Source organism: Thunnus maccoyii, chromosome 3, assembly GCF_910596095.1.
Source record: "Thunnus maccoyii chromosome 3, fThuMac1.1, whole genome shotgun sequence".
Taxonomy (NCBI): domain Eukaryota; kingdom Metazoa; phylum Chordata; class Actinopteri; order Scombriformes; family Scombridae; genus Thunnus; species Thunnus maccoyii.
The window spans coordinates 26,116,545-26,550,943 of NC_056535.1; the positions used below are offsets into that span (position 1 = coordinate 26,116,545).

The 434,399-nt window shown below is 38.0% G+C and overlaps 12 protein-coding genes and 1 long non-coding RNA gene across 47 annotated transcripts in view; 2 read left to right on the forward strand and 11 right to left on the reverse strand.

Annotated features, from left to right (window-relative positions):
* Positions 1-3,962: 3,962 nt before the first annotated feature.
* On the reverse strand, positions 3,963-10,630 carry LOC121894505 (protein phosphatase 1 regulatory subunit 12B-like). Of its 2 annotated transcripts, none has more exons than XM_042407140.1 (7): positions 10,306-10,630; positions 7,129-7,145; positions 6,832-6,970; positions 6,223-6,324; positions 5,735-5,785; positions 5,594-5,644; positions 3,963-4,368 (listed from the first exon to the last, which is right to left on the reverse strand). In XM_042407140.1, the coding sequence occupies exons 1-7, from the start codon at positions 10,405-10,407 to the stop codon at positions 4,282-4,284; spliced, it is 549 nt and encodes a 182-aa protein (XP_042263074.1). In that variant the 5' UTR covers positions 10,408-10,630; the 3' UTR covers positions 3,963-4,281. The 2 variants fall into 2 exon arrangements, with proteins under 2 accessions (XP_042263074.1, XP_042263073.1); XM_042407139.1 differs by having other exon boundaries at positions 5,735-5,788.
* Positions 10,631-20,294: 9,664 nt separating this feature from the next.
* Positions 20,295-23,514, reverse strand: LOC121894573 (putative uncharacterized protein DDB_G0287113). The gene is made up of 4 exons (XM_042407268.1): positions 23,249-23,514; positions 22,032-22,510; positions 21,786-21,933; positions 20,295-21,640 (listed from the first exon to the last, which is right to left on the reverse strand). The coding sequence occupies exons 1-4, from the start codon at positions 23,510-23,512 to the stop codon at positions 21,209-21,211; spliced, it is 1,323 nt and encodes a 440-aa protein (XP_042263202.1). The 5' UTR covers positions 23,513-23,514; the 3' UTR covers positions 20,295-21,208.
* A 2,140-nt stretch (positions 23,515-25,654) lies between these two features.
* On the reverse strand, positions 25,655-37,896 carry LOC121894574 (immunoglobulin-like and fibronectin type III domain-containing protein 1). The gene is made up of 17 exons (XM_042407269.1): positions 37,518-37,896; positions 37,118-37,217; positions 36,981-37,007; positions 36,590-36,635; positions 36,316-36,508; positions 35,277-35,390; positions 35,015-35,177; positions 34,615-34,887; positions 32,902-33,026; positions 32,174-32,714; positions 30,886-31,062; positions 30,620-30,748; positions 30,130-30,438; positions 28,986-29,071; positions 28,694-28,886; positions 27,187-27,483; positions 25,655-26,549 (listed from the first exon to the last, which is right to left on the reverse strand). The coding sequence occupies exons 1-17, from the start codon at positions 37,818-37,820 to the stop codon at positions 26,164-26,166; spliced, it is 3,462 nt and encodes a 1,153-aa protein (XP_042263203.1). The 5' UTR covers positions 37,821-37,896; the 3' UTR covers positions 25,655-26,163.
* Positions 37,897-45,483: 7,587 nt separating this feature from the next.
* Positions 45,484-82,032, reverse strand: igfn1.4 (immunoglobulin like and fibronectin type III domain containing 1, tandem duplicate 4). 26 transcript variants are annotated; one of them, XM_042407249.1, is made up of 37 exons: positions 81,959-82,032; positions 78,505-78,532; positions 77,440-77,530; positions 75,259-75,381; positions 74,660-74,799; positions 74,112-74,211; positions 73,734-73,815; positions 73,452-73,644; positions 73,153-73,266; positions 72,553-72,721; positions 72,167-72,433; positions 71,762-71,968; positions 70,703-70,747; positions 68,470-68,520; positions 67,905-67,967; positions 66,595-66,660; positions 65,233-65,298; positions 63,539-63,604; positions 61,846-61,911; positions 60,546-60,611; positions 59,392-59,457; positions 58,092-58,157; positions 56,787-56,852; positions 55,341-55,406; positions 53,959-54,024; positions 52,836-52,901; positions 50,834-50,949; positions 50,423-50,564; positions 50,048-50,341; positions 49,590-49,892; positions 49,099-49,278; positions 48,878-49,006; positions 48,693-48,772; positions 48,298-48,490; positions 47,356-47,652; positions 45,920-46,246; positions 45,484-45,826 (listed from the first exon to the last, which is right to left on the reverse strand). In XM_042407249.1, exons 3-37 carry the CDS (start codon positions 77,483-77,485, stop codon positions 45,822-45,824), a joined length of 4,392 nt encoding a protein of 1,463 aa, XP_042263183.1. In that variant the 5' UTR covers positions 77,486-77,530; positions 78,505-78,532; positions 81,959-82,032; the 3' UTR covers positions 45,484-45,821. The 26 variants fall into 26 exon arrangements, with proteins under 26 accessions (XP_042263183.1, XP_042263179.1, XP_042263182.1 ...); XM_042407245.1 differs by having other exon boundaries at positions 65,236-65,298; positions 67,902-67,967; XM_042407248.1 differs by having other exon boundaries at positions 63,542-63,604; positions 67,902-67,967.
* A 4,147-nt stretch (positions 82,033-86,179) lies between these two features.
* LOC121894571 (immunoglobulin-like and fibronectin type III domain-containing protein 1) lies at positions 86,180-95,328 on the reverse strand. Of its 2 annotated transcripts, XM_042407266.1 has the most exons (23): positions 95,192-95,328; positions 94,860-94,982; positions 94,650-94,786; positions 94,408-94,507; positions 94,275-94,316; positions 94,146-94,191; positions 93,821-94,004; positions 93,536-93,649; positions 93,228-93,390; positions 92,787-93,059; positions 92,120-92,665; positions 91,912-92,036; positions 91,686-91,827; positions 91,253-91,546; positions 90,856-91,152; positions 90,547-90,726; positions 90,257-90,385; positions 89,862-90,170; positions 89,530-89,615; positions 89,196-89,388; positions 88,529-88,825; positions 86,814-87,140; positions 86,180-86,715 (listed from the first exon to the last, which is right to left on the reverse strand). In XM_042407266.1, the coding sequence occupies exons 1-23, from the start codon at positions 95,241-95,243 to the stop codon at positions 86,711-86,713; spliced, it is 4,164 nt and encodes a 1,387-aa protein (XP_042263200.1). In that variant the 5' UTR covers positions 95,244-95,328; the 3' UTR covers positions 86,180-86,710. The 2 variants fall into 2 exon arrangements, with proteins under 2 accessions (XP_042263200.1, XP_042263199.1); XM_042407265.1 differs by having other exon boundaries at positions 86,180-87,140.
* A 3,173-nt stretch (positions 95,329-98,501) lies between these two features.
* On the reverse strand, positions 98,502-131,301 carry igfn1.1 (immunoglobulin like and fibronectin type III domain containing 1, tandem duplicate 1). 7 transcript variants are annotated; one of them, XM_042407233.1, is made up of 30 exons: positions 131,283-131,301; positions 123,185-123,270; positions 116,538-116,657; positions 116,160-116,302; positions 115,938-116,037; positions 115,761-115,805; positions 114,762-114,795; positions 114,426-114,609; positions 114,156-114,269; positions 113,905-114,073; positions 113,331-113,603; positions 112,632-113,135; positions 112,089-112,256; positions 111,451-111,561; positions 110,166-110,276; positions 109,439-109,549; positions 108,719-108,829; positions 107,992-108,102; positions 104,629-104,753; positions 104,323-104,464; positions 103,848-104,141; positions 103,423-103,719; positions 102,546-102,725; positions 102,272-102,400; positions 101,860-102,168; positions 101,307-101,395; positions 101,011-101,203; positions 100,613-100,909; positions 99,369-99,695; positions 98,502-99,242 (listed from the first exon to the last, which is right to left on the reverse strand). In XM_042407233.1, exons 2-30 carry the CDS (start codon positions 123,231-123,233, stop codon positions 99,238-99,240), a joined length of 4,845 nt encoding a protein of 1,614 aa, XP_042263167.1. In that variant the 5' UTR covers positions 123,234-123,270; positions 131,283-131,301; the 3' UTR covers positions 98,502-99,237. The 7 variants fall into 7 exon arrangements, with proteins under 7 accessions (XP_042263167.1, XP_042263166.1, XP_042263170.1 ...); XM_042407232.1 differs by lacking the exon at positions 131,283-131,301 and adding an exon at positions 127,985-128,151; XM_042407236.1 differs by lacking the exons at positions 109,439-109,549; positions 131,283-131,301 and adding an exon at positions 127,985-128,155.
* A 35,557-nt stretch (positions 131,302-166,858) lies between these two features.
* Positions 166,859-334,238, reverse strand: LOC121894572 (metabotropic glutamate receptor 4-like). Its single transcript, XM_042407267.1, has 12 exons — positions 333,856-334,238; positions 312,901-312,989; positions 300,614-301,666; positions 244,244-244,460; positions 204,097-204,232; positions 203,736-203,890; positions 203,257-203,397; positions 192,238-192,438; positions 181,739-181,875; positions 179,453-180,388; positions 171,148-171,394; positions 166,859-168,801 (listed from the first exon to the last, which is right to left on the reverse strand). Exons 3-12 carry the CDS (start codon positions 301,175-301,177, stop codon positions 168,752-168,754), a joined length of 2,784 nt encoding a protein of 927 aa, XP_042263201.1. The 5' UTR covers positions 301,178-301,666; positions 312,901-312,989; positions 333,856-334,238; the 3' UTR covers positions 166,859-168,751.
* Positions 334,239-335,183: 945 nt separating this feature from the next.
* LOC121892889 lies at positions 335,184-346,902 on the reverse strand. Its single transcript, XR_006094847.1, has 2 exons — positions 346,704-346,902; positions 335,184-335,714 (listed from the first exon to the last, which is right to left on the reverse strand). It is a non-coding gene; the product is annotated as an uncharacterized LOC121892889 (long non-coding RNA).
* On the forward strand, positions 345,928-357,650 carry nudt3b (nudix (nucleoside diphosphate linked moiety X)-type motif 3b). The gene is made up of 5 exons (XM_042405509.1): positions 345,928-346,494; positions 348,119-348,229; positions 352,772-352,816; positions 352,933-353,017; positions 353,348-357,650. Exons 1-5 carry the CDS (start codon positions 346,396-346,398, stop codon positions 353,542-353,544), a joined length of 537 nt encoding a protein of 178 aa, XP_042261443.1. The 5' UTR covers positions 345,928-346,395; the 3' UTR covers positions 353,545-357,650.
* Positions 357,651-358,789: 1,139 nt separating this feature from the next.
* On the reverse strand, positions 358,790-362,869 carry rps10 (ribosomal protein S10). Its single transcript, XM_042405508.1, has 6 exons — positions 362,763-362,869; positions 362,164-362,313; positions 360,811-360,985; positions 359,590-359,667; positions 359,203-359,258; positions 358,790-358,875 (listed from the first exon to the last, which is right to left on the reverse strand). Exons 2-6 carry the CDS (start codon positions 362,311-362,313, stop codon positions 358,834-358,836), a joined length of 501 nt encoding a protein of 166 aa, XP_042261442.1. The 5' UTR covers positions 362,763-362,869; the 3' UTR covers positions 358,790-358,833.
* A 2,133-nt stretch (positions 362,870-365,002) lies between these two features.
* On the forward strand, positions 365,003-395,879 carry pacsin1b (protein kinase C and casein kinase substrate in neurons 1b). 2 transcript variants are annotated; one of them, XM_042405507.1, is made up of 11 exons: positions 365,003-365,249; positions 375,258-375,390; positions 386,018-386,140; positions 389,303-389,459; positions 389,551-389,786; positions 390,555-390,710; positions 391,163-391,338; positions 391,431-391,551; positions 391,807-391,931; positions 392,377-392,573; positions 393,365-395,879. In XM_042405507.1, the coding sequence occupies exons 3-11, from the start codon at positions 386,081-386,083 to the stop codon at positions 393,472-393,474; spliced, it is 1,338 nt and encodes a 445-aa protein (XP_042261441.1). In that variant the 5' UTR covers positions 365,003-365,249; positions 375,258-375,390; positions 386,018-386,080; the 3' UTR covers positions 393,475-395,879. The 2 variants fall into 2 exon arrangements, with proteins under 2 accessions (XP_042261441.1, XP_042261440.1); XM_042405506.1 differs by lacking the exon at positions 375,258-375,390.
* Positions 395,880-400,153: 4,274 nt separating this feature from the next.
* Positions 400,154-408,862, reverse strand: LOC121893872 (SAM pointed domain-containing Ets transcription factor). Its single transcript, XM_042405999.1, has 6 exons — positions 408,543-408,862; positions 404,282-404,726; positions 403,385-403,582; positions 403,133-403,180; positions 402,595-402,729; positions 400,154-401,686 (listed from the first exon to the last, which is right to left on the reverse strand). The coding sequence occupies exons 2-6, from the start codon at positions 404,715-404,717 to the stop codon at positions 401,508-401,510; spliced, it is 996 nt and encodes a 331-aa protein (XP_042261933.1). The 5' UTR covers positions 404,718-404,726; positions 408,543-408,862; the 3' UTR covers positions 400,154-401,507.
* Positions 408,863-426,315: 17,453 nt separating this feature from the next.
* ilrun (inflammation and lipid regulator with UBA-like and NBR1-like domains) overlaps positions 426,316-434,399 on the reverse strand; it is an 8,121-nt gene continuing 37 nt past the window's right edge. Inside the window, exons 1-5 of the mRNA XM_042406000.1 lie at positions 434,141-434,399; positions 430,616-430,770; positions 430,234-430,431; positions 429,695-429,996; positions 426,316-426,627 (exon numbers count right to left, since the gene is read on the reverse strand). The exon at positions 434,141-434,399 is cut by the window's right edge and continues 37 nt beyond it. Coding sequence (XP_042261934.1) covers positions 426,592-426,627; positions 429,695-429,996; positions 430,234-430,431; positions 430,616-430,770; positions 434,141-434,298 — 849 coding nt within the window. The 5' untranslated portion in view covers positions 434,299-434,399 and the 3' untranslated portion in view covers positions 426,316-426,591. The remainder of the gene's footprint in view (positions 426,628-429,694; positions 429,997-430,233; positions 430,432-430,615; positions 430,771-434,140) is intronic.

The following is a 434,399-nucleotide window of genomic DNA, read 5'->3' on the forward strand; positions in this document are numbered from 1 at the left end:
ATACTCAAAGTGAAATATTTATCCTCTATAATTTCAGCAGCATTTAAATCTCAACATCATCAGTAGTGCTTACATTTCACAATTAGGCATTCAGTTTCTCATAAAATTCTAATCATTACATGCTTCCTTTGCTTCCATAGAGGCCATGTTATGACCAGAAGTAAAATTAATCTACAGGATTGTGAGCAGCAGCACACTGATTGGTCCATTCACAGTACTTCTTCCTATTGTTAACATTATGCATCGCGCAAAACTTGTTAATAGGCTACAGCATGTATTTACAAGATGATGTAAATAGTAGCATGTTTTAAAGAGGAACCATAATTATATTGTGTATGTGTGTTTGTGTTCTGTGTCATTTTTGATAATAAAACTGAGTGAAAAAAAAGTATGCACTGACTGCAAAGTGTATGTATTTTTGCTGAATGGGACTGAATGTATGTCTGAATAATCCATGTTACTGTAGGGTTCACGGGCTCCTTTAACGCCTGGAGTTAAAGCAGGGTTGCTTTGTGTCATTTGTGGAAATCCCCTCAGTTTGCCATGATACTGCATGATTGTCTGGTTTTCTGTCATCGTTTGTATGTGTCGTCTTTGCTTAAACCAGTGTTACACTATGCTTGAGCTACAAGTCATGTAGTTATTGTTAATTTCTGCTTGCATTTGTTGTGTTGGTCACTAACCAGTAAAGTGTATATATTTTTAAAAAAGGAGAACATTTGCTGGCTCCTTGCTTTTCTATCTGTACCATAAGTGTTACCTTCATTTACTCCTGCCAGATGGGTGTCAAGTCTTAGTTTATCAAATGTAGATACACGACTATGACTTAATAATTGACTTGCAGCCCTTTTCCTTCATTCCTTCATTAAATTGAACCTCCTCATCTTATTGCTATTCAAATAAACCTTCTAGTAGATGTCTGATTATACTTTTTAACATAAAAAGTGAGTGAAGTCAATAATTAGCATAATAAATGGGGCCAAACTTTGTTTTTTATTTTCATTAAACAGTAGTTTTTGCTTTGCTGAATTAGTTGTGTGAAATATTATGACTGCATATTATTGATGCAGTCCTCTTAAGTAGCTCCAGTCTTATAATTAAGCAATCAATAATCTTTTCATTACAAATGCCACTCTATGAATGAACACGCGGTTTAACTAATGGATTGCAATGGGATGAGCTGGTGGTGTCACTGTCTTGTGCATGCTCTGAGATATCGATGCTGTGTCTAACCATGACATTTCAAATTTGGGGATTTGTTTTCCCCGTCGGCTGTTTTCAGTCATTGTCATTTAGTGTTTGATAAACCTTTATTCACAATGTACAGTGCAGTAATCTTCATGACAGTCAATCTTTTACATTACAATGCAGCTATCTCTCTGTGTTTGAGGAGCTGAGAGGAAGACACAACAAACGCATTCCCCTTTTTAATATGTAGTCACATCACATTATTTTCTGCAATGTGTGTCAGATCATCCTTACCAGCTGGGTGTGGCTGGGCTCATTTGATGTACTCTTGTATGAGCTGCCACCAGATTCTGTCTGCTATTTTGTGTATTTGCAATAGGACCAACAGAGCCCGTGTTTGTTTGTTGATGTTCTGTTAATGGACTACATGAGTTTGTCACTTTTCTGCAATGCAGGCAACAAAATCCCATGTCTTCCTGGGTCTCAGAAGCTGTCTTGAACACAGAGCAGACTCAAACAGTGCAGAACAACATTTTCAATGCAATACTGCCAACCGTGCTGCTTCTATAGTGGTTCCTCTTTAGTCAGTCTTTAGTCCTCTAATGTGAACATAGCCATGATACAGAGCACCCAAAGAACTGATTATTATCCCACTCACTCAGTCGTTCACTTACCTAGCAACACAGACAAGGGAAATGCTTGAACTTCTTCTTGACTCTTGTTTTTGTCTTGTTGTAGAGGTGTGTCAATAGTTGTGCCTTTTTGTGAACTGCATGATCTATTTCTTTACAAAACCCATGTTTTCCAGCAAAAAAAAAGAAGGAAAAAAAGACCAAAAAATTTGTGCTCATAAAGTATATCACTCTATGTAGAACTGAATTACTCAAGGGAACCAAAATATGGGATGTCATCAGGAGATATTTGTGTGTTGTCATAATGTAATCATAGGAAATAAAGTCATTTTAAGTAGCCTCGTCCAGTGTGGTGTGTAAATGTAACTTAACTCAGGGAGAAGAGAGGATGCTTTTCCACTAATGGTCAGTTGGTGGCATTGTATACAACATGTAAGTAAAAGGGAGCAGTGTTGAACAGCACATGTTCACTCACACCATTGATACAAACAAAATGAGTTGACATGAGAGACCAAATAAAATGCATCACAGTCACAGAGGTTTCAAGGTGTTTTTGTTAGTCTGTTCACCATAGCTTGTACTAAAAGAATCTCACAGATGAATGTTTGTAAAAGCATGAAGACCACTTTCATGGCCCCTTCTCTTCAATCAAACTGGTCATAAAATACTATGTTTTAAATGAAATGAAATAAAATAGAATTTAAACTGATATCTCAGTCAGTTTAGCAAATATCCTTAATTATTCATTTAAAAAATGGCTCATTAAATCTAATAAATGAGAGACAAGATTATTCTTAAGCAATGTGGTGCTTCTAAAGCATACATAAAATATGTTGATGAGTAGGTATTTGTGTTCAATCATGATTATCAGTAAATTTAAAGGATATGTCTGGCGCTTTTCTCTATTTTACTTATTGTTAACTAATCTCACCAAACCAACAAAGAACTCATCCTACTTACAAGTATTGTGTGTGTGTCCAAAGCCTGATATATCTTATTCCTCTGTGCTGTAGACCTAAGCTGTTGTCCAAAAACTACTAAAAACACGTCAAAGAGCCACACTGTTGCACTGGGTGACATGTTCCTTGGCCCAGGAGAGTTTTGGGCATGTTAGTTTGTTTAGAAATGTCATGTTTTCAGTCGTTAGTTTTTGTACTACATTACACATTGTAAATAACTTTAGTACAAAGTTATTAATAACTTTAGTATAAAGTCATTTATACTAAAGTTGTGAAAGAGGTTGCGATATGTAGCACAAAAAGCTAGTGAGGCTCTGTAAACAGTGGCATCTGTCTTACACAGAACTGCTCTCTGGTGAGTGACAATGTGATCACTGTTACTCTTTGGAGTCGTTTCTAAACAAACTAACATGCCTGTAGTCTTCAGGGCTAAGAAACATGTCACCCAATCCAATGGCATGGCTCATTTACGTGTTTTTAATCGTTTCTGGACTACATCACAGAGGAAAAAGACATAGCAGGCTTATACTTATAAGTAGGATGATTTCATTGTTGGCTTGGCTCTGCACATGAGATCTGTGGACAATAAAAAAAATATAGAAAATTGCCAACTTAATCCTTTAAGTGAGAATCCATTTTAAAACTGAATTCACACTATTCCCCTTGATTTAACAGTACTTGTACTATCAAAAAAGACAAATTATTAAGCTTCGGCACTGGCCATGAATTGACTAAATCCATTCAGACATTTACATTCACATAAATCTGTTTTTGTGGTGGTGCTGACAGTTATGAGACAAAATGAGGGGCACTTTTTCACTCTGTGGCTACCTTTTATGCATTTGATTGTTTTTATGTTACATGTTAAGAGGGAAAACATGTCTTGGGCCATCAAACTTCAAGGTAAAGCTCTTAAATCAGAGATGACGCTCCCAGGATAGTGAGATATGCAACTCATCTATCATCTCCTGTCCCTGATAGCTCAGAGCCGGTTTTCAGGGTCTGCATATGGAAAGACAAAATATTTGCAGTTTCCATGGCAATACCTGCAATAGTTTGTCCATTTATGCATGCAGGGATACTGTTGATATGAGACTGCAGTTTCGTGAATGGCTTACTCTCGGACAATCTGTTCTTATAAACACAGTGTTTAAGAAAAAACACATGGACTTGTTGTTTGCATTTGCCTTTATATAGAAATATTTCATGAATATATGACTATAAATGGTATTTTCTCTTTGGGAATGTGTTGCTACTGTAGATACAGTACATTTAAAGGAAGCTGAATTTAAAACCATCTTTTTTTTCACACCTGATGTGAAATGTGTCTTTGTATCTGCGAGTTTCAATCACTCAACTGACAATGAAAAAGCAGGAAGGTCGTCTTTTAAAGGCATCAGAATCATCACCTGTATCCTCATCAATGACAACAGAAAGAATACAGATAGTAGATATAAATACGGCCTCTGACACCCTTCCCTTTTCATCTCGTCCTTTTCTGCTCACTTGGACAGTTTAGTGATGACCCGGATTAAAGCTCCATTCTCATCCTTCAGTCTCTGGTTCTCCATCTTTAGATCTGCTTTAACCTGAGGGAGAGGGCACAAGATAACTAAAGTGGAGACAGAGGTAACATCACATGTTTGTCATAGCCTGAAGGGCCCATTTCCTTAGGGGGAACATTTCTAATCATTCTAGTTAACATAGAGTAAGAGCTGAGTCAATAAACAGCCTAAAAAGACTCACTACAATCCTATCCGACATTCCATGTGTTATTTAATAGCTCTGTGGATTGCTTCTTATTTATGGTTTCAAAATGCATTCATATTTTTTGGGTTGATACCCTCCTTTGATTAATTTCATTCATTTGATTTGTATTTGGGGAGTTCTAAAAGTTGCACATATAAATTATGGCACAAAAATGTTTCTTGGAGAGATCATAAACATATTTCCTCATCAAAACTATCTCGTTTTAATTTTTCTTTTGAGATTTTCTCCAAAATCCGCTCATAGTCCCTGTCGCAAATGTGATTTACTGTATAGAATAAGAGTGAAAATGCAATTGAACACAAGCCTGCATTATTTTTATTGTTCCCCACTTCTACTCTGGCTGCTATTCCCCAAAGTATAGTTGCTTTAGAAAAACAGATTAATCTGATCTCGACAAATGATGATGCTGAAACAAATACAGTGACGTGTATACACACACACACACACACACACACACACACACACACACACACACACACACACACACACACACACACTGTTGTGCATTTGCATTTACCAACACACAGACACACTTGGACCAGACTTACCCATTTAAATACTGTACATGTAACAGTGCTTCTCTGTTATGAACGTCTATTTTCAGACCCGCATCCCATATTTGTTTAGACCTCTCATTCATAGTTAACAAGAGGTTTTTGTTTGTATCCTCTTGGGCATAACACAGCAGACATTTGTGAACATAAGACTGTAGATGAATACTGATGGCTCACTCGCTCCAGTGTCAAAGTGCTCACACATTCCACAGCCAGCAGAGCATAATGGTGACAAATGATGTCAGCTAAAATCACCGTAGACAGAACAGCTAACACCACAGCACCGAGTCCCACAGACACTTTACACTGTTTGGATTTGATTGATCACTGTTTTTCTCATGCCAACTGAGCTTAAGCTTTTCCTGTGTAAGAGATGCGACCATATTGTTAACTATTTACATTTTTAAAGGAGAATGAACGTGAATGCTACATTGAAGTAGAAGTGAATATTATGGAAAATAACGTTTAATTTATAAAACATCAGAATTACCTTCACTTGTTCTTCCATATCTGATATCTTCTTTTTAAGACTCCAACTTTCCTACAAAGAAGAACATTCAGTAAAGATAATTAAGGTAAATGAAGTAAGACAATTCAATTGAAAAAACACATTATAATGCTGAGTTTATACCTTTTTTTCTGTTTCGAGCATGTTGGACCCACATTCGCCCTTTCTTCCCTTCTGCTGCAGTGAAAGGTTATTATGAAAAGATTATAGCACAGAGCCTTGAAGCAGAAAGCAGAAAATTTTCATAACAGTGAGCACATACTGTATGCCTGATGTTAAATGTCCAATATAACCACAATCATTCCTGGAAACACCAAAGGGACTTACTATTATCATTACGAAATTCAGAGCTAACACCCAACATCATTTACACTGCAGCTTCCTTTTATAGCAGCTATCTTTCATGTCACATTTCTTTCTCATTCCTTTGTGACTTGATATCATCACAAGAATATGTGGAAGACATTTCTGTCTGTACTGAAGAAAAATTGGACTCATTTGAAGACAAATTCTGTAACTTTCTGAGTTGATTTTCCAGCAAACTTTTCCTTCAGTTCTTTCACACTCGAGACTGTGAATTGTGCACATTAACTACAGACTATGTACATTACCTGTGCTCTCTGCAGCTGTTCCTGAATCATGACGAGTTCCTGTTTACTTGTTTCTAGCCTGGACTTGAGTCTTTGATTGGTGGCCAGTGCCTTTTCATACATCTACAAAACAGCAATGCACAGTTAAGATTTCCAAAAGAATATTTTATCGTTTTTCTTTTTCAATTTTCAGCACACAGACAAATACTGACATCAATGGCCGCTGTGACTGTTTGTGTTGTAGTTTTTACTGTGTTATACTGTTTTTACTGTGTATTATTTCCATTTTCTTGTTCAACCAACAGTCAACACACACAAGGAAATTCAATTTACAACTATATTAAACAGACAAAAGCAGCAAATCCACATATTTGAGAATCAGAACCCAAAAATGTATCAAGCATTTTGGATTGATAATTGACTGAAGTTAATTTTCTGTGAATTGACAAATCAGTCTTTTGACTAATTATCTCAGCTCTGCTATTTATGCAACATTTTGTTATGTACTTGTATTTAAAATTTTTAAAATCAGAAGTGTATCATCCCTTAGTGGTGACAACAGAACACTCTCTCTACAAAACAACCATCACCAGAAATATGGTGTATTAACAAACAAACTGCATCACCTGCCTTTTTATAGTCATTGTTTGCTGTCTCTTCTTCTGCCTTTTTCCTTGCAGACAGTCTGTTCTCCCTCCGTGAGAAGTATGACTCAGCATGGTTTGTTGTCGTGTCGTTGGAGACGTCAGACGAACCAGTTGAGCTCAATCTGAAAACATTAGAGACGTATTAACAATCCAACACTCAGGTTTAGCTCATTTATTGTCAATATCAGAGTCATTTTGATAGTTAATGATATCCCCTCAGGTGATAATTAAAGGTGTCTTGTATGTATTGATGGTTTGAATTAAAGTAGAGGAACCTTACCTAGACAGTCTCTCGTGCTGAAATAGAGGAGAAATGCTTTAGATTTGGCTGTCTGACCAAATTTAAAAATGCAACAACAACGCCAGTATAAGGTTTTAGAGAGGACATTCCTGAAAATTTCAGCTTTACACAAACTTAATTTGAACTCTACCACAAGTTAAACCTTACATGGCATAAACAAGTCATGCAACCTCATCGTGACCCTGTTCTCTGTTTCAGTAGATGCTCATTACTACACAAATGAAGACATAACACAGCTTGACTTCATCGTTTGTTTGACAGGCTGTTTGGGCATGATGTGACATTTATTTAGTACAGTTTACTAAATTGTATTGCATTTTGTGCAGTGCAGACATTTCCCTGCATAACATCATAAAAGTGCAGTTGATATACACACAGGACATATTTCGTCACATGTGCAATGTCAGCAAGTACAATCATTATTAACTTGAAAGTATTATGTGACAAAAATCTCTTGTGCATTAGTAACACTATAAGGAATTCTTCATGAAAGACCTTTTTTCAGTTTTCCAAGAAAAGCTTTATTACACTCTGAAATACCAAGCTCAGTTAAAGAAGCAAAGAGGAAATGATCCCTCAAATAAACTGACAAGCACAAATAACTAAACACATCCAAAAAAGGTAATAGCTCTGGCAGCGGTCTTCACAATTCGATCATTATTGCCTGCCAAAGTTGGGAGGGTTATACAGTTTCTATGCTGACAGATTTTCAAGCAGGAGAGCAGAGTGGGAGCATCAACAACAGCAGAACAAAAGAAGTTCCTCATACAATGAAAAAATGAAGCAACATACAACACTGCTTCGATGACTATGAGCAGCAAAGGTTTGGATTTACATTAGCAGTAAGAGTAGTGTAAATACCAATAAAATATGCAGATGTAGCCTGATAAATTAAAGCAAAAAACAACATAAAGTGTGTTGTACCCTGAGCCACCAGAACAATTTCATCGCTACTTGAATAGATTCAGTCATGGATCACAACTAAAACTATTGTATGGAAGCATCCGTATTATGTTTTTTCCACTCAATTATTTAAATTCTCCTTTAATTTGTCACCTATCAGTACATATAGGCAAAGTATTACTTTGGATTGCATTATAATAATTTGGCGCCTTTGTCTAAATTGACTTCTACGTGCATTCAAACTCGATAAAAACAAGAGATGTCATCAAAATTGGAGGCGCATCCATCTCAAACAAGCAACTGAAAGTGTATTCAGTGCCACAATACAGCATTTTTCAACAAGGCAATTCAAAGTCCTTTAAGGCTTTAATACAAGATATAAAACAGTGTACCCGGAGGATAGAAATTATGTTGCCGTACTGTATATCCTCTCTGAAGCTGCTGAGCCCATCCTCTCCGTCCTTAAATGCTCTTTCATTATATTAAGAAAAGCTACCATGACTTGTTCTTTCAGTTTTATTACATTCACTGCCTGTGGCGATCACTTCTGCATATATCAGAGAAACATAGATGCTGAAGCTAAACATATTCCTGCTGACATAACCTATAAAACAATACAGGCAGTTCTGTTTTGCAATGTACTTTCCTCTTTTTTTGTACTTTCTTCATTGTGACTTCCTGTGACAGTCACATAAATGGAAGAAATGCAGAGTGACTTAAACAGTTACATGTCTGACTAAATCATGGAAAAGGCAAGTGGATTATTGCAAAGAAGAAACAGGCCTTTAAGATATGTGTAAACAGTGATATGTCTCTCCTCAGACATTTACAAGACCCTTGGATCCTCACCAGACTCTGATGTCAGCTGCTCTCTCTCTCTGGACACTTGGATGTGCTTGGTAAACCGTCATTAATGATATACAGCACTTGGACTTGGAAAAAGCTCTGGTTTAAAATAAGGGACATCATATATAAACAGATGCTGACGGAAAAGTAGGCTTTTGCAACATTGTCCCATGTATGTGAGCGTCTCCGTCACTAAGCTGTCCTCCAGCCTCACTACATCCCATGAGGAACTTCTTGCCTGCTGACCAGCTATTCCCAAGTGGAAAATGTGAGCTTCCCGTAGGACTAGCAGAGAGATAAACATCCATAAATACTGTGTCTGAGTTCCCACAAGCCAGTCCTAAGCACTCTATCCCTCCTCCTCCTCCTCTGTTCTCTGTCATCCTGTCTTTCACCCCCTGCTTTCTGTCTCTCGCTCTCTCTTCATCCTCTCTTCCTGTCTAATTCTCTCTCTCCCTCTCTCTCTCTCTCTCTCTCTCATTGATGTTCTCTGTGTCTCTCTATCCATCTGTTCCAAGTGGATTCTTAGTTTACATGAACAGATAAGACTAACTTCTTATCACAACTTTTCCTTTATTTCATTTTTAAGTTTTGTTCTGCCTTGCTCGGGCACATCAACACACAACTTTGTTTCACAGTTTATGTGAGTTATTAGTGGGACTATGAAAATGTTATGGGAAATAAAACACATAATAATAATCTGGGGGTCTGGGAGCTATCAGAAATATAGCTAAATTCCCCCAAAACTCTAAGTAAATATCCTAATCTAACCCATTAACATGTCAGTAAAGTTGTAGAAACAATTCTGTCTCTGTTCAGCATGTATAGTGTACAGTTTGATATATGATACACTGATCAAATTATCAAATGGAAACAACACCACATGTAGTTTTTGTATATGATTGTCAAGAGTCAAAAGTGACAAAAATAACTGTTTAAAATTATATCATGGCATTACAGGAACACTTGAAGAGTCACCGATTACTCCAGCTCTTGTGAAATTCAGCCTTTATATACTTTTTCTTCATTGTATTAAGAAAAATATTACAATACTGATAGTGACATTAGAAAAAATCTTAAACTAGATTTCAACAGCTGTCATGAGTAAACTGTGTTTTCTAAAAAAGGGATTCAAGTTCATTTCAAATGAAGCAGTAAAAGATCATTAAGGGCTACACATAATTTTCTATTGACTTGCTATATCATGAGTGCAGATTACTTTATTTATGTATTGTCATAAGGTTCAATGGCAAAGTATAGAAAACAGACATAAATACTTGCAGCTTGTTAAAGAGACATTTGTTTGACACCGGCTGAGCTTAGACAGTTGGTGTTTGCATTATGTTAGATGGCATTTCCTCCTTAACTAAACAGAAACTGAAAAGATTAAAAACAATCAGGCCTTACCCTCAGGCTCTTGGTGGTGGCAGTGGATGAAGTTGGAGAAGAGTCAGAGAGGGACTTTCTAATGCGTGGCTGATCTTTGTTGTGAGAGAGTTGAGATGACATCGCTGCGAGTTGCTATAGCCACTGCATGCAGCTGTACTCTGATCCACTGTCCCTCAAAAAGTTAAAAAGAAAAAAGTATTTCTTACAGAAAATACTGTAAGATGTTGAGGAATTATTTTTCTTTACCATCCACAGAAATAAGATCCTGATGTGGCTTTATCCTTAGTTAGCAACTGAAGTGTGATCTTCCTGCGATGGTGAGACATTGCATATCTGATGAGAGTGAAAGAACAGCACAAGTGTGAGAGCTGTGGAGGAAGTGGTGGGACTGGGGAGTAGGCGGGCTGTGGTGTATGTGTGGACACAAGGATCTGACAGCAGAATTGTTTACAAGGACTCTCAAGGGACAAAAAAAGCAAAAATGGAAAAAGTGAAGCCCAGTCTCATTAGTCTCATTAATGAAATGTTTTTTTGTGTATACTTGAAAGATGTTAAAGTGAAAATTCTTTACATTATCTGTGTATTTAATTTGATCAAAGTATTTAACCTTTGGGTTTTGTTGACGTTGGCTTTACCACATCATTGTTTGGAGTCCCAAGGATCCAACTGCTGCATGTGAAACAAAAACTCCTCTAAACACTTTTTTGCTTTTTTCCTGGTCTTATTAAAACCCTTTAAATAGAAAACTATTGAAGTCATAATCCTTCCCTTTGCCACAAACTGGGCTGCACATTTGATGAAGGTGGCAAAATACGTAAATCACCAAACATCATTATTACACCAAAAAAGGAAATATGTTGATGTTTTGGACCAATTACTATAGCAGTATGACTCACTTGTTAGAGCTCTTATGAACAAACTCTTGAAACTCCAATAACAGAATTCTAAATCTACTTATGTGGGATTTAGGAGGGGTAGTGCTGAGTAAAAAGTACTGTCAACACCAAAGACAGATACAAATCATATGAAAATTCACTGTATTGACCCATATTTTACAACTGGGGTCTCTGCAAGAAGTAATGTGTTGTTTTCTGCAGTGGACTTCAGGGACATGTCAACAGTTAAAAATTATAATTATTATCAATTTTCATGAAATTGCTAAGTATCAAGCTAATAAAAACAAGGCTCAGGGACACCAAAAAGAACATTAGATTTTAATTTTGGTACTGTATATTTAAGTTTTGAAATCAGAGTCTTGCTAACTAGCTACATCTGTACTATTGCTAAAATAATCCCTTGTTTCAGTGGCAAGTCAACATTTCTGAGAGTGGAGCTAGACTTGTGATTCTGATGCTCCAAATTACACAGTGAGTTTAATTTTATGTTGTTTTATATGCCAATGCCTCCAAATGATTTAATTTTTTAAAGATGATGTCCCATTGCTGTCTGAGTAGTAGAATATACCACTTTGTAACTGATGAAATTGTTTTCTTTTATGCCTAATGCTGGTACTAGTGGATTTAGTACTATAGTGGCATATACGAAACACATCAGTAATTTACAGTTTAGGGATAAACTGAGAGAGGCACCCCAGCAAAGTCCTGTCATGGAAGTCAGAGAGTCACACAAAAAGATGACATCAGTCAACCCTTGTGTGTTGAGTCTACTAAAGAAACTAATGGATTTTTTAGTGGGACTTTGTATAAGTCAGTGAACCCTCTCAACCACCCACACAATCAGTCTCTAACCCCTGGGACACACTGGGTGCATGAGCAGCGCGTGTGCGTCACAGAACCTCTTGCTTTTCATTTCGGCGTCCATGTTAACAGGTTAGAGCAGCCACACTGCTGCATTGCTTCATCTAGAGATTTGAGGTCTCTAAACTCAAGCTACAAGAGCCAGCAAGATAGGCAGATCAATTCACACTGGGGTGTGAATTGATCTGCCTATCTGATCTGCCTATCTAGTACCATTTGGATAAACGACCCCCACCATTGGTTTTCATAACTCACCTCTAAGAGCCAGTCTTACATAGAGACGGGCTGGCACCAACTTTAATCCCACAGTGGATTTTGATTTTCAGGACTTGAGTGACCAACCCAAGAACTGATCACTGTGCAAACCAGCAATAGCAAAAGCAGCAATACATGCTGCACAATATGCCATGCTCCAGTGACACACACACACACACACACACACACACACACACACACACACACACACCCTCAAATGGCATTGACCCCTGCCGTTTGCAGTCAGACCAAAGACCAGAGGACTGTAAAATCCATGGATTAGTTTTAGATTTTGTCTAAGGACAATAATTGTTGTATGTTGATATGTGTGTATATCATATGTGTGTTGTTATGTACTTTGGTTAGACTTTTATTCCACTACCTTTAAGTCAGGACATGTACCACTAACATAATCCCATCATCCATGATAACCCTATCATGTTTAGTACCGCTCTGCTTGTTTCACTGTCAGAACGCTAAAGCTATTATCCAAATTGCAAAATTAGGAATGAAGAAATTGTTAAATTGTAAATACTTTGTTTAATGGAGTAACCATATTCAGGAACTTTACCCGCCTGTCTGTGGACATGGGGGGACTGACTTTGCTCCCCCAGAACTTTGCAACCCCTGGGATTTGCCAGGATGCACCATCTGGGCAGGCAGACTGAAACTTTAAAACAGTGTCTTATCTGAGACTCTGTGCTGTTTTTGCATTTTCTGTTTTTTTTAAAGCTGTTTTTAAGCTGTTTTTAGGCGGCTCTTTTGGGCTGCTTGATGCTGCTTGCTGGTTCTTGCTTTCTGCCATGCCAGTGGAAAGCTTTCAGTTTGCTAGTCTGAAGATGTGACTCAGAGTATCTTCTGAATCTGGAGTCATGAGTTGAGGATAAAGCCTAGGAGAACATGAGAGCATAAACCAGGACCTCTCTTCCAATGGAACCTTTTCAAGTCCGGACCGGCCTACTCACTCATTATTACCAGATCCAGACTCCAGCTCCTCAACCCAGCACATTGGACTCCGTTCTCTGCAAGAAGCCACCCCAGGGAGCAAGCAAGTATTCGTACAAAACCTTCATCAACTTGCTTAAACCCTGGTGCTTTCATGATTTGTAATTTCAATTGGCAATTCTGAACTAAGCTGTTGTACCATTGATTTGACTCACTGCTTCTCAGGCTACAGTCATCTCATCTGTTTATCTGGTTTCTCATACCAGCTACACAATAGGTAACTCTACATCATGCCTTCAACTCATTCACTAGCCATAACCTTGTGTACCAGTTTCCCTTTCCCTCTTGTGTCTTGTTTGTAAAATGTTGTAGTGTTAAGTACTTGTAGCTGTAGTATTAGTAATAAATGTGCATGTATCTAAAGTGGACTTGTTTGTGTGTTTCTTGTGCTTGCATCTCAGTCACTTAACCTTAAAAGACCTATACCCTTGCAAAATCATGATTAAGATTAATAACTATCATATCATGTCCAACAAGGAGGATTATTTGCCTATTAATGTACATACTCTAATATGAATTATGTCGCTGGACGAATAATTTCATGTTGTTCACGATAATAATTCACAATTCCCCCCATAAAATCATGAAGATATTTGAGTGCACAAATTCCTACAATACTTTGACTGCTATGTAAATAAATTATATTTTCACAATAAAGAAATCCATTCATAATTATGTTAAACTAATTTTGGCCATGTGCACCAAGATTTCAGTTTCTATCGATAGGCTAGATGATCAGTAATTTAGAGAATTTTCACTGTATTAATGATAGGGATTTAATCATGTTATTTTATATATAATATGTATATTTGTTTGTTTTTTATTTTAAACTGTATATTCTGCATAACTCAGTCACTGTATTGCAAGTCAAAAACTGAAAATCACTCTCTTGCCTAAAGCTTGTGCAAAATACTGCACCAGAGTTTTAACTGGTTCCAAACATAGAGACTACTACATCACTCCAAATTAAGCATCCCAAGACAGGATACCAGTCAGTTTTACAAATGGTTTTAAGATTTTGTTGATCACATTTAAAGAACAGCTTGATCTGGCCCCATCCTTAACCTTTTTAAACCCTTAATGTCCCTGCACTAAAAGAGGCAAAGTTTGATCATGCTCAATTTCTGTTCAAGCGGCAAACTGCACTCCTTAAGAGCAGCCTCATGGCTCACCTCTGCCGCTGCTGTGAGGGTAGGAGGCAAAGTTGACATTGTGTGTACATATGTGTGATACATATTTTCTGTTTTTGTATTCTCAGGACAAGGCTTGCAGAGGATCACAGCTGGAATTCTGAAAGGAAGTGGGTGACTTTCAATCTGCCATATGAACTTGAGGCTTTTTTTAGCATGCAGATTCACATCTGTATGTTAATACTGATTATGTATTAGCTTATTTGTTCATTTCTAGAAGGAATTTAGCTCCTGTTTTTCTTAATTTAGCCCCTATTTCCATGGCTAAGGAAAATTCAACCAATATTTGTCAGGGTTGGGGGACTCAAGTTGCATGACTTGAGTCGCAAATTTGAGGACTTGTGACTTGGTTGACTAACGCTGATAAGACTCGACTTGACTTTGACTTGAGGCAGCTTCACTTTAATCAACTGTGTGACAAATGCAATCCTTCAAGATCAGGTAAACAAGATGGTATTTTTCCTTGATGTTGCTTGATGTTTGAACAATTTCAGTGCTCTAAATTAATGGATGTATTAGTCTACACAATCCACAGCAGAAAAAAGTAATCATCAGATAGAATACTATGTTTCATTGTGTGCCAAATGTGGGTAGATTTTCCATTTGGCGAATAAATATACCAAAATAGTCATGTGTTACAGACCAAGACTCAGGCCAATGCTGGGCTGTAGTATAACTTGCAGTTTTTTTTATTTGCGCACTTTACAACCACAACAAAGGAGTATATGTAGCTTACAGTCCACCAACATATTTTTGCTGCTGTTAAAACCCACTAGCTTTGTGCTAACTACTGCAACTGGAGGAAGTTCCTCTTCTTCTACTACTTCTGCTTCAAAACTCTCACCTTACTCAAAGGCACAACCTGGTGGCAGAATGGCAGAAGTCATACAACATATCCATAAACATTAATATTGCATAAAATACAAAATTATGAACACTAGATCCTGGAAAACATGTTAGATCAGATTATTTATTTTTGTTCACTAAGTTAATTAATGTGAAGTTAATTTATAAAGTTAATCAACCTGCATAATGTTCTTTAGTTGTTCTCTTTTTCTTTCACAGTGAGAGTCACAGTGACTTAGGACTTGCTTGAGCCTTTAAGGTTAAGACTTGAGACTTGCTTGTGACTTGCACATGTGTAACTTACTCCCACTTCTGATATTTGTGACCATGAACTACTCTCTCCCAAAGCCACAAACCAGACGTAAGACTCAAATTTGTGATACCATCTGGAATAAAGTCTGGAGCTGCTTCATAAACAATGAATGTGAAACTAATTTTGTAGTATTTTTTAATACTCAAATAAGCTTTATTCTATAGTAATCTTTCATATCTGAAACAGTTGCTTTTAAATACTATCAAATAATAATAATAATAATGATTTAATAATAATTTATATAAAGTAAACCCCATACATTTATGGGAAAAGCCTGTAAATATATAGGAGAGTTGCTTGTAATTGCTGTCAAACAATGTTTATATAAAGAAATGATTATTACTTTATTGTTTATTGTTTTTGTAAACTATTATCACATGATCTTATTTTTTTGTACAGTATAAAACCAACATTTACCAGGGATTTATTGTAAATAGATTGGATAATCACATAAAAATGCAAAGAATGGCCAAAGTAAATATCCGTATTTTTAAAATAAATCTTTGTAGAATAACTTAAGGTTTTTTACTGTTATTCAATGGTAAGTGTTTGGCAACTTTTGCTGCCAGACTTTTTATAATTTTTTTATGATTTTTTTTTTTTTTTTTTACAGTCTTCCTCTGTGAAGACAGAGTATTACACTCTCCAGTCTTCACAGAGGAGTTTCTAAGGTGTGGTGATTAGTCGACTTCTCTAATTCATTCAGTCCTGAAATCAGTGTTTCATTTTCTGACTTAACCTTTCATCCCAAATTCTACTGTTTATTTCTTAAGCATTCCAAACAAAAGGTGCTTCTTCCATTATTATTGCTCACACTGACTCCCAGTTAATATTTCCATATTAACATTTTAAAGCTCAGAAAGCTCTGACCCATCATCTCAACTCTTTATTACGCCTGATAGTTAGGTGCTGCTACTTACCACAGTTATTCAGGGAATTTCAACCTCTCCTCTCCAACAAATGGGCTGCTGGTCATCTTCAGCATACTCCACAAACATTCTTCCTGACTCTGACGTCATCCTCTCTGCTCAAAAAAATCCCTCAAGCCCTCAGACTCATGAGGTAAGTCATGTATAGCTGGTGGTGGTTGCTCATTTACGATTTCATAACATTCATTAATTCCTCATCCAGGTTTGGCCTCCACTGGCCTTTAGCCTTCTTCATGGAATTTCCATCTCTCCAATTTTTTCCATATCTTAATTAACAATTGTTCATGCAGGTGAATCACTCCTATCGCTAATTATGTTTACTGTGTAATTGTCTGGTACAGCGTACCTTATCTCCTCTCAGAATTGAATCATCCTTGGCATCCTGTCCTATCTTCATAAGGACCTATATGATTATGAAGATGCCTCACATCAATTAAGTCTAATTGCCACAATAAACACAATAAACACTCTTATTCACTTTCAGTTTATCTCTCCTTATTGAAAAGAAGCTTTGGTGTAAGTTCATTAAGGAAGATCTCTATCATCACACTCTGCCTTTAAATATCATGAGTGGACATTGCTATTTCCTTCTGTTCTATTTCTCCATCACTTCCACTTTCCCACGCTGTCAAAATCCCTTCATTTTCAATTCTGACATCACCACAACTGACCAATGATCTTTCTAGCTGTGTTACTTAGCCAATCAGACTCTTAGTGCTGCTTTTTAAATGTCATTGCAATTTTGCACTCTGTCTTTCAGACCTACAATCATAGGCACCTAAGCAATGGAGCAAGTTGAGCAAACGCATCCCCATTATTCACTTAGGGGGAGCAAAGTTGTAGTTTTGCTACCCCACTTTTTGTCTTTTTAAAAATAAACTTATCATCGTACAGTCCCCGCAATCAGATGATTATATTTAAGCAGCCTATATCAATGATCATTTTTCTATTTTCAGCAACTGACAAAATCAAGTAATAAAAAAATCTGACGGTTTCAGTCCAACCTGTGGTGAGACACAGACAGACAGACAGAGCGTTTCCTCACAGCGCCAAAGTGTCTGAATTATCAGCGGTGGAAAGTAACTTCTGCAAAATACTCTGCTTTAGTTTCAGTTTTAGTCAGACTTTGGATGGAATTATTAAATACGATGACCCATCACTCCATGCTCTGCGCTGTGCTTTCATTATTATGATTATTCTCTCACTTTCTCATACAGGGTAAATAAGAGCTGCAAGTTTACTCTAAGGGGAAGTAAGGTCTAGTCCTCAACTAAAATGGCCCTTTTAAGTCTTGAGGAGCAAAAATCACCTTTGAGTTCTGCATTAAAATAATCCTTGATTTGAGATAATGTAGATTAAAATAATCTGCTTTTGAAGTCATGATTATTCATTCCTGTATAACATTACAACTACATCAGCTGGTGGTGCTAATAGCTACCACAAGAACCTGTGTGAGGGATTAAATAGTTGTTGTGAGGCCATTTCATTCATACAAATTGTTTTTACTTTGTTGCAATTGTTAGACTTTGGAGGAGGCTTTGTGAGTATTGAGAATAGCAACCCTCAGGTTTAACGAGGTTTAATTAGACAAATCATATTGTGATGTAAGACTATTTCATTTATATAAATTGTTTGTCCTTGTTTAACCTTGAAGATGGCCTAGTAGCCTGCAACCCACTAACATTTTAGGCTACATGATGTTTTTATGAATATAATTTCAGATATGAAATAGCCATTCTTCTAATAATCATTTCCTGTCCTGATCCATCCAGTTATATACTGTTCTTGATGCATTCCTGGTTTTCATAGCACCCTCTAATAACTAATCTAGACTAGTGCAGGTGGCTGTTACTTGACTTAATCCTGACATCCAAGTTGTCCATCTCAGAGCAGCAGTTTCCTCCATCAGTAGAGCCTGAGAGCAGTCACACCAGCACACCCTGAGAAAGGATGCCAGGTTAGTGTGAAAGGCATCCTGAGGGACTGTGTGCATTTGTGTGTGATTTTTACTTTGTTTTTTCAAAATCCTTTTTCTTCTTTGCTTTGATTTTGGTTTCTTCCTTTTTTTTTATTGGCCAGTGTTTCCTGAAAATTGGGCGATTTCCAGGGAACACAGTCATTCAGGTGAATTGCGCTTTGAGCTTCAGTTCCATCAGAATGAAACTGAGAACAAAAACAAACATTACCTTTGTATGTTTTTTTTTTTTTTTTTTAAAACATGGACTTACTTTAAAAACACCAGGAAAGTGTTAGAATATTCGGGTCAAAGGTCAAACTGTCTCTTTAAACCACTGTGGAGACGTCAATGCTGCTCACTGTGAAACTCCAAAACTGTTCCAAACCTCCTCCAAGCTATCAAAAACATTCTCCAAAACTATCCCAACCTTCTCCAGACTATTCCAAACCTCAGTCCTTTCATTGGCTGTGCTGATGAATGAAATCTCTACATTTCATGAAATGAGTCCTGCAGCTACAGTGAAATCTAAAAAGATTAAATATTCGTATATGGTCTGGTGAGAGTTCTTAGGAATAATGAGGCTGCCACTGACTAAACACAGAATCAAAAGAGAATTTTCTCTGTAAATCAGTGAAAACACACTTGCAGTCTGCAGACACAGAGACGACTGGACGGATGGATAGAAGTTTGACAAACTGCGGGTGTAATCTGATTACTTATGATACCTTTTGTACTTTTGGAGCAATTTAAGTCACAAGTGAAGGCTTTTATAGCAGCTTTCAGATCTCATCAGCATGTGACAGCATCAGGCACAGGGGAGAGCAGAGATATTTTTAGACCAGAAAAAAATGTAAACATGTCTCACTCCCACAGTTTAGCAGATCAAGCATATATCACACCTCAAAATGTTGCCACAAGCCTCCTCTCGCTCAAAATGTAAATATATTTCCCATAGGAGTAATAGTTTTTAAAATCTAAACCTTAATTAATCTCATTGACTGCAATAAAAACTGCAGGTGGTCCTTCCTGTTTTTTAAACTTGCAGATTCTCTCTTCCCTCAAACACTGTGTACATATATTATACATTTTCATCCTCAGCTAGTCCTGCTGCCACTAATGATGTACAAATCTCTAAACTTGAAGCCTCAGTTTCAGGGATCCCCCACTGGCTCTGTGGTTAAGCCCTGGTAATGGTCAGCTTTCCCTGTTAAATTGCAAGGTTTAATACCGTCTCAGGGCAGTGCTCTTCATAACATTGCTCTTATGAACAAATTTGCTTTAAATATTGTATCATGTACCATCATTCAATGTGACTATTTAATATTATTATATAGAACTATAAAGAAGCCATGATGAAGAGAGATATGCATATTGATAAAGAGTCATATTTGGCCATCAGGTAGTGCTATACACAAAAAGTACAGTGGTTAAAAATGTTGTCATGTTAGTGCCCTGTTTAGATCCCAAGATTGTGAGTTCGATCCCTGCTAGCATTCAGTAGAGCTGAAGGTGACAAAAATGCAGATGCATACAGGTGCTCCTTGTCTCCTGATTACTGATAGTGGCATAGACTGTCACAGACACAAACACCCTTCGTCACTTTTTCTCCTCCTCTCTTCATATAAAGTTCTTCAGAAACAGTCTTAGCTTATTTGAATATACTTCCCAGCATGCATTGCAGTGGTGTGAAAATTATCAAGAAAACTAGTAACAAGTTAGTAGCAATCACACACATTTTCCTCAGGAAATGCACATTCTAGTTCTTTATTATTAAGGTGGCAATCAGGCACCACCTGCTGGCAGAAAAGAGTACTTCAACCTTTCACAAAAGAGCTTCATGACAAGAGAACAGCATGTACCAATGGAATCATATGTACTCACATGTACAGTACGTACACTTGTACCATAAATAACTTCACAGTGTAAGGCACTACTCATGTACACGTGTTAAATTACAACCTATGAATCCAGTCACATTCATTTCCTCTTTCATATTGCAAAAACAATTGACGTTATATACTCTGTTAATATTGTAATTTGTATATAGCTGAATTATAATGAATTTAACCTCAAATAAATAATTTAATTTATTAAAATGAGTTTTTCTACATAATTTAAAAATGTCATAAGCTAATTTTGAGCCAAAATTGTTTAAATTATTTTTCATAAATTGTCATTTACATCGACAGTTTACTCTCACTAACCTGGGCCATTTCACATTTTCTTATTTTTATATTTCACCCCCCCCAACCCTTTCCATGCTCTTATCGATTCATATCGCAATAACAATAGCAATCATCATACATGTTGTCAAGACTTAAATGTATAAAAAAATGTAATTTCTGATACCATGCTGCATGTTGAAGGTAAGTAAAAACCATAAAAAGCCTTATATGGCTGGAATCTGACTATATAGACAATAATATTTTTTTGTGATGGACATCTCAACTGACACAATCTATATGTCAGTCAACCCCACCCCTGTGGAATATAACAAATAGTAGAAATCATTTAAAGCTATTATTTAAAGAAAGTGTGCTGTATATAAAAATGGTTCCCTGTCATCTATATAGATAAGACTTTAACATCACAGTCACGTGAACTATACAGTAGTGGTGGTGCTGCAGTGTTTTACTGGTTTCCAGTCTACTGGAACATTTCATTTACAACTACTCATCCTCTCCATCTTCATCCATCACAACCTCACTATTCAATTCAACTGACTCTTCCTCCACAGTCTCCCTCTCCACAACATCTTCCAATACTTCATCTTCCGAAGTCTCGTGACCCTCTAAAGAGTCTGCTGCGAGCTCCTCTTCTGCTGTCTCACCAGCATCTTCCTGTTCCTCACTCTGTCCTGTAATTTCCTCTTCCTCTTCTGTTACGTCTCCCTCCACTTCCTGTTGCAGTGGCTGTTTCTCCTCCATCGCCTCCTCCTCCACCTGTTCTTCAGCATCCTCCTGCTCAGCCTCTTCTTCAACATCTTCTAGCTTCTCCTGTACCTCTGTGGCATTCTGTGCTGTAGTGGAGATGAACTCCTCTGCTGCAGGGCCCTCCGCATTTGAGTTAAGTTTCATTGACCAGGAAGGTCCGTTTGCCAACTGAGGTGGAAAGATATGTTATTAATTACTCATCCAAATGTAATTCAAAAGTTAAAACTTGAAATACAATGAAAGCTGTCATGAAATAGTAAAAATTGTTAAGTTTGTGAGACAAATAGTGAAAGTAAAAGTAGCAGAGTTATACCTTGGAGTGAAAACTTTGCAGCTGAGCCATGATGCTGCTATGGAGGGTCTTTGAAGTGAAAAACTGCTCATCCAGAGTCATCTGAACTGAACTAAGCATCTCTTCCAAAGCCTGGGCACGCATGGCCTGCTTCGCTGCAACAAGTTCCCTGAGATACACACGAGACAGGAATAAACACTCAGCAAAGTGAAAATTAAAATATATTCAGTCATGCAAATAAAGTCTGTAAAATCAAATTGAACTCACTTTATTGCAACCATCTCCTGGGTGTTTGTATAAAGTGCTACATTATGAAGATACAGCGACCCTTTCAGATCATTTAGCTCAGAAGCGTGTCCCTCCAACTGTGCATTAAGAGCCTCCACCAATGCAACTTGCTCATCAGCTCTGGAGCATGCACTGTCTACAGCACTGGTCAGCCCAGCCACCTTAGCAGCCAGTGCTGAGCTGGAGCTCAAACCCGCCACAACACTCTCCTTCATGGCCTCAAACTCCTCATTCTGGTTATTGAACATGGCCTGCAGAGTTGTGACGGACAGGGCGACCTGCTTAATCTCTTCCCATCTGGTATTCATCTCAGCGTGGAGGGCCAAAAGCTGAGAGTCGAAGTCGTTGTGTTTCAACTTCTCTGATGTTGACAGGGCAACCTCAACTTTCTGCTGAGCCTGTTTCTGAGCCTCCTCCAGGGCAAAGATCCTCTCCTCCATAACCAAACCTGTATCCGGCTAGACAGTAAATTACGTTACTTAGCAATGTGTTTTGACTGAGTTCAAACATTTTTAAATATGGTTATAGATTTATGTCTACTGATCTTTTTTTTTTTAATCAATACCACTCTTTCCTAGTAGCAATGAATGCTGATATTAAAGATGTAAAACACACAGTGCATTTATTTCATAATAAAGGGGCTCTGAATGTCACTGAAACGTGACCATCAAGTTGTTCACAGTTAGGACATCCTAAAAATAACAACAGGTGTTACTATCAGTGTCAAGCCACCAGCCAGTTTAAAATGCCTTACAGCCTTAGGTTTTCAAAATAAAACTCAATGACCAACGTATCCATTCAAACGATCTTTTTAAAGGAACAAACTCCTTATATATATGTGACTGAAATGTCTTTTTGTCATGCACATCCTCATTTATTTATTTCTTGAATCTTGCTCATTCATTAAACCTTTCTTATTTTCAATTGGGAAAACTAAAATTATTCTGAAGGCAAGTATTAATTTCCGGTGTACTCCGTTCTGTTTGTCTAGCTTGACGCAGCTTTTTTTTTTTTTTTACCAGCATGCACATCTTGCTTGCTTAGTAAACGACGACAAAATCACGTTTAATTAAGCTAGTTGGCTTAATTTCACTTGGTAAACAAATTTAAACAAAATAAAGTAAAGAAATTATAAGTATTTTGTAATGAAATGACCGGTCCAGCAGAAATACGGGTGAGAAAATTAGCTAACTTACCTGTGAGTCCGTCATCTCCATCACCTGCTGGAAGTTTGTGATCCTGTTTTGCATTGTTGTGAAAGACTCTGACAGTTGGTCAAGGGTCTGCTGGTGTTGCACACAAAACCACCCCATTACAGAGGCCCCAATTGTGAAGGTAATGATGAACAACAACAGAGCTGATGAAGCATATGACTTTATCTTTCTTTTAGACTGCTGCGCTGATGGCTCCAGCAGAACTGAGGTGTCTTCTTGTTGCTTCTTTGACTTTCTCTTGGCCATGGCAGCAGATGGGGGACTTGACTGGACCAGGGAGAGCTGTGTGTCTTCAGTGAAATGGATGCAGCAAAGAGGCTTCTCGTCTGGATTTGCTAAGGTATCACGTTTTCTATTCTGCTAGACCCTCTGACCTAGTCATTCATTGGACCCCCATAGCATTCAAAGCAACTGTTGCTGGTGGGGGGCGTGACAGCATATTATGTAACTGCAGTGGTGGAAGAAATACTCAGAAGTAAAATACCACAGTGTAAAAATACTCCAACAGCTGTAAAGGCAAATTTCTAATGAAGTAAAAGTACATTAGTATTAGCTACAAAATGTAGCTGAAATGTAGAAAAATATCTCCAATCAAAAGAGTGTTAAAATATGTAAGCTGGTCTGTGTGACCATGTTAAACATTGATAGGGTTGCAACTAATGATTAATCTCATTATCTGCTGATTATTTTCTAGATTAATCGTTTTGTCTATAACGGGTTTTCAAAGTCTGAGGCTGTGGGCTTCCCTTTGGACAAAGTTGGGAAAAAGGCACCTCCCGACTCTTAGTTTACTTGTTTAGATTCGCTCAATTCCTGGATGCCTATGGGTAAGAAATGTAAGAAAATAGTGAAAAATGCCTGCTATGATTTCTAAGATCCCATGATGACTTCTTCAAATATGTTGTTTTGTCCGATCAACAGTCCAAAATCCAAAGAAATTCAGTGTACTGTCATGTACGACTCAGAAAAGCTTCAAATCATCACAAGCTGCAACCAACAAATGTTTGTAATTTTTGCTAAACAACATGACTAAAATGATTATTTGATTATCGAAATGGTTGCCGATTAACTTTCTGTCGATCAGCTAATTGATTAATTGATTAATCGTTGCAGCCCTACTTGCACAGGCATAGTTACTGTAACAACATTATATACAAACAAACTATAAAAAAAGGGAAAGAAAACATTACCTCCTCATTGAGCACCACCCAGGCACTAAATTCATTTATTAGGACAAGTGATGTTGTTAAGACAGAGTATAACTTTCTTCCAGATAAGAGAGGAAAAGGATGCTGAATTTTATCATATTCAATTTCTTATGAGCTCCCTGAAAGCAAATCTGTTAGTGTTGATATGGCAACAACTATTGGATCTTAAATCTTTTTCTTTTAAAACATATATCATATTTTCCAGGTGTAGGGTACTGATCATTTCTAGGCAAGGCAGGTTTATTTATATAGCACATTTCAACAACTAGGCTATTAAAAGTGCCTCTAAAAGCCACTGCTTCACTGTTGGCACCTCAGCTCTTTCTGGATTTTTTTTTTAGCTGTAATTATCCCAAAGAAGAGTTTCTGTTGTAAATCACCACCAATATTTTAAAAGTTGGATCAGGTACCGATCAAATATAGCTCTCTGTCCAGGAACTTGTATGTAGCTATGGAAAAAGGTGGCTTCGCCTGACTCATCACATAGAAACATCTGAGAAGAGATTATGAAGTTTAACTTTCGAATAATGTAATCTGTGCAAAATTTAGAATTAAATGAGACAATGCTTGGCATTAACAGAACTGATATGGATTTATCTCAAGCTATTTTGCCATACATCAGTTGATACGTTTACATCCAAATTGTCTTTTCACTCTGTCTTTACATATCCTCCATCACAAATACATCAAGTTAATCTATTGTAACTGTGAAGTTTGAGGGGAAAGATTTGATATAATTTCTAACTTGCAGATTTTTCCACTTTACAAATGTATTATCTGAAGAAAAGGAATGATTTGCTGAGATAGGAAGTAGAAAAAATAATGGAAAGCTATTAAAAGTTGCTCTTTCCTGTCTGCAAAATCGTACTGTAAATAATAGGATTACCTCTCTATAATGTGATAATTATAATTTTTCTAAACAGAGGTGGTGGTTTCAACAGAGGTTTTGCTGGTGTGTCTAAGTGTAAAGTAACCATTCTGTTTACTGTTGTGTTTTTTGTTTTTGTTTTTAGTAATCCATCATATTTAACGAGATTATATAATCTACCTGCACTATAGTACAGCTGTCACATGTGTAAAAACTATAACATTTCCCTCTGAATTGCAGTTGACTATAAGTAAAAAGTATAAGTAAAAGTACCTCAAAACACTACTTCAGTAAATGTTCTTTCTTACTTCCCTCTTCTTATTCATTTATGTTTAGCAGGCTGCAGGTTCACCACAAGGTGGTGCTCTTTTGTCATTTTAAAACCGGGTGTACACATGAAAACCTGTGCATTTCTTGGTGTGATATGGCCACCAATCATCAGTGGAATAATGTGACACAGTGGAACTCAAAATGAATGAAAACACAAAACATGCTCAATTTCGTGTTGTATTTCACCACATTTTCAGTTAAATAGAGACAGAGCCGGTTGATGTAATATCTCCAAACTTTAATAGCATATGACATTTTCCCAAAATGCTCAATTCATGTTTTCTGGAGCTTTCTAAGGTTATAAAATGTTGAAACAGTCACACCATCACACTGGTGGGAAATAGAGTAGCTTAAATTAATCAAAGTTGTCACTCAGTTTATTCTATTTGATTTAAAACTTAAGGAATCTGTTGGTTTAGCTGTCCATCAACTGCAGCTCTTCTTCACTCTGTAAAGAAACACATTAATACTCTCAGGTTGTTTCATCTACATTAGGGGAAATCTTTGTAGAAAAATATATGATTTTTAAACTTTGTCCAAATGTTAATACCTCTGACATTCAGCATCATTGAGCACTCAGCTGTCCCCAGTTGGTTCTCTATGTGGACTTTGTATTCCCCGTCGTCTTTGGGTCCCACCCTTAGTATGAGCAAGGAGCAGACACCACATACATTGGTGATGTAGTAGTTGGTGTCTGTGTTCAGGCTGACATTGTTGCGGTACCATGTCACATGTGGAGTTGGATCACCCTTAACTGCACAGCTCATGTAGCACTCGTAACCTTCTGGAGCTGTGCGCCTCTTCAAGGGAATAGTAAATGATGGAGGTGACTCGAAGTCCAAAGATTTTGTCTTTGGCACATTGAGTTTGAAGTTTCCTGTGGTGCAAAGAACATAAAGTTTAGGCTTTTACAGAATTATGATTGTAAATTACTGAGTTTGTACTAGTGGCCTTCAAAGATATTTTTTTCTAACTTAAGCTGGAATCAAAAAAAGAGAGGCGGAGTCCTGTTTCACTAATTTCTCAATGCAATTTATCTTTGAGTGTTTCTTTTATCGGTCTTTTAAAAACACTGTTAAAAATACTGTTTTTGGAGCTCGACTCATACTAGAGACTAAAAAAAAAAATCTTTGCCTTTGATGCTTCAATTTTGTTTAAAAACAACTCTGTCTACATAAATGGAGTGAACCATGCAACATACTTTTAAGCAAGATTATGTTGCTGAATTGAGTTGAATTTTTGCTTTATTACAAATATCAATGTGACTGTGAAGGTTTCCTTCCTTCCTTTGTTTCCTTATTTCCTTAAAGAACGTCACTTTGGCTCTCTATAAACATTATTACAGGAAAGCCATATTGAGAGTGTAATTTAATTCACAGAGGTGTGTGGATTTTTAAATATAGCAGTGCTTCTCAAAAGTCATCAAGTCTAACACAGGAACCATGATACAGTATTGCGTGCAGGAATGTGAAAATGGAATCAGATGTATTTGCGATTGAATTTTAGGCACAAACCTTTTTCCTTTTTGATTTCAAACGCAGGGGACTTAGAAGGTGGTGAAAGTCCTATGTCATTTTTAGCAAATACCCTGAAGTAATACTCCCGTCCAGGCAAAATGTTGACAACGGTGAACTTATTGTTAAAGATGTTCTCTTCCACTGTTCTCCAAGTGCGTTTGAAGGAGTCACGCTTGGATACCATATAGTGTAGTCTGTCATCCCTCTTCTCATCTGGAGAGGGAGTCCAGGACAGAGTGACTGTTCCTGGGATGTTCTGATCCAGCTGCACTGGTCCTGGAGGCATAGGATCATCTAGAGCCAGATTTAGAGACACAAAAATACTAATTACTGATATTACAGGGTTAGTTTGCTTATTTTAGGTCGGACATAAAAGTGCTGGTTGGGGAGGTGATATCCTCACATGATCTCTGTGAACTAACAGCTAAAGCTAATATTACAGTTGCTCCTGTCAACAACAATATAATCATGGAAAAAATACATTGAATGACTTTTCTGATGACAAGAACATTTTGGAACATTGTTGAACTTGCTCTCTTACACTTTATATTGACATTGGTTAGGCTACTTCAAATTATTTTTGACCCAGTAACAATGATAGAAGACTGATAGCAGCAGTCATCTGCAAAAAAAGGAGATGGAAATTTCTTTAGCTGGGGGCTTAATGGTTAGCAGATCAGTGGAGTACTGAGTACATTCAGAAATATATATAATTTTCTTAAATATGTTCTGTTTCAGGTATAAAATGGATTAAATCTAACCCAGAAAGCGGCATCTTTATTTGAGCATGGAAGTTCAGACCTAGAAAACAGTAGCCTATGTGTAACAAAGTAATCTCAACTCAAGGTCCACTTTCTAGCTTTTTCAGAGCTTTTGCCCATATTATCTTCACTAGTGTATATAGCTCATTGAAAGCTCAGAAGAACCTAGTTAGTGAAGTTTGAGTAGAGATTATCTTGTCATACATGATCTTTATTATGTGCAGAAAATATATCCTACCTATATTTATCCATCACCCTCCTTTCTCAATGTAGCTATGTTTACTGATACCTTTTTGTACTTTTCGTGTTAAATCCTCACTTCCCTCTTTAGTACTTAAAATATTTCTGTGCTAAACAATGGTTAATGCTAAATTTATACCTATGCTAATCCTGCCTGTTGATACTGTTCCTATCATAGCTTCATACCTATTTTAATTGCTTACCTGAAATACGTAAGTATGCAATCATGTACAAGTTATACAATCAACAAGTTACAAATTCAAATCAAGGTCTTTCTATAGTACTGTATGCAACATGCTTAACATGTGACTGTATCCAGCCCCGTTTCTATTTGCTGCATGTGTGTTTTACAGTTTTGAGACTTGGATTCACTAAATCCAACTGAAATTTATTGAGTCAAGTATTTAATGTGTTGGATAGCTGGGTAGGGACAAGTCTCTCTAACCCAATAATGTTGACTAACAATGTGTTAATACTCAGATACTCAGCTCATTCAGATTCACCTGTAACTCTGATTTCAATATTGAAGCTCTCCTGGCCGACAATGTTCTTGACAGTGATGGTGTAGATGCCAGTGTCAGCCCGCTCAGATGTGGGGATCAACAGTTGAGAACCTTTATCAAAGTTGCTAATTGTTACATGTTTGGACACTGGAATACCATCTTTTAACCAAGAGATATCTGGCAAGGGGGAGGCCTGTAGACAATAAGGAAAAGATCAGATTAATATATTAATAAAAATCCAAGTACCGTTACAGTTAACTTACATTCTTAGAAAAATCCACTGGTGCAATACCTCAAAGTTGATGTTGAGACGAACAGTGTTTCCTGATCTCACCACCATAAAGGTCTTCATTTTGCGATCTGTAAACTTTGGCCTCACTTTGAGGGTAAAGTATAGAATAAAATGTTTAGATTCTTGTATTCATACAATTTAGCAAACTGTTTTTCATTCTTATTAACATGATATTTTCATTCTTTACATTTTATAATACTCTTTACTGAGCTCTAGACAGTTATGAAATCAAAACTTTTGTTTGAATTTTTGTTTTATTTTCTATTCCCACAGAAATGGACAGAGATGTCTCGAGTAAATGCACAACACTGGGATGAAGACAACTCACTAGTGGTATAAATCTAGATCCATTTCCGATTCTTTGTTTTTTGTAATACATTGCGCTGCGGGTACACCAGTTGTCAAAAGCTGCTACATTTGCTCCATCTCTGGAACCTATTTCTATCCCACAGTGTTGCAACTGATTGAACTGCAGGGTGGCGCAACCAAACACACAGAAGCCAGCAGTTTCCTACATATCCACACAGACAGTCTGTATCAGTTATGTGCATGAAGCTCCTTTGGTTAAAATCAACAACAAAAACAAGTCATTTTGCCTCTACTACAGTGGTGTTTTGACATTGTATCATGCTTTTAAAATACTACTCTTGGCTGGAAGCAGCATTTGAACTTCAATATTTTGTTCTCTGTGAAAATGATTGGAAGCTGTCACAAAACTCCTCTGTTCATGGATGTTATATAAAATATTAAAAGACACAAAAGATACAAAAGTAAGTCTTGAAAAAGTCCTGAAAGAGATTATAAAAAAAATAATATCTTGATTATATCCTGACATGTTTTTCAGGATTTCGGTTAATTCGTGCAGACTATAATTTCTTAGTGCTGAGATTTACGTTTGACAGCTGTAAGCACATTTTATTTAATGGGTGTACCCGGCAGCTGTATAATGTAGGAAAAACTAAATATTTACTGTATCTTGATTATTTGCAGATACGGAATATGAAATGAGATGTATCAGGATCAGTGCTTATAAAACCCGATCAGGACATTTCTAGAAATAATAGAGCAAAAAGTTATTTCATTAAACTATAAACTATAAACTATAAACCATCAAGTATTGGATTTAAATTTCATGTCTTCTTACCAGGAGGAGGCATGGCAATGATGTAATTGTCAAAACCTTGAGGGTCTCCATCACCTCCATAATTGGTAGCAATTACTCTCACCCAGTATGTGGCCATTGCCTTCAAGCCAAGCACAGTGTAAGAAGTTAGAGTAATTGGGATGACATTACAGCGGGTCCATTCAAGGCTTTCTACTGGTCTGATCTCCACGTAGTACCCCTGGGCTTCATCCTCTACCCCTTTCACTTCCTTAGGTTTAGTCCAAGCCAGGGAAAATGTAGTGTAATTAGATGATGTTAATTTCAGGTCTGTGACTTTGCCTGGGGGTTCTGAAATTACAATAATGTGAGGTTATTGGCTCAGCATGACTGTGCTTTTATACTACACAGAGAGCTGCAGATAGTATAATGTTGAACACCACGCTGGTTCACTGTAAAGCATGATTTATATGATTTTCAGTGAGCTAAGAGAAATGCAGTAAATTGGAAGAATTAATTGTGATTGGCTTACTCATTGGATCCCTTGCAATTATTGTGCCAGATGGAATACTAGGATCTCCAACACCAGATAGGTTTATAGCAGAAACCCTAAACTCATATGCTGCCCCCTCAAAGACATCTTTCACTGCATACTTTGTATCTAGAGAAAAAAGAAAGAAATTATCAGTGTTACATTAGAATCATAAATTAATGCTGAATGGCAAATTCATAGCATGCATTCATTTTTACATAGCGAATAGTGGTATATTCTTGCAGCTTATGATATGAGGGACATACCCTTGATTGGCCCTGCTTGGTTCACAAGGCTCCAGTAATTAGTGCCTTTCTTGTTCTTTTCCAAATTGTATCCCACTATTTTGGTTCCTCCAGTGTCGCTTGGAGCACACCAAGCCAGGTTGATGCAGTCTTTAAAGGCACTGACTGCTTTTAGTGCTGTTGGGGGTCCAGGATAACCTGTAGGGAAACATGTTGTGATATTGGCATGTTGCACTACATTTTTTTTTATCTCCAAAATTAAAACAAGTCCCAAAACTCCAATACACCATTCTTCATGACCCAAATAAAGTTTGTTAGATAGCTGAAAACTTTTGGTGAATGAAGCATTGTCCACTGGAAGAATTGCGCAATGTGTTTTACTTCTGATGGACTTCCATTGAAGCTTACACTGGTAGTACCTCCCTGTGCATGCTTCCCACAGTTAGATATTGATATCTTTATTACTGTGCATCCATCAAAAGAGTTCAACGACTTAATCCATGTCTTTTTGTATGTATGTATTTTAAGAGTTGTTAATGCAGGAGTATTTGAAACATCCTGGAAATTGTGGTCTTCGGGACAGGTAGAAGTGATTTAAACTTCCATGTTTAAGATTTTAAAATCTTGGACTTTGGCGACTCTTAGTGGTAGCATCAAAACATGACATTTTTCTGTACTTTTGCAGTTCTTTTGGATTAATGTTGACATTTTTTTTGATTAGCATAATAGATTTGTCAAAATAAATGAAAAAAAATTATATTTGTATCACTGTATGATTCTTTTACCTGGTTTCAAAAACAATTATAGTATTAATATTTAATCACACAGCTGCCACAATAGCCCTTACACCACAAATTTTCCTAATTGCTGGGTTTAAGATGAATGACTTACGTAATACACCAGCTGCTATGTGCTCTGTTTGCAGGTGATCACTGATGCCCTCTGTGTTCTTGGCTCTGATCCGGTAGCAGTATCTCCTTCCAGGGTCTACATCTGAATCTTTGTAAATTGTGCTGCTGCTAGTCATCTCTCCGACATTTGACCATTTATTTCGCCCCACTTGTTGGCGGTCTATGATATAGTTTGTGAGCGGGCATCCACCATCATCTTTTGGCGGTTTCCATTTGAACTCAACAGATGTTACAGCACTTTCTATAATGTCCACAGGTCCCTGTGGTGGTGTGGGTTTGTCTGTTAAAGGAGTGAAAAGAACTCATATTGTGCTAACAGTGAAAAAACATTTATCTCCTTACATACTGTACGTTGTGTAATATCATAATAAGTGGCAAGTCTCTTCTTATCAACTCACCAATTACAATAAGTTTCGAAACTGCTTCTGTTGTACCAAATTCATTTTTAATTTTGATTTTGACCTCTCCACAATCTTTCCTCTGGCACTTAGTAAGGCATAGTTGACTCTCAGTAGCTGATGTTTCAATCTTCACATTGAGGGCAGGCAAAAGCTCGTCATCATCCTTGTACCATTGTATGTTCATTGGTGCCCCACCTGAGAATGGCAGCTTCCATTCGGCATTTTCACCTGCCTTTATAATGACTGGCTTTGTGAATTCTCCTAGAGCGTCAAGGTCGATTTTGGGTGGGTCTTCAATATAAGAGAAAAAGGTTTTAGTCAAAAACCGAAATCCTTTTAAACCACAGCAAAATGTATCAGATTTTATGGAAACAAGCCACCATTTTCGATTCTGACCTTGAATATTCAGTGTTGCTTCTGATTTACGTCCTTCAGCTTCAAAGCGGTACAAAGCTGTATCATCTTTTTTACAGCAATCAATTATCAACCTGTGACTTGCTCCATCTTTAATAATTGTTGCCCCATCATCGTCGGTTATCTTGTCAGATAAAAAGGTTCAGTATCATAGGTTTTTGAATCACAAGTCACATCACAAGTATTTACAAATTACATATAAATGTATGCAATGTGTATAATTTCTGACAACCTCTATGGTTTTAAAAACTAGGAAATATTCATGGCAGTATTCCTATACACTCGAAATTTTCCTGGAATAGTTGACTTACCAGCTTCCCATTTTTATACCAACATCCCTCAGAAGCATCACTGCTTAGTTTGCAGGACAGCTCTGCACGTTCACCAACATTAGCAACAGTGTCTGACAGCCCACTTACAAACTGAACACCATGATCTGCAACAGTAAGAACAAAGTCAAAATTTAAAAAATATATATTACAATTTACAAAAAGTAGAGGTTGTTCATGATTGCATCTTAACTAAATGAAGACTTTTAGTTAAGATGCAAGTATTAACTTTTCCACGTGAAAAATTACAGAGCATTTAGTGTCATATATTTGCTGCTTAATCTTGTTGTTTTTCACATAGTCAAAATGTAATTAAGTGACCAGGTAACAAATTTATTATTTGCTTAAGTGATGAAGTTAAGTGAAGTAAGCATCATCAGACATATGGGTCCTGAACATCTGTATTACGTTTTCAAATAGCGATGCTAATGCAATAACTGTGTGCTATTTGTGTCTTCAACCTCAGTTGGTTATGAACCATTTTTAGTGTTTAATTCTGTAACAATAATTAATGTAATACATGTATATCATTTAAAAACACTACCACAGATCTCAGCTTTGATGCAACAAGTGTAAACAAAGGTAGAGAGAATGCAGGAACATATTAGCGTGCTGTTTTCGTGTTGTGTTAATACTGATTACAATTTAAAAAGACCATCAAAATTGCACCTCAGTTTCTATCATTCTCCTGTAAGTGGAGCTGTTTTGTTTTTCTACAGTTTAAAGTTTAAATGATGTTTTCTGATTACTTGTTTTTTTTCCTCTTCAGCTGCTTTGAGTAAGTGAGTTGTGTATTATTATAAGATTCAAAAGCCATTATATAATTGCTCCATAAACAGAATGGAACTGTGCCCACTTCACAGTTCAAAGATATTTATTGTAATTTATTGGCCTAAAAATAGTTAATACAAATCTCAGTCCGTACATTTCAGTTTGTTCTTTGCAGTAGAAAGCTCCCTACTGTGAGTATCTCTCATATTTTACTCTGGATTGGTTCAAATTTTAATCCTTGTCAAATTTCCCAGTGCAATTCCTAGGAGTAGCCTAATACTGAGACACTTATAAATGGAGGCCCATATAAAACTGACAATATATGCAGTGGCAGAGACAAATTTAAGAGCACTGGAACTAAAATTATAAAAACTTATATTTATCTCTGTAATGCATTCACACGTTATTCAGTCTACACACAATGCAGTAAGCGGTTTTACCTATAACAGTGTCAGGAAGCAATGGGCCTGTTCGTACTCGCTTCTTTTTATCATCTGCGTCATCATTTTCTGTTTTTCCTTTGTTGTCATCATCTCCATCTGCCAGGAGATTCTTGTTTTTGTCTTCTCCATCCTTCTTCCCACCAGAACCATCTCCAAAGCCATCGCCAAAACCATCACCAGAACCATCTCCTCCATCCCCTAGTGCAGCTTTAGCTGCTGCATCTGCAGCATCCTTTTCAGCTTGTGCTCGTCTGGCTGCCTCTAGGTCATCTTTCTGTTGTTGCAGCTTGGCCTGCTGTTCCAAAGCCAGTTTAATCAGATCATCCTGATCCCCAGTTTGGGTGCCCTTACGGCCTTTACTATGATCTGGATCCGCTGAATTAAAGTGAACACACACAGTAGGGAGAAAAAGCAATTTACTCTTGTTGATATTCCATTAATCAATGTATATATCAGAATGAAAACAGAAAAGATGTCCCACCTTCCACTGTGAGAGAGGCACTGCTGGAGGTAATGCCAGCAATGGCATAATATGCACCAATATCTTCTTTTTCACAATTTTTAATCTTTAATGTGTGAATTAGTTTGTCCTCTGAGACAGTGATCTCATATTTGTCCCCATCTTCAAGTGACGATTCCTGTGTTGACCAAGTTATTCTGTTGAGGGGTGTTGACAAGACACACTGGAAGAGGGCGTCCTCACTTTCAAAAACTTTCACATCCTTAATATTTGCTATAAACTCCACATCAGGCACTAAGAGAGGAAGAAAGAAGGGTGTGGAACATGAAAATGAACTGACTGACTTCATGCTTTGATTTGTCTTGCAAATTGCTAATACAATCACTTCTGATATATTACAAGTGCAGTAGTTATGGCTCACCTCGAAAGTCAGTTGAAAGAACATTTGCCTCTTCAACATCAACCTGGTAAAATCCAGCATCCTCTGGCTGAGGATCTTTGATGCTGAAAACATAATGAGTCCCAGTTTTCTTTAGGCTATGCTTTGAATTTTCATCATCACCATATGGAACCATTGTGCCGTCCTTTTAAGAGAAAAGTAGTCAGATTTTTGTTTTGTTTTGGGGTTTTTTTAGCTGTTATTTGTTGTAAATTGTTCATCTTGAGATAGATTTTTAACTCACCTTGTATAAGTTAATTGTACTGTTGGGATCCAGTAAAGTCATGTCTAGGCTAAATTCAGCTGTCCCATCGGGTTTCACTTCAATTTGTTTCACATTTTCCAGTTTCTCTACAACCTACAAAATAATTTCACTGTTAAGACAGCAGGGTCAAGTCCTGTATAGGTACAGTACATTATCTGTAGGCTTTGATTGAAACTTCAACACTGAAGCCATGACATTTTTTCTTAAGCGATATTGAACAGAACATTTGAATTTTTAACACGCACTAGGTCAATGTAACCACAGGCGTGAAATCTTCTCCAAGCACAGGAAAGAAAAATTTAAAAAGACTTTAAAAGCACGTCTCATGCAAATGGGTTTTAAAGTTGGCAAAACTCAAGCAAACTTTAGCTGATATTTGGGTCACCCAATACAGCTGAATGCTTGTGGGAAGTGTTATAAACTCTCACAGCTCAACATGCACATCAGTTTTCTTTGTTGTTTAAAAAACTATGAGGCTAGAGCGGCGGCAGCATGACAAACGCTGACAGAAAGTTGAAACTGAAAACCAGTGACACTGAAGAAAATCTGACAACTTAAAAGAAAAAAAAAACTCACTGACAAAAAGATAGACATGAAGAAAAAATCTAAAGATTGACATTGAAAAACACATCATAATGCAAAAAATATCAAGATAGGACAATAAGATTGGAACTTTTTTAATGCCCATGTTATTGTCTTATGTATTTTTCAGTGAAACTTTTTTCAGTGCCAATACAACTTTCTCTAATACAAGTGTTTCAATGCCAATGTTTCCTTTTTCAGTTCAGGTTTTGTTTTCAATGCCAAATTTTATTTTAGATGCCAAAATTTAACTGTCACTGTTCTGGCCCCATAAAAAACAAACAAGCAAAAAAAAAAAAAAACAAACATCACAAACATTTTGCTGGCTCAAAATAAATGGTCCAGAATTTATGTGCAGATGTTACAAACTCTAACAGCTATCAAAGCCCTGACTATAATTGTAGTTTCAGACTGTGACATTGACAGCATACAGTACCTTTGCCTGTTCATCTTCCTTTTCCTTTTTCAATACTTTCAGTTTTTTCAGCATCCAGCGAAAGTCAGTAACACCATAGTCGATACAGATTTTTTCATAGTCCTTCCTCGGTGCACTGAGAAGCAGTTCCCAGAGCTTAGGATCCATCTCTCCATCTCTCCTTGGTGGGAGTTGTTTTTTTCGTTTGATAACACTGAAAAGAGAGGAACAGAGTCATGTGCTTTGTGGGGTTTCACAGCAATACACAAGAAACTTCAATTTGAATCAAACTTACGTTTTCTTAAGCATTGATCTGAAATCCTGTGGTGCAGGTGTACTTGCTGAGAGAAAATGAGATGTAAATTTGAAAAAAAGATATTCATGAGATTCAGGTTTCTTTGATGCCAAATAATTTTATCATCATAATTTTTTAAACTTTACCTATGATTCTGTATAAACCTTAAAAATGTAAAAATAAACAAACAAAAAACCTTTGATCTTTGAAACCACCACCTTCTTTGGCAAAGGCAAAGGGCTCTTTAACAAACATTGTTAATATTATTCAAGAAAAAAAAACAAAAAACAACCTGAAAGTCTCTATAATCCTGAAAAGAAACTCATGGAGTGGTATATGATAGAAAGAGCAGACGTAAGCTCCTTTTATAGTCCTGTTGTAAATTTCATACCTGCCAGTCCTGTCTTCTTGAAGCCAACTGGAAGAGAACATGAAAACAACAATAAAACAGAGAATGTTAAGTGAGGAGTTAAAATTTAATTTAATTAATGTACAATCAGCATACTGCATAGTTAATCTGTCTCTCACCTTCAAAAACAGTGAGTGTTGCAGTGCAAACAGCCTTTCCGAACTCATTGGTGGCAAAGCATTTGTAGGTGTCAGCTTGTTCTGGTTTTACATCGGGCATCTGATAAAGCAATATTGTCATAGATTGCATATTTAGTGCTTAGCATTATGTTCTGTTTCCCATTGATGTGTAGAATGAGCTAATTAACTGAGTAATGTAAAGTACTGTGGTTGAGAGCAAAGTTCATGTTAACTATATTCTACCTCATTATTTTAAACAATTACTGTAATTCAAATATAAATGTCTAATACAGAGCGGCAAGTGTGGGAGTGCAGGTGGACTGTGGTACAATATATTAATTAATATGTCCATGACAGAAGTGCTCATGGATCATTTTAATTTTTTCTGTTGTTTTCTCACCTCAAGAATGTACTCTTGGTCTCTTTCATCATATCTGGTCTTGTACTTTTCTGGGTCATTGATTTCACACTTGTTACGCCCCCATGTGACAGTTGGTGCCGGCTCTCCACTAACTTTGGCTCTAAAATGAACCGTTTTACCTGAACAATCAAAATACAGAGAGCCATACAACAGTGTTACTATTGTAGATAGTGTGATAATGGTGTTGTAGTCAGTTTTATGCTGTTGGTTGTTTTGTTTTTTTACCCTCTTGAACAGTCGTAGCCATTGGCTTCCGGGTGAAGTCAGGTGTTGATTTTCCATTAGGAACTTGCTCAATATACTGAGTGATCATAACCCCAGGAACTCTGGACCTTTTCCTGATAGCCACTGATAAGAACAGAAAATAATATTGAAAAACACTTAAACTTAGCCATATGAGGTTGTGAAAGCAAACATAGAGAGGTACAGTAAACACAAATGTTACAATGCTTTATGTGTGATGGCATGTTATATACAATGTGCCAGAGACCCTTACTCTGCATCTACAGGTTATATATAATATACACACTATTAAAATATTCCTAAAAACTATGGGATTAAATATGGCTAAACCAATCAATAATCATTGAATCTCTATTACCATGTGTTAATGTCCACGATTTGTAAAATTATTTTCCGTCATGGACTGTAGAGGGGCATTACAAGCATTTTCACCAGTGCTTTTGCTTTTGGTTGCGGTTATATCTGAATTTCACAAGAGGTCACTATTTCATTTCTTTTCGTCAGTCATTACAACCACTTAATTATAACAAGGCCCGTATTTCCTTTTGCTGTACTGACTAAGATGTATTTTCAATTAAATTATCTGTCTGTCTGATCTGTTTTTATCTAAAAGGCAACATACAGTATATATATCAAGAACTACTTCACTTAAACTTGGTGTTTTTTGTCGTTCATTCATTTTAAAAGAAATTCCAATCAATTTGGCACAAGTGTACAAATAACTAGATTTTGTTCATATTTTTCAATTATAAAATAAATAGATTCATTTTATTTATACCTTTCCAAATTATATTTACAAAGAAATTTAAAAAACAGACATGGTAGTGTAAATGCATGTAAATGGACTGCACTTATATGGCACCTTTCTAGTCTTCTGACCACTCAAAGCGCTTTTACACTACAAGGCACATTCACCCTTTCTCACACACCGATGGCATGGGCTGCCATGCAAGGTGCCAACCTGCTCATCAGGAGGATCTAATCATTCACACACACTTTGACACACAGATGGCACATCGGGAGCAATTTGGGGTTCAGTATCTTGCCCAAGGACACTTCGACATGTAGATTGGAGGAGCCGGGAATTGAACTACTGATCTTCCGATAGAGCGCTATAAAAGAAAAAATGCTTTGAAAAGTCTGCTTCTCTGAGACTTTGAGGATGATTATTACAAAGTCAAGCGGTCAAAAGCATAGTTACTCTTTGTTTTTGGCTTAGACAGTAAAACAGTTGACAGTCCTTTATCGTGTTGGTGTAAAAGAGAGATGGATGACATTTCAACTGTAGGATGACTCAGCACACAACACCAAGTTCATCCAACAGCTGTTGAAATCACTAGATCCAACCCACCATCTGTTTGTCTCTTTTCTGCACAAGCATCATATCTTGTGATGACTCAGCTGCTTCATTCACTCTGGCCTGCACATTATACCATTACTTACTAACAACAGAATTAAATGTACTGCTGTGAGTATAATGTAGTGAGTCACTGCAGTAAAATTTAAACCATTGATTGGTCAGCAGATCTGAGGGGGCTGGAGGTGGAATAGAGGATGAGGAGATTAGAGAGATGCTTTAAAAATAAGTTGAATAATCTTAAGATCAGTTCTTTATTTCCAGCCCATACAGTACAGCTGAGGTTTATGGGAATGTACGTAGTTGACCTGATGATGGCGCTAGATGTAAAATGAGGGGATCACCAAAGTTGTTACAATTTATCATGTGAATGACATGAATTTCTGTACAAATTCATCCAATAGTTGTTGAGACTCAAAAACAGAAATGTCGACCTCATGGTGGCACTATAGGTAAAGTCAGGGGGATCACAAAAGTCAGTAGGATTCATCCTCTGGGGACAATAAATATCTTTACAGAATATAACAGTAATGACAATGGCAATCATGTTTTCAGTCGCAAAATTGAGATTTAGTTAAAAAAAAAAAAAAACACAATGTTATTTTTACCCAGTTTGAAATATGAAACCTTCAGTCCAGTCAAGCATTTATGGCTTTTGTGTCACTGTCTTCATCAGGTTTATTCAGTAAGTGCTTGCAGCCATCCTGGTTTAATAGTAATTTAACACATTTTGGGACAGTTAAAGCCATTAATCTATGTCCACCATTCATTTACAGGTGTAGAAATTTTATTGGAGATGTCCACAACTTGTTTGATTTATTGGAAATTTAAATGTTATAAGCCCTAGTATATATCCATTTTAGAACTTTATATTGTGCCAGCAGCCCTTTAATGTCTGTCCTACTTTTACCACATCATCTACTAAAGTGGTACAAAATCACATGGATACATGTGTGAAGGCAGGTGGTAATACTCACAAAAAGTACAGATTCAGGGGAAAAAACAACAGTGAAGGAATGAAAAACGGAGAAAAACTATTTCTATTCAATAGCACAAGATGAATTAAATTACTTTGATAATGTGGAAATACAGCTACAAAGTGGACTTCAAAGTGAAGCCAGTCCCTCCTCTCTCTGAAGTAAAGCATCTGCACAGACATACAGTAAATTCATAGGTTGGCTTATTATTTCACTACTTCCAATGTGAGTTTCTTAAAGATTAGCCATTCTACATTACTTTTCTGCAGCAGCCCCTACTCCAGTTAGAGGGCATGTATTGAATATTCATCAAACTGTATGTGTCATCTCTCAAGGGGCTGGTTTACGCTCTTATATCATCTAAATGCAGGCAGGATTTCTTGTAACCTTGTTCCTCCAGCATTGATTCACACATAATCCAAGTCTGGTAGGACAGCAGTCAGTTGTTTGCTTCTGCATACCAATTGCTCCTGGAAGAAGTGTTGGATTTGGACACCAGCAGACATCAGGAGAAGTAGGAATTTGTTGGCTATATTGAGGGGATATCCCTTTCATAAAGCATTTGGTGCATCAGTGGTAGGTGTCTAAAGTAAGTGTAAATGGTTTTAAGAGTGTCCGGGTTAGTGTTTCTTGGAAGCATAAATTTTAATGGGTATACTTTGTCTTTCATATATATATCCATGTTACACTTCTTCCCATTTCAAATACTAAAGATGTTGGATTTCAGGCATCAAATGATGTTTGTTTTGAAGTGGGTGGTAGTAAGGAAGTGTTATTAATTTGTTTCTTCTTCGCTTCCTCTACTGCAATCATATTGTACTCTCCTTCACAACTACCTTCTGTTAGTAGATCTCAATTAAACCTGGTAATGCATTTAAGGCATATATTAAAAATCAAAAACCAGCTGGATAAAAGTATATCTAAAGTATTTATTAAATGAACTATTAGGGAAGGACTTTCTCTGAATATATAGTGTGGCAAAAGTTTATGTTAAATTTTTACTTGTACAATGGTGTATAATACAACACAGTAATAAATAAAATGCATTTTTTGCACATACAACAAACAAAATACAGTATGCACACAAAAAAACAAACAACAACAAAAACATCCCTCACATTGTTTAATCTTACCTGGGGCTTGGCTTGTTTTTAAAGTCATTGCAGCTGTTGATTGTTTGTCACGAGATGTTTCAGAGTTCAGCGTTGGAATCACTGTGTAGCTGAAGCACAAAGAAAAACTGTCACAGTTGTATGTAGCTACCTTTATGCTATAAAATAAAAACATAATAACGATTTAAAAAACTCTGACATTATGTGAAGTACCTATGTTTCTGGCATTATGTTGTTCTGTATGGTCGAACATATGTTTTATTACTTTTCCACTCAGATCTAGCAAAGGGCAATGAGAAAGCCGACTAGTGCATTTGTGGATATTTATGGAAGACATATTAAAGGTTAAAAGGTTCTTGCAAGATATCACCCCCAAAACTAAAAAATTCAAAATAACTTTCAAATGAATGTTAAAGAGATTCAAGTCATGGAAAGGAAAAGCAAACTTCAGTCAATTGCAGCAAATACTGTTTGTTTGGCAATCTTTACATCCGCCTACGGGCCTTGGGGCAGAGTTTCCCAACCTTTTGGTGCAAACCCCACAAGGATTTCCTAGTGTGTCAATATTATCATTATTAACTTTATTTATGTAGCACTTTTGTGGTGTGCTTTACAATAAAACAGCAAAATAAAATGAGAGGAAACAATACTATTTCAAAATAATGAGAAAAAAGTAGAAAATAAAAGAAAACAGAATAAAACTAAAATATTTACAAAATAGTTAAAATAGGCATCCAATGGGCATAATTTAAAAAAACAAACTGATTTAACTGGAAAAAGTAAGTATCAAATTTAATTCATTCGGCACTCCCTCTTTGGTCAGAAATATACTCAACATCACATGACTCAACTTGACCATGCAAGGGTCATGAGAACTTGGGAGACCTAAAATTGGGGTCACAGGCCAGAAACCCTGCCTGGGAGGTTCTACTCAAGTATCATTTACGTTGCTGTATGACATCAGCCTGTCAAAGTGGGGATGCCTTGCCTCCTGCAGACACTTGGGGACATGTTGGGACACTGTAAATGGGGAATGTGAAATCCCACCTACTGGCTGACTCTGCCTAACTGCCTGTGGAGTCAAGTGGCTGTGCCAGCAATTTAACTGCTCAGGATCCAAACATAGACAGGAGCAGAATGTCTTTGCATCAGACTGTTATGCCGATGCACATAACTGTAAATCTCTTTCATGACACCTAGTCTTAAAAAGTATGTTTTGCGCTGTGACTCTCGTTAGGCATCTAATCTAGAACTATCAGTAAAAGACTGAAAGGAAAACACAAACTCAAAGCTGACAAAACTGCTTTTCTTGACCAGTCATGTAGATTTGCTTGTGTTGAAATGTGAAAAAGCACAAACTGTGTACTTCATTTGCTAATAGAAAAACAATATTTATCCAGAAAGTTAAAATAAGATTCAGAAATTGTTTTTACCAAGCACTCAGCCATACAAACTGGTGATGACTATGACCTACTTTCACTGTTGCCCAAGAGACTTTTAGGCCAAGCACCAGTGTACAGCAGTGACCAAAAGCCTGTTAGTATAGGTTATTTTATCTATCTCTGAGTTAGTTGAGTAATTCTTTTGGTATCTCCAGAGCTGACAGGCTTTTAATTTGAACAAAATGGGCTGTATATCATGATGATAGCCATAAGGCTTTTTACATGGTCCTTTAATTTTTAGGACCAAGAGGAACACTGAAAACTGTGAACAAGGATATCTGACCTTGAAGATCTACAACCCAGCATAAAATGAAGACTTTGATGTGTCACACATTCTGCAGTGCAAACTGATCATAGGCTTCTGCTCAGTCCTTTGTTAGTCATGGGGAGCCAGAAGAATAAGTCACATTCCTCGCTGAAATATGGCACACTGATGTGATCTTGAGTCTCTGTATTATAGGGCGATTGCAAGAGGTTAATTCATATTTTTTTCATTCTACACAGTATAAAAATCCTTGGACACTTGGAAACTGATTGTATGAAAATGGAGATTTTAAAAGCTTTAAATAGTTCTGTAGACAGCTTAAACATTTTTTACACATTTATATGAAATAAACAGGTGTCTGTAGATCTTTTTATTTATCTTAAAGGTTATCTGACTTTTCCTCTTTTCTTAGTTATTTTGATTTTTGAAGCAGCAGAATCAGATGCTTTGGCAACCTTTTAAAGCCAAACTAATGCTTATCTTGGCTTAATAAATGCTTGTAATAAAATCACATACAATAAAATGATTATTAGATTTATTACGCTACCTAATCACTCGTACTGCTATTTGTCTTAAACTAGTTTAATGTGAAATAATCATAGAGCTGATTGTACTAATGTAGTCTCCTAATGTTTGTCTCTCTCAACAAATGATGCCTTTCTGTCCTTCATTTGAATAATATTACATTTGCCTTGATTGGTACCACATATCGATTGAAACCTTACATCATGCAGGTTTCGGTCACACCATTTATTTTATTTGCTTTTAGTCATTTGAAAAATTTGATAAATTACTGACACGCGAAATTTGCTGTTTAAAAAAATTAATCGCACTTACTTTCACTTCTTCGTCGTGTACGTTCAGCCATCCGTCTTCAACTTGTACTCTTCTATCTATCTATCCAGTATATCAAAGGTGACACCCCTTTTTGTTCGGTGATAAAATTCCCATAGGAAGCCTTACATGGGTAAAATGCAGTTGGGAAAAAAACCATATTGCAGCAGTAGTAAAGGGTGAAGGTTACTCTTACCCATCCCTATGAAAGTGATCACTTTGCAGTTAGCACTAGAAATACATTATGACTGTTCATTCAATCTGGTATGGGCCATATCAAGTCAACAGTTTTCCCCCATTACTATTGACAATATAAAATAATGTGCAGCATCATATACTAATATCAAGATTCACATTCCATCTGTTAGATTTAAATAAAGCTATGACACATTCTAGCATTATATCATTAATGTCAATCACATTAGTGATGGATATTGCTGTACATGATGTCCATGGTTGAGGCTTCATGATTTATGGATCCACAATAGACATGTACTGCAATTTCCCGCGTGCAAGAGGGAAAGCATCTCACCAAAAGGTTTCGACTGGCAGCATCACAAGGTCTCCAGAAATATGATCACTATGACCTTTATTGGTCAATAAACATTAACATGAGACATTTTATTTGGTAAAGTAATCTCTAGTTGATATAAATGAATTGGCCGTTCCAATTAGCCTTTGAAAGTATCAACTGAAATTCTCACAGCATGCTTGTGGTATTTGGTGAGTCACATTGGACCTGGGGTGGCATTACAAAAAGGTGGTTGCTCATGGTGTGATGGTGTGTTGTATTCGTTGCACTGAGCAGAATTTTGGGTTCACATTGTCAGAGGTTAAACAAGCATGACTTATCCAGACAGTTTGAATAGTCACCCTGACCTCATAAAAGAGACTGTGACATTACTGCAAGAAAAACCTGATGACACGAGTGGAGAATCAACACAAATATCACCTCTGACCAGGCAGAGGAAATGAGGTAAGCACTTTTACATAAAGGTATATTAACAACTGTACTAAATGTTAAAGGTAGAACAATGCCGCATTATTCTACTATTATCAGTCAGCATAAGGTCATCAGATAAAATAGGAATTCTCATCTTGGCTGTGCTATTTAGTCAAAGGGCTATATCCAACAGCTTCCCTGCTCTGTAAAGATGTCACATGATGGACGTTATAGACTTGATTTATGTTGGCCTTGTCAGTAAAATATAGTATGTAATGTGAATGTACAGTACCAGTCAAACATTGGAGACATCTTCCTATTCCCTAATATGCCCAAACCTTTGACTGGTACTTTATATATTGTATGGATGTATGAATCCTTTATTTTAAATATGTACATATTATCAGTTGAACATAGTTGTCTCACCCAAAGACTCAGTTATCTGACTATAGATATAAAAAGGACTAATTTCAAGTTTGCAGTAGGGATCTTCTTATTTACTGGGTAGCTCAGGTGGATATATATGGAAATGCAATGAAAATGTGTGCTCAGTTCCCAGGGGCTTAATGTGGTAATGTGATGTACATGGTGTCGTGGGCTCAGATGTTGGAGCCATGTGCAATTGGAAACACATGCGGGAAACATCTGTTGCCTTAATGATGGCCACTGAGTTTGTTTCTGCCAGTGAAGTTGGTGAAGAATATTTTCAAAGTTATTAATAAAAACAGAATTTCTGTGATAAACAAGATAAAAAAGAACACTACACACGATGGACAGTTTGTTGATTTATTGCAGTTGTTACAAGAGATTTGTCCTATTGTTTTCTGAAAAAAACTGACAAATGTCTTTTAATTTTAGTTTGTCACTTCACTCCTGCTGTATATGATGATGATATATCCCGATGACAATTGCAAATCAGTAACATTTCAAATAAATTAAATAAGTTAGCATTTAGACTATTTTAGATAGTTTTTCTAGGAGTTCAGAGAATAGTATCACACACTTTCAATACAATCTATGCAGTACACCAAAACATTTCACATTCACTTTCACTGTGTTTTCCAAAACATTTCAGTAAGAGGAAGCACATCATAATGCCTTAATGCCACTTCAATCTGTGGAGAAAAAGAAGAGAGAAAACAATCAAGACAAAAATAAACTAGAACAATTTCTTCAGAAAAAATAACAACTCTTAAGTTAAGCCTTACCTCTCACAGTAAGTTTAGTAGAACACTCTGCCTTGCCCAAAGAGTTGACTGCAACAACCCTATATTCACCGCCGTCATTTTCTCGGACTCTGAGAATATACATGGAGCACACACCACATGAGTTGGTGATGTAATAGTTTTTGTCTGAGTTGATGCAGGTGTTGTTGAGGTACCAGGACACATTGGGTGTAGGACATCCTCTGACAGCACATGTCATGTAGAGTTGGTAACCTTTAGGTGGTGTGTGGACCTTCAGAGGGACCAAGATGGATGGGGGCCTCTCAAAGCTTATCTCCATTGAACTAACTCCATTTGATGATATTGGAACTTAAGAGAAAAAAAAAAATTAAAGAGAGAAATGTTTGAAAAGATCATTTAGGTCACATGGCAATTGTGTCATCCAGAATCCAGAAATTTCAGACATTCATTTGTATTACCCAAGTCTGAAATATACATTTTTGTGGCTTCCACGCAATGAAGTAATCAGAGATTTCAAAGATTAATGACATTGATTGAACTTTGGAGTTGGGGGAAAACAAAAACAAGACTAACAGTTTAGAGCCATGCCAGGAACCATGTGAGGCTGCACTTAGGAATGGCAGTGATTGGAGCTAAACGCTGATGTCCACATGGCAATATATTCACAATGACAATGCTAAAATGCCTGTTTTAAGCAGGTAATGTTTGCCATGGTCATAATCTTAGTGTCAGTGTGCTGGCATGCTAGCATTTGCAAATTAGCTCTGAACACAAAGCACAGAATCATCAGTCGTTTTTCAGTTATTTGGTCATAACCTAAAATATTGGACTCGGAATTTAAATTTTGACCTGATGATGGAACAGGATACATTATCTAGAAACCATAGATTTCTGTGTCAAATTTTGTCCCAGTCCATGTATTTGGAGATATTTCACTGGATGATTAAAAAGCTTGATGTGCAGGTGGCACCAGATGAAAAGTCAAGGGATTATCAAAGTCATTAAGGGTCATCTTCTGGGGACCATGAATTTCTGTAAAAAAAATCATTGCAATCCATCCAGTATTTTTCATGATATTACACTCTGGACAAAAGTGGTGTACCCACCGATTGATTGACCAACATTGCCTTTCTTATCTCTTAAGCCCTTTTTTACACAGCCAAACTCAAATTTGCTCAAAATTTGTATTGTTACCACCATGGTGGTGTCAGTCGCTGTGTACTTATTTACAGATTTCACAGATTATTTACCGTAAGGAATAATAATATATAGAATATACAGAATATAAAGGAGAATATATAGAATTTCATCAAGTTGAACAAGTTATTAGTGGACTACTAAGTGATAGGGGAACATACAACACAAGAGACGTTCTGATGATGACATAATGGTGAAATCATTACACCATTATATCTATTGTATGCCCCTTGTAAACATAACTGAATATATAAACCCACCTCTGTTGCTGTTGGCACCCCATGTAGGTGACTGAGATGGATCTGAGAGGCCCATATCATTCTTGGCATAGACCCGGAAATGGTATTCTATCCCAGGGAGAATGTTGTGGGCTGTGTAGGTGTTAGCAAAGAGGCGGTCTGCTACAGTCTTCCACATTCTGGTGTTAGAGTCATGTTGAGACACCACGTAGTACAGTCGATCGTCAAGCTCTTGGTCTGGAGAGGGAACCCATGATACTGCCACTTTGCCATAGACTGTTTGCTCCAGCTCCACTGGCCCTGGGCACTTGGGTTCATCTAGGAACAAAGAACATAAGATGTAGAGTTTAATTTGTTTTGAGTGAACAAACAACAACTGTTGCTTAACCTTTATCCTGCCTTTGTTGTAAAATTTAAAACAGTACTTACATTTTCACTGATTTTATTATAATATGGCTGCTGTATATCTGTAAATCTATGTAATCGTACCTTAAATTTACTTAGGAATTCCCCTGCTGTGGGGGGTTTTGTCAGGACTATATTTGCAATTGACAGCTGGCATAAGATAATAATCCACAAATCATATCCTCTTACTGCATGTCACTCAGTAAGAATTACATTTCTCAATGCACCTGCAAGTGTTCAGTGTTAATTAGGGTTTGACATTAGTTTGCCAATACACTGGTGTGATAAATGCATTTAATTGGCTAAATATTACCTAGTCAGTATTGTCCACTGTTGATAAAACACATTTTCTTCATCACAAGAACACTAAACAATGCAAAGGTCATTTAATGCTTAATGTAAAATTGATTCCTAATTTCCAGAAAATAAATAAAATGTATTTACAGTTAATATCAGTGCAAAATTCTTGCTATCAGAAGTTTTAATGCAAAAATACACTACTGTTATTCCACATCATTTTAGGACTAATTATAGTGTAAAAGCTTGCTTTTTACTTACCTGTGACTCTAACCTCAACGTCAAAGAAAGCCTCACCCACAGAGTTTTTGGCTTTAATAGTGTAGATGGCTGAATCTGAGCGCTTTGATGAAGGAATAACAAGCTGAGACATTCCCTCTGTATTGATGACATTAATCCACGGGGCTATTGGCTCATCATCCTTCAGCCAGGTGATGTGAGGTGGAGGTTCAGCCTGGGGATATCAATGTCAGATAAATGAGTGTGAGGCATATGCAGTCATGTCACACTGTAGCAAACTCATGACTCAAGATTATGACGTGGCTGGAATGGGAGAGTAAATATGGAATCCAGAACTGGCTTGTTAAGATGGTTTTATGATTTATACCAAGGAGGAAGGGTTCGGTTTCCATGCCAGCATTTAGGTTTATTCATACCTCATAAGAAATCTTGACACGCACAGAATTTCCTGCCCTGACAACAAGGAAGTCCTCTGGGTCCTTAAAACAAGGTCTCACTGGATGGAAACACAAACAAAACAGAAAATGCAAAGCGGAAATAAGAAATTATCTGCATAACAAAGTTAAATCATTAATATGCACAGCAAAGGAAGTTAACTTACTGTTGGGATTCTTTGCACACGCCATTGCGGAGGGAGGGCTCGCATCTCCTGCTCCTGATTCATTGATCGCTGAAACTCTGAATTCATACTCTGCTCCCTCAGTGACATCTTTAACTGCATAGTTCACATCTGAAAATAAGGTGAATAACAAGGTAAGGATAAAAATACAATAAAAAGAAGATAATTGTCCTACATAATAGTATGCTTTTGTTCTGACAAACCTTCAATAGGTTCATTAATTGCATTCAGGGCAAGCCACTGATTTGTGTCCTTCTTTCGTTTCTCCACTTGGTAACCAATGATTGGTACTCCTTTGTCATCCTCCGGAGGGGTCCACGTCAAGTTGATACAGGTCTTAGAGGTACTTACCACTTTGGGTTTTCCAGGTGGACCAGAAAGTACTAAAGAATGACAAGTAGTCTGAGTTATCTAGTATGCTCATTTTCAATAATTAAGAAGTAATTAAAGACATGGAATAAATCAACGACATTATTACTGGAGGATATCCCAAAAATTCCTCTCAGAGATATAGCAACTATTACAGCAATGATAAAAGGTGGACTTTCAACAGTGACTAAATAGTGCCAGTGATAAACGATTTGAAGCCAGCACAAAACCTATCCAGAAGCATTTTCATTTATTACAACCTGAGGGAGATTAACATGGGATTTGCTGAGGACTGCTAAATGAGACTTCTTTTTTCTACACTCACTCATTATGCCAGCCATAATGCTATCAGCTGTCTCCAGGGAGTCACTGAGGCCCTGAGGGTTTTCTGCATAGATGCGGTAGCTGTATTTCTTTCCATGAGTCACATTCCTGTCTCTAAAGGAGGTCTTCTCTGCTGAGACATCCCCGAGTTTTGTCCACAGACTATGCCCTCTTTCCTGCCGTTCTATAATGTAGTTGGTGACAGCAGAGCCACCATCGTCTTTTGGAGGGTTCCATTTAATTTCAATTACAGATGAAGTGGTCTCGACAGTCTCCACTGGACCCTCCGGTGGACCTGGACGATCTGTAAGAAAAATGTGGTTTTGTTACCTTTTAAATGAAGTGACAGAAATGTGACTAAGGTGTAAGTTTTGTTTATGTTTGAACATGGCTGTTGATGGTATTTGTATCTCTCAGTATTTCTCACTTTTCTCATTAGATTTCCCTATGTTTTCGTACCAAGCACAATAAGCTGAGATGTGGCCTCCACAGCTCCAAATGGGTTTTTAAGTTGGATTTTTATTTCCCCCGTGTCTGACCGCAGGCAGTCTCTGAGAAGCAGCCGACTGTGATTGGGCTCCCTCACAATCTTAACTCCTCCTCCGTCTTTCAGCTCAGTGCCATCCTTAAACCAGCTGACCGTCAAAGACTCCTGAGGTTGAAAAGGCATCTTGAAAGCAGCGTTCTGGCCCACTCTTACTATCACAGGTTTGGAGAACTTGTGAAGGTCGTCTTCGTCAAATTCAGGCACATCTATGAGACACAAGGTGTCAGTTTAATACACAAGAGCTGTTGTGTCACTTATATTCTACAATATACGGAAGTAAAATATACCTCCGACTGTGATCCTTCCTTCCGTACTGAGATCCCCTGATACAAAACGAAGGAGTCCAGAGTCTGTATCTCTGCAGCTGTGAATTGTCAGCTTGTGAATGTTTGCATCTTTGGTTATGCTGATCCCACCACCGGATTTTAACTAGCAAATCAAGAGTGAAAAGGAGAACTTCATTCTTTTTCAGGTTACACAACAAACATTAAAAAAGGAAAAGAAAAATATCCAATATGGCAGTTCCATAAGCGTAAGACTTATGTTATGTATGTCATTCATGTTTATGTTTATAATGTTGGCAATGTAGTAATTGAAAGCTTCTCTTACTCTTGCACTCAGATAATCAAAATGAAAGTGTCAGACAAATTTGCAAAATGCTAAATGTGCATTTAAATGTAGTTATTTATGAACTTTACTGGCTCTCCATCTTTGAACCAGGCGCCGTCGCAGTCAGTGTTCATCTTCACAGTTAATTCTGCTGGCTGTCCACGAGTAGCAAGGATATCAGAGAGTCCAGAGGTAATTCCAGGCTCTGGGTAACATAAAACAAAGTTACTTTCCACTTAACATTTTCATGTGGAGCAGCTTTCAGTTTAAAACTATATATATACTGTATAAAGTCCCCAAGAAAAAAACAGTTACCAATTTACGCTTCTCTCTTCTAATCATTAAGATTAGATTGGTGATGCAATAGTTCATCAGTATCAAAGATTTCCTTGCCAATTATATCACAATTGTACATTACGTGAAGGAAAATATTGTAATGCCTGTGAATTCTACCACTATGTAAAAAGAAAAAATAGTGAGGAATTGAGAGTATAATCTTACCTTGCACCACTAGTACAACCTGCATTTGTTTTTTTTAAATAAAAAACAGTGCATTCCAATAACTAATACAGTGCATGGCTTAAATATTAGATTACTGTGATCTAGTTAGAAAGTTTATGATACACAAGTTACAGCAAGAGAAATGACATCAAAGGTGAGCACAATGACAAGCAACAAACAAAGTACTATAAGGCTTTGCAAACAATGTTAACAGAGGCCAGATGAGCTCCCAAGTATATTAAGAAAGTGTTACCACATTCGGGTTATAAAGGATCTCCTGTTATTTCACATTTATGAATTGGCCTTCTAAGAGGAGCTATAGTAAATTTACAGGATTAAGATTTTACAGAGAATTAAATAATTTGATTAGATATTGAAAAGTAATAATAAAAATAAATTAGTTTTTTTAACTTTTGTGTTACTAATGCAGATAACAGTTATTTGCTTAGTGCTTATTTGCTTAGTACTTTTTCAGTATTAAATATCTGGTATACCACCTCCTGCATCTGCAAGTGGTTCATCTTGCCTTGCACCACCACTGGCTTCCTCAGCTGAGTGGCCTAACAGTAATAACAATAGTAAGTCATTTAAACTTGACTCAGTAAGTTACTCCCTCATTGTGTGAGAGCAGTACCACATACATACATACATTTTGTACATACATACATACATACCTACATACATATGTGATGTGCCTTTACATATACATAGAGTAACCTATAATTACACATAAACACACACACATACTAACACACACGCATGCACACATACATGTAAACACACAAACTGGTTTCTCTATCTTTATGGGGACGTTCCCTGATACACACATACAAACACACACACACACACACATACATAGTGTCATTTCTGATTTTCAAAATAAAAGCCACTGTATCTTAACAGGAAGCTCAGGATGAGGCTGTTTTTAAAAATAAAAGACCCCAACTGCCACTGTGTGTTAACATGAAACTAGGGATGGACCTAGTTTTTCAAAATAAGATCCCTAGGATCTGATATTAATACAAAGAATTTCTTCTTTCACAGTTTTAAAACATTATTTTTCTGCTTCCAGCTTTGAGAGTTTATCATTTGACTTCAGCTGTTTCAGCAGCATGTTTTAGCTCTTAGCTTCTTCAGCTAATGCACATCAGCTCTCAGCCCCAGCATTACCTTTCAGCTTCCAAGTTTTCGAACCAATACATTTCAGTTGATATCAGCTGTTTTTTCAGCCATTTTCAGCATTGCTTCGGCAATTTCTTTCACCTTTTGACTTCAGATGTATTTGAGCTTTCATCATTCACAGCAGGTTGCAGTGGCAGCAGCAGTAGCAACAGATGGCAGCACCAACAGCTTCTAGCTCTCACGCATTTTCTGAAATGCGTGTCTGCAGAAAATGCAGACTGCTGCAACTACTCTCTGTATGCTCCGCTGTTGTTTCTCTTACCACCTCCTGCATCTTCAAGTGGGAGGTGCAGCAGCAGCAGCAACTAACAGCTTCCAGCTCTCACACGCATTTTCTGAAATGCGTGTCTGCAGAAAACGCAGACTACTGCATCTATTTTCTATATGCTCAGCTGTTGTTTCTCTTACCACCTCCTGCGTCTGCAAGTGATCCATCTTGCTTTGCACCGCCACTGGCTTTCCCAGCTGAGTGGCCTAACAGTAATAACAACAGTAGGTCATTTAAACTTGATTCAGTAAATTACTCCCTCATTGTGTGAGAGCAGTACCACATACACATAGGCCTATACAGTCTGTATATAGATACATACATACATATATATACATGTTGTGCCTGTACGTACACATAAAGTAACACATAATTACACAGGAACACACACACGCGCACACACACACACACACACAGGGTGATATTTCTGATATTTCAAATTAAAAGCCACTGTATCTTAACAAGAAGCTTGGGATGAGGCATTTTTTTCAAACTAAAAGCTCAGCAGAAGGCTATTTTTCAAAATAAAAGCCCCATATAGTAACTGTATTTTAAGACGCTTGGGATGAAGCTTGTTTTTCAAAATAAAAGACACCAACTGCCACTGTGTGTTAACAGGAAACTAGGAATGGACCTAATTATTCAAAATAAGATCCCTTGTATCAGATATTAATACAAAGAATTTCTTCTTTCACAGTTTTTCAGACATTATATTTCTGCTTCCAGCATTGAGAGTATATCATTTGATTTCAGCTGTTTAAGCAACATGTTTTAGCGCTCAGCTTCTTCAGCTAATACACTTCAACTCTCAACTCCAGCTTTACCTTTCAGCTTCCAAGTTTTCAAAGCAATACAGCTCTCACACGCATTTTCTGAAATGCATGTGTGCAGAAAATGCAGACTACTGCATGTACTTTCTGTATGCTCCACTGTCGTTTCTCTTACCACCTCCTGCATCTTCAAGTGGGAGGTGCAGCAGCAGCAGCTAAAAGCCTCCAGCTCTCACTCACATTTTCTGAAATGCGTGTCTGCAGAAAATGCAGACTGCTGCATCTACTTTCTATGTGCTCCACTGTTGTTTCTCTTACCACCTCCTGCATCTTCAAGTGGGAGGTGCAGCAGCAGCAGCAGCTAACAGCTTCCAGCTTCGAGCTCTCACACGCATTTTCTGAAATGTGCACACGCATTTTCTGAAATGCGTGTCTGCAGAAAATGCAGACTACTGCATCTGTTTTCTATATGCTGAACTGTTGTTTCTCTCACCACCTCCTGCATCTGCAAGTGATCCATCTTGCCTTGAGCCGCCACTGGCTTCCTCAGCTGAGTGGCCTAACAGTAATAACAATAGTAAATCATTTACACTTGATTCAGTAAATTACTCCCTCATTGTATGAGAGCAATACCATATATAGACATACATACATACATACATACATATATACATGTTGTGCCTGTACGTACACATAAAGTAACACATAATTACACAGAAACAGACACATACACACAAATACACAAATACACACACACACACACACGCACACACACACAGTGTCATTTCTCATTTTCATAATAAAAGCCACTGTATCTTAACAAGAAGCTCTGTATGAGGCTTTTTTTAAAAGAAAAATAAAAGCCCATAGAGTAACTGTATCTTAAGAGGAAGTTCCTGATGAGGCTCTTTTTTCAAAATAAAAGCCTCATAGAATAAATATATGTTCAGGAAACACAGCATGAAGCTGTTTTTCAAAATAAAGCCCCATAGAATAACTATTTTAAAAAGACGCTCAGGATAAGGTTTGGTTTTTCAAAATAAAAGACTCCAAATGCCACCGTGTGTTAACAGGAAACTAGGGATGGACCTAGTTTGTCAAAATAAGATCCCTAGGATCTGATATTAATGCAAAGAATTTCTTCCTTCACAGTTTTAAGACATTACATTTCTGCTTCCAGCTTTGAGAGTATATCATTTGATTTCAGCTGTTCCAGCAACATGTTTTAGCTCTCAGCTTCTTCAGCTAATACACTTCAGCTCTCAGCTCCAGCTTTACCTTTCAGTTTCCAAGTTTTCAAAGCAGTACATTTCGGTTAATATCAGCTGTTTTTTCAGCTGTTTTCAGCATTGCCTTGGCAATTTCTTTCATCTTTCAACTTCCAATGTATTTAAGCTTTCATCATTCACAGCAGGTTGCAGTGACAGCAGCAGTAGCAACAGTTGGCAGCACCAACAGCAGGGTGGTGCAGGAGCAGCAGCTGACAGCTTCTGGCACTCACACGCATTTTCTGAAATGAGTGTCTGCAGAAAATGCAGACTGCTGCATCTACTTTGTGTATGCTCCACTGTTGTTTCTCTTACCACCTCCTGCACCTTCAAGTGGGAGGTGCAGCAGCAGCAGCTAAAAGCTTCCAGCTCTCACTCGCATTTTCTGAAATGCGTGTCTGCAGAAAATGCAGACTGCTGCATCTACTTTCTGTATGCTCCACTGTTGTTTCTCTTACCACCTCCTGCATCTTCAAGTGGGAGGTGCAGCAGCAGTAGCAGCAACTAACAGCTTCCAGCTCTCATACGCATTTTCTGAAATGCGTGTCTGCAGAAAATGCAGACTACTGCATCTATTTTCTATATGCTGAACTGTTGTTTCTCTCACCACCTCCTGCATCTGCAGGTGATCCATCTTGCTTTGCACCGCCACTGGCTTTCCCAGCTGAGTGGCCTAACAGTAAAAACAACAGTAAGTCATTTAAACTTGATTCAGTAAATTCCTCCCTCATTGTGTGGGAGCAATACCACATATGTACATACATACATACATACATACATTCTGTACACACATACATACATAAATATATATATGTGTGTTGTGCCTGTACACACACATAAAGTAACACATAATTACACAGAAAAACACACACATACAGAGTGTCATTTCTGATTTTCAGAGTAAAAGCCACTGTATCTTAACAAGAATCTCTGTATGAGGCTTTAAAAAAAAAAACAAATGCCAATAGAGTAACTGTATCTTTAGAGGAAGTTCCAGATGAGGCTCTTTTTCCAAAATAAAAATCTCATAAAATAAATATATGTTCAGGAAGCACAGCATGAAGCTGTTTTTCAAAATAAAAGACACCAACTGCCACCTTGTGTTAACAGGAAACTAGGGATGGACTTAGTTTTTCAAAATAAGATTCCTAGGATCTGATATTATTACAAAGAATTTCTTCTTTCACAGTTTTTCAGACATTATATTTCCGCTTCCAGCTTTGAGAGTATATCATTTGATTTCAGCTGTTTCAGCAACATATTTTAGCTCTCAGCCTCTTCAGCTAATGCACTTCAACTCTCAGCTCCAGCTTTACCTTTCAGCTTCCAAGTTTTCAAAGCAATACATTTCAGTTAATATCAGCTGTTTTTTCAGGCGTTTTCAGCATTGCTTTGGCAATTTCTTTCATCTTTCAACTTCCAATGTATTTGAGCTTTCATCATTCACAGCAGGTTGCAGTGGCAGCAGCAGTAGCAACAGATGGCAGCACCAACAGCAGGGTGGTGCAGGAGCAGCAGCTAACAGCTTCCAGCTCTCACTCGCATTTTCTGAAATGCGTGTCTGCAGAAAATGCAGACTGCTGCATCTACTTTGTGTATGCTCCACTGTTGTTTCTCTTACCACCTCCTGCACCTTCAAGTGGGAGGTGCAGCAGCAGCAGCTAAAAGCTTCCAGCTCTCACTCGCATTTTCTGAAATGCGTGTCTGCAGAAAATGCAGACTGCTGCATCTACTTTGTGTATGCTCCACTGTTGTTTCTCTTACCACCTCCTGCACCTTCAAGTGGGAGGTGCAGCAGCAGCAGCTAAAAGCTTCCAGCTCTCACTTGCATTTTCTGAAATGCGTGTCTGCAGAAAATGCAGACTGCTGCATCTACTTTGTGTATGCTCCACTGTTGTTTCTCTTACCACCTCCTGCATCTTCAAGTGGGAGGTGCAGCAGCAGCAGCAACTAACAGCTTCCAGCTCTCATACGCATTTTCTGAAATGCGTGTCTGCAGAAAATGCAGACTACTGCATCTATTTTCTATATGCTGAACTGTTGTTTCTCTCACCACCTCCTGCATCTGCATGTGATCCATCTTGCTTTGCACCGCCACTGGCTTTCCCAGCTGAGTGGCCTAACAGTAAAAACAACAGTAAGTCATTTAAACTTGATTCAGTAAATTCCTCCCTCATTGTGTGGGAGCAATACCACATATGTACATACATACATACATACATACATTCTGTACACACATACATACATAAATATATATATGTGTGTTGTGCCTGTACACACACATAAAGTAACACATAATTACACAGAAACACACACACATACAGAGTGTCATTTCTCATTTTCAGAGTAAAAGCCACTGTATCTTAACAAGAATCTCTGTATGAGGCTTTTTAAAAAAAAAAACAAATGCCAATAGAGTAACTGTATCTTTAGAGGAAGTTCCAGATGAGGCTCTTTTTCCAAAATAAAAATCTCATAAAATAAATATATGTTCAGGAAGCACAGCATGAAGCTGTTTTTCAAAATAAAAGACACCAACTGCCACCTTGTGTTAACAGGAAACTAGGGATGGACTTAGTTTTTCAAAATAAGATTCCTAGGATCTGATATTATTACAAAGAATTTCTTCTTTCACAGTTTTTCAGACATTATATTTCCGCTTCCAGCTTTGAGAGTATATCATTTGATTTCAGCTGTTTCAGCAACATATTTTAGCTCTCAGCCTCTTCAGCTAATGCACTTCAACTCTCAGCTCCAGCTTTACCTTTCAGCTTCCAAGTTTTCAAAGCAGTACATTTCAGTTAATATCAGCTGTTTTTTCAGGCGTTTTCAGCATTGCTTTGGCAATTTCTTTCATCTTTCAACTTCCAATGTATTTGAGCTTTCATCATTCACAGCAGGTTGCAGTGGCAGCAGCAGTAGCAACAGATGGCAGCACCAACAGCAGGGTGGTGCAGGAGCAGCAGCTAACAGCTTCCAGCTCTCACTCGCATTTTCTGAAATGCGTGTCTGCAGAAAATGCAGACTGCTGCATCTACTTTGTGTATGCTCCACTGTTGTTTCTCTTACCACCTCCTGCATCTTCAAGTGGGAGGTGCTGCAGAAGCAGCAGCTAACAGCTTCCAGCTCTCACTCGCATTTTCTGAAACGAGTGTCTGCAGAAAATGCAGACTGCTGCATCTACTTTGTGTATGCTCCACTGTTGTTTCTCTTACCACCTCCTGCACCTTCAAGTGGGAGGTGCAGCAGCAGCAGCTAAAAGCTTCCAGCTCTCACTTGCATTTTCTGAAATGCGTGTCTGCAGAAAATGCAGACTACTGCATCTATTTTCTATATGCTGAACTGTTGTTTCTCTCACCACCTCCTGCATCTGCATGTGATCCATCTTGCTTTGCACCGCCACTGGCTTTCCCAGCTGAGTGGCCTAACAGTAAAAACAACAGTAAGTCATTTAAACTTGATTCAGTAAATTCCTCCCTCATTGAGTGGGAGCAATACCACATATGTACATACATTCTGTACACACATACATACATACATACATATATATGTGTGTTGTGCCTGTACACACACATAAAGTAACACATAATTACACAGAAAAACACACACACACACACACATACAGAGTGTCATTTCTGATTTTCAGAGTAAAAGCCACTGTATCTTAACAAGAATCTCTGTATGAGGCTTTTTTAAAAAAAAACAAAAGCCAATAGAGTAACTGTATCTTTAGAGGAAGTTCCAGATGAGGCTCTTTTTCCAAAATAAAAATCTCATAAAATAAATATATGTTCAGGAAGCACAGCATGAAGGTGTTTTTCAAAATAAAAGACACCAACTGCCACCTTGTGTTAACAGGAAACTAGGGATGGACTTAGTTTTTCAAAATAAGATTCCTAGGATCTGATATTATTACAAAGAATTTCTTCTTTCACAGTTTTTCAGACATTATATTTCCGCTTCCAGCTTTGAGAGTATATCATTTGATTTCAGCTGTTTCAGCAACATATTTTAGCTCTCAGCCTCTTCAGCTAATGCACTTCAACTCTCAGCTCCAGCTTTACCTTTCAGCTTCCAAGTTTTCAAAGCAGTACATTTCAGTTAATATCAGCTGTTTTTTCAGGCGTTTTCAGCATTGCTTTGGCAATTTCTTTCATCTTTCAACTTCCAATGTATTTGAGCTTTCATCATTCACAGCAGGTTGCAGTGGCAGCAGCAGTAGCAACAGATGGCAGCACCAACAGCAGGGTGGTGCACCAGCAGCAGCTAACAGCTTCCAGCTCTCACTCGCATTTTCTGAAATGCGTGTCTGCAGAAAATGCAGACTGCTGCATCTACTTTGTGTATGCTCCACTGTTGTTTCTCTTACCACCTCCTGCATCTTCAAGTGGGAGGTGCTGCAGAAGCAGCAGCTAACAGCTTCCAGCTCTCACTCGCATTTTCTGAAACGAGTGTCTGCAGAAAATGCAGACTGCTGCATCTACTTTGTGTATGCTCCACTGTTGTTTCTCTTACCACCTCCTGCACCTTCAAGTGGGAGGTGCAGCAGCAGCAGCTAAAAGCTTCCAGCTCTCACTTGCATTTTCTGAAATGCGTGTCTGCAGAAAATGCAGACTACTGCATCTATTTTCTATATGCTGAACTGTTGTTTCTCTCACCACCTCCTGCATCTGCATGTGATCCATCTTGCTTTGCACCGCCACTGGCTTTCCCAGCTGAGTGGCCTAACAGTAAAAACAACAGTAAGTCATTTAAACTTGATTCAGTACATTCCTCCCTCATTGAGTGGGAGCAATACCACATATGTACATACATTCTGTACACACATACATACATACATACATATATATGTGTGTTGTGCCTGTACACACACATAAAGTAACACATAATTACACAGAAAAACACACACACACACACACATACAGAGTGTCATTTCTGATTATCAGAGTAAAAGCCACTGTATCTTAACAAGAATCTCTGTATGAGGCTTTTTTAAAAAAAAACAAAAGCCAATAGAGTAACTGTATCTTTAGAGGAAGTTCCAGATGAGGCTCTTTTTCCAAAATAAAAATCTCATAAAATAAATATATGTTCAGGAAGCACAGCATGAAGGTGTTTTTCAAAATAAAAGACACCAACTGCCACCTTGTGTTAACAGGAAACTAGGGATGGACTTAGTTTTTCAAAATAAGATTCCTAGGATCTGATATTATTACAAAGAATTTCTTCTTTCACAGTTTTTCAGACATTATATTTCCGCTTCCAGCTTTGAGAGTATATCATTTGATTTCAGCTGTTTCAGCAACATATTTTAGCTCTCAGCCTCTTCAGCTAATGCACTTCAACTCTCAGCTCCAGCTTTACCTTTCAGCTTCCAAGTTTTCAAAGCAGTACATTTCAGTTAATATCAGCTGTTTTTTCAGGCGTTTTCAGCATTGCTTTGGCAATTTCTTTCATCTTTCAACTTCCAATGTATTTGAGCTTTCATCATTCACAGCAGGTTGCAGTGGCAGCAGCAGTAGCAACAGATGGCAGCACCAACAGCAGGGTGGTGCAGCAGCAGCAGCTAACAGCTTCCAGCTCTCACTCGCATTTTCTGAAATGCGTGTCTGCAGAAAATGCAGACTGCTGCATCTACTTTGTGTATGCTCCACTGTTGTTTCTCTTACCACCTCCTGCACCTTCAAGTGGGAGGTGCAGCAGCAGCAGCTAACAGCTTCCAGCTCTCATACGCATTTTCTGAAATGCGTGTCTGCAGAAAATGCAGACTACTGCATCTATTTTCTATATGCTGAACTGTTGTTTCTCTCACCACCTCCTGCATCTGCATGTGATCCATCTTGCTTTGCACCGCCACTGGCTTTCCCAGCTGAGTGGCCTAACAGTAAAAACAACAGTAAGTCATTTAAACTTGATTCAGTAAATTCCACCCTCATTGAGTGGGAGCAATACCACATATGTACATACATTCTGTACACACATACATACATACATACATATATATGTGTGTTGTGCCTGTACACACACATAAAGTAACACATAATTACACAGAAAAACACAAACACACACACATACAGAGTGTCATTTCTGATTTTCAGAGTAAAAGCCACTGTATCTTAACAAGAATCTCTGTATGAGGCTTTTAAAAAAAACAAAAGCCAATAGAGTAACTGTATCTTTAGAGGAAGTTCCAGATGAGGCTCTTTTTCCAAAATAAAAGTCTCATAAAATAAATATATGTTCAGGAAGCACAGCATGAAGGTGTTTTTCAAAATAAAAGACACCAACTGCCACCATGTGTTAACAGGAAACTGGGGATGGACCTAGCTTTTCAAAATAAGATTCCTAGGATCTGATATTAATACAAAGAATTTCTTCTTTCACAGTTTTTCAGACATTATCTTTCTGCTTCCAGCTTTGAGAATATATCATTTGATTTCAGCTGTTTCAACAACATATTTTAGCTCTCAGCTTCTTCAGCTAATGCACTTCAGCTCTCAGCTCCAGCTTTACCTTTCAGCTTCCAAGTTTTCAAAGCAGTACATTTCAGTTAATATCAGCTGTTTTTTCAGGCGTTTTCAGCATTGCTTTGCCAATTTCTTCATTTTTCAACTTCCAATGTATTTGAGCTTTCATCATTCACAGCAGGTTGCAGTGGCAGCAGCAGTAGCAACAGATGGCAGCACCAACAGCAGGGTGGTGCAGGAGCAGCAGCTAACAGCTTCCAGCTCTCACTCGCATTTTCTGAAATGCGTGTCTGCAGAAAATGCAGACTGCTGCATCTACTTTCTGTATCCTCCACTGTTGTTTCTCATACCACCTCCTGCATCTTCAAGTTGGAGGTGCTGCAGAAGCAGTTGCTAATAGCTTCCAGCTCTCACTCGCATTTTCTGAAATGCGTGTCTGCAGAAAATGCAGACTGCTGCATCTACTTTGTGTATGCTCCACTGTTGTTTCTCTTACCACCTCCTGCATCTTCAAGTGGTAGGTGCAGCAGCAGTAGCAGCAACTAACAGCTTCCAGCTCTCACACGCATTTTCTGAAATGCGTGACTGCAGAAAATGCAGACTACTGCATCTGTTTTCTATATGCTGAACTGTTGTTTCTCTCACCACCTCCTGCATCTGCATGTGATCCATCTTGCTTTGCACCGCCACTGGCTTTCCCAGCTGAGTGGCCTAACAGTAAAAACAACAGTAAGTCATTTAAACTTGATTCAGTAAATTCCTCCCTCATTGTGTGGGAGCAATACCACATATGTACATATATACATACATACACTCTGTCAATACATACATACATATATATATATATATATATATATGTGTGTGTGTGTGTGTATATATATACATGTGTTGTGCCTGTACATACACATAAAGTAACACATAATTACACAGAAATACACACAGAAACACACACACATACAGAGTGTCATTTCTGATTTTCAGAGTAAAAGCCACTGTATCTTAACAAGAACCTCTGTATGAGGCTTTTTAAAAAAAATAAAAGTCCATAGAGTTACTGTATCTTTAGAGGAAGTTCCTGATGAGGCTCTTTTTTCAAAATAAAAGCCTCATAGAATAAATTCATGTTCAGGAAGCACAGCATGACGCTGTTTTTCAAAATAAAAGCCCCATAGAGTAACTGTATTTTAAAAAGACGCTCAGGATGCGGTTTGGTTTTTCAAAATAAAAGACTCCAAATGCCATTGTGTGTTAACAGGAAACTAGGGATGGACCTAGTTTTTCAAAATAAGATCACTAGGATCTGATATTAATACAAAGAATTTCTTCTTTCACAATTTTAAGATATTATATTTCTGCTTCCAGCTTTGAGAGTATATCATTTGATTTCAGTTGTTTCAGCAACATGTTTTAACTCTCAGCTTCTTCAGCTAATGCACTTCAGCTCACAGCTCTAGCTTTACCTTTCAGCTTCCAAGTCTTCAAAGCAATACATTTCAGTTCATTTCAGCTGTTTTTTAAGCCATTTTCAGTATTGCTTCAGGAATTCTTTGCATCTTTCAACTTCCAATGTATTTGAGCTTTCATCATTCACAGCAGGCTGCACAGGCAGCAACGGTAGCAGCAGAAGGCAGCACCAACAGCTGGGAGGTGCAGCAGCAACAGCTAACAGCTTCCGGCTTTCACACGCATTTACTGAAATGCGTGTCTGCAGAAAATGCAGACTACTGCATCTAATTTCTATATGCTCCACTGTTGTTTCTCTTACAAACTCCTGCATCTTCAAGTGGGAGGTGCAACAGCTAATAGCTTCCAGCTCTCACGCATTTTCTGAAATGCGTGTCTACAGAAAATGCAGACAACCGCATCTATTGTTTATATGCTCCAATATTGTTTCTCTTACCACCTCCTGCAGCTGCAAATGGGAGGTGCACCAGCAGCAGCTAACAGCTTCCAGCACTCACACACATTTTCTGAAATGTGTGTGTTCAGAAAATGCAGACTACTGTGTTTACTTTCTATATGCTCAGCTGTTGTTTCTCTTACCACCTCCTGCATCTTCAAGTGGGAGGTGCTGCAGCAGCAGCAGCTAACAGCTTCCAGCACTCACACACATTTTCTGAAATGTGTGGGTACAGAAAATGCAGACTACTGTATCTACTTTGTGTATGCTCCACTGTTGTTTCTCTTACCACCTCCTGCATCTTCAAGTGGAAGGTGCAGCAGCAGTAGCAGCAGCTAACAGCTTCCAGCTCTCACACGCATTTTCTGAAATGCGTGTCTGCAGAAAATGCAGACTACTGCATCTATTTTCTATATGCTGAACTGTTATTTCTCTCACCACCTCCTGCATCTGCAGGTGATCCATCTTGCTTTGCACCGCCACTGGCTTTCCCAGCTGAGTGGCCTAACAGTAAAAACAACAGTAAGTCATTTAAACTTGATTCAGTAAATTCCTCCCTCATTGTGTGGGAGCAATACCACATATGTACATACATACATACATACATTCTGTATATATATATATATATATATATATATATATATATATATATATATATATATATATATATATATATATACATGTGTTGTGCCTGTACATACACATAAAGTAACACATAATTACACAGAAACACACACACAAACACACACACACATACAGTGTCATTTCTGATTGTCAGAGTAAAAGCCTCTCTATCTTAACAAGAATCTCTGTATGAGGCTTTTCAAAAAAATAAAAGTCCATAGAGTTACTGTATCTTTAGAGGAAGTTCCTGATGAGGCTCTTTTTTCAAAATAAAAGCCTCATAGAATAAATATATGTTCAGGAAACACAGCATGAAACTGTTTTTCAAAATAAAAGCCCCATAGAGTAAGTATTTTAAAAAGACGTTCAGGATGAGGTTTGGTTTTTCAAAATAAAAGACTCCAAATGCCACCGTGTGTTAACAGGAAACTAGGGATGGACCTAGTTTGTCAAAATAAGATCCCTAGGATCTGATATTAATACAAAGAATTTCTTCTTTCACAGTTTTAAGACATTACATTTCTGCTTCCAGCTTTGAGAGTATATCATTTGATTTAAGCTGTTTCAGCAACATGTTTAAACTCTCAGCTTCTTCAGCTAATGCACTTCAGCTCACAGCTCTAGCTTTACCTTTCAGCTTCCAAGTCTTCAAAGCAATACTTTTCAGTTAATTTCAGCTGTTTTTTAAGCCATTTTCAGTATTGCTTCAGCAATTCTTTTCATCTTTCAACTTCCAATGTATTTGAGCTTTCATCATTCACAGCAGGCTGAACAGGCAGCAACGGTAGCAGCAGATGGCAGCACCAACAGCTGGGAGGTGCAGCAGCAGCAGCTAACAGCTTCCAGCTTTCACACGCATTTACTGAAATGCGTGTCTGCAGAAAATGCAGACTACTGCATCTAATTTCTATATGCTCCACTGTTGTTTCTCTTACAACCTCCTGCATCTTCAAGTGGGAGGTGCAACAGCTAACAGCTTCCAGCTCTCACGCATTTTCTGAAATGCCTGTCTACAGAAAATGCAGACAACCGCATCTACTGTTTATATGCTCCAATATTGTTTCTCTTACCACCTCCTGCAGCTGAAAATGGGAGGTGCAGCAGCAGCAGCTAACAGCTTCCAGCACTCACACACATTTTCTGAAATGTGTGTGTTCAGAAAATGCAGACTACTGTATCTACTTTCTATATGCTCAGCTATTATTTCTCTTACCACCTCCTGCATCTTCAAGTGGGAGGTGCAGCAGCAGCAGCAGCTAACAGCTTCCAGCTCTCACTCGCATTTCCTGAAATGCGTGTCTGCAGAAAATGCAGACTGCTGCATCTACTTTGTGTATGCTCCATTGTTGTTTCTCTTACCACCTCCTGCATCTTCAAGTGGAAGGTGCAGCAGCAGTAGCAGCAGCTAACAGCTTACAGCTCTAACACGCATTTTCTGAAATGCGTGTCTGCAGAAAATGCAGACTACTGCATCTATTTTCTATATGCTGAACTATTGTTTCTCTCACCACCTCCTGCATCTGCATGTGATCCATCTTGCTTTGCACCGCCACTGGCTTTCCCAGCTGAGTGGCCTAACAGTAAAAACAACAGTAAGTCATTTAAACTTGATTCAGTAAATTCCTCCCTCATTGTGTGGGAGCAATACCACATATGTACATACATACATACATACATTCTGTAAATACATACATACATACATATATATATACACATGTGTTGTGCCTGTACATACACATAAAGTAACACATAATTACACAGAAACACACACACAAACACACACACACATACAGTGTCATTTCTGATTGTCATAGTAAAAGCCACTGTATCTTAACAAGAATCTCTGTATGAGGCTTTAAAAAAAAATAAAAGTCCATAGAGTTACTGTATCTTTAGAGGAAGTTCCTGATGAGGCTCTTTTTTCAAAATGAAAGCCTCATAGAATAAATATATGTTCAGGAAACACAGCATGAAGCTGTTTTTAAAAATAAAGCCCCATAGAATAACTATTTTAAAAAGACGCTCAGGATAAGGTTTGGTTTTTCAAAATAAAAGACTCCAAATGCCACCGTGTATTAACAGGAAACTAGGGACGGACCTAGTTTGTCAAAATAAGATCCCTAGGATCTGATATTAATGCAAAGAATTTCTTCTTTCACAGTTTTAAGACATTACATTTCTGCTTCCAGCTTTGAGAGTATATCATTTGATTTCAGCTGTTTCAGCAACATGTTTTAACTCTCAGCTTCTTCAGCTAATGCACTTCAGCTCACAGCTCTAGCTTTACCTTTCAGCTTCCAAGTCTTCAAAGCAATACTTTTCAGTTAATTTCAGCTGTTTTTTAAGCCATTTTCAGTATTGCTTCAGCAATTCTTTTCATCTTTCAACTTCCAATGTATTTGAGCTTTCATCATTCACAGCAGGCTGCACAGGCAGCAACGGTAGCAGCAAATGGCACCAACAGGTGGGAGGTGCAGCAGCAGCAGCTAACAGCTTCCAGCTTTCACACGCATTTACTGAAATGCGTGTCTGCAGAAAATGCAGACTACTGCATCTAATTTCTATATGCTCCACTGTTGTTTCTCTTACAACCTCCTGCATCTTCAAGTGGGAGGTGCAACAGCTAACAGCTTCCAGCTCTCACGCATTTTCTGAAATGCGTGTCTACAGAAAATGCAGACAACCACATCTACTGTTTATATGCTCTAATATTGTTTCTCTTACCACCTCCTGCAGCTGCAAGTGGGAGGTGCAGCAGCAGCAGCAGCTAACAGCTTCCAGCACTCACACACATTTTCTGAAATGCATGTCTACAGAAAATCCAGACTACTGCATCTACTTTCTATATGCTCAGCTGTTGTTTCTCTTACCACCTCCTGCATCTGCAATTGATCCATCTTTCCGTGCACCGCCACTTGCTTTCCCAGCTGAGTGGCCTAACAGGAATAACAACAGTAAGTCATTTAAACTTGACTCAGTAAATGACTCCCTCATTGTCTGAGAGCAGTACCACATGCAAACATACATTCTTTTCCTACATACATACATACATACATAAGTGTTGTGCCTGTACATACACATACAGTAACACATAACTACAGACAAATTCAGACACACACACACACAAACTGTTTTTTCTATCTTTATGGGGACTTTCCCTAATACACACACATACACATATACAGAGTGTCATTTCTGATTTTCAGAATAAAAGCCATTGTAACAAGATGCTCGGGATGAAGCTGAATAGAGTAACTGTAACTTAAGAGGAAATTCAGGATGAGGCTCTTTTTCGAAATAAATGCCTCATAGAGTAAATGTATGTTGACAGGAAGCTCAGTATGAGGCTCTTTTTGAAAATGAAAGTCCCATAAAGCAAATGCATTTTAAAAAGAAGCTCAGGATGGACCTAGTTTTTCAAAATAAGATCCATAGGATCTGATATTAATATAAAGAATTTCCTCTTATACAGTTTTAAGATATTATATTTTGAGTGTATATCATTTGATTTCAGCTGTTTCAGCAACATGTTTTAGCTCTCAGCTTCTTCAGCTAATGCACTTCAGCTCTCAGCTCCAGTTTATCTTTCAGCTTCCAAGTCTTCAAAGCAATACATTTCAGTAAATATCAGCTGTTTTTTCAGCCATTTTCAGCATTGCTTCAGCAATTTCTGTCATCTTTCAACTTCCAGTGTATTTGAGCTTTCATCATTCACAGCAAGTTGCAATGGCAGCAGCGATAGCAGCAGTTGGCAGCACCAACAGCTGAGAGGTGCAGCAGCTAACAGCTTCCAGCTTTCACACGCATTTTCTGAAATGCGTGCCTGCAGAAAATGCAGACTACTACATCTACTTTCTATATGCTCCACTGTTGTTGCCCTTACCACCTCCTGCATTTGCAAGCGGGAGGTGCAGCAGCAGCAGCTAACAGCTTCCAGCACTCACGCATTTTCTGAAATGCGTGTCTGCAGAAAATGCAGACTACTGCATCTACTTTCTATATGCTCCACTGTTGTTGCTCTTACCGCCTTCTGCATTTGCAAGTGGGTGGTAGAGCAGCAGCAGCGAACAGCTTCCAGCTTTCACGCATTTTTTCACGCATTTTCTGAAATGCGTGTCTGCAGAAAATGCAGACTACTGAATCTTCTTTCTATACGCTCAGCTGTTGTTTGTCTTACCACCTCCTGCATCTGCATGTGATCCATCTTGCTTTGCACCGCCACTGGCTTTCCCAGCTGAGTGGCCTAACAGTAATAACAACAGTAAGTCATTTAAACTTGATTCAGTAAATTACTCCCTCATTGTGTGGGAGCAATACCACATACATACATACGTACATTATGTACACACATACATACATACATATATACGTGTTGTGCCTGTACATACACATAAAGTAACATAAAATTACACAGACACGCACACATACGGAGTGTCATTTCTGATTTTCAGAATAAAAGCCACTGTATCTTAACAGGAAGCTCAGCATGAGGCTGTTTTTCAAAATAAAAGCCCCCAATTGCCACTGTGAGTTAACAGGAAACTAAGGATAGGCCTAGTTTTTCAACATACTTTCCCAGTATGTTGCAGTGGCAGCAGCAGTAGCAGCAGATAGTAGCACCAACAGCTAGGAGGTGCAGCAGCTAACAGCTTCCAGCTTTCACACCCATTTTCTGAAATGCGTGCCTGCAGAAAATGCAGACTACTGCATCTACTTTCTATATGCTCCACTGTTGTTTCTCTTACCACTTCCTGAGTCCCCAGCTACTGTTGTTGTTGCTGCTACAGATGTTTTGTCTGAATAATCAATCGACAGTCACAGACAGTTTGAAAACATTTCAGACTGTTGCTGTATCTGTTTACTCATTTATGGATGAATAAGATGTCATATAAAATATGTTTATTTAAGGGTCATTTTGGTGTTTTAAAGCATTTTTCTAAAAATCATTTAAACTCGCTGTAGCATCACATGAGCCAAAGGGTTAGTGAAATGGATGGAGTTTACATTTTCCCCATTGTAAATTTGCATTGCTTTAGTATTACAAATGACTCTAAATACTTTCATATGAGTTGACAAATTATTTTAGTGTTTTTTTTTTTTTTTTTTACACAGGTCTAAAAATGACACAGGCAGCAGAATTGTGAACAGTTGTCCTTGACTTCTCTTCTCAGTTTTTTATGTCTTGCACCTTGGACTTTTTGTTAGAAATGTAATAGGGCCACTCAATTTTAGATTTTGACAATAAAATTGTATTTTTAATGGAAAAAGTCATAGTATTATGCAGGGGTGATATAAGTGATATTTTGAGAAATGTCTTATCATTTGGTGTCCTTTAGAATTCCACCTCCACTCAGAAATGACTTAAATTAAATTACTAATGGTTCAGAGTTTGGTACTGAAGGCAGTTTTCACATTAATAGAAATCAAGTGAGAATGTTGCCTCCCTGAAATCTGTGTTTGAGAAATGAACATATAAAATGATTACTATATGTGACATAACAACTAGTGGCTTACATTTAGAATATTTACTTTTCAGGGAATTTCTAAACAGTATGCTTCAGTGGTTGAACTGTGACCAAACAGGACAGATTGTGCAGATTAAGTATGCAAAATAGAGCTGGGAGCTTTCACCTATTCGCCAAGGATTACCATGGTGAAAGCACTGTCAGCTGCATTGTAACACTTAATCTGGGTTTTGGTCACATCTGACATCTTGTCAAAAGTTTATTCTGAGACCACCACAGTGAGTGGTACCAATAAATAACACAAATAAATAATAAGTCTCAAAAGAAAGCTTTGTTCATGAAACACATGTAACTTTTGTTACACCTGTTGGCAATAGCCAACTGTAAGAGGTACAGGTGTTAGCTAGATCTGGTGCTCAGAAAAAGTTATAGCTAACTGGTGGAGTTGTTTTGCAGTTAAGTAATAATCATACAGAAATAACATGGTTAGAATCAGCTCCACATATTATTTTAAATGATGTGTATGGTTTGTGTAGTTGTATTGTGTTTGCTATAGGGTGGGATATGGAGCTCAAGGTACCTCCATATTTTCACATTTATCTTAAATTCTCAGTGAGGGAGAATCTGTCTGGAGGGGAGTGTGAAAATCAACTAGCAGAGACTTAACTTGCTTTAGATAGGTAATCCGTGTAGAGATCGAGACTGTTATTCAATCTTCCAATCAGCCTGCAAATGCAACCATACTGAAGTGAACAGCATCAACGTAAAACGTAAAAGCAGCCATGATATTCATTATGATAAATTACCTTACTCAAACATGTTAAATCTCTGCAAGATCATTTCCATACAGCAGTAAAATGACTGCTTATTGAATAATGGAAAAAACACAATCCCAAAAATCCCAAAAAACTACAGCACGCTTTGGAAAATACAGTTGCAGCAAGTTTAAATGATTCATAGAAAAAGAAGCTAAAAGATGCACAAGCTCTGGTACTGCATGGTGCCTAATACAGACATCAGTTTCTTTGCAATTACCGGTTGATACATAAATAAGATATAATAAATAAGATCTGCATAATTTTAGAGAGTAAATTGTTGGGACGTGAAAATAATCTGAATTTAGAAAGTTCTAATGGGTAATATTCAACTTATTTTGAGTATACTTCAGCATGAGACACCAAAACACAAAACAGACATTTAATCAGTGAGCAAAGTGAAGAATACAATACATTCTTGTGCAATAGTATAGTAAACTCTATCGTTGCAAAGAACATTCATTCAATGCCAGGACGCAAAACTTACCTTAAAGAGGCAGACAGTCACATAATGAGTTGACAACACAACATAAAAACCCCAAAAACATTACAATGACTTCAATATTTAATGCAGAGGTTCAAAGTAAAGGCTATCAGGATAAAGAAAAACTGATGACTGAAGCCATAATTTTAAAAAAAGCTGTCATATTCAACTGTGTATTCATGCAGAGGTCACCACAACCATTCTTATATCTTACCAATGCGTTCCACCTCCACTGCTGCACCTTTATCCTTTCCCGCTCCTATCAACCGTTAAAGCTAATTAGTAGTTGCCCTATAAACAACTTATCATAGCAAGTATTGCATGCAAATTGATGAACATTTTAACAAAAATCAATGGGAAACAAATGGAAAGGTGAAGGACTAGATGAGAGAATGCAGTTGAACCAAGACAATAAGTACATTGAAACAGTGTTGTACTGGTTGTGTAATGAATGGCAAAATCCTATCTTTTTACTGTATTTTATGGTACAATTTTATAATTTTAAGATGTTTTGACCTCTGTCCTAACTAAAATACATGAGTTTGGGTTTTGTAATTTTTATTTAAAAAATGAATCAAATTTTTAAAAAATGAATTACTAATGTAGCCAGGTTTGCATTGTAGTAGTATTACATGGAGTTCTTCTGGGATTAGGTTATCTGTGTCCTTTATCCTGTAAGAATCTCCTGTGTCTTTCAAGTAAAATTCCAGATTCCCTCCCCTACCATATTTACATATTTTATAAAGCACAGAGGTCATTTTATGATACAAGTCCAGTGTGAATTGGCATCACAGTGATTCAAGATGAAAGATTCCTTATCTTTTTTGCACACTGTTTAGATTTTGAACTTCACCTCCCTTGGGTTGAGAATTATAGTGGCAGCAGGGTTCATTATTAGGAGCATGTTTGTAGGAAGTAAAACGGATGTAATACTTTCATAAATTCCTGAAATAATTCCTGAGATTTGGTCATTTAAAGTGATTCAACACAAATGTTGTTTAGTCTATGCAAATGGACATGGGGGGGGGGGGGATTCCCAAGTCACGCACAGTGCAGACAGACAGGAAGTAATTTCCTTCAGTGTGTTTTGCATTCATGGCAGTTTTGCAGGGGCTTAAAATCACTGATAATCTCTGAATTCATCAGAAATCACCAGATATTCCCATTTGATATCTTTTAGTGTCCTGCCAATATGCCTCCCTTATTTTCAAATTCAACACAGTTTCATAAGTCTTGGGGTCTGCATTCTTTCTTGATTTTGATGGAGCTTTACCGGAATCTGCTGTTTTTTCAGGTTCCTCTGCCGCAGCTGCTTCTGCCGCAGCTTCTCTAGCAGCTTTAATTTTTTCTTTCCTTTCCTCTCTCTCCTTATCCAGTTTTTGTTGTTGCTCTTGGGCAACCTTCTGCAGATCTGTCCCAGATCCTCCTGCCCTTGTTGTTTTCCTTGCTGATTTCTTGCCCTTAGGTGCACCTTTATCAGCTAAATAAAAGAGAAAGAGATTTGCAGTGGGTGAACACTTGAAAATGCCATATTATGACAAAAAAAGTAATAACTTGTACAATGAATTGAGTACCTTGTTATTTCTCATGATGCCATTACAAACCATAATCTTTATCCATTACTTTATGATACACTACATTATCAGTTACAGTCTTTTCGTAGACTGCAATATCTTACCTTCAACAACAAGCCATGCATTGCATGATTTTATTCCTGCACAGGCAGCATAAATTCCTTTGTCTACTACCATGCAGTCTTTGACAACGAGCCTGTGAATGAGCTTGTCTTCTGAAACTTCAATGTCATATTTATCCCCTTGTTCCAGTGGCATATTCTTGCCAAACCACATAAGCTTGGACAAGGGGGCTGATATGACACACTCAAAAACGGCGTCTTCTCTCTCCATTGCCTTGACTTCCTGAATTTTCACCAAGAAATCCACCACTGAAAAATAACAAGTGAATCATTTTAAATTAAATAGTTTGTTACATATGCATGAATGATAATTATTGAAAACACAGTTAAGGTCATTCATTTGTTGTGTATTCAAATGTAAAACGTACTTTTAAAATCAGTGGAAAACATATTCACATCTTCTACATCCAGCTGGTAGAAACCAGCATCTTCTGGCATAAGATCCCTCATGCTGAAAATATACTTTCTTCCGACTTTTCTAAGGCAGTGCTTCATCTTGTCTCCCAACTCCTTTGTGTATGGGATCATTTCACCGTCCTGTGGGGGAAATATACAATGTAACTTCCTTAATTCTTGAAAGTATTCCTGCAAAATATAGCTGCAAGATAATAGCAGGAGAAATTCCACTTTTTTAGTTACAATGGAAAGCATCATAGCAGGACTTCATCCAAGCATCAAACTCAAAACTGTATGCTCTGCTATACTGTACTGTACACTAAGTGACATGTTGCAGATATCTTAGTTAAGGGACTCTCACTTCTCAAACACAGGTATGAAAATTGGTACTGCCAACAGATGGGCCTGTGGATGGGGATGTTGGTTCTCAAAAGATGTCTTGACAAGCAGATTGCAATTAAATTTGTTGTGGAGATGATGACTGTTTTTGATTTCATTGGGCTATCAATGACCTCTCATTTTGTAGGGATGCTAATAGAGTTCTAGATATGTAGTCTTGTTTTCACACTAACCTTGTACAGGTATATCGAGCTGCTTGGATCAAGAAGATCAAATTCAAGCTCAAAGGATGCAGTTCCATCTGCATTGATGTGGATAGGTTTCAGGTCTGACAGGTTTTTGACGAACTGTGTCAAAAAGAGAATAAGAATTAAATATCAATTTGTGATAACAATCATTTGAACATTATTTCAAATTAATGCTTTAAGAATTGCCTTCTGTTACTGGAGTAAACTTAAATTTGTCGAAGTATGTACAGCATATACAGAAAAAAGGAAACAAACCAAATATGCAAATATCACAAATGACAAACCTCAGCTTGTTCCTCCTCTCTTTCCCTCTTCATTTCATTTAGTTTCTTGAGCATCCAGCGAAAGTCAGTCACTCCAAACTCTGCACAGATTCTCTCATAGTCTTTTTTGTCAGCACTCATTAAGAGCTCCCAAAATTTAGGATCAATTTCTCCTTCTTTTTTCTCTGGTTCCTCAGCTTTGGGAACTACTTTACTAGAAATGAAAATAGGTTGTGATTAGTTGAACAATATCGTAAATGTATATAACAAAAAAGACTATCAACTTATGTAACACAAACCAACCTTCTCCTTTTTAGTACTTTCTTAAAATTGCAATTGGCGACTTCTGCTTGTTGTTGTGGGGCTTTTGTCATTTTGAAACCAACTGAAAACAGAAGAAGGCACTTAAATGAATACAATCATGTAATTAAACAACATACAAGAGGGACTGCTACGGGATGGGTATTGGAATGTGTGTAATAGACTCAAAGGTATGGGTTAGTAGAGTGTCAAATTTGGATACAAGCATATTCAGTTGAAGAAGATTTGGGAGTATGCTTGAGTCTGCATGCTGTAGATTGAGTGACTCTGCTTTGGTTTAGGAAAGCTACATCTTCTTGAAATAGGTATAATATTACATACATTGATTTGTTAAAGGCATAACAAGAAAACCATTCTTACCTTCAATAACATTCAGAACAACTGTGACCATGGCTTGTCCATATTCATTTTTGGCAAAACATTTATAGGTATCTGCTTGGTCTGGCTTAACATGTGGCATCTGGAAGATATAAAACATGTAAAATATACAGCAATGGACCCAGTGTTTGATGAAGTCGGCTTTGTCAACATGTTTCACACAATAATGTCTACTTTAAATGAGAATAGAATAAGACTTTTTTATTTTACATTATCATCCTCAAACAGCAGTGAGTTGAGGGGATAAGGGAGTAGATTTGTTTTTTCATGAAACTGACTGTGTTGAGTGTGCCCCTCTCAGGATGAGTAAAATCCCGTTTTCCATCCACATTGAAGAAAAAGTAATCAGCAAAGCAAATACTGATCGGTTGGCAGGCTGTATGACCTTGATGTAATCAAATATATTCTTTCTTACCTCTCCTTTTCTCTGTCTTCTTATCTAGTTCTTCCTCTGTGCTATTTTTATCACTCCTTTACATCAGCATGTTGCTGTATAGTATCACTGAGATTTGATAACCCATATCACTTGCCTCAAATGTATGCTCATTGGAGTTGGGATCGTATTTGGACTGATATCTTGCTGGATCAGACACATCTCCATTATTTCTGCTCCATACTACAGTTGGCTTTGGGTCTCCAGTGACAATGGCTTTAAAAAAAGCAAATTTGCCTGTAAAAAAAAAAAAAAAAAAAGATACAGGCAAGGTCACCTCATGTTGTTATTGTTTTGGAAACACAGTAAACAAATGCAGATATGTTTATTCAAACCTTGTTGTGTCATATATGTATATTTCTTGCATTATAATATACTGTACATTCATTACAACAAATGCTTAATACTTATATGCATACTTTTAAGACAACTAGTGGAAAATTTGTCCTCTGCAAAATGATAGCATTGATTTTTGATCATCTAATCACTTTTTCTGCTTTTAAAATCAAAGTCATAGTGTGTTTAATTCTATCTGACTGACGCAGGAATCTGGGTGTTGAATGGCAGGGCTCTGCTCCCTCTGGCCTTGCACAAAATTCATGGATCTAATCCATTATGCAGAATCATGGAAATTCCACCTTGGAATATTTTGTGATATCAATGTTTAAAATGATTCTTATGCAATCCTAGTCCTACCTTCTTGGATGGTCAAAGCAATTGGCTTGCGGGTGAAGTCTGGATGGCTCTTTCCCTCTGGCAGCTTCTCAATATACTGAGTAATCATCACCCCAGGGACCTTAGATTTTTTCCTGAATCCCACTGTCAACATATGAAAATGAAATGTCAGTGACAATGCATTTGACACAAAAGAATAAAAAAACATGACCATTATCATTATCCAACCTTCAAACTCTGTTGTTTTGTAATCAAATCTTCACCCAATAAACCATGCTGGAACACATTCTAATACATGAAATATTAGAATGTTTAATGTTAAAATCTACCAGTTTGTTATCATTCAGAGCCACAGTGGGGTCCAAAAGTCTGAGACCATTTTCATATTGGACCCCACTATATACAATATGTATGTGTGGCTCTGGTGTGGAGAGCCACACATACATATTGTATACAGTGGGGTCCAAAGGGAAAGTGGTCTCAGACTTTTACAAATTGTGTCACATTTTCACTACATTTACATTTCAGTAACATTTATCTTTTTAACCTTTTTCCTTGGGAATCCATGCCTACATTCCACCCTGAGAACAGATATGTGGTAATGCACCCACATATCCACGCACAAAATACATGTGCGCTACAGAATATTAATAATTCCATTGCATATCAGTACTTCATGCCTTCGTGAGCAGTAGGGAGAGAAAAAATAAAGAGACAGCTGACGACGGGCTTCTCTTTGGTTCTCTAAGCCTACCTTCTTTACCATCCCAATTCTCTGCATCAGGACCTAATAAAGGCATATGTTAAAGAGCATATACAGCACATGTAAGCATAGCATAAGCACTGGATAATGGATTAGACTTAAATAATTAAACTGAGGGACCGTAAATATGATACTAGGACAGCAATAGGTGTGTGGAATGGCTACATTATGAGATTTACAAGATTCAGCTAAATAACATCAGCACAGGTTAAACAATTTCATATTTTTAGCAACATTTTTATTGTTTGTCATTGTCAAGGTGCAACACTATACCACATGTGAACTACCACTTATGAATGCACCAAATTACCAAAGTATATGAAAATATGCAATTCTACTACCTATGTTTAGGTACACAGGAGTTGTATGCATATAATGTTTATCTGACTTATCCCTCAGACTTTTAATTACAGACTTCGGGTAGGTGTTACATTTGTCCTAGCAATGGCAGCATTTCATTTATTTAACACTTGTACGGGGACAAGTATATAGCATGAACTAATGCCACATACAACAACATTAATAGCCTAGCAATGCAATCACCCTATGCAGTTTACAGCGGTGTGATTATTTTGCAATGTACAGTATGTCTACCTACTTTATGAGCTCCTGTTCCTCTTTAATAGACTGTGTGCATGTGCTATTCAGTTTAAATGTTGTTACTAATGTACAAAGTCAGTCTTGTACTCTGTGAATAATGTCAATCTGATTTTAATTGTATTACAGCCAAAGTGTAAAAGCAAAAGTAGAAGTCTGTGTAGGTACAATGTTGCCTTGATAACAGCCTGTAATTAACCATTTGAATTGAATCATCAGCATTACACATTACACAATTGATTCAAACACACAAACGATCATCGACATTACACAACTAATGCTTGCAGTTAGATATATTTACTATTTTCTTTAGATTTGTTCACAAATGGATCTCCTTTCCACCCTGGTGTGATGGATTCTGTGTGAGTAAGTGTTATAAGTGTCTTTGTCAGACTCTGTCAAGGAGATCAAATACTGACTGAAGATAGCTTTGTTTGAAATATACAGTATTTTAAGATATTTCTTATGGACACAATGCATGTAACTGTTCAATGTTCTCCTAATCATAAGACTTGATGATTTGACCTGATGATTTGGTAGGGTATTACAAATAATTACATTATTGAATACTACTACTACTACTACTACTACTACTACTGCTACTGCTACTACTACTACTAATAATAATAATGGTAATAATGATAATAATAATAATAATAATATAATGATCATTGATTTTATTTGGTTACATGTCACCTCATTGTTGTATCAGATCATAGTTTGAAAGAAAAGAACAGAAACAAACTGTTGAGAAGCCAATATTGTAGAGACACACTAGTTTGATGTTGGATGGTGTTCTTCAGTGCCTCTTTTCGAAGATGAGATCATATTTTATTGCTTACCTTGGCCAGTGGCCGTCCCATCCGTCACTTTTGTTCTTTTAAACATCTTGGGTCTTTTTGTTCCTGGGTGGAATCAGCAAAAGTCCCCAAACTGTAAAAGATGATGGAGGATGATTTAAGTATTTGCTGCTGTACTAATCCATCCAAACAGCAGGACTAGGAAACCTAATTTCTCCTCTCATTTTTCCACAACACAGTTGATAAGTCACTGTAAATCTGCAGTATTGTTGGAAAAATAATGTTGTTTCAAGGATTCAGTTTTGGCATAAGACCTGCCAGACAGCCTCAATTGATGGTGAAAAGGTTCCTTTTCATGCTAAAAAAAGGTCTGCCAAAACATTACCCTTGACCATTATTTAACTATAGACTTAAGAGATACAGTAGAAGACACAAAACGTGATCATCTGTGGCTGCACGCCATGCAGCTGCTTGCTGTATGCTGAGCGTTATCACATTCCCCAAAAATAAAATCCTCTTAAAATTAGAACTGGAGTGTAGCATTTCATATTAACAACATGACACAATTTTACACCAGGCTTAAACTTACATTACTAAGGGTTTTTTGTTCTCACTTTAAGCTGCAGCATACTGGCTTGATTTTAAAATTATTGCATGCTTATCAAATTAATATTTTTATGATCTGTTGGTTCCAATCACAGTGGGGTGCTCTGCTAGTACATAGCTATCTTTCATTACACCACATGGTTGCTAAACTTAGAATGACAAATGTCACCTCATAAAAATAAACTGATGGAACATGTAATTGTAACAGATTCTGTGTTGCTGGGGCTTAATGGGATTTGCAGAAATGTTTATTTAGAAAGCAAACTACATGTATATGTGTATGCCTGGCATAGGGTATATTAACGTCACATGACTGAATAACATCACATGACTGTACATTATTGTATGTATTGCCAAAAACCATTTGCTTCTCTCCAGTGTGTGCTTGTTGCACTAAGATTTCAGGAGTATTTAAAGTAACTCTGTCTTAAGACACAATCACACCAAAGACACTCAAAAGTTGTGGAGTCTACACTGGTTGCTTGGCAACCTCAAGATTACCTTAGTCCAAAGTCACTGGGCCCGGCTGCTGTTTGACAACAAATACATGGGGAGGTTACAACATGTAAAACACATGTAAAAAACACAAATTGTCATTTCTACATTTCTCTTTATGTGTGGATTAAACAAACAAGGTACAATATTTTAATTAGTGAACTTTAAACATGATGTTTGGTGTATTTTTGAACTTTAGAGAGTGCTTTTAACCCCTGCTTCCAGTCTTCATGCTGAGCTAACTCTTGGCAAAGAAGCAAATAAACATCCATTAATTGATGCTTTAGTCATGCCAGCCCTGAACTGAAGCTGGCCACTCTTTTGCAGCCTCATGGAATTTGATCTTTGGCAGGATTTGCTAACATTTTGGCTAGATATTTAGCTAATGTTAAAAGAAGTCACTACTATTAGAGCAACCTTTCTGTCCAGAGTAACAGCCTATTTCCTTTAAGTGTGATGCCATAATATGTAGGAAATTGTACTGAGATTGTTAAGACCTTTAATGATAATCCTCCCAAAACCAGGTCATAGGGTGGAAAATAGAGAGAGAAAAACCTGTGGGTGATTTAAGCTGCAGTAAATTACAGTTAATCTCTTTCCCAAGTCATTCTCTGTTGCATGACCCAAGAATCTACATCTTAATCATAGTTCAGGTTCAGATATTAGTTTTGTAGTAAAGGTGACTGTGACAACAGGAAGGGGATTGCCTGGAGCTAGAATATATTTTCTGTTACAGCAGTCCTAGGTCTTTTGTTGATTTTGGTGGATGGATATTGATTGTAAGCTGCATCCTCTACTTACCCTCATAGCCCCATCACCATCACCACCACACACAAACATACTGTATGTTTGTTATGGTTATTTGACTTGAAATTGATTAAAACAATCCAGAGGGGACATTCAGTCATTCAATATGTATGAGTATGAAGAATGGCTAAGAGTAAATGTGGGTGATTCATTGGGAAAATGTGTTTCCTTAAACTAAATTTTGCTGATGCTGCCTGAACTCTGTAGCTCTGCTCTGGACCATTTCCCCAGCCCCAGTACTTGTTAGAATTGCGAAGCGTAACAGCCCTGCTAATTGTAATTTTAGATTATATGGCTCTTTTTTCCCAACTGTTTGATGTGTCTGCACATGCACATTAGAGGTAATGCATGACTCTATTTTGCATTGTGCATGAGCTGCAGAGAAAAGCATCTCTTTGGCTGTAGCAGAAGGTCTCGATCTAATTGCAAACCAGGGTATGAAAGCAATACAGTCTATTGCAACCCCAACAGTCACTTTAGACTGCAAAGCTCCTTATACCCTGAGGTGAAAAGGTAAATAGACACACACACCCACTAACTGACAGACTGTATGAATAACCAACTGACCGATTGATTTTACTATCTCTAGAACTCTGTGCAGTCGTTGGCAGGGCTAACAAGCTGCTGTTACTTCCTGCCATGAGGTACCAGCAAGCGCTATTGCAGAACTAAATCGTGATTTCCGCTAAAGAACTGAGCCATATATGGACAAATTAACCTGACTGAACAATTACATATCAGCATTGATAAATGTTCCAAAAAACACTTCAAATCTATCGGCCCAGTGACTTCTGGTAGATTAAGCACATTGAACTTTTATTTCTGAGATGTTCTGTGACACGTTACCTCTCTCATGTATAGTATTTTGTACAAACCCAACACCACCCAATATAGGCGCGTGATATTCTAGGGTGTTGCTGGTCTACGGCTGTTGGAAGATGAGTAAACTGGATTGTCATATGATAGGTCACATGCCACATAAACTGTGAACATCCCATCTCTAACATCTTAATATGCTTGTAAATCAATGTTGACATGATGAGTAAGTTGTACTACAGTGCAATCTGTTCAGTATAGCAAATTTAATCACTAATTAAAACCTTATTATGGTGCTCTGACGCAAAAAAAAAAAAAGATATGTAATCGATCTTTATTACACCCCAACTCTTTATAAATAATAGTTTTCAATTAGCACCTAACCGCACTAGCTTGGCTTTTCATTACAGCAACTAAATCGGTGTCATCATTATCATCACTATCTTATTTTTCTAAGCAGTACTGTAAATGGTAACAGAAAAAATCGAGCTGAACATGCTTTAACTACAGTTGTGGTGAGTGAGCTCTTCCTATGACTACAAATTGCATTTTATTGAACTAGTTTTGTTTCTTTTTTTTAATCACATGATGTGCTCTGGAAGGCTGGTTGTCAGAATTTTATATTTTTGAGCTTAACAGACTTTTAAAACTGGACTGTTTTTTAGTTTTAGGATTGCTTAAAACGTGTTCTGTGTACTTGGCTTCTGACACAGCGCTAAGCGAATCGTCTCCATGCTGTGAGAGTTAGTTTTTATGGGTTTCATGTGGCCTGAGCTGCATGCTGCTTATGTGACCAGCAATGAAATACAGCACGGGACAGTATACTCAGAGACTGAGCGCATCATAAAAATGATTAAAAGCAAGATACTACTAAGGGCATGTTCAGAAAGCGTGTAGCTATCTAGGGAGTTGATATTGATGCTAAACATGTGCAGCAGCAGGTTTGCCTAACAGTTTTCTTATTTTGGGTTATTACCAAACTTTTTTGCCTTAGTTACAGAGAGATATTATGGTTTACAATGTATATTTTTCATTAGCAGTAAAAAAGGACAAATAAGTAAACAGATAAGCATTTATTGGGCAGTGTTGTGGCAGATATTAATAAGAAAGCTTTTGAAAAAAGGATTCTTTTCTAAGTGTGATGGGAAAGTGTTTACATTTTTTTTAAAGCTTTTTGGTTGTTAAAAACTATTGACTAGCCATGAAGTCACCAATGGACTTTTGAATGGTGTTTAACTTAGCTTATGTTTGGTGATTAGCTATACTGTATGTGTATGATAGAACATAGAGACAGAAATATGAATATTAATAAGATATTTTGATTTACTAACTTTCAAAAATATTGTTTGCATAAGATTTGGTGACAACACACATTTTAGTTGTTAATTGAAAATGTTATGAGACGTCACTGTTGCAATTGCAAGTATACATTAGCATATGTTTGCACTTTCTATAAAAAATGACTCAGAGAGTCTTCTTGGTTAAATTTGTACAAGCTTTGAATTTAACACTAACACAAAATTCTGACAAAATTACACATTTGGAGCAAACATTAGAGCAGCAAAATCACGAAACCATTTGACTGTACTAGTACTGAATAGAATCATGGAAAACTAAAACATTATATATCAGAGCACCCTCTAAAAACGGAGCGCCTCAATTGTGTTTATAGGCAAACACATTCCACAGTTTGCCACATTAAATGAGTGTGTCTGTGGACTAGTTAAGAGCGAATCAGCAACAGGATTAGTTCAGTGTTAAAGACTGTATCCGAAGCTCAATACTTAACACCTCCATTTAAGAGTGGTGCTGTATGTAAGATGAATGATGAACTTACCTCCGTACTCCTCTGATCCTCTTGAGTGGTGCTGCTTCTCAGTCTGATATTTGAGTGTTGCCTCCCTGGTCTACAAGCTATTAAATCCTTACAGGAATGCCAGTGACTCCGCGACAAGCACCCACGTTGTCAGACGCGGTGCCTGCCAAGAAAGGGGATTGCTTTTTTGTTTTTGGCATAAATCACAACCTCTAGCGAGGGGGAGGAGGGAAAGCCAAGGTTGTCTACAAGCCTCACGTTGGGATGACTATGACTATGGCTTCTTGTTGGAAAATGTATGAGCTTCCCTGGGAGATATGGTCAAAATGAGATGCATTTTATGCATGAAAATGGAATTAGGCCAAAGACCCTCTATTGTCCACTATACTGCATGTTTTTACTGTTGTTTTGAAATTGTACTATAATAGTTCTACAATGTGACTGATACTGTATCCTCATCCTTTCATGTTATCATTTACAATATTTACAAATTACTTTAACTCTACACCTTTGGAAAGGCAAACCTTAACAGGAAATGTGGACTTCAGTTATAATTTTGAGTTAAACCTACACAGACACTGTGTTTGGTCTTTTTGTTGGCTGTTTAATAAAGATGGAATGTCAGTATTATCTTAAGCAGATTGTGATGCTGAAAGTAAGAACAAGTTTTTAGTCAAAGCTTAGTGTTGACAGCCAAGTATGCTCGTGCTGACACTCTTGTGATTTTACAAGAACAACAAAACATTATATTAATGTTTAGATGCACTAATGACTTCTATCCTATTGACACCATCTAAAAATACAATGTGTTTATTGGGGGTCTTTGAGCAGTCTGGAATCGCAACTGTAAACATGAGTGTGAGGCCAGGATCCCTGAAAAATTGTCAAGTGTGCCACAGACTTGTCCTTGGAAATTAGATAGTTTAATGTTACAAATTCCTTGTCATCTCAAAGTTAATATAATACCAGAGGCTACAGTACTTTTTAAGTAGAAGAACTAGTAGGAAAATACATTAAAGGATTCTCCACTGAGATGTCAGTTGTGTTTTTCCAGCCTCATGTAGGTTTTTTACAGGCTTCACATCAAAATACACATATCGCTAATCATTAAGGCATCATGTTTGGCAGGCAAGTGTGTATGCAAATCAAAAAAACATAAAAAGCTATACATTTAAACAATTATTTTACAGCATTGACAGGTTTGTTTTAATCAGTTAGTAATCTGCCTAACTATGTCTATAAAGACAGAGTCAGAATATCACATCACATAGGGCTGTATTTTGGTGAACCTTCACCAATAACAAAGCTGGAGGACCAATTTTTTCTTATTTCAGGTGATGGCCAACAATAATCTGTTAAATCATAACGGCTGCACTGTTCTAATGGAGTTTTAACCTATTCAAAGCTAAGTACCAGGTGTATTTGATTGTGCTCTGTAAGAGTTATTAGGCATAAAAGACTTGTCTTTATCTGAAATTCATTTAAATGTAAATATGCCTCAGCATTGGGCTTTCTAATATATGTTATGACTCAAGGTGTTCTTTAATAGACTAGCCCCACTGTTGATGTGAGAAAATCACCAACAACACCTACACCTACCCAACACATACTCTATATCTCCGAGTGACAGGTTGTAGGTCCACTGGAATTTCATTTGGGCTTTATTAACCGCATGGCTGTGCAGTCTCAGTTTTATTAGCCTGACAGATATGACCAGATGTGAGTATACATACTGTACAGTGAGATTATTGTTGTTTAAATAGATGACTGAAAGTTTTGTGTAAAGAGAGCATGGGCTGACGTGATATTGTGAGTACCTGTCAGAACATATCATCACATTAGGCGAAAATGGCACAGTAACTTTCTTGATTCCCCTTTAACTTTTCTGTGTAAATCTGCTGATTGGATAGGAGTTTCTCTGAGGAGGACTTAACTGCCACTGGCCAGCTTGACATTGAAAGTTGAATTCACGGGTAATAAGATGTTTATTTTACTAATCAATTAATTAAAATGAAGAACTCTAAATGTAAAAGTCACAGTGATACCAGTGTTTCTATAAATCAACACCGCCAATAAGTTTTACACTCACAGATCATTTTTATAATTGAGATCTGCATCAGCCACATAAGAGGAAGGAAAACAACTCTGTAAATAATCCTTAAATCAATTTGTTGTTGTAGTTAACAAATAGTTTTACTCGTTAATTTCAGAATTTGAAATGTCAAAAAATTCCTTTCAACAATGAGAAATGTACTGTTAATCTATTGGAACACACTGACCACCTTGAGGGTATTTACTGACATGCTAGAAGTCATTCAGATTTCTCTTGGAGTCTGGCTGCTGGCACTTTAAACCACAACCTAGTTATTGTGGCCTCAGTAATAACAGAGCTATGCTCAGTTTGAGCACGATTGTGTGTGTGTGTGTGGGTGTGTGTGGATATTTCAAGCCATGTAATAAAAGCAGATGTGTGGCACAGGAACTACGACTGTTCTCAGGCATGGGAAGCTGATATGAGAGGCCTGGTGTTCTTGAAGGCATTTATTACAAAGGGTCACTGAAGTCAGAGGCTTTGAATTCTTCCATCCAAACAATGACAAAACAAACCTAACGTTAAGCAACCCAATACAATGTGGAAAAAGGTAACCCCATCTGTGTTAGGGCAGACTTGTTTTTTTTTTCATTTTCATATTTATTTTCATAGGAAAGTACACTGCATTGACCTATTCCGTGTGTTTGTAATTAAACTACACTAAAACTTTCTTGTTAAATGGAGAAAAAGCATCCATGTTGTCAGAGGAAGATAGTGTCCTTCTTTTTTGCCAAATTACAGGAAACTCCTTCATAGCATCTCACTCAGAATTGTCAAACACTATTTGCTTGTTTGGATTGTTTAGAGGCTTTTAAATTTCAAAGCCTAGTACAATAAACTCCCTGTAAAGACTTGTGTCAATAATAACAGGATGCCATATGGCTACTGATGATATTAGGGCGCCCGAGAACTTTACACAGGGACATAGACAGTTGTTTTGTAAGGTTGCACTTTGTCATGCACATGAAATTTTATCATTTATGACTTTCTATAATAGACATGCAATATCTTCTGAAAGCCTCCAACCACATGCTCGCAGTAAAAGAGAAATTTGAAGCCATGTGACAGTTGGCAAAGCGAAAACAGTGCATGTGAAGTTGGAAATGGACCACCTCAATAAATGCCTCAGAGTACTGTATGCCAGGACTAAACTGAATGTGATCGCAACAAAGATACTTCATAGTTGCGCATGGGTTTATAGTATACAGATATAAATATAATATAATAATTATAATAGAATAATGAATGGTTTGATTTTACCTGCATGTAATAGATAAAGGTAGAGGCAAGGCCAGTGCCTGAGTCTGTGTATAGACAGAAATTGTGGCCAGAACATGTTATCGGTCGGTCTGTTGGTCCATCACTGTGGTCCAGACTGAAATATCTCAACAATTATTGGATGGATTGCCAAATTTTCTACAGAGATTCATACTGTATTTCCCAGAGGATTAAACCTACTGACTTCCCCAGACTTTTCCACTAGCTCCAGTATGACGTTGACATTTTTGGTTTTGATATCTCTTGACAACTGTAGGATGTAATGCCATGAAATGTCAACAGAAGTCCATGATGCCCAGATGATGTATCCTAATGACTTTGATGATCCTTGACTTGTCATTAGCAGGTCAAAGTTTAATATTATATAAGTTTAATATTATTTAATATTCAATGAAATATTTATACATCTACTAGACAAATTGACACAAACATTGACACACATTTTGTACAGATATTCATGGTTCCTAGATGATGGACCCTCATGACTTTGTTGATCCCCTGACTTTTTCCTCTAGCACCACCATGAGGTTGGCATTTGTAGATTTGACTGAAGATGTCCAGACAACTAATGAATGAATTGCAGTGGAATCTGATACAGTCGTTTATGTTTCCCTCAGAATATACAGTGATAACTTTTTCTCTACTCATCATCAAGTCAAATACTATTTGTCAAATACTTTGGTTCATAATGACACTCCCATCAGCCTTAGCTGTACCTTTTGTTAACGCACTAAACTACGATGGTGAACCTGGAAAACAATACCTTCCAAACAAGTACAGTCTCACAGAGCTGCCAGTGTGGCTGTTACTGTATAAATCAGGCTCATGAATGAATTTAGATTAAAGATAGACTGTTGAACAGAAATGATTTATTTACATTTTGGCATAAGGATTAATCAAACACACACTAAAACATACTCAGTTATAGCCATATTGTCATATTGTCAATTTTCCATGAGGTCGTATCTTCAGAAAAGCCAGCAAATTGTATGTCTTATTCAGAAAACAGCAAAGAAAACTAACTATAATCACAGCTGAGTTGAATGAATGTAAAAAAATGAACATGTGTGGATGCAAGCTCTTGCATATCACTCATGTTGAATCTCAAATGTCTAATTGGCACCCAACAGATAAACTGTGATAATTTGCACTCAAATACAACCAAATCTGTTTGAATCGCTCAAATTTGTCCTTAGTGCTTTATAACATTTGTTTGTTTGTTTGTTTGTTTCTTTCTTTCTTTCTTTCTTTCTTTCTTTCCATCACAGTTTGTTTAAACACATGAATATAGTAATTCACAAAAAACCCAAAAATGACAGCACTGTTCAGATTGGTAAACCATTTACATGCCATTCATTTTAATGGGGCAGGTGTTTTTGGGAGTTAAGGACCACTGCGTCATCCTAATCTGAGGGAGAAGAAGGAAGAAAAGAGAGCTGTTAAAGCAAAGTATAGCCATAGGAACAGATTTTAAAATGTAACAAATAACTGAGAAGGAGTTTTTACCTTTAACGACAAGTTTAGTTGAACACTCCACTCTACCCAGAGGGTTTTCTGCAATGACTGTGTAATCCCCACTGTCCTTGGGCCCAACTTTGAGTATCACCATGGAGCAGACCCCACATGTGTTAGTGATGTAGTAGTTAGTGTTGGTGTTAAGGCTGACGTTATTTCTGTACCAAGTAACATGGGGTTTGGGGTTTCCTGTCACAGCACAACTCATGTAGCATTCATAGCTTTCTGGACTGTTGCGCATTTTTAGCGGAACAGTGAAAGAAGGAGGCGCCTCAAAGCTGCAGTCCTTTGAGGCTGGGAGAGTCACAGAAAATGTTTCTGGAAGGATACAAGAAAAAGGGCAGAAATGTTAAAAGGGTGTAATATATAATGATGGGTACATTTTTCAATGCTATATTCTCTTTAGCTGTCTGTTAATTGAATCATTTATCTGTCCTAAATGTCCATATTGGAAGCATTTATATAAAATGCTCTGCCTTTCATGGTGCATTTCATGAAAATAAGACAAACATTAATTAGCAACACTTCTCTGTCAGACCTTGCAGTTTGATGTACAGTATGCTCACCAAATGTACAAAAACTACTAAAGTTGACATCTCTCAGCAAGCCAATTCATATTCTTTATTTGTCCTTTGAGATTAATTCAGTTGTATTATTGTACTTTCAAATGATCATTCTTATTATGCTAAGTACTTACATCTATTAACTTCTTTTGCTGACTGAGTTGTACACAGCTACATCTGTTTAGATCTTGTTAATGCCTTTTAAAATACATTAGGACTGATACCCACTATTATTTCAATTGTTGATTAATCTCTTGATTATTATTATTATTTTGATTATGCAATTAATTTAGTCTATAAAAACAAAACAAACAAACCAACAAAAAAAAATCAACAACCAACACAAGTTCTGTGATATCTTCACGTCTTGTTTTGTCTGACAGTCCAAAACCCAAAGATATTCAATTTAAAATTTTAGAAAACATATACAAAAAACTTTGACTAAAAAAGCTCAAACCAGCAAATGTTTGTCCTTTATTCTTAATAATTGACTGAAACGATTAATTGACTATCAAATTATTTTTGATTAAAGATCCCCTCCAGACATGATCTAAGATACATAAAAGCAATCTTCTTGTACTAATAATTTGTGGCTGCTATGTTTTTTCCACAAAAAACATCAATTACCTTGGTACAATCCCTAAGCTCTGTTCGCACAGAATGCAAAGCAAATTTTCGCCTTGTGATCATAAAACCCTGCGATACATGCAAATTTTTTGCTCAAATTGAATATTTTCAACTGAACACACCATTAGATTTACATATACTCCTCCCTCATTGAAAAATCCACAATCTAAGAACAATCTATGTAAGATGTCTCCTACTTCACTAATTGCAGTTGCATTAAAGTTGCATACTGGACCACAGTTGGCTCCAAACTAGTTGTGATGTCATAAATCATGCTTGTAGGGTATACACCTTAAACTCAGATTTAAGGTGATCACAGAGAAACTTTCCTCCTTGAGCAGATGAATGTGAACTCTGCACAAACATCATTCTGCACAGTGAAGCTACAACATCCAAGTGAAGTTACAATAAGAAAGACACATTTTGAGTGGAGGAGGACTTAAAATTTCTGTTGATTATCAACTAATTGTTTCAGCTCTAAATGAGAGACTTTCAAATGACTGTTTTTAAACCTGCCTTTCTTCCTCCTCACTTCCCAGGTTGGTGACTCAGAGGGTTCGGAAAGCCCCATGTCATTCTTGGCATAGACCCGGAACTGATACTGCCGTCCTGGCATGATATTGATGGCAGTGAACTTGTTATTGAAAAGATGGTCAGCCACAGTGTGCCAAGTGCGCTTAACCGAATCGCGCTTGGTGATCATGTAGTGAAGCCTGTCGTCTTTTTTCTCATCAGGAGATGGAGTCCAGGAGACGGTCACTGTTCCTGACACATTTTCCTCCAGCTCCACAGGGCCTGGAGGCTTGGGGTCGTCTAGAAACAGGTAGGACAAGATTATTATTGTCTTCATGTTTTATGTTTATGCTGACTACAGTGAGAATGCCTGCACACTGAATCTGGCTCTCTTTAAACTTTCCCAAATCAGTTTTTGAGTCCAAAGTATACAAAGAACATAGTATACACTTGTAAATGCCTTAGTAAACAAGAAAGAACATAAAATATTTCAAAACCCTCAATTGTTAATTCTAGAAATATGACAGCCCTTTTTTGCCTTTTCTAAAATCTAGATCAACTTTGTAATAATCTTACGAATTATGCATATCACATTTCAAATCCATGCAGCCTTTGGTTATTATTTCTCTTTTATTTTATATGGATGAGGTAAGATTTTCTTTCACTGTACCTGTGACTCTTATCTCAACACTGGAGGTCTCTTGACCAACAATATTCTTCACAATGATTGTGTAGATCCCAGTGTCATGACGCTCTGCTGAGGGGATCATTAACTGTGATGATGTGTCTGAGTTGCTCACTGTCACATGCTTAGCTACAGGCAGGCCATCCTTGAGCCATGTAATATCTGGTATTGGAGAGGCCTGTCAACAGCAGAAGATGCAGATCTAAGATGATGTGGGTTTATACTTCTGTAGAATGTCTAATTATCTGCCACTTGAAATGGGACAAAACAACTTTGTGTTCTTACACTCACACGTTTTTGTATGACTATTATACTGAACCTGAAAGTTGAAGTTGACCCGCGCAGAGTTCCCAGCTCTCATTACGATGAAGTTCTTTATTTTTCTGTCAGTGAAATGGGGTCTCACTGTGACAATGTGGGAAGAGTTTTAGATTATTTTTTTTTTTACCAAATTTTATTCAACAATCTGCACATATGATGATACAGTATTATAGATACATACTTTTCTTTTTGGACAGTAATACCCCCCCATTATCTCCCCTTAATCCCCCAGCATTCCCCTCTCTGCTGAGTTTTAGATAAAATTAATGAGAGAAAGTGACCAGTTGAAAGTAAAATGTATCAGATTCTGAGTGTAGACAAATGACTCACCTGGAGGAGGCATTGCAATGATGTAGTTGTCCAACTCTTGAGGCTCACTGTCTCCACCCTCATTGGTGGCTATGACTCTTACCCAGTACATGGCCATAGACTTCAGACCCATAATAGTATAGGAGGTCATAATGATAGCATTGGTGTTACAACGATCCCACTCTGGATTTTCTGCTGGTCTGAGCTCCACAAAGTATCCTTTGGCCTCATCTTGGACCCCCTCCTCCTCCCTGGGTTTGGTCCACCCCAGCGATAAGGTGGTGTATGTAGAGTCAGTCACCTTCAAGTCGATAACTTTTCCAGGGGGCTCTGAAAATTTATGTAGATCAGAACACTGTACTGTGATTTTACTCAGCATTAACATACAAAATATTTGAGTTTGGCCTATTACTCACTCTTTGGATCTCTCGCAATCACAAATTCAGATGGGGAACTTGGCTCTCCGGCACCAGAGATGTTGATAGCTGATACACGGAACTCGTACTCGATGCCTTCAACAACATCCTTCACTGCATACTTTTTCTCTGTTGGCATGTCATCAATCATTGTGTATAAGACTTTAAAACATAACTTCATAAGTTCTGTAGCTTCGAAAAAGGAATCACATTTCACTTGACAAGTTCACATCTGAAGGAAAACTTTTACCGTATCCATGTCATTGTGGATATCATCAAAATGGCCCTACCTTTAATGGGCTGATCTGGTGGGTTGACAAAGCTCCACAGATTACTGCCTTTCTTGCGTTTCTCCACGTTGTATCCCAAAATGTTGGTTCCTCCAGTATTGGAAGGTGCAGACCAAGCAAGATTGATACAATCCTTGAAAGCACTAACAATTTTTGGTGTAGAAGGAGGTCCAGGGTATGCTAAAAGAAAGTTAAAATAGAAAAAACAACATCTCTTTAATGGGCTCACTTAAAGCCTTTTTCTACAACACCTCCTATACTTGAGACGCTGTCACAAATAGATTTTGATTTGCTTCTAAGACAACTCACCCTTTGTTCCTGCCTGAATGTCATCAGTCTCCATCATTTCACTGATGCCTTGATCAGTTTCAGCCCTGATGTGATAGCAGTACTTTCTGCCATGATCCACATCAGTGTCCCTGTATTTAGCCTCTGGGCCAATTTTGCCCAGTTTCTTCCAGCTGTTTCGGCCAATTTGCTGGCGCTCCAGGATGTAGTCAGTGATAGGGGACCCTCCATTGTCTTTAGGAGGCCTCCATTTGAACTCGATGCAAGAAGAAGAACTTTCGATAATATCCACAGGGCCTAGTGGTGGTGTTGGTTTATCTGTAGTCAGACAAAAGAATAAAGAACAACCATGCTCATATCCATGTGTTACATATATATTTTTTCAAATTCAGAACATCCAGTCCTTAACACAGTTTACCTAATACAATGAGCTGGGAGATGGCCTCAGTTATTCCACATTCATTTTTAATCTTAATCTTAATTTCTCCTGTGATTTTGCGTGGGCACTTTGTCAACAGCAGACGGCTGTGTGAGGAAGACTTCTCAATCTTGGTATGGCTGTCCTCCAACAACTCTTCGCCTTCATGGTACCACTGTATCTTCATGGGTTCCCGTCCAACAAAAGACAGCTTGAAGGCTGCATCTTTGCCAGTTTTGATTGTAACAGGTTTCATGAAGTCAGCGAGGTCATCGGGGTTGATTCTTGGAGGATCTAGTTGAAGAACACACATCTTTTCATATTGGCACTTAATCGCTGAGCTCAAAAGGATATTGTTTTACACATTTTCACAGTGATTGGCCTTTTGTTTTGTTTGAGTTGAAGTGTCTCGAATCGATTTTGATTTAATTACCTTCAATCTTTAGCACTGCTTCTGTTTTACGCCCATCAGCCTCAAATCGGTACTTTGCAGTATCGTCTTCTTTGCAGTTTTTGACAATTAGTTTGCGATAAGTCCCATCTTTGACAATACAGATATCATCTGTGGTTGTTATCTGAAATGCACACACACAAGCACATCTAAATCTCTGACGGTTAAAGGTAGAAGCTATTATTCTATCAACTCTTACGTTTCTCACCTCTTTGCCATCTTTGTACCAGACTCCATCGCAGTCCTCACTGCTCAGTCTGCAGACCAGTTCGGCATCAGTACCAATGATAGCAGTTACATCTGAAAGTCCACTAGTGAAGTATACTCCTGGGTCTAAAGAAAATACAAGCTTATTGTTACCTAGAAACAGAAATATATGAATAGCGTAGCAATGCTATGTTCTGAGAGCGTCTCACCAATGATGGTATCAGGGACAAGTGGGCCTGCTCTCACTCTCTTTCTTTTCTCTTGAACAGGCTCCTCTTCTTCAGTATCAGGAGCCCCTTCTTCCTTTGCTTGTAGCTCCTGCTTAGCTTTTGATGATTTACCCTCAGTTGGTACTTCTCCTTCCTGCTCATCCTCTTCCTCATCATCTTCCTCTTCTACATCTTCCCCTGCCTTATCTGTGCCATCTCCAGCCTTTGTCTGCCCCTTTACTTTTGTCTTTGTCTGTCCCTTTGCCTTTGTCTTCCCCTTGGTCTTCGCTTTTGCTTTAGCTTTAGCTTTAGCTTCTGCTTCTGCTTTAGCTTTAGCATCTGCTTCTGCCTTCTCAGCTGCCGCTGCGGCTGCCGCCGCTGCTTCAGCCTCAGCCCTTTCCTTTGCCCTTGCAATCATCTCATCTCTCTCCAGCTGTATCTTAGCCTGTTGCTCCTGAGCAATTTTCAAAAGATCGGCTCCACCACCACCAGCTCGGGTTGTTTTGCGAGCTTTCTTCTTTCCGTGTGAGTTTGGATCATTGTCAGCTAATAAAAAATACACAGTACCAGGTTATTTTTAATGCTTTAAGGGAATTTTTGAATATTTGCCTAGCTTGTGTTATAAAGCTGAAAAAATACTGTACAATTTGAAACATTTAAATGGTACCTTCCACTATAAGCCAGGCATTGCAGGATTTTTGTCCAGTCATAGCTGCATAAATTCCTTTGTCCAATGGCATGCAGTCCTTCACCACCAATGTATGAATCAGCTTGTCCTCTGACACAATGATGTCATATTTGTCCCCTTGCTCCAATGGAGTATTCTTTCCAACCCAATTTATCTTATGCATGGGATGTGAGATGACACACTCAAACACAGCATCTTCTCTTTCCTCTGCTTTCACGTCTTGAATCTTGACCAGGAAGTCTACAGGTGGAACTGCATGAAATATAACATGTAGCACATCATTACTGTGTTAGCTCAGGATCTGGTATTTTCTGTCACAGGACAACTCATGTGGCAACCAAAGCTCTCTTGTATGTTGTATTGCATTATTTACACGTTACAGTAAAGTATGCAGACAATTAATTTGCTGCATCATCTTACGTTTTAAGTCTGTTGAGAAGATCTTAACTCCATCAACTTCCACTTGGTATAATCCTGCATCCTCTGGACTAACACCATTGATGCTGAACACAAACTTCTTCCCCACTTGTCTCAATCCGTGTTTTACCTCTGTGTCACAATCAAATGGAACCATAACTCCATCCTGTTCAAACACAAGTAGTTGTGAATGTTAAATATGTAGCATTTACAGTATTTGATTGATTGTGTGCACATGCACATACAGTAGATTTGTAATATGACTTTCAGTGCTTTCATGTACTTTACTCAGTTAAAATGAAATGTCTCACCTTGTATAGGAAGATTTTGCTAGTAATGTCTTTCAGTGACATTTCAAGTTCAAACTCTGCAGCACCATTTTCTCTCATTTCAATAGGCTTTAGGTTGCATAGTCTCTCAACAACCTGTAGTAATCAGAATCAGGAAAAAAATACTTTTGACACAGTGAAAATGTTGAGTTTTCCTGTATGTAGTTTGTATTTCCTCTATGTCTGGTATTCCATTATATTACTGTATTTTAGATATTTGACGGTGTAGTTGCTTCATATTGAAACACAGATGAAGTTGAAAAATACCTTTTCTTGCTCTTGCTCCCTTTCAATCTTCTTTTCATTTAGTTTCTTTAGAATCCCACGAAAATCAGTGACACCATACTGAGCACAGATGCTCTCGTAATCTTTTTTGTCGGCACTCAACAACAGTTCCCAAAACTTGTCATCAATTTCTGGTTTTTCTTCTTCTTTAGACTCAATGTCAACCCTCCAAAAAGAAACAAAATTATCAATTATGAAACACACTCAGGACACACTGTACATGGATAGGCATAAAATAAAACAAAACAAAAAAAATGAACACATTGTCATGTACCTTTGTCCATTTGTAAACTAGCTTCCTACTTACGTGTTTTTTAAGGCCTTTTTGAAATCCTCAGGTGTTTCTCGGATAGCTACAACACAACCGGTAGCATGGTTACAATTTTCATTCAATGATTGATACTGCATTGTTATAAATGAAATTTAGGTTGTGTACCTGTTCTTGATTCTTTCAAGGCTCTGCTCTTTTTATAGCCAACTAAAATGGAAGCAATTAAAGTTAAGTCAGACAAATTTACTTTTTTAAGAATCAGTTCTGAATATTTAATGGCAAGAAGTAAGTAACTCACCTTCAATAACATTGAGCACAGCTGTTACAACCGCTTTTCCATATTCATTTCTGGCATAACACTTGTAGGTGTCAGCTTGATCCACCGATACATCTGGTATCTATGGGAATACATGATTATCAATATTTTTGCAAGATTTTTTTTAAATTCATTACTCTGACTGATTCATTGATTTATCAGTCTTGTTTAGATTTTAGTTATCTGAATAAGCTTTCCTCATATGATATGGTCAATGGCCTCACCTGTAGCTGGTATTCACCAGAACTTGTATCGTGGGTAATTTTGTACATTTCATCATCAATTTCTCCCTCATTTCTCACCCAGGTCACAGTTGGTTCTGGTTTGCCGGTAACTATTGCTCTGAAAATAGCCAGTTTTCCTTCAGAAAGGACAGAGAGCAGTTATTGTATATCTTTGAAAACATTATTATGTGGTTAGAGGTGGTATTTTACCTTCTTGGATAGTCAGAGCAATAGGTTTCCGAGTGAAATCTGGGGTGCTCATTCCTTCAGGTAGTTCTTCCACATACTGGGTGATCATAACTCCAGGCACCCTTGACTTCTTTTTAATTTTCACTGTCATTAAATGAGATAAAGTGCATGATTTACAATTTCATGAAGAACTTGTGAAGAACTGATTTAATTGAGGTTTGATATATTATTTTAACTTCATACTATGTCTCAGAAAATGCTGTAGTGTATTCAATTAGTGTTGATTACCTAATTCGTTTTTTCGGCAGTAATTAAAAAAAAAAGGTGAGTCATCACATTTTATAGTTACTTACCCTGCCCTGGAGCAGTTGGCTCCTCATCCTTAGATTTACGTATCTTAAACATCTTGATTTAGACAACAGCTGCTTTGAAAACACAAACAATAAACAACATTTTAACCCAAACTTGTGCATGTCACTTTGGTCTTCGCTTTGAGGGTTGCTGGACTGGATTAGAGCTGCAATGATTAGTCGATTAATCGTTTAGTCGATTGAAAGAAAATATATCAGTGCATAACATATCCTGTATTCTGGAGACGTAGACATGGCTTGACCACTGTTGGTAACCATCAGAATCCCCATCTGTTCAACATATAGTTAATCTCTTCCAGATGGTCTGAATCTGCAGGGTGTATCATTTATCATTTTTCTACTCAGTGGCATTATGTTGCATGTCTGATTTTACAACATGATGTTCATAGATTTTTAAGTAAAGCCCTCCTTGGACAGACAATAGATGTAATTGGACATAATTTATTCACCCCTCCAATTACAAAAAGTAGGTGAAATAATATTCTTCAGGATTGAAGAATGAGGGAAAGATCTATATTTCAAGAAACTGATACAAGGATCCCTGAATTGGTAACCCTATCTGTATCATAAATGAAGAATTCCTGTGGTAACAAAATACTTAGCATGCCCTGCGTAGATTCCTGCAAGTGCCCAGCCTAAGTTTGACGGCAGTAGGTCACATACCTCATAAAACTATCCATCATGACTCAGGAAGTGACGTGAAGTGGCTGACAAATGCTACAAGACTCATAACTATCTTAACACTTAGGTTTTGCTTTCTTTTAAGCCCTGAATTATTGAAAGAAATGGGTGAAAAGATAATAAAATAAAAGGTACCACAGGCCAATGTTGTGCAGTTAAAGATAGCCTCTTTTCTTTTTTCTATAGATGAGTTATTAAATCAAAGTTGTCCTGAAACTAGGACAAAAAAAGGACATTTTGATGATCAAGAACGTGTATAATTAGTCAGGTATAGCCAGCCTGTATTGCCAGTTTTGCTTTAATAACAGTGTACCTGACAAGCCATATACTGTGCATTTGAAAAAATAGTATGAAGTATGTAAAATGTATATTTCTACACATGGATACTAGTTATGTTGTAATTTATTCATTTCCATTACAAAACATTTAATCACAAATGCCAAAAAAGGGTCGCATTAGCATACTGATATGACTTTAAGACAGTATCATTTTTAAGACTGACAAAATGTTTAATTCAGAACAGCATGTACTCATAATTAAAGTTGTTTTCTCAATAAAGATTCAATTTTATATATGCAAATATCACTTATATGTGATCAAAATATCTTACTGTAACTTGAGTGCACAAGTATAAACTAATGTTAGTGCCTCTATCCACTTTGCTTTCCCTGATTTTTATTATCTCATTAGTCTAATGACAGGAACCTTTTGTTCATGGATTATATTTGATAGCCACTTAAACTATAAACATTGAATACATTTAAATGATTTTTGCAGAGTTCTGTCAGTCACCAGCATATTTAGCAGTTTTGTACACTCAGTGCACTGCTGTGCAGCTATATTTGTCTGAGACAAAAAATAGCTTTGCCAAGGGTGTTATGAGTGAACTGATTTATGAATAACTTGTCAGGTCTGTGTCCTATATCTCTGAACTCCATTTAATAGAAGAACATATTATTTAATTTGACATATTCTTTGTGCATTAAAAAGCTAAATAAAACATCACTTTAAAGCTTAACAGCATAGTTTAGCCCTTAGATCTTTGCAGCGGGAAAGTGTAGGAGTAATTTCCATATGAATACATGAATAGGATTTAGTTTTTTGATAGTCAAACTATAGAAACTGACTCTTTGCACACAGTTGCCACCACTCTCTTGCACCTGCACAATCATCATTGTAGCCTGACATTTTCCTCTTTTTATATTTCTCATCAGTCTCTGACAATTCTGCTTTCTTCAAAATATGAACAACACTATTAAAGTAAAACATTTCTGGTATTTCATCATATTGAACTTGAGAGAAACTGGAATCATATAAATTACTGCCAGCATGCAGTTTTAATTAGAATTCTGACTTAGGATAACTACCTAGATCTCATTACCAAGTAGTGTACAGTAACATGCAAACACATATAGACACATACTTAAACTGGATTACAGATTAAAGAGCTTATGGTGAAATATCAAAGAATCTTTCCCAGTATCTCTTAAATGTACTTACTATTTTTTTAGGTAAATTGCTGTTCTCCGCTGTGTGTTGCCAGCCACCTGGCAGCTGATTCTTGAGTGTGGGCTCTCAGTTTTGAGAGGCAATAAAGCCTTTCAGAGACACCCAGGGCAACCTAACCCAGTGCTTTTTCACTGTGGCTCTTAGGGATAGGTTTACTGACACGCTCTTTGGCCCTAAAGTTCTATAGGTTCTTGAAAAGGGGACACCACAGGAAATGCAGCTGTGAGTTTTGAAATCCCTCCCTCAAACCTGGAATCTAAGCTTTAGCACTGCAGCAGGGTGCTTTTGGCTGCTCTTATTAAAAAGGAGAGTCTCATGGGAAGAGACACAGTAACATGGTTGAACTGCCTCGGCATTAACTGTACGTATAGGTGGTCTGATCTTCCTTACAACATTTAACAGTCAAGAGGTAAGCGTCAATTCAATTCTGACTTTTTGAGCTCCTTACAATAGTTTTGTTTGCATGTTTAGAAATGTCAAAATTATGAACCATAATCTTAAAATATTGCAAGTCTATTCCTAAAATATTACCATTTTCACAAATGTTCTCATTTACTCTGACGCTGTTCTGGACATATCAGACACAAAACAAGCAAAACAAGCTAAGCCTTATTCTGATACTAATGAGCCACAGTTTTTTTTTTTCTATCTTGTCTAATTGAAACAGAACAGAAACAAGTTACACAGTAGAATTTATTTTAGCATTGTGAGACGCACTTCTCTTTGAACCCAAGAAGTGTCATCCTGCACTGGTCACTCATGTTGAAGCCCTGGGTGCAACTGTTGACCCGCTCTTCTTCAGTGACTCTAAACTTGGACTAATGTCTGACCCCACAAAAAATATGCTCTGAGAGGTAATACAAGAAGACTGGACATAAATTATTCACATAAACCTTCGTGGAGGTGAACAAGTGACATGAATTTTGATACGTGCTTGCTATGTTAAGGCATGAACATGTGCTGCAATATAAGTCTATATTCATACATGTTTATGCAAGTATTTTTTGTTAACATTTATAAACATATATGTACTTTCTGTTAAGTAGTACTACCTGTTTTTCAAAGTGACATGCACATCAAACCAAAAATTCCACATCATAAATGGAGTATGAAATATTTATTTACACCAAACCCACACACAATTTCATAAGAATATCATACTATAACAAACAGTCATATCAATTTTTCATGTCAGTATGTTTTCTTTTGTGATTGTCTTTCCAATGAAAGATTGCAAATCCATAATTGGGGAAAAATAATGATTGCAACCAGTCCCTAAAAACATTAATAGAAACCTAAAAACACCTAAAAATGAACTGAAAGACACCAGCACATAGTTGCATAAGCTTTAGGCAAAAAACATTTTCTTTAAATTATACTTTAAAAACCCATAAAATGCAACTACACAGTTTTCAGTTCTGTGCTGTAATATTTTTGCTGCTCAACATGCATATTATTATAGTTACACAACTTGGATTTTTGCTGTTTCTGTTTCAAGATGTAAAATATGCAAGATTGCACATTATTATTTCAAGCTTCTCTTTCATTAGGATTGAATAGTAGAATCAAACAAAACATGTTTGTGGCTTTTATTTCACTAACGTTTGCCTAGGCCTTTATTCTGACTATTGCCTTGAATAAATGTCATTCTTTGTAGGAATTTGTTAATCAAAAAAGAATAAAAGGAAGATGTAACAAGCAATATTTTTTAATACTACATTGTGCATTTGACAGGGTTGGTTTATGTCTAAAGATACAGTATGCATCATCTCTGAATTACCAACAACTTGACTTCTCTCAGGGTTTTAGAGGAAGTCTACCGTCTTCATCATGTTTATTTATTCTGGAAAGAAAAAAAAAGCAGTGATTAGTTTCAGATTTCAAAGGTCAACACTGTATAACATGCATGTCAATGCAAAACATAGTGACAGTGTCTTTAAAATACAGGCACATTTTGGTAAAGATTTACCTCTGACAGCCAATTTGGTGGAGCACTCTGCCCTCCCCACTGGGTTTTCTGCAACAACCTTGTATTCCCCGACATCTTTAGGTCCAACCCGCAATATGAGCAGAGAGCAGACTCCACAGGTGTTGGAGATGTAATAGTTAGTGTTGGTATTCAGACTGATATTGTTGCGGAGCCATGTCACATGAGGTGTGGGATCTCCTTTTATAGCACAGCTCATGTAGCATTCATAGCCTTGAGGAGCAGCGTGCATTTTCAATGGGACAAGGAACTTGGGAGCACACTGTAGATCACAGACCTTTCTTTCTGGCATGTTCAAATGGAACTTTTCTGGAAAAAAAGTAGATATGCATTATAATAAATTAGTTTTAAGTATTAATACTGAATTGCATTTGTCTAACAGGAGAGCATGTTTGGTGATGGTTATGCTATAGGTATGATTTGGAATTTACAGGTGCAGTACTTTTAGGTCCTGTACCTGTACTAAAATTTTTTGATGATCAGGCAGAGCAATGTAGAAATAATACTCACTTTCTGTTCCTGATACAAAATGTTCTGGCCAAATTGTAAGGACAAGTCATGAAAAAGATCCAAACAATACTTCATTCGACGTGGTGGAAATTGGCTCAAATTTAACGGAAAATTTCTGTTTTTCACAAAACCCAAAATGCATTGGCTGTGTGTCGCCAGACTATTGTAGTTTGTCTCCTTTGTCTCTCTCTTTGTTGCAAGAAACTTTGAGAAAAAGAAATGTGTGTTGATGCATGAAAGGGTTGTAGTTGCCTCTATGTGCATTTTTTTCCAAAAAAAAAAAAAAAAGACTTAACTTTCAAGAGTGTTTAGTACTGTGGGCTGTCACAGACACACATTGCACAGAAGATAAAGACAGAAAAGCATACAGAATTGATATTGTGGGTGTGTTGGCACAGTACATGGTGCGGTGATGGCATGGTACATTTATGGCCCCATAGCATCAGTCTTTTTAAATCAACTATAGTTAAGTGGCTAAAGCATGTAAAAGCATTGGTATAATATTTTAACATTCTTATGGAAGATGCACGAGGGAAGAAAGGACACAGTCAATTCAACTTTGTTTGTAGCCTCAGTCCTTTTGTAGAAGGAATATATGGTTCATGTGTTTGTAAGTACTGTATCAGCATAAGCTTGTCTCAAATACAGATATTGGTCTGTTGTAGATGAACCTGGAAAATGGAAGTTTCAAGTTCAAGTTTCAAGTATTAACATACCTTTTTTGCTAGTAATCAGCCACTTTGGTGATTCAACGGGATCGGAGGAGCCCATGTCATTTTTTGCATAGACACGGAACTGGTATTCTCTGTCTGGCATGATGTTGCAGGCTGTAAATTTATTGTTGAAGATGCGATCTGCAATAGGGTGCCATGATCTTTTGCTTGAATCGCGCTTAGTCACCATGTAGTGCAGCCTGTCGTCACGTTTCTCATCTGGAGATGGGGTCCAGGAAATGGTCACTGTGCCAGGCACATTTTCATCAATCTCCACAGGACCTGGCGGCTTGGGCTCATCTAGAGTTCAAATACAAAAACGTTTTTCTTTCATTTTATTTACTGTATATGGCGTAGGAGTCAATTATTTTTAAAACAAGAAGTAGTTTTGGCTAACTCACCTGTGACTCTAATTTCAATGCTGAATGTTTCTTGGCCGACAATGTTCTTGACAATAATAGTATAGATTCCTGTGTCTGAGCGCTCAGAAGAAGCAATCAGAAGCTGGGATGCACCCTCTGCATTGCTGATGGTCACCTTTTTAGACACTGGCACCCCATCTTTCAACCAGGTGACCTCTGGCCAAGGAGAGGCCTATAAGACAATATACAATTATAATCTCCTGACAGACTTTTTGGAGGACAAAATAGGTCCATTATTTATGCATTGTTTTATTAATAAGGAGTGGTAATTTTACCTCAAAATTAATGTTGAATCGTGCAGAATTTCCTGCTCTCACCACCATGAAACTCTTGATTTTTTTGGTATCTGTGAATCGTGGTCTCACTAGGTGAAGAACATATGTTGAAAGTTAATGCTCGTCACAGATTTTAATGTTAACAATTGCTTTTGTAGGATAAAGGACAAAACACAGAAATTAAAACTTCACTGCAAAACTACAGATAATATATTAATTTTGTATTATATATTATTTTATAGTGCAGTACACATTACCACAGTACTGCGGTACTGTATTTCATCATCATGTTCATTCATTCATTCATCTTTTGTTTTCCTGATTCAAATGTTCCAAATATCAAATCAGCACACTATAAGCATAATTATTTTTTCACTAGTAACCCAAACTCTTTGTTTATATGAATATAAATTTGAATATAAACTTTATTTTTTACGGTCAAAAATGATAAATTAGTTCTTTAACTATTTTGTATTGTTACAGTTGAGTCAGATAGCAGTTCAATATTAGATAAAGTTTTTGACAGAAGCAACTTTGAAGTGAATTTTCCTACCAGGAGGAGGCATAGCGAGGATGTAATTTTCCAGCTCCTGTGGCTCTCCCTCTCCTCCATCATTGACAGCAATGACTCTCACCCAGTACATGGCCATGGACTTCATGCCTTTCACAGTGTAGAAAGTCATAGTTATTGCAAGTGTATTGCAGCGATCCCATTCTGTGTTTTCTGCAGGCCTGATCTCCACAAAATATCCCTTGGCTTCATCCTCAACCCCCTTAATGTCCTTGGGTTTGGTCCAAGACAGGGACAGGGTTGTGTAGGTGGAATCTGTCACTTTAAAGTCTATGACTTTACCAGGAGGCTCTGTAAGACATGATTCATATTCAGTGCTGCAATTTGTAGGCTGTATGAAGTATTAGTATGATAAAATAATGGCTGTCATAAATATTTCTAAATAGCCACTTACTTTTAGGGTCTCTGGCATACACAAACTCAGATGGTGTACTGAATTCACCCGCTCCAGAGTTATTGATTGCTGACACGCGGAATTCATACTCAATGCCTTCAACCACATCTTTAACAGCAAATCCTTTACCTGTATAAGGAAAAAACATGCTATATATTACACATCATCCATATGTAATACAGGAATGACAGCAACAAATCATCACACCATAATTGTATTGTAACAGCCTGTCATAAAATGATCAAACAGAAATAATGTATTAATATAGAATAACCTTTGATAAACTCATTTGGTTGGTTGACTTGGCTCCACAGATTGCTGCCCTTCTTCCGTTTTTCAAGGTGGTATCCGTGAATATTGGTTCCTCCAGTGTCTGCAGGAGGAGCCCATGAGAGATTGATGCAGTCCTTGAAGGCGCTGACAATCTTTGGTGCTGATGGAGGTCCAGGGTAGGCTGTATACATGAAAGATCGGGATCTGTAATTATTACTCACTCTAAAAGGGTCAGAAAGTACTACTCGCTGGGCTAGTTGGTGGGCTACTGTAACTGGCTTGTTAACACCTACAGTAACACAGTAGCAAGCAGAGAACATTTTGACAAAAGCTCTCAGAGTTTCTTTCTCTACTGCCATTACTGCCATTTACTCCCACTGGCATTCTGTTCTCAGGATTTCACATAATTTCATACAATAAAGAGTTATTGAACAGAGGAAAAAGGCTCCCAGAGCAAGCTTATTAGCTTGGTCGCTAACAGCACACTAAGTTCACATGGTGTATTCAACAGATGTTTTTGTGGCATCGAGTCCTGTCTCATAACTATTCCTCTTTTGTGGAACAGTTTATACTCCGATGGAGGAGGGTTAAATATAACTGGATGGTGCAACACAAATGAAATCACTACGATGGCAACGACTCTATGTTCCCTCAAAGGTCAACACTCTCAAGGCAGCTTTGTTATTGGTCAGCGCTGCAAATTTATGTGTCAAAGTTTACAAAATTGAACTCGATTTGAAAGATGTGTTCACTCGTCATTTGTAGTGATTCTATTAAAATAAATTAGTTTCACTGTGAAATATTGCCATTTTAATACAGGTGCGACCGTGCTTTTGCTAAACAGTGGTGTATTTAACATAATATTGGTCTGAGTTTACCTTTTGTTCCAGCTTGAATGTCCTCCGTTTCCATTTGCTCACTGATGCCCATTTCAGTCTCCACTCTGATGCGATAGCAGTATCTCCTGCCATGGTCTACATCCACGTCCCTGTATTTGGCCTCTGGACCAATTGGCCCCAACTTCTTCCAGGTGTTACGGCCAACTTGATTTCTTTCAAGGATATAGTTTTTGATCTTGCAGCCACCACTGTCTTTTGGGAGTCTCCACTTGAATTCAACTGCAGAGGAGGAAGCTTCAACAATCTCCAGAGGTCCCATTGGAGGAGTGGGTTTATCTGTCCAAAAACAAATTGGCATATGGAATATTAATCTGTGATGAACACATTACCTAAAATGTAAAATTTTTCAGTATGACAAAATACTGTATGAAAAATGTTTGTAGTTTGTCGTTTCCAATACACACCAAGTACAATAAGCTCGCTGAAGGCTTCAGTGATGCCAAACTCATTTTTGAGTTTTATCTTGACTTCACCACTGTCCTTGCGCTGCAGCTTGCTTAGAAGGAGACGGCTGTAACCCTCTGAGTTCTCTATCTTGATATTTGTTTCATCCGATAGCTCTTCACCTTCAAGGAACCACTGAACTTTTATAGGTTCCCGTCCAGCATAAGGTAATTTGAAGGTAGCTTTCTGTCCTTTCTTCACGGTTATAGGAGTTTTAAATGCGTCCAGGTCTGCAGCATCAAATCTGGGTGGATCTAAAAGGATTGGTAAAACATACATACAGATATTTGAAGCAGTTTCATGCTATCTGGTTATTTATTTTAGATAAACCTTTGAGTAAGTATTATTAAAAAGACATTTTCATCATTGCTATGACTTGTTGGCTTTCTCTAATGAATGATGCAAGGAAGTGATTTTGAAAGGACATTTTTCTACCTTCAACAACAATCAAGGACTCTGTCTTCCTTCCATCTGCTTCAAATTTGTATTTTCCAGCATCTTCCTCTGTGACTTTCTGAATTTTCAGCCTGTGGAAACTTCCTTCTTTTGAAATGGTTATACTCTCAGATGATTTAATCTGGAAAACACATTAAAACACACTACTATAACTGGACAAATATAAATAAAGTCTCATCTGAAGCATATTAATACATGATAATCACCAGTTTCCACTGGGCTATATTATTGCAATAACATCCAAGAATATGCTACATAATGAGCACATTTAAAACTAGGGATTACCTCCTGTCCATCTTTGTACCAGATTCCCTCACAGTCTTCACTGCTCAGTTTACACTCCAGCTCTGCTGGTTGTCCAACAATGGCTTTGCAGTCAGAAAGCCCCGCATGAAAGTGAACTCCTGGGTCTGAGGATTCATCAACCAGTAAGTTAGTGAATGCAAAGATTCTACAGCGTACACCTGCATACAAATTGTTTAGTTTCAAGTTTTTGTACTTGATCATTTACAATTACATTATATTGAATTCATGCATCTGTGTATGGATGAATGCATGGTGTACGTACTTGTATGTGATTCAAGTGTGTACACACTTACCTCACAGTCAAAAAACACAAATTAGCATTTTCTTTCTGCCTTTCTGTTGACGTCATGTATTTTATTGCCTTTTGATCATAAAATGCATGTTAAAATGCAGATTTGATGTCTGAAAATATAATATTTGAAGAGAATATATAATCCAGGTTCATAAGAAGAGCAAATATGCCTTTATTTGAATCTTGATGAAGATGTTTTCTTGGTTTACGTGTAGCTTGATTGTCTGGTTTGGGAGTGGTCTTTTTCAACTTCAAAGTTTGAGTTGAAATCTTGGCACAGCTCATAAGATAAGAAAGACATCACCGAGGCATTCATTTGCCTCTCTTCAATAGTTACTCAAGAAAGAAATATGTGCTCTTGTAATACGAGCTCACGTAATGTTCAACTCAAGACTGACAGTTCCGCAGTAAGTGGAAGAAAAAAGCATTTTGTCTATTTGATGTGAAAGAGTTCAATGTGAAGAAGTTGTTTTAGAGCATGGTCATCCTCCAAAGTCTTGAAGGTTGTCTTCGATCTTCGAATTATGCAAGAGTGTGTCTGCACACAAGTGCTGCAGTTGTCGTCTCAAGAAATCAATTGGTTCTGCAGTTGCTCATTTGAATAATTAACCTCAATGCACCGACTCATCCTGAAGTAACATTTAAAAAGCAAGCAAGATTGTTAACACAGAAGCACACAGAGCACAGATGCATTTAAACATTACTTACACATGGACATACTGTACATACGCACTCACAGTCTGCAAACAACAATACACATGAGACGGAAGTTTAAACATAAATATTGAACAATAAATTGCTCGCTTTCATCCATCCTGTAAATCACAGAAATAAAATGATTATCTATTCACTACAAAACATAAGACTTATGTATGTTTTCATTAATTTCACTATTAGGGCAACTGAAGGAGTAATTATGCTATGCCTTATAGGCAAAAATTATTAGTGCATAATATTTGATTAGCATTTTCTAAAGGCACTCAAGGTTAAACCCACTCTTGTTTAACTCTCTGATCATCTAAAAGGCCATTTAACCAATCAGAGGTCAAATGTAGCCTTCTACCTGGAGGTCACACACTTTGGATGTTAACCCTCAAACCACTGGAAAGTCATCTGATCATCAAATGACTTCATTCAGTGATAGTGCTTCACATGCAGCAGTTAATGTAGCGCCCGTCATCTTACCCCTAACTTTCTCCACGATCAATGGGCCTTGCCTTGCACGGCCTGAACGCTTGCCAGCTGCTGCAGGCTGTTTGCCGTCTGCACCCTCACCATTTTCAGCAGATTCATCACTGCTTGCTGGCCCGCTGCCATTTTCACCCCTGGTACCACTGGCTTTTCTGTTTTTTTCTTTTCAGTTTTAGGGGATATCATCGTAATTACCATCAATCCAATGTTTCTCATTTGCTGTTGGATATGCCTTACAAATAACATTGATGAAAACAGTAACAATAACAATTAAAATGTCAACATGGAGCATAAAAACAAGATCAGCAGCAACAACAAAGATAACAAACATTAACTTCAATGCAGAAGTTGCAGAGAGTGTTGGAAAAGGTGATATTCAACTGGCTATTCAAGAGCGGTTGCATATTGGCATCATTGTGAAGTAACTTGATTAAAGCTGAAGTGCGGGACTTTTGTCTCCTCCTTTTGGCAGTGAGAGTAAAAGGGGGGTGCTCGGCTGTGATTGCCTGAGTACAAAGACGTTACCAGGACAAGGGGAGAACATTTCTTATTGTAGGATAATGTTAAAAGTAAAGTTAGACTTTTTTGTTGGATTCCCAACTCATTTTAAAAAAGACAAGAAAAAGATGAGAGAGAGAGAGAAAGAGCTGAGAGCACCAGCGAGCAAGAGAGAGAGCCGCTGTGCTGGAACAAGTTAGAGAGTGAATGAAGAGAGGGAGCGGTGGTAGCAAGAAAGTCGGTGAATCAGATCAATATAATGCTATTTTCTGATTGTTTCACAGCGGTTGCGTTCTAGAGCACAAATAAACATGCCTCATCCCCCGACACACCTCCACTCTACCCTACGGCAGAGCAGGCAGCACACTCTCATGCGCACCATGAATGACAGGCACACAGAGAGGGCTCGTCCCCTAACCCAAAAACTTATTTTTTCATGGCCCACCGGGATTTGTCCCAGTACGCCAGTATATACTGGCCGTAACCTACTGTTGAGGCTGTTTTGAGCATCACTCAACCCTCACAAAATAATTCATTTCATTATCAGAATTTGATCCATTTGGTCCGATAACATTTGGAAAGTCTAGAAGAGCTGCACAATTAATGGCCAAATGGCTAGCGCGGGAATGTTGCCCCGACATGAGATTTAAAAACTCCATATACTGTGAAATACAGAGATTTATCTGGCGGTAATAGGCTTAATCAGCATTGTGTGAACTCGTCTGGCAAGGGCTTGAATGTAACAGACGTTCATTTCTATGTAAAAGTTTCGCACTGCAGGTTTAACTGAAGTGCCTAGATGATTGTGGCAGAAAGGAAAAACAAGCCTGATGGATTGCAGGTTAGACTATTTTGCTAATAAGTAATACTTTTACCACAAAGACAAAGTAGATGTAAACAAAGTGCTGCTACTTCATTCTAATTTAAGTAGCATTCGGCAAAATTGACAGGAATTCATGACACGATTAACCTCAAAATCATTTAGGACCTGGCACTTTTTGATGTTCTTAACACTTCTGCTGCTGGCTAGTCACCTTTTCCATTTTTTACCCTCTACATAACAAACTTTTACATGAATAAAAGCATTTAAAACAACAGAAAGACAAACGTTTCTACAAACATAAAAGCACACGTAATACGCACAAAACACAAATATAGATCATATCTATATTTTTTTTAAGCAAAGAATCACATATAGGAGAATACAGAATTTAGCATAGCATATTTATTATGCTATACTACTTATTGTTTCTCAGGAGAGGTACAAAAACAGTACCCAGTATGTTCAGAGTTAATACAGCTGCATCTAAATTAGGAAATATTTAGATCATCTACAACATGCAACCTTTGATATCTCTTACCAACAACAGCTTCTTCACCCTCCACACTTTTCTTTTTGTGACGTTTTCCTTTTTTCCCAGATTTTTCACCTCCTTCATTTCCAGTTTCATCATCCTCATCAATTTTATCTCCTATTATTAATAATAAATAGCAACTTTATACAGAATGTTACACATATCCATATGCAACACATTATTATCATTGAAGAGATAAAAGATATTGATTAAAGATTGACTTTTAAGAAAATTCAGAAAGTCTGAGGAAAAGACAAACAGCAATAACATAATAAGCATCAAGAGGATTGTCAAATGTAGACAAAAGAAATGAAGTGAAAGAAAGAGGATATCAGTTGCTGGTTAGTCACCTTTTCCATTTTTTACCCTCTACATAACAAACATGAATTAAAACATTTAAAACAACATGAAGACAAACATTTCTACAAACATAAAAGCACACGTAATACGCACAAAACACAAATATAGATCATATCTATATTTCTTTTAAGTAAAGGATTACATATAGGAGAATACAGAATTTAGCATAGCATATTTATTGTGCTATACTACTTACTGTTTCTCAGGAGAGGTATAAAAACAGTACCCAGTACGTTAAGTGTTAATGCAGCTGCATCTAAATTAGGAAATGTTTAGAATTTCCTACAGTCGTGATGCCAAAGTCATTTTCATTCCCAAATTACTTTAAAAGTCAGTAGATCGTCTACAGCATGCAACCTTTGATATCTCTTACCAACAACAGCTTCTTCACCCTCCACACTTTTCTTTTTGTGACGTTTTCCTTTTTTCCCAGATTTTTCACCTTCTCCATCTCCAGTTTCCTCATCCTCATCAATTTTATCTCCTATTATTAATAATAAATAGGAGCTTTATACAGGATGTTACACATATCCATATGCAACACATTATTATCACTGAAGAGATAAAAGATCTTGATTAAAGATTGACTTTTAAGAAAATTCAGAAAGTCTGCAGAAAAGACAAACAGCAATAACATAGTAAGCATCAAGAGGATTGTCAAATGTAGACAAAAGAAATGAAGTGAAAGAAAGAGGATATCAATTGCTGGTTAGTCACCTTTTCCATTTTTTACCCTCTACATAACAAACATGAATTAAAACATTTAAAACAACATGAACACAAACATTTCTACAAACATAAAAGCACATGTAATACACACAAATATAGATCATATCTATATTTCTTTTAAGTAAAGGATTACATATAGGAGAATACAGAATTTAGCATAGCATATTTATTGTGCTATACTACTTACTGTTTCTCAGGAGAGGTATAAAAACAGTACCCAGTACGTTAAGTGTTAATGCAGCTGCATCTAAATTAGGAAATGTTTAGAATTTCCTACAGTCGTGATGCCAAAGTCATTTTCATTCCCAAATTACTTTAAAAGTCAGTAGATCGTCTACAACATGCAACCTTTGATATCTCTTACCAACAACAGCTTCTTCACCCTCCACACTTTTCTTTTTGTGACGTTTTCCTTTTTTCCCAGATTTTTCACCTTCTTCATTTCCAGTTTCATCATCCTCATCAATTTTATCTCCTATTATTAATAATAAATAGGAGCTTTATACAGAATGTTACACATATCCAAATGCAACACATTATTATCATTGAAGAGATTAAAGATATTGATTAAAGATTGACTTTTAAGAAAATTCAGAAAGTCTGAGGAAAAGACAAACAGCAATAACATAATAAGCATCAAGAGGATTGTCAAATGTAGACAAAAGAAATGAAGTGAAAGAAAGAGGATATCAGTTGCTGGTTAGTCACTTTTTCCATTTTTTACCCTCTACATAGCAAACATGAATTAAAACATTTAAAACAACATGAAGACAAACATTTCTACAAACATAAAAGCACACGTAGTATGCACAAAACACAAATATAGATCATATCTATATTTCTTTTAAGTAAAGGATTACATATAGGAGAATGCAGAATTTAGCATAGCATATTTATTGTGCTATACTACTTACTGTTTCTCAGGAGAGGTATAAAAACAGTACCCAGTACGTTAAGTGTTAATGCAGCTGCATCTAAATTAGGAAATGTTTAGAATTTCCTATAATTGTGATGCCAAAGTCATTTTCATTCCCAAATGACTTAATAAGTCAGTAGATCGTCTACAACATGCAACCTTTGATATCTCTTACCAACAACAGCTTCTTCACCCTCCACACTTTTCTTTTTGTGACGTTTTCCTTTTTTCCCAGATTTTTCACCTTCTCCATCTCCAGTTTCATCATCCTCATCAATTTTATCTCCTATTAGTAATAATAAACAGTAACTTTATACAGAATGTTACACATATCCATATTCAACACATTATTATCATTGAAGAGTTTGAAGATATTGATTAAAGATTGACTTTTAAGAAAATTCAGAAAGTCTGAGGAAAAGACAAACAGCAATAACATAGTAAGCATCAAGAGGATTGTCAAATGTAGACAAAAGAAATGAAGTGAAAGAAAGAGGATATCAAAACAGACAAAAACATCAACACAATACAAAATCCTTTTACTGCTACTATTACTGATATGTAATATAGATAATGATAATTCCACATTTGGAAGTATCACTTTCACCAGAAAGACAAAGTAGACAAAGTGCTGCTACTTTGTTCTAATTTAAGTAGCATTCAGTAAAACTTAACAAACATGAATAAAAGCATTTAAAACAACATGAAGACAAACATTTCTACAAACATAAAAGCACATGTAGTATGCACAAAACACAAATATAGATCATATCTATATTTCTTTTAAGTAAAGGATTACATATAGGAGAATACAGAATTTAGCATTGCATATTTATTATGCTATTCTACTTCCTGTTTCTCAAGAGAGATACAAAAATAAACATATATAGAGACATATAAAATTATCTTTTACTAATTGGTGTTGGCTAAATTAAGATTAATTTAGCAGATAATTATTTAATATTAACTTATTTTTAATAAGTTAATACTTTCAGCCCAGGGTTTTCAATTGTTTTTGGACTGAAAACCATGTGAGAAATTCAATTCCCTCATGAACTCATGAACACTGCACATTAAAAACTGTACGTTTTAATGCAGGCTCTTCAACTGCAAGGGTTTTCAAGAATTAATAAACACATGGCTAAACCCATGCTATAATCTTACACATCCTGGATAAAGCAAGTTCTGTCACTGATGCTTGACAGGACCTTCCTGATGATATGATTTATCCAGGCCAAATGGAGCTTTTAGTTGATTGCTCGATTGGCAAGGCAGAACACTTTAGAGCCTTGTAAATTTTTCAGTGTTATACTACAGTACGTTTAGTGTTAATGCAGCTGCATCTAAGTTAGGAAGTGTTTAGAATTTCCTACAGTCGTGATGCCAAAGTCATTTTCATTCCCAAATGACTTTATAAGTCAGTAGATCGTCTACAACATGCAACCTTTGACATCTCTTACCAACAACAGCTTCTTCACCGTCCACACTTTTCTTTTTGGGACGTTTTCCTTTTTTCCCAGATTTTTCACCTTCTCCATCTCCAGTTTCATCATCCTCATCAATTTTATCTCCTATTAGTAATAATAGATAGCAACTTTATACAGAATGTTACACATACCCAAATGCAACATATTATTATCATTATATTAATGTTGACCTAATAAAGACATGACCTTGACTAACATCAGTGTGAAACACTTACTGAATACTTTCTGCTTACTCTGAGCAAAACCATCATCAGTTCCATTTTTTTTTTTAAAATTCTGCTCTAAATTTATTTTTCTTCTTTTGATTAAGGATATTTGAAGAGATCAAAGATATATCAAAGATAAAGAATGGCTTTTAAGAAAATTCTGAAAGTTTGTGGAAAAGACAAACAGCCACAATACAGTAAGCATCAAGAGTATTGTCAAATGTAGACAAAAGAAATGAAGTGAAAGAAAGAGGATATCAACAGACAAAAACATCAACACAATACAAAACCCTTTTATTGCTACTATTACTGATACATAGTATAGATAATAATAATTCCACATTTGGAAGCATTTTTTGCTGTTAAGTCTTTCAGCATACAATACAGCATGAGTAGATTTCTTACCTGTCACTGTATCTGGAACAAGTGGACCATCTCTCACACGCTTTGCACGTTTCCCTTCTTCTCCTTCTCCCTCAGAGTCATCTCCCAATTCAGCACCTCCACCAGCTCCAACCCCAGCTCCGCTCTTAGTGCCGGCTCCAGCTGCACCTCCACCTTCACCACCCGCACCTATTTAAAGATATTGATTATAGATTAACTTTTAAGATAATTCTGAATGTTTGTGGAAAGCACTTTGTTTTACATTGTATTTGTATGAAAAGTGCTTTACAAATAAAGTCTGATTGATTTATTGACCTGCGCCAGCACCAGCACCAGCACCAGATCCAGCACCAGCACCAGCACCAGAACCAGCACCAGCACCAGCACCAGCACCAGTACGAGCACCAGCACCAGCACCCGCATCCGCACCAGCACCAGCACCAGCACCAGCACCAGCACCAGCACCAGCACCTGCACCAGCACCAGCACCAGCACCAGCTCCAGAACCAGCACCAGCACCAGCACCAGTCCCAGTGCCTTTACCAGCACCTGCAGTTACATCACCTCCAGCAACTCCAGCACCTCCAGCACCACCAGCACCTCCAGCTCCAGCATGTCCAGCACCTCCAGCTCCGGCATGTCCAGCACCTCCAGCATGTCCAGCACCTTCAGCTCCAGCATGTCCAGCGCCTGCAGCATGTCCAGCACCTCCAGCATGTCCAGCACCATCTGCTCCTTTCTTGGTTTTCCTTGCAGCTACGTCCTTGCTAGCTGCATCCTTGCTAGCTACTGCTTTCTCCACCTTGGCAACTGCAGCTGCAGCTGCAGCCGCAGCTTTGGCTTCAGCAGCTGCCTTTGTAGCTGCTTCTGCCTCGTCCCAGGCAAGTGCATCTGCAGCATCCTTCTCTGCCTGAGCCTTCTTGGCAAGTGCCATTTTTTCCTCCATTTCTTTCAAATACTTTTCCTGCTGTTCTTTAGCTATTCTCAAAAGATCTTCATCATCACCACCTCCAGCCACTGTAGTTTTGCGAGTTGCCTTCTTTCCTTTGTGAGCAGGATCTTTGTTAGCTATGAAAAACAAAACAAAACAAACAAATATATTGATAAATTCTAGCTGAAGGTTACATTCAGAAATTACATTTTTAATTCATGGAAGGGAGGTTTTGGTTAGATATCCTCTATGTATGCATGGAGTTGGCATTTATTGTACAATGAGAATCCACAAAGATGAAAAAAAAAGTGGGAGAAGAATTATTTTCTCACCTTCAACTACAAGCCAGGCATTACAAGATTTGATTCCTGCCACAGCAGCGTAGATACCGGCATCCAATGGCATACAATCCTTCACAATCAACTTGTGGATAAGTTTATCGTCAGATACAATGAATTCATGTTTTTCATTCTTTAACAAAGGAGCGTTTTTGCCAAACCACTTGATCTCATTCATAGGTGACGTAAGGACACACTGAAAGAGGGCGTCCTCTCGCTCTTGTGCCTTAACCTCTCGTATTTTGACAGCAAAGTCAACGTCAGGTACTGCAGGATTATAAAGACACAAAACACACAAAAAAGAAACAGACTTTTAATACTTTTATATCTTATCTTATAAACTACTTATTTTGCATTTAATTACAAGCAAAGTTAACAGCAGTATCAAAAGAAAAGGTCAGTTTTGTACATTTCATCAGGCTCAGTTGTAGAAGTAAAAATGTGCAGGATTGAAAGAGATTTTCACTTTTGCTGTAGTCTGATTGTATCATTGTGTATCAGTTAGTCCTTGAAAAGTAACTTCATCTAATCTATTCTAATCTAATTTATCACATCCTTGAAGATTTACCTTTAAATTCTGTGGAAAATACATTGACGCCCTCAACGTCCACTGAGTAGAGTCCAGCATCATCTTTGCCTAGTTTTTTAATTGTGAATACAAATTTCTTGCCAATTTGTTTCAGACAGTGCTTTACCCCATCGGTTTCTTCTTTTGCGAATGGAACCATGACACCATCCTGCAGTATTAAGGAACGTGTTGATAATCAGATCATTAAAAAATCAGCAAGACAATACTGGACGTAGAACTTAATGCCTCACCTTGTACAGGAAGATTTTGCTGGAAGGATCCTTGAGGTCCATGTCCAGCTCAAATGTTGCACAGTCATTGTCCTTGACCTCAATATGTTTCAGTGTACTGAGGTGTGATACAAACTAGATTTTAAAAGAACAATGAATTATTAAAATGAACGAGGCTGCCTGTATAAAAAGACAGCAAACACTAACAAACAACAAAACAGATCTGCACTGAGAGATGTTTTGTTGGAGAGTCTTCTAATATAATGAAAGCTTAATTTAAAGGCCCCGTACCGCCGCAATCTCCTCCTCTCTCTCTCTCTTCATATCATTAAGTTTCTTCAGCATGCCGCGGAAGTCGGTGATACCATACTCAGCACAGATGCGCTCGTAGTCTTTCTTGTCTGCACTAAGAAGAATTTCCCAGATCTTGTCCTCTAGCAACATTGGCTTTTGTTCACGTGTTCCATCAGGATTACTGTAGAGTAAAATAAAATAAAAAATAAAAAAAATCATGTTTCCACTGAAACAATTTCTCTCATACTGTCATAGAAAAATCACTGTATGGATCACTGTCATAAAACAGTTTATTTGAACAACAAACAGTTAAGTTTACAATAATTTACTCACCGTTTTTTAAGTCTGCTTCTCATCTCCGCTACATCTGAGGAACCATAGCCAGAAATATCAGTCCATCACTGAATATTTGTGTCATGCGTTATCTTGTACAAAGGTATTCAAAAAGAGCAGCTTCCATTTAACTGTACTAAACCTATAATGCATTGATTAAAGCTTTGTTTTCAGCTTAATAGGTAATAGAGAAGAAAGGAGACAATTGTATCTAGTTGACACCCTAAAGAGTATCCCTTCATGCCCAAATAAAATTCTGCTCCTCGCACACATTATCTGAATGATCAAACATTACGTTAAGCTCCGTCTTTAACAGTGCTCAGGCCAGAGAAAGCTGGAATGACTGACATTCTGATCTTTCTAATCTCTGCTGCCCCTTTGATGTTTTTTGGCAAAAAGGAAACTGTAACAAAAATAAAGATGGCTGATTGCCGACCGTCCATGTTGGTGAACCAGAGCACGTTGTGTTTGGTTTATACAGCCTAACACATTTTGGTGCTGCTGTTCAAAAATTCAGTGTCTTAGAGAGCCATTAATGTGTCAGGTGTCACAGTGACACTATGCTGATGTGACAGATGAACCATGACAGGCACATTTGTTTCCAAATATTTCCAATTAATTAATAAAATGTCATGTTGCTATGGAAATTTATGGGCTAGGTTGTAGCACAGAGAAATTGAACTGCTGGTAGTATTGATAGCTTAAATGCAAACCATCAACCTGTATTAATGTATACAGCTGGTTGCTCAATTCCCTTTTGTAAAAATGTGATAAATGTGTTTTTAATTGCATTGCTAGTTTGTCTATTACTGGGTCCTTGTTTTGTCTGACAGGAGCAGGGACAGTTTATATTAGCTCACTTTTCATGATAATGTTTAACCTTAAGATGGTGTGCCCTGACCCAACAGCCAATAAACCCAAGTTGCCTTGCCAAAGAAAATAAATATGAAGCTTACCACATCTAAAACCATGAAGGCCAAAATGTATTTGAAGCCTCACCTTCTACTTCTACCTTTTGAAGTTCCTTGGCTTTAGAGAATCCAACTGTAAACAAACAATAAATTTCATTTTCATCATCTGGTTGACACAATTCAATATGCCAAGAATATATATAATACCATTGTTATGTACCATACTTGAGAGAAACAGTGATTCAAAGAGTGTTAAGGGTCTTACCTGCAATAACATTCAAGACAACAGTGCAAACAGCCCTTCCATATTCATTTGATGCATAACACTTGTAGGTGTCAGCATCCTCTGGAGTCACCTTTGGAAACTACCGAAACGCAATGCCAAAGTTAATTGCATTTTTACCATCACTGAAAGCAGGTTGATTGTTAGGATTTTTTTTGCAGATGGTCATAATTTATACCTTTTAACTGCTACTACAAAGTTTACCTCAAGGGTATGCTCATGAGATGCGTTGTCAAACTTCTGCAGGCACATGTGACCATCAAACTTAATTTCTCCATTAGCTCTGCTCCATGTTACAGTAGGTGTTGGATTGCCCACTATTTTGGCTTTAAAGATGGCAAATTTACCTGAAGGAAAAAGGGACAGATTATTTGTTGTAATATATTTAGTAATTCTTTAGTATTCTTCAGATTAAGGCCACATTTTCTTACTGATATTCTAATAATACAATTAAATATTTCTGAAATAGTGTCTTTCGTATGTTTGTCTTGATATTGGGATTACAGAGTAGAAGAAAATGAATTGGCACTATGAAAAAGTATGATGATTAATATCCTTATTTGTTTGTTTGTTTACCCTTACCCTCTTGAATAGTCAGAGCAATGGGTTTGCGGGTGAAATCTGGAGTTGTCTTTCCCTCTGGAAGTTCCTCCATAAACTGCGTTATCATGACACCGGGCACTTTCGACTTAATCTTGATGCCTAATCAAATAAAAAAAATATTAACAATTAGACAAGCTTAATGTATAGAGGGAACCAGGTAAAGATAAACTACAATTATGATATTTTGAGGAGGCACCTCTGTAATTCAGTGAACAGAAGTGTTATATGTTTGACGAAAAAATACATTTTTAAGCAGAGCTTACTAAGACTCTAAGTGGGTGATAGATACAGTACATATCTAAAACCCAGACAAGTTACCCAGTAAACATTTGCCAGTGTAAACTTCACACATAGACACATACTGTACAAATGTGCGTGTCAAGTGTTCACCTGAAGGAGGTGACATGTTCTGGGATGAGAATGCCACAATAATGACTATCTGGGCTAAGAAAAGATAAAATGAACACCTAATGGTGAATGCAACCAAGTAGCTGGCATAAGTATTTTCATATCAGCTTAATCCTCTTTATGTTTTTTCCTAAATACTGTATAATAAACTGATAATAGAAGCAACTGCAAAATTTCTGAATCTAACTAGCATGACTGTCTTCCAGCTCAACCTTACTGTAAAATAGTTTTCCATTAGGATTATTTGACCGAGCCAAAGGTTTTTTGTACTAATATCTCAGTAGAAACTCTGTTGCTATTTTTGCAAAAACAGAATGCTAGTATGTTAATTTAGATCTCCACCTACTCTACATCTCCAGTTTGTTGGCTTTAGTCTGACCTTACACCCTCACGACAGGGAGAACATTGAGATCTCCCATTGGATTAACAGCCATCGTGATGAGCAGTACAAACATCTGAAACCTTTCCAGAGAGAGAAATGCTATGAATTCAATGATTATAGAAAAAAAAAAAACTTTTTTATACATTAAGACAAGTTTAGTAGTAGCTTTGTAAAATAAGACCTAACCGAGTTTTCTGTAATAATGTACTTTGGACTCTCCCACCTCACAAGCCTGGTGATATTAGTGGTGAGTTTTTCATCCTGAGTGTATAATCATGCACCCTGAAGTGACTGTATAATGCTTTATGTAAGTCAAAGACCCCAAAAGCTAACAGTGTTATGATAAATTCAGTATTCTTGCCATAAACATGAATGTTTATGTCATGTTGAAAACATGAGTTAATATTTATTGGAATATTTCTTATTCAACTAAATTCATTGTGGTTTAATTGCAAATAATTATATAGCATTTCTGACTGGCCTAAATTTGCTAAACTGTATGCAGCTTGTTATATGCTATATAGAGATATGATAGAAAGAAGGTAATTTGCTTGTGATAAACTGTCCTGCAAAGAGTCTGTAGCATTGCATGGTCATGAAAGGACATATATAATTAATTTAAACTCCTATATTCATTGATAGTTCTGTACATAATATTCTTATTTCTTAGCACAGTTCAGTCTAAATTTGTGAGCGTTCAAAACAGGGAAAATTGGACAAATATGTCATGTTTGGAGGAATTAAAAATGATTTGCCCTCTACAGTTTATAGAGACAGGGTCTAAACGATATGGGTCCAACTTATTGTAGCTTATGTTCTGAGTGATTTACATTTTTGTCTTTGGACAGTGGTGGACTCAGGCTGTCTCAGGGGCAGGAGCGAAAGAATATAAAGGGCACCTGATACATTCAATGGACCCCCCTTTCACAATGTTTTTCTCCCATACACTGACCCTATAGGGCACCTTTTTTCATTGAAAGGGCAACCAATTCTGCACTTCAGTATGTTTTTTATTTTTTACTTTTATTTATTTATTTATTTTTTGTCACTAGAAGGGCACCCATACAGAACCCCCAGCTCACCCCATTACAACAGTATCATAGGACACTACATTACATCCTCTTCATTTAAAGGCACATCATGTTTTCTCATTTTTGGGGGGTTCTTCACAGGACACTATCACATTTTACTCCACTGAAAGGGCACCATGAGGGCATTTCATTTCAGATTGTCACATGTAGAGGTACTCTATAGGGCATTTCATCCTGATTTACCCACTAGACAGTCAGTACAGAACTTTGATATGTTTTTATCCTTTGTGCAGGCACCTTAGAGGACACTTTATCATACAGTGGAGGCACCTTACAGGGCACTTTATAATACTGTGTGGGCACCTTAGAGGGCACTTTATCATACAATGGAGGCACCTTACAGGGCACCTTATAATACTGTGTGGGCACCTTAGAGGGCACTTTTGTGGTATTTTTTGTCCACTGAGTCCACCAGTGTCTTTGGAATTAGGCATTGATGCAAGTTTAATTGTAAAAGTCCCACTAACCCACAGTAATCTTGAGAGGGACATCACTGAACGCTGATCACGGGGGTTCAGCTGGTCCAGGGATCCCTGGGCTTTAATAATTTTCACCTGGTGTGAAAGACCTGCAATAGGCAGAATATAAACTATAGATTATATAGTAGGAGAAATGAGCAGGGTGCCCCAGCAGTATTTTGCAGTTTGAAGCGCAATGGAGGTAAATTGCTTGTGGCAGGTGTTACTGAGGTGTATGTACTATATGTAGCAGAGCACTGGTAACGTTACATTGGTCTTGCAGTTGTTAACAAGCTGAACGTTAATGTTGTGGACTTACAAGGGTGACGTGAACATCATTAAAAGCAATATGGAAATATTGATCAGCCTATTAATATAAACCAGCATATAAAGCTGAATGTTTAAGCCAGGCATTGATTTTATGGGTCAGTCACAACACATAAAATCATGGAGTGTAGTTGGCATAAATTTGACTAAAAAAGATTCATGACAATCCTGCTATTCCTGAGCAGGTTTAACATGGCTTATGTTACAGATAAACACTGCGTAAAATGTATATCTTTTATATATATATGACATATTAGATATACATTTGTAATCGTCACCAGACTCTTTATATCTTACTTTTCAAGAGATCTTGGCTCTTGATCTTGGCTGTCAGATGGATAAGCATGTCCATGGGCTGCTATCACTAAGATAATTGAAGGTTTTATTATTCAGTCCTCATCTGAAATGCATGTGTGTGAAAATAACTCAAATAACGATCTCATCATATTTCTAATACAGTTTCATTGTTTGTTCTGTTTTAGAGTCATCTATCCAGCCAAGTTGTTATTGAAGACTATTTTTAATGCCCCTGCTTTATTTTACTTTTCTCTTTTCATTTTCCAAAATTACTTTTCTTATTTTATATTGCTTTTGCATCACGTTGAAAGGACTCCTTCCTGTATTGAGGATGAATTGTTACTAGAAAAGTATTTCCAAAATTACAACTGAAGTTAACTCTAATTGAGTTCATCAGAATTAAAAGCAGCAGATACAAAGTTTTATCCTTTCTCTTGTTATCCATGCATTTTGTACCCTTACATTTCACAGTGTTTAGCACACAGCTACACATAGTTCAAACAAACTTTTTTTTTTAAATTAATCAATTAAATTAATTTAAACTTATTCGTTTAAATTATTCTGTATACAGAATAATTTAAACTAAATATTAAACACTTATACATACTGTACTTGCATGTTGCACGCTCCTCTCTTTATTGCTCTTTTTTAAATTTCTATTAGCTTTTTAAATGTTTTTTTTTTCCTTATTTTGCATCTTTTCTGCCTTGTAAAGCACTTTGAAATGCCATTGTGTATGAAAATTGAAAGTTGTGCTTTATAAATATGCCTGGCTTGCCAAATAATACTATAAATGAATGAATGAAATAATGAATGAATGAATGAATGAATGAATGAATGAATGAATGAATGAATGAATGAATGATAAAGAATATATTCAGAGCACTTTTCACAACCTGCTGACTCTCCAACATGTTCCCACTGTTATTGTTCTGTGATGTTGTGTTTATACTCGTCAGTGCAACTTTAGTTGTCATTTGGGCTCAGCTGTCCAATATGTAGCTGAAAAGCATGTACAATAAGTAATGGTGAACCATTTGCTTTTATTTGTTTATGTCCCAGTGTGATGAGATTCTTGACCTCAACAGCGGGGCCAGTCGTATAAACACTAATATCTGTCCCTGAGTGACTGACTCACTGACTGAGTGATGAAGTTACACCATTGGTCGGCCAAATGCTGACACTTCCTGTATCTGTTATGAATTAAAAGCCCTCTAGCGTTTCATACATGGTTCAGCCATATACTAGGTTTTGACCTAGTCTTGTTTAGAACTGGTTGGCTACAACTGCTAATTTCCATTTTTAACTTGATGGCCAAGTGAACAGGGATAGACAAGTGGTATCTATGATTATATTAAGCATATATGATACCTCAAAGCATTGTGGTGCACTTGTGTTGCTCAAAATTCCTTCACAGTATTGTCAAGGGAGTACTAGACATCAAACGATACTGTATTGAGAGTTGGGTGAAGCTTAAGGGCTCACAGAGGTCATGGGTGTCACTCCGGCTTGTTTCCTCGAGACCTCAATGGTCTGTGTTAACTTGACAGCACATGATTCCCTTAGACCTTCTTTGAACTGCTAGGATCAAAAAAATTGCAGTTTTGTATCTGTGACAGTGCCAGTCCTCACAGTGAACCCAAGGAGAACACGTGGGTCCGGCATGAAAAGGCCAAAAATCTCAAGGGAATACAGAAAGGGTAACTTAAAGGGGTTACTCAGCTTGCCTTGGTCTTCTTTATGTAAAACTCTAGCCTTAAATAGGTGATCATTGGTAATCTTTTCACTGATACAAAATACATGCTGTTTTCTGTTTGTCAATATTTACCCAGATTTACAAGTGTAATTATGTTTAGTTTAGCTTGAAGTTTTATGTTATATGATTTAAAGGGGGCACACAGATTTTAGGAGTGATCATGCCACCTCTTGGAGATGTCCCTGTAGAGCTCACTAAGTTCACCTATTGAGACTGAACTGTGCCAACATTCTGTGCAGGACTAATCAGCATGTGGGTGTGAGTTTAAAAAGTGGCATTTTCCCTTTAAATTGCAGATAAATAGACATATGGCAATCAACCGCAGTGTCCTCAAGCAACAGCCTTTAGGTGGTATTCCTTCGGACGTTGTTTGAAATGTCACAATGAAATGCATCTGTTGTGACACTGAAAGCTGAATCATCCACTTTGGATGACATCTTTCAATGAGTGATGAAGACCATGTCATACATGCAAGTCATCCAACATGGAGTCATGCACTTACATACAGGTGAATCGTTTGTGAAATTTGTTTTCTTTCTCGCTTGCATACCTTTGTCGTCTGGGTGAACTCCCTCAGAACCGTCGACTAAACACGCAACGTGACAGCAGGAGAAGGAACAGGACAGGTAAATATGAATCCTGACAAAAGCACCATGGCAGGTTGGAACTTCGACAGGATTACGGACACATAAAACACCAACATAAACAATACTGTAGAACCCAGGGATGGGAAGCACAGACACAGATACAACTTGAGGTGAACAAAATATTCAGAGACCATAGACACATCACACAACGAAAAATTGTTAGTCATAGACAAAAATAATATACAAGGTGTTAGTAGCCGTATCGTGCAGTATGTAAACAGTTGTGCTGTAAAACTGCTGATTAGACTTAACTTCAAGATCACCCATGGAGTCGCTCGAGGCTGATGTCTCAGGATGATTCCTGCGCAGTGCTTGAGAGAAATTATGTGCAATTACTTTGGGAAACAGCAATTTGTAGGAAATTTATTTTCAAATAAGCCTTCACTCTGTCGTCTATCAAACAAGGACCCCATTTCATTTTCAATTTTCTCTTCAAATGTGGCAGCTGCTGGCTGCTAGTGACTGTTGCATTGATCTTGCATGATGGTATTGTTGATCATCCGTGTTACGATTAACGGCATGTCAGTATTGCTCTTCAGATGTACTCACACAATTCTTTTTTCTTGATGTTTTTTGAGATTTTTTTTCACAACATGGCTCTTCAGTGATTGCATCTTATATGCATCTCATCTTGTGGCAACTGTGACCATTTATTTGACTGACAACTTCCTAATCACATCCTTGGAAGGGGGGAGAAGTTGATGAATGATACGGTCAGCGCCACATTTTAAAAGCTGCTGGTTCTTCTTTTCACTTAGCAAAAGGAAAAAAAAAATTCCATTGAAAAACAGCATCTGTGCCCTTGTCAGATAAAAAGAAATGCTTGTTGCTGGAGAGTTCTCTTGACATCATGGAGGATATACTGTGCAGGGATTTGAAAAACCATGAATATTATTTGACTGCTTCGACTTAGAAATAGCTGTGGTGATTATCTTCGTTTTCTCGGCAGAAATGGTCAGCACTCAGCATAATACAACATTATTCAGATGCCTTGGGTATTCCATGTCTTCAAAAAAGATGCAGGCACCAACCTTAGGTAATCTTTGACGCTGCAAACTTTCCCAGGTGTTTTCTTGTCTTGTGGTTTGGTGTTTCTTGAATAAAATGTCACATTAATTTTAATTTTGTGCAAAATTAGTTGTACAAGTCAAATGGATCCTGCTCATCATCATTGCTCAGGTAAGAGGTGCAGAAAGCTGCAATACAAATACCTTGATTGACCTAACCAGAGAGGGCAGGCGTCCATCATTCTGCACTTACCCGTCTGCCCAGCGGCAGATTGATCGGTCACCTTTGACCTCTTCCACATCTTGATATCCTCTTGAGCTCTGCCGATTCAGAAAGCTCTGTAGCAAAAAGGAAGAACAAAGAGGAAATCTTTAGTACAATGTACATGCATGGCTCAAAGGGAAATCATGAAACTGACTGACATTCTCTTCAGAGCTTGAGGTGTCTGACTTTTTAACTTTGGGATTGGTTTGTGCTTTTAGTTGCTCATTCTCTTTTTGAAAATTTAAGCAGACGCCACTCAGAGGTTGCCATAGATTTATTTAAAACTCTTGGAGGAAATTCAGCTGCTCTTAACTGCTCAGATGTTATTTCCTGAGGCACACTGGATTTCTCCACTAGTGCAGTTTCTCTGACCAGTCAGTAAGAGGCAGCAACCAGTGTCATTTAGAGTACTTGTTGACCTCAACATGGGAACATGAATTCCTATCTCGGGAATCCTTAGCAGACATGTGTTAATTAACCACGGGACTTGTTAAAGCCTTAAATAAACAGTGTGAAGAGTTAGGCTAAATTTTAAAATGTTACACAGACCGCTACTGTTAAAGCCTCCCTGTCCAGATCATATTAGTTAAAGGACAGTTTCAGTTTCATTTTTTCATGTCTGTTCTAAAACAACTGTCAGGTGCCCAAATGACCACTAACTTGTGTTTTTCTTGCTGTTATTATTCCTCCTATTCATACCGGCCATTAAGAGATTCCTATACAATGCACTTTCAATGTAAGTGATGGGGGACAAAATCCACAGTCCTCCTCCCATGCAAAAAAAGAATTTAAATGTTTACTTGAAGCTGATATGAAGCTTCAGCTGTCCAAAGAAGTCAAATCAAATAGATATCTTTCAACTTTCAACAGTCTTTTTAGTGCCAAAATCCCTCTTTCATCCACTGGAGCTGAACAGGAAAACACTTGTGTCTGTTGAGACGCAAAGAGGGACATTTTTACTGAAAAGACTATAATTGTGGAAAATATCCACTTTATGTGACTAACTCAGACGGCTGGAGCCGCATATTATCTTCAGCTAAACTTTTAAATACATCTTTGTTCAAAATGAGGACTGTGGATTATGTCCCCCTTCACTTACATTGTAAGTGCATTTGGAGAGGATCTAGTAATTGTCAGTATGAACAGCAGGAATGATTGCAGCAAGAAAAACATCAATGTTCATTCGGGCACCTAACTGTTATTTTAAGACGGGCTTGAAAAAAAATTATGGTACAATTTAGAAACACACATTTAAGCATTAAGATAATATAACATGTATATATTATCATTGAATTGATAAAGTTGAATAAATTATATTACCCTGAGATATACATTATTTATGAAAATATTTTCAGCATGTGACTGTCAGGCATGTATAGTCACAGGCTTTACTTGGTTTGAATTTTCATTGAAGATGCCACAAGTGTTTTATATAAAAAACATCATGTGTAATATGACACGAGGATCACGAGTATCTCATGTGACTCATTTTAACTGTTAGGTCATGTCCTCTCTGTTATGAAAGGTCACATGCATTACTTTATGCTGATACTATTTTTTGTTCATGTAAAATTTGACCTCAAGTTGAGAGGCCGTAATCTTCTCATTGGATAGGGGCTTAAAGTAGGTGTGGTTATATATGGGCAATTTATATTATTGTCATTATTACTTTGTAGCTGAACATAGATTTTCAGAAAATGTAGTTGGCATGAAGAGGTGAGTCCTGTTTGAGTTCTGCTGTTGGTGCTTTTGTGTTTACTTGGATGACATAACATGATTTTGTTTTATTTTTTTAAATTTATTTTGACAATGTCTTCTTTTCTGTTTTGCCCGTTACCTTAAAATACTTGTTTATTAGGTTTTGGTGAATGATTTAGGATTTTCTGATTACTATTAAGATCTTGGGTGATTTCATCCTGCCCTATCTTTATGAACTTAATAATGCAAAGAACAGCCATAACCAAAATGCTTGCTTTTATAGGCACCAGTCACTATTGATTGCATTAAAGCTGCGGTTGCAGCTGTAGTCAATCAACAGAAAATTAATTGCCAACTATTTTGATAATCAACTCATCGTTTGAAGTCTTTTTTTTAAGATAAAATACTAAAATTCCTTCTTAAATGTGAATATTTTCTGTTTTTTTTAGTCTTCTATGATAGTAAACCAAATATCTTTGGGTTGTGAACAGTGACAAAACAAGACATTTGAGGATGTGAGTGATCAACATTTTTCACCATTTTCTGACATTTTATACAACAAACAACTATTTCATTAATTGACAGATTAATCAATAATGAAAATAATCGTTAGTTGCAGCCCTAGATTGCATCTTAATACTTTCTACTGTAGTACACACATTATTATGCAACCCGCTTTACCAAAAGGTTTTAATGTGTTCAAACAGCATGTGTACTCCAACTCCTTGAAATCTGATTGTTTATTATTTATAAAGAGATTAAGACTCAAATACTCTGCTAATCAAATACTCTGCAGATCATGTAAGATCCCATTGCTCATAGTAAGATGATTGAGAAAATAGGTTTTCAGGACCTTTAAACAAATATGAAATTGTCTAACAACTCTATTCGACACAAGTCTGACTCTTTTTGACTTGCGCCACAATTTTACTTAATACCGAAACTTCAATATTTCACCTCATTTTTAAAATTTTAACAGTCTGTCCTGATGTCCCACTGCAAATACAACCCGCCATCTTGGAAAGTAGTAGCATTTTATTTTTAGTTGCAGACGTGCTCCAGCATATGTTCAGAAAGGTTTTGGGCTTCAGCAGTGATCTTGGCTCTTGGTGGGTCTCGAAAATGAACTACACAACACATATGGTAAAAGCAAAACTGCCTGCAACAGGAGACATCTTGGCAGAAAGCCCTTTGCATTAAAGGAAACCCACTCCTCTTCCCTCCCACTGAATAGTTTCGCCATTTTAGCTCATTACATTTATAGTTAAATATTTGGCTGAGGCTCTCATCTCTTTTAATGAATTCTGACTTAAGTGGGAGGAGACATTGCAGGCAAAATAGCTGTCAATACATCCTGAGATCCTGTGCCAGTCACTATTCCTGAGATCTCAAAGATTTGTGCTGGAGGCCGCATTTCAGTCAATATTACTGTTGCTTTATAAATAAGAGCTATGCTTCAAAACATCATTACATGTAATGTATGTAGCCTGGCTGGCTGTCACTGCAGTACTTGCTGTCCCATGTTTTTCCTTTGTGCTTTACTATTGATTTCTGTTTATATGACTCACACTATTATTTTGTGTACACACAGCCCTGAAGGAGAAAATAGCATTGATGTAAATATGATGAGTTTATTTTCTTTATGTGATGAAAATACTGAAATTGAAAAGATTTGTGTGACAATTATTTGCTGCCATTGTATTTTCAATGTCTATCTCATAATTAATTCTGCTTCATTCATCACTGACTGTACCAGAATTATCATTACAGTCAGTGATTTTGTGATTCCTTAGCTGTTTGTGACATGTGCAGAACACTGCCTCCTTTGACATTACTTAAAGTTGACCTCACCTCATATTAAACATCATGAACGGTCTTTGAAGTTCTTTGAAGTTTGTGGAAACAACGCTTCAAGATGCTCAATGGCAGACAAAGGAATTACTCCTAATGTCTCAGTAATATGTGACACGTCTCAGTGATTCAGCCACCCACCGCAGATGACTGCACCACTGACCACATACTCTCAAAATGGCATCTGGTAGCCTCTCAAATATCCCTCACTGCATTTCACTACACGTCATTGACTGCTGCTGAGTGTACAAGGCAGAAAGTGGCTTCAGCTGTGTAACTCAAACAAAACTGAGCCTGATGACAAGGCCTTTCGGTGTCAAATGAGCGCTAATGGTGTTATTTGAACTTCCCAGTGGATCTCCTCATTTGTTCAATCGCTGTAGGAGAGCTGACAGTTGATACATATACACCATACAAAACAAATGCTTAACCTATAGTATGTCATGTACTGCAGGCTGTCTTTATTATCCTTTATTTTTATGTCTATGTTATCTTACAAATTGATTGTCTCCTTACAGGTCTGTGAAGTGTAATTGCATTGACCGTAATAGCTTTTCTTATTTTTATCAACAGAACAAGACATGCTTGCATGTGCACAATTTGAGACAGAATTATGAGAGGAGGGGAGACTACAGAGTGAACAGTATCAGCCACAATCTTCTGCAGGTCTTTTTAATGTGAAAAACATATCCTATTTTCTGCCAAAATACAACCCACATCTTCCATGCAGCACTCTGAATCTCAGGCTACGTATCGATTTGATGCCTCCATCTAAAGTTAGTCATCAACCAACAAACTCACAGCTCTGACCTCACTGCTATGATTCAGCCTCCCAATTTTAAAAACATGAAATTCAAACTGAGAAGCCTGCATGCCTCACTAAAGTGATTTCATGCACCAACATCAAATCTGTGTGTAACTAAATCCCGCATAAGGTTTAACGAATATCTAAATTATTAATATGGCAACATAATCTGTAACTTGAGTAACTGAAACTAGATAGCACATAAAACACTTAAATTTACCGTAAGTCACTTTATTGCTCTTTAAGCACAGCAAGTTCAGCTCTATGTAGAAGTAAACAGAAGCATTACAGTACACGTGTTTGTATAATTTGCTGCATCTGCTCACAAAATGCTGATGTTCTTTCTGATGCAAACAATGACATTGACTGTAATCCCTTTCTTCTCTCTGCTCAGTACATTTACTCATCCAGGCTTTGTTTTGAGGGCCACCTACCTCTTCACAGTCCTCAGTGCTCTCAGCTCTGTTCCCTTTCAGGCAGCAGTCTAGTCACACTGTGCCTTCTCCCAATTTTTCAATGTAATAGATCCTTCCAGCAGCGTCCGAGTCTGTGCTTGATGCTCCTCTACTGCCTAGACACAGTGACTGCCAAAAGCTGTTTAGGCTTTTTAGTATTTGTGGTCACTCCAAAGACATTGGAGGTTGAGTGGGCGGTGAAACAGAGGGGCACCATGAAGGGTGGGTCAAAGAGCAGGTTAAATACTTCTTAAAGAATCATTTGTTCTCATGAACTAGATGCTTCCACACAAATGAAGATGAAATTTGTTTGCTCACTAGCATGAATTCTAAAAATATCTGAGTTCACGTGTTAAGGAGTAGATTGGGTATACTATGTATACTATGTGTGCTATGAAATGGTAATATGACCCTGTAACTCTTAAAATTTAATGTCCTGATTTATAGATTGTTGTTTGAACAGTTCTTTATGAAAATAAAGGAAGCAAGACTCTTAGAAGAACCAAACTCATGTTGTTGTTGTTGTTTTTTTTTTACATTTTTAAAGGATGTTCATAATACATACACATGAAGTGCAACATATAAGACAGTAGTTGACACTTTTATTACAAACCACATACCTGAAATTAAATCTGAAAAAAGGGAAGTGCATTAACATCAAACACATCAAAACAGTTTGGTGGATATTTTTTATTTAAATCAATAGTTCTCTGTGTGCTCAGATAATATCAGAACGCTGTGTGCAGTGCTTTTGTACATCCAAAAACTCCTGCCAAGCTTAATTAACAAAATAAGAAATTTATAAATGGTCAATATTGACTTGACAAACTTAAGTGGAAAAATGATGGGGTTTATTTTATGAATCATTTAATATCCAGAGCACAGTGTCCTCTTCAAGGCAATCTATGAAAACGTTCATATCAGAAACACTAGGATGGATTTAGAGTTATAACAATAGGCTGGCTCTGATCACTCTGTATTGGCCACAGCTACATCTAAATGAAAGTTCAAGGCTTCAACATAAGCCCTTGAAATCTTTTGTCTCTCGTCTTTCATTACACACTCTGGTATTCCAATTGCATGTCATGTTCAGAGTTGTATTATTTTAAGACACAGTAAACTTTGCCAGCTACTGTCCATAGAGGCTTATATTAAGAAGTGATGTGTAGGCGTGCTACATTGTCCCCTCCTGGCTGGATGTCAAGCCAAACATGGGGCAGCTGTTGAGAGTTTATGTTCCTATGAACATCTGAAACATGATCAAGAGTATCAACAAGTGTTTATATCTCCAACAAAACAAAACATCCTAACCAGAAGTACACATACAGTAGATGATCATATCAAAATGCAAACTGATAGATACAAATGTGTTCATGTATTAAATATGATGATAAACTTAAATTTACTGAAGTAGTACTGTACTGTGTGAAGTATACATACAGAATGTGTTGTTCTTCATTTTCCCCTTGTTTGAAAATCAGTTTTGGCTTGGATTAGCGTTTGGCCTCTAAATTTGACATGTTTTTTTTTATCTGTGATAGCAGAACAACCCAAATTTATGCACAACAAATTTACATCTTAAAGGGACAGGCATGACAGACCTCCCTCTCCTGTTTTTTTTTTTTTTTTTAACTACATGTCAGTCCTCCCAACTGCTGAGACTTTTCTTGCCCTGACAGTAAAACCAGTGAACTTTGCCTTTAGCAAACAACAACAACCATAAATCTGTCGCACTTTAAGAAATATGCCTCCAGGTATAATTTTCTGGTCTTAGGTCAGAGGTGGTCTTAGGTCTGGGACTATTTAACTCACATGCATTGTCAATGTGTAAGTTATTGCAAATTTCTGCTTTCAAGTTTTATTTTGAGATGACGAAATAAGAATGAAGAAAAGTGGTTTGTACTGATTCAGATTTTTAAATATCAAAACTATGGGGATTATATGGGGTTTCAGTGTCTAATGCAGTAGTATACAGTGGCGTACATGTTTCTAGATGTCATAAAAGCATAAGCACTTAATGCGTAAGATTACATACATTTTCGCCAGCTACTTATCTGGCTTACTGGGTCACTCACATGGAAAGATGACACCAAAGGCACGTACTGGTTTAATGGCTGGAGGTTTAGCCATGTCATCTAGTTAGGTCAGGGTCTGGGGAGCGTTGATGGAGAACGTAAAAACTGTTCCACGCTTTATTTTTACTGCGATGCCTGACTTATCTGTTAAAGAGTGAATTATTATATTGTATCCTTATATTGTATAATAATTTAATGCAAATATGAAACTTGATAACTTATTTGATTTATTTGCATTATTTCTTTTTTTAATTTTTGTAAAACTACAGTCTCAGTCCTGTCTTTCTGCCTGCACTTTGTTAATTTCAAACAACTTTATTAACTGATACATACATGCACATACATACCACAGTAAGGATATACATGCATTTTAAACCAATTTATGACCATATGTTACATGTCACTTATCTAGAAGCCAAAGATATTTAGCTGCACATCCTCTTCAAAAATATTCAGAAAAAAAAAAGTGAGCTGTCTGATTTGGGAGAAGTTTAGTGTAAGTCCCATTTTCTTTTATATTGAACATACTATGATGAATGAAGAATTTTTCAAATTTCAGTAGAAAAGCTTGAAGAAAATCCTGAAATATTCTGGTTTACAGATGATCAAAAATTGCACTGGTTGTTCAATTTTGTCTCAAAAGATAGTGCATTTAATTAGTATTTATTTGTATTCATTAAGTGTTGAAAAAGGACACAGTTTGTCAGTGATTTATGATTTTTGTAGACATGCAGATCTAAAAATACAATTCAAATATTTTTTTCTTTATCTTTGGACTTTTTGTTGTATTGTATTAAATGTATACAACCGTCTGGATCAGCTTAATATGAACTTAGCATAGTTATGACACAATAATAAAATCTTCATTTATTAATTCATACACACAGGTAGAGTATACAGTATACACAGATACATAAATGAATAGATACTGTTTGTATTTTATTATTGACTTTTATTTTCAACTACTACTACTGATTTTATATTAAAGCAAGAATGACAGAATGTACGTGTCATCAAAGTGGCTGAATTTTTTACACTTTGAGAATCTGAAAGAAACATCATTAATGTGTTTTGGTTATAGAAAAGGTTGAAAAAAGACTTGAAAGCATAAAATGATACATACAGAGGTAGATTTAGTACATTTTTCACTTAAACTCTTACATAAATTGATGTAACTCTTAAAATCTGGAAGTTTATCTTACCTTGTGGTTTCTACCTGTTTTCCCGGCCCTTGACACTCAGTATCAGCAAATCTTGTGTCAAGTCCATTTCATCCCCGATGATGGATGCTCTCATCACACTCTGGCCACAGAATCAGAGGTCAAGCTCCAGTTTTGATTCTACATTGCGTAAAACACATACAATTGAATAATGAGAGATTACATGCTTGTCCAAGTTTTCCCTCATACGCTGTTCCTTGCATCTTCATATTGCTGTTTGCTTTCAGGTGTAGCACATACACAGTCATGGCTTAGTATTCTCGAAATTCCTTGACCTGCCTGTCAACTGGCTCCTTACAACTGTCTGCATATGTTTCTAATGGTCTGTCTCATAATTCACACTCCACCTCCTCTGGTTCCCCGTTGCCTCCCTTCCACTTCATTTGCCGTACATATCTACCTATTCTTTGATATTCCATATCTTCCTTTGAGTCTGCTCCCTCAAGCAATGTCTTATCTCATTCTTTCATTTTGATCCGTCTCGGTCAATATAGTATTTTGCCGCCACATTACTGCCAGCCACAGATGGTTAGTTGTGTTTGATATTTGTCTGTGTACCATTCATTGGCTTGCTAATTTGCATAATGTTGACATGAAAATTGCTTTAAAAGTTGCCAAATGTAATTCCAGCATTTTTAGAAATGACTGCGTAAAATCTTCTGAGCTAGACTTCAAAGGTTACATTTTCCTAGGCAACAGTGCAGGCCACCGACTCTCCTCCTCAGGTGTCCGCATCTGCACTATTTTTATCTGGATCATTTTAATAGTGTCAGAATCAGAAAGATGTTTTTATCAACCGTGGATAATGTTTTGGAACTTTAGGGAGTGCACCATGTGATCGGGGGAGAGGTAATGCCCCCAATCCCTCTGAGAGACGAGTAGCTGATGAGGTCACACCATGTGTCTGATTTACTGCTCTGCTAGCTTTGCTATGCTGATACACCCTGGTCAGAACTCAGCCCCCAGCAGCATATATAAATCAGGAGACATTTTTGATACCTTCGTTTAGAAAAGTAGTTGTATAAATGAAAGGGTGTTTCAGGTTTGCTGTCTTTTTACTGAGTTCATACTGAGAACTGACTTCATAACTTTGCACAGACCTGTCAGGGATTGTCCTCACCAAACATTACCTCCTCTATTTTTGGTGCATACGCAGAAGTGATGTGTTATTTTCAAGTCTAATGGCAACCGTCACATAAGAATAAAAATGGTTTCATCTTCGGCTGCTGTGGAGATTTGGCCTCTATCTGACCTCTGATCCAGGAAGCTTGCGTAAATAAAAGCTTTTCACACTTTCCAGCTACTTTAAAGCTCACATATTCACCCAATGAGGTAGAGGATGCAGCTAAACTTCTTACTTTACCTCCAGAGTAATTGAATGCTTGCTTTTCACACTTGTCTGACTCTAAAGTGGCGTTCATCATGTTCCCGTCATGGACTCAACAGCATGGAAAACTCAATTTTGCCTGAATTATACTTTCAAAAGGAATACTTTACTGAACATGTTGTAAGAGACATTGACCAGAGTCGCCCTCATAGGAAAATGCTTATCACACCCAGGAAACCAGTCATCTTATGTGAATCAAGAGGGGACAAATGCACAGTGCAGGTGGTATTTTCTCCATGTGACTGTGTCAGTAAGACAAATAAACTCAGCAAGTTAGTGGGGCAGATTTCAGTCTCCATCTTAATATCATAACTCTAAGAGCAGTCAGCCTTAAATTGTATTATCACTGTGATCAGTGGTGCAGTGAGGAACATGCTGTTCATGCAGTGAGGAACATGCTCTGCACGATGCAGTTAACAGATGGTTGAACAGACGTGTGTAGTACTTGATATGATACATGATACCGTCTTCATACATGTTAATTGACAATTTAGCAGGAATGTGAAATGGTCACATCTTGGCGAGTTGCCATTACAAGAGTGGGAGCTGGTGTCAACCTGTCAACACAGCACATTGAGTTAAATTGCTTTCCACGTGCCTCAAAGATGAAGTTTAACATAGTCAAAATTAGGTAGTAATTAGATGGGTGTAAGGAAGGTTATGGTAATTAGATATTCCTTAAAATAGCAATCATTATGTTGACTGTGTTATGCCTGTAGACTTTGAATCAGAATCAGAGTTAATATATACACACACACACACACACACACACACACATATATATATATATATATGTATATATATATACACAGTACTATGCAAAAGTTTTGGTCACTAAAACTAAAGAGAGAATGCTTACTTAAATATATGCAATAAATTGTTTTAATTTATCAATTAACGTCTTACACAAATGAAATCAATATTTGCTGTGAGCAGCTTTGCCTTTAAAACAGCAGCAGATCTCCTCGGTACACTTTAACACAGTTTTTCATGGTAACTTGCAGGTAGGTTGTTGTAACCATCCTGGAGAAAGAATGTTCTTCTGTGGATTTATTATTTAGGCCGTCTCAGGTACTTCTTTATGTAATCCCAGATTGACTCCATGATGTTGAGATCAAGGCTCTGTGGGGGCCGTACCATACCATCTGTTGCAGGACCATCATTCTTCTTGTTGCTGAAAATAGTTCTTTATGACTCTAGCTGTATGCTTGGGGTCATTGTTATGTCATGAATAAATTTGGGACCGATCAGACTCCTCCCTGATGGTATTGCATAATGGATAAAAATCTAAACATCTAGGGTGCCTAAAACTTTTGCACAGTACTGTATATATAGCCCAAGAGGAGCCATAGATTTTTTGAATCAATTAATCGACACATAAATTTGTACATAAAATTTCTCAACACAGCATGAATGTAATGAAAACATTACTAGTCACAAACATATAACTTTCACTTGTCCATCTTGAGAGCTTGAGCAAGATTCTGAATGCATCATTAAATGCCACCTGAAGCTTTTTCATTTTTGCTTTACTATAACTGCACCACAATGAGCTGTATAGAGTGGAGTACAGCAGGCCCAAAACAGGGCTGTTTTAACATCACATATGATATTTGTGTGCCAGCATATTGGCTCGTGCACACAGTTTGCAACATTATCATCATCACATCATCACATCATCATTCCTGATGACGTGACCCAAATATCTTACTTTGTTCACCACATTTAGCACTTGTTCTGCCATATGGAATGAAGGAATTTTGCTTCTGATCCTCCTTGGTTTTAGCAATCATGACAACACTCTTTTTAGACTTAAATTTAATGTCATACTGGCCACCATAGCTTGAGCAGACTCTGAGCAGTTGCTGTAAGCCCACACTATAAGGAGACAGGATGACTAACTCATCAGCGTACATCAGATGGCTAATAAGACTATCCCCCACCATACATCAATTCTTAAACACTTTTAACTATTTAGAAAGATCATCTGTTTAGAATTTACAATTTAGAATACGATTTTGTACTCTTCATTTAGTAAGTTGTGCTCTCAGTTTAAAAATGTGTGCTTTTGATTCAACAGAATTCACCCTCATGCCATTCCCTTGCCTTGCGTACACCCTCACTATGGGTGGCTTGGATTTAATAAAGTTTTTTTTTCTTCTTGGACTAAGATGTGTGGATATACTTCAGGTTTTGGCTTGTAAGCACAACACTGTGCTGTCTCTGAGATCCCTTAATCATATTCTATAGGATAACAGACTTTTTTGCCATAAAAACTGTCATGCTCCTGTCGAAGTCATCATAAAAACTCTGCTTCAGGGTTCAGGATTGCTCGCAAAGCTGAAGTAAATCAAACAAGTTTTACCTGCTCTTCATTCACCAGGCATCACCACATTAAAAAGTAACTGACGTTACAGGGGAAATGTCTTCGCTTTCTTCAAACTTCCGGCTGACTGAATGCATTTGGTGCCCTCTACAAGGGGGGAACAGGAAAAATAAATAAATTGAGAGCACAAATTATTAATTATATTTTTTTCTCCGTGGCCCCCTCCCAGGCTTTGTATACATGCGATATCAGTGGATGTTTATATATTTTTCATCATGACAGTGTTGATTAAGTGTTTTGCACGTGAGTCACTTAGTAACAACTGGATATGGATTGAAATGGATGAAATTGTGGATATGGTTCAGCTCTTCCTACTGAGTCACTGGTAATTAAATTTGACCTCTTCTGACATGTTACGGTTGTGTCCTACATTTGGGAAACACTCCCTCTGTCCCTACAGTCTCATCCATTACAAACAGGATCAGAGCTGTTGAGCTGTTAGAATAACGGTACGTTTCAGCTATTTGAAATGAATTTTACACTCAGTGCTTCTTTATATAATATTTGCTGGCACAGGCGTATGTGTCGTTGACGTGCTTTGACAAGATTTAGGAAATTGCAGGTCACAAGGTTTTAGAATCGTGATTGGCCGAGATTCTTTAGGGTCGTCCGATCGGCTTGAGTCACGATCTGAGGTTCTTTTAGCTGCAACAGAGTCAGAGGTCGAGGTTAGCGTGGCTTCCCTGGAATTCTCTGTTCATCATGTGCTTCGTCTGCTGAGGGAGGGTTCAAGATAACTGAGATGTCTCAATTTCCAGCCAAGGAACGATCTGCCTCATTTCCTCACACCATAGTGAAAAAAAGAGAAAGTACTGTCTCAAACTCTCTCTCATCATCATCTGGGGTTTTTTTTTCTCAGATACCATTTCCCTCTCCATATTTCTCACACCATGGCTTGTCACACTTTTACTGTCTCATCCACTGACATTCAACTCCTGTTCCCTTTCCCCTCACCCGTCTCTCCCCTTGACCGTGGTGATAAACCAATAGCTGTCGCTGTCATGCAACACTCAGGACACTCATAAAGGTGCCACCTGTTGCTGGTGCATGCCAGGACGCTTTACTTGGAATACTGCAAACTTGGCACCACTCAGTCACTTACTCCCCTGCCCCCAACCCCCCACCCCCCCCCCCCACCCCAGTATCCATTTACTGGTGACACATGTCAATTAATCCTTCTCAATCCACTGCTAACAGGTAAGTACAATTCTGAAAAACAGGAAAGTGGTGGGTCAGCACCATCATGTTGTTTAAGCTCAGAGCTATACTGTAGATTGCATTCAAAGCTTAAAGTAGACAACAACAACAACAACAACAACAACAACAACAACAACAACATGGCTTTCCTAATGCATCCCACTTTGAAAATAGGCTGTCAAATGTCAAACAGTATAGAAAATATGTTGTTTTTTCAAAAATTCGATATCACCCAGAAATTCTAGATGATCCCTGACTCTTCTGCTTTTTTCTTTGTCGTTGTAGTTTTGGTTTTGTATCCACAAAATCTCCCTGATAATATTGCTCCATGACATCCATCCAAAATGTACTTTTTGAGTTTTGTGTTGATAGGTGCTATGCCTTAACACTGACACGTATGTCCATTTTTTCTGCTTCAATAAGACTTTATTTAAATAAGCAGGGCAAATACATTTCTTTTTAAATAAATGCTGAACACAGACCACTTTTAGTTTGTTGTTTTCAACCAACAATCAGAATTTGTTTCTTTAAATGATGGTCAAACCTGAACCAAGTAGTTTTTGTGCCCAAACAAACCAAACCTTAAGCTCAAAGTTAGCAGTTAATTTTTGTATGGTAATGTAATTATTAATTTTTATATCAGTCACGTGGCAATTGTTAAAGGACACACAACGTTGTTCTGCTCATAGGGACATCAGATCAGAAAACTTTTATATGCGTCATTTTGGAACACAGTGATAAACAATGTAAATAGCTGTTTATTTTGGTCGACTTGTTGTACTCCATGCTGACAATCAACTTAAAATTTTAAAAGCATGTTATATACACAAGTGATGAGAAAACATGTGCAAAATATGTCCACCATACCAACTAATGTTTTCTTACTGACACCTGAGATATACAGTACATATTCTTTCATGTTGGAAAACATGGATATCACTAAATACATGATATAATCATCTACACACCTTTAATAATATATATATATATTTTAAAAAGGGCCAAAGAAGAGATTAACAGAGGTTGTCAACTTAAACTGATAAATGTAATTGTAACACTTGCTTTTGTGCTTGTCCGTTTAACACACACACACAACACACACACACACACATACCACACACAGGCAATCACACACACAAACACACATACACACACACACAGTATGTGCCTCCCTGTTGTGTCTGACTTGCCCATTCATTCAGCTCAGTCTTCATAATGTATCTCATATAACAGCTCTGTCTTACAGGCTGTACAGATGATGCTGTTGTAATTTAGTGGTGTAATGTTTTTAATGCTCAGCAGGTAAACTGAACTTAACATGGATAGTTTCTGCTAATTTAGTTTGCACAAGCTATTTGTCTTTGTAAAGAGGGGAAATATATTTTTAAAAGTGTGTTAGGAGTTGAATTTTTATTTCACAGCTGTTGTGAAGTTATTATAATTATCTCAAGTAATTTCCTTAGTAGAAAATATGTTTACAAATCAAGAAGGATCTGAAATGACTCTTACAATTTGCCCCCTTGTTCTGTTTCTGTCACATTGGGCAGGCTTACAAAGTGCACTTGTCATGAAATACTAAAGGGTAATTACGCATGAAATCTTAAACTTAAGTCTTGAACCCAGCCTTGATTGTAAGCTCTGTTGCCCAGCCTCAGTGATAATTGCAGGACATTTGGTTGTAATTATATATCTGAAATCCACTGACACATAAAAGCTAGTCATACAAGCTTTTCCTCTGAAAAAGCTAAGAGCCTACTGTTTAATAATGCCCAAACGCTCTTTGGTAATTCATCACACAGCTGTGATATCATTTGCTCCCAGTGGCTTATGGCTGCTACTAAAAGATGTTCAGAAGAATCAAGTTACTCCCTGGTCATATAACTAGACAAATTAACACCTATAAGGGCTTCCTTTTAACATTTTGGTGGCGTGAAAAGAGATTATCATCCCTAATACAGTACATTCTGTCAATTGGCCTGTTTGTTATGACATGAAACCTTTACACACAAACATCAAACAAATCTAGATACTTTATCATAGTGCCATTAGACCTTCATCCATCTTTCATTATTTGCTAGAGATTACAATTTTACACAATTGTAAGATTTCCCAAAAAAGAACACAGAGGAATGCTTGCGAAATATATCCCACCTCCTTCCACATAAAATGAACCATCTTTGACCTGCTTTTATCAAATAAAACTGAACATATGCCAACTCCCCTCCAGATACATTCATGTGTGAAGGACTTTCCTTCCCCAAAAAGCCATACAAAATTGAATTAGGTCAACACGTCTAACCTTATATGTTAACTTAACCATTTCTTACATTGCTGGAAGAGTAAACTCAGCCTGCCAGGAAGGACTGTCAAACCTGGCAGACTGCTGGCTACTGACTGTTGCAGGAATAGTAGCACCTTTGAAAGCACTTTTTCAGCTCTTGCTGGAACTAATTAGCCCACATACTATGAGTATCGTTAAGTTCTTCATATTCCCTGCAATGACCTGCAATTTTAAAACAATCAGTTATGGATTGATTAATCTTTTGGCATCTTGATGATTTTTTATCATCAGCTGAAATAGCTGAACTGTCACCAGTTTCCCCCTGTCCCAGCTTGCCCGGCAGATGATGGATGATGTGCTGGTCCAAAGCGTCTGACCCGTTTCAATCTGACTCCTTTGCAACAGTAAACAGAGGCGCCTTTTGACATTTGAGCCACCGGCACTTTCTCACATAAACAGCCTCCATTTTTCTGTAGCTCCGGTATTTCTATAAGATGCTGTGACAGTGTGTCCAGAATGCCTCTGAGTTAAAATGATCATCCTCAACATTTTTCTTTAAATAAATGCACATTCTGCTGGATGAGATTACAAAGTAGATATGCAATCTATTCAGGTCATGAAAGTTTTAACATTAGCTTCTCAACACATATCCAGTTTAGATGAAAAGACAAATAAAAAGGCACCACCTATGAAAATTCATCAACAGAAAATCAATGGAGAAAGAAATAACAGTTCTGGCCTCATAGTGATTATTTTCTCTTGGAAGTGCTGTGTGAAACATGACAGCAAAGATCAGTTATCAGTTGTTTGTTTATGTAATATTTGAATTACAATTAATTTGAAAAGGCCTGAAGGCCTGACCTGTTTATAAATGTTCAGATAGCATTTATGTGTTTCTCATCATGCTATTCTTTGAACAGTAAACAAAACAGTCCATGTGTTTTCAGGCACAAGCAATGAGAATACAAAACTAGCTAAAGCTAAAGCTGTGATTAATGCTGTCTGCTGTTGTTAAGAGTTTTTTTAAATCAATAATATTTGTCAACCCAGCATTATTGTGATGATTATGTCCACAAAATCCTTATTTTTCATTTCTACAGCCAGTAACTCTTCAATTATATATATAGCGAATATATATATACATATATATAGTTTATGTGAATATATTTGCATTTGCATAGTCAAAAAACAGTGTACTCTTAATTTCTCTTGTGACCAACACTTGATTGCTGTGTTTGACTTTGACAATATACGCTTACAGTCAGAATTTTACCCCTGAAATAAGATTATTATATTACGTCCTTCTCTTTAAATCTTTTCAGTCTCCATGGCTACGGAACATGTCACACTTTGTTCTGCTCTCTTTTCCTTGTAGACTTAATTAGGTAGACAAGACAGACAGATAGACAGTTAGCTGGAAAACCATAAAAAACAAAAAGAAATATTTTCTAAGGAAAAAATATTATTCTTTAATTTGTATGATAGGCTGGAGCAATTAAGTAGTGGTACTGTCATTGGATGTTCATGTATTGTACATAACATTGCTGATTAACTAGAAAAGTGTTTTTGAACTTGAGTTTCTCACCAACAATGGAAATGATATGGCTGTGAATGTGGGTGACCACATCCTGGTGGGTTGAAAATGACCTCTTGTGACTTACATCTGGGAAACATTTGTCCCCGTGTGGCCTCATCCATCATGTACGTACATAAATAAACTGAGATCAAAGCTGCTGAAGTGATAGAAAGACATGGAGTTTCATATGTTAGTATTTATCCATGGATATTTCATGGAAGCAAAAAATATTACACTTCATGTTGAGAAAGTGGATTATTGCTTTGATCAAGAACAAACCCAGCCACTTGAACATGCAGAGTTACAATCTATCAGCACCAGACATAAGCCAGAGGCATGTTCTGGTGTCTGTGCCCTGTGTGTGTGGCCAGCAGGGTTTAAAATAGTTACTGGAAAACTGATCGTCAGTGCTGAGCTGCAGTGAAAACCACATGGATCATATTTCTACTCTGTGTTAAAATGAGGACAGGACATGAAGGGCCTTGTCAGCATTATGAAACAACATTGTGTATTACCTGCTGAAACAGACTCATTTAAAGATGATGCATTTCTGTTACTTCCAATAAAGATGTCACTGTTCAGGCTTGTCGTGATTCCTTGAGATGCACCGCACAGCATTACCGTATACTGTGTAGGATATTGCCACTAGATGGCATTGTTACACTTTTGTGTTGCACCCGCCCTTTGAGAACAGGCCTCCCTCAGAGCAGGGGATGAGCTCAATATATTAAAAAGTCCTAAGTTGTGGAGTCATCTGAAACACACTGGTCACAATTTATAGACCCTTAATTATAATGCATTTTTTGAGGCTGGGCTCCTATTGTGTTGATGCAGTTGGTGTGACCGTAAAGTATTGATTGCATTATGAAATTCACTTAAATGATGAGTGGTGTCTTGGAATATGTATATTCATAAACTGAAAGACCTCCATTTCTTAATGGCCATCCATTTCTTAGTAGGCATACAGCAGTGTGTCGGAGGCAGAGGTAAAATTGGATTGCATTGCCAAGGGGAAACCATTTTTTTCCTTACTATTCCAAGCCTTCATCGAGGGGAAATCAACACAATTGCTTTGTTTTTTTAGATTACATTAACCATTTCTCATGTGGATACTTTACTGCAGCTGGCATTGAATGACAATATATGTACTGTGTTTGTTTAAATGAAAATATGGAAATCAACAGCTGTTACAGAGCAATATTTTGCTTTATAATGAACTTACTTTACTAGACAGGAATAAACCTTTAATTTAAAGTGTAAATCAATGATGCAAGTTTGTATATAACAGATAATAGATATAATCGACATATTTATCATCATATGGTTGAGGCAACATACCAAAGCATGAAGCTTCAAAGCAGGGGGTCAGGGGGACATGACACAGGTTTTAGTAAAGATGCTTTTTAAAAGAATGTCATGCATTCACATTAATGTGTGATCAAAAAACAGGACGATTCATAACCATATCATGAATTACCCTACAGCACACTTTTAAGAAGATAAGCATATTATTTTTTTCTAAGAAAATGATTTTAAGCACAAAACTCTGAAATACAGCACTGATCGGTTGTGTATTATTAAACCCAAGAAAAAAACTCTTCTAACCTTCTCTGCATTGTGTTGAATCCTGTCAAATATGCTTGACCACCATTGTAATTTTTCCACAAGTGCAAATGTTACATATTTTACATACAAAAAATATTACATACAAAAATGTAATTATATTGGTGATATATTTTATTATATGCAGACTGCATATATACAGTGTCTGTATTTTATACTGCATGCCAATATATTGTCATTTCTTGTCAAGATTGCATTTCATAACATTATGGCAGTGCACTACAAGGAAGCATCAAATGTTTTGGGCCAAACTGCCAAATCGGTCACATGATCTCAATCCAACTGATCGTGTGTTTACTTGCTGATGACCAGACTGAAGGCATAAAGCCGCTGAAACAGACAAGAAGTGAGGCTGGCAACAGTCCAGCCCTGGCAGAGTATTACTAGGGAGGATACCAAGTGCCAGCTAATAAGTGTCCTCATCAAGAAAAAACGACACCACTGGTCATTGGCTAAAGTCTGAAACAACTGATGTTTATATTTTCCTTAAAGGCAGCGTCTTGTGGTCATGTGCATAATGGCTGTTTTCTCTGAAAAGCAAAGGCAGAAGAAATGTGACATTTTTACATCATCACAGGTTTGGTTAGACAGATGGTCACATTGGAGTCCAGTCACACTGGAGACCGCTATTTGTATCCAGTCTACCACCAACAGTCAGATTTGGTTTGTTTTATTTATGACCTGCTATGTTAAGATATGGTAAATGTATGGCAAATAAATGGTGATGCACCAAAAGGTGATAATAATTATTGTATTACACAATATATTCCAAAAATACCAATCTATGTCAGTATATCAGATCTAGTTAGTTAGTTTATTGACTTAAATATCACAATACAAATATATATCACATGATAAAATCAAAACATTATATCTGCATCATAACCCATCTAAAATGCAAATCTTTCAACACATAAATAAAATATGGTCTTGTTCCATCATTTTCAGGCAAATATGCAACATAACTAAGACCCTCTTGTAGGTGCCAATAAACAGCGAACAAATGGACAAATTCTACTTAGATCTTATGAGTCTGAAGACATAATCTTTCATTCTGTATGCCAGTGCCACATAAACAGGTGCTGTGCAACTCCACTGTGCTATTTCAATATGCAACCTGTGTGATGAGAGGGGGATCCTTTCACAGTGACTGTAATTCTCAAAAGATGCAGTATTCAATAAAGGCTTCACTTTTTGTCCACATGCATGCAAAGTGGCAATAATTAGTATATTGTGTAATACATAAAATGCATTGTTAAAAGTATGTCAGTATATCAGATCTAGATATATCCATCTGACTGTTTTCTACACTAATCCTGCTTATCTGGGCTACATATATGGAAAATATATTCAGATGATACCTTAATAGAATGGCCTTATTCATGAATCTCCACTAAAGGGTTGTACATTTTCTTCATGGTGTAGAGATGGATGATGGGTTACCAAAATAGAGCACACCTTATACGGTATGTTAGAACCAAAAATAATCTCAACATTATGTTCTCTTTTTCCCATCCCCACTTTCCTCTTTCTTTTAGCTTGTTGTCCTGTCTGATGCCCAACTACCCTGACAGACTACTCCAAAGCACCTCAGCTTTTTGGTATATATCACAGCCAACCCTAAGTACCAACAAATAAGCCCAGGCAAAGCAATAATTCATCATGTGATGCTCTGCTGTTATAAATCTCTCTGTCTTAGGCACCATAATTCTTCCTTATAGTAGCCATTTGAGTACTGCAGTGTTACAAGGGACAGGAGCGATAACTCTGGTGTAATAATGTACCTCTGCGCAGCCATGATGATAGACGAGCCCCCCATCTAGGAATATATTCTTAATAAAACACACTTCTTTAATAAAAGTCCCTTCTGTTGGAAGTCTCATGTGGGAAAAAACTCAGGAGACTGAAATCCCTACATTCCTGAATATGCCCAAGCTGCCCAAGGTTGTCACTATGCAGAATAATTTGTTGTCCCACAGGTCTGTAGAAAGCTCTGTAAATGTGTTTCATTCACCAGAGGTAGGCACACCTAAGCCTGATAGTGCCAGAGGTCAACTTTATGAATCTGAGACATTTTTATTTTAACAAGACTTAAAGGGGACTTATAATGCTTTTCCTTAATTTCAGTCATATGTATGATGTTACACTGTCGGATGTTCATATTAAACGTGGCCGGTGTCAAATAAAGAGGTAAACTTATGTAGAAATAATCCCTGTGAGCAAAAATCACCAGCTTCAGACTACTCTGAACGCTCAGTTTCCAACATTTTTTTCTGCTTTCAGCCCAAGCCGACGTCAGCTCCTGATGGATTTCTTTATATGGTCATTTGCTCCACACACAGCGTGTGAGTTCACTGCTCCACTCCTCTAACATTATGGCATTTTTCCATTATTTTGGGGGTAGTCAAGCCGAGCCATGACTGAAGTCGAGCTGGCACGCTGTGAGTGTTTTTCCATTACACAGCAGGGCAAAGTAAAATAAGTTGTTTACCTGCTGGAGGTGTGCTGGTCGTCTGCAGCTCTTCATCAAATATCTCACTGTGGCTGTTTCTGCTTGTACTATTCCTCCCTGCATTATTTCTGACTGATCAGCTGAACAAATAGCTCTAAATGTCTCCATATGTTGTTGTAGAGAGCCTGGGGTGACCGTCTTTTCAAACCCCCAAACTGGAACCCTTAGGTGTACTGCACATTCATGCACACACACGTCTATGCGCTTATGCACACACCATAGGTGTTTTCATCAGGATGGGGGACAATGATTTCAGCACTTAGCACACCTACCGCATGCACCTTGCAACACCAAGGACAGCGCCTCAGCAGATGAAAAATTATCTTTTGTCTCTCAAAACCCACCAAGGTATTTGTCAGTGTGCACAAGTGCAGGCTGCCAGCTTAATGATTGACTGTGACATATTCTCTGCCAGCTTCTTTTTTTTTTTTTTTTAAACAAATCAAGGTACAAATTTCTTTGTGGCCTATAAATAACTTTATAGGCTATAACATAAGAGTAACTTTACTTACATCTTCACAATGCTATGCCACAAGCTGGTCACGAGTTCACAAAGATTAAAATGTCAAAACATTAAATCATAATTGCACCGTGGAAGAGCCTTTAAAGAAAGTTACCTTTAAGAAGATTGCCAGGTACTTTACGCCTTGCAGTCTTTCTTCTTAGTTAGAGTTTCTTTTCTGGAGCTCTCAGCTCTTAGGGGAACCACTGCTTATGTTTGGCCATCTTAATATGATCTTTTATATTGGCATTTCCATAGTGCACACCCGGAAAATGTACCCTTGCATTGTGTGCAGAAGACAGCATTTTAGTTGCCGGGCACTTTACGTAGGAAGAAGTAAGCCCTCTGGAGTTCTTTAGAAAAGAACGACTCTCTCTTCACCATGATAGCTAATTGTTAACATACTGACAGGTTCTGTCAGAAAGAGCCACAAACATCATAGGTTAGCAACAGTCTTGACAACGACACAGTGATTGATTTGCACACATACAGATAAATCAGTTTTGAATTCAGGCATGTGGCACATTGTTTATATTTTTATATTGGGTTTGGTAATAATGAGTGGGCCAGAACATGATAAACGTCTATGTAAGCACTGAAAACAAGTATAATATTATAACTATTATTTTAATTGTGACCTTTTGGTAGTGAATGTTGAAAACCGGGACATTTTAGTGTTTTACAGATATTTGTGGGACTCGGGACACCCAGCTTGAAACCAGGACAATCAAAGGCAAACTGGGACGTCTGGTCACTGTAGTAGAGCTGTTTTTATTGAATAATAACAGCCGCTCATGAAGCTTGGCTAATTCGGTGAGGAACACATATAATTTCCTATAAATTATTCACGTTAAAAGTTTCCCATAACTTAGTAATTTAAAAGCTTTTAATATGAACTGTCAAAAGCAGGAAATGTTCGGTTTTCATCAGCAATCTTATTAATCAGAACAGAGTTGGGCTCATCGTGAGGGGGCCTTAAAGAGACAGGAGCTAAGACTGCCTGTTAAGAGACAGAGGCTGAACTGAGGGGCTGCATACAGAATAAAAATATAGAGCTGGAAATGAGCATGATAGGACCCCTTTAAGAGATTAAATCTACACTAGCTCCGTGAGGCTGTACTTAAGTACAGTGATACCTTGAGCTAAATGCTAATGTCATCATGATAACATGCTCACAAAGACAATACTTACATGCAGATTTTTAGCAGGTATGATATTTACCGTGTTTACCATCTCAGTTTAGCATTTTAACTTGCTAATTAGTTTGCTAATTAGCACTAAGAACAACTGAAGCTGATGGGAATGCCATTAGTTTTCAAGGTATTTACTCATAAATTATTGGACCTGATGATGGCACTATATAAAAAGTAAGAAGATCACCAATGTTATTACAATTCATCCTATGAGAAACATGAATGGTTGCACCAAATTTCATGGCAAAACCTTCCAGTAGCTGGAGAGACATTTCACTCAAAATGAACAAAATTTTGACCTGTTGGTGGCACTAGATAAAAAGTCAGGGGATCACCAAAGCCATTATGATTCGTCAACATGAATATCTGTAACAAACTTTATGGCAATCCAGCGAATACTTGTTGAGATATTTCAGTCTGGACCAAAGTGGACAAGTGTGGCTAAATATTTGCTGTCCGCAGTAATTTCAGCACTCTTATCTGTCCAAAGTGCTTTTAAAGTTAGGTCGATTTTTTTGTAAACACAAATTTACTTTTTCAATTTTGACATTTTCAAAATTAACTTTTAAGTTTTCCAAATTCTTCTGCAAGCATTTTCTGTTCTAGCTGTTCTTGCCACTGTTTTACATCAGTCCTATCAAACAACCTTATCCTCTGCAGGGTAAAATAGCAGCCATCATTTAGGCTAATATCTTAAGGTCCCCATCTCAGGCTTTGCTTACACTGAATGCCATTCATCTGGCTGTAGCTGATGAGCTTTCCGATAAATCCTGTAATAATGGCCCAGTGAGATACTTCCCCATCTCTGCTTCTTGGTATGGATCAGGTGCAGAAAAGGGCAATTGGAATCTGAATGAGAAATCAGATGGCCTTTTGTTACTTGACCGGTGAACCCCATAGAGCAATTCAGTCATATGAGTCATCCTTTGATAGTTACAGTGCGTACAACAGCACAGGAAGCTCACTTTAAGGATTAAATTACCATACAGCCACTTCAGCTTGTACGTTTACTCTAGAAAAGACAGCAAAGAACAGGAAAAACGTGAGTACCTTGCTACCTGTTTAGAGCTTAATCAAGACTACAGCAGACTTCTGCTAAGGAGGTCACTTTTTTTCTGAAGTGTGATGGATTACCAGTTTAAGAGAGCAAAGATGTTTAGTGGAAGAAATTAGAGAAGAAGGAAAAACTCACTCAAGTTAGGTTTTTATATGTGGAATAGAATTGCTCATTTAATATTTTCTGCTGTCTGGGCTGTTTCTGTCTGTGGAAACAGCCAATAAGGCGGAAAAAAACAACTATGTTTGTGCAATCTATCACCTTCCATCATAACAGCCATTCATTCTCCAAGCTGGCCGATACAACCCCAAACTTCCCTCACTGTATCTAAAAAAAGAAAAAGTAACAGAGCAATAAAAATCAGCAATAAGTCAGAGAAAAGAAAAAGATGTGTGCAGAGTATGATCAATCAACTTTTACTCATGAATGGAGAATTTTAAGAAGCACATTGACCACACATTTTAGATCTCATATATTACATCCAAGTGTATAATGAATGTGTGAGAATGACAAGTGCAGCCTTAAGGTCGGAGGGTAAGAAGCTATGATATTACGTTATTGTCGACAGAAGTGAAGAAGTAATCTCTCCAGGCTCTCCACTTGTCACACTATGCAAGCAGCGGTGCTTCACTTATTTTAAGCTCCTCAAGCTAAAAAGAGGAAAAAGTGTTACATTAATAAAGAAACTCCCCTAACTCCCCAGGATTCCAATGGATGACCCCCTCCAACCCCCCTACCCCTCGGGAAAGTGACTTTGACTCATCACACGACTCTGATATTGGTGGTACGGCTAAGAATGATATTCATTGTATATAAATAGCAAAGACTACTGTCAGTGTCGAGCCTTCCACTTACACTCACACTTCCTCTACATTACCTTGTTATCAATATATGGGCATCATGTTACCAGTCTGCAGTGCATGCACTTAACTTAAGTGTTTTTTGTTGTTGTTGTTTTCTCCATTTCTTTTTTAGTTTTAAATTACAAGCCAGAAATTGTTAAGAAACCAGCATGTATCTATAATAAGATAAGTTCACAATTTTTAAGTCTGTCTTAAAGAATAATCAGCTACCCATTTGAACACTGAAACAGATTTTGCTCGCTTTAAATTCCCCCTTTGTGTTACTATCCCTCCATCAAGGTATCCCTCCACCACAGTCTGTGGAAACAGAGATAATTTCATACTGAAAATACTTTAACTCTGGAAGAAACCCACTTCATTTGATTAACTCAGACTGCTTGACCCTCATATTAGCTTCACACAAACGCTGGCATATTTGCACAGAATGAGGACTGTGGATTTTGCCACCATCACTTTCATTGGAAACACATTAGGATTTCTTGAAGGGGAAATATCATGCACATTTCCAGGTCTATATTTATATTCTGAGGCTCTACTGGAATATCTTTGCATGATTTACAGTTTAAAAACTCTTTATCTTATACTGGCCCTTTATGAAGCCCCTCAGATCAGTCTCCCTTTGAAACAGGCCGTTTTAGCTCCTGTCTCTTTAAGGTCTCCCTCCTGATGAGCCCACTCTGTTCTGATTGGTTAGCTTCCCTCAGCAGACTTCTGCTGGCTCTGGAGGCTAAGTAAACAAAAAGTAGTCTTAGGATTTCACTTCTTGTTGTCCTTCTTTACTCAAATAAAAACTTCTCAAATTCATCCGTATATGGTTGAGCTGAAATCTGATCAGAAATATGTGAGTGGACAATGTAAACAACCCATGAAACAACCTTAGCAACAACGTTAGCAACAAAGGCGACACTGGGGAAGTTCAATGGGGAAGAGGCAGTATTGCAAACAGAGTGTTCAGAGCAAGCTGAAGCCCTGGCTTTTGACTTACAGGGAGCATTTCACATATGTTTACCTCAAGTTTTGGAACTTTGACCATGTTTACCATAGACATCCAACATCATAACAATACAGAAATGACAGAAAATCTTTAATGGCCAGAGTGAAAAGGAGGAATGATTACAGCAAGTAAAATCTGTTTCAGTGTTCATAAGGGCACTTGACTATCGTTTTAAGTCATTGTGATTGTGAACCTATCCTTTAAGAACACATTGCCTATAATACTGTCCTGCCATGTACACATATATACAAAACTGAGAAAAACAGATCGAAACTCTGAAAATACGTACAAAATATGGTGATTTCAGCCTGTCCTCACAAGAAAAACGACAGTATAGGTCTAAAATTCAGGCTGGCAAAAACAACCTATGGTTATGTTTACACCATATAGCTGCTGTGGTCATTATGACGTGGTGAAGTGATGCAGTACAGATGACATTAATATAAAGTGACTTGATAAGATGATTTTGCCTTATTAGTTAGAGACCATTGTTTGCCTCTAGGTGCTTTTTGTGTCTTAACCTAACCAGACTTTAACCACAGCGGCGTTCTCAAACCATAAAACATGCACAGAAAGCCGGCTGAATATTAGACCTATACTGCCATTTAATTATGAGGATGTGCTGGGTGATTTATGCTCTGCAAAGTGCCAGATGTGCCAGCAACACTTAGCACTTATCTTCACTTAATGTGGTCATGTCCATTGATCAAATCATCTTCAATTCAAATAGAGACTGAAATTAAATTTATTAAATGGATGCAAAACTATGTATTCTTGGTGCTAGCTCCTTATGTGGTAAAAATGTACAATTGCTTAGTATCATGTTGTATACCACAAGCCAACCACAACAAGTAGATCCATCTACTTTATCAGTGTGGTTTGTAAAATGACTATCAATTTTTCCTTAGATTAGTTTGTGAAAGGATAGTCTCCCCTCAGCATGTATTTTGGTTGTGACTGGCAATAATCCTTTTTGGAGTAGATTGAGTTTACTCAGCTCAAAAAGCATTTTCTCTTAGTGTGAATGTATTTTGTTATTTCCCCAAGTTTATTTCTAATGCTATCTATGTTTTGTGATGGTTGTGGAATTTGTATTTCCTTTTTTATGTTCTCTCAGCTTCAGTATTTAGCTCTGACACATCAGTTGTAAACCATGATTTCAGAATATGCAACAGTAATGGACGTTTCTGCTGAGACAGCACTTGGGCATTGCGAGCTACAGTTTAGTGAAAACTGAGTGAAAATGCGTCTCGTGACACCTGTTAGAAGGTTTGTTGTTCAGGGATTTACTATCAATTTAGAGAAATTAGGACTAATGAAGTGTAAATTCAGTTGTTTTATTTTTCTGATTCATTCATTTTAACATCGTTATTTGTTCAAAAGCTTTGTCATCAGTGTTTATTTAGAATCCTTTATTTAACAAAATTCCCTATGCTCTGCACCACTAATTCCCACCACAGTGATGCTAATCAGACATGCATGTTTTTATTTTCAAAAAGGTATTTCTTTTTAATTTTACAGTACAGAACAAAATAAATCTCTCTAGGGATCCTACCAACACAGCTACTACTGTGTCCTCCTTGCTGAATAAGAACTTCAGTGCTTTCATCAAGGGTAATTTGACAGTAATTTCCAAGGAAAGGGACAGTATTACTCATTCACTTCACCCAGTCCACCCAGTCTGATGAGGTTTATTCATTTCACTGTACATGCAAAATGAAGGTGCACCTTCCTCTTACACTGTGTGCTTCCTTATCAGTGTCTTCGATCATTAAAGCAGGATGAAAGCAGTTTGTCAGCTTCAAGGACTCATGATTGTACTAAAACAAAAGCAGCAGGGAGGCTCTCCAAAGTGCTGACAGCCAGTGCCGTGAATTACCCAAACACCTGCAGGCTGTTAAAGTCATATACTCCACCTAAAACCTACTATATCTTTTGAGTATGAAACACTTAAACTCTATAGATATGAAAGGTGGTTGTAAAAAGTTTTTCAGTTTGCTCTTTCATGGAGAACAGAGGCTGTGGTCAGTGTAACATCCATAGATATATGGTTAAACACAATGTCTCATTCTCAATCCTCAAACCCAACCTTGTTGAGCTCACAAGCAGACGTCTGCGTTGGTTTGTGCATGGCTGGATTGAGCCACTACAGTGCCCTAGCACAAAAATGAGCTGTGGGACCTCCCTGACCCAACATGTTCCTCCCATTTTCTGTGCATTGTGTATGACGCCCGGTCACCTTCAAGTGTCCATCATTTGTAGTGCACGCAGCAGATTACACATGGCAGCTTCATTCAATTTTTTCTAGAGCCCCAGATACAAACCATTACTCCTTCACAGAAATACCTGCTATTAGGTTTTCCATGTGCTAAACAAAATTCATGTAGGAATGAGCGTCACTCATCAATTAGATGAACATTATATTAACATAAGTAGACTACATGCATTCAAATGGTGTACAAACTTTTAAACCACTGCCATAGTTAAAGGTACTCTGTGGAGTTTTTGACCACTAGTAGCACTATGGAGCCATGTTTGTATGAGTGGGTCTCCCTTTGTTTGCATCATGCATCTTGCCATCAGTTTTACCCTATTCCACTGATAGACAGTTTGTGGCAATAACACGCAAGGAAACATGCTGTAGCAATGTGGCAACAAGGGCATTAAAGGGGGGGGGCAGAGTCCTTAGTGAACTCAGCAGCCACAAATTTCTCCGTTCTCTATTTCTCTGTTTTGCGTCTTCAGGTTAGGCTAACCCATTGTTGCTAACTTTGGAACTAACCCCCTTCACTTTTCCAGCACCAAACAACAAACAACAGACGTGACTTTTTAGCATTTATTAACTGACACACTGTAGTCTGTACTGTATATTTACTGCCAGACTGACACCTTACTGTAAACCTTTTCCTCTGCTCTGCTCGCATCCACCGTCACTTTCCTGCCGCCTGCTCTGTCCCACTCGCAACACAAACATGCTACGCAATGCCCTATTCCTTAACAGAGTTACGGTACCAATAGTTTCCTAGGTAATGACACAGAGGTAGACTCATGTACTGGAACAGCGCTGCACAGAGACTCCCAAAGGCTATTGATCTCCAAATGAACGGATATTTGGCGTTATTTTCAGCATTAAAAATATTTTTTTGGCTTGGCGGGGTTTCTCGTTGTTATAATTATAGGAGAAACACTGATTCAGTAAACGTTCAGTAAACGTTTGGTACAGTTAGACCTAGCAGTCTCCATTGGGTTGGGCAAGTTCAAAGTTGTGAAAACAACAACGGTGTTTTGAATACACCCCCGTTTTCACAGGTAATTTGTTAGTCTGTCCCTCCTGCCGCAGGAAATAATGGATTAATCTTGGAAGGCTACTGATGTAGCACTTCTCTCCATATGAAAGTAACACAGCGATTATTCGACCAATGAGAATTTGGTCGGATGAGAGCATATCGACCCACTAATCGACCAGTCAACCAGGAGACTACAGCCCTAGAAATGAGACATACATGTAACACAGTTTACAGTTTTTACTGTAAAAATTACAAGCTGCACTCGTCACACCTCCACATACATCTTTTTTTTTTTTTTTTTTACAAATTTCAGCTGAAAACAGAAAAATTAAATACAAAGATCAGCACGTTATTCACAACATTCAACTCATTTGTTTTGTTTGAACAGATACTGTGCATGTTTATCTTCACAACTACAAAACACACACTCTCAGTTTTATTTTTTCACTTAATTCAGGTTGAAATATTCAGACAGAACCACCACTGATTCACTAATCTGTTACAGACAGGGCTGGTTGTCTATGTGCATAGTGAGTTATTTGTAATCTATAACCTCTAATTGGACAGTGATGATGCTTTCACTCTACTGGCTGTTTCCCACAACTGCTTTAATCTATTCTCATATCAGCAGTAAGCGTACATGTTGTAGCAATAGGCTGACATTTAGTTTAACACCTGTCCTTCAATTACTGAATCAGTCAGCTCGCCAGACGTGTCAGATCCCCGCAGATAGAAAGTATATTGTTGAGAAAGAGACAGGAAGGAACACTGGGAAAACGGGAAAGCAAAACATTTATTTTCTTTGGTCTCAGAACAGATACTTCTGTGCCCTCTTGACATGTATTCCCTGTACTACCTCTTAAGCAAGTCTATAGGAGGTAATTTCTATTGGCAGCGCAATTTTCAGACTGATACCAGACAGATAGACTGCCAGGAAAATGTGTAGGTTTTCGCACCATATAAGACTGAGTGGAGTAAGCAGCAATGGTTTTCTATGCTGTCTAAACTTACTAACAAATATGCAGAGCATTTCCCTGAACTAATTTCCTTGAGTGCTCTCAACAATTCTTTAAGATTTGTTTGGCTTTTAGAGAGCATATTTTGTATCGCTCCGGAGTCCTCTTTGGACTCCTTTGCACTGCTTAAGAATTTGGCTCAGATTGCTGAAGATCTTGGCCATGAAAATTATTTTCAGGCTTATGGGAAGCTTAACATGCACAAAGGGGCTGATTTTAATTCCACAAATACATTTCTTTTTCTTCTTCTTCTTCCCCTGCTTTTTTTTTTTTTACCAGCATTAGTATTAGTGGTGAAGAAACACTGCAGTTCAACATTTCAGGAAACCTTTTCATGTCTGTGCATTAAAAGATAGGTTCATAATTTTTTTTATGTCTGTCTTGAAACAATATTTAGGTGCCCAAATGAACATTGAAACAGCTTTTTCTTGTTGTGGTCCCTCCTTGTTCATACTAGCCATTTGAGGATCCCTTCATAATGCGTTTCCAGTGTAAGTGATTGCGGACGAAATCCACAGCCCTCCATTTGTGCAAAATTTTATTTAAAAGTTTACCCAAAGCTAATGGGAAGCTTCAGCGATCCAGATTTGTCGAATACAGTGGATATCTTTCAAAGTTACAATCTTTTTGGGGCCAAATTCTCAGTTTTTGTTGTTTTATCCCTCCACTGCAGCTAAAAAGGGAAACACTGTCCGGGGTGTAACATAACACTTTTATTAATATAAAACATAACCACCTCCTAGAAGTAATCTTAAATGTCTAGAGGAAACATTAAAGCTTGAATTTAACTTTAATTTGGCTAATTAATCAGTCTTAAACTGTAAGTTCTTGTACAAACAGTGACCTCTGTTTACTGTGCTCAAAGAAAACAATCAACAACTTCTTAGGATAACTGAGGACCTTTATTAATAGCTAAACATATTGAGGATACATGATGAAGCATAAGATAATATATAAAAAGCATATTAAGGCCTATAAATGATAATAATAAATACCTGATGATAATAATAATAATAAAGAAAATGGTTGAGAAATAGTGGCTCAAAGTGTGGCTCAAGGCTAACATATTGCAATGGGGAATTATCTTTTAATTTTTATGTTATTCGATATCAACCCTTGATTATAAAGCCAAACATGAAAAAAAAAAAAAAAACGTGAAAAAATGTGGACATTTCCTTTATATATTGACCTAGAGCAGGCAGCAATTAGCTTAGCTTAGCTTGGCATAAAGAATGGAGGCAGGGGAAAACAGCTGCCTGGCTCTTTCCAAATAAGTAAAAGATGCCACCTCAAAAGCTCTTGTTTGTTTAATCCGTACACAAACAGAAATGTAAAAATGGCAGTTTGTAGTTTTAGAGGGAATTACAGTGACTTTTGGAAGCCATCGTGGCTATAGCTAGAGAAACACTGAGCCATAGTGAAATTTTGACATAGTGGTCACAGTTGGTATTACAGCTCTCAGCTGTCAAATTATGAATTAATTATTCCGAGCATCACAAACACCCCAGAATGATTGTCTTAAAATGAGTCTCTTTAGAATTTCACAAATTAGGTCCAATAACATTTGAAAAGTCAATAGTGCTTCACTCTAATTCTTACTTTAAATTTAGCATGCATAAGCAGAATACAAACATTTAATAAATCGTACATAGTTGTTAGCAGATATAAGTGTTTATCAATGTAATTTTCAACAACTATAGCTCCTACTGTAGGCATCCATAAGTAGATTCTGGTGCATAAACAGATATTGAATGACAATACAGTAAAAATACAATATAAAATATGTCTTCATAAAAGAAGTTATAATTGCTGACAAATTCTCTACATTAATATACACTTAAAAACCATATTATAGTGGGTTATTAACATTTATTAAATGTTTTTGTTTTGTTTATGAATACTAAATAGGGGACATCTTCAAGTAAAATTATGCCAAAAAGTCGCACAGAGCTGCAGTAATTTATTTCAATGTCATTCATGTGAGCCAACAGTCTCAATCAGAGAAGAACTCTAATGTTTATTCGCTGTGGACCCAGAAAGCCTCAAACACTTTTTTTTTGCGTTTGCACTGAGGAAGCAAGTTCTGTTATTTTTACATTTCTGTTTGAGTACACATTCAACACACAAAATACAGTGTGTTGAATGTTAGCTAAACTAGGCTAATCGCTTCTCAGTTCCAGCTTTATACGTAATGCACAGACATAAGATTGATATTTATCTTTCAGTCTCTCACAAGGAAAGCAAACAATCGAATCATCAGCTTATCCTCATTTTTTACAAATTTTAGACACATTACAATTCAGCCACTTACTGTAAATTAACCTTTTATTATCCATTACATGATAACATGTGCATCATTTTTTTCACTTGGAAAGCAACAACAAAGTAATACTAATATATAATAATATATAATGTATAAACTAACCTAATTTCAACCTCTAATATAAATCTAGAATATTATATTGGTTTTCTTTGTGCCACAGTTTGTTTTTCAGGGCTCATTGTGTAGGATTCCCCAAACAAATCATCATAATCCCTCAGACACTATGCAGATGGTGGTTGATAATTAGGAGGCTGAAAAATGTCACTTTTATGAGCATTGTGTTTGGCTCTGCTGCAGAAGTGTTGCACACAGCACAGAAACCAGACTGCACCCTCTTATTCCTCACACTTAATTGACACATCAGTGAGGACTGGTGTAGTTAAGATCTTGATGAAAGGTACAGCGTGGTTACCGTGAGACTGCCCATTACCTCCACAGTAGATCTCCCATTTTGGCCCAGCACCCCAGCTTATACTCTAATCAGCTGTTTGTAACAGCTTTTGATTGGAGCAGGATGTCTGGTTTTGTAAGCTGTTGTCCTTTACTAACCATTATTGTTGTTTTTCCTCAGTATGTCATCCCAAGTAGGAGGAGGTAAAAATATTGATGTTTGTGATTTTATTTTAATATTTTTCGGCATGATTGTACAGCACAGTGTGAGGCCTTGAGGCAACAAATAAATTGAGAGGGAAAGAGGCAATTCGTGTCTTTGTGCACTCATCAAATCTTAAAACTCCAAGAGAATGAGGATGGATGAGGTTTGATGAGAACCTGTATCAGACCCTCTACATCAGAGGGACTTTGTGACTGATAGCATTTGTCACAGGTTGTTGAACATACATTTGTTTTTGCATTTGGAGACTTTCTTCAGACCCAGTGGTGAATTTATAACTTGCCTTGAGGTAAAAAGCAATAGTGTCATGTTCTTCTTGCTGCACTGGGACAAAAAAATACAGTATATAGTATTCCTAACAACTATATCAGCTTTAGAGTTTGACACTTGCATTGAAATTATAGTAATGAAGAAAAAGTAAAGCTGAAGCTGTCACTTTTGTTCAGTGTGTGCGTTGCAGAAGCACCATTAGAAATGAAGCTGTGCCCTCAAGGGGAGGTCATGAAACCACAGGCTGCTGGTGGAGCACAGGAGGGTTGATAGTACAAGGAGGAAAATCATATTCACAAATCATAAAACTAGGTTTGAAAGGTCAAAATATTCAGCTGTGATTTTTAAAAGTTTAAAGAAGAATTTGAAGGTTTAAAACTTAGATATGAATGTTGAGAGTTCAATGCAACGCACTGCTTTCAGAGATTCAGATCTGTTCTCACAGCTTTGCATGCTGGGATTTCTGACAGGGGAATGATCTAAAACTCAACTCAATCTGAAGCTAAAAATCAACTGAGGGCATTGCATTGGTATTTATTTATTCTTTTTTGTGAATTTGCAGCAGCCCAGGCTGTCTTAATGGTCTCTATTTAAGTACATACACATGGTGGGTATTTTATAAGCTGATTCCATTATGTTTAGACTAAATAAGTTAAGATCCCGTCCAGACATGTATTAAAACATCATTAAATATACTCTGTTTGGAACAATAATGTGTGTCTGATATAGTTTTTCCACAAAATAAGTATAATTACCCCATTAAAATTCTTTAAATGGGATCTGCTTTATTTCTGGTATTGTGGAGAAGGCTTTAAAACACCATTAAAGTCATATTAATAAATAGATTAATTATCAAATAGTAATCTTAACAATAATTTCATCCTTGAAGTATAATTGAACAGTTAACTGATATAGTATGAAAATCCAAGTAAGACAACCTACTCTGGTTTTTCGCCAAAATTATGATGAGAAATTTTGAATTTTGCAAGTAGTTAGTGATGCTTTGAGGATGATGTGGGAAAACTTGAAACCTTCATATATCTAAAGTCTCAGTTATGGCTCTGCTCAAAACAATTCAAACAATCCAGGCAAAAACTAACAGAAAGTAAACCAATCACATGTGCTCCAATAAAATACATCAACAAATGTTTGAATTATTTACATTTCAAACTACAGATTAAACTTTCCAAACTTTATTTTGATCATTCAGATCTTAATTTTAATTTTATAAAGTGTGAATCTGATTTTATTCAGCGTATATTCAAACTCATACACTTGCACACACACACACACACATAGATCGAGTCAAAAAAGAAAAAAAACATGTACACTACATGTCAGAGCATTTTTTGTATAATGATCAATCCACTCTATGTGATGAGCCACAAGCAAAACATGTACAAAACACTTCTTTGGCTTGAAGAGTGGTTGTACAGAGTCATTTTAAGTGGAGCTTTATTTATGGATACAACGTTCTCTTGGTCCAGAAAATGTGTGGCTTTAATATTAATCTCAATATGAGGTTTAACAGCCAAATCAATCCAGCAAAATGGATTTCTGTGGTAGAAAAGTGAGTCTCAAGGAGATAAACATTCCCTGGTAACTTAAAATTTTTATAGTATTTTCCCAACCTTCCTCAGTGGAAAAGCAGATAGCCTGGTCATTAATTCTTTTAGATAGAAGGACCAAAGTTGTATAACCCTAATCAAAGCAAGTGTTATCCAGTGTTGACCACAATTTGTTGTGGTGTGTGAGTGGTCATATTATAAGAGTCGTGGTGACTATCTGCCTGGAGGGTGGAACTACATTAAAAATGGTGAGCAAATTCTTCCTTTGCATCTCGTGCCCTCTGTGTTGATTGTATTGTATTACTGTTCGTGCAGAAACAGAACTCCCATCCTCTCCGTGACCAGATACCCTTCTCTTCTTATAAAAGTAGAATTCTTTTCTAGCCTATGCATCACATTTACCTACAGTGTCATCCGCAGTGTCACTGTGGTGAGGGCGGCTTGAATGGCTTACAATAAATCATGATTTTTAACAGCTTCAGGGATTGAGTTCACCTCTAACTAGACTTGACCTACTTCTTAGCAAAGTCCACACAAACTAAGTTGTTGTAGAGTCCCTCATGGGACAAGACAAATGTGGATCTTCCCTGAATACTCATTGTTCAATTTGTCATTTCATTCATTATACACACGCAGTCATCACTCCAATCCAGCTCCCGTAACTTACTATTTTAACTCACATTCTGCTCCATTAATGTGCTGTGCAGGAGTACCACGACACATATTAGTCTGCATCTTAGAAACGTTCTGTTCATGCTGCTTACTCATCCATTTTTCCATTTGCAGTTTTTGAATTAAGTGGTTTAAAACTTCATAGACATTAATCAGATAAAATAAGTAATAGAGTTAATTTTTTTTCCCCCAGACTATGTAGATGTAGATCAGAAATCAGAAAAATCAATCAAATTTTCTTGCTGACAACAAAGATTACTTTTATTTAAATCCAGAATAAGTAAGACTTTTAATGCCCCATAGCACAAATTGACTGTTTGGAGTGTTCATCAATACCGCATGCCTCAACAGTTTATTCACCTATTTTCTGAGTTTCAGTCTGTAATTTTAAAACAACTTTCCTCCTGCCACCAGCAACTGCTTTCTTTCACAAGCTCAGCACATAAGGTAGGTGCTACAAAAGAATGAGAGGTGTCCCGAGAGATTTCAGCAACAAAAGTAAAAAAGCCCTGTTCTCTAGCCAGTCAACGGTGTTAAGCATGGTGATACAGTATACAGTATATCTGTTCTCACTACATGTTTCTGTTGGATGTTTACTCTTACAAGTATGTTTAATCACCACTATTATGACTATTGTTTGTGTCAGTCACATGCTATTGTAATTGAAGAAAGAAAATTGTTGTAATACTGGATGTGAAGAACAGTTATTTGTGACCTAAATGGACAAAGAAATTCAGCCATGTATTTAAAATGTCAGCAGTGAGCGAGGAGAGCATGTGTGGATTTGTGGAGCTATTGAGCACGATAACAAAATTAGGGAGTGTACTGTCAAGTGAGCAATTCATAGCATAATAATAGAGACTGTGTGTACTTGTGTGCCTGTGTTTGTGTTGTGCTGTGATCTGTAATATTAGAACAACTCAGTGTTTTTCTCTGTGGCCAGCAGGTAACTGTGATTATGCCCCAAGAAAGTTCAAAAACTTCACTGTGTAATTGCAATAGAGACAGGAGTATTACATTGGGTTTTGGCCTGGTTGGTAATCATAGGCCTACAATAAGTTAGTTTCTCCTTAGAGTCCAGGTATAGTAGATCACACTTAACATGCACTACTTGGCTACATCTGACTAAAACAAAACAGACATGCTAGCAGCTCTTTGAGGCTGCATTTAGCCATAGCTGTGCTTTGAGCTAAATGCTAACATAACAATGACAATGCTAACATGCTGGTGTTCAGCAGGTATAATCATTATCATGTTCACACCATCTTAATTTAGCGTGTTAGCATGCTAACATCTGCTAAGTAGTGCTAAAAAAATACAGCTGAGGCTGATGGGAATGTTTTGCAGATATTTGGTCAGAGTGAAAGTTTGACCTGATTGCACTAGATGATATGTTCAAGGAGCATCACAGTCGACGCAAATCATCAACAATTTGGATAATCGATAAATCGTTTGTCATTTTTAAAGCAAAAATGCCAAAAAATTGCCAAAAATCTTTTCAAATGTGAATTATGTTAAAATGTTAAGATTTAACATTTTAGACTGTTAGTCAGACAAATTGTGAATGCTTTTTTCACTATTTTCATTCTTTTTAATCAAGAAAATAATCCGCCAGTTAATCTGTAATGAAAACAATCGTTACTTGCAGCCCTAATACAAATCATGCTGAGGTCAACATGGATATCTGGCAATCTGTCCGACAGTTGTAGAAGGATTTCAAACAGAATTGTGATGCATTGTTGTCTCTTGACACTGTATGTGTAATGTACAAAAAGAGAAGTTACAGTTCAAAAATAGAAAATCTTTTGTTATAAAATATTATTATATTAAGCCATTAAGCAACAAAATATGAATAATTGTTGAATCTGTCTTGACATAAACATTTCTTTGTCATTATTTAAACAATCAAGATCCAGATATTTCAGGTGAAACAGCTTGACAGAAATATATTTACCATACAACATCATAATGCATTTGGGGTCGGCAGAGCTTAAAGGAGCGAGGGAAATGGTGCATAGCAAATGAAAGCAATATTGGCAGTGAGTATGAGAGACCCTGGCTGCGGTATACTAGGCACTGTATTCTACTGTCACAGTCTTTCCCAGTCCTTGTTAGGATGGCCTAGTTTCATTGTAAAGGCTTTACCCACCTCCTCACACTTGTTTTTTTTTTCCTCCCTGAGGGAAACATGTTACCCAAGTGTCTCTTTAACCTGGGGATCTCGACATACAGCACTTGTCTGGTTCCCCTTCTTCCCTGGGGCTCAATTAGGACTGTCGTTCAGTGGACTCCACAGTTGGGATGATCACTGTCTGTGTTTTACAGACGCATCAGTGTGTTCGCTTTAAAACCACAACTTTGAAGATAAGATGACCAATAATGTCTTTGTCTGCTTTGGCTGACAGTTAATGACGGAGACAGCATATTGCTTCAGAATGGTTAATGAAATTAATTAAATCTAAATCAGCTTTTATTAGCAAAGTGAGAAGATTAGTTAATTGTCATGACTACACCGCATGGAGCATGTATTAATGTAAGTGTTTGATGCTGATTACAACCTGGTGTTATCTACATACTGAACTGGTCCTAGTTAGAAGTATCTGTGTTGTTAAGGATGGTCAAGTCTTATTCCTATCCTCCTCCATCTATCTATTGTTGTTCAAAACGATAAAACATATCAATGAGCCACTGTGCTGTAATGGATCACATGTTACTTCATTACAATGAACACAGGTACTGTAGTTTATTTTAAGTCAACTCAACATACACTGACCTGCTGCTGTAAATACAATCACTAGTGCAGTGGTTCCCAACCTTATTGGCTTGTGGACCCTTAAAATCAAGCAATGTCAACATGTGACCGTTTAGATTTAAGGTTTAGGTTTACTGACAACACTCCAATATATTTTAAAATATAACATATCAGATTTCATCAGAGATAGGATTCTGGTTTAACTAAAAATGTATTATTTTTCTTTTATGACGTTTTCATGTGAGAGATTTCTAGAGAATGTAAAGAATGTATTTCACAAGAAAAAAGCAATACATTTGAGAGAGGAAAAAGAACAATTTTGAGTAACATAAATATCTTATTATCCCTTTAATCATCTGGGATACTCTCAAATTTTTCAGGTTGGTACACCACTGCTCTTGCGCACCAAATGTACATTAACAGCTAAAAATAGTCCCCAACAAATGCACTATATACTCCTGTTTGAGGAACATCAGCTTTTTAAGACATTATTGAGCCCAGAGAATGAAACATTTTTATAGATTTACATCTTCAGAAGCACCATGGGAAGGTAAGGCAATTTGCAAAGAATTAAAAGACAAACTAATGTGTTGTTGGTTTTGTTCTTTTCATGAAATTTGTTGACAATAAAAAACATACAAAGAAATGGCACCCCGAAGAGAGAATGGCAGAAAAATGGTCTTTGTTCAGTTAACTACAATTTCCTCACAATGATTATGTTAAGAGTGGGACAAACAACAAAAACAAAACAAAAAAAATAAAAAAAATAGAAACATTCATTGTCTTATTGTCCTCTTGACATTTTTGATATTGCAAGATTAATGTTAGCTGTTATTACATCTATATTGTCCACAACACAAAGACAATTTTTGGTTATTTTTATTGGCCCTGAAATTCCACTGGTGCATCTCAAATACATACTAGAACAAAATAGCTGAGATTGAAAGTACCTTCTTGACATTGAAAATGGCTGTTGACGAAATTAATCTCACAACAAGGTCCAATAGTTTCAGCCACCACTGTTCTGGAGCTTTCACCTACATCACACGACTTTCCTAAGCACATATAGTTGCCCAGTTATCAGGGAAATGAATGAACATAAGTCCACTATTCATTCTCTTTTAGCCCTGTTTTTGGACTCTACCAACTCCTGAAGGAAATATCTGGCTCTTTAGCTGCTAAACGCTTCACTATGTTCACCAGCTTGTCACTAACTGTGTCTGTTTGGTGCTTAACAGGTAGTGTATAGTGGGATTTTGTAGCTTTTTTGCTGAAAACAGCTGCCTGATGAAGCCTGAACACGACACTCTGAAAGCACTGAGGATGAACCAAAACAGTAAAGTTGCAGCTGGACAGTAAACAATGAGCTAAAACTATAGTATAGTAACTATAAAGCTCCGTAAAGCAGAGAGGAGCTGCAGAGTGGGGTGATAAATCTCTGCAGGTTCATCACTGCCTCTCACATTACACTCTGTCAGTTCATACATTGTTATTATGAAAAGTATCGATTATAGCCACTTTAAAGAAAATATAGAAAAAAAAGAAATCAAAGGAGGTGCAAAAGGTGGTGTAAAATGAACAAATAATGAAAAACTGTACAGAAAGATATATCTGTTTTAGTATATTCAGTATTTAGAAATATATATATATATTCACATAGAACTATTTATGTATTTAATTAATTAAAATATCTTAATATCTTCATGTATGGAATTACCCCTCCAACATTTTGCTTTTACACTGAACTATCAGAACATTACTCCTTTGATTGTGCAATAACTGCATGATATTCATGAGGTGCTGTTTCCTAGCAACATAGTATGTGCACTGTGTATAAGCTACAGTACCATGTCTCTGATCACTCGTCCCTATTAAAGATAAATTAAATATTAGTTGAATATTTGAGAAAATGTGAGGTTGTGATTCTTAAAACACAAATATATAGCATGAGAGCCTGCACTGTTAGTTTCCTTCACACGCCGTTACAGTTTTCCTCGTTATTTTGCTTCATAACATACGTTCAGAGTCACTTCTTTTTTCTTCACTTCTTTAAGCTCACTCTTCTTTCGCTGTCCACAGTGAATTGCTGAGCCTCCGCATCTGATGCCGTCTCTTCTGTTGGAAAATCATGCCTCTAGATCAGGCTTTTTACAGCAAAGCAGGCACTGTCAGAGTCAAGTCTGTTTGTGATGGTATACAGTAGCATTGCTGCACAGCTGAGAGAGCTCAGTCAAAGGACCCTTGAGAGAAACATCACTGCAATGCCTCTCTCAATCCTGCTGTATATTGGTGCTCAATTCTAGACAAATGTGCTCCTGTGCCCATTCTGTCACCTGAGGGCAGTTGTATTGTATTATCTTCAGGTGCACACAGGGAAAGGGCTACAGACTGCATCGAGTGGATACACATTTTATCTGCTGAGCTATTCATACTTGCACAAGGACTGTCTCAGCATAGGCGCATCATTGCTGCAGATAGCTTTGACTCAGTCCTCATGCACCACAATCAGATACAGTTTAAATGGTTAATGAAATCAAATTGGTTTTTGATGACTAAAACCAAATTAAATTACTTTCTGAGCGCTTTCTTGGAAGAAAAGACGGTTAGCATTTACACTTTTTAAGGACTTTGACATGGTTCAATTGTCTTATGAAAGTGTGCCAAGACCATTTCAAGAACATATGAAAGGATTAATAATTGCACTGTGATCCAGGCATCGTGTGATGGGTTTTAGGGGTAGTGTGCTCATGTTAATATTTCCCAGTGTTGTTTGAGCAGTATTTGAATTAATTTACTCCACTAATCTGAAGCTGCTGTCATTGTCACAGTGATCACGTAGCGATGAAGAGGGGTCTCCGCTCAGGGGGAATGTTTATTCTTTTCTGGATTTTGTTGTCTGCTTTCACATTTCACATCATATCACATCAACGACACACTGTAGTTGTACATTTATAGTGTCATCAGTTCATATGAGTCATTAGCTCCTGTGGATAAACCTTTCAACCTCTAACTGAGTATTTGTATCATCCTATCTCTCTAATTACACAGTTGAGTAGATTGCATTGAACTGCTCAACTGTCGTGTCATCATGACTGCCCGCAGAAATTTGTTCCTGAATGTGTTTTTGCTGTTATGCTGCTTAACATCTTAAATTGTCCTAAATATTCTTCAAGTCTATTGATAATTGCTTGCTTTCAGACTCAGATTCATCGAAGCAAGTACAGACCAGTTTATGGACAAATAAGACAAACTCACATGTCTTCTCCACAGCGAGTGAAGTCTGTGCTGACTGAAGCTGATGTGCACAGCGAGCTTTCTGTTGGTGCCATTATTTCAAACAGCCATTTCGGAAAAGTCTTTTTCTTCTCTAATTTCTGTAATAATTCAGCTAATATTCAGGTATTATAGGATCTATCTTTCTGCCCAGAAGGTTGACACAAAAGATCGGTAGAATATAATCCTATCCAGTATAGTAGCCATCCACTTACACCTTTTGGAAGCTTATACAGTGTGACTGCGACTGTGTAAGAAAGCTGTTGAGTCAACTCTATCGTGATTTGTATTAGATTGCATTATTGTCAGTGTCCTATATATTCTTATAGAGGACATATCTTGATTTTTGTATATTAATATTACTGTTATAATGTTGGATTTCTGTGTTATACATGGTCAATGTTACAAAACTCGAGGTGAACAAATGTAAAAAATACGTCATATTGTTTGTGCTTTCCGTTAATAAGGTTGTTCCATGGGTTGTTCACACTGTCCACTCGCATATTTCCAAATGTATTTCCAGGCTCGAACCTGTATGAATGTATTTGAGAAGTTTATATTTCAAGGAAAGATGAGGAAAAAGTAGGAAAAAAATCCTACTTTTCAGACAGAGGTTGAACTGAGGGTCAGTATAAGATCAAATATTTTTTTGAGCCGTAAATCATGCAAAGATGTTCCAGTTGAGCCCAAGACTAAAAATATAGACTTAGAAATGTGCATGATATGTCCCCTTTAAAAGAAGACCAGTCCCAAATAAAAGCTGGCAAAAAAAGGCCTACTGTGGTTTAGTCAGTATAATTAACATCCCCACTTTATTAATTCGTACAACACAGTCTTTCCATATTATACTTATTATCTGTATGTGTATATGATTGAGTTTAACTTCAAACAGAAATAATTTTTATGATGCTAATTCACTAGAATGAGATTTTTGTTGATGAAAACTTCACAGTTGCTTCACAGTAAAAAGCTTGCCAGCCACAATTTTACTTTAAAGAAGATGCAAGGATTGTTGAGTTTTCTGTTGCATCATGGTAGAGGATCAGAATGATTTGATCAGTAGTAGGTAGAATATTGGGATATACAATATGCTAATAATGGATTATTAGTCACTCAAACATGCGTTAACCAATCAGTATGTTTCTGTTTATTTAGTGTTGCACTCATACAAAAAATATTTAGCAGTATATTATCGGGTATTAGCATTAGGCTTCAGAATATGACCTTAGACCAGCAGTTCTCTGTACTATACCAATATGGTCACCATGGTGCAACTGTTCTGTAATGTGTGACTATTATTATACTCATAGAGACTATATGCATACATACAGTAATATGCTGTGTTAGAAGATGTTTCATTGTTGCAGTAAATCAAATCCTTTGTGCTTCTGTGTTTTAAAAACAGCTGCATGTTTAGCAGCTGAGATATTGAATCTTTCTTAACATGAGTTGTGAATTTGTTTGTGAATGTCATCCACAGAAGCCACTGCAAATTCAGTCATTCTGGGTCCAAATAATAACAAAAACTTTGAGATGGTGGGACTGATTGTTGCAGTTTGTAGGTCTTGAGGAAACAAATGACATTTGCAGCTTGTGTTGGCCTTAGCCAAGTGTCAGTTATTAATAATGTATCAATTTATTGATTTATTTAGTTACTTTATTACTTTTCTAATACAATTTGTTATTTATTGTTGCTGCCAGATTGGCATGAGACATTTCCAAATTTCTTCAAACAAAAGGACTGTATGTCATGCAGAAGGTTGTAGCCTCATGAGACTAAACATTGCAGAAACCTCATTCTGTCCATGCCATGGGAGGATGATATATACTGTGCTCTGTATATTGTAGTAATCTAGTACTCCGGCATGCATTTAGCACACTTGCTATGCAACAACTGTTATTTTCGAGCCTTTTGTATAGTGGGCTCACAGTATCAGGGAGGCGTGGAGAAGATGATAGATCCTGAGAGCTCGCTGCATGCAGAGGCCTTGGATTCAAGTACTGGCTAACCATTCATTTAAAATAATTTCATGTTTCCCTCCACCAATTCTCTGTCCTTCCAGTGCTATTATCAGAGCAATTGTGGCAACATATTATTCAGAGGATGGCAGCCATTGTTTTTTTTCTCCTCAGGGCTGACAAAGTTGTTTTTAATCTGTATTATTTCTTTACAACAGGGATAAAAAAAACACACACACACATTCACACACAAGCGCTGCCAATCATTTAGATGGCGACAATGTAAGTTTGCCACTGAATCATCCACTTTACATACATTGTTTTATATTTATACAAACAACCTGTTAGTTCATCTCTTCCTTTTACAGCAAATGAATCAAATTAATGAACAAATTCTTAGATTTTCCCAAATCACACAAACCTGTAAAACGGACATTGAAGTTTGAAAACATTTTTAATAGAAATAAAATTTTGTATAAAAAAAACTAAACATGCTTCACACACTTCATTAGTTTTCATGAGGTTTTACAAATACATAGTCAGATAGCCAGGCACTGTATCTTTTTGTACATTTTCCCCAATTTTAGGATATGTCAGGACATAAAGCAGACATCATCAATCTATTTAATAACATACATTAACTTGCCATTTAATTTGGTCAGCACTCACATTTTATTCTGCAACACAAATGGTGCTGAAAGTAATACAGAGGGAGGCATGAAAAGCAGCATTGAATTCACAACACAAATGACCCCACAATGTTTTCCTCAAGACATTAGAGGGCTTTTATACTGCTCAAAGCCAACTATTTATCTGTTCAGCGAGCTGAGGGTGATTGATAGAGATATTGTATACTTTTGCAATTAGATTTTCATTTGTTGAAAAGCCTTACAACTTCCTGACACCTCCTCCTTATCATGAGAGTGCCTGAGAAGGACATGTAAAGTAATGGATTTTCTCAGTAGCTTGTCCATTATGGATATCACCTTCAGGGCATATTGCACGATCCTCTCTCTCAAGGGCATACTTCATCTTAATTCCCCCTCCTAATGGATCTGTACAGCTAAGCTTTACCCTTACACTACGTTTGACCAAGAGAATCGCTAGTGGCAGTGATGGGAGGGTCATCCTGGACGACAGCTCACGGTAAGATCTCCTGGCTAAAATACGATTCGTTTTAACCACGAGCCACCGTTTCAAAGCACATACAGGTATGCAGAGGGCAGTGGCAGCCTCGGGCTAACCGATAATACAAATCATGGCCTCACTTAAGCACAGATAAACAATCACTCACTAGACCTTCACCATTTGAGAACAGTTTTTAACGTACAATAGGCTCAGGCCCAAACAATTGTAACAACGCTGCAACAGAGTGTAAACGCATTCCAAAGATATAATTTTTTTCTTTTTCTACAACACAACACAGGATGTTGAAACTGGCATGCTCAAAATCGGCAGAGACCATCTTATATGTGTAGTCATTGTCATTCTTATTAACTCAGAGGAAACCTGGAAGAGGCAAAAAAAATGAATGGAGTCTGGTACAGATTCGTTGCATTGTTGATATGATCGTCATTTCCAGTCAATTTTGACTCATGAGACCGGAATACATTTAGAAATAAAAACAAAAACATAAACCCCTCTTACAAATCCATGAACCATGTTTTCATGCCTTTGTGGTGTTGATTAATCCCTTGTGATGCCTTGAGGATTTCAAGATTAATTATAGTTTGCAAAACTGGCAGACAACATTAAGAACACCTGAACATATTCTTGATTTTAGTTCAATTTCAGTCTGCGCTGCTCAGGATGACAGAGAAGTCTTTGAAAGAGGGCATAGCTGAAATGTAAACACTCAAAAGGAAAGCTCCATCCTTCAGTCTCCAGGCCTCTGCCATGCAAATATTTTTCTTTTTTTTTCTTCTTTTTTTTTGAATTCTTGTGAGGCTGACAGAAGATGGAACCTTACAATTTTCCTGTTATCTGTTCTGGTCCCCTGTCTGCACCTGCACCTCTTTGTGGTCCGTCCTCGTCATGTCACGTCTTTGGGCAATGCTTCGGTGATCTCCACCCATACAATGACACATCCACTGCATGTTTTTCTCTGTCAGGTGGAAATCCTGCATTATGACAAGAGCCTTTGTCCCTTATATTGCATGGTTGCTGTAGCTGATATATGTTTGCTTTGTTGAGAAACCTGAAAGAGAAAAATGAGAGGTGAGTGTGAGAATCAAGTCGCATCAAGGTAAACTATTGTCACATATGAGATGCGGTGTTGTGGTGTGATGTGGCGTCCTGTTTTCCTGGTGTATCAAGTGTAAGATGAAATGTCATATCATAACTGAACATCTGTGTTCAGTTGCTGTTTCGTTCCCATGCAGCATTGTAGCACAAATGCCGGTAATTCCCAAATATTCCTTAACTGTCTGGCCATATTTTACCCTCAGTGCACGACCTGTATTACTGTACCTACAGCAGATGGGGGTTTCAGTAAAGCCCACTGCCCCCCTCCCCCGCCACCTCCTTCAGTTATCAGGCCTCAACTTTCCAGTTGTCTCCCAAGACCGTGTTAGCTGATTCGCTGAGGTGGAGCAGATAAATCCTGACATATCGCCACCAGATCTAGGCAGTTGGGGGACTGGCCCAGACAGGAATTTTTCAATTTCATCAAGCCATATATCCACACTGGGGATGACAATGACAAATGGTGCTTATTCAAATAGCCATGCACTGTACAGCCCCTGTAAACAGTAACCTCATCAGAATAAATTGCTGCTGGCTATCAATTCTGTGTCTTTGCCTTCTCGCCACTTATTGTAACAAAAGGCCCTATTAACCCTCAACAGGAACATAAAGCAAGAGAGGAATTAATGCTGCACTGTTTACATGTTGCTATTCTGATGGGCCTCGCAGCAGCGGGCCATTGTTACTACCGTGCATACAGTCTATATTGATTTCTGTTTTTTGTGCTAACAGTAAATACAATGTCAGCGCTTTTATTCTTCTGTTAAGAGAAACATTTTTCACTACTGTTGGTATAAAGAATTAAGGAGTAAATACAGCTTTAAAATGTGTGACAATAGGCTTGATTCCTTATTAGTGCAGGCCAGATGGAGGGAATGTATCTCTGTTGACAGACGTGAAACCTTTTCCTGCCAGAGACAAGCTGAGGAAGAGCATTTTGGATGTCACATGAGTAATTTCTGCTGACTCATTTGCTGAAGTCATTATTTACTTCACTTGTATAAATCCACAGTCTGTCACTGATACAGTAGTGCTAAGCACTTTTATTGGTATTGAGATTAGAGGGAGGCACGCTCCGAGAGATTCAGCTGCTTCAGAAATGAGAGTAAGATGCAACTTGATTATTTACAATGAGTTTAAACTGGGTTCTGGCCTCTGCAGGTCAGAGGGTATAAATCAGTTGAACATCACAGGCAGGTGTGGTCTGTTCGACTTGTGACCACACCCAGCTGTGATGTAGTGTGATACTATTATGCATGTCTACATCACCGTTGCACAGTGTGTGGAAAGTCACTAGTAGTAAAACATTGCAAACAGGATTATTAGACTGGGTGCAGTACTCTGACTCGCCTGCAAGAAAGCTGCCGTTCTCCAGAAATACGGTCTAATGTAGCATTACTCTCTCTATGTATGAGGGAAGAAGAGTTACTTAGAGTTTTCCGTGTTCAAGTAGACTTCCCTAGCAGAGAACAACCTGGCCAGTGGCTTCCAGGTATTTTGAGTTTGAGATGGTAAATGGTCTGCACTTATATAGCGCTTTTCTAGTCTGTGCAACACATGCCAACATTCACCCATTCACATACACATTTATACTCTGATGCCATGACCTCTTCTGCATCAGAGACCACTGACTGAAATAAGTAATCAATAATCAAAAGTTATTTTTTTTGTCAGTTTACTAATCAATTAATGCATTAATCATTTCACCAGTTAAAACTGTGCTGGAGTGCAAATGGAGAAAGCAAAAGTTTAAAAGAAAAGGTACCTTTTTAGTATGTGGAACATGTCATGATGTCAAGTTTCTTGTGTAGCCACTAAATTCAATGAAATGATGAAAATCAGGTTTGTGAACATCAAAAGAAAATTACAAAAGACTACAAAATCAATATTTCCTACTTGCTACATTTGAAAGTATATCTGAAGTAGATTTGTAGTTGCATTGTTGAACTGCAGAATATGGTCTGTGTTGACAGCTGTAATCCATTCCTTCAAGACTTTGCTCCCCCCCACACACACATAATTGACAATCCTGTAATGCTTCCTCCTGACTCGCAAACAATATCCATTTCCCCCCTACCAAATGAACAACGCTAGTGAATTTACTGGATTCAGTGAAGTGTTAAATAACATGCTACACATCTGTTAATAAGTAATTATTTGTTACTCTGCTTCCTATCTCCGCAACAATTTGTTTGATTTACAGACACTGAAGGACAAAACATGCCCGAGACGAAGAAAAAAAAAAAAGATCCAGCAGGTTCTCAGTCAAAGTCTTCCTCATTAGCATTCATGTTCTTACTTTGCGTTTCGAGGCTTTCGCACAGCTCAGTCTTGGCTTCTCCGTTGGGTCTGAGTCCGGCCTTGGGGTTGAACTTGTTGGACATGGTGGCAGCAGTAACCACGGCCTTGAGGCTGCGTGTGCGCTTGGGCACATTCTGCTCAGGGTGGAAGAGAACCACGTAGACCTTGGGCATGTAGAGCAGCCCCAGGGACACTGAGGCACTCAGGCTCACAGAGATGGTCAGCGTGGTTGTTTGGATGTACATCTGCAAAAGGCAAACACCAAACATGCACAAAACAAACTGTTCAGTCTTTTTTTGGCACTGGCTGTTGCAGCTATTGCTTTATGGGTAGTGGCCTGTACAGTACAAGTGACATCTGCTGTGTATCATTCTAATTAGAGCATTCAATGACCCGTTTGTTGGCCAAGCTGTTGTTGAAGTAGTTTTTACCGTGGCCAAAAGAGGCTTCAAAACTATTCACTGCAAATGATGTGATAAAACTTGATTTAAATCAGCATCTCATCTGCTTTTATGGCACGTGTGCCGAACCAGCCAAGGCCACCTTGTTTGTTTAATTTTCTGCCATGCTAGTTTTAATATGGCCATCACGTCAACCTGAACATAGATTTGATAACACCAGCCGATCCTATTCTAACTCATAACAAGCAGGCTCATAAAAAAGAAACAAGCTCATGAAAATTTTACACATGGTCAAATCCACTGAATCGGGGGGGAGGGCAATGCTGAGTATCATTCTCACTCATTCCATTTTAATTGTCTACAAAGCTGCAGCAAATTAATGAATCATCTTCAGGGAAGAAGGAAAAGGAAGGAAGGAAAGAAAAAGCTTCTGTAATTTCTATACATTGTGCAGTGTTGTGATTGCTTGACTGGCCATCCGAGAGGAATTAACTTGTAAGTTGTGTTACAGAAGTTACAATGTAATGATACTGCAGACTTGAATGCATCCTGACTTTTTAACTATCCCTCTATAAGACCAAAACACTCTACTTCAGTCAAGATATAACAAGAAAATGATGTACAGCCAGATGTATAAATTATGCATACATACAAAAACTGTGCATACATCATTTCCCACATACAGCCTGATATAGAATGTGTGTAGAGACGCAACTAACAATTATTTTTATTATCTAATAATCCACCAATTATTTTCTTGAGTAAACGATTATTCGTGCGGTCTGTAAAATATAAGATAATTGTAAAACAAATTCCATCCCGACTTGCCAGAGCCCATGGTTACTACGTATGGTCAAAGTGTCTTGTTTTGTCCAACCATAGTGCAAAACCCAAACATAATCTGTTTACTATCATAGAGGAGTATAAAAAACAGAAAATATTCACAGTTGGGAAGCTGCAAGCAGTGAAAAAATTGCTTTAACGATTATTTGACTATCAAAATAGTTGCAGATTAATTTTCTGTCAATTAACTAATCGATTAACTGACTAATCGTTGCAGCTCTAAATGTGAGCACCTCATGCACACTTGTGATGATAAGTAACATTTGTTTTGATTTTTGGCTTTTTTTGCAGGCAACGCAGCAATTTGTAAAATGTCAATCAAAAGCGCATTTATAAACTTAATTTTCAAATAGTGTGATCAATTTGTATTATTCTTTCATTTGATTCATCTTTTTAATTCCTCGTGCTGATGTTTTTTTTAATTTCATGCTTCATTGTGAAGCCCTGTTAAGTCCATCATTTATTATGTTTCAGTTGTTTAATGATGATGATCTAGATGTCAGTTCGGATAAGATGTACACCTGTACATGAAAATAATGTTCTCCACACAGGAAATGGCCTCCACTTCCTGTCACATGTTCTCTACTCCTAGTCCATTTTCAATATAGGGACTTTGGCCGTATTCAGAGCAAATCAGGTGTTGTGGCCCACCACCACAGGGTTGACTGGGGGTGTGTGGGGATGTGGGCGTGTTTGTGCTCTAGAACCTAACCACTGTGAAACAATCAGAAAATAATGTTTTATTGATCTGATTCACCGGTGTCCTCTCTACCAGCGATCCCTCTCTTCATTCACTCTCTATCTCGCTCGACCACAGCTGCTCTCTCTCATTCACTGGTGCTCCGAGCTGTCTGTCTCTGTCTCTCTCTCTCTCGTCTTTTTTAAAATGAGTCGGGAAGCCAACAGCAAAGCCTTACTTTACTTTTAACATTATCAAACGAAGAGAAGTGTCCTCCCCTCCTTCTAGTAACTCCCTCATGGCAGGGTTTTACAGCTCTGATCAGTCTGATCTCTGGCTGTGATTGGCCACTGCAGCCTTCAGTTGCAGTGACGTCAGGTTGCGTTTCTCCAAAAGTTGACTGTCGCTCAACTTTCCAGCCAAAGGCCAGTGCGGTGCTGCTGTGGCCAAAACGCCGAAATGCACCCCCATTCAAATGAATAAGAGGAGTTTCATTTTTGCCGTACTGTCTGATTTGATCTGAATACAGCCTTAGAGGGCTGCAACACAAATGTTGTGGGTGCAGGATTCAGTATATTTATTTTAACCTGGGTAGGAGCTGGCAGTAAGCATCCTCTTCTCAGGAAGAAATTTCATATATGAAAATATGAGAAGCTGTTATTATTGGGCTTTACCATGCAGGTAACAACATTGTCTCTCAGTAAATCATATTTTATTCATCCCAAAATGGAAATAAATAAATGTAAGTTTTAGTGTAGTTTCTCTCTCTTGCTTGTCCACTCATTTATGTTAAAAGCATTTATCAAAATTACTATCCCAAATCCAAATTCAATCAGTAAGGACCAAATTCAGTCTTGCTCTGGATCCTGATGTTTGAGCATCTGGTCTGAATCTGTTGTGATGTGAAACAACCCAGATTATCACTATGTTTCTCACACTGCCTCAAGCAGGAGCTGTTTATTACTGTTCTTTTACTTTTAAAAGCATTTAATGAGGCATATTTTCAGCTCCTGTCTTCCAAAGGCAGTTTATTTAACAGTTAAGCAACTGAAATATGGGTACAAGGAAATGGGCGACATGTGTCTTATTTTCTCTGTAGGATGGGACATGCAGATTTTCAATATACTGTGGGCGAGAGTGATCCAGATCTCAAAGGAAATGGCTGGTGCCGGATTAAAAGAAACGCAAATCTTTATTGGGATTTTTCAGAGTGTATTATGGTTCTTATACTACCATAATGCACAAATGTAATTAAACCACTGTTGACTTATATATGTTATTGTTCTTAAGACATGCTAGCAAATGAGAATCAAATATTTCCGGCAGCCATGAGATTAGAATAAACTAATAAATTCCCCCATGCGTAGGCTTTGTACCATAAACTGTAAACATTTTATATGGTTCGATCTTTGAAGTAGTGTCTCATCCTTTTGACTGAGAGAATTTCCATCTGCTGCTGAGTGACCCCCAGTAGGTCTCTGCTGGTTATTCATCAAAGCAGAGTAACATTTAGCTCCCCAGATGTGACCTCTGCTTGAATATCTTGTTTGTTTCTATTATTTGTGAGTCTCCACGGTGCTTTCCCCCCAGACTGGCCGCATCTCATCTCAGCTAGCCCTGGTAACCATGTGGGACCGCTGGCTAGAGTGAAGAATGGAAGAATGGAGGCTGTATGATAGAGAGACAGCTGCAGTGGTCCCCTCCCAGCTGTAGGGAGTGTTAACCAGTGAACTGCTCTGGGCTCGGTTCACTGCTGCCTTAGGGATGGACGGCTGAACCCAAGCTGTTACTCATATAAACAGAAAAAAATGTGGCTGCTGTTTTTCACCCAAGAATTAAAATCTTCAAAGGCATCCTTGTAGTCATTAACATTTAAAATTTACAAAAGTCTGATTTCTATATATTGGCTAACATTAATTTATTACATTAACATATTACATGCAAAAACATTTTGAACTAGGATTCTTAAAGATATATATATTTTGTAATTGTGACAAAGATGCGTACTGAGTGGGATATTTTACAACTGGGGAGGCCAACTGTATATTGCTTTCTGGCCGACAAGCAACTGTGACGCAGTTTTTAAATTATCTCAATTGTATCTTTGGCATATCTGTACTGCGGTTTGTTGTTATTCATCAACTACAAAACATAATTATTTAAAAGCTAATCTCGGCTGATATATCACCCTCGCTGATTTATCGTTCTAACTCAAAACACAATTTCTCCAAATTGTCACAATATGATTCTGCCAAAAGTTGATAAATGATAATATTGAATTACTGCTCAGCGTTTTATTTGAAATCAATATATTTCTGTCTGATAGTTCGTCAGATAGCATCGAGTTGCCACTGGATGAAAAAAAACCTCCAACGCCTATTGTTCTGCTTCATGGAGCTACTTTTGCTTACAAATCCTGTTTTTAGTGTCACACCAACTCCAGTGTTCAGTTTAATTATTTGTTTCTCCTGATTGCAGCACACCTGAGCATGCACAGGCTGGAGCTCATGAAAGCAAGTTGCTGTAAATCTGACACACCTGTCATCACATTGCCATCAGCATATCTTGCCTGAGGAAAAACATAACCCAGAGTAAGAGGCACATGGCAGCATTATTGCCTGAACTAGATGCGAGGAATATAATGGGGATCTATCAGTATATGATAAAAGGAGTCAAAAAACCTACAGAGGCCTACAAAGAGTGCAACACAGCGGAATGAGAACGCCTGTGATAACTGATAACGTAAGATTAATTTGAGAGTTAAATATAAACAAATTCTATTTTCAACCAGGGACTCTGGAGAGCCTCTGCTGCAGGATGCAATCCATTAAATTCATTTATTCAGGATAATTCTCATTCTACATTAAGCTACTGCATTATTTCTCAGCATGCTATGGAAACATTCAGCAGAGAGGCTTGCTGCATGAGAATTCACCATGATTGCACTCTAATTAAGCTAATAAACAAATAGAAGCCTTGGGGGACACAATAATATAGCTCCATGGGAGAATGTCATTTATAAAGATCATAGTCCTTTGGCCTTGATTAGCGTTGTGGCATGTTCACCCATTATTCGAGCACCCAGAGGTCAACAGCCAAGACCCAGAGGGCTTACTGTGCTGTGGGCCTAATGAGAGCAACAACTGCTCTCTGAAGTCCAAGATGTTGCTCAGCTCCCTCTGCTCAAAAGCATCAATCTTCATTATGTATTATTGGGCCTGCGGGACATTACTGTGAATAATGCTGTTTATCTTCGGATTGAAAATAGACAAAGAGAGAGATGGAAAAGAGTGGGGAGTTGGGGAGGTAGCAGGGATGAACTGAACCAACACTGTTACAAGCACACTCCTGTCTGACATCTGGTCTCGTTGAACTCACTGCAACTCCCACTCTTTGTCTGACTAGTGCACTAACAGCAGTTCTTTGTCGTCGAGTTGACAGTGCCAATAGTGTGATGGAGACTTCATAGAGAAATACAGAACACCACTCAATTCATCAGTCCATTCATGCACTACAATGGCAGCGGTTCTTTGTGTGGGCTGATTAAATTTGAACTGAGCCTGTTGTGCTGAAGCCACATTGCTATGCATGCTATTGTCAGGCACAACTCCTCCTCCTCCTCCCTGTGTCTTTGAGACAGCCGCTGATTTATACTGTTTCTCCAGGTAAGCAGGTGTCACGTCTATTCCTGAAGCTAGCATAAAGCACAGCGATCACGCTCCATAGATAGACCAGATGTCCCTGTTTGAATGATAGAGAGAGCCTCCTGTGGCATTTGTTACATTTATCCTGGCACCAGATGACAAATAAATGACAGTGCTTGTAACGCTGAGGCAGAGGCCCGCTGTAAACTGGTGATGAGCACATAGGCAGCTAGATAAGGTAAATCAGGACCCGAAGGAAGTGGAGCATTTAATTTTCTCTGAAAAGCGTGTTAACATGGGCTGTGAGTCTTTGTGGGGCCTGTCATTTACAGTACGATGATTATGAGGTGTGTTTGCTTTGACATGTTAATTCCTTAAATAAGAACATTGTTTATGTAACAGCTCAGAGAATCAGTCACAGATTTTTTTTTTCATTGTATAGCCTAGAACGAGAAATGCTGGCTACTTTATTGTTCAGCTGTAAAAGCAGTCCACAACAACAAAGTAACTTAGTGCTGTATGGTGTGACTAGACCAAAACTATATTAGAGTGTAAGTAATTTTTTTCCTACTCAACTCTCTTTTGGTTATATATTAAATATGATTATTCTCTCTCAAATGAGGGGATAAAAAATGTAGGACATTTCCCTAAAGCAGAATTTATATTTTCTGTTCCATTTCATGTCTTACCTTAATGTAGCTCAAGGCAATGGTAGACGTTTTCTAAATGATAAAAGTGGAACCATCTCCCAGCCATTGTGTGTACAGTTTCTACAGGAAATAATAATTAATGAGCGACTCATATAATTTAGAGTGTCTTATACAGGCCTGAGAGGAGTTTTTCAGGGTTTGTAAATTAAATTCATCTGAGGTATGGAGGAAGAAACAAAGAGTAGGACTTAACTTACCCTTCAAAGATTTTTCTCACTTCTATTTTACTATTCAAAGCCATGCTAGCTAATGGATTACCTCATCCTCCAAAAAAGCTGTTCAATCTCTCTGTGATTGTATAATTCTCTTTCATCTTCAGAGAGAGGAGATGAAATGATTAAACAAAGAAGTCGGGGCTGCTGTTGACATGTGACTTAAGATGTGCAACATTCACATTAAAAAATCATGTGGATTTTGCACTTGGACTGTTTTTTTCTTCATTGAGTATGCTACTGTGTGTGTATGATGATAAAGAACATATAGTGCTGATAGTTTCAGTTCATTTTCCAGAATATATTTCAGTAAATGTGACATAAAACAAGCAGTGTCTATTGAGCTCAGCAGGCCTCTCATTGTTTTCAACGTGCAGAGGCTGTTGCTCTGTGTTAAATGCCAGCAGATATATGGTGTAAGAGAGAGCTAATATGCAGATTCACAGCAGTGCGGACTTTGTGGCGTTAACATAACATGCAGCATATGAACTGCTGGTTACATACTACATTATTAATTTACTTGAATTGGCTGCAATCATATGCGGATTTTCTGCAAAATTATTTCGGGATGCTAAGCTTGTCAATGCATACACGGTGTCTCTCAAGAATGTTTTCCCACAAAGGTAACTATCACAGTCAGTTTTCCAGGGCAGCATTTTGATGCATTGTTTTGTTTAATCCCAAAGGGGAGGAGGTAAAGATTAATTTGTTGCATCTGTCAGACTCATGCTGTTACTGCTGATAGTGTCCATGCCAGTATGAGGCTTTTCCCTCACCACTGTCCTCCCTTGTAGCCACTGAGCCCCTTTTGTTACACTGCCAAAAGACCTCTTTCAATTGGATCTACACATTTCTACTGTGTCATTGTTGTACCCCTTTGGCTTTGTACCCAGACTGTCCCCTCTGAATGTGAGTTCCAAGTCCAGCCTCCATTTCCATGTCCCTTTTGGATCCCTCTTGACCTGTAGCCTCCCAGTGCTCCCACTGGATGTGATCCAGGTCCACGGTTCATTAGGTCAGGCACATTGATTTAACATGGGAATATGAGTGTGAGCTTGTGTTTGTGTACACAGCTCATCTCTCTCTCTAATGCACAGTGGCATACAGCCGTCACATGTATGTGAGTCACAGTCTCGCGTGCTGCCTGCAGAGTTATGAGAGACTGAACTCATAAAACTGTGTCCAGAGTTGGTAGATTTTTATTATGCTCAAAATCGGAAGGCTTCCACATGACATTCGCTTTTTAGTTGTTTTGGCCGCTGAGTTGCATTCACTTGATTTTTTAAATTGCTCAGGTCATAAAATAAAAGCGGAGTGGAATATTTTAATATAAAGTAAGTGAAAATTGGTCGCCTTTATGGGAATGAGGTAAAAGGATTAGTGAATTACAGTTTTATGAAAAAGTTAACTAATATACAGTGGTGGAAGAAGTACTTAGAAACTTAAGTAATAGTAGCATTAACTCTGAAATGTAGTGTAGTATAAAGTAGCCCAAAATGTTAAGTACCTCAAATTAAGTTCCCTTAAAATTGTACTTCAATAAATGTAGTTTTTGTTATTGCCTATGTGCAATATTTTCTTATTAAAAACTCCTGTCAAGGTGTTGATCTCTGCCTGAATACACATTCCTGCAATGGCGGAACTGGGTTCCAAACAGCCTGATTAATGAACCAAGAGGATATAAGCAAAGAATAAGAAATACATAGTAGACATGGCAATTATAAAAGTAAGCTAATAGATGTGATATTAAACTTTTGCAGACATAAAAAACAAAAAAAAATCAAATTGCATTATAGCAACAGTTATAATCTTACCTTTTCTGTGGATTGTGAGGTGCCAAAGAATATTGGGATGAACGCTAGCCAAATAATGCAGGTCGTGTACATGGTAAAACCAATGGGTTTGGCCTCATTGAAGGTCTCCGGCACCCCTCTGGTTTTAATGGCATAGACAGTACAGGTGACCATGAGCAGCATGCTGTAGCCCAGCAGGCAGATCAGAGACAGGTCAGAGATGTCACACTTGAGTACACCACGAGCCAGCACCGGGTTAGATGTCCTCTGGTCCTCATAGTCAATGATGGCTTTGGAAGGATCCACGCCAAACCAGATGCACACGCCAAGCAGCTGCACTGAAGCCAGGGTGAACGTAATGACTAGCTGGGAGGCCGGAGAGATGAACCTGGGAGCACTCACAGACATCGTGCCCTGCTCAAAGATGCGGTAGATACGATTGGTTTTGGTGAGCAGGGCAGCATAACTGATGCTCATTCCCAGACCCAAGAAGATCCTCCGGAGGGAGCAGATTCCTACATCGGGTGTAGAAATCATCAGGAAAGTTGTGGCGTAACAGAGGAAGATGCCAGTTAGCAGCACATAGCTTAGCTCTCGCCCTGATGCTTTCACAATGGGAGTGTCGTTGTAGCGGATGAAGGTGACCACCACAAACAGAGTGGCCATGATGCCAACGACTGCAATAAGCACAGGGATGACTGCCCACGGAGAGCTCCACTCCAGCTTAACAATGGGGATTGGAACACAGCCCGTGTGATTCTCGTTGGGCCGCAAATCAAAGCGACACATCTTACACGTGTAGGTGTCCGCCTGGTACTGATAGCCATCGCAGCGCTCACAGTGCCAACAGCAAGGAATGCCCTTCACGATCTTCTTGCGCTCACCGGGCTGACAGGGGTGGCTGCAGATTGAGGAAGGGATCTGGCGGACACCGCCAGGCCACTGCATCGAACGAACCTGCAAAGGAGGCAGAGAGACACAAATAGACATGAATGGACACACAGAGAGGAACAAAGACAGATGAGAAAAGATTTGTTGTGTAGTAAGCTGTCCATATCCTGTAAAATAGCAGCATGCAGAGTTAGTGATGTTTTATTGATCCAAAAAAGATGCCCTAGACCCCTGGAGCTCAAGGACAATCTGAAGGGTGATTACTTGCTGTTTGGGTGTTTGAACCAGGGCTGAAGTACCAATCTTATGCTCCCATGCTACTTGATTTTATTTATTTATTTAGGTGGGGGGTGGGAAAGGGCAAACTGAGGGTCAAATGAAGCATTCCTCTTAGATTCAGCAAAATTTTCCAGTGGGAGGTCAAATTATCTGAAGGGCAAGACACAAGAGAAACGAGCCAACCCATTGTTTGCTCTGCAGGGAACTGACGCAGTGTTTATCTTCTCTCACTCCCCCTCTCTCTCCTTTTTTTTTTGCTTTGGTAAATAGTTGTATGTGTTCGAAAATCAATGCTCAACTGTCTACGATCAGAGGTATACAAGATAAATTCCGTTTCAGTATACAGCTCTCCTTTGTGGATTTCCCCCCTTTTACAAGCACACTTGTAAAGATAAATTAAATGTTTCTTTTCAAACGGGTTTGCTCTCTTTAATGTTATGTTATCAATTTCATTCAATTGTGGCTGTTCACTCAAAGCCAGTAAATTTGTTTCTAAATGTGCACTTAATTAAGAACTCAAAGCACACTAATTAAATACAGCCGGCTTTAGAGTCAGAACTGGCAAGTTCCACAGTAGATGCCCACCACAAGCTTCTCTTTTTTCTTTTTTTTCCCTCCACAGCACATGTTGTTGAAAGAGGTAAAGAAGACAAAGCTCCTCTCAAGCTGCTTTATGTTTTCAATTGTACTCTCCTTTGCCTGCCCAAGGCCTCCTCTTCATTTTGTCAAAACATAATTTGTTTGGTTCTTTTATGTAATTTACTGTTATAATACCGTTACTTCATCACACCCCCTGCCCACAGTACTGTTTTTGGAAGTCAGTGATGCTGTCTGGAGAGATGATATTAAATATGTCTGGCCTTAAGCTCTTATGGCTTTCTTTTCATCACAGTCCGCCCTGTTAATCATTTAAAGTGCCCTCTGGATATTTACACCTTTGAAGATGGCACTAAGTGCTATCAAATGGTTTGGGAGGAGTTAGTGAGCAAACACGCAGCTGCAGAGCTAGTGAAAACAACTTTTCAGAGAAGGATTTTTATTGCAAACACTAACGCACACATAACACTTGTAGGCTGAATGTCATCAGTTCTTTTGTGTGGGAATGTGTGGGTATGTAATAAAAAGGGCAATACTCACGGTGAGATGAAGTTGATCCGTCCAGTGGCCAATGATTTTGTACTCAGCCGTTCGGTTTCGGATCTGGTATTGGTAGATCTCGTAGCGCCCGGGGGCATCTCCGTTTTCGTTGAAGAGCACTGGGTTGCCAGCTATGCCTAAATGAGAAAATAATCACACTATTTACTGCACGTTTATTGAGCTATTTTCTGTGAAGGGAGCATGAATCTGTGAAAGCAAACTAATGTGTTGTCATTGTTACTGCAGTTATTACAGTTATCATTCTGGTACATTAGAAACCAAAATGATGCTTGTGAATCTGCAACATTTCTTCTTTTTAATTCTCCAAGATGGCTAAGAAAATGTTCCCAACTACTGTTACTGCGAGAGATGAAACATCTCTCATGGTAGGTATACTGTATACTCTAGGAATTAAGTTCATACTGGGTGATTTAGTGTGCCATTATGTTGCAAGGTGGAAAGTATGTGTAGTGTGGAGTATCAGGGTAGTGAATGGGCATGAAGCACGTCTGACTTTCATGCCAGAGATCTGAGTTTATGTCCCATCAAATACCAACAATTAATGCAGTTTCTTTTACCATCACCAAGATCTTACCTAGTCAGATTCAAATTTCTGATTATTTCAGGGGGTTAACAATCACTCATCGAGCACTTTATTAGGAACATCTGTGCAGTCTATTGCAATCCAATACAACAGCTCTGCCATAGATTCTACTTATACGAAGCTTATACATTTTCAGTTTTTGTTGACATTGTCAGAAAGGTGATAATTCTACTTTATGTTTATTATTGAGGTTGTAGTGGGTGGTGTTGGTGTACTGGAGTGTATGTATGTTAATGGGCTGGACAAAATAATTAGGAACACATTTCAATGTAATGCACTCCAGTTTACCACCAATAAACATAAAGTAGAATTATCACCTTGCTGACCATGTCAACAAAAACTGAAAATGTATAAGCTTTGTGAAAGTAGAATATATGGCAGAGCTGTTGTATTGGATTGCATTAGACTGCACAAGATGTTCATAATAAAGGGCTCAGTGATAGTCGGTCTAGTGTTTTACTCATTGACATCTGTTTCCATCAACTGGAGAAACAATTGGGCAATCATTGCAGGCTTGCAGGGGGGATTAAGAATGTGGATATTATCTTCCTACATAGCTCATACAACCATGAAAAAAGTGACAGAAAACGGCTACAAAAATGGTGACAAGCATGAAACAAGATTGATGGAGCTGCACAAGGTTTTGTACAACACTGTCTCAAACAGAAACCAGCTAACATGAAAATTATGCCAGGCTGAATAAATTAAAGGACACAAAAAGGCTATTCAGTGTAGATCTTACACTAACCTTAAATAAGTGTTTTAGTCTTCTAACCTTAGTGAAGCTGTAGTTGTTATGTGCAAATATTATAGAAAGAAGTTATTTTTAAATGTTTTCAACAGCCATTAAACTGGACTGTGTGCTTACAAGGCCTTTGGACAATTAAAAATGAGATATTACACAACTGGATAACTACAGGAGGTCCAGCTTCAACTGACCCCCTCCTGACCTCAAACACACTTTTCTCATAGTTCATGCTGTCTGCAGAGGTGTCCTCTGCTTTATCATTGTGATAACAATGTATAATAATGTATTCCTGTGTGCCATTTTAAGACAAGCTGTAATAATGTGTCACAAAGAAAGCACACCAAAGATTTCTCTGTATGCTATCCCCAATGGAAACTAGATGAGCCACACTCCCAGTTCAGCAAATGTTTAATCACGGTAAAATGTGGAAAGGTTCTCCTCAGAGGGAGAACAAGGGAACTTCATGTCTAATTGCTTTTCCCATCAACTTTCACAAACATCCAGACCTTCAAACACTGATTAAAGCTGTTCTGCAAAGCCTTTTTTTATGCAACAGCTGGTTTGTTATCAAGTCTCCCAATACACAATGAGCATCCCAGTTAAGAAAAAATGGGTAAACGTGGCCAATTGCTAATGATGGATTTCTGCTGATGAGTTTTTCTTTTCTTGCTCTTTGTTTCGATGCTGAAGGATGCAGTGCCCTAATCCACATCTCGATGAGTCAGCCCTGCTGGATTACGGCATTACTGTTTTACTCAGCCTTGCCTCTGTGACAATGCCGCCCACATCACATAGCAGTTAGTGATCATGGGAGGATTACAGTGACTTTATGAAGCAGAGAAGAATTATATTTATATAAACATATTAAGCACATCAAAACTGTCAGGAATCTGTCAAATTTTCTATCAAAGATTTTAATCGTACCAAGTTTTTTTTTTCTCCCTTTTCTCCAATTTCTAGAGCTTTTATAAGAGCTTTGAAGCGGTCTGCCTTCCATTGTCACTCTTGGGGTTATGTGCTCCAGCTTGTAAGTTCACACATGGACACCGCTATTGCTGAAAGAGGAAAATGGACCTCTTCAAGAGAATAATGCAGCAACACTACCAGCATAACACTGCTGATACGATTATATTTAACAGCTTTTGGTCATGCCTGCTTTTTAAATTATGGTATTTTCATAGACTGACAGCTCTTTCACCACAGCTTTGAGCTACTGTAAATTTGCTTCTGCATGAACACATTACACCTATTACAACTGCTCATTTTAGTGATGCCAGGATTTTTAAAATAATTCTTTAAAAATAAGGCCATAACCTGTTTATTGTGTACCTAATGTAAAATCATAGAGGCCTAATCTAGATGTCTAAACCATGTAATTTACAGGTATATGTTTGTATACTGTATAATTGAATAGGTTGACTTGTGTTTTTTTTTCTTTTGGTTATTTTTTTGTGTGTGTAATTGCCATAACTGATAATTTAAGATATGAGCCCATTTTAGTCCTGCATTTACAGACATCAGTGATAGAAAAACTTCAACAAACTAATAGTTTAAGTAATTAGTTGTTGTCTAGTGGTAGACCTTGTATTAAAAGACCTGTTAATCAATTGAGGAGTGTGTTATTGAATTTTGGTTTGATCATAGATTGTGCCTTTAATATTATCCACTGTCCTTTCAACCACATTCTCCTCATTTTTCTTCTGTTTACAGGTTGATAGAGACTGTTCATGCCCCACCCAGATCATGAAAGCTTTTTGCTGTTACTACATCAGGTGTTGGGTGAATCTTTCCTGGAAAAATCATCACAGGTAAAATTGTGACAGCAACGACAGCAGTTTGAAATAAATCAAAGACGACTGTAATTAGTTACAGCAACAATAACCACCATGATATCCTGAAGTGCTTTGTGACTTTTACCAACCTGAAAGAATAAATGAAAAATATAAAGGATGAGGTGGCTGATAACTGCTAATTTAAGAAGCAGCCACCGCTTTAGAGAGCTGAACGTTGCCCACTAGCATCCTCGTGCCTTTCATACTCAAACAGAAATGTATACGAAAGTGTGTGCTAGATAATATACATAGAACAAATAAACACACATTAATGATCACTGTATGACACTAACATGAAACAGTGAATGCACGCTTCTAATCACCGATTATTAAGAACAAGCAAACAAACAAAAAAAACAGCTCATAGAAAGACTGCGTGCTCTTACTTTGAAATGCCGAAATGACATCGTCAGCAGGCGATCACTTGCTATCCGAAAATGGCCGAGTGATACATATGGATTTTCGTTCAGACAGGCGGAAAATTGATTATAATAATGAAATAATAACAAATATTTTTTCGATTCACAAATAAAAACTCACAAGTTCACAAATGCCCGTTGGAAAGTTGTAAATGTTAGGAAGATATTCACAAATGCTTTTCATTTATTTGCAAATTAATTTAATGTACTCACAGATATTTTTTTTTTTTGTGGAATTTGTTTGTGTATTTGCAGATCCGTTTTATATTTGCAAAATATTTTTGTGAGTTTACAAATCTTTTTTTTGTATTTGTGGAAGGTGTTTATATTTACAGATTACACATTTACACACAGATTGTCGATCTGTTCACACAAATCATAATGAAACAAATCTATCTCCATAGCTTTACGTCTTAACTAATCAGGTGTTATCACAGCAGAATGAGAGTTTCTGTTGTCTTGAGTTCTGTCCTTTAGATGCAACTTCAAGAGTTCTACATTTTGACACATTAGATATTGTCAGATGATACAGTATCATGTGCTGGCACAACACACCACACATCTCCAGTGGTTAGTATAAAGGTTTCTTCTTCTTCTTTGGAACTGAAATGACACATTAAGGGACTACGGGGGAATACTGCCTGGGGTCTCTGTCACTCTTCCAGAGGCAGTGGTGTGTCCTCTTCATTAAGAGTGAGTAGAGTGGTGCATTCTGAGGCAGTACGGTCAATGTTTGAGTTGCAGATGAGGAATTAGGCCTGTCATGTGGCAAAAACTGCTTGTCTAAACAGTCTGCTCACTAGTCAGGGGCATAATGAGTTCCACAGAGGCCTCTGGCACTGCTGCAATGTGCTGTGCACTAATGTGACGAGGTGGCCTAAAGTCGCACATGTGTGTACTGCAGGCTACTCGTTTGTTCATTGCTTTGTGCATGCACCAGGAGCTTTGGGGTTAATTAAGTACTTGTGGTATTGTCCCCACCCCCTTCCTATTCCACTGCTCATACACACCTTAAGAATTATCAGAGTATGATTATTAATCCAACATGTGCTTGTTCTGCATGGATGCACAACTGGGACACCTTGGTGAATGGCAGCACAGCTTGCTGCCTTCTACACCGGTCATTAACTCTTAATGAACTGTATGCAGGCAAGTCATGCTGAATTTACCATGGATCCACTTCACTCTTGAAGTGTTTGTGTGTTACCTTCCACTCTGTCAATGGCATGACATGTGCATGATTACTCATGCATAGTATATAAGCCTTTGCTATCTACAAGTGTTCTCTAACTGCATTTAAAATGTTATAAGCATACAAGTGTCATTATATTTAAAAAATATCTATCGAAGGTTTTAATTGAAATAAACATAATGCATGATGGTTTTGAGTCCACAAATTACAGAGTAAGGATACTCAAATAAAGGCCAGTCGCTAATAAAGTGTGGCTAAAACACACTGAGGAGAGGTGTAATTATCTGTACTCGAATTGCTAACATGGTAAATATAGCATAATGTTCATTTCCACAGCACTAATTCCATGTGTACAATAGATTTGTCACAATCCCCAATATGCTCTTCTCAGTTTCTCTTCTTAAACATAAATATTATCAATTCATTCCAATCACCTCCACTCTGCTGTTTTTGTGGGTGCAATAAAAGTTAAAGGTACACTGTACAGTTTTTGACCTCTAATTGTGCTATGGAGCAGGGGGTTTTTTGCGTGTTTGAGTCACCAGCGAAATACAGACCTGCCAGTGGTTTCCTGTGACAGACAGGGGGCGATAACATGCAAAGAAATGCAGCGGACAGGGAGGAAGACGACTGCAAGATAGTAAACGTGGATGTCAACAATACAATGATTTAAAATGCTTCTGCAGTTGAGGTAAATGAATGCTCTAGACACTATTTGAGAATTTACCGCACCTGTCTTGCTTTTTTGTAGTTGCACATCTATACACTATAAAGCAGGCTTTGGGTTGGTCCTTTATGGTCACAAAAGTTGATGCTACTCTAAAATGAATCGGCTTGATATTGAGGACTCTCCACTATTACCATGTGTGATACAGACCATTTTTTGTGAATAACAGGGGCTGTGTGTCATGACAGTGAAAGGAAAACAGACATTTTACATTAAGCAAAAAACATGTCAACTGGAAACATCTTTTGAGTTACGCAACAATGAGGACTTTACACATCCTTGAGAAGAGAGAGAGGTGTGGAGAAATGGAAAACCCTTAGTGCTTGCCTTTATTTCGCACTCATAACTGCTGTCCCTGGTGAGAATGATGGCTGACATAGCAAAAACACTTTTGCCCCTGATGTGATCACAAGATACATGAAACACAGATGGGAAGCTTTGTTCAACTGTGGCCTATTGAAGTCTGAACGACCCTTAGACACATTGAATGCAGAGGTGGGAGCAAGGAAGGAAGAAGCTCTAAAGAGTGTCGAACAGTGCATAAAGATGGACTGGAGGTGTTTGATTCTTCTGCTTTGTTGGACGCAGCTTTGGCTGCTGTTGACTGATCGGAAAATGAACAATTGTAAAGTTGATTTGGAATAAGGAAACAGCTACAACTTTAGACACATCTGTGTGGAAAAATATGATGGGAGAACAAGTAGAACCGCTTGAGAAAGTAAACGTGAAATATCCCAGCCAAGCAAATACCTTTGTCACATTACTTTTCATCGTTTCTAAAAGGTTATCTGTCATCAGCTAGCTTACAGTCTTTGCTGTTGAAACCCTGAGCTATGGTTTTGTGCCAACTTACTATGAGCCTCTAATTTGAACTGGGCATTGGTTTTTAAGAGGCTCTTTGACATTTTGACCTTTAGTATCAGCTGTGTTCCATTACAATATGTGTGCAACCGAAGACAGACGCTACATCTGCTACAGATACAGTCATACTGGACTCTGAGAACTGTGCAGCTCTTCAGAGAAAGAAATGTGAATTATTTTTAGCAGATGTCCACTAAAACTGCTGACAATAAACAGAAATGTGTAGCAATAGATTCTCGCTGGCTCGGTCTCAAGAATGATTCATCACAACAACAAAATGACCTACTTTTACATAAATATCTGTCAATTGCTATTTGTAAGAAAAAAAAGGAACGACTGCTTTGTGTGTCTACTGGTGCGTGGCATACTAATATCATAATACAGAGATAAATATTGTCTGAAAATATAATACACAGTCCAGCAAGTCCGGTCTCAGCAGTTAGATTGGTTTATGTATCTGGGCAAGTTCAATATACTGCTGTATGCTGATGCAATTAGATGGAGTGTAGTGTAACCTCAAGGCAACCCCTCTGGTTAGATGGTGGTACAACATTAATACGGTTTGCTTGGTTAGAAAAAAATTCAGCTCTAAAGAGCTTACTGCACTGTAGCTTCATGTCCCTGTTTGAAGGTTTAAAACCCTGTTGAAGCCACTTTAGAAAGAGCACCACTCAGTCCTCATTGTGCCACCGATCTCATTTTTTAAAAAAAACTCTGATTTCTATTGTTGCATTTATTTTCTGATGTTAAACATGAACACTGGAATGTATTTTTTGCATTATTTTATTATTTTACAGTGACTATGTCTTTTTCTTCTTCTTTTTTTAACCATATTATTGTTTTATTTGTTCCTAAACACTAAACAGAAGAAATTAAGGTTGTCACAAAGTAGTTGCATGTAAAACTTCTACTATATATATTTATTTATTTATTTATTGGATGGAATAACATACTAGCACATTCATTCCTATGCAATAATATAAACCTCAGTTATCCAGGCATGGACAAAAAGATATAAAGGTTTAGAGAATACAAAAGAATACAGTATACAAAAGCTTTCTTACAACAGACCATGAGAACCTCTGAACCCAACATATTGCATGTAGTAAACAGCAGTTGTTTTTCCCCCATATGTTATTGGATTCTGAGCAGCTGAGCTGGTGCAGTTGGGTGTTAAGGGCATCTTAATGGTTGCTGTTGAAGGAGTCTGTTTACTTCCCAGCAAGTCCTTGGATTCTAATCAGCAGCTTTCAACTGACAAAACCGGTTAGTAAGGGCTGAACAAATGTTGAATATTATGTAAAGGGACACTGTCAGGACACAATTATCCCCATTCACAAGCTGAGAGGTACATTGCCACAGTTAAAAGTGTTTATTTGATTCTATACACACTCTGAAACTGAACTGACCCTAGACACTGGGTTGTCTTTATAGTGAAAATGATTCTAACAGAGATAAAAGAGATTATATATCAAGCTATTTTGCTAAATATATCTATACAATATCAATACAGGTCTATCACCCACTGTATATTTGTAATTTATCATGAAGTGGCTGCTTTAAGTATGAATAAGAAAGAAAAAGTTTGGCTATATTTCCATCACAAACCAGATAAACAGACTGAGGCTACAATCATATTACATGCTGAAGTGGCCCAAATTGCCTCCAAGTAAACAGTTCTTTAAACGGAAGTGTGAACAAACCAAATCTGATTTTTTCATATCAGATTTGGGCTATTTGCATGTGTGGTCCTACATCTGATTCATATTCAATTTCTGGCTATGCAACAGTTGTCAGAATGGTCAGATCAGAATGCATGTGGGTTTTTTAACGTCTTACTTCTCTGCACACACGCATATTGCCTGTGGTCATCATTCAGTGTCGGCCCGGTAAAAATAAACATTCTCATCATCTATATTGTCAGCCGTCCTCCACAACAAATAATCCTGGACATGTATCCTAGCAGAGGCAAGTGATCCATGTTTATAATTTGACATAAATTACATTATTGTTGTTATTTAATGCATGAGGCTCACATTTCAGTTAAATCTGTGCATGGGTGGCAGTTTAGGACCTCAACAGTGTTCACACTGGAGCTGGATACATATCACACACATTCAAACATGTATGTGAACCATCAACACACAAAGATTGGATCTGACTAAATTGAGCAATAAGTCCTCTAATGTGAACGTGTTTTAAATTTCCTCTCATTTCATTTATTCAGTTCATGTCCATTTATGTTAATGTCAGAGTCATATCTGTTCCCCCAGTTACAGTCATCACATACTTAACATTTTTCATGTTGTTTGAAGAAATATTCAGATTTAAAAGTTTCTTCGGTAATTTCTGTAAGATGACTTACAACAACCCGTACAGCAGCATCAAACTCATTCACGCTTGTCACCAAATTTGCTTTTTTGTTGCTTTTTTCATGAATATAGCTAGGCAAGTGATTAGCTATATAGAAGGATGACGTCTCTGCTTTATTCTGATTGGGTGATTGCTCCTCCACCTGGTGAAATGGCTGTCAAAAAGTATAGCAGCAGACATTTTTGAATTGCTGAACAAATCAGAGCTGTTGGGTGATTCAGAGGACAGGAACCAGGCTGGTCCATCACAACCATTATTATCCATCTGTACTGTAATTAGCACATGAACTGTATGACTGTATACAGTATGAGTTCAATGTCAGTGGTGAATCATTTTAGGCATTTATATTAATTCACAAGAGCAATCTACACTTCAGAACTGCAAAAATAAACCAGTTGTGTAAAGAAAGAAGAGGAAATCAACCTCAACATTCCTAATGTACAACACAAGATTTATTAACAGTAGCATCCGCTCTTTAATAATAAAAATATCCCTGATCTTAAGTGATGTGAAAGCCTGCAAAAATTACCCATTTTGTTTTTCAAAAGGAAAATATTTTCTTTTACGTCTCACATATGAATTAATCATTGAATTGACATTCTGCCAATGTAACAAGTAGATATTAGAATGACAAATTAACTTGAAGAGCAGGAGTTAAAATGAATAATTTATCTGTACAAACACAGCATACTCAAGTCTCTATGAAAGAATTATAATTGTCTTAAATTGCTTTGCTTTAAAAAGGCAGTGTCTATATAATGAAACTCTGGATCACTAGTCTTTGTGTGTGAAAGCAGTTAATAATTAATATGCCAGTCATGGATGTGAACTTGACTGATAGCTGGGTATAGTGTAAGGCTGTAGGGAAGAAATGGAAAGTAGTTCATACAACAGAAGAAAGTAAGTAAGGTGTTAAAAGATGATGATAAAATGACGTCTACATGAAGAAAAAAAATTCAAAACAGTCTGGTTGTGCCAGAAACATCTTTCAGATACCTTCATGGTAAAGTAATTAACATTAAATATTTTAGGTTGGTGGATTTAAAGCCTTCCAGTGTTGCCATTTGTACAATAATTTAGCCTTTTGTATAATTACAAACCTCTAAATGTACGCTAATTTTGGCATGTCACAGTTTCAGTTTTTTCCCTTTAATGATAGTGAAATGATAAAGATAATTTGGAACCAGCTTGATTATTCATCGCAGCCTAACTGTATCCATAGCATAACACAGTAAACTGACACTGGATCTGTTCTAAATTATCCAATCACATCTCTGCTGAGATCTGGTGCAACAGTCACTGTCAGCACTCACAACCTCTTATTAACTCTTTGAGACTTCATTTCGCAGCTTTTGTTTGGTTTAACCATAAAACTATTTTGTTTCATATGGTTATTCAAAATTCTGTACCTGTAACCTGTTTGCTGACATACTAAGATGGATAGTCCTGTGGGCTGCATAACAAGCGCTAGTTGTAGTCAGAGTTAATTACAGTCAACTTGGTGGGCTTATTTATATACTGTGAACTGTGTTTTGACACAGACCGATATGAATATATGACAGTTTGGCCTGAAACATGATGATTCTGGAGTCTTTGTACAATTATTTGGTTTTTGGCACTTGGCAACACTGTAGGCAAAGTTTAGTTTCTCCAACCAAAATGTTTGAGAATTGAGAGTTCTCATTACAATACCTCTTGAGTTGAGACAAATGTACAATCCAGTATTAATAAAACGTGACTGACCTGCAAAGTTAAGGCGGCGTATGTGCTTAAGCAGATGAGTTCCATTGATGGGATCCATTTTACCGCAGAGGCCCACCTTCCCTGGACACAGCTCCTGGTGCATATTGTGCAGGGCATGAGCCATTGCATAGACTGCATCAATGACAAACTGCACTTTTCCTTCTTGCTCATAGTTCGAGTCCTTTCCTATCCGCTCCTGATCTGTAAGACACATAGACAGACTCAATTTAGACACATCACATGCACATACTGTACTGTCAGTGTGTGATTTTGTAGTTACAGGCATTTAAATTGTGAAAAGTGGACCCCTTTGTGGTCACTCATTTGGCTCATTGTTAACCAGGTCAAGAGTGAGGTTGAGTCCATTCATGTAGTTAAGCAACAGTAAGAGAAAGTGAAAAAGATTTAAGAAGTTGATTTAAAAAACTCAATCCAGAAAAAGATCTGTAATTCTATCAGCCACATTATGTAATCAAATAAAATTTATTCACTTAGACTCAATTGGTTTCTTTGAGTGGGACCAGCACAAAGAATTATCTACTCATGAGTTTTTCCCTGACCTTAGTTTAAAAGTAGGCTGATGATGAAGCAGAATATTTACTGCTTCTTCCGGACACCTAATATGCACTAAATTTTCAAAAAAAAAGATTTTGAAAAGAGCATCTTGAAACTCGATTAAAAAACAATTTGAAGATTCTACCTGTGTTTGCCAACAGCCACTAAAACTGATCTTTTCAACACGTCTCTCCTGTGTCACCCCCAATTTGGAAAGCAGCTCAGGTCGGACAAGACAATTTTGTGCAAAACCACCTGGAATGAGCTGAACCTTCTAAATGGAGGGTGTGGCGTCACTCCAAAAGGCATCTAGAAGAAAATGCATTGCTCTTCTCTGAGTCTTATTCTGCCTCTTGCAATTAGCTAGAAGGTAAATATCTGGATCGCTGCAGAGGAGCAAATCAATTCCAATATCTGGAGTGCAAGGTTTTCTCCTCTGGGAAATCTCATCAGTTAAAAACAAAAACTCTTTCTTGTCTCTCCAGCAGGAATACATGGATTTCCCTCTGAGTGATTTTGTAAACATTAGGTCTTGGACTTACATGCCAATGCCATTAATTACTACCTATATGCCTTGTGCCATTTTCCATTAGAAACATAAAAAAACTGGCATATTCCCATTTGATTGAATCAGATAATCCTGACCTGCTTGACAGAATGTCCAAATGTCAATTCAGTCCTTTCTTGCAGGATGTATTTATAAGCCAATACAGTGAGGAATTAGAGATGCAGGAAACGGAGACGGGACAATGATAATCCGCTCATAGGCTCAGTGTAATAACTTGTGATAGGAGTTTATTAATCCTGGCTCAGGTTATTCCATAGGTTTTTGTAACTGCTAATTGCTATGAGGAGGTGGGCTCTAAGAAGGAGATACAACATGTCAATCTTAACTTCTCTGTCCTCCTCACAAGCCTCAAATCTTAAAGCTGCCTCCATGTTACTCTGCTGCATGTGGAAAAGAGATTTAAAAATGCAGGTGTGTTCATATAGATTAACAGTAGACTAATTACCAGGGATGAGCTAATGATAGAGCTGCATATATTTATATACCTGCCAAATGGAATTCAGTTAAGCTTTGCCAGTTAACAGGCACACAACACAGCGGGGGGGATCTGCTGAGTTTAAGTTTGAAGAGGAATATTTCTGAAATAATAGCTATACTGTTGGGCGCAAAATTACCTGACATGTGGAGCTGTTGAACTGGATTGCTTGCCACCACTTTATGAATAAATGTGAAACAGTGGGACCTGAAACAGTGGGTTAGATTTACAATAAATTAGGTTTGTAAAAGTAGCTGAGAAGCTGGATGTACATTCAACATTTGGTGACATTTGGATAAAGCGCCTGTTCCCAATCAGAAAATACAGATTAATGTAAGAAATAAATAAATGTAAGGTTTTTGATTGTAAGATACTCAGTTAGGGAGTTATGAACAACAATATATTTGCCTTTATCATAGTTAAATGTTAAAGATCCTCTCCAGACATGTTTAAAGACAGAAAATCTACAGTTTTGAATATTAATCTAATATGTTTTTTTTTTCACCAAAAAACGTCCATTACCTTGTTAATTTTTTTTTTAAATGAGAGCTATTACTATGTCGTTGAAAAATCATGTGCAAATACAATGTTGGACCACGATTGGCTCCAAACTAATTGTGATGTCACAAATCAGGCTCGTAGATACATGTCTTAAACTGAGATCTGCACAGTGGAGCTCAAACGTACAAGTGAAGTGACAATAATGTCCCCATTGTTGTCTCAATTTACTCGTTAGATCTGCAAATAGTAAGTAAGTAAAGCTTTATTTATATAGCACTTTTGAAAACAGTGTGAACAGTATGACACTACGAAACTTCTACTGTAAATACCTGTTCAACTCAGTACGTCATTAACCTACTTAATGTTTCCAAAACATGGCTGGTATATTATTACCATAATTAACCATATTCATTACCTTACTTGTGGTGTAATATTAAGTTATTTCATTAATTATTCTGATATTTTGAATGTTTTCTTTATTTTGTAGTAGCCTTTCCATCCCTCATTGCTTTTATTTAATGTAATTCTGTATACCTTGTCTTGAGTCTTAAGGAGAGTATATGTATAAGCTTTTGCTTCCTACCTCTCCTGTATAAGGTTGTTTATTTTAAATTCATGCAGAGCTGAGTACATGTAGGTAAATGTGTGTTTGTAAATATATGAATGTCTTTGAGTACATATCAAATTTTTAAATATTTTATAAAAAAAATGTATTTTTTAATTTAGCAAGCAAATAAATAAATAAAAGACTTAAATTTTCATGTATATCCAGTTTCAAACAAATATACCATATATTTTTTTCATTTACTGTCAGTGTAGCAGCTGTTGGCACTGAGGGAAAGCAATTTGTGTAAACAAATGTTGAACAACTGTCATAAAAATGATAAATTCATGAACTACGGTGCAAGTAAAAACCCCACCTTACCAAACAATAACAATAATAGTAATAGTAATATATAGGAGGTCTGTTGTTTCAGGAGTATGTGGTTGTCTTTTCTGTTTATTGACTTTTGTTGACGTTTTGGACGTGTGGATACTAGCGCTCCATATCCAAACATTTGGTAACAGATAGTCATTTATCATGCAACTTTTGTCCCCTTAAGGTTCAAGCAATTTTCTGTAGCCACTTCAATCTGAAAGAGCGCTAGCCCCCAAATCAGTAGAGGTCTCCTTCTGTCAGCCATCTTTCATTTGCTACATCTTGAGCTCCTCGCTGCAGACCAGAGGCATTTTAATGTCTCCGATTATCTCATGAGCTTTTGAAATGCATGAATTATTGTTGGAGGTTACAGCTCAGTAATTAAGGGCCACAGGGCGTTGATTGGACAGAGATTGTCACAGTTTGGCCGACATGCTTATGCCATGGGGAATCCTGCGAGCCAGACTTGGTGTGAGAGTGATATTTTTCTTGCAGGCTTGGCAGGCCACCCACGCTAACTTTGTATTGTCTCTTGTCCATAAGACCATTTCCCTTTTTCCCACTGTCTCTCTCTCTAGCTTCATCCTCGCTGGCATTTTGGCCCTCTCACACACATTTTCCAGGCTGGCGTTTTGCTTTCAGAGAAATCCATTCATATTAAGTGAAGCAGTAGCAAAGTGTGGGTGTCTTCCACTCTGAGGTGTCACATGAGACATTTTGAGACCGTGTGTGTGGGCTCATTCCTTTGACCTTTTTTTTTTTCAGCTTGTGACTGGCCACAGGCCATCCAGTCTTTTTCTGCCAAGGCAGTTGGACTGCCTCTTAAATTAATCTGACACCAGAGCTACAGTATGTGCCCTACTCTTCCATTCCATCATTTGATGTATCATAATTTACAGCTAAAGCCGCTACAGTATTCACGCCTTTTTAGGGCTGGAATTAAACAATTAGTATTATAATCGATATATATTATAATATGTTTTCGAGTAATTGGTCATTTCAATAAAATGTCATAAAATTAATTAAATCTTAATTCTTATCATTTCAAATCTTAACATTTGAGATGCTGAAGTCATCAAATATTTGGCATTTTTCTTAATAAATGACAAACAATTAATTATTTTTGAAAGCTGTTGTCAATCGACTAACCATATGATTCACAACATAATCAATAATGCTTCGATTAATTGTGTTTATATCAAAAACCATTATTTTAATTATAACTTGCAACATTCATGTCTTCAACTGTAAAAACTTGTAATGGCTGACTGTTGACATTACAATAAAGACAACTGTAGCCAGAAAATGTAGTCAGCTGTAATTAGTTAAGATTCATTCTCTGAGCTTGCCAACTTACAAACTCTTCTGTTATCTCATTAATATGATCTCTGCATGCCAACATCTGGAGTTTCATTTATAGAAAATAATCACATTATAAATTACAATCACAATATTAGTTAGAAAAGTCACTATTACTCCCTCAATTATTTTCCTCTAATCACACAGCCCTGTTTAATTTCATCATGCAAAAGAAAATTTCTGTAACACACCAAACTGTTGAGAATATACTGTTCACCACGTCTTACCCAGTGCATGCTGGGAAAACGCTGCAGCCCCCTGCAACCCTGAAGAGGATAAGAGATTTGGAAAATAGATAGTTGGACGGAAAAGCAAAGCACATGCTTGCTTTATCTGCATTGCTGTGTTGCCTCCTGTTCCCACTGATCATTAATAAGCTGCAGAAATAGGGAGCCTATGAGACAGGTCCCTGCTCTACCTTACCTCTCCTTTCCACATTAATCAATATCAGTTTTACATCTCCTTCATTCACAGATAAAAGACAAGTCTCACTTCTTTCACAGTCACTCATGCCCTCCTTATCCTTTGATCACGCTGAGCAGTCTAACCCTCTCAGGACACTGATAATTCTGCAGCATGCCCCATGTGGTTCTCTCACAGCTGCCTCAGAGACAGAGCAAAGCTCTCCACCAGTGGAGAGGCACCAGGAGTGTCACACTTTAACCTCAAACAAATGTTGTGAGACTCCCTCTCCTCGTGCAGCAGAGCTGATAGTCAAGTTTAACACTAAAATGCCTGTAATGAGAAAGGCAAGTGACTGCTTTATACAAGTGCCAACTGCATTCACCTCTACTGCAGTGAGATTCCTTACCATCCTGATTTGCTATGAGTCATAAAATCAACCCCCTGCAACAAGGATTTTAAAATAAAAAATGTAAAGTACATAAACGTTTACAGTACATCATTAAAGGATCATTTACTTTTACTGTATATTATCCTTTATTTTTTAATGTCTTACATTTTAGTGATCACTTGACTCAATTATTTGGTTGATTGTTTAGGTGTTGTACATTTAATTATCAGATTAATGAGCGTTCAATGGTAGATTAAGTTTTATCCAAGCTGTAGTAAAAAAAAAATCAGTTTTATTTTCATCATTTTATATTAAGTGATATGTAGTCATCATTTGTAAGCCCTCTTGTCTTGCTTGTTTACAAACTGCAAATAAAACTGTAATCAAGTCTCACACTTTGAAGCAGCCCATGTTTATTTTAAAGGATAAGGTTGCTGATATTCTATATTCTTCTGAATGTCAACAGATCCCATGAAAAGAGCAAAACCAACAGTGACAGGTATCCTGTAGGGCTGTGCCATATTGTATTGTTCAAGATAATGCTGGTATAATTCTTAAAATGATTTTTAAAAATTAATATCATGATAATGGCAATATTCCGACTTGACATAATGACATCATACTGTTACTTTTGAGTTCCTAAATACATCATCTTGATGTCGTTAATACTAGTGCACCAAACTGTCTGAGAACTGTCCTCAACAGATGCATTATGTACTCTTGTTTGAGTTATGTTTGTTTAAAACCAAGGTGCCTGGCAGTTTAAAGAAATTACTGAGCCTTTTAGAAAAATTAAACTATATAATCACGACCCGTTTTTAAAGATTTACATCTTCAGTAGGAACAAATGAACCTGAGTGCCGCAGACAGGATAGGGATGCCAGAAAGTAATGAATGACTAATACATTGCTGGTTTTGTTTTTCGTGAGATTAGTAAACCGTTATATACTGGTTGGGTCAAATTTGACCCATTTTGACATTTGAAAGCAATAAAATCATTCTAAATTATACTCTTTAAGCCTGATATTTGATAAGTTTTCCTGAAGTGGCCTAGAATATACAAAAATGGAAATATTTCAAAATTATTTACTTTTTGGCACAGTTGGTATAATGTTTTACACATAGAGGGTGTTCTGGGTCAAAATCAAAGACTCGTATTTATTCAAAGGGGTGGTAAAGAGTGGTTATGGACAACCTTGAAACAGTGAAACTATAGATTTGTGTGTATATTTTGTGTGTATGTGTGTATTTTTGTCATTGGGACAGTGGGACAGAGTTTAAGGAGGACCTTGCCACAATCACGAGAACTGCCCATGTTCCCACCATATTGCTACACTTGCCAGGGTTCCCACCGGGTGAGCATCTGCACCTGCAAACAAGCCTATACAAAGTAACAAATCAAACCCATCAATTCCCAGGCAACCAACATAGTGGTTGCCCAACATAGTCCTCCCTATAGTGAAGGGCAGCTTTTGTAGGACTATAAAAAGTACCTGAGCCCCTATTTCACTGATTTTGTGGATCCCTTATTCCAATCTTGCCCTGATTAATCTGTAGCCCCACAGTCAACTTCACAAGGGGACAAAAGAGAGCGAGATGCAACTTTTGCACAGCAAAAAAGGACTGTAAACGTAATGTTTTTTGCAGTTTTGTTTGTTTGAAATTTACAAACCAGTTTGTTGTTTTGTTTTATGACCAATACATTCAATGCAGAGTTGATTGTGTATAGCTGATACAAAAGGAGGCCATGTGGTTTACAGGCAGTATTGATTGATGGTTTTAAAGGTTATAATGAAATCTACTATTCAAAAATGTTGTTGCATCCTTCACTTTCAATGAAATTTATAGAAATAAGTCTGGCTGTTCTCCTGATTTAGATAACATGAGGACCCTAAATGATCACTGTCAAATTTTATTGTAAAACTTCAGCACTATACATTTTGACGTACTGTATTATTAATCTGCATTTACAGATTTAACTTAATTTAACTTGGCTGAACTTATTTTTTTTTCACTATGCTGTTTTCTTACAAACTAATATAGATACTTGTTATTCTCAGTGACCTTCCATATTATGTCTCTAGGGATAAGATGCACATAACTCTCTTTAGATTCAAGATCAAAAGTTTATGTTTGCACAACAGCAGAAATATACATAAACCATCTTTGTGCCAATTTTATAAACCCCTGTGTACACACTGTTCCATATTCTACATCTCAGTTATAGTGAAACAGTTAACAAGTGTTGCGAGCATTATGCAGGGTGCTGATCAGGCGGCACGCTCTGCAACAGTCGCTGGCGTTCCCCAGGGTGCTCTTGCCAGCGTTCTCACCAGCATTTCTGCTGTCAGGTAACCAGGGGTCATTCCAAACAAGTACATTACTAACTCATATATCAGTGTTATCTTCTCTTATCTTATCCATCTGAGTGTTACCCTATACATAACCCTCCATTTTCTCTCTCTGGAGAGCTTAGTGTTGGGACTTACTGTCTGTGAAGACAATGCCAGTTGTTGGTTTTGCAGCCTACCTCTTGAGCAATAGTTGTAGTTTTGTGTATTTAGTCAGTCTGCATTGTGTCAGCAGTACTGTTTTAGCTGTTTATTGTTTTGCCAAGACCTCTTTTGTTAAATCCTGAGGCTATGAATAAATAAACATCAAGATTCTCCTTTTTTTTTTGAGTTTCTACACAAGGGTCCTTCAGTTATCCTTGGACATCGTTACAGACATAATTACAGCACATTTATGAGCATAATGATTACAACCACAATTACAAATGGATGTCAACACATCCATTAAGAAATGGTATATCTCAGACTCATTATGCTCTTTGTCTGGCGCAAGCAACATCCTGCAGTAACATCAAAGCAGCCTTTGAGTCATTATGCACAAAGTGGGTGATATGGATACAATTCTTGTGTCGTAGTGTGTGTAATTTAACTATATATTGCAATATTTAAAGCATATACCTATAATGCCAACATGATTGTGACATCACAACTAGTGATGTCAAACTTTTGAATAATATTTGCATTTTCATATAATCAGGATTTTATCAATGAAAGAGAAGGACTAGATCTAAGCCTAAGAGCTTCTAATGAGGTAATTCAACTTTTCTGTGGAAAAACCATATAAGACACAAAATATTATACACTTTTGTTAGACTTTAAGGATACACAGAATCCATTTGGGTGAGAAACACTCAATGTAAACATACATTTTGTTTGTTTACAAGAAAACTCCACAGGGCACCTTTAACTAGCTAATAGCTTTGCAGTAAATCCTATCATCATGAAGGATATGTTCTTCATTTTTTCTTGAAAAGGTTTTAAAGCAAACTAGTATTTTGTGCATCCCATTTATATAAATGATATAAATGACTATAATATAAAGTAATAGATATTTACAATCTGATACAATCTATTATTTCTATTTCCACATTACTGCAGCCTACATTTTGGATGAAAATATGAAAAGATCTATTTTGTAGAAAGAAGAATATTAATGCACATTTCTATAAATGCTGCTGTATATGTAACTCTTGAAACCTATGATGAAGCTATGAAGAATAAAAGATTAAAAATATTTCCCTTTTTTCCCCTGTTTTCTTTTTCTTGGCCACATTGCTGTGGTATGGAACTTAGTCATAAAACTCTATGTAATCGTTGTGTAAAGCATGTGTGGACGTACTTCACACATACTGTCACAACACATTTTTGTTTACAAATACCAATGTCTGCGTGGAAAGTAGTGTATGCAGATTGTGCAAACACACATCTGGCTTCAGGGCAGCATGGTGGCTCAGTGGTTAGCGCTGTCACCTCACAGCAAGGTCATTACTTTGATTCCCTTTGATTCCCTGGAGTTCGTGTGGTTTCTGCCTAAAGACACATAACTCAGTCGAACAGGAGACTCACAAATGCCCTTGAGTATGAACGTGAGTGATTTTCTGACTTTGTGTTCTGTAATGACGTGATGATCTAATCGGAGCGTCTCCTTAATTCCCCACTCCACCTGCCGTATGCCCCCAAATCACTCATCACAAATCACACTCATGTTATGTACTAACACTGTCTTTCTTAATTTGTTGCACATTATTTTGTCCACACTGTGATTTAAGCTCTTTTTATATCTATATTTATATGGGTATCAATTGCTGATGACATTATATTTAAATAATTTAAATAAAGTTTTAATTTTATATTTGCATGTCTATAATGTAGGACTCATCAAACATATTTTGCAATGTACTTTATAGAATGATCCTGCCATATCAAAATTTAATTGAATCTTTATTTTTTGTTTTTAGTTTAAATTGAAACTGGATATTATCTATTTTTGCAGTTGAATTATAAGATCTAGCTTCAGTTTGTTGAATGATCTCAAAGTCCTCAGCTAGCTTCATCACTTTGGGAGAGCAAACATTAGCAACTGCAGATAAAAATTCTGGTTCTTTAAAATAAGTCAAAAGTTACAAGACAATGGTCTATGTTTCCAACAGGGAACTGCTTAAACAGTCCAATTACCAAGCTTAAAATTCAGTTGTCCATGCCACCTACTGTATGGCTGGGTGATCATATCTGCAGCTATTAAGCAGTGACTCATTGAAATGATGAAGCCCTCTGAATAAGCTATAATTCTGATTTGTGCCTCTGGTTGTTGTTGCCCTCATTGTATTGTTACATTATCCAGTAGAATCGTGTTGAGAAACTTATCTTTATGATCCATAAAGATAAGTTTTCCGCTGCAAATTTACAATGGGTAAAATAATGTTGAAACCTAAGGCTACATACACTTTGCTACAATGTAGGCTTTCATTAGTCACTGTGCTACAGTAGCTAGGATGTGTCAGGAAGAAATATTGCTCTCAAATAATGACATATTAGGATCAAGCTACCCATATTATTTTCTGTAATGTACACAAAACATGTTCCTAACTCGTCCATATGAAACTCTCCAGAATCTTACAAATTGCTACACTTATTGATGCTGGTGTATATTTTAAATGTTACTGTTATTTAATTATTTGACTAGGTTGCTAATTTTAGGTCATATTTTTGATCTTGTTTGCAAATTTGTAGGTGATATCTGATAAATTTTCTCTTTCAGCAGGAACCAGAGACTTGTTTTACATGTGAAAAGTGAAAAATGCACGAAGTACATAATGCACTATTTCACTTTGCAATCTGCAAAGCTAATTAGCAAGACTCGGGATGAGCTGTGAACATTGGCTGTTCTGGCTTCATGTTAATGATCTTAGCAACTTCTGTACATGTTTTTTTTTTAATTAAAATGTAGTTTGTGTTTGATGGTTAATATGATTGAAAATAAAACTACAACAGTCCATGCTAGAACTATGACTGTGGCTAGGCACAAATGCACAAAAACTGACTTTAGGTCCTTCTAAATAATATTGTCATGCACATCTTAGACTGTATATGTTGTGCTGCTTAATTAGTGTTTAAATCTTAGTAAAATGCATCATGTTTTTCCATCTCAAGACAAACTGTGCTATCCAGGGCTGTATAACATAGAGCACTGAGCCTGAAGCCTTTAACTATGCAGCCCAGCTAAGCCATTCACTTGTTATAGCAATGTGGGTAAACACACTAGACTCAGCAGAAATATAGTGCAGCACTGAAATGAGCTGTGAGTTGAACTGTGATTTTGAATATTGAATGTATAGCTGCTCCACTTTTAATAGGTGGGCAATGCTGTCAAAACACTCTCACCATGAGCCAAATGTGTCACCTCCCTCAAGACATCAAAAGAATGTTTTCAAGTTGGTTAAAAGTTTTAACAAAAAAGAACATTAAACAGCTTTTTCCCCCAACAGGAGAATGTCTTACTTGTGCATTTTTTGAGCCCGGACCCTTTCTTCACGGCGTGACGGCTGAGTTTGCAGCTGAAGTTGTTCTCCCAGAACTCAGCAAACCAGATATTCCTTCTGTTGTTTTCCAGCGTTCGGCTGATGAAGTAACGATCAAACCCTAGACAGATCAATGGGTTCATTGTCATTGACACAGTCAGTGTCAGTGTAAAACAGTGTTGCACCCAGTGTGTGAGCCAGAGCTCTGATGTGTTCTACAGCATAACTGATTGAATATAGTGTATGTTCAATTTACTATATATGTTGCTTTGTTAGATTGAATTTTAGTTTTTAGATGTTTCATGATCAAATGATAAGTGTTAGGCATAGCAAAGCAAATGTTATTCTTCTGCAAACAGACAGAGCCCTGCCTAACAAGAAAAGAATATCCCAGAGAAATATGCACATGGTTTTATAATACAGGAAGATACAATGTTTGCACAATGACCATCTCTGTACCTCTGATCGACTGGCGCTTGGGCAGGATGGTGACTGCTCCCTCTGCCATCTCCTCCTGGTGCACAACCGGAGAGATCTTTGAGCCCCAGCTGTCTGAACCCACCCAGATGAAATGACCTGTCTGGTTGGCCTTTTTAGCTGCATGGAGTAGCCGCCTGCAAAGGTGAGGAAACAGATGTTGCCATGGATAAGGTCAGCAACCCAACCAGCTCCACTTTGATTTTGTTTTGCAATTCATTACACAGTGGTCTGGCAGAGGCCGACTGAAATGTGTATTCCCACTTGCTTCTGTGCTGTCCACTGCTGTCGTGTTTTTTTCTAATCTTCAAAGCTATGTTATGTAGCTATTACTAGGCCTTACCTGATATCGTCTTCATTGGCAAAAAGTATGACAACTCTTGCATTTGGGTTTTCTCTGAGTCGTCGGATGATCTTGTCAAACTCTCCCTGCTTGGGCTCCCGAGGAATCTTGACAGACTGGGAGATGCACACACCCCCTAAACAAACACAAGTTTATACATGTTATATGATAATTTGGAGAAACTGTAGAATAAAAGCTTCACAGAATCAGATAAATCACAGATATATATGCATACAGTTGTGAATTAAACATGAAAACATGACACTATACAAATGTAGTTGTGTGAATTGAATTTAAATGTAATTAGATACTAATAAACAATCATAGCTGAGGTAATGAAATTGAGGGCTTTATGGCTACTTCACCTGTTTACACAGGGAATGCTTAGAAAACTGACACTATAATTGTGAAACACTGTGTTTCCCTAAAGAGTGATTGACCAGCAGAAGGATAATTGATTGCCTTGCTGCCCTCAAGACAACTTTAAGACAACATTCGCAAGATTTCAGAGTGAGACTTCTCCTTGAGCAAGACTTGGTTAGACACAATAACAAACAGTTAAAGTTAGTTAAAAGATTTATTTCTCTGTAGGGTTCTTTCCATAATGTTGTCAGACAATTATAATAACAATCTGAGCCTGTCAGTGACAAAAACAAGCACTTTTAGTGGATGTACATTGACCCTGCAGCGCTCTCACTCAATACTGGACCACTTTCAAAAATCGTTGTCCCCATTAGTCACTTACATACAAAATGAAAAAACTAGAGTCCAGGTTGAAAATCCCAAAGTTTACATTTAAGTTTGAACGGGACAGACAGGATTTCTTACCTGGTCCCCACACATGCAAAGATTTTATATTTTGTCAGCAAAAAAGAAACTGCAATACTCAATGCAACAGCCAATGACAATTCATGATGAAACAAATCGTTTTTTAATTTGTTCTATCAGCAGATCAGACAACACATGCTGCCTTTGTCCAACCACTATCTCCTCTGAATTCATCATCTGGCCCTGTAAAAACATTTCTTTTTTTTCAGCATGAATTAGTGCACATGCTACAAATTTTGTAAGTTTGTCTTTCATCTTATGCTCAGTTTTAACATAAATTGTTTAAAGCAAAGTCAGGATAGAGGCCAGACAGCGTGATATCTACAGTAGATCCCTCATGACCAAATGCAAACACAAAATCTTTTAATGTGTGCCTGCCTGTGCTGCATCATTTGAGTGTGTTCATCTCTGCATCAACAAGAGAGGGAACTACATAACACATGAACTGCGTAGACATGCTAGGTTTTAAAAGTTGTGCAGTTTTCCTTCCCCACTTCAGATGTGCTATAGGTCCAATAAACACACTTTTACTATCTCTCATCCTGAAAATTAAACAATAAATTTGCAGACCTGTTGAATTAGTTCTTCTATCAGAACCACATTGCACTACTGCAGTTTGAGTCACGTAGTGTAATACATTTACTCATTATTTGTGGACACCAAGTACTTTGCAGCACTAGGAGCACATACATTCTTAGTATGGGTGACCACTGTGAGATAACTTTTTCTTCTATCTTTAATGCCATGCTGTACCAAGTGAAATGCCCAAAAACATACCCAAGGGTTAGTAGATTGTTTATCAGACTGACGTGCCATTTTGTTTTACTTCATTAATTCAGTTTGATGTCAGGTTCACCCAGTTTCTCTTTGGGAGAGGGAGTTATTTTGTTTTGTTTGGCACTAACCAATCAGTGATGTATCCCTCCCACTGGCTTAACTTTCAGTATAAACAAAAGCTGAGTTAGCGGTCTCTGAGAGCAGTTAATGTTTTTCACAGTGATTGAAGAAATCTGCCGATATAGGAGACATTTTTTCTGGAAGTTGACTCACAACAATGTGTTCAGCTTTGTCAATCTCATTCAAATTTGTAGCCATTGTAGCTCTAAGCAAGGCAATTTTAGTTGGTTGGTCAGCCCACTACTTTAATCCAGAATGAAATATCTCAACAACTATTGGATGAATTGCCATAAAATTCACAACAAACATTCATGGTCCCCAGAGGATGAAGCTTACTGGCTTTGGTGATAGCGCCACCATGAGGTTCACTTTTTTTTCGTACTTTCATTGCAATTCATTCATAATTTGATACATACACAAAATGCATATTTTCATGTCCTTGCAATTTTTTTTTGTATTTTAGACACCCGGTAATAAAAACAAGAAGAAAAAAAATATATATATATAAATAAATAAATAAATAATGATAATAATAGTAATTGCATCCATGTATGCATATACCTGCATACACACAAGTATTTATCTGTGAATACATACATTTTATATGTACATACAATGTATATGTGTATCTACTCCTTCTCTGTAGATATGCTCTACTGAGCCGAAGATCTGCCTCTGTCCTTTTATAAATTCTTTTGTCAGTCTCAGTTTAAATAATTTCATAAGTTAATCGGTGGCCTTGTATCTCATCCACTTAAACGTCTTTTATACTCTGTCTCTTCATTCAACACCACATGTTATTCTCTCAATTTTTGAGATTTCCTGTACTGTTACTTTCCATCTTTGAACTGATGGAGTCGAGGGTTTTAGCCAATTTCTAGTTATTGCTTCAGGGCTGCGATACTGAGTATTCTCAAAATTTTGCATATAATTTCCATGCAAATTTCCTCCAATATTTAGAATTTGTTGTTTTATGAATTTCTCTGCATACTTGCTTCCATTCTTCTTCATTCAGCTGATCTCCTATTTCAGAAATCCATTTTTGTTGAAAGCTATTATTGGTGTCCATATTGTTCTCAAGAGTTTTATATATTTTTATATATTTAGTTTTTGATTATCTAGGTTGACACCCAAGTTATTGGTTATTGTCCAGGTTGAAAAATACTGAATACTCCCTTTAAGTGGTAATTAGCAAATGTCATCATGCTAACACGCTAAAGTAAGATATTGAACAAGGTAAACATTACACCTGCTCAAGGCACCATTGTACCTAAGCACAGCCTCACAAAGCCCTAGCATTGCTGTAGATCCGTATGGTGCCTTTCCATTACTGGGACTTAATGACCCATAACCTGGAGCTTTCCATAACCTGAACCATTGAGAACTTCTAGGGCAAAGGTGGTCAACTGCGCTTTGCTTTTCCATTTTATTTTACTATCTGGGAAGGATTGGATATACGTAATTGTAAAGGTGAGTGAGCACCCACGAGCAAACCCAAGACTCAAGTACCTGGAACTTGATTTAGTAACCCCTCCTAAAGGAAGCTGAAATTTAGCTCCCACAACTTCCAGTCAGCTTCAGTTACGGGTCTAGTCCCCGTAATGGAAAAACACCATTTAAGTGTGCACCACAACCATAACCATAAACATTTTTTTGTTTATATTTTTATTTTTCCAGCACTATTTTTCTAAATCCTGTCTGCAAAGCTCTGATTTGGTGTTGATTCATGTGTCTGTAACCAGGCAAGATGATTTATAGATTTATAGATGCTGTTAATACAGCACCGAATTAGCCACCTACATCTCCTCTGTGGAAAATTCTCATCCCAGTCATTGTGCTCGGCGACTTTAACCATACCAACCCATCCACTGAACTCCCCAATTACAAACATCAGGTGACATGCCCCAGCAGAAGATCTAACACATTCAACCACTGCTATATTACAATTACAGGGCTGCCAACTCTCACGCATTGACCATGATACTCATGCAATTGACACTTTTCACATGCTCTCACGCAGCGTGTTCATTTTCTCACACAGTGGAAAACAAATTCATAACTGATAACATCACGGTGCGAAAAGAGAGCACTAACAGCGCATGGACAGACAAGACAGAATAGCACAGCGCGCAGGAGGAAAGCGAGAAATACACACACCTGATACTGATACTTACCTCCCAGACAAACTCATTGAGTTCTATTGGAGGTTTGAACAGACTCCTGTTCCTCCTTACTCTCCTCCCATCCCCCCTCCACCCCCATCCATTCTACATCCAGGAGGAGGTGGTGAGGGCCATGTTCAGAAAAACAAACAAGAGGAAAGCAGCAGGCCCAGACAGGATCAGTCCAACTGTACTCAAACACTGTGCAGCTCAACTGGCTCCAATGTTTACCAACATTTTCAACACCTCCCTCTGACAATGCCACAGGGCTTCAAGGACTCAGTCATAATCCCTGTGCCAAAATCAATCAAGATCTCCTCTTGGCTCCTCTATTTGAAAATCTACACTACCCCTCTGATGGATACTTATCACTTTGCTTACTGAGCCAACAGGTCTGTTGAGGATGCTGTTAAACTACCCCTCACCTAACACCTATGCCCGCATCCTATTCATTGACTTCAGCTTGGCCTTAAATACAATAAACACAATCTCTTCAATAAACTGCTCGATATGAATATTGTTCCCTGCATATGCCACCGGATTCGAAGCTTCCCGTGGAGAAGGCAACGGAGGGTAGAGATGAATAGCCTTTAATCACGACCTCTGACGCTCAGCATGGGCGCCCCCCAGGGTTACATTCTCTCCTGGTTCTTTACATCCTACCATAGCACAGTCTCCATTCTTAAAATATGCAATGAGACAACCATAACTTCACTCATAACCGACAACAACAAAGACCAATACCGTGAGGAGGTAGCCCAAGCAATCACTTGGTGCCTTGATAACAACCTCCAGCTCAACACATCTAAATCACAAGAACTCATTATAGACTTCAGGCTCAGCGCCCCCCCCCCCCAAACCCCCATTCACATCTCTGGAGAACCCATAACCATCACTAACTCATTCAGATTTCTTCTGCATCAATACAGACTACATTACCAAAAAAAGCCCAGCAAAGTTTTGCCTAGGACAGCTCAAGAAATTAAAAAAAAAAAGTGAAACAAAGCCTCCTTCAGTTTTACACAGCCATCATTGAGAGCATATTCACCTCATCTGTAACAGTTTGGTACAGCAGCATGAACAGTCACACACATAAAAAACTGCAGTGCATAGTCAATAAATCATCCAAGATTATTGGCACCTCCCTCCTATCAGTTGAATCACTATCACAAACACACAATCAAAAGAGCAAAACAATCATCTCTGATCCCTCTCATCCTGCTCACCACCTCTTCCAGCTGATACCCTCTAGGAGGCACTACTGGTCCCCGCCCACCAAATCATCCAGTATTAAAAACAGTTTTTTTCCCCACTGCAACATGGACTCTGAACTCTGCTCACTAAACCTGCATTTAAAAGCTCTGTGTCAATTTTGTAAATATTGTCTGTAATTGCTGTCCAGTAGTAATCTGTGAATATTGTCAGTTTTGCTAGTCATGTGTCTAATGTGATGCTGATATCTTTATATGTTTGATGCTATTGACACTGTTGAATTGAGCCTCAGTGCTGTACTGAAAGCAAATTCCACCGACCTCGGTTGTGTGGCCATTAATAAATGATTGAAGGATTGAATGAAGAGTGATGCATGTTTGACCCTAAAAGTGATGCATGGTAACCCTAAAAATCACACTTTAACTGTCTTGACACTTTAAATAATCCTTCATTTTATGGCAGACTGCTGGAGGGAGTGTAACTTGGCTGCAGTCGTGAGAGCATTTCATCACTTCAGCCTTTGTGTGTGATGACCCACTTGTCCACTTGACTCAAACAGGCTCAATTATCAGTCATTTTGGGTACTTACTTAACTGATCCATGGTTTTAGATAAGTGAGAAACATGCAAGCCACGTTGTCACTTTGCAGTTTCTCACATGCCGCAGTCGTAAGTAAAGTTTATTTAATATAGCACCTGTCACAGAACAAGGTCACAAAGTGCTTCACAAGAGTAAAATTGTTAAAGAAATAAGACCATAAAATGCTACAATATAATATATAATAAAAGAAACAAACAATAAATCATAAGCAACAACATACCTTAAAAACATAAGAAGGAAAAACAAACGTCAGGCACTCATGCTTGGAGCAGGAATAAAAAACTCTAGTGTTAAGTTAAAAAGCCTTTATTCAACATGGCTGCTTACAATAAAAACCGACTGGTTTCGACCATAAAGGTCCTCTCCAGGGTACAAGGGCGAACAAACAACAAGCAAACATTTTATAAACTTGGCAGGGGGTGTCACCCAATCCTGATTATTGAGTGAATGCAGGTGGGTGACAGCAATTGGATCACAATGAGAAGCCATGTTCAAGTACTCAAAAAGTATCCTGCACAGAAATGAGAAAATAAATGACCAAAACAACATTAACATTATATGCATCAAATCAATACATTTCCAAAAATGATCAATCACTTAAATTATGCGACCATATACATGAATTCAAATGCATCTGTATGAAAAGTAAGGCCTGTGATCCAATTGTATTGCACAGTGCATTGCCTGATCAAATGTAACACCAAGATTTATTAGACTGTACAGCTGAAGAAAGGAACCCAATACACTGAGCAACCTAAGAGGACTATCCTGGTGTTATCTTAGGAATGTCTTCACTAAAATTAATGAAAACTAATAGTGACAAATAGCCTCTATGTCCAGCCACGCTCATGCAGTCTGTCTTTGCCACAATGGCTGAGCTGCTTTCTTTTTCTGCTTCTTATTTATAGTAAGATGCCTTCCAGATAACAACAGACTTATTGTATGTCAGATCAAGGCAGTTGCATAAAATTTTCAAATCAAGACATTAACAACCTGCGCATGTTTTGTAATTGAATTAAGTGAACACTGGATTCAGCACAAGTTGAATTATGTCACTGCAGCAAAAAGTGGACACAAAACTTTAATGTTTAAACTTATAAGCTAACAATAAGATTTAGATGCCTGCAAAGAGAAGATGTGCTTTTACAGAAGAGGAGATGTGAAACCCTCATAATGTTATATTTTGTTTTTAATGGGAGTTCATTCAGTCAGTCAATCAGGCAGTCCAACCAGCTTCTCTCTCCTTATGGTATGAGATACTAATTCAACTACTGTTTGGTAGACTGCAACTTTGCAACTGCAGAAACTAGATGTATAGCATCTTGACTTTTCTGTATACTGAGTTCAAGAGCTTAACACACTGCAACTTCAGAAAACACAAGCAGATAGGCTAAAAACAAGTATCCACTGTGAAATCATATTTAGAAACAGAAAAGCAACAACTGGAGCCAGTATCTCCAGTTATTTCAGAGTCAAGGTATTAAAACTAAAATAAATATTGGTAGCTCATATTCAAACTTCATTGAGGAGTGGCAAATGTTGTTTTATTTATTTACATATTTGCACTGTTTTTCCAAATATGTGTTTTCAAACTTTTTATCTTCATTTGCTTGTGCTTTTTCTATTGCTTGTGTTTTCTTAAAGCTGCACTATTCAATATTTTTATATTAACAATGGATAAAATGACTATCTGTGATGTAAATGTAAAAATAGCATCTTTCAGCTCATTGTTTTGTTTTTCAGGCCCACAAATTTTAAAATCTAAAAACTGACTGCATATTTCCTGCCAGAAACCAAACAGCAGACAAAGTTAGCAACTAAATGGTGAATATATTGGAGTATTTAACAGCTAAAGAGTCAGATATTTCCCTCTGGAGTGGCAGAGCAAAACAGATCTAAAAAGAGAGTAAATATTGGACTTAAATCAGGTGGACACAAACACAACTTCAAAGGAATGATAATATTGCTCTATGTCTGCTGGATGAGTAAAGAAACAACTGTTTGCCAACACATTCACCATATCAATTTTGTTCCACTGCCAACAAGTGGCCAAAAATATAAATAATTGCTGTGCAGTGTGTTGAGCTCTCTCGGCTGCTGTGAAATCATATGACCAGACTAATGAGACACAGACTGTACACATGACACTCAACTACATACACAGGGATGCTGTACAGTATATTGCATGGAATCAGCTACATGTACCGTAATACCGTAACCATTAAAAGATCCTGGATTAAATCTGTAGGATGCTGAACTCCATATGAACTGACAAAGGCAGCAATTTTTGGTGTCACTTCCTTACTTCTGCCTGTATTTTACTTTAGCAACAGCCCATTTCCTATGTCATTGGTTTCAAGTAATAATTCGAGGTAAAACATACTGTAATTTCCTGCTCAAGTCAGGACTTGTAAAAACAGCAGTGAGTCTGCTAACCTTGCAGCAGTCCTATAAAAAAACAAAAAAAAAAAATGCCTGCTTTTAATCCCACTGCAAACTACAGTCTTCCTGCTCTGTGCTCTAATTTGAATACATTATGTAAAGACCTCTTTGTCAGTGAGTACAGTTGTTTCCTGAAGAAAAGGGAAAAAAATAGCAACACTGATGTCCTCATGCTGAATACTGATAGCACTAAATCACCAATAATGATCAGTTATTGCTGGATTAATGAGGATGCACGCCACCTAGTAATTTGATGGAGGTCAGAACTGGATGGGATCACATGTAGATTTCATATGAACAGTGATAGCTAATGACATTTAAAATGACAGTTGTGAGCTATTTACCATAATAATGTTCTCAATAGCTGTACAGTGGTTTTGATAATGAAATGTGAACAGCAGAAAAGTCACAAAAGTTCATGGAGGAGTTTAACTGACAACATATTCAAAAGAGGAAAACACTGTTTGATGCTAGGAAGTAACTCTATATTATAAATGCAGCAGGAAGGTAAAACCATCACAGGAAAAGACAAATCTTCTAGGTTTGCTGAAGGCTTGCTTTGCGTCAGCAGGTTGTTTTTGTGGATGTGTGAGGAGATTTGAAATAATCTCCCCTTGTAAATTATTCTCTTTTCCTACTAAGTGTACACTGTGTAACTTTAACTGTCTATGTGGGTCTGACATGTCAGGAAAAATTACTGTCCAATGATGGTGTATGTATTTCAAAACAAATTCCCAAGATATGTTTTCCCTTGCAAGTCCCATCAGTGTTCCTCATGGTATACTTTGATCTGTTTTGCTGTGTCCGTGCTCAGTTCATGTTCAATTAAACCAAAGAAATACAATAGTATTAGTTCTGAAAACACAATTTGTTGCTTTTCTGCTCCACTGAGTTTCCTAATTGTACATATTTCCCTTGCTATTTGTTCACCACACATGTCTTTTTATGTGCTTAGTCTGTGGAGCCACTCAAGTAAATAATTAACACGTGGAACGTAACATCTTGACTTCTTTTTTCTTTCTTTTCTGAGCGTTGGTTGCTTCTGACTTTGTTGTTAGTGATAAAAGGACTGTTTCATTTTTGTGCTTTTGGAGCGTGGTTGGTTGGTTGATCTCAGACTTCAACGTGAAATATTATGTTGAATCAAGTGAGAGCATACTGTACATACTAGTTACATATCACTTATGCACAAATTGAAATAAGCACTTTCACTTTGGTCAATGACCAGTGTCATATACTGTAAAATGATACATGCATAAGTACAATTTCGGATGCAAAACAGAAGGTATTAGTATCACAGTGATATTAATCCAGAATATATTTTCAGAAATAGAAAGGTGAAGTATAGGAATGATGTGCAAAAAAAGCATGTAGGCTTTACCTTTTAAGTCTGTAATCTGTACTTTCAAACTTTTGGTAACATAAAAAAATAATATTGCAGACAGTTAAGTTGTTTTTTTTAATATATTTTTTGGGCTGTCCCACAGATATTTGCAGGACATGGTCTGTGTCAGAGTGCAGCAGCTAGAAAAACACAGCCCCAGAAAAATAAGTGAGAACTGAAAATCAATATCAAATTTAGTCATGTTTACCTTTGCCAAGCAGGTCATGTTTTCGGTTCTGTTTGTTTATTGGAAGGATATCTCCAAATATTAGGAGAGGTCAATGAAACTTCAGCCAAGGCCCAAGGAATCAGTGATTTGTTTTTGGTGCAAATCTGGATCCAGGCGCAGAACCAGGAATTATTTAAAGGATTACTAAAACATTGCAAGACGGGAAGTTTTTAATGTTCTCACAACTTTGTAAAGCACCACTGACTGACATTGAATGACATTGACTGACTTGAGGTATTGTGTCCAATATACTGGTGCCTGGATATTATACTTTTTCTTTACACAGCTCAGCTTCACCAAAAGAAAAAAAGACATATAGCAAGCATGAAAATACCTATATGTTACTTTTTAGTACTGGCTGCTGTCACATAAACAGGTTTTGTTACAGGCCAATACAGGAATTCTTCATTTTAATGAACTGCAGCTGCGGTGAAAATAACATTTCCAGGAATGTTTAATTTGCTGAAGCACAAAGGAAGGAGCACAATTGGCTTCAGGCCTTTTGACATGTCAGTGTGAAAAGTGTTGAAGGCTGACATTATAGTAGATATTATTCAGTTTTGTGTTTTGTCTCATTGAATGACTTCACACCATTTTGCCTTTGTAAAACTCCACACGCCATTCACAAAAACAAATTCAAGAGTTGGACTCCCCCTCCCTAAAATTACTGAAATTAAAATCTGTAAAACAGCTGTGTTATTATAAAGGCTATACTGAACAGGGAAATATCATAATGTAAACGTGTGTTTGTTTGTATTTTCTCTGAATGTTTATGGCTTTGTTTTACTTCATATCATTGCTCACCATCAAATACTGTCACAGCATGATCTCTTGTAATGCCTTGATATATGCTCATAGTATTTATTGTGTCCGCTATGTTTACGATGAATACTTACATTTATACCTAAATTAAAGTACCAATTTCATGATAACATACTGCAAGGTTAGTCAGATACCTTAGTCCACAATAATACATCTATACATAAGTCTTTATTTTTTACAATTTGTATTTGTATAAATATATATATAGATAATAGATATAATTATGGACCATCATTCTCCATTTATGTAATTTCTTGTTTCTAAATTGAGCCTTTTTAAGGCTAATTTTTCCCTTAAATTAAATCAATTATATTTTTTCTGAAAAACTTGAGCAGTTTACTGGACTTAAAATGACACCATTTGATGGCAGATAGAAGTGTGTTTGTCCATATAATTACCGTATAAAAATTCAACTTCATGTATAATATTCATGGGAACTATGGCAGCTAAGACTAAATAAAAACAGATCAATCATGTAGTCATGAGTGATTAAATGTCAAAATAGAAAAAAAATTGCTAAATGTATTATTGTTCTTTCTTTTTTTAGTTTAATGGTACTTTGGCAAACAACAAAGTGGTCCACTGTCTCCATCCATTGTGGTTGGAGGAATGGGACATTTTGATAAATACAGCCCGTTACAGCACAGCAAGAAAAAATTTCCTTTCTGTCGCCTCTGACTTTGTCAGAAACAGATATGTCAAGCGAAACATCTCTGTTGTGTTATCTGCTGGAAATTTGGCTTCACAACATTGTTGTAAATTAAAATGGCTTAATTTTTTTACGCCCCGGATCAGCCCATCATGGAGGAGTCAAAACCTGTGAGCGTTTGAAATTTTGACCTTTAGTTCGTATTTTTCATCCATCAAGCTAATCACTGTAATGTTTTAAACACCAGAACACAATGCCGAATTGAATCATCCCTCAAAGTTTTAGCAGCGTTGGATGTTGGTGGTGCCTGCCACATCACATTTAACTTAAAAATATGTGATCCTTAATTACGGAGCCCTCCATCAGGCAAGGGCATAACTTTGGTTTGAGAAGTAATGGGGACACAATAAAACAAGGGTCTTCCCTCAGGAAAAATTGTGACTTGAATCCAAATTCCAGCATTTTCTACATATATTTAGGGACTACGGTAACATATAACCTACCAGCAACTCAGTGCGGCTTCTCCCTACCTAACCCTCCCTGTCTTCCATAGGCACCCCCACCTCATCTAATCTCTGATATGAAAGCAGAGTCAAGTTATCCTATTGAGTCTAACGTTCAAGTAAACTAGCAACGAGAGAGACTATGCTCTTCATACATTGTTGACGGATACTTGCTGCAGTTTAAATTGGACTCATTTTCATGCTGTTTTATAACCATCTTCAATATTTAGTTTGTCAAATCGCTTTTTCTCTCCTTTGGAAGTATGTGAAGGGCTGATGACTGTTTCGCTCACCAGCCAATGTTAGTAATAGTAGCAACATAACCTAGCAAGAGTGTATCTATGTTGGCTCAGTGAATGTTAGCCTAATATTAACAGAGACAGAGAGAAGAGGGGGAGGGGGCACTGGGAGCTTGAATAGGCACTGTTTCCATGTGGTCCTAGTGCATACAGTTTCTCCTGTTTTTTTTTTTTTTGTTGTTGTTGTTGTTTTGTTTTTTTTTTTAATATAACGTTATATACGTATACTGCCTTCTGAAAAACTACGTCATATGTCCCCTGTGACACCCTCCCAAATTACACCCCTGCCATCAGGACAATAAGTCTACACTTCTGAGTTATAACTAGAGATATCCCATTAACAGATAGATTGACAAGAGCCTTTCACTGCAATCCCTCTTTCAAAGTGCAAGACAAGAAAAAAACCATGGCTGCATAATGTTCTTTTTTTATTTTTCACCTCTCTTCTAAGCAAGGGCAGTGCTTCCAATCAAACCAATTGACTTCTCCCTGACCTCTTTCATATGACTACAGTCCAGAAACGCCTTAAGCAGAGCTGAATCTGCACAGTAAACCCTAAGAATAGGACTGCTTTAGACTGTGGCTTACCTAATTGACTCTGTAATAGTGTCATAGTTCAGTACCACCAAATTGAGTGAATTTTCAAGCATGCTTTGGCAACAGTGATACCCTGAAAAATAACAAAAAGGCCTCCCAATGCAGCTCCAAGTTTATTGCCCTTAATACCCAGAGAAGCAACAAACAGTGTTGAGCATTTGATACCACATCACCCTCTGTACTTAGAACAGACCGCTCCAAGCCAAATACATCAACATGTTAATAAATTAAACTATCCATCATGTTATAATCAATATTTTATATGAACAATGGGTCAAATGACTATGTGTAAGTAAAAGCAGTCACTCAACTGTTTTGGTTCACTCTCATCAACGTCATTTCCAGCAGCAGCAGGCAGCTGTTTCCAGCAAAAAGCTCTGACACTGTACACTACCCACCAACAAGAAACAACAGACGGACAAAGTTGTTGACTAGGTGGTCAACATGATGAAGCATTTAGCAGCTCAAGGGTAAAATGCTGTCTAGGCCGGAATCTAAAATGGTATTTTACATTTGAAAAAGATGTCTTATATTCAAGAACTAGACAATTACGTGTTGACAAAATCAGAAATCCTTTTTGAGTGGAGAAAATACCACTGTAACAATGGCTCCAACAGCAAGTGATGCATTATGGGCTGTTTGTAGCTTTAATGTTGCTAGGTTAGCGAGTGTATTCAAGTCTGTTTATAGTGTGTCTTTTAGAGTCAGTTGGCACTAAAAGTGTTTTGTTAGCTGAGTTTAATCTGCAGAAGTTTCTGAATGCTCATAATGTGTTTTTGGCTACGGAGGGAACAAACAAGTGAAAACAAGTCGAAAGAGTCTTCTGATGTCTTTTCTGTGGACACAGACCAGGGGTCCAAATCGTCTGTCAAGTACATAAGAATTACTTCCGTCACGGATGATGAGGAGCTCCAACAGACAAAAAAAGCCAACTACCAAAGTAATAATTTTGACCTCTTCCAAGACAGGTGAGAGTGTGTGACTGATACATGGCTACATAAATATGGAATTTATGTTGTGCTTTTATGGAAGTATTTCACTTTTACAAGATAAAACGCTTCAAGGATGAAGACTCTCTTTTCCTTGCATTGACAGTATCTCAGGAGAAAGGGTGTAAAAAGGGGAGTCATCTTATATTTGGGGCAGTACATTATATTTCTCAGGAGTTACTGAAGACCAAAGCAAAGCTAAAAGGAGAGTGAATAATGGAATAACATTCGTCAGACTACAAACAAATACTATGTTGCTCTGTATCTGCTGAAACAGGCAACTACTGGCTAACATGTTTTGTAATGCCATATCAGCTTTATAAGGTCATAATTCAATATTTCAAACATGAAGGATGTTCAGCTTGTTGTAGAGATCTGCCTCCCCCCCATGCTCCTTTAAATAATCATCAAAGTTAATATTCATTAAACTTTTTTTTTTTTAATCTGCACGTAGTAATCAAGGTTTTCAGTTCTCATTATGTTTGAATGAAGATTTTCTTTCCCCCCAAAAATCTCAGTGCTTAAGAAATTTCAGACAACTGGGATTTTCCTTTTAAATCTGCCTGGATCTCTTCCAGAGAGTGGAGAGTGGTTTTTCAAACCTCTGACCTGTCCTGTGTGAAAAGGGACTGCTGCTTACCTTCAAAATGTGTTAATTAAAAAGAGGGGAAAAAAATCCAGGTGCCATATGGAGGGAGGCTACCTAACAGGAGGCTCCTACTGTTTTGGAATTTCACTTTGCTGCTCTTCTCCATGTTTCTGTGGAGATGAGGTCATCTGGAGTGACAGGCTGACAATGATTAGGTAATAGGTCTTCACAGGCTGCTGGTGCTTTATAAATCTGCTCTGTTGGATCACACATGGCTCACTCACAAATTTGGCTACTCTGGTTTGTTTGTCCTTTCTTGTGTCAAATTGTGAAATTAAACTTATCGTCACTAGAGAGAAAAGCAATGAATCATTTTGTTGAAAAATAGTTCTTGTAGAGTGAACTCAAAGAAAATATTTGCTGGTATATATTTTTACTTAATATTTTATTGGTGCTATTGTAAGATATACTGTGAGTCAGAGGGAACCTGAAATAATGCAGAAAACCTCTTATGAGAGAAATGCTAAGCCTCAAGAAATGATACACAGCTGCTTGGGAGTATTTTTGCACCATAATTGATGTGCCACAAGCATAATTTCCCATCATTAGAGGGACCTGTTGCCTGGGAGCACAGGAGCTTCCAAGGAGGAAAATCCAAGCCCTTAAGCTGCCAATCCTGAGAGATAACAGATAACAGAGCTGCAGAATCACAACTGCAGAGATATGGGCAATATATGCGGACAACAAACAAGCCCATTTTGCCCATTCATTATGCTGGGTTGTAGAAATCATATCAAGCATACTGTTATACATAATGGATGCAGACCTGGAGGAACGTTTTCATAAAAACTCTGAAAAGCAGTGGAAAATAAGGGCAACCTCAAGACTGATGTGTGGTGACTGAAGTATTTTCAGAATGGCTGAATAATGTGCCTGGTCTGTCTTCTCAGACACTCTTCAATCCTCAACTCCTTTTGACTTTGTGCCCCTGTGATTGTGCCTGTCCTAAAGAAAACCTTGGCTGCAGGAGATGAATGACCTCTGCCCATTTGTCATAATCACCATCTTGCCAATTAAAAGCTGACAAAACACTGGAGAGAGCGCAGCTGCAGCTTCTAATTGATTGATTGTTTTGCCTGTTTTTCTATCACCCTATAAGATGTTTTTATGACACGACACTGACAGTGTTTCATTTGATTTATAGAAGACATCTTTAGCAGGTGCACTGATGTGGGAGGGTGATATATACACTATTTGTGAATTATCCATATGGTATAAAAACCCTACTTGCAGTGGGAATAAAGCTGAAAAAGTCAAGTGTTTTGTTTTGCTAATTTGTTGCTGTGCAGTCCTTGTGGAAAAAGACATAGAGGTGGACAGAAATAATGCACAACTGAATAAATTTTCAACATGATTAGATATATGCACAATCTTAGGACTGCCCAGTGTGGGAGGTATTTGAAAGATTTTGTTGTTGTTGCCTCGTTCATGTTTTGAGAACTGTGTCCTGCCCTGAGGATGAGCTATTGTGTAGGCATTTTCCATTCATCTGGGATCTACAGTATATCTGCCAAGCACTTTGTGACAATTGCTGTTCAGAAAATTAATTTTGCTAAGAATATCTTTCATTAGAGAGCCATTTGTCATTCTGGGTTATGAGATGAATTTCAAAAAAGGATTTTGTGAAAGACTTGAAAAGAAGAGTGTTCTCAGTTTTTACATAAGTTTGATATGATATGAAGCATAACACAGCTTTGCTGCTTGTTTCTCCTCTGAGGCAAAAGGGAAAAACTGGAATTCTCCCGAACAAGAATTTTGTTTTGGATGGTTGGCTAGGACTGATACTGTTATTTTTAGATTGTTGAACCCTATGATCAATACTTTTGGAATTATATGGTGTCAAAGTTTGATCATTTTTTTGCCTAAGTTCATGGCTCCCTAACAATGTTATTTCAAGGTTCAATTCATTCATTCATAAAATCATGGAAATTACAGTTCTTCCATCCTAATCAACAAACACTGATTACAGAACATATGAAATAAATATCTATAAAATGTAAATTTTTGAAAGTGTGATAAGTCTGTATAAGAAGTTAGACACAAAGTATTGATTGGATATATTGGTAAACTGACATTAACAAACATACATACAGGGATGGACAAACAATAATAGGAATCATTTACAAAATTATGTAATCTAATGTCACAGCTTGCAATTAACAGTGAATTTATGAAGCTGACAACATTCTACAGTCACTCCATATAAACAAAAACAACTCTAAAATGACACCATGGTTCAACTATAAGGTTTGCCCAATAGCCGAGGGGAAGTAAAATGACACCTCGGGCTAGTAAATCTAGCAACTCACTTGGCTGACTGGGCAAGTGGTAAAAAAAATTTAAAAAAAAGAAAGAAATAATAAAATAAAAGATGTTTCATTCATTTTTTCCAATCATCGTTGTATCATAAATTATGTTCTCATTCTCTGGCACACAGCATTGCCCCCTCCCCTTGCACGCATCGGAGAATATTGGCATGCGCCATTGGCCAATCAAGAACTGAGTAGGCCAGTAGTGTGATGCATGAAACAAGCATCCCTCAGGATTATGTGAACATTGTCAAAAAGAGGAATCAGTAGAGCATGTAATTTTTCACTGCCATAAATACAGAGCGAGAAACATTAAAGAGGGAAATCAGGAAGCTTGGAGTGGAAGAAATGAGTCTAAAAAGTGTAATTGCCATTGGGTTAGGGGGTCTATTCCATTATTTGAAAGAAACTGGGCTGATCAAAAGAATTTAGTGTTCAGTGACATACAGGGGATGAGTCATGCCATTTTCGATATGCAAGAATGTTGCTTCACATCTATGACACTCTGTGTCCTTGTTCTGTAAGATTAAACATGACAATTAACGTTAGTCTTTGTTATTTGATAACCGCTAATGAATAAAACAATTTGTATAGGGGCAAGTCAAAATTGACTTTAGGCAAGTAGATTTCTGACTCATTCGCTCAACCAGGCAAGTGAAATAAAACATTACTGTTGAACCCTGAACTCTAATTAATTCCTTTAATGACCAGGTATTGCTATGGAAACCTGATCCACCTTTCACCTATCTGTACATTAAATTCGGATTAGCACAGTCTCAAATGCATGCATAATTGGAAAAGCTGTTAAATGTGCCAGCAGGAAACAAAGACAGTAGCCATCCATCTCAGTAAAGAATACCCACAAAGTATTTTGGCAGCTCCCTCAACATGAAGAGTTGAAGAGAAGATTTTTACTGTGATCATGTGAGCAATAGACAGTAGCCTGGCACTTAGAGTGAGTACAACATAGTCAGGATTTGTTTGAATTTTTGGAGGATTATCCTGGGCTAACAGTGCCAGATCTGTGAGACACATTATTCAGGTCACCAGTGATTTCTGCTTCAGGTTTAGTGAAACATGATAACTCTAAGACAGACTGATGATTTTTCTTTCTGAGGCAGACCCCAGGTTAGCTACTGTATTTAACATACTGTATTCTGGTTGGAAGTGGGATCACTTGCTCAGTCAATAGTCTTCTTGCTTCTGGAGACAAAAACATTTTGGTTGTTTTCAAATGAATTTATTATCAATGTATTTGTGTGCATCTTAGGGCTTGTGTGTATGTTTAATGTAGTACTTGTACGTGTAATGTACTAATCAGTAATCAGTGATAATCAACATAGGCTTGACTCACTGACATCGTCTAACTGTCCTCAGTAAGTGTCAATTTGTATTCAGGTTTGTGAATCTCTAAATAACTGGTGGTTTAATAACAATCTCTGTTGAGATGTCCTTTTCATGTTGAATTGTCTTTGGAAAACATCCATTGTACACGCAGATCTTAATACTGCACTTAAGAGATAACATTAAACAAAGAAGTATGTGTTGTCACTCACAAAAACAATCCCCGAAACAGTATTCTAGTATTCTAGGATTCTAGGATTCAGTGTTTTGTGTGCAGAAAGGAAAATATTTCACACACCCTGTGATGTTGTTAAGTGCTTGCCTGCACCAAACCAATTTTGTATCAAAGAAGCAAGATGAAAAGAATTCAGAATGACAGTGATATAATTTTCCCTGGAATCGCGTGAAGCAACATTTTCTCTGCAAATGCAGCATTCTTGATTCGCCACAATTCAAATGTGTTTTGCTGCTCACAAATATCACAGTGTACACAAATAAGCAATTTATAAACTATTCTTTATAATTTTAAAGTCTGATTTTCAGTTAATAACAAACCCTTTACAAAGTGTTTGTAATTGATTTAAATTACCTGCAATACCTTTTTTTTATGTTTTATATAAGCTTAGAAAGTGTTTCTTTAGAAAGCATGACACTTTGCCTGTTTACAAGTATGGCCTCTCAGTGTTTAATGATGCTCACAGCAGCAGAGGGCCCGAATTCGTCTCTCTGTGTGTCCACTTTAGCCTTTATTCTACAGTATGATGGTATTATTGTGGTGAAGATGAAGAATTCTATGATGAAAGCTGTAAAATTACTCTTGTCATGTGCCACATGTTGTATAAGAAAAACATTTATGAAAGATAAGGATGTGTGCAAATATTTTAGATCTTTAACTGGCATTTGTATCATTCTATTGGATTATGCATTTATGAACATGTATATCAATCCAGTAAATAAATTATTATGAAATTGGTTTATTTTGCTTCCCTTAATAATGGAAGTGTAACAAAAGATGTAAATTATCACATTATTAATGCACTAAAAATCTTGTTTTCTTTGTAGATGTTGTATTTGTATATTAGAGGGCATTTGATTTATAACTTTATTTATATTAATAAAAGGTGCCACATCAATAACGTTATAAATAAGGTCATTTCTGTTGTCTGGAGTTTGGCAGCTGGACGGTGACAGCAAACTGTTTGGAGAGATTTTAATGAGTGCATCAAACTGAAACTGTAGAAGTGAAGGGGACAAAAACAGGATTCTAATAAATGAGGGAAATATGTTCCCCCCATCATCTGTGGAAACCATGCCCTTTTTTATGAAGAGTGTAAATTCTAATCTATTCTCCAGTGTTTTGTTGTGAATAATGCCTCTGTATTTTGTCTGACCAATTGAACTAATAATACAAGATTATCAACAAAAATGGTTTCTGGGATATAATGCAGGTTTAGAGCAGGTGTACAGTCATTAACACATTTGCACATGGGAGCTAACCAATACTGCCGCTAAAATGGCTTTACAGTGCCACTTGTGCATACATTGTTATACATGCTTATACTTATCACTGTAATAGCATCACTTGCCCAGCCTGCAAAGCTAAAGAATCTGGGTTCAGTCCTTTGCTCAGGCTCATGGTGACAATAGTTACAAAGTCAATTCTGCCCTCTGCAGTGAGTCCCAGCTCAAGTGAGTCTTCAAACTGGGAAACTTTCAGTTACGAGCTGGATTCCTTCATCTCTAGGCTACCGCTGTACCTCAGTTAATTTTTTCTTAATGCATACTGGCACATTAACTTGCCCTCAGCAAGAAATGTCTTGTCCATTCCTTACAGACACAATTCCACTCATTTCATATGGTATAAACAATATGAGTAAAGTCAGAAAATATGAGACTTTAATTTGCCGGTGGCCTGAGGGCTCACTACTGGAAGATTTTGATGTTCTCCTAGAGACATGGCATATCAACCACTCAGCCAACCCAGTTTATTTTTGTGTGCTAATTTGTGTTTAGTATGCACAATGTAGTAAAAATTCCAACATTATGACTGAAGGCCAACTGCAGATGAGCATTGTATTTAAAGATCATTTGGATTAGCTAATGTGCAAAATAGATTTGCTGTAGCTTTGTTTTAAATGGAGATTTAAATGTGTGCAGTGTCTACTGAAATATTAGTAATACTGACTGTCTACCTTATGAAGCCAGCTTTGCTGTCTGGACATATTATTGATGTTATTGCAGTGTGCCATATTTCTGGAAAAATCCAGATTCTATGCATGCTATTATTGCATTCAACAAAATCTCTATTTTCATTTATTTGCAAATTGGTTTGTGTGATTCCTGTGGATGGAAAAATTTATGGGCGTAGCTCCAACTTCAGAATAAGAGACAAATAAGTGGAGGTACCTTAAAAAAAAAAAAAAAAAAAAAAAAAAATCTCATTTGCATGCAGAGACAGATATTCTGCTTCCACAATGAAACACATGGAGATCTGACTATTTGATGCCTGCTTTATCTTTCAAGCCTTGTCAAGAATTCTGTGGAGAATTCACAGCAGAGTGCACTCATTGTTCATTTCCCAGTTCTACGATAAAAGAACACTTGATGGAGGAATACAGGGAAAACATAAAATGAATAACTTATGACTCCATGACATCTATGTTTCTATGGCAAATTACTTTAAAGAAGGGAGGTTCTATGTTTGGAAAGACACATGATGCAAAGAACCACAGTTTGTATCATGGTATCTGTTGTATTTATTAAAGCTTTCATCTTGTATGACTTGTCAAATGAGCAGTGACAGTGTTACTGTGGTAACCACCATATGTTACTACATATGTTATATACCTTTAAAACACTTGCTTTAGACTGCTTAACAGACTCCTGAATCATTATGCTGCTGCAGATACTGCAGACTCTCTGAGGTCTTAGACTAGGTGATACAGATTTACTTCGGCCTTGTGCTGCGGCACAAAAATGATAGTGGAAGAGGAGCAAGACGAGACAAGAGGATCACTATTTCACACAGATCACTATTTCACACAGAGCTCTGAAGTACACAGCCATTTATGTCTGTGTACTACAGAGATCTTGGACCAAATATGGTAATCCCAGATCTGGTCCCCTGGCCTGTGGAGCAGACTTTGTCAAGCAGGACTACAATTTCAAGTTAGTGGGTCAGCACAGTGGGATCTCTGTTAAAGTGGGCTAATCCCATGGACATAGTACTATACCTTGAGGCCAGCACCGCAGTCTAATCTGTATAGATACTGGGGAGCAGAAAAGCATAGAGAAGAAGAACCAGGCTAAGCTTGTACAGTCAGCCAAATTCATCAGCCAACACTTTCATGGATCATGAGAAGTGATAATCCTCCCATCGTTCCATTGTTTTGTAATTCTATTAAAGGTTTATGTCATTGCTTTTGGTGATAGCTTGCCAATCAAATCACACTCAGTCCAAATATATTTTTTAATCAAATCTCTTCCTCTATATTAATCATAAATTCTCTGTGAGCTCTAAAATAGCAGACCTGTCTTTTTTTTGTTCATCTATCACCCGGCGTTCAACAGTTTTATTTGACAGTAGGAAAAATGGATTTGTTCATTTGCTTTACACTGCCATGATATTTGACTGAATATAACCCCTATTCTTCAACAGAGCTGCCACATTCTGCAGAAACAATTCAACTGCCATAAAAAGCAGTGTCTTTTTCTCAACCGTCTGATGTGGAAGATGACACGTTCTGTAGTCTCTAAGTAGGGGAGCTTTTTACCGATGGGAGATTTCCCGACTGCCACAAGGATAGGCAGCACCTGTTGGTGGAAACACTGTTGCCTTATGCCTGTATCCTGGGTGACTGATGCTATTGTCAGTATTGAACAGGTGGATATACCTTTTAAAATTCATGAAAACTATTGAGCCACGCAGCGAGGAACAGACTGAAAGAAAGTGAATTAAATTGAGCCTTGCTCAGTCACTTTTGCTAGCCTTTAGACTTTGACCCATTCTGAATCATTTGTATATCTTGGCAGCTTGGCCACATAATTGATGCCATTCATTACATGATTGAGGGGGTTGTTTTTGTGAGGTGAGTGGAGGTAGCCAGACCATTGCTGGGAGCAACTTACACTGTAATGATTGATGGAAAGCGAGCTGCATAAATGCTGGAGTGCTGGTTGCCTAAATGCAAGTGAGTGTTACTCTCTATGCCAGCTTGGGGCGAAGCCATTAATAAACCCTGCAAATGATGATAGCTGTTGTATTGATTCTAGTTTGCACCCTCTATTCCACCAGCCCCTCTTGCTCCAATACTTTGCCACAGTAAACACAGGCATTGAAATTGTTGACCTGGGCTGTCTCTGCCATTGATCACAGCGTTGATGTTGGGACACCACATTCTTTGTTTGTGTGGTAGCTTAATCCATTCACAAAGCTTGCTGATGGTACAAAATGGATCAATACAAGAGGAAAAATGGAAGTATGAGATTAAAAATGATAGATTTATCCCTGAAAAATGTTGCAATATCCCACCCCACTCCTTTGCAACTGATTGACCTGCATATTATAAGCAAAAAATAGGAAATGTATGTTATGTTTCAAAACAAAATCCTGCAGGGAAACGGTGCACTCATATTATAGCAATATGTTTGTTTTCCGACATAAACAGTAAAGAATGAATAGTTACATTTTGATCAATTCTTCAACACACTGACAAAACAAATGAATAATGAAATTCCAGAGGTACAGAAGCTCACTAACTACTAGCTGATCAAACATCTGTTTCTCTGCATTCTGCAAACACTTCCTTTTTTCCAGCCTTCAGATCTGATCCTGCTTTGTCTCACCCACATGCCTCTCCCACCCTCTCCCTCCCTCTCCCTTCTCTGTGTTAAGCGCCTTGTCATTTGTAATGGAAATGACACACCCTGAGTCAAAGTGACATTATGTCAAAATTTTATCCTGTGATTCCTGCCAGGCTAAATCACTCTTGCTCTATCCCTCATTCAGAATCAAATTAGAAACACTCTCACAGAGCCTCTATAACTTCAAAAATACTCCAGTGTAATGTCTTCAATAACACTTGAAATCTTGAATGCTAGCCAATGTCTTTCCCTCAAGTTTTGCTGAGAGAGCTGCAAACTTCCATACGTCTTTAGTGAGGTTGAAGTCTGCCGGAGAAAATAGGGGGATTATGTTTAACTTTTAAATGGCAATAAACAAATGAAAGGCTGTTTGTTTTTCTCCCCTCAACTGAAATGGTTGCACAAAGGATAGACTTATTGCATTGCCTCAGCCTCCTGCTGTTTGTCTTGGAGACTGATGGGCAGCGTCACATTTTTATGAAGCTGTGAAAAGTATTTTCTTTTTAATCCAGGTCTCTTTAGGTCTAACAAGTGAAAAAGGAATAAAATAAGGAAAGTCAAAGTGAAAATGTTAAATGTGTTTGAATGCCCAGCTGGTCAGAAATGCAAACCACCCAGACTTGGTTTAAAAAACACATTAATCAGCATATTGTGGAATATAAATCCCAACAGTGTGTACTTATCCTCAAAGAAGGTATTTTTTAACCAAAATGCTCTGAGGAAAAGCCCTATCCACAATACATTAATGCATGGCAGAACACTTATTTTTTGTAGCTGTCATCAGAAAAGCTAATGCTTTTGGTCAGGAGTAACTATAATTCCTCTGACATTCCCTTCAATCAATTCTGGACGTTTAGTCTAGACATTTTCCTGATTTCATCAGGCCTAATGGGACAATTGGAATCCTATTTGTGTCTCTCTGTGCAGCCTATTACCATATGGAAATCTGGCTCAAAATACAGCATTGCTGCTATATCTTTTGCTAAATCAAATTTCCACCATCAAGGTTATTTCACCATACTGTGTATGGAGATTGCTTGTCCCTGACAGTCAGTGGTTGGTTCATGCCAATGTTTTCCCATCACATAAGACTCGAAAGCCCCTACTCATCCACCCCTCATGACAGTAGCCCCCCTGCCTAACCAACACAAGGGTGGCTTTGCCATCGCTTCTAAATTGACCCTTCAAGGTCCTTGTGCAGGAATGAAATTGCATGTATCCTCCATTAGAGGAAGCATATGGTTTGAAGAAATTGTTAGGACTCTGTGACAATGGTGAAGACTGCAGAGTAATAGAATTATTATGGAAATAAGACTAAAGGTTGGTTTTCATTGTTAAGGGGGACCAAGGACCCACTCCAGGGTCTCTTAGTAGACATGTGAATCATCTGCTTGTGTCTATATTACACTTTTACTGTAAACTTTAGATACAGATACAGGGACAGATTATCCACAATTGAATAGTAAATCACAAAGGTGTGGGGTTTGGTTCCTTTTGAATCATACATTACAAGAGTTATTTATATCAACACAGCTTAAAGTATATGAAAAATGTACATATATATAGTCAGTGACTGATAATAATCATTGGCCCTTATAATCAATAGCTAGACACTTGGATGACATTTGATTTGCCGAGAACCCCATCGTACATTATAAATAACTTCAGTATAAAGTCAAGAGGTTGTGATATGTAGCACAGTAAGCTATAATTAGTCTTTGGAGCTGTTTCATTTATTGGACACTAAAGGTGGTCTACAGCACAGAGGAATATATCTGACTTTGGATACACACACAATACTGTAAATACTTCTACAAGAATAGTACTATGAAAAATAATACTATAAAAATATAGAAAAGCACAAGTCACATCCTTTAACCTTTGTGCCTCACGAGGGAACTAAAATGACTTTTAAAGTTTTGTTTTCGATCATTTTGACATTATGCTGTAGCCATGATATTTGTCAAAGGTGTGTATTTTTTTCGAATTGTGGGGATTCAACCACAACACCTACATTAAGTCTATAATAAACTGTGTAGAAACAATACTAACTTTCAGCATGTTAAGGCCCTTTTAGGTCCCATTGAAACCATTAAAACCACATTGTTTGATCCCACAGCTGCTACAGCATAAAACCATGCATTCTATTTTGTAAGGCTTTCAAACTGAGGCCCTGCTATTTTCCAGCTGATTGAGCCACTTTCTCACTTTTAACCCTTTGGGCCAAATGCATGCTGCATGGTTTCCACAAGGGGCATTAATTCTCTATTATGGATACTGCAGCCAAGTGTATTACAACTCAAGTTGTATGTGTAGATATAGATATTTAAGTGCGGTGTATGTGTGTGTATGGATAAATTGGTGTGTGTGTGTGTGTGTATGTGTATGTATACGTGTAGCCAAAATACAGACATTGCAATACAATGAGAACTCATGAAAAACATATTTTTGATCCCATAGCCATTACAGCACAAAATCGTGCATTGTATTTTATAAGCTTTTAAACCAAAGCCCTGGCTTCAAAATTGTAGTTTTTACTATTTTCCAGCTGATTGAGCCATTTTCTCCTTCTTGCCCTGAAGAACAAATATATGCTATTTCCCTGGTTTCCACTAGGGGCTTTGCCAGTGGCATTTCATGCATTATCAGTTTTGCAGGCCATTGTAGCAAATCTGTTCATCCGAAAATGGTGTGTTCATATTGATATGGATGTCCAAGGGTGGTGTCTGTGTGTGTATGGAGAAACCAGTGTGTGTGTATGTGTGTGTGCATGTGTGTGTGTATGTGTGCAGCTAAAGAGATATAATTTATATGGGCTGCAGGTCACATTACTCCCCTCTCCCTCTTGCCCAGACACACACATACACACACCTTTATCCACCCCCAACTCACACACACACATGCATCTGCACACGCAGGCCCTCTGACTCAATGAAATATAAGATATTGTACCTGATGCAGTAGCCTACATGAGTTACAGTACAGTATATGCTATTGAGCTTTGAAGATGTGTGTGTGTGTGTGTGTGTGTGTGTATGTGCTTGCAAGTGTGGTGTGTGGGTGTTAGTTTTGCACTGGCCATAGGAGGAAGATTGCCAACACCTGCTGCAAGTGTGGCAAGTATATTTGCAGAGCTCACACATCCCACTATTTCAGCTCCTGCTGCAATTGAACTGAACTGAACTTCTCTTTTCTGAACTCTCTCTCACTCTCTTTCTCTCTCTCTTTCTCCCACACATGCCATTTCTTTTCTTTACATAGACTATAAGTTAACAGGTCAGATTCTTTATTTTAATCTTATACTGCACAAAAATAATAATGCATAAATATCAATGTTGTTGCTAATCATTGACATATCCCAGACTGTGATAATCAAAAAAAAAAAAAAAAAAAAAATCCCCCTAGGCTTCAGTATATTGAAAATACTTTCAATAGTAGGTAGTTATGGTCAGGACTGATGTTGGTTAAAAAAAATTAACTCCGTGAAAGTGAAAAATAATATCAATATATAATATTTATGGCAGTTCTCTCATTGATTTGTTTCATATATTAAATATGTAACATTAAATAATGATATGAGTTCATGGGACCTTTAAGGCATATTGGGGTTACCAAAGAAGTATGTAGGTTTTATCTGCAGCTACTATGTTAGGAAGTGGATGTTTATCAGGATGAAAATTCAGGTTAGATGAGAGGCTTACTAAACAATATTATCTTCCACCTGCTCATTAGCAGGCACCAACTTGAAAGAAACAATAGTTCTGAAGGAAAATGTACAGACAGATGTGTTCACTTTCCTTTTGGACTTTGTCATACAAGGCTCCATGCTGTGCAGTGCAGCTCTAGACACTCTAGACAGTTTACAACAGAGTTAGGAAGCAGAGTCTGTTGTGATGCAGATACTGTACACAACATACTCCCCTGCATTATTGAACCCATTATCAAAAATAATGATTCAGTCAGTAACAAGATTATAATCTTTCTAAGCCCTTTTTTGTACTAATGTTGACTGAGATGTCAAGATATCTATGTCAAAAAGATTAGATTGGCAAAAATATGAAATGCATATATTTTTTCTCACAAGTTTATATTTTTGAATATTTCATGTCCACCAAAATGCACATAGGTGCACTTAGCGATTATAATCTACTTTTCTTGGTCTATGCTAATTTTTCTCTTTTGCTGGTGGGATGGATGACCTAATTTTCCCAAATAGATCAATAACTCTAACTCAATAACCTAATATAAAGACTAATTCTGCTTTACTCAGTGATTGGCTATATGGGCCTGATAATCCAGATGCCAAGTGTGCAAATCAGGAACTATGTGAAAAAACACTGTTACAGAATATCAGAACTAATATAAAATAAATTAGATAATTCCAGTTGGAGTTTTGACAGTGTAGGCAGATAAAATCACAAAAACACATTTATTCCTGGCAGGGGGTCCAGATGCAATAATTCCAGATAATGTCCAGACCTTGCCCAGTAATAATGCTGCCCAGATAGGGAGAAATCCAGTGACTGAAAACAAGATTCCTGGAACCATTATCAGCATGGGACAAACAATCAAGTTTGGGGACAATTCCCAGAAAACAGGTTTGTCTGTCATTGTTTTTGTCAGGTTAAGTCTTCTGGTTTAAAGAAAGTCATGTGCCTTCATTTCCAGATGTTTCAAGGTTATTTCTAGATGCAGTAACAGTAATTGGTGAGGATTAATCCAATTAAATATTCAGTATTTCAGCATGAGTAACAGCAGTCACCCACGCTGACCAGGAAAACAATTTTTGGATGTTAAGCTACAAAAAGCTGAGAAAATAAATGTCAGAGTTCTGTCCACAATGATTTATCGCTACAAGAACTGACTGTACATCTTTAACATAGATGTGAAATGAATGAAAGGTTGTACTATGCCCTGTGAGAGAAACCTGCAGTTTTGACAATATGTGTTCTGACCACAGTGAGTGAGTCATAAATAGAGCCATGAATTTTCACCTTCTAAAATTACTCCATGACTTATTCTGATTTTTTTTTTTTAAATTATTCTTCATACACTCAACATTTAATGGTGTTATGTGAACATATTCAAAGGTTACTGTTTAGACTTATGTAATTCAGTGGAGAAACACTGGTTTCAGACATGTGCTGTGGATGTGCTCAGTGGAGATGTTAAAAACTCCTTAAAAAACTCTTTGTTTTATAAACAAATACACTATTATGCCTTCTTGTGAGAATGGGGCTCATCATGAAGACCACTGTTTGGAAAAATAACATCCACAATAAAGGTCTAGAGACAGAAAACAATTGTGACTAAACTGTGTTTCTTTATGATATGTATGATGTGTTTATGAGAAGAATACTAAAATATACAATATTATAATATTTTGTCATATACACTATAGACTGATACAGTCTAAGTGGATGCACTGGGTGTTTGCTTGTCAAAGGGTTATTTGGGTCCTGTGTAGACAAGTTTATGGGATACCAGGGAAGGAAGGAGTAAAGGAATTGGTGATATGCGATTTTTCATGAATACTCAGATAGCATCATTAGATAATTATTAGGTTTATATTTTTTCAAAGTAGCCTAACAATAATAACTGTATGACTCTATATGTTACAGATGGGTGACCAATTCCAGTAAAAACCTAAATAAATTAGTGAAGAAATAGAGCAAACATGGCCCGAAAGGTCACTGAATGGTTTGATGAGTATAAAAATGATGTGAGTCATATACTGTGGACTTCACAGCCAACAGATCTCAACCTAATTCAACATGATGGGAGATTTCAAAGCACCAAATGAGGGAATGTACTTTGGAAGAGCAGTGTTCATCCCTCCAGTAGAGTCCAAGAGACTTGCAGAATCTATGACAATGAGCATTGAAGCTATTCTGGCAGCTTGTATTGAAACATCATAACTAAGACACTTAATTCCCGGACCATCCCGGACTCCTGGACCATCAGCACTGGTTCCCCTCAAGGCTGCATCCTTTCTACACTTCTCTTCTCCTTGTTCACCAACAGGTGCACCTCCAGTCATCGGTCCATCAAGCTCCTGAAGTTTGCAAACGACACTACCCTCATCGGGCTAATCTCTGGTGGGGATGAGACCACCTACAGGGGGGACATTGACCATCTGGTGACCTGGTGCAGACAAAACAACTTGGAGCTCAACGCTCTAAAGACTGCAGTGATGGTTGACACTGTGGAGTCCTTCTGCTTTCTGGAAACCATCATCAGTCACGACTTCAAGTGGGAGCATCAGCAGTGGACATACTTTCTGCAGCAGCTTAAGAAATTCAACCTGCCAAAGAAAATGAAGGTACACTTCTACACCCCCATCATTGAGTCCATCCTCACCTCCTCCATCACCGCTGCTGCAACTGCCATGGATAAGCACAGACTGCAGTGTATCATCAGCTGTGCCGAAAAGTCAAGTCAAGTCAAGTTTATTTATAAAGCCCATTTTATACAACAGGTGTGGACTCAATGTGCTTAAAAGAAAAGGTGAAAAGGTGATCGGATGCAATCTGCTGTCCCTCCAGGACCTCCACGCCTCCAGGACACTGAGGCAAGCAGGAAAGATCATGGTTGATCCCTCCCACCCTGGACATAAACTTTTTGAAACGCTCCCCTATGGCAATAGGCTGAGGTCTGTCAAAACCAAAACCTCATGCCATGTGAACAGTTTCTTCCCAGCAGCTGGCCTCATCAACAAGGTCTGGGACCCCCACTGACATAGACTATACCCCCCCCCCCCCCCCCCATGGACATAACATGTTATATTAACAAAACACCCCACAATCTCACACTTGCACCTCTGTGCAAGTGTGATCTAACATGGTGCATTACATTAACATTACTGGTATTATTATCATTATTATTAAATTTAAACCTGCAGCAGCTCCTCTCATTTAGAATATATTTTACATATTTTCTTTTTTATATTGTAAATTCTTTATTTTTATATTATTTAGGATTACCTAAACCTGTAGTGCAGAACTTTTACATATAAATGAATGTCTGTTACATTCAAGCCCTTGCCAAACAAGTTCACACAATGCTAATTAAGCCTATCAACACCAGGTAAATCTCTCTGTAATTCACAGTAGACCAGAGTTTTTTGGCTGGACTGCAACAGCGATGCCTGCTCTATAACCACAGTTGTCCATGAGTGACTGAATGCCTGAGTGACTGAGAGCCTGAGTGAGTGATGAAGTTTCATGATTGGTTGGCCGGCCATGTTGGAGTTTCCTCATTGACTGTTGCTCTTTCAAAATGAATCGGTCTGAGATGATGAAAGCGGAGGCTCTCTGAGGCTCTCAGCTCTGGTGTTAAATGCAGTGAAGTCGGCGAAAATCCTGTTTAAACAGATGCGTAGCAGCGTCTCTGCTGTCTCCTCCTCTACCATCCAGTGTGATCGCCTCTCCAGCTGACAGCGCTGTCAGCAGCCAGAAGGAGAGACGCTCCGCAGTGCGTTTGGATTTTATAGCTGAACTAAATACCAGGATGCAAGCTTTTTATTTCTCTCACGTTTTCACATCACAAATGATGAACAACAGCATTAAAATATGAGTCTTGCAGGTAAAACATGTAACTCATGTAGCTGTTATAACAGTTTAGTGTGGGGTGTCTGCTCTGCAGGTGCACTTGATTTGACTGTAACTGCAGTAACTGGGTGGAGATAAGCCTCCTGAATTTGCATCCAAAATGCAAAACTTTCATTTAGAATTTCCACCACTGCCTCCTTAACCAGGAAAGAGGCAGGAAAAAGGCGTTGGGAGAGTTAAAGCACCCCAAATAGCAATCACTGACAAAACACTCAATACAGTGATAAACAAGAGACATCCGCCAAGTGAAATAGATGAAAGAACAGGGGGAGTTAATAATAAGTGGAATAGTTATAATTAGAAGTAAAATCAGTTCTCTGTCGAATCAAACATCAAGATATGAGTGGAAAGTGTTGTTCTTTCAACTGCATTCATAACCTTCTTTTTTACTCAAACATAGCTTAACCATGTCTTGTGATATGTTACTTAAGAACACTTTAGCAGCAAATATTACTGGGACCACTACAGAAAATTGTAGATGAACATTTAATATCCAGGAATTCACATTATAGACACTACCACTGACTATCCTTGTAATAAACTGGCCACAGTTTGGAAGTTAGCCGAGCTGGCTAACATCCAGTTAGCCCTCTGCTGACTTAAACAGGGATAAAATAATTTAATCGTGCAGCTCTCCTAGACTTTCCAAATGTTTTCTGACCGAATGGATCAAATTCTGATAGTGAAATGAGTCATTTCACAGGGGCTGTGTGATGCTCAAAACAGTTTATCCACTGTCTTACAGCCACAACAGTAGCGACAGTGTAGGCTACGGCAGAGTCTATGACGTACGCATGTGTCAACAGTGTTTTTGTAATTACTTTCACTGCCAGAAGGGGAAAACAAAAGTCCCGCACTCCAGCTTTAACTTGTTGTATTTTTTCTGACTAATACACAACAACACCAATGCAAGTTCCTTGTATGTGCAAACCTACATGGCAATGAACCTCATTCTGACTCTGATAAATGTTGTTTTTCCCTTTAATTTATCACCCATCCATGAATCCACCCAAACATAACAGACACACTTGGTGGATACTTAATGAGATTTGTTGTACACACTAACAACCCAAAACACAATGTTATTGTAGGCAAGAATATTGCTTACCTTGTTAAAATGAACCTCCTTTCTATTACAAGTGAAATCAGACATGAGTTTCCATTTCTTTTAAATATTGTGTAATTACAGAGTAATGACTGTCATGTCAATACTCGATAATTAACTCCACTTTTCATTTTCAAGAATGTGTTCAATTTGTAGGTTTAAATTATCTTTTTTGTTTCATGAATCAAATCATCTCATTAACCACATTAGTGTATTCTAATTAAAGATATCAGGTTCTGACACAGGTTGTCATCAAATCTTTATAATATTGAATAATACAATATGTAAGCCTAGTCTAATGATGATAACATGAAGCCATTTACAAAGTGCTTAGCTGAGGCTGACAACATCTTATCCCTCTGACAAAGTGATATTGATATGTTCTAATAAAGAGGAGCTGTATGGATTAGTTGCAGAATTGTAATCCAGATTAGTTGCATGAGCTGGCAAATTTATATCATTGTCTTATGTTGTTAATTGAAATCCTTTCTCTTCTTAACAGTTGGGAAATACAAAGGCAGATCTAAGTATCTGTCAAAATCCTCACAGCCCTGTCCATATTTTTAAATTGTCTTTTTTCCAAAATATTCCAAAGCACAGAGCTATCATATAGCTAATTAAATTACATTGATTCCTATTCAACAAACATGTTTAATTTGTTGCTTTTTATAATTCTTGAACCCTTCATTGATCATTTCCTGTTAATAGGGGTTAAGGTTATCTGAGCTCCATTTTAGGCAAATGACAACACAGCAGTTTATCGATTGGAAGCTAATTTGGGGTTGATCTTTTTTTTTTTTGTCAGTATCCTCCACCTTTATCTTCTTAATTTTTTTATTTTCCATGTAATTATTCATATACTGTATTAGCTTAGCAGCCACTAACCTTATCTGTACAAATTCACATTGCTTCTTGTGGCCAATTTGTGCAGCATCCCCCGGGTACTTCAGGATAAATTAAACTGCAGCATCCCCCGTAACCTCCCCCACATCCCAATCCATTGCTTTGGTTTTCTGCTCTCTTGATTGGATCGTCAACACGCAGTTTCTGTAATTGTCTTCTTGTGAATATTTACTAATGTAAAGTGCATGCTCCCATAAGGGAAAATATGTTTATGTGCGTTTACATTCCTATATCCATAAGTACAACATGATGTTGCCTGAAACACTGAGGTTCCCTAACATTTCTATAGGGTATCTAATACTCAAGATTAAGGTTCACATAGCACTACTTGCTCAAGAAAATTGGCTTTTACAATATCTCTGCATTAAGAAAGACACACATAACCATTTTGTCACTGACAGGAAGCCCTTTGAGTGAGAGAGAGAGAGAGAAGTGGGAGAAGATGAGTGATGATTACTCAGCCATTCGCCTTGCCCAATTAAGCAATGACAAGTAATTGTTTAAACAAATTGCAACAGGACATATCTGAGGCACTCAGGGGTCATTTGCGTAATGTCAAATAATAAATAAAGACATAACTGGTTGACATGCCACACACGGTGTGAACTAGAGATTAAAAGGCCATATGGATAGAAGTAGGAACATCGCTGAGTGTGCTGTGATCTCTTCCCTGGGTGATTGCGGTCATTTAGAATACAGATGTTCAAATGTCTCCCAGTTGCTCTGGGTGGAGCAATGCATTTCTCTAATGCATTCACCACATCCCATGACTTCTCTTCATCAATATAAATTACCATGCAACTTATGTGGCTATTTAGCCATGTTAGCAGCATGGCTCTAGGGGTGGCATTGTTGATCTGTCAGTTGGTCAGTCAATCCACCACTTTGGTCCACACTAACATATTTCAACAACTATTGGATAGGTTGCCATGACAATTTTGTGCAGACATTCATGTTCCTCGGAGGATAAATCCTACTGACTTTTGTGATGCCCTGACTTTTCGTCTAGCGCCACCGGCAGATTAACACTAGAACTGCCAGGGGTCACTATATACCTAAAACTATCCATGCACCTGGCTACCACATTTCTAATACTAAAAAATATACTCTGTCATTGTATTAAGGCATTGTCTTCAATAAGGAATGTCTAAAGTCAAGAAATGAGTTTGTTTAATCGTCACCTGTGTTTTGGTCGTCTTGTTTTATGATATCTTTAAGAATACTAAATGCTTTGTGTGGCCGTAAGTATAATTCAGTCTAAAATGACACTGAAAATGGGTATTAAAAGGAAATATATCTATATTTGGTGGTGTGATATTATTATAAAACCACATTCATCACATAATGAGATAACCTATGTTATTTGAATTACCAAAGTAGCCACATATGGGTGATTTAATGTCACAATCGACATGACAAAGTCAAACACACAGTTTCACCTAATCAATTATTAATTTAGACATTTCAACAATGTGTGAATAAGAAAACATCACCAAAAAACTTGAGGTAACCATTAAGGCTTTTTTTTTTTATTTTTTTTTTTTATTTATAACATCATAATGCAAATATATATTTGTCTTTTGGTGTTCTATTCATGAAAACTGAGTAAGGCAATGGGCAAATTAGGGCTAAATAGCCTGTAAACAATAAATGGTAACATGGCAAAACAAAAATTAATGAATAATCAAACTAAACTAAACTGAAAAATAAATTTTTTTCTCAATTTTTGTGAGTAGGCTACATCGTCTTCATTGGAACACATCTGATTATACGTGTCCCTCAAACGCACTTTGAGCAAACATTCAGCACCTTGACTGTGCATTTTCCACAAACAGCTTCTCTGCACTTCAGACACTAATGGATTCCAAACGAATCCTAATGACTTAAGCGATTTACTGACTTTTCCTCTAGCACTACCATGAGGTTGACATTTGTGATTTTTAGTGAAATTTCCCAACTGTTGGATGGATTGCCAAGACACTGCCATCTATCAACCATTTTAAAAAAAAGACAACATCCATCCTCGAAAACCAGAAGAAAGAAAAACATCAGCCACAACACTATATGTACATCTATAACTTTCAAATAATATATTTATGTGAAAAAAATCTAATAAAATATACACTAAATAGCAGTAGAAAGAAAGGAAATGCTAGAAGCTTGGGAGATTAGAAAAAAGCCATTTATCAAGATAAACTCCCAGGCTTTTCCAACTAACTTCCAAATTTAAATGTTTCATATGAACCTAAAAGATTTCTGTTAGTAAGAATTGGTTAATTAAGCATAATTAGGCTCTACATTTCATATTTTGCTCTCTGTTACCAGGCAAAAGCTCAACCCAGTCTAATATTGTCTGCTCTCTGTATATACAAATAAATCACCCAGGAGCAATGCTGAGTTGTTTGTGTTCCCCTTTTCTTCTTCTTCATTTTACATTCCCCACATGTACTTATTCATCCCAACTCTGTGGTTAATGCTTGTAATCCTCCTCGTCAAACAGGGACGGCAGTTACTCCATTAGCAGGGTTTCTCAAGTTGATGTCAGGCAGGCCATTGGTTTGCAAGGGAATCTTGTTAGGGTTCTTATTGACATTGTGTTTCATTAACTTGATTAATGACATCTATTGGGGCATGCTCCACAGTAATCAACATCTCTGCAGAGAGGGCCTGTCTGCAGTCCAAGATGGGACTCTCTGGACTTCTTCTGCCCAGTACCCTACACTTCACTGGCCTCTCTATCTCCTGTTTGTTTATTAAAGGCTGCACTCAAAAAAGGATCTTATATTCATAAATACCAAAGTGGAAGAAAGTAAGAGACCATGAAAGCCCCAGATGACCATTATGAACTTTCTGTTGCAGAAACTATGTCTGTGTTTCAGGAAATAAGCCATTCAAAATTAAAGAAATAAAGCATCTTGTGTCCATTTGAGCCAGAAATACATCACTTAGGATGCTCTTACTAAATTGTTTGGTGGTATAAACACTTATTCTGAGACTCGTGGCCTCATTGTCCCGCTGTTTGCTTTGTTTTTTCACCATAAAATATAACTGCAAGATGCACCTTGCCAGGAGAGAGTCCTCAAATACGCTGGCACAAAAGGATAGGCCAAGAAAATATGAAAATACTTACTGCACTTTCTATATATAACATTGTCAGTTGAATAGGCTCTGTGTTAACATTTAACAATAGACACTTGGACATTTTCACAGATCAGAAGTTTCCTAAAGTGTTTTTTTTTTTTTTTACAAAGCAAAGTGAATTCTTTCTCCTACATCTACTCTTATATCTTTTCCTTTAGGGGGGTTCACATCCTGGGTCAGTGCATGGGAGATGAGAAGCTGCTCACCTCAAATACCCCAAAAACGGGAACACTTCCCACCTCTAGGGAACTGTTAGCCAGGGAAGAGAGATACAAAAGCAGAGATCAAAAAACTCCACCTGGAATTCATATTTACCTTTCATCATCTGCTTTATACCCACATTGTACTCAGTTATATTTGCTAGTTCTCTTAAGGGACAGAGGGAAAGCTGTGCTGATGCAACTCCAAGCAGGTGGCTGTGGGGCTGTCAGGGTTGTTGCTGTGGGAGCTGACTCAAATAATTTGCATTTTGGACTTATTTTCAAGATACATTCTGATCAAAACAATAGAATCTGGATAGATAAGTGCACTAGTACAGCAGTGAATTAACAGTATGTTTGAAAAATATTATATCAGCATACAATCTTTCAGTAGTCAAGGGATTTGCAGACTTAATACTGTAAGAGTACACTATGGAGAGCATTTCAATTAAGAGATCAAACTGAATGCTAATCACTTGGCAGGAAAATATCTAATAACTAATATCTGTTTATTTTTCAGAGCCAATTATTTTGATTTGAAGTGTTGATTGCAGAGATGTTTATCCACTCATACAGCTGGAACAAACATGGAATTCACTGATTATTTTTTTATATTTGTACGTTTAAAAAAATTGACAAGCATAATACTATTGAAATGCATACACTAAGTAACTGGAGGGGAATAAAAGTAACAAGTACTGTATGATGCAGATGAAAGTTAAGTTATGGAATTTATAAACTATTTTAAGGGTATAAGTCTACAAATTATAATGGGCTCAATTTGTCATTAATCAAAGAGCATTTCTAAGTGTGCGGTTAAACCCTTGACCTATATCCACAGTCTGTACTGCAGAACAGTACTGTAGTTTCATTCCAAAGTGCCCATTTTTATGTTTGAGGTAAATTATATCCATCTTTGTTGTCTGAACAACACATCATCTTGTATTCTTCTGTCTAACTGAATGCAAACCTCATTTGGGGACATTTGGGAATTGTTTTGTCGGTCAATGGCAGTAATTTGTATTGGCAGGTGAGATTTGTTCATCTTCCACCCGACTGTGTGCCCGAATCCTTGCTGAATGCATGTAAGTTATGATGGAAGTTACCATGAGACAAAAATGCGACAACTGGTCCAAATCACAAGTAGTCTGTAGATTTGGACATTTCATGTGGAAAAGTTGTGGTAATTTAGTAAATTTGCAAGCTCTCTCAAATAGTGCAGATTTCTTGAATTTGCGTTAATTAGTGCGATTGCAAAATCGTAATTTCCTGCAAGGACTGAAACTTATTTAAAGAAAAATAAACTCTTGATGGATTTGTCCTTTAGAACTTTGTCTCTCTCCAAAATTTCATAAAGAAATGCACCATTTAGAATTGTTATAGACTGTCTTTGCACTAGGACTGGGGAATTGATCAAAAAAGTAACCAAAACTGATATCACGACTCTCTAACCAATCTAATTTTAGTCATATCGAAATGTAGATTAATTCCTGTTCATCTACAGTTCAAAGTAAGTAGGTGCAGATGAGAACAAGCTGGTACCAAAAAAAAAAAACCCAGAAATAACAAAACCTCTTTCGGAGTGTTCATTGCAGAGTGTGTGAAGCAAGTGTGCAAGAGAGAAGAATGTGGTGAGGCTGCGCTCAAGATAGGCAGGCAGGTGTGCTGGACGTTAGCAGTAAACTGTAAATGTAATAGAATGTTCAGTGTTTCAACAATCAAGCGGAGTACGCTAGCTTTGTTTACCAGCAGCTGAAAATGTTGATGGGCAACTCCACTGTGACAACAGAGAATTTTGTGCACAGGTGTATTTAGTAAGATATCATTTGATTAATCGTTACCGAGGTAAATATGACAATTAATCGTGATATTGATATTGCCCATTGCACTTAACATGGCCTCTAGGAGTACTTGAATCAAAATCATGCAACAGTATGGATGACACTGCACACTTCTTGGCAGCGTTTTCATTGTTTTTCCCATACTTCATGTGTGACACTGTCAAATATTTGCACCTCAACTTGGGGAATGTAGTCTACTGAGATCTGATAGCATTCAAATTTGTATCCAGAGACTTGATTTTTCAGCTCTTATAAAATCCCAAACATGTTTCACCCAGTATCACTTATTTCCCATTCCTCAGCTGTCCCTGACTGGTGCCGTGGCGATTAACTGTTCAGAGAATGACAGACATAATTGATGAGCAGCCACAGCCAGGCACAGTCACAGTCTGTCCAGGCACAGGGCGAGCTGGTGACATGACCGGAGCACCTTAATGTCTCATCCTTTTAATTATACTTGTACTTAATCAACCAAAGCACTCAAACTCCTTGGGATCTCCTTCAGTAGAGTAATTTGTTGGATGGGTGTAAATGCAAACGGAAGAGGATCCAAAGACTTGTACAGTAGGCCAAAAGACAAATCCTGTTCCCTGTAATTTTTATGGGAGAAATTGTGTTTTTCAAATTCTGCCTCTTCTTTCTCTCCATCCCAAATGTTGAATGAACCTGTATATTATGCCCCCAGACTTAAAGGACCAGTGTGTAGGATTTAGTGGCATGTAGTGGGGAGCTTACAGATTGCAACCAATTGAATCCTGCTCTTTCTAGAGCCACTTTCTGGAGCCAGTGTTTGATTTCTGGGCTACTGCAGAAACATGGTGGTGCAACATGGCGGGCTCCATGGAAGAGGTCCAGCTCCCTATATAGATATAAAGGGCTCATTCTAAGGTAACAAAAACAAAACAAATCTTATTTTAAGGTTATTATACACTAATTAAAACACACTTATGAATATTATATTCCATTTCTGCCAAGTCCATTCTGCTAGATGCTACTAAATTCTACACACTGCACTTTTAAGTCATCTTGGTGTAACAGTATTTTAGGGTTAAAGTGATCAAGAATTTTGAAATAAAATTACAATCTGGCTAACAAGCAAAAAATGTACCTGTTTCTGCAAAAAAAGGAAAGAAAATATATTAATTTAGTGTATTAAGCTGATGAGCACTAGGTGACATAAGAACTCCAAGATAGGCCTTATTATAGCTAATTGCAGCAAACTGCCTACTGCTCCTCTCTCTTCACCAAAAAAATTGCTCCAGTGATGCTATTTCTGGACAGGTTGTGTTAGCTTGGCTTGTCTGAGCTTGTTTGGAAATGGCTGCATGCAATTATATTGGTGGATCTGGTAATGAGAGCCATGGCATTCAAACAATGAGTTTAACAACACCAACACGTTGCTACACTGGCATGACAAACCCACATTTTTCAGTCATCATCTGACCTTTCACTGAACAGAAAATCTTCCATTTTAAACAGTACAGCTGTAACACCGACCTCGTAACCACTCATGCTTCACTCACACTTTGCATGCATAATTGTGACCAGAAGTGTCTGTTTAGATTTGACATGTATATTTTTTCCATGTGTGTATGCAAGTAATTGTGCATAGGGCTGTGTGCACTATCAAAGCCCATATAAGTGAAAAACAGCACTTTGGCTGAACAGATCCAATGTACACACTGAGGACTGCAAGTGCTGCTGCTGCTGCTGCTGCTGCTGCTGCTGTGAGTTTTTTTTTCCTGCGAAAGGCGTAACTCCTTGTGTCCACAGGATGCAGCGGTTGCGTGTTCCTGCTGTGTTTTAATGTCCACTACAGATGTTTCAGAAGTGGAGCATCTGTTCCTCAGCAGTCTGATTTCTTTTTATTTCTGAATTATTTTTCCAACATTTTTCCTGTTTTGCAAGGACTTTGAACACACGTTTGCAGCATATTTAGATGGTAACAGATGCTTTGTGGCTGTTCTTGAATATGGCAAACCTTTGTGCCTCTAACTATAAGCGGCTGTCAATCTGTAATTTTGTTCATTTTGTCAGATGATGTAATGACCATAAAATAATGAATTCATCTGCAGCAACAGCTTGATAATGACTGCTGGTTTACAGGTAATGTTTATAAGCCACGATCAGCTGTGGGCATTGCTAATAAAAGTCACTTAAAGTTGTGTCATGCTACAGCTGGCTGTTGATCCTCAGTGGGTTCAGCAGTAGCCTACTAACAACCCCTTCACTTGACACGTACAGCAGTTGATTCAATGTCAATATAAGTATAACTTAATGGAGCTTTAAAGCCATTCACATCATAACCAGTGTAGTTGTATTAAATACACATCCTGTGTCATTTTAAAGCTTTCAAATGTGCTGTGATTTCAAACAATAAAGTCTGCCAATGAACTCTGTCTGTTTGCAAGTTCTGGGATCAAATCTAACATTTAACCTGACTAATTGATTTTTGTAGTTCTCCAAGCTTCACTGATTTCCACAGCCCAGTATGCTTGCATGGATAAAAAATCTTCCTACTCCCAGTGGTAGACAGGCAATAATGATATATGAGGCCAAGTGTACTCACCGTCCTCCCGAGACTTCTGAATGAAAGCATCGACGCCGCTCTCTCCGTAGTTCCCCTCTGAGGCCACTGTGGAGACATAGTTCCATCGCATGGCCTTGACAATGTCCACCATGGCCTGGGCCTGGTAGGTGTCTGGGGGCACCACTCGGGAGAAGAAATCATAGCGGCTGTTGTCACTGAGTTCTGGAGCCGTGGAGGCGTAGCTCACCTGAGGTATCTGCACAGGGAGGAATATTTATAATATCATAATCTTGAAGTGGCTTCAAGTGAAAATAGTTGTGGGAAATGAGACAAGTAGAAATTATACACAGATTTTGAGGGAGAGATCTGATGGCATCCAATAAACTGCCTTCCTTTTGAGACTCAAAACAGAGCCAGTGACCCTGAACCTTTCATGTGGCAGCAGGCTGGCTAGTTCACACGCTGAGATGATGAGCATGTCGGACTAATGAGAGGAGGTCACTTGCTAAACATAAACATCCCTCAGTCCCTCAATGAGTTACAGCATCTTAACTTAACACTTTTAATGCACTACAGAATGTGCTTGCTTAGTTGTAGCTCCTTACTATGAAAACAAGACTACTGTAGGTCAAAACCTAGTATATGGCTGGACCGTGCATAGTCAATGTATGAAATTGTGGCCAATTTGTTACAAGGATAGTCAGTGGTATTGTCTATAATGTGAATTCCTGGATATTAAATGTTCATCTGGAGGCTGCGGTGGAAATTATAAATGCGTTCTGGTATTTAGTTCAGTTATAAAATCCAAACGCACAGCGGAGCATCTCTCCTGCCAGCTGCTGACAGCACTGCCAGCCGGAGAGTCAATCACACTGGACAATGGAGGAGGAGATGGCAGAGACGCTGGTACGCATCTGTGTAAACAGGAGTTTAGCCGTGTTTGCTGCATTTAACACAGGAGCTGAGAGCTCGGACAGGAAACAGAGTCACTCTGCATCGCACTGTCCTCTGTTTCCATCACAGACATGTATTTAGGTCATCTAGAGACAAGACTGTAAAAGTTTGCTCATGTTGTGACACATATTCAGGGAGGTAATACCAGTAAATTTGAGTAAAATACAGACTTTGCTTAACCTGTGTGAAAGCGCTGCATGACACACAAATGTGTGGGGAGGCAAGTAGCAAATAGGGCTATGAATGGAAGCGCTGTAAACGCCCCCTGATGATGCAATAGCAAATTCTTCGTGCCGATTAATGTGGAAAGAGTAACAGCCAACATTTGCCTGCCCAACCAATGGTGTAACTTCTTCACTCACTCATTCACTCACTCATGGATAACTGCATGTGTAGGGCTGGCTCCACTGTTGCAGTCCAGCCAAAAATTACTGATTTGATTAGACTGTTTATGTTTTCCATCGCTGCATGGTACACTTGAGTAGCTTTTATATTAGTAAGCTTTATAAATACAAGATGTTGCATCATAGCAAGCTTCTGTTGCTCCCACTACTCCAAAGATTTTACTGATGTGTGTGTTGAAGAAAGAAAAATATTACATAAGAAACTGAAATAGAAAAATAAATAGGTCGACTAAAGCACGAAGCCTTCTTTCAGCGGCCATCAATTTAAAGATTTTCTGGTGGTTGTTTTTTGAGTTTCTCAGCTGTTTTCAGGTATTGCACCGTATCAGTTTTGTAATAGGTAAACTGAGTTTGTGTAAATGGAATTTTTCATCCCTATGGCACACTGATTCACCAAACAGAAGGTAAGGGTGTTTCCTGGTAATGATACACAATGTGCCTTTTTGATGAGGATCTGTCATCATGTTTTTGTATCTCTAAACAAGATGAGGAGAAGGTGCACTCATTGAAACATGATCCTAATGAAAAACAGCCCTGTTTTCCCTCTAGATGCCTCTTTGCCACATGCAGCATTTCATTATCACAGACAGCAGACCTGCAGGCTGGGACACACACACACATACACTCACACACACAGATAAGCCTTGATATTACACATCTGACTTCAAGGCAACCTCCTCCCTCCAAGATGAACACTGCTGTGCCCAACTCACCTATTTGGGTAAAAATAGGGATGCACAATATTTTTGCCAATATCCGATATGCCGATATTTTCCAACTAATTTCGGTCGATTGCTGATGCCGATACCGATATATACACATATTTTTTTCCAGCTGGCTGAGGAGATTATTACGCATGCAATCACAGACTATACTAAGAATGATCAAAAAAGACAATATATGAAGGAAGACAGCAGGAGGACTGGAGTTCAGGAGCTCAGCATCGATACTTTAATGAACCTGCCAAGTGGGTTGAGCGGTAGAGTTTTCTTTGAGTTTGGTAGACAGACAAGATTAATGGGTGGAATTTAATCTCTGATCCACACTCCCAAGCAGAAGGTGGCAGTAATGCACTTAATATGCATTTCCGTCATAATAAACCAAAAAAAGAAAAAGTTTTTTCAAACAGAGTGGTACATCCTGTCTGCCAAGGTCTTTCCTATCTGTGCAGCTGAACACAGCAGCTCCTTCTCAGACCATTTTCACCCTGACGGTCACTCAGCTGCCCAACAGACACGCTGTTTCTTCCCACTTAGCCTCCCAGCTAACCCCTGCTCTCCATGTGGATCCAACCAGAGCACTGACCCTCGGTTTGTTATTCAGGTTAAAGTGGGAAGAAGCAGCGGGTCTGTCGGCCAGCTAAGTGAAGTGGAGCCTGTGGAGGAAGCACCAGGACCATCAGGGTGAAACAGTCCACGGAGGGAAGCACAGCCGGGCAGCAACGGCTAATTCGTTGTATTCAGAAATGTTAATTTCGGGACAATGCTGATAATTTTAAAGCCTTTATTGGCCGATATTGATGACATGCCGATAATATCATGTATTCCTAGGTAAAATATACATAAAAAATGTTTTATCTTGACTGGCCCTTGGCCACGGATTACCTGTAATACAGTACATTTACAAAGAGCGAATACAAATTAGAAAAGAAAAAAAATGTATTTACTTGGTTAGTTAGAAGGGATCTAATAAATGATCTGGAAAATACTGATGACTTCATAAATCAGTTGTTTGTGTAAGCACGTTAGCTGGTATGTGCTGCATTTGGTGGCAAGAATATTTAATATGTAAACCTCATTCAATACTTAATCTGTGTAGCCTAATTCCACCACTGTCCAACCCTCAGATTTGTTAAGTGATTCAAATAGGTGTAGTGTTTCGCTCATTGGTTGACAGGATTGAGAATGAGGGATATCATTTTCATAGATAGATTGATAGATTAATGAAAAAAGCGAGAGAAAAATGGTGACATGCTTGGATGAGATTGATGCAGCTTTACAAGTTGTTTTAAGTCCATGTATAGAAATAAAAACTCTTCAATAGGTATATTCCTTTGATCAATATGAAAAATGTTGAGTTAACTACTTCCATGTCAACTAAAAATGATCAGCCCTACAGATAGGTAAATCACTACAGGTGTTGGTTTAGGGCAAAGAAAAACAAAATAACCCAAAATAACAAGAAACTGGCTAACAAGAACACGATTTAAGACTGAATGAATCAAGTGAAATGAAATAGCAATTCAGTTTGAATATCAGGCTAGAATCTGGGGTGAAGAGTGCTGATTTCTTTAGTTATCCCATAAAATAAAAAAGAGCAGAAAAAATACCGTTTTTTCCTCTTTGTTTGGTACGTGCTCGACTAAGTATAAACCTCATCGTTTGTGGTATTTTCAGTCACATCCACCACAACCTTATCCATGCCCGTCCAAGCTACCATAGCTTGGTTTGAAATGAATTGATGAAGACAGGTTAGAAGCCAGAGTCCCTGAGGTACTTCACTTCACCTTAAGATGATTCCCTCAGTGAGCCTCAGCAGGGGGAAAAACATAAAATAATGATATGGGAAACATAATAAATGAACACAATGTATTCATAGTATGGAATTTCTAACAGCTTAACATACTGTAGTAGTGATTGAGGTTATAACTGTGAGGCACCTTAAGAAATGCTAAGTATTTCCACTAAAACTTGTATATAGCAGTGTTAGTGGCACTTCTAATAAGGTCTCACAGTGTGGCTTAGAGCGTGAAGAACAGGCATCTCTATAAATGCTTTAAATACTTAAAGATGTTTTGGTCAGTGGAATCAACCCCACACGAGGGGAGGGTTTCCCTGTAATAAAAGCCATCTTCATCCTGCTGCCCTTTTCTGTCTCCTTTCATATTAGGGATCACACACAGATAGATAGACAGATAAATGGAAGGATGGACAAACAAAGAAGGCAAGTGAGCCTTCATTGAACCAAATGTTCAAGGGTTTGTTCAAATTATATTGACAGAAACCGGTAAGGGTGCTCTGCTGAATATGGGATACATCATAAGTATGCACAGCATGACCGCATGGATTAAAGTCTAGAGCATCTTGATAATTACCTTGCATCTGACATGAATAAAGGTGCATTATTTGAGGGAGAGCTTTCAACAGAAATAAATCATAGGAAGGAGTTAACAAGTATGGTCCTCTGCCAGGCATATGACTTTCTCAGTTATGACACCCAACATGTTCTCTCCTCAGCATTCAGCAGAGTGCAAAGTTGTTTAATTGTTGTGACTATTAACAGGTACAGTTTCATGCCAAAAATAACAAATTTCTGTAACGCTGTGTCAGTCAGATAGCCAATCTGTCAGTTGCTGTGAAAGTGTTAAGAGATGCGCAAATTTTCCATCTTGAACAGGATATTTTATGATCTCTTATTAACCTTACTTTGTGCTCTTTGCATTTAGCACCTGAGTTTTAAGACTGCAGTGGGAAAACACTTATTACACTAATTTTAGAAAAACAGATATGCTTGTGATAGAACTTAATATTAATGCATTGCAGTGAATCATGTTCCAGTGACATACAGTGTAATGTCTATTTGTCTGTAAGAAACTGCAGCACCAGTCTGTGCTTGTTTTTCAATTACACTTCAGATTGCATTTCAGTCATAAGACGTACTTTCACTGTGACACAAATAACTTATATTACCATATAACAATGTATTGCCTGAATCCATGTGGAGGTGCAGGAGGAACTATATTTATTTGTGCATCACTCCCATCTACATACAGGTCACAAATTGAAATCTCATTCTGAAATGTCTAATTTCTAATTAAAAGTTTGCTCAACTGATTTCAAGACATTTAATAGTAACATTTTCAAATGTCCTAAGATCACCATAGTTACTAATGCCTCTCTTCTAAATTATGATTTGGCATAGAAATATTGTGTTGCTTCCCTTTATGTTTTCCAGCATCATTTAAGACCTTTTAGTGACTGTCTGGCGCCACATTTATCTCAAATGTTGTTTGCTTTGTTGAGCATCCTGTTGAGAAGAGGAGAAACTTAATGATGATAATGTTGGGACCTGAGGTGTAGGTGCAGTATTTTTCTGTGCAAATTATGCTGGTATGCAAAATAGGTGACTATATTTGCATCTGTTATTCAGACACCTGACAGATCCTCGCAACCTGCAGTGCAGTCCAGATGCAGAGCACCTGTTTCAATCAAGTTGCATACAGAAAACATGGATGGGTAAACATAGTTTATCCTTACTACCTGGCAATCTCATTTTACTGCAAAAGAAAGATGTCTTTCAGCATAGCATGAGCTAAGCCAAGCTGTGTGATAACAGAAATATAATACACCACAAAACAAATGACTGGATTTCAGATTACATACCATCTTCACAACAAAACAATTCCTTTAAATTACTAAAAGAAATAAACAGGCTAAGAAAAAGACATGTTTATTGTGCTTAAAGCTGAAATCATTAGTTGATTAACAGAAAATTAATCAGCAACACTTTTGATAATTGATGAATCATTTTAATATTTCTTCAAGTAAAAATGCCAAAGATTTGCTGGTTCCAGTTTCTTGAATTTGAAGATTTTCTGCTGTTGTTTGTCACATTTGATAGTAAATTGAATATCTTTCGTTTTGGGCTGATGGTCAGACAAAACAAGCAATTTGAAGGCATGACCATGGGCTCAGCATATTAAATGGATAATTAACGTAATTGTTAGCTGCAGCCCTAATTGAGATTGACACATCAATCTACATTTTCTGACTGAAGTTTGATGTAGCAGCAGTGACTTGTAATGTCAAACACTTTCTGAAGTTAAACCATTCTCCGTATATATTGGCTCAAAAGTGACATTAGTTTTGAATTTTCCAGTAGATCTTGCAGCTCAAAATGCTTTTAGTTCATGATAGACGTCTCTTTATAACCGTGTTGTCACAAAGTGAATTAGCTTAAAATTGCTCTGAGGCAAGATTGCCCCACAGCTTCTTCACCAGATTAGCATATATTTTTCACACACTAACATAAAAACATTTTGGGCAACATAGGGACATGTTTGAACCTGCCCAACTCCAATGCCCAAAGGCAATTTTATCAACATCATTTAGCAGCTCTGCCTGCTTTCTTCTTTAGACAAATTCAAATGTAGACACAAACACTCATGATAATCATAAACTAAAACATCTGCCAGGCTCCATAGACTAAACAGTTCAAGGCCTGCTTTGGCTCTGCATGAACAGTGAGCCCTGGCATTGTTTTGCTCTGTGTCAGAGAGGTATAGAACAGCAAAGCTCGCAGTGCAAAAAGCTCCTCACTCTCACACAGCAGGAGCTTTATGTGTTGGCTGCAATACAGCAGAGGCTGCATTATACCTAAGTGTCAGTGGGTAAAATGGCAGTGTACTCACTATATTCAGGCACATAATGCCTGCTCCAGCTTCATACAGATTAAATTTACTGAAATTACAACATCTAATTTATGTGTTTAACCATATAATGGTCACTTACTACGGAAATATAATCTGCAATGAAAACAACAATAACATTTTGTTTCATGCACCACATGCAGAGACACAGACAACAGACACATGGATAATTATTTCATTCACATACTGTAGCTTCTTAATTCAATTTAGGGCCTGAAAAGATATTTTGGTCCAGACAGTGGCTGCAAACGTTAAGAGAAGTTGTTTAAATTTTGCAGTGAGGGATGTGGGTGAACTCTTTGAGTCAAATACACCACTTCAGTATCCAGGCTTTCTCCTTAATTGCTATCAGCTGCTGTTGACACTGAGGGGAGATTAAAGTTTCACTTTGTTACTGTCAGGGTAAGTGGAGCAGCAAATAGCTGAGCCTCCTGAATAGAAAACCAATTCCTGCATAATGATATAACAAAACAGATTCTCACTGCTCTGGGAATGAACAACAATGTGGCAGTGAACACAATGAGGACATTTGGATATGATTCAGACTGATGCATTATTATATAAAGTGACCGTATGGTAGTGGATATTAATTCATTATCTCCATTATTTTCTTGGACTTTCACAAAGACAGCACTTCATTTCATCTGTTTGTGTGTTTATTTTGATTCACTGCATAGTTATAATGGGCTTAGGTCAACAGTTAATTGAGTTTAAATGGTAAACCATGACTGGATAAGGCTGCCTAATTTCTGTGCAGTAAGTCAGTGTGGCCATACTGTCCACTGTCAAATGTTCAGCCCCAAGAGACTGGCAATAAAATCCCTGAGCATGCTTTAGACCTTTTGATAATATTTCCATCTTTCAGATTTGACCTTTAATATTTTGACATTCGATTGAATTGAGAGGAGAAGGAAAAGCCAATAACATTGAGCTCATCCTGCTTTGTCTTCCACTCAGACTGACATCACCCTGCTTCAATCATGCAGATCACCTTGGGGAACCAAAGTCTCTCCACTGCCTACTTCGGCTCTAGTGAAGTGATGGTAACTCTTCATTTCAGAAAGGATTTGTGAACCGAGGTGAACCTGCTAGTGATTTGACCGTTAAGGTTGAGTTGGGATGAGGCGATTGCCTCCAGATGTTTGTCATCAAACCTGGAAAAAGCTGATCTTACTCTCTTTCCCAGTGATGTCAGAAATATTGTACAGCTACCTTCCTTTATGAAATATTCTCCAGCAGAAATGCACACCCAATATAAGTCCAATTCACGCCTAATTATGACTCAGAACGAACAAATGAATGTAGTTTTAACAAAAATTTACATTCCTCCTTGTACTAGAGGTTGCAACAGATATTATCTACCGTACTATTCTCTTGTATAATTTGGTCAAATAAAACCATGTCTGTGGATGCTACATTTCCTAGCAGTGCAATTGAATGCAAAAGCTGATCACACATGTGCAACCCAGATAATTTAAATGCTATCTTGTGCACTGAGGGTGTGTTTCTGTATGTCTGTGAAGGTTTGTGCATGCATGGTTCTCCAGTCTCCAGATATTGATTTTTGTGTCACACTTCTGCCTCGCATGCTTAGATTAGCTCCACAAGTTGTCATCCCTTTGATTTGCCGGGAATTGATGAGACAAATGACCTAACTGTTACTGAGCAGAGCTTTGTGTTTGACCTGAGAATGCATTAAAATGCTAAAACAAGTGAAATAAAAGTTACTCACATTGGCCTCCAAGCTAAAAAAATGAGGTAATTTGAAACCTTTCTTAGTTATATACAAAGCATCTGCATTTGAAAGAGTTTCTTGACCCCATAGACCTCTAAATGAGCTATCCAATTCCTTTCCAGCCTATAAAGGAGAAAGTCAATTAACCCAAACAATAATGAAGATTAAATCAAGTTGTCACAGTGCGGTTTATTGTTTCAGCCTGAGAGGGAATGTTGTTTCTGTTTATGGCAGATAGTGATAATCAACGCTACAGCCCACATCTTATATACATTGTCTTAAAAATGTTCACTGCACAGCAATTAAAGTAACTACGTATGGGTACTTTTGTCACACTTTTTTACATAAAAAATAGATTTAAATAGAGTTTTGGTAGAAATATTGGCAGAAATGGAATATAATATTCATAAATATGTTTTAATTAGTGTATAATCACCTGAAAATAAGAGTCGTGTTTTCCTTACCTTAGAATGAGCCCTTTATATCTACATAGGGAGTGGGTCCCCTTCCACAGAGCCTGCCATGTTGCACCACCATGTTTCTACAGTAGCCCAGAATGGACAAACCAAACACTGGCTCTAGAGAGGACCTTATGCATTTTTCGAGAGTTTCCCAGACACCATAGGTTCTCCTACACGCTTGGAAGGTGACGGGTAGGGGGAGGGGTATTCAGTTAGTTGCAATCTGCAACCCCACCACTAGATGCCACTAAATCTTACACACTGGTCCTTTAAGCTACAGTTATGGAGGTTTAGTACAATCAGCAGTATAGTCCATTGAAGTTTGTTTCACGCCTCTTTTCAATTTATGTCAATCAGGGGAAAATGCTTTTTAACAGAGAAAATATGGTCACCACTTGAGGGAGCTTTGGTGAGCAAACAGAAACTGTTACAGTCTGGATGCCATATTGGTCCTTTCATGGTGACCATATGTTATTCAATTGTCTTCAGGAGAACTACTTACATCGAAATATATTGAAGAAAGAGTACATAAGTAACCTTACATCAAAATAGATAATATTAGCTTTAACATTAACAGTTTAACACACTATCACAAGAACCAATGACTTTTTGATTAACATATTAATTGTTTAGTTTATGTAATGTCAACAATAATGAGAATCACCAATCACACATTACAAGGGCCCAAAGTAAGGTTTTTTAGTCTGTAGTCTATAATATTTATATATGTTGTTTTTGGCATTAAAAAAAGATCACTGAACAGTATTCAGGGTTTTACAGAATAGTCCAATATCAACATTGGTGATAGAGTTAATAATAACATATAACAAAAACAGCTAGCTAATCTTAATCATAGTCCAAGCTGTAACCAGCAAATACCTGGTATTTTCTCTTAATAAAATGGAATCGGAAACATTAATTTACCAACACTAAAAGAGTACCCCACTGATTTAGCATTGCACTCCAACAACATTGTCGGACTCAAGGTGGACATTAAAAAAAAAAGAATAAAAATCAATGTAGCAGAACCATGCATTCTTCTTGTCAAAACATGGTGCCTTGCAAACTATGCAACTCAACTCGATTCACTTCACCGTACAGATTTGAGTGTGTTATATTAGTACCAACTACCATAGCCACGAGCCACTAACCTGAAGCAGAGATGAGGAGCAGGCTACAGGAGGTCTGGTAATCTCACATCTTTCTGTCTGCACAGATTTCCTCCGCTTTTAAACGTTCAGTCCCAAATAATTTTGTCTCAAGTGACATAAATTGAGACAATTTATCAGACTTCAGACTCCCTCTGGAACCACAAAGCCTTTGAACTTTAAACAACTTTTTTTCACACATGCAGTAGTATTCCCCAAGACCTGTAAACAGACTTTGATGTATAAAATCGGTAGTTTCCCTTTAAAAAAGATCTTATTTGCTGCTTTAATTCAGATACTGTATCTGCTGTGCAAAAGCACCTTTAATTCCATTACTTACATCTAACTACTTAAGTGGCTTCTCAAAAAGCGCCTAATCAATAGTAATATAGAGAACCGCAATGCAAAGTAAGGTGGTACATGCCCTCAGTGCAAATTCCTTTACATGGGTTCTCACATGTCCCTCTGGATATTCAAGGTGCTCCAAGGTTCTTTGAAGCACTTCTCATCTGTGCTAAACATAGCACCCCCCATCTGTTAAAGACCTTATGACAGAGTGTGTGAGAAATCGACTTCCTGCTATCTGGGTCTCTGTCTCTGTGCTCTTCTTTCTGTGTACACCGAAGATGGCATCTCTAGTGACCCTTTATTCAAGCTGCTATAGTTTACAGGAAACATAACCAAGTCTATCAGTGATACATAAGAGACCTGGCCTGACTCTTGTTTTAGTGAGCCGAAGACAACTTAACACTCTCAATATGGTACAGATGAGGATTGCCTTCCCCCAAAAGTCAACAGTGTTGTCTCTATCTGTGATAAATAATGTGAACACAGGGGAGCTGTTCAAATTTCTTTAGACAAAAGTCTGCATTAGCCTTCAACAGGATGAGGATATTTCCAATCTGACCACAGAGGATATTATTCTAGCACCATTTTTGGCAGCTCAGTGTGTCACAGTCATTCTTGGTCCTACAGATCCATCATTGAAAGCATCCCTACGCTATCCATCACAGTCTGATATGGCTCTGCCTCCTGTAGCTCCAAAAGAAGCGTGTCATTCAAACCTCTGAGGGGGTTATTGAATGGTGGTTGCACTGAATCACACACACCTCCACAATAACAGAGCACCTGAAAAAGCCAAAGATTTCTGCCTACCATGCCAAATGGGACAGCCACCTGTTTGACCTGTTTGGTTTACTTAAATCACCTGCCACCACAACAGTCTCTTCACATGGGCAAACACCTTTCAAACATGAGAGTCAGAAACAAGAGATTACTAAAGGCTCAAATGCACTGAAAGCGATAATTGACGCACTTCATTTGAAGCTCGTTATTTGATGCTCCTATGGTGCACTGCAGGCATCAGATTTGAAATGCCAACACCACAGAGCCAACACAGATATGTCCTGTTGTTCTTTGTATTTACTTCTGCACAAGTTGGATATAATGAATGAATGAAAAGGAGAAATGCAGAGGAGGAAAATGAAACCATCTGTTTCCATAGTAAATCATCTGTTGAGTGTTTGTTAGTTATTTATTTGTGCTTTAGAGCATAACTGCCACGAAACAATCAGAAAATAACATTTTATTTCTCTCATTCACCAACTTTCCACTCCCTCTCCTTGTTCAACCACTGCCGTGCTGTCTCTCTCTCTCTCTCTCTCTCTCGCTGGTGCTCACATCTCGCTTGCACTATCTCTCTTTTTCGGCTGCAGAAAAAACAACTTTGGTGGAAGGGTCCTCATTTGATGCTCCAAAATTGAAACAAGGTCAGAGCAGGGGCGTCAAGGCAGTTTGATGCGCCTCATAATGCTTTTGGTGCATGTTCAGCCATTTAAAACGATAGGTGTACTTAAAAACGCATGCGTCAGACACTTTCAGTGCGTTTGGGCCTTGACACCTCATATTTAAAATACTCCAGGCTTGTGATGCAGATTGTAAGACATAAGTGAAGATGAAGGTTTTAAGCATTTTAAACTCATAAAACTACACTATATATTAGCCCGGAAGCAGCTGTCCGTTCTCTGTTTTCTTTATGTTGCACCATTTGATAAGGCAACATGTCGAGCCAATAAATTGCTACTACACATAATTAATGCTGAGGATGATCTCACAGAATGATATTAACAACATGCAGAAATCTTTTTCTGTCAGAAGACATTTTAAAAACACATTCCAGATTTTTGTAGAAGGCAATGTCATGTTTTTATTTTATTCGAATGCACTACCCTCTTTTTTGACTTCTAATATTTTGTCCAGCCCATTAATAAAGTAGGGTAGACAAAATATCTCTCTGTATAATGCAATACAATTCAACAGCACCACACATTACAGTCTCCAAACTGAGCATATGGTCGAATCAACACCTCTCTAAAACAGTTTGAACGAAAACTGGTGTACCAGTACTAGGTGTACAAGATAAACTGGCACTGGAGTGTATTTTCTTCACAGTTAGTTTGTGAAAAACAGCAATATTTTTTTGATTCCAGAAGTGTTTTTTTTTAACAAAACTATATAAAAGTGTGAGAATATTTGGACATTTCTTGAGGCCACACCAGAAAGTGGTACATCAAAATTAATTGGAACATCTTTATGAAATATGTGATTCTAGACACTTGGTGACGTGCTGAATTCTCACAGGGCTATGTGGTGAACTACTGCACCTGGCAGGCTATCCACTAACATGCTAGCCTGATTTGAACATGTTAGCTTAAGTCTCTCCATGCTTTCTTCTATTTTCTCTGTACTGTGGTGTTTATTCTTCTCCTAGCATTTTATTCTCAGGATTGTTCATCATTTCATTAAAAAAACATTCACCAAAGTTGAACTTAAAGTGAAAAATTTACATAGACTTGCGACTGCATCCACTGATTATGTTGTTTCCATTGGAATTAATTGACTTTGTCGCAAACTTTCATCATTTAAATGCTGGTGTGACCAGGTGGAACTAATAGCATTAACGATGTTCTGTCTGGTCCATTTATGTGTCAGAGGTAGCCCTCCCAGTGAGCCAGTATGCATTACACCAAAGCCCTGTCCAAATTAAATGCAATGCAGCCATTATAAATGTTACCGAACACCTGCACTTTTCCTGCTATGGCAAGCCAAAATCTGAGTGAATGTGAGTAGCACACACATTTTACTAGTGAAATAAAGAGAGCTAAATCAAAGGTGATGTTAACACTTGTGGTCAGCTCCTTCACAAGGTGACCACATGTCAACTTTGACAGGAGCTACTACTTGATTTTATTTGCCAGAGTATAAAACAGAAACTGCATCCAGACAGACTTGAAATGCTTCCAGTGTTTCTACTACAGGTCAGGCTAAAAAATGGACTCCAGCCATGTCCCTATGTCTTGTTCCACCACATGCAGCACATGGGGGATTCCTCTTTTTTGCATGGCTGATCATCCGTCACTGACGAACACTGACGCAACCCGTAAGACATCAGTGTGGCCTCTTACATGATGAAAAATAGCCACAAGCACAAAAATCAACACCCTGCTCAATACTGTAGTGTAGGTTCACAAGTCCACTGAGACATGCAGCAGCACATGGCACCCCACCAAACATCCTCTGCCAACACATCCACCAGGTAACTAATGAGGAAGAAGTTTAAGGGATGGTTTGGGCCAGATAAAAGATGAAAATAAAACTTAAGGAAGAACAGTGGAGGCTTTTGAAGATAAATCCTCAAGACAGAATTTTATCCACTCTTCTTTGGCTTCTAAAGACCCACCAGCTTCCAACAAAATGTTAAATCATGAAGTATGATGACTCTCCAAACTTAAATAAAAGTGACTGATGCACAACACAACAATTGGCAGAAATTATTAACCGCCGTTTTAAAATAAAATGGAATAAAAAGGAAGCATCTCTCTGCCAGGTTTCTCTCTGTAGTGTGCTTAAAAATGCCCAAAGAAAAGAACTCACAAACCAATAAAATTCCACTTAATAACACAGATACAGAATGTGCGGTAAAGACCCCAATATATCATCTATACCCAACCATCAAATATATTGCACTGTTGGGCTTGGAGTGACAGGAAGAGACAGGATATTTGTCTCAGCCCCAAAAATTTTTTCTCAACCTGAGCAGACCAAGAAGCAGATATACGTTCACTGACCCTTAAAAAGGGCCATTGCTTGCATGTCATCCTTTAATCCGAACGACTTTACAACCAGAATCTTGAGTGAATCCTGAGCCTTATCTGTGCTGGCAGGTTATGTTCTGAGGTTATGTTCGCTTTTGTGTGGGCTTACATCTTAACATCTCCAGTGTTCATTTCAACTTGCAGCTATCCATCCAACAGATGGGAAAAAAATGGAACAGCTGCATTTGAGGGTTTATTTAAAATTCTGTGTGATTTTCTGTGCTTTAATGTTGATACACTGTGTTCCTGAACAAATATAAAATGCCACAGTCTTCCTCTGCTTCAAACATAAAAAAAGGGCAAAAAGTCATAACATTGTGCTCAAAGCATCTGCTACTTATTCTTTATAAACTTAAAGCACATGCACTGGGGTATTTATACACAGCACATATGCAAACAGCATGTGTCATGAACTCATTAAACTGAAAGATTTTCTGATTTTGTCACAAATGATCAGAAATTTAAAAAAAATAGGTGAGTGGTGATGAAGTTGACATGGAGAATTTTGCAATTATAAATGCCTTCACAGCAACATCAGTCTCACTTCACTGTTGGTCAATAACCTATTATGGTCTTCTCCATAAATGACTTGATATGCACGATTGCTCATGAATCATTACCCTGGTCATCTGTTTTGTGTGGCTTTTGGAAGTTTTCAAATTGTGTCTTTATCCCGAGTTTATTGATGAATAGGTGCAGGCTTTAAATAATGGCAGGGTAGGATCAAATTTAAACAAAGTGCACATGCGGTGAAGTTTGTAAAGGAAATCATTCGGTTCTATTTCAGTGGTTTATGCAGCTTCTGTGGTTTGTCAACTGCCAACGTTCTCACAATGAAAGACATACAATTAGAGCTGAAACAATTAGTCGATCAATCAATTAGTAAGTATTTTATCATTATATTTTTTGTCATTACTGTCATATTTATGCCATTTTTTAAGCAAAGTGCCAAACATTCTCTGGTACCAGTTTCTCAATTGCTATCATTTGCTGCTTTTTGTCTTTTTAAGCAATGTGATGGCGTCACCTTGGACGTTTTTCACAATTTTTTGATATTTTATCCACCAAACAAATCCCTAAAATGAAAATAATCATTAGTTGCAGCTCTTCATACAGTACCACATACAGTATTTAGAAAATTGTGGGGGATTACATGATTGGACAAAAAATATACTTATTAACACCTAGCAGATTTTTTAGTTGGAAAACCACAGAGCCACTTTTTGTAATGTGGACAGCAAACATTATCTTTGAGTTGTCTGATGTTTGTTTGAATCTATGTACACTATAATTTTTATATCCAGACCAAACACATGCAAAAAACTAGGCACTCTATTTGACTGTTACAAAGCTGCTGCTCACCTAGAGAATGAAAATAAATAGCTTTAAATTAATCTCATAATTACAGTCAGTGGGTCTGTTTGTCATGATTCAGGGTGTGTGACTAAAATCAAGTATTGTTGTACTGGAGGAAATGATTTTCTTCTCTGTCTGGTCACTGTGATAAATCATAATTACAATGGCCTTGTTAGAAATACTGGCCTGTAGCAAATATAGGTGATACCACAGACAATAGCCATAGTATGATTTGCATTAAACACACTATGGGGTGGAACACTTCCAAAAACCAGGGAAACAGTTCAAGTGAGTTTCCTGTTTTGAATCCAATCACACAAAAACTGTGGAGGGCAGACTTCTGCTACTCTTACACCACCCCCTCTACTCCTAAGTATGGTCTTTTGAAGAACTGTCCATCACCAATTCATCACAGAATGCATCACAAATTAATTAATTCAGCAAAACAACATTGCCCTGTATTCCCCTCAAATGTGAGTATCACGTTGTGCAGGCAAAGCTTCAAGTATAAAAGGCTGCTTTTCTTTTTTTTTCTTTTCATGGGATGAGTAGCTGCTAGCTGTTAATAGTGAATAAATTTGGTGTGCAATAATAAAAATTCCTCCCATAATTTTCATTAGTATGCAAGGTGCTGATGGCAGCGGGTCTGCATTTGTTAACAATATCCACACAGAGTTTGCAAAGCTAAGGGAAAATGTAGTAAAAAGACTTGAAACCCAGACTAATGGAGGGATACTTGCAGGCTTCTGTCTCCATCCTTTTATAGTTCAGCTATAAAATCAGGCTCATGACCACCTTTGGTCTTGATTGTGATCAGGAGTAGGTGGGGGAGGTAAGAGTGCTGTAGATTGTATCCTTTCACCCAATAAAACTCACAAAAATACAGAGAATGATACCAAGAGCAGCTTCCATTTTGGACAGTGTGGACTCATGGTGAGCAAAAGAAAAAACTAAAATATCAAACACTATATATCTCATGCTGTAATTGACAGTAAGATCTGTTACATCTTTACACAATGTATGTAGAGGGAGTAAAAAAAAATGGATAGCACTAACTGAGCTGTCAAACTAAAAGCTTATTATCTTCATTAAGTGCCCAGATGACAGTTATCGCCGGCCCAATTATCCATACTACATATCTGTCATCCTACTGGAGAACCTGTCTGCGGACCGCAAGAGATAACTCCCCCATAGTAATTCATAAACTTGTTTAGTCCAATCTCCAGCCTAAAGATCAGGCTTCTCTGTCAGCTCACAATAAACTGTGCACAGTCTTCTTCACTGACTCTGCCCCTGTTGCTTTCCTTTTGTTGTTTAATGAATAAACGACTCAATTATTGATGATCTCTGAGTTACTTAATTATTAAAATGTGCCTGTAGTTGAAAGCAGTGCTGGGGTTAATGTGGGTGATATGATGGTTTGGAAGGAAAAAAAAAAAAAAGACACCTTCTGTTTAATTGTGATGATTAGCATACAGTAGGATGCCCTCTGATCTGGTTCATGATGTCAGTAGGTGGAAAGCTGTAAACAGTGCAGAATGGATAAAAAATGTACAGTAGTTATGTTCAACTGTTTTTAAGCTGATTTTATTTTTGCAGAAATGGATCTATAGATATTTTTGACATATTATAACCTTATCAAATTGATATGCCAAGCAAATTAGCAAACAGTTGATTTACACTCCCAGCACACGCATAGCAACATTAGCATTCACTAACAATATTCATTCTCCTTTTATCTCTGTTGTGGTCTCCACAAAAACTCCTGAGGTAAATTAAGCTGCTAAATGCTATGTTCACTATGTTCACCAGCTGGTCGCCAGCTTTTTTCTGCCAGCTGTTTAGTGCTGGGCAGGTAGTATACGTTGGGTTTATCAGAAAATTATGGCAGAGGTTTGCTACCTACTGTGGCTGGGCTCTGTCCACAATGAGAATGAACCAAAACAGTAAAGTTGTGGACCTTAAAACCAAAACAATGAGCTGAAAGATGCTAAAAAGCTCAGTGGAAATGGGGGGAACTTCATAGTCAGGTGATTATTTTCTGCGGGTTAATCACTGCACAGCAACCATTATACAGTTATTTAATCTATTGTTAATATAAAAATATTGATGAGAGCAGCATAACACTGTAAAATGTATGTTATTGTTTCAACTTAAAAATATGAGTGAAGTAAGGAATAATGTACAGCGAGCGGGTCAGGGTCCTGCATCAACCTGTCAGGGTTCTTTTCACAATAATGACCTGCTTGCTGTACATTATCTCACTTATTACACAGCTATTTACTAAAGAAATCAATGATCTGACACAAAATATTGATTTAAAAATCATTTTATTGATTTAAAAATTATTTTATTGTCAGTCTGTTATTCATAGCAGCGGTCTGTTATTTCTGAATAGCAGACCGCTGTAATTGACCAGAATTGAGTACTAAACAAAGCTGTGTGATAAAGGGCTTTAAATTGTAGGTTAAGTAAACAAAAACAGTTCTTCTAACACCACCAAAAGTTATCTTTCTTGACTGAATATTGCATGTTGTATAAACCCATGTCTTTGTTTGGTGGATTTAGATCTGTTAATTTATTGAACTTCTCATGTAATTGTTTGAAATTGTAAATCTAATTCAGATTCAGATTCAGATTTATATTTTCTTAATTCAAAGGGTCAGTTTTTCATTTGAAACAAAGAGCTTACAGCTATAGTTGCTGCTGTTGCTCTGTGGCATCAGTACAAAGATACTGTACAACGCAGATCTTAGTGACCTTATTATCAGATGAGTGTACAGGGATAGGGATTGAATTTAATACTAACTTTGCATTGTTTTTATTGTTATGAAAATAAACAACCATGACTGATTTTAACATGTATTAAAGACACACAGCAAGTTTCCATCATGTTGTTGTATGTTTTCTTACAAAAAAGAAGAATCTCTAGAGAGTTTTCACTCTCAAATAATGCATGCTAGAAAACCTGCTAATATGCTGATCATGCTGATCGATTACTGGGTAGTTTCCCTAACAAACCTGCCATCATTGCAGCTCAGTGTATTCAGTTTGCCTTAACCTACAAACACTTTCAACTAAATATTCCTTCTTCCTTCACAATATTTGATTTTTGTCCCTACAATGAAATAGACTCAAAGTGTATACGGCAGGTAATGAAATTAGGAGCTGAACCACTGAAGCAACAATGCACAGTCTCAATCTTGGCATCTTAAGAAACTGTTGCACATTACAGCAGATAGAGAGACAATATTTCAGAGAGTGAGGAACACCAGCGAGCGGCACCAACAATAGAAAACAGCTGCCATTGAATGGTGGATCAGGATGCTGGATTTATCATGCTCTCAACATGACCTCTTTCGACTTGAAATACACAAGTCCTTTGATTGCTTCAGCCTTTCTGACATGAGCTTTCAATCAGACCCTTTGAGAGCAATTCCCTGGCCAGGCTTTGTCATCTATATTTCCACAATTGTTTGGAGTTCTGATTTTGAGGAGCACTCAGCAACCGATCGGTTTTACCTTGCCTGACCTCCTCTCTTGTCTCCAGAGAGGAACAGGTATCTAGTCCTTGTCGAATACTGCATGCACACTCAATTATCTATAAGACTGCATATCTCATACAAACTGCTTTACGGTAAAGAGACAGAATCAAACCAAAGGGTTATCAAACAATGCTTTGATGTTTAAATGAATCATTAGAGAGCTAGATTTTTACTCTTTTATATCGAGGGCAGTATTACAATCCCAGTTTACAACAATTAAATCAACTTGTAGACTTTTAACTTTTGACTCATGAAGCACAGTTCGTTGTTTTAACTATGTCTGATGTCTCTGGTTAAAACAGCTTGATAATGTATTTTCAGTAATTGACTAATTTCTTTGTGTGCTTGTGCAGAGGCAGGATGGGGTAAGAGAAAAAAAAAAAGAAACAATGAAAGCTGCAATGAAAAAGAAATGGGAAGAACCATGAAGTCAGCAGAGGCATGTTTAAGGTAGATAAGGTGAAACCAATTGACAGTTCCTGCTCTTTCCCAGTGGCAACAGACATTTTATTGGCAAGTCAGTAGATAGTCTCCCCGGCCCCAAGAATAAGCTAGAGAATTGCAACAGCTGGAGAAAATGCTATTGGTCACAGTGAGTCATTGAAAATGGAAGTCTCAGAGCTGTGAGCTTCTCCCGTGAAATCCTGCCTTTTCCTCTTTAGTAAGGTGTGGCTTATTTCTAATGAGATCCCTCTATCACACTTCAAGTCAGAATTCACAAAGTCATTAACACATCCAGTATGACGTAGACTCTCCTCTATTCAGCCTGCACAAACTTGTCAAGATCTGTCAGTTCATGATGCCTTCTCTTCTTTTTTGAGAGGAGAGTGATGATTCAAAACAGTTGCACGATTTTTAAAGCGTTGATCGTGACCTATGAGAATGAAGCTTCAAGGGGACGTATCATGCACATGTCTAGGTCTATATTTATAATTTGGGGCTCAACTGGAATATCTTTGCATGATTTACAGATTAAAAAAAAACATCCTTATTTATCTTATACTGGTCCTTTATGCAGCCTATCAGTTCAGCCTCTGTCTGAAACAGGCCTTTTTAGCTCCCACTCCCACTCTGTTCTGATTGGTTAGCTCCAAACAAACAATAATAGTCAGATTTTGCTTCTTTTTTCTGTTCTTTACTTGAAATGGAAACCTTTCAGATATGTCTGTACATATTCAAGCCCGAATCTGTTGGAAATATGCAAATAGACAATGTTAACAACCTTAGCAACAGAGGCTACAAACATAGGGCCATTTGTGGGCACTCGTGAATGATCTGACGTAAGTTCAGTTTGGGAAAGTAGAGGTAACTTTGCAAACTATGCGCTCAGAACAGATTTTACTTGAAGGCAGCATTTTTATAATTCTGATAATCGATCATTCATTCAAGTAATTTATCAAGCAGAAGTGGCCAATATTCACTGGTTCCAGCTTGATGAATGTGAGTATTTTCTGCTTTTATCTCTTTTACATCATTTCAAATTGAACATCCTTGGATTTATAACTGCTGGTTGGACAAAAAACAAGCAATTTGAAGATGTCACTATGGCCTCGGGGAAACTGATACAGGAGATTTTCTGACATTGTATAGACTAAACAATTAAATTATTAAGCACAAATATTACTGAACACTTTAAGACTAGGTGCAACATTTGTGTGCCAGATGCAACGTGATTATGTTTTAGATGATGTCATCGTTTTCAAGACATGTGACCAATGAAATGCATCATAATTCGCTGAAATACACGTTGGGAAGGCAAAATGCACTATGGGATTGTTTGTTTGTTTGTTTGTTTGTTTCAGTGCTCTAAGCCCGCCTTAGCCTAAGGTTTTAGCAGGTTTTACATTACATTCACCTCAAGTTTTGGAACTTTGACGATGTTTAACATAGACATGCAACATTATAACAGCATTATAGTAGTATATTTATGACAGAAAATCACAAAGAGCATGTTATGCCCCCTTTAAAAACTAAATACAGCACAGCCCGGTAACCCACAGGTTAAAACTCATGCCATATAACTGCAACGTCTGCAGTTCGATTCCAGCAGCAGACCTTTCCTGTCTACTCTCTACTGTTGCTGTGATAAAGGCTTACTATGCCCCAAAAATATATTAAAAAAACAACAACTAAATACTTCGCACCAGCAGGCATTGCATTTCTGTGGATGTCAAAGAAACAGACCTCAAGCTACACAAGGAAACATCTTATCATGCATGCGTTCAGGCTACAACAGACAGTTTAGTGAAGGGTGGCTGAGGAAATGTGTCACAGCAACCCTCAAATAGCCCTGGGATGGTGTCCCTGGACACTCCATTTCTGGCATGTGCTCCTTGTTCAGTAGGCTTGGGCAACCTGGCACATGGTGAGAGGGATTGGCAGTTCACAGCTTGCTTTCAGGACTGGTTGGATAAATGATTAAAACAGCATGATGGGCAGCTTTATAACACAGGCAGGGCCACAGAGGGCTGGCAAGTCACTCCCTGACAGGAAGACGAAGAAAGAAAAAGGGGAAAAAAATTATACACTCACAGAGCTAAACATGGCTAATTAGATCTGACGGGAAGTAGAAAGTGAGTTAAAATTTAATCTACTGATAATCATGAAGTTAGGGTGAATATAGAATTTGACATGTTGCGATGGATTCAACCATGTCTACGAAATATGAATTAAGGTTACAAAGGCTTGTAAACACAGATATCACCCCACAAGATTACTGTAGGTGTTACAGAGCAATACTGATTTTATTATATTTTTTATATTTTTTCATCATTAGTTAACTTTAAAGCGGCAATAATCAATATTCTTATATTAAATATGTATAATGTGTATGTGTATATGTGTAATGTGAAAGATGTCTCTAGTGGTGATGAACCCACAGAAAATGTCTTTCAACTAAGTGTTGGTTTTACAGCCCACAATTCTGGTTCAGTCTAACAGCTCTCATGAGTGACGTCCAGATGTAGGCGGCTGTTTTCACTGAAAATACCCTTAAACTAACTGTAAGCTACATACCCAGCACCAAAGGGCAAAGTTAATGACTAGTTTGTGAGCAAGGTGGAGCATTTAGCAGCTAAGGAACCAAATAATTCCCTCAAGAGTGGGTGTAGAGCAAAACGGAGCTAAAAGGAGAATGAATATTGGATTTGCATTTATCAAGTAGACACGAACATGACTCCAAATGAATGCTAATGTTGCTCTCTGTCTGCTGGATGTATAAATCAGCAGCTGTTTGCTAACATGATCACCATTTAAACTTAAAAGGTGATAAAAAAGGTCAGTGTTGTGTTACAGCTTTTTTTCTCCTCCCCCCAAGTGGCCAAAACACTTGTTAACGCAGGTTAAGTACTATTTGTTTTTAATAATTTAATTGTTTAGTCTATACACACAGTTTGCCAAAGGCCATGGTAACATCTTCAAATTGCTTGTTTTTTGGGGGTTTTATTTGTCTAACCAGCAGTTATAAATCCAAAGATGTTCAATTTACAATGATGTAAAAGAGATAAAAGCAGAAAATGCTCACATTCATGAAACTCGAACCAGCAAATTGTGGCCATTTTTGCTTGATAAATGACTTAAACGAATAATCAATGATCAGAATTGCTGCAGATTCATTTCAAATCATCAATAAAATGCATTATGGTTTAACACTGGCCCTAGTTTCCACTGCGTAAATCACAAGAAGACTCTGTTGCTATGTTGTGTGACTGATTAATACAACCTAATTACTCCACCTAATTAAACAGACTGCCTCTCAGTCTTGCTGTCTTTGACCCTCCCCCTCACACACTGTCTTTCACTTTCCCTCCAATCTGGTTGACCCTGCCCCCATTCTCTATTATTGTCTCTTCTCCCTCTAATATGGTGAAGGCGGTGCTGTGATGTTTGCAGCTGTAACAAAAGGAAATATATCTAAACCTTGAGATAGAGGGTAGTTTATCCCCATATTTAATTTCATATCCAAAATCAGCTTGGATTTGTTCATTAATATTGAGCACTGTTCCTGCCAGGAACTTTGTGATTTTCATAAGCTCATTAGTGATTGCACCACAGATCATCGGAGTCGGGGTGAGCAATTATTATGCTACAGGTGGAGAAGCCAGCTTATGAAAAATATGTTAATCAATGGCTTTAAGCAAACTGGTTCAAGCTCTAAAAGGGTAATAATGTACCAAATTTAGTTATGTTTTACCAAATGAATTAAATCTGGGTTGAGAATATAGATGCTCTAGGCCCACCCTTGATTTTTCATCATTTAGCATTACTGGAGGAACAATTATAAAGATGAGTATTGTAGCACAGAGTGGCCATGAAGTCCAAATTACAGCCAGCGAGGGCATTTCTATTGCCTTTTCATCTGTTTAGATAATATGACCTGGAGAAGGCTTTAAATGAGGCACAGCAGCAACAAAGAGGACCATGGGAGGATTTCTTCAGGTCGGCCTGTCTGAATGATTAGTATAGGTGGTCGGGGAAACACAAAAAGTCCTTGTGGAAGTTCAACCTGATTACAGGGTAAACAGTATCATTTGGGATAGGTAGGCCTCCTTCATGTTCTCACTAATGACCACAAAATGAATTCATAACATTTTTTGCAGCCTCCAGTGTTTCCTGGGTGAAGGTGTTTCTCAAAATAGCATTTCTCATTTTGGCAATTCATTTTTAATTCAGTATGTGTGTGTACATTTGTGTTTAATAAGGTAAATATGAGAAGATTGAGCATAGCAGTGTTATTTTTGTTTCTGTTTCCACTTGTTTTGAAATATGGAAGTTCACTGGGGAGAGCTTGTTGCTGTATTCCCTTCATCAGCTGCTGATCTTTTCTCTGCTTGTATATGAGAACACATTAACTTTTCATGAGGATGAATTCAAGGGTAAAAAGCATGCATGATTTTTTTTTTTTTTTTGGTTGTTGTTATGAAATCCAAATGTCAGATCAAAATTTCATCAGTAAGGCAGAATGGTAAAGGAGTGGTGAGACCAAGAGCAGCAGTAACATTGTGCATGCTGCAATTATGTTTTCTTTTTTGCACAGTGATTTTATCTTTTTTTTTACCATTTTATCTGTTTTTAAAATTATGTGCTTTCACACCTGTGGTTTGGTACATGTAGTCCAGACAAATTAAAATGTTATGTTGTTATCCTATGTTGTTGCAAGCCAAACACTGTAAGCGTGAAGTCATATGGACTAACAGGTAACTAATTTATTGGACAGTTTTGGTGACTCATCTTCCCTCATCCCGCATCTTCAGCTCTACATGGACCCACATGAGGAAATCAAATTCTGGAGAATGACAGCAGGTCATGCTACACAGTATTGGATTAATGTGTTATCTTCTCTGGTGTAACAAAGTGCTCAGGTGCTTTACTGTGCAGCAATACAACACCTTCAATCTTTAGACCCTCAATTCAGATAAGCAAAACTCCCCAAAATAACCCTTTAACAGGTGAAAAATGGAAGAAACCTCAGGATGGACAGATGTGCAATAGATGTGTGTACAGAATAGACCAAGATATCAAAATTACAGAAATACAGCATGGAAATGACAAAATTATAGATGGATTGATAGCATATATGAAGAATCTGATCAGATGGATGTCAATCAACTTCCAGGTGTGAGGAGGGTAACTGTGCAGCCGCTACGTTTCACTCTTTTCACTCACTTGAGGAACTGCTAAAATACACAGAGTAAGACACAAGCTCAAAACACCCCTATTAAACTCATTTTCACTTTCTGATGTACTGTATTAGGGAAAATCCCGGAATTCACATGATCACATGCATACATGTCATCATGGTTACCACATGATGCACATGGACTTAACAGTAGTAAGCAATCTGTATAAGCACTGTATATTTTTATGCAAGATTATTTGGTGACTATATCACACATGTGCACTTGAGTGTGGGCATTTACCCTGATACATCCTTAAGGGAAAATGGGTCAAAACAGAAGTGTGTTGTGCTTATGGCCATATTCATGCGTTTTGGGAGTTCCTCATTAAAAATGAGTGAAATGTTGCAGCCACAAATTAATTTCCACTTGCAATGTTATGGTGAGATGCCTCATCTTTGTCCTGTTTTACTCGTTTGTCGTTGCTCATGATAAATGAGGTCCGGTTGCAGTCTCAACTAATAGTGCTCATTATTATTTTGCAGGAGCTTCTTGGGGCACAAGAGAATATAAATAAACACATAAGATGAAGGAAAGTGTGACACGACTTACTGTCAGTCAACGTTAAGTGATTTTTGCGCTGATGATGCAGGATGACCAAAAATGCTAAATGAATGGGTTACCTGTCAGTCCATATGACTTCATGTTATGTTATGTTATGTTATGTTATGTTATGTTATGTTATGTTATGTTATGTTATGTTATGTTATGTTATGTTATGTTATGTTATGTTATGTTATGTTATGTTATGTTATTTTTTGTTGGTATTTTTTGTTGGTATGGTATGGTATGTTATGTTAACTACAGGTGCTTGAATTAACAGTTTTGTATTATACATACTGATTGCTCTATATCTCTTTTTGTCTCCTCAGTTACTATTTATTTCCAACCAGCTGTGTATATTTCACTGTATAAATTGTGTGTAAATACAAGTGGCATATTGTGACCTTAAACAAGATGTGCAGACGCTAAAGCTTATTTATCACAGACCCCAGAGCTACATGCTGTGTAGGATTATATTTTCATATAAAACATACACTGAAGCTGAGCTCAGCAGCAGGATCAGCTCAAAGAGGATATTTAATACCAGCCATGCAGCTCCATAAAAAGGTTGTTCCTCTGTACTGTAGTTACTAATCTCATTACAGTTCATTCAGCCCTTTGGTTCATATAGCTACACCCACCTCCAGTGGGCTATCTCAAGAGATTGGGCTGAGAGAATTAGAGGAGGGCACTTAGCTCTGCTTACTCACTCTCCTCCCCTTCACTGTCAAATCCCAGTTCTTTAGAAACACACAGTGGAAAGATCAGATGACATAATGTGAAGACCATGGGAGTGAAAGGCTCTTTTTGATTCTCATCTGACAGACTCTATGAAAGCATCTCTATTTCATAATTATTTTCTACAGAAGTTTCTCAAGGAAGCAAAAATAAGACAAGACTGGCTTTCACTAGATGCTTTGGTGTGGATAATGTTGATGATGTGCACTGCAATGATTGTTAACAGGCAGCTGTGCTATGTGCCAATGTCACAACAATCCACAACACACAATTTTACTCGAATCGAGGTCTCAGAGAATGACCACGTCCTGCTTTTTCAGGGCCTGCTGCTGCTTTGACAGTAGTGGTTGCAGGGCAGAACCATTGATCCGAGGCCTGAATGTTTGAAATGGAAAAGATCAATCAAAAGCAAAAGGGTTATCAGATTGTATGAAATCTAATAATATGACTCTCACAAGGAGAGCTCTCTGCACCAGTGTAACCATCGATCCTTTTCTCAACTTGCTGTTTCAATTAGACAGCTCTTATCAATGACCTGCCCATATGGAATAATTCCAGCCTAAATAGATCAGTATCTTTTATGTGCTGTCCAATATTACAAATATGTCCAATATCTTGAACAGGGCCACCTGGGATGTAAATCTTTGTACGACAATTTGACACACTGACAACAACATTTTACAAACAGTTCGCTCAACAGGGTAGAAAAAACATAAATATTGATAGGTGAGAACTTTCCATTTTATTGCGGTGTCCTCTGCTGTAACATCAAAGATTTCATGTGATAATCGTAGGGTGATGGGAAGCCTTACAGATTTTGACAGTGATAACAAAGGGCTCAGGTTGCAGGAAGATTTATTTTCAGGGTAGAAATTTGTATTTTTTGTTTTACATGGGTCTTTTTAGCATAGGCATTAATTTGTTGGCAAGTAGAGATTTTGAAAGCAATGGTGCCTGAGGAAAGTGTAATGACATCATCTTTTCTGCCATGTAACAAAATAGTGCACACTTCACCAAGCAATCCTAACAGACAAGATTGGACAGCGTCTTGAAACAGATTCCTCAATCATTTTGTCTCCGGTGAATTTTTTTGAGGTTTCTCCAAAAGCATTTATGTGCCTTTTGAAATCTGCCATAATAGCGTGGGAATTCATAGTTGTGCAGATAGCCTTATGTAAATCCCCATTTAATGTGACCTTCTTTTTCCTTTCATGGAACAGGGATGAGTCACCAAAAAGGGCGGCTCAAATTCCATTACCAAGGAGGCTTTGGGCATGAGCTAAAAGTGAAAGCATGGCAGCACCCAACCAAAATGAGTCCCAAAATAATTAGGTTGACTCCGATTACAAAAATTTAAAAATTAGGTACTTCTGTGAAAAAGGAAAACATTATATTCATAACGCTTTTTACCAGCTGATTAGAGACATAACCAATGGCTGTTTTTTTCTCTCTTTGGTGAAATATGCATTTGCTGACATTTGGAAAAAATGTAATGTTGCATTTGACTCTGTTAATAATAATAACTCCCCATCTCCTTCCCCTCCTTTCATCATTTCAGGTTAGGTTTACTCTTCTCACCTCACTAACTTGCTATTATTCTAAAACCTTCTCTAAAACATAGTTGAGAATATCTGTCATGTTTCATTTATTTCAGTTTCATGGATAATGTCTGGCACAGCTCTACGCCTCCCAATCGGCTTTCCTCACCTCCTGTAGCTACCGCTTGTACTATTGTAGGAGCAAACGTGTAACAGCAAAGTTATCAGCTCAGAGCGGTCTGGTTAAAATAGACCATGACTATCAGTGTTAGGGGGGACACGGGCTTAACATCGACCTGTTAGCTGTCTTTCATGTGAGCATGATTCGGGCTTATCAGTCCCTCATACTGTGCCACCCCTGTGATAACTGTGACCACAAAACAGCCTTACAGGAAGACATTACAAGAATTAATTTATTGCCTTGTTTCATACTTCAATCGCTCAATTAGATTTAGGGGCCCTTGTTTTGGAGAATCAAGGTAAAGGTTCAAGATTGAAAGGTCGTATTTCATAAAGCGTTAAAGCGCTGCAATTATAGTTTTAATCGGCTGAGGTCCACTGGGGGAATACAAAGCAACATGTGCCGCTAGGGATGACTGAATTATAGCAGAACCCATCTTCATAGTCTGTCACTGACAGTTGATAAAACACTCTTGCTATTTTCTTATTTGCTCTATCCTCTTTCTGCAGCCGCAAAATTATACATGGGCACCCACATTCAAAGAAAAGTATAATAATTTACTCTGTAAGTGGTTTTATTGGTCTTTTGTCTGATCTCACAAACACATGGATGGAAGATGCAGCCTAACAGTCCCTGATTTAACATGTAACTAGAACAAGAGGCAGCCTGAGCGTTTCTACTTGTACATTTTTAGGGTTACTGTACTTGGAGTTGGAGTTGAAAAATACCTCTGAGGCTTCAGTGTACAACAGTCAGGGGCCTATGGGACCATAACCAGCCCCACTGGGTCTGTAATATACATATAAGCATGCAACACACCCATACATTGGTTCAGATACTCCTCTTCTTTGTAGTAATGCTGACATATCAGACCATTGTTTGTCACTGTCATATTTTCTGAGCCTCAGCTTAAGAGAGCATCCATGTGCAGTCGGCAGTCATGCATTTTTCATGAATACCCACTGGAGTTCCTTTGAAAGACTACGTTATATAGTCACCATCAGAGTTTGGGTTCTGTGCTTGTGATATGTGGTGGAGGGGAGAAAATTGCATTGCCCCCTGATAAAGGCTAAAGAAGATGAATACGCCTGACGGAAGTGGAACCTTTCACAGTAGGGCAGATTAATTAGAATAACTATGACCAAGTCTCCTCACTTATCAGAAATGGAGAGCAAAAATCATCATTGGAGGTTCATCTTCTTTTTTTAAATATAATCACTCCTCTTTTCTTAGTGGTTTATTTCAAATAATACCCTTGCTGACACACCAGACTGGTATTATTTCATAGCAGAAGCCATGGTTCAACAAATGCTATCAATCTCTGTAATACGGAGGCCTGCATCAGACACCCGCTTCGCCGCTCGGCCCCTCAGAGACTCCTGAGCTGAATGGGACATAGTCAGCAGAAGAAAGTGAGGATAACAGAATGGGAGTGAACTCGTTCAGCCACCAAGAGCACTATCAATTACAAAGATGAAAAATACTATGAAATAGAAAGGGGGTATCAATTTAAAAGTAAAGGGAAACTGACAAAACACATTTTCAGATAAAGACAACAAAAGGGTCAATACTATAGCCACAAAAAAAAATGAGGAATGAAAATGAGAAAAAGGTGATGACGCAGGAGAAGGAAGAGAGGGATTTTCTTGTCTTAAAAAGTTAAATTCCTCATCCTTTTACTCCCACAGGTTCAGATACATGCTGTAAGGAGGGGACGCTTAATTAACTTCATCTTGTTCACCTCTGAGCTCAATTTTTAAAAAATAAGCTCTCTCTGCAAAATGTCAAAAATACAATTATATGCTACACTTATTCCTGACAATTCAATTATCATCAAACATAAAAAGTGTTAATTTCACACACAGAATATTTTCAACAGCGCCATCGGTAAAACATTATGGTGTACAAAAACAGCCAAATTAGGATCTTAAGAGTGATGCCTGTCAGCAAAACATTTGAAAAAAAAAAGTTTTGCTCTTGACTTTCAGGCCTGTATTTGACTGACTTACGGCATACAGGCTTTGAGGGCTGTAAGGGACAGATAGCATTCCCACCTCAGATCCTTTTCACGAATGTCAGAGGTTGCCAGTGTTAAAGGAAAATCTCCTTCCTCGGCATTACATCACACGAAGATTTGATTTACTGTTGCATGCGTCTGCAAGAAAGTGATAAACATGTCTCCTTCCAGCTATTCGGGGCTTTACTTCTCTTGTCCTTATGGTGGCAAATTGAAGAGGAACATGGAGAATGAGCAAGCGGTTCGCGACTGTGGTAAATACGTTAAACTGGGTTGAGTTTTTAGGTTTAGTGATGCCCTATGATGCTTGTGAAGCTGACCAATCTTTGCTCAGTATTTCATGTATGCTGACTCTGGATATCCACTGAACAGAAAAGTTTGCAGTGATGATTTAGAGCTCACTTTTTAAAAAAGCTCTGGGCATGTTTATGAGACAGATATAAAACATGGATGTCACTGGTTTTGGCATTGGTTAATAATTGATAAAACATTTATGACAGCATTATTACATATTTATTTATACTAGATGATTACATAGCAAGTTTAAAAAAAAAAATCCATGTGGGAAAGTGTAAGTACAGCTGATTAAAATTACATTAGTTCAGAGAGAAAAATAAAGTGATTTAAATATTTAAATGTGTTAAAAAATAAATTTTAATGTTTCATCTCATCAGTGGAATATGCCAGTTTGGAATATTCAGTTTTAATTGTATATGAGATCCAATGACTGAATTTATTCACCCAAAAAAATTATTTGTATTTGTACTTTGACTAATTTCTGTATCATTATTTTCTGACCTTACAAACACCTATTAGCAATAATAAGCATAAAAACAAATAATCATAAATAGCCATTAACCATACAAATGTTTTTCTTTTCTTCTGAGTGTAAATAAACTCGAATGAACTCTGCCTATACTCACACACTCATCAGATTTCAGAAAATGAGCACAGGCCATGTGTTGCTGGGGTAAATAATGTGAACACTTCATTGCTCCATCACTAGACACGTGCACAGATAGACCTCATAGGGGGATTGAGCACCTGCACGTTTGGCCTCCTAGAGAGAAAGTGCCCCTTTTCTGGGATGTTTTTTTAATGAATGAGTAAATTCCTGTTATCCCTGCTACATCCAGTGTGACACAATATACTCAGTGCCTCATCTTGTTTCTGAGTGTAGCTGACAGAGAATTTATATTAGTATATGTTAGTGTAAATAGTTTACCATGAGATAAAGTGATTGTAGTTGTAGCATGGGACTAACGTTTGGGAGTCTATTATTGTCATCACACATCCCATGCAAAGCAGGTACCAGTGTTTAATACACCTTATCTAAAGCTCATGTGTTGCTTTTTAGAATTGTGGCTTAAATGCATGATGTCTTCTAAGCCTCAGTGTTATGATATGATATGTGAATGATATTAAACTAATTTGTTGGCACATAGTAATGGTATCTCAGCATCTTATTGCCCTGTTATTACAGAAGCATTTATGCCTTCTATAGAGAGATGGTAAGAGACAAATATGGAGGCGAGAGAGGCAGCCATGCAGCCAGAGGAAGAGCATCTTTGTCAGCAGCATTAAGCTGAGCTTCTGCAAGTGAAGATATCAGTCAGAGGGCCAGCTTGGGCTGGTTAACGTGAGGAAAATTTACTGAAATGCACTTCATTTCTTTGCACTAGTGCACTCGTTTAAAACGTGCCTAGAGCTTGTACCTAGAGAGAACAGTGCCTGTCCCCTAAACGCCTCACATGCAAACTATCAGAAGATGCAATAATTTACTGATGTTCCCTGAACGCCTAACATGCAGACTATCAGGAGACTACAATTTTGAGCTGAGCTGAAGTTGATCGGATGAACTGCAGTGCTATGTCTTCAACGTACAGACGAAGTTCCTGTGCATGAGGAACAGGGGTAGAAGAGATTAACTCTGAACTTTTTCAGTTCATTCTCTATGGCAGTTCTTGTCACTACGGATGTACCCCCTCCCCCCTCCAACCACAATGTGGAATGCAAGGCAGGGTGGTGCTGTCAACATTTCCACTCGTTGACTCCACAGGCAGAAGAAGAAGCAGAAGCAAAGTTGTTTAAGAGGTATTTTTATATATTTCTCGAGAATCACCCATCCAAACAACTTCACACTCGACACTCCACTTCCTTGAGTCCCCAGCAATACACCTGCCAAGTGTGAAGTTGATTGGATGAACGGTTCTCCAGATATGCAAACATACATACATACATCCATACAGACAGAGATTCTTTGCTTTATATAGAGATGTATCATTAATTAACTGTCATGTAGTAATGTTTGAGCCAAATTCAGTCATGGGTTTATATATTTAGTTATTTGCAAAAATCACTTTTCATTAATTTGGACCCCTGCCCCTCTAACATCCTCTGCATTTCCCTGTCCACCACTAATTGGACTGTGTGACAACAGCACAAACTGGACACTTCACCCATTTGCCATGTGAAATAATTACTGTTAAAGGATAAGGCTGGCTTACTCCATATGTTTCTTATTGTCGACAAATTCCATGAAAACACTGAAACTAAACAATGTCTTAGTCAATCTTTCAATACTTTCCAACTTTCCACGATCATTAAAACAGGGTCAAAATAGATAGTTTATAGGGTGATTTTTCCAAATGAATGTCTTCTAGCAAACATTACTCAAGCAGGAGTGAATAGTGCATTGTTGTGGACTATTTTCAGCTGCGGATTAATACATGTTGGATGCCCTAGAAAGTAGTTAGGGCAACACAGTGTATTTGGGATTGACTCAAAATAAACTACAGAGTTTTTGGACAAAATTGGAGCTCTATGGCTCAGATGAATAAGTATATCCAGCTTTAGCTACAGTGCACAGACAATGCTTGTTAGTAGAATCAATTAATTGTGTTATGGTTCTGTTCCAGTCTGGCTCTATGTCCCTCCACCAGTCCACCAGATGCTCTTAGGCTTTTCTGCCTGTTTAAGATTGGACTGAGTGGGAGTAGGACAAGAGAGGTTGTGGATTATATTTGTGGACCACTTGAGATGCTGTTGCTTGCTACATTGACTCTCATAGTAACTGGATGCAAAAGTGAACTGAAACTCAGAACAACAGTTGGCTTTTAGTCCAATTTATGTTGCATGCAGCCTTAATACGCAGACCACTCTGCTTGACAGATTTATTGGTTCCTGTTTATGTCAACAGCAATTTATGTTTCAAGTCTTTTTTGTAAAGGTTCCTAGGTTGGCAATATAATGCTGAGGTTTGTTTGCTGTGTTTACTCAGTGTGATATGTCCACTTATTTAAGTTATATGTAATTCCAAGACAGTTTAATTAATGACAATTTATATATGAAGAGGATTGTACATGATTATATTGTCGTTTCTTATTTAACTTATGAAGTTCTGTTTTAGATTTGTCCTCAGCCCAGAGCAGCTATTTCCTTTTGTGTTTTTTCTTGTTTTCCTCAGCCTGCGTTTCCCTCCACCTGCTCTGCATCAGTCTCGTTAGCCCTGCCCTGCTCCCTGTGTCTTCCTCAGCCAATCAGCTCCCAGCCTGCCCTTGTTTCTTGCCACCTGTTGCTTGTTGTTTCATTGATTCAGTTTGTATTTAAGTTCTGGTTTTCAGTTCAGTCTTGTTGGATCCTTTGTTCACTCTGCTCTGTTTGTTCCGCTCTGTTTGTTTAGTTCTGTTCAGTTCGGTTTTACTTTGCGTGCAACCGAGCCTAGAATAAAGAAGTTACTTTTCAATCTTGCTCAGCCTACGGTCTCCTGCATTTGGGTCCACCTGCTCCATTCCATATAAGAGATTGTTGTTTTGATCTTAATGTGCGTTTTGTTGACAATAAGAAAAATATGGAGAATCTCACCAGCATTATTCCTTCAAGGTTAGACAAGTAAATCAAAACCAGGTTTACATTTCAATAACTACAATGAAAGTTCTGAAAAAGGCTTTTATCATGAAATGAATTTTTTGTAGTTCAAGTTTCTGATTATTTGAGTTGGGAATCAAACACAGGTTGTGGGTGTGCATAAAGGAAATGCTCCTGAATGTTTTGAGTATAATTTGGATGTTTTGAATGTCTTGATTTTGTTTTTTTGTTTTTGATGTGTTGTATGTCTGTAGAGAGAAGATTAAGCAGAAAACTAACTTTTTTCCCACTGAACTGAGAAAAGAAAAAGGGTGGAATTCATTTGTGTTCCTCAATCTGCTTGCCTGCTTCACTTATACAGAGAGATGGTGAGAAAGCAGCTTGTTCCTGTGGCTTTTGTTTGCTCCATGAATAGGCTAATCATTTTGATTATTTATTTAGCGTTAGTGAGGCCAATGTTTTGCTCTCTATTGTCCCAACTGGATGAGCCTGTAGTCTTCTGATTGACTAATGGAGTTTGGAGTCAAATTGACTCTTCCGATGTTCAATAAATCTCCTAAAGTGTTGGTGAGTGTGTGGGATGGGCAGGTGTAGGCTTGAGGATTGTTAAACGTGTTTATAGCACTAAATTTGTTTATAATTCTATAAATGACTAATCAGAGGCTCCCTGTTATTAGCGAGGTGTTGTCAGTTGGGTTCATCTGGTTCCATTGTGTAGTTAAAGGGTAAGAGCAGTGTTTCCGCTGTATTCATTCTGCAGCGGTACACCGCCGCTGCAAAATTACGAGTGCCGCTGCTAAAATTTCACACGATCATTAATATCAATGGGCCACTAATGATTTTCACTCTCACACTATGCGAGCACAATGACACCCTACGTTATCGTGGAATTGTTTTGAGTCATATTCCCTCTCTTCACTCTTTATAGGACGTTGAGCGAGTGGCAGAGAAGTGATGGTGAATACGAGGGGAGCAGAGCTAATGGTTAGCGGTAAGTTGTGAATCTGGCAATAAATGTACATTAGAGGCTACAGTGTGTCAGTTAATAAATGCTTCAGCTTCTCAAGACAAAGAAAAGTCTTGTCTGTTGTTTCCCCAACTGCTGGAAAAGTGGGTTAGCGACAATGGGTTAGCCTAACCTGACCACGCTCACCTTTAAGGTGGACCAGCTATTCTCAATTTAGTGTCAGTCTCCGCCGCTCTTAAACAGAGAACAGGGAAATGTGTTGCTGCTAAGTCTCCTCCAAGTTTTGCTCAATACACCCAAACCATCCTATAATCTATAACCTATAACATTCTTCCCATAGTTGTGCGCACAAATACAGAAGCTCGTTCACAACCTGACTGAATGCTCGTGTTTCCTGCCTCATCAGACTTTGTTGTAGCGACGTCACTGTGTTCAAGATCTTAGCAATTAATTTAGTGAATATGTTTTCATAACCAATAGAAACTATGGCTAACGCAACGAAAATAAGACCTACATTGACATAAACGTAATTATCCTTTAAAGTTTTAAACCTGTATTTTGAATTAACTTTTTTTGTTGTTGTTAAATTCTTCAACAAACTTCAAGGGATGCAGTCACTGAATATATCCATGTCCAACAAATGGTAGGAACTGAAGAAATATCGGATTATATATTATTATATTAATATATTTATAAATTATATAAATAATAATATATAAATCATATATTAATATTGGATATTATGTGTATAAAACAAGAAGCTACAGAATTAAATGATTTCTCATCTTAGGTTTAACTTCTTGCATAGTGACCAAGAAACATCTCAGTCATATAAAACAACGACAAAATTTCATTAAATAGTCATCAGTCTCACTTGATAAACACACATGTAAAACAGACTATGTCAGCCAGTGAACGGTAACAGCATTATACCTCTTGAAATAATGAACACTAACCTGGTAGAGGAGGAACTTTCCTGTGATGGCACTCGAGTGGGAAAACATGCACTGAAGCACTGTTTGAGCAAAGTTAACAAGCAGCCAACAAGAACGTATAAAATTTTAAGTATTATTCATTAAAAAATATTTCAGATACTAGCCTCAACTGTAGGAAAGGTAGCAGTTACAAGAGAGGGAGAAGAAGAAATAGAATTTTAACTTTTCAGCCTGAAACAAGCATACTTCAGATTTACAGCTTCATTTTTGCGTCTAAAACAAATAAGGATAGTCATGAACAAGTTGAAGACAGAAACAAAAATACAGATACCCAAATATAGCATCTCTGCGCACCCTGTCTATACATCTATCCACCACCATAACCATAACAGCTTTTCTTCACACCACACTCACTCAAAGTCAGACTAACACCTGTTCCTGGTTGTGTCTCTGTCATGTAGTCCTTTTCATTCCTCATGTTTCTCTTACACAGCTGGTGTAGCATTATCCAAGCGCTTCACAGCCAAATAATCGCACTATGTCTACAGGCCTACATTTACTCTATATTTAGCTCATTTACAGTGTCTTTTTTTTTAGAAGTGTGAACAGTTGCACACCTTGTTGCGTCATCCCACGGAGCTCTGCCAGAGGCTCTGCAGCTTGCTGTGTGTTTGACAGTGTGCTGAAAACTTGGAAACTGAAACACCTTTGATACTCAAGTGCTCACACCCTTCAATTAACACCCAAGAGAGACAGAAGTGAGCTTTAAATATGCATTAAACGAAGAAAGGTTGGTTTCATCATCACATCAAGATTCAAGACTTGTCCTCTTTTTTAAGAGTTTAAAGGGCTATTCCGGTTTATAACAACTTCAATTTTTATCATTGTAGTCATTTCTGACAATAATAGTTACATGTACTCACCAAGTTAATCGTTGAAATCTGTTAAAGGATAGGTTCTCAATTTTTCAAGTCTGTTTTAAAACAATAGTCAGGTGCCCATATGAACACCAAAAGAGGTTTTGCTTGCTGTAATTATTCCTTTTGCTCATATTAAGCATTAAAAGATCCCCCCAAATGCACTTACAATGTAAAAGATGGGAGACAAAACCAACACCCGATTTGTGCCATCGGAGTTAATCAAAACTAGCAAATATAGTCCAAAGCTAAAATCTTTTTAGTTTAAAATTCTCTTCTTTTGTTTCCCCCGGACAGTGTTTCCCTGCTGAGCTGCAATGGAACAAAAAGAGGGAATTTGGCACTAAAAAGACAGTAAGTTTCAAAGATATCCACTTGATTTGACTAATTAGGACAGCTGAAGCTTTATATTTTCTTCAGATAAAATTTTAAATACATTTTTGCATAGAAGGAGGACTGTGGATTTTGTCCTCCATCATTTACATTGTTTATTATGAAGAGATCTTCTTATCGTCAGTATGAACAGGCGGAATGATTATGGCAAGAAAAACCTGTTTCAGTGTTCATTTTGGGCACCTGATTGTTTTAAGACTAACTTAAAAAATTGTGAGCTTATCCTTTAATGTAGCATTACCGCTAAAAAAAAGTCAGACAAGGCAAGAATTGCAAGGCAGCCAGATGATCAGACAGCTGTAATAAAACCCTGCCAAGCTACCTGCAAAATTACTACCCAAATGGTCTATCACAGTTTACAAACTGACTTATCGTTTGAATTATGACCTAAAATATCCTATAAGATTCAATTAACAAGCCTTTATTGCCATTTCGCCAGGCATAAGGAACATGCACATTGGAATTCTTGTGCGTTTCACTCAGTCAGGTTTAAAAAAATACAAACAAATTAACAATGAATTGAGTTAAGAAATTAAAATTTAAAAACAGTAGTAAATGTCTGAGATAGATTTACATTTTAAACAATAATTAGATACCTGCCAACATTTAGGTTTCAAAAATCGGGAGGCTTTTTCAAGTGAAAGATAACGTTTTACTTGAGGTGATGATACACTCGTTACCATAAGTGCAACAAAACCGCCACGAGAAGAAAGCCAATAAGTACTTTATCAAACTACCTGTTCGACAAGCATAAACATGTAGAAAAACAGTATTTTCAACTGTTTTGCCTGCAGTGCCTCATCCACCGCCAGTAAGTTTTACACAACCACAGTGCATCACAAAGAAAGCTGTCTATTCACGTATCTTAACTTATCTTAGTATCTTAGCATCTTAGTTACTGGCTGATACAACCCACTACATCCTCTCTACCAGCGGTACCTGCAGGCAATGAATCATATCAGCAGCAGGGGACAGGATGAAAGACTGCCTGCGCAGAGAACAGCTGCGCACACATGCTGTAAGTGCCAAAAAAAGGTTGTGATAACGAAAAGGAAAAACTATGAAATTGGGAGATTAACAGGAGTAATTACCAATCGGGAGCACAGCGGGAGAAAGGGTTAAAAATAGGAAGCCTCCCGTGAAAATCGGGAGTGTTGGCAGGTAGGCAATTATTTACAACACTTCTAATGAAGTAGTGGAGCAGCAGTTGGAAGAAAATATTGCACATAAGAAAAACTTGTTGTGCACACACCCAGTCTTCTTGTTGAGTGAGGGAGTATTATTGACATTTCAGGTGTTTTCACTTAGGGTTTTACCTCCAGATAAAGTGTTTTTAGATAATCTGACAACCTGTCTGATCATCCGATTGCTCTTGTTTTCTTGCCCTGTCTGACTTTATTGTACCGATGTCACCGTGCACCCAGGACTCAGCAGTTAACTTACAGTGTGTACAATGTAACTGACAGAAATGATGGCCAACATGACAAAAATAAGACACAAGCTGTGACAAAATGGAAATATGCATGGTCATCATTATCAATCTAATGAGGAAGGATGTCACAGGATTTATTTATTTTATTTTATTTTATACAAATAATGAGGGAGGATCAGTTAATCATATCACCATAGGGAAGGTTTCCCTGAGATGTGTCCTTCAGACTATTCAATCCATTCTTTTGGTTTTATGATGCTGACAAATTAAATCCTTAATATCAAGGACTCTTTTATCAAGGATATCCTTTTATCTTGGTTTCATCAGGCTATTGGACATGCCTAATGGTTTGTTGGGACTGGCAGTGTCTTCTTGTGCAATTAAGACTGGACCATCCTCCATTTTCTATCTTACCACTCAGCCTGGAACAACACAATTCACTCAAAAGGGTTTTTAAACACACTCCGCCATCCAGCGCTGCCCTTGTTTTAAGGCTGCTGTGGCCTCTTGGCCTCCCTGATGAGCTTCTCTCTTGCACTATCATCCATCTTGCAGGGACAGCATGATCTAGGTGAAGTCCAGGTGGCAGCGTATATCCTCCACCTTTTGCTTATAGTGCTCACTATGTTCCAGGGTTTATTTGTAGTCTTTGAGACCTTTTTTCTATCTTACTTCTAATCAGCAACTTTCAACAATAATAGTTCTCAAAGATATTGTGTTAAGCTCAGTGCTTGACCGCGTGCTGACACTCAGCAATATGAGCAGCAATAATCAATATGATTAGATGCATCTTAACAGAAGATGTATGTAGTCTATAATCATTTGTATACTTATGTTTTAGGCTCAATATGTACAATATATTTACAGTACATTCACATATACTATATTTATATAGCATTATAGCACCTTTCTAGTCTTCCCACCACTCAAAACGCTTTAAGCTGCATGTCAACATTCATCCATTCACACACACATTCATACACTGATGGCAGAGGCTGCCATGCAAGCTGTCAACCCCCTCATCAGGAGATCTAATGTAATACTCATCCACACACACTCACACACCAATGGCACAGCCTTTGGGAGCAATTTGGGGGTAGGTATCTTGCCCAAGGACACTTCGAAATGTGGACTGAAGGAGCCGGGGATTGAACCACTGATCTTCTGATTAGTGGACGACCCACTCTACCTCCTGAGCCACAGCTGCCCCAGTTCTGGTGTAATCTACACTATGTGAAATGTGAACCAGCATTTTTGATTATTTTTGTTTCATTAATAATGAATGAAGACCAAAGCAAATAATATCTCAATTTTAACCTGGACCCTGTTTATGTTCCTCAATATTACAGATAGATTTGGAACAAAGCCATCTTGTTTATTTCCCATTGACGGAGCTAAAGTACACCTTTTTGCTTTGGTGTCTGGCTTTTCACTTCTGTCCTTTGGGGCAAATGGATGTAAACAGTGCTTAACGCTTAACTGCTGGTTATGTAGTTGCCATTTTACAGTTGGGCCACATCCTTTCAGGGCTGCAGTGCACATAATAAGCTTTAGACTCTCACAGTCAACTCTAATCACACAGTCTTGCTACCCCTTCTGTTTCTCACACTCTGGTAAGTTTATCAGTTTGTTTGTTTGTTTTTTTTTAAATTAAAGCAGAGTCTAGAGCGAGTCAACAACTGTTTTATCTGACTGAGACGGAGCTGTTAACAGCAGACTAGACTACAATCTTGGAACCATCGGTTCTCTGTCTGACGACGATTTAGCCTCTGGGGGCAACGGCCAATATTTTGGGGGTTCTGCTGTAGCAAGCTGATATCCGGATAACAGATAACGGATATGTCCTCTTCCGTGCGCTAGTCATTGTTTACAGCCCGATTAGAAACTTGAGACGGTCCAGACAACATTTCGGCTAATCTCTATAAACAGATATCTGCATACGAATGCAGATAAACTTTAAAAAAAAATAATAAAAAGCTAAATCGTTGTCATACGATCGCCAGCGGTTTCCAAGACTGCATTTTGGCCAATGTATTCCACCTCTTTTGTTCTCCATACAGACTGATTACCTGCATGCAACCAAAGCCTGCTTGTATGTGATTGGTCAATACTACTCAGGCTACAAATGGAAACCAGAAGGCTTCTGGTACCAAAATCTTGTCCCGTTGCCAACAGATTCTACATTCATATGCAGATATCTGTTTATAGAGATTAGCTGGTCGGTTTGTTGCTCTGTCTTGTCCAATCGTTTACATGTATATATATGTGACGTAGCACAACACGGCGTCTCAGCTAGAGCTGCGACAGTCGCTGTCACGAGAAAAGCGGCGAGTGATGACGAGGGAACAGCTTGCTGAGAAAGAAGTTGATTCTGTTCAAAGACAACAGCTGCACTGACTTTGTTTATTCAAGCTTCACAATATTGTCAGGACAAAAGATTAATTCCTTTCACTGAATGGGAGAGGTAAACATGTCATTCCATGCTAATGCCAGCTGGCACACAATGATAACACCTTTGTAGAAAATGTGAAAGTTAAGTGAACATACATGTCTACTTGTAGGGGTAAAGGGGCTGTAAATACATTGTGCAAGAAATGATTCATGTGGAATTTAAACTTGTTCATATTTAAGTTACAAAAGATTGGCTCAGATGAGCTTTGTTTTTCTATAATGTAACATCATCTACCTAAAGACAATTTCTGTTTGATTTAAATTTCCTCTTATAAAGTTTATTGTGTCCAGACAATTAAGAAATATAGGGAAACTGTTGATTCTCAATCAGAAACAAGACTTATAACTGTTAATATTTCTCCATGTGCAGGTACTTTGTCTTTTGGGTGACGTGTGATAATTATTGCAAGCAAATAAAAATATGCATCTAAAAAAACAACTGTCCTCCCAAGAAAAACAATACAATAGGTCATAATGTCAGTCACTAAAAACAGCCTATCTTTATGTTTGAGTAACATCAAGTAATTATGACCTGGAGAAGTGGCGCAGTTCAAATGACGTCTATATAATGTGACAAATTTCCATATTCAGAGGTGGTGGGTTGGTGGTAGGTTAGATCCTAACCTGCAAAAAGCAGACTTACTGGACTTTGCTGTTATCTTCCCACTTCTAACCGTGAGTGTCACGTTTCCAACTTCGAGTTGAGACAGTTTTTTAAAAAAACATAACTACGATTGTCATGGTGTTCAGTGTTGCCATGACAATGGAGGTTTCTCGTAACTTTAACCCACACCACATTTCAACTGATCATTTTAACCCACGATCTTTCCGTAACCCTAACCAAGTAATTTTTGTGCCTAAACCTAACCAGACCTTAACCACAGCATTGTCACATAATAAAACATACTATATTTTTTAACAGTGATTTGACAAATGATGTTGTCTTGCTAAATACTGCTGATAGAGGTGCGAGATTAGAAAACACTCCTAGGGGTCATTCTGGAGTGCATGGTTAAATTACCTATTTGGTCGTTTAATTTGAAAGACTTGTTGAAAAAAAAAAAACAAATGATGATGTGCATACATTCATCTGTCTTTTTTCATGAGGGATATTAATTACAGTTATTCAGATTGTCAACAGACTGCAAGAAAAAAAGATAAAAACCCAAAAGCTAAGACGCATCAAGATCCATGAAGAATCATCTTTAGATCATATCAAAGTACACTGAATTGAAATCAAATCGTGAGAAACTTCAAGATTCCCAGCCTGAGCACTCGCAGCCACATAAGACAGATGTTGCCTCTGTTGAACTGACAAGATATTGGTCAGAATTGATCAGACAGATACGCTATGTGACTACTTAACATTCCCTAGCAGTCAGAATTCCCCTAATTGCTTCATTTATGCTATTCTTTCGCACAGAATGTGAGCCTGACATTTCATGCCACCAGAAAAGTAAGTGAAACCCATGAAATTGTTGTAATAGGTATTCATTTACTCTCTCAAAGCTGTCATCTATCATCATCTGATTATTTTCTTTATTTAAAAGGTAGACACGTTTGCACATTGCCATCTCCAAGATGCAAAAAGTAGCTGAAAAATGTTAACTGGTATCCAGAAATTAATCTTGATAAAGATACATCTTTGTATTTCCATTTTTTCCTTCTGTGGCAGGGGCAATGTATTCATTTCATTATATTATTAACACTCGACTGTGACAAGAGACTGGTATCTTCCACCGTGTGTATGTTATGTCAGCAGAGCCTGGCAAGGCTTGGCTGTGTCCTGTATGCACTCCATGCAGCATCTCGGCCAGAGGCAGTTTCCATGGGAGGATGTGTTCCCAGATCTCTTCATCATCCAGAGCGTGCCAGACGTGTGTGTAATGGTCTCTCTCATGCCTCACTGCAGACTGTCTTCAGTCTGCAAAAACTACATAAAGAATGAGGTGGCCAGGGGTTGACAAACGCTCTTCCACAATTCCCGACAGATCCAGTGGCCTTTTCACAAATAGAGGCGTAGACTGCACACACAGGTTGGAAGCACTTAAAGACAAACATGAGCACTGAGAGTTTGTTTGCAGTTTCTCTGCACTGTTTGGCATTTGTCGATGTCAGTGTCAGACTGACAATCACAATAGGTCAAACCAAATTGCCTGTTGTCCAAGGTGTCTTGAAAACAAGCTTGCCTAAATAATTACTCAGTCAACCATACCCTAGCAGCCTCAGGAGAAACACTGGGTCGTCTTATGGTTAGAGAGGTTACGATATGTACCATTTCATAAACCAAATGTCAGTGTGGAAAAAAATATGCCATAACAGGATTTAGCTTGTCTCTTCTCCCTGGTCAATTTGACATTACAGCAAGTTGACAATCGATCTGTTCTGCTCAGCCAAGCTGCTTGATAAGTGCTCAGACTTCCCATAAACAGCTGATTATGTTTTGTGGGCACAGCCAGGCCTTTTCCCTGTCTGACACCAGTCTATTACTGTATAGGTGTTGTGGGAATGATAAGGATAAAAAGAGCATAGTTAACCCACCAAAGACTGGCTTTGACCATCAAAGATCAATACATCATTTTGTCCAGTCATAAACTACATCGACCTTTTGCCTGTCAACAGATATATTAGTGCAGGTTTTGATGTGGACCTTTCATGTGAAATTGTCATCTGCGATCAGTACTTCGGCTACATCAGTTTGTGTCAACATCCACAGCTTTTGATAGCATGTGTTTACTATGAGGTTTTTTTTGTTGTTGTTGTTGTTTTTTTTCAGTAATACTTAGATAGGCGATACAATGCAATCACATTGTTCACTGATCTGTAAATCCACTCATGAAAATATTTAATCAAGCTTGTGAACCTCAATATCGAATCAATACACTTCAATTTTTTCACAGCCAGATAAGCACATGCCAAAGATCACCATGGCTACAGGCAGGGGGGTGACTCACTCTGAATAGTCCATTCTCCAGTTGAAAAGTTGTTCATGTGTGGACATGTCAAGGTCTGATTCGTTATTAAAGACTCCTCTCAGATGTGTGTGTTAGATAGCAGTCTTCAAATTGATTTCAATCTTTATGATGTATCACACGGGTTCAGTTTGTTTGAAACCACAGTGACAGACCCCTAAAAGTTTAGACAGTCTGGTCATGTGTGAGTAAGTGAACTGATGCTTTTGTAGTGTAATGTATTTACCGTAATTCTTTTTAAAAATCCCCCTTCAGTGCGTTTTGTGATGAAAGTGTTGTAGTTAATGTTTTGCTGAGCCCACGTTTCTACAATCTGCCTGTCTTCTTTTACCTCAACAACTTTTATAACATCTCTTAGAAATAAAAGTGGGATCTCTGTGTATGATAAATGTACTCGGAGAGAGAAAACAAGAGTGAGAAGGATCATGCGTTGTGTTTACACTACCTGAGAAAAAACTCGTTGGGGCAATATGGTTGAAATAAGGCTGAGGCTGCAACTAACAATTATTTTCATTATCTAATAATCTACCAATTATTTTCTAGATTATTGGATTAAATGTTTGGTCTACAAAATGTACGAAAATGGTTAAACCTGCTGATCATAATTTCCCAGATCTCAAAGTGACATCTTTGAATTGCTTCTTTTATCTGACCAAAAGTCAAATAACCCCAAAGATATTTAATTTACTTCCCCAGATAATTAAGAAAAACAGCAAATATTCACATTTGAGGATCTGGAAACTGAATTTTTTTGGCATTTTTGCCTAAAATAACCAAATTTTTGATACGTTTTTTGCTAAACGACTACTGACTTTAATGTTTTAATTCACTGTTTATTTAACAGGGACATGCACAATACATTTATTGTCTCAGATACTGTATAGCTATAATTTCCATCTGTAGTCCCTGGGCGGAACTAATTATTTCAGCCCCGTAGAAATCAGCATCACAATATATTGTGGTATTGCAAATAAATGTAGAATAACATAGAAAACTAATGTTGAGACTAAATATTAAGTTTTACATTAGACACAACTCTTCACAGATCTAAACACATCACTTAAATAACTCAATTTGTTAGTTTTTACTCATAGTTTGCTTGAGTTTAAGAAAAAAATGACACAATATGACCGTATCACACGATATAGCAATAGCACAATAGCACTGAAGTATTGGTCACCCCTGCATGTAATTCACAGGCAACAAGTGCAAATCTGAAAAGGTTTAAATTGGCAATTGAAGCTACAGTCATTCAATGAAGAAATTATTATATTTGATTCCTTTACACCAGATTTCTCTATTAGAGTGTTGATGTTGAGTCTTGAGAGGCAAACACCAAAACCTGATGTTTATTGGTTGTAACTGTTTCAGGTAATGAATTCTTAGTTGTCCACACAGTACACGTTTATTCCTGTAAGGGGTTTACAGGGGGAAGGAGTGAACATCAGGTACAAGGCAGTGAAACAAGTCTTGCACATAAAACTGACACACACTCACACCTATAGGCAATTTAGAGTTTCAAAATTGACCTGACCTATATGTCTTTTGGCAGTGGGAGGAAACTGTAGCCCCGGGAAGAAAAACACAGCAGCACGAAGTGAACATACAAACTCCACACAGAAAAGATCAGGGCTGAAATTTGAGAGTTGAAGTCCACACAATAAGACAGGCCTGAAAATGGTCTTTTTTTTATCTGAAAATAGGTTTCAAAATAAATACATTCTCATGTTTGTGTTTACAAGATGACTCCAAAATTGTTGGTCATCATAAATTGTGTTGGATCAGTCTCAATATTCTGAGTTTTTTTGCATCTGACAGATGGCTTTAAATATATGAAGTTATGAATGATCTTCCCCTTTTCTTTTTTTTTTTTTAAGATAATGTTTCCCCCTGGTCGACGTGCAATGTAGCTGTGTGTGTATGTGTTTATCAAACTGTTAGCTGCCATTCAGGATCAGCTGGATTATAAGTACTCCAGTTCTTTTTGATGTGTGCTTTCACCAATGTTTGAGTAACATATTAAACTAGATTCAGACTGTGCAAATCTGGACACTTTGTTTTCTCATCAGGGGTGACAGAAACATTACTGCTTGAGGGCTGCATTTTACTTTATAGTGCAGATTTTTGCTAAATATTTTCTTAAAAAGCAGATGTTTGCAAGATTTTTGCGAGATGAGTTTTATAAGTAGTATAAACACAGTGTTGAAGTGTTTGGAAGTGGATTTTGCCTTTAACAGTGACTGATACTGCCTGACATAGAGTGGCATGTAAGGCTGTTACTTTTTAATCAAATTCAAACCACCATCTGAATGTGGATAAAAATTAATTATTCGATCTGCAAAGATATTTCTGAATTCAAAATTCAAATTGAATTAGTACTTCACCTCCAGTCGGGGACATTCGGGAAAAATGTCATCTTTCATCTTTTGCATGCCCTGTTGCCCCTGCTCAGGAAACAATTATTCTTGTCTTTGTTAACATAAGCCATAAACAGATGATCATGACAACAAACTACCTGAGGAGTAATGCATGAAGGCATTTTGACACCGTAGTTGGAAAAATTGTGTGAATAAAGGTGAGACTGATTGCTACTTTTTAAAAATTCAGTAACAATAATTTTGAAGTCCTCAGTTAGTAGCCTGATAATCAGGCTGAAATTTGATCTTGTTTCACTGCAGGTCGCTGACAAATTTGAGATGTAGGCAGTGATTCAGACACCTGTAACCAGGCTAACCTCTTAGCTTGTCACTCAAGTGAGACAGCTGAGGCATCTCAAAAGAAGTGAACGTCCCTTCTAGGGCTGCAACTAATGATTATTTTCATTATTGATTAATCTGTCAGTTATTTTCTCGATTGCTTAATTAGTTGTTTGATCTAGAAAATGGCAGTAAATGGTGAAAAATGTCAATAACTGTTTCCCCAAGCCCAAGATTCAACCTAAAATGTCATGTTTTGTTCCAACCAACAGTCCGCAACCCAAAAATATTCAGTTTACTATCATAAAAGATCAAAGAAACCAAAAAACATTCACATTCAAGAAGCTGGAACCAGATAATTTAATTTAGCCTTGTTTACCAAAATGGTTGGCAACTGATTTTCTGTCAATTGATTAATCAGTTAATCAACTAACTATTGTTTAGGATTAGGCTACATGACTAACAATACACATCAATTTATATTCTGTCTAACCTGCTTCTGCCGTCACCTTCAATAGCTTACTAAAATCAACACAAATACACGTCATTAAGGCTTTAAAAAAAAATCCACATCAAAGGATTCTATTCAGTGAAAAAAACTGCTTTCATTTGACAGTATGTTCTGCCATGAGGGAATACAGGTGGATATCACACCATTTGTTTTGATGTTCAGCTGAAAACGTGCCCATTAGGCTGGAGGAATTTTCATATTACTAAACAGATATACACAATTAAAGATGTAAACAAACAGCCTGTAAGACACACATGCACATATGTGTGCAAATCCACCCACCAACACACACGCAGACAAACACTACAGTGTCTAGTGTGTGAAGAAAACTGACAGATGGTGGAAGGTCTGGCTCTGGATTGTGGATGGACGTTTGTCAGCTCTTCAAGATACAGAGATGGTGTTACATCTGATTTGCATAGTGAATCAGTTGTTTGTATTTGGTGAGATGAGATCACAACTAAGCCGAAATATAATTATATAGGAAAACAATATAACTATACAGGATTTCGCAACATGCAGCTCACATAGCCGACGCCTGCCTCCAGTGATTTGTTTCTTTAACGCTAGCAAAGCAAACCAAGTGAAGAGAAGGCAAACACCTATCATGGAGGATCACAAGACATATAATAAGAATTGTGTCCGATATTAAAATAATTGAAATCACTTCCAGTCTTTCAATGTGTGAATCCTCAGAGATATGATTGCCATCTTTTCTTACTGTTGTACATTTTATACAGTTGTTATATAAAATGTCTGTCTTGTGGCTTCGTGTGTTGTCAGAACTTATCTTTTCCAGACAAATGAGTCACCATGAATCAACACGCTCATCCAGCAGCAAAACAACACAAGTGGAAAATCAAGCAACAATAAAGATAGTGTGCAAAGATACCAATTGAATTATGTGTCATCGGTTAATCCAGCACATCAAAGCAGAATGACTGGCTCATTACTTTTTAACTTAAAAAAAACCTGAAAATATTTACTTTTTATATAGACTTTTATTTTATGAGCCACCATACCAATTTATGCAGCTTTAGTAGATTTAAGTTTATGCATTTTCCAATTTTCATTTTAAAAAGGTCTTAATTTTTCAGAAGGTTTTTTTTTTTTACTGATTTTGTGCACAAGACTAAAATATTTTCATCCTCCTAACTAAGAAGAAGCAGTTAAATAAATACTCTCTCCACCATGTTCCTGTTTAAATGTAGCTTGTCTGAAATGACAATCATATGCAGACTTTGTAAATAGAGATAAATGCATAATAGCAGCTATAAGGTTGAGTTATGTGTCCTATAACATTAGGCCCATACAGCAAACAAGTGCACCCTGTTGAAATTCAAGCTATAAACTGTGCATATTATTGTTAAGCTTTTTTTAGTAAAGCCAAAAAAATAGGCGAAGGTTTTTCATGACAAGCTGTTGTTTACACTGTTACAATGTGTTGTTTCTTGAGGGGAACATGACAACCTAAAACTATGGTTGCCAAACCTGGGGGGAGTCCTGAGGGTTGGGACTGCCACAAGGAGTTGCAGGATAAATCTGTGGGGTTGTAAAAACAAAAGTATTTCTGTCACACAAATTATTGTTAATCTCCTCAGACTCTTCTCTAATCTTTTCTTTGTGTCTTGTGGATTACTTCTTGTCGTTTTTCTTCTTCAGGACTCAATAATTGAATTGAATTAGTCACAACTAGTAGATTTAGCCAGTGTCAGTACATGGAATCAAACTACGTTATACCTTCAAAGGCCTACATGACTCTCAGAAGAATGGCTCAGTGGCATATCCATCACATCTGAGCTATTCTGTGAAAAGCTCAATCCTTTTTTTTTTTGGTCTGATTCAGGATTTGGCCAAATCAGGAAAAAAGCACACTCTTCACAAAAGGCCCCCTCTCATGTGTTGAGACAGACCTTGCACTGTAGGCGCAGGTACTGTGTGCATGAGCAGAATGAAATGACATGGATGATGGTGGTCAAAGAACAACAGGCTACCAAGTATAATAATTTGGGACAGATCGATATTTAAAAATGGAGATGACTCCGTACTTGTTGAATAAGCTTTGGTATATCAAATTTCAAAGAAGAGAGTAATAAAAGTGTTGCCTTAATAGCTGGACAATGAGACAGTCAGCATTTTGTTAATGGAGTAGTTGGAGGACAAAAAGGGCAGAGGAAGGTGGGGGGGGGGGGGGAACATGGCATAGGAAAAAAACAGAAAATGGAAAAATATCACCTCCCTGAACTGAGCAGGATTATTATCTGTAGCTCCCACAAGAACTCTTGCCAAAATGGCTCTCATTTTAAATTATAGACTAACAATACCTTATACTGTCTTGCCATTTGTGCCGTAGCTTCCCTTTTTGAGGCAATAATGAAACAGTCCAGTTTACTGTCTAATAAAGAGTGTAATATATTCTCATTTGAAAGGTGCTCATACTGAGACTTTAAGTAAATCTAACAGTAATTGCTCTTTTTTCACAGTATGTCTTGAAATGTGCCACTATATATATTACAACTATGCGGGGTGCGATTTGTTGCAGGGGATGGTAGGGATTTCCCCCCCTCTGGTCTATATATCCCTGCCTCTGCTGAGTTATTTTTAGCCCCGGTGGGACAAAAATTTATCCCCCTCATAGTGATTTATGCTGCTTCACCCATAGACTGTATAAAATATCTAAAATAAAGTAAAGTGCTGCAATGTGGGAACACTCTATGGTGCAAACAACACTAAAATCAGAAATGGACTTTCACTGTGAGTGCTTGTGTGACAGTACAGATGACACCACGTCATCTAGGCTACGTGATGACGCAGTAAATGGACCAGGCGTTGCCTCTTTCCCTGCTGGATGAAAGAGAGGCGACACACTACGGACAACCCCTCCACCCCTTTTTTTTTTTTTACAAATCACACCATGCAACTATGTCATCGTGATATGTCTCAGCAACAGCATCAAACTGCATGAAAACATAACAGTGGCAAGTTAATTTCACTAACAATTCCGACTCAAGTTTAAACATGTCACTTTGTTGGATGAAATTAAAGTACATGTACAGCGAGGAGGAAAACAGTCTTTAATGGCTTCATAGTGAAGCAGTCAATGTGCACAAATGTATTCTCACTGGCTCACTGAATGAGCGGGTTTGGTTGAAGTGTGATGCCTCGATGGGCTGATACTAGTTTATCTTGATTTAGCTGTCATTCCCCCAAATGAGCTGCCAAATCAATTGTGACACAGTGCCGTCACTCTACAGTGTCACTGGAAGGTTTATAGGGGGATAAAAACCATCAAAAAAAAGACAAGATGAAGCGTGACATTTCATGACAGATTCCCGTTTTGTCTTATATTAAAAATGTACCATACCACGGCAATAACAAGATTAAAAGTAAAAGAAATGTACCAGATATTGGAAGGCTGACTACCATAAAAGAAACCATATTATCTCCTATGCTATTTATCAGGTTGCTCCAGAGTCCTTAAAAGTGTGGGCATCAATGACGAAATGCAATAAGGGCAACTAATTTTCAACCAAGCAGTGATGAAACTCCATGTAAAGAAAATGAATGTCTGCCGTATAAAATAAAACCACTCATGTTTGATTTCAAGGACTGTCAAACTTAAAATCCGTACAGAAAAGCAAAGACAGAAATAGAATACAGTTCTGAGGCAAGATTAATACATTACTACAGTATTAGAGTGTTTTTTGTTTTTTGTTGTTTTTTTGTTTTTTTTACCTCTGATCTCATTCTGTCTGAGTCCAAATTCTAAATTAACACAAAAAGCATGCAATCAAATTTGTAGATATGATTACATTTTCTACGGAGGCTCTGCTCAGGTTATTGCCTCACTCCAAATTGAGTACAAGCTCAGCAGCTAAAAGATAAAATGCTGCTCAAAAAATATGTTTTGAAAAGCTGACAAGTATGAGATGGTTCTTACAAAAAAAAAAAAAAAGATTCCGGACATAATTAAGATAAACTTTTAAAAAATGTCAAAAACACATCAAATATTACTTTTTTTTGTCTTTTCTAGAAGCTAAATCAGGTTTACGATTCCTCACTGTTGCCAAAGAGTGAAAAAGAAAAAGTTTGAGGTTTTGTGACTGATTTTACCAAACTGGTTCGAAGCTAAAATGTTTACAGGAGCAGAGCATCAACTGGGGGTATATAACCATTAACTCGCCACAGATGGCAAACACCTCTGGGAAAGAGGGATGCTGTGGAGATTTGACCACAAAACAGCTGCGGAATGGATCGGCTCACTCATTCAAGTAATCATGAAAGAGGCTGTAAACTGCTAATGATATCTGCCATCTTCACAATTTGCTGTGTGACTGGGTTTTCGCTACAACAATATAGTCAGCAGAACGAGATCGACGCTGATCAGCGAGTTAAGATGCTACCAGAAATTACAGTAAGAATCACTACTTGTAATTGAAATGTCTTGGTTCACTGTATTAGATCACAGTACTTGTTGTAAAAGACCAGTGTCTTCACAATAGCTGATTTGCCTTAAAAACACATTATTCAACACTGTGGTTCATTATTTACATGCTTTTACCAGCAGTGTTATTATCGTGTACAAATTCCCATATGAACTTGTAAAAATAAAGGCTCAGAGACAGCTCTGGGCAATCTGTAATCAACAATTCATAATCTATGGTGATTATCCAGCACTAAATATTATTTGCTTTACTTTTTGTCGACAGTTTAAAGCACTTAGCCCATGAGGGTACAGACCAATTAAAATGCCTAACACTAATTATAGAAATGCCATGTGAGAGCAACGTAGTAACAGCACAGGTCTGGATCAAATGTGAAAAAAAAAAAATATTATTCATGTAGGAATTCATGTTTTTGTTTCTGAGATCTTTATAAATCACAAGTACACAAATGATTTGCCATTGCGAGACAATTGTGAAGGTTCCCTAAACAATGTGCACATAAGCAATAATTCAGTAGCTCGGCTTCTGTGTCTTCAGTGTGAAACTGAGATACAAGAGCATGAACCAAGGGTGAAGGAAAATGTCAGAATGAGGGGGATGCTGAATGCCTGTGTGCTCTTGCATGAAAAATCTTTTTCTTTTACTTTCTTTCACTAAACAGATCCTTTTTTTTTTTTTTACCCTTCTGTGGTCCCTTTACTACCGAAACTAGCCACTTCAATGAATGTGAGATGCTTTTCAGTGAGCATTAAAGGCTAAAACTCTCTTAGCCTCTTATTCCTGGTTCACTGTGTGTCTGTTGTGCTACTTGTATATGCCACAGGATGAAACAAATGAAACGTATAAAAATATTTCTTCTTTTCAGTGATCAAGAGCCAAATTTAGTTGAGTTGAAAAGAAAATCCCTGTCAAGACCTCCTGCCGAGATGAACATGTAATAAGGAGGGACAGACCTGGTAGTAGCATCTGTGTTATAGGTGATGTGTGTCAACTTTATGAATGCATCTGCTACACAAATGAATAATGAAATCATCTGACATAGCTAGTCTGTGATCATGAGTTATCTTTTCCCCAACTGCTTGTCACAGCAGGCCCCACTTCTCAGTGAACTACACTTAAATGTTCTTGAGCTGCAGCTCCTGGTCCTCGTGTTACTGTTACATAAGGTTGGAGTAAAATATTCATCAACCTGCTCTGGACCACATCTGTATGCAGCTGAGTGCTGAGGAAACACTTTACTGTAAACCTGCTAACTACACCAGTGCGGCTGCTGCTGCTGCTGCTGCTGGGCTCAAAGTGGTTTGCGTGCAAATGTGCTTGATTGCTTTTGTATATGCTTGTGTTTCTGCGTGAGTAGTGTATGTGTGTTTCAGTGGTGCGATTTTGCACATGGTGCGTGTGCAAGCATACATTAATGCGCATGTCCGAGTCGAGAGTGTGCTTGTTTTCATCAGTATGCTGTGTTGGTAGTTGTGTGCATGCACTGCCTCCATTTAAAGCAAACATGTATGTCTAGCCGCAGTGCTAGTAGACACGGTTGACCCTCTTCTCTTTGCATGCTAGATCATGCAGCAAATGATGTTGAGCCGGTGCAGGGTATGTTATGAGATGGCCGTAAAGTTAAAACCTTACCAGGGCCATCATCAGGTCCATGAGGGCCAGGAGAACCAGCTGTCATCTGGCTGACCTGTGGATCCCTGGGAAGCCATAACTTAAGACCCCACCTAAATGACCACACACCACTCTCCATTAAAGGTTTACTGTTTAATCTATATAACTGACCAGACTGCTTTACTTCAAGTCAGGAGCTTACTCTCTTTTTTGATTGTTGTAATGACCCTTATTCAATTAGAGTAGATGTTGATTGATTGGCGCCTGCCCTGGAAAGTGTTTGATTTTCAATAGTGCAACCCAGGAGCCCACGCGATAGTAACTTCAGATGAACTGGCAAATGGTGTTGAACTAGTCAACCTGCCGTCTGACTGGAGCCGCTTTCTTAACCTCCAGCTGTCTTAATGTAAAAAGGCAGAAGAGGGAACTGCTAATATATACATTGAGGATCAAGAGAAAGGAGATCAGAGAAATCCAAATTAAATATGCAAAGACACCGCTTACGTGCATTAATGAAGAGGGAATGAGCACTGTGCTAACGACGAAGGATTTGAGGCTTCCATGTGAGAGTGGGATCAGGAATGCGCTTCTGGAGATGCTCATTACTGTGGCCCACATCAACTCTTACCTGTGTGAGCGCACATATACGCATATTTTATGCGTGGGAGACAGAAAAAAATATAGAGTTCAGCCACAGCGCTTTGCATGCTTGACTATATGTTTATCCACCGGTATATATTAAGTACATCCATGAATAGATATATACACAAGCTGAAGAAAAGACTCACAAATACATATATATAAAATAAGAACATAAAGGATGCACAAGGCTTTAGTGTCTATCTGTTCTGTCACACTGGATTCACTCAGATTAATGCAGAGTGCCACGACAAGCAGGATAAATCTCATGTGGTTTGTAGCACTGTGGAGTAAGGGAGCTTATCAAATCATACATATACTACAGGCTGTTGCTGTGAATAACTAGATAAACAAAAACAATGCATAAAAAACTCAATAAAAGCCTCGTATCCACCTCACCAAAATACAGAGCTGTACCCATGTCAAGAGTTTTCCAAATCAACTCTGATTTGTCAATTTTGGCTGCTGTTTTATTTTATTTAGTGAGGTTGTCTTCACTTTATGTTATCTTTATATATTTCTCTGGCATTTTACTAATGCATTGTCATCAATACACTTTACCTTGAATTTTCATTATCTATTAATCAGCTGATTATTTTCTTGATTTATTGTTAAGTCTAGGAATTGTCGGAAAATAATGAAAAATACCCACTATACTGTAATTTGTCACAGCTCAGGGAGATGTATTCAAATATCTTGTTTTGTCTGATATTTTAAAGCCCAAAGATATGCAGTTTACTGTTATATAAGAGCAGTAAAGAAGCAGCAAATCTTCACATTTGAGAAGCTGGAATGTGTGAATTTCTTTGGCATTTTAGCTTGGCAAATGACTAAAACGATTCTTCCGCATTCTTTCCTCAAGACTCTCGTGTTGATCATCATCTGCTATGTGAAAACATCCGATTCCCACAGTCAGTGAAGTAAAAAAAAAAAGTATGTATCCTAATCATCGTTGAGTAATAAAAACCTAATGCTCTGGGGAGCATCTTTTCTGCACAGCTCCTGACAGTGACGTCAGCCCCAGTGTTGATCACACCGCATGGCAGTAGAGGAAGCGGTTAAGGCTGCAACTAATGATTAATTTCATTATTGATTAATCAACCAATTATTTTCTCAATTCATCAATTCATCTTTCAGTCTAAAAAACGTCTGAAAATAGTAAAAATGCTCATCGCAATTTCCCAGGATGCTCAAGGTGACATATTCCTTGTCTTGTTCATGCAAACTACACTCTGAAACCTAAAGACACTGAGTAAAGTAATTACATAAGATTAAGAAAAGCAGCAAATTCCTCACAACTGAGAAGCTGCAACTGGGGAATTTTTGACATTTCTGATGGAAAAATTACTTATTGGCTTTTTTTTTTAAGGTACAGATTATTTTTCTGTCAAACAACTGTCGATTTACTGACCAACATTACAGCAAGGTTTGCAGATAGATCATTTAGATTTGTAAAACTTTGCTTTTTTTATCCGTGTTGCACTATAAACATCATTGTACAAATAATCCTATGCTTCAACTAAAAAAATGAGGATCGAATCTGTAACTCCTCGACAATTATTCGAATCATCAACATTAAGATGGCAGCCCTGACAACATCTTCATTTGGAGTGATTTAGTCAGTATATGATGCCAGTAAACACCTGGCCTGCTAAAGTGGCCTTCACTTAGACACTGAATCAGCTGCGGGGATGTTGTTCTGTGACTGATCAACCATCTGACTTCCTCATGCTTTTAGGCAAAATGAGAGGGAAAATTGTTCGCATCAGGCATAAATTTTCATGTGAGATCAAGGTGAGGGTAAACTTTGGAGTCAGGATTATAATCAGCTTTTTAGCTGAAAGCAGAACACAAAGGATCTGAAATACATTTTGAAGTTGGTTTTGAAGTCTGAGGGTTATCTGAGGAAGAATCCCTCATTTTAATTATCACAGAATTTAAATTAGCCACTACCTTGCCGGGCCTGGTGAAAAAGATTGAGTTAAATCTGTGCTAAAATGTGTAATTGCTCATGAAGCAATTTTAAACATATTACAGTACTTTATAAAAAGTAATTCTTTTTAAAGTAAAAAAAAACATGCATTATTTTGCAGTGAGCCGAGCAGTAAATACCAATCATACCTTCAGTAAAGTAGAAAGAGCTATTACACTTGCTGTGGCTGGGTGGATAGAAAATATGTGTTAAATAATTCATCTAATGTCCAAATATCCATGAACAGAACATATTTTTTCCATAGTGTAAGCACATGTAAACACCAAAATGATTGGAAAAAAAAAAGGCTATGGGGGGCGAAATGAAATCAAGTAGTATCCTATTAATCACTTCTGTATTGTGACAGGCAATACCTCTCACTGCTTAGCAACCAACTCCTCCAGGGCAATAGTCACAGTGATGAGATTTACCAAGGGATCCCCCCTCCAAAGTTATGAATGTGTCCATTGTGTGGCAGCAGATATCTAACACATATTGCTCTCTCACACTCTTCACCGGCTCATGTTGTTTTTCAGCTTTTGCCATTAATTATTCAAACAAATATATGAGAGGATCGATAGGGCGCAAACATACTTTTAAGTATCATACAATATTCCACAGCAAACACAGCTCAACGTCTTTGTTTTGTGCGCCTCACACATACCGTGAAGTGGACAATCAAACCTGCACAAACAAAACAACTGTGCTGTTGTCTCGGTCTTACCTTAAACAGGCGTAGTATGTTGGCCACCATGATGGAAACGGAGCTAGAGGAAGCTCCGATGACGCCCACCACCCTCTCAGGTTTAGTTATGATGGGCGCTCCCCCACCCAGACATTTGACATCTGTCCCGTCCTTCTCGATCAGAGCCTGAACGAAGGTGAGCGACTGCTCCAAGGCGTGAGTGTCCCTGGAACAGGTGTCCAGGATACGCGCCCCCAGTGTGATGTTAGGCAGCAGATTATTGTCATTATTGATGCGGTCAAGGGCGAAGAGCATGGCCTCCAGTCTGTGTATACCCTTCTCCTTCTTCAGCTCCCCACATGGCTTGCCATCGTGGCCCCTGGCATGTACTGGGAAGAGCCCACCTAAGGAGATATCCCCGTCGATCCGGATGGAGTTCAAATGTGTGTGTCCTGGCCCTTTGGGTTTGGCTGCCTGAGCGGCCTTGAGGGAGCTGTAGAGAAGCAGCAGCAGCAGCGGCAGAATCAGGCTGTTTCGTTGACAGCCGGTCCGATCCGGTCTACACGCCGGGGGTTGAAACATGACTACGGCCCAAGCACACATCCACACCGTACAACCAAACCCAGCAATCAGAAAACAACAGAAGCCAGGTATTATTTTATGATGGCCAGAGGGTTAATTGCAATACCTCTTGAAGCAGTTGGCACAGAAAAGGCTTCCTCTCATGTCTCTCCTCTCTCCCAGGCATTCAATTAATGTAGAATATGAGCTTGGCTCTTTCACAGGATGTAATCCTGTTCTCTTCTCCTCTTTTACTCCCTCACTCCATCGTATGACCACAGTAGTGGGCAGCTGCTCTTGTGTCTGGTGTTATTCACAGGCTTGCCTATGGAGATCCTTCACTTGGGGCATTAGGAAGAACAAAGGTGAACGATAAGCTTTTTTCTCCGTCTCTCCCTCCCTCTCTCTCTGTGTCTCTCTCCTCTCCACCTCAATCAGAAGTTTTTAATCTCCCCTGTTCCCCTGGGCAGGGATTTGGTGTATGTCAGAGCCCTCAGGCCTGCTTAGGTCCACAGGCTTCAGAGTGAATTCCTGAAAGATGAAAAAGAAAAGAGTAGTGAGACAGTGCACAGAGAAAACAGGGGGAAAAAAGTCAAGGGGATTTGTATTTGTATGAGCTTTTCAATACCTCTTTTTTGCTTAACCTTTTAACTGCAGCATTATGTGGAATGAAGAAACAGTTCTGCTCCCAAACTATTTTTTTTTTCTCTTATACAATCTTCCTACATCTACCATTTTGTATTCAAAAGGTTGCCATGGACTCTCAAGGTTGATGAGACTGAAAGTCACATCCCACGTGTTTCAACCTTGTCAGCAGATGTACTCAGTCTGTATCACCATATTGTGAGATTCTGTGAATATTACCTTTCTAATCTTTGCTGTTGATTTTACACCAGACTGACAGATTGGAAAAGGTGACTGTTTTATAGTTCCAGTAACAAAAGACTGTGCTGCATTGGCAGTAGTAGTTGGTTAGCTCTTCTGTGTTCACTAAGAAAACATTATTTACCAGAAGATGTATCACCATTGCTCCCACATTACGCCCTTCTTCAATGCTTTCAGACCATTAGAAACATTAAGGGTTTAAAGTGAAGTTCAAAAGAACTGAATAAGCTACTGATAAAGTTGATATCTCTTTGTGCCAAATGGACCATTCTAACATTACCTTGGCATTTCTGCTTACTACAGGCAAAATCAATTACATATATTATAATGGAATTCATACCTGGGTCTCAGAGTCTCTTAAGCATGTCTAAGTTTGAGCCTTGCAGGGTAAAAAAGTACAACAAAGCACAGACACAAGGTCTAAGAAATGAGTTTGAAATTGTTATTATAGTATTACAGATTGAGCGCAGCTTTTGTAGTACATTCAAAGTTGGCAAGAAAAAAAACATCCACCTTAAGAAACCGCTGCACTAAGCAAGCTGGCTCCTGATTCTGAGCAGCCATTAACACAGCAGACGATATTGTACAGTTTCAAATAATGAGTGACATATTATCTGGATCATCAGCACCTGTAATTTTGTCCATAAAAATGGGTTTAAATATTTTATACACATTGAAAAGTGGAAGCCCAAAACCTTATTTTCAGTTCTATGATGGCAGCTGTACCTAAATGGATCTATTATGATATCGTTCTGATTATTGTTTCACTGCTGTGAGGGTTACTGCAGATTCTATATAGATTCGAGTGTGGTAAACAAGCTCATGAGGTATATAATGTTGTATTAAAACTGGATTTTGAGTTTCTACGCTCCATACTGTGATGCACATCTGCACACAATGACACTATCATTCCCTCCTCTCTCTTTTTTTCTTCCTCCGACATACACAATACATGCATGGACGACAGACACACATATATGCCACTACAACCCATCTTGTATGTACATATCTACACCCTGTTCATTCCTGAAGCCGTAATAGGTTTTGAAGGAACAATCTCCCTGCACACAGTCACAGAATAGGGCTGTAGACATTGGTTTTCCAGAGGAGTGGGTTGAAGCCTTGGATCGGCAACGGCTGAGATTCATTGAGAGCATATCGGAAGTGACAAGGTCCTTTGAATACACCCAACTATCTCCTACTGAGTGAGAAGTAATTTTTCAGAGTTGATTCACTGCAGGTCCACTTTAACAGCTGCAGAGCACATGACAACTAGAAAGCCAGCCAACTCACCTTAGCCCCCCATAACCAAATAGAAACCGTGCACCAGCATTTCTAACATAAGAGTAAACACTGCAGCAAAAGGCAGCGAGAGCTATTGCTGCCAACATGTCATGGTATAGATAGGCAACAGAAGAAAAAAAAACAATATAGCTGTAAATATTGAAGTGTTCAAATAAGAAACTGTTCTGCAAGACTGCAGATTTCAAGACAGATGTCATCAAACTTCATGTTTGTACAAAAGAAGAGCTGGTGGGGAGACAGCTCATGTCTCCTTCAGACTGAAAAACAGATAGCCAATCTGAAGGAGCGTCTAGTGTGCAACTGAGGGAAATAAGATCTTACACCTCGCAAGATTACATCAAGCATTATCATATTAATCAGCTTGTTTTGTCTTGTTTCAGATGAATATCTTATAGTGTTTCCTCCTTAACCAGGATGGAGGTAATTCATTCTGTAATCTCAGAGATCTCAGTGCATTCTGGGTGGGCTGGCTACATGCGCTGAATAAATCATTTCAGAAACGACCATCACTCTGTTGAAAACCATGAATCCCATTTTAATCAAGCACTGGGGTTCAGGCAGACTACTTTTCACAGCTCTATTCAACATGACATGTAGAGATGTAGTAACCGAATTGAAAGCAGTGAAATCAGGTTACACATTATCAGCGTTTTCACTGTATATTCTATTTCCAGTACTCAGCAGTAACGTACTGTATGTAACACAGATTCAATGCTCTCGCTCATATTAGAATTCTCAAGGCTGACACCCACTACAATAAACACAAGGGTTCTGAAAGAGAAAGATAAAATGTGCGTGTGTATATTTACAGATCAGCCTTAATAGCATACCCCGATAAATATGTCCAACAGAGACTTGAGAAAAACAACATGCTTACCAGCTCAGAAAATGTCAAAGACAGCTGCAGGAATTGCTGGGGATTCATATAATAGAGAACAACCTTTCCTCAGGTGCAAAAGCATATTTTGGAATAGACTGTGCATTCATTTCAAAAGGCCATACAATAACCTTCAGGTAAACAAACATGTGTTGTTACATGGCCTCACAAAGCTACAGCAGGAGCCATGAATCTATAGTAACACCTGAATTCTGATAAGAGCAAAACCTGTCAATTTAGAGTATTAACAATTCAGTGTTTGCTTGCTTCATATGAAAGTTTTGTGTCTGTTTTGGGAATTTTCCATTATAGAAGATTGAACTAACTGAGAGTACACGACTGAAATATTATCAAGTAAGAATAAGATTTTTAATGTGCACAAAAAGACAACAGTGTGGGCGTTGTTTTACATTGTACCCTGTCTCACTTCGCCTACACATCTGTCACCAAGACTCGTTTTCAAGTGTGAAGACAATTTTGATATTGAGGAAGTGCAACATTTTGTTGATGTTTGAAGGAGGAGATTGTGTTTTAAAAGAACCTAAGTCATCAGGGAAGATGAGATCCAGAAAAATCTTCAAACATACTAAAGAAGTAGGTTGCTAAGAGTAACAAACAGAATCTCTCTGAGAAATATGCCTGCTTTCCACTTACCCTTACAAATGCACTTCACCTGAGAAACATAAGATTTTTTCTCTTTGAAGCTGAAGGAAGTGTTCTGCAGACCAGCCACTACACCTTGAAACCCCCTCATATTTTTTTTTTTCACATTTGAATATGCAGCCCAAGCATTTTATAATCCAATCAGTATTGCAAAAAGAACATTATAAATACAAACAAGGGTACATCCGAACTACATTAATATTTATTTTCAGCAGTTTATTTCCCTCTCCATCTTCTGAGACCCTAGCAGCTGCTGCATGGTGAAGCCAGCCAGAGAAACTTTTAGAGATGCTGTATCTGTCCTCTCACAGATGGGCAGGAGGGGCTCTCTAATTGACACTCTAGCATGTTGATGCTGCACAGCAGATCAGTAGATAGGTAGAGGAAGGCTGCCCTGAGGAAAATGAATGGTGAGTGCATGGCTAAGCTGCACACACAGACTGGAGAGCTTAGAGTAAGCTGTCTCTATGTGTCTACTGATAGAAAAAAAAATAAAATAAATGAGCCTTGAAAAGATGCATCAGTAAGGGCAGATCAAACTTGAAATATTGCTTTTTGTTCACATTTACAAGTGGACTGAGGGGTAATACTTTATTTTTTAGTAGCAGAATCCAAAAACTGCAATATAATTAGGACAAGTGAGCTTGCCATCTGTCACTTATCTGATTTTTCAGCAGCTCACCAACTTTTTCTCAGCCTGAAAAACTCTGACAGTGTTCTAACAGGAAACATTCAATGTTTAGTTTTGCTAGAAATGTTACTGTATTGTTGCTGTGAGATTTTCAGCTATTTTCAGTATCATATTATCTACAATCAGCATCTAAAGTTACATAAAGTAAAAACATAAGTCCTATATAATGTGATATATGATAAATGAAATAACCATTATTATGCACATGTTATAACGCATTTTACATAAAGCTACTCCACTATATTTTTCCTAAAAAATAAGGAATTTATCAACAGATATCAACAAATTTCCACCACTGCACAGTTGCATCTAAAGAATGTGAATAATTTTGACAAAGTAATTCTTCACGCCTTCATACGCCTCCATGCAGCATTCCAGCAAAAGTCTTGATGAACAGAGTCTTTATTGCCAGCTGTCACACTTTTGCATTTGAAACAAAGAGCAATCTTGATACCACTTTGTGTCATACTTCACAATAGAAAGAACTATTCGAACACTCAGATCTGTGCAACCTCAATGTGGGGTTTCTTCTCTCTCGTGCCTAACATTGTTTGTTTTTTTAAACCAGGCCTTGCAGCAGGTAAGTGGTGCATCCCGCCATTTTTGAATACTTCACAATAATAACTGATCACAGTTGTCAGAGTAAACAGTCGGCAGAGAGGAAACTACCTCTCAAAGCAGAGCTGGCTCAAGTGCAGACTGAAACAAAGTGAACCAAATTATAGAAAATGACAGCTAAATCTTTCAGCGCCTGGCCACATATATTAGTTTGCTCTAATTGCAACACTTGTTTGACTCAGTGTGCCCTCATATTTATACTCCATACCACCTTAAGCATCTTTTTACACAAGTGGCCCAGGTATAAATGCTGTTGAAGAGCTAGGATACAACCAATCATTCTTTATCCATCTTTTACGATCATCTTTACAATCCTGAGGGAAATTAGCAGGAATAAGTGTTTCATTTGCAATAATCATCAGTATATCAGTATAAATTATAGCAAATTTCTAGGGCACTCTCTTCAGAACACACTAATTTCTGACTTTTAATTATCATTTATAGATCTTCTCAGTACTGAAATTCAACACAGAGGACAGTTAATTACGCCTAGTTTCTGCAGTAAATTTACTAGTTAAGATGTAGGCGAATGTCACAATGTAAGAGATGTCCTAATTGCTTGGTGTGTTGCTAATTCTGGGATACGCAGTATACTGACGTCTTTCTTTGCTTTATGGGCCTGAATCTTCTGTACAGTAGATTTAACCTTTAAGGAGTGTAGGGCAGCAACTAACAATTACTTTAATTATTGATTCATCTAGTATTTTCTTTTTCTATAAATCAATTAATTATCAGAAAATTGTGAAAAATGCCCATCACAATTTTCCAGAAACCCCCAGTGACTCTTCAGATTGCTGAGTTTGTCCCATGGGCTTGCATATCAGCACTGATCTTTCGATTCAATTCCATTTTGAATCACAAGAATCACCAGAATCAATTAATTTCTGAGCTCTATTGCATGGAGCGCTTCTCAATATACCCTTGGAGCTTACATATCTTCTGCATTCAACAAGTAAGTAACATTGTTGTCTATAAAATAGGAAAGTAAAGTGCACATTATAGACTAAATGTGCGTGTTATAAAACGTAATGCACCAACTATGACTTTTTCTTGGGCAACACAAAAAAAGACTAAAACTTGACACATCTATATTTTATAGGCCCACATGTGCAAGAATTATAACAGACCTGCACCTCTGGCAAGGGTGTCATCATTATGCATGTTTTAATAAATAAATGCTATCCCATACAGCTACACAAGGACTGTCTGCAAAGGTCAATGTCAGCATTTAGAGCATCGATATTAGATCATTCAAATAAAAATCACGATTGATTGGAAATAGTGTCTAATCAGTGGCCCAAAACCTCAAGATATTAAATTTACAAAGAAAATCATCACATTTGAGAAGCTGGAACCAGAGAACCTTTGGAGTTTTTGATCAATAAATGATCATCAAAATGTATGCCTAATTGTTGCAGCACCAAAGGAGTGTGAGGAAGAAATTACTCATCTAAAAAAAACAAAGTGGTTGCAAGTGAATATCTCAAAAATGAAGCAATAAACAGGTTAATAACCATGTTGATTTAAATTAATGGGATCATGTCGGTTATGATGTATATATTGTGCACATCACTGTCAGCGGAGTCCAGCAGGAAAAGAATTTTGACAGAAAATCTGTCAAAGCTGTCTCTTTCCCTTGACATCTGATGTGTTTTGTCACAGTTAGATATTAAGTGAGACGGGAGCAGGGAGTTTGAATATTTTAACTCTGGGGCACATTAATTAGAGAAACAGCAAAATGCAGTTGACAGTTGTGATTTATTTAGAACCCTGACATATGTGGTAAATCTTGCTAAGACATGATATTATGCAACAGCTGAGTGTGGCCGTTTGATTTCCCTTCTCTGAGAACCCTGAGGAAATACGGGTGCAATTTATCTCTTGAAATATCAACCTTATGACAACCACACCAGAGAGGCGCTCCATTTCTGTGCTGGGTACAGGAATTTTAGTACATGCAAACAAGGCTTATTACCACAAGGCCAGAGCGGCGCTTTTTCAGCATGGTGAATGTAATGTGTTGTTTTGCTGTTTTGAAGATACCGTAAGTCATCTGGAAGACAAGGCTGAGAAGTGGGGGGGGGGGGGTGGGCCATGCCTAAATTTTTTGTTTACTTGCACTGGATGTTTTTCTGTGCAGGCTAATGGATGGCTAAGATCACTGAGCTGCATCTAGCAGGAGATAGATGGACTGAAATTTGAGAACAAGCCCTGATTCTCAAGCGCTGCAAGAGCCGAGGGAGAAGTCTCGTGCTGCTTAAAAAGCATGAAGATGCTATGAGGGGAAACCATAAAGGAGTCAGGAGAGCATATTAAAAATTGTTGACTTCCCTTTCACTGAATGATTCAATGACTAACATCTTCCTATAGCGATGAAATGCACACCCACACATTCCTCAGTTCCCACCCTTCATCTTTACAGCATCTTATCCTTTTTTCAGTGAGCCTCCCATTGTTTAGGCTCTCCTTTTGTGGAAAAAAAAGCACTTCACTTGGTATTCATCACCTGCAACCAGGTTCCTCCCTATAAAGCTTTCAATTCCTACCTATCATCACATGCACACCTTGGGGCGTGAATTGAATATGATTCAGTGGACGGGCTCGAATCTTGAATCTATAGCTTAAAATACATCCAAATGTCCTGGTCTCTCAAAGCCGCTAGCTCTGAAGGCTGCTTTCTCGCTCTCTCACTCTGCGAGTCTGGTTAATGGTCCAGAGAAAAGATGGCATGAGGTGAACCATCTCCAGCCTCCTGTTGACTCTAAGCGATGCTTGGTAATGACGCCTAGCATACTTCATCTTGTGGGTCAAATAAGCTTTTTTTTTTTGTCAACCTTGTTTTTCACAGTACAAACTACAACAGCTGAGTATGAACAGCGGTGGAATGTGAAGACAAGCTATATCACAAGCCATCACTGTGCAGCGTGTCCTAGAAAGTCTCTGTGCGTAAGAGGGGGGGGAGTGGGGGGAGGTTGGGGGGTCACAGTCGATACAGAAGGCTGCTGCTTCTCAGACACATTGATTGATTTACTGTATCTGTTGAGCTAGACCTGCCTGCCTTTCAGGATTAAGGAATTTATGTCTTATCAAACCTGTACCCCTGAGATACCCATTTCTAGCAGATTCACTTGAAGCTGAAACATATGGAAAACTAGGGCATATTGGCAAGAATGAATGGTTTGAAAGTACAGCTTGTGTTTGTTAGATTTTTCAAGATAATGGGAACAGTGCAATGTACTGTTGCAAACATCAAGTTCCTGAGTGAAAGCTATGATTCAGGTATGAATCTCAATCTGACCTCAAATCTGCTTATTGAATATGAATCCTATTGTGTCCCTTATCAAATCATTTTATATAAATAGCCGGGGGAGAGAAAAAGGAATATTCACAAGTCCCTCCCAAGACCAGAGCCATATACAAAACTATATATACACTTTTAATATCCTGCAGCCAACACACAATGCATAAGACACAGAGACTCCAGGGTAACAAACTTTTTCTATTCCAGCATATCTGAGAGAAGATACAGAGTGATTGTATGAAATATGTTGCAGCAGAAAAATTCAAGTGTCTGTACCTAATACTTATTTGAGAGGGTTTTCAACTAAGAATCATAAGAGAAGAGGATTGGTCAGCTTTGGAAACTAACTGGCACTGAGACAGAACAGGGGGCAAACTAACAAACAGATTAATAATAATACAAAAGTCAAAGACATAAGAGGAGACTAAACTAGAAAAGATAAAAGCATAACAAAAAACATCTTGACTTAACAGTCTTTTCTGTAATATACCACAAAAAAAAAAGAAAATATGTTGAAATGTTAGAAAAAATGACAAACCAAAATATATTTTAATCTGGCCTTAGTCAAACTTTCAAAACCATGGCCCATTAATTTTAATAAAGTTACCTGCTGAGGCTGCCCCACAGTGCTTCAATGCATCCAGTAAAACTGACTCTGAAAAAATACTCAAATAGTGCCACCGTGCTAGAAGAATAAACCAAATAACATTCACTTTATTATTAAACTCAGAATGATTCTCAAATTAGATTTAGATTTATGTTCCAGCCAAAACAGAAAATACACAGATACACAGCTTGCATAATATCTTCTCAAAATACAAACCCATACAGCTGCTTACTAATTATTCAGAATACAGATCAGTAGTGGAATACAACAAACTGCACATTTATATCAAATTTAAAAGCTTACATACACATCAAAAAACTTCAATGCACGTATCAACTCAAATACATGACTTATACACTACGGTATCCCTCCATTCAGTCATTCTATTTCCTTCTAATCTTTATGCTTGGCATGACATAGACTACATGCAGTAGTCAGTATTCCCTATGCAGTGAACCAAAGCTAAAATAAATTATACAGTGCAGCGTAAAAGCAAAGCATGGATGAAAACTTCTACATTTATCAGATATATCTGCATATATCATCCATCACACAGTAAAACAGGTGACTCGATCATTGATTTACCCAGCTACCCGTGTAGCATGCCATTACAATGACAACATCTGGAGAGGGGGGTGTCGTGTAGGTCTGCAAGACTGCAGATAGACCCTTTTTGCCAAACAAGTAACCACAATATTACCTCCACAGCATAAACAGATGCACAGTTTATAGACAGTGCCAAACTAACCTACAAGCAAACACAAACACAGGAAAATGGTGCATTTCACTCACCAACTACTTGAAGTTGAAGACTATTGCCCTTCATGGTGGCAAAGTGTTGAAAAGTCTCGTAATTTTTCAATGACCTCAGATCTCCCATAGAGGACTCCATTCATATTTTGGCTAAGTGTTCCCCTGTCCACCTGTATCCTCCTCTTGCAGGTCATCTTTCAGTCAATTGAAGCGTCAATTCTAGGATGATATTTTTCACCAAAACTCCCCAAGTACAGCCTGTCACCCCGCATTACTGCTATCTAGGTTCATACTGGCTCATAAAGTTGCCATAGTTTCTGTTTTATGATTTTAGCTAATTAATTTGAAGCCACAGTACGACTGACTTGTTTTTGTTGTTGTCCGTGCCTTCACATTGGCCGCATCTGACTGGTTTGATACTAAAGGTTTTAGCTAAATAACGAACATTAAAGGTGCAGTGTGTAGAATTTAGTGGCATCTAGCAGAATGGACTTTGCAGAAATGGAATATAATATTCATAACTATGTTTTAATCAGTGTATAATCCCATGAAAATAAGAATTGTTGTGTTTTTGTTACCTTAGAATGAGCCCTTGATGAGCAAGCTGGTTAATTGGTTATTTATTCAGCTCTGGGTAAAAACACTTTCATTACATAAAATAGTCATTTTTGGAAGGTGAAGTAGGTCAGGAATTTTTCCTTACCCATCCTTTGACTCTCCATGCATGGCCACAGGTCCCAGAAATATTCTTCCATATAAATCTGTTGTTATGTGTCTAAATTTAAGTAGCTGTAAACACGGCATGAATGTGGTGGTGGCTGTGTATCTGTCAACTTGTTTAGGTGTTTTTCTCCCCCCTAGTGGCCAAAAATGAATTAATGCAGCTATAACTAAAAAAAAAATTTAAAAATTGTAACATATTTTAGTGATTACAAGTACACAAAAAGAGCTTTTTACAGTAACCAGAGTAATTAAAATTTGAACTTTAATGATCAGACTGCCTTTTTGTGTGCAGATGTTTTTATGTATTGTGCCTTTAGGTATACATCACATGATTATAGTTGGAGAAATGGAAAAGGAAGCCTTCTTTTGGTGCATATGCAGAACTCTGTGACCACTGGTGTCCTTTCAGTGAATGTTCTTTAGATCTAATTATTTTAATAATGAAATAGCCCTAATAAAAAGAACAATTCTGACAGTGGTAATGACAATGAGGTAAAAAACCTCGACCAGTATGGTCTGTGATCCTGCCAGAGAAGTTTGGACAAATTTCAAAAAAATAATGATACAATTCAACAAGGACAGAAAAGGCATTAAGATGAATTCATCACTACAATCCCACTGATGCACAGCAGCACCATCATCCCCATCTATTGATCCATGCTTCCTCTCTTTCTCTCTTTCCATGGCTGTATTTTTAAAACCAGTAGTACCTTCTCAACCTGTATCGACTACATGTGCATGAAAATGTTTATGTATGTTTTTGTGTATTGGATGGACTGCTCACTTTATCATGCATGTGGAAAGTCCTTTTATGCATAATTGATTAATTATACTGCCAGCTCATGAGTGTGAACACCTGTTCCTTAACCTTTAAATGTACCTTTCAAATACATTCAGGGATGAATCCTTAGTCTGGGAAAATTAGTGTTTTACATTGAGAAAATTAGTGTGGATTTCTTTTGTGGGATTTTCAAGAGCACAGCTATGATTATACCTCAAACTATTGTGTGGATCCAAGAAAAAAACACATTGAGAAATCTAAGCTCATGGTCTACAGCCGACAGGTCCTTTGAGACCTGCAGCAGATGTTGGCAGCTCAGGGTTTTTTTCCAAGCTGCAGGTGGGCATGGGCACTCACCATGTAATGCATGTTTATGGTGTGGGCTGGATAGCCTTCTGTTCACCCGTTTTAGCTCACCAAATGTGCAGCAAAATGGCAACTGACAACAGTCTGTAAGTCATTGCTGATGTCTTTGTTACAGTGAAACAGCTATGGGAATCTTTGACAGAGCTTGTCAATAAGGACTAAGAAATTGTCTGGTGAAATGTGACAGTAACTCACCCAGACTTGAGCTCAAATCAAGCTTAGAACAAATGGATTGTGGGAGTTGGGGGTTGCAGCTGAAAATCTTTCAAGTGAAGGCAGTTTTTCTGTAAAAAAAAAAAACAAAAAAAAACACAAACATTATTGGCTCTGTAGGGACATGTGTGTTCAAACTCGTCTACTAGAAATAATATTTATATACGGCAACAGCAAATTTGTTTTGGAGGAAACATACTCCCGCTATGATTATGTTTTTTATCAACATAATTAGGAAATTTTGCTAATTAATGTATCTGGCAGGTTGCAGAAGATTACATTGAACATATCAGTAAAAAGTTCAATGACAACATATTTCACTTGTTCTTCTCAAATATCCGCTGGTAGCAACTGCTCCATGATTAATGTTTTTTATGGTTATGTTTAGGGAAGGACCATGGTCTTTGTTAAATACAGGAAACGTCAACACAGACTTGAAGCAAACGACACAACATGTTTTGACATTAAACCGAAACCACAATCTTTCAATAACCTTAACTCAAGTCCTTTTGTTACCTAACTTAACCACAAACACCACTGAGGATGCAAATCGTGGTCTCTGGAGTCAAAGTCAGAGTTGAGATGCTCACTGCATGTCATACTGTGTGGCATGGATTTAAGAAAGTTAAAATAGATATATACACATTGTAGGGATGAATCTACTTTTGTGTTAAATTTGCACTCATAAAATGGGCACCACCTCCATTAATCAAATTACTCAGTCTCATAATCCAAAGCTGTAAGTTCCCCAAACACATTGACCTCTGGTTCTCTGCTCTAAAGAAACATTTACAAAGCTCTAGGGTAAAACTAATCAAACTTCTCTGAGGTTTTAAGGTAGGAATTCAGAGCATTACTGACTCACAGAATCAAAGATGACCCAGCAGCAAAGGAATTAATTCGAGCTTTTGTCCTCAGCTGAGCTCTAAACAGTGACTCAGCTTGGTTGCCTTCACGGCTACCCAGTAGGGGTTTTTGCTTGTGGTCACTAGGGGTGCCAAGCGGAGAACGAATCAGGCAATGGGTTCTTCAGGCAACCAGAGTCCCCATAACAAAGTTGTATGTGGGGAACTGCTTGAAAACGATTTTCTTGAGATAGCAAAGTTGGCTGTGATGTCCATGGATGAATCTTGATCTGTCGTCTTGAATGTGGCGGTTACAGCTCTGAATTTATTGTTAAAGATTAAACTTTCCTCAACAAAATAACTTAAAAAGCAAATTTGTTGGCTGAGCAAAAGTACATCAAAGCTACTAAGTATGGAAGAATGTCAAAATAAAGTTTGCTTTCATGTTAAAAACACTATGTGCAACTTAGCAAGAAAGAAACAAAATGTAGGGTAAGACTTAAACTTAAGAGACTACATGGTAACACACAAAGAAAAGGCCGGAGATACACAATGACAAAAGGACGCCGCAGTGATGTACGTGTTTCCCCAGAGACAGGAAAAGAAGAAAGGGCCAGACAATGGTCCCAGCAGGGAGGGATGTGTTTTGGGACGGAGGCTCACTACTTTTGTGCTAAAATGGTAAAACACCCCTGGTCCTATGTTTCTTTGACTAAATGGGTTCAGTTTAATTATGTCTAACATTAATGTGACCAGATTACATATGTTCAATAATTCACCATGACGCATGAATAATTAACCATAAGACATGAATTGCATGATACAATGCATCACTTAAACATTCAAAGAACACATGTTTTAAACGGCAATAATTTCCACAACATCATCAACTAAAATATAAAAACTTTAATATATAAAGTTGCACAACATTCCTCACTACTTTTAACGATCAAAAATAATTTCCAGTGTTAGCAGCAATTAGTGGTCACATTATATAGAAAAGACAGAATACAGTCTTACATAAAACTTACGCGTATAAAAGATTTCACTATCCATAGTCAATAGATGGCAATGTTGCCACGCAGTGAAGACTGTATTAAAATAAAATTCTATTGATTCAGTCATTTTGTATCATACAGACATGGGAGTTGATCCCATACAAGAGAACATTTGGTGAGTACTGCTAGCTGGGTTCCTGGGTAGTTAAACAGCTGATTCACATTAATTCAGACTTGGCTCAAACAAAAAGAGAATATAGAGAAATCGGCCTATAATTTATGACAGAGGTCTGGAGATAAGTGAAACCCAGAGTGAGGAGGAGAGAAAAGGGAGAGGTGTGTGTGTGTGTGTGTGCGTGTGTGTGTTAACACGGAGAGAGAGAGGGGAAGAGAATGAGAGATAGACTGAAGGTCGTGTCTTAATCTTGGTGAATTTCTTTATCCTGATGTGAAAAATTGCATTTCACTCTCTTAACTCAAGTCCATGTGAATGAGGAGTTCTCTTAACTCATGTGTTCTTCGATTCACATGACCATTTAAGTGTTGTGGTGTCCTGTTGTTAATTTTGTTATCTCTTCAGGAATGAAGTGAGAAGTTTCAAACATAACAAAGTTTCCAGTTCTTTGAGAAAGCAGGACTCATTTCATCTGAGTCATTTCACGTTGTATTGTGAGTACTGTGTACTCTGCAAGAGTTTCAACACAGCATGTCTTTGGTTGCCAAATCAGCTGTTGTTGGACATGTCTCTTAGTGTGATCTTGGACCAACGTTTTGCATAAACAACCAAAGATTTCACCTTGTTTCTTTCATGATTGTCAATTGTCTTCTGTAAAATCACACAGTGCATAAGGGCTTTAAGTTAGAATCTGTTCCAATACCAGAACTAAACCCTGCTAAAATCTGGATACAAAAATTCAGATAGAAAATACTGTTGTGACTGGTGGTAGGGACTATCCTGACAAACAGGATGGTGGGAGGCCAGCCTAAGCAATTCCATTTCATCTTCTGAGAGAAGAGATGGGGGCAAATAAAAAACAAATATCAGAAGATTTCAACGCTTCAGCCTACAAGCAAGAAGAATGCACACTTGTCTGAACTCCGCAGCCTATCATAGGTCTTAACAAGTGTGTAATTGCTATGTGTCACTTTAGAAGATAGCACAACAATACAATCACAAATGAGATTATCTGAATGTAAAAGAAAAGGACACTGTTAGAGGAGCAAGATGTCTCTTCCAGAAAATAATACTGCCTCTCTGTCTGCATTCATGTCACAATTCAAACATCAGTTTACACTGCCATGCCTTCACAAGTTGCCCTCAACACTGTAACAAGTCTTCAGGGGCAGGAGAGAAGGATGTCACTGACAATTTCATAGCGTGCAAAGCTTGGCTGCTAATGAGATTTGTTTTTTCTACAAGTAAATATAACAACTCATTTTCTATTCAAAAATCACCTCTTCAAAAAGCAACAACAACATGGCCGTGTTTCTGATTAGACTTATTGTCTTTTCCTTGTTATGCACAGCTAAATCGACTGTCCCTAATTTCTCCATTTATTTTTCACACAAAAAATAAAGTATGGTGGAATTTTGCCAATTTGTGACATTGTTTTGTTTGCACTGCCATTAGAGTCTCTCTGTGATACGTTTCTAATATTTTCTCCTTTTTTTACTAAAAACAGTTTTGGTTAATGGGCAATCTTTTGATGGTGCTTACAGCCTCATCCCACAGTGGTGTGAGGACATCTCCTCTGACCACTTAATCAGGTGCTAATTAAGTGACGCGTGTGTCGGCCCTAGGCCTTGTGACTATCTGTGTTGGCCTGCCTCTGCTTCCCTCTTTCCAGATTCTCCCTGATGGTTTGGTCCCTCTCACCTCATTGAGGGACTGGTGTTACCTGCTTGGAGCCTTTATAAACTGGGTGATTCCAAGATGGCTCCCTCTCTCTCCCTCCTGGAGGGCTTGTACCTTTTAGGCACTCATTTTGGTTTTGCTTGGGTTTGATTGTGTTTAGTTTAGCCTTGATTCATGTTGCAAATAGTTTAAGTTAGAACCCACAGTTTCATAGCACCCAACACCCATCCTTCATTACTGGCTTTACACCTCATAGTTTGCTTCCGTTGAGTTATCTTTAATAAATTATTTGTTTACTTAAGCTGTTGCTGTGTGAACCTCCCTCTTTTGTTATGCTCCTGAACGAGCCGGGCATGACACACAACCTTATGATTAACACACAAATTTATGATTACTTTTTCTTTTCCCATCCATAACCCATTATGTCTGACAAAGATATATTCAGAAATCAATTTGGAGGATGGCACTATTTTGTCAGTATCTGAAGTAATAACTAAATAAGGAAATGACTGTGCCTGAAAATCAATTTAATTTTAAAAAGTTAGCACCACTTATTAAACTGCCATCCAATTTGCTGTGATGAGTGTAAACGTTTAACTATACAAGCATATCAACTGCAGCCTCCACATGCAAAACAGTAATGCTTGTGAATATGAAAAGTGCTTCTTATACAAAAACTAAAGTGTACCTGATGAGATATGTATAAATTCATGAACAGGTGTAATGCGTTCCATAAAAACCTAAAATGGTCTTTCAGCATTAAGTCAGAGTGATTGCAAATTATTTTTTAGATACATAGAAACAGTCACACTGCAGTTTCAAATATATGAATAACACTCAAATACAAAAACATGTATCCAGAATAACAACTGTGATAGCAGTTTGCATTTTTTGTAATAAAATAATAAAATCTCAGTTTTTACAAACTTTGTCATGTATGACTGTCCTGACTTCTAAAAGCCAGATCTAACTTTGAATGACTGTATGGGTATCTAGGCTCTTCGGGATTACCTATAAAGATATTTTGACCATGTTAGCATAACACTTACAGTTCTCCAGTTCTCACCATACAATGGTGATAGACAGTTCTGCTTCCCTAAAGCCAAAGCTCATTTCATAATGTGACAGAAATATGAAGCTGACACTGTTGCTATAGAAATGATATAATATACTGTATAATACAGCCACACTAGTGGTGGTAGCTGTATTTAGGCACAGCAGTGCTTCAGACTAGTTGCATAATAATGTCAGCATGCTAATATACACACAATATTAACACGCTGTTGATGTTTAGCAGGTATAATGTTAACCACATGTATCATCTTAGTTTAGCATGTTAGAATTTCATAACCAGCACTAATCATAAGCTGGAGCTGATGGGAATGTCATGAGTTTTGCAGGTATTTGGTCATAAACCAAAATATTGGACACATTAAATTATGCTAGAGGAGATGTTTGGGCGTCAAAATTATTTCAATTCATCCTGAGGTGAATAAGAATGTGTGTGCCAAATTTCATGGCAAGTGATGTAATATTTGTTGAGATATTTGACTCATAACCACAAATGTCAGCCTCATGGTGGCACCAGAGGAAAAGTCAGGGGATCGATCAAATTCATTAGGATTCATCCCCTGACCATCATGAATGTCTGCACAAAGTTTCATGACAATCCATCTGATAGATGTTGAGATATTTGGTGGACCAACTGATCAACCAACATTGCTGTCTGTAAAGCCATGTCGTTAGCATGCCTAAATTAACTATCGAACTGTTCATACTTATATACAATAATAAGAACAAATCTTACTAACAGCCCAAGTAGAACTGTTCAATGTAACTGTTTATGATTAATATTCTATGTATAAGTCAATAATCCACTTTGCATGTCATAAGAGAACACTAATGAAGCACAAATTGATCAGAGTTGCCATTAAGACAATAACTTGTACTGAATGGTCTCTGTGAATGCCAGTAAAAGCTGATGACTCCACATATGTTGCTACAACTGTGCTTTCTTTCCTACTAAGAGCATCGTCATAAAAAACAGCATAATGTGCATGAGTCCTGCCTCACTTACATAACTCCTTTAATCATATTAAAATTGCATTTTCCATATGCATGTTTACATGATATGGCCCTGGGACTGCTGAGGCATCTTAACAGATGAACAGAATAAATGTGCATTGAATTATAAATGTGAAAAACTTATGTCCCCCAAATGTCACCTTTTCAGTTTTTTGTCTGTTTAATCATTGTCAATCTTACGGGACTTCACAATGATAATTATAAACATTATTTACAACATTTAACTGAGAAAACAAGGACAATTTCTCATTACAAAAAGACTTTGTTGAGGACACAGATATTTATACCTCTACTACCAGGGAGACATGAAAACAGAACGAAGATGTCTTCTTCTTTTTCTTTTTTTTCTTGACTACCATACATTTTTGAGTCTATTTTGAAAGGGTACAATTTTCTGAAACCAGAGAAAACTGTGGAGTCCTTCCACTGACGTTAAAACATTATATCAAAGATGTCAAGGCTGTCACTAAACATCAGTAATATGTTAATTTGGCCATTTAAAATTCTTTTCATCCTCATTTATTATGTTTTTAAATGATCTGATGATAAAATTCCATTAGGTGAACCAGTTGTTTTCCTTCACATGCCTTCTCTTACACAAAGCACCTCCCAAGCTTATAAAATACCCAGCAGGATAACCAAGGAAGAGGGAAAAAAAATCAGTGTAATTGAACACTGTGTGGTCACTGCAATAGTGGGTGTAGGTACAGTTCTACAAAAAAGGATAACGTGCGTCAGCAGCATTGTGCACTTACATGAGCCAGTGGTGGCACAGCTGAAACTGAACAATTTTCAGAGTCTGAAGTGTCAAAATTTGATGATACAAAGTTTCAGGGAATGAAACCTACAGAGAGCAAAGGAAAAGGAAGTGTCACAGACAGATAGCACTTTTTCTGAGATCCTAGTTGTCATAGAGATGGTAGTAACTTGTCGTAATGTCAGGGTTTGATGTTGCTCATTAGGCCGGTAATGATTTGTGGATATATTGTAGGTGTGGGAGCTGTGTCTCATTTGAAGCCATACGCTGGCAGCCAGGGTACTACAGACACTAGTGTTTACTGAGAGATCCAAGCTATTTTATTTCTCCTAATGTCATAATTTACATTCCGCTAGTGGGCCCTAATGGATCCAACGCTTCACATCTTATGCTTTTGTTCAGCTGAATAATCACTGGAAATGTAGTTTTCAATCTTTTGATCACACAGCACATTGCAATTGTGTTTATGATAGCATTATTATTAGTTGAAGTATCAGTATTAGTACGACTATAATTAGTATTGTGTGTTGTGTTGTGTGTTTTTGGACTCATGATGGAACATTTATAGCAGGTAGTTCATCATTTTTTGCTTGTGATGAGCAATTGTGCAAGATTCTGGCAGGGGATTTGCTTTTATGCCACACAGTTTTACTCCTTAACTTCCTAACAGATACTGAACATCTGTCAAAAATTCTCAGTGGTATGACAGTGTGATAACAAAAATAGTCAATATGTCAGCAACAGTATGCATTATTTATTCAAAATCTAATGGGGGTTCTACATTTAATTTTGACGCTGCTGGACAGCGGGGAAGATTTTCATTTAAAAATACATTAGTTGTATCAGTCACAATCAGGCTGCAAGCCAACGCACCACCCAATGTGACGGAAACCACGCTGATTAAACCTGTTTACCCAAACTGAATTCTGGTGTTTGGTATCCACAGTAACGAAAAATCACATTTGAATTTTAAAAATGCTTGCTAATAAGCAGCAATTGAGTGCTATGACCAGAGAAAACCGGACTCAGCAATGTGTCTTTTGCCAGGTACGAGTTTTTGCTTTTCCCGTCCTTTTGAAGCAATCACACACCGGTCAGCATTGCAGTGTGCAGTTTAATGACTTCTCAAGCCATGATTTCTGGGAACTGAACTTTAAATTGTCGAAATGGCTACCTGACGCTGTCATTTGGAGTTTTAAGCAATATACTTCCACATATTATATTTTTACTGCAGCATCTGCAGTGTTGACAGCTTGTGACAAGATTCAAACTGTTTTTAATGGGAGTCCTCCAATCCTACAGGGAAAGCACGTCTCCCTGTAAATTTCTGTGTGCATCATGGTGACATACAGAAGTTCTTAGCACATGAAATCATATAGAGTTTGGGCCCCAAGGCCTCCTGTTCCAGCCCCTGTCCTCTCCCTTTGACATTAAGACCAGAACATGCTCTCTCTGAGGAAAAGCCCAGCTTCTGCCTTTTAATGAAAGGTGTTCATCATCACCTTGTCAGCAACAGTGTGTGACTACGACAGGTTGACGCCACTTAGTCTCCCTAAGGGGAGCTTCCGCTGTCAAGCAGAATTTGCAGTCTTGCCATTTTACCTTGACAGACGAACCAACCTGGACAGGACAGGAGCATGGGGGCCACATAATGGGCCCTCCAGTTGTCTTCTCCTTAAAAGAGGGATTTTGGATGCCATTTGTTTCTTATTTGAGTCCTTAGCTGCATCTTGTTCTGCTGTGCTAGTCATTCTGTGTTTACACCAACATATGAATCAGAGCATTACTTTCACCATCATTCATCGCCTACACCATCACATCGCAATCCTCGAAAGGCCCTCAAAGGTCAGTGCGGCGGAGATGACCGGTTTCTCTCTTGGCTGCTATGAGCGAGTGCCTTTGCTGTGCCCCAGTTCCCCTGCTTGACTGAGCCCTGATCGCAGGCGTAAGGGGGGTTACAATAATGCTAGCTGACATCCTGAGAAGCTGCGATTGCTTAGAGGGCTTTGTGGGCGGGCTGGGTGGAGGGTGTGGGTGGCGGGGGAGGGATAGAGGCCTTGTCTCACAAGGACCTTTAACAGCCTTTTAAAAGCTCTGAGAGGGCCGGCCTGACGCCAGCCACTCACAGGAGAGAAATCGCTGACAGAGCTAAAGGGAGGGAGGGTGGTGGAGAAGAGGTGAGGTGGGAGCGTGCAGCAGTTCCTGGAATGCCTTTGGGTTCATCACGTTGTCCTGCGATCCCTGCGATGATCTAGACATGCCAAAACCTAATCGCCCTCGCTGTAGTCACTGTGTAATTACAACCACTTGCACTAAATAATTTACCAGAAGCAACCGCTGAAATAACATCCAGAACTCATGGAATGCACTTCTGCAAGCTTTTCCGCCGCAGCCTATTACACCACTTTAGTCTCTGTTGGGTAAGCCTAGCCACTGAGATAGAAACATCCTGCATTACCATCTTATGACCTGGTACCACTCACAGAAAAGTCACACAGTGCTGTGTTTGACCTATAAAGGTTTGACTAAATTGGCAAATACCATGCTCTGTGCAATTGAATCCTCTGTTTCTGTGGACAATCATCGCCAGACGGAAAAAAGACATCCAAAAAAGAACACTAAAGTCCTAGGAAGCTTTATTACACTCATTTCTTCAATAACTCCCTCAGACTTCCAGTTGTGTGCCATATTTCATCTTGGCGCTGAAGAATGAGTTTTCTGACAGTGAACATGAGAAATGCAAGAGACTCAATGGGCACGGCTGGAGGGGGGTAGCCTACCCACAGAAGATCACAGCAGTGGCGATGAATGCATCAGAAAACACTGCTGTAGGCGAGCATAAATCAACAGTGCCTAATGTGAGCCTTTGGTATGCATGATGTTAAATAGATTGTGAAAATGCTCTTTTCATGACTAAGATGGAGCTTTTCATTAATCCTAGAGCTGAACCTGCCTCCGCAAAACAACGAGCATCCCTCGGGGGGAAAGACAAAACACCCACGGTGGGCTAGAGGGATCTCAGCAGAGCTCTCATACAACTCATGGACTCACTCTCTTTGCATCCACCCCCTTAGCTGTGCGTGCATTTGTGATTTGCATGTTTGTAGATACATGTAATACGTCACATGTGTGCTGTAATAAGTGTCAATCTCATTGAACATGTATCATTTTGTGTGTGTATGTGTCTGTGTGTGTGCATTTCAACACCATGCACATATGCTTTTGTGCTCTGTGTGCAAAGTGTAGGTGGATGTGGTTGAGACAGATATTTACAGAACTTAAATGATATTCTGCTTTTTATATGTGCATGCGCAGCAGTTGGTCAGAGGAGATATAGGTTTTTTATTTTATTTTAGGAAGCCCCTGTTAATGATACCCACATGTTGAGGATTAAAGCAATAGCATGCAGATTCAGTAAATATTCACGTGTGAGTGCTGATAACTCTGCTCAAGCAACTTTTATTTGCTATGATGTGAAAAGTACTACAGGAATATCTCTGCTTGTTCTGCTCTGCTCTCTGCTTGTTCCTCCCTCCTTGCCTTCTCTCTACCTTCCTTCCTTCCTTCCTTCCTTCCGTCTTTAGTTGTATCATCCATAAATTAAAAGTGAACTTTAAAAGACAGAAGGTGTTTGCAAACACTTACACATTAATTTGCAAAACTAAATTGCAGTGCTGAAATTGCAATTGAGATATATTATCACATAAATTGAGTTATAAGGTAGACTTTGTGTGCCTGCATGTACATCAGCACCAACAATTGCAAGTTCTGCAATTCACTTTAATATACCATTGTCACTGGTACTTGTAAATTGTATACTGCAGATTCAAAATAAAACAGATTTGTTTTACTGTCAAACTGTCATCCTGTCATGTTTTGTTAAAAAGAAGGGATAGACAGTTTAATCAGCCTTTGCAAAGTTAAATGAATCACCACAGGACATCAGAGGATTCAAACTTCGCTTTGGTGCCCTTAGACACTAATTCTGGGACACATCAGCCATATAGCGGCTATAAAGCTTTCTTCATGTTCTGTCGATTCTCCAGCACCTGCACCACACTAATCTCATCATAGCAAGCCCAGCAATCTATTTCTGAGCAGAGCCATTTTTTTGAATCAAACACCTTCCTCCCAGTCGGCGGAGTGTGACTGTGAGAACTGGAGCTGTCCCCAGGTAATGGCCCAGGCATCCATTTGTAATGCTGATGTCTAATCCAATAATTGCAGCCCCTTTATCAACACCTGTGTTGATAAGTGATGGCTGCATAGAAATCTCGTCTGCTACAGAGGGAGTCGTTGCTGAAACTAATCTAAACCCTGCATCTACTGTCATTAGAACTGCAGATTTTTTCGTGCAGTCCCAAGTGGGAGTGAAGCAACAGAGCGGCAGGACTGCTATGAGTACTGCATCTGCAAGGCTTCATTATAAATTACTTTAACTACCTGACCTGAAATCCAATCAATAAGCAAATGTGTCAAATGGATAGTTTCAAGTCGAGTTCAAAAAGTGGAATACACTGTATAACTCAGATTTGTGCCCATCATCCGGGAAGACGTTTTGGACATATTTCATTGCACTCACATCCTGACATCGGTGTGTGCACTGGGCCCCTTGGACACCAATCTTTGGGGACGTGATTCCCACTAGAATGGATCCTATTGTGCCCATGACTGCAATAACTAGAACAAAGGCAACATTTTAGAGTACAAGAGAAGCATTTAAACCATATGGATTTGTGACAATAGGCTAATCTGGTGGTACATTTTGAAATACACTGGCTGACAGATTAAAGAAAGACTAACATAAAATGTCTTTGTAAGGTGTTGGGGTGCAAAGATTCTGCAGGTCTCTGAAAGCCTACTGGAGGGAACAGATATTGCATCACTTGATCTTTTGATGACAATAGTGGAGATACAGGTCTAAGACTTTGCTATAAAATCTCCCATACAGTAGGTGTTCATTTGGGTAGATCTGCTGACCGTAAAGGCCAAAGCATGATTCATATCATTTTCATCAATAATCTCTGATTCACAAGATTATGACACATGAAAGGTTTCATTTGTTTTGTCCATCATTTGTTTGGTTGCAAACCCATTCGTTATCTTCTAAGATATTGGGATTTAAGGTAAGTGGTGCATGTGGTTGGTGATTACAGCCATATTTCAGTGGATATAAGATTCACGCATCCCCCTTGTAGGCTGTGGTGGTTGATCAACCAGTTCATTGTTTTCGCTTCAGTGTGATGGAAAACATGGGTGAAGACAGTGTCATGGAGTATTTCCCTGGTTTCTGGAGGTTCACCAATTTTCTGGTTGATGCTTAAGTGCCCCCCGCATCAGTACCTGTAGAAAGCTAGCTAGTGTGATTACTTATGTTTTAGGCCTGGAGAGCTTGCCTCCTACTTCACAAATCCGTGTAGCCCCAGTTGAGCCCCCTCAAGCATTTTAGTATTTTTTTTTTTATTTTTAAATACAGAGATGTGTATGTATCCCTGGCTGTGTGCTTGTGTGTGTCTGTGTAGGGAGAGTGAGGGGGGTGTTGTCTGATGTGTGTGCGTGGAACAAGAAGATGCATGCATATTGTTGGCCACTCAGTATTTTTGCAATAGAAACATAATCACTAAGGTTGTGATGATAACCAGCTCGTTTTACACCATGTGTGCACAGTTAACAGGCATAGACTAAATACATTGCACTTCTCGTTGTGGCTGCACTTTGGATATTATTAATTTTATTTCTGATGTTGTGATAGCCATTTCATCTGAAACATTATTACCATTGCACAGTTGTCCAATTATACATATGGAATAAATGCAGTTCTTGTTGTTGTCGCACCCTAACTCTTGTATTGTGTTGTTAATTGCGGATGCATGGGTGCTGTCTGGTGCTATTTTGTTGAATATTCTTTGGCCAAATTCAATTAAAAACTACATTTATATCGAATTTGCTGTGTGCCATATCTGCTTTTATTGAAAAAATGAGAACTTCCTCATAAAGTTACTCTATTTTCTTAGCACCCCCACATATTGGTCAAGCTCCCCCTTAGCACCGGGAGAGAAAAAAATCCTGGCACCGGCCCTGTTGCTATCCTTTCCCTCACCACTGCATGATCTAATATTGTGTTTGAGATGTCAAGGTTGGTGATGATAGCCTGTTTGTCACAGGTAATAGGGATCATCTGTATTTGTTATGTGTTTGTTGTTGTTGTTCCTCCACTCATGTATTCAGGTTTTCCTTTTATATGTTACATACTTGTATACAAAATGTCCTTGAAGCTGCTCTAATCAATATTTTTATATTAATAAAAGATCAAATGACTGTGTATGTGAAAGGGGTTGTTTGTAGTGACTCTGCAATCTCACCAGCTCTACAGAGCTTTTTAGCAACATTGTTTCAGTTGTTCAGCCTGCAACTTTATGGTTGTGGTTTAGTCTCAGCAATCTAATCAGTGTTGTTTCCAGCATCAACAGGCAGCTGTTGATAACAGCACCAAACAGCAGACAGATAAAGTTAGCAACTAGCTAGTGAACATAGCAGAGCATTCAGCAGCTAAGGCACCGGATATTTCCCTCAGGAGTTGGTGGAGAACAAAACAGAGCAAAAAGGCGAGTGAATATTGGAATTACACTCATTAGATGGGCAGAAACATGACTCCAAATAAATGCTTATGTTGCTCCATGTCTGCTCAATGTATAAATAAGCCACTGTGTGCTAACATGTTCACCATATCAATTTAATAAGGTGGTGTCCATGTTGTGTTTCCAGCTTGGAAACACTAAAAACTAAAAAACTAAAAAACTAAAAACTAAGTGGCAAAAAAAACGTGTATTTGCTGTTGTTGTTTCTACCTTTCTGCATTGACATAGACGCAGACTCCAGAGTGTGTCAGTACACCATGACATCACTGTTGGATATGTTTGCAGGCGCAATACAAAACAGTTACATACTGCTTTTCAGCCTGCTCTTAAGTTACTTTTTAACTTGTTATGCTAAGTACTTGTTACTCTGGAAGGCAACAGTTTTTAAATGTTATCATGCTATTGCTATATCACAAAATGATTTTGGATTCACAATAATCATGTTTTTTGTACTGATAGACTGGGAGACAAGAGCACTAAAACTCCAACTATAACAGACTTAATAAACATAATAAACATAAACTCTGAATAAGTTAATAAATGTAGTATATTATATGGTAAATATAGTAATACAATATGTGTAACATAGTAAATAAGTTCCTGGTTTCATTTTGAAAAACTGAAGAAAAAAAAATGCATAAATTACCTCTAAAGATGCTCATCTGATAAGAGGTTTCAGGAAAAGTGAGCAAAAATATTCATAGGATATGTAGAGTGCAGTGCATCGTGATCACAGTGGACTCTAGCCTCTGTCCGGTTACACCCACATTAAGAGGTGGAAAGAGCTGAAGAATATTTTTTATATTACTAAAAGCACCTTGGTGGTGCTGTGTTGTAAAGGTTGTGGAGTGGAGAGATACAGTACATCTAAATATGAATAGCTCCTATACGTGACAGCAGCTTCTTTTCCTATTATTTCATTATGCAGGTGCAGTACAGGAGAAGCACTGAAATCAGCAAACATTACACAACTGTCCGTGAATAGCAGGAAAAGAAATCACAGGTGAGGTTTGTAAAATAGGAGGCAGCAGTTACTGGTAACATCGGCGCTGTCATAGCTCTTATTCTCAGCCAAGGCTCTTATCTCTGGCATCATTGTAAGTGTCACTTTTTCGGTGGAAAAGGCGGGTGAAATGAGCTCAACAGAAGAGTCTGCAGCTCTCTTTCATGGCAGCCATAATTTCATGTCAAGAAATTGACATTCAGGTGCTGCCTGTTAATGTATATATTCTCTTGGAACTGTCAAAGTCTATATGTTAATGTATTTTTAATGCATAAGGGGGGCAGTGGGAGGCAGAGGAGGAGGGGTGGTGGTTTAGAGGGAGTTTGAGGTAAGCTGAGGGTTATGGGAGGTAGGGAAAGGTGTAATATCAGTGATATAATTTATTTTATTTATTTAATTACTTGGTTTTATGTATGTTTGTTGAGTGGCTCATTTGTTTCCAGACCTACTGGTTTAATGAACTTCTACCTCCACTCTAACTTAAACTTTGAACACAAAAAGCAGTTAAAGCAGTTATAATACATATTTTTCATAATAACAATCAATCAGATGACTACTTGTATGTGAAAGGTTTTCCTCATAGTGATGAACCCACAGAGAATTATCTCCAGACTATGCAGTTCCCCTCAGCTTTTTAGCATCTTTCAGCTCCTTGTTTTGGTTTTCCTGCCAGTAACTTTACTGTTTTGGTTCACTCTCACCGCTCTTATACCTTTTTTTTTCTGGCGCAGCAGGCAGTTTTCATTCAAAATGCTCCGTTATATCCATTGTATGCTAGTGATGGGGGAAACCAAGCTTTCTGAAGCACTGAATCAATATGAAGCAATTGTACAGTCTATGACTGAAACTAGTTCACTGTTTGGAAGGATTTGATACAGTGAAAATGGCAACATCTGCTGAGAAACTATTGGTATTGCATCTGTATGGCTGAATTAAATCTGAGACCATGATGAAATGATCGGTCAGAATATAAGTGGTTTGGCTGCTTTCATTATTGTTATTTTGTTTAATAAAGTCTTAACTGTTCAAACTAATCACTTAAAACTACTACTCTGTTTTTAAAGGGGACCTATTATGCTTTTCTTTATTTTCAGTCATATATATAATGTTACAATGTCGGATGTTCATATTAAACATGGCCAAAGAGTCAATTAATGAGGTAAACGTATGTAGAAGTAATCCCTGTGAGCAAAATGCACTGGTTTCAGACTGCTCTGAACACTCAAATTCCTACATTTTTTTCTACAATCAGCCTGAGCTGACCTCAATTTGTGACGGATTTCTTTACATGGTCATCTGCTCCAGACATAGCATTTGAGTTCACTGCTCCGCTTCGCTAACATTATGGCATTTTTTCCATTGTTTTGGGGGTAGTCACACCAAGCCATGACTGGAGTCCAACTGGCATGCTTTGAGTGTTTTTCCATTACACAGCACAGTAAAGTAAAATAAGTAGTTTACCTGTTGGAGGTGTTCTGGTCATCTGCAGCTCTTCATCAAACATCATCATCACTGTGGCTGTTTCTGCTTGTACTATTCCTCCCTGCATTATTTCTAACTGATCTGCTGAACAAATAGCTCCAAAAATCTCTATATATTGCTGTGTCAACAGGTTTTTAGCACCGCTAATAAAGCTCTGCTAATTTGGTGAGGAACACTTTTCAGTAAAGCAGGAAATGTTGTGTTTTCATCAACAGTAACTTAACATGAGAGATAAAGAGATAGGAGCTAAGACTGCCTGTTAAGAGACAGAGGCTGAACCGAGGGGCTGCATAAAGAGGCAGCATAAGATAAATATGGAGTTTTTTTTAAAACTTTGAATCATGCAAAGCTACTCTTGTGGAGTCCCATAATAAAAATATATAGCTGGAAATGAGCATAATAGATCCCCTTTAAATAATAAATGTGGCAGATTGAGATGCACACCCTGTATCCAAAACCAGTGCGACATCTCTCCGATACGAGTGTGACGTAATGAGGCCTCATTTTGGGTAGTCACATGATTTTTGGTGTGGTGAAGCATTGAAACATCTTGCCATAATATTTTTTCTTTGAAAAGTTGATACTGTGTCATGTAGTCTGCTTCAAGTGTAACATCACTACTGTACACGACCAGCCAAACACCAAACAAACAAAGTTAGTGACTAGCTGGTGAACATGGTGTAGCATTTAGCACCTGAAAAGCCTGATATTTCTGTCAGAAGTTGGTGGACACTAAAAGCAGAGCAAACAACAGAGTGAATATTGGACTTTCATGCACAAGGTGGCCAAAAACACAACTCCAAATGAATGCTAATGTTAACTCCGAATCTGCTGCATGTGACAAATGAGCAACTGTAGGATAATAAGTTTGCCATATCAGCTTAAAAGGTGATTATATAGCAGTGTTGTTTTTATAGCTTGTTTCCTTTTCTTGTACCCAAGAAAACTGCAGGTTTAAAGGTGAAATTTGTTCTCTACATTGTGAAATATCAACAGTGTGTTATGTTCAAAGCATTCCATGATTCATTTTATGATTATGCTATTTCCTTTTTGTCTGCCCACTTTCCATCCGCCTGTCTCATCTACTTCTATTGCAGATAATGGTTTACTACAGTTGTGGTCTCCCAGACAATACCCCAAGAAGAACCACGTGGTTGTTGATTTCTATCAAACATGGGCTATTCAATACAAGTAGCTATCTAACTGTGTGCACACTTGGCTATATCTCTGATCTTGGCTGTCCCTTTTACTGAAAATGCAGTATGTTTCCCCCACTGCACTGTGGTCCGTTGAGGCCACTCTTAGTAGAAAAAGTGATACCTCTTCCTGTTCTATGATGTAGGCCCATTGCTCCCTGTATGGCTGTTGAGCACTGCAGAACTATAGTAAAAGCTGCTCCTCTTTTACACCAAGGGATACAAAATCTCACATGGTTTTCCTATATGGTTTTTCCCTTCTTATCAGTCATTTTCTTATTTTTATTTTTTTTAAAAAGTCCAAGTCTAGCAATTGTCATCAGTGGTTAAAAGGGGGGGGGGTGAAAAACCTTTTTCCATTGTAGCTGCACTGCAAAAATCTTGATGCATTATGTATTCTATGTTTGGCCACTTACCAAAAAGGGATAAGAAAATACATCACAAACAACAAAATGGTCCAAAATGCATGGTGCATAAGCAATAGTTGCTTTTTTCAGTAATAGATTGCTTTTAGTTGAAATTGTCACTTTAATAGAGGTGTGTATCTTTCATGCATTCCTTCCACTGATGTTGTAGGCATATCTGTGGTGTGAAATTATGTTTTCAAACAATTTTACCAGCTCTGTATGAGCGTAGTTTGCAATAAGGGGAAACACATAAAGCAAAGAAAATTTAGACAGTTTGAAAGTCCATTTAGGTACTTTTTGGTGATGGATAACTTATGATGCAATCATGCAAACCCTGTATGACTCTTTGAGTAAGTTAAAGAAAATACTTATTAAAAGATGTGAAACTCCAAGCGTGGTTTCATTGAACAAATAGACTGTTGGATGTAGGAAACATTAAATGAACTTGAGTAAAGGTGAATGTAACTTGATGACAGATTTATGTAACTTGATGACAGATTCACAGGCAGGAGGCAAGATGCTCTCGAACCCTAGTGTAAGATAATGTGTATAATCCACTGCAGGGATGTTAAGTGCACTCATTTCACACTCCATTTCACACAACGCTGCCCTAGGAAGAATCTGTGAGTATGATGACTCAGGAAATGCACAACATCACTCTTATGGATCTTTTTGTTGTTGTTTCTCCCCATTGTTAATAATTTGAAATCCAATCGTTTTTCCACACTATTTCAGAATTAATGATATGTCAGGAAAATAATAAGGGACAAATCCATGTTATGTATGAAATTCATACTAGTCAACAGAAGGCAGTATTTTGTTGCAATTTACTTCAAAAGATGTATTGCTGACATTAAAATGCTATTTGAAGGTCTAATTTCTACCTGTTGCGTTGTTTCTAAATTCACAGCCTAATGCATGAAAGTGAAATACTATAACATCAACAAGAAAATAATAGTGTCTGTTTATATGCGATATTATGTTACAAGGACAAACATTTAATTTCCATCCATCAACCTAAGAATAGGACATCCTCTCAGTGAGTGTAAATGGTATGTTGCAATACAGGATGCATGGTTGTCATTGATTCCCATTGATGTAATTTATACAGTACATCACATATCCATCTGCTCAGAGATCACAGACTTTGGTCATGGGTCATCTGGGGAATGAAATTTATACACCATAAACATATAAAATACAAAAATCTGACCTCAGAAGCTTAGGACAGAGTCCACTAAAAGCTAAAAAAAAAAAAGCCAACCACATGTGATCAACTCATGGATATTTCCAATGAAAGGGGACATTGTACATGTACTGTATGTGTGTATATGCGTGTGTGTGTGCATGCAAACATGTGCAAATGAAACATGAGGGCGTGAATTAGTGCAGGGATTTTTATTCAGTTATGTATTTATTTAGGTATTTACTCCTTTTTTCTGTCAGATTAAGTGACCTGTATTGCTTTCTTTTTTATTTTATAGAAAAAAAGAGTGAGCATGCTGTGTTTGTAGTGTAGCCATGTCTCTTATTCCCCCCTTCTTTACTATGGAATTGTTTGGAAAACCTCCCCACTGAGCAGATGGCGTCTGCCGGGAGGAGAAAGAAGCTGGAACCTGGGCTCTATACACTGCGCACACACATCTACCATTTCCAACACAAACCTTTATAAAGGGAACAACGGAGGTCTATCGGGAATTTAACCACGAGTCTGTTTTGGGAAACAGTGCACACGTTTGTTTATTGCAGTCTTGCTCTTGGATCCACGCTGCAGCTACAGTAAAAGATGTGGATAGTGGAGAGTCTCTCTGCAGATCAGTGAACAGGATCAAGCCCCCCCCTTGGAATGGTTTCAATCACTTTGATCATCATGGTTTCCATCAAGTGAATGTGATGTGTTCATTATATGAACCCTTTGCCAACAAAATGAAATGTAAAGAAGCATTTGTATTCACTGGGTAGGCTAATCTGCAGGATGCTGGTGTGTTCTCGTGTATTATTTAACACAGAATGAGGCAATGTTACAATATCTTGCTTACACTCTGGCCCATGACATATTAAAGAGAACTTAGCAGCAGGCAAACCAGGGGTCTTATGCTGAGTCTGCACTTGCTAAACTAACTCGAAGGACAAGATAAGCCAGGCAAAGCTTGGAAAAGTAAATCTAAGGCTGTTTGAATAAGCCCTGCGCCTCTCAGCCAGCTACAATCTACACACAGAGTATTCCTCTCAATCTCTCTCTGGGGGAGATGCTTAAGTACACTTTGTAGCTAGATCCAGGTAGGCTATCAGTCACTGCAGTTGTGAAGAACATGCCAACAAGAATAACCCAACGTAAGACATAAAATCTATCTCATGGGAGCTCGGAGGCTGGACGAGATTGAATTAAAAATCTCTCTATTGCTGAGTCAGACTCTTTAGATAATTACCCACTGATATAAGGAACATTTCCCCTCTTGGCTGTAAGTTCAGAGGGAATGCAGACAATGGCATATTTGGCTGCAATCATACCAGCCCCCCACCATGAATAGAAGCTATGAGAGTAAGATAACACAAAGCTAATCTCCGGGCCCACAAAAAGGCCTGAGGGAGAAGCCCAAGCAGTATTAACAAGTAATAGTATAGAAGCAGTATTAATACCATGGTGTCTTTGCATGTCAGGTATCTTTGCTTTTCTTGTGATCACTGACCACTACCTCCAGCCTTGTTTTATATGCACACGGACAACCCGTGTACATGCAAATTAAGCATAATATACACCCCTGTCAACAAAATAATGGCCTTGAAGTAACAACCATGCATGCCTAAGTAACCCATTAAAGTTTGCTCTGGGGTCCACAGTAGCAGTCTCACATCAGCAGTTCTACCACTGTCTCCAGCTTGGCTTTCACCGCCAGGAGGCTGCACATCTGCACAGCACAGTGACTGACAATCGATGGTTCACACACCGTTTGCCCCCCCCCCCCCCCCCCCCCCCCCCCCCCGCCCGCCACCCCCCTCCAACTCCCCACCCCACCACACACTCGCAAAACACCACCCAGCCAGGGTGCTTCCCTACGTGACTCAACTTGTTTCGGGGCTGACAGGGAGACACGGAGAGAGGCAGAGATGAGATAAATGTGGGGGAGCTTGGGAATGAAGAAGCTGCTGTTTGCATCCTGTTACTGGCATTCAGAGTCAAACTCGATTGTCTTGTGTTGAAGAAAAGAATTGTCCGTGATTTGGTCGAATGTGTGCTTTCAAAGCTGTAACTGTAATTGCATTAAAATCCTGTAGCTCCATTAGTTTTGAGACTGAGTCATTCTTTTATCATATTTTGGGAGACTTCAGGCGCCTCTGCAGCGCAGCAAGGCACAGAGCTCCACACAAAACGCTGCGCCTTAACGCGTAAAAACAATCAATGCACCTACAGTACTGGGCGTTGCACTCCTTGTTATAAGCAATACAGATATCTACTTTTCAAAACTGTGATAACATTATGAGCGATTAATTAATTGAAGAATTACACAGCGCTGAAATATGCAAGTTGCAAGAAATAGCCATGTTTTTGCGTGCATGCACCCCAATTTTGATTTCGCCTTAAGACTTATGTAAATTTATATAACGACGTTTTTTTTAAATATTTGATTGCTGAGATGACCCATTTTTGCAGCTTGGGTAGCTGTACTTACCCCTTTCTCCTGCCCACGAAGAATCCTTTTATAAGAAGTGACCCATATCCAAGGCAAAAATCGTATCTTGTTGGGTCTATCAATACGTGAAAGGGGATGTCCTGAGCAATTCTGGCTTTTCAAAAAAAAAAAATCAAAATCTAAACATTGTTTCTGAGTAGTATCCAAGAGGAATCCACACGCATTTCGAGGCTGCCTCGATCTCCAAAATCATTGCGAGCGCTGTCCACGAAAAAGTGGAGCTGAAAGTCTCAAGTCCCAACTTTGGGTTGTGTGAGAATGGGAAATAAATGGTACGTCCAGCAGGGCCACTTACTAATACTGCTCCTGCGAAGATGGGATCAGATTTTTACGGGATAATAGAGCGGAGATCCCACACCCGAGGCGAGAGCACTTTCCAGCTGATAGACGAAAGACTATATGCGCCGCGTGCTCTGGATGTGACTGATGTTAAACGCATCGCGGCACACCGCCTTTATCAGGGAAGAAATGCACCATCAATGAATGAGGGGAAAAGGTGTGAATGCCAGATTACAGCATGTAGTATCATACCACCGGCGCTTTGGCAGCGCCTGCATAGTCGAAGTGTGATATAAAGCCTGTACTTCCATTTGTTAAATCTTAACGTCGTTTTGGCCGCCTGCTGTCTTACCTTTCAGCAGACTTCAGTGTAGGGTTTTCATTTATTTTCCTCTGTGAAGTGTCAAACAAGCACAGACGATCACATTACCTCCCTTTGTATTTTTGTCACTTACAGTTAAATCTAATTGAACACATGCTTTTAAAATGTCTCACTATTTAGGGCAGTTAATGACTCTATTTGTTAGGAGAAATGTATGCTGCCAGATCATTTAGACTGCTATGACACGATGCAACAATTAATAGTCTACTGTCCAGTCTAATGATATTATGTGACTATCAGATTATCTGCAACGTGATAACGCGCAATCAATTCAATTTCAACGGTGCCAACAGAGGATATGGTTATTTCAGATATGAGGCTTCTGGGTCGGCTCAGGCGTTACAGGTGCTGTTGCGCAGCTTATGCAGCATGCTGAGTCTCAAAGCGCTCGGGATGCTGTGCGTAGACCATGACGAACATATCAAGTCCAATCATTGAGTGCTAAAACTCAATCTAGATGCTGGGTTTTACGTGTGTGTGTGTGTGTGTGTGTGTGTGTGTGTGTTTGTGTGTGTGTGTGTGTGTGTTTCAATGACTGACACCAGCCACATTCTGCAGCAGAGTATATAGAATCATGTCCACGGCATGCCTATATATGTCCAACATCATCAAGCAAAACAGCGAGAAATTAGTTTTAAACCAAGCATGGGGTGTTATTATTTCAGACTTTAATGCGATTGATGGACCCATCTTTTGGCTATTAACCTTCAAAAGTCCACAAAGTGTCTTGTGGGGAGACAACTTCCTCATCTATCAGTTTAACTGTGACATCAGCGCAACCAGTCATGGAAGGAGGGATTGATTCATTTCCCATGATGTCCATTACAGATGGCTCATGGTGATAACTCTGTCCTTTGCTTCCTGTATATGCGCAGCTGCTCTTTCTGCCTTCCTGATCACAGGCCTGAGTGGTGTGTGGAGGCTTTCACAGGTCTGAGTGGGTCACACCTGTGGAGTGTTGGACTGACTCCACCACATCAAGGGAAAGTGGAGGGGTGTGTGTGTGTGTATGTGTATAGAGAAAGAGGGAGGGTTGGGGGTCCTTGGAGGGGTGTGTGTGTCATGTCTCTGTAGGCCTTGGAGGCAGCTGAGCTTCTGAATATTCATCCCCACCTCTGCTGCAGCAAATTCCAGCTACACGACTAGACTGACAGTCTTGTGGGATGTCAGGGGGATCCTATAAGTCATGCAAAAAAATCACAGTGATAACTTGTGCACATTATTGAACAGGGTGTTTTACATCTCTTTATTACCCCACAAAGCACCAGCTCTCTTCCATCTGTCAGCTCCTCAAAACAGTGTTCTATTTCTGTTTAGCATGGTTAGCATAATAAGTGAATTATTTAGCTGTGGAGAATGGATACAAAAGTTATTTCCACCAGGAGACCCATTCCTGCTTTGCTTTCTGCTGCAATGCACTGCAAGACGGTCTTGTTGAACGTGTCTGCTCTAAGGATAACATGTTACGCCGCTGAGCCCCCCCCCCCTCGTCCCTCTGTGCAAGGCAAACTCTGGAGATTACTTGTTTCAATTAGCTATGGGGCGGAGAGAATTTAAGCCATGTTAATTCCAGTCAGTAGTGAAAATCCCAGTGAAAACGACTAACCACAGAGGAATAATCACCTGCCCCCAGACGTCTCTCATTTCATGGATACATAATGGGAATTATTCAAAATTCATATTCTGAGGTCACAAGATTTTCTATTTATTGATGGCATTCATTAAAGGCCAGTTTTCCTGCAGCATTTGTATGATTTACAGTGACCCTCTGCTTATGACAGCTCTGACCTGTTTTTGTAGTTTCGTCCACTCGCTCATTCCCCTTCGCCTCTTTTTCCAAGGCTTACAAATTAGGTCTTAAATAACTCGCTTCCCAGACCAAATGTTTAAATAAACTGCCGAAGAGCTGCCTTAAAAACTTGCTAATAAAGAATAGCAATGATGGTGAGAAAGAAGGAGCAGACATGGAAGTCCTTCAGTATCACATAAACAATCTTATATTTGGAACAAAATCTGATGTTTGCGTCTCACAGCTTTTCATCAGGGTCTGTGTCATCCAATATTGAACTCTGGGGGTATACTGACTATCCGCTGACATTTGATTAGATAAAATTGAGCTTCTGACGGTCTAACACACCCACAAGTTGGGAGTCACAGAAATGAGTCAGTTTGTCACTGCCTATTTGAAGCAATATTTTACAAAGATGAAACAGGCCAGCCGGGACAGACAGATTGGCCATATGCTCCATGTGAGAGTGATGTATTTTTTGAAATGCTGGCTGGCTGACAGTTGTCACAGGTGTAACCTTTGAACTCTAAAACCTTTTTTTTTATATAAGAGACTGGCTACAGTGCAATTTGTGTGTGCACAAGGAAATGTATTACATTTCATCTGCAGAGTTCTCACAAACACTGAGACCGACTATATTACATTACTGTGGGTTCTTCTTGTGAACAGTAAAAAATGTTACTACTAAGAGAGATGTTATTGCCACTATAAAGCTGTAGGATAAAGTGACCAAGTGAGGCTCAGGGTAGAAAATGTAGAGAAAGGATTCACCCTTAAATCCCATTCATGAAAACCATGAAATGGATTATTTTTAGATAAATTGAGTACAGCGGGTTTGTGCCTCCCTGTTGTGTTGTTTCTTGATTTATTTATAGAACAAACAGCCTAATTTCCTGTTTGTATCAAAGTTCATCTTATTTTTCCATACCATATGGCCATTAAAATAGCAACTGGAAAATAGAAAGAATTATATACTCATGACAGCAATCTTTCTAAATTACTGTCTATAATAGGACAGCAATATGTTGGAGGTGGTTGGGATTAAAAGGTGCCAGCCAAGTATGTCTCTATAAGCATGCCAACAGGACAACTGAGTACAGTAAATGGATGTTAAATGCATCTTTGATTGAAACATTTTTCAGTAGGTATGTATTTAGTAGAGTGGAAGCATACTCGTTCCACTTTTTCTCGCTAAACCCTTGTGTGCCATTTGACTTTCTAGTCATTGTTGTAGGATCTGGTAACATCTTGAAGTGACCCTGAAATTCAATGAAGGAAAAACATGGTTGCTCAGGGGAGAGTTACCTGATTTACTGTGACAGACATCTGTCCAGTTGCAAGCATGATACTGGTGTCATCCATGAGGCACAGACATGGGAGGAACACAGGAGTCTTTTGATGCATTTTAGTAAATCAGCCTGTATAACTGATAATGGCAAGATTTGTTCTCATATTTTAATGATATACTTTATTCACCCATGCATCTTTCTGTTATTACATACATCCATTTTTGAATTGCTGAATGTCTCTAGAGATATGAGTTTGGTCCGGTTGTAACCAGCATAACAGCAGCCCCTAGTGGTTATAACATTTAACATCCTTAAATATCTGAAATGGTTTACCATGTGAGATCTGCAACAAACCCTAATAAGTATACACTATAAGCCAGTGGTTACCAAAGTGGGGTCCAGGGGTCCTTGAGGGGTTTCCAGGGGGTCCCCAGCAAAAACGTGAATAATTCATCTTCACTATAATTCCATCCATAAGTAACACAATGACAGGATGTATGACTATTTTGGTCATGGGCTTCACACACTTTCTGTAATAAAACATCTAAAAGCAAAAATCTTATTAGATGGGGTCTATGGTCTAATTTGTGTCAGTTTAGGGGTCTTTGATGTGAAAAAGTTTGAGAACCACTGCTGTAAGCCAGCCATAGGCTATGAGGCATTCTGCTTTAAAATATAAAATACAGTTTTTAAAATCAGGCTAATATACTTTAATCCAAACTTTTGCTGATATAAGCAAACTATAGCTGATAAAAGTGGTGAGACATACATTCATTCAATATTCCAGTACAGGTCATTTGTGTTTCATCTGAAGTACATTTTCTGATTGACAAGAAAGATGAGTATAAATCTTTAAATGCCTTTTTTCATACAATTCAATAAAATCTGACTTTGTGCAATTTTCTATATAAGAAACTAATGATGTTATATTATAAAAACTTATTAATACGTCTTAGCAAAGGCTACTATATGGAGAAAGGGGGCAATGTCACTTTAAGCCCAGAAAATCACAACACGCTTCTCTTGTGTGTGAAACCAAGCACAATCTATTCTGGCCTTGGGCAGAACAACACAATCTCCTGCTTATTTAGTCATTAACGTGTATATTTACCTGGAGAAAAAAGGTGCTCAAAAGGTTAATGTTGCCAATATCTTTGCAGTCTTCAATTAAATAAACCTCAGCCGCTGCATGGCCTTTGGTCGTGTGTCGTACATCTTCACAGGGATTGCCATATTAAGAGATAGCACTATAGCCTGATCTCCCTGCTCATTTGCTTTTGTTATAGTCAAGCTCTGGCTGTGACTGCTTGCAAGATGCTGTGTCCATGTCACAATCACACTCTGGATTTGAACTAAGAATATAATATTCCAAGAAGTGAGTTTTTCACACTTTTAGAACTCTAATGTCCTCTCTTCAAAAAACAAACCTCACTCAAAACAGTGACCTTTGATGTAGGGTGCATTCGGTTGCACCAGCTATTTATAAATCCAATATTAAGTGTGAAATCCTTCCGAAGTTCTTAGCAAGTATTAGCTAGTTTCAAACTAGTGGTTTACTAAATCTGGTTGAACATAACCTGGTTGAACAACCTAATGAATGTCTTAGCTAGTTAAAATCTTAGTAATGTGAAAATTGGTTGCTAGAAATCATCTATAGGAACCATCCAGTTAAAAGCCATTATCTTACCTATGGAAACAGGAAGTCTCTGTAGTATTACAAGCTGTAGCATAACTTCAAAATTACAATTTTACAATAATAAGTCCCCTTCCAATCAAAAACATGTTTTGCTTGTTGTTACATCACTTGGATATTTGAGCTTCATGGTGCAGTATGATGTATGTGCAGAGTTTGTTTTCACATTCAAGAGCTGAAGAAGTGAAAGTTTCTCTGTGTAAATCTCAGTTTAATGTGTTTACCTACGAGTATGATTTTATGACATCACAACTAGTTTGGAGCCAGTCGTGGAAACTTGAAACCTCCAGTGCACATAAAATACTGTGCAAAAGTTTTAGGCACTTTAGTTTTTTAGATTCTTATTCATTATGCAGTATCATCAGGGAGGTGTCACATCGGTCCCAAATTTATTCTGCAGCATGACAATGTCCCCAAACATACAGCCAGAGTCATAAAGAACTAAGCAACAAGAAGAACAAGGAGTCCTGCAACAGATGGTATAGTCCCCACAGAGCCCTGATCTCAACATCATCAAGTCAGCCTGGGATTATATAAATCCACAGAAGAAATGTGGCAAGTTCTCCAAGATGCAGGAACAACATACCTGCCAAGTAACTTGAAAAACTGTGTGCAGGTTTACCAAGGAGGACTGCTGCTGTTTTAAAGGCACAGCATGTTCACACCAAATATTAATTACATTTAGGTTTCTTCTGTTTACTGAACTTTTTATGAAGTTAATTGATAAATAAAAACTAATCATGGCATTATTTTTAAAACTTTTGCAATTTTGCAACATTGAGAATAGACTTTTCAGTGGGTACATCTTGTCCTGTATTTTTACTTTTGCAAATTAAAAATATTTGCATATCCATATAGATTCCTGAATATTCAATGAGAGAGAATGAGTGGGTGTAATTTTACCAAAAGCAGACACAAATTATTATTCCAAGAAGAGTATTTTTATGTCTTAAAACATGTCTGGAGGGGATCTTTGAATACTAATCCTTTGCAAATGCAGGTATAACAGTTTTATTTATATATGCATACATATAGAAATGTATGTTTAGTTAGTAGTATTCATACAGTTTAAAAGGAATTGGAAAATATGTGGTTATGCCAACATGGCTGATGTTGTTTTGGTATGTTATTTGTGAAACGTGATTGAAATTCTCCCCAGTTTTCAGCATTATGTAAGCAGCATTTTTAGATCAAAACCATCCGTCTGATTCTATATTACTTATTTTACTCCTCACTCTAAATGGTTAACATAGTTTAGACTCAGGTGTTGTGTGCCAGTTAATGTGAAAGGCATATTTTCTGGTTCAGGGCTGCCAAAACCATTCTGAATGATTTGGATGTCATGTCAAGTCACTTTTACACACATATACAGTATATGTCAATACACATGGTGAAATGGGTCAAAAGCACTGTGAGCATTCCTACAGAAGCCTAGTATTAATGTTAAATGATGTTTTGGCCCTGGAGTTGGTATCAGGCAGTGCTGTCATAGATCTACTGAGCCTTCAGACAGCTGACACCAATCTCTAACCCTGACTTAATGTACTGTACTCTTTAAACTTTGAATCCTACCCTCAGCCAAGAAAAGAGCAGATCCTCAGCTGCTTAAACAGGCCTTTTATCTACACTGAATCTGCTTAAGAGTAACCTACATTGGCTGGCCCCACGGGCTTGATGAGCAGTTTCATCTGAGTGCCATGGCCCCCTCAGAAGTCCAGCCACCATCCCTGTTTATTTGGTTCAACTAGTCTTACAAATACCAACTAATTAGCAAACCCTCTGGTATCAGGAACTTCACCACACATGAATCATGTCCTTTGACCTGTCTTATAAAAGAAAAGAAATAGTTTCAATATGGAGCTGAGTGTGCGGGTGCAGGCAAGTCTACACTGCCCTCCAAAGCATGATTTGATTTGATTTTTTGAGTTTTATTTGTTTACACATATGCAAACGACACAAAATTGATATACACGGAAACGACCGAAACAAGACAGTCAGTCAGTCAGTCAGTCAGTCATTCAGTCAGTCATGGACCCCTGCAGTCCAGCCAAAAATGTGACGGAAAGGTGCAAAAAACATTCACAGTGGCTTGAACAGGGCACTCTCCAATGCATATCTTAATCACAGACAAGCAATGCATGTTGTATATAATACACAGTAGATAGAGGTATACAATGTCAAAATCAAATGAGGGGGTTCCTTATGACCAAATATTTACTAGAATGTCAATGGTTTTATGAATAATTCAAAAGATTTTTACAATTGAGTGACACTCTCTCTAAAAACCTCAGCTCATATACTATTTGTTTACTGAAAGAAGTGAGCGCCCTCTTTTGGACATGATGGGGACTGTCTCTCTGCTCCTGCATGTGAATGGCTCACCAGAGACTTGCAAAGAGAATGTGTTGCCATAGCAACTGCAGATAGTGAAAGTGCAACCTCTTGAGTATGACCCTATACAGATATGTTTAATTGCGTAAAGCGTCTTCCCATCCTCCTGAAAGGAGAGCGAGGCAGAGAACACAGGATGAAACACACAAGGGGATTTTTTTTTTCTTGCCGTGTTAACATCCGTGACCGTTTGATAATCTGTATTCGACAGTTCGCCTTTGCAACATGTGACTTCAAAATAAAAACATACCAATAGATCTAATATGGTTTAAGTTTTATTATGTTTTTGCTCAGATCAAATTAAATCTAAACACTTTATTAGGGCTGCAACTAATGATTATTTTCACTATAAATTAATCAGTTGGTTATTTTCTCAGTTGCATGATTAGTCATTTGGTCTACTGAATGTCAGAAAATGCTGAAAAATGTCAATCACTATTTGCCAAAGCCCATGTTGCAACCTAAAATGCCTTGTTTTGTCCTGACCAACAGTCCACAACCAAAAGATATAGGGTAAGGCAAGCAGGAACTGGAACAAGAGAAACAAAAGACTAAAAGCGATTAATCAATAATCAAAATAGGTGATTAATTACCTGTCAATCGACTAATCCATTAGGCGACTAATCATTGCAGCTCTGAAATTGACTTTCCATCAAAACAGGATATGAATGTAGTCCATTATGTGTGCCAGAAGCTTCATATATATGTGATTTAGTTTTGTCTTTTAAGCTCTGTAGAAGGCACATTGATGCTGAAACATCAGTTTAAGGAATAAAGTCATAACTGCAAAGTGCTCCGTCCTCTTTGCAAGTTTGTGTACTTGTTCGCTGCCAACAGGATATGAATATACTTTTACAGCAAGTCTTCGTGTAGGTTGTTTTGTCGCATGTTTGTTACCAAACAGACTGTCATCTCTACACTTCTATATTATGTTTTCCCAATGATAATCTAAGCCCATGGTAAACAGTTAAACCGTGGTAGCACGGACTGTGTATAATTACAGCAACTGAAACAGTCTCTTCCTGCAACTGAGAACATGTTGGCTTGACTCCTGACTCCTTCTTCCAAAAATATTTTTTATCATTACTGTAGTTTAATCATGTTTACATGTTAGTGTTTCATATTTACTGCTCACATCTGGCCCAGGGCAACACATCCAACTAATTGCATTTTTCATTCCTGTATCTTGTAATGTTTTTACTGTGATATAACTGGCGTCATCTCAGCAACACACAGTGAGCGGTAGACATAATATCACGAACACCTGCTGACTGTAACGCCTTGCAATGAGTTCAAACTTGCTGGGGCATAAAGTGTAAACATTTGCTGAAGCTTCGTTGGACATGTGTTCATTTAAAAATATGATACAATTTTAGACACACCCACACACAGCCATGCACAAACAAACACACAACTAAAACTGTGCATCATAAACTTATCAAAGGGTAGGTCTTATTGCAGTTACTGTGTAAAGTTGCAATTGCGTTGTACTGTAGGTGTAATATTATGTTTGCCTCCTGTATGTCCATACCTGTAAAGGCTGCCATTGCCAAATGTTGAGTCATACTAAAATATACATCTTTCTTAAAAATATACTATATATAATGAAATAATCTCTTTAAATATCAGTAGGAATCACTTGTAGTAACAGTAGCTATTGTTCTTGGAAAATAGTGATTTCTGTTTTTTGGCACAAAACTGTTTTCAGATGGGAAAAGTATGGGATTTGCTTTAATGAAGAGCCATCTGAGATGTGGTAAGAGGAAGGTAAGATACACTTCAAAATATCAGCATCTGTGGAGAGAAACCCGAGAGGGAATATAGGTAAATAAGATAAGATGAAATTGTATTGATCCCTGGTGGGAGATTGAATTATTGCAGCAGTAAAAGTAATGGCACCTCAACAGAAAAAAGACAAACAGGATTTAAGGATAAAAATAGATTATGAAAGGAGCATTAAAGTGACACAAATAAAATGAACAATGGAACAAAAGGAATCAATAAAGTAAAATTTAAGCTATTGTGGCTTTAAAGTTGAAATAATTATGCTGACAGGTTCCAGTGCATGTTAAGTGGACTTTTTTTTTTTTAGTTTGTTTGCTTTTAAAGCTGTTAATGCTTTATGGGGTTAACAGTTATGTGTCTGCTGTTTCCCCAATTCAACTTAACTGCACACATGTGTTTTGATGTCATTAGATTACATTCTGTATCTCATGACACTGTCGGACAGAAAACACTTTGATTGACATGGAAGGGTTCTGATCTACAGCTGACTATCTGCCCCAGTAAAATAAATGGGAAGTGCATCGACAGCATGGTGACTGAGCTCTCTCTGGTCCTCTGAACTCTGAAGAAGAACAAGTTTTCTACAAAAGTGCACCTTTGTTCTTCGTCTCATAGGACATTATTGTGCTGTCTAGCAAAAACAAGTTGTTTTTTTCACTTTTTTATTTGTTTGACAGTCAATTTTCCAAAGCATCACTATTTTTTGTTTTTTACATATGTGCAGCAGCAGCTCCATACTCTCCCTTCCTGTCTCTCCACATATATCAGAGCCAAATACTATTAGTCAGTATTGTTTTGTGGTTGGTGAGTAGATCTATTGCTCCAATGCAATATTACTTTGTACAGTTAAGGTTTTGTTTAGAAAAGTATTGATTATTTTGGAAATCTACAGTAATCCAACAGTTCTATTAATTGATGTTGTAGAGACTTACAGAGGACGTGACTCATTTTTAAGAATACTTTTTCCAAATAAAAATCATTTGTAAGCGGTTGGTGTGTAGTGAGGGCAGAATAAACTGGACCTTATTAGCAAAATCTGTTGTCATAGTTCTTCTGTTGGCAGGAGAAGTCACAGTTTCTGATTCAATCAAATCTTAAACAGATAATATACAACAGCCTAAATGGCAGTTGGCAATATAAACAAATTTATCACGTCATAACCCAGTTCATTTATGTAAATAATCAAAACAGCAAATAAATAGGATTGGAAAAGTCATAGTTATACTCTATCCACTTTCAGTCGTGGGAGAAATTATCTGGGAAACTGACATGTGTACATATTATTTGGTATGCCACTGTGGAAATGTTGGCTAATGCAAGAAGGTGTTAGACAAAGACGAAAAACTGTATTTCTACTATGAGTTTAAGATTTGCACCCTCTGGGATAAAAAGACAAAGATTCAGAAACGTCTTCTGAATACAAGAAGGAGGGAGACTGAAGTGAAATAGAGAAGGATTGTTGAATCATGTTCTGGGTACATGAACACTCTCCTCAGTGCATGCACTATTCATTTCAAAGTTGCTGTTGTGTGAACTCATAAGTTCAGAGAATTAACACCATGAACATTTTTTCTTTACCATTAAAAAACTGCCTTGTGTTTTAACATGCTTCTGATTAATTTATTAACAGAAACAGAGAAAAATAAATAGAAAAGCTTATTTAGTATTTTATGATGCATTCACATCATAAATCATGACTCTTGACTCACCCCTACATGATAGTAAATTACAACGTTTGAATAATAAAAAGTTTTGGTATCAGTATTGATATTCTAGTCCTGTTAGTACTTGGTATCAGATAAAAATAATAATTTTGTGATGTCCCCACCCCTACTGATTATTAACGTTAGTCTTAATTAACTATCATAGGGCTGCAACTAACAATAGGCTAACTTAACTATCAATTAATCTGCTAGTTGTTTTCTTGAAAAATCAATTAACTGTTTTGTCTATAAAATCTCAGAAATACAGTTAAAAGCCTATCATAATTTGATTTTTTTTTTTTTGCTTGAAAAATGACTAATTTATTATCAAATTATTGCAGATTAATTTTCTGTCAATTGATAAATCGATTAATTGACTAGATGTCCAGGTTCTCAAACGTGATTATGTACTTGTTTTACACTACATATCTTTTGATTTTGGACTGTTTGGTCGAGAAATTTAAATATGACAACGTTTGTGATTTTAATTTAATGAATTAACCAATAATAATAATAATAAAATTGCTAAATGCAGCCCTAATCGAATCAAAACCAATTTAGGGAGGTATTGCACTCCCCTATTGATTATTAAATAGCTTAATTAAATAGCTGTTAGCACTAATTCACTCATACTGTATATAAGACAAGTCTTTTATCACACAGCCAACCATTTTAGCACAAATAGTTTTGAGGATCATGCTGGCGCTGTCCATTACCTGCGGTGCTGAAACTGATGAATCACCCCCGCATCACAGGTGACCATTTCACCAACATACTGCATGAATAACATCACATTTAAGCGTTCAAAGTAAGTTAGCACAAACTTAGATTTAGATCGGCCTCAAACAAGTGGCGGTTGCAAGCTAGTTGGAGCCAAAAGTGCCAGTTTCCTTCACCGGCTCGCTCCAGTCAGAGCGTGGTGTTGCGTTTTCCTCCGATCCGCTGCCCCAATTCTCCAACGTGTGATAGGTGATTTTCTTACGCTCGCCGAGCTATTAAAGGTTAAATTACGTCGTGGGCGTAACGGCTTCTTGTAATGGCGACCGTGCCGTAGATGTGCCTAGGTTTGTGAAAATGAAGCGAAGAAGAAGTTATTTCTTTTAAGTAAAAACGCCGAGGTTTCCCCGGAGGAGGACTTTGCGTCTACAACCATCATCTTTATAAGTGGTAAACTTAGCTTGTACTTTTGAACTTTTGTGCCCCCCGAAATGATGAAGCTCAAGTCAAACCAAACCCGGACGTACGACGGGGATGGCTACAAGAAGCGGGCCGCCTGTCTGTGCTTCAGGAGCGAGGCTGAGGAGGAGGTGAGTCCGGGGATGTCGCTAGTCTGGCGGGCCAAGCTAGCATTAGCAGCCGTGGGTGCTTTTCAGTGTCTTCTCTGTCTGTAAATGAATATATTTACCAACACAGCGGCGGTTTTTATGCCAGCTGGTCACGGTGACTCACTCGTTTCTTAGTGTCTCGTATTGTCTGCAGATGTTGTACATTATTGTCAGTTTTAGCTCGTACTTACCCAAGTGTTATGTAAGCCTCTTTAGCTGTGTAGATGGTTTTCACTTGGAATCAACCTGTTAGCTGCATGCTAATGCTAACTAGCCGTGTTGCTGCTGCCGCTGTGGGTAGCCGGCTCTCGGCCAGCGGCCACAGCCCACAGTTTGGGCTGTGATGAGCGGTGACTTTATCATTTTGAGCAGTCGGCTGGATACATATAGATAAGTATGTAATTTCCCAAAGCGACAGACTAAAAAACTAATCTGCTCATGTCACAGAGAAATTGTGGCGCTAGGTAACTGTTTGTGTCTTCTAGCAACTAGCTTTAGCTAAAAGACAACAGTGGAAGTGATGCCCGGTTAGCTTACATCATCATGTATTTTGCGTTGTTTACTTAACGTTAATATTCATAATGCAAAAGTCTGGAGAGTCAGCACATCCTTGTAGACAAACCCTAAACATGATTGGTTTTGTACATATATTTTTTAACACGTACAACTGTTAATGTGCCTCAGTTGCTACCTTCCTGCGCTCTCCCAGTAGCCTGCAAAGGGTTAGTTGAGATCAGAAGCGATTTGGGAAGCTGATGTCCAGTCAACAACATGCACAAAGATGTCTTTGTAGTGGAAACATTTTACCTAAGGGGAGGAGACGAGTTGAGACTAAACTAATTCCTCATTCTGGTTTAAGCAGGGGCCAGATTGTGAACAACATGGGCTGTTGATTACAGGAAACACATCAGTATGACCAGCACGTAGCTAGAAACTTTTACCAGAGACTGTAGTCTACCACATTGGCACTCAGCCAAGCCTCAGCTTTTCTCCAGCAGTTTGTTGACACCGTGAAAAAAGCAAACTTACTGACTCAAACCACAGTAATTGAAACATTCGTATGATCTGCTTGCAACCATACAGAGAATGTGATCAGTGATAGTCATGATAGATTTCTGTAGTAGAGGACAGGTAGTTATTGAGTCACATGCTCACATTTAGCTCTTCTTGGGCCTAACATAGTTAACTGAATATCACGCTTAAGCAGTAACACTTGAGTAGTGTGAACACACACAATTAGAGCTGTAACGATTAGTCGATTAATCGATAAGTTGCCAACTCTTGAATCAATCGGCAACTATTCTGATCATCTATTAATCGTTAAAGGAGAAAATGTCCAAATTCTCTGATTCCATTTTCTCAAATGTGTATATTTTCTGGTGTATTTAGTCTTCTAATGGTTAACTGAATATCTTTGGGTTGTGGGAAACAGTGATTGGGATTTTTCACCATTTTCTGACGTTTTATGGACCAAACAACATGTCGAATAATTGAGAAAATAATCAACAGATTAATCAATAATGATGATAATCGTCAGTTGCAGCCCTACACACAACATTCATTTAGACGTTTATGCGTAACTACTGTTGTTTGTGATGCTTTGCAGGTGCTGCTGGTGAGCAGCAGTCGACATCCTGACAAGTGGATAGTACCTGGAGGGGGAATGGAGCCTGAGGAGGAGCCCAATGTTGCTGCAGCTCGAGAAGTGTGTGAAGAGGTTGGTTCTGTTACTGAGTCTCAGCATAATTATTGTATATAAAATATGCCCTTATAGCAAGTCCCTTTTGAAAATGTTATTACAAAATTCCCACTTTGTCAGATAAACATTCCTATGTAGACTGTGCTCTTGAAAACTTTCTTTGACTACTGAAACATGGACGTGAAACGTGGCCATCTAGACTTAGTTCATAGCCAGGAATATTGTTCTGAGAATGGATTTCCATTTGTAGCATGGCAAATTAGTTTGAGTGTAGGCTTATAAGATGTATTGTATTTCGTTTCTATTATATCATGTCTCTATTTAACACTGGGCCTAATACCTTGTACTCAAAAACCCGTTTCGTCATCCTGTTTGCATGGACAGAGATAGAGAGCCTAGCAACATGTAAGCTGTATCACAGCATCATGTTACAAAGCAGTGTTTAGGTGTCAAAGGAGGTCATACTGAGATTGAACACTGGCTGCCCAGTGGTTGCACTGCAGCACTATCCAATCCCACAGATACGGCAAATGAAGGAAAAGAAATCAGCTTTCATTGTTTATTGGTTTCAGATAGTTCTATTTTTACACCAGCAGGCCTGTTACTGAGGCATTTTGAAGGACAAAACGTGGCTTTTTTTGTTGCAACAGGGTTCTCTGCGCATCTTCCAGCAAAATGCAGCTGAATCAGGTGCTTCTCAGCTCGAGGATAGCAAACTTCCAGAAGAAAAACGGGGACTGGAGCAAACAGATTAATTCACAGCCTTTAATTGTGCAAACAAACTAACATTTCAATACTACTGTGTCCTCATACTACTGTGTCTCTGATGAAGGCGCAGTTAAAGGCTGTGAATTAATAGGTGTGCTCCAGTCCCCTTTTTTCCTCTGAGAGATGGCTTTTTTTGTTTGTGTATATATGTGCTGAGGGACAGGTAGCAATTAGTGAATAGTTCTGAAGCTCATTGGAAATCAATATCCTGCTTATACCGCCTGTGTGCATCCCTTAAATCAGTTATCCTCCAGTGTACGTGCTGTACATTGCTCGGGCCTTTTGAACAGAATGGCGACAGGGCACCGAAGACACTGAATCTCACCCGGCTGTCAGTTGTTGGCGGGTCACTGGCCATATAAAGCCTATTCTCTGTGTGTGATCCATCACACTGACTGATGCTGATATCATCTCTTATCCTGGCTCCTGCTGTTCGGTAGCTTTGGCGGTTGCAGGACACTACAGCTTGCCAACACATTTCCACAGGGTCAAAAGCAATGTCACATCACTACTGAGGTTTGTTAAAAGGCCTAAAAGGCGGCATTCAGAAACTTGCTTCATGCATCGCCGCATACTCTGCCTTCCTAAGCCTCTTATTGGACGGTGGTGTAACAGGACATATCCTAATCCTGACAAGCTTATTCTGATGACCATATGAGCGGTGACTGATTTCTTATGCTTATTGGTTTGGAGTCTTGCCAGCGATGACAGTGAAGACACAGCACTCTGGAGCAGGCCAAAGGTTAATGAGGGATCCTCTGGCTGTCCACAACCTCGGCTCATGCGCTGTAGTCATTATGTCTGTCACTTTTTCAAAGAGTGATTGTCAGTTGAACAAATTCAAACTAACAAATATATCATAATGTGCCCGAAATAGGCAATTTGCTGTGACTGTCATAAGCATATATATATGACCAGCGATGTCCATCCGTCAGCGATCAGAGAGAGCGTCTTACCGTTAAGTATAGTCTTTATATTTTCCTGTGTGGCTCAAAACATTGAGATACATCCGCCCTATGTGTCTTGAGATTGCTCCGTGTCTTAAGTAGGCAGTCAGACCAGGTTGTAGAGCTGACGTCGCTCCACTCGTTTGATGCCTCCGCTGCCTCACTCGTGTTAGCTGGTAAGTCCTCAGACTTGTCATTGTAGAGTAAGGCAGCAGCTTTTTACAGCCTTATCTTTGTTGGTAATTTTGCAATCTACAGTGTAACCCCGAAATACTTCCACACACTACTTCTCAGATGCTTCGGTGTCGTTATTATCCGATTAGCACGGCTTTGCTCACTAGCGTCCTTCTCCACTTTTTATTTATGAGTTTAGTTTACTGATAGGTCAAAGAGCATGCAATAGCTCAAGCTGATAGTGGATTTTAAGAAGGCCCTCCGCTGGATCACAAGGTAAACTACTTCAAACGGTCTGTTGCACTTATAGACTGTAAATTCTGAATTCGAACAGCTCAAATATTTAATTTTTCCCCATGTTCGAACAAAAGTTCGAACTCCGAAAAAACGACAGCGCCAGTAGTCATACACCCCTAACCCTTCGAGACGAAGACACGGGATAGGATTGCTTAAGTTGTAACGCAGCCGCAGTGCTGTACATCCTCTTCCAAGATGATGTCCAGAAGTCTTATCAGTTACACAGATGCTTGAGATGGGAGATATTTTCCATCTCATAAAAACATACAGGTTGACTTTTGGCCTATTACTTAATCCCTGGCACATCTTTGGGGTTTCTAGTGGTGGGCCTGTTCTCTTCCATATGATCTTGCTGAAGGCCCAAGGAGTGCAACACATGGTCCATGGTACAGTGCATGGCGTCAACATTTATTTATAGACTGAAACTGGAACCTGAAGAAGAAGGAGCTGCAAAGATGTCACCAAGCGGCCTGGCTCCGTATCTAAACCTGACCTACTATTCCACCTTGGAGATTATTTTTGTTTTTTAAAAATGGTTTGTAGGTAATGAACAGCAAGAAATGTTCCATTTGTTCCAGTTGCGTGACTTTGGAGTCATGGGAAGAGAGTCACAGCAACTGTTAGCAAAAAATGTTTCTTCCTTGTTTTGTTTCTGACCTTTTTATATGATCTTACATGACGTTCAAAACATTGAGATGCTGCCAGTATGTGACGTAAATGATAAATGAGGTGAGCACAGGTGTGTGCATGTGTTTTTGCAGCTATTTAATATATAGAACTGCAGCAATTAGTTAATTAGTCAACTGACAGACAATCAGTCAGCAACTATTTTGATTATTGATAAGTGTTTCATCATTTTTAAGCAAAAATATCAAACATTTACTTCTTAAATGTGAGAATTTGCTGCTCAAAACAAGACACTTGAAGACCTTGGGCTCTGGTTGATTGTTTACTTTATTTTACATTTTGTAGACCAAATGACTAATAAATCAAGAAAATAATTGGTAAATTGATCAATAATTGCACCTGTAGTCTGAGTTACAATTGGTCCTGAAATTTAAAAAAAAACCTGATTTCCAACTGTATCTTGGTGAATATAAATGTGCGTTTCCACAATTTAGATTGTCAAACACATTTTATCTTGCTTTTAGCTTAATTAGACATAATTGCAGTGAAGTGTGAAATTAACAAAGCAGGATTCTGTAAATGCAGCACAGACTGTAATTTCAGTTTTTATTCAAATTAAAATTAAGTGTGAGTGTTTTTTTATATTTCTGACATTATTTGGAAGCGTCTGCAGTTGCCCAGGATACGGGGTTGAAGGCATTTGCAGGCGATAGAAACAATCTTTCGCTGTAGGGCCCTTTCACACCTACCTTGTTTGGTCCAGACTTTTCAGTTTGATCTAAACCAAAATTACAGGTGTGAAACCTCCCCTGGACCATGGTGTGGACCAGACAGCCGAACCTTGATCCAACGAAAAGAGTTGGTCTCGGTCCGGATCAAACTGAACCATGGTTTCGGTTCATTTGTGGTGTAAAAACATTTTTTGGACGGTTCAGACTTTCGGACTAATTACAGGAAGTTCCAACAGGCTATCACGATGGAAAAAGAAAAAAAATGAGTCATGGTAGCACATGGGGGAGAGGAGGAGACTGAGTTTTTAATTGGAATATGGTCCGACAACGTTATAAAAAGTCAACTGGAAAAAACTCACAAAAATACCAACCAGAATGAAAGAGAGAGAGTATATGAGAGGACGGGAGAGCAATGCCACCTGAAGATAAAGAAACTGTAGTATACATAGTATAATAATATAATATCATGTGTATATATATCTATAATATAATATATATATATATCTCCATTAATTCAAACTGTGATAGAAAGCTACCCGCCAAATTGACAACACGCCTAAGTCAGACGCACGCCCATTTACAAACCAGTCACTGTCAAGTATAAGGGGGATGTAGACCACGTAGGTGATGGCAACAGGACAGGAAGGTCATGTAAAGTTCTTTAATCCACTCGCATAATTGCAAAGTGAAACCAAAACTAACCAGATCAAATGTGTATAATGTAAAAAAAAACATGAACCACACTTTCAGGTGTGAAAAGGCCCTTAATTTAATCCACTACACAACACAAACTTCAGCCTCAAAAACAACCAATTACATCAGTACCTCTGACAACAGAACACCTTGGTTTCAAAAATGTAGCGTTTGTCAGGCCATTAGATTGCATTAGGATGTACAAGTGTTAATTATAATCACTCCTGTCTTCCACCTCATATTTAAGAAATGTCTCAAGTTGTCCATTATAATTGTATCCTGCGGCATGTATCTGCTCACCATTTTATTCATTTCTTTTTCAGGCCGGTGTGAAGGGGACTTTAGGTCGTTTAGTTGGAGTATTTGAGGTAAGCTGACATCTATTTGCTATGGACTTTTTTTTTTGTCGTCTTAAAATGTCAACACACTGCAGGATGTTTGTGAATGAGAAGTGAAAATCTGATACTTCTCCCCCCCCCCACAGAACCAAGAGAGGAAACACAGAACCTACGTCTATGTTCTTATTGTAACGGAGGTGCTGGAGGACTGGGAGGACTCGGTCAACATTGGTAAAGCACAGCATTTGTTTACTTGTCAAAAATGGGGGATCATACGGACAAAGTTCTCAGGCAGTCACATGGCGTCTGTAGCTTTAAAAACCTTCGTTTTTCTTCTCAGGCCTCAGTGATATCACAGTTTAGGGATTCTATTGTAGGTTTGTTTGGGTAGATTATAACACCAGCTTTGTTTCTGCCCTTGTGATTTTGCTGTGTACAGTACAGATAATTAGTCAAAACATTTTTCTTTTTTTTTTTCATAATGCTTGTTTTTTTTTTCTCCTCATGTTGTCTCTCACATGTCTTAACTTGCTCCACAATGGTGTCTTGTTCTGTCAACAGGGAGAAAAAGGGAATGGTTTAAAATAGACGATGCCATACAAGTGTTGCAGTGTCACAAGCCTGTGCAGGCCACCTACTTCGAGGCTCTCCAGGAGAGTTGCCTGACCAGTAACGGAACACCTTTGGTGGCCACGATAGGTGGGGACCTCTCCCCTACCTACAGCATCAATCAGAGCTCCGTCTCGGGTATCAGATAACTAAAACCACAACTCTGACACCCCCAGGAGCTTTCGCCACCACTCGCGCTCTTACTTGTGTCATTTCTCTTCTCTTCTCTCTTCTCTTCTATTCTCTTCTCTTCTCTCCTCTCTTCTTTTTTTGTCTCAATAACATGGTTTGCCTTGCCAACTCCTTTGTGCCAGAACTATGGCACAGACTTGATGACAAGTGTTGGGTGAATAGTCTGAAACACTTTGTAAATGTAAATGTAATTTTTGACCCCTCTTTTTTTCTTTTTACTGACAATTGCATGAAATGTCCCCTCGCTCCCCTCATTCTCTTTCCTTAGCGTGGTGTTTATTGAATGCAAGAACTACTTTTTACTGTTGTAATGTAAAAGTGTATACTTAGTGCTTAAGCTGAAGGCTTTTGGTGGTCTTTTTAACGTCTCCTCCATTTCTCAGTTAATTTTTTCTGTGAATGAATGTGCCCATTAGTGTACTCCCTCCCCTGTTATAAGGATAGGAAATGTCGTCTGTATCTGAATGAACAGAATTGTGGGAAGTGACTTGTCTTGCATGAGCACTGTTATGTTGTGTCTCACTCGCCCGGAGTGACCCGATGCTGACTGTGCAACAGACTTGTGGTAGGGTCTTTTGGATTCTCTTCATTTTTTTTGCTCCTTATCGTGGTTCTTGATGTCTCTTTAATCAGAAGGATACGGCCCCTCGGTAGTCTTTCAATTACAAGTGTCAAGTGTGTTTCTCTCTCATTTGGGAAGCTAGCCAAGCACTACAGTTTCACTCTCGAACAGAGCATATTTACTGTATAAAGAGTGAAAGAATGTCAACATACAATGTAAAAATGAACCACCTTTCTCCTCAGTGTCTTTACCTCCTTTTAATCCCTTTTTTTTTGTTTCTCTCTTTTTTTTTTTTAAATGCTTTCTTGTGACTGACTTAAAAGTCTTCCTCCACATACTGAGAGGGTTAGAAGTAGTAAATTTCAAAATCATGGACTTGTAATTTCAAAATGCAGCACATATCACTTAAGTTATTAAAACCCATTTCCATATTTTACTCCTCACATTCAGTTTGGTTAAAAGCAATTGTTTACATTGTGTTTGTAACATAGCACAGGTGACTTTAGTGGGCACTTTTCATTATGGTCATGATTTTTTTTTTTTTTTTTTTTTTTAAACCCTTTCTTCTGTAGTATTTAATCTGCATCCCCAAAAACACTCAAAACACCTGCTTGACATTGAAAGTAATGGAATCTATAATGCTGTCTTTGGCAAGATGCAGAACAAACAAGCCTTGTACAGTTTGAGACCTCGTTTTTAACATGTAAAATGCTTTTGGATACTAGTTTTTTTTTTTTGTTTGTTTGTTTGTTTTTGTTTTGTTTTTTTTCTCTCTAACGTCTGGCAAAAGTCTCTTTAGCCGAGCTGCGTCACTCGCCTCGATGTCGGCGTGAGGCAGCTGGCTCAATACTGTGAAACTGGAGGCGCTGTAGATAGCATGTAAGAGGTTTTTATTGTAAATTGTTTATTTCTGTATAGATCAAAGGTGAGAGTACAAATGACAAAACCCTTCTTACACATCTGTGAGTGCTACATGTCATTTCAACTGAGGCTGGAAGATTTGTTTGAACTTGTGGCATTGGCTTCGGAGCTGTTGGGAATTTTCTCTCGAGATAGCGTACAGTACATCTGAGGCTGAAGAACTGGGATCGCGGCTGTGTTTGCGGGTGAGAGAGGAGCCTGTTTGTTGTAGATTCTTCTCAAAATCCTTCTTTTTTTTTAGACCAAAACAATTTTGTAACAGTAAGGGATTACTGTTTTTTTTTTTTTCTTCCTCCTCTTTGGCCAACCTATTAAAAATGAAGAACAACTGCAGTGTCCAAACCACTACTCTGGTTTAGAAATAAGCAGGCCTGAAGTCCTTTTCAAGCTATCCACTGTTCCACTAGTTAGTTACTAGTTAATTACTACTTTCTCAAAAGCTAAAGCATAATACTGTGGGTTTTTGTCCATATTTAAACCTCTTGTAATTGATTTTTTTTGTTTGTTTTTTTTCTTATTTGTTTTGATTTGGCCACTTAAGGGCATCAGAAATTGGAAAACTGTTGCATATTTTCAAATCTGGCAGATACGGAGCAACATTAGCACCAATATGGAATCCAGTTTCTATCCACCTGTTGAATTTAAGTCCATTATTCTCTCTGTTTTGCTCTCCACCAACTCCTGAAGGAAAAACACCTGGCTCTACTACGTTCACCAGCTAGTTGCCAACTTTGTCTTGCTGTTTGTTGCTGGAACAGGTAACATACAGTCAGTTTATCTGAGCCTTTTCTCTTAAAACAGCTGCCTGCCATGAAGAGTGAACCGAAACAGTAAAATCGAGGGTCGGAAAATCAAAACAATGAGCTGAAGGATGTTAAATATCTCTGTGGAGCTGCAGAGTAGTCATGTGATCCATTGTTAATATAAGAAAATACTGATTATAGCAACATCAAACTTAAAAAAAAAGAAAACATTGAGCATCTTGTCACTGTACAGAGATCAATCATAACCTTGTCAGCACTTGTAACTCAGACGAGTTTGATCGTGCGTCTGTGGTGAAGACTCATGAGAGCTGTAGTTGTTGAATAATTGTATAATCTTGGTTAAGATGAAGAGGTGCAGTCCAGTACAGTAGTAGATGTCTTTTTTTTTAACTTTGAATATGGACAGAAAACTCCAGTATCTTGATTCAGCTGTCCTGAAATATGAGAAAATCTTCATGTGAAGATACTGTATATTAAGCTAGTGGAGGGAAAAAGCTAACCTAGAAAAGGGGCTGGAAGGATCTCTACAGTAGTGGTGACTGTCTTTCTTCATGGTTTTCTCTCTTGCTAGTCATTGAGCTTTGTACAGACTCTACACATATTGGCCTGTGATATGACTGAAATTGACAGATTTGTTTTGAATAACAGTAAAAGAGAAAGGAGTCTAAATCCTCCTTCACAACAGATTGAGACTTTGAACTGATTTTATCGCTGTGTACCACAAAGGTGTGGTGGCCAAAGTCTTAGTTTATGATGCCCTTCCTGGCACTTCATATGACATGTCGATTACACCTTTCAGTCTTCATCGAGATGTGCAATTAGATGTCGAGGGGGAAGAACCTGTATATGGCGAAAACAAAACCTAACCCTGAGTAATTGGCAATGATTCAGTTAGCTCTTAGCAGTTTGATGTGGGGGGACAGGTACTGTCAAAGTGAATGTGAGGAGGATTTCCACAAGTATCAGCCAGTGAATTATTAATAACCACTTGTTCTTTATCCATATTTTCTGTTTGTTCTTTAATCTGTTGTGTCATTGACAAGCTAATGTCTTGTATATAGCTAACACAGCACCCTTACAGCCAGAGGATGCACTTTGGCTTTGGTCAATAAGGATTTGTGTCGACCTTTTTTCAATTAAATGCTCCCTTCTAAGTCAAATTTTCAGGCAGTTCCCTGTCATAAGGCAAATCAGGCTGGAGTTCAGGAGGGAATTTATGAAGTAAATGTCTCCACATAATTAGTTATGTGGAGTTAAGGTGTAAGCTAACACATCTACCCTTTGATCCTGGACATATCTGCTATCAGGATTGGCTCTTTTATGTGACATTGTGAATTATTGAATTATTGGGGCTCCAGATAAAAGTCACTTCCTTATTTTACCAAAGGTCATGGTGTAAATATGTGTTGCCATGTCAATTAAGTGGCCCCACCTTGTGGCCAAAGCAAAAATATTAAAAGCACATCACTTAGCAGCTGAGGATTGTTAAGTTTCCTTTAGCATCAACGGTCAGACCAGTTTCTTAATTGAACGACCTGAATATTTATAAATTGATTTAAAACACAGTTAAAAAAGCTACTCCCCCCTCCCCCACACAAAATACATGCAATTGAATAACAAACTCAACACACGTGCACTTGCTGTTGACCTCAGCCTTGAAGTTACATACTTGTAACGGTGTTCTCCAAGGTAAATGTGTCACTGGAACTTTCTTTTCCTCTTTTGTCATTTGGGACTGTGGAATAAAACCAGTGTGAGAAGACTGAAGATTGTAATATAAATGTGCCAACAAATAAACACCAGTATTTCACATTCAGGCCAGTGTCATTGTTTGTGTTCATATCAGCAACAGTTTCTGCTTTTTTCTGCATGCAGCATTCAGATCTCCAACAATACAATGCAGATAAGAGTAATTTGAATATTGCATAAGGTTTTTGTATACTAGACTAATTGAACGTCATGTATTTTCCCTTTTCATGTGTAGTTTAAAGTGTGGTCATTGTCAAATTGCTGCGTCCAAATTCCATACTACACTTTTAACAGTATACAGTATGTATGACACACTAATCTTAACAGTAGTTTTCACACTTTGTAGTATTCCCAAAAATGTGAGTTGTTCCTGGAGCTGTCTTGCCACCATCAAAAGTTAGTTTCATTTTTTTCCAGCTGTGAGCAGCTCTGCCGTTTCTTTTGTGTAAAGTGTATTGACACACTCTATTGTTCTACAGTACACCGTTCTTGAGTGTACTTAATTTTGTCATTTTCCCAGTATGAACACACTATATATACTCACAATCTGCTTTGAATTGGAATTAGACAGCTAATAAGTATGACTTCACATTAAAATTAGTCATAAAAACGGCACGTCTACCTTCATGTGGCTTCTGTGTAAAAACGCAGCTTTAGTCCTTTTTAAGTAAAAGCTGCTTTGCATATTTTTGAAACAGGCTTCGTCGTATCAGTCTGCAATCTAGACACCAATTAGTTTCCACATTTCCTCTCTGCTCAGAATGGTTCGTCACTCTGCAAATTTCAGTGACCTCAATCCACCGTTATTAGCCCCCATCAGCCAAATAAAGAGCCATTGAAGTGCCTTCCTATTTAGACAACCTGAGTGACTCACAGGATCTTGTGTTTTATGAATAGAGAGAAAAAGAGCACTTGTATCCAAGCACTTATCCTCCTTTTTTTGCCACCTCATTAACGATCTAATAATTCAGCAGCGATTTTAACTGCAATCTCACTGACCAACCTGAGAGGCTCCTGTTTCAACTGGTCACCGTTATTCTACACACGTTCTTCTAAATGTCAAACTGATGATGTAACTTTCATCTTCTCAGCATCACAAAGACACGTGTGCTACTAGAACACACCAATTGTTCATTTTTAAAATCATAATACACACACACAAAAAAAGTCACATGCCATTAACAAATAAAACTAGAAGTGGACATGTTGTATTTTGATTTTCTTTATTGTACAGAAAGAGATTGTAAAATTTACTGAGGCTGCTGTCCTCTGCCGCGTCCAAAGCCACCCCTCTGTAAAACAGGAAGAGTTTTGTCAATACATCAGTCAACCCGAGTAGTAAGTTTTTATGACTGCAATATACAAACTAAATTTAGCTTGGCAATCCTTACTGAAACCAGTGTGTAACCGCACCCACACACTAACAATGTTTCAAGGAGGAATGTTGAGCATTTATTGTATCGTTGCTCAAGATTATTTGTCATTATCGGGGAAAAAAAAATAAAGATTCAGATTCAAATAAAGACCAGTGGTTTGCTTTTGTCATCAATGACATTTGCATAGCTGCAAAAATAAAATTTACAAAAATAATACAAAGTAAAAGTGTCAGCTGTACTTACGAACTGGAACTCTGTGGCAGCTCCGGCACCGGCCTCTGCTTTCTTGTCAGCACCAGCTGAAGGAAAAATTACAAATGGAAGTTGGTTAACAACAATTATATTTTTAACTTCAAAAACATTGGCCACAAAAGGCTGTTAGACACACATAAAATTCAATAACTTATGCTAAAACTTATTATAAACTTTCCTTTAAAATGTGTGTAATTGTATTTAAAATGTTTTCTTTCCAGGTTACATCAATTAATTCTCCTGTTTTATAATCTCAAGAATCAATTGTCAGCTTTCCACCTTGGATCCTTAATACTGCATGAAGCTCATTTTAAACATTTACACATCACAAAACCACATAAGCAGTTCAGTGACTAGTATTAGTAGCTCTATACATACGGGGTGCAGCAGATCGCCTGTATGCGTCTCTGTCGGCCTCTCCACGGTTAAGGCGGGCGGGCCTCTCTCCTTCCATTCCTGCAGAAATAAAAACAAAAAAACATTCAGCTCAATTTCCACATCAGTTAAAAGATTATTTTGCTTAACAAAAAGCATGAAGTCATAACAGGAAATTCTGCGTACTTTAAATTTTAGAGTTGTTCTGCTCTTTTGTTTAGGGGTCTTACTAAATATGTTAGATAGGGGAGCAGTATGCTTTTTAAAATGTGGCCTCCGGGACTCCTTTATAAACAGATTATTCATGACCTTTTTTTTTTTTTGAGGGAAAGATAAATGCAGAATGTGTTGCTGCAGCAGACAGTCACCATTTTGTCTTGTAGCACTACATTTCCTGGGGATGTTCTCAGCTATCCCAGTTTCATGTTAGATGTTTAATAATTTTAAGCCTCAGTTGTTCTGAATAGAGTGTCTGATGCTGCAGGACCACATTTCAGCTTTAAATCAAAGACTCTGCAGTGTAATCAATACTGTAGCTTGAATAAACCCCCAAAGAGAAAGATGCTAGGAAAGTATCAAATGACTGTCAAGAATCAGAGGACTCAAACCAACAGCTTATTTAGTTTCCTTTATCATGTAATCCAACATCTTGAGCTAGATTAAACATGACATTGTGATGTACTGTTTAGGGAGGATGGTTATGTAGCTTGTGATTTTCATCTTACATCCTGCCCTACCTATTTAATCAGCAGAAATTGTTAAGAGACTTGACTGGTGGCTGGATTTGCATTTTTCAATCCTGTACAGAAGTTATATATCATCTCCAGCTAATACAGAGCTGGAAACTATCCAGACGTGGCGCTGAACTCATAACACAGACATGGCTGCAGCCTCTGATGTTAAGCTCAGTGGAATGCGTCCACTCAGCAGGTTTACATCAATACCTAATGACTACATGTCTGTCAGGCAGGTCCCAAAATTAACCATCAGTGCTAGATTTAATCCTGGAAAATAATTTGATGTCCTTTAAAAACTAAAAAGCAGAAACACATTGAGACACATTCATGGTATCGCTTGATACTGGCTTTAGAAAGCGATATTTGTACACTTGTTTTTTTCTACCCGTATTCTGCACACTGTGGGATTTGAGAAATAATTTACGTTCCAACTGAAAACAAAGTAGTTGTTGGTAAAAACATGTCAGCGGTATATCAGAGCGCTTACCCTTGGGCCTGGGCCTTGCGGTCTCAGGGCGGGTCTGGCGACGCAGGGTGGCGGGCACAATCTCGGAGGGAAGGTGGAGGAAGTCTCTCAGATACTGGATACCTTCGTTGGTGAGGTACCAGTAGAAGTGACGCCAGGCAAATTGCTCCTTGACGTACCCACAGGACTTCAAGGACTGAAGGGAAAAGCACAGACGTCACACAGTTATCACATCATGTAGACAAATAAAACACCAAATCATTTGGTGTGAGCAAACAGATGGTAAATGAATCTTTTCATTTATAACTGGTGACATAAGGTGTCCAGTTGAGTTTCACTGAAATGACACAAGAACATGCACTTTTTAATTAGGTATATTCTTCATTAGATTTCGTTGTGCAAATTTAAAAATACAAGTTAAACTATACAAGCTGCCAAAGTTTTAACATAAAACACACATGGCTCTCAATACAATGGAGGCAGTACTCATAATATTTTTGATTAGACTCTTGCTTTTGCTTGATGAGCATCACCTGTTTCTCCCTGCCCATGTGTCCATGTCATACTTCACACATTGTTTCACTGTCCTAATAAATCTGGCAATCCATCTTGACAGCCATGTCCAGCATTAGTGCGCTCTTACATGTGTTTTGTTTCTAAATGAATAGCTCATTTAATTTAAGTTCCATGCCACATTTTCCTCCCAGGTCATGTGAGGACCTCCTGCAGTTTGGGAACCACTGCTTTGACAGAATAGAAACTTAAAGAATAGGTTCACAATTTTTTCAAGTCTGTCTTTAAACAGCAGTCAGGTGCCCATATGTACACTGAAAGAGGTTTTCTACGCTGTCATCATTCCTCCTGTTCATACTGGCTATTAAAAGATCTCCTTCAAATGTGCTTTGAATGTAAGTGATGAGGGCAAAAATCCACAATGTGTCCACACAGTCATTTTGACTAAAAATGCATGTAAGAGTTTATTTGAAGTTTATATGATGTTTCAGAGTTTGTTGTATGAAATGGATATCTGCCACATTTATAGTCTTTTTTAGCATCAAATCTCCTCTTCCTGTTTCTTCAAACACTTTCCCTGTTGAGCTGCGGTGGTAGTAATAAAAAGAGGAACTTTGGCACTAAAAGGACTAACAATGAGCCAAATCTACTTGATTTAACTAATTTAATTATGCAGGTATCTTCTAATAGCCAGCATGAACAGGAGAAATTAATATGGCAAGAAAAACTGGTTTCAATTTTCATCAACAACATCAAGTTCACCTGAATAGATAAAGGAAACCAAACACTTAATATACTATACTGGCCGGTGTTTTAGCCCCCTGAATATCACTGTTAATCTCTCATCACACAGTTTCTCACCTGCATCGCTTTCATCACATGAAGGTTGGGCACATTCTTGTCAGCAAGCTCGGGATGCTTGGCCAGGTGGACATCTTTCTTGGCCACCATGACTCCCTCCTTGAAGAGGAGCTCATAGATAGCAATGCGATTCTTCTTGGGCATCAGCATCTGTGTTAAACGACGAGTTGATAATTAATACAAATGCATGACAGCCAACGGTAGCATGATAGCTAGCTAGCTAGCCGGTTAGCCCACTTAGCCATTTCAGATGAAACTGAATCTCTGCAGTAGGAAATGTGTTTTGCTGGAGATGTTATAAACCGACACATTATGTTTTTTAAATGTTCACAACACTTGGTAGACACGTTTAACTCTAACATTTCTGAAACGCGGCCTGGAGGATACAGAGGAAAAATGGCAGCCGTTCATGAGCATCAGAGCCGGGGTTACTTCCCCACTTCTAAGTCTAATATCAGCGATTATACACCGTTAACGGCTAAAATACGCTCACGTATCTCATTATGATAGTAACATCTACCAAAAATCAAACATTGGTGTTTAATAGCACGAGAGATGCTGAAGATATATTTAGATTACTACGCTGGTAATTTCTTTACCTTTCCACTTGTTAGGGGACCGGAGCCGGAAGGAACGGCTGTCGTTGTTCGGGAAGGTTTATCCTCTCGCCCCGAGGCTGCCGGAGATGTGCCGCCCCCTGCTGATGCGGAGTGGAACACCAGCACGGTGACACTAGCAAATAACAAACACCAAGTTATTTTAAAGAGTTGTTTTATTATTTTTTTTTTTGTTTGTTTGTTTGTTTTGTTTTTAGTTTTTTTAATTGTATGTGTAATTCACATAATATATATATTGTATATTTACAAATAAAAATATCAACGTTTTGGCTGATAGATAGATAGATAGATAGATAGATAGATAGATAGATAGATAGATAGATAGATAACTTCATTTTTATAGCACCTGTCATACAAAAAAATGCAGCTTAAAGTGCTTTACAACAAAAGAAATTACATGCACTGAGTGCTTCTCACCCAGATAGCAAAATTAATGTGGCCCAGATCCGGCCCACACCTGACACTTTCGGCACTTTCATCCGGCCCACATACCACATGGAATGATGGCACTTGGGCAGTCTGCTCCTGTTTTCCAAATGTGGGCCACAAGCAATCCGTATGTCAACCAAGAACAAATCAGATAAACCAGAACTGGCCCACATCCACAATACACATACCTGAGAGCACCACATCTTTAACAAAAAAGGCCCACATTTGATATGGGATATTTGGGCCGTATTTGCTATTTTACATGTGGGTCATTTCAGGCTCACATCCATTTTGTCCAGGCCAGAAGAAGAAGGCCAGCGGTGCTGCATCATTGCCTGAACTGGCCCACTTTCGTATGCTAAATATTCATACCTGTATAATCTACACAATACCGGTATATACTGATATATATTCCTTAACCATTGCCTACATCCAAATGATCCCCTGATGGGATCAGAAATGAGATGATTTCCTAGTAACAAACAGCAGGATGCAGAGGATCAGCTTAAATATACTGACAGCAAAAAACACTGAGTGAACACCAGTTGAGTCTAACCATTATTTTCATCTTTGATTAAGCTGTACAGTTAGTCAATTCAGAAGCAAAAATTATTATTTTAAGCTACATAATGTCAGAAAATAGTGACATCTTCAAATTGCTGTCTGACCAACAGGCCCAAACACTCAATTTTCAATTATATAAAACAAAAAGAAAAGAAGCAGCAAATTCTCACATATGAAAAGCTGAAACCAGAGAATGACTGACATTTTTGCTTGATAGCTGACTTAAGTAATTAATCAGTTATCAAAATGGCTGGTGATTAATTTTCACTTTAAGACATGATTAATTGACCAATATTTTCATCTTAACAGACTTCCTATTAAGGCTGTCATGATACCAGAATTTTAAACTTTGATACAATAATAGTGATACTCAATACCTCTCTCAAAAAGAAAAAAAAAGTCCTAGGCACACAATATAGGATCTTTTTTTTTTAATGAAATTTGCCCTGGCTAAGCACCACATGACCCACCAGTTACATGGTAGATTTGTTGCTAGAGAGAATAACAGCCACAAGTTGAGGACTAGTTTATTTTTCTTCCCCATTGTTTCATCTGTGCAGCCTTGGGTTGAAAATCTGATTGTATATCTGTTTTTTTAATAGTTTCGGTATTTTGGATACTTGTATCGTATTGTTTTAAACACTCGATATCGAAAAAGTATCAAAGTATCGATAATTTTGACAACCTTACTTGTAAATGATTTTACAACCAAGTCCAGTTGCCTTCGATTCAACCCTCCTTAGATAACCGTGACCTGCATGACTGAGAATATTATCAGATACATTTAAACATCTAAGATAGCTGCTATTAGCTGTCTTTACAGTGGGTGTTCTGATTATAGCATGGATAGCTAACCTGTACTGTCACCATAATTTCCTTTCTTTTTTCTGTCATCTGTCTAATCATGAGTTCATTTCACTCACCTCACCCATATGTAAAATTCTTCAGTTCAGTTTTGTGTGTTTTATTTTCTTTCATTTTTGTACATTTAATTGCTTGATACGACTTGTCTCATGGTTACATGTGTGGTTCTGAAATGTTTAAATGTAGTATGTAAAATTTTTAAAAAGCGCTTCCCGGAAGAAGAACCGCTCATTATGGTTGTCTTGACAGCGACTGGCGGACCCTAATTTATTTCCTAGGATAGCGACGGAATGACCCGCTCTACTCTGCTTCTGATTGGCTAGTACTCGTTGCCTGTGTTGGTTGGGTTGGTTAGGTTTAGGCATGAGGAGTATGATTGGTTAGAGTTAAGGCAAGAACTTCCGGGTAAACCAATCAGAGGCAGAGCAGGGCGGGCTATGACTTCACCGTCCTAGGAAAAAAAAAACAGTCTCGTCTCCCGGACCATCCCCCATCTGACGGCTCCTTTCAGCGATATACTTACCGGCGACACAACGGAGGCAGACCCTGTTAATGAAGACAGTGATTACATTTAAAAAATATACAAAGGAGCTGGATTATAATCTCGTGTCGGTATGTTTATTTTTGATATACTGCAACCAAATATCAGTTACCAACAGCTAGCTTAGGTTTGTTGTACATAAAGTAGCTTAATTTAAAGCTAATATTTGGCTGAACCGTTACATCTGCTGACGGCGAGAACAGGCATTTACCAACCAGTGTAAAGCTCTCAGTATTAAAAGTGAATTGGGTTTTTTTTAAAGGGAAAGTCTGTAAATTTAATCGCTATAGCCTTTCTGTCAAACCTGCAGTTTGTGTTGAAGTGCGGGAGATAACTTGAACCGCTGCCAGACTATAATTTACTCCTGCTTCACGACACTTATTTAAAATCAGAATGAATCAGCGTGTAAATACGTTTAGTGTGATATAAGAAAAGACATCTGTGAACATTTTTTAGGAGTTGTTATGTAGATGAACATGCAGTGAGGAGCGGAGAGCCAGCAGGCTGTGCAGGCTGCAGCAGCAGAGGGCTGGGAAGGATGTCTAAAGTCAAAAAAAAAAAAAAAAAAAAAAAAAAAGCCTGTGCTTCCTCCAGAACACCACATTTCTTTGATTTATTATTGGAGAGCAGCTGGTAGAAGCTCTCAGGTCAGAGCTGATGTGACTGACCTCCATCTGAACGCAGCCTCACATCCCTGACTGAGCTCTGTCCACGGTTCTGAACTCAGTCTGATCACTGATGGACTGTTGCATGTTATACACCAACAGGCTGCCGGCCACCCTGTGATACCTGGAAATGGCTGTACAAAGATATAAAAGGATAAGGCTGATTTTCTATAGTTTTCTTATTGTCAACAAATCTCATGCGCAGAGCCAAACCAACAATGAACTCATCCTACTTAAAGTATTGTGTGTGTATCCAAAGCCTGAAATCGTGTCCCTCTGTGCCGTAGACCTCTGTTGTTGTCAAAAAAACTTTAAAAAACATGTCATTGAGCTTTAACGTTGCACTGGGTAACATGTAGATCTGCAATGAGTAGTCAATTAATTGAGCAACAGAAATTAATCAACTATTTTAATAATAGGCTAATCATTTTTTTAATCAAAAATGCCAAAAAATTTGCTGGTTTCAGCTTCTCAAATGTGACAATTTGATGCTTTTCTTTGACATACATGATAGTAAACTAAACATCTTTGGGTTTTGCACTGTTGGTTGGACAAAATAAGACATTTGAAGAAATCAATTTTGACTCTGGAAAATTGTAACAGGCAATTTTTAAACTATTAATATTTTACAGTCAAATCAATTAACTATTCACGATTAACAAATCGATTTACTATCATGTATAACAAAGAAAAGCATCAGTGTTTCCCCTAGAATTTTTTTCAGGCCTGGTGGTACGCACCGAAAAAACCCTAAAGAGACGAGGCACTCGCATCACGTCGAGAGTTTCCCAGGCAACGACACAGAGGTTGACTCAGAACAGTGCCGCACAGAGGCTCCCAAATGCAAATGATTATTGATTTCTGAATGAATGGATGTTTTGCGTTATTTTAGCAGTAAAGAAAAGATTTTTTTGGCCCGGTGGGGCCTCTCGTTGGCCTGGTGGCCCACCAGGCCTGTACAATTATGGGGGAGACACTTAAGCATCAAATCATCACATCTGAGAACCAGCAAATTTTGGGCATTTTCGCTTAAAAATGACTTGAATGATTATTCAATTATCAATATAGTTGCCGATTCATTTTATGTCAAACAACTAACTGACTAATCATTACATATCTACACGTTACCCGGTACAACAATGAGGTTCATTGACGTGTTTTTGATGTCCGTGTTTTTGGACAACAATGGAGGTCTACGGCACAGAGAAGAATACGATATATCAGGATTTGGATACACACACAATAGGCTACTTGTAGGTAGGATCAATTCATTGTTGGTTTGGTTTTTCCCATCAGAGTTGTTGACAATAAGAAACATATAGAAAATCGCCGGCCTTATCCTTTAAGCAAATACCATTTATACCAAAAGTTTGGTGTTTTATGCCATATATGCAAGTCAGTTTATTTAAGAAAAACAACATTGTGTGGTTCCTCCACTGATTTGACACAACAAAGATCTGTTTACTTGTCATATGAGGAGTACTGCTCAACCTGTGAAAATAATTGCATAATGTGGCTCTGCAGGAGCTTTGTCAAGTCTTAGAAAATAACCCTGATAATACCATCTGAGAGGTTTGGAGACTACACATTTATAACAGAAAGCCTGTGTCACAAACTGGAGGTGTTGAGTGTGAAAGAAAGCGAAACAGGCTATTGAGTTGCATTATGGGAAGTGTTAGGTCCAGTTTTTGGAGCTTGCTTTATACTGTAGGGACTAAAGATCAGGATATCTCTACCAAGTCTTCCATCTTGGTGGAAGTGCAGTTTACCATATTGTTAGAGTACCCCTTCAAAGTCACTTTATTGTTTTTGTAGTCTTTGCTGTAATTTTCAGCTTCCCATATGCAGGAGAAAACACATAGTCTCCCTGCTCAAGTACATTTTATGTCACTCTGAGTAGGAATCCTCTGCCTCCTACACTGTTTGTTATGAGGAAATCATTTCATTAATTGTAAATGTTCAGTGTTTTACATCATGGAAATAATCATAACTAAGGGTCAGTCATAGAGAGAGAGGCATGATTGGATGTATGTGTTTCAGTCTGCACACATGTTAAAGTGCTTTTGTTTGAGTGAGTGCCTAACTGGATTAATTCATGTGACAAATTAGGGACACTCATTTGATTTGCAGCGCCTGGTTCAACTCCTCCCCATTTCTGTAGCACAGATGACAGATGAAGGGTCATTGCTAATGTAATTAATTAGGCGAAGTCCTAAGTTGCCTTTTTCTTTCTTTGTATGTTATTCCCAGTGGGCATAAATGTCACTGTTTGCTTCCAATCTCCATTTGTACTTACAAGCTTGGCATGTCACATCTGGTGCTCACGATCCCCGTCTGATGTTATATGATTGAAAGAAAGCAATTAATCTTGCTTATTCTTTTCTATGAGTCCCTTTTGCCTTTGTAACCAAGGACATGGCCTCAGACATCCAAAGCTTTTCCATCTATGTCTGGGGTTGGATCAATGTAATTAAAAGTTTAATTTTATCTAATTTCCTCCGAGAATTACCACAGCACATTTGTTCCAAGTTATTTATTAGTCTGCCTCTGAGATCTGTTGAAAACTAATGAATGTAACATTTACGGAAAAACACTCAAGTCAAAAATGTAGCTCATTCAAATGGAAAGGATCCTCATCAGGCTGCCTCCATACGTGCTCGGTGCAAACAGTCTGGATGGCAAGAGAACAGGGCTTTGGCTTTGGCTTTGGCTTGAACTGTAAGGTAATTGGAGCCAGAGATCGGATCCTCACAGGGGATCCTGGAAGAATAGGCAGGCTGCATCTAACTATAAAGGAAGGAACTCTCTGTCTGTATGTATGTCTGTTTGTCCTTTGCGTATTTTGAGAACTGTTCATCCGATCGGCTTCGCACTCGGCGGGGGTATTGCTAAGTCAGTGTCCTGAGCAGTGTCGAATTTGCTGCAATTTGGACACACGACACATTTAATATTAATAAACTTTGAATAAACAAGTGATCAGCGAGCCGCTCAGTTCTGCAGCAACGGGGCTTCAGGCTTATCTCCTGCCTTCTGCTTAGAAGTTGGTGAGTTCACACCTCACAGCTTTATTTTTGGATATTTTTTTATTTCTAGGGTTGCGACTAACGATTATTTTAATTATTAATTAATCTGCAGATGATTTTCTTGCATAATCAATTAATAGTTTGGTTCATAAAATTTCAGAAAGTAGTGGAAAATGCTGGTCATATTTTCCTAGAACTTAAGGTTGTGTTATAGGCCTATTGCCTGTTTTGTCCAATCAACAATCCCAAAGATATCCACTTTTCTATCATAGAAGACTAAGAAAGTCACCAAATATCCATATTCAAGAAGCTGGAACCAAAAAAAATGTATTTATTTATTTATTTATTTTGGCATTTTTGTACTGGTTAAAATCTAAAAAACTCAAGACTTGATGATGGTGCTAGATAAAAAAGTTAAGATCTTACAATTAATCCTGAGGAGAACATGAATGTCTGTACAAAATTTCATGGCAATCCATCCAATAGTTGTTAAGACATTTTGCTTAAAACTTAAAATGTCAACCTGCTCCTCAGAAGGATTCATCCTCTGAGGTTCATGAATGACTAATTGATTCTGAAAAGTTGTGCTGATAAATGTTCTGTTTCTGCAGTTAATTGAGTAATCATTTCAACTTAATACATTGTCTATATATAAATAATCTACTGTATTTGCGTATATATACGTGGGAATTGTGTTGCGTATGAGCTGTTCTAGAAACATCTTCCCAGATGCTGATTAGAAATCCCCCCCTTGTGTCTTCACCTTCTGACTCAGCTGCACCGTGAGTTTAGATTCTGAATCAGCAGAATCCCCCCAGCAGGCCGCACGGTGCAGATCAGCAGCGAGCGGCTTCATGCCGACACAGTCTCGGCGTGCAGCTGTTTTATCCTGAGCAGAAACTGAGCCTATCATCCATGTCCCTGCCTGATGATAGATTCATAAGCAGATAGATGGGTCCTAATATTTTACTGTATATTCACTTTTTAAAAACTTTTTTTGACAATTTCTCTAATCGATGTACTCTGTTCTTGTGAAATACCAAAAACTTTTAGGTTTTCATGGGAGTTGGGCATGACATGCAACAAAGGTCCCTGGCAGGAATTGAACTGTGTAGCTAGATGTAGCTTCATTATAAGGAGTCAAAAGTCAAAAAGGTTGTGAACTGCCATCACAGTAGCAGCCTTGTATGACTGCCAGTGAGTTTCATTGAGCCAGTGATGTGGGATAAGTAGTTGTAAATCTGCATCATGTGACGTGCATACTTCCAAATTCCCGAGTGTAATAAATCAGTCTGTGTCTCCGGGACATCTCTGCTACATCACAAAAGCCATCTCACAGCTTAAGAGGAACGAGGAGAGGCTATTAGAGGTTGTTGGCTGCAGGTCTGCTTTGCTTCTCTGAGGCAGGGGCGTGTCAGATTTATAGTGTCAGCGAAGTGCTTTAGAGCCAAAGGAGGACGAGCGAAGAGGGCTTGGTGTTGCCATGGTGACTGTCAATGATGGGGTCTGTGTGTTGAGTGTACAGGATGTCGGACTATGTATGTGCGTATTTGAAAACGACAATGTTTTCCTGATTAATTGAGTAACTGTTTAGTGTATATTTAGTGTATGTTTGTTTAATTTTACAATGATGGAAACCAGCCAAAAGCAGCAATTGTTCACATTTGAGAAGCAGCAGGTGCTTTGCCTTTTTTCTTGATAAATGTCAAAATTGACAAAACAATCAAACCTCAGTTTTGTTAACTTTTCTGGAACTTTTGATCGTATCACATGATCTTCATGGAGTCTGCCCAGTTGTTAAGGAACCACCTTAAGGGACTTTTCTTCCACTTTAGCTTAAAAGTTGAGTTTCAGAATTCATACGTGACCTTGGAAACAGGCAGTTGACAAAACCACCTCGCCTCAAGGTCCATTTATTAGCTGTTGTGGAGCTTTTGATATTATCAAATGATCTTCATCAGGAAATGCAGTTCTCACAGTTGTCGTGAATGAACTTTGAAACTCAACTTTAAAGCCAACGTGGACAAGAAGAAAGAAACCGTGGAGATTTGAACATCCACAATTTCATGACAACTGGGCAACAATCTATCTGCTGATGAAGACCATATTTTACACGACTGAAAGCTCCAGAACAGCTAATAAATGAGGTGAGATAGTTTTGTTGTCTGCTGTTTCCAAGGTGAGAGAAGTCCTTCAGGTGGTTCCATAACAGCTAGGCAGACTCCATGAAGATCATGTGATATGTTCAAAAGCTCCAGAAAAGTTAACAAATGGACATTGAGGTTTGATTGTTTTGTCAATTTTCATAATTAATTTATCAAGCACCTGCAAACACCTGCTGTTTAGTTTTTTTAATTATAAAAATTGTTGTCAATTAAGTTTTTGCTGTTCAACTAATTGATTAATTTACTAATTGTTTTAGCATGGATTGTTTCAGTATGAAAGTGTTTGTGTGTGATTTGTGTGTTTGCTAATAGGTATTACTTGCTTATGCAACATAGAAAGAGCAATATTTGCGACACCTGCAGTTTAGTAAATCATGCTGTATTATAAACTCAGAGTTTTCACTTTGCTGATTGAGCCTTTGCAGTTTGCCTTTACCTGACTGCATCACTGATTGTGTTTCCTCTCAGTGGATCTCAGTTCTAACAGCCAGACATCAACAGAGGCTTTCTGTGTGTGTGTGTCTGGTGGCTATTAGCAGCTGCAGTCTTTGAATGAGTCACTCCCATTTTACCCACTGATATTCCTGCCCAGTATCAGCTTCCCTCCGTTGAGGACTGTGTGTGTGAGCACTTTGACTCCAGCAGCTGAACCAAGGGCTTCAATAAACACCCTGTCTACCCTGCCACTCCGCACCGGGCAGTGGAAAAAAAAGGTTATTGATTACAGACAAACTGGAATGGAGAGCACAGAGGTCCTCCACACTAGAATTGATTGAATTCTTTTAACCCTGGAGTATGAGAAGTTGGATTTACACAGAATACTAAATGGTGTTTACATCCGTGCCAAGCACACAAATTTTGTAGCCATGACTTGAGATTTTACTTTGTTTCCCACTTTGATCAGCAAAAGATGTCAAATTAAAGAGTGGTGATGTTAGAATATGTAGTAGACGACAGTTTGAGACTCAGTATGTCAATTTTAAAGGTGAAGTTAAACTTTAAACTATATCAGTAACTCTAGTCTTAGAGGACTGACTTTTTGAATTCTTTATTTCATTTGAAATCCTGTATTTTCAATCAAGTCTCTTTAAATTCTAATGGTTTTCATTGGACTGCGTTTTGGCGGCCATACTGGAAGTCCACAGCAACTAGTGTTGGGTTGCAAACCTCAATAATTTTTGAGTACCAACAAAACTATGTATAGAACAAGACTTACGGTCTACAGCCATAGACATTGTCATAAACCAAATAATTGGACAAAGTAAAATGTTGACCTAATAATGCTGCTAGATAAAAGGTGAAAAAGTGATTAACCAAAGTTATGTCAGTTCAGCCTGAGGGAGACATGAAGGCGTGTGCTAAATTTAATGGCAATCCATCAAGTAGTTGATGAAATATTTCAGTCTAGACCAAAATGTTGGATCGACTGACCAACCACCAGACCGACATTGACATCCTCAGAGCCACACCCCTGGCGTGGCAAAACAAATTTCAATACTAAAAGTTGAGACTAAATGCTCGGTCAGATTCTTGAACTTATGTTTATTTTATTCTTTATGTTTAATGTTTATTTAGTCAGAGAAGTTTCACTCTCTTCTTCAGAAACACCTTCATCACATTCTAGGTTGGGCTCTGATTAAAAGAAACAAGGACATATGACGTGTCGTCCATTCAAGCTGGAAGGCAAATGTGTTTATAGCTGTTCCAAACGCCCACATATTAAAAGCGTGGTGTAAAGTCTTCCATCATGGGGAGAGTTGAGACACAATTATGATTCAAATGGAGATAACAGCACACACTTTCAGAAAGTCTTTCCTTAAACGCATTCATCATGTTTCACTCGTTTGTACACACCACAGATAGATAGATAGACAGATAGATGGATTGTCAAGCACTTTGTTTGAAACATTGACCTCAATCAGTTACACACATTCAGACCTGGAAGCTGGGATTTGTTTGCCACTAAGCAGCTCAGTGCTCAGGGATTCAGATCATTTCTAATTTAACAATCTGAACTTTTAAATGTCATGCTGTTTCTTGAATTTGGAGGACTTCAACTTGGATATAATATCTAGACATTGTAAAAGAAGAAAAGTTATCTGTTGATATGTCCATGAGGGCACCATATGTGTTTTTTTAGAAGATTTATTACACAAAATTTATTACCTGTGTCTAATGACACGGTGAAATGAAAGTGAAATGGCCCTCCCACTAGCAATGTCTCATTCTGGTCCCTCTTCCGCTAAAACGCCCCACCGCAACAATGAAAAGGATGTTGTCAAATCACTGCAGGAAAACAGACTCAATTATAAGATTGTGTTTTCTATACGATCACCAGACCTGCAGCCCTTTCAGTTTTTCTTTTGCCTGCACAGTGGCCGTAAATTACTTCCTGCAATAATGGGATATAACACCGGGGTCAAATGGAGCAAGCCCCGCGGGGAGAAACAAGATTAGATGATACACAGATGGCACATGCTGGAGAGTCGTGCATCTGCCTCTATGGATAGAAATTACCTTTATTTGAGATTTTTTCAGGACTTAAAAGGTTTCAGGACACATTCCTGATCAGCATCTCTGCAGGTTTTTATCCTCTTTTGTATGATCAGTGGAAAAAGGTGTCAATATGCAGCCTCTCTGTCCATTATCAGAGGACTGTAGAGTCGCTGTTTATGGATACACACCTGTCTGCTCTGATTCATTTTATTCTCAGCGTCACACTAAATAACAAAAGAGCTTTGTGTATTTGTAAGGCCATTCATAATCCATTTTTGAGAAAAAAAAAACTGCGCTCTCCCTGGATAATTTCTGTTATTTTGAGGATGTTAGTATTTTTTTATTCATTTATTCATGCCTCATGTATTTACAATATTGACACATTGCGGCTCATACATCTTTCTCTCTCAGTTGAAGGCACTCAGACTATTCAGCCTTCACACGTAGCATCCATTGTACATCAGCAAATCTGTATTGATTGAGTGCACGCAGCACGGCTGACCCGATGCCCCGATGTTGACTCATCACTGTCTGTCCTCCACAGAAAAGCCTTTATCTAACCACCTGTGAGACTGTCTCCTCTGTCCTTTCTGTCTTCCTTTATCTCTGTGATGAGTAACTTTCTGTCCCTTTCTTTCCATCCCTCTATCAGTCTGTCTATCTCTCAAATCTCTTCTGTCTGACTACAAGGAATGTGTGTGACAAGGGAGAGCCTTCAGTCTCCACCCTCCCTCGCACCTAGCTAATTATTGATGGCCCAATGTGTCTTCTCAGGGATATGTCAAGGTTCAGTCTCGCAATATGTGTGTGCGTGTGTGTCTGTGCACGTAAAAAGGCGTGCTAGCCCGCAGGATGTGTCATGGTTGCAGGTGAGCAGTAACGCTCTTTGACTCCAAGTCGCAGATGTCAGTTTTCCTGAAGCCTGTCAGATATTACTCGGAGAGACGCTGTCGAGGACTGAGAGGCCGCAGGGAGGAAAGACCAGGTTTAGTAACTGCTCTGATCTGTAATGACACAGTCTTACTTTTAGGCCGTTACAGTTGTATTTAACGCAAATTTGTTGTGGTGAGCTTCTACCGACAGGTTTCTCGTCAGCGATATAAGTTGAATTCTGACTCGAGTGAACGGATGAGTTTGTTTCTTTTTGTATTTAAGTGTTATTTCAAACAATTCATATTCAAAAAGAGCCAAGAAAGTCATCTTAGGTGAGGTTCATGGACCTTGATCTTTGTCCTCTCCCACTGAAGGAATGGATCCTTGGACACCCTCGGTATATTTTTTAAGACACACATGCTAATGTGAATAAGATGCAGCCAAACACTGTATCTTCTAGCTCTGTAGCTGATCATCTGAGGCTCTGTTTCCTGTGTGGATAATTGGCCTCCAAGTGACCTAAACTTGTCACCCTTTGCTACCACTAATCAATTAGATATTGATTGCACTGTGTAAAGGCTGTAGCTGCTAAAAAATAGGTTTGGACACTTATTTAAGTCTGCTTGTGTCCAGAACTTCTGTAATTATTGATGATACATGAATATTGTAGAGAGACAGTTATTCTGCTGCTTTGACCCTCATCGCAGATCGTTATCGCAGGAATTTTAAGTGCATTGTCTTGTTGGATATTATTATTTGTTTTGATACCGCGGCAACGCCATTTCCTGCATGTGTTTGACCAAGGAGGTGCTTCTGAGAATTTTTCAACATTGCGTTACTTTTTTTCATTCATACAGATACACATATTTGTCCTGGGGAGTTGCACAACAGCTACAGTCCTCCACTGCTGGCTGTTAAACAACACCGTGACAGCAGCTGTGGGCGAAGTGCCTTTTATCCAAGCTTCCTCAGTAACAGCTGTTGAGGGAGGTGAGGAGATTCTCTTCCGTCATTCACATTTTATTTACCTGCAACATTCATGTTTGCGGCCCAGACATCCGCTGAGGATGCAGGATACTTTTGCAAGGCTGGAATTGTTTATCGGGGACCATCAGTAGGAATATTGCTCTTTGTGAAAACTGGAGATGAGCATATTGGTTCATAAAATAAATTCCCTCAGACACACCTGGGAAGATTACTCACTCATGGAGCTGAGGTTTAGATTGCTGTACACAGTGTAGATGTGTTTTGTGATGTTGGGATCAACTACCTGCGTTACATTTTTGTGGCCTAAAGATATAAAACTTAATAGACCTAAGGTTCTTCTTCAGGTCCATAGATGTCCTGCTCATTTGTATTGATCTTTGCGTTTTATAATCCAATTGTCTTGACAGTAATGTGAGATTACATCAAACCTTAAAGAGTTCTCCACGTGAGTCTGGTTGGTCATCTCCTCTATCTGTTTACACAGCAGAATGAATTATTGATGAGTATGGCTCTAAATATAGGACTTGAATCTGATGAGGGCGGCAGCAGCAATACAGTTTGTCCTGAGGGGGAAGAAGTGCTGCATTTGAATAATGTGGCCAAGATCTCACCGTACAGTAAGTGTCTGTGCTCAGAGGGCAGAGGGCAGCTCCAGTTAGAGATACAGCAGATGTATCGGTGTGTGTGTGTGTGTGTGAGAGTATATAAAGATGTAATAGATAGTGGAAATTAGTATTTGATGGGTGTAATTAGTTGGCTTTTCAAGGAGCACAAAGAGCTACTGTGTGACTGTCTGAGCGTGAGAGAGGTGATATAATTTGTTTGTTTGCTTGCCTGTCTTTGAAGTGTGACCTCATTTTTCTCTAACTCTTTTGGAAAATGTCAGGCAGCCTTTTTTTTTTTTTTTTTTGTTCTTGCTATCTTTCATCTGAGTTGTCAGTATGATGGATGCACTGGGGGGGAGTACACTGGTGTGTTTCATGTGCTTTATTTAACAGCTCTGTCATGAAAGTTTAGCAGTTGTTCTTAACACATTTCACGTTACTGATGAAGTAACTAAGCGTGATGTGAAAACATATAATATCAATAGATTCTGAATTTTGCTTGTGTGTGTTAATTGAACTTTATGTGGAAAAGACATGATTATGATAAAGGATTATTCACAGCAGAGTATTGTTATGTGTCTTAAAACATGTCTGGAGGGGATCTTTAAATTCAGGCATCCCGGGTACAGCTGGGTATCAATACTTTTCCAGTAATGTTCAAAACTTACTTGTGCTGATACCAGAACAAGAATTTGCTGAATGTCTTAGCATCAGGACTATAAACATGTTTTTCCAAAAGGTATTTTTCCAATTTCCCCATTTAACACATGTAGATCAAGTGCCCAAAATTCTGTTATTTTAAGGCAGTTTTTTTTATACATAATTAATCACTGATTAGTATTTATTCTTGATTGGAAAATGAGTGTTGTGTGGATAAATATTTACTGCACAGCAAGTCAGTTGTGATTAATGACCATCATTTTAATCTGTAGTTATTAGTCGGGTGTCTAAAACAGCAGGAGAAATGGTTTATTATGATAAAATCTATCTGATAGAGAATGTATTGTTTCAGGTTGTGTTCACTGTAGAGTTTAAAATGCAAATACAAGCTTGATCGGTTTGTCTTGTTCCATCCTGCTGACATTTCATACTTCCCTGAGACTTAGTGACCTAGTTGAACACTTCTGCTTGTTCTATATTTTGCTGTAACTTATCTTGTTGATTGTGTGAAAAAAAGTTAATTTATCTGCAAGAATGCATTTAAAGTTGGGCTAAAAAATGGGGGGAACATGGGGTGTGCAGCTTTATTAGTCCATATTTTACACTGTGTGCTTTTGAAGAACCTTATCTATTAGTTAATAATGTCCTGAAGTTGACATTTGTGCTTTCACAAAATGTAGATTTTTGGAAATACATAAATTCTGGCCATGGGGGGTTTAACTGTGGTATCGTAGGAAGATGTAAAGGTTTTGGGATTAAATAGGAATGCACCGCTCCAACTTTTTCTCCTCTGATTCCAATTTAGATACTGAGTACCTATCCCATATCTATCCAATAGTTGTGGTCTTTTTAAAAATCTGTATACCTCACATTGGAATCATTTCTTTGTAAGGTTATTGCTGTTGTACTAAAAACTGAACTGCTGACTTACTGAATAAATGTAACTGAGAACGAAAACACTGATATGCATCCCACTGATCAGAGCGCTGCATCCCTGGGGTTAAATTCCCAAAAAGTACCATCATTTTTACATTATATTTTTACTTAAAGTTGCAGTTTTTGTATGACTAGAAGCTCAGAAGGGACTTTGTTCCCAATATCTAAAAAAGGAAAAGGAAATATTTGAAAGAAATAGAGGTTTTGTGAAATTGGTGTATGCTGTGATACTAACAATTAGTTCACAGCTATACCAAAGGATATTTTTAATCCATATCCTCTGTTATGGTCTTCTTTATATCCATCTATCAAAACCATGCTCTTCCTCTGCTTGCTTTTGAAGTATATTTTAGCATGATGTGTGAAATCACAAGTGCAACAGAGATGGCTTTTGCACCACTGTAGATTTTCTCACCTTACCCATCACCACTGTGACCTGTCTGCCCTCCACCTCACCTGTCCTGCTCACATCTCCGCACAGAGATGATCAGCAGAGACACACAGTAATGCACCGCCGTCTGCAGTCCGCCGGGTCCTGTCTCAGCGTGACAGTCGGGCCGTCAGACTGTGACATCATGCCAGTCTGGTTGGCTGGGTGATGGAGCTCCAGCTGAGACTGCGCCAGAGGTCTCTCTCTCTCTTTTGTCGTACTGGCTGTTGGAAAGCAGAGGATGTCTTACTTCTGAGATAACGATTGTGCTTTATATAACGCTGTCGAGGAGCGGGCTGGTGAAAGGTTGTCCTCACAGCTGCGGATGTGGGTTACCAGTGCAGTAGTGATGACAAATAAAAGTACAGTCATAGATTTTTTTCCTTGATTGGATTTGGCTTGGCTTAACTTTTGTTCTCGAACTGATAAGTTGTTAATTATTAATCATTTTATTGCTGCCATGTCAACAGCATGGACCTGATCTCTGGTCTCGCTCCAAATTCACAACAGCTTACGCATATGTATCTCAGGGTCACCTCCACCCTTCATGTCCTCAGCTCGATACCGTCATAAATTTAAAAACCCCGCAGGCGCATATTTTAGATAACAGAGCTTTTGTAAAACGATGATGTAAGTCTTGCTAATTGTGTCCTGTGTGGCAGTAAAGTTAACTATCTGTCACCTCTAACCTGCTCTCTGATCATTCACTGTAAATACAGCCCATCAAACAGTGCAGGTACTGTCATTAAGATGTATTTTACATAAGTATGTTGCTTTTGTCAGGCATATTTGTGATCATAAGTTATGATCATGGATTAAGTTATGTCTTATTGCAGCGGTGCAGGATATACAGTCAATGACTGTAACCGTAACTAGCTGAGACTCTTTCTTTACCACTCCTGACCAGATACGGGCTGTGATCCACAGTTTTGTTGAACAAGACAAAATAAGACATTTAGCTTTTTCTGGTTGTTTAGATATTTTTGTGTGGATAGAGATCTGTACCAAAAAGACCTGAAAATGTGACTTAGTCAGTTAATGTGAATGAAGTATCAGATTCCAGTCATTACTGTAGAGGCTACACTCATTATTTATGTCTCTCAGCACTTAAAATATCCATGACTAATAACTTCAGTAATCTTCCCTAGTTGTTGCTGCTTTTATAAAGTATATAAATTAGTGAAAACCTGCTTTAATTGTTTTTTTTTGGCCACTTGGGGGCAGCAGAGCAAGCTGTAAACACATCATTGACATATTAGCAACTTATTAAGTTGATATGGTGAACTTTGGGATGTGACTTGATGAATGTCCAATATTTTCTTACTTTTTACCGCTTGTTTGGTCTCCAGAGAGAGAGAGAGTCCTGAGGGAAATATCCAACTGTTCAGCTGCTAAATTCTCCACTATGTTCACCAGCTAGTCGCTAACTTTGTCTGTCTGCCATTAGGTAGCGTACAGTGGGTTTATCAGGGCTTTTTCACTGAAAACAGGGATCTAGGTTGATGAGAGGTGAGAGCGAATTGAGCCATAAAACTAAAACAAAGAGCTGAAGAATGTTAAAATGCTCCACTGAGCTGAGGGGAACTGCAGAGTCAGGTGATTCTTCTTAGTGGGTTCGTGACAACAAGTGACACCCTTCGCATCATGCAGAGTCATTTTATCCGTTGTTACAGTACAAAAACACGAGTGCAGCTTTACTCTCTTCTAAAATCCTCACAGTCTTTCCTTATGTCTGTCTGTTACTCTCTTCATATTCTTCTTCACCAGTTTAACCAAAGTCTGTTCATTAAACACACACGAATCCACACCACAGTATCTCCAGTGCCTGCTCATGAACACAAACGGCCCCCTCTTCTCCACTCCCACCCCCCCCACCCTCTTTTCTCTCCCTCCTCTCTGTCCCTCTGGCCTGCTGCTCTGTCTGAGCCATTCAAGCAAAACACCACAGGATTATCCCCTCACTCATTGAGAAACACACACACACACACACACTTTGCACAGCGCTCAGTGCTCCGGGCAGAAAGATCTCAGATCACAGATTAGAGTGACCGGCTCCTCGTCCTCCACTCTGCACGCTGATGCTCCATCGCTCAGTCAAAAATAAACGAACGTGAGGGGAAAAGGAGGAGGAGTGGAGGAGAGGGGCTGACTGCTGGAGGAGCCCACGTGTCTCTGTTCTCCTAGCTGCAGCCTTAGCCGCTGTTAATGGAGGACTGGGGGTAAGCTTTTGTTGCTTTAGCGGGGGGCTGTTGTTCTCCTTTTCTGCGTGTTGGCAGTCTTTGTTTCGGTTCAGCAGAGGGGTTTGACTCTCTCGATTGCGTTGATGCCGCCGGCTCGCCGTGCTGTGTTGTGAGTCGTGGTGCTTTTTGGTGCCTGTGCACTTGCTTTAGAGGGATGGGGGATTCCCGATGCTCTTGCTCTTGTGTGTGTGTGTGTGTGTGTGTGTGTGTGTGTGTGTGTGAGGGTGCTGGTCTTGCAGTGTTGAGACTGCAGGTTGTGCTGATGAAAGAGGATAAAGAGTGGAGACTGAATCAAAGAAATGTGGTGTGACTAAACCTCAGAGCTGCCAATGTTTGGGTTTGTGTGTGTGTGTGTGTGTGTGTGTGTGTGTGGGTAGGTATTGGTGTATTGTTTTGTCTGTTTACAACAAATAACTCACCGAATAGTGTGCTCCAATTAGAAAAAAAATGTCATTTCTGTCTTAATTTTATCTCTACTTGTTGACTTTGATGTAAAAGTAGAGGAAGCTAGTCGGTGGTTGTTTTCCTACACTGCGCTCTGCCTTTCTGCAAGGGGCTATCCTGAACAAAAGCCTCCTCTCGGCATGTAGCTAATGGATTAACCAAGCATGATGAACACCCACTTCTCTACCCCACGCTGCATCCGACCGAGGCATTTGTTTTGCCTGTTAGGTATGACCGCTGTGGAAATTCCTCTCAATTATCTGGATTTTTGGATTTTGGAGTCTCCTCACTTCCCTCTCCCCCATTTCATCTTTCTCCTTTATTGTGAAAGTGCTGCTCCATCCATTGGTCCATGGTTGACCCAAATACCCATGCAGCTTTCACCCCTCCCCCTGACCTCCTATCAAAACACATCACTGCTCCTTCTCTTTCTATTGTTTCAAAGCTGTTTTCTGCATCAAACCCTTAATCATCAGCAACAGCATTGGCTTTGTGAAGTTTTTGTTAATAATAAGGGCATTATATCGATATTATATTGATATCGCGATATGAGACTAGATATCGTCTTTTTGGATATCGTAATATCGTGATATGGTATAGCCTAAGTGTTGTCTTTCCTGGTTTTAAAGGCTGCATTACAGTAAAGTGAACTTACCAGACTGTTCTAGCTGTTCTAATATTTGCCTTTAACCAATTTAGTCATTATATCCACATTGCTGATGATTATTTATCAAAAATCTCATTGTGTAAATATTTTGTGAAAGCACTAATAGTCATCCCTACATTATTGTTGCAATATCAGTGTCAAAAATATTGTGATATTTGATTTTGTCCATATCGCCCAGCCCTGAAAAAGTTTACAGTGGTGAGGGAAACGTGGTCAAATCTTTGGTCGTCAATCCAAAATGTCACTCCTAAATCACACTATGAGAAATTTAAGAACACATTCTCACAATGTGACTGCTGCTACGACCCACGTCAGATTATGACATGAAATGACAGAGAATATACTTAGGGGGAAAACATATTCATTCTCTTTAATTTGTTCATGGCAAACAAAAACCAAAACAATGGAGGTGAAACGGAAAAGAACATTTGTGTGATTTTGCTGTATTTTCAAAACAAATGAGCCACGCAGATGGATGACACTAGCTGATGACATGTCTCTGCTTTCATATACTTTTTTTTCAATTTACATTGTAGCACATAATCTGGCATGCCTCATGTTGATGTTGCACAGTATGACGCAGACTGTGACCATTTTATTATATGCATCTCGCACTATGTGACATGCAGTGAACTTTAAACAATCGTTGTTGTCTAAAGTCACAGTCTAAAGGTGCCTTTACATCAGAAAGATACCACTATCATGTCTGTATGAGAAATATACAGCCACAGTCAGCTGTCAGTTAGCTTAGCCTAGCATAAAGACAGGAAACAGGGGGGAAAAGTCCAAAAGTCATCATATCTTATTTGTCTAATAAACCAAAAACCAAAGTGCGAAATAAGTTGCCGTGACATCCTGGAGTGCCATAGCCCACCGTAAAACCACAACTTGTCCGTTTTACACTTCAGTCTTTGTAAGGAGTAAACAAAAGACATGTAATGTGTTAATTAATGAGCTTTAGAGGTGCTGATAGGTGGATTTGTTACCTTTGCACAGAGTCAGGATACCTGTTAAGCTATTTATGCTAAGCTAAGCTAACTGGCTGCTGTCTTCAGCTTTTTTTTTTTGAACAGACACAGATCTGCTCATCTACCTTGGTAAGAAAGCACTTTTCTCAAAATGTCAAACTGTCCCTTTAACATACAAAGTTTGTCATTCATCAGAGGTTGGATGACATCATTTCTCAGCATACTCTCGTTGTTTTTTGTGGCACTGCCGCATGCAAAACACATCAGTACAACACCACGGAATACATCCTTCTCAAACGCTCACAGTATCATCTATTTATTTTGCATTCCAGCAGAGGCTCCGTAAAACCTGTCTCCATGCTGCAGATGGCATTTCACTTGCCTGATAAGAGTACTGTCAAATAACTCTTCTCATTGTTTTGTTGTCAGTGCGAGTTTATTCTCTAGTACATTTGCATCTTTATGTTGCATCTTATCTGGATCTGCATTTCTGTTATGGTCATGTGTTTTGCTTTTTGTTTGTTGCTCCTACCTCATCTACACACATTCATATCTCCCCTCTTATTTTTTGCATTAGCTCTGTGTTGTATCACCTTTTGTGATTTATGCTTGCAAATATCTAAAGTAAACAATGTCAGGCTTTTTGTTATGTTATCATGTCCTGATGGGATAAAATGTAGCATCTCAGTAGCACAAGTGAAGAAGAGTTATAAAGTCAGCAAACTGACTCAGTAATTTTATTTATACTGAATAGTCCAATATCAGAAATCACAAATTTGTCATAAGGGGAGTTACAATCTGTACAGCATACAACACCCTCTATCACACAGTAATATCTGTCTAAAGTTTAACCTAGTTTAGCCACAATTAGCTACTGGTCTTACCACAAATTGCTGATTTGAAAAACGACCTTTCAACTTTTCCATTTCAAAAAATTAGACCTGCTAACTTCCAGGAGAGAAAGTTATTTTCCTGAGCTGAGCAACAGCAGATGAGCAGATTTTCACATCAGCACAACTGCATTATTACATAAATAAATGTGTCTGTGATCAAACTAATACCAAACAGAAGTTTATTGTGATGTCTCAAGCAAGTTTCAAGTCTCAAGTTATTGATAATGCATCTAAAACTCTACAGTATATTTTGGAAAGTGATAATGTGAGGATAATGATCCTTGAAGCCCATTTAAAACAAATGTACAAAACCTAAATCAACCAGTACATGTTATAAAATGACACAAATTGCCTTTTGTTTATTTGCTTATCTGAAATCTGATGACATATATATTTTAGGCATAATGGTGGTTATGATGCCAGATCACATTAGTTTTTTTATGTCTGTTCTTCACTGCTGTTCACAGAGATTTATTAGTTTCTGTAGTAATTTCTTGTTTCTGAGATGACAAACAGAGACTCTCTGTAATAAGGTTTTATGAAGCTGTAATACACACGTTATTGGCTGATTACCATCTACTTAGAGCCCACCTTAATATCAGTAGGCTGTGTGAACGTGTGGCAGTTCAACGGTGTAGTCCTTATTGAAATTGCAGTGTAGGCTGTGAACTGAACCTGAACTGGTGGAGGTGAGTATGGCACTGATGAGGCTTCAGCAGCATGGGACCAATGTCAGCGTATATGCAGCCTGCCTGTGTCTTTGCCCACTTATTATGCTGGAGGTCTCCAGCCAATTAGATACAAGTCACTGCCTTCTTACTCTGAGGATGGGTATATCCAAAGTGCTAAGAAACCAATGAAAGTGAAACAATTTATTATGTTTACCAGTGCTGGTGTGTTGGCAGGTAGCTCCTGGGCTATAAGAAACCTTTGATTCTCCACAATAGACTTTTACTTATAATGGAAACCACTGTTTATTGTAGTAATTGGTACCTAAGTAGACAGGCAGCTGGCAGACAGACAAACAGTACAGGACAGGATAAGACAACACAAGATTGTCTGATTGGACCACAGTCTCTTTCCCCTCTCACCTCTCATTTCGTGCCCTCGTTTCAGCACAATGGTCGTCATTAGTAATCATCACAGCTATTAATTTCTGCCGCAGCATATGAGGCCTTGGGATAATGTTAGTTGATTAGAATGAGGGAAGATTAGTCTGCAACTATGCTCCAGTTTTCCGACAGAGGCTGGACGAGTCGATGCCACTGAAAATTAATAGCCAGTCATTACATCTATTGACATAGTCATCTCAGGGGAGTGGAAAGAAACAGCCGGAAGCACTCAGGTTATGAGGGTAATATCAGTCAAGTCAAATGCTCTGCTGGTGAACTGTTGAGTTGCCCTGATGGCAATCATACTGACAAATACCTTTAGTTTTAAACTTTGCACTAGCATGTATTGGCTCATTTAGTCCGGTTACCTCATATAGTATCTGTTTGCAAATTGTACATGTTGATAAAGTTGTCACGATTATAGGATGATGATATTAGCATCGATTGACAGAAAAGTAATTTATCAAGCAAAACTGCCAAACAGTCTTTGGTTCCAGCTGCTCTTCTGCGTTCTAAATTATTGTAATTTGAATATCTTTGGACTTCTGACTCTTCATCAGACAAAGCTAGTCATTTGAATACGTCACCTTGAGCTCCAGGATATTTATGAGTGGCTGTATTCTCCAGAACAAAGTCAGAGAAAAAGGTAGCGCTCTGTAATTAAAAATCAGCAAGTATGTATTGGTCCAAGTATAGATTGGTACAGATGAATTTATTTACAATTTATAGGCTGAGAAGCATATTATGAGAGGCAATATTTCACTATTTTCTGACACCATATAGATTAACTGACTGACTGAAAAATAACCAAGAGGCTAATCAACAATGAAACATTTGGAAGTTGCAGCTAGAGCTGAAACAATTTATCAGTTAGTCAATCAACAGAAAATGAAGTGGCAACTATTTTGATAATCAATTGATTGAGTATTTTTTTTTGTCTTGAAAAAATGCCAAACATTCATTGTTTTAGCGTCCAATTGTGAGGATTTATTTGGAATATCTTTGTCTGTTGGATGAATGAAATGAGGAATTTGGAGACATTATATTGGACTTCTGGAAATATTTCACTATTTACAGACATCAGTCAAGGAAATTATTGGCAGAATGATAGGTTGATAATGAAAAGAATCATAAGTTACAGCCCCAGATTACATTTGATGAATTTGCATCCAAAAGATGTACAATCTGGACTATGAATATGCCATTTATTTGTCGGCCATGTGGTCATGTTCTCTACTGCTCTTTAAAAAGCAGCTTTACTCGCATTAGGTCAGCGCGGTTAATTGTTTCTGAGCATCTTGCATAAATGTTTCATGTGCACTGCCATTTTCTGGTTACGTAAGTATTTTGTATCCACTTTGAAATCCATGACACAACATTTGTGGGTATTACACCAACAAAGCATCTATGTTGAGATCACATGAGCTGCAGGACTAAGCACTAAATTTGTAAGTGATGCACTGAAACTAAAGAATACATTAGTTTCTTTTTTAACGTCATAACCGCACGTAGTTTAAGGAAAGAGAATGTGATTTTAGAGATTATATTTAGAAACGCTGTTTATATAGCAGCATTGTTTGCAGCCTATAACCAGTTAAAATTGTTTATGCATCTCACATACAGCTGTCTGTCTGTCTCTGTGTTCACACTCCTCTGTCCTCGTCTTCCCTCACAGTGCATGAGGAGCGTCACTCTGCAGACCGCCACAGCCTGAAGCCATCCTGCCAAATCTGGGACCATGTCTGGAGCCTACGACGAGTCTGCCAGCCAGGAGGAGACCACAGACAGTTTCTGGGAGGTGAGACAGCAGAGAACGGTCTTTACAGATTAAACCTTACTGGGAAGTGACACAAGTGGCGTAATGATGAACTCTCACTGAACCTGCTTCATCTGAGAGCAGGAAAGGAAGATCCGGGGGCCTCATTTAGGCGCAGATTTGTATGTAAACCACAAATGTGCTCGTTTGTATGCCGAGAATGAGATTTATGAATGGTGTTCAATCACTGAGCACCTGCTGCTCCATATGCAGATCTCTGAGTCGGCACCGATCTGTTAATGATGTTCACTTTTAATCACTCAGCATAATGACAAACTGGTTTTGGTGCCATTATGTCTAATTGAGTTGACTAAGCCAGCTAAATTTTCTGTTATGCAACAAACTGTTAAAAGAAGTGCAACAAGTTGTTAAATGCTTTGGTCCAACCTGTAATGTGGCTGACAGAGTTCTTCAGGAATAACTGGCACTATTTTCACAACTATGGATGACACTGCAGTGGTACGCTGCCCCCTCCTGCGGCACTGATGTGTTGTTTGTGAGCTGTGATTCTTCGTTTTCGTCACTTATTCTTCAGCTCTAGTCCAGGTGACACTGTTTGTAGCATTTATCACCTGTCTTCATGGTGTGTCTACCTCAAGCTCAATTACAAGTTTAAGCCTTTGTTAATGGACCTATTTGTGAAACAGGTTGTATTTTTCATTTATCATTATATGTAGATGTAGATTTACATATTTAATACCAATTTTATTGACGAGACAGGCAGTTCTTATGCACATGTTTAGATATATATTTTTATAAAATGAGACCTCATCCTTTAAGGTTAAAATTGTTCTACTGGCTTCCTCCACATAATTAGGGTTTCAAGCTTGTTCACCATCTGTCTCCACAGCTATAGCATGCGGGTTTCCAAAGGACCCCTGTATTTAATACTGATTTCTATTTCTTAGTGTGACTTTCACTCAGATTTTTTTCTGACTTCTGTCCCCAGTTTAAAGATAGGAATGGGAATGACAGACAGGCCTAAGCATGCATAATGCAAATTATTGTTGCAAATTGGACCAGTCTGACATCTGCTTATTGTGTCAAACAGTCACTGTTTAGAGAAGCAGATGGTTGGGTTCAACCACATCACATATGTACAGATCATCAGGGCTCAAATGATTTTTCATATTAACATGTAACTGTTAAAAATCACTCATGCTTTTTTCTTCTGTCTAATGGCAAAAACCAATTTCTGATACATAAATATGTCCATATAATAAGCAAAAGAAATCCCCCAAATTTGTAAATATCTTCAGTTCAGACGACAGGTTATTAAGAATGAAAGTACGTTGTACTGGGTTTCTCCCACATGATTACATCACCAACAGCCTTTCCTGAGCACAAACAGTCCCACGTAACTTGAGTTCCCAGAAGTTCATTTATTATATATGAAAGTAGATGACTGTTCAGTGCTCAAAGAAAAAGGTTCAACACATCTTAGGCTACAGATACTATTGGCCTTCATGTGGCTGTATGTTTGGATCTGTATGATGGATAGATGGATAGATATTTTCACCTCTTTTCCTGTCAGACTCGGCTCATCGTGTCTCTTCAGCCAGGTAGTGTGTTCAGGAATCAGCTGGAGCAGCAACGGTGCCTGCTTCCAGCACACAGTCACTACATCACAGTCACTCACTGCATTACAGTAGTGTCTGCTGCAGTGCTGCCTGCTGATCGCTGACTCAGCCGGCTGCTGCTGAAGCACAGGGCTGGTGTGGAATACAATCAGCTGCTTTCATTAACGTTTGAGATTTGTTGAGTGTCATTTTTAGGGTTAGGTATAGGTAAACATCCATTACATTTTCAGCAAAACGCTTGAGATGCAAATATGCAGTCCTTTTTTTCTCAGTCACAAAGGTGTGAATTGAATGCAGTCAGTCTCTCTCTCTCTCTCTCTCTCTCTCTCTCTCTTCTCTGCGCAAAGCTAACAGCTCTCTGGGAGGTTGCTGCTACTGCGTCCATGGAGAGTTGTAAATTATATGACATAAGCCCATCCCCAGCTTTCATTGCATAACGCCACACGCAGCAGCAGCCTCTTCCCTGCTGATGCCTCCTGCCTTTTCAATGCACCACCTGTAGGCTGAACAGAGTTCCTTTGTAAGGTCCTTAGAGGAGCAATGCAGTACAGCTGTTTTCTCAATGATATGATAAAAAAAAAAAAACATTACCTAGTCATTTTGACCCATTTTGTCATTAGTAAATCATTTTTCTCTACAAGAAAAAATACCTGTTTTGTGTTGTTGTTGGACGGGTTTGGTGGGTGGGAAGATCTAGTGTTTGATGCAGTGGATGTAAAAACCTTATATAAAATTATTTTTAAAAAGAAAGGAATGAGAGAATGTGAATTTTTCTACTTCACTTCTTGATTTCTAAAGCAGCCGAGGGATTAAAAAATATAATATGCATGAATAAAAAAGTAGGGCTTGAAATAGCAACACCTCATAGATTCTCTCTTCTTACCAAAATTCTGATGTTGAAAATGTGTTTTGTTCCAATCAGGATGTGAAAAAGTCACATAAACAGCAGCTGGCACTCTGTCCGGAGAAATAGGACTCTTCTACTTTCAAGGAAAAGGTCGACATTTTTGGGAAATATGTGTATTTGGTGTCTTGCGGTGTTAAATGATAAGCTTGTTACCACTTATGTCTGTACACTCAATATGAAGCAAGAGTCAGCAGAGTCAGCAGGTGATCAGTTTAGCTTAGCATAACAGCTAGCCTGGCTCTGTCCAAAAATGTAAAACTGCATACCAGTGCTCTTAAAGCTCACAGTCTTTGTGCTAAACTAAGTTAACCAGCTGCTGACTGTAGCTTCATTTTTAACAGATATGAGAGTGGTATCAATCGTCTCATCTAATGCTTGGTACAAAAAGGAATAAGCATATTTCTCAAAATGGTTAACTATTCCTTTCATTTATTTGATTTGAGTGGGCATGAGTAAAGATTTACAGTAAATCAGTTGTTAAAGACCAACATGTCGAGCTAGCCTACCTGGCCTTTGACTAATTACCAGGGCAAGACCAGAGGGTCAAAGGGATTCAATGTATTCCAATAAAGTGCAATAAAACTGAAAAATGTCAGGAGAGCTTTTTTTTCAGTCATGCAAATTTACTGAAAGTAACTTGAGACGTTTTTATGAAAGGTCGGGAACTACAAGCGTACAGTGAAGCGGATTGACGATGGTCACAGGCTCTGCAATGACCTGATGAACTGCATCCAGGAGCGTGCCAAAATCGAGAAAGCATACTCACAGCAACTGACCGAATGGTCCAAGAGATGGAGACAGCTGGTTGACAAAGGTAAGATGGGTTACACACTCATATTCAATAGCATATTTTTGTTGTTTTTCTTTTGATACAATGTCTTACTCACGCCCTGTCCCTCCACTAGGTCCTCAATACGGCACAGTAGAGCGAGCTTGGATGGCGGTGATGACGGAGGCGGAGAAGGTGAGCGAGCTTCACCAAGAGGTGAAGAACGGCCTGATCAGCTTGGACTTTGAGAAGGTGAAGAACTGGCAGAAAGACTCGTACCACAAACAGATGATGGGAGGATTCAAGGAAACCAAAGAGGCAGAGGAGGGCTTCAAGAAGGCCCAGAAACCGTGGGCCAAAAAGTTAAAAGAGGTGACAGAGTGTGTTTCTTTACTCATCCATCCATGTGCAGCAGAGTGGACACATTTGCTAGACTGTCCAAAGACGCTGAACTCAATTTAAACTACATTACAAACAAGTTTTCTACATTACGCTAGTGATGGTCTAGCCAAGCAGAGTTTGTTTTTATTTGAGATTTCCACAAATGGTGAATGGGATTCAGGAGTTGCTGACAGCTTTGAAAACATACATTTGAAAAACTCAACAGTAACAAGGACATTTTTTCTGAAAGAAATATGTTGCCATTGAGGTTTTCAAATATATTTTTTCTGCTGGATGAAATTCTTTTCACCTCAATTTGAACTGGGATGGCAGCAGATATTTCAAAACATCTACAAATAAAAGCAAACTTTTCTTCATTACTAGATGCTAATAGAGGTAACTGGGGGAAACATATTTTTGGTAATTTGGAAGAACTGATACTTTGTCACTTTGGATAGCAGAACCATCTAAAACAACATGTTTTAATGCAACATTTTTCTACAATTAACACAAAGTGCACAACTAAAACCTGGTAATAAGAGCACTTTCTGTTACAGTCAGTTATCACGTAAGTGTGTTTTAGAAATTATTTATAATTTAAATGTTATAAACTTCTGTCAGTCAATGCATATGAGATTAATAAGTGGTTACATGCTGATGTGTTTCTCATATGTGCACATTCACTCAACAAACATTACAGTACCCGTGCAAAAAACCAGTGCCAGGTCTGAAATTCCTTATGTCATCTTGCCCCTTCAGCTCGAGACTGCCAGGAAGTCCTACCACATGGCCTGCAAAGAGGAGAAGCTGGCGTCCAACAGAGAGGCGAACAGCAAGGCAGAAGCCTCTGTGACGGCTGACCAGCAGAAGAAACTCCATGAGAAACTGGACAAGTGCAAACAGGACTCACAGAAGGTGAGAACATCAGATGCTACAGCTCTAAAGGCCATTGGGATCATCAATATGCAAAAGCTATTTTCCAAATCCTCACAGGTTTTAAGATGTGGACTGTAAAGCTAGATTGTATTATTAAGCTGCATAGCTGTAATCAGCATTGCATTGTTAATGTGTGACTGAATACCACACCTTCCCCTCCATGTCTCCCTGTCACTACTCCACCATCAGCTGTTCTCTACTAAAGTGGACTCTGGTCTCCTTTGACTGCCTTGACCTTCACTCTCTTGAGCCATGATTCTTTCTTGTGCTTGAATACACATTTATTATCCTCTCAAGGTTAATAGGATTCACATTTGACCACAGAAATGAGAAACAGGCATGTGTGGACTAGAAATGTGTCATTAAAACATCAGCTATTTCTGCCTTTAGGCTGCTAAGCGTTTGTTGCTTGTGTTTATGTTATAACCTAGGCTAAAGAGAAGTATGAGAAGGCTCTGGATGAGCTGAGTAAGTGCACCCCACAGTACATGGAAAACATGGAGCAGGTGTTCGACCAGTGCCAGCAGTTTGAAGAGAAGAGGCTGAGCTTCCTCAGGGAGGTGCTGCTGGATGTCAAACGCCACCTCAACCTCACAGAGAACCAAAGGTTTGGGGCGTTAATAAAAACAGTTAATATGACGAGACACAATCATCAGCTGATTGTCACCTACACTCTAAATCCTTGCTGTATTTTCACAGTTACGCTGCAGTATACGGAGAACTTGAACACACCATCACGACAGCCAGCCCGCAGGAAGATCTGAAGTGGTTCAGAAACGCTCACGGCCCTGACATGCATATGAACTGGCCACAGTTCGAGGTACAAACATGCTGCAACAACATTCATATACAATTAAAGAGGTTTTATCATCACTGCAGCATTCTGCTCTGCAAACTTTCCAATAATTAATATCACATCAGTCACATTCCCCAGTTTGACAGCAGCAATAAAGACAAACGTGACAGAGAAATATAATTTTACTCAATAAACTGAGAAAATACCTGGAATTGAACTGAAGTTTCTGTATCGTGCAAAAGATTAACATTTAAACAAGTTTTGTGTCATGTTTTGCAGGAATACAACCCAGATATTACCCATAGCATCTCTAAGAAAGAAAAGTCAAAGAAAAGCACTGATGGAGTCATGCTGACTAACATCACAGCAGCAGTAGACCACGCTCAAGCTGGAGACCGGGGAAGGTAAGCATGAACACTAATACGTTTATTTGTTTTACTTAGCAGATGCTTTTATCCAGATCACCTTCTACATGCCTTTTGTAATTCCCTAAACATAAATAATGCAAACAGTTTAAATTCATATGTGTGCTTTAATCAATATCTTCCTATAAGTGAATGGGATCTAATCAATATTTATTTCTAGATTTTATGTTGAATAAATCATTTATTGTGACCTAAGATATTATTACAACTAAGATATTATTATACATAGTTATAGTAGTTGTAGTAGTAGTAGCAATATGAGGAGTAATAGAAGTTGTAAAAGGCTTAACAAGTTAAAAAATACAACAACAACATAGACATACACAGTGGCAGCAATAGTCGTAGCAGACATAGCGTCAGTACATCGTGACATTTTGCTGTAAAGAGGGATAATTAATGTGCTTCTGAAATGTGTTGCGTTCAGTGTAAGCAGCTACGAGAAGAATCAGGCGTACACGGCCTCCACAGAGTGGTCGGATGAGGACCAGACGGCCCCGAACTCAGGCAACGACACCAACGGAGGGATGAACCCCTTCGATGAAGATATGGGCAAAGGTGTGAGAGTGAGAGCGCTGTACGACTACGACGGCCAAGAGCAGGACGAGCTCACCTTCAGAGCAGGTGAGCATCAAACCTGGTGACTCCTCGGTCACAGGGTTGCTTCCTGCAACAGTCAAAAAGTCTTAAATATCTTAAGATAAAACAGTGAATATCTGCCAGCTCAGTTGTGACGACTTCACTGATAGATGTGAATAGATGTTGGTCAAGTACAGTTCCTGCTGTATTGTTAGTATGGTACATAATGTCAAAGCAATACACTGAAAAATCTTTCATGTATCTGTAGTCAGAAAAAAAATCCTATTAATTATGCTAAAATGGCAATAAATTTCAACTTTGATATTATGATATATACCTTAGTAAAATATAGAAATTTGTAAAATTCCCTCTTTTTGTGTCCGTGGACAGTGTTTTCCCTGTTCAGCTGCTGGATAGTAACAAAAAGTGGGAATTTTTGCACTAAAAAGACTAACTTCGAAAGATATCCACTTGATTTGACAAAGTTGGACAGCTGACGCTTTATATTAGCTTCAGATAAACGTTTGAATACATTTTTGCACGGAAGGAGGGCTGTGGCTTTTTGTCAGTATGAACAGGAGGACTGAAGGTTCATTTGGACACCTGACTATTGTTTTAAGACAGACATAAAACATTGTGAACGTGTCCTTTAAGCCTACAGTACATGGGGGTGCATGTTTAATACTCAAATCATGGGTTTTTGGTGGATTAATCCTTTATTGATCTTGTTGACAGTTAGCCTCTATTCTATGTTACATGCAAAAATATATTAAGTGAAATAATTCTGTGTTGTTTCTCACCCTGCTATACATTTCTGTCTCTTTTTACTGATAAAGGTGATGAGCTGACGAAGCTGGAAGACGAGGATGAACAGGGCTGGTGTAAAGGTCGTCTAGACAACGGCCAGCTGGGTCTTTACCCAGCCAATTACGTAGAGCCGGTCTAACTGTTCCAGCTGAGGACGCTTGTCTCGTCAAGAGGGCAAACCCAGACTGAACCGTCCAGTCATAACTGCACATTGCCAGAGACTTCAAAGCAAAGCTTCCTCTTCCTGTCGGGCACAGCGAGCAGTCTTCATCACAGCACTCATCACTGAGAAGACCTCTCTCCGAAACAAGACCCATCTGTATTTTGTATTCAGGATCACATCATCTCCAAATACTGCAACTGAAGCAAAATATTTAGTATCTTTTGTGTGTAGCTGTGTTTGATTCCAGTTGTGAAGCTAATATGCCATTCAGTATGTTCTCTCATCATAATATTGATATGGTATTGTAAGTTGTGCCTGGATAGCAAGAATGAGCTATGCATTGTGCATTCCATGTATATATTTTAATCTTTTTTTTTTTTTTTTACAGTCTGGGTGCTTGTACAGTGTTTTTCTCATTGAATTCTTTGTGAAATATTTACATGTTTAGCATTAAACGAATAGTTTGACATTTTAAATAAGTTTATTTGCTTTCTTGCTGAGTGTTAGATGAGAAGATACCACTCTCATCTGTACGGTAATATAAAGCTACAGTCAGGATATGATTAGCTTAGCTTAGCATAAAGACTGTAAACAAGGGGAAACTGCTAGCATTGTACTGTCCAAAAGTAACAAAAACCACCTACCAGTACCTCTAAAACTCAATAATTAGCATGTTAGCCTATATCTGGTGTAAAAATGACATGTTATGAATTTGAAAGTCACTGTGCCAGGCCAAGAAATAGTTACAACTTCTGTTTTGTGTGGATTAAACAAACGATATGTTACTGAGCTCTACAGACAGAGCCACACTACTTGTTTCCCCCTATATTCAGTCTTTGTTCTAAGCTAACTGGTAGCTAACTGCTAGCTGTAGCTCCGCTTCTAACAGACTGGTGTGAGAGTGGTATCACTCCTCTCATCTAACTCATGGCAAGAAGAAAAAAGGTTATTTCCCAAAAATGTCAAGCAATTCCTTTAATGCATTTAGTTGTTTTCCCGATTCACTCCACAGCATGACACTAAATTAGCATTTTGAAACGAGATAAAAGACAGCTCACCATCAGTCAAAAAAAAAAAACACACACACACATACATACACAGACACTCAGCAGAGCTTCTCTTTGAAATGGAAATATGTACTCTACCAAACACTGCTAGGATTGTTTACATTAACCTCCGCTGCCCCACCCATCTACAACAACGTGCCTGCCATTGCTATTACCTCTCATTTCATTACTCCCTCTGTTGCGTCTCGATATGTGATCATAATGCAGACGCCATAAACAAAACCTGCCCTATAAATGTAAACTCGCAGCTGTTTTGTATGGATATTAGCTTCATTTCACAACTAAGATTTTCAGTTTTGGACAATTTCTGCAATTAATGAGACTTGTTTACTCCGAGTGAATGTCAGTGACTCTGTATTATCAGCTTCCAGCTCTTATCTCTGTGATTATGTGCATGCTGATGTTCCCACACACTGTTTCTGATCTACTGCTCTGATCTAAACTGGTCCAGTGCATGGCCTCAATTTGTTTCCACCAAATTATTGACAGATTCTTGATTGAACTCCTATCAAGATGATAATAATGCTATTGATTTGAATTGTATAACATAGTCAACCCTGATTTATCTATTTCACTGTGTACCAAAATGCAAGCTGTAATAAATATAGGCTCTTTTTCATATCTTTATATTTAAATATTTTTGTTTTAATCAGAAAGAAAGAAATCAAACCTTATTAAAACAAAGATTAGGAGTGCATGTGGCAGTACGGTACATGTTATATGAGATTGGTTCGTTACTCCTGGTGAATACTACACCCTTGGCGGGTGTTCTCTTACTGACGCAGGCAGAGAAAGCTGCCGCGAGTGCTTCGCAGAAAGAGGATCTGTCTCTGAAATATTGATGAGACAACTGCCTTTCTGCTGCAAGAAAGAAGTTCATTTTGAGAGGATCCAGCAGGGTAATGTCTCTTGTAATGGTGTATATGCCTGTTATGCTTTTTATAAGTGTTGCACCTGTAAGCATTGGACTCAGAGGGGTAAAATAAATATTGCCTTATGATAATATATCACCCTGCCACTTCAAAGACTCTCAACCATCGCGTGTAACAAAGTTAATGAGAGCTTACTTCCACAGAATCTGACTCCGGTTTATCCAGCTCACTTTACACCATTATGACATGCAGGCTCTTTGTCAGACTAAGGCTTATAATCTGTCTCAACGTATCTTTAACTGTATTTGAAATAAAAATGGGTCTGTTCACAACTGTACTGTAAAAGTTTGTAAAAGCAGACACGTGTAAAGCTACAGTTATATAGCACCCACTGTGAAACTCCTGTAATACACTGAAGGACGGTAAATCATATTTAAAAATGCTGAAATGCTCCTTTGTTTTCTGTCTGTTGCTCATGCTGGAGACATCGGTCTGCAATGTTGAGGACAACGTTTTAGTGGACCAGAGGTCTTTCTCTTTTTTTTTTAGCATAGTGCTGTAATTTCCAAACTGTAGTGCCTGTTCATCTGCATAAGCAAAAATAAAGGATGTCATCAGAAAACACCGAGGCACATGTGAGAGTCTGTGGGCCTGACAGGATAACCTGACAAAGATGTTCATCTCGACGTGCAACACACAAATTTTGAACTGCTGCACATAATAATTTAGCCCATGTCGTAATTAAAGGAAAAAACAGTGGTGGGAGAAGTAATAATAATAATAATAATAATAATAAAAGTTTATTTATTTACTCATTCAAATCATTGTTTACAAAGTGTTTTGCAAAGATCGGGCATAAAAAGAACAAAGCATGCATGTACTGATTTGCAAGTCTGAGATTCTCTGAAGTATTCACATCTTTAAAAGTAGCCATAACACATTGTTAAAAAATTAAGACGTAGATGCATTAACGGTAAAAATACCCATAATGCACAGAAATAGCTAATACTTACCCACTAATATTAGATTACTATGATGATGCATTTATGTGTAAGTAGCATTTCACACCTTAGCTAATGTCAACTGTCAAATACTTCTGCATATGTGAATGTATAATAATGCATCATATCCCAGAAAATCTTCAGTTTTGTATATAAAATCTTAAACTGTAGTAAGTGGGATGAAATGGAAATACTCAGTGAAGTACAAATACCTTAAACTGTACTTAAGTACTGCACTTGAGTAAATGTACTGAGTTACATTCCACCACTATGTTTACCTTACTCGTGCTCTATAAACAAAGACAAAAAATGATTAATAGAAAATATGAGAATGATATAATATTTGAATATGAGAAGATTTGAGTGAATATGATGATGAACTAACTACGTTTTTATTTTTATTTATTTATTTATGGTCATTATTGGTACATGCTATTCAACAACAACAACAAAAAAAAGCCTTCATAGGCGGCATAAAATGAGTCATTGAATTGACGTATTGAAGTTTTGTCACTGGACTAGTGAATAGTATGAGTCACTATGGACTTGAAATTCATTGAAAACATGAATTTCAATGGCTTGGGGGCTCAACACTCAGGGAATATAAATAAAAGATGTCCATGAAGCAGCTCCGGCTTTCAAACTTGATGAATTTTGATTCTTAGTTTAGTGTTCTGGGAATTTGAGTTGTTCAGACAGTTGGGACCCTTTTAAATAAATTTGGGTGACGTATTTAAGGGTGACAGTCTGGGCTTCTTCACCTTTAATCTAGTTTGAGAAAGATTTAAATTAGAGTGAAAGTGGCTCCCGTCTGCTGTGGCCTCCTGGGTTTAACTTTAAACTGACAGATTCTGCCACCAGAGGTCAGTAGTTACTACACTCGGTTCTTTGTCAGGTTGCCATGAAGATTTACTTCACACATGTCGTGAGTCTGATTCCCACAAACAACCACAATCAATCAAACGTCATCCTGCTCGATCAACACACCTGCTGCCAGCTTATGGACAAAATTCCCTGTAGCCACGGGGCTACTCGACAGTTAAATAACAATTACCAGGGACTATTGGCCTATGAGTTGCTTAATTTTTATTACTTTAAAATGATATATTACTTTGTGGTGTTTGTGGTGCTGTCACTGAATGTCTATTTGTCCCTTCATGCTTCTTATTTGCTGCTTTTTTGAAAAGGTTTTTTGTTTCTGGTACAGACAGGAAAAGTCTACCCTGAAAAGAAAACATTTCAACTGTTACAAAACACCTGTTTGCTTTTGTAAGTAGATATTGTATATTTGTCTACTCACATGCATGGATAACTGGCCAACACAGACATTGTTACATAATGTCTAAATACAGTAGATTTCATAGCAGAAACTAAAGAGTCCCTCAGAATCAAAGGGCAAGGGTTTCTCCCTATAGACTCATCATTTTGTGACACCCTCTAATAAATCACCCTACATAAAGGGTTTATATGCTGTAACTAATGGTTTTATTGATGGTTAATGAATCATTTACTAGTGCTTAATAGATTACTATATTAATAGCCATCAATAACCTGGCTGTCATTAATAACCTAATTAAACTAAAGTCATCTATAATTGCCATAAAAACATAGTTATTAATAAATGGTTCCATCAAGTTTAGTCCTGTAACTTTATTTTCCTGGAAACTGTGCAATACTTTGTTTAGTAAGATAAAAACAGTCGCACAAGTCAACACAAGTATGGCCGTGGAACATACGAGACATGAATTAACCAGTTACTTGGAGAAGAGAAAAAAAGGCTCTTTATCAGGATAAGCTGTAGACATCTAACTTTTTTTTTTTCTTTTCTTTTCCACATGCTTTTGTATATGTATTTCTGGAAGATGAAGATGTTTTGTGGATTAAATCCCATATGGGATGGTCCAGATGTTTGGAATGACACAGAACTAAAAATTAAACCAAACTAAACTGTAAATGTTAGTAAATTAATTGTGGTCGAGATGCCCTGCAACTCCTTTCCACAAGGTCAGGGGTCAAACGGTCCACCGGAGGGTCTTTGTGATGAATTAAAGAGGTAAAAAGACAAAGCAAGAGAGAGACACAGAGAGCGAGAGAGAGAGAGAGAGTCATATTGATGGCTCATAACTGATCTATTAACCAGTAATAACGTTTTTAGTGGGTTTATAGTCTTATAGAAAATGGAAATAGATAGATAGTCCTGACATACAATTCAATTATTGAGGATAAAAACACAATCAAGCTAAAAGCTTATTTCCATTGTGGTGATTTAAGGGGAAAAAGGGTTAAATGGAGACAAGACTGAGTTATACAAACAAGTAAAAACAAAATTTTCATCAACCATTTCCTGAAAGAACCTGAGAACCTGGAGAACTTCAGCAGTGTATAAAAAAATAATATCAGTTAAACTGCCTCTTGTTGTTATGATCATCTCTGATGAGACTAAGTAATCAGGAGCTTTACTCTTTACAGTTTTGTAAGAGAGACTTAACTTGATTTGAATAGTTCTTCTTTCCACTGTAAGAAATTTGAGATTTTGGAAATATGCCGTCTCTAGATGTGTTATATGTTTATTGTTGAGGAAGCAGAAATAACTAGTTTTTTCCAGCTAAAGCTGCATTAGTTGTAGGAGGATATAATTAATGAATTAAATCAATTTATATATGTAATACAATCCAGTGCAGGATGGAAAAAGTTCAGGGACTTTGTAGCCGTTTTCAAAACGGAACTTTGGGAATGCTGAGAAACTGAAACAGGGAAACTATTCAACACATAAAATGCAAATGCAAATGCAATTATCCCCATATAAAGCGTCTTTAACGGTTTGTATTAGTTTGAACTCATCTTTGCAGGAAGTTGAATTGAAACAGTTGTTGTTGTTGAGTGTAATAGGGTTATTCCCATGAATTCCCTGGAGTATTACATATCTGTCGGTGAATCACTACATCACTGTGATAACTAAAATACTCATAGACAGCTCAGGTTTACTTCTCATTCACTGCATGAAAAACACAGAAGTATTTACCTGCACTATATTGCTCAAGGCTACCTTTTCTTGGCAGACTTTCAGCTTGTGACTCATTTGAAAATAAGAGCAATTATGATAACTTTACAGCCGGTTGGACCAAATGAAAGAAAGAACAGTTAGTGGTGGGAAAAGATGAAGTGTCAACAATGACCTAATTGGGAAGAAATGCATTAACTTTAATTACATAATTGTTTTTGAGCTTGTTACTGAGGGTTAAGCACATGTAGCTGAATTCACATGAAATAAATTCCCTTTATTATCTAAGACACCACCACACAGATGCATACAGAGTTCAAAAGGAAGTTTATTGAGCCTTGTCGGAAGCTCAGGCAGACTTTTAGGCAAACTACAAATGAACAGTTCAAGCACAGTGATGTGAAAAATATAGAGATCCAAATAAGACATGAAATAAATATTTACACTAATAAATTCAGACAAAATATACAACTATGGAATAATCCAATATCTCATTATTATGAAGTGTGATTTCATCCTGCTTCATTTTTAATTCAAGCAGTTTTGGTGTCAAAATCTTCCAAAGTCTGTTTAAATTCTTACTTAACCTGTAAATAAAACACTCACTGAAAAAATAATGTCGCTGAATAAAAATCGACATTTAAAAAAGAACATTCTGAGTTTTAAAAAAAATGCTGAAATAACATAAAAATATAATTAAATAAACTCAGAGGGGTGAAATTTCATAATAATATATGACAAAGAGCCATGTTAACAAGCAATGCTAAAAACGCTGATGTTAAAGGGACAGTTCACCCCAAAATCAAATATAGATATCAGCCGTAGGGACGTCTGCCTTCTCTCGAATACAACGGGACTGAATGGCAGTCAGCTTGTGATGCTCAAAGAGCTAAAAAAAAAAAATACATTTGAAAAACTCAACAGCAGCGTCTCTTTCCAGAAATCATGACCCAGTTACTAAAGATAAACCACAGACCTCGTTGTGAGCAGGTTCATGTTGGAACTGTTTTCTTTCTACTGAACTACACCCACATTCAGTAAGTAGATACATGCTCCCTTCTGAGACGGTTGGCGGTTGTAGTTTGGTTGAAAGAAATACATGAAACTGCCCTGTCCTGTGGTTAATGGGTTGCTGGAGATGACTGACTGAGTGTTTATATAACAGTCAGGACCAAACCCAAAAAAAGAAGTAAACAGAAATATCTCAACAACTGCTGGATGGATTGTCATGACATGTGGTAAAGATGTTTATGGATCCCAGACAATAAATTATAATGACTATGGGGATCTCCTGACTTTTCTTCCAACGCCACCGTAAGGTTAACATTTGTGTGTTTTGGTGAAATGTCTCAACACCTGCTGGACAGATTACCATGACATTCGTTCACAGCAGGGTTTGAGGATCTGTCATCTCTGTATCTTTGAGATGAGATAAAAAAAAAAAAAGTGCCCTGTCCTGTAGTTGATGGGATACGGGAGCTGTGAGTGTTTGTATAACAGTCAGGACCAAACCCAAAAAAGAAGCAAAACAATCCTAACCACATTTTAATCTGCGGCAGTGAAACTGGCTCTAATTCAAACAGAGTGGTCAAGATGAGCAAAACAAAAAGACAAAGCAAATGCTGTCTTGAAGCTTGTACTTAAGAGCAATCAGTTAAGCTTTTACTGTAATGAATGAAGGATAATTGATAATCACATTGTGGAGAAATAAACAGGCAGATCATGCAAATGACAAGGCAGTTCATTTATTAATTTTCTCTTTTGAAATCTCTGGTTGTTTCATTCTGCAGCAGAAAAAAAAAAAGCCTCATTGTTTTGTCTCATTGTTTTGTCTTTTCCTTTCAGCCTTCATGCAGCAGCTGCCAGCTGCTGTTTCAGCGTTGGCACTGGAATCGTGTGTCGTGGGGTTGTTCAGTGCGCATGCTCCAAGTCACCTTTTTCATGTGTTTCAGGTGTTTCAAGTGCATTGTGAGACACTGTGTCATTTTAGTTTTTACGGGTTTCCATCTCCTCCTCCTCCTCCTCCTCCTCCTCCTCCTTCTCCTCCTCTTCCCACTGTGCTGCTGCCTCATACTGGGTGAACAAACTGGTACACCAGTCTCTGAGACACGTCAGGCTTGCGAATGATGCCCTTCTTGTAGTATTGACGTATGGAGCGGCTCAGCTTGTCATAGTTCATAGCGGGTCGATTCTTTCTGAGTCCCCACAGTCTCGCAACGTGAGCCGAATCTTCGATTTTAAAAATACCTGGTGGTAATCACAAGAGATTTGACATTAGTCATGAAAACCCACAAAATGTTCAAAGCAGCGGGTCTTTACATTTTATATGGAGAGCAATGTGGTCCTCCATATACATACATACACCTTTGCTCTCTTTTGAAATGTTCTTGTACTCAAACCAGTTGACACATTCAAATCTATTTTCTAAAAGTGACCTGGCCATGAAAGCAGCAAAATTAGAAAAGAAATAAGCAAAACCTAAATTATTTTAGGGACAAAATGATTTTAGAAGTACAAAGTTCTTGCACTCCACAAAGTCTCAGGTGCATCAGACCATAAACTGAGTGTGAAAGGACCATAAAATCCCACACAATGTTTTGCTCCACAGACCTTCATCAGGCAAGAACCATGAATGTCATAAATGTCATAAGGAACATTTATTACACTAACAGTATGAATTATTGTACTTGAAAACATACAATACGTTTCGCTACTCAAAATTTGCTAATGAGATTGACGTGTTGAGTCTTTTCGGATCTTTTCAAACAATGTAAATGACTTTAAATGTTTTAAAATATTAATGATTTGCTTGTGAGATGTTTTATAAGAGTTGCAAGTGGAATTAAAGCACTGAAGGAGTTGAAGTGTCAGTGGAAGCACTGAAAGGTTTCAGTTGATATGCAACAGGTGACAGCAGTTAATATGTCAGTGATGATTGATAGCTGCAATTAACTAGAAGTGAAAACGCAGCTCAAGTTTGTAATTTAAACAATATATATTAGTTTATTGTCATTTTTTCCTTTTCCCCTTTTTAAAATATAGTAACACAATTGTCATAATACATTTTCATTGGACTGCTGGATGGCCAGAAAGGGTGCGGATTAAAATTCCTGGAGCAGCATGCCTACACAGTAGTGTTCAAAAAATGTAAATACCTTTTTCTTTATTGAGCCAACGGATGCAGCGTCCATAGTTGTGAGGTTTGAGCAGAAGCTCTCTGAGGAACTGCCACAGGTGAATAGGCTGTCCCGAACAAGACGAGTCAGCCTCAGACCAAAGCTCCTCACCACCTATATGTACATACACACACACACACACATATGAAAAACATTTGAAATATAGATAAACAGATCAGGCTTAAAAGATTACAAGCCCTTAAAGGATAGGTTCACCATTTTTCAAGTCTGTCAGGTGGCTATGTAAACAATGAAAGAGGTTTTGCTAATCGTTCCTCCTGCTAATACTGGCTATTTCAGTGCTCATTTGGGCTCCTGAATATTGTAAGACAGACATGAAAAACTGTAAACTTATTCTTTAAGGTTTCCAAAATAATCAAAAACCTTACTTGTGGGTAAAAAAGTGAATGGGGCATTGTCCATTACATGTAATTTTGCATAAGTCTAAATGTTATTTTCATTTATTAAAGTCTGTTACTGTCTTCAAATAGCAGGTGTATAAGGAAACCAAACCTACCAGTAGTTTTAGTGTCTCCAACTGTACACCTCTCTTTCATCCAGGCAGCTAGAGAGATAAGGGAGACAGACGCTTTATTAAGAAAAGCTTAAACTTTAAATGTAAAGATCATAATCTCACATACATAAACACACCAAGACGCAATGCAAACACTCAAAAGTTCAATAAAGGCCAAACGTCAGACAATACAGCAATTGAAGTAGACACAGCAGACTATGATGAACTTGTTCAACGAGTATCACACACACTCACCTGACTTCCATATGTCCAGGTGTGCGTGCAACGTGTCTCCACACTGTGGAGAGCGCTGGCGAAACTCTTCCTCGCTCATGGCACACAGGTCCTTTCCTGTCAGCTCCTGGAAGGCCTTTCCCGCGTGGGGCAACCTGTACAGATGTTCAGTCCACAGCAGCCACTTCTGGACATTCCCTGTGTTCCACTCTATAGGGTCTAAGAATAAACAGCGAGAGATATGAAAACGATGAGAAACATCCCAGCTGCCACAGCAATAAATCGTCTGTTTTAGGGTTATTTGAGTTATCTTAAGTCAAGTTGAATTCCCATTTTTTTTCAGCTTTTTACAGTGTGTGTTATGTTCTGCTGCATTTACTCACGATAGTTTTACTGAAACCACAAGATAATCATTCTTTTATGCCACTACAATTCTAATCAGTAGAACAGATGACTGTAGATTGCACAGGTTTATGACAGCCAGAAGCTTAACAATACATAATGCGTCCTCTGTTTGCTTTGTTAGCAGGAGGGGCCTCGCCCTTAAGACTGTGTACACGTCTACTGACAGGAAAGAACCATCACTGTTGCAGTTCAGAAGACCTCATGTAAAGGTCAGGATTAAACAGATCCTGGAGCTGGCAAACATGGCTTTGCGTCAGTAAGAATATGATTTATTGGATGTGTCATCTTTCCTGAGCTATCCACACAAATGTGTTGATTCTGGGAGTAAGACCCAGTTGCTTAAGTATCTCTGAATCAATATCCGTTTACCTGCAAGTAACGGGCAACACTTTGGGATATTTTCGCCATGAAAAATGCTTTGTTTACTTTTAGGTTTTGCTTCTTTGTCAGTTATATTCCTTAATACTGTAACACCCTTTTGTGCAGGTGCAGGTGTGGTGGAACGTTACCTACCTGGCGTGATGTTGAGCAGTTTGCAGGCTGTTTCAATGTCCTTCAACACTTCTCCCACCACCATGCTCTGCACCTGCTCCAGAGACCGCTCCTCTTCCTGCCCCTGCAGCCCAGGAGAGAGTCCTTGTTCCTGGCTATCAATGACTGGACACTGCTCCGGTTCCTCTCGGGGCTCCATGCGAGTCATTGGCACAGCGAGGGTCGGGGTGGCCTCTGAAACTTTCACCAGCCAGGCAGTGTCTTCGGTGAGGAGCATGTCGAAGCAGGAGAGGTAAAGGCCTCGCTCCAAGGTTTCCACATTTGGCTTGGTCTCCTCCATGTCCCAGGGTGTTCCAGAGCCCCTGTTTCGCTCCAAGATGGTGAGGGAGTCCTCTGTCATCCCAGTCCGGGATCCATAAACCGTGCCTTCTGATAAACTGCCGACTGGATTTGACATATCTGATAGCTAGAGAGAAGGGAGACAGGAACATGATCACATTAAACTTTATATTTCTAACCTGAGTGCTGCACATAAATGATCAAGCTTTAAAAGTATCCTTTCAGTGCCTTGCAAAAGGTTGTCATAAAAATGTCTAAAATCAGAAATAATAATCAAATGATCACTAAAATTATTTGGTGTTCTAGGTGTAAAATAAAAAAGAATCTATAATCCGCACTTTACCAGGGTCCATTTAAGGAAAATCCTGTCTGACAATAATTTTAAGCTGAGTTCAAGAGTTTTTCAGTAAAATTAATTTGAGTTTTAAGTCAGAATTACAATACCTTCTTTAACTGTTCCTTCCCTGCAATTATCTGGCTGCTAAACCAGCAAATATTTTAGTTTTGCAAGAAACTCCATCAGAGAAGCTGCAAGCGAGAATCCCTTTCCTTATGTGTTTTGAGCAGAACTGAGGTGAGACAGTGCTGGTCAATGCTCTATAAGAACCCCTGAGCCTAATGGAGATATTGGGGAAATGACCCTCAAGAGAGTTAAAACACACACAGCGCTGACAGGCATGGGGGAAATGGATTTGACTGAGTCTCTTATTTGTGGGTCAGTGGCCCAGAATGGCTGATGTCTTGGGGGTAGGTGACTTGTATTGAGACCTGAAGCTGCTCCACCGCCTGCCTCGACTTTCAAGGTGCCGTCTCTGCAGCCCTCTGTCTCCACTGTCAGCTGGAGTTTTTAATCAAATGGAAGTTAGATAATGTGGAGAAGAGTGTGCACACAATGTCCAAAAACAACCAAGTTGCCTGTTTTATGGAGATGACGCTGATAGCTGCTACTGCCCCTTCTTAACAGGAAATTGCCATGATAAGTGTTCATTTATGGACGTCAGCTGTGGCACAAGTGTTGTAATCTCAGGGTGAACTCACATATGGCACCCATAATGTGTACCTGCCACAGCTGGCATATGGGAAGGCACACTGCTGTCGCACATCAGGTTATCAGTGGTTGTGGCCGATGCCACAGTAAAGGAAGTGTGCTCCCACAGAGCACATGTTCAAGGGGAGCCATGGCTTTATTTGTCAAGACACAAAGAAATTAAAGTCTCATAAAAATGATTAAAATGATAGACCACATCCGTCAGGCAAAATCATCTGTGAGGACAAAGTCTGATCTTAATCTAGGTGACATTAAACCTCTCTCTCTCAAAAAAAAAAAATGCCACTGGCAGATAAAAGTAGAAGGTTCTTCAGATGCAAAAACAATTAATTTATCCATGTGCAAATTGTGAAAAAATGTCATTTTGTCCTGATGATGATCTTATGACTGAAATGTTCACTTTTTGTCACCTTTTGTACATGGAATTTCTTATTTTCACACCTGAGGAGCCTCTTTTACTTTGTTTGTCAGTGTGCAGATGGGACTGTTGATTTTGCCCGCATGCACCTGACAATACTTTCCTGGATCCAAGAGCGCAAACCCTTTCTTCATTGTTGATGTTCAACCTTTCACATGTTTCTTTTCTTTATCTTATGGACACAATCATTATAAGGCTTCTAACAACTATTGAGACATTTTCCACTCTTACTAAACTTAAATGAAGTTATCTTCCCCGCCCCCCAGAACAGATTCCCCCTTTTAGTCTTTCGTCGTCAACCCCCCACTGTAAAACCTCTTCTCAGTCTTCCTTTTATCTCCAAATTTCTCGTAAACTATAACCCACACTCCCTTTCACTCCATCAGGAATCAGATTAAAAGCCACTGGTATCCCAGCCTGGCTGCTGCGTGTCAACTCTGCTCTGTAACAGCTTGCGCTAAGCCCATTAACAAAGCAAATTTAGCCATATTACCTTCTTCCAAAAGGAAGAGGGGGCACAAGAAAAAGACACAAACACACACCCCCGGGGAGAGGGATTAAGACCCTGACTGATCTCTAAATGAGTTTGGTCAAGTCGCTGATATTCATTTCAGGAGCATTAGAGCTTGCTCCATTTACTCAGCAAAGTCAGCCTTTGACACCGAAGGAAAAGGACTCCCTCCATGCAGGCATCCACCCTGGGAACCATATTTCTTCTACATGCTTGGTCTCATTTAAAATGAAGACAGTGGTTATTTGAGGTGAGCTTTTTATCATCGCCTTGGATGTTATATAATTGCTGCTTTATTATTGGATTTCTGTGTTTTTATAAATGCAAAAAACTAAACCAAACTGACCAAAGAACAACCTGTGTGTTAAATTTCAACTGAAAATAACTTGATAAAATTGAGTTAAACTAAAATTTCTCACTTCCAAACCTTCTATTGAAATGAAAGTGGAATAAGTTGTAGACCAAAACAACCAGTCTAGCTTAAAATTAACCCGTTAGCCAATTCATCATTGTTGCTGAAACAGTTAAAGTGACAGAAGTCAGCTAAGTGTTTAGATTAAAGTTAATTAGTGATTAAAACAGCCAAGAGTCTTGTCTTTCAAAAGTGTGTTTAACCTGAATGATTCAATCCAAGTTGAAAAAGATCAAAAAGGTCATTTGGTGATCTAAAAAGGGACCAAAACGTTCACTGAACGCTCTGCTCGTCACAAAAAAAGGTCTGTGTTATTTGAGTCTGGAGTCAAAGTTTGAGTCTGGAGTGTGTACAGCCAGGCGTGACTGTTTGCCATCTGAGCGTTAAAGGGAGATTTTCTTTTTCCTTGTTATTGTTTCTCATGGGAAACTCACAGGAAGTCATTGTTCTGAGAACAAGGAGTTCCATCTTTGCATAGAGCAGTAGAGCAGTGTGACTGTTGCTGGCAGGCTGGAGGAAGTGATTTGGATCTGAAGATTGCCTATTCACATTATAAATTAGGTTTAGGCGTTAATGATTGTAACAGTAGTCTATTTTTAGGTGACAATTTGAAGACCATTGCTTTTAGTTTATTTTATGAATCACAATAAAGAGTTTTTTCTGTATATGCAAAACATAATTGCATTTTATTATAGCGTTTACCTTTTTCACCCCTTGGGCGGGTTAACTGCCAAAGGGGGGATGTTGGTGCACTTGGTGATTCATTCCTGCTGTTAATCAGGTGCGCTGGCATTAGGCCAGTGTCCTCGGAAACACTAAAGCATTGCAAATGCTTTGCCGTGACTCCAAATTAATTCTGACACAAGGCTGTATTTACAGTTAATGATGCAGATGATAAATCCCTGTACAACTGAGGCTGGCACTGGAGATTGGAGGTGCAGCACGGACGGATGGAGAAATAAACCGGCCACCTGTTTTTGCAGTGAAATGAAGATATGAAGACTCTCGTGGGGCCTGAGGCATGTGTTAGTGCAGCTAGCTTTAAGGCTCTGATTGTCAGCAAAGCAGAAAGAGCAGGGTTCTGTAGTAGCTTTAAAAGTTACACAAATTGTTATATTATTTTGAGATTTTACGGGGGAGGGAGGGAGTAGCTGTTTTTTCTGAGTCAAGGGGAATGTCCAAGGAAAATATTAAAAACACTGTAGATGGTTTTGAGTTTTTAAAAGGTAATAACATTAGCACCCCAATAATTTTCATAATTTTCAAACTGGTAATTACTGGTAACAAGCCATTTTTTAAAATCAAATTTCCATAAACTGCTGTTCCTTTACACTTGAGTATCTAAAGTTTGCTCTTTTGCACCTCTGTGCTACTTAAATATTCACAATAACAATTGTAATTATGTAAAGCAAAATGGCCTGTCATTGATTTCCACACAACCAGTGTCACACAAACGTTCCTCATTTAAATAATAATAATGCTGTGAACAAGCAAACAAATACTGTATTTTGTCTTTACACACACACATTTAAGACACAGTGTAAGTCTTCTTACCGAGGTAAAGATGCTCTGTGCTCTTGGTTGGCCAGGGGCAAAGACTTGATTGGCAGCAGATGCAGTGCAGCTGCGTGACTCTGCTGAGGATGGAGCTCAGATCAGACAGAACGCCTGGGAGCTACCTGAGGAGAGAGGTGCAGCAGGCAGCGGACACCCTTCGATCTGTTTCCCCCTGATGACTGTCGCAGAGCCCCAAGCCTGAGGCCTTGGACCCTCCCAGGCTTCTGGCAGAATTTCACTTAACCTGAAAGGCACAGCCTAAAGCACAACTGCAAACTAAACTTCAAGTGAAAGCACCTGCTGGGGGTGTGTACAAAGTAAGAAGGAGAGAGGGTAAGTGACTGTGTGAGCGAGTGCAAAGGAATTCCAGCACCATTGACTGCAATTTATATTTATAGGCCAGTCGTGTTTACTTATGCATACAACCCTGTGTGTGTGTGTGTGTGTGTGTGTGTGTGTGTGTGTGTGTGTGTATCTGTGTGTGTGTGTGTGTGTGTGTGTGTGTGTGTGTGTGTGTGTGTGTGTGTGTGAGAGAGAGAGAGAGACTCTCAAGTGCCATGTGTCTTGCAGATTAGTTCAGACCTCCTCAAATACTACTAGATGACCTGAGTGCTTAGATGACAGACAATTCAAAGTGATTTTAGACTAAAGGATATAGTGTCACTTAAGTTTTATCAGCATTTTCTTTATACTTGAAGTGAAGGAAAAAAAACTTTCTATGAAAAGTTCACTTCTGTTCACTGGTATTTTTCCCTCCTGTTTTAAACATACCACTATTTACCCCCTTTTAAAGAAGTCCTCTTTAGATCCCTCGGTTTTAAGTAATTTTAGACCCATGTCCAAGCTGCCTTCTTTATCAAAGATTTTTTTTTAAATTGTCTCCACGCAACTGATTTCTTTTATAAAACAACAACCAAATATTTGAAAAATTTCAGTCTGGCTTCCGCTCCTTTGGTCAAGGTCTCCAGTGACATACAGCTTGCAGCCAACACCGATCTGTATTCCATTTTAATTCCCCTTGACCTCGGCTCAGCATTTGACACTGTGGACCACAATGTTTTAATCAGCTGTCTGAAATACTGTGTTGGCATCAGTGATGTGGCTCTGGATTGGTTCATCTCACAGGTTCATCTCACAGGTCCTTCTCTGTAATGCTTGGAGATGCCTCCTCCTCTTGTGTGCCTCTCTTTTGTGGGGTTCCCCAGGGGTCTATTGTGGGTCCCCTCCAATTCACCATTTACATGCTACCCCTGGGGAATCATGCATAGAATAAGCTGCAATCTCTGGGGCTGAAAAATTAAGCCAATGCAGAAGTACCAAAAACTGCAGTTCCTCCAATGGCCACTTGGGGTTGGCTCCAAAAGCGACCCCCATGTTGAAATGCCCAACTTTATAGCAGAAATAAACATGTTTACAGCCTGGTACAAAAAAACGGTTTTGGTCCCTATAGCTTATTTCTCCTTTCATGACAACTGTTCAGGGGGTCAATTTTTTATAACTCACCTGTTTAAATTTTATTAAGCCGTAAAGTTGTGCATAATTAAGGATATGGCCGCTTTGAGTGACAGGTCACTAGCCGCTAGGTGGTTTGTCTCAGCAACCAGGCTTCATTCGGCCCGCCTCAGCTCCATCTCTTTGCCCACTTGGATTAGCCAGGGGTTAGGCGGAGTCAGGCACTGCCTAGATGGTGATAGCGGGAGCCGCCCACTTTGAGCTTTAAAACTGCTCTTCAGAAACTAGTGGGTGATGTCACAGTGGCTAGTCAATATTTTTTATAGTCTATGGTGTAGACATAGCATCAATTTCCGTTGCTACGCGGATGACACCGAATTGTATGTCCCATTAAAGCCTGGTACCACAGATGTCTCTTGTCTTATGTCCTGCCTCACTGAAATTACAAATTGGATGTCAATGAACCTGAAATTGAATGACTCCAAAACAGAAGTCATTATAATTACCCCCGCAGGCCCCAGTACTAGCAGCATTAACAACCTCTCCTCTAGTCTTGGTGACTTATCTAATAATGTTCGTAAGGAGGCCCACAACCTAGGGGTTATTTTTTACTCTGTTTTGTCTTTTGATGTTCAGGTGACCAATGTGCTGCAATCCTGTTTTGCCCAATTAAGACAACTAATCAAAATCAGGTCATTCCTTTCATCTGCAGACTTAGAAAAGGTCATCCATGTTTTTATCTCCTCCAAACTTGATTAGCGCAATGTACTTTATTCTGGTATCAGCAGGCATAACATCCAAAGACTGCAGTTGGTACAAAACGCTGCTGCCACGTTTTTAACATTTACTAAGAGAAGTGACCAATCCTTGCTGTCCTTCACTGGTTATCTATGAGTTTTAGAATTGATTTTAAGATTTTACTGCTTGTTTTTAAAGCACTGAATGGTCAAACTCCTGTCTATATTTGTGAACTGCTAACTCCTTATGAGCCTGATTACTGCTTGAGATCCTTCAGCAGGGCCCTACTGATGGTTCCAAAGTCTCCACTAGTCACTGGAGGGAACCGGGCCTTTGCTGTTCAGAACTCCCTGTCTGGAGATCTCAGGCAGGAAAACTCAGTGTCATCTTTTAAATCTCTTCTTAAGAGTTACTTTTATCATCTGTCTTTTTCTTAACTGATGGTATTTTTTGTGTTATTTAATTTATTGTATCTTGTCTATATCTTTGTTTTGGATCTTATTTACTTGCATTATCTGTTATCTTTGTAACCTTATTTTTGAAAGGTGCTATATAAATTAAGTTATTATTGGTATTATTATTAAATTTGGGTTTGATTGTATTGAACGACAGAATATTGTTTTTATTTGTTTGCACGATAAAACAAAGCAGCAGAAACACAACAACAAAAGAGGCGAAGCAAATTGTGCAGGTGAGATTTAGAGAAACCCTAGAAGCTTATAGAAGGAATCTCACCTCAGTATGCATTATAAGCAAATACAAAAGTCATGTAATCCACAAAAATAAGCAAACAAGCAGTTGTAGGATCATAAAGCCAAGCAAAGACATAAAATAGATAAAATAATGTAATGACGGTTTGTGTGCTTTGACATATGTATGAGTGTGTGTTTATATGAGAGTGTGTGCGCATCCATCCGAGTGTGCGCACACGCGTACTTAAACACACTTGTGTTCAGTCAACTCCTTATGAGCAAAAGTCCAATTATGGTCAGATGTGATCAGTTCAGATAGTTAAGTTTAGTTCATCAGACAGGTCCTAAGCCTATATTCGAAATCCTGCCCTGCATGTTTTAGCACCTCAGGACCAGGATTGAAAAACACTGCATTAGACACAGTGGTGCTTTAAACTAATTGCTAACACCAGCATGGCAACATGCTCCCCATGAAAATGCCAGCATGCTAATGTTGGCCAGGCACAATGTTCACCAGCATGCTAACATTTCCTAATCAGCACTTAGTACAGCTGAGTCTGATGGAGATGACACTAGTTTTGCAGATACAGTTTTTGGTCATAAACCAAAAGAATTGACCTGATGACAGCACTAGATGAAAAGTCAGGGGATCTCCGAGGTTACTACAATTAACTTTGAGGAAAACATGAATGTTTGAAACTAAATCCAATAGTTGCCATTGTCGTTTTTGAATTTTCACTCAAAAACAACAAATGCCAACCTTGTGGTGGCACTAGAGGAAAAGTCAGGGGATAACCAAAGTTATTAGGATACATCCTCTGAGAGCCATGAACATCTGCCCAAAAAATTTCATAATAGATGTTGAGATATTTCAGTCTGGACCAAAAGTGGTGGACTGACCGACCGTCAGAGCGACACTGCAAACATTAGAGTCACTCCACACTTTTATTTTATCAGTACATAGTAAATGGCTGCTCACTTTTGTCCAAAGTACTTTACAGTGTTTTGCCGCTCATTCACACACTCACACACTGATGGCAGCAAGCTACTATGCAAGGTACTGGCCTGACCATCGGGAGAAATTTGGGGTTATAAATGAATGAATGAATGTATATATATATATATATTCTTTATACTTACAACCTTTTCTTGAGTAAAAGCAGAAATACTATAATGTAACACTCCATTACAAATAAAAGTTCTGCATTCAAATTCCTACTTTAGTAAAAGTGCAAAGGTATCTTCAGCAGAGTATTTTATTATTAAATATATTAGGTAATTGGATTATTATTTTTAATTCAATTTTGAATTCAATTCATTTTACAGGCCCAACAAAACTATGGTTCACCTCCACAAGTGTTTTTAATCTCGCTGATTGGATCTCTTCCCAGAACTGTGTGGGTGTGTAACGTTAGACTATGTGCTTGATTGACAGCATATTTGTTATTGAATAGGGCCTTTAGTGTGATATCTGGTGGAGACAGAGCTAATCTTGACTATTATATATACTGTCAGGTACTCTGATAAATGACAGTTCATTATATGTTATGAGATAGGTTTTGTAAATAAAATCTTATCTGTAGTTTTAAAATAAATGTAGTGGAGAAAAAAGCAGCATAAAATGGAAATACAAAGTACAAATAAACATTGTTTATGTACATACTAAGCTAGATTCCACCACTTGGTTAAAGTGATTAAAAAACAACGAATTTTAACATCAAATACTCACCTCTTCCTGACTTGAATAGTAAAATTATATAATTCCATCCTCATGTTGCTCAGTCATGTGCTTAGCTTGAATTCATGTTTGTCATTATGAATTTAAATAGTGATCAGTTTTTACCTTAGAAAAAATCAAATTTTTCATAAAAACATCTCAAACCACTGTGGAGGTTAACTAATTTCTCCACTGTCCAACCCAACAGGGCATATTTTTGCCACAACATGGCTAGGTTTAATACACTTCTGTTTGCAGCTTGTGCTTCAAGCTGTTTAACGTAGCCACAACTTTTTCTCACATTTATAACAACAGAACATGATTTACTTTTGTTTTTTACTTTATTTGGACTGTCTGTGGACTAATTAACAACTAATTATCAACTGAGTTTAGTGACTTTTGTGTCAAACCAACTAATGTTAAGATTCATTTAGGGTTAATGTTAGCTATGCTTTGGTTATGGTTGCCAGCCGCTAACCTGTTTGTCAGTTGATGTCAAGTACTGACATATTAAAAGTGACTCAGCTGTAAAATTCAGCCTATGATTTGTTAATACCATGCTTCTTATTGAGGTGAAAAGAAATGGTGTGGTGCATCAATTCTGTCCTGAAGAAATAAGTTACAGAAATAGCACATAGCTATTACAATCATAGAGCTATATGGCCTTTGGTTTTGTTACTGAATCTTTAAAAGAATATTACATTTCTCATGAACAGAAAAAGAAGTTGTGAAACAACCACAAAGAGAGTTTGATCATATATGTTGAAGTGGTGTCATAATTTTATCTTATATTCAAAAATAAGCCTGAGCATGCACCTTTGGTCTATCATCATAACATTAAACTTTATGTTTAACACCAATGTGAATACAGTGAATTTACAGTGCAGCCTTTCACACTGTGGAATAAAATAATGAGTTTTTTTTGCCTGATTTGCATTTTAACAATGTGCCATTTCAGTTGCATGAGTGATTTCACTATCAACAATAACAACAACAGGAATTAAGCACGTATAAGACAGCAAGACACTTCAGAGTATTGACTCTTATTTGGATGAAGAAACTGTCGTCACCACCACATATCACCTTTGAAATGGTTGTTTTTCTTTAGTTTAGAAATAGTAAATAATAACCACAAATGTAAAAACTTAACTGTTTGTGAATTCTGTTTGCTAACTGTAAAATAATGCTTTGTGATAAAAAACGTTTTCTTTAGAGGAGCGCTTTGCGTAATTTAAGCATGTTTGAACAATGTGGCTCTGTCAAAAGCATAGAAATAACGGGCTTTCAAAGAAATGCTTGTTGCTCGGAAAGTAGTGGACACCCACAACAATAAAAGTACTTATTACTGCATATCTAATCTTTGCCCTCTAATCTTGCTTTTAATTCACAATGTAAGTCACTTAAAGGCCAGTCCTCTGATAGCAAAAACTTTCTTTTTACTTTTTCAGATCTGGGACATGTTTCCTTTTCTTTTATATCCACGGCAGGACCTGTGAGTTTGATATGGTTAGCCACAATCTGAATGGACTAATTGTAAGATACAGCGGGGGTGTGCAGAATTGCGTCAAGGCTTCTTAGAGTCTGTGTGTTTGTAGACACACCAAATCAAACCATGAGCGATGACAGCCTCCTTTCTTTGGCCAGTTCGATATGAAATTTGAAATGAATGTGCGTCTTATTGTATGCATTTGTGTATAAATGCATGTATGTGTTTCATTATGTATGAGTGCGTGGTGTTTATGCAATAAAATTTTGTAGCTTGTGTACACATTTGTAATTTATGATAAAGTACACAGTGAGATTACCTTGTAATTAAAACTAAACATACTGTAACATTTTAAAAGAGTTTGCACATATAAAAAATATTGACATATTTCTATGAGGAGTAGATGTTTGCTTTTGGCTTTACCCGCATCCAGTTCACCAACAAAATTTGCATGGCAGTTTGTTCAACTAGTGTTTGACCTTTTCTTTGGCTCTAGAACAACATTCTCATGGTTGAAAGACACTGGGCCAAAAGAAGCTAACAGACTAGATGCCTCAATTGGTCCTCTGTGATCTTGATATGAGTAATGACTGTGCAGGTGCCCCTACTGTAAACAGATGTCAGTGACCCACCTGAGTTGTCATAGCAGTGTCAATATCCTCTAGTAGTCAGCCTCAGAATAAGCTTTGTTGACTGAATATGTGTCATATTGTTATAAAAGGAGCATGAGGTGAATTATTGTATCCTTTCTGAGGGTGGTATGACAGCTCCTCCAACTGCTTTCAGGTTAATCAGACGGAAAATCAGTTTTTAGTCAGTTTGGAAAAATGTGATGCAAACTACTACCTACCTTACATACATACCACTACAAATATATATGACACCATGTCAGGCACATTTCATATGGAAATACCCGCTAATACATTTCAATGAATACAATGGAATGCATTTAACAGTATTGGAGCGATATTGAATGACTGCCATTTAAGAGATGCAGTCACCCGTAATGTTACTTCTCACAAGAACAGTCATTAAATCAAGTTGAGATCCTTTCCCCGATATTCTTCTTCAACAGCCGGGCCATGCACCAAGGCAATAAAATAGGGCATCTAAAGCAGTTAGTGCTGCAGACACATGCCTCAACCTGCACATGTGCAAAAAAAACCAAGATGTTAGGTCAAGTGGAGTGTTATGTAATGAAGCCTTTCAGAGGTGTAAAAGTTTGAGATGAGGAAGAACAGACATCATATACAGTGGTGAAAGTGTTTGTAAGTGAATGAAGCTTTTTCTGATAAACTGATCAAATACCAGTGATTGCAAATGTCAGTGAGCTAGAATACGAAGGTAGATCAGTGATGCTGTGCAGATGCATGTGTGACAGGAAACATTTTTTGAATAGTGCGAAGAGTTTCATACAAATACACTGAGATGCAACAAAGGCCGGACTCGAACCAGTGACTCTGCAGTCCATGGTCAGCATCTTAACCCCTAAGCCTCAGGAAAGGACCTGTGCTTCTCTTATAAATAAATGCAATTATCAAAAACTGCCAGAGAGCATATGACAATAAGTTGACAAATATTGTAGAATTTCTTGTTAAAGCGGAAATATCATGCACATTTCCCCGTCTATACTTTTATTCTTGGGCACTACTGGAATATTTTTTGCATGATTTACAGTTTAAAAAACTCCTTATAGAGAGGTGAAGTCCTTCCCCTTCCACTGGACCACCATGGGACCTTATGTCGGAAGAAATATCTATGGTAGTCAACAGTGAGAGACAAATTTTTTGATCCTGTTTGAATTGTGCCATGAAGTAAACATATGATGTTTGTCAGTTTAAAAGATAATTTTCCAAGTGAAGAAAGTTGCAGTTTGTAGTAAAACTGTTGAAGTATAAGAATGTGAAAATACATAATTAGAAAGACAACACACCCAAAAGTCGCGTAAGTAACGTCATAAGTTTCTCTCTCCACAAGCTACCAAGAGCCGCTGAAGCTAACATTAACATGATGCCTGTGTGTTTTATACCAGGATGTAGTAACATGAGCAATGGGTCTTGCTTGGTTTCACCTCTTTTAACTCTTCTCTTTTCTACCTTTTCCCTTGTTCTGGAAGAATGAAATGAAATGCACCAAGGTGACGGCCATGTTGGTGTTGGTGACGAATAATGTGTGAGACGAGAGATGTAGTTCAGTGAGCAGTACTTTATTATTTTTTTGCTTAATTTTTTAAAACAGGGAACTTTTTGTGGTGATGTAAATTGACAAACATCGTATGTGCAATTCATGGCACAATTTAAACGGGATCAAAAAATTATTTGTCTGTCGCTGTTGATTACTGTACATTTTTTCCAAAATAAGGTCCCATGGGGGACAGTGGGAGGGGAGGAACTTCGCCTCTCTATTTATCTTATACTGACCCTTTATGCAGCCCCTCAGTTCAGCCTCTGTCTGAAACAGGCTGTTTTAGCTTGTGTCTCTTTAAGAGATGAGCCCGCTCTGTTCTGATTGGTTAGCTCCCAGAAGCTTCGCCTCAGCAGACTTCTGCCAGCTCCGGCAGAGGCTACATAAATAAACTATAGTAGTAGGATTTCCCTTCTTTTTCTCATTCTTTACACAAAATGTCAACTCAGATAAATCTGTATATATATGTACATATCTGAGTCAAAATATGCAAGTGAACAACTTAAGCAACAAAGACTATATGAACTATCAGATGTCAGTTTGAAGGGGAAGTAAAAGAAGCGTTCTGAGCAGGCTGAAGCTGTGACAGAAAAAAGTAAATCAGAAAAAAAGTATGTCATGTAGAAGCAGGTGCATTAAATGGAAAACTGTTGACTTGATTTATGTTTGGGGTGGAATCTGATTTAAAGAATAAGTCTGGTGATATTGAATGTTTGGCTTGTGTAGCCAAAGACTGATACAGCTTATTCATCTGTGCCATAGGCCTACATAATCATCCAAACACATCAGTGAGCCAAATTACTTCACTGGGTGACATGTTCCTTTAATGGGACTGTAATCAATCCCTCTGTTCACTGTCCTGCTGCTGTAAACGCTCACCGGAGCACCAAATCTGCATCTGAAAATAGTCCCAAAAAATACCCTATTTACTCTTGTTTGAGTCACTTTTGTTATTTGAAATTATTCATATAGTTACATTTTGCAAAAATGTAACTATATGTTTGTGACTACTTTTATAAAGCTTTACATCTTTAGTAGGAATGAATAGGTTTTGGGCCTGAGTGCCACAGACAGGACAGGGAAAGTCAGACAGTACTGAGAGACAGACAAACACATTGTTGGTTTATGTCTTTTAATGAGATTTGTCGACATAACAAAAATAGAATATATTCTATAATATATTGCCAACCTTATCCTTTAATGATAACAAAAAATATAAATAATTAGTTTAATAATAAATACAGTTTGGTCGACAGTGCCAACGTTGCCAAACTTTCTCATTTATTCAGTGTCACGCTACCTGATCAGTTGATATTTTCCTCTGCAGTCCAACAGCAAGAAGACAACTTCACAAATGCAAATCCAGATGCTTTGTTGTCTTTGTTGTAGTTCAACATGAGGGACTTTACAGCTTTAAATTATTGTTAAATTCTACTGAGTTCTTAATTTACATTTGTGATGCATCTTTGCATGTCACCAGGAAAATGACTCTGAAACAGTAGATGGTTTGCAGTTGGTGGCATACTGTTGCGTACAGGAATAGACATATCCAGAAAAACCTATATCTCTCTATTTTATTGATGAAACACTGATGACTATTGTTCTCCGGAGCGACAGCCTAATCATCCTGGAGATTATACTTTAGATAACATCCTGCATAAAACTGACGACACACAAGATGAAACACATCTTGCTGATGGAGATATAGTAATTAACATTTTCTGAAGTAAAAGGTGGGTCTGTTCACACAAAAGAGAATTCCAACTAACCATGAATCACTCAAGTTCTGAGAATAAGGCATTGACTTAAAAATTTCCAAAGCCCACACCACCCAACATACTGCAATGGATGAGGTGAGAGGGGCACTTCCTGCGTCAGGGCACATTAAGGTTTAACTGTCTCTTCAGGTGAAATAAGAGCATGGGGGAGGCAGACTGCACAAAGGCGTCCTTTTTGGAATCGTTGCTTGGAATTGCAACTGGAAAAACAGAGAACAGGAGCTTCACACCTTCTTTTGGCTGGAATCTTTTAGGCAATGGAAGTAGAAGCAGTCTTTGATGTAATGGATCCAATCCAAAGCAAACCATGCCTTCAAGACAATGTGGAGTTGAAATTGTGTGTTCACCTCTTTATTACAATACAGTTATATCTTCCTACAGATGATTATTACATATTGATGGATTATTGATAGACTAGTTCTTAATTTGATAGTTAATCATTTAAATAAATACATGTATACATGTGAAAAAGTCAGGAGATTTAAGTGATAATATGCTTAATAAAATCACAATATGAAGATGATCAAGAGATATTAGTGCCCACCAGTTGCTTTTATATTGCTTGACGTTGCTTTGGAAGTTTTTTTTAACAAACTGAGACACTACATTTTCTGAAGGTGCTGGTGATTTCTCAAACATATTTAAAGGACAGGTTCACACTTTTTCAAGTCTGTCTTAAAACAACGGTCAGGTGCCCAAATGAACATTGAAATAGGTTTTTCTTGCCATAATCATTCCTCCTGTTCATGCTGGCCATTAGAAGATCCCTTCATAATGTACTTACAATGAAAAAATTTTTTTTTTAAAGTTTATCTGAAGCTATTATGAGGCTCCAAATTAGTCAAATCAAGTCGATATCTGTCAACGTTACAGTCTTTTTAGTGCCAAAGTCCCTTTTTTTGTTACTCTACTTCCACTGCAGCTCAAGAGGGAAACACTGTCTGAGGAAACACAAAGAGGGAATTTGTTGCTAAAAAGACTGTAAATGTGGCAGGTATCCACTTGATATGACTAACTCAGACTGCTGAAGCCTCATATGAGCTTCAGATAAACTTTTAAATGCATTTTTGCACAAAATGACTGTGAGGACACACTGTGGATTTTGTCCCCCATCACTTACATTGTACTTACAGTGAAGCAGCAATACTTTCACCAACTCCTGAAGGAAATGTCTAACTCTGTAGCTGCTAAATGCTCGAATAAGTTCACCAGATGCAAACTTTGTCTGTCTGCTGTTGCCCAGAAATGGCATTAATAAGATCTGTGATGATGTCTTCAGACGGAACACGAAGCAAATTTTTGCCTTGCGTCTTTCGTGCGAGTTTGACAGTTGGATTGTTTGTGTTTATTCACCACAAACAGCCAGTGTATCAACTGTATGTTAGCTGTAAGCTAGCCAGCAAGGACACACCTACCATGTCTGTTAGTTTGTGTTCAGTTTAGCCTCTGAACAAAGTCAGAACTCACCGGAAACATCGGTTATTTCTGTTATTTCCTTTTGGTCTCTCTCCTTTCCCATCTCACCTCTGTACGTCTATGAAGCAGAGCCCCGGTATACATGCAGATGTTTCATTCAAGTTGAAACATTTTCAAATTGATGTGTCTTTGCATCAATTCACACTGCCCAGGTGAATTTTTGTCCACTCGTGTTTTTCTATTCTCTATATATGCTACTGTCCGGCCTTTAAAATTTGTTTGTGTTCTGTCTGAACACACAGTGAAAGTGAATCAAAAATTTGCAGCTCATAAAACCAAAACAATGAGCTGAAAGATGCTAAAATATTATATGAGGGAAACGGTAGAGTCAGGTGATGATTCTCTGTGGGTTTATCAGTATGAACTCCTTTCATATTACAGGTCATTTGTTCAAATGTTACAACAAAAATATGAATGAGTGCAAATTTAAGTGTAATATGAGGTACTTTCATTTTCTTCAGTTTGTTTTGTGCAACTTTATACTTTCTCTTGACGATTACAGCCTACATTTTAATCAACTACAATCATCCAACAGCTGTAGTGTATATTTATTTTAAAGATAAAGATTTTACAGACGTGTGATAATCTGATAACATGTGTTTCATTGCTATGGGGGTTTGGATTGCTACTATAAGCACATATAAAACAGTGAAACCTGGTGCCAGCTGGACCAGCTGCTTATGAATCAGGATTACTCTGAATAAGGGGCAGTTTATATATAATAAGTTATTCTACTTCTTATACATTTTGCTGCTAATTCCTCTGTATTTTCTCCTTTAGGGAATTTTCGAATGATGTATTTTACATGTAAATTGCAGCATGCGTTCACTGTAGAGTCACTACTTAAACTTGAACAAACGATTTTCCACTGTTTACTCTATTCTGAGTTCGTGATGCTCCTTGCCATCCTTTCATAAAAAGTTTGACTCACGTCGATTGTCGTTTATGATGCCTACAGCGTTCTCCACCCAGACAAATAAAACGCCTAATCTAATCACATTGATACTTTCAGGGAGGTAGGCCCTCTATCAACCAGATGGTGTATGAAAAGACACGGCTGTTTCCTGTCACAAAATCCAGTGCACTATGACGCACTTTTGTGGTTATTACTGAATAAGTAACTGTGAGAGTCATTTCTATAAATAAAATTTCAAATTGTTTGATCTTAAATTGCTGATTTTCAGGGGGATAATAATAAATTATATTATTGATGTGTCGTGATGCATATAATTCATCTGTGGTTTTGTGCATTGCTGGGGGCAAGACGATAATGAGATGTTCATTTGAGTTTTGAAAGGTTAGGATTAGAGGAAGAGATTTAATTAGACATTTCAGTTTGCCTCAAACATCCAGTTTTCCATTACGTATTACTCCAGCTTTGTTTACATGTAAATTATAAACCACCAGTGATCCTGAACAGTCAGCACAGGTGGATTATAGACATACAGTAAATGGTTTTATCCGTAACTTTTGTTTTTACCCATATATGCATTTTCTCTGCACACCTTGAAGTGACTAAAAAGGCTTGAGCAGCTCTAAAATGCTGTTCTGCATTAATTAACTTGAACAGAAGACCTTCTGTCAGGTACAGTTTCACGTTTTCCTCTCCAAGAGTAAAATACTATCTATCTATGACACCTTTGTTTCATTCCTTCACTTCATTGCTCTGGAAGTCTTGGCCTGTTTTACTTGACAGAAATGATAGGCAGTTATCAAACAAAACAAACCTATTGACTCAAGTGATATGAAAGATGGGAGACGTGATAGCAGCTTCACTCTGGCAGAATCCACTCTGAAACGAGTCAATATTTGTTCTCAGTTACCCTGTCACACAATGTCTTCACAAGCCCATTCACCGTCATGCTCACCGCCTTGCATGCACATAGACATCACATTCACACACCAACACACACAAACTGTCTCTGGCACATAAACACACAGAGATGTAGTATACCTTTGTTATGATATGCATATGGTAGCCTAGTGCCATGATTTGGAGATAGTAGATTAAAATCAGCAGACGGTGCGGTTTTCAAAGAATAATGATGATATTTCCTGTTTCTCTGTGTTCTACTCTCAATCTTCAGACACAAAAGGAATATTTGTATAAGATTTATTCATTTTGACCCGGGATCAATTGTAGGAGCTTGTGAAATCCATCACGTCAGGAAAGACGTAAGCTCTCCTCAAGCCACGGGTACATATTTGGTGGTGCATTCTTTCTCTGGAAACCTACGAACGTAGGAGTCAAGTACAGTATGCCATTACTAAACAAACAGGGAAATTTGAATATTTGGACATGTATTTATTTTAATGATACCACTGCAGTGGAACTGTCTGTGCACCTCTCCTCTCAATCAAGAGACTGATATATGATACGGACCTACCCGCATGAGATAAACCACCTTGTTATAAGTATGTTTTGTTTTGCTGTTAAATGACAGGTTTAAATTTATGGCTGGTCTGTCTCATCAACATCAAAATCCCCCTAGCACTAAACCTAACTTATTTAGCATATTTAGTCGCTGCCTATAGAAGTGCATACCTGTACATGAATGAGAAGTTTCATTCATTTGTATAACTTATTTATGTTTGGGGGAGAAAAGTAAATCATAAAATATCCTCTGAAATGAGTGATCCCTTTCTCATTTGAGGGATTTCTTTTTTTGGTTTGTTTTTGATATTCATCTAAGAAAACAGGACAATTTATTGGCAATATAACTTCTCCATGTGTTGTCAGTGCTGAAGTGTCTCTGTGAGTTAGTAGTTACGTAATTATTTTTGTAGCCAACTGTTCAAGAGAACATGTCAAAGCAGGGGATGTTATCGTTAAGAGCAGGTGAAAAAACAACATAAATCAAACGCGACAGCAATAAATCAACTATTTCCTGCGCTGCTGTTTGAATTTTTACTATCATGCATAATTCACCACTACATTAGAGTCTCATAATCAGGTGTTTTTAGTTTGAACTAAACAAGGATGATGATTAAGAGAAAATAAAACCCTATAAAGACAGAGTGCCCAAAGGAAATAATGTGATCTACTAAGCAACATTTGACATTTTCTTACAGTTATAGTTGAACACAACACACACTAGAGTGTATATTTATTTTTCGACCACATGAAGTAGTTAGCTATCTGAATGATTTCCTTAAAAGGCTCCTTATCGGCTTTTGTGGACTTTCATGGGAATGATTGGTTGGAGTAGATAACGATGACGATAACGATAATGATAACCTGTAACCTTTTGTCTTAGTTATTACTTTTTACTCTGTAAAACTTAAGGATCTTTATGACCAGCAGTAGTCTTTCTTTTATGTAACCCTGTTTGTCTGTTTTTTTTACTTTTGACACATCATTAAGCTCTTTGAAATCTGAAATTTTAGAGTTGGAACTATATGTTCCTTATTTTGTTGAATGTTTTACATTGTAGGAGGTGAAATTTATGATTTAAGTGACAGGAAGTAAAATACAGATGAATACAGCTGGAATTTGAACACATCAAAAAAGACAACAAGTCAGTTTCAGTGTTAATTTAATCATACAAATGCTTAATTATAGATACAGGGGGAAAAAAAAGCTTTATTTTGACAATTTCTCTTCAGATAAATGTGCTATTTTAGGACTATGTAAACTTTCATCTCATCCACTCATCTCAAACCCGTACATAGTCACACACTAAAACTAGAGAATAAATTCCAGCAATGTTCAGACTTCCTCATCATCTCTCTCTCTCTCTCTCTCTCTCTCTCACACGCACACACAAGCAAGCTCACAAGAAGGAAGCACACACGCAAAAAAGAAAAAGAAAAAAAAAAAAAAAAGACTGACGTGACTAAAAGAAGCACCGCAGAACAGTGTATACTGTTTGGGAGGAGGACTCTCAGCTGACTAACAACACAAATAAAACAGTGCTGCAACACAGAATGCTGGTGAATTTTACCAGTGGGTACACATGATCACAAACGCAACAAACTAGGAGAAAGTTTGATAAATTAAAACATTAATTTTATTAATTCTGTTCGTCTGAGACGTTTAGAAATGCCCCCTTTAGAAAAAAAATGTAACACTACGGTGGAGTTCCGTCAAAAACTTTTCCCATTTTATTTTTTTAAGCCCAAAATACACAATCAAATCCAATATCTGACATAATGAACACATCAAAGCTGGTGTGATAGCAGACAAACTGTTTAACTCATTCGCAGATATGTGTGATCAAGAGTAACACAATTCAATCAGTCTTTATTTTTTTTTATGATCAGAAATTGGTGAAACTGAAAATCTAAAGCTGTGAAGAGAAAAGGCCTATTTGGGAGAGAAGATGAGGAAAAACAAAACTTTATGAAAAAAAAAAAATGCTGGTATCACAAACAAAAAAAAAAAAGATCATCAGAAGTGGTGAAAAGCATTGTGCAAATAGCAGTAACAGAACATCAGTGCCAAAAAAAGCTGATGCAAACCATTAAATCTAACCAAAATCAAACTAAAATGTATCACTTTTTTTTTTTTCATCATGTACTCAGCATGGAGTCAAGTTTTAGTTGGTCATCTGATTTTTAGCACCACCTGCTGGCTGTAAATGGGGCTTTTTTTTTTTGCATCTGCAGTGTACAATAAGACAACAAATAAATAACATCAGGTTAATTAGTGAGTCAGTTCATCCAAAACGGTGAAGAATCACTCGACAATACTTCAGAGGTCCACACCTAGTAAAACTCTCTCAATACAGATGTGTGTTTGAATAGTCACGTCATCCTTTTGCCCAAGTAGTATACACCATTTCATGTCAGTTAAATCCAAAGAGAAACCATTACATACATGCACACACCCACACACACACACTAACATACATACACACACACACATTAACATACATACACACACATGCACGCACACACGCACACTTAGTACACAGACATGGAAAAATAAAATCACTCACCAGGCAAAATAGATTAAGATGGCTTTTTCAACCCTTCCTCACACCTCACTTGCTCAAACTCCTTTTGCGCTTCAGCATCTATTTAAAGTGAAAACCCACCCTAAAAAAAAAAAAAAAAAAAACAAAAACAAAAAAATACCACATTGTCCCATGCAGTCTGAACTGGGCACCTGCAGACAGTGTGGCTGGATGACAGCGCAGATTAGTGTCTTGGTTCTCTGGATTTCATCTTTGGGAGAGACAGGGTTCCTACACTGGGATCACAGGCATGGTTTTTTTTTTTTTTTTGTTATGTTTTTTGTTTGTTTTTTTACACAAAGATGCTAGAAATTTGCCCCCATCTGTGAATATCTTTGATTTTGAGAAAGTGACTTTAAATATTAAGTATCTGATCTTTTACTAGACGCTAACACTTATTTCAGACCGATGCAAACAACCAGGAAAACCAGGCATTTACTGTTGGTAGAGATCAATCCAAGGAGGGTTCAAAGAGGGTCCAAAACTGCTCTGCGAGGGTGAACACTGGCTATGAACTCTGAACTACAAATGTAATATAAACCTATAGTTGCTATGTCACAACTTTTATAAACACTGGTAATGACTTGCAGTCCTCCCAGTCGTAATTTCCATGATTCTCAATTACAAAAATACTTGGAAAATGACAGCAGATCACAAGTTCTCAAAGTATTTTTGAGGTTGAGCGAGCTTGTTGTCATTTTTGGAATAGATCATAAGTTGTCTGAACCTTTCACAAGACAGAATAAAGAAAATAAATCCTATAAAGTTATACCAAATTGGGGCACATCATGGTGAACCTCAATTGTAAAAGCAAACCTCCAGCAAAAACAGACCTGTTAACCCGCACATGTATTTATCCATGAACTCGAACAACTCTATGTTTTTGCGGTGATGTGAATGGAATTGAAGCTGCAGAAGCAGATCTTACATGAACACTCCAGTTATACTTGAGTTAAACATCCCACAGCGTTGACCAGGTTTGTAAGTGAAAGTGGTGTAAGGCTGTCATCTAGAGGAATTTTGTGAATAAAAGATTACACTTTTTTTTTTTCCCAAATGAAAACATACATTCCACAATTTCTCAGTCTTTCTTTTAAGCACTTTTCAAGGCCTCAGAATGATCTATAATCACTAGTAAATTCTGTAGTACTCTCCGTACAGACCTGTGTAGGAACCCCGAAGAGACAAAGTATTGACTTGCCCATGGAAATGACAAATTGTGTTGTTGGTTGTTTAGGGTTGATTTTCCCTTTAGTTAGGCGTGTGGAAATAAAAAATAGTCGTGTGTATCTATTTTTTAAGGGTTTATAGCACTCTTAAATGAAGCATTTACACATGCGAATCCAGGTTGTTGATGTCAGGTGGGATGTTTCATTGTAGCTGATGTAATCCATCACCTCACTGTTTGTGTTTCTGTGGAAAGGGTCATGGGTTGGGGAGAGGGTTGTCATGAGTCAATATAAAACAACTGTTCCTCCCCCCCCCCTCCAACTCCTCTGCATTTAAGGACTCCCAGGGTGTAATGCTCATCTTCCAAATTGGGGGGAGGGGGGGTCTTTGTCATTCTAGCTCTGTCCAAATGGATAGGGTCCATGAATACCCTGGAAAAAACAAGAGAAAATGTATTAAGAAAGTAAATATTGAATTCAGTTTAAGGGCTTTGAGTAGATGAGTGAAACTGAATGCATGCCAACAACAAGTAAAACTGTTTCTTTTCTTTATTTAATCATTTGAAACCAAATGAAACCTGGGGGGGAGGGGGCAACTATGTTAAAACGAGCCATACTGCTGTCTGCTGTGGTATCACTGAGTGGAGAGTCTTTGGGTCATAGCAGTAAAACCTGTTATGTTTGTACTGTAGGAAGCAGCTCAGTCGACGTCCTTTTGAATTAGTGCCTCATTTAAATGTCCTGACTGGCAGACGAAGCTAAGACTACAACCATGTCCACACTAACTCGCCTAAATCAGTAAATGCATCTTTTGCTCTCTGTTTCGGCCCTCCGTCCAGACTAAAACAGTATGTTTCTCCCCCCCGAAAACAAAGCTCTTCCAATACGGCCTCCAGAATGTGTAAATCTGAAACAGAAATAACATGCCGTTTCTTCTTCGATGATTTTCTGTAGCTGATTCGCTCATCGAGTAGGACAAGTACCCATTTTAGCGTTTAAATGTGCATGGAGGTATTTGCACAAACAAGCTGAAGCACCTGGTGTGGACGCATGTCGTTTTAGTCAGGTTAATCTAGATTTGTATGTCTAGTTTTCAGATTTCAGTTTAGCCACCCATGAGCTCTAACTGTGAATAAAAGCTCAACTATGGCGACAGGTGTGAGGTGATAATACTGTATATTATAAAATTCATGGCCCAACCTGAAAAATTCATGGAATAGACTGAGGTGGATGCTGTGATGACTTTTCTTCAACACAGAACATAAACAACCTGCTCAATGTCAGCAAAAACAAGGAGCTGATGTATATTTTAGAAAAAAAGAGGCAAACACACACACACCCCTGTCTACAGTGGAGCTGAGGTGAAGCAGATGAACAGTTTTAAGCTCCTTGGAATCAACATCACAGCAAACCTGTCATGGACATCACACATCTCCACCCTTAGTAAAAAAAAAAAAAAAGCTCAGAAATGACTGTATTTCTTAAAGAAGCTTAATGCAAAATACCTGTCCTAAGTTAACTTTTACAGAGGAGCAATAGAAAGCATCCTGACTGGAAAAAAATCATCAATTGGCATAAGATGCACACGGCCCAAGACAGGAAGGCTCTGCAGCGGGTGATTTAAACCGCCCAGAACATCATCGGTGCCCATCTACCGAGCATCAGTGATATTAATGAGGTGGGATGCCTGCACAGAGCCCAAAGGATACTAAAAGACAATACCCAGCCCGGCCACAGCCTGTTCACCCTGCTGCCGTCTGGCAATAGATACAGAAAGTATCCGCTGTCTTACCACCAGACCACAGAACAGCTTCTTTACTCAGCCTGTGAGACTCCTCAATTCATCCTCTGCTCTCCAATAGTTTTATTTTTATGACTTATTATTTATTTATCCATTTATATAAATACTGTTTTTATGAGTAACATAAGGGGACTACAAACTACATTTCATTATACAACCTTGTGTTGTAATAATAAATGATAAATGAATCTTGAATCTTTAAAGAAGCTGTATGTAGGATTTTTCTGATACATGTCACAATGAATTAGCAGTAGTGATACTCTATAGTACTATACCCTAAGCCACAGTACATGTTATCTCTGATATTAATTTTAAATCATGCTAGAGGTCACATTTGGCTGTAATGATCGTTACACACCAGAAAACAAAGATAACGAATAGATGAGAAGTGAAGAGAAAACTTTGCCATACTTGGCTCTTTACTACTAGTGGGACAAAAAATAAATAAAATTGGGCCTAAGGGTGTAAACATATGAGAGGCCATATTGTTACCTGACGTAAGTAAAAACTGGCTAACCCTTAAATTTGGATTCAAGAGTCCTTTGAGCAAAATACCAACGTTGAAAACATGCTGATGTTTAGTGAGTAATGGCACTTTAGTAATAATATCACAATGCAGCTGAGGCTTTGTGAATTTGATCATTAGATTTTGAGGTTTTCTCTGAAACTTAATTGTTAAGCAAGTGGACATTTAGACCTGTTAGTGCTGCTCAATGATGAATCAGAGATCACCGAAGTACTTACAATTCATCCTCTGGGGACCTTGCATGGCTTGACCAAATGCATGGCAATCCATCAAATAGCTGTCATGATATTTCACTCCGGACCAAAGGAGCATGAGCTATGCCACTACCATGCCTGAACCATAAGTAACCAAGTCATATAAATATTTCATTTATGTTTTCAAAAGTAATCTGAATAAGTGAGAATAAAGATGGAAAAAGAAAGTACTTGGTCCCCTGATTACAAGAGCTGGAAACCAGTGTGTATTAATACCAGCTACTAGCTGGACTTAAAAATAGTTCACAGCTAGATCTGGTCAATCATGGTCTGGTTCATCATCGATTAATCTGTTGATCATTTTCTAAATTAATTAACTTGCTGTTTGCTCTATAAAATGTCAGCAAATGGTGGGAAATATCAATCATTGTTTCTCAAAGCCAAAGATGCAAACTAAAATGTTTTGTTTTGTCCCGACCGACAGTCCACGACCCAAAGATACTCAGTTTACTGTCATAGACAACTAAAGAAATCAACCAGAAAATATTCACATTTAAGAAGCCTGAAAAGGAGAATTTGGGCATTTTTTCTTAAAAAATTACTCAAAAAGATCAACTGATTATGAAAATAGTTGGCCATTAATTTTCTGTTAATGGACTAATTGGTTATTCGACTAATTGTTGCAGCTGTAATAGTTACTATATATGTCGGTACCCAATCCAAAACTAATGTTTGGCAAAATTTCACACATAGCAATGTCATAATACTCTGGGAAAAGAGTCTGAGTCAAACAAGGGCACATGCACTAACAGTCAATCATATGTGGTCACCCCTAAAGGAAGCACTTGATATAAACACACCAGCCGGCGTAAACATGTATAAAACTGAGGACAGAATTCACACTAAATACTGCTGCCACAGGACAACCCATGTTCCACAGTTATAGTAAGTAAAACTCATGATATGATGCATACATACCTGACCATAAGTTACCACAGAGAGATTGGTTTGGAGACCATTTGACGACCTATTTACAGCATTATGAGACAGTCCGTTTTGATCTTGCTGGATTGGCTCTTGTGTGCGTTCCCAGGCTCCACTGGGATCTCTGAAGCTGTCAGTCGCGTCGTGCTTGTTCTTCTGTGGCGAGGCAAAGGGGTTGAAGTCTCCCTGCACATTGCGCTGGGGTTGGGTGTTGAATTCTGTCTCGAAGGAGGACAGCTGCTGGGTCACGCCGAGGAGACCTCCAACTTCTACACTAAGGATCACCCAGATTACATCTGTGGAGAAAAGGAGGATGCACAAACATGAGCTGACTGGTCCAAACTACCAATTTGCTAATTTTTGGAGATAAATTAATTAGTAAATTGGAAATATTTTGGGTCCAGAAAAAAACTATTAAAAAAACTATTTAAAGACTTCATTCAAGTTCAATGGAATTGTGACAAAAATACGTTACCAAACTAATACATAATGAAAACAAGTCCTAATAAATTTCTTCCTTATAGATTTCCTACCTCCATAGAATAATCCGGTGGCTGTACACATCCTCCACTGGCCCTGGTACATGCCTGGAGTTGTGGGACTTCGCATCTGCACGCTGACGTCTGATATTTCTTGGGGGTCAAGAGACTTCACCATAACTGTGTTTACATGACCAAACTGATCCCCACCGATATACTTTAGACAAACCCCAGGAGGCCACGACTCTGCACCTATAACATACAAAGATAAGTGTATTAAAACACAGCTCAACAGCAAAACCATGACAGTGTAACAGCATGACATACAGTATATGAAAACTACATGAAATCTATATACTGCACATGCACACAAATAATGACTAAGAAAGGGTACTTATATGAGCTAAATGTGTGAATGTAAAGAAGTGTTGCACACCTGTGTTTTGTATTCTCCAGGTCTTTGTGAACGGTGTATCTGGAGGAACAGACTCTCCTTCCCCAATTGTCACATCTTCAACGAAGGACATGGATGGCGTGTTGATATTGGGACTTTCAAAGTCGTAATATGCACCGATGGCAGCCTGAAGATTCCTGTTCCGACACACAGGGGATGGGAGCGAAAGAGCACGGTGTTATCTGGAGTTAACGTTGCCCAAGTAATCCCGACCGAGATTCTGTATTTTAATGGTACAATATAAGGTAACGTTATGAGAACAGACAGTTAATCTGCTGCTGAGCAAACTATTTAATCAAATGTAACAGTGCACCATTTTGATTCTGGAAATAAAATGCAAATTCTACCTAAAATAGAATTCACACAGATAAAAACAGATAAAACCCACTTACAAACTGTGAGGCATCTAAAGAAAAATCCTGGAAATGCTCCACATATAATGAACGATAGAGCAACTCCTGGGACACTCCTGGGAATTATTTTCAATCTCTTTTACTGACACATTTTTCTATTAGTGTGGGAGGCACTTTATACAAAAGCTGAAGCAATTGGGTGATTGATAGACAGATAATTAATCTACACTATTCGTTAATAATCTGCTAATAGACCATTTTCACAGCAGACATTTTGATTCGTCAAAGCAGGAAAAAAAAATCACAGCTGTAAATAATAACACTAACGATGGCTCCATCCTGAGCATGATAATACCGGAGTCCTGGCACTGACTCACCTAAATGGAAAGCAGCCATCAATGATGTTATTAATTCCACCTATGCTTTTCCTGCTTTGACAAGTTAAAATGTCTTCCATGAAAACTGTATATTGCTCAAGTTATTTTTTAAGCAAAAATGCAAAGAAAAAACTTTACTGGTTCCAGTGTCCAAAATGTGAATATTTGCTGGTTTTCTAAGTCTTCTGTGACAGTAAATTGATTATCTATGGGTCTGGGAAATTGTCATAGGCCTGTTTCCCCATTTTCTGACAGTTTATAGACCAAATAATTATGGCTGGAATGATTAAATACTTTTTTATTTCCTTGAGTACGAGCAGAGACACAATAAATGCCAGATGCTTTAAGAGGTATTCCAGCAATTTGGCATTGTACTTCCATTAAGTTGGTGGACTGACAAGTGACCAATTTAAAAAAAAAAAGAATAGACAAAATAGATGTGTCTGAGGTGAGGATATCTGGACTCTTAGGCCCAATTTACACCTGGCATCAACATGTGATCTGTATCTGAATATCCTTACTGAATAAGGAAAACGCATGTGAAAGAAAAGTGTGAATGAACACAGAACACATTGTGATCAGAGTCCAATCAGATTGAACAGACCATATCTGGAAAAAAAATCCACCCAGCAAGTTGAAATGTCACCTAACTCTCCAAATCTTCCCTCGCAAAAAGTGATTGAAAAATGAGTGACACTGCCCCCCTTGACCTGAGATGTGACATGTTTATTGATCGGCTAACTTACTAACTTACAGATCCAATCATAAGTTGAATCGAGATGACAACAACGCTTGTTACGAGATGTAAATGCAAAGGCCCGTTGATCGGATATTAATGTCCAGATAACGTACCCAGGCACAGCTCACATGTTGACACCAGGTGTAAATGGATCCTTAAGCCCCTGTATAGGTCAAGCAAAAACACTGCCTACACTCTCCATAATGCCACTTTTTAGCATCTTCCACTAGACTAGTGGTCCCCAATCTTTTTTGGCTTGTGGACCCTTAAAATGAAGTCCACTTGTGACCCTTCATGACAAAAAGCTTGAGCAGTTCAACTGAAAAATTAATTTTTCTTCCATGACTTTTTTTCATTTTAAGGATTTTTATACCCCATTTACACCTGGCATTAACATCCTATATGTATCTGGATACATTATGTTGATAAAGAAAACGTATGTGAATGCAAGGTGTAAATGCACTCAGAATGCATCAGCCAGACCACATTTTTTTGGAGGTGGTCACGCTCACTTTGTGATTGGATCTCAGCCAAGTCTACATACAATCCGTACAGTGTGACCACATTCATAAGAAAAAATTGTCCCAGTAAGTTGAAAGGTCACCTCGCTCCACCTCTTCCTGCCAGCGAAGCATAGCGAGCCCTGTAAAAGCCAAGAGTAGCAGCAGTAACTAGAAGTCTGAATGATGTCCAATCTTGGCTGCAGTTTCTTAACCTGGGACATGTTTAAACATGTCCCATAACTCCACCTAGCTAATTTGCAGACCCATTGATCAGATGTCATTATCCAGATAAGGCATCCAGATACAGATCACATGTTAATACCAGATGTAAACGGGGCTGTGCCCTAAACATCTAAAGTATGTATTTCACAAGAAAAAAGCAAAAAATTAGTTAAATTAAATGAGTTAAAAAACATAATTTTGGGTACCAGAAATATCTCATTCTTTATTGTCCCTTTACACACTGGGAACCACCCCCATTTAGGGGGGTTCATGACCCTCCCCACCTGGCCCAAGCTGAGGTAACCCTAATGACATAATGAGGGCTTATTGTCTCAGACTTGACAACACACCTCTTGAGTCATAGAAGACATTATATGGGTGTTTTTGAAGACTGGGTACCACTAACCATGACCATTAAAATGATTTTTCTGTGTAAAAACTGGTGGATTGCTCCTTTAGGGAATGCGACTCTTATTTAAGCCATTACATGCTTACCACTTGATGACAAGACAGACTGCCTGAGGGACCCTGGCAGTCACCCAGATCCTGAACAAAAAAGTGCTACTGGTTGACTGAAGTATGAATGTCCTCAGAGGGCTTTTTGTTATACTATTCCTGAGATGATACTGACTTATTTCTATACGCTGTGCGTTAATATAAACGAAAACAGACGCAGTTTCAGTCAGTGGACAAAATCCAACAACTGTCAGGTGATTTCCCGACTTCACTGACTGTCCGAAGTGACACATAAACACTAAGACCATGTGAATTCTGGCTTTTTGGGGGGGTTGGATTCTCCTCTGATCAAGGCCATCGGGCACTGATCAACTAGAAGCTTGATATCAGTTAATCAGGGGACACAAAGGCGACTTGATCAATCCCCACTTGTTGTCAGCTCGTTGATCGATCACGACTGGTTGCGTCATCAGACTAACGTGCAGTGACCGCCGCTGCTTTGAGTTGTGTCTTCACGGTTTAACTGGCTCTCAAGACTATTGCGTAATATGGCAGTTAATCTACACTGAGGGTTCCCTGTGCTTTAAATTAGCCAGATAGCTAGTTAGCTGAATTTTTTGTTATTATTTCAGCTTACTAAAACTCACAGTGGGGACAAACTTTACCTATTTTACTTCCGTTTGCCCCTGAAACGATCGTTATGAGTTAACTAACTGTCATTTCCTGTGAAGGAATGATGAACAGTAGCTAACTTAGCTTTTTAAAAAATATTTTAACGTATGCTAACAAGCTAATTATGCTGCCAGGTTCGCGTCGTGTTGCTGTCCGACAACAGGCCCTCCTATCCCCGCACTCACCAGTTGGTCATGTCCAGGAAGAAGGCGCAGCCGGCTGGGTTGAGCTGAAAGCCCAGCAGCCTCTGAAACTCCGAGATGAGGACGTCCTTGTCCGTCGTGCCCATGCAGCTGAACTTCTGCATGAGCTCCGCGTCCACGTCCATGTCCGTGCCCTCCATGGGGTGGCGGGTGTCCCGTAACGGAGACGGGGTGGGGGTGGTGCGGGGTCCTCTCTCAGTTTAGTCCGAGGCCTCGTCCAGCCATAACAACCAGCTCAACA

Bases quoted from the DNA above. Each gene is read 5' to 3' on its own strand.
- rps10 (XM_042405508.1), bottom strand. From the start codon at position 362,313: ATGCTGATGCCCAAGAAGAATCGCATTGCTATCTATGAGCTCCTCTTC. The intron at 359,259-359,589 runs GTATGTATAGAG...TTTTTCCTTCAG, and splicing joins CAGGCGATCTGCTGCACCCC to CTGGTGCTGACAAGAAAGCA. The intron at 358,876-359,202 runs GTAAGTACAGCT...CCTGTTTTACAG, and splicing joins CTGCCACAGAGTTCCAGTTC to AGGGGTGGCTTTGGACGCGG.
- nudt3b (XM_042405509.1), top strand. From the start codon at position 346,396: ATGATGAAGCTCAAGTCAAACCAAACCCGGACGTACGACGGGGATGGC. The intron at 346,495-348,118 runs GTGAGTCCGGGG...GATGCTTTGCAG, and splicing joins GGAGCGAGGCTGAGGAGGAG to GTGCTGCTGGTGAGCAGCAG. The intron at 348,230-352,771 runs GTTGGTTCTGTT...TTTCTTTTTCAG, and splicing joins CTCGAGAAGTGTGTGAAGAG to GCCGGTGTGAAGGGGACTTT.
- LOC121894571 (XM_042407265.1), bottom strand. From the start codon at position 95,243: ATGTTTAAGATACGTAAATCTAAGGATGAGGAGCCAACTGCTCCAGGG. The intron at 94,508-94,649 runs GTGAGGCCATTG...GTATTCCCATAG, and splicing joins CTGGTGAATACCAGCTACAG to ATACCAGATGTATCGGTGGA. The intron at 91,828-91,911 runs GTGAGAAACGTA...TGTGCATTTCAG, and splicing joins GGTACAAAGATGGCAAAGAG to ATAACAACCACAGATGATAT.
- LOC121894572 (XM_042407267.1), bottom strand. From the start codon at position 301,177: ATGTGTGCTTGGGCCGTAGTCATGTTTCAACCCCCGGCGTGTAGACCG. The intron at 244,461-300,613 runs GTAAGACCGAGA...CTCCCTGTGCAG, and splicing joins ACATACTACGCCTGTTTAAG to ATACCTCAGGTGAGCTACGC. The intron at 192,439-203,256 runs GTAAGACATTCT...TGTGTCTTACAG, and splicing joins CGGGCTCAAAAAATGCACAA to ATCAGGAGCGGATAGGAAAG.
- LOC121894574 (XM_042407269.1), bottom strand. From the start codon at position 37,820: ATGGAAAATCAACACCTGACTTCACCCGGAAGCCAATGGCTACGACTG. The intron at 34,888-35,014 runs GTGAGCCATAAC...TTCCTCTCTTAG, and splicing joins TCTTTCAACTGACTTTCGAG to TGCCTGATGTGGAGTTTATA. The intron at 26,550-27,186 runs GTTTGTGCCTAA...TTTGCACCACAG, and splicing joins TGAAATCAAAAAGGAAAAAG to GAAACTTCAAACTCAATGTG.
- pacsin1b (XM_042405507.1), top strand. From the start codon at position 386,081: ATGTCTGGAGCCTACGACGAGTCTGCCAGCCAGGAGGAGACCACAGAC. The intron at 391,932-392,376 runs GTAAGCATGAAC...TGTTGCGTTCAG, and splicing joins CAAGCTGGAGACCGGGGAAG to TGTAAGCAGCTACGAGAAGA. The intron at 392,574-393,364 runs GTGAGCATCAAA...TTACTGATAAAG, and splicing joins CGAGCTCACCTTCAGAGCAG to GTGATGAGCTGACGAAGCTG.
- igfn1.1 (XM_042407233.1), bottom strand. From the start codon at position 123,233: ATGTGGAAGAGGTCAAAGGTGACCGATCAATCTGCCGCTGGGCAGACG. The intron at 116,038-116,159 runs GTAAACTTTGTA...GCGTTTCGGTAG, and splicing joins CTCATGAGCATACCCTTGAG to TTTCCAAAGGTGACTCCAGA. The intron at 108,103-108,718 runs GTAAGAGATATC...TATTAATAATAG, and splicing joins GGGTGAAGAAGCTGTTGTTG to GAGATAAAATTGATGAGGAT.
- LOC121894573 (XM_042407268.1), bottom strand. From the start codon at position 23,512: ATGGCCAAGAGAAAGTCAAAGAAGCAACAAGAAGACACCTCAGTTCTG. The intron at 22,511-23,248 runs GTAAGTTAGCTA...TTTACTGTCTAG, and splicing joins TGGAGATGACGGACTCACAG to CCGGATACAGGTTTGGTTAT. The intron at 21,934-22,031 runs GTGAGTTCAATT...TGTGTATCTCAG, and splicing joins CAGGAGATGGTTGCAATAAA to GGAACTTGTTGCAGCGAAGC.
- LOC121894505 (XM_042407139.1), bottom strand. From the start codon at position 10,407: ATGTCATCTCAACTCTCTCACAACAAAGATCAGCCACGCATTAGAAAG. The intron at 6,325-6,831 runs GCAGGTGATGCA...GCTGTTTTGTAG, and splicing joins CAAACAATGACTATAAAAAG to ATGTATGAAAAGGCACTGGC. The intron at 4,369-5,593 runs GTAATTCTGATG...CCTCTCCCTCAG, and splicing joins ATATGGAAGAACAAGTGAAG to GTTAAAGCAGATCTAAAGAT.
- LOC121893872 (XM_042405999.1), bottom strand. From the start codon at position 404,717: ATGTCAAATCCAGTCGGCAGTTTATCAGAAGGCACGGTTTATGGATCC. The intron at 403,583-404,281 runs GTAGGTAACGTT...GTTTATTCTTAG, and splicing joins ACTGCTCAACATCACGCCAG to ACCCTATAGAGTGGAACACA. The intron at 402,730-403,132 runs GTAGGTTTGGTT...ATGTACATATAG, and splicing joins TGGAGACACTAAAACTACTG to GTGGTGAGGAGCTTTGGTCT.
- igfn1.4 (XM_042407239.1), bottom strand. From the start codon at position 77,485: ATGTTTAAAAGAACAAAAGTGACGGATGGGACGGCCACTGGCCAAG. The intron at 72,434-72,552 runs GTACGTTTTACA...GTTATTTTTCAG, and splicing joins GTTTTCCACTGATTTTAAAA to TGGTGGATTTCTTGGTGAAA. The intron at 50,342-50,422 runs GTATATTTTACT...TGTGTCTCATAG, and splicing joins AGGAAGGATCACAGTCGGAG to ATGTGCCTGAATTTGACGAA.